The sequence below is a fragment of the Peromyscus leucopus genome, chromosome 13 (genome assembly GCF_004664715.2).
Source record: "Peromyscus leucopus breed LL Stock chromosome 13, UCI_PerLeu_2.1, whole genome shotgun sequence".
NCBI classification, from domain to species: domain Eukaryota; kingdom Metazoa; phylum Chordata; class Mammalia; order Rodentia; family Cricetidae; genus Peromyscus; species Peromyscus leucopus.
In genome coordinates, this window is record NC_051074.1 from 56880111 (window position 1) to 57450028 (window position 569918).

General features: G+C 43.9%; 3 protein-coding genes across 7 annotated transcripts; all 3 read left to right on the forward strand.

Annotated features, from left to right (window-relative positions):
* Positions 1–22691: 22691 nt before the first annotated feature.
* Positions 22692–70070, forward strand: Sf3b1 (splicing factor 3b subunit 1). Of its 3 annotated transcripts, XM_028886352.2 has the most exons (25): positions 22699–22806; positions 35064–35230; positions 36545–36649; positions 37519–37633; positions 39437–39516; positions 41469–41639; positions 48765–49002; positions 50142–50354; positions 50576–50697; positions 53455–53652; positions 53743–53844; positions 55165–55344; positions 56558–56644; positions 56743–57013; positions 57289–57434; positions 57534–57680; positions 57815–57940; positions 59171–59392; positions 59852–60034; positions 60224–60335; positions 62011–62131; positions 62920–63051; positions 65754–66026; positions 68159–68375; positions 69596–70070. In XM_028886352.2, the coding sequence occupies exons 1-25, from the start codon at positions 22779–22781 to the stop codon at positions 69752–69754; spliced, it is 3915 nt and encodes a 1304-aa protein (XP_028742185.1). In that variant the 5' UTR covers positions 22699–22778; the 3' UTR covers positions 69755–70070. The 3 variants fall into 3 exon arrangements, 2 of the variants coding, with proteins under 2 accessions (XP_028742185.1, XP_028742194.1); XM_028886361.2 differs by lacking the exons at positions 22699–22806; positions 35064–35230; positions 36545–36649; positions 37519–37633 and adding an exon at positions 37670–39129; XR_003736320.2 differs by lacking the exons at positions 48765–49002; positions 50142–50354; positions 50576–50697; ... (14 more) ...; positions 68159–68375; positions 69596–70070 and adding an exon at positions 39074–39129 and having other exon boundaries at positions 22692–22806; positions 41469–41491.
* A 60930-nt stretch (positions 70071–131000) lies between these two features.
* Positions 131001–397879, forward strand: Ankrd44 (ankyrin repeat domain 44). Of its 2 annotated transcripts, none has more exons than XM_037210410.1 (28): positions 131001–131320; positions 235891–235974; positions 266390–266468; positions 274297–274367; positions 285366–285566; positions 285926–286013; positions 288718–288860; positions 290391–290603; positions 299138–299216; positions 308635–308749; positions 316247–316329; positions 317494–317557; positions 319491–319559; positions 322216–322356; positions 324544–324624; positions 327467–327578; positions 366693–366764; positions 374876–375077; positions 378822–378909; positions 379992–380109; positions 381761–381977; positions 384343–384430; positions 385823–385906; positions 386904–387049; positions 387714–387796; positions 389457–389539; positions 391429–391520; positions 393642–397879. In XM_037210410.1, the coding sequence occupies exons 1-28, from the start codon at positions 131030–131032 to the stop codon at positions 393890–393892; spliced, it is 3438 nt and encodes a 1145-aa protein (XP_037066305.1). In that variant the 5' UTR covers positions 131001–131029; the 3' UTR covers positions 393893–397879. The 2 variants fall into 2 exon arrangements, with proteins under 2 accessions (XP_037066305.1, XP_037066306.1); XM_037210411.1 differs by having other exon boundaries at positions 394928–397879.
* A 79720-nt stretch (positions 397880–477599) lies between these two features.
* Pgap1 (post-GPI attachment to proteins inositol deacylase 1) lies at positions 477600–550858 on the forward strand. Of its 2 annotated transcripts, none has more exons than XM_028886380.2 (27): positions 477600–477866; positions 486166–486319; positions 489860–490035; positions 494065–494236; positions 499323–499480; positions 502737–502789; positions 504150–504216; positions 505290–505395; positions 506565–506620; positions 508137–508220; positions 512338–512384; positions 513773–513824; positions 517846–517923; positions 521033–521108; positions 522716–522789; positions 522887–522938; positions 523576–523642; positions 524044–524152; positions 525537–525575; positions 529774–529867; positions 533014–533104; positions 534247–534444; positions 535701–535836; positions 537493–537543; positions 538131–538318; positions 545732–545836; positions 547539–550858. In XM_028886380.2, the coding sequence occupies exons 1-27, from the start codon at positions 477720–477722 to the stop codon at positions 547675–547677; spliced, it is 2769 nt and encodes a 922-aa protein (XP_028742213.1). In that variant the 5' UTR covers positions 477600–477719; the 3' UTR covers positions 547678–550858. The 2 variants fall into 2 exon arrangements, with proteins under 2 accessions (XP_028742213.1, XP_028742221.1); XM_028886388.2 differs by having other exon boundaries at positions 535701–535728.
* Positions 550859–569918: the final 19060 nt, after the last annotated feature.

The window sequence follows — 569918 nt, forward strand, 5'->3', positions numbered from 1 at the left end:
ACCCTAAGGAGACTGAGGGAGGAGGACTGCAGGGTTAAGGCCAGCCTGAATGATGTGGGAAGATGCCTATAACAAAACAACCCTTGAGAGTCTGTGGGATTCTCTGAGGAAGCCTGCATGCAAATTCTTGCTGATATGAGACTATAAAAGTCCTTTGCCTCAAGTGTAAACTCTAAAGGGGTCTCCCTCCCTCCCTCCTTCCCTCCCTCCCTCCCTCCCTCCCTCTCTCTCTCTCTCTCTCTCTCTCTCTCTCTCTCTCTCTCTCCTCTCACGTTTTTTGAGAAAGGATTTCTGTGTAGCCCTGGCTGTCCTGGAGCTCACTCTGTAGACCAGGCTGTCCTCAGAGATCTGCCTGCCTCTGCCTCCTTCATGCTGGGGTTAAAGGTGAGTACCACTACCTGGCTGGGATATCTCTTTTTGAAAGTATCTCTTAAAATGGGTTTAAGGGGGATGCTGGAGAATTGGTTCAGCAGTCAAGAGTACTTGTTGGGTCTTGAAGAGGATCTGGTTTTGATTCCTAGCACCTGCATGGTGCACCAGCAGATCTGAAGAATGGGGGGGGATCTGAAGCCCTCTTCTGACTTCCATGGTATTGGTCACACACATGCTGCACATATACACACTTAAAATGATAAGGTAAGTACATCTAAAACAAACTCTTTTTAAATGACAATAAAATTGGACTGAAGTGGGGCTGGAGAGATGATCCTTAAGGACTCCCTGCTCTTGCAGAGGACTGGAATTCAGTTTCTACACTCATATCAATTCCATATCAACTCACATGTACAGACACATGCACACATATACACATAATGCTGAGGTGATTGCAGGCTTATAATCCCAGCACTCAGTAGGCAGAAGCAGGTGTATCTCTGTAGATGTAATTCTAAACGGTCTTATTAAATAAGAAACACAGAGCCAAATAAAGAGTTAAAAGCCCAGAGAATGAGCATTAGCCAAGAGCTGAGACCACCTTATCTTACCACTCGCTGCCATCCTTCCCCTGAGAGAGAGACCTTCTTCCTGTGTCCTGTCTTTTATTGCCTTTCTCTTCTGCCTTCTCATTGGTTCTAAACCCAACCACATGACTTCCTCATCACTGCCTGTCTATACAGACCTCTAGGTCTCTATGGTTGGTACTGGGATTAAAGGTTCAGGTCACTGCTTGGCTGTGTCCTTCCTGCACTTTCTTTTCTACCAAGGCCAATTCTTTCTCAGTTTCAGGCGATAATTCTCTTGGACTATTTAAGTCCTTGTCACCTTCTAAGGTTTTGAACAAATTATTCAGTTCATCATATTTTACCCCAACAATAGTTCGTAGATGAGAAATATCTCCAAATAATCTTTGAAAGTCATTAAGAGTCCATAATCAATCTCTCCTAATTTGCACCTCTTGGGGTCTAATTTTTTGTAGACCTATTTTATGTCCTAAATAATTAATAGACTCTCCTCTTTGTATCTTTTCAGAAGCAATTTGTAATCCCCAGCAAGGCAAAATTTTCTTTACTTCTTCAGATCTCTGTGAGTTTAAGTCGAGCCTGGTCTAGACAGAAAGTTCCAAACTATATGAGGCTGCATAGTGAGACCTCATCTCAAAAAGTGAAATGGTTGAAGGTCATTTGTTTCTGTAGTTCCAGAGATCAGGCTTTGAACTTTACTTAGGCTAGACAAGAGCTCCACCCCTGAGCTACATCCCTAACCATGGTGGAAGTTTGGGTTACAGCTGGGTGACTGTCCAACATCTCTGCCCAATCCTGCTTCCTTGTTCACCAATATAGATAGGAAGGGCATTCCTACAGACATCTTGCATTCCGATCTTGACCTCAGAGACTAGTTCACAGGAAACCCAACATGATTCTAGTTAGTTTCAGGAATGACCCAAAGAAACAGACTCTAAAATTGTTTGGTTGTTTGGTTGGTTCTGTTTTGTCGAGGTGGGTCTCATGTAGTACAAGCTAGCCTCAAACTCATTATCAGTGGTTCTCAACCTGTGGGTCATGACTCCCTTAGGGGTCATATAGCAGATATCCTGCATATCAGATATTTACATTATTATTCATAACAGCGACAAAATTACAGTTATAAAGTAGCAATGAAATAATTTTATGTTTGGGGATCACCACAACATGAGGAACTGTATCAAAGGGTCGCAGCAGTAGGAAGGTTGAGAACTACTGCATTAGGTAGTGAAGCTGTCCATTATCCTGGACTTCCTGCCCCCATCTACCAAGTGCTGGGATTGCAAGGCCTGAACCACCACAGCCACTTACAATGAGATGTTTAGATCTGGCCATTCGCCCTCTAGCTGGCAGCGGTGATGAAGCACGAACAGCCTCTACTGAGCTCCTGGACAAAGAAAGACTCGAAAGGTTGGATGTGACTAATCACTAATTAAAGCGTTAAGTGGAAAAGCTGGAGGGCATCCTTGGCAGCATATGAATAGAGTCCCGTGTCGTGTCCGTCGTCCTCCCCCCCCCCCCCTGCACTGGAGACCAGAAAAGGTTGATGATCAGGTCCAGGCCTTGGGTAGCATGGCTTGGAATGGGGAAATTTCAGCTTCCACCTACCTGTTACACAAAGTTGCCCTGACTGAGCTGGGCGGCAGTGGTGGCGCACGCCTTTGATCCCAGCACTCGGGAGGCAGAGCCAGGCGGATCTCTGTGAGTTCAAGGCCAGCCTGGACTACCAAGTGAGTTCCAGGAAAGGCGCAAAGCTACACAGAGAAACCCTGTCTCGAAAAACAAAAACAAAAACAAAAAAAAAAAAAGTTGACCTGACTGGGAAGGATTGTCATCCTGGAAAAGGACAGGAACAACTAAGGCTCCAGATCCTCTGGACCAATGGAAGTGGGCTAATCTTTGTGGAACATTTTGAGTTTTCCTCCTTTGGGTGAAGATGCAGAAACCTCTGCCTCATAAGACAAGTGTCAGAAACTTCTATTCAGTAGTTAGCCAAGAAAGTCCTATGTGTACTTGTGAAGAGGAAAAGGATAATTCAAAGAAGATAAAAGATCTGGCCAATGCATACTATTATGCTGTAGTAAGCCAGACATGAAGGACTGAGGGGTGGGACAGGAAGGGGTTAAAACGCCACTTCAATCATTTTACATTTAGAGCTAGAAGCTCAGAGGGGAATAACATTGTACAGCGGTGGCTGTCAATAATAAGTGTGTTTTAACAGCTTGCACAGGAGCTGCCTAGTGCCTCGGTAGCGATAAATAAAATAGCCCTTGGCTATGTAGGGAGTTTATGGCCAGTCGGGATACAAGAGAGCCTGTCTCAAAAGCCAAAACAGGACTTGAAAAATGGCTCAGGAGTCATGCTCGCCAGAAGAGGGCGCCAGATCTCCTTACAGGTAGTTGTGAGCCACCTTGTGGGTGCTGGGAATTGAACTCAGGACCTCTGGAAGAGCAGCCAGCGCTCTTAACCACTGAACCATCTCTCTCCAGCACTTGCTTTGTTGTTGTTTTTCCAGACAAGGTTTCTCTGTGTAGCCCTGGCTATCCTGAGACTCACTCTGTAGACTAGCCTGGTCTCAAACTCAGAGATCCACCTACCCCTGCCTCTGCCTCTTGAGTTCTAGGATTAAAAGTATGAGCCAGCTGGGCAGTGGTGGCACACACCCCAACATATAGTTAAAAATTAAATCTTAAGCCAGGCAATGGTGGCACGCTTTTAATCCCAGCATCAGGAGGCAGAGGCAGACAGTTCTCTAAATTCAAGGACAACCTGGTCTACAGAGTGAGTTTCAGGATAGCCAGGGCTACACAGAGAAACTCACGTCTCTGAAAAAAGGCTACCTAGCAGGGGGGACTCTAGGATGACTGTGGCTTTTAAGTTTTGGTTTTGCCCAATCACTGGACATACTTCAGTGAAACATTTCACTATTAGGATAAGACTTTGTACCGTTTCAAGCTGATGAAAGAATATGCTGGCCATAATTTCAGGAGGGGAGGCTAAAATCTTTTTAGATTATGGATTAGCCTATAGAAAAATGTCTGCCCTAAACCAAACAGTGAAGGGGAAGATGAATAGGAATCCCACTTACACAACTTAAGTAAAGCATAGCACTCTGAACAGATGAAGATAGGTTTCTTCTATATTCCAGAATCGAATCAATATTTATATGTATAATTCAGCTATTATTTGGCTTAAAAGGACTTATTGGGAAATGTTATCGTTGTTACTATTTTCTACAGAAAAAATATTTTCCAGTTTCAAATAACTCTGGACTTTGGAACTATAACTTGTTTTTATGCTAAAAAAAATTTTTTTTGGTGGAAAATGCTGAAGGACCACTGAACTCGATGTTGTATTCACATATCTATATCTGTATAAAATAATGATTATAAATGTTCGTTTAAAAAAGGTGAAGTGCAAGGGGCTGGAGAGATGGCTCAGAGGTTAAGAGCACTGGCTGTTCTTCCAGAGGTCATAAGTTCAATTCCCAGCAACCACATGGTGGCTCACAACCATCCATAATGAGATCTGGTGCCCTCTTCTGACCTGCAGGTGTACATGCAGACAGAACACTGTATACATAGTAAATAAATAAATCTTAAAAAAAAAAAAAAAAGGCGAAGTGCAAACATGAATTTAACAAGTTGTAGATTTTCAAAAACTGTACACAAACTCCTTTGTTACAAATAAATATTTATGTTTCATATACATATGTATGTATATATGTGTATACACACACACACACACATACACACACACACACACACACACACATATAAATAAATGGCTTTGGCACCCCAGGGGAGGAAAAAAAGAAGAGCTGGCAGGAAAGAAGCCAAGCTAAGGCCAGGCATCCATAAGAAAGAATAAGCCTCTGTGCATGATTTATTTGGGAGCTGGGGGGGGGGGCAAAGAGCAAAAATGAACAACAAACTTCTGGATATTATTCTGTTTACAACTAAAGTCAATCTTTGTAAAAAAAAAATAAGTAAAGGCTTCTTTTGGGAGTTGAGTAATTTTAGTAAATGACTCAGACCTCTTTCCTGATTCTTCAACCCTGCCCCAAGCTTTCAAAGGTACTGTATGTCATAGAACCAAGGTCGGGTCATCAAATATAGACTGTCTTTGCAAATCGTCATACTGGCCCTCACCAGGAAGCTGACCTTGGGAAATTTTCACACCTCTACCCCTACCTCATTGTTCTATGACCCTAGCTTCCTCTCACATTGTAACTGAGGACCAGCTTCCAATACTGCTGTGGCTAAATATGTCCAGTCTCGTGGAATAATTCTGTTCCTAGTTGCCCATGAATTGAACATCTGCTTCACAAAGGGTGAATGTATACCATATGAAACCACTGCTTTCTTAAATCTCATCCAATCTAACATTTCTACAGGATTCCAATTAACTTCCACATAGCCTATCATCTGGTGGTCATTCTTGTATGGTAACTGGATAAATTAAGGTTGGTTTTCTAATAACCTTAGGCCACTCTTCTTCAGTCTCATAATGCAATGGCGTAGTAGGTTATGCTCTAAATTCCTCTGTCTGTGTCTGAGTATTTTTCTAATTTTCATTAGTAGGTCTTTCTAAGGCCTTATTAATAATAAGTTCTTCAAAGACTTGTGTCTTAACAGTCAAATTTTTTTCTTATTTTTCATTAGTAAGTCTTTCTAAGGTGTTGGGGAATATTATTTTAAAGCGTGTTGCATTTTTTCCTTCTACTTTTGTTAACAATTCAAAGATGTGCTTGATTAAATAAAATTAGCCTGTGAGCAGGAGGCGGAGTCAACAAGTAGCTGACAGGAAGTGGTAGGGAGGAACCACGTGTAGCCAGGGTTTTTTTAAGTGGGGGCTGAGAGAAGGACACTGGGTTTTTTTAGAAGACGCCAGCAAAGGGAGAAGGTTAGCTACTTGCTATTTGGCCTCTCTGAGTGAGCAGAATTCCACCTAAAGCATTGAATTGTGAGTTCTTTAGATTTAGATTAAGTTTCCCTTGGTGTCTTTGAAAGAGTCAGTGCCTGAGGGAACAAAGCCCCCTCAGGCCTCGACCCTGCAGCCCTGGCAGCAACAGAGGTGCAATCTCTGTTTAGGACAGCCATTGATTGCTTTAGGGTCAACCACTGTAGGTAATAATAATAATCATCATAATAATAATAATAAAACAGTTAACAATATTTTGGTGTACCAACCTTGGCCTGAATTTTCATGTAGGGCCTAAAAAAGCTAAAAAGAAAAGGAGGAAAAAAAGAAAAAAGAAAAATGACACAGCTCCCTTAAGGGGCATGGCTGTTGAGCCAGCAGTGCTAAATAAAAACAGCAAGCTGAGGAAGAGTTGCTTGTGGCCATGCGGGTACCAGCTTCCATAGCTAGGAAGGTTTAGTGCAGTTCTAGGTCACAAACCTTCAACCACGTCGTGAGCTTTAGGCTTGGCTTCCCCCAACTCGAGAAGAGGACAGAGCCAGCCATCAGAGCTCCACAGAGGTCCTAGCCTCGCCATTTAGCATTTTTTTGCTCATGCAGACAAAAAAGGGTAAAAGACACACAGTAAAAGAGATCCTGATGGAAAAACCTCTAAACAGGTTCCAGTGTGTTGAACAATATGTGTAGGCTTAAGAAAGAAAATGGGTATAGACAGTCATAAAAAGAAATAGATTAAAAATAATAAGTAAAGTATTTAAAGAGACAGTAAAAGAAAAAGGCCAGGCAGAGAGAGGAAACACACAGGGAGTCTGGATCCTGTATAGTATTGTGTTGATTTTGAATTTTTTGATGGCTGATGGGCAAGAGACAGCTGCTGGGAGATGTGGGATTGTGAGCAGGAATGTAGGACTGAGCCAACCTAGATACATTAGGGCTACCTTAACTTTAAAATGGAAATCAAAATTGTATTTGTCAAATGAAAATAAAAAAAAATGCTTTGGAGTTTTGTTCCCACAGGAAACAAGAAGTTGTAGATTCCTTCAGGAATGAGATGGATCAAGCTTGATCAGGGGAGACCTCCTGAACCTTGACAGGTAATATCTATCAACAAAGATTGTAGCTGGTCTTCCCGACACTTGGTCATCATCTCAAAATTTTCTCAGGGACCCCTCAGGGTGCCTTTGCCCACAGACAGCAGGAAGTGTTGCAGCTCTGAGGGGAAAGGTGTCCTGGAAGTTGGGAGCCAAAGAATACCACAAAGTCACACCACACAACAGACTTCACACTGTAGCGGTAACGCCCGCATTACCGATACCCGTTTACCATGTCTGAGCGAAGGGCTGCGGATTAAAAAATAGAGACAAGAGACAGCGAGTCATTCGCCATGGTTGAAATGCCGAATGCCAAATGCCGTTTATTGAAAGAGGGAAGAAACCTTAAATACAGGCTTACAACACAAATGGAGGAACCCCCCGGAGGGCAGAAGTTCGCTACCAATGGTCTACATTCCGGACCCAATGTTCTACATTCTTGCATCTAAGTTGTTAACACCCAATATGCAGGATACACAAACAAGGAACTTCCCTTAAGCATTCAGAAGGGTGGATACCGGCAGGGAATCTGAATAGGGAGGACATCTGATCAAGGTCAGCAAGCAAGGCCGCAGCCACTCACAGTCGGGGGCCAGGGCCCATGGCGCCCACATCACACAAGAGATTTATTAGGGAAGACACGAGAGGGTGGCTGCCTCTGCTCAGGTGAGAAGCAGCAGGGAACTGCTCAGTAGAGAAGAGGCAGGCTTTATGTAGGTTTCTTGGTGCAGAGTTTTCCAGGGTGGGGATTGGTGGGATTTCAAGTCCTGAGCTTTGGGCCAGCCCAGGAATTGATCGGTGTTCCAGCTCACGGATTGGTGAATTTTCAAAACCTGGAAGTGAGCTCTGACTTTTTTTCCCTACATCCCCTTTTTGTTTATTATTAATCAATAATCAGGGGTCTGCAAAGAGGGCAGTGTCATCATTAAACTGCTTCCTGTTGTATGGGGACAGCAAGAACCATGGGGCAAGCTTGGTCTTCATAGTCAGAAAATAATCGGGAATTGCAGGCCGCTGTCTCTGTAGTTAGGGGCTGGTAATCCCGTAATAGTAACTGATTAAAAGTTTGGTTAATATCTTTTGGATCTATTAAAGAAATTTAGAAAAGAAGATTGTGGTACAATTAGTAGGATTAGGAAAAGAAGAAGAAAGGGTTTAAGAAAAGCAGTATGGGGGCTGGAGAGATGGCTCAGAGGTTAAGAGCACTGACTGCTCTTCCAGAGGTCCTGAGTTCAATTCCCAGCAACAACATGGTGGCTTACAACCATCTGTAATGAGATTTGGCACCCTCTTCTGTATACATAATAAATAAATAAACCTTAAAAAAGAAAAGAAAAAAAAAAGCAGTTTCTAATTCCACATTGTACTGTCAATGCATTGAGCTGTTTCTTACATTTTTGGAGACTAGTCTGAAGTTGTGGGATCTTGTCTTTTACTATACCTGACTAGTAGACATAGAAGCAACTTTCCTCCCTGAGCAAGAGGCCAAGACCACCTCTCTCTCTCTGCTGTTAGTAAATCTAATCCTCTCCAATTTTGAAGCACCATGGCAGCTGGTGAGTCTATTGGCCCTGGAGGGTAAGGAAGGACTGAACTACCATTGTAAGTCCCGGATGAACTGAAAGGAAAACTGATAGTAGATGGCGGTTTCACCCAGGACTGCGAGACGGGGCAGGACCTGAACCATTCATTTGTTATGTTGTACTGTTTTATAAACTCTGTGATGGGAACCAGCAAGGGTTCTTCGCCAGGTACCACCCCTAGTTTTGAGTCTCATGCCAGGGACAGATCCTGGTCCCATTGCTAGGGGCCCCACAAACAGACCAAGCTACACAACTATCACCCGCATGCAGAGGGCATAGGTTGGCCCCATGTATGCTCCCTAGCTGTCAGTCTAGAGTCCATGAGTTCTCATGGGCTTGAGTCAGCTGTCTCTGTGGTTTCCCCATCATGGTCTTAACACCTCCCCCTATCCTACAATCCTTCCTCCATCTCTTCAACAGGACTCCTGGAGCTCAGCCCAGTGCTTGGCTGTGGGTCTTTGCATCTGTTTCCATCATTGACTGGATGAAGGTTCTCTAATGATAATTAGGGTAGTCACCAATATGATTATAGGAGAAGGTCAGTTCAGGTACCCTTGCCACTACTACTAGGAGTCAAGGATGGCTGGGGTCATCCTTGTGGATTCCTGGGATTTTCCCCGGCACCAGGTTTCTCCTTAACCCCATAAAGGTATCTCTTTTGTTGCTCTCCCTCTCCATCTTTCCCCCAGGTTGATCATCCCTATCCCTCGTGTTCCCGTTCCCCATCCCCTCCCCTCTATCTCCTCCCCCTGCCCCCAGTTTACCTAGGAGATCTCATCTATTTCCCCTTCCCAGGGCCATCTGTGAGTCCCTCTTAGGGTCTTCCTTGTTACCTAGTTCAGAGATCATCTTTAGCTGATTTGTGCACACTGCACATTCCACACTTGTGTTAATGCAGATATGTATGTCATCCTTGAAAGTTCATGTGTTTTCAGAAAAAAAAAGGATCAGACCCCACTGAATACAAGTAGCCAGCTGATCCAGCCTCATAGAATGCCTCTGTTTCAGTTCCCTCAAAACTATGCATCCAAAATAACTTCAAAGCTTCCAGCTGAGATGGCACAGCCTCATAGACTACTCCAGCCAGGACTTCAAATAAGCCCTGCATGTTCCCATCACACCAAGATGGCTAGCTCTCTGAGGACTTGACCATTATCTCAATTTTCTCAGGGTCCCCTAAAGATGCTGTCGTCCCCAGACAACAGAAAGTAATTTTAAGAACATGATGCCCACATTCCCAAGAGGTGGGGTGGGTGGTTTTTGGTCCATTAGTGGATTATGGATATTTGTCATTGTTTAGAAGGCTTGGTTGCAAGTTGTTATTGGTCATGATCAGGGAGGAAACTAAGCAAAGGAGGTTAGATTCAGGGATCTGAATCTGATCCTGAAAAAAAAAAAGAAAAGAAAAGGGAGGAATATAGGAATGAAAGGATAAAAGGGCAGATTATTGAATCTACTTTTAAATTAAAAAGCAACTATTAATCTGAAATATTTTACTTTGGTATGGATTTTTGTATATTGATATAAATTTAAGAGTATTTTTGTTAGAATATGCCGTATATATGCTTCTACTCTTATTTGAGGTATTGTACCTATACAGCTCATTTAAAAATGTAAAGTTCTAGTCTTTGACCTATTATTACAAATTGTTTAGTATAATTAAGAAATATAGCTGGGTGGTGGTGGCACACGCCTTTAATCCCAGCACTCGGGAGGCAGAGGCAGGCGGATCTCTGTGAGTTCGAGGCCAGCCTGGGCTACCAAGTGAGTTCCAGGAAAGGTGCAAAGCTACACAGAGAAACCCTGTCTTGAAAAACCAAAAAAAAAAAAAAAAAAAAAAAAAAGGAAAGAAATATAGGTTAGTAGTTAATCATCTATGACAATCAAACTTGTAGTCATGTTAGGCATGTTTTCAAGGTTAAACAGATATATTTTTAGATAGATAGGTGGTCTTCAAACACTTCAGAGATCCACAGAATATGGCATTTATGATGCTTTAATAAGAAGAGGCTTTTCATAACAGTGAGACATGTCTGCTCTTGGCAGCACCAATCTACTTAAAAAAATGATGATGGGCATTGAAGAACCTCCATATGGAGTTTGCTTGCATTGTGGCAAATGTAAACACTTTCTAGCCACTGTGCAAGAAAGTGCCCTTGCCTTTACTCCTGACAGTATGCTGTCCAAATTGGATAAGCAGAACACAAAAGAAGGTGACTGAGCTGGGCGGTGGTGGTGCACACCTTTAATCCCAGCACTTGGGAAGCAGAGGCAGGTGGATCTCTGTGAGTTTGAGGCCAGCCTGGTCTATAAAGAGAGTTCCAGGACAGCTAGGACTGTTATACAGAGAAATTCTGTCTCTAAATAAATAAATAAATAAATAAATAAATAAATAAATAAATGACTGCTGAACTTTGCCAAGACAAGGTAGGACAGTCCTTCAAAATTCTTGCTTCACAGGAAAGTCTGTCAGATATTCTAGGCTTGTAGGTCAAAGATGGATGCCTCAACATTGCAGAGGAACCTTGGGTGACTGTCCAGGCAACCAGCTGTTTCTGTCATTTCTGTAGTTTGGGAAGTTGTACACACTTCCTGTTTACTTACGAAATGTTTCATCCTTCTTGGTTCTCTGGTGGTGCTAAAGACTAGATAGTTTTAACATTTTTCTTTGTTACCAAATTCAAAAAAGAAACTTACAAAAGAGATTTAAAGTTAATAAGTTTGAGAGACATAAAAGCTTAAGTTGTTTATCTAAGAAAATGGTTTAAGGTCTAAAAAGATATTTTTAGGCTGGTAATTCAAATTATGATAGAACGTGGCTTAGATATAAAATTTTGGACTCATCAAAATAGGATAGATAATAATTTCTCTGAATTTGCCAAATGAAAATAGACTGGACATTGTGAATGTAATCCTTACTTGATAATTGTTTTTATTATATATAGTTTTACTGGGTTAGCATTAAAAAATTTCCTTTTTATTCACACAAAAAAGGGGTAATATTTTAGGATATTTGTTTACACTGTGTGAAGATGTGTCACTGTGGTTGGTGGTGATAGGCACCAGATCCTGGGCCTATTTAAATACCTGATGGTCTACTAAAGAGTTAAACAGCCAAAGGTGAGGCAGAAGGAAGGATAGGCGGGGCTAGTAGGGAGAGAGACTGGGAGAAAAAAAGAGAAGTAGCCAGAGGAGGAGGAGAACTCCAGGGGCCAGCCACCCAGCTACACAGCAAGCCACGGAGTAAGAGTAAGATTTACAGAAGTAAGAGAATGGGAAAAGCCCAGAGGCAAAAGGTAGACTGGATAATTTAAGGAAAGCTGGCAAGAAACAAGCCAAGCTAAGGCCGGGCATTTATAAGTAAGAATAAGCTTCTGTATATGATTTATTTGGGAGCTGGGTGGTGGGCCCCCCAAAAGAACAAAAACAAACAGTCATTATTTAGGAGTTGACAGTCCAAAGAAAGTCTGACAAGAATGTCCTACTACAAATGGGTACCAATGACGCCTAGCATAAAATGTAATTTCTTTAGTCATCACAGAAGAGGATGGTGAACAATCCCAGACTCTGGTAGTGACCCTGTGACAGATGTGATATCTAGAGCAGATTAACATGACCTCAAGTGTGTGGTATCAAGCTGACCCGTGAAGACTCCTTTTGTTGTTTTTGTTTGCTTTGAGACAGAGTTTCATAAGATCCAGGATGGTCTCAGACTTAATATGTAAGCAAGGCTGCCTTCTGCCTCCACCTCCCAGGTGCTACCAGGCCTAGCGAAGAGTTCATTCCCATTTTCAATAGTGAGGATTCAAGTTTACTTGTGTACATTCTCTGGGGCCGAATAACAGTATACATTTTATTATTGTAGTTTCTTATTTTTTAAAAATATTTATTTATTTATTTATTTATTTATTTATTTATTTATTTATTTATTTATTTATTATGTATGCAGAAGAGGGTGCCAGATCTCAGTACAGATGGTTGTGAGCCACCATGTGGTTGCTGGGAATTGAACTCAAGACTTCTGGAAGAGCAGTCAGTGCTCTTAACCTCTGAGCCATCTCTCTAGCCCCTTATATTTTTTATTTATTTATTTTTTTGAGATAGACTCTCATGTAGCTTAGGTTGTCTTTTAAGATTTTTAGTTTTTTTCTTTTAATTTTGTTTGTATGAGTGTTTTGTCTTCATGTATACCTTTGTATCATATGCATGCCTGGTGCCTAAGGAAGCCAGAAGAGGGTATTGGGTTCCCGGTACTTGGGTAGCAGACAGTTGTGTGCCACCATGTGGGTGCTGGGAATCAAACGTAGGACCTTTGGGAAAGTAGCCAAATGCTCTTAACTACTGAGCCATCTTTCTAGCCTCCTTTTTTTAAATTTTATGTGAGTAGGTGTTATTCCTGCATGTATGTCTGTGCGCCACATGTATGTGCCTGGTTTCTTCGTAGGCTAGAAGAGTGCATCAGGTTTCCTGGAACTGACTTACAGGTGGTTGTGAGCTGCCATGTGGTTACCAGGAATTGAACCTACATCCTCTAGAAGAGCAGCCAGTGCTTTTAGTCACTGAGCCATTTCTTCAGCCCCTATATTTTAATTTCTAAAAACTGTTACTTGCCTGCCCCCCCCCCAAAAAAAAAAAGCTAGGCAGTATTGTATGAATCCTAATTGGACTTCATAAAAACCCAGAGCCAGATGTCAGGGTAAATGCTGAAAGATCAGAGAAGCAGAGCAGCCAGCTACCAAAGTTTGTACCTCTACCGAATCTTCAGCCTGAAAGAGACTGAGCTCCTGCCTCCTCCTCCCTTACATTCCTCTCTCCGCCCAGCCATATCACTTCCTGTCTCCACCTCCCTGGTACTGGGATTAAAGGCGTGTGCCACTATTGCCTGGATCTGTTTCTCTTTTAGACTGGATCAATCTTGTATAGCCTCGGGTGGCCTTGGACTCACAGAAATCCCTCTGCCTCTGCCTCTGGAATGTTAGGATTAAAGGTGTGTGCCACCACTGCCTGGCCTCTTTGGCTAATTAGTGGCTTAGCTCTGCACTCTGATCTTCAGGCAAGCTTTATTTGTTAGATCACAAATAAAATATCACCACAGGGCCCAGCACTTGGGAGGCAGAGGCAGGCAGATCTCTGTGAGTTCAAGGCCAGCCTGGTCTACAGAGTGATTTCCAGGACAGCCAGAGCAATACACAGAGAAACCCTATCTCGAAAAACAAAAACAAAAAAAGATGTTAACTCTCCCATTAACATACCCTATCATAACATTATTACAGTTACCCTCCTTCTGTCTCTCTTCTTCTTCTTCTTCTTCTTTTTCTTCTTCTTCTTCTTCTTCTTCTTCTTCTTCTTCTTCTTCTTCTTCTTCTTCTTCTTTTTTGGTTTTTGGAGACAGTGTTTCTCTGTGTAGTTTTGGTGCCTGTCCTGGATCTCGCTCTGCAGACCAGGCTGGCCTCAAACTCAGAGATCCTCCTGCCTCTGCCTCCCCAGTGCTGAGATTAAAGGTGTGCACCAACAACACCCAGCTCTTCTCTCTCTCTTTTTTTGTGAGACAGGATCCCTCCACATAGTTCTGGCTGTCCAGGAACTTATTGTGTAGACCAGGCTAGCCTGAACTTGAAGAGATCTGTCTCTGCCTTTGAGAGCTGGTATATTTCTCTCTTAAGAAACAAATCATATCAGCTGACAAATGTCATTGTGTTACTAGTCAATGTTTAATCATGTTAATCAACCCAAGAATAATTAGATACATTTACAACCTTGGAAAAGTCACATGTCCCAGGGAGTGGCAAATACACCTATTGAAAATTAAGGTGCTATTACATTCACGATACTTTTAGAACAGGGGTTCCTTTCCAGTGGCACTTTTGGCTCTGTAGGCCAGATAATTCTTTGTTACAGGAAGCATATGTAGGATGTTGAGCAGTATCCCTGGTGTCTTAGTCTGTGTTCTATTGCTAAGAAGAGACACTATGATCACAGCAACTCTTATAAAAGGGTTTACAGTTTCAGAGGTTCAGTCCATTCTCGTCATGGTGGGACATGGCGGCATGCAGGCCGATGCGAAGCTGAAGAGGTAGCTGGGAGTGCTGCATCTGGATCCACAGGCAGCGGGAAGACAGACACACGGGGGCACCCCAAAGCCCACGCCCAGTGGCACACTTCCTCCAAGATCACACCTCCTAATCTTTTCAAATTGTGCCGCCCCCTGGTGACCGAGCGTTCAAGTCTATGAGCTATGGAGGGCATTCTCGTTCAAACCAGCTCAGCTGACTTCTAAATTCTAGGAGTCCAGTATTAGTTCATTTTCTGTGATTCAGATATAAGCAGTTCGTGAAACAGTTTATTTTGGCTTACCTTTCTAGAGACCTAAGAGTTCATCACAGCCATCTAAATATAAATTGTTACCTGGGAGTGATGACAAAGTCCTTAATCCCAGCACTCGGGAGGCTAGGACAGATTGGAGGCCAGGCTTGTCTGCATAGAGAATTCCAGTCTGGGCAATGCTACATAAACGAGACTTCGTTTCAAGAAACACACAGAGCCCTTAAGGTCCGCTTTCAGTGAACTCACAGTTCAACAAAGAGTTCCAGATAAGCAGGAGGCTCTTACACTCGACCCCTAGCTGGAGGGGCGGCACCTGCTTTTCTCAGGGAGTTACTGGTGGTCTGCCGCGGGACTGAGCCCGGGATGAGAACAGCGAGTGAGTCTCCAGCCTCCTGAACCAGTAGGCTGGGGGGAAGGGAGCCGTGCTAGCGTGACTCTCTAAAGTCCCAGTCTATGGGAAAGCCAGAGCAGCGATTTCTCTCTCCACCAGGGGCTTTAAACCACTGTTTTGCTGGGTGTGGTGGCACACACCTTTAACCCCAGCAATTGGGAGGCAGAGTCAGGCAGATCTCTGATATATGCCCTCCCCTCATTGTGGACCTCTGATAACAAGGCTGGTTGCACTCTGAGGGCTTTTTCTCCATGGGGACTTTCAAAGGCCCCCCCCCCCCCCCCCCCGTGTTTCATTCAATCAAGTCCTTGCTATCATTAAGTGACCCAATCTGGGTTGGGGATTTAGCTCAGTGGTACAGTGTTTGCCTAGCAAGCGCAAGGCCCTGGGTTTGGTCCTCAGCTCTGGAAGAAAAAAAAGTGACCCAATCAGCCGGGCGGTTGGTGGCACATGCCTTTTATCCCAGCACTTGGGAGGCAGAGGCAGGTGGACCTCTGTGAGTTCGAGGCCAGCCTGGTCTTCAGAGTGAGTTCCAGGACAGCCAGAACGGTTACACAGAGTAACCCTGTCCTGAAAAACAAAACAATGACCCAACCAGCTAAATTCATCTTACCAGTCTAATTCAAGAAGGAGAAACAGCCAGACTGGGGTAGCTCATACTTTTCATCCCAGCACTTGGGAGGGAAAGGCAGGCTGATTTCTGAGTTTGAGGCCAACCTGGTCTACAGAGTGAGTTCCAGGACTGTCAGGACTACACAGTGAGACCGTCTTGGAAACAGACAGACAGAGCCAAATTTAGCTGCACACCCTATTAAAATAAATTTAGACTCCGCAGAAGGCAGATGGTGCTCCCTCTGTCCACCTTCCTGTGTTATGCAGGGTTGTAGACAAATTTTTAAACAGTCTTAATAAATAAGAAACACAGAGCCAAATACAGAGGAAATAGATGAAGAGATCAGAGCAAGAGCCAGACTAGCTTTAGTTTACCACCAGCAGTAGCTTCCCCAGAGAGAGCCTCTTCCTGTGTAACCTGTGTTGTTATTGCCTTTCTGTTCTGCCTTCTCATGGGCTCTAAGCCACATCACTCCCTCATCACTGCCTGTCTGTACAGACCTCCAGTGGTTGGTACTGGGATTAAACGCTCCTGTCACCACGCTTGGCTGTGTCCTTGACCACACAGAGACTCTGTCTGCCACGTGATCAGATTAAGGGTGTGGGCTACCACCGCCTGGCCTGACTTCTGTTTATGGCTATTTGACCTCTGATCTCCAGGCAAACTTTATTTATTATTTATTATTTATTTATTATTATTAATTTTTTAATTATTAATTATTTAATATCACATTTTAGTACAAATAAAGTATTACCACATTTCCCTTTTTTATTCTAATAAAAAGAAAAAAGTTATAACTAATATAAGAAAAACTATATATAAGTACAATAACTATATACAATATATACAAGCAATAAATGCCTCAAAAATGTATAGTCCATTTGCATTTGACAAACTCAGATAAAATATTCCATTATCTATCCTATTTTGGTAAGTAATATACCTGAATCACTTTCTATCCTAACTTGTATTACTAACAGAGAACTATCTTATAATGTCTTTCAAATTTATACACTTACACCTCCTTAGTGAGTTTCTTTTCTGAAATTCTTAACAAGGAAAACTATAACTATGTAATCTTCAACTAACTATAACTATCTAATCTTCAACTCCCTCAGAGACCCAAGAAGGAAATAATATTACCTAAAAAAACAGGAAGTGCAAGCAAGCAGCTTCCAAAAAAATGTGAGTTGACAGAAACAGCTGCCTGGACAGTCACCCGAGGTTTCTCTGCAACATTGGGGCATTATCTTCGGCCTATAGGCTTAGCGTATCTGACAGACTCATTTGTTAAGTAGGATGTACACAAGGTCTACAGTTTGACCTCACATTTGGTGAGAGTAGTCCATGTACCAGATAAACCTGAATTCCACCAGTGTCCTGTCATGATTCAGGATTTTAAATTCTGGAAATTGTTGGTGGTTTTTGGAATTTGGCTGTCCATTCTTCTTGGCTTGTGGGTGGCTTCCTCCCTTTTATCAAATGCCAGTCTACCATTGAGAGGTTAGACTCCATCAGCCTAGTTAGTCTTTCAAGAATAACTGTTTCAGCTGCTGTTCCACTGCACACCAGAAGCCATGGGGGCTCATTGCCTGTTCAGCTGCCTTTGAAGAAAGGGGCACTGTACCTTTTCTGGATTGCAGAGGCCACCATACTGTCCTGGCCTCAGAAGACACCTGTTGCTAAAGCCACAACCACACTTGTCTTGGCAAGGATCAGTAGTCCTTTTTTTTGTATCCTGTCTGTCAGCAGTCGATGTTAGGACATTTTGCTGCCTGGTGGCTAACTTTTGTCATAATGAAAGTTAACTCCATATGCAGTTTCTTCAATGCCCATATCTTCTCTGAAGTAGATTGGTGCTGCCAGGAGCAGACATGTCTCATAGTCATAAAAAAGAAAAAAAATTATAAGTTATTAAAACATTTTAAATGCCATATTCTGTAGATCTCTGAAGGGTTTGAAGATGACCTGTCTACCTAAAATATATCTCTGCTTAGCCTTAAAAACATACTTAATATGACTACAAGTTCAATTGTAATGTCTAACTACTAACTTTCATTTCTTTATATCCTAATAGTTGGTAATAACAGCATTCAAGGATTAGCAAATTGCATTACATTGTTAAATGAACTGTATAAGTACAATATCTTGAACAAGATTAGAAATATACGTACAGCATTTTCTAACAATCTCAATATATATAATTTGTATATAATATATAAAAATCTAACCCAATGTAAAGTATTTATAACTAATAATTGTCTTTTAAAAGTAGATTCAATAATCTACCTGTTTTAAAATCTATATTGTATCTATATCCTCTCTTTACTTTTTAGCATAGACTCAATAAACTACCCTCTATTCTATCATTTCTATATATTTTTTTTTTCAAACAAGAACCTTAAATCTAATCTCCTTTGCTTAGCCCTTTTCCTAACCATTAACAACAACAACTTATAACCAACCCTCCTAAACAATAAAAATTATCCCAAACCCAAAACCCATTGAAAGACCAAAAACCACCCGCCCCACACCACCTCTTTGGGAATGTGAGTGTTGTGTACTTAAAATTGCTTCCTGCTGGTTGTGGGCGAAGACATCTTTAGGGGATTCTGAAAAGAAAAATTTTGGGTTAATTGTCAAGTTCTAGGAAAGGCAGCTATATCATTTGTTGTCCCATCTCTGCATGATGCCAAAGTTCAAGGCTTATCTCAAGTCCTTGTTCAAGTAGTCTGTGAAACTGGATCATCTCAGCTAGCCATCTCAAAATTGTTCTGAGCAGTTTGTAGTCCAAAGCTGATCTGTAGATGATGTTTGTCAGCTTAGTAGTATTATTATTGTCCACTTGGAATTATTGTTGTGGGGCCCTATCATCTTTCTGGAGACTTCAAATTCGATGTTAGGCCTGGTTGTGATTTCCTGCAGAAAACTGATAAGATACTCAAACACAAAAACATGTATAGGCAGCTAATTGAAGCCTTTTTTCTAGAATTAGTTATTACTCTATATGACCATTAATATATTAAAAGTTTAAAATATATGTATTAATCTTATAAATTTTGATATAAAATTATATATCTATTTTTTCAGGCAAACTTTATTAACATACAAGTAAAATATCACATTTCAGTACAAATAAAGTATCACCACACAGGCTACTCTGGCTCTGTGTGCTATTCTGCTCATGGACTACCTTTGCTGCAATAAATCTTATATGAGGTGGACTGCAAATGTCTCCATCCTGTAATTCTTTATTTTTTTAATTTGATGTGTATGAGTGTTTTGACTGCATGTATATATGTGTACCATGTGTGTACTCAGTGCCCATGGAAACCAGAGAGGGCATCAGCTCCTTTTGGGCTGGGAATTGAACCTGGGTCTTCTTGAAAAAGCAGTCGGTGTTCTTAACTGTTAACTCATCTCTAAAGCCTCCAGATATATATATGTATATATATATATATATATACATATATATATATATACATATATATATATATGTATATATATTTCTTTCTTTCTTTCTTTTTTTTTTTTTTTGAGACAGTGTTTCTCTGTGTAGACCAGGCTGGCCTCAAACTCAGAGATCCACCTGGCTCTGCCTCCGGACTGCTAGGTTTAAAGGTATGTGTTAACAATCGCCTGGCTGCAATTTTTTTTTCATTTTTCTTTATTAAGAATTTTCTACTCATTCCACATACTATCCACAGACCCCCCCTTCCTCCCTCCTCCCCCCCCAGCCCTCTTTCCCAAGCCACCCCGCATCCCCAAATCCCCCAAATCAAGGTCTCCCATGGGGAGTCAGCAGAGCCCAACACACTGGGCCTAGGCAGGTCCAAGCCCCTTCCCACTGCACCAAGGCTGTGCAAGGTGTCACACCACAGGCGCCAGGTTCCCAGAAGTCTGCCCATTGACCAGGGACAGATCCCATCCCCCTGCCTGGGTGCCCCCCAAACAGTTCGAGCCAAACAACCGTCTTCGGCATCCAGAGGACCCAGTGGGACTGGCTGCAATGTTTTACTTGATAGAGAGGCAGACTCACAGAAGGAGCCGGCGGGACACCAGGACTGCCTCAAAACAACAACAACAACGACAAACTGCTTTAAAAAACAAACCTGTTCTGTTCTCACTGGTCGAATACTAACGAGGGAGTAAGGTATTTGCTGCGGTGGGGAGGCATGTCAGCAGGAACAAGAAGCTGAGAGGTCACAGATTCAACCACAAGCACAACACATGGAGAGCAATCTAGAGGTAGAGTGAGGCTATGAACTCTCAGAGCCTGTCCCCCGCGACAGCCTTCCTCCTCCTGCAAGGCTGCACCACCTCCCCAAACCATGTCACGGACCAGGAACCAAGTGTTCAAACAGCTGGGCCTATGGGGGCCAGTTCTCTTTCATTTCTGTAAATTTTTTTTTTTTTTTTTTGGTTTTTCGAGACAGGGTTTCTCTATGTAGCTTTGCGCAGCCTCGAACTCACAGAGATCCGCCTGCCTCTGCCTCCCAAGTGCTGGGATTAAAGGCGTGTGCCACCACCGCCCAGCTCATTTCTGTAGATGTTTTCCCTTACTTCATTAATTATTTTAGCATTCTTTCAGGGACAAACATACAGACAAGTAGGCTCCAGTGAGGAAATCTTATTTTTACACCAGAGGACTCACAAGATAATTCTGGGTGATCTCTTTAGTGATGCTTATCATTACTCTGGGACTTCAGGAAATATTTAGTTCCTACAGCTACCACAAAATGCAACAAATGTCTGCTTGAATCTGTTTTAGAATAATAAGCCTTCCCAGTGAAAAAGATGTTCGGCATACCTGGAGGAGAATAAAAGAACAGGCTCTTTAATGCTGCACATCTGGCTCTGGCTAATGTCCAAAGAAGAGCCAGCCTTGAACAGACCTTGATACCTCAGACCCACGTCAGGCTATGTACTCTGCATATGAGGTCATCCTTAAATCTCTTTTAGATCTCAGGCCCGGCTTGCACTTAGAACAATTGAAACAGAGTCGGGAGCCTGCAAATCTGTCTACTTAGGCAGATAGGGGATTTAAACAGCAAAGCTATTGCCAGAATTATTTTATGTTTATACACACCAGTGTTGTACTTTTCCAAAGAGTGTTACCTGGGGTCATCATGCCCACCTGGCAGAATTATGCTTTTCTCATGAAAAGAACTGGGGGCTTTATTGCAGACCAGGACTTAAGGTTGCTTGTGTCCCTGTGTTGGGCTGGCCCCTCGAGCTGCCTGTTTGAGACATGTTCTTTGATATGAGTGTGGGCCTAATGGCTGGTCAATCCTGGTGAACAAACACTGATATCATAGCATCATAAACTTTATCTCTAACAGGCCTGGTTAGCATTCTATTTATCTTTGGGGTATTTTGGAGGCAGCATTTTCTTAGCTAAATTCTACTTTGTGTGGTTTAATGTCTCCTAAGCAAATCCATTGGTAAATAAGTAACATCAATTCTATTATTTTGGGTTTCTTCTACATCAAATCCTTTTACTAGTAGGAACATGAAGGAAACATGGCTTAAAAACCTACCCATATATCTACAAGCCTCATTGTGAGGCCACGAAGCAAGTTTTCATAGGCAGTTTTTCTTTATTTATATATATGTATATATATAATTTTTATGCTATGTGTATAAATGTCTTTGCTTGCATTTTTGTATGCTCACCACATTCTTGCAGTGCACACAGAGGCCAGATAAGGGCATCAGATACCCTTGAACTGGAGTTACAGTTGTGAGGGGCCATGCAGATGCTAGGAATTGAATCTGGGTTCTCCGCAAGAGCAACCATCTCTTAACCATTGGGTCATCTCTCTAACCCTTCCTAGACAGTTTCTAATGGTGTCTCTTCTAGTTTCCACTGTTTGCAATCTGGAAGCTCCCCCCGCCCCCCCACTCTCGAGACAGGGTCTTTCTGTGTAGTCCTGTCTGTCCTGGAACTCGCTCTGGCCTCAAACTCTGGAGATCTGCCTGTCTCTGTCTACCAAGTGCTGGAATTTAAAGGTGTGCGCCAGCCACCACACCGGGCTACTGGGTTTGTGTCCATGCCCCAGCCCAAGTTTTAAAACAATCTGACCTCTCAGGACACTCAGCTCAATATTCAACGTTCCAGAGTCAAGTGGAAACCGGCTTTCTTCTCGTTGCTTTTCTTTTTTCTTTTTTTTTTTTTAAGTGAGGTTTTTGGGAGCCCAGGCTGTCTTCGAACTGGTTGCATAGAAGAGGCTGACCTTGAACTCTAGATCTTCCTGTGTTCCACTCCAGTCCCTGCATTTGTTAATTGCCTCAGTAGAATCCATTTTTTTTTTTTTTTCTTCTTTTTGGCTTCTTGCATTTGAGGCAATGTTCTACCACTGAGTTATTACCTCCAAGTCCATGATGGAACTCTTTTTTTTTTTTTTTGGTTTTTCAAGACAGGGTTTCTCTGTGTAGTTTGGTGCCTGTCCTGGATCTCACTCTGTAGACCAGGCTGGCCTCGAACTACCAGAGATCCGCGGGGCTCTGCCTCCCGAGTGCTGGGATTTAAGGCGTGCGCCGCCGCCGCCGCCACCACCACCGCCCGGGACTAAGACTGGGTCTTCCTCGGGGGCGAAGCTGTTCCCCGGGGAACGGAGTCCTGGGGGGGGGGGGGGGGGGGGATTCGCCTGCTTTTTAAAGGAAGCCGCCGGGAGCGGGCCCTGGCCCCGCCCACTCCCATGGTGCACCTCGCGGTTCCATCTAGGTGGCAGTTCGTCGAGTTCCGTGCCAGCGTGCGGCCTGCGTCCCCGAGTGCGCACGCTCAGAGCGCAGCTCCTCTGTGGGCGGGCGGCGGCGGCGGCGGTAGCGGCAGCGGCGGCGAGCGGAAGTCCTCGGGAGCGCCAGTTCCGTCTGTGTGTTCGAGTGGACAAAATGGCGAAGATCGCCAAGACTCACGAAGGTAAAGCGGCTGCCGCCCTCCCACGCGCGTCCCCGGCCGCCAGCCAGCCGGCCGGCCGGCCGCGGTCCGCTCCGCCGGCTCTCGGCGTCTTCGCGCCGCCCCTCGGTCTGGGCCGAGGCCCGCGCGGCGGGGCCTTGCTCGGCCGGCGGCTCGGCGCAGGCCCCGCTGCCCGCGTAATGGCGTCCTCTCGCGCTCGGGCACCGGCGCTTTGTTCCGCGCCGGCTGCCGAGGCTGCCGGGGCTGCCGAGGGCTCTGGTGGCGACCCGAGGGCCTCCCTGGAGCGGCTGGCTCGGGAGTTCTCCCGGGGGCGGGAGCGGGGAGGCGGGCGTGGGAGGGAAGTCTCCCTCGCCCCCTCCGGGCGCTGTCGTTGGCTGTTTTTGCACCGGGAAAGCCCTGTCTGGTCGGCTGCCGCTTTCGGGCAGCTTTGCTCCTAACGGAGTCGGCTTCGACGCCGGCCTGTTACTCCAAACCGCAGCGATGCATGCAGGCGGCGTCTCCAAGCCGCTGGGTGATGGGGTGGTTGGTTCTTGCACGGAATGATTCTGGCATCAAACCGGGTCGCTCACTCCTTGAATCACGGTCGTGTAGTGTTTTTCTTTGAGGACTGATGGTTGGAGGAGCGGACGGGAGAAAGAATTAAAAGGGGGAAAAAAAAAGCAGGCTTTTCTCAGTTGCACAAGCTTTCAGGGTACTTGATCCTTTTATGGTAGACAGAGGAAACACAGCTAGGATCATCCTGGAATTCCATAAGAAAATAACCAGAGAAGACAGGAAGGAATCGAAGTGTCAGAAGTTGAAACCCTGTGTCTTGCTTGGTTCCTGGCTTAGAAACCAAAATTTACGCTGACAACAAAGCTTCTAAGAGTCACTAAACACATCCCTTTTAAGTGTATATGGTCCAGTATTAGAGGTAACAAAAATAAGGATATCGGAAATTTGACAGTTTGATAGGGAAACGTGTGAATCTTAATTTTCTTAGGAAATCAAAGGAACGTGTACAGAGAAGTAAAGCCAGTACTTTCTGAGAAGCTTGGTAACGGAACCGTTAATCTATGCTTTAGTTATTTTTGAGAGGTGGTGACGCGGTGCTGATCTAAAAGGATCAATCAGTTTTAAATTAGGGGAGGACGTCTGAGCCCTTGGGAACATCTTGTAACAAGGCAGTGAGTCGTGAAAGATGCGAATGAACCATTGCTGTGGTAGGAAGAGAGGGTGTAAGGAAGGAATTCGGATCTGAATATAGAGAGTGATTAGGACCAAAAGGTGATAGTTGGAATATTTGAGGAACTGAAAGTACCGACACATTTAAAGCCAGAAATGTTTGGGTGTTACTCTTTTTGCTTTTAGACTATCTCAGACATTGTTGGCAAAAATAATTAGAGAATTTAAAAATGTTTCTGGTTTTGTTCTATCCGAGGTAGGTTGTTTATTTTATTTTTTTCATTCTGGGGAACCAGTGGCTTTATTAGGCTTGCAGAGCATGGAGTGAGGGGGGAGGGGTTTACTGACAGGAGCATTGTTGACGCCAAAGCAGCCAGCCCCACTGCAAAGTTTCACAGCCCGTGATGGCCTTTCCATAGCTGCATAGATGGAGTCCCATCCTCTAATATGTTATTTATTTATGGGTGTCTTGTAGCTTTGATTGTTGGCTTATTGATATCTTCTATGTAGCATACCCCTGTTAAGATGAATATAAAGTTTTTGGTTTTGCCTTTTCATTGTAGAAGCTCCAGCTAAACTTACTTGTTGGTTGATTGTAGTTCATTAGCAAAAATTGGTATTTTTATAAAAATGTACAAATGCTGTTTGCAAGCAGGGTACTGTATGTCACAGCTAGGTACAAGTCAGAAGGTGATAGTCCCTCCTTCCTACCCAGATAGGGTTCCTCTGTAGACCTTGCTGTTTTGAAACTCCCTCTGTAGACCAGGCTGACTTTGAACACACAGAGATCCACCCACCTCTGCCTCCAAAGTGCTGGGATTAAAGGTGTGCCCCACCACTGCCTGGCAGGGTGATAACTTTTTAGTAGAACTCTATACAGTTCTTGTTCCCTTATGACATTTTCCTGGAGAATATAGTTTTTGTTTGTTTTGTTTAGTTTAGTTTTGTTTTGTTTGAGACAGGGTTTCCCTATGAAGCAGGCCTTGAACTCAGAGGTTCACTTGCTGCTGCCTCCCAAGTGCTGGGATTAAAGGCATGTGCCATCACCACCTTCAAGAATATAGGTTTTTACAGTTGTCTTTAAGCCATTTCTATAACATGGAGCAAAATTAGTTGCTTTTCCTGAGGGCTTATGGCCCTCAGTAAAAAAAAAAAAATTTTTTTTTTTTTTTTGGTTTTTCGAGACAGGGTTTCTCTGTGTAGCTTTGTGCCTTTCCTGGAACTCACTCTGTAGACCAGGCTGGCTTTGAACTCAGAGATTCTCCTGGCTCTGCCTCCTGAGTGCTGGGATTAAAGGTGTGTGCCACCAAGGTCTGGCTGTAAAAATATTTTTTTTTATTGTCTTAGAATAGTTGTCTTTGTTCGGGGGGTTGAGATGGTGTTTATCTGTGTAGACTTGGCTGTCCTGGACCTTGCTCTGTAGACCAGGCTGGCCTCAACTCATAAAAGATCCTCATGCCTCTGTCTCCCCAGTGCTGGGGCTAAAGGTGTGCACCACCACTGTCTCCCCCCCCCCTTTTTTTTTTAAGACAAGGTTTCTCTCTAGTCCTGGCTACCCTGGAACTCACTCTGTAGATTGGGCTAGTCTTGAGCTTTGGTTTGGTTTGGTTTGGTTTGTTTTGTTTTGTTTCTGAGACAGAATCACTTCTCTCCACTATGTAGTTCCGTCTATCCAGGAATTCTCTTGATAGACTAGGCTGGTCTTGTAAGACATTGACTTGCCTCTACTTCCCAAGTGCTGGGATCAAAGGTGTATATCATCATGTGCCTGGCTAAAATATTTTTTTTGAAAGTTTTTTATACTTAACATTTGCTTTGCAGAGTTCAGAAGATAACTTAAAAGAGTCTGTTCCTCTTTCCATGATGTAGGTTCTGGGAATCGGAACTTAGATTGTCGGGCTTGGCAGGAAGCACATTCACCATTCACCCTTAATCAGAATAACCTCATTAAAGTTTTTCTTCTAATATTGTACGCAAGAATTATATATGCCTTGATAGCTCTAGTATCTTGTCAATAATAGGTATTCAAGTGTTAAATCAACATTTATTTGATAGATTAACATATGTTGGATTTATTTTATTACTTTTGGGGAAAGGTTTGTTGTAGTTCAGACTGGCCTTGACTCCTGATTTTCTGCCTTTTAAGTACTGGGATTGTAGGCATATGTGAATCCACACCCAGGGTGTTGTTTTTTTTATTTTGTTTTGTTTTTTAAACCACTTAGGCATACCCATGGTTTTATGGGAAAAGCTTCACATAAACAGGGTCATATTTATTTTTTATTTTAATTTTCTCCTTATATTTACTTATTGTGTGTCTATGTATTTTTGCATCTATCCATGTGGAAGTCAGAGACAGTTTGGGATTGAACAGGTCTTCAGGCTTGCTGCGAGTGCCTTTAGCTGCTGAGCCATCTTGCAGGACTTTTGTTTTGAAATGAAATGATTGTGTACCCCTGGCTGGCTAGTAACTTTGTATGTTTGGTTTTTTGTTTTGTTTTTTCCAGACAGGGTTTCTCCATGTAACCCTTGGTTGACCTGGATCTCTGGCCTCGAAGTCAGAGGTTTGCTTATCTCTGCCTCTGGAGTGCTGGCATTAATAAAGGCACCACTGGCCTCACTTTGTATCTTAAACTGGCCTCAAACTTGGAGGAATTCTTTGGCTTCTGAACACTGGGATTTTTGGCATATATCACTGTACCTTTAAGATCTCTCCCTCTCTCCATCTCTTCCTTTCTTCATCTCTTCCCCTCTCCCCTTTCACACCCCCCCCCTTCAGCTGTGGATTAATCCTCAGGATTCTGTAGTTTTTGTTACAGAAGCATTTACCATTGAATTATACCCTTTCTTTGAAAAGTGGCATTTTAAAACTCAGTTTTAGTACATCTATTTGGTCAGACAGGTAGGAAATAGTTTATAGTTTTGAGAACCTTCTGCATTGAGAGGAAAATTTGGTTTAGCATCAGATTTGGAAGGCTTTAGAAACTGCAAGATTTCATTTTGGTTTCTCAGTGAGTATAGAATAAAGTGCCATCTTCCTTCCCCCAAGTAACAAGTTATTATTTATTTTGTGTGTGTGTGTGTGTGTGTGTGTGTGTGTGTGTGTGTGTGTGTGCATATCCATGCAAGCATGCATATGTGTTATATATGTATGTGTGTAGGTACCCCCACTTGTGCACACAATCACAGATGCTCATGGAGTCAAAGGGAGACAGTTGGCCTTATTCCCTTGAGACAGGGTATCTTACTGAACCTGGAGCTTGCTGGTCGCCAGCGCCCTACCATCTCCCTCCTTCTCTGGACTGGAGTTGCAGATACGCATGACTATGCCAGTCTTCTTAACGTGGCTTTTGGGGATTTGAATGAACTTAGGTCCTCTGCAAGCACTCGTACTGGCTGAGCCATCTCCATTCCACAGATGACGGTTGTGTTTTAAGAAAGTCACTGAATAATTTCATTGGAGGCAGTCAGTCATTCTTACGTTTTTGGAGTAATTGAGAATGGGACTTGGATTTGAATTTACTGGAGTAACATTTCTCAATAGTGGTTTCCATGTTCTAAATTGTGTCTTGTTTATTTTTAAAGTAATGGCTACCACTTGAATCTTAGAAGGTAAATAACTATTTTTGTATAGAAAAAGGTTATGGTTGTGTCTTCCTTCTGTGGAAGTGTTCCTGTACTTTTTTTTTTTTTTTTGGCCTTTTTTCTGTTTTGTTTGAAGGGTCTCTGTCATTGCCCTGGTTGACTTCAGACCTGCTATGTAGCTGAGGTTGTCCTTAGATTCCTGATCTCCTGTCTCTACCTCCTAAGTGCTGCCTTTTCAGATGGGTACTTGTGTGCCTCTCTGCATGGTTCTCATCTCAGGCTAGTGATTGATACCCATTAATGAACCAAACTGAAGATTTTTCTTGTTGTCATATTTTTTTCAAACGTATTTCTCTCTCTTTGAGAGAAGGTAAGATATATTGCCAAGGTGACCTTGAATTTTCTTGTGGTTTTCTTTTTGTCACATGTTTTTTTTGATTTGTGGCCTGGAATTTATTATGAAGACCAGGCTGGTCTTGAACTGATAGAGGTCCATCTGCCTGTCTCTTGAGGGTTGGGATTAAAGGCATGTGCCACCATAACAAATGGCTGACCTTGAACTTTTGGTCTTCCCTAATGGTGGGATTATAGGATGAACCACAGTGCCTGATTTATGTAGTGCTGGAGAGGAAATCTAGGATTTCATGCATGCTAGGCAACTGAACAATATCCCCATACTGCTTTTCAAACATTTCTGCTAGAATCATCTCTCACACCCTCTTTAACCACCTGTTTATTAATATTTTAAAAATATTTATTCTTTATGTGCTTGTGTTATGTTTGTGTGTGTGTACACACACATGTGTTTGGGTGACCATAAAGTCAAGAAGGGTGTCTAATCCCCTAAAGTTGACAGGAGTGCTAAGAACTGGACCCTGGTCCTCTGGAAGAGCAGCAAGATCTCTTAACTGCTGAGGCGTCCCTAGTTCCCAAACTGATTATTTCCTTACGTGACCAGTGTGCCTTTGCTTTCCATGATTTGAAAAATAAGAACTAGACTTAGTCATATCAAATATTATCTTTTAGGCATTTTTTGCATTAAATTATGTATAGTTAGAAGTGAGCACAGTCTTACTGTCTAGCAATTTGGAGGTACTGCTGCCTTTGGCAAAACAAGGAAGAGATGTTGGTTTAAACAAAAATTTCATATAGAAATGTGTTTTGCCTCTAATTTTTTTTTACTTTATGCATTTATCTTTATGGATATATGCATGAGTTTATGTATGTGAATGCAGTGCCTTTGGAGGCCAGAAGAGGCATCATAGACCTTGGAACTAGAAGACAGGCATTGTGATTGACCTGCCGTGAACACTGGGAGTATCTGTGTACTGCAGAGTAGTACACACTCTTAACTGCCGAGCCTGTCCACCAGGCTCCTGTGGATGAGTTCTTACATTGGAAAGTTAGAGCTGAAACAAAGCCCCTGAGAAAGATTTCCCGGTTTGTTTTGTTTGAGTGAGTGGCTGAAAAAAGAGAAACTTTGATGTAATGTTTTCCTTTGGTTGCCAGAAAAAAAAGGAATGATTTTGAATTTCTTTTTCTTTTTCTTTTTCTTTTTCTTTTTCTTTTTCCCTTCCTTCCTTCCTTCCTTCCTTCCTTCCTTCCTTCCTTCCTTCCTTCATTCCTTTTTGAATTTCTTTTTATGTAGAATTATTTGAGTATTGATTAAGTTGTCTTTTGGTATTCAGAAAAAATACACTATATTTTAAAAGTTTTTAATTGGCCACTTGTAGTTGGTGTACACCTTTAATCCCATTACTAGGGAGGCAGGCAGGTGAACTGTGAATTTGAGGCCAGCCTGGTCTACATAGTGGGTTCCAGGACAGCCAGTGCTACACACATAGTAAACCTGTCTACTCCTACCCACCCATTTTTTCTCCCGTAGGTGAATGTTTGCCTGCATGTGTGTCTGTGCACAACTTGCATGCCTAGAGCCTGAGGAGGCCAGGAGCTTTCAGATTCCCTGGTACTGGAGTTACAGATGGTTGTGAGCTGCCTTGTGGGTGTTAGAATCATACTTCCATAGGATGGCAGAGCAGCCAGTGCTCTTAACCACTGAGCCATCTCTTCTTTCTTCTTTCTTTTTTTCTTTCCTTCTTTCTTTTTTTTAGACACAATGTATGTCTGGTTGACCTGGAACTCACAGAGATCCTCTTGCCCTGCCTCTGCCTCCCGAATGCTGGGATTAATAAAGGTATGCAGCACTGTGTCAGCCAAAATGTACACTTGATCTATTGGGACCTTGGCTTTAAAAAAAAAAAAAAAAAAAAAAAAAAAAAAAGGCTAAGAGTTTGTTTGCAGAGTAAAGGAACTTTTTCTGGGATTCCTTTTAAAATTTGAGAAATTCTTGCCTTACTAATTGCTTCCGGCTGAGGTCAGTGAACCAGTTATAGTAGCAGACACCTTTAATCTCAGCACTTGGTCAGCCAGAACTACATGGAGAGATCCTACCTCAAAAAAAAAAAAAAAAAAAAAGTCAGTGGAATTACCATCTGAGGGCCCTATCCAAACTAAAAATGAAGAGGAAGCATCAAGGAAGGAACACTGCATGCTGGAGTCTGCAGTATCCCAGGCACAGAAAAACAGCGTAGAAGGGTAGTCTAGTGAAGGAACTTAACAAAGCTGCCTTGTTAGCTCAGGTGTGACAGTCTAGGTTTAACCTAAGAGTTTGTTCTTCCTGTGTCGCTTGAAAGTATGAACAGTGTGGTGGTATTCTAATTGTACTGAAATGTGATTTTGATTGTATGTTAATAAAGTTGTCCGGGGGTCAGAGCTATTAGAGCCATAGCAAGAGTGTGGCGGTGGTGGCGTACACCTTTAATCCCATAGATCTCTGTGTGTTCAGGGATACAGCCAGCATTGGAGACATATGTCTTTAAGACCTGGGGGGCTGGCTGTACATACAGACAGTGACAAGGCAGTCACGTGTTTGGGTTTACAACCAATGAGAAGGCAGAACAAAATACTATAAAAAGACGGACAGACAAAAGGATATATCTCTTTTTTGGGAAGCAGGGACACCGCAGGAGGAAGGTTGAGATTTTAGCTCTGAGCTCTGACCTCTCGGCTTTCTCTTTTACATTGGTTCTGTGTTTCTTATTTAATAAGACTGTTGGTTACATCTACAGAACAGTATGTTAAATGTTTCCCATGATTGATTTTGTGAGTACGGACAGTTGCCTGCTTGTATGCACAACATGTGTATGCAGTGCCCACAGAGTTTGGAAGAGAGCATCAGTTCCCTGGAACTGGTGCTAGGAACTAAACCCGGGTCCTCTGCTACAGCAATAAGTGCTCTTAACTGATGAGTAATCGCTCCAGCACCGATGTTTCCCATCTTTTGTTTTTCTGGTGCTGAGGATTAGACCTAGTGCTTCATGGGTGCTAGACAAACCTGAGGCATGTCCACAAAGTTTATTTTGAATAAATTGTCAAATATGCCAGGTGGTGGTGGCATACATCTTTAATCTCAGCACTCAGGAGGTGGAGGCAGGTGGATCTCTGAGTTCCAGGGCAGCCAGAGCAACACAGAAAAACCCTATTTTAAAACAATGTCAAATATGTCAGCCACCCAGATAATTCACATATTCATTAACATTGTTAATATCCGTCTTCTGTACTTTCTGGGGAAGGATGTTTTTTTCCAATAGGTATGTCAGGTATCAGAATTCATCTCCCTAATAACAACAACAACAACAAAAATCATGTTGGGGTTTCAGTTGTACTTAATTGGAGCAGATGTAGTCTTTAGATATTTAGAAAAATGTCATTCTCACCAAGTAGAAACCAGTCAACTGGGTAAAGTGGTGGTAGTGGGGCAGAAGAGCTGGGAAATAAAAAAAGCCACACATGTTAGCACAAGGGACTTGAACTATAAAAGTAAAGGGGCCAGGTGAAAGTTTTCTGGTCCTTTAGTTAACCGGGTCCTGAGCTCTTCAGGAGGTTCTCTTTTTTTGAGTTCCTGGATGTGTGAGGGTCAGGATGCCCCTCTTGTACAGGTGTATGAGGTCATTTGATGGAGGTGGTTGTCATACTATACTGATGATGTAGAAGAGCGATCACAGGCTCTGTAGCTGGTCTCATTTGCTCATACCCATTTCCTTCCAGAGTCTGATAGAAGTGGTAGTCTGATAGAAGTGGTAGTTGTGATTCCTTCAAAAGCTTACATCAGAGCCACACTCATCTTTGATTCTAGTACTCAGAAGGCAGAGGCATGCTGTGGGATGTTCTGTATGGCAAATGTGTTGCTCTAATTGGTTAGTAAATAAAACACTGATTGGCCAGTAGTCAGGTAGGAGGAAGTATAGGCGGGACAAGGAGGAGAAGAATTCTGGGAAGTGAAAGGCTGAGTGAGAGACACTGCCAACCACCACCATGACAAGCCACATGTGAAGATGCCAGTAAGCCATGAGCCACGTGGCACATGGCAAGGTATAGATTTATGGAAATGGATCAATTTAAGCTATAAGAACAGTTAGCAAGAAGCCTGCCACGGCCATACAGTTTGTAAGCAATATAAGTCTCTGTGTTTACTTGGTTGGGTCTGAGCGGCTGTGGGACTGGCGGGTGAGAGAGATTTGTCCTGACTATGGGCCAGGCAGAAAAACCAATCAACAGCAACAACAAACCCCAAACTTAACTGTGGTGGTTCTGCTTGAAACCCTAGTATTCGTGAGGCCAGGTAAGACGGATTTCACACAAGTTGAGGCCAGCCTGTGTACATTGTAAATTCCAGGTCAGCCAAGGGTTACATGTGAGACCTGTCTCAAAACATGCACACAAAAGCACCAACTACCACCCAAGTAAAGTGTTAGGTGCATAGTATGAGGGAGAAAAGGCTTGAATATTTCAGAAAAGAGCACTGACGTGTTAGCCAGTTCTCCTAACTACCAAGAGGTCTGCTAGTGTTCCTCTTGGACATTCTAGAGGCACTAAAACAGTGCCAGACATAAACAGAGTGGGTAGAGATTTACATTTTTTCCTAAACACATTCTCTATCATTCTGTATGTACTTCAACTATCCTCCCCTTCTTTTCCTTCCTCCCCCTCCCTCCTCTTTCCTTTCCTTTCCTTTCCTTTCCTTTCCTTTCCTTTCCTTTCCTTTCCTTTCCTTTCCTTTCCTTTCCTTTCCTTTCCTTTCCTTTCCTTTCCTTTCCTTTCCTTTCCTTTCCTTTCCTTTCCTTTCCTCTCCATTTCCTATTTCCTCCCCCCCCCATCCTGTCTCTTTGTCTTTCTGTCTTTCTTTTTCTTTTTTCTTTTTTCTTTTGGTTTTTCGAGACAGGGTTTCTCTAGCTTTGTCCCTTTTCTGGATCTCGCTCTGTAGACCAGGCTGGCCTCGAACTCACAGAGATCCACCTGGCTCTGCCTCCCGAGTGCTGGGATTAAAGGCGTGTGCCACCACCGCCCGGCGTCTTTCTGTCTTTCTTAAGACAAGGTCTTGTTACATAGCCCTCCCTAACTGTCCTGGAACTCACTATGTAGACCTGGCTGCTGGCCCCACACTCACAGAGCCCTACCTGCCTCTGCTCTCCCTCCTCCCAAGTGCTGTAATTAAACGCATGTACCAACACATGGTCAATTTTTAAAAATTTTAAAATATAAATATTATTCAAAAAAGATAATAGTGGTCGGCCAGTGGTGGCGCACGCCTTTAATCCTAGCACTCCGGAAGGCAGAGGCAGGCGGATCTCTGTGAGTTTGAGGCCAGCATGGTCTACAGAGCGAGTTCCAGGACAGGCTCCAAAACTACAGAGAAACCTTGTCTCAAAAAACCAGGGGGGGAAAAAGGATAATAGCAAAAAGCAAACCAGGAAAATATAGCTCAAATTAGGTTATTCTGACAGTGCTTCTCTTCTTGTGGGTTTCTGAAGTTACAAATTGGGAGTTGTTATACTTGTTTATGCAGTGCTAGGAAATTTCATTCTAGTACATCCAATTAGAGTGTATTGAAGAGAAAACCAAAGAGTGTGGGCCATGCTGAGTCATACCTGTAATCTTAGCAGTTAGGAGTTTGATCCCAGGAACTCATGTAGAAAGCTAGATGGATGCATCTAGCTGGAGAGATGGCTCAGAGGTTAAGCGCACTGGCTGATCTTCTAGAGGTCCTGAGTTCAATTCCCAGCATCCACATGGTGGTTTACAACCATCTTTAATGAGATCTGGTGCCCTCTTCTGGCGTGCAGGCAGAACACTGTATACATAATAAATAAATAAGCCTTAAAACAAAAGCTAGGGGGCTGGAGAGATGGCTCAGCGGTTAAGACCACTGACTGCTCTTCCAGAGGAACTGGGTTCAATTCCTAGCACCCACATGACAGCTCGTAACTGTCTGTAACTCCATTTCCAGGGGACCCTCAGACAGACATACATCAGGCAAAACACCAATGCACATAAAATAAAAATAAATAAATTAAAGGAAAAAAAGCTAGATGTGTAAAAAGATGCATAAAAGTGGATGCATAATCTCAGTACTCTTACTGCAAGATGGCAAACAAAGACAGGAGAATTGGTTAGAAGGTTTGGGGCTAGCTAACCTGGAGCCTACTGTACAGTGTGAAACAGGCCTTGACCTAGCAAGTAGAAGGAGGTGGCTTACCAGCAAGTTTGTTACCTGCTGGGCCATTTTGCTGGCTCTACTGTGCTCAGTTTAATGCTTTTTTTTTGGTTTTTCAAGACAGGGTTTCTCTGTGTAGCTTTGTGCCTTTCCTGGAACTCACTTGGTAGCCCAGGCTGGCCTCGAACTCACAGAGATCCGCCTGCCTCTGCCTCCCAAGTGCTGGGATTAAAGGCGTGCGCCACCAACGCCCGGCTAATGCTTTTTTATACTTGATCTTAGCCAAAAGGCAGGGAAGTGATTCATACTGTTTGTTTTATATCTCTAATAATGGGTTTTATTTTGTGCTATAATACATGAGGCTGGGTATCAGATTATACAATGCTCAGCAAGTTATGCACCACTGAATTATGTCTCTAGTTCAGTTCTGGTAGTGGTAAGTTTAAATAATTGTGAATATAGCTCTGGTTCCTGGTGAACATCAACAGTTTTAATTTTTTTGGCTGCCAGAGATGGCTCACCAAGTCACTTGCACACAAGCTTAGTAACTTCAGTTTGATTCCTGGAACCATGTAAAGGTAGGAGAGAACCCAGTTTTCAAGTTATCTGGTCTCTACACATTTGTACATGTGCCGCACATGCTAAAAATAAATACATATTTTAGCGTAATTTTTTAATTGCTGTAATTTTTTAGTTAGGGGAAGGTTTAGAATTTCTCGATTAATTTTGATAGCCCATTCTAATGGTTAGGGTAAGTTGTAGTTGATAACATAGTAAATCAGATCTTTGGGTTTCTGTCATCTGTTGAGGTAAGGGATGAAATAGATGTGTAGGTGGACTACTCTTTTAACCTCTTTCATGGTCAAGTCGCTTAAACTTTTCTATGTTTAAGGTTATTTTGATAAGATCTTATTAAGAGCTCTTTGGAATGTGAAATTGTTTGTTTTCTTTCTTACAGATATTGAAGCACAGATTCGAGAAATCCAGGGCAAGAAGGCAGCTCTTGATGAAGCCCAAGGAGTGGGCCTTGATTCCACAGGTTATTATGACCAAGAAATTTATGGTGGAAGTGATAGCAGATTTGCTGGATACGTGACATCAATTGCTGCAACTGAACTTGAAGATGTAAGTTGTAAGAGGCAAGGTTTTTGATTTTGCTTTTGTTTTTGAAAAAGTTAAGAAATAGAGGGGATTTTTCTGTTTGAGTTGCATGGTTAAAAGGAGAGAGGACCCCATCCCCCTGCTGTGTAACCCTAGACGACCTGGAACTGGTTATGGAGACCGACCATGCTTGGCCTCAAACTGTCTTGTCTTCCAAGTGCTGGGACTGAAGGTGGTTACTCCCTGGTTTTTGATACAGTTTTTCAGGATCTGCCTATTTTTTGCCTCCTGAATGCTGGAGCCCTCCCCATGCCCTCAGATACTTCCTGAAGTGGTCAGTTTTCACACACACACACACACACACACACACACACACACACACACACACACACACGCAAGACAGGGTTTCTTTGTGTAGCCCTGGCTGTCCTGAAACTCACTTAATAGACTGGGTTGGCCTTGAACTCACAGATGTTCCATTTTGGCTGAACAAAATAGAACATCAAAGGTTTTTAATGTAAATTCTACGTAGCTTTTCTTTTGACCATCTCAAACATTCAAATTTGGTGAAATAACTATTTAATCTGTTTTTGCATGATTGCAATTAGACAGAATTCATATAGATTATCAAACTTGCTGTTGATGATGTTTTGTTTTGAGACAGGATCTCATTATATAACCTTAGTTGACCTTCAACTCACCATGTAGACCGAGCCTCTCAAGTGCTGGGATTAAATGTGTGCCCCCAGTGGCTCCCCCCCCCCCCCCCCCCCGCGCGCTCAAACTGGTTATTTTTGTAAAATTCAAGTCACATCTTTGTCACTGGCACTTTTCCCCCTTGGTAGAAAGGTGTTTGTGTGATTGTGTGATTGTCCCAAAGATGAAATTCTAGAGGCTGATCGGAGACTAGTGTTTGCAGAGGATGTCCTCACCCTCTGTGTATGTGTGCGTGCGTGTGTGTTGAGACAGTGTCAGTTCATGCTGGCCTTAACCGAGTGCTAGGGCTAGGGATTCACTGTTGGCACTGCCACCCTTGTCCTAGCACGCCGTTCCCCTGCCTGTTGTAGAAGCTAAGAAACAAGGATCTTCATTTTAAACTGAATTTATAGATACGCTTTCTCGAGAGTCAACAAGTGTACCCGTTTTATACTAGAAAAGAGAGAGTATATGTGGCTGTGTCAGCACACTGTTAAGGAAGTCAGTACATTTGATAACAATTACTGCTTACTTATTTCTGTGATTAAAGTGAAGAGTTCGAAGTAAACCTATGATAGTTGCCAAATTATACATTTTTATGTTCTGACATTTGTTTGACTTTTTGGGTGTGTTTCATTGCAGGATGACGATGACTACTCATCATCTACAAGTTTGCTGGGTCAGAAGAAGCCTGGATATCATGCCCCTGTGGCTTTGCTTAATGATATACCACAGTCAACAGAACAGGTGACTTCAAAATTTATTCAGTTTACAAAGAGGGACTGAGTTCTAATGGAAGCACAGAAGTTTTAGCAGTCAATTCTGAGACTATTTTGAGAGAAGAGCTGACTTGGGAGAATCAGAAAGAACTGTTTGGTAAAGGCATCATTACATGAAGTGTTGACTTCTGTAAACTGATCAGCCATACACACTTTTTCTTTCTTTTTTTAAATTTTTTTTTTTATATTTTTTATTTTTTGCAGTTGTAACCTTTTTTAAGTTCATAATTCAGTGGCATGAATTACATTCAGGATATTAATTACACTCATGATATTCATTAATTACATTCATGATATTAATTATATTTGTGGTATTTATTGATTACATTTGCAGTATTCATTCAATAACTATATTTATGATATTAATTACATTAATTATATTGATTTATTACATTCATGATATTATATCCTGATACTACTGTCCATTTGTGGGGCTTTTCCATCACATAAAACAGAGATTCTGTACTTAGGAAATCATTATTCTATATTCCTTTTTTGTCCATCTTGAGATAAACGTCTAGTCTTTCTGTCTATATATGAATTTGTATATTCTATGTATTTCATGTAATACAATTCTATAGTATTTGTCCTTTTTTTAAATGTAAAAACATTTTATGTATAACTGCGAGAGAAATACCACACAGATAGCTTGAACATAAAAACAGGTTATAATTCAAAAGTTCAGAGTTATTTGAAACTGGAAAATATTTTCTCTGTAGAACATAGTAGAAATGATAACATTTTTACATAAATGGTTTGTTTACTTGATATGTGTCTGGTGGGGAAGTGTTGGTCGTGTGATAGAGTGGCCATTAAATGAAACAATCCTTTTTCCAGTATGACCCGTTTGCTGAACATCGTCCTCCAAAGATTGCAGACCGGGAAGATGAGTACAAAAAGCATAGGCGGACCATGATAATTTCCCCAGAGCGTCTTGATCCTTTTGCAGATGGTAATTCTTTCCCACTTTTCTATAAGTATTCAGAAATTTATTTTAATTAAGTTGTCTTTAGCCCTTTGATTTTTTTTGGCATGCTTATGAATTTGCTTTTGTTTTTTTAAAGACCCCCTTATAGATTTGTATAGATTTGGTTGAAGTCACAGATGCCATAGTCTTCATCTTTATAATGCAAGTTTTCTTTCCAGGTAGAAGGACAAGAAAATAATGAGCCAATGCCATAGAAACGCAAAGGGTTAAAGGTTTTTCTTTTACTTTTGTTTTGGGTACTCTTGGTATACTTTGAACAAATGTGGTTTTCTGCTCAAAATACTTCAAATTATTGCAAGTTTTCATTCCAAATTCTAGAGTTTTGAATTGTTACTTTTGAGAAATTGTTTCTCACACTAGAGTCCCCTCATATCCTTAAAGCTTAGTAAATGCACCTACTTTGCTCTATGCAAATTTGTAGTAAAAACGAAAGTTACGTACAAAGACTTTGTCTGTAGTAGTTGGAGTCTGTCTTGCTAATTGTAGTGTGCAAGGGGCATAGCGAGCCTGGTGGAAGCTCTCCTCAGTGCGTGAGTGAGTCCCACCCTCAAAACTAAGTGCCTGATTTAAAATAGATCTGCTGCAGGTTCACAAGGTAGACTTTCAGCCTGCATGAACTAATAGGGATATTCTTTTCTTTACTTGCATTATTGTAATTGATTTAAACATGTATGTCAGAATTCACAGGCCCATACTAACTGTCCTTAATTTCTTTCCTACAGCAGTACTGCTATATGCCAGTCCTGTCTGCATTCTTAAGGGTGCAGTTCAACACATCCTCTCTAGATTATGGTGAAAAAGTATTCCAAAGGAAGTCTTATCAGAGCTAGTGTCAGAAAGAATGACACTACCAATTGGGCATGATCGTCAGCATAGGAGATGTTTTAGAATTTTATTATTTTGTCCTAAATTTTAATGCTATACTACTTGTATAGCTAATTATCACATTTCTAAAGCATAGTGTGCCTTTGTTGATCTTGTTATATAATGTTTGGGCTTCTTTAAGATATTTTGCAGTTTGAAAAGCAAATACTGAAACTTTAATCAAGAGACTAACACATCTCTTTGTACACCACTTTTCTTTTGTGTGCATTGTAATAACTGGTAGAAATAATATATCTTAAGTAATATATTTCCAGTTGTAATTGTACTTTCTAAGAAATAGAATTATATTTTGGGTCAAGAAAGAAATTTTAAAAAGCATGAAGCCCTTTTTAGTAATGTGACATGAGAGTAAGATTGTAGGTATATTAGATTTTCTAAGTTACAACTGTTTAGATCACTGTATGAAGAACTTATGTAGTCAGTTACTGTAGTCAGGATTTTAACAGCTTGCAACAGGTAATGTTTTGAATATAAATATCTTTCCAAAGTGTTACTAATGGTAAAGAGATAATTTTCTAGGCTTCTATTCTGCTGCTTGAAGTCAGAACTGCTGATGGAGACAAAGGCACGAAAGTGTACGTATTCCGGATTAGCAACCCAGGAACCCATCACTTCTGAAGACTCTAAACTGTGCTGTCATTTTGCTTTATCTATGCATTAAAATAATTGTTTTAAACTGCTGTAGATATGTTTGTGTTCAAACAGGTTAAATTGATCAGCAAACTCAATAAAAAGTAAGATGTATAATTATCAAAGTTTTCCACCAAAAAATAAATTAAATGATTATGGAATAACATAATATTAGAGCAGGGCAGAGAAATCAGTTGAACCTAATATCCTTTATTTATTGTACTCTTGTCCTGTTGCTGTTCTTTTCTGCAGGAGGGAAGACCCCTGACCCTAAAATGAATGCCAGAACTTACATGGATGTTATGCGGGAACAACATCTGACTAAGGAAGAGGTAGGAACTCACTTCTCAGCGTAATGGCTGTGAAGTAATTGAAGAGAGTTTAAGAGAAGTTTACAGTAGAGTTTTTGTTGTTCACAGCAATTTTTCTTTCCCTTGAGACAGGGTTTTTCTGTGTAGCCCTGACTGTTCTGGAACTCACTCTAGACTAGGGTGGTCTTGAACTCATAAAGATCCACCTGCCTTTGCCTCCTGAAAGCTAGAGTGCTGGGATTAAAGGTGTATGCCACTGCTGCCCAGCAATTGTTTTTTAAAGATGGTCTTATGTAGCCCTGGCTGGCCTAAAACTCAATTCTGCCTCTCACGTGCTAGAATTAAAGGTGGGAACAAGCATGATTGGACTGTAGTATTTCATTTGTAAAAATTACAAATTAAGTTAAAAAATTATCCCAGAATTAGATCACCTTTGAAACTTGATATTTTAATTTGTGGAGCTCTTTGGTCTTCTGTGTGCATATATGCTTGGGGAGGTGTGTAGGGAGTTTAGTATACCTCAGGGAGCTAGGGGTCACATTAGTTCTTAAAGAATCCCTACTGCTCATTTGGTTTGGATGTAGATGAAGAATTCTGAGTGATCTTCTGGCTTACTAATTCTGTGTTAGTTAGCACAGAAGCAGTGCTGGGAAGCTAAACCTCAGCTGCTTTTTGTCATTTTTGTTTCATCACATATTTATTTGTGTGTATATGCTTATGCCATGGTTTATGCCATGGTGTGCATGGAGGTAAGACAGCTGGCAGGAGGCAGTTCTCTTCTACCCAGTGCGTCCAGGGACTAAATGCCTGCCTAAATGTCAGGCTTGGTGACAATTGCTTCTACCAGCTGAGCCATCTTGCTGTCCCCAGTCTTGTTCTTTTTGATTGTTCTTTGAAGTGTAGGGTCTTCCTCTAGCCCAGGCTAACCTAGAACTCACTCTGTAGTTCCATAGTCACAGGCTGATCTCTAACTCAACGGAATCTTCCTACCTCTGCCTCTTGAGGATTAAAGTGCACACCACCATAACTGGCTGGGGTTGTTTTAATAGCTACTCTATCTTTATTAATAACATAATTAAATGAAGTTTGTTAGGTGAATTAAAAGAGAAGTGGAACCTCATTTTAGAATGAAAGAATAAAGTAAGTGCATTTGTTATGACATTAAGTTGCTTTTTGTTTTAAAGTTTTTTTTAAGATTTATTTATTATATATACAGTATTCTGTCTGCATGCATGCCTACATGCCAGAAGAGGGCACCGGATATTGTTATAAATGGTTGAACCATCATATCTGCTGGGAATTGAATTCAGGACCTCTGAAAGAATAGAATGCTCTTAACCTCTGTGCCATCTCTCTATCCCAACACTAAGTTTTATTTTTGCCTTTTTTGTTCTTTTTTGTTTTTGAGACCAGAGTCTTGCTATGTATCCTGGCTGGTGTGGAACTCTCATTGGTCTTAAATTCAAAGAAACATTTCTGCCTTAGACAATGGATCACAGGCGTGTGTCACTACCCCTGGCTTATTTTTGTGTCAATGAGTTTTAAAAACTTTTAGTTTCATATTTTTCAGTTCTCTGCTGTTAGAGTGGAGATCTTATTTACTGACTAGAGATTTTACTTTACAGTAAGATCTGTTTCACTAGCTTTAAAGTGTAGGCTGTTAAAATTCTGGAGTTGCTTATATACTGTTTAGGAAGAAAGACAGTGCTGTAGAACTGCAAATACATAATAGCAAAGATAAGGAGCAGTACCAGAACTAGGAACAGAAAATAAAATGAGTGGAATACCAAATAACTTATTAAATAGAAATGAGTATACTAGTGGCATAAAGACTTAGCTGACAGAATTCTTCCCCTCCCATTTGCTGATGCAGAAATTGAACAGAATCTCAGGCATGCCCGGTACCTGTGAGTTTTTTCTTCTAATGAAACAATGTGAAAGATAAGTATTCTGCTCTTTCTAATGTTTTTCAGAGAGAAATTAGGCAACAACTAGCCGAAAAAGCTAAAGCTGGAGAACTAAAAGTCGTCAATGGGGCAGCAGCATCCCAGCCTCCCTCAAAACGAAAGCGGCGCTGGGATCAAACCGCTGACCAGACTCCTGGCGCCACTCCCAAAAAGCTGTCAAGTTGGGATCAGGCAGAGGTAATTTTTTTCTTTTGATTGCTTTTTAAATTTTTCTCTATGGAGTGGTTTAAGTGACAGAAGTTTATTTTCTCATTTATGGAGGGTCAGAGTCTGGATCTTACTGCTAGCAGGGTGCTGTCTGGTGAGAGCACTTGGTCACTCTTTTCTGTCAGTCTTGCGAGGATTCGATTTTCTTGTCCCTTTTGATCTCATTTAACCTTGAATATCACCAATCTCTGACTGCAGTCACATCAGAGGTTACAACCTCAGTACCTGAATGGGGGCAGGGCGTTGTTCATTCCATGTGCTGAGGAAAGGACTGTTCTCTTTGAGCTTTAGTGCCCGCCCTCCCTCCCTCCCTCCCTCCCTTCCTTCCTCTCTCTCTCTCTCTCTCTCTTGTCTTTCACTCATTCACTCATTCACTCACTCATTCATTCATTCATTCATTCATTCATTCATTCATTCATTCATTCATTCATTCCCGAGGTTTTGCCTTATAGCTCTGGCTACCCTGGAACTTGCTGTATAGACCAGGGTATCATCACACTCTGAGATTGACCCACCAAGTGCTGGTATTAAAGGCGTGCACCACTACCACCTGGCAGAGTCAATGTTGTTAGCTGCTGAGATATTTCTCCCACCCTCCTTGCCCTCCTTTTTCTTTTCTCTGTTTTTTTAAGATAGGGTTAGATGGGGTCTTGTTGTGTAGCCTTGGCTTGCCTTAAACTTGCTATTTAGACTAGGCTGGCTTTGAACACACAGAGATCTGTCTCCTGTGTCCCTAGTGCTGGGATAAAGGTGTGCAGTCTGTCCACTTCTATTCCTTAGACTTGTATATTTGTCTTAGTTGGACAGGTTTGGATACTTAATAGGTATTTTTGTTTGTTTGTTTGTTTGTCTTTGAGACAGGGTCTCATGTAGCCTGGCTCACCTTTTTTATTGATTGATTGATTGATTGATTTTTTAAATTACATTCATGGTATTCATTAATTACACTCATATTAATTACATTTGTGGTATTCATTGATTACATTTGCAGTATTCATTCAATAATTATATTTATGATATTCATTAATTACATTAATTGTATTGATTTATTACATCATGATATTATGTCCTGATACTATTATCCATTTGTGGGGTTTTTCCATCACACAAAACAGAGATTCTGTACTTAGGAAATCATCGCTCTATATTCCTTTGTTCTCTATCTTGCTAGCTCACCCTTAAGTCATGTTGTAACTGAGAAAGGATGACTCCGAGCTCTTGATTCTCCCACTTCTACCTCCCAGGTGTTGGGATTATAGGTACAATTCACCATACCTTGCTGATGTTTCAAAATTCTTTTTGAAGAGGAAATGATGAGTTAGTTCCCTGTATCATCTTTCTGCCCCTTTGGCTTGCTCCCTTGGTGTTCTTACATCTGCTGGATTCACAACTGTCAGCCTGTTCTCTTTACTCTGCTTCGTCCTTTCCAGAAACACACTTTGAGTAGTGCTACTTGGAAGTACAGATAGTTTGTTTTAATGACTCTATTTCTGTCACAGTGCTCTTAATTGTTGTTAGCTCTAGCTTAGCCCACTGTGTATTATTTACATATCATGAAAAATTCATCTTTAACTAATAGTATTTTCCCATTTTCAGGATTGGTCTACATTAAACCCAATACATAGTTTTCAGTTTAGTTTAATGTGGGAGCCCATTTTCAGGTTTCCTAGTGACTTTACCCAGCTGGTCTGCATAGAGAGGATGATTGGACCACAGGCCTGGGTACAGGTGTCTGAGATGGTCTGCAGTTGGCTGTGCTGGGGGGTGGTCTTTTGCATTTCTATTAATACCCTATGACAGAGACAGTCAGGGCTCGTTGGAATAGGTTCCAGGCCGTCTCGAGGCTATCCTATATTTTCTGTTTATCTCCACACTAAATCCTTCTAGCTAATATTTCCTGCTGCTCCAACACAAGAGCACTCTGGGGAAATGTGGGGGTGGTAGATAGCCCCCCCCCCACAGTTTAAGACAGATCCTGAGGACTCTCCGTTTTCTCATTGAGAGAATGTGATCCTGCTATGCATAATTCATGACTACTTATATTTATTTTTCTATTTTTTTCCCTTTATTTTGTGTGTGTATGTGAACGTGCATGTGTACATGTAGAGGTCAGAGATAAGCCATAGAAGTTGGTTTTCTCCAAGTGAGTTTTAGTGATGGAATTCAAGTTGTAAGGTTTGGTGTCAGATACCTTTACCCACTGAGCCATCTTCTGACCCATCCCTAATTTTAATTCTGTTGGTGTTCAAAGCTAATTTAAAACAAGATTTATAGATTTATTATTTATACTTGTCTGTGTGTCTGTATGTGGGTTTGTGCAAGTGTGAGTACAGTGCCAGTGAAGGCCGGAAGAGGGTGTTGGAGCCTCTGAAGCTGGAGTTAGAGGTGTTGTGAGCTGTCTAAGTTCTGGGAAACTAAACTTGGATACCCCCACCCTTTGTTTGCTTTGTTTTGTTTTGTTTTTTCAAAATAGGGTTTCTCTGTGTATCCCTCCTGGCTGTCCTGAAACTTCTTTTCTCTCTGCTTCCTGAGTGCTGAGATTAAAGTCTTGTGTCACCATGCCTAGCCCAGAGCTATGCATTGCGTTTAATGTAGACCAATCCTGAAAATGGGAAAATACTATTAGTGAAAGATGAGTTTTTCATGATATGTAAATAATACACAGTGGGCTAAGCTAGAGCTAACAGCAATCCACAGTGACAGAAACAGAGTCATTAAAACAAACTAGATCCTAGCTGTACTTCTGAGTTTTTAAAGCCAAGATAAACTTGTTTTACTCAGAATAGCTTAGCTGTGTACTTGTAACTAGACAGAAGAGTTAATTTTTTATTTTTATTTTATTTTATTTTATTTTTTGTTTTGTTTTTTTGAGACAGGATTTCTCTGTGTAGCTTTGTACCTTTCCTGGAACTCATTCAGTAGCCCAGGCTGACCTCGAACTCACAGAGATCCGCCTGCCTCTGCCTCCCGAGTGCTGGGTTTAAAGGCGTGCACACACCCCCCCCCCCCCTCAGAAGAGTTAATTTTTTAAAAAAGATTTATTACTTTTAGTTACAGGTATGTCTGCGAATGCACACCACACATGTACAGATACCCATGGAGGTCAGGAGAAGGTGTCAGAGTTGGAGATCCAGGCTGTGAGGAGCCACCAATGTAGTGGTAGGAACTGAACTCAAGGTCTTTGCTAGAGCAGTTAAACGCTCTTACCTGCTGAGCCGTCTTCAGTTGAGTCTGATGGGTTTGTATAACAACCATCCTGACTCAGACCCATCAGCTTATTTATGGAAAGTAGGAGGCATGACAGGAGGATTCACATTCCCACCTCTTCTTTGGATAGGAAGAGCAAATTAAGATTGTGAATAATTCATTTTTGTTACTTACCTTATCCAGAATTTTTCCATGCTGAATAACAGTCTTTAGCTGAATGTGGTGCTGTATCCTTATAATCCCTCCTCCCTAGGGAGGGTGAGGCAGGATTATGAGTTCCAAGCCGGTTTCTGGGCTGCTTCATCCCCTTCCCTCCCCGTGCCACCACCACGACACTGCATATTTGAGCTGTTCTGCACTCTTGGGTCTCACTTTAATCCCCCTCTAGTCTCTTCTTCCCACTGATCTTGGCAGCATCGCAGTAGTAAAGGTATTTGCTGCCGAGCCTGCCAGCCTGCATTCCACACATTTATAACTTTAGTCTACAACTACATCAAAGACCTCAGAAGGATATAATATTACCTGAGAAACGGGAGAAGGATGCAAGCAACTTTCGGGAGTCTTGCGAGAGTAGACAGAGACAGCTGGCAGCCTGGACAGTCATCCAAAGTTCTCTTGTAAAGTTGGGGCATCTGTCTTCAGCCCACAGGCCTAGAGTCTCTCAGTCACTTTTCTCTGTGTCCTGTAGAATGTCTGGCAGTTTCCTCTGCAAAGCAGGAACCTGAAGGACCATTTTGCCAAGCAAAGTTCAGTGATCACCTTCCTATGGGTCCTGCATGTACAGTTGATCAAGCAGTCCAGGCAAGAACAAACAGTTTATTGCCCAAATGGCTATTTTTGCCAAGAAGATGATAAACTCCATATGGAGTTTCTTTGATGCTCATCTTCATCTCTGAAGTAAATTGGTGCTGCCAGGAACAGACAGACATTTCTTGTTGTCCAGAAAGTCTAAATTTTTAAAACATTTTAAATGCCATATTCTGTAGGTCTTTGAAGTGTTTGAAGATAACCTATCTGAAATATATCTATGTATCCCTAGAAAACTTAACTAACATGGCTACAAGTATGATTATCATAGATGACTAAATATTAATCTATTTCTTAATTTCCATTACAATTTTAAATGAGCTGTATAAACATAATACCTTAAACAAGAGTAGAAATATACACACAGTATAACAAAATTAACTTTAAATTTGTATCAATAAACTAAAATCTATACCAATGTAAAACTTTTCAAACAAGTTGTTGCTCTTTAAAAGTAGATTCAGTAATCTACCCTTTCATCCTATCATATCTATAACATATCCCCTTTTCTTCTTTAGAAAGAGATCACATTAATAATCAACCTGATTTAAATAAAAATATTGTTTTTTTTTCTCTGTCCCACACCAGAGGGCTCTTCTGATTTGGGACAAAAGAATCTTTCAACCTTTTTTTTTAAGCAATATGTTTGGGTTTAGAGAAGGAGTGAGCCAATTCCATCTCTAAAGCCAGCTTGGTATATTCGGGAATTTGGGCGTAGCTTCTCTTACTACTTTCTCCTGGAGGGGGGTGCTGTATCTTATGGGGACACAAAGACAATTTTAGGATTATGGAGTAGTCCGTGAGGGTGTATCATCTGAGCCAGTTGCCTTGAAACTGTTCTGGATGTTGGATCATCTGGGCCATGGTGTCATCGGCAGATCTTTCTGGGAGTCTTGGCTGGTCAAACCTGATGTATCTTACTTGATCTGGAACAAATCCATAGCCTCTGTGGCTTTCTGTGGACACAAAAGCAGAGCCTCCTTTCCAAAGCAACATATCCTTACATCCAAATTTTGAAGTCAAGGTACCTTTAAAATATAGATACTGGCCTAACTCAACTTTTATGATCAAATGTTTTTCTGCAGTTAAAAATCCCAAAGATAGGGGGCTGGAGAGATGGCTCAGTGATTAAGAGCACTGGCTTCTATTCCAGAGGTCCTGAGTTCAATTCCCAGTAACCACATGGTAGCTCACAACCATCTGTAATGAAATCTGACATGAAGGCAGAACACTGTATACATAATAAATAAATAAGTCTTAAAAAAAAATCCCAAAGACAACACAGTCGAGATTTTCTGTGTAATATCCATCTTAAGTGGCTTATTTTTATACTACCTCTACTGTCTCTTTAATGACTTTATTTTTAAACACTATTTCTTTATATAACTGTATATATTACTTTTTCTCTCTCTTCCAAGCCTACGTACATTTTTACACACATGGTAAAACATTTAAAGTCTTGTTTCATCTGAATCTGTCTTATTGTGAATCTGTTGTTTTAAACTAGGGCTAAAATAGCAGCTTTGGCTGATGGCTCTGCCCACTTCAACTTCCCATCATGGCAGTGGTACGTTTACCACCATCTCTGGGAACCTTCAACTCTTAGAAACAGCGGTTCTATGCTTCTATCAAAGCAGCTTGTAGCCCAGAGCTCTGGGTTGCCTGAAACCATGTAAACCAGATTGGCTCTGCACTCTGCAGAGATTTACTTTCTTCTGGCTTATAACATGTTTTAAAAAGTATGTTCCTTCTCCAGAGGTTCTGTGAGATCCAGCTTGGAAAGCATGAGTTTAAATCAGAACTGAAAGTCTTGTATTGGAGATGTAGATAGACAAATGTCCATGGATTTTCTAAAGCCACAGAGTTCTTAGTCGTCTATTTTAAGATATTTTGTATGATTTAGAGATGATTTTAATTGCCTTGTTTTCGGTTTTGAATGAGTTTATTAAGTGTACAGCACATAAGAGTAAAAGAAAACTGCACAGCCTCCATTCTAAATGGATATTCCTGCTGGATACTTAAGGTCTGGTTAATTTGGGGTGTGTGTGTGTGTGTGTGTGTGTGTGTGTGTGTGTGTGTGTGTGTGTGTATTTACAAATTTGTTTATAATAAAAATTTTTTAAAGGAATAAGAGAACAATAACTAATAGATAAGATAGATACAGCAGATAAATAAAACTTTATTGAATGAGGGTTTTATAATATCCAGAAGAGACAGCTGGAGTAGCCTGAATAAGAAAAAAAACAAAAGTAACATCATCAACAAAGGCATTCATTCCAACATCCAGCAGAAACCAGCTGGGGAAACTGAGGCAGTTAGCTTAGTTCCTTAAGCGGCTTTCCCTCCATGAATGCCTTTTCTTCCCTGCTGTAGCGCAGACGTGTTTATCATGTGGTAACAGTAGGTGACATTTGCTGGAAATAGTTTACCTTTTAGCTGTTCTCAAGGATGGTGTTTTTACTCTTGGGCTCTTTTGCTCTTTTTCCTCTTCCTGTTGTAGTAACAGGGAGTCAGCTCCACCCAGGAAGTGTGTCTTGGAAAACAGTTTGAGACAAACATGCTCGGGTCTGAAATGGGGGTTGGGCAACTCCTCCTTCAGCATCAGCTTTTAACAAACTTAGGCAGCACTTGGCAAATTACCAGTACAATATATATTTATAAAAGTTTACAACCCAGAATGTGTGTGTGTGCGCTTTTTTAACGGTTTATTTGTTTGTTCGTTTATTTTTATATGCATTGGTGTTTTATCTGCATGTATGTCTGCGTCAGGGTGTCAGAAGCCCTAGAACTGGAGCTATAGACAGTTGTGAGCTACCATGTGGGTACCGGGAATTGAACCCAGGTCTTTTGGAAGAGCAGCCAGTGCTGAGCCATCTTGCAGTCCTGTGGTTCATGGTTTGATCTAGGGCTTTTTTCATTGTTCCAAATGAAAGCTGTGCATTGGTTCTGTCATCAGCATTGTAAGACAGTAAGCAGAATGATAGTCTATTTTAACTTTGAGTATAGGAGACAACTTACAGATACATGTATTTGGTTTTTGTTTAACACATTTGTAAAACACAATTCTTCTGCTTTGTTAAGACCCCTGGGCACACCCCTTCTTTAAGATGGGACGAGACACCAGGTCGTGCAAAAGGAAGTGAAACGCCCGGAGCAACCCCGGGTTCAAAAATATGGGATCCTACACCTAGTCATACACCTGCGGGAGCCGCTACTCCTGGACGAGGCGATACGCCAGGCCATGCAACCCCAGGCCATGGCGGTGCAACTTCCAGCGCTCGTAAAAACAGATGGGACGAGACCCCCAAGACAGAAAGAGGTAGGTACTTTTAGAGGAGTGGGGACAGACGAGTGTTTGGATGAAGTGTTGACTGGAGTGTTGTGTTTCAGGCTGAGGTCTGTACTTCCTATGTAACTGGCCAGCTCCTGGGGAGGTGGAGCAGGTTGGCTCTGGAGAAGTCTGAACCCACTGAGTGTGTAAACTGTCCTTTCCCTGACTGTGGGTCTCAGCACTCAAGCTTAAATCCGTATTCGAATCTTTTCTTAATAAACTTCCACCTTGGGAGTGACATGCTCAGTGGTCAAGGCGCTTACCACCAGCCATGCCTGGGACAGGGTTTTGGTCCCTGGGACCCACGTGGTAGAAGAGCCCCAGCTCCATGGGTACATCACGGCGGGTACTCTCCAGCATACACAGTGAATAAGTCAGTGGAACACACTTCAACTTGGATTAAATGAAAATTAAAAAAAAGAACATAGCAAATTGAGTGCCCAGTAATTCTTTCCCCCTTTTGAAGAGGCTGAAGATTAATGGGAAGAACCATAGAAGATAAATTTTGTATTTTAAAAAAAGTAAAAGGATGATAATTTTGTGTGTGGTTTTTTTTTTTTTGTTTTTTTTTTACTTTAAAAAATGTTTTGGATATCATCTCACTAGTCTTTACCTGGTGATTCTCTTGCCTCAGCCTCCTGTGTGTATGTTTAAATATACCAATTTTAAGTACACAATTTAGTGGCTTTGAACATACAGTGTTGCACAATTATGACTATAAGTCATTTCTATATCTTTTTTTCAGTGACCCAAACAGAAACTTCATCCTTTAAACAATGCTTTCTTCTGGCTCCTGCTAGCCTATATTTTATGTTCTGTCTCAGAAATTTGCCTAAATCTAGTGTTGGATGTCTAGTGAGAGTAGCTGGAACATGACTCAAGATAAACAGTTGATGGTTCCACAGATTGATCATATGGATGAAAACACAAGTTTTTGTTTCTCATTAGTTGCTGTGTGTGTACCTTTGTAGTCAGTAGAAAGGAAACCCAAAAATACTGAACAAAACTTTTAAGTATATCTTGTTTTTGGATTATCTTCCTTTTGAACTTAATCGTATTGCATGTGGGGGAAGCAGTGTTTGAAAAGTGGTTAATAGTGTGATCTTACTGACTCTTTGTTTTTGTAGATACTCCTGGGCATGGAAGTGGATGGGCTGAGACTCCTCGAACAGATCGAGGTGGAGACTCTATCGGGGAAACACCAACTCCTGGAGCAAGTAAAAGAAAGTCTCGTTGGGATGAAACACCGGCTAGTCAGATGGGGGGAAGCACTCCTGTTCTGACTCCAGGAAAAACGCCAATCGGCACACCAGCCATGAACATGGCTACCCCCACTCCAGGTAGAAATGCTCATTGGAAATCATTCATTCATTCTTTCTCTTTAACGGTTATAATTTTTTTGCTGTTTTTTTTCTGGGTGCTATTAATGCTAGCTTTTCTGTTAATAATAAGAATATAAAAGTGTCTTGATTTGCATTTCTAATATAAAAACAAACAGTAAGGACCTATTTAATGATAAAGTCTTGCACTGTGGATTATTAAAACTTGGCTTTTTTGGTAGGTCACATAATGAGCATGACTCCTGAACAGCTTCAGGCTTGGCGATGGGAGAGAGAAATTGATGAGCGAAACCGCCCACTTTCTGATGAAGAATTAGATGCTATGTTCCCAGAAGGATATAAGGTACTATTGATGAATATATGGTGAATGTGTTGGTATTTAGGATATGAGTTTTAAGCATTTGGTTGAAAAAAAAAAAAATCACCTGGCAAATTTGCATAGGCCTCACCCAGATTTATTAATCAGTTCCTTTTTTTTTTTTCTTTTATATAGGTGCTACTAAGTGCATTTCAGTTGGAAAAGTAATAGAGATGAAATGAGTAACATGGAGCTTTATTATTTTGCCAGTTGTGATGGTGCCTGTCTTTAATCCTGGTGATTGATGGGAGCCAGAGGCAGATTTCTGAGTTTGAGGCCAGTCTGGTCCAGATAACAAGTTCCAGGCCAAAGAGACCCTGTCTCAAACTGTCCCCCTGAAAAACATATTTTCTTTTGGGGGCTGGAGAAATGGCTCAGCTGTTAAGAGCATGTGCTGCTCTTGGAGGAGGGTGGGGTTCAGTTCCCAGCACCCACATCAGAGAGCTCCCCGGCACCTGTGGGTCTCCTCAGGCTCTGTACTCAAGTGTATAAGCTTAAATCCAGGCACACAAAAACATTTAAAAAAATACTATTTTAAGGGCTGGAGAGATGGCTCAGTGGTTAAGAACACTGGCTGCTCTTCCAGAGGACCCCTGTTCAATTCCCAGCAACCACATGGCAGCTCACAACTGTATCTCCAGCTCCAGGAGTTCTGACACCTAACACAGATAGACACAACACGCAAAACATCATTGCACATAAAGTGAAAGTTAATTTAAAAATGTTATTTTATTTTTAATTACGTGTATGAGTATGTGCATGTGAGTTCAGGTGTCTGCAGAAGCCCTTTTAATTCCTCCACTGGAATTACAGGCGCTTGGGAGTTGCCCAACGTGGGTTCTGAACTCTGGTCCTCACGATTTGAGGTGCAAGTGTTGTAAGTTACTGGGGAGCCATTTCTCTAATGCCCGCTAGTAAAGAACTATTCTTCTATTTTGAGATAGTGTCTCACTGTGTAATCATGGCTAGTCTGGAGAACTTCAGATAGAGACCACCCTGACCTTAACCTCACAGATCTGTTTAAAGGGCACGCCACCACTCCTGGCTTTTCTTAGTTTTTAAGTAAGGAATCTTTTTTTTTTTTTTTGAGACAGGGTTTCTCTGTGTAGACCTGGCTGTCCTGGATCTCGCTCTGTACTCCAAGCTGTCCTCGAACTCACAGAGATCCACCTGGCTCTGCCTCCCAAGTGCTGGGTAAAAGGCGTGCGCCACCACTGCCTGGCTAACCTTAATCTTATAGAGGCCGTTAGAGCCTTTTTGCTGTTGACTGTTGTCAGCAGTGTGCAGGTGTATGCACTCCCCCATCCCGTTAGGTTTGGGTTAGTTATTGCTGCCGATAAACGTGCCATATTCCTCAGTCTAGAGCATTTGCCCAGGAGAACAAGAATTAATCAATAAAACATTAAAAACCAAAGTCACCTTGTAGCCTCCATGTAATGCTTTGCCTGTGGACAATCTAATGTTGATTGTTTAAATATCTTTCTCAGTTATAGTCCTTAGTTTCCTTAATACCAATAGGAAGGATACTTGTTCTTTTGTGAGTGTAATAAGTACAATCTTAAAGTACACCTTCAGTGTACAGTGACACCAGTGGATTTGACATACTAAAGAATCAAGGAATAAATTCTACTTTATTCAAAATGCTTAGTCAGAGGTCCATGCTGCACATGCGTTAACAAGCAGCAGAAAAATAATTTAATGAAGTACAGGTGGCATCAGATATGTTTATCAAATCTTCAATCTCCTTGACATTTTTCAGACACGATATTTGACTATTTGGAGAGGACCTGTGTTAGGCTTATTGTCCTACCGAGGAAAGTGTTATTAGCAACAAAAGTCTCACTGCTTTAAAACCGAATCCTATTGTTTTAACTCATATTTTTAGGTATTCAATGGGTTTTATAATAGGTTTGATTTGGCATTTCTTTCAGAGGGTCTTGGCAAATACTTTAGTTTTACTTTTCTGTATTTAAGTCAGTTTTGTAGAGTTCAGTCTTAAAATACATTTTTATAGTATTTAGGGGTTTATGTGAATTTTCAATTTATCTCTAAAATATACATGATTTTTGTAATCTATTATATAAACCATATAAGTTTGTTTCCACTTAAATGAATGATTATAAATATTTGCTCTAACAGTGGTACCTTTTGGGAAATCACTGATTTGTAGTTTTTTTTTCTTTTTTTTTTTAATTTTATTTATTTTATTTTACAATACCATTCAGTTCTACATATCAGCCACAGGTTCCCCTATTCTCCCCCCTCCCACCCCCTCCCCTTACCCCCAGCTCACCCCCATTCCCACCTCCTCCAGGGCAAATCCTCCCCCAAGGACTACGATCAACCTGGTAGACTCAGTCCAGGCAGGTCCAGTCCCTTCCTCCCAGACTGAGCCAAGTGTGTAGTTTTTATAATTTCAAGTTTCATTAATTTCACATGTTGGCTTTACAGCATGCTGATATTTCAAACATGTTAATGTTTGAATGTGGCCAGAATTTTTAGAGTGCTTCATCTGTTTTTTTTCTCATTGAATTTCTAATTTGTTAATTAAAATTTAACGAATTAGAAATTATTTTTCATAAATATCTTAACTTTTAATTTTGAACAGTGGGTTATGTTTTCTCCAGGTAAATAAGCTTGCTAGCTAATAAATTGTAACTTCTGTACGTGTAAATGCTGCTGTGCTGTCCTTCAGTGTGTGAATCAAGGCCGTCCTGCTAACGTGCATTGCGACTCTCTTAGGTCCTTCCCCCGCCAGCTGGTTATGTTCCTATTCGCACTCCAGCCCGGAAGCTGACAGCAACCCCCACACCTTTGGGCGGTATGACTGGTTTCCACATGCAGACTGAAGACAGGACGATGAAAAGTGTCAATGACCAGCCGTCTGGGAACCTGCCGTTTTTGAAGCCTGATGACATTCAGTACTTTGATAAACTATTGGTAAGTGATGCTAGCAGAAGTGAATGAAGTATTGCTCTTGTTTGGGAGTTACAAATCACTGTCTTGATCTGCCTTTCAATTTCATTGTAGGTTGATGTTGATGAATCAACACTTAGTCCAGAAGAGCAAAAAGAGAGAAAAATAATGAAGTTGCTTTTAAAAATTAAGAATGGTACACCTCCAATGAGAAAGGTAAGTTCTGTTTTTATTTTATTTTATTTATTTATTTATTTTTTGGCTTTTAGTCCTGATTGCCGTGGAACTCACTATGTAGACCAGGCTGGCTTGGAACCTCCAGAAATCCACCTGCCTTTGGCTCTCAAATGTTGCAGTTAGTTAAAGGTGTATTCCACCTTTAATGAACAATAAATAATAAAAGTATGTGCCACATCTGGCTCCTCGGTCTAGTTTGTTAAATTATTATATCATTATTTTTGTTTGTTTTGAGACAGGTTCTCAAACTGTACCCCAAGCTGGCCTGAAACTCATAGCCTAGGTTGGGTTTTGTCTGATAGCAATCCTTTTTGCCTAGCCACCTGAGTGATGGAATTAACAGAATAAGACATGGCACTCTGTTCTGGTTCCTTTTTTGGCTTTTTATATGATCTCTGATAAGTTGCTTAGCTTGGCCTTAAGCTTGTTCAGGTAAGCCTTGAGCTTTGGATCCTCTTCTGGAGTAGCTGCTTGGTATTAAAGACTTATGCTCCAGGCTCAGTGAATTTAATTCTTCTAATCAAAGGATTTTTGTTCTGATAAGGATATGAGAAAATTAAATTCCGTTTGTCCTTGACAGCTTTAGAGTGTTTAGAACTAGAAGTGATTAGTGAAAATTATGTGAGTTGTTCTGTTAACACCGAATGTGGCTTGATTCTGGAAGGCTCTTATGGCTCAACTAAGGCATATGGTATATACTTGTATGGTTCTATGGCACAACTAACTTATCCTTTAAACATTTATTTATGGGCACACATACATGATGATAACTTGCAGGAATCAGTTGTTTCTATTTTGTGGGTTCTTAGAATTGAACTCAAATGATTATCAGGCTTGGTGGCTAGTACCCTTTACCCTCTGAGGAATGTTACAAGCCCTATAAATTAATTATCCTTTTTTCTTTTATGCCCATTTATTCATTTATTTAGTATATACATAGTGCGTGGGTGTGTGTACAGGCATGTGGGTAGGTGATACTCCAGAGTAGACAGAGAAGTCAGAGGACAGCTGTGGAAGTTGGTCTCTCCTTCCATTGTCCAGATCCCAGGGGTTGTAGTGGGGTCATTGGGCTTGGTGATAAGCCCCTTTACCTCTTAGCCATCTCACTTGCCACTAAATGACCCTGTTTGAATGAGCTGATACCATTAAACTTGGGTCATGTGAGTTCTTAGATGTAAATTGTCTTACCTAAGTATACATCAAAATAGGATTCAAAAAAATATGATTCCTGATGAAATTTACCCCTTCTGAATGCTTGCTCATAAATGAAAATAATCTTTTCTTTTTGCTTTTCCCCAGGCTGCTTTACGTCAGATTACTGATAAAGCTCGAGAATTTGGGGCTGGACCTTTGTTTAACCAGATTCTTCCTCTGTTGATGTCTCCTACACTTGAGGATCAAGAGCGTCATTTACTTGTGAAAGTTATTGATAGGATACTGTATAAACTGGATGACTTAGTACGGCCATATGTGCACAAGGTTGGTTGGTTCTCTAAGTAGTGTTTAATGGTCTAATTTTTATTGCTTGAATTCTGTTTTCCACTCTCTGGAATCTGGAAGCTCTTTTTCAGTGGTAGGTTTGGGGGAGTGGGGAGGTGGGCATTGTTCAAGACAGGGTCTTTCTGTGTAGCCTTGCATACTAGGCTGGCCTCAGAGATCTACCTGCCTCTGCCTCCTGAGTGCTGGGATTAAAAGCATGTGGCACCACTGCCTGACCGTTTAGTATTTTTTCATTTTCATTATAAAAGTCAAGGGTTTATTTTTCCAGTTTGTCCTCATATTTATACAAACTTAGTTCATGTATATGGTGCTTTGCCTGCATCACTTGCATGATTGTTGCCCTTGGAAGCCAGAAGAGGGCATTGGATCCCCCCACAGCTGGAGTTAATAGATGTTCTAAGTTGCCATGTGAGTGCTGGGAATTGACCCTGGGTCCTCAAGAAGAGTGGCTAGTGCCCTCTAACTGACAGGCCATTTCTCCAGCCCCTTTCCTTGTGTTCTTAAAATTTTAAAGTTCAAAATTTTAGTTGATTGTATACAAGCATAGTCTAGAAAAGTTTAACAATGTATAGCATCCTCAGAGTTAATCAGTGTTGAATTAGTCTGTCCTGATCTTTTGGGGTTTTTGAGAAATGGTCTCACCATGTTATCGAGGCTGGCCTATGTCTTTGTGTGGATGTATGCTAACTCTAGTCCAGGATCTCTTGCCCGGCCAATGGTTTTGCCCACAATTTAGGTGGGGCTTTGCAAGATAATCTTTTATGGGCATTCCCAGAGACCCATTGCCCAGGTGGTTTTAGATCCTGCCAAATTGACAATTAACATTAATTAGCACAACTACCAGATCTTTTTTCTTCTTCCAGAAGCAAGCATCACATATATAAAAATAAAGATATATGTAAATTTTTTTGTCATTTTTACTCTTGAGTTATTAACTCATTTTTTCCAGTTGTTTTTATTGACAGATTAGAATGAGAATAGATATTTTATTTTGTATTAGAATAAAGAATCATCTTTATATGACAGTGCTCATATATTTTTTAATGTTAGTTTACATTTAATTTTCACCTATATCTAGGGCTTGATGGTATGGAATTAAAATTCTTTAACCCCATTCCTTGATAAAGTTTTTTGATAACTGTAGGTTCATGTGGAAATGTAATTCCTCTTGTGTTTTTTTTTTTCTTCTCAGATTCTTGTGGTCATTGAGCCGCTGCTGATTGATGAAGATTACTATGCCAGAGTGGAAGGCCGAGAGATTATTTCTAACTTGGCAAAGGTATTCACATTCAATTCCTAGAAAAGGAAGTCTGCCTTTTGAAGGGTTTGAGGATTGATGGTATTAACTGAAGCTGCTGTTGTGTCTTTTGTCTTTAGGCTGCTGGTCTGGCTACTATGATTTCTACCATGAGACCTGATATAGATAACATGGATGAGTATGTCCGAAACACAACAGCTCGAGCTTTTGCCGTTGTAGCCTCTGCCCTGGGCATTCCTTCTCTATTGCCCTTCTTAAAAGCTGTGTGCAAAAGCAAGAAGTCTTGGCAAGCCAGGCACACTGGTATTAAGATTGTACAACAGATAGCTATTCTTATGGGCTGTGCTATCTTGCCACATCTCAGAAGTTTAGTTGAAATCATTGAACACGGTAAGTGGTGATGTAACTTTTATAGATCATCTGTCCTGAATGTTTGATTACTGATTGGGGGTGGGGAATAACTGAAAGGGCTTTCCCACACAAATGGGTTCTATTTTGAAGTGGGGTTTGTAACAGTTTCTGTTAACAAACTGCTTTTGCGGAAATTGTATTGACTGCAACATGTCTTGCAGTTTGGGGACATGGTTAGAGACCTTGATGATGATTGGGCTGGATTGTGAAAATGAGGTCTTGGGGCTGGCTCACACCTGTGTTGGCTTGTGTAGGTCTTGTGGATGAACAGCAGAAAGTTCGGACCATCAGTGCTTTGGCTATTGCTGCTTTGGCTGAAGCAGCGACTCCTTACGGTATCGAGTCGTTTGACTCCGTGCTCAAGCCTCTATGGAAGGGTATCCGCCAGCACAGAGGAAAGGTAAGTCCGCTCTTAGATTCTGGGTTGTTGCTGTTCAGTAAGGCAACCTCAACTTAATTTCCTGACGTGTGTCTGTTTATATATTTTATTTTTAAATAGGGTTTGGCCGCTTTCTTAAAGGCTATTGGGTATCTTATTCCTCTTATGGATGCAGAATATGCCAACTACTATACCAGAGAAGTGATGTTAATCCTTATTCGAGAATTCCAGTCTCCAGATGAAGAAATGAAGAAAATTGTATTGAAGGTAATTAGTTGTTCAGTTTGTGCATGTTTTGGAAGGTCAAAGAGGTCTTTATAACATTAAAAACAAAACAAAACTATGTTGTGTTGTGTCAATGTCACGTGTTTGATTTAGTGTTTTTTTTTTTAACCTTTTAGGTGGTGAAACAGTGTTGTGGAACAGATGGTGTAGAAGCAAACTACATTAAAACGGAAATTCTTCCACCTTTCTTTAAACACTTCTGGCAACACAGAATGGCTCTGGATAGAAGAAATTACCGACAGGTGACCTTTTATTTATTGTTAAAATTTGAGTCTCAAAAAGCTTTTTGACGAATTGTCTACTTAGAATGCACATTACATACAATAATTTGCTTTGGCTATCTTAAAATTTATATGTACTTTACTGTGACCGAAGATGAACTTTTTAAGCCCTTTTATCTACTTTCTATTTTGAGATAGGGTTTCACTGTGTAGCCTGGAAATTGCAATGTAGACCTCAAACTCACAGGTCCACCTACCTGCCTTTGTCTTCTAAGTGCTGGGATTAAAGGTGTGCTCTGTTACACCTGGCCTCTTTCTTGTCATGTTTTTGGAAAGCATGCATTTAATGTAAAATCCCCATAAAACTAGTGCATTTAAAAATTTTAAATGTTTATTTTTCAAATGTATGTATGGGTGTTTTACCTGTGTGTGTGTATCTGCACCATTTGGTGTGTCTCATGGCTACAGAGACCAGATCATTGATCTCCTGGTATTGGAGTTACAAACAATTGTGAGCCAGATATCTCCTGGTATTGAAGTTACAAATGTTTGTGAACCACATTGTGGGTGTTGGGAAATTGAACTTGGGTTTCCTGGAAGAGTAAACCAGTACTCTTAACTGCTGAGACATTTCTCCAGCCCAGTCCTGTTTCCACCCCCACCCCCCTTGTGTGTACACAAGTGCTTGTGTTTAAATTACACTTAGATTTGGTGTGTGCATGTGCCCCCAGTGCATGCATGTTATGGAGGTAGGAGAGCAACTGGCTGGAGTTCCCTCTTGGAGGTGGATCATGAGACTCAAACTCAGGTTGTCAAGGGTGTTGACAAGTGCCTTTTACCTGTTGAACCCTCCCTACAGCCCTGTTTTGTTTTTTTTTTTCTTTTAGTGACAAAATCACTTTGTAGTCTAGGCTGGTCTCAAATTCTTGGTCCTTCTTCCTTGGCCTCCCAGCTCACCAGTGCTTAACTGTGAGGCGATGTTTTTGTAATTTGAGGCTTTCTCTAGCTTGCTGGAACTTAAGTTATTTTACTTAGAATTGTTTTTGTTTTGAAGATAGGATCTCATATTTCTTGGGCCGGCCTGGACCTTGTGTATATAGCTAGATTGGCATCGAACTTGGAAGAGCTGCCTCAGCTTTTTGAGTGCTAGCATTATAGGCAGGAGCTGCTCTCACTGTGAAGGTTTAGTAGGAAGTTTTATTTCCTTAGAAAAGAAACTCATTTGGAAGGGTTTTGCTTTTGTCTTTTTAGTTAGTCGACACCACTGTGGAGCTGGCAAACAAAGTAGGAGCAGCAGAAATTATATCTAGGATTGTGGATGATCTGAAAGACGAAGCTGAGCAGTACAGGAAGATGGTGATGGAGACAATTGAGAAAATTATGGGCAACCTAGGGGCAGCAGATATTGATCATAAACTTGAAGAACAACTGATTGATGGCATTCTTTATGCTTTCCAAGAACAGACTACAGAGGTAATGGCTACTAGTCATTTATTTCTGGTTTAAATTTTATTTTGTGTGCATGTGTGTGGGAGAAAATTAGAGGCAGCCTTCAGGGATCAGTTCTCTCTTTCCACCATGTGTTTCTTGGGGGCAGGCTTGAGGGCAACTGTCAGCCAGGCCCATCACAGCTAATTATGGTGCCATGTTGCTGGTGACTTTCATCTATGTAGAAAACTGTCCTTTTAAAGCAGGTATCCCTTAAAAGTAATTTAGGTTTGACATTTTAAGTACTAATTTTCCTCGGTTTCAGCAAATGTTCTTTTACCTTAAGTTTTTGGATTTGATTTAAAAACTAACGGGATGTTGGGTGGTTGGAATAGAAGGAATATTATTTAACAATCAACTTTTCAGTTAAAACTAAATTCTGTATTTTTAGTGATTTTGTGTGTTTGTTTTTAAAAAAGTGTAATTAGCTTTTTTCTCTTTTAGGATTCAGTAATGTTGAATGGCTTTGGCACAGTAGTTAATGCTCTTGGCAAACGAGTCAAACCGTACTTGCCTCAGATCTGCGGTACTGTTTTATGGCGTTTAAATAACAAATCAGCAAAAGTTAGGCAACAAGCAGCTGACTTGATTTCCAGAACTGCTGTTGTTATGAAGACTTGTCAAGAGGTAACCTATCTAGTCTACCAGGTTTTTTTTATATATAGATTTTATACATACACACATACATACATACATACATACATACATACATACATACGTATATATATATATATGTATATATATATAATATATATATAAATAAAATCCGGTAGCTTAATGGAGAAAGTAACATTTTAAATGTTTCTTTTATTACAGGAAAAACTGATGGGGCACTTGGGTGTGGTGCTGTATGAATATCTGGGTGAAGAATACCCTGAAGTACTGGGCAGCATTCTTGGAGCACTGAAGGCTATTGTAAATGTAATAGGTATGTGATGGCCTGACCGTGTGAGAATTTGGCTTGCAATTTTCTTTGTAATTTGAAAGCAAAATATAAAGTGGTATTTAGGAGTTTGTTGATTTTTTTTTCTTCTTTTTTCTATTTTTTGAGCACTTCAGGGTTGTCAGAGAAAGTCACAAAGGTCTTCTTTTCCTATTTTATATTTATATTTTACTTAAAAATGTTAAAGGGGAAATTTAGGACTTAGGAAGTATGGAAATGGTTACAGCACAAAATGTGTGAGTTGCTGGGAGAGAGGACCCTGGTAGAAGTAGTACATCCGCTAGAAAATGATCCAGTCTCGCTTGTGAGGGAGGGGGTGGGGCCACCCTGAAGTTGTAATTGAGCTTTAGAAATGGTCTTTGTTTAGTCAGTCTTGTATATGAAAGTGTTTGGATGGGTTGTTAGGATTTTCTGTTTGCAGTGATTTCAAAGACGACGACGACAAGGTAAAGCAGCAATCTAGCCTATCTTTTAGTCATAAGTGAAGAAGATACAGCTATCAGTCTTGGGTGGAGGGAGAACTTTGTCTTTTTCAGGAAGTAATGATAAAGCAAACAAAGGCATTCCTGTCTTTAAAATCTCAGTGTAGCTGGGCAGTAGTGACACACAACTTTAATCCCAGCACTTGGGAGATAGGCAGATGTCTGGAGTTCGAGGTCAGCCTGCTGTATGGCACCAAGATAGCTGGGGAAACCCTGTTTGGGGGGCGGGGACATGTCTCATATTTAAGCATAGTGTTTGGAAGTAACTTCTGTGGGACTGAAGGGGTGGGAAAAGGCCAAGAGTTCCTAATACCTGGAGATGATAACCATTGTTTTCCCTGTTTTAGTAAGGAGTGTTTATGCAGTATAGATCTCTGAATGGTTGCCTTTACATATAATTCACAGTTCAGCCCAGTCTTGTATGCTTTAAAGATACTGACCTGCCAACAGTCAATTAACCATGTGGAGGTCTCTGGTTTGTCAGAGTTGTAAACCGTGTTATTTGGGAAACATGAGAAAAGTGACAGAATCAGCAAGCAGTTTCAGTTAGAGAAAGAGCCCCTGCTGGCTGCCTCTCCCTCCCCCACTTCATAGGTTTAAAGATCATCCAGGCATGCCCTGCACTTCAGGAAGACTGGAGATCTGTTTGGTTTTGCAATTAAGGGGTTTCTGATTTGACTTACATGTCTGCTTTTGCTTATACTGTTGTCTTTGGTCAGAACATAGGCCGTTTCCATATTTAAATGTCAGTGTGCAAATAGCATTTTAAAACTAAATAAAAACTTTTTGTTATTGAGTAACCCTCTTTTTTTTTTTTTTTTTTTTTTTTTTTTTCTGCTTTTTTTGAGACAGGGTTTCTCTTTGGAGCTTTGGAGCTTGTCCTGGATCTCACTTTGTAGACCAGGCTGGACTCAAACTCACAAAGATTCGCCTGCGGGGCGCCCCCCCCCAAGTTCTGGGATTAAAGGCGTGCACCACCACCGCCCAGCTTCTTTCATTTCTACATGTAATTAGAAGCTAAAGTTTTAAAAAATTCTAAATCTAATTAGAATCTGGGGCTTTTATCCATATGTAGCTTGTAAGTTTATATTTATGCATTGCATTGCACAGTAAAAGGAAAAATGAACAGAGGTTGCAGTTCATGTTGTAATAGTTTATTTTTTTTTTCTGTCAAATAGGTATGCATAAGATGACACCACCAATTAAAGATCTCTTGCCTAGACTCACGCCCATCTTAAAGAACAGGCATGAAAAAGTACAAGAAAATTGTATCGACCTTGTTGGACGAATTGCTGACAGGTAAGCAGATTACCCCAACATTTTTAAGAAGTAGTAACAGTCTCATACTTTGTTTAAGTAGACTGCTTAAACGTTCTTATAGGCAGTATTTCTTTTTAGATTTAGCAGATTTGTATTCAGTGAGCAAGTTTTACTTAAAATTGTTTACCTAAGTGCAATATGGTCAGGTTATCCTAGATTAATATTTTCAGTCAAATTTTACTTTGGCTATTAATAAGAATCAGCAGTGTAGTTTTGTTGCTGTTTTTTCGAGACAGGATTTCTCTGTGTGGCTCTGGCTGTCCTGGATCTCACTCTGTAGTCCAGGCTGGCCTTGAACTCACAGAGATCCACCTGCCTCTGCCTCCTGAGTCCTGAGATTAAAGGTGTGTGCCACCACCGCTCGGCTTAGCAGTGTAGTTTTAAAACTGAGCCAGGTTTTCTTTCTTTTTGTTTAATTTTCTTTTGAGGCAAGGTCTGATTGTATCTCTGGCTGGCCTAGAACCAACTATATAGACCAGGTTGGCCTTGAATTTAGATCTGCCTCCTGAGTGCTGGGATTAGAGGTGTGCACCACCACTTTTTTAGTTTTCATTTAATATTTAAGGAGAGTTAGTAGTGGTTTCAGAACTGAATATGCACATTTACTTTTTTTAAACTTTCATTTGAATAAGGGGTGGAACCCTTATTTCCCATGTGTGAGGCCCTGGGCTTCTTCCCAGCACAACAAAAACAAAAAAATCAAAGCACCTTGATATCACAACAATGGTAACTCATTTAATTTTATTTATTTATTTATTTTTAACTAGGGGAGCTGAATATGTGTCTGCAAGAGAGTGGATGAGGATTTGCTTTGAGCTTTTAGAACTCTTAAAAGCTCACAAGAAAGCTATTCGAAGAGCTACTGTCAACACTTTTGGTTACATTGCAAAGGCCATTGGGTGAGTATTTTCACTTTTCTGATAGGTTGTAACAAATCATTGTGTTGGAAAATGCTTTCATGTAGACATCTTTGAGGCATCGAATAGTTAATCATTTGAAGAAAAAGTATTTCATTAACTACTGACCTGCCCTTCCCTATTTTTAAACTATTTCTTTAAATTCTTAATTGAACTAAAATAGATAAAATGCTTTAAAATTTCCCCTACTGTAGTAGAGAGGGAAATAGGTCCATTTTCAGGGTACATTCAAGTTTTTGTTGGTCTTTTTTGGGATATTGTTTAATTTTTTTTCTTCTTTTTTGAGACAGGGTCTTTATGTAGTCTTGGTTGTTCTGGAACTCTTTGTAGACCGGCCGGCCTCAAACTCAGAGGTCTGCCTCCCCAGTTCTGAGATTAAAGGCATATTAAGAGCCTGTGCCCCATGTCCAGCTAGGATATTGCTTAAAATATTGAGGGATGAGTACTCTACCGTCTTAATCTCCATGGTGTCCCATTATGGGCCTCTGTTTTAGTTGCTCTTAATAATAAAAAGAAGCTTCTCTGGGGCTGGAAAGATGGCTCAGCAGTTAAAAGCACTGGCTACTGTTAGAGAGGAGCCAGCTTTGATTCCCAGCACCCACATGCCTTACAATCCACGAATGTAACTCCAGTGTCGGGGATCTGCAGACACACATGTAGGCTACTCATACATACAGAAATAAACAAATATATTTTTAAAAGTTAAAAGCTTTTCTGATAAGGGTTGAGAAGTACACTGATTTATGGGTATAAAGATAAAAACTTAGGGGGCAGTTTATCCTTTAACATAATGACAGTTATATCACACCCCTAATCCTCAAGATGTTAATGATTGTTTTGGAAGAGTGGGATATAAAGATTGTAAATGCCAGAGGTAGTAGACATCTGCAGCAAAAGAACACTTGTTGGACATGACAGCGTAGTTGCAGACAAGAACTTAGATGAGTTGTAACTGCACTTGACCTGCACAAGATCAAGCCAGTCAAAACACTGGCGTGGATCGGAGAGGGGTTCATGAAGTCTCTCCCCTGTCTGAAGAGCTATTGGCAATTGATGACTGCTGGGAAGAGTCAGTGATAAGAGATGGGCCCCTGTGAGGCTGGCTCCACATGCTTCAGCACAGTATCTCTACCCATACACAGAACATTAGCATGATGGGGACTTAGTGGATTTAAACTGTTTCTTTAGATTTATATATTTTATGCCTATATGTATATGCATGTATTTACACATATACGTGCCTGATGCCTGTGGAGGTCTTAAGAGGGTGTTGGATCCCCAAGAACTTAAGGTATGGATGGTTGTGAGCTACCATGTGAGGGCTGAGAATCAAACCTGGGTCCTCTGGAAGAGCAGCCAGTGTTCTTAACCACTGAGCCATCTCTCCAGCCCTGACTCAGTGGATTTATAAAAGGAGCACATAAAGTTGGGAGGGCCAGTGGGGGAAGGGAGAGACGAGAGAGATCTTAGAAAGACAAGGGGGGTTTGACCAAACTCAAGTTAGGCACATATGAAGGTTTTTTTCTTTGTATATTAAACTCACTTTAATGTTTGTTGTTGTCATCTAAACCTTTTATGTATATAAGTGCTTTGCCTGCACATAGGTCTGTAGCCACTTGTATGCCTGCTGCCCTCAGGTACCACAAGATAGTATTGGATTCATTGGAACTTAGAGTTAGAGAAGGTTGTGAGCTACCATGTGGGTGCTGAGAATCATACCCAGGTCCAGCAGCCAGTGCTCTTAACCTGATCTCATCTACCCATCTGGCTCCGGTTTTTATTTGATTTTACCTTTTTATTTTGGAGAATCTCACTGTGTAGTTCTGGCTGGCCTTAACTTAAGATTAGTCTGTCCCTCTCTTCCAAGTGCTAAGACTAAAGGTGTGGGCCAACATGCAGTATTTATATATAATTCATATCTTAATGTTCACTTTGTGATAAACATGGGAGAAGGGTTAATGGGGAAGATGAGGAACAGATTTTATGTGTTTGAGCATGGGAATCCAGGGTTTTGGATATTTTTGTTTTGGATATTCTGCTTAGCTTTGGAGTCCACCATTTAAATATCTTTATATTTCAAAAGTCCCTCCCCCCACCCCCCAATCTCTCTGGGTAGCTTTGCGCCTTTCCTGGAACTCACTTGGTAGTCCAGGCTGGCCTGGAACTCACAGAGATCCTTCTGGCTCTGCCTCCTGAGTGCTGGGATTAAAGGCGTGCGTCACCACCGCCTAGTTTATATTTCAAAAATTTAAAGAGTAAAAATTATATTTGAAAATGAGTCTACCTGAATTAACATTAAGAAAAATCTAGACAGGCAGGTGGATCTCTGTGAGTTCTAGGCCAGCCTGGTATTCAGAGCTAGTTCCAGGACAGCCAGGACTACACAGAGAAACCTTGTCTTGAAAAACCAAAGCAAAGAAAAAGAAAAATCTGACAATTTGGAGCCTTTTTAAACTTTCTTTTTTTTAATATTTTTATTTTATTTTTTGAGGTTATAATTATATCATTTTCTCCTTCCCTGTATGAAGCTCTTAGGTCAAAAGCCACAATTCTAGTGGCAAGAAAAGTACTACATTGTATCAGAACATTACCAATGTCCAGTGATACTCCAGTTTTTCTTTTCTCTGAGAACAAGTTTAATAGTATGATACCTTGCTGATGTATAATTTCTTGTTTCTTTTCAGCCCCCATGATGTACTGGCTACGCTTTTAAACAACCTCAAAGTTCAGGAAAGGCAGAACAGAGTGTGCACTACTGTAGCCATTGCCATTGTTGCAGAGACGTGCTCCCCCTTCACAGTACTCCCTGCTTTAATGAACGAATACAGAGTTCCTGAACTCAATGTTCAGAATGGAGTGTTAAAATCGCTCTCCTTCTTGTTTGAGTATATTGGTGAAATGGGAAAAGACTACATCTATGCTGTAACGCCTTTACTTGAGGATGCGTTAATGGATAGGTGAGTGACTAAAACTAAATGTAGAAAGATAATTAACAATATGCTTCATGTTAGACTTTACTAAGATAACTTTTAAATGACCTATTTGTTGTATTGTTAGGGAAGAAACATTACTGTGATGGATTATTTCCCATAATAAGTATAATTTCTTACTTTAATATTTGCTGTAGTGAGTTAGTCTCATTTCATATGTGTTAAGCTAAATACATTTTGAGGCACTTTTTAAAAACAATTAGGGGGAATAAAAGATGAACACGAGTTAATCTGTATGGCAGTGAAACCTGTAGTTTTGTTTTTGAGACAGTGTCTCAGGTCACCCAGGGTAGCTGAACATGACCTTAAACTTATTTCCTCACTTCCTCTACCTCCAGAGTGTTGGAATTGTAGACATGTACCACCAGGCTTGCTTTTATGGGGCTTCATACATGCTTTGTAAGCCAGCGCTCCACCAGAGCATAGTCTTCCCCTTGCAGGCCCCAGTGTTCAGATGGCAGCTGTTAGTTCAGTACTGCTTGTGAATTACTTGGTAAGAGTCTTGCCATTTTACTGTAGGTTGAGGTACAGAATTAATTGTACCCGACAAGATTTCTAAGGAAAGCGTAGGAAGGTTCAAGTAGTTACTTTTATGTACAGCTTAAATTACTAAACTGGCCACGTTGTGCCTCCAACCTCTACTACAGAGGCTGATGCAGGAGGATTGAAAATTCCATGCCAACCTGCACAATATATTAAGACTGCCCTGTCTCAAAACAAAATTGTGAAAATTGGGTAGGGTTGTAGTGTTCCTTTCATGCATGAGGTCCTGGATTCAGTCCTCAGTGTATCAAAAGTCACTCAGTAACCTTCATAAGGTCAACTTAAACTGACTAGTGTGGTACCAGAAAGTATAGATGTAATTATGAAGACACATTAGTAATTTCAATTTGTTCCAGGACCAAACAAAATAGCGGTAAATGACCTTGTTTCTCTCTCTCATTGCTTCTTCATGAGGCATGCCTGAACATTGAAATGTGTGATTTGAGGTTAAAAGTTGTGTTCTAATTAGAGGAATTTTGTGAAAGTAAACATGACTTGTCTCTTCATATATTGATTACAAATAAAACTGATAGTAAAATTGAAAAGTTTGGCAGAACTTTCTGGTTTGGGGGTTGTTCATAGGAAAAACACTTGAATATTGCACTGCAAATAAATTTGAATTCTATATTCTCAGTTAATATATCAAATTCATTTTAGAACATTGCAGATTTCTGTCAGTTGTACATATTGTAATTTTCATGTATCAATAATTTCTTATGCTTTTACATTCTTTTTTTGTGATCTCAACTCTTAGAAAGTTTTTCTTCTTCTTCTTTTTTCTTGTTTGTTTTTCAAGACAGTTGCCCTGGTTGTCTTGGAACTCACTTTGTAGATCAGGCTGGCTGTGAATTCAGAGATCCACCTGCCTCTGCCTCCTGAGTGTTAGGACTAAAGGTGTGCAGCACCACCGCCCGGCTAAGGTTTTCATGTTTTAGGTGTAGAGTTCACAGTATTTGTTGCTTCTATATTTATTTCAAAAGTATGCTTTGGGGATGGATATGCTCAAAATACATTGTATATAATTCTCAAGGAATTAATAAAAATTAAAAAGAGATTTATTTGTAAGTTGAGGTAGGGGTAACTCAGTTGAAAATGACTAAAAGAATACTCAGTTGGAAAACTTATTGAGAACTTCTGCTTTATTGTGGTAAATAATCAGATAAATAAAAGTAACAGTGTTATAGTTAATATTTAATATATATAGTTACTATTCAAAGGGTGATGTTGTTAATAGCTTGGCAAAATGCATTTTTTCATGTACTCAGAATAGGTACAAAATGAATAGCACATTGATTGTTATGAACACAAATTCAGATGAAAGTTCTTATTTGTACGGATTTGAAAACCTGATTGGTTTTTCTCCTATGTTTAATTTTTGAATGAAAAATTTGAGAGCAACTTTAATTTGATCTATATGCTGGTATTGACTTACTATCATATTTAAGGTTACAGAGTTTAAAGGAAATACTGTTAGTCAAACGTAATTTAGTTCCTAACATGCAAGTGAATATTTCTCATACAATTAAGACTAACTTAAAGACTATCCCCCGTTACAGGGACCTTGTGCACCGACAGACGGCTAGTGCAGTGGTACAACACATGTCTCTTGGTGTGTATGGATTTGGCTGTGAAGACTCTCTGAACCACTTACTGAACTATGTATGGCCTAATGTGTTTGAGACATCTCCCCATGTAATCCAGGCAGTAATGGGAGCTCTGGAGGGCCTGAGAGTGGCTATTGGACCATGCAGAATGTTGCAGTATTGCTTACAGGTAGGCTAAATGTGGGGTTTTGTTTGGTTGGTTTTATACAAGCTCACTCAAAAATCATTTAATTTATTACGAAGTCAGTCACAGCCTAATTGAAGGAGACCCTGCTGAGTGGGTCCCTCCCAGCCCTGGTTAGGCACAGACTGCACGCAAACACCTGTCTCCACAGAGAGCCTCTAGTAAGCAGTTCAAGTGGCTGTTTTCTGACTCAGACGAAAAGAGAGGAGCAAATGACCATGCAGATGCATCCACTCCCCCCTTGGGTTTTTCAAGACAAGATTTCTCTGTGTAGCCCTGGCTGTCCTGGAACTCACTCTGAAGGCCAGGCTGGCCTAGAACTCAGGGATCCACTTTGCCTCTGACTCCATAGTGCTGGGATTAAAGGTGTGGGTCACCACCCGGCAGCAGGTGTAATTTTTTGTTACTTTTAAATTTTATTTTATGTGCATTGGTGTTTTGCCTGCACATATGTCTGTGTGAGATTGTCAGAAGCCCTGGAACTAGAGTTACAGACAGTTGTGAGCTGAAATGTGGGTGTTGGGGATTAAACTCGATCCTCTGGGAGAGCAGCCAGTGCTCTTAACCACCGAGCCGTCTCTCCGGCCCATCGGGTGTAATGTTTAAGAAGAGAAAAAGGGGAGGTTTGTGTTAGAATGGGCTAGGTTGAGGTGGTCTGTTTTGATTGGGCATGTTAATTAGGTGAACCAAAGGGGGGCTTTTGATTGCTGGACTTGAACCCTTTTGTAGCTGGACCTTGATGATCTGCCTAAGGAGGAGGAAGTGACCAGAAAAGTGAAGAACTTTGGGGACCAGTTTTAGGAATGGGATGGGGAAGGGTAAGGCCTGTTAGAGCCGTTCTCAAGTGGGCTAATGTCCTTTACTAATTACCATGGGGTGCAGTTCTACATTGAGGTAGGAATTCATTTGTCTTTACCCATTGCAGTTTTGTGCAGTTTCCGGATTGTTTTTTCCTTCCCTCTTCAGAGGAAATACTTGTTTATTTTTTGAGACAGGGCCTCACTCTGTAGCTCTGGTTGGCCTGGGACTCACTATGGATCAGGCTAGCCTTGGACTCCTAGATAGATCAACTGCCTGCTTCTGCCTACCTCCTGAGTGCTGGGATTAAAGGTGTGTCCCATCACGCCAGCTAGACGAAATGCTCCTGATCCTGTCCTCACAGCTTGTAGTTGTTAAAGTAACATTCTACCTTCTAATTACTCTAGGGCCTCTTTCACCCAGCTCGCAAAGTCAGAGATGTGTATTGGAAAATTTACAACTCCATCTACATTGGCTCCCAGGACGCGCTCATAGCACATTACCCAAGAATCTACAATGATGATAAGAACACCTATATTCGATACGAACTTGACTACATCTTGTAATTTGATTGTGTGTCTAATACACAGCTGTTTCACACCTTAAACTTGCTTCGATCTGATGATATAAACTTGTAAACATTGCAGATCAGTGTAGAGCTGGTCATAGGAGGGGGTAGAAATCCAGTAGCATGATTTTTAAATAACTTTTGTTTTTGATGTTAAACAGTAAACGCCAGTAGTGACCAAGGACACAGTGATTACACACACTATACTGGAGGGATGTCATTTTTTATTCATCTTTATGAAGATTTAGAATTCATTCCTTGTGTTTAAAGGGAATGTTTAATTGAGAAATAAACATTCGTGTACAAAATGCTAATTTGTGTGTGTTTTTTGAATATAACTTGTAAAATGCAGAACTTTGGTAAAGTATTGGTTTGTGTAGAATAAGTGGCCTAATTTCATTTTCTGTTACCTGGTTTATTATGGAACATAGCAGAACACATTATAAAGTGATGGTCTCTCTGTCAAGTCCATTGTTTGTTGATGACGAGAAGAGTACCTTTGGGCTGCTCCCCTCAGTGTAGCATAACCATTCCATCACCATAGGAAAGTAGTACTTTGAACTGTCGGGAATATTATTTTGTACTTACATAGCACCTTTCACCTCTTGATTTCTCAAAATGCTTTATGAATGGGCAGAAAGGGTTTATTTTAAGTCATGTCCAACTCTTAATGGGCCTGTGTTTAGGAAGTGGAAAAGCTGCCTATACTTCAAAAGTGTGTTCTTCCCTTTGGGAGTGATGCTAAGAAATGCTAGTATAGTAACAGTCCTTGAACTTCTGTGGTAGGCCACTAATGAGTTTATTCAGTAAGCAGCTATTAAATACCTGCCACATGCTAGCCACTGTCCTTAGATGCAGGGGCTGCAAAGGTGCATATGACCTGGCTTTTGCCTTTTGAAACCAGTATAATGGAAAAGGGGGCATGCGCTGAGTCCTTATGTACCAGGGTGCTGTGCAATGGTAGAAGCAAAAATGCCTGCATTTGCTTAGTTTGTAGCAGTCAGATAATACATGGGTCTAAATGTGCAGCGTAAGCCAAAATGCCCCTCCAGTTCTAGAACCAAACATTAAGGCTCTGCTTTAATGTTTTGGGGCAATGAATGAATTGGTTTTCTTTTATTATTTTATGCTCTAAATCTCTTGTTTTTAAGCCTTTTCTTCCCATCAGTGTTTTGTCTCCCTGTTTGTACTTGTGTGGATTCTAAAGGAAATAAATCCTGCCGCCGTCAGTGTGACTAGCCTGTGACTCTGCTACCCTCAAACTTTGCGGCGGCACACTAGGTAGTCTGTGCGCCTGTTAACAAAAGAAGCCTCTGGCGGGAGCTTAGAGGAGACACACCTGCTTAGCTTCTATAAAAGTGATACTGAACATTAAATGTTTCCAGGCAGGACATGGTTCCTTGTTCCTTGTATGTGGTCTGACTTGTTGACAATGTATATCATTGTCTAGTAAAATCAACAACCGTCAATTTCCAAACCACTTTCCTGTTCTTAGAATTTTTCTAGCCATCCCCTATGCACTTTTAAATATTGCTGTTTTGTATAGTTGATTTCAAATAACCCTTGGTGATTTTTAATCTTGAGAATTGAATATAGTTCTCAAAGTTAAAATTTGATTTTAAACCATTCTTGGGAAAATTTAATGTATTATCAGTTAAAATAGTTAACATAGCTTAAGTTTGTTTATCTCCTTGCTGTTTATGGAAAATAAGCTTTGCATTAGAAATGCAGATGAGAGGAGACTGCTTGAGTGACATTTTCCTGATGGAGGTCATTCAAGGATGGATAAGGGGGGGGGGATGTTAAAGGCTGGGACCTCAAGATTTTGACCAAATAGACGCTCTGATTTTTGGATTGTTTAATGCTCTTGTTAATAAGAAAAGCATTTTGTGATAAACCCTTGTGAAAGATGTTATGTGAAGTTTTAACTCTTCTCAGAGACCTTTAGCACTTGGTTTTGATGTTTCTTAAGGCAAAATTTAGGCAGGAAGAATTAATGTTCTTATGGGGAAAGAGGGTGGGTTTTTCTCTGGGCTTTCCCCCATGGGCCATTGCCCTCTGATGGAATTGATTTCTTTGGCTGTTTGATTCTTTTTTTTTTTTTTAATATTGTATTTTTAAAATTTGTTGTATGGTGCCCTATGAGCATCACGTACCACCAGATAAATAAAATTTATTATATTTAAAGTCTTAGTATACCAGTTCTTAATCTCAGTTGACTGTATGGTATTGTACTGTGTATGCTCTGTTGTGGTTTACTATTTTAATTAGAGCTCCTTGGGTTGCTGGCCAAACACCTGAAGTTAAATGCCAGGACATGGTTTTCTTCATGAAATTAGGAACTGAGGTGGGCACGGTGACACAGGCCTCTTACCCCGCACTTGAGTGAGGCAGAGGCAGGAGGGTTGCAAGTTTCCATAAGACTGCCAGAAAGCCAACAAAACAAAAACGAAAGCAAGTTGAAGAATAATTGCAGCTCTATCAGATAAGTAGTCTGGCTCAGGTTTCCAGTGGAATTTACATTTTGTAAGGTTAATTGAAGAGATAGGAAGATAAAATACAGCAATCCCAGAATTACTCTTTCTGCACTAACATTTAGGCCACATAAATCCTATGTGTGGGGATGGCCTATAAATGTACCCCCAACTTCTGGCTTAGGTGCCAGGGACATCCCATCTCATATGTGACCACCAAAAATGCTTCTGGGCATCAACTTTCATCCTTTGTGGAAGTAAAATCTTCCAAGGTTGGGGAACACAGCTAGCTTCAGACTTGGGGGATTTTGAAAGGCTGACTTTAAATTCCTGGTGGTCCTTCCTCTACCTTCCTGCGGCTGGGACCACAGGCTCATGCCACCGTGCCTATCTGGACTCAACGTCTGCTAAAGTATAGGATGTGTAGAAAGCATTTTGTTTTAAGCAAAAATGTCTGGAAAGTAACTAGAGGTTACTTTTTTTTTTTTTTTTTTTTTTTTTTTTTTGGGTAAATGACCATGTAAGTTCTGTGGAAAGTCAGCTGTGAGAATTTGTTCAGTTGTCTGTCCTCAGAGCATCTGTATCGTACACTTGGAGTCTGGTGCAAGAGTTCAGTGCCATCAGCACCTAAGGAGGCTTGTTGCTCCATTTGGACTGCTGCTGGTCTCTTAAGACCTGAAGTGATAACATAGGTAAGTTTGGCAGACGTCATAGCAAAGTTAGAACTCTTGAGATCTTAGACTGCATTTACTGTGTACTCGAGCTGCTTAAGTTGCCTTTAAGAGAACAATGTAATTATCTTCTAATGCCTTGGATATCTCATGTAATCAGCTTTTACAACCCAAGTTAATACATAGCCTTTTAATCTTAAGTTTATGTACTCTTAATGCTTCTGACCCAGAATAATGTATGTGTATGTTGCTGAATGCAGCCAACAAGTTGGAAGCAACCTTATACAACATTGCCTGCCATAAATATTGCTTGATAATGTATGTTTGCAGTAGAGAGTGTTTCTGGGTCAGATGGGGTCAGTAAAGTTACTTCTTCCCTGGTAAAACTCTTATTAAAGATTTCTGTAAAGTGTCCCTCATTCCTTACCCATGCGGTGCCTTCTGTGCTGTTCAGGAAATACTGAGGAAAGACCTTTGTTAGCGACAGCAACAAGGACAGACCACACAGGGAAAGGCACAGAGTTTGACCAAATAGACGGAGGAAAGTGACCACAAAGAAGACAGAAGGAAAGAAGGAGAGAGTTCAGATTTGGGCACACTTTTAGTCAAATCCATTCCAGAGGAAGACTTTTTCTTCCTTCCTGCAACATTGACACATTGAATCTCAGGTCATCTGTAGTACATTAACCAATACAGACATTGGCATAGGAAGCTGTGGTGGTGGCCTCTGGGACCTCCTTGACCAACAGAATAACAACTTTACAGTCTGCTCTTCCAAAGTGATCACTGGGCCTTCAGAGAAGGGGATGTGTGGTGGTTTGAATTATAAATGTCTGCCCTCGTTTTGGGCATTTGAATCCTTGGTCCCCAGTTGGTGGTAACCTGGGGAAGTTTAGGAGTGGCCTGTTGGAGGATGTGTGTCACTGAAGGTGGCCTCTGAGGTTAAAGGTCGGTTTCTAGTTTGCTCTTGTGGCTTCTTGCTTGGGAGTTTCCTGCCCCTGGCACCGTTTTTGCCACAGCTCCCTGCCGTGACTGACTCCTTGGTCACAGCAACAGAAAAGGAACTAATCCAGGGCTGTGATGACAGATGTCCCGCTTGGAACCGAGAACTCTGTTGTTTCTTGCTTGGCCTGACCAGCTGTGGGTCTCTATAATTATCTATTGCAAAAAGAGCTTCCCTGGTGAAGGTTGAGAGATACATTAATTTATCAGTATGAAGATAAGAACTTAGAGCAGTGTCTTTCAACCTTCTTCATGCTACTGCCCTTTAATGTAGTTTCTCATGTTGTGGTGAACCTCAACCATTAAGTTGTTTTTGTTGCTACTTAATAACTGTAATTGTGCTACTGTTGTGAATTGTAGTATAAATATCTGATATGCATGATATATGATATACGACTCCTGTGAAAGTTGTTTGACCCCCAAAGGGGTTGTGACTCACAGGTTGAGAAACACTGACTTAGCTGGCCAGTTTATTACTGTTTATTCAGCAGAATAATAGAGTAGATTCTCCTAGTGCCTAAGATTAGCTAGATAATGGAATTTGTTTGTTTGTTTGTTTTCATGACAGGGTTTCTCTGTGTAGTTTTGGTGCCTGTCCTGGAACTCACTCTGTAGACCAGGCTGGCCTCGAATTCACAGAGAGATCCACCTGGCTCTGCCTCCTGAGTGCTGGGATTAAAGGCGTGCACCACCACCGCCTGGCTGATAGTGGAATTTTGATCCAAATTAATGATACCAGGCCCTAGTTCTGTCTTGTGAATCAGGCTTTAAATCTAATGAGACAGTGATTGGTTACTCCTGTAACATTCATGCCACTTTTTTGCCAACATACATGTTATTCCAAGGCAGTCTTCATTGTGCTCACAGTGTGCACAGTTGGGTAGGACTGCTGGTGAGCATAGGACCTTCAGGTGGGAAGACCAGTTCTGGGTAGGAAGAGGAAAACCAGCCCTGATTCCATTGGGAAGGAAATACGGTAGGATGTGAGCACATAGTTTGTCCATGCCGTATTATTGTCTAAATACAAAAATACTCAAGTACCTCAGAAACCAATGGAATAGGTCATTTGGGCAGAACAGACAACAAAGAACAAACCCTGGGTTAGCGCTGCCTTCTGTGGCCTTGAAGTGTGCTCTTCATCCTAGGTGCCCCATAGTTCATTTGCAGAATATGTGTGTATTTGGAAGCAGATTCCTAAGCACTAGCAGGATCTTACCGGGAGAACTGCTCTGGGCTAGTGCCATCATTGTGTGGTCTGCAGATTGGCCTCAGTATCGTGGGATTCTGAGGAACACATGGGTTTTACCTATCCCTACTGAGAATGAGATTCCCGTGTGACTCAGCATGTCCGAAGTTGTTGATCCCTCTCCATTCCCAGGCTGGCAGTGACAGATGATGAAAGAAATTGTCCTAGGGTTTTTATGCCATGTAGAGAAACCATGACCACAACAACTCTTATAAAGAAAACACTTAATTGAGGGTGGTGTGCTCTTACAGTCTCACACAGGTTTGGTCCATTATGATCATGACGGGGAGCATGGTAGTCTGCAGGCAGACATGGTGCTGGAGCTGGAAGTCGACTGACTGTCACGTTGAGGGAAGCTTGAGAAAAAGAGACTTCAAAGCCTGCCTCACAGTGACACACTTCCAATAGAAGGTGTGCGTCATCCAGCCTCCAACAAGACCACCCTTCCTCCAACAAGGCCACACCTCCTAATAGTGCCACTCCCTGAGTTTATGGGAACCACGTACATTCAAACCACCACAGGAATGGAAATACCTGTTTGTGCAAACAGCGAGAGGTAATCAGAGTACCTCCAAGAAGGTTCGTTGCCAGAGGCAGGCGGATCTCTGTGATTTCAAGGCCAGCCTGTTGTACACAGATGAGTTCCAGGACAGCCAGGGCAATGGAAAGATATCCTGTCAAAAAAAAAAAAAATTTTTTTTTTTTAAATAAAACTGTTTCTTCCAACAGAGTTGGCCAGGCCACTGGAGTGAAAGTCCTTGTCGGTGTCCATGGTAGTTTGAATGTAATTGTTCTTCATAAGCTCATAGGAAGTGGTATTGTTAGGAGGTGTGGCCTTGTTGGAGTATGTGTGTCACTATGGGGGTGGGCTTTGAGGTCTCCTTTGATCAGGCCCAGCGTGACACTCAGGCCACTTTCTTTGCCTGCAAGATGTAGGACTCCCAGCTGCTTCTCCAGCACCGCCTGCACACCGCCGTGTCCCACCACGATGATAATGGACTGAACCTCTGAACTGTAAGCCAGCCCCAATTAAATAGAGTTGCCATGGTCATGCTGTCTCTTTTCTCTTTTTTCTTTTTCTCAAGACGGTTTCTCTGTGTAGCTTTGCGCCTTTCCTGGATCTCACCTGGTAGCCCAGGCTGGCCTCGAACTCACAGAGATCTGCCTGCCTCTGCCTCCCGAGTGCTGGGATTAAAGGCGTGCGCTACCGCCGCCTCCCATCACGCTGTCTCTTCACAGCAACATAAACCCTAAGACACTCTCTATCCATGATACTTTTCCTGCTACTTCCTCCTTGACATTGGTTGTTGGGGAACACTGAACCACAAATGTTCACGGCTGTGGTGTTAGCCAGCCTGGAGGAGCCGGACAGCCTGGTGGAGCCCTCTCTGCCTTTGCTGTGAGGGAAGAGAACAGGGCGTCACTACAGCACAGGTGACTGGTTGGTTCTGGCATTAGTCCTCTAGGTGTGCCAATTACTGGCTCTGTGACCTTGGGCAAGTTTTCCAATTCATAAACAGGCATAACAGTAGTTTTTTTTTCCTTCGGTAAGTGGTGGTCTTAGGTCAAGAGGAACTGAGATTATATGTATCTCAGCATCCTGTTGTAATGCTGATAGCAGTATTTCTATTATCACGAAGGAGACTTCGTGGCTTGAGGAGAGATCACTTTGGAAATAACTCCGATAAGCTCATCAAGGGACATTTAGGACTTCTCTGTCATTTCCAGGGGCTGCAGGGTATTTCCAGCTCAGGCCAAGCACCTGGAAAAGAGAAAACACTGAAGTAGCAGTGCCAGGAGAGAGTGTCAGAATGCAGCTGAGTCCAGTTCTCTGTGAGGTCAAAAGGACAGTGTTTCTTCACGTGGTTAAGGAAGGAGTCCGAGAAGGACAGCAGATTTGAGCTTAGCCTTTTAGGAACAGCAAGGTCTGCATTATGTATTTGAAAGGAAGAGTGCATAGCCTTGGTGAGGAAGGGAAGTGAGAAAGCTTGGGCTGGCACTCAACAACACAAAACCACTTGTATGGACGGTTGCTAACGAAGGAATCACTCCTGATTCAGGCGGGAATGGGGTCATCAAGAGTGTCAAATATTTAAGCCACATATGTGGTAGTGCCCATTTGTAATCCTAGCCCTCGTGAGGCAGAGTTGGAGCATGGAATCCACCGCCAGCCTTGGCTGTGTAGAGGTTCCCTCCTCACCAACAAAAGTCAAATTAGGAGATTGGCACGGCGGCTCAGCAGTTAGGAAGGCTGGTGCTCTTAGGAAGGATCTGAGTTCAGTTCTGAGCACTTGCGCAGCTGGAAGTGATCCAGTGTCTCCCCTCTGGACTCTCAGGACACATACACTTATGTGCACACATCCACACATAGGCATAAAGGAAAATAATTATTTTATGGGTATGTTTGCCCTGTACGTGTGCGTGCACACGCGTGAGCAAACACCATAAGTGTGCCTGGTATCTGTGGTCAGAAGGATTGGATCCTCGGGAACTGACATTACAGATGCTTGTGATCCACAGTGTGGGTGCTGGGACTCAAACCCAGGTCCTCTGCAAGAGCAGCCAGTGCTCTTAACCACCAGCCCATCTCTCCAGCACCAACGTAAGTAGTTCAAAGCCAACCTCTGATACATGAGGTCCTTTCTTAAAAAACAAAGCCAAAAAACGTTATCATAGTTACAACTTTTTGTTCAAATAAAAAATTAAAAATCTACACTTAATAAGTAACAGCCCGGTTCATATGTTAATGCTTGTTAATTTTAGAATTTACAAAAAAAATAACTGCTCACTTATTTTTTACAATAGCCTTCCGAAGCAGACATTGATTTCTGTTCTGAGAGGTTGAGAAGTGGCACCTAATCAGCTGGCCCTGGTTTGACCCCAAGCCGATACTTCCATCAATGAACACATTTAGTATTATTCTACACTCCCTTAACTGCTAACGCTGCCTTTTTGGCCCTTGGTATTGTAGAATAAAAAACAAAAACAAACAAACAAAAAAACCTTTTTGTGGTACCAGGAGCTGAAACAGTGGCATTGCACATGCCAGGGACGCTCTCTACCAACAGAAACACATCCTCTGTATTTGATTTTGAGACAAGGTTCACCCAGCAGCCCCAACTGACCTCGAACTGGAGACTTCTGCCAGAGCCCCGTAGTTCTGGGATTTCAGGTGTGCGTCACTATGCCCAGCTCAGTTCCTCTCTGGCTGTTGCCTGAACTGGCTGCCCTGCCTTGGCACATTCAAGTGGTGCTTTTCAGAAAGGACCATGGCTTCCTCTTGACCTGACTGGCCCCTGCCGGTTCTAACACAGGCTCCCTTGATGGTACGTGGTCTGGGGCTCTAAGATGCGGCCGCGCCGGGATCCACACTGCTCATCACTCCACGTTCAGGCTTCTCTTCACTCAAGTGTCTGCTCTGCTGGTCTGTGTATGCCGTGGGAGCGTGGACTGGACCCCCTGCTTATCCTCCCATCCCCGGCACCAGCTTTCTTGAAGGGGACATATGCCCAGGGACTTGGTGTGAAAGCTGTCCCCTGAATTATTTCCTGCTGCCGAAAGTTGTGTAGGAAATTGGAAGCACGGAAGTAAGTAGACATATTTTCAAGCAAATCATTGTTTACAGGGCTCACCCCCAGACTGAGGCGGCTGTATTGTTGAAAAGCTTTGTTCAAAGCATTCTGATTTCTGTAGGACGCTTAATTTCCGACAGGGGGCAGCAACACCCAGGAAAAGAAAGGCTTGGCCCTTCTGAATGGCACGACAGTGAGTCATTTGAGAAGAACACGGCCCCAGAAAAGGCTGCCAAGAACGGTGTATTCTTCTTAATTGAATAATTAATATGTAATATTTTTGATCTATGTTTTAAAAGAACAAAAGACATTTAAATATAATATAGACAATCATCTCTATTTTACTACAAAGTTATTTAAAAATTGAGTGCTTATTTTTTTTTTTTTTTTTGCCAGCATCTGACCATACATAATTTATAAACCTTCAGACTCTGTCGAACGGTAGCGGGTAATATTCTGTGCCTAGCACTGATGCGGATGAAGCCCCCAAGGACCACACAGCATCATACTGCGTCTAGGTGAGGGAGTCCAGATTCACAGGTGAGCTGTTTGGCTCGAGAGCCTGTTTTTAGCACTTCTTCATCTGCTCCTTCCCAGACACAGCCCCTTTTCTGCTGGACACTGATTCAAAAAACAAAGGCATGTATTTGTTTTTATTTTACATGTATGAGTATTTTGATAGCATGTGTGTATATGCATGTGTGCAGTGCCCACAGAGGGCAAGAGGGCGTTAGATCCCCCAGAAATGGAGTTAACAAACAACTGTGAGCCACTACATGGGAGCCTGAACCTGGGTCCTCTGCAAGAGCAACACGTACTTTGTTTTTTGAGACAGCGTTTCTCTGTGTAGCCCAGGCTGTCCTCGAACTCACAGAGATCCGCCTGCCTCTGCCTCCCGAGTGCTGGGATTAAAGGTGTGTGCCACCACTGCCGGGCACAAGCACTTTTAACAGCTGAGCCACCTCTTCAGCCCCTACATTGACCCCCCCCAATTTTGAAGTTAATTTTAGTTAAATAAAATAATGGGTTTCCTTATAACATTCTCATACGTGCATCATTGTACTTTGCTTATATACCGCCCCCACTGTCCTTTCTCTCCTTCCTATCCTATGCCTCACTGATCCCTTTCTGCCCTCAAATTGTCTGCTTTCTGCTTACACACACACACACACACACACACACACACACACCACATTATATGTACATATTTTAAAAATACAGGTTGTTTATGTGAGAGAAAACATGCATTATCTGTCCTTTTGGGTTTGACTTATTTTGCTTAACTTACCTCCAGTTCCATCCCTTTCCCTAAAAAGATGATACTTTCATTTTTTATGGCTGAATAAAATTATACAGTGTACATGTAATAATTTTCTTTATCCCTTCATCTACTGATGGGCATCTAGGTCAATTTCATATCTTGGTTTTTGGAAATAGTACACCAATAAACGTGGATGTGAAAGGTTATCTGTGGCATGTTGACTTCAATTCCTTTGGGCATATTTCCAGGAGTGGTAAAGCTGGGTCATTTTTCAGGTCTATTTTTAGAGTTTCTAAGGACCTTCAGCATTGATTTCCATAGAGGCTAAAGTAGTTTACCTTCCCACCAGCAGTGTGTAAGGATTTATTTTCCCCTGAATCCTCATCAGCATCTGTTGTTTAGTTTTTCTTTCTTTCCTTCTTTTTAAACATTTGCTTCTTTTTTTTTTTTATGTATATGGGTGTTTTGCCTGCCTTATGTATGTGCAGCACATGCATGCAGTGACATCTGCGGCCAGAAGAGGGCGTCAGATGCTCTGGACCTGGAATTACAGTCGTTAGCTACTATGTGGTGCTAGGAACTGAACTCAGATACTCTGCAAGAGCAGCAAGTGCTTTCTCTCTCTCTCTCTCTCTCTCTCTCTCTCTCTCTCTCTCTCTCTCTCTCCCTCTCTCCCTCTCTCCCTCTCTCCCTCTCTCCCTCTCTCCCTCTCTCCCTCTCTCCCTTTCTCTCTCAACTTCCTTTTTATTTATTCTTTGTGTCTTCCATATCATGCCTCCTGATCCCACCCATCTCCCCATCCCCCAGAATAAAACAAAATAAAATGTAAGAGAAAAAAGAAGAAAAAAAAAGGAGAAAGGGAGATTCTCATCGTGGAAGCTGCAGTGTGACACACAAAGTCACGCAGTAAACCCCTTTATCTGTGCATTTTTACAGGCAGGCGTTTATCGCAAAGAATCATTGGTCCACTCCAAGGCCCCTGGCCTCTGCTACACCATCCATGCTGGGCCCTCCCTGGGACTCTCCTTGGACATCCTGTTGCCGCCCTGTGTCGTGGAGATCCTGCAGCTTTGGGTCTGCAGAACCAATCCCAATGCTCCAGCAGATCAGAGATGGGGTGGACGTTGGGGTTCTGGGCCCCGGTAGTTGGTCAGCTCTCCAGCTCTCCAGTTCTCCCCTGTCTTCACCACCAGGGGGAGCTCTCCAGCACTGTCCTGGCTAGTTCACCCCTTATAGCCACGAGCAAGAGGCGGAGCCAGTTCTCTGGCTTTCACATCCCCGGGGGCAGTTCTCCCACACCTACACCATCAGGGACAGCTCTACTGTGTTGTCCAGGCAAGGCACAGGCCACTCTCCTGAGTGCTGCAGCTGATGAGGGGCAGGGACAGCTCTCCATCTGCCTCAGGCGATGGTGGGTGGGTGGGTGGGTGGGGGGAGGGTATCTCTCCCCTGCCCATGCCACCACATGACAGATGAGTAATAGTGCAGCTCTCCCATGCCCACAACTTCGGGGCTGGCTCACCCACACCTCAGCCAACAGGTTTGGCTCTATTGTGCTGCCCGGGTGAGGGGCAGGGCCTGTGCTCCCAAGTGCCGTAAGTGTTCTTAATCACTGAGCCATCTTGTAATTCTGACTGGGGGGAGATAGAATCTCAAAGTAATTTTAATTTGCATTTTCCTGATGGCTAAGGATGTTGAACAGTTTTTATATGTATTTTTTGGTCCATTTTTTTTATTTCTTCTTTTGAGAAAATTTTCTTCACTATATTTGTTCATCTATTTATATTTTTGTGCTTAATTTATAAAATTTCTTATAGGTTCTAGATATTAATCTCCTTTTTTTGGAGGGAGTTGGTTCAAGACAGGGTTTCTCTGTGTAGCCCTGACTGTCCTGGAACTCACTCTGTAGACCAGGGTGGCCTTGAATTCACTGAGATCTCCCTGCCTCTGCCTCCCGAGTGTTGGGATTAGAGGTGTGTGCCACCACTGCCCTGCCAGACTAATCTGTCAGATACATAGTTGGCAAATTTCCTTTACATTCTGTAGGCTGTCTCTTTATCAATTGCTGTGCAGAATTTTTTAAAAGCAACTATTAACAAATGGGACTGCATGAAACTTCTGTATAGCAAAGGGCACCATCATCTAAGCAAACTGGCATCCTACAGAGTAAGGGAAAGTCTTTACTAATTATACATTTGTTTGGTTTTGTTTTTGTTTTTCCAGACAGGGTTTCTCTCTGTAGTTTTAGTGCCTGTCCTGGATCTTACTCTGTAGACCAGGCTGGCCTTGAACTCACCTGGCTCTGCCTCCTGAGTGCTGGAATTAAAGGCGTGTGCCACCACCGCCTGGCCCAATTATACATTTAATAGAGGGTTGTTATCTATTAAATATACAAAGAACTAAAAAATCTTAACATCAAGGAAACAAATAACCCAACTTAAAAATGGGGGTCTAGAACTAAACAGAGTTCTGAACAGTCAAAACACAAAAGCCTGGGAAACACTTAAAATAAATGTCAATGTCTTTAGCCACTAGGGAAATGCAAGTTAAAACTACATTGAAATTTTATCTTACTTCTGTCAGATGGCCAAAATCAATAAAACAAATGATAAGAGTGAGGATGCTGGAAAGAGGACACTTACTCAGTTTGTGGGAGTGCAAACTGATACAGTTACCATGGAAAGCAGTGTAGCTGTGTAGTTGGAAGTTTTCCTGTGTCCTGCCCAGTCCCACAGCCGCTCGGTCCCAAGTAAACACACAGAGGCTTATATTAGTTATAAGCTGTATGGTCTATGGCTTGGGCTTCTTGCTAGCTAGATCTTTCATCTTAACACATTTCTATTAATCTATGTATTGCCATGTGGCTGTGGTATTACTGATCTGTTGGCATGTTGTTCCTTGGGTGGCAGGCTAGTGTCTCCTCTTCCTGCCTTTCTCTTTCCTGTATCTATGCTTGGATTTCCTGCCTGCCTCTAAGCTGCCTTGCCATAGACCAAAGCAGCTTATTTATTAACCAATGGGAGCAACATATATTCACAGCATACAGAAAGACATCCCACAGCATGTATGTTCTCAAAAAGCTGAAAATCAATCTACAGTAAGATCCAGCTGTACCATTCTTGGGCATATCCCCAAAGGACTCTACATCCTACTACAGAAAGACTTGCTCATCCATGTTCATTGCTGCTCTATTCATAAGAGCCAGAAAATGGAAATGGCCTAGGTGTCTTTTGACTGATGAGTGGATAATGAAAATGTGGTACATTTACACAGCGAAATATTATTCATTTGTTAAAAAAATGAAGCTATGAAGTTTACAAGTGAATGAATGTAGCTGTAAACAATCATCCTGAGTGATGTTGTGTGACCCAGACTCAAAAAGACAAATATTGTATTGTGGATGTTAGCTTCTAAGCTTTAGAAATGTGTATTTTGATCAGAATAACTACAGATGTTAGGTAGCTAGTAAGGGATGGGGGGGTGGGGGGGAGGAGGAGATAATCTTCTAAAGAAGGGGAAACAGAACATTGTGTTATAAAGGGGAAGTAAAACATGAGGATTAAAAGGGGAGGGGTAGCAGGGCAGTGTAAAGAAGGTTGAGACACTAACACTAAGGTCTTTTGAAAAGCCATATGGAGGCCGGATGGTGGTGGCGCACGCCTTTAATCCCAGCACTCGGGAGGCAGAGGCAGGCGGATCTCTGTGAGTTCGAGGCCAGCCTGGTCTACAAAGTGAGTTCCAGGAAAGGCACAAAGCTACACAGAGAAACCGTGTCTCAAAAAACCAAAACAAAAAAAAAAAAAAAAAAAAAAGAAAGAAAAGAAAAGCCATATGGAGACTTACCACTGTGGAGGCTCCCTAAAATATATACATATATGAAAGGAATCTAAACGGAGGTCACCAAGTAACAGGAGACATAATATTCCAACTAGTTATCATAAATCATCAACTAAAACCTCCAGTACCAGGAATGGGTTTTATCTTATTGAGTTGTTGGCCAAAAGGGTTCCATAGAAATCCCCAAACATCATTGGCTACTGTCAAGGCTATTGGTTACCTCTACAACCTGATGATAAAGGTCCTCTTGCTGAAGACACCACTTAAACATCACTGGACATGGAGAAATCGAGCTAGTACCCAACTAGAAATTTTACCTCTACTGACTGGTGTTCATGGTTCTGGAAGTACTTTGCATAGTACTGGAGGAGAAAAGCAGTCACCAGCTACAAACCCTGTCACCCTGTCTTAGTCAGGGTTTCTATTGCTGTGAAGAGACGCCATGACCAGGGAAACTCTTACAAAGGAAAACATGTCATTGGGGCTGGCTTACAGTTCAGAGATTTAGTCCATTATCATCATGGCAGGAAGCATGGTGGCATGCAGGTAGACATGGTGCTGGAGAGGAGCTGAGAGTTCTCTATCTGGATCCACAGACAGCAGGGAGGGAAGGAAGGGGAGAGGGAGAGGGAGACAGAGAGAGAGACCTATGCCTGGCTTGAGCATTTGAAACCCCAAAGCCCACACCTAGTGACAAATGCCCTCCCACAAGGCCACACTTACTTCAATAAGGTCACATCTCCTAATAATGCCACTCGCTGGTGACCACGCGTTCAAATCTGTGAACCTATGGGGGCCATTCCTATTCAAGCCACCCCAGTCACCCAGCTACAAACCCTGCCAGCTACAGCAGTGACCTTCCTGCAGGACACACTGGCACACTAGTGGCACAGTGTTACCGGAGTAACCAGCTACTTTCTGATTGGATTTCAGTCACTCCACGAGACGGAACTCATACCTGATGCTGCTCAAGTGGGTAGGAATCTGAGACTAGATGGACCCTAGGAAAAAACTCACTACTATTTTTTAATTAAAAATTTATGGGGTTGGGGATTTAGCTCAGTGGTAGAGCACTTGCCTAGCAAGCGCAAGGCCCTGGGTTCGGTCCTCAGCTGTGAAAAACAAATTATAACATAATTACATCACTCCCACCCTTCCCTGTCAGAAACTTAAATTTCATGCAATTCTTGGGATTATTTCCTGTCCTATTGGAAAGTCCTTGTTTATATCTTGAAATGTGTTCATTTAGTGGATTCAGAGTTCCTGATCTCATATTAAAGTTTTTGATTCATTCTGAATTGACTTTTGTATGGGGTGAGATAGAGCAATCCAATTTCCCTCTTCTACACGCGAGCATCCATTTTCCCCAGCACCATTATTAAAGAGGCTGTCTGTCTGTCTGTCTTTCCTCCAACCTGTGTTTTTGGCCCCTTTGTTAAGAGTCAGGTAGCTGTGGCTGTGCTGGCTTCTTTCTGGCTTTTCTGTTTTATCCCATCCTGATCTTGTAGCAGCACTGTGCTGCTGGTCTTGTTCCTGTGGTTCTGGAGTATAATTTAAGATCAGGTATTATGACACCTCCAGCTTCGCTCTTTCCGTTGAGGGTTGTTTTAGCTGTTTGGAATCATTTGTGCTTCCGTGTGAAATTTAGGCTTGGTTTTTTCTTCTTCCTATCTTTTTGTGAAGAAGGTTATGAGGATTTTGACGAGGATTGTCTTGAATCTGAAGCTCTCTTTTGGTGACATGGCCATTTTCACAATTTGAATTCTGCCGATCCATAAGCCTGAGAGCCATGCTCGACTTCTGTCTTCTTCAATTTCTTTCCTCGGTGTTTTGAAATTTCTACCACAGAACTTCTTTCCACCTCATTGTTAGGTTTAGCCCTCAGCCTTTTATTTTGAAGCTATCGTGAATAGGAGCTTTTAAACTTACGGTTTTTTCCTTTTTTTTTTTTTTTTTTTTTTTTTGGTTTTTCGAGACAGGGTTTCTCTGTAGCTTTGCGCCTTTCCTGGAGCTCACTTGGTAGCCCAGGCTGGCCTCGAACTCACATAGATCCACCTACCTCTGCCTCCCAAGTGCTGGGATTAAAGGCGTGCGCCACCACCGCCCGGCGGTTTTTTCCTTTTTGATAACTTTCATCCACAAGTTCTCTCTTTACATCATTTCCACCCTTTCTCCCTTTTAACTCTTCCCACGTTTCTCCCGACTCCCTCTCAAATTCTGACTGCTTCTACAATTATTTTTACAAGCATCAATATCTATTCCTATATTTATGTCCCATTTAGTGTCACTTTTATGTACACATGCTTAGGGCTGACCCCTGGGCTGGATAACATATCGGGGCTCATCTGTGAGAAGACCAGCTCTCCTCTCCCAGCAGCTGCAGTTTCATCTATAACATGAAAACAAGGAAACCTGCCAGTTTAGAAAGAGAGCCAAGGTGAGAGCATGTCAAAGTGTCCCTAACTGTGACTCGTCAGGGCAAATCTGGGGGCAGATGCTGTTTATTCTTTGGGCCGCTATGCATGCAGAATATTGACTTTCTTTGCCTCATTTGCTATCAAGAAAAATGTGTAGACGCTGGTGTCCTGAGTGCCCTCCTGTGTGCACGGGGGAGGCCAGGAAATGAAAACCATGTGGCTCCGACTCAGGCCTTGACGCTTCACATTTCCTCACAAGGAGGAAGAAAAGACGCCAGTGATGTTTTAGGAGATGATTAGGAGGGATATGACCTAGGCTTGCGCTCCTCGCCTGCTTGGGTTTCTCTTGAGCAATCGTTTCTGTTCTCTAGGCAGCTTCACAGCAAAATCACACTTCATTTGTTGAAATCTGACAAAATCGGACAATAAGAGGCTCCGGATGCTGTAGTAAAAATGACCTATAAAATTTAAATGAGCCTTGCATGACTTGGCCTCGGGCACTGTATTAGCCAGGGTTCTCTGGAGTAACAGGATTTATAGAATGCATCTCTCTCTCCATATAGAAAGGAGATTTATTAGGATGATTTATAGGCTGTGGTTCAGCTAGTCCAACAATGACTGGCTGTGAACAGAAAGTCCAAGAATCCAGTAGTTGCTCAGTCCACTAGCCTGGATTTCTCAGCTGGTCCTCAGTGGATGCTGGAATCCCAAAGAAGTAGCCTCTAATGCCAGTGAAGGAATGGACTTGCTAGCTAGGTGAGGGCAAGCAGGCAAAGAGCAAAACTTCCAGCACAAAGTGTGGCCCAGATTAAAAGTGTGTCTTCCCACCTCAAGTTCCAGATTAAAGAGGATCTACCTATTGCAAATCCCTCACAGGTGTGCCCCCCAAAAGGAGAGAGAGAGAGAGAGAGAGAGAGAGAGAGAGAGAGAGAGAGAGAGAGAGAGAGAGAGAGACTGAGAGAGAGCATGCACATGCATGTGTCTGTCTGTCCGGCTGTCTGTGGCAACAGGCAACTATGTCTGTACCCTGGGACAGGAGACCAAGAGGGTTCCTCCAGAGGCCTGGGACTTAACCAGGGGAGAAGAGGACAGTTGTTCTGAAGCAAAAAGTTAATGCTTCTACCGTTTCTTCATTTTAAAAGTTTGGATTTGACATCTGCTTTGGAGAGAGGAAAATAAATTCCAACTGGCCTCCTTCTTTGTCTTATTGCTCATTTAAGAGTGGGGGTGGAAAGAGCCTGGAAGTTGAAACACAGTAACATGAGCCTTGAAAACACAGTGATTCACAATTAGAAAGTGAATGGCTTACATATGTTACAAGACAGAGGGGGAGGAGAGGGGGAGGGGAGGGGGCAGGGGAAGGGGAGGGGAGGGGAGTGGGCAGGGGAAGGAGAGGGGAGGGGAGGGGGTAGGGGAAGGGGAGGGGAGGGGAGTGGGCAGGGGAAGGAGAGGGAGGGGAGGGGCAGGGGAAGGAGAGGGGAGGGGAGGGGGTAGGGGAAAGGAGAGGGGAGGGGGTAGGGGAAGGAGAGGGGAGGGGAGGGGGTAGGGGAAGGAGAGGGGAGGGGAGGGGAGGGGGCAGGGGAAGGAGAGGGGAGGGGAGGGGACAGGGGAAGGAGAGGGGAGAGCAGGGGAGTGGGCAGGGGAGGGGAGGGGAGTGGGCAGGGGAAGGAGAGGGGAGGGGAGGGGACAGGGGAAGGAGAGGGGAGAGCAGGGGAGTGGGCAGTGGAGGAGAGGGGAGGGGAGTGGGCAGGGGAGGGGAGGGGAGTGGGCAGGGGAGGGGAGGGGAGGAGAGGGGCAGGGAGACCACAGGCAGGTCACTGTCCACCATACAGACCAGGTAGAAGTTGGGGCTCGCAACAAAACTACCTCCTCCCCAATTCTTCTGGACATTTTGTTTCCTTGGCACAAAGAACAGTAGAGAAGAGCGCTTAACGTGTTTTATGTTCAGACTTCTGTGCATTCTCCATCTGAGCGGCTCAAAATGGACATTCTTGGTTCTGGGGTCCTCCTCAGATGAACCCAGACACCCAAGCATGCTTAGTATGCACCCCCTACTGAGTTACACTGCTATCCACCTCCCCCCCCCCTGCAGCCACGGTCTCTTTCCTTGCACACTCACATCACACTAGGAATTGCACCTCCCCTCCCCACCCCACCCCCCCCTGCAGCCACGGTCTCTTTCCTTGCACACTCACATCACACTAGGAATTGCAAGAGGGCTGCAATGTGACCACTTGTTCCCAAGGTATTAAAACTCAAACTCACCAAGCGGCGATGGGAACGGAAGTGCCGTCCTGGATGGACCCATCTCCACACCACGGACCGCTCACTCCCTGCCCGCTCAGCAAGCTCTCTCTGGAAGGCCAGGGTGAAAAGTGACTCCTGGATACCACAGGACAGTCGCGCTCCTGAACTCTCACCAGCAGTGGCTGTTTACACAAGCCTGCACAGGGACAAGCTTGTCAGTGTCACAGCATGGGTGGGGGCGAGGATTCCAGGGAGCCAGGAGCTTTTGACAGCTGATGGCCGCTGGCGGAGGTGGAGTCAGGTTCCTTTAGGGGCGTGGACCTTGGTGGGTCAACCGTGCAACAGTGATGCACACACACCTGTGACTACACGACACCAGTGATGTCCACACACCTGTGAGTACATGAACACCAGTGATGTGCACACATCTGTGACTACACGACACCAGTGATGTCCACACACCTGTGAGTACATGAACACCAGTGATGTGCACACATCTGTGAGTACAGTGATGTCCACACACCCGTGAGTACGTGGGCAGCACACACTGGGCTTTGTAGGTGGCGCACGCCTTTAATCCCAGCACTCAGGAGGCAGAGGCAGGCGCATCTCTGTGAGTTCGAGACCAGCCTGGGCTACCAAGTGAGCTCCAGGAAAAACCAAAAAAAAAAAAAAAAAAAAAAAAAAAAAAAGATGACACAACATTCCGAGGGGGCGAGGGTAGAGCTGAAGTAATTAGAAGATGGGGGTTTGAATATAATTACAATGCACTATATGAATGTGTGAAATGCTCCAATGATTAATAAAATATATTAAAAAAATTCCCCCAGATGTAGTTTCTTTTCAGATAGACACTTTTTTTCCCCTTCTACTTCAGAATTTTGCTATCTAGCCCAGGCTATTCTTGAATTCAACGTCCTGTGCGCTGGGATTGTAAGATCACAACATGTGCTGTAACTCAACAGACTAGCTCGCAATAGACATTTGAAGATTTTTTTTAAAAGGATCCTTCAGCGGCAGCCAAGTGTGGCTCACGCCTGTGATCCTAGCTCTTGGGGATAGGGCATATGGAGGGTTAGGGAGAAGATTTCAAGTTCAAAGTCAGCCTGGGCTATTAGCAAGACCCTAACTCAAATTTAAAGAAACTATAACCCATTAGGGAGTAACCAATTGAATGGAAGTCTGGGAGATCAGGAAAGATGCTCCTTGGTGGCCCTCTGAAAGGGTTTAGTTAGTATGAATGAGATTTCCCCATTGCTTTTAGGCACTGAGAGGTGTATTTTATTCAGCTTAGATTGTAAGCAATAATGATTTGTCTCCCCAGAATTCTGACACTTGGATGAGTTGAAAGGTCTAATTGAGTTGGGCTGGCACAGGCTTGCAACCACAGCGCCTGGGAAGTTGTGATGGGAGGTCTGTCATGAGTTTGAGGCCAGCTTAGGTTATGTAGTGAGTTCAAAGCTAGCCTGGCAGACAGCAAGATTCTGTCTTTTTATTTTGCAACTCCTTTTATTTAATGTGTACGGGTGTTTTGCCTGCATGTAAGCCTGAGCACCACATGTGCGCCTGGGGGTGGGGGTGGGGCAGAAGAGGGTGCTGGATCCTCTGGTCCTGAGTTGCCTTTTGGTAGTGAGCCACCATGTGGGTGCTGGGAATTGAACCTAGATCCTCCGGAAGAGCAGCCAGTGCTCCCAATTGCAGAGTCGTCACACTAGCCTGTTTTTAAAAAAAGAAAAGGAATCTGGGGTTGGTGGCGCACGCCTTTAATCCCAGCACTTGGGAGGCAGAGGCAGGTGGATCTCTGTGACTTTGAAGCCAACCTGGTCTCTATAGGAAGTTCCAGGCCAGCCAGGATCTATGTAGAAAGACTGTGTAACCAGAAGTTTCTCTAGTCCCACCTGGCCCCACAGTCCCACAGCTGTTTATAAAATAATCACTCAGAGGCTTAATATTAACCACAAACTGTATGGCCCATGGCTTCTTGCTTCTTGCTAGCTGGCTCGTATAACTTAACTCAACCCATTACTACTAATCTGTGTATCACCACGTGTTCCGTGGCTTTACCTGCATCCCATTACATGCTGCTCCTTGGACGGTGGTTTGGCGCCTCCCTGTACTCTCCTTTCTCTGTTCCTCTTGGATTTTCCCGCCTGGCTCCGTCCTGCCCTGCCGTAGGCCAATGCAGCTCCTTCCATGCATCACCGTGCCTGGTGTAAGTGGTGCTGGGACCTGAACCGAGGACTCAGTGCATGCTAGGCAAGCACTCTTGCATCTGAGCTCTATGCCCAGCAGTTTAGATCAGTTTTGACGCCCCTGGATTAAACTCTGATCGCATATGCAAGGAGGAACGGGGTGAAGAGTGGTGGGTCTTGAGTCCCTGGAATCCACACCGAATAAATACCCTCACCCCGTGCTCTCCACTGCTAACGGCGGACAGCTCACATTTAAAGTGCAGGCCTTGCCCTGTTTCCTCACATCCGTCCCACAGTCCTTAGAGTTTCCGTCCAGTCTTTGGAAGGCGGCGTCGGCCTCTGCGTTCTTAAAAGAAGCATTGTTGAGACGCACCGCAGCTGTTTGCCTCGAGGGTTCTGAGCGGCCCGCACCCACCCTTAGCTCCCCCGAGCGCGTGTCTTCACGAGCAGCTGGAAGTCGTTTTCAACCTCAGCATTCCACATTTCACGGATGGGTGAACTTGACAATAACTTGGGAGGCAACGGTTCGAAAGCGCGTGCATCTCTGATGGGACGCTTGACTCGGCTCGTCCTGGCCACTGGTGCTGAAATATTTAAAAATCTCTAAAAAGGTCCTTACCAGAGCTGTAAAAGAGATGCCGGGAAGGCACAAAGAAGAAGACATCACATCAATACGCTGACTCTGTTCCCTGTATGACAGCCGAAGTGGTCCCCCCAAAAGAACAGCAGGTTACCTCATGTCCCTCCCGGACCTCAGCCCTCCAGTGGCTTCCAGCCATTCTGGACAAAATCTAAGATTTTTAAAATGGCTTTCCTGGCCCCTGGTGCCCTGGGTCCTGCCTTCCCTCATGGTGTATTCTTCCTCCTCCTGCTCACTCTGAGGTGGCCTTCTTTGCTCTCAAGCCACCCATGATTCCCTCTCTGGGCATCTTCCTGGCTGGCGACATTCCATGCCCAGGTGTCTGTGTGGAACGCACTTTACCTTTATTCCCACGTCTGCTCCCATGCCGCCCTCTGAGGCCGTCTTCCTGTCTGCTGTGTCCTAAGGACCGCCCTGCCCCCCCCCCACTGTCTACCCCCAGTCTACTGTTTCCTACCAGGCCTTTCTTGTGAACCGACACCATATGGTGCTTATTATGCATCTCTGCAACAGTGTGGGACCCCGCTGATTACCTCTGTGTTCTCAGCGCCCAACCCCGTGTGTATCCAGCCACTACTAAAAACATTAGTTGGATGAGAGCGTAAGAGGTTTTGTAGTTTGAGAAAGAGCCTTCCCCTGTAGCCCAGGCTAGCTTATGTGTACCCTCAGCGTGTGTATAGCCCAGACCAACTTCCATGCTCCCAGCCAGCCAGCTCCTGGCTCTGCCTCCCAATTGGATTACAGGTATGCAGCCCTGTTATCCAATTACAAGTGGATTGTTTGTTTTGGGAGGCTTTTTGAAACGGGGTTTCACTATGTAGCTCAGGCTGGCCTCAGACTCACAAAGACACACCTGCCTCTGCCTGCTGAGTGCTGGGATTAGTTGCACCACCACACTGTGCCCTGCTGAGGAGAAGAGTTTTAAGAAATGGGTCCTATAACCACATATGCAGAACACTAATGAATTCACCAGGGCATATTGGGTAATTTCTCTATTTTTTTCTCAAGAGTACACTGGCATTTAATTTGCAAAGCTAAAATAAAATATTCAATTAAATCAGACAGTGTTACATCTTTGAAAAGTGGGTGTGAGTCTCTCTTGGATTGTACATGGAGAGACTATTTCTTGTTTTCACCCTGTCAATATGCCATGCCTTTTTATAACTAATGCCTCACTTCCCGTCCCCACAGAGCTGTCCCACACTCACTTTTATAAAAGGAAGCTGGACAATGCCTTCTAAACAGTCCTCAGATCTCAGCTCTGGGCCGGTGTCATGAACATGATTTGTTGTTGTTTTAAAAGTTTTTTTTTTAAAAATTAAATTATTATTATTGAGACAATCTCACTATGAAGCCCTGGCTGGCCTGGAACTCTCTATGTAGAGCAGGCTGGCCTAGAACTCATGGAGACCCACTTGCCTGGCTCCCAAGGTCTGTTGTCAAAGACATGTGCCCTCATGCTTGGCCATGGTTTCTTTATACATAGATTAATGTCTGGGGACAGTGTGGGGAACTGGTGTGGTACAAGTCTAACCAAAGACTCCAGAGTGGGTGGGGATCATTATAAATGCCGGGGTTAGCTTAATACTTTAAAGCAATGGTTCTCAACCTTCGGATCTCTGTGACCCTTTAATACAGTCCCTCATGTTGTGGTGACCCCCCAACCATAAAATTATTTTTATTACTTCTTCATAACTGTAATTTTGGTACTGCTATGAATGGTAATGTAAATATCTGATCGGCGACCACAGAGGGGTCACGACCCACAGGTTGAGAACTGCCGCCTTGAGGGCCAACCACAGAGGAAGTAATGCTGTAGAAGCACTTAGCATTAGCACTACCCACGACGGTTCCACGGGCTCGGCGGCCTCGGGAATCTTCATAGCAACAACGCGAATCTTGGGTGCCGCAGGTGGAAGTTTTGAGTTTTTCTGAAGATGGTGTGTTCTGTGAGGTGTGTGGTGACATTCTCAGTGACTCTCCTGTGTGGGAAAAAAGCCAATCCAGTTCACAAAGAGATGCCAAAAGGACAGACAGCAGCAAGGTGTAAGACCACGGGTGAGACTACCAGCATCTCCCGCGGGGGACTGACGCCTGTGGATGACGGGTTCCACGCCCGTCTCTGTCACTCCACGTCACCGATGGACTTCACGGCTAGGCTGAAAGAGAAAAACCCACGTGACCTCGAGTGGGGTTGAAGCAAACGTTTGATAAATGTGGTGTGCGTTTGTAAATATTAAGTCTGGGGAGAGCTAAGAGAGCAGGGGCGCTTCGTGTGACGACACTGTGTTCTCACAGGTCAATAAAGCAAGAAGCCCGAGGAGGAACATTTGAAGACACACACAAGCCGTTTCTTTTTAGATGGGAACTCACCGTGAATCCCTGGTTGGCCTGGGACTCGCTATGTAGGGGAGGCTGGCCTCAAACTCACAGAGATGTGTCCCTCCCAAGTACTTGCCTCCCAAGTACTGCGATTAAAGGTGTCCAGCCTTATGTGATACAAGTTTTGATACAAGTATACTGTGAATTATGTTCTAAATCATAGCTAATTAAGTATCTGTATTTTTTTAACCATGTGGGTATCTTACTGTCTTCGTCAGTATTCTCTTGCTGTGAAGAGACACCAGGACCATGGCGACTCTTATAATAAAGAAAGCAATTGGGGCTGGCTTATGGTTTCAGAGGTTTAGTCCATTATCCTCATGGTGGGGATCATGGCGGGATGCAGGCAGACGTGGGAGCTGAGACCTCTACATTTGGATCTGAAGATAGTAGGAAGAAGGAGACATCGGGCCTGGCTTGAGCTTCTGAAACCTCAAAGCCACACCCAGAGACACTCTTCCTCCAACAAGGCCACACCTCCTAATCCCTCTCAAGCCCCTCCCTAACGACCAAGCATTCAAATATATACACGCCTAGGGGGCTGTTCCTAGTCAAAGCTACCACACTTACTTGTAAACTTTCTCTTTTGACTCTTCATTGATTTTCAGAATCATCGAGAGTATCTTTAGGTCACGTTGGAGTACATAGTATGTTCCAGGCTACATAGTGAGACCCTGTCTCAAATACAAAGCAAACAGACACCCCTGCCCCCACCCACACCAAAGTACCTCACAAATGGGTACAACTTTATGTGTTGCAAGTGCTTGCCATATAAGTCCAACTCCTGAGTTCATATTCCAGAAGCAACCTCAGACTTGGTAGTATGTGCCTAAAATCCCAGCACTCCTATGTTAAGACAGGATGTAGAGAGAGGACAGTCCCTGGCAGCTGGTGGGCCAGCCACACCAGAGCAGCCACGCAGTGGCAGACGAGGACATGAAGAAGTGTGAAGTTATTCCTTGAATCCCACTTGTGTGCTGTGACACACACCCCCTCACACATACATGTGAAAAAACACCAAATATTTGGAAAAAGACATTTACCAAGGGTCTGAGGGTCATCGAGACGAGTCAGGGTGGGTAAAGACGCCTGTTGCCATGACTGAGGACCTACCTGAGTTTGGTTCCCAGGACTCACTCTGTCGAGGGAACTGATTCCTACAAGTTGTTCTCAGACCTCTACGTGCAAGCCATGATGTGTGCACATCCATCCATCAGGTGAATACATCAATAAAGAGACACATGGTTAAAGAAAAAACGCAAAATCAAAGGACGCTTCTCTGCTAATGAGTTCCTGAAGGAAAGCAAATCGAAGCAACACGTTGACCTTTCCCCAGGAGGCCGGAAGGACCAAGTGTTGGCGAGGACGAGAGAAACGACTCCTTTGCACACTATGGTTAAAGTTACAAGTTGGTTTTAAAAAGTTTTCTGAAAGGCAATATTTATTTCTCTTTTTTTAAAAGTCAGGTTTGAGCCAGGCAGTGGTGGCCCACGCCTTTAATCCCAGCACTCGGGAGGCAGAGCCAGGCGGATCTCTGTGAGTTCAAGGCCAGCCTTGTCTACAGAGCAAGATCCAGGACGGCCAGGACCTCACAGAGAAACCCTGTCTCAAAGAAAAAAAAAAGTCTGTATGCTACATACATATCCTAGCCATTTTATTTCCAATAATTTCTAAGGACATAATTAGATAAAAGGACAATGATTAACTATAATGATTGCTAGGTAGAATAGTTTATATAATAAGCAATATTATGCAATAAATGCATTAGCAAATGAATATAGGGTTTAGAGGCATCTTTTTGTTTTATTTTATTTTCTGAGACAGGGTTTCTCTGAGTTAGAGGCCAGCCTGGTCTACAGAGAGTGTACCAGGATAGCCAAGGCTACTCAGAGATCCTGCCTTTGCTTCCTGAGTGCTGGGATTAAAGGCTTGTGCCACCATCGCCTAGCTTGGAGGTATCTTTTAAAGACACAGTGCTCAGCTCGCCACTAGCTGTAAACTGTGGGGATATTTTCCGTCAAGGTTTTGCTGCGAGTTAAGTAATCAGGGCCAGAAAGGTCACATATCTCAAGTACTTCACTGAGATGACTGCCTGGAATGTGCTTTTGATGGAGGGAAGGGCTCAGGTAGACAGCTGTTTTAAACTGTGCTGTGGCCAACGGTGTTTGGTTTTGTTTTAAATAAAGGACATTTTCAACCCATTTAGAAACTGTAAACTTAGTACAGAGCTTTGGATTGTTTCGGAGGGGGAAAATCCTGAGCTGATTCAAAGGACACGAGGAGAAGACCCTCAACTGAAACCAGATGTCCTCATTGTGGTTATCTTTTAGTGACCACCAGCTGTCACACCCTAACGCCCGAATCTTAACCCGGTGAGTCATGCCCTGATGGCTGTGCAAACTACCCGACTGCCTTGTTCGTGAGAGCCCCTGAGAATGTGTGCCGGGTCCCGTACGTGAGTAGGAACCCATCTTATCTCACAGAGCAAGAAGAAACTTGCAGAGTGAGTTTTGCTCCCATGATAGAAATGAAAGCATTGAGGATCGGAGACCTTAAATGAGTCACCTAAGGTCATCCTGGAGAGATACAGGCCCACTCAGGCCAGACTGCAAAGCTGTTCCCACACTATCACCCTGCCCTTGTCCTATGGAACACAGAGCTGACAGTCACTTAACTAATCCCCATGGGACCACGACGACTTTCCCAAAATTGGGGTGTTTCCTCACTCATTGGGACCTAAGGCTGCCCTTGGCCTCTCCCCACCCCAGTGCTCCTCTGTTAGCTTCTTCTGAGTGCCTGGAGTGCCCCTGCATCAGCTAGAGAGGCTCTACCTGGCCCCCAGAGGAAGCCTTGTGCTTAGATAGCACATGACAGACGTAGGCAGTCTTTGTAAGTCACCTCTGAGTATCTCTGCACAGAGGCAGAGCAGCTCAACGAGTCCCGTCTCTCAGTTAAAGATTTCCTCAAAGCCGTCAGTTCTAAGATGGTCACATTTCTACTAGGGCTGCAGGCATCAGGTCCGGCTCCTCAGTGTCGCCAGGCCTTCCCTGGAGGCGCCCATCCTCCCCTGTGGCTCATGTCCTGCTAAGCACGCCAGGACAGACAGACCTGGCCATGCCACTTGGAATCTAGGCTAAGACATTATTGACTGCCAGATACATTATTTTTGTCAAGACAGAAAAAAAGTCTAGTAAACTGACACATGATAGTGCCGTGTGTTACTTGAATCAGTCACAGTGCCTCTTTGTTGCTCTGAAATGTCTTTCGTATGTTCTGACGAGTTCGTCAAATTCTCCTGCTTTCAATTGCCGTGACAGGCCACACTTCACAGCCTTTCTCCCTAGCGGCTTAGACCTGTGTTGTTGGACCCCTGAAGCAGTGGTCCAACCTGTGGAGCTGGAGGCTCATTCCCCTTGGGTAGACTTTAAGACAGTTGGTTTTGAGTTTGTGTTTTTACACTTCAGAATGCCGTGTGGAGATATGCGTTTTCCAGTCTTTATTGGCCTGAGACAGATGCAGTTTTTTTGGAGCTTTTATTCTGTTTCCTTTGCCCCCTGATAATGCCCCCAATTGCCCCATTATTTTTTTCTGGGGGAAATAGAGCTTGTGAAAAGACTTGGGCCCCATGAACAACAGGCTGGGGGCTCACAGTCATGGCTTCTGAGCAATCCACAGTTTTATTTTTTTTTTGAGACAGGGTCATGCTGTGGGATGTTCTGTACATCAAATTACTCTGATTGGCCAATAAATAAAACACTGATTGGCCAGTGGCTAGGCAGGAAGTATAGGCGGGACTAACAGAGTGGAGAAAAGAAAGAACAGGAAGGCAGAAGGAGTCACTGCCAGCTGCTGCCATGACAAGCCGCATGTAAAGATGCCGGTAAGCCACGAGCCACGTGGCAAGGTATAGATTTATAGAAAAGGATTAATTTAAGCTATAAGAACAGTTAGCAGGAAGCCTGCCATGGCCATACAGTTTGTAAGCAATATAAGTCTCTGTGTTTACTAGGTTGGGTCTGAGCGGCTGTGGGACTGGCGGTGACAGAGATTTGTCCTGATTGTGGGCAAGGCAGGAAAACTCTAGTTACAGGGTTCTCAGTGTAGCCCTGGCTGTCCTGAACTTGCTCGGTAGACCAGGCTGGCCTCAAACTCAGACAGATCCTCCTGCCTTTGCCTCCCAAATGCTGGGATTAAAGGCGTGTACCACCACTGCCTAGCATTTTTTTGAGGGGGCAGCCAGGGCAATCTACATTCTGGGCCTAGATGGAAGCTGTGAAGTCCAAGAACTTCCTGAATGTCATCACACACGTTATTTCCAAGCCAGTGCTGCAGATGACGAGGACAACATCACCTGCATAAACTGTCTCTATCAGTGATGTCCATGAGAACTAATTGAAGTACCAGGTATAGTTCTTCATAATACATAGTACAGTAGATGTGTAACTAATACAAAAGATCTGCCCACAATCACCTTGTTGAAGCCCAGTGTGACGTGTACCATGCTTTGGAAGGGAACTCTGTTGTGGGCTGGCTTCCCTAAGAGTGCCTGGCGGTTTTCAGTCACATCTCAAGGCAGAAGGTGAACCGTCGCAGGGGATGAGGGGTGTCATCCCTTGGGACTCACACAGCGGGGCTTTGTCCTGTGGTGCAGCATGGGTACGGTTCTGTGACATCTGCGGCTGGAATAGGCTTGAAGTTGGTCAGGTGTGGTCTGCAGAGGTTCAGCACTGGCTGTGGGTGAGGCATAAGAGAAGAGTGAGGAGTGAGCTGATGCCAAGTCAAGTCTTCTGCTGGTTGGATTACGGGCAGTGATAGTCTGCGGAAATCATAACTTAGAGCTGGGGCACGACATCACACCGGCAGTGTTCCTGCCATCTGTCCGAGCAGTCTGACGATACAGTTATCTCTTACTTGTTTAGTTTTATTTGAACCAGCACTCAGGAGGCAGAGCCAGGCGGATCTCTGTGAGTTCGAGGCCAGCCTGGTCTACCAAGTGAGTTCCAGGAAAGGTACAAAGTCACACAGAGAAACCCTGTCTTGAAATATATAATATATATTATTTGAAAACTTTTCTTTATACGGGTATACTACTTATCAAAACTGTCAGACCAAAATGCTCGGTACTACGAATACAACAGTTTAGATCATTGCAGTGTGCACAATTCTTTTTTCAAACTTTCTTTTTATGTATTCTTTGCGTCTTTCACATAATAATGCATCTCGATTCTATTCTTTGCCCCTTCGTATCCACATTCTACCCTTGCACCCTCCCCACCAAAGTAAAACAAAATTTAAGAGAAAAACAGAAACAAAGAAAATCTCGTTCTGGAAGCTGCAGTGTGACTCAGTGAGTCACGCAGTGAACGCTTGTCCATGTGTCTTTACTTGCAAGTGTTCATTGCAGGGTCATTGGTCTGGTTCGAGGCCTCTGGTTTCTGCTACATTCTTGATGCTGGCCCTCACTGGGACTCCTCTTGGACATCCTCTTGCCCTGTGTCCTGGAGATCCTGCAGCTTTGGGTCTGCAGGACCGGCCCCCTTCACGTGCTCCCATAGATCATAGGTGGGGTGGATGTTGGGATGGGTCAACTCAAACCCTGGTTCTGGGCCTGGGTAGTTGCAGGGTTCATCCGCCAGCTGCTCTCCCCTGTCCTCACCACCAGGGGGAGCTCTCTAGCATTGCCCTGACTAGTTTACCTCTCGAAGCGATGAGCTTTCGGGCTCTCGGGGTAGGCTCTCCCACACTTGGACCCTCAGGGGCAGCTCTGCTGTGCTGCCCGGGCAAGGTGCAGGGCCAGTTTCCCGAGTGCCGCAGCTGGTAAGGGGGAGGGAGGGCCAGCTCCCTCATCGCGCACCACTCTTTTCATGTGGCATTTTAAAGACAGGGCCTTACTCCGAAGTGTTTGCTGGCCTCCAGCTTGTGGTGGTTCTCCTGCCTCAGCTCCCAAGTGCCGGAATTATAGGGGTGAGTCAATATGCTTGAATAACAATTCCCAAAATTCTTTTTTTTTTTTTAAATATTTGGAGGTCCCCCCCCCCTCTTTTTTTTAAACTTTATTTTCCTGGGCACTAGTGTTTTGCCTGCATGCATGTCTGTTTGAGGGTGTAAGGTCTGGGACCAGAGTTATAGACAATTGTTAGCTGCCACGTGGGTTCTGGGAATTGAACCCAGGTCCTCTGGAAGAGCAGCCAGTGCTCTTAACTGCTGAGCCATCTCTCCATCTCCTCAACATTCCCTAAAATTAAAAAGAATTTAAAAAAATATGTGTATTTGTGTCCAAGCTTGTATATGTGATCGCAGTGCCCCCAAAGGCTAGAAGCCGGTATAAGGTCCCCCGGAACTGGAACTGTGTGTTGTTCTGAGCTACCTGACAGGGATGTGGGAATGGAACTCTGGTCTTTTACTCTCGATGCTGAGCCATCTCTACAGCTCCATGTTCCAAATTCTTAAGTAGAGATCCATCAGGGTGCTTGCATAAGCAGAAATTTAAAAACCTGCGGGCTAGGAAAACATCAACGTAATGAGGAAACTCTGCCTCAGTCAGTAATCACAGGGAAGCTTTCGCTTTCCACGCCACGCGTCAGTGGAAGCGTGGAGCCCAGTTTCACACCTCGGTCACTGCTGTAGGAATTTCCAAGGGCCTTTCCTGATGTTTGCCCTAGAGTGAAACTGAATTGCTTGTGTGGCATTTGATTTTCTCTGTCCATCAAATAACAGTTCTGGGAGGCCATTGTTTTGGACGGAGCTCTTGACCGACCCCTAACAGATTGGGCTACAGGTAGAAATGGACCTAGCCACGTTAGAGCACCATGTCACCAAACTGAAGCCAAACTTTGTCAGACCTTCCAGAAACCAGGATCAGAGAGATGGCAGCCAACGCTAAGTTCAGTTTTAGTGGGTATTGTGGTGATGTTTTATTTGTGCTGAAATGTGATATTTTATTTGTATGTTAATAAATAAAGTTTGCCTGGAGATCAGAGGTCATAGTCAGCCATAAACAGAAGACAGGCAGTGGGTGGTGGCACACACCCTTAATCTGATCACGTGGCAGCCAGAGTCTCTGTGTGTTCAAGGACACAGCCAAGCGTGGTGACACACACCTTTAATCCCACTACCAACCATAGAGACTTGGAGGTCTATACAGACAGGCAGTGATGAGGAAGTGATGTGGCTGGGTTTAGAGCCAATGAGAAGGCAGAACTGGAAGGCAATAGAGGCACAGGTTAGGCAGGAAGAGGCTCTCTTGGGAAGCTATGGCGAGGTGTTAAGCTATGATTAGTTGGTGACTATTGCTCTGATCTCTATGGCTTGCACCTCTGTATTTGGCTCTGTGTTTCTTATTTAATAAGACTGTTTAGAAATTTGTCTACAGGGTATGACAAAGATGTTCCCTTTACTTTAAACTTTACACAGGAAAGGTTGCCTGAGGTTAACTCAACATTGTCCTGCTGTTCTGTCTCGCTGCCCTACTGGGCAACAAAAGCATGTTTGAAAGGTGAAGGGATCATTAGCCTGCATTTTACTTTGGCTTTCTTGAGCTTTTACTGTCTGTAAACAACATCTACCTCCACACAGCACAGAGGATCCCTTTTTCTAGCTTATGCAATGACGTCTTGCCTGATTCTAGAATTGAAAGTAAATTAGGCTCTTAATCAGTTATCCACTTAATTTCCATCTTAGTCATTTTGGGTGCTCTTAGAGGAGGCCATGGACGTCTAAGGAACAGGATTGGCTTTTTGCTGTTCTGGAGGCATGGATCTAAGCTAACAGTGATGGCAGCCTCTGTGTGCAGTGACGGTTGACTTCCAAGTTCATCGTAGGCTCCTCTGAGGGAAAGTGGGAGAGGGTACCAATCTTATTTGTGAAGTCTCCATCCTCATGACCTAATTACTTCCCCAAATCCCCCTGCTGCTGAAATCCCTTCCCACAAGGAGACTAAGCAACATCTACCCTTCCTCCCTGGGTCCCACCAACAAACTGAAGCATTCTATTTCCAAGGTTAACTGTGGAAAGCCAGTGGTGAATTGGGTTTCCTTACAGAGCCTAGGTGAGAGGTTACTCACTGGGGTGTGGACACTCCTGCCCTGAGTGGCCACACACATGGAGCCTCCACCCTCTTCCTCCTGAGCCAGTACACCAGCCCCTCCCAGAGGCCACTGCAACTGAGGCAGAGCTGTATACAACAGATGTCAGGGAGAGACTGGATGTTCAGGTGAGGGTCTCCTGACCCTCTGCACCCCACCATGTGGGGGTGTAAACAGTCAGCAAGCCCAGCCGGGATAATCCTTTTGCAAAGGGGGACAGTTGAACACCCTAAGACAGTGGTTGCTTAACTCGGAGGACAGTCACTCAATACACCCATAATCCTAAAGCACAGGTGGATCACATGGACTGTGGAAATTCTCATGTTCGCATCAGTTTTAAAAGGCCTCTCACATGCCTCATTTTTAACTCTTTTCCATAGTTAGTACCTAGCAATTAACTTGTACTCCTTTGGTTTCTCCTGGAGCTCAGGGACAGGGGCCAACACACTTGAAATCATGAGTATTGTGTGTGCAGATAGATGAATAAGTGGGAGAGGACAGAGGCCCCAGAGAGAGGCTGGGAGGGAGGGAAGTGGGGAGAGAGTGGGTGTCGTGTTTCTGCAGCATCCACCCAAGACCCGCTCGAAGTGACTTTCCACTCTCTGTGAACACGGAATTTCTCCTTTTTGGCTTGAGCCCCTTGAGTTGAAGAGTCCTGAAATAAAGAAGCATCTTGGTGCTTCCGGCTTTTTCTAAAATTAAATGATCTCAGGATGTAGTCTTTTAAGAGAAAATGATAGGTCCAAAATGATCCTCCACTTACATCATCTCCAGAAGTGTGTAGGGTTGCTTACTTCATGGGACTCTTAGAAATATTGATTGTCACAATTTGTTCAAGCCACTGCTTATGTCTTAAGCTGAAAAAAAGATGTTTAAAACTATTTTTAAATTTTACTCTCATCATGTGTGGCAATTTTTTAAAAAATGCAAATCTAAATTTGAGAGTTAGAGAGACCTGCATACAGAAACATGGTTTTGATTAAAAATGAGTATGATAAGACTATCAATTTGTCACTGTTACAGTTTAAATATCTGTGCTCTCTCCAAAAGTCATGTTCAATGTAATCCAGGTGTAAGAGTGAGGTGAGGCCTTTGGGTAGTTGGGTCATGAGGGCCAGCCAGCGTGACTGCAGCTCTTATAAAAGGAAGAACTCACCTTTCTTCCCTCTGACCTCTGCTGTTCCTCCTCCGGAGAATGAGGCTACATGTGGCGATATAGTGTGTACCCTAATAAACTTGCCCGAGGATCAGAGGACAGAGCCAGCCACTAGATTAGACATAAAGGTCAGGCAATGGTGGCACACACCTTTAATCCTATTACTCGGGAGGCAGAGATCTGTCTAGATCTCTGTGAGTTCAAGGCCACACTGGGCTACATGAGATTGATCCAGCATAGGAGAGAAACAGAGACAGGCATGGTGGCACACACCTCTAATCCAGCACTTGATATCTCACGCCTTTGCTTGGGAAACACACACGCCTTTAATCCCAGGAAGTGATATGGCAGGGCAGAGAAAGGTATATAAGGCGTGAGGAAACAGGAACTCACTCTTTAGACTGAGGATTTTGTAGAAGTAAGAACTAGTGGCTGGCTGTTCTGCTTCTCTGATCTTTCAGCTTTCACCCTGATATCTGACTTTGTTTGTTTGTTTTTTAATTAAAAGACCATCTAAGATTCGAACAACAGCTACAAGCTGCCATCTTGGAGTCAGTGGGCCGCCCTCACCAGACACAGGACCGTGCACACCTTGCTGTTGGACTGCTCAGCCTCCAAAACAATGAAAAACAGAACTCTGTGTCTTACTAACGACCCGGTCAGTGGGATTTTGGTACAGCGGCACAAAAGGGCCAGGCAGCCAGAAACACATTCACAGCCCTAACATACCTCCATTTAAAAAAAAATTTAAGGGATGGTGACAGAATTCAAAAATTTAGGAAAATTGATTAAAAACGTCTAAAACATTCATTGAGTGATTTATTTCACCTTGTTGTTTATGGTGCTAGGGACTGAACCCAGGGCCTGCCGCCCTAAGTGAGCCTCACTGAGCCACCCCCACAGCCCTCTCCTGGAAAGCACTGCCTTGGGACATCTTCCCAGGAATTCCATCCACTGTGCGACTCTCCTCCTGATCAGTTCAAGCGAAATGAACCTCATTTTGTTGTAGTTGCTCAGAGGGAAAAGTACCACCTGTCACTCCATTTCCAGGAAAGCGTTCTGTCCCGCCCACCCTGGACTTAGCATGTCGGTACCCATGGAGATTTGGGTCAGGCTGAGAGCAGGACGTGTGTGTGTGTGTGTGTGTGTGTGTGTGTGTGTGTGTGTGTGTGTGTGTGTGTGAGTCCATACCGTGTTTCTCTTCAGCCGCAGACACCCCGAGGGGGTGCCCACGTGTGCCCACGTGCGGGGTGGCTTGGTTTGTGTCCCTCTCCTGCATTTCTCTGAACTGCCTCCTGGCTTCCTAATAACACCAGGTGTGCTTGCTCTCCGGGAAGTGGAAGTCAAAATGAAAACGGGGAGGGGGGGGCACACTAGGGAGATGTTGGTCCAAGAGTGTGAGTTTGTGAAGAGGAAATTCAGGGGATCCGTATGTACTTGAAAAGTTGTGCGTTCTAACTATGGACAGAAGGTGGAGCGCGCTCCTGCCGGGAGACATAACAAACCTTTCACTGGACCGGAAGCTCTGACATCCCCCCCCCCCTTACTTTGAGCTTCTGATGCCCTTAAGCCAACAGGCTGAGAAAGGAGTAACAGTGTTAGGAGGGGTGGTTGATCTAGATTACCAAGGAGAAATTGGATTGCATGGGACACAATCTGGCCAATGAGTTTTAAATTTAATTTTCTGTATGTATTTATTTTATTTAAAAACGGTTTATTAAAACTAAAAACAGTGAATTGTATATGTCTGCGCACACATATGCCACAGTGCATGTGTGGAGGTCACGGGACGACTTGTGGGAGTTGGTTATTTACACGAGGTGGGTTCTGGAGATCAAACTCAGGTTGTCAGCTTTGACCGAGAGCACCCTCACCCACGGAGCCAGCTCTCCGGCCCCTATTTTTGTTTTTAATTGTCATGCTGATTGTATGTATCTGTGGGACAGAATGTCACGTTTCAACACATGAATATGGTGCATGAGGATCATATTAGGACCACCGGGTACCTGCCACTTCAGGTATTTACCATTTCTTTGTTTCAGGGACATTTGAAATCTTGTCTCCCAGCTATTTTGAAACATGTAATTGGCTATTGTCCGTCATACTTATCCTGCCCTGTATAGAACATGAAGAAGTTATTCTTCCTTGTATCCAACTGCATCCTAACCCATCAGTAACTTTCTCTCATCCCTAACTTCTCATCCTTCCCAGAATCTAGTACATTTTATTTATTTTTTTAAAAACTAATGATCCAGTAGTTGTTTTTTTGTTTGTTTGTTTGTTTTTTAATTTTAAACTTGGGCCTTTTTTTTTTTTTTTGGTTTTTCGAGACAGGGTTTCTCTGTGTAGCTTTGCGCCTTTCCTGGATCTCGCTCCGTAGACCAGGCTGGCCTCGAACTCACAGAGATCTGCCTGCCTCCGCCTCCTGAGTGCTGAGATTAAAGGCGTGCGCCACCACCGCCCGGCAAACTTGGGCCATTTTGAGGGTAATGCTTGTCACATGGACTCACAAACAGAAGTTCTGATCAATGAAACACTGGCTTCAACCACCTTTGGATTTTGATAGTTCATCACCCCATCTCATAAATGTAGGACCCTGGCAGCCTCCTGCCTCCAGTCCCCCCAGCTATTTCTCCAGACTCCTCCCTCATAACCTGATAGACATCTTATATTCCTCAGGTTATCCTTGGTGGTGTCCTACCCATAAGACCCGGAGGCTGCCTGGGCTCCGCCCGAGGTCTTCAGGTGCTCCTCAGTTTAGATCGTAACCGCACATGCTGAGCAGCTCTGTGGATGGCCACATGGAGTGGATTCAGTGACAGTGAATCTCCTCATAGCTGCAAGAACAAGAAGCTCATGCCCTTTATGGGAACTAATTTTAAAATAATAGTGCTGTTTTGTTAGGATTCTGCCGCCACTCCAGCTGCATGGCCGCACATGCACACAGTTCAGGAGCTAAGCTAAGGGTCTTACGTCTTATGTCATCAGTGCGTGCTGGTGATTATGTGCCCGCTCGCCGCCAGCAGGGTGGTGTTTTCACGCAATCAGCGCATGCGTGGCATAGCTCGAAAGCCCACCTGCTCAAGTTCACAGGAATCCTTAAAAAGCCAGACACAGACTCCTCCTTCTCCTCTGCTCTCTCTTCCCCCCATCTCTCTCTCTGCATGTGCTTCTTCCCCAGGCCTGGTTCTTTTGCCCCCCCCCCCAATAAAGCTCTGATACTGGGTTTTGTCGTGGCTCGTGCCTCATGACCTTTCCGCATGGCAATCAGTGTCGCTTATCATTTTTAAAAACAACAGTTTCGTCTTCAGTACAGTGGCTGTTCCTGAAGCAACCGCTGTCCTAACCAGCAGTTCTAACTCTGCAGCCACCACCAGCAGCAGCAGTTGGGCCACACAGGCCGCAGCCAGGTGGGAATTCTGTTCCCTCAGGCTCCAGCTCCATCACAGCCACTGAAAGAAACTTAATCTAGATTTCTGTCCTTCCGTGGAACTCAGGATTCAAAGGTTGCTGTGAAATCCTTCTAGCTCAAAGAGGATAAATAGCAAGTAGCTTACCTCCTCTCCTCATTGTGTCTCCTGAAAAAGGGCTGTCCTTCTGCTCAGCCCCCACTAAAGGACCCTAGCTACATATGGTTCCTCCCTACCACTTCCTGTCAGCGAGTCGCTGACTCAGCCTCCTGACCCCAGCTTCATTTTATTTAATCAAACAAATGTAACACATCTTTGCATTGTTAACAAAAGCAGCAGGAAAAAAAAGTAACACATATTTACACAGTTAAATAAAATAATATTCCACAACATAATAGTTTAAATATATTGACTTTGTGAAAGAATAACTAGGATTTAGAACCAGTGAGGGAGTCATGATAGCTGTGTGGCAAACATTCACAATGATTCATGGAAACTTGCTAAAATGAACATATGTTTAAATATTTTAAAAAACCACAACATAACACAATGCTAAAAGCAAAATTTATTGCTTTACATACCAAGAATATCAAGTGTGTGTTAAGACTTTATTCCATGTCTAGATTTCTGTCTACATTTAGTAAATGATTAAAAATTCCTCTGGGTCTTTGTTTGAGACAGGGTTTCTCTGTGTATTCTGGTCTGTCCTGCAACTCGCTGTCGACCAGGCTTGAACTCAGAGTTCTGCCTGCCTCTGCCTCCTAAGTGCTGGGATCGAGGGTGTGGGCACCCGGCTTCTCTGAGTCTATTGTTGGGTTAAGGATTTTTGCTATGAAAAACTATATACATCAGAGTCAACTGTCAATGTAAATCAGAGGCTATTCTGTCTTTAAAGATATTCTTTTTAAAAATTATTTATGTTATTTTATGTGTGTGGGTGTTTTCTCTGCAGGTATGTATGTATGTATGCATGCATGTATGTGTGCATGCTCACCATGTATGTGCACTATGAAAGTGCCTGATGCCCACAGAGGTCAGAAGGGCATTGGTTCCCCTTGGAACTGGAATTACAGATGATTGTTAGCTGTGTTGTGAGTGCTGAGAATCAAACCTGGTTCTTCAGTTCTGGTAATCACTGAGCCATCTCTCTGGCCCCCTAAAGACATTCTTGATGATTAAATCTTCTTTTTGTGGGGACTCTGTAGTTTTGTGGAAATTATCTCACAAGACATTTTCAAGATAGTTTAATAAAGTTCAAGTTTTTGATTAAATGCTAGACAGTGCTTTGAGAAACCACAGTTTGAATGAAGCTGACTCAGACCTCAGTTAAAAAGTGAGCTTGGCTCACCAACCAACCATCTTGCACTTTAAATGGCTCTCCAAGGGACACTTCGATGACCTGACCCTTTGTCCTGATCATTTCCATTAGACATTAAACTTGTAGTTCAACTTGCAAAGAAAGGAAGGAGAGAGGAAGGGAGGGAGAGAGAGAGATGGGAAAGACATACCATGATTGAGTAAAGACATTGTAAAATAAGTTTAAAATGATTGGAAGGCTTAGCAATGCCTGTTTGATGATGTTAAAAAGTCAATGGGTTTTTGGTTGTTGTTTTAAAGGTGTAATAATGACAATGTGTTTATTTTTAGAAAAGAGTCATTTTCTTTTCAAGATCCACATTGAATGTTTGCTGATGAAATAAGATGTGTCTCATTGCTTCAGTAAAGAGGCAGGAGACATGATGGATAAATCAGGGGGAAACTATAACTCCCCATGAGCTGGTAATTGTTGAAATTAGGCCATGGGTCCATAAGTGGGGGTTTGTGTTGCTGTTTTCCCTATTAGAGAAATTTGCTCTGGATTGCTGTCCTTCTCTCCTCCACGATGGGGCTTGAACTCTGGGCTTCAAGCATGCTAGACCAGCAGCCCTCTACCACTCAGCTGCTCCTCTGGCTAGACTAAGTTTCTTCTTGATGCTTTCAATTCCTTCCTTCCTTCCTTCCTTCCTTCCTTCCTTCCTTCCTTCCTTCCTTCCTTCCTTCCTTCCTTCCTTCCTTCCTTCCTCCCTCCCTCCTTTCCTTCCTTCTCTCTCTCTGCCCTTCCCACTCTTATTTAATTTTTGAGTCAGGAGTTCATGTAGCTGAGTGCTGGGATTAAAGACATGTGCCACCATATCCAGTTCCTTTGAACAGGGTTGAGTAGTAGTGATAGCTGGGTTAGAAAAACATCTAAGTCAGTAAAGGGCTTTCTGGGCAGGCATGAGAACCCAAATTTGATCCCTAAAACCCTCTTTTAAAATCTGAGTGTGGTGACATGTATTTGTTGTTTTTTTAATTAATTTTTTTCATTTATTTTACATACCAACCACAGTTTCCCCTCCCTCCTCTCTTCCTGTTCCTTCCCTCCTCCTCCTCCTCCTCCTGTCTATCCCCCTCATCCACTCCCCCTCCATTAAGAAAGATGCGGGCCTCCCGTGGGAGTCAACAAAACATGTCATATCACATTGAGGCAGGACCAAGTTCCTCCCTCTTCATCAAGGCTGGGTGAGGAATGGGGAATAGGTTCCAAAAAGCCAGTTCATATGCCAGGGACAGGTCCTGATCCCACTGCTAGGGGCCCCACAAACAAACCAAGTTACACACCCACATGTAGAGGGCCTATGTCAGTCCCATGTAGGCTCCCTAGCTGTCAGTCCAGAGTCCCTGAGCTCCCACTAGCTCAGGTCAGCTGTCTGTGGGTTCCCCCATCGTGATCTTGATCCCACTAGCTTGTAGAATCTTTCCTCCCTCCCTTAAACTGGACTCCCCGAGCTCAGCCTAGTGCTTGGCTGTGGATCTCTGCATCTGCTTCCATCAGTTACTGGATGAAGGTTCTATGATGATAATTAGGGTAGTCACTGATCTGATTACAGAAGAAGTCTGGTTCAGGTACCCTCTCCACTACTGCTAGGAGTCTTAGCTAGGGTCATCCTTGTGGATTCCTGGTTTCTCCCTAACCCCAGAATGCCCCCCTCTATCAAGATATCTCTTTCATTACTCTCCCATTCCATTCCACCCCCAACATGACCATCCTGGTCCCCCATATTCCCATCTCCTCCCCTCTCCCCTCCACCCCAAGTTTACCCAGGAGATTTCATCTATTTCTGCTGCCAAGGGAAATCCATGCATTCCTCTTCGTTACCTAGCTTCTGTGGTGCTGTGGATTGTAGCCCGGTTACCCTTTGCTTTACACCTAATATCCCCTTATGTTGCTATCTATTTTTTTATTGTCTCCAGTGGCTGCCCCTTAAGCAACGGCTGTCCTAGTCAGAGACTGCAGTTCCACTGCTACCAGCAGTGGTTTGGCCACAAGGGCCGCAGCCTGAGGGGATTCTGTTTCCTCAGGCACTGACTCTTTCAAAGCTGCTAAGAGTGACTTTATTATCTAAATCTAAAGAACTCAGGATTCAAAGGTTGAGGTGGAATTCTGCTGTTCAGAGAGGCCGAATAGCAAGTAGCTCACCTTCTCCCTTTGCTGGTGTCTTCCAAAAAAACCCAGTGTCCTTCTCTCAGCCCTCACTTAAAAAACCTTGCTACACGTGGTTCCTCCCTACCATTTCCTGTCAGCTACTCGCTGACTCAGCCTCCTGCTTGCAGGTTAATTTTGTTTAATCAAACACATCTTTGAATTGCTAACAAAAACAGTAGGAAAAAATGCAACACATTTTAAAATAATATTCCCCAACACACTTATGAGTGAGTACATACCATGTTTGTCTTTCTGGGTCTGGGTTACCTCACTCAGGATTTTTCTGGTCCCATCTATTTGCCTACAAATTTTGTGATGTTGGTCCTCCCTACCCCCCCACCCCTGCTGAGTAATACTCCATTGTGTAAATGTACCACATTTTCTTTATCCATTCTTCAGTTGAGGGGCATCTAGATTGTTTCCAGGTTCTGGCTATTATAGATAATTCTGCTATGAGCATAGTCGAGCAAGTATTCTTATGGTATGATTGAGCATCCCTTGGGTATATTCCCAGGAGTGGTATTTCTGGGTCTTGAGGTAGATTGATTCCCAATTTTCTGAGAAACCACATACTGATTTCCAAAGTGGCTGTACAAGTTTGCACTCCCACCAGCAGTAGAGGAGTGTTCCCCTTACTCCACATCCTTTCCAATATAGGCTGTCATTAGTGTTTTTGATTTTAGATGTTCTGACAGGTGTAAGATGGTATCTCAGAGTCATTTTGATTTGCATTTCTCTGATAGCTCAGGATATTGAACAATTCTGTGTATCTCAGTCATTTGAGATTCTTCTGTTGGAGAATTCTCTGTTTAAATCTATACCCCATTTTAAAATTGGATTAGTTGCTATTTTGCTGTCTAGTTTCTTGAGTTCTTTATATATTTTGGAGATCAGCCCTCTGTCAGATGTGGTGAAGACATTTTTCCTATTCTGTAGGCTGCTGTTTTGTGTTATTGACAGTGTTCTTTGCCTTACAGAAGCTTTTCAGTTTTAGTTGGTCCCATTTATTAATTGTTGATCTCAGTATCTATGCTACTGGTGTTATATTTAGAAAATTGTTTCCTGTGCCAATGTGTTCAAGGCTACTTTCTACTTTCTCTTCTATTAGGTTCAGTGTAACTGGATTTATGTTGAGGTCTTTGATCCACTTAGACTTGAGTTTTGTGCAGGGTGATAGATATGGGTTTATTTGCATTCTTCTGCATCCATTTGTTGAAGATGCTTTCTTTTTTTCTATTGTATAATTTTGGCTTCTTTGTCAAAAATCAGGTGTTCATAGGTGTTTGGATTTGTATCAGGATCTTTCATTCCATTCCATTAGTCCACCTGTCTGTTTTTATGCCAGTACCATGCTGTGTTTTTGTTTTGTTGTTGTCTTTTTTTAATTAAAAAATTTTTTTATTCATTTTACATACCAACCACAGATCCCCCTCTATGGTGATATTTTAATTGTACTGAAATGTGATTTTGTTTGTATGATAATAAATAAAATTGCCTGGGGGTCAGAGCTAATAGCAAGCCATAGCAGAAGCTGGGCGGTGGTGGTGTACGCCTTTAATCCCAGCTCTTGGGAGGTAGAGCTAGATGGGATATCTGTGTGTTCAAGGATACAGCCAGCATGGAGACACATGTCTTTAGTCTCAATACCAACCATAGAAGACCTGGAGGTCTGTATAGACAGGTAGTGATGAGGAGGTCATGTGGTTGGGTTTACAACCAAAGAGAAGGCAGAATAGAAAGTCTATAAAAAAGACAAACAGACAGGAAATAGGTCTCTTGCTGAAGAGGACAACAGCAGCAGTGAAGGGTAAGGTTTTTAGCTCTGACCTCTTGGACTTTCATTTCTGCATTGGCTCTCTGTTTCTTATTTAACAAGACCATTCATCTACACCCTTCTCATCCCTCCTCCCAGCTGCCCCCCAACATCCCCCCAGCCACCTCCCTCCCCCTCCTCCAAAAGGGTAAGGGCTCCTGAGGGGAGTCAGCAAAACCTGGTACATTCAGTTGAGGCAGGACCAAATCCCTCCTCCCCATCAAGGGTGAACAAGGCCTCAGACCATAGGTAATGGGCTCCAGAAAGCTGGCTCATGCACCAGGGATAGATCTTGATCTATCACTGCCAGGAGCCCCTCAAACAGACCCAGCTACACAACTGCCTCCCATATGCAGAGGGTCTTGTCCAGTCCCATGCAGGTTCCACAGCTGTTGGTCTAAAGTTTGTGAGTTCCTTTGAGCTTGGTTCAGTTGTCCCTGTAGGTTTCCCCATCATGGTCTTGACTCCCTTTGCTCATAGAATCCCTCTTCTCTTTCATCAACTGGACTCCTGAAGCTCAGCCTGGTGCTTGGCTGTGGATCTCTGCATCTGCTTCCATCAGTTACTCGATGAAGGCTCTGCCATGCCGTTTTCATTCCTATAGCTCTGTAGCAGAGCTTGAAGAGTGACATGCATTTGTAATTCCAGTGCTTCGGGGTGGGGGAGTCACAGAAGGATGCCTGGGGCACTCTGGCCAGCCAGCCTAGCCCAATCAATGAGGTCCAGGCTAGGGACACTATATCTCCAAAGAACAAGGCAAATGGTACCTGAGAATTGATAACCCAGCTTGACCTGTGACCTGTACACACACTCACACCTACACATGCAGAAGAATTACTGAGAGCTGCTTTCTTAGGTTTGTTTCTTTTTTTTTTTTTTTTTTTTTTTTTTTGGTTTTTTGAGACAGGGTTTCTCTGTATAGCTTTGCGCCTTTCCTGGGACTCACTTGGTAGTCCAGGCTGGCCTCGAACTCACAGAGATCCGCCTGGCTCTGCCTCCCAAGTGCTGGGATTAAAGGCGTGCGCCACCACCGCCCGGCTTAAAGGTTTTTTTTTGTGTTTTTTTTTTTTGGCTTAGGTTTGTTTCTAACTTTAAATAAAATGCTTCTAACCTTTTGTTTTATATTTTTAGTTGGGAGCCTAGCCTTTAACTGCTGAACCATCCCTCCAGCCCCTATCCCAGTGGTTCCCAACCTTCTTAACACTGCAACCCCTTAATACATTCCTCATGTTTCTGTGACCCCTAACCATGAAATTATTTTCATTGCTACCTCATAACTGTAATTTTGCTGCTGTTATGAATTGTAATGTAGATATTTGATATCTGATAGGCGGCCCCTGTTAAAGGGTCATTCTACCCTCAAAGGGGTCACGACCCACAGGCTGAGAATCACTGCCCTAACTTTCATCGATAACTAATTTGGCTGGTCCTGAGCATGCTGGTTTGTAATCCCTGCTCTTTGAAGTCTGAGGCAGGAGCATTTCAGGCTCAGAGCCAGGCAATTCAGAGTCGAGTTCAGTTCAGAGTTCAGTGTGATTCAGTGAGACTTTGTCTCATGGAAAGGAGGGGTGGGCTGGGCTGGAGACAGCACTCAGCAGTAGAGAATGTGTGCCGTGCATGAGGCCCAGGGATAAAAGGATCTTTCTTTCTCCACTTTTGGTTAACACCATACATCTCATCAAAAAAGATTTTTCAACTCCAAGATTTTTTTTCCTTTTTCTTTTAATCATCAGTGGGCACTAAGTTTATCAAATGGTCTTATGAAATCTACGGCACACGTATTGATTGTGTTCTTTTGATTATTTGAACCACATATGTTACAATATAAAAAATGCTAGATAAGTAAAAATCTATTTGTCTTTCAATTTCTTTTTCTCTCTTTTTGATAATGACACCTTAAATTCAATTCATTGTAAACCATTTCTCTTTATTTAATGTGTGTGTGTGTGTGTGTGTGTGTGTGTGTGTGTGTGTGTGTGCTTGCTTGCCAGGGTGTGTGTGTTGAGGACAGAGGATAACTTGTGGGAGTGGATTTTTCCTTTACCAAGTGGAGCTGAAGACAGAACATCAGGCTTGGTGGCAGGTGCCTTTATCTACTGAGCCAAGTGGCTGGTTGTGTCCTTAATTTTATTCAGCCACACAAAGCCGTCAGATTAAATGAACCTGCCGGCACTTGACGGAGGACGGAGGACGCTTTGGTTGTGTCTGCGCTGACACTACTTGGTGTCACATCATCGACCATAGGAGTCTGCAGGCCTCCCCCCTACCCCACGGGAGAGAGAGAGGAAAGGCAGCACAGTTTTGTTTTTAATTAAAAATATTTTGTTGCCAGGTGGTGGTGGCGGCGGCGGCGGCGGCGGCGCACGCCTTTAATCCCAGCAATTGGGAGGCAGAGCCAGGCGGATCTCTGTGAATTTGAGGCCAGCCTGGTCTATAGAGCGAGATCCAGGACAGGGACCAAAACTACACAGAGAAACCCTGTTTCAAAAAAAAAAAAAAAAAAGCATGTGCATATACATTTTGGGGTTGAGGATTTAGCTCAGTGGTAGAGTGCTTGCCTAGCAAGCGAAAGGCCCTGGGTTCGGTCCTCAGCTCTGAAAAAAAAAATTTTGTTTTAGGGCTGGAGAGATGGCTCAGCAGTTAAGAGCACTGGCTGCTCTTCCAGAGGACCTGGGTTCAATTCCCAGCACCCACATGGTGGCTTACAACTAACTGTCTGAGACTCGAGTTCCAGGGGATCTGATGCCCTCATACAGACACACAGGCAGGCAAAACCCCAATGTACATAAAATACAAATAATGAAAAAATATTGTTTTGATTACAAATTACCAAATAGAGGCTATTTAATTACTTGAATCTCTTCCTTATCACAAAGTTATTTTTTTCACAAAACTCTTTTTACTAGTAAACATCTTTTTGTATATAAAAAATACTTTGTTTTATTTTATGAGTGTTTTGCCTGTATGTGTTTTATTTTATGAGTGTTTTGCCTCTGTGCACCATGAGAATGCCTGGTGCCTGTGGAGACCAGAAGAGGGCACCAGACCCCCCAGAACTGGAGTTACAGGTGGTTGTGAGCTGCCATGTGGGTGCTGGCAACTGAACCCAGGTTCTCCGGAAGAGCAGCCGGTGCTCAGAAGCATGGAGCCACCTCTCCATCCCCACAGTTTATTCTTGACTCCTGTGCACAGCAGATTTCCGGCGTCATGGTGTGGAAACAGCCTGGGAATGGCACATCGTGGCCCTAAGAGCTGACTGTGTCATTTGGCACTTTGAAGGTCACTGATTTGAGAGCGCTAATGACTGTGTCCAAGGCGGGGCATTTTTTTTCCAAGAGCTTCAGCAGGACATTGGCAAAACATGAGCTGGCAGACCAAGTGGACGGTGAGGACGGCGGCAAGGTGTGTGATCTCATCCGGGCCATTTGTGAGATGCTCCTGTGACATCCCAGAGGTCAGAGGGGATTGGAGTAGAGGTCTTGGGAACTTAGCTCGGAATGGATTTGGGCTTAGTCAGTGTAACCGTGGTTACCAGGGTTTGAGGAGGCAGAATCCCATGACCTACCTGGGTGCTCACTTACTGCAGAAGTGATCTGTACATCTGTGAGAACAGCACCTTGGTACCGACCCTACAGACTTGTCCATAGCTTGCGGGATCTGAAACGTCCTGGGAGCCTTTTCCACTCTGGGCCACGCACTGACAATCACATAGCAGAGGAATAGTAAGTTTCAAATCTAAAAGCACATTTTGGATTGTGTTGCTTTGTTCTTGATTTCCTTTTTAATGTTGCAGCCAACCCCTAAAAGTACTAGCCAGTAAATCATCTTGTTTCTATAAAAATTGAGGGGGTGTTCCAATGGGGTGGACCATCATGGTGGATATCCCCTGGATGGGAGATCCTGACTGTATCTTTGTGTTTCTGGACATCTTCAGTTACTTTTCAAGTGCTCACCAAAACCATAGCTGGAATTGGCAGAGTATTTCCCACTGATTTTTGAAAGCATGTATGTCTTAAGACATGTGTCACGTGTGTTCGTATGCAGATAGTACTAAGTGTTCTAAATCTTGCATTACAGGAATTAGACAATTTCCAAACAGCTTTATTGAACTGTTTTGAAAAGGTTCTACCACCGGGAGGTGGTGGCACACACCTTTAATCTAAGCACTCGGGAGGCAGAGGCAGGAGGAGCTATGAGTTCGAGGCCAGCCTGGTCTACAGAGTGAGATCCATTACAGCCAAGGCTACACAGAGAAACCCTGTCTCAAAAAGAAAAGAGAAGGTTCTACCAAAACCAGGAAGACACGATGTGTCCAAAATCAAGTGAACTTGAACTTGACAGGAATTGGATGAATTTCAAAGCTATTGCATTCAGCAATTGAATTTGGCTGCTTCTAAATCAGGATGCTGCTACTTTCTAATACTTCTTCTGGGCTTGTGCATGCAAGGACGAATTTTTGTATACATATAAACATGCACATTCTTTATGTACTACAGGACAGCTACCGGAAAGGAGCTCCCCTTCTATGGATTTAGGGAAGGAAGACAAACAATGCTGTGGCTACAGACTTAGGAATCCAGAGTGCATGGCATTTAATATTCTGTAAGCGCAGGAGGAGTATGTCCTGCTCTTTGTCACTTGTAAAAGTCACTAAAATAGAAGACATGTAGACTGAACAATTCACTTTAAAGATAATTTAGCATATTACCTTTTAAAATGATTATTTTTGGGATTGGGGATTTAGCTCAGTGGTAGAGTGCTTGCCTAGCAAGCACAAGGCCCTGGGTTCGGTCCTCAGCACCAGAAAAAAAAATGATTGTTTTCCTTTTATCAGTGTGTGTGTGTGTGTGTGTGTGTGTGTGTGTGTGTGTGTGTGTGTGTCCACATGTGAACATGTGGAGGCCAGAGGTTGATATTGTGGCTTTTCCTTGATTCCCTCCACCTTAGGTATTGAAGCAGGGTGTCTCACTTGAACCCAGAGCTAGAGATTAGGTAGTTGACCTAGCCAGGTGGCTCTGGAATCTCCTGGACCCTCCCCTTTTGCATTGTGATGACAGGTAGGTTTCCATGTACAGGATGTGACAGCCTCATCTTTCAAAACTAAATTTTAGGGGCTAGGGAGAGGACTCAGTGGGAAAAGAACCTGCTATAAAAGCATGAATATAGAAGTTCAAATCCTCAGGGCTCACTTAAAATCTAGGCATGATATTACCTGTCTGTCACCTCAGTACTTCTGGGTGGGGCAGGCAGGTGGATCCTGGGAGACTGCTGGACAGCTAGCCTGCTCCAAAGTACAAACTCCAGGTTCAGAGAGAGACACTATCTTATAAAAACAAGGTAGAGAAGTGATTGGGGAAGACATCTGGTATTGGCCTCTGATCTCTGTAATTGCCTGCGTGGGTGAGCACTACCCCGCCTACCCCGCCTCCCAAGTGCATAAACACACAATTGAGTTACCGCACAAAGCGATCGTCTTAGATAGGGTTTCCATTGTGCTGATACCATAATCAAAAGTGACCCGGGGAGGAAAGTGCTTACATTTTGGCTTACATTTATAGTCCATCATGAAGGGAAATTAGCACAGGAACTCAAGGACCATGGAGGAAGGAGTCAATGCAGAGGCCTGTGGGGATCGTGGCTTGCCAGCTTGCTTCTCATGGCTTGCTTAGCTTACTTTCTTGTACCACTAAGGACTACAGGCCTGGGAGTGGCACTCTCCCCACCCCGGGGAGGACAATCTCATGGAGGCATTGTCTCAACTAAGACCCCTTCTTCTCAGATGGGTCTAGGTTTGTATCAAGTTGACAAAACCCAGCCAGTATACTAATAGGCTTCCTGATGACACTGAATATATTCACACTTTATGAAGAATGACAAGTGTATATGTTGTTTGTTATAGATAGACCTATACGACATGGATTCATTTTGTGGTTTGGGGGAGGGTTAGTAATAAAAATGGAGAGTTGAAAATGTCCCCCTTTGAAGACAGCAAAAACCTTACAGCTACTATGTGCTGTCCTTATTCACTGGATGTTGAAACTATATACAATGATGCGCTTCATACTTAGGGTCTTCAGTTTGCCCAGTCATAACATCTTCCTCAGAGACACACCCAGGGGTTGTTTCATGGCAATCCTCAAGGTCATTAAATTGACAGTCAAGAGTAACTGTCACAGTGGTGGACATATTAGGAGGACTGAGCCATCTTATGTGACCGTATGTTCTTGGGATTAAAATGACAACTTTGAAACAGGCCACAACCTAAAGGGGCTTGGAGTGGGGGGGGGTGCAGAAAAATAAATTACCACTACTCAAAGCAGGGTGTCTAACTGCAAAAGCCCAGATGCTGAGCCCAGGAGAGCAGAAAGAACTGTGTGGGAGGAACCTTCAGGCCAGGTACTGTGCCCGGAACACAATGGGACAGCGGATGTTGGTTCTCCTCCACCTTCCCTTAGATGTGTGCGGACCATTGTTTTTTATTTTTAAAAATATTTATTTTTGTGTGTATGGGGTGTTTTGCCTGCAGGTAAGTGGTCTGTGCCACCAGGAGAGGGTGTTATGTTCCCTGGAACTGGAGTCACAGATGGCTTTTAGCCACCACGTGTGTGCTAGGTACTCTGGAAGAGCAGCCAGTGCTCTTAGCAGCTGAGCCATCCATGTACAACTGTATATGCAAAAATCATAATGCCATTGTCACACTCGAAAGCAATGGGAATTTAGAGATCTTTCCTGTGGAGTGTTAAGTTAGGATAGATCATTTTGCATTAAAACGTGTTCGACCTTTTTGGGAACCAATGACTGACATTTACACCAACATTTACACAATTGCCTAGCGGCCTAATGGGCAAGCCAGGTATACAGAACAGATCCACAAATCAGCGCTAAACTGTAAACCTAACCCTCTGCTCCTTGTAGATCTAACCAACCGTCTTATTAAAATAAGAAACACAGAACCAATGTAAAAGAGAAAGCCGAGAGGTCAGAGCTCAGAGATAAAATCTTACCTCCTGCAGTGCTCCTAGCTTCCCCGAGAGAGAGCTTCTTCCTGTTTGTCTGTCTTTAAATAGTCTTTCTGTTCTGCCTTCTCATTGGTTGTAAACCCAAACACATGACTGCCTCATCACTGCCTGTAAGTACTGCCCTCCAGGTCTTAAAGGCATATGTCTTCAATGCTGGCTGTATCCCTGAACACACAGAAATCTACCTAGCTCTTCTACCAAGTGCTGGGATTAAAGGCGTGCGCCGCCGCCGCCGCCGCCGCCGCCGCCGCCGCCGCCTCCGCCGCCGCCGCCGCCGCCGCGTTCTTGCTATGGCTCTAATAGCTCTGACCCCAGGGCAACTTTATTTATTAATATACAATTAAAATCACATTTCAGTACAAATAAAATACCACCATAGCTCCTCCCTGGTGGTACTGCAACAGCCACATTTACTGAAGGTTCTTGGGCCCTGTTTCTGTCTTTGTTTCATTTGGCAAGATAAAGTCCTATCACATGTTTTTGATTTTGATTTGTTTGTTTGTTTGTTTTGAGACAGGGTTTCTCTGTGTAACAGTCCTGGCTATCCTGGAACTCGCTCTGTAGACCAGGCTGGCCTCGAACTCAATTCATAGAGATCTGCCTGCCTCTGCCTCCCAAGTGCTGGAATTAAAGGTGTACGCCACCACTGCCAGGCTCCTATGAAGCTTAAATGCATTACTTAATCAGACTTATCCTAGGCCTCTGAAGAGCACAAGGCAGGAGATGTATTTCCAGAACTCGAGATAGTGAAAGCTGCAGGATAGTGGAGTGGAGAGGCTGGGGAAACAAACTGTTTTAGGTTAACGCTTTGTTTAAAAGAAGTATGCAAACCCGAGTCCGTGTCATGCTGTTTCACGGGGTTATGTAAACATGGAAATACTGCTGCACGTTATTTACCACCTTAAATGACCTTAACTTCCTGAATGGAGAGACAGATGCCCTTCAGTGGAGCTGGCTTAACCCTCCGACTCCCCCGGCCACAACCACCGACATGGTCCTCTTTCTTTCTTTTCTTTTTTAAGTTGATAAATGGCAGGTGCAGACATGAGGGGCTTTGGCTTGGATTCAGGCCACTGTCTGGGGTCTGGGAGTTCAGTCACTGCTGCAGGCCGAGAAGCAGGCCACAGAGACGGTGTCTCCGGCCCATAGTGAAAGAACCAGAGGCTGAAGCAGGCCAAGGTTGGGATGGTAAGTACCACCTACAGAGGAAGAAAGAGTTCGTGGCTAAGGAACCCCGGCACTGGGGTCCCAGGTGGAGGACACCCAGGAAGAGATCACCATCCTCCAGACCCGGAACAGGACGAAGTCCTGGATAATCTAAGTCTTTCCTGTGTGTCTCTGTCCGGAAATCCACAAAAACTACCTCATAAATGGATAGAGGGTGGAAGCGACCGTTCTGGGTGTTGGCATTGGAGACGCCCTCATGCCACAGGAGGTGCCCTTCAGGCGCTGAGCTGCTTCTCTATGCCATAGTTCTGTTTGTCCTATGCTTCTACGAAGTACCAGGTATTGTAAAATGAGCTAGAGAAACAAGTGTAAATTAAGCTGTCTCTGTTCTAAAGGAGGAGACGGGGTGGGGGTGGGGAGTGGGGATGGGGGTGGTGGGGGGAACACAGGGATGGGACCAACGGATAAAGGCAGTAATGAGGGTTAAGCGGTGGGAACTAAGTGTAAGCCTTAGGGAAACTCCTAAGCCAGACTTGAAAGGTGGAGTGAATAAAGGGAAGCTTCATGGATTACTAAACTGCATCCTGAAGGACAAGTAGGACCCACTGGGGTGTGTGAGGTTCAATATGCAAAGGTTTAGTGTGAGAAGAAATGTGATCCTCCAGAGGAACCGATAACACAGGGCTGGAGAAGGGGCAAGGCCACTTGTAGGGAGTGGATGAAGTCCTGAGTGGCGTGTATCATTGACATGGGCACAGCCATGCACAGGACCCGATGCCTCCGACCCATGGGAGTGCCAAGGCCCTCCCTTATCCATGCCAGAATGTTGACTGACTTGCTCTTCTTCAGGCCACCACAGCTGCAAGCGAGGCCATGAGTGCAGCTGTCCTGTTTTGTCCCTGTCCTCCCCAGTGTTTGTGCCTCCTCTTCTGAAATGTTCCTTGGGCCTTGGGGAAGGGGGTGTGCTGCAGATGTCCTGTTTATGGCCGAGCTCTCTACAGACATGTGATCTTTGCACGTGGGCTCAGCCATGAGTCTCTGTATGTAACTGCTGTCCACTGCACAGAGCTGAAGACTAAAAGCATCCCTTGTCTCGGGATACAGAAATGCATGTTTAGAAGGCATCTCGGTACCAGGATTATTTATGAAAATAAATAGACCCCCCCCCAGGGACTATGAGATTCTCCAATTAAGGTTCTTGGCCACAGCTACAGTACCAGGCATGAATTTCCTCCCCCGGACTGGGCCTGAAATCCAACCAGAAAGTGTCTGGTTCCCCCATATTCACTGCATTATCGCACCTATGCACATCAGTTTCCAGATCACAGCTCATAGGGTTCTCACTGTGGATTGTTGATGGCTTTGCTCCTCCAGGGCCCTGCAGAGGACTTGCAGGAACGCTAGCCATCAAGAGGAAGCATCCATAGCAGTACCTGCTTGATTTCTCCAAGTACCGTGACCAAAGTGTGTGCACGTGTGTGACGTCTCCAGCAACAGGGCCCTCCATCCAGTCCTGGTGAGCAGCTTAGAGCAGGGGCAACGTCTGTGTTGTTCTGCAGGCTCTGGGGCCTCCCCTCCCCAGCCCAGCACTAGGCTTTGTATTTGGCAACATGCGGCTTCTGAGAGGCACATTATCCCTCTTGTAGGGTGCAGTAGAACATTATTTTAAGGTGAGTGACTTTCGTTTATGTTGCATTTGTTTCACTCTGTGAAGCTGTGTTACTGTGCCTGTCTAAAATACCTGATGGTCTAATAAAGAACTGGCCAATAGCAAGGCAGGAGAAAGGATAGGCGGGGCTGGCAGGCAGAGAGTACAGATAGGAGGAAAAAACTGGGAAGACAGAGCTAAGATCTAGGAGCCAGAGAAGGAGGAGGACTCCAGGGGTCAGCTACCCAGCTATACAACCAGCAAGTCATGGAGTAAGAATAAGATTTACAGAAGTGAGAGAATGGGAGAAGCCCAGAGGCTAAAGGTAGACGGGATAATTTAAGTTAAGGAAAGCTGGCTAGAAACAAGCCAAGCTAAGGCCGAGCATTTATAATTAAGAATAAGCCTCTGTGTGTGATTTATTTGGGAGCTGGGTGGTGGCCCCCCGAAAAGAGAATAAAACCTCCAACAATAGTAGGGTACCTTCAATTTGAACTCTTTTATACATGTATGTGTATTATTAGAAAGCTTGTAATCGATTTCTATATAGTCTTTTCAAACCTCCTTTGTGTGAGTTATTCCTTCTCATCTCCTCATCTTCCATATACTCCCAAACATTCACTATTTTAAAAAAATCACTTGTTTTTATCTTGTGTGTATGGATGTTTTGTCTGCATGTATGTCAGTGTGCCCGTAGTGGCCAGAAGAGGGCGTCAGATCCCTCGGAACTGGAGTTACAGATGGTTATGAGAGGCCATGTGGGTGCTGGGCATGGAACCCAGATCCTTTATTAAATGCAACAGGTGCTCTAACCACTGAGCCATCTCTCCAGCCCCAGTTTCACTATTTTGAATATATGCTCATGCCCTGAAGGTGGGGACTGGGAGCATACCACAGCCTCCTCCATTATAATGATACATATTCATATTCTTGTTCATTTCATATCTATACACAAACATATCAAAAATATGAATATAGACACATTTTAATATTAGCAAAATTTAAAAATGTGGAAGTAAGCAAACAACACAATATATTAAAATGAGATACAGTATACTGAGCAGACATTAAAGTCATAGGCTATAGCTAGTACTAGGGTAGTTGGTCTCAGGATTGCCTCTTAGTGGATACTTTTGAGATTGGAGGAGACAATCTCCTCCATTTTCTTGATGAAGGAGAGGGCCCAGGCACATGGACTTTCAAATGTCCCATTGGTTATTTATGTAGGTTAAAAAAAAATCTGTTTAATGATCTGACCCTGAAAGTTAGTTCATTTTATATATAAACCTAATGTTTTTGTTTTAAAGTTTTAATATATAGTGATTTTTCTTCTAGGATTGTAACTATGTTATATTAGCCAGGATCTAATCAGGAAAAGGGAAAACAGACCTGTGCCAGGCCTTTTCTTTGGGGCCACCAACCAGCTCCCAAATCATGACACAGAGACTTATTATTAGTTTTGAATGCTCGGCCTAGCTTAGGCATGTTTCTGACTAGCTCTTTTAACCCAAGTTAAGTTTCTCTTTGTCTGCCTTTTGCCTCAGGCCTTATCACCTTTCTTACGGCTGTCTGTCCTACTTTCACTGCCTCTCTGTCAGTCTGTCTGGCAGCTGCCTGGCTTCTTCCCCGGGGGACGGGGCCTCTTTGTCTCCACCTTCTTCTCTCATTCTTCCTTCTCCCAAGCCTAGATGTCTCCTCCTATTTATCCCCTCTGCCTGCCAGCCCCTCCTATCCTTTCTCCTGCCTAGTATGGGCCGTTCAGCTCTTTATTAGATCTGTCAGGTGCCTTAGGCAGGCAAGGCGAAACAGCAACACATCTTTACATAGTTAACAAATGCAACACATCTTTACATAGTTAACAAATGCAGCATAAACAAATGTAACACATCTTTACATAGTTAAAGTGATATTCTGCAACACAGACCCATCCTTTTTTTTGTAAATAATAACTTAATGTGGAGAATTACTTGTTAGTATTAGAGAGCTGAAGAAAGCTGTAAGTAGAGACACAGAAGTGTCTGTCAACCACAGGGCTTGGAGGAGAGGCTCCTTTCCTGCCTGTCACCTATTCTTTTCTACCTGAGAAGTCCGAATCCAATTTTAAGTTCTCTCTCTCTCTCTCTCTCTCTCTCTCTCTCTCTCTCTCTCTCTCTCATCACTTCCCCCTTTTCCTCCCTCTAGCCTCTAGCTACCCTACCTCCAACCCCTCCCATGTCTCAAGTTGATAGGCTCTACTTCTTCGACTATCATTGTTACACACATAGGCATACAAAAATATATGAACAACCTGTTGAGTCCATTTTTGTTAATGTGCATATGGTTTCAGGGCTGACCATGATACACTGGACATTTACAGTTATAGTATCCATGAGATAGACACGGAGGCTCATACCAGTAACCCTAACACTCAGGAGGCCAATACAGGGGGATTGCCATGAGCCAGGGGCTAGCCTGGGCTACAGAGTGAGCTCCTTTCTCAAAACCCCAAACAGATAAAGTAATTTTCCACAAGTTTCTACTGCAATGCTAAGAGAAACTCTAGAACAGGCGGTCCTCTCTGTACCCACAATGCTCTGTGTGGAAGCCGACTGATTTCCTGCTGGCAGCTGGAATCGGCTCCCCAGGCAGAGCAGGAATCTCTTCTTGGTCTGCTGCCCCCACAGACTGAGGAGACTGATGTGGCTGAATATTGGTCTTGACCTCCGATTCAAACCACGACTTTGATCCCTGCCAGAAACATCCATTTGTTGGGAATTTAGACCTCTGACCCCACAGAGCTCAACTTTACAGGGACCAGAAACAACAATGGCGTGAGTGGACTCTCTGTGTAATGATGAGAATGAAACCCTAAAACCACTGTTCTACAACCCAATGCTTGATTCTTGGATCTGGGTATTTTGGAATAAATACTGCTATAAATGGTGTGTTGACCCAAAATATATATATAGTACCCTTTACCTTTCCTTTTTTTTTTTTTTTTTTTTTTTTTCTCGAGACAGGGTTTCTCTGTGTAGTTTTGGTGCCTGTTCTGGATCTCACTTTGTAGACCAGGCTGGCCTTGAATTCACAGAGATCCTCCTGCCTCTGCCTCCCAAGTGCTGGGATTAAAGGCATGCAGCACCACTGCCTGGCTTTAGTACCCTTTACTTTTAAGAGGGAATGTAAATTGTGCTTTTTTTTTTTTTTTTTTTTTTTTTTTTTTTTTTTTAAACTGGCACCAGAACTCAGCCTTCAGTAGGCCCTTCCATCATGTTTCCAGGTCAGCTCTATCTTTCTGGTCTGAAGTCAAGGATAAAGACGGGCAAATTCTATTTGTATGAATGGCTCCATTTCTGTATTTGCTTTGCTGTATATGAGCTCCACACAAAGAAGTAATATTATGCAGACTATCATAGGGTCCAAACTATGTTCATGGGCGGTAGTACTGCCAGAAACATTTTGAGATTTCTGATATCTACACTATATGCCTCCTCTATTGAAGGTGGATGACTGTCCCTCTATGACATTAAGGTGGCAAGTCCAGTATAACCAACTGGCACCAGGCAACTAGTTTCTTTTGGAAATAAGAAGTCATTGGTTGATTTCTGATGTCAGATGCTGGCCTCACTGCAGAGAAGCCCATGACACTGAGCATGTGCATGGACTCCCCGGCTCTGTTTATTTTATTTTATTTATTTCATTTTAGTAGAGTCTAGGGTTTTAGAGTCTAAGTTTCTCAGACTATCCTTAAGTTCCTGGTCCTCTTGTCTCAGCATCCCAAGGATCCAGGACCACAGGCACCTGCCACCACTTCTGACTACTATGGTTACTTTAAGCAGGCACATTTGAGTGGGTGGAGAAGAGGCCAATGCCATCCCTTCTGCACAGCGAGCATTCGCACGGGACACAGACACCCTCCTAACCTCCTTTCACCAATCTTTCCATCTTTGCTGGTTTTGTAGGCTGCTGACTGTTTAGCAAAACGACCCACAGTCATCTGCGAGGGCGTACACATCTATGTCTCTGCCCACCCCTCAAGCCAGACAGAGACACGCAGCTTGATGCCAGAAATTGCTTGCACCGAGAAGTTTCATTCAGCCCTATTATCAGGAGTACCCCTCACCGGTGTGGTAAGGGTGGAATTGCCAGCTTGTGCTCACACACTGAGAACTGACTGTAATTTAGACCCTTTCTCATGGCTTTTAAATTCCTCAAGGAGACAAAAATGCCGGGAGTAATTATCAAGTGAGGCTAAGTTACCTGCTAAGGCAATTGGTGCGTTCTGAGCCTGCCAGTCTGTTCCGTGCCAGTTCCGTGCCGGGGGGCAGGGCAGTGCCCTGGTTTGCACTTAGTCTCATGGCCGGGTGGGTCCGACACACCCAGTTCACAAGGAGCAGCTGAGGCTGCAAACTTGATACCTCGTGGCTCGTCAGTCAAACTCAGTTAGCAAGCCAGGCCTCTTTTCTCCAGTGGATTAGTTATCTGCAGGGGGGTGGGGTGGGGTGGGTCGCTTGCTTTGGAGCGAATGTCTTGAGAGCTCTTTTAATCAAGTCCACAAGAGTCTCCGCACAGCATCACTGTTTGCTACAGTCCTTTCCAATATTTGCTTCCTCTGAGTTATAAGGTCCTTCTGTAGAGCTATTTTCTTCCTTTCATTCCTAACTTAAAAAAAAAAAAAGCTTGTTTTATGGGTTACTTGGTAAGTAGGTCAAAGCACACATTCTGATGTGGTATGTATTGCTTCCAAAATCCAGAGGGATCCAGCAAGTATAATGTCTCTTGTTAGTGGAGTGCTTTCATCCATTTTTTTTTTTTTTGTTGTTGTTGTTGCTCATAACATGCCAGCACAGACTTGCTGTGTTACAGAGAAAAGAGGTTTATTTTGGCTCCGGATTCTGGGGGAGCTATGCCTAGTGCCAGCCTTCTTGCTGGCCTCTCCTGAAGAGGGTGAAGGGCGTTACACAGCAAGAATCAGAGAACATGCTGTGTCTAGGTGTCTGTCTGGTCCCCTCCCAGTTCTTACACAGCCACCAAGAATTCAACTATGAGGCCCCAACCCAATGGACTTCTCCCTCCAGTCACCTGCACAGCCCTTACCTTGAGATACCACAGGTCGACTACGTTTCCACCCTCTCAGTGCGGATTAACACGTGAAGCCACAAGGAACAATCAAGCTGACACAGAGCCGTGGTCTAAGGGACAGCAATTTGGCTTTCACTTCTCAGGGGACATCCTGACAGCGGCCAGATCCCTGGACCGCCAGAAACGGCAATAAAGTGGCGAATTCCCTGCACTGTATAGCCCACACTCGGGCACCCATGTGTCTTATTAAGGCATCTCAAACACTTACTTTCTGTTCTCAGGTCCAATCATCCGAGGTGTCTTTAACACAGTGACCAAGGCGAGCTTACATTACACCAGCAAGACTGTAAAGGTGAACTCATGGACTCTGTCCATACACATTAGAATGGCTTAAAAATATTTGCTCCCCCAATAGACATACGCCAGGTGCCCAGCTCCATGTTCATTTGTCAAAGTTATAGCACTAGCTGCAGTTGGCGCTGCTCTTGCTCGATTTAACAACAATTTGTAGCCGGAAGTCCTGCTGCAGGCTGCACGGGACACACAGGTGAGTTAAATGGGGATACTTCATGGTACCCCATCCCCTGCATCCCCCACACGTTTTATGGTGGTGCTGATGTCTACATTCGGTAGGACTCAGGATTACCCCCATTCTTCTAGACTCTGCTAACTATGGAGTGTGCGTCTTCCCACTGTATAGTCAAGAATAGACTACACGATAGGTCTGCTGTGATTTATACCTGAGTAAAAACTCCATGTGTCATCATTGTCATATGCCTGGATTTGATTGGCGGACCCAGGGTGGGGGGGGGGGAGGGAGTACTTGGAATCTCAGGAACCTACCAAGAGTTTAGAAAGTGTCAAGTACTCCCTGAAATGTGTGGACTTCTTTTTCCTAGTGCTAGCTAGGCCACCCTGGACAATGACACCAGGTTCCTCGGAGGTGAATTTGTAGTGTATATTTATGGCAACATTTAGAGTCCTCCTGAAGGGGGCTAACTTCTTCATTCTAGGGGTTCTGTGTCTGTGACCTGGCTTAGTGTGGAGACTGGATGGGACGGAGTACTTCACTGTGATGACACACGCCAGGTGTCAGGTGGCTGGCCCAGGGGTTTGCCGTCTGTAAAAATCAGGGGCCACGTCAAAGTCTTCCCATATATTTAATTTCTAGGTTTGCCCAGGTCACCGTCAGATATCAGACTTGATAAGCACTGCTTGGTCTCTGCTGCCCATGTCATGTGTTCACGGATTTGTGTCAATTAAATGGTGTCATTTGGCTACGGCCACCCCAGCATCTCACTGTAGCAGGAATCAGGGCGTTAACTCACCCCAACCCACCCCGCCACCCCATCTACACCTGTTACGGAGTTTTTCTGTCGCCGCTCTCACTGCTGGATTATACAGCACCTTCGTGTAAAGACACACGTGTAAAGATGTCTTAACATGTAAGTCCAGGCTCCCTGGAAAGGCGCTAGTGTTAATTAGTTTAGCCTAGGTTTTCTTTTTATTAGGTACTCGGCCAGTTCAAATTTCACAACATCTTGCCTATGATAAGACCATTATTGTGTGTGTGTGTGTGTGTGTGTGTGTGTGTGTGTGTGTGTGTGTGTGTGTATACATCTGCATGCCAAGGTACACACGCCGTTTGAAGGACAACTTTGCAGTTGGTCCTTCCCTTCTATCTTGTTTCTGAGGTGGGACCCATTGTTTCTGTGTGGCGTGTCCCGGGCTAGCTGCCCCATTCCCCCAGTCCTCACCTCCCTTGCCGTGGCCCTTCTGGGATTACAGATGCATGCATGCCGCCATCACATCTGGTTTATTCTATGGGTTCAGGGGATCAAGCCTGATGGTTGTCAGGCTTGCAAGGAGAGAGCCATTTCCATGGCTGTTTTTATGTTTGGAGACAGGGTCAGGCTGGCTTTAAACTTGATGTAGCTGAGGATGACCTTGAACTCCCGAACTAGTCTACAGTTCTGAGATGGTGGACATTCTGATTTTGACATTTGAGTTGCTGAAACTGCACATTCAGATTGCTCTGCGTTGGTAGTGCTCTCAGCCACAATGTATCCACAGTGTTACTGTTTTGTCTGCTGGTAGGGTTGAGCGGTATGTATCATTTACCTGTTGAAATATTGCAGCAACTGTATCTTTCCACTTGCTTTTTTCATTCATTACCTAATTAGGGCAGGATATTGAATTTTAAAACAAATCTGTGTAAGTAGATAGTATTATGTTTGAATTTCAATTCAGGACAGTGAAGGCAATGTTAAAAGCACTACTTAACTATTTCTGTAGGAGAAAGTGTCTCCTAGGTTTATGATCCGCTCCCTTCCAACGACAGCCTGCTGTGGCAGCACAGGCTTGGGATGTAAAATAGGGTTGAGAGTTCAAGGCCAGACTGCCAGGAATATAGCAAGACACTGTCTCAGAAAGAGAGGGGGCAAGTGGGTGGCTGGGGACTGAGTCTGACTCAAGAACTCATGTGTGTGCATACCTATGATGACACAAAGCAGAGCTTGAGTGAATCTGTTAAATGACATAATTTGTTATCTCCTTTTTAGAAATAGGGTCATATTTAGTTGGGGAATTCCCTGTCCTATTTACTTACAGCATGGAGGCACCTCATATACACCCAGTCTGTGGACCAGCAGCATGGGAGGGCCTCATACACACCGCAGGCAACCTGAGCTGTGTTTGAGAAGGGTCTTGGAACAATGGCTTTGTGGGGGGGAGTGTGTCCGCTTATCACTGGCGGCCAAGGAAGGGGACCCAGGAGGGTGCTTCCTCGGGTCCCCCTTTCTGCATGAGTTGAACCACAATCTCCGGGGGATGGAGGATAATAGTAGCTCTGGGATTTAGCGGCTCACCAGTCAGAGCGGGTGGATGATAGGCAAGGATGCTAAGCCACGCCTCTCACTCCCTTCCCCCACCAAGTCTTTGGCGAGGCACTGCCAATGGGGAGGAAGAATCTACAGCTGGTTTGTGAGGGACTGCAGAGCAGGCATTTGATCATCACCCAGGCACGCTAGCTAGCTCTGATTTGTTGTTCAACAGTCCTGAAGGCTTGCTTCATGGCCTGCTAGGGGCACCTATGGTTCCCTGGGAGTGCCCCACCTCTCACTTCCCTGCTTAACTTCTTCCTCCAGATCTCAGCTTTCCCCCTCTCTCAGGGATGCCTGCCCTTATCCACCAGTCTGCTCTGGTCTTTTCCTTCATAAGTATCTCTCCTCATGATCCTTTATTTCAGTTTGAAATTATATCAATCAGCAATAACTATCTGGTTTATGTGAGTGCTTTACTTGGGGTTTCTATTGTTGTGATTTAAAAAAAAATGACCAAATACAATTTGGGGAAGGAAGGGTTTATATCTGCTTACACTTCCACATCACTGAAGGAAGCCAGGGCAGGAACCTGGAGGCAGGAACCTGGAGGCAGGAACTGAAGGCCATGAAGGGAAGTGCTACTTACAGACTTGCTTCTCATGGCTTGCACAGTTTGCTTTCTTATACACCCAGGACCACCCACCCAGGGGTGGCATCACTCACAATGAGCCGAGCCTTCTCACATTAATCAAGAAAATGCCCCAGCACCTTGCCCACGGGTCAGTGTGGTGAGAGCATTTTCTTAACCGAGGTTCCCTCTTCTCAAATGACTAGAGTCTGTGTCAAGCTGAGGTAAACACTAGCCAGCCCAGTATCTTAATTGCGCATGCCCCATTTTTTCCCCCATGCCTAGCCACTGCCTGAATTAATAAGTATTTCCCCAGATCTCAGAAGTACTTACTACGGATTGCTACCACTGTATTAGAAATCCAGGCTGCTGGACAGCTGTCTTCTGTCTGGGGGTGGGGTGGAGCATGGCAATTTACGAACTTGTAGGACTTGAATTCAGCCAGGACTGTGCAGCAACTTAGAACTCTTTTTTTTTTTTCCCCTTCGTGTCACTCACCTCCAGCCCCAAGCCCAGGTTATCAATCTAGTTTAGCTAGGAGCTGGCTCCTGTTCCTCCAGCCCCGGTGTGTTAGAGAAATAACTGGAATCATGAGCCCAGGGCCTCCTTTATGTTAAACAAAGAGACCATCCTCCGTGTGGCCGGGTGGCCGAAATTTGGAGCCGCTGGGGGGCAATCAGATGAGGGAAGAGGTTGAGGGAAAGGGGGTGGGTGACTGCAGTCTCCAGGGTGAAAGTTGGTGGCGCCGGGAGCGGCAAGCTTTCTGGGCCCCTGGGGTGTGTCTGCGAGGGCTTGCCCATCAGTCGCGTGCGCGTGGGTGGGATCGCTGGGGAGGGTCGCCGTCAGCCGCCCCCACTCCCCCACCCATCCACCCACCCACCCACCCCCGACCGCGGGCTTCTGGCCGGGCCGGGTGCAGGCAGGTGCGGGAGGGCGCCGGGGGCCCGCGGGGCTGCGAGGAGCCGCTGCGGGCGGCAGGAGGCAGCGTCGGCCCGGGCGGCGCGAGGCAGCGCGCGGTGATGTCAGTGGCGGCCCAGCTGGCAGCGGCCGGCACTTCCTGTATAAAGGCGGGCGGGCCGGGCTGCGACTCCCGCGAGCCGGGGTTGGGCTCTGGGCGGCTGGCGGCGGCGGCGGAGTCGTGGGAGGGCTGTCACCTTGGGGAGCCGGGCTCCTGGCGGCTTCCCCCGGGCCGTGCCTTCCGTTCCCCGTCCCCGGCTCCCGGCGTGACATCGGCGGAGCGGAGAGCTGGATGCGCGCGCGCGCGCGCGTGCGGGAGCGGAAGAATGGCAGTGCTCAAACTCTGCGACCAGGTAGGGGCGCGGGGCGCGGAGCGCGGAGAAGGGGGCGCGGCGGGCGCGGAGCGGAGCCGGAGCGCGCCCGGAGCTGTTTACGCGCAGCCCGGAGCGTGCACGGCCGGCCGCGGGGGCTCAGCTCCCGCGCAGTCTCCGCCCTGGGCCGCCGTCGCAAGTGCGCGTTCTGCTGGCTGGAGAGGGTCGGCGGGGTGCGGGAGTGGCCGCCGCCGCCGCGCGCGGGGGGACGCGGGCCGCCGCTGCACCGGGGGAGGGGGAGCCGAGCTCCGGGCCGCGCTGCGCACTCGGGAGCAGTCAGCCTGGGGCTGCCCCGGGGAAGGCTGTCTGCGGGGTCAGGAGGAGGAAGGTGGACGTCGGGAGAGAGGCTCGCGGCTCCGGACCTCTCCCGCGCCGGGCAAGAGACTGGCCCGATCCCCGATCCCCGCTCCGGTGCGGTCGGTTGTCTTCATCCGTTGCATAGGACACCCCGACTTCCTCTTTAGTTGCCCAGCGGCTGGGTGTGGGGTGCGGGATGGGGCTGCTGAGAGCTGAGAGACGCCGCGCGCTCGGCTTCGATCTCCCAGTAGGAGGTGAAGTCAGGTCTCAGGGTGAGCTTGCAGACCTTGCTGGTGCCCATCAGCTTTGTTGCTTTTCTGGCTGAGACATCACACCGGGCAGCCCTGAAGTTCTGCTCGAAGCAACGGAATGATTTGTTGAATCCTATTGACAGCCCTTGCTACACGTCTGGATACTGACACTCATGGAAGCCCAAGCAAGTTGTGAGACGAAACACACACACACAAAACAAAACACTAACAAAAAACCCAAACCTCTCTCCATGAAAAAAGAGGAAAGACCATACTCCTCCAGGCCCGGCGGGTATATTCATCCACAGTGAAATGAACATTGTTTTGGGGGCCTGATAACGGAGGCTGTCTTGACTTGGACACATGGCGCCTGCCATTCAACACCGCAAACTTTTAAAGAGGTGCCTCGCTAGTTAGCATCCAGCCTGAATGCCCTGCATCTTAAATACAGCCCATTGCAGCAGCGATCTACAGTGATTTGTTTGGCCCGTTAGTCCGAATTTACTTCAGCATTTACAGCCCCCTTTCCCTCCCCTCCCCCGCCCCATTCAGAAGTCACCGAGTTAAAAACTCTAGTTAAATTTAGCAGGGAGAGCAGCTGTGAATTGTGACGAACCTGCCCCTCCTCATTGGCTCCTGAGCATTGAAAGTGCTTGTAAATTGATATTAGGATTTCCTCTAGCCTTTGTTCACAATTTTGGCCAAATGTTGAAGACAGTGGCTTATTTTAAGTCCTACGTTGTGTTGAGTCCGGGTCCTGTCGACGACGTTGATGGTACCCATTCCTGTGCTTTGTTCCTTCCTAAATAATGTGGTTCTAGTAAGCATTGTTATGTTACCTAGTAAAGAATTTCATGCAGAGTTTTGCTTGTAAAGATACAAACCACCCATCCTGAATCCCTTATCTTCTAAGTAGAAATGCTGACCTGGAGAAGCAAGCCAGGCTTCCTCAAGACCCTCAGCCATTGGCTGGTGGTGTCCCCTCCCAGGCTCCTCCAGCCCCAGCAGGCTTGAGGCCTAGAGATACCTCTTCCCTTTTGGCAGATATGTTGAAGTGGGACAGGAGAAGGCTCTCTCTCCTAAAGCACATTAGCCCTGGTGAGGAGTGGGATGCTGGGCTCATCGGCACAAGGATGTCAGGATGTCAGAGCAGGGCTTTCAAAGACGTTGGTCTTTGAAAGTGTTTCTAAATACACCCCCTTTGTTCCCCCCAGTAAACTACAATTGCCACCGGGGGGAAAGAGGTGTAACTTCCATTGGACTCGTCTCCTGACATAGAGGAAGATCCAAGGCGTTCTGTGACTCAAGAACACCTAAACCCACCAGTCTGTTTGGGGACAAAGCCAGAGGAAGACTGGGTGGGGTGGAGGAGGTAGGGCGGGGTGGGTGCCGTGGTGAGAAAAGATGGTTTCTGGGTTTCTTTAGGTCCAGGAAGTATGTTTCGCCGACCTTATATAGACTTGCTCTTGGTCTGAAGCTTACTTCTTAGAAGTTGGTTCTTGTCCTCGTCTACTCGGGCTGACGACCCTTTGTTTAAGCTCCTGCTGCGAAGAGCATTGCCCCGTCACTGTGGATGGAGAGCCAGCACCGGTGTGGAATCCCTGCTTCAGTTTGTAGTGGGGCAGCCTGCTCTCTCCAGAGGGACGCTGTCACCATTGCAGCCACACTCTTCCTGGTCCCTTCCATGCCCGTTTGTGAGGCGAATCTCGACCTTTGGCGACAGCTCTGTGCCTTTTGGTTTGAGGACACATTCTTGCCGCTGATAGCTTGAATCGTCTTGGTTTGCTTTTGGATGTAGTTGAAGTGAGACATGATCACCGATGACATTTTCTGTCCTACAAACACTGAAGGCTGGAACTGGCTGGGTGGCCAATCCTGCAGTGACCTCTGAGTCAAGCAAGAGAAGGGATGTGTCTAACTGTTTTGGGAAAACTAAAAATTAAGGGGGGGGGGGAGAAGCTGCTGTGGTTTTTGGTCTTCTGCTGTGAAAAGGAACTTGGAGCTCTTGCTACAAACAAGCTTGACACTTAGTACTTCTGCATTTGAAAGGCTGCCCTTTGTCATTTTTTTTTCTGACAGTATTTTGGGACCATTTTAGTTTGCCCAGGACTGAGGGGGGTTTCCCAGCATGTGGTGGTAAAGCTGGGACAATTCCTAGCGATTGGAGGAGTTGGTTGGTCACCCTCTGCAACATGGTTATTTAGCTACATAATTAATATAGTAATATAACCATTTCCTCATAGGTGGACATTAAGACATGTGTTTACATCTTGGGAGAACTGGGTTAATCACAAGGTTGAAGAAGGTTTCATCACATGCAAATGCAATGTGTTTAGCTTAAAATAGTCATGCAGCCTTTTGTAGTTGGATTTTACACTCGAACTTTTATATGGAACTTTGTAGAGTGATTTTTTTTTTTTTTATTATGTATACAGGTAAAGGGCTGTAGAGATTTTAGTGTAGGGCAACATCAGCCTGGCTCTTCAGAGTTCCAAAGCCAGGCGGGCGGGCGGGCGGGCGGCGTCCTTGTCCATGAAAGGTCTGCTTTTCTAACGTGAGTTTGCTAAGGACAGCAGAACTGCTCCTTTCGTGAAGAGCCTGGTAGACGAACTGCTTCAGTACTTGGCTCTCATGGGGCTTCCCGCCTGGAGGCCTTCTGGTTTAGCGTCTCCTCGCCAAGTCCAAGCTCACACTCCAGTCACCCACCTCCTTGCCAAAGGCACTGTCTGGCAGCTGTGGCCGGAGACTAGAAATTCTGAAGCTTTGGAAGCAGGATTTCTGGCCACAGTGTGGGGCCTTTGGACATGTTTTTATCAGGGCGTCCTGTGTTTTCAGGCACCTCTCTGCACTGGTCTGCAAGCCAACTCTGTGCATCCCCTACAGGGATGAAGGAGGGAAAGGACAGATTTGACTTCTGGACTGTGTTCTGGTTGTTTGTGACCCAGTGATATGGTTTTGGGAGTGTACCTGACGGCTGGCATTTCATGGCTTGTCCCCAATAGTGGCTTACATCAATTGTGCTCTTCTTGTATGCTGGGCCTTTGCGGTGAATCATCTCTCTTAATCCTCATAGTCACACTCGGTAGATGATGGTGTCACTCCCACTTTATAGATGAGGAAACAGGACCAGGGATGTTGATTGACTTGTTCAGGTCACACACCCAGAGAGTGGTTGAGCACAGTGTCCTCCCCGGGCAGTCTGATTGCAGAGGAGGGGCCCTGATCACAAGGCTGTACTTTTCATAGTTGAAAAGGCAGCAGCAGCAGGCACAGAGCTCATGTCTCGTCTCTCAGTTCTGGGGAAGCTCTGGGGAGGCAGCATTATCCACACTCCTGTGCATGGGGTCAGACCCACCTCTGTCGGTGGGAACCTGCTCTGAGGCCTCTGCACGTGCTGTCTCTACCTGGCATGTCCATTAACCCTGCCACCTCCGCACCCAGCCAGTGATGTGTTGGTAACATGCTGATTCTTTTCTTGATTATTTATTTTTAACACGGGAACCTATAATCATCTGCAACGTTGGGCCACCTTAGGAAATCAGAAAGCTGGATCAGCAAATGAAGAGTTTAACGCCTCTGCACTCAGTGGAAATCACTCCTTTCGGCATCTTGATACACTTCCTTTAAGGTTATGTTTGGCCAGGTATAGACTTTGACTTCCTGTGAGATGATATCAGTATCTTCCATCATGGACATCGCTGATATCTGTTTTCTAGACCAAGGAGTTTTTAAAATAAATACTTTACTGTCTGCGTCAGGATAAATGAAAGTCCCACCCAGAATAGACAGAGCTTCTTTTCTTAAGAACACGTTAGGTTTCACTTCTGTTATTCTAAGTAGAAAGTAAACATAAACTCCACAAGGCACAGTTCTTATCCAAGACATAGAGCTGAAACATCCTGAAAAAGGTTTATGTTTCAGCAACATAAATGTGATGTATTAACATATATTTACAATGTAGTGCTAAATTACTTTAAAAAGTTATAATTAGCATCAATTCTGTAATTTTTTTTACATTTAAAACCTTTTAGGTTTTCTTTTGTTGTGTGTGTGTGTGTGTGTGTGTGTGTGTGTATTGTGTTCCTGTGTAGGTGGAGGTCAGAGAACAACCTGTGGGTGTCTCTTCTTTCCTTCCATCATGTGGCTTTTGAGCATCAAACTTAAGTTATCAGGCTTGGTGCTTTTTGGGTACTGGCCAGCCAGTCAGCCCTGAGTACATTCTTATGAGCCTGGCATCTGATAATGCTGCGCTTTTCAAACTGGTTTAAGATCTGGTACTTACAGGGCCAGTGAGATGGCCCTGTGGGTAAAGCCTCTTGTTGCAGAAGGCTGACAATTTGACTTAGATCCCTGGACCCCATGCCATGCAAAGACAGAAGGAGAAAACCAACTGTACAGAAGTGTCCCTGATTGCCACATGTTCACTGTGGCTCATATGCACACATGCCCCCCCCCCCCCCAGGAAAATGATAAAAATCTGATATAACAATTCTTTCCACACTCCAAAGAAAATTCCATTTTGAAGCTGATATCTAAAAAAATGGGGTTGGAAGGATGGCTCACTCTAGGTAAGGAAGGATGGTTCACTGGGTAAGGCACTTGTTACCAAGCCTGAAACCCTGAGATCAATCCCTAGGACTCATGTCGTGTGGAAGGAGAGACCTGACTCCTGCAAGTTGTCCTCTGACCTCCATTCATAGACCATGGCCTGTGTGCACCTCCCCTCCCTCAAGAAATGAATAACATGTAAGTTAGAATCTTTCACAATAGTGATTGCTGTAGCTGTTTTAAGAGTGATTGGTATTTAACATGATTTGAAAGTCACTTTATACATGAAAACTCCTGGTGAATGGCTCACTCTTTTGCCCTTTCCTTCTGGATCTGCCATGCATTCAAACATTTAAAAATGCTCATAGATGATTGGGAGTACATAGACTTCGGTAACCATGCCATTTCCCTCTAACCCATGGCCCTTTGAGAAAGATAAGGGTGCTATTAAATATTGACTGGAAGGAGACCTTCCCGGTGAGTCTGTATACACAATCACACTCAGACTCGTGTCTTGCCTCTGTTTGCTCACCTGAGGTTTGGCAGTGACAGGTTTGGCTCCCGTGAGTTAGGTTTACACTGGAGTCTGCTGGCCATGTGTAAGCCCAAGGTTGGAACATGGCTTTTACCTCGCACATTGGCTCTGGCAGGTAGTGGTGGGGTGCAAGAGCCATCTGATAGAAGCGTTCTGACTCTTACTGTCAAGGATGGGGAGGGTGTGATGACCGAATCTGTGTTGCCGTGGGTGTAAGGTAAGGGGAGTAGAGTACATTGTGTGCTAGACAACACTCTGTGGTAGAATAGTATTTTAAGGTGTGTTGCTTCTGTTTATGTTGCATTTGTTTAACTCGGTGAAGCCGTGTTACTGTGCCTGTGTAAAACATCTGATGGTCTAATAAAGAACTGAACGGCCAGTAGCAAGGCAGGAGAAAGGATAGGCGGGGCTGGCAGGCAGAGGAGAAATCTTTTATAGACGGAGATGGTTCTATTCACTTTTATAGAAGGAGAAATCTGGAAAGAGAGATCTATGATCTAACAGCCAGAGGAGGAGGAGGACTCCAGGGGTCAGCCACCCAGCCACCCAGCCACCCAGCTACATAGCAAACCACAGAGTAAGAATAAGATTTACAGAAGTAAGGGAACCAGGAAAGCCCAGAGGCAAAAGGTAGACAGGATAAGTTAAGGAAAGCTGGCGAGAAACTAAGCCAAGTGAAGGCCAGGTATTCATAATTAATGAATAAGAATAAGCCTCCGTGAGTGTTTATTAGGGAGCTGGGTGGCGGTCCCCCTCCCTCCGCCGTGCCAAAAAGAGTAAAATACTAACAGCAACAACAACCACACTTGGAGGTGAGACTGTGGGCTGTAGGTTCCTCTTTGTCAAATGAAGACATTGGACTGGATGTCTTGGTAGTGGCGGAGCTCTGCCCTGTTCCTCTTGTGACTCAGTCCCTATAATGGAGTTTGCTGTACAGTGTCTCCTGTGCGTGTGGCTGGGATGTGTGTATTTGCACATGAGCTCTCATTTGCCTATCCAGGCAACAATGGCTTCAGGTTCATGAAGAGCTTTTTTATTCCATGTTAGTGGTTCAGAAGCCGACTCTTGTTCTTCCCCTACTTCAATTTATAGGGAATCTAAGGGTGTCTATTTTATAGGTTATTTCTTTTATTAGTACAATATCTTGTTTGCCTCTGGTGTTTCAGAGGCTGAGAGGAGACAGTTTTTCTGGCCAGTGTTCATGTTTGTGGAGAGTTGGTATCCCGAAAGATTGAAATTAATGATTCACAAATCTACCTTCAAATTGTGATAGTCATGATGTTAAAGGATGTTTTCTGCTGGCCATGGTGCGCATGTCTGTAATCCCAGTATTCAAAAGACAGAGGCAGGAGGATCAGGAGTTCAAGTCCATCATCGGCTGTCCTTGGCTACATAGTGAGTTCAAGGTCAACCTGGGTTACATCAAGACCTATCTCAAAAAAATAAAACAAACAAACAAACAACAACAACAAAAACAAAGCCTTTCACTTGCCTTTCCTTTTGAAAACCGAAAAGTTGGCTGGATCTGTCTCTGTTACCTAGGAAACCTTGACCATCCTGGTGTAACTTCCCAGGTATCTTTAATACTGGAAGACCATTTTGCTCCAAAGAAGCTTCCAGATCTTCTAATAAAAACAATTAGATTTGTAGAGACCCTGGTGTTGCCCTGACATGGAAATCTACTCGAAGTTCTAATTTGTCTCTGAAAGTTCCAATATTAAATTACTTTAGTGTTCTTTTGCTTTTGTTAAAAGATAGCATCAGATTGGGAATGAAGGTTCTTGGAGTCCACTTCTGGATCTCCTGGTAGTTACATGGCTCTGAGCAGTCCCTGGCATTGGGTTTTCTTGCCTATACAAAGAGGCTGACGGGTACGGATTCTTCTAAATTCTTCCAGGCTCTCCCATTGCAGGAAAGCTTCCCCCACACTTTGTGGTGACAAAAGCTTTAATCTTTCCCAGGCCTGGCAAACATACTTCGAGTTTTGCTGAAGGACCATGGATCCTTTCCCCAAGAAGGTCTTCTGGGATCTCCAGGAACCTGGTGTGGAGACACAGATCCCCTGAGGCTGCTCTTAGTGTGGTCCTTCGAGAATACTCTTGACTTGCTTTCACACAGGGAAGCATTTCTCCCAGACCCTGGGTCTCTTACAAGCAGTGTGTATGTGTGTGTGTGTGTGTGTGTGTGTGTGTGTGTGTGTGTGTGTGTGTGTGTGGCAGCATTGCGGTTCTCACAGGCACTGTTTTGATAACTTTCTTGGTTCTCCCAGGTAGAATCCCTTTTCTTAGACTCCACAGTAGCATCAGAGTCTGACTCTGCCTGTCTCTGCCTTTCTACTTTCTTCCAAGTTTAATAATGGATAAGAGCAGGTATGAGGAATTAGTTAGAAACTAGATAGAGAACTGGAAATGAGATGGAACACTATGGGATTTAATCCTGACAACATGGCCATGTGAGAGATGATTGTCATTTCCTATTGCCAGTGAAGAAAATGAGAACTTAGAGATTAAGAAATTTACTTAGGAGCTGTGAGTCTGGGAGTCACAGTGAGGTGGGCTTGACCCCAGACTGTACGTTCTTAGTCCTCATGGTCTCTGAAACAGGGACACTGTCACAAGAGAGCCTTTCTTCATTGGTGCTCAGAGTCGAGTTGTAGGACTAAGGTGGATGCCTTGTGCATGGAAGACCCTCATCAGATGTTGACAGTATATGTGTGACATATCAAACAGCTGTGAAGCCAGCTGCAGGTTTAGGTACATATAGCTACTATATAGGATACTAACTGGGGACTACAGGAATTCAGACGTAGTCACTGGGAAAGGCTTTATGGAGCCAGAGAGGGTCCAGCTGAATCTTACAGAGAGGGAATGCTTTGGGTGCAGTTGGAGGTGAATGACGTGGTATACTTGTCAGGTGAGGGGTTGGAGGAAGAGGAGTTTATTGAGCATAAAGTTCCTGTTCAGTAGGAAGAAAAGAGGTAAGGAGATAAGCACCCGTGCCTAAACTGAATAGGAGGGGCGCTGGTGTATTGATGAAGGTGTCTCATCAGTTCTTCTCAACACTATGTATGTGTCCTCGCCTGGAGACTTGGACAAGTTGGTCTGAGTCTTTGCAAAGCTCACTGCATCCAATGATTTCACAGGCATGATATTTGACAAGTTCATACTTGCCTCATCCCAGGAAGAAAATTGATATGTAAGTTGAATTGAGACCTTCTGGGTTCTTCTGTATCCATGACACCCCCTTCTTTGATGAGGAACAGTACACTTGTCCTGGCAGTATTTTGAGGATAAATGTGCATCTGGGAATAGCAAGGACTTCGTAGAGAGAAGCTGGGTGGTTTTGGTGGCGCAGGACACCAGTGAAAAAATGTTGTAGGTCTGAGATGCTCTTTTTTTTAAAGTAAAAAGTTAAAATATACAGACTATAAGAAAACTATAGGGGAGCCGGGCGGTGGTGGCGCACGCCTTTAATCCCAGCACTCGGGAGGCAGAGGCAGGTGGATCTCTGTGAGTTCGAGGCCAGCCTGGTCTCCAAAGCGAGTTCCAGGAAAGGCGCAAAGCTACACAGAGAAACCCTGTCTCAGAAAACAAAACAAAAAAAAAAAAAAAAAAAAAAAAAAAGAAAGAAAACTATAGGGGGTTGGGAATTTAGCCCAGTGGTAGAACGCTTGCCTAGCAAGTGCAAGGCCCTGGGTTAGGTCCTCAGCTCTGAAAAAAAAAAAAAAAAAAAAGAAAAAAAAAAAAGAAAACTATAGGAAGAAAATGTCCTTGTTTTTCAGACAATACCAGTTGCAAGGGGGTGGGGGAGTGAAGTGTAGTGTGAGCATGTGGATTAGAGAGATGGAGCTCTTACCTGATTGAAAGAAGCAAGAATATATCTCCGTAAGATGATGAAAGCTGAATAGTGACTGGATGTCTGGTGGTTAGTGTGAATGTGAAATTGCAACTATTTCTAAGAAGACAGTCCTCTGGGAAATTAAGAGACCAAGCCACGAAACTTTATCATTTGCCAAGGTGTACCTAACAATAGCCACAGCACTTCTGCAAGCAAACCCCTGCCCTCCACTTCTTCCTGTTCTCTATGTGTGCGTCCAAAGGTGTCGCCTCTCATCTGACAGCTTGTCTTCAAGGTTCTCATTCCCTTTGATTGATTGACAGAAAATCACAGTCTGAGCACAGCGCGGCGGTGCTCACCTTGAACCCTAGCACGTCTGAGTTCAAGGCCATCCTGCTCTCCATAGTGAGCATCAGGTCAGCCGAAATGGACAGTGAGACCCTGTCTCAAAAAACAAAACAAAAGGGACTGGAGAGACAGCTCAGTGGTTAAGAGCACTGACTACTCTTCCAGAGGACCCGGGTTCAACTCCAGCATCCACATGGCAGCTCACAACTGTCTGTAACTCCAAGATCTGACAGCCTCACACAAACATACATGCAAGCAAAACACCAATGCACATAAAATAAAAGTAAATAAATTATTAAAAAAAACAATAGAAAAAGCACAAGCTGCTGCTAGATTTGCTGTCTAGTAAAATGTCGCTCTGAGCTGGTTATGAGGACTGTAGCTACTGACAGCTTGGATCCTGTCGTAACGGTGCGGCATTTGAGCATCTGATTTGGACTCCCCCCCTTCCTTCCTCCCTCCCTCCCTCCTCCCCTCCCTCCCTTCCCATTTCACCCTCTTTCTCTCTCTCTCTCTCTCTCTCTCTCTCTCTCTCTCTCTCTCTCTCTCTCTCTTTTTGAGGGGGGGGACAGGGTCTCTCTGTGTAATCCTGACTGTCCTGGAGTTTGCTGTGTAGCCCAGGCTGGCCTCAAACTCACAGAGATCCTCCTGCCTCTGCTGAGTGCTGGGATAAAAGGCGTGCGCCACCATGCCTGGTTCCCCTTCTCTCTCTCTCTCTCTCTCTCTCTCTCTCTCTCTCTCTCTCTCTCTTTGATAAGGCCTCATATAGTCCAGGCTAGCCTTGACCTTGCCAAATAGTCGAGGATGACCTTTAACTTCTGAGTGTCTTTACCTCCTGCGTGCTGGGTTTACAGGCCCGCACCCCCATGCCGGTTTCTGTGGTGTTCAGGATCAAATCCAAGGCGTTGTGCATGCTCGGCAAGCAGCCTGCCAAGTGGTCTGCCCAGAACCCCATCTTGGCTGTTCTGCCCAGAACCCCATCTTGGCTGTTTTGAAGAGGACTTGGATTCAGCTTATCCCTGCTTGATATTTCAGTTCAGGTATTTGGAACGGAACTTAGGTGTTAGAGCTGCCCCAAATGCCCATGTTTGAAGTGGCCTTAAAAGTGGGCTTCTGTTTAAACTGCAGAGTTTCACAGGGCAGTGAGGGCCTACACGGGCAGTGTGACTAAAGGACATGTCTGTCTTCACAGCGAGCGGAGCTGCTTGTCCTGTTCAGTGGTTTTAGGCACGTCAAAATCCTGTCATTTTTATTTCTCCACATGTGAATTTTTTTCAACACCCCTTTCTTTCTTTCTTTCTTTCTTTCTTTCTTTCTTTCTTTCTTTCTTTCTTTCTTTCTTTCTCTCTCTCTCTCTCTCTCTTTCTTTTTTTAAAACAGAGTCCAGATTTAAGGACACTGAAGGCCATAAAGCTGAGAAGTGGCCACCTGTAATTTGAATAAACAGTACCGTCACCAGTGGTGTAGAGACTGGAAGATTCTAGGTACTTTGGAGCCCCTGGGTATTTATTATCTTGGGGCCACCAGGATGGGCACAGCACTTAGTTCTAATGTTAGGAACAGTTTTCTTCTGAGCCCTGCTTTTCAGCAAAAGGTCTTGTATCAAGTTCCCTGGTACTGAACTTCTGCATACATTAAATATGGCATTTCATCCGAACATTGTTAAGCACTCAATGGGAAAACATTGAAGCTGATGTGTGGAAATCTGGGCAGGTACATACAGCTTTGCTCTTAACTGCTGTCTTAGTCTTTTTGAGCCTCAACTGTCCTTGACTGTAAAATGGGTACAGTAATAGTTGCTCAATGGGGAGCCCGTGACAGTTCAGTGGGAAATGTTTAAGTATGGCCAGTGGAGGTTTGGAGCTGCTTTGTAAATAATCCTTGCATCTTGGCTCCTCATTTGTCAAATTAAGGAGGGTCAGCTTCAGCTCTCTCAGAACAGGTTTTAGTGGTATTTTCTGTTTGTTCGTTTTAATTTATAACCTTTAATCTTGTCTTATTTCTTTCTAACTTAAACAATTGTGGCACATAGATACTTGATTTTCGTATGAAATCTCTTTATTGGGTACCTTACATGTTGGGTCCTACAATGAAAAAAATCTTTTGTTTCGGTTTTATCTTGTCAATCGGGTTAGTTACTTAAGTCACAAAGTTTACATTTAGACAGATTCACTAGGATAGGTGTGTGTGGACAAGATTGGGTTTTGCCAACATTCTTGAGTTAAGCTGTCAAAAAGGACTTTTTGAAAACGACAAGAAAGCTACTTCCTCTTCAATAGTGTCAAACCGCCTTTTTGAGGAAGTGTGAAAACACAGCAGGGTGATAGGATGGACAATCGTCATAAAGAGTCATCATGAAAAGTGTTAGGATAGAATGCTCAGAAACTTGGGTGTGGAATTTCAGGCCTTGGATGACTATTTACCGGGAAAAAGGAAACCATAAATGTAGACAGGGCTGTAGCTCAGTGCTAGAATGCGGGACTAGGTTCCTGAGGTCCTGGGTTCAGTCCATAGTCCTGTTATCGGGGACAAAGGAAACCATTATAAAAAACGAGAAGAAAAAACCCGATCCACACAGGTCTCTGAAGAAAATTGTTTAAAAAATATCAGATGGATAGCAAGGAAACATTGTAAAATGTCATTTTAATTTTGACTCTTTTTTTTTCTCTGTTAGAGTGACAGGATACTGTTTAAGGAGGATGGAGGCCAGACCTCATTGGATACATATGTGTGTTTAAATTTAAAACATATTTGTTCCACCAGTAGAAACGTAGGGCAAAGTATAGCAAGGGAATAGGAAAATGAGAAAACAAAACAACAACAGCAAAAACAGAACAAAGAGAAGAAACGGGGGAGGGGAAGAAAGCCAGGAACGGTGTTTTTTTAACAGAGGAAGGAGTAAGTGCGGCTCTGTACACCGGTGATCGCAGCCCTTGGCCTTCTAAGGCAAGAGGATCAGGAGTCCGCGGCCAGTCTCAGCCACACGAGTGAGCTTAAGGCTAGCTGGGGCTATGTGCGGTGAGGTCTCCAAAAGTTGAAGAAGATAAGGAGCAAAAGAAACAGAGCAAAGGATCAGATAGGGGCCGATGACGGGAGGTGGACCGTGTGGGTGTCTGCAGGGCGTGGTACACGAGTGATGTTCTCAGACTCCGTGCTGAACTGATCAGCGTGGGCCCGCGTGCCCCAGCCGCACCAACACCTCCCAGGGTTCTGGATTCACAGTGGGGGTTGTTAGTTGAGCCACAAGGAAAACATAACCAGAGGCTGCCGCTTAGAGGGGCGCGGCGTTCTGTGGCCCCTTGGGCGCGGCGTTCTGTGGCCCCTTGGAAGGTCTTGAGAACGGGCGTGGTGACTACCGGAAGAGAAATGATTTTGCATAGCGGAAGGAAGTCTTGGGGCTCCTGCACCTAGAAACGGGTGCCTGTGGCATCTCTGCTTTTAAACGTCCCCGTCTGTCCTGGTGAGCCAAGTGCAAGGTCATTTTTTTAAAAAAAAAAATCACAGCTTTACCCCTCCAATCCAGCCTTTCGAGAGGCTGTGAGACCCTGGCTAGTCATTTTATCTCCCTGGGTCTCAGTTTCCCCTTGGGTGACATCAACAGGAAAGTGTCCACCCCCATTTTAATAGTCGACATCATGATCTAAGGAATTGCCAGTCTGGTCCGCATGTCCTGCCCCACCATTCCCAAGTCCTGCAGATGTAGGACTTTGGGATTTATGAGACCAAGCTGACTCTAGCTGGGCTTAGGGGCCCTGTAATAAAAGGGAGAGAGGCCGCTTTGGGCCACCGCTGTCAGCACCAATCAGCAGCCATTATTTCCCCAGCATCTGGAAGGAGTAGCCCCACAAAGGAGCCAAGCCAGCTCCCTGTCTAGAAAACAGAGGCCACTGCTGTCTCGAGGTCTACCTTACAGGAATCCTGGGGTTGCTGCTGCTCCAGCTGTGATCACAAAGCACCATGTGGGGCCAGGGATGCCCTGGGTCTTAGCAAGTGACTCTGCCAAGTCCTGCCGTCCTTTCTCCTACTGGCACTAAGGTACTGTGTGATAAGTACTGTTCTGTAGCTAACCTCCATGGAGCCTGCCTGGGCCTTCCCATGTGCCAGGTAATGTCCACTGATGCTGCTTAATTTTGTTGCCACAGCCTTCTGCTGCAGAGGCTAGGGATAGCATGGAGCGTATAGTAGCTGTGGCTTGGGGCAGATTCCTTTCTAGGCTGCTGTATCTTTCTCTTTCTCTTTTTTTCTTTTCTCTTTCTTTCTTTCTTTCTTTCTTTCTTTCTTTCTTTCTTTCTTTCTTTCTTTCTTTCTTTCTTTCTTCCTTCCTTCCTTCCTTCCTTCCTTCCTTCCTTCCTTCCTTCCTTCCTTCCTTCCTTCCTTTCTTTTTCTCTAGACAGGGTTTCTCTGTGTAGTTTTGGTGCCTGTCCTGGATCTTGCTCTGTAGCCCAGGCTGGCCTCGAACTCACAGAGATCCGCCTGGCTCTGCCTCCCGAGTGCTGGGATTAGAGGTGTGCGCCACCACCGCTCGGGAAGCTGCTGTATCTTTAAGACTCTTTAAGAGCAGCATCCTGCCTCTCTCAGGGTAGAGACCAGGCCAAGTACACCAGTCCCAGGGGAACAGAGGAGGAGGAGGAGGAGGAGGAGGAGGAGGAGGAGGAGGAGGAGGAGGCAGCTCTTGGTCTCCGAAGCTCTAGCTACTGCGGAGACATAGGCAGGGCAGGCCGGATGGAGCAGTGTTTTCCGGCTCCCATCTTTGCTGCAGCGACCAGGGTCCAGATGTGACCAAGGCCATTGGGCCCCTGCGGACCTTGGCTTCAAAGACCTTCCCTGAACCCAAGCTGATAATACCAGCCGCTCTCACACAGAGCAGTCAATGGATTTGGATTTTTTTTTTCCTTGTAAGAGCAAAAGTTTACTTAAAATCCTTCAGTTACCAGTGAAGTGATCAGGCAGAATAAACACTTCTTCAGGAGGGGTTTGGGGAGAAACGCAGTTGTCGGTTTACAGGATCGTACAGGGGCTTGAGCCATCTATAACTCTAAGGGTGGGCAGACTTCTGGTCACTGGCCGAATCCAGCCGACCACCTGCATTCCAGTGCCTATGAGCTAAGAATAACCTTTACGTTATTAGATAGTTGCAAAAGATCCAAAGAATTGTATTTTGCGACACATGAAATTTTAAACAAGACTCCTACTTTGGTGCGCACAATGGGAGTTGTGTAGGAGTGTGTCTCTCCTGGTTTGTTTGCATTGCTGGTGCTACTCTGAGGTGATGGAGGAGAGCCGAGGCGTTGCAACAGAGACTGAGGGCCAGCCAGCAAGGGTGAAGATATTTACCACCCAGCCCTTTGCAGACCAAGCTTTTGGGGCCTGGGTGTCACCCAGGGTAGATTCAGGCCCACACGCTTCAGAAGTCGGGCGCTACACTCATTCCCCGGGCTGCACTTTGATGGAGGTCTAGTTAGATTGTGGCGGGGATTCTTGCTCCAGGAGAAAGCAGAAGCTTAGATACCTTTTCTGGGTACACTTCCCATGTTAAAAAAACAACACCTTTGAACCGGTTTGTTTGCACTCCACCTTTTTCTCCCTCTAGAGCTTGGGAGAGAAGACCATGTGTTTTACTTTTAACCGCTTGCTTTTTAGACTGGATGTTTAGACTCTTGATGTGGACCCAGAAAAGGTTAATATGTACTTTAAATGCATTCACAGAGCCCAGACGGGGAGGTGCTCCTATGTCTGAGAGCAAAACAGAAATCTTATTTTCTGCTGAAAATACTGTTTTTAGTTTGAGTAGAGACTAGATCTGGAAATGACTTTAATTTCACAGAAAGCTTATTTTAAGCAGATCTTTGGACTGTACAGTCCACTAGTTAGAAAAGTCTTTGTGTTCTCAGTTTGTCTATGTTCCTCACTGTTCTAGAGGGTTTTTTGAAGACGCTGAGTTTGGAAGTTTCTGTGTGAGTTATGTATCCGGGTAAGTGTGTGTGTGCCTCAGTGGGTCTTCCTGTCCAGTGTGCATCATAATTCTACGGAGGCTCTACCTCCCATTCTTGCCCTGTCCTTTGAGTCACTGAGCCTCTGGTGACGCTTCCAGGCCTGGAGTTGCGGTTGGTCTTGGAAGAAGGTGGACACTCTGTGTTGATGGGTTGTGAGGTCGGAAGTCATCTGACACTGGCGCATCTCTTTATTCACGAGATAAAGTATTAAGGCCAACGATATTTTCTTTTGAGAAGGATTTCTTCTCAAAAAAAAAAAAACAAAAAAACAAAAAAAAAACTTCTTTTGAGAAGATTTGCAAATGAATTGATGTGGTGTTTAACTTGGAAAAAGTCCTCTGGGGAGCCCCAACCTTCCTGAACAACATCCTGAGTGCTGAGGTGCTGTGGAGATGACCACTGCCATCCCCACTTTTCATACAGAAGACTGAGGCCAGCGTTTGTTACTTAGCTTGCAGATTCTTGGCGGAGGGAGGACTCTCGTTTCTGGCTGGATCTGAGATGCATTTCATTTGCCTGTCCTGTTCTTAAACACCACTCAAGAAATCACGTGTCATTTTTACAGTTATATTTAGGATGTAGCCTGAAACACTAAACGCTGTGAGGAAGAATACTCAAGGCAGACGCCTGGGTAATTACTGTTTGGCTCTAGTCTCATATCATCTGCATTATCCAGATTAGAACTTGTCACTCGCTTCTGGCTGGCCCGGAAGAGGGGAGCCCTGGTGCAGGGCCCGGAGTTCTTGCCTTAAGTTCTGCTCGGAGCGTAGAGCGTCATGGTAGTCAGGGGACTGCGGGACTTCATTCATGCGTTGAAAACACTTGTAGCTAGTAACAGTCCTAGAACACTAGGCCTTCCTGTGCCCTTGCCTCCCGAATGCTTGGACAACGTGCTGGTTGTCTTGTTTAGAGTTGTGGGGGGGAGTCTGGGGTGGGCTCTCCGAGGGAAGGCGTGCTAGAGAAACCGCTAGTTCTTCCTGCTTAACGAGCGCTTGCATTTCCTGCCCTGGTGGAAGGTGGTGCTTCTTGGTTGAATGTCCCGCGCTTCGTCTACTTTTAGCCCCCTGATTAATATTCGGCGTGGACGGTGCTTTGCTAAGCCATCTATCTGCTCTTCATGTCTTGGGGGGAAAGGTTGGCACCCTACTTTTGCTCTGCCGGACGTTAGTGAACCCCACTGGTTAGCGAACTGTAACTGCTGAATGAATGAATGGATGACCGGCTGCTGGTTTCTGCTTCTGGTGTTCACTGTCCTTCCAGTATTGTGAATTTACTTTATTTTTCTCCTGCTACGATCTTGATGAGGAGGGCAGGGAGGTCAGAGAGTGGTTAAATTTTTGTTAGGTCAATAACCTTAGTAAGAGGATTGGTGGTACTGCCATTTTGCAGGCAAGAGTATGGAATTAAAAAAAATTCATTTTATTTATAGTGTGTGTGGGGGATGTGGGGATAAGGGAGGACAGGTGTGTGCCATTTTGTGTGTGTGTGTGTGTGTGTGTGTGTGTGTGTGTGTGTGTGTGTGTGTGTGGTCACAGGATAACTTGTAGGGGGTTGTTTTCTGCTTCTACCATGTGGGCCCCAGGAATTGAATTCAGGTTGCAAGCTTAGTGACATTTTTTTTTTTCAGCTGTTCATCCATCTCATTGGCCCAGGGAGGGAGTTTTTTATTGATAATTCCTTAAATGTGTAGAGTCAAGAACGTGTAGTGTGTCATGATATCAACCGTTCTGGAAAAGCCCCCCCCCCTCACTCAGCGCTCACTAGCAAGGCAGTGGTGTATGAGGAATCTTACCTGTGCACTCGTGGGTGCAAAGTTTAGGCCTGGGAGGGCACATGGAGGCCAGCGGTTGACATCAGGCATCTTTCTCTGGCATTTCCCGCCTTCATTTTTGTGACAGAGTTTCTGTGAACTTGGATCATGCAGCCTGGCTAGATGAACTAGCCAGCGAGCCTGGGGGTCCCCCTGTCCTGCCCCCCCCCCCAGTTCTGGGATCACAGGCTTCCATGTCTGACTTTTCACCTGGGGTCTGAGGAGCCGTACTCAGGTCCTTCCGTTGCTTGGCCAGCAAGCCCTCTACCCACTGTGTTTTATTATTTAATATGTATGGGTCTTTTGCCTGCTTGCGTGTCTGTGCGCTACATGTATGCATGATGCCTGTGGAGGCCATAAACGGCTGTCATACCGCCTGGAACTGGTTGTGGGCTGCCATGTGGATCCTGGAAATCAAAGCTGGAACCTCTGGAAGAGTAGACACAGCACTCCTGTGTCTCAGCCATTTCTCCAGCTCCTGGAAATTTTATTTTCCTTGTCATTTCCTGGGGCCTGGAGATTTTTGTCTCTGTGTGTGTTTGTATGTATTCATGTGTGTGTAGATCTCTGTTTGTATGTATTCATATGTGTGTAGGTGTGTGTGTATGCATAGACAACCAGAGGTTGATATTGGGTCTTTTTCAATTGTCTCTCCACCTTTATTTATTTATTATTATGTGCAGTCTGTGTGCAAGATGCCTGTGTGTTGGCACACATGCCCGAGTGCACCCGTGGAGGGCAAAGGATAACTTTGTGGAATCTGTTCTCTCCTTCCACCTTGAGCTCCAGGGATCCAACTCAGTTGCCAGATATGTGCAGCAAAGGTTCTTCATTATTTTTTATTTTATTTTATTATTTTTTTAATGAAGCCCCAGCTGGTCTGGAACTTACTATGTAGACCAGGTTGGTGTTGAACTGAAATCCTCCTGCCTTTGTCTCCCATGTGCTGGGATTAAAGCCTGTGCCATCATGCCTGGCTTGGGCTTATTTTTGAAGACAGGGAATTCCACTTAACCTAGAAGATCATGGATTGGCTCGACTAGTGATCAGCCATTGATCCTTAGAGATCTTCCTGTCTCCCTGCCTCACTCAGCACCAGGATTACAGATGTGCTCTGCTGGGCTGGACTTTTTAGGTAAGTGCTAGGGATCTGACTTTCGGCCTGTGCTTGCTGAGCAAGCCTGTTTTGGACTGATCACCCTCCCTCCACCCTGTTCTTCTGAGGGTTTCAGACAGGCGTTCACTAAGGCAGCTTTGAAAAGACCTGCACAGGAAGTCATGGTCCCTGCAAGCTCTCAATTTCAAGCTTTTAGCTTGGTTGGTCTCTAAGGAGCCTGTCCTGGGTAGACTGAGGAGCCCAAGCCAAGAACATCTCAGTGGAACATTTTCACCTCCATCTCCAACCTCTACAAGATTTTTTATAAACTGTGTATCCCCTGCATGTTTTTTTTAGTTGGACTGCTAAAGACTTTCTTCATGAAGTTAGAAAGATACAAAGGATGTAATTTCTGGCGCAATGTAAATATTGATTTTTGAAGTGAAAACATTGTATCACTGTTTAAATTGTATTGAGTGGAATTTAAACAAAATTGCGATTTGATGTGCCTGTCAGCAGTCCAAATTTTATAGTGTTTCTTTTTCCCCTTGAATTTTATTCAAATATAGTGCCTTTTTTTTGGGTATGTGTGTGGGGGGGGAGGGACAAGTTTCCAGCCCAGGCTGGCCTGGAACCTGTCGTCTTTCTGTCTTAGTGCTGGGATTGAAAGCATGTACCACAGTGCTGGCTGTGATGTATTTTTGTCAAATAATTTAAACATTTTTTTTTAGATTATAATTGCATCATGTCCCCCTTCCCTTTCTTTCCTCCCAACCCTTCCAGGTGCCTGCCCTTGGCTCTTTCTGTGATGCATTTAAAATGATTAATCTATGATAAATTTTAGGATTGAGTTTGTAATGATTATTAGCAATATGTCAACACATAGCTTAAAAATTGGATTAAATATCAATAAGCCTTGCAAAGTAAGATTCTTATTGAAATACATTTCTTGATCTCAGAGTAGGAAGTTAATTATTTTTAAACACTGTTCACTATGAATTTATCTTCCTGACTTCTATTGAACTAGTAACCCAAATACTGAAAAAAAAAATGTATTTGCCAGTAAGGAATGAGTTGGAGTAAAGAAAAAGCATGGAGGTCAATAATTTATATTACCACATTTTGTTCATGAGCTTATATCCGAAGGTCCTAAGTTGCCAACATCTCTAGTCATTTGATATATTTCCATGAATGATCTTGCTAATCCTAGGATCATGACTTTTTGTGCACAAATCCCAACTTTCTGTATTGAATGGCTCATGAGAGGAACCTTTCATGTGCATTTAAGTCTTGCTTAGCTAATTAAGGCTGACTGGGATTTGCCTAGCTTCCTGGTCTTGACCTGATACATCATTAAAGACGAGCTCATGTGTTTGTGGAGAACTTAACTTGTTGAAAGACTGGCATGGGGCTGCTTCTCAAAGGATATTGATATATTTGTGTCCTCCCAATATATTATGCATCCTAATAAACTTACCTGGGGTCAGAGGACAGAACAGCCACTAGATAGATATAGAGGCCAGGCACACACAACTTTAATCCCTAGCATTCTGGAGGCAGAGATCCATCCGGATCTCTGTGAGTTCAAAGCCACCCTGGAAACAGCCAGGCATAGTGACACACACCTTTAATCCAGGAAGTGATGGCAGGACACAGAAAGGTATAAAAGGTGTGTAAAAACTAGGAACTAGAGTCTGGTTAAGCTTTTAGGCTTTTAGTAGCAGTACAGCTGAGATCCATTTAGATGAGGACACAGAGGCTTCCAGTTTGAGGAAACAAGATCAGCTGAGGAATGGCGAGGTGAAGTTATCTGTGGCTGGTTCTGTTTCTTCGATCTTTTAGTGTTCACCCCAATACCTCGCTCCGGGTTTGTTTTTATTAATAAGACCTTTTAAGATTCTTGCTACAGGATATTCTCCCCGACATTGAGTGAGTTTGAATGGACCATTTTTAGGCACTGTGGTCTTTTGGTGCCTGAGGGCAGTTAGAATCGCAGAGAGTGAGGACTTCTACCTTGGATCCAGGTGGCTAAGGAAGATGCTGAAGAGGGAAGTGAAAGGACAGTGGCATCTGGAAGGTGTCCCCATGTCAGCTGAAGAGATGAAGCATTATTCCCACAAAGTGATCCATTCCTCCAAACTTTCTGCAGAGCTTTCCTGTACCCCAAGGAGACAGAGCCTCGGCACATGAATGGTGGGAGGAGCTTATGTGAACCTGGGGCGGGGGAGGTCTTTATGGTCATCCCCTGGATTCTCATCAGGTTGCCATGTGGGGTCACCGTGCATGAGTGACAGACACATAATTCTCATAGGAAATGTAGTTTTGTGTGCCATACATTATGGGCTGAAACTTTAACCTTTGAAGGTAGGGCAGGGAGCTCTCGACACAGTCCAATCGATGTACTCCTCATGATCTTTCTGTAGGACAGTTCCAGAGAGTGGTGATGAATAGTTGGCTTTGTATGTGTGGGTTTGGGGAAGGATTCTCCTCAACATCTGAACCTTCATTTGAGTCTGGTGGAGACTCACTCCCAGACTTATTGAATGTGGTCATCATGGCTCCTCCTCATGTTCCACTTGGTGTAAGTGACTGACTTAATAGCAGGATACAAGTAATAGTGTCTTAGGATTTTATTGCTACAAAGAGACACCGTGACCACAGCAACTCTTATAAAGGAAAACATTTAACTGGGGTTGGCTTACAGGTTCAGAGGTTTTGTCCGTTATCTTCATGGCTGGAAGCATGGTGTTGGGCAGGCAGACGTGGTGCTGGAGAGGTAGCTGAGAGTTCTACAGCTGGACCTGCCTGCAGGCAGCAGGAAGAGAGAGACACTGGGCCTGGCTTGAGCATCTGAAACCTCAAAGCCCACCCCCAGTGACACTCTTCCTCCAATAAGGCCACACCTACTGCAAGAAGGCCATGTTTCCATATGAGTCTATGGGTGCCATTTTCATTTAAGCTACCACAAAAGGATTATAAACATGATTAAAGACCAATATGTTTGAAAGCTAAATTCATGTATCGATACACCCAGGTATTGCTTTTGTAATGGAACCCTGGTAAGCCACTTGCCTGAGGGGGTACATCTGATGGCTACTTCCGTTGGTTTGTTGGTTTCTGAATTAACCAAAATCTCCTGACGTACTAGATCGAAGATAGATTATGTGGCTGGTTACCTTATAATAAATGGAGTACAGTACCTATTTATGAGATTCAAGATGACGTATATTTGCTTGTGGATGTTGAATGGATATGCCTGGCATTTTATGAAGTGTTCACCTGCATCAAGAATGGATTTTCAACCTGGACAGTGGTGGTGCATGCTTTTAATCCCAACACTTGGGAGGCAGAGGCAGGCAGATCTCCGAGTTCAAGGCCAACTTGGTCTACAGAGTGAGTTTCAGGACAGCCAAGGCTACACAGAAAAACCCTGTCTCAAAAAAAAAAAAAATAAAAATAAAACACAAAACAAAACAAACAAAAACAAAAAACCCCAAAAGCCCAAGAATGGATTTTCAAAAATAACACTGATAATCTGATGACTAATGTTGGCTGGTTTCTCTTGCTCATCTCTAGACCAAACAGAAACACACATTCTCTCTGCCAAGCACTCTGTGATGCCACAGGCAGGCCCCACAGCATGGTGGCTTTTTACACTTCTCCTTTTCTGCTTGCAGGAGAATTAACCTCTTCAGTGAATTAACTCATTTTAAAGTGGGAGGGATATATACTATTATTTTATCTGTAGCATCTGGAGGGTAAAATTCTTTTAAAAAATAGACTTGAGAGCTTAGCAGTGGAGGGATGGGTACAGCTGTTGCAGAGGATCCGAGTTCAGTTCCTAGCACCCACAGCAGGTGGCTTACCACCAGCGCCAGGGGATCTATAGACACAGGCACTGTACTGTGTGTGCATGTGCACAAGCACACAGTAATAAAAAAATCTTTTAAAGTAGACTTTATTGTTGAAAGCAATTATAGGTTTATAGCAAAATTAGCAGAAGCTCCAGGGTGCTTCCATGTGGTCTCTGCCAGGCTCCAGCCTCCCCAGCCCTTAGAATCCTCCAGCTGCTTGTCTGTTGCATCAGTGACAGGATGCCAGTGGACCATTACCACCCAGTATTGCATTGAGTAGTTTCACTGCCCTGAAAAGGTCTATGCTCTTCCCCCAGCCCATGGTGACCTGGGACTTCCCATTGTTTCCACGGATTAACCTTTTCCAGGGTATCATGGAGTTGGCTGATTTTTGTTTATTAGGGTTAAGAAAAACTTTTAGAACTTTAAGGGAAGCTTAGAGATTTTTCAGTTCACCGCTTTTTGAGGCTTACCAAAGTTACATATTTTCCAAGTTTGAATAGAAACAAATGCGTTCAGCTTCATAAGCTAAAAAAGTATCTGGTATTGTTTAAAATAAAATGAAATATTCTAGGGAGTAAAGAGTCACATTTAAAAAAAGATCAAGGTGGCGGAAGAAATTCAGCATTAAGTACTATACTATTATGTCATCTCATTGATCTCTTTAAGCCCTATTCAAGTTCTGTGTCAGCCAGAATAGAATCTCACATTTTCTTTCCTTCTGATTCCTCCCTCCGCAATCTGCTCCACCAAGGTACGTTTTACGGGAAGGTATGACCAGGGCATGCCTGAGAGACACAGAAAAGGCAGGCAGTTTTAGGGCCGTGGCTGGTAATAGCTTAAGAAACTCCTGGGGGTGAAGTAAGTCACTAAGTCACAGAAGGGGTTAGCTTCAGTGAAAATCTGCTTGGTCTGCTCATGGGAAAACAGTGAGACTCATTAACCCTCTAGAGTTAATTCCTGGGCTCCAAGGATCCATCCAGTGCCTCAGTTTCCCAAGTGGCCAGGACTATAGGTGTCCAGGTCTCACGGTTGGCCCGTGGTTTACTAGGGGCCAAAAGCATTATGAAATTTAAATTCCATGACTTTTGACCACTTCCTGTAGAATATGCTCTAGGTTTCTGGTCCATCTCATGCCAAAGAGTTGGACTAGTAACTAGTGCATGGCCCTTGGACTTTACTCAGCGGGCAGAGTTGCTGGGTAGCCTTCAAAGTGTACCATGTTCAGGGTGCTACAGAATTGTCATAACATTATTTCTGTCGCATAAAAAAGGCCTGGCTTAACTCGCAGAAGATGAATTTTATTATAATAATGAAAGTTTTATATCTTAAAGTTTATTACATAAGATTTTGGTTTTTGAGATTTTATGTGTATTTTGAGATTTTTGGGTGTTTGGCTGCATGTATGTCTCTATACCATGTAAGTGCCTTTATTTTATGTGTATGAATGCCATGCTTCATGTATGTATGCGTGCCATGTGTGTACCTGTGCCCAAAGAGGTCAGAAGAGGGCATTGTATCACCTGGAAGTGGAGTTATGGATGGATGCGGTGCTGGGAACTGAACCTGGGTCCTCTCCAAGAGCAACAAGTGCCCTTAACTGCTGATCCTTCTCTTCAGCTCCACCATGTGCTTTTGACGATATGTCCCTTTAAATTCTTATTTGATCATGGGGTAGTTGGTACTGAGATTTGGGGAAATTAAGTGGAAAAATTTAAAAAGGGTATATGTTATATAAATGTTTATTTATTTTCCTCTAAAAATTGGGGAAAGATCTCCGTTTGATTTTCATGATGAGTTAGCTTAGAACTGATTACGGAACATGAGTGTCTTGAGGGATGAGAGCTGGAAACCTCTAGAATTCAGGAAAAACCCAGGGAATTCTGTTGGCGTGCTAGAGGCCAGAATGGCCCTCAGTTACTCACTGTCTGTGCAGTTCTTCAGTGTTCTTTGCAAATGGGTTTCACAGGAAGGAGTTCCACCAGATTATGTGACTAGGTGTGGATGTCAGCCTTCTTGTGAGGAAGGTACTTTAAGAGGAGGGCTTATGCCAAATGCACATGTTCTATGCCTGTTCACATTAAGCCTGATACGTTATCAAGGTAAAAGTGTAGCTACCTTAACAGAGTAAGTTCTAGTAAACAAGTCTTGTCCCTGTATCGGGCTTCGTTTTCCATGCTCCTTAATTCGGCAGAGACAATGCCAGAGTCTTTTGGTGGCCGGTTGCCCAACTTTCTATTTATTTTTTCTAAGTAACATGGGATTCATTTTGTGTAACCAGAACTGGAAACCACTGCCAGCCCTTCTAGAAGGCATCAATCCTTGGAATATTTCTGTTTGAGGCTAAGGATCCTTCTAACCCATGGTAGAGGTGGCATTCCCTCACCAGGACATAGAAGTTGGCAAACAGTGATGACAGCTTAGAGCTTGTCATCTTGCCTGGTGCAGGGCAAAGGGTGCCACACGGTACTGGTTAAGCTTTGCTGTGGAGGCTGTTTAATTGAATTAAAAACTCCCCAGGATGAAGTCTCCTAGGCACAGACAAAATGAGATATGCATGTCATTTTTTTTGACCAATGAATATTTATTGAGTTTTTATAGAACAAGCAAAAAACTATTAGTCACTGGGCAGATCCCAAATACATCTTTTAATACCTGTTTTACTTAATGTTTAATATTAATTTCTGTGTTTCTATTACAGCAACTGAATTAAAAATAATGAAACGATTACTAGCATATGACTCTTTAATTGTGGTATTAATAATTTTACCATGATAAATATTATGGTAAATATTTCATGTTTCCTAACAAAATAAATAATTGCATTAATACAGACGCAAGTGTTGAAAGGGAAACAAAGAAGTGCCTGGGTGACAGTACTTTTCATAAATATATATTTTAATAATTCAAGAAGTTTTTTTTTTTTTTTTTAACAAAAGTGAATGTAATGAGGTCACTGTCATTACCAAGGAAGATTATTTATTTTGACGTAAGATCTTTTGGGTTCAGGATTCTCTTTTGAATCACGACTCTTCTGCCTCCCCCGTGATGGTGATGGGCGTGCACCACCATGCCTGGCACCAAAGTCAGTGTGGAAGGATGCCACTTTCCCTGTGTAACCACGTTCATAACAGGGCAAGGGACAGAGTGAAGTTTGGGGGCTTTGTCAGGCTGACAGCTTTCGGGTCTCTGGTGACAGTGGGGTTTGGATTGCGGCACAGAAGGATTTCTGGTATTTTAGTGTAGGACTTGTTGCTATGACAGACTGTCTGAGAAACCAGCTAAAGGGAGGAAGGTTTGAGTACGGTCTGAGGGAATGTGGTCCACTACGGCAGGGAAAGCCTGGTGGCCGCAGTGTGTAGAGGCTTGAGTTTGTACACGCTGTGTGCTGACGAGAGGCTGACCCGTATGTGTAGCTGATTTATCTGTCAGGGGATCATGACACCCCTTGGTAGCTTTTACTTTACTTTTTTTTTTTTTTCTGGTTTTTTTAAGACAGAGTTTCTTTGTGTAGCTTTGCGCCTTTCCTGGAACTCACTCTGTAGCCCAGGTTGGCCTCGAACTCACAGAGATCCGCCTGCCTCTGCCTCCCGAGTGCTGGGATTAAAGGTGTGGGCTTTTACTTTTGTAGTGACCAAGTTCAGCAGTGCAATCCTACTCTGCCAAAACTGCCGTCATCCGTGACGCTTCACGTGATGGCCAGGAATATTGCTGAAGGCTTCCACACTCTGCCCCTCCATCTCCCATCTCCACATGAGCTGTTCGGACAGATCTTAAACCGAGGAGTCAGCTCCAGCGCTGTGAGCTGTGAGCTGTGGTTGGGGTGCAGGTAACTGAAACCAGATGTGCCGAGCGAGGCTGCGGCTTCTCGTGCTGAGCGGCTGGAGGCTGGGGGTAGGGAGGGAACCCGCTCTTTTACGAACTCTTTGTGCTTTTGTGACTTTGCACGGTTTCCACGCCTCAGCAGTCTCTGCCCTTGTTCTAACTGGTCGTTTTCTGGTGGGGATTGTCGGTAGGCAGAGGACGGAGTATCCATTTCCCTCCACGCTCATCTTTTTTCTTTGCCTGTTTCCCGCCTGTACACCACACTTGGCCCTGTGGGGCCCAAGCTGATTTTTCTGACCTGGCAATTACCTGCTTGGTGGCCAGTTAATGGAGGCCCCTGAAACTCACTAAGGGATTTGGGGTTCGTGTTGTGACCGTGGGAAGCAATGAAGACTTTTGTTCAGGGGTGTGTGTGTGTGTGTGTGTGTGTGTGTGTGTGTGTGTGTGTGTGTACATACACGGAGCTGTGTTCTAGGACTCAGCCTCACTGGATGTAGAGAGTGAACGGCTTCTTAGGCTTTTTTCCCATTAGAGCTGACCATTTTTGTGCACAGGTGGGCTCCCTGGCATTTGGTCGGCTCTGGCATTCAGTCTTGCTCCTTAGAGGGGAATGTATTGTCACTATTTTTCTCCTTACCGTCCCCAGAGGCAATATTTTATCAGTCTCTGAGATGTGGGCAGCATGAGGGATATGCAGTCTGCTCGTCAGTACAGCCTGGCTGAGCTCAGCCCTGCAATCATGTGGTTCTGAACCACGACCCAGCCTGAAACCGTAAGCAAGCCTCCCCTCCATCTGACGTGCTCAGAGAGCTCCACATGAGAAGCTAACATCTGAAGGATGCGGAAGACCCGGGAATGGCGACGGCACAGAATGCACACGAGAACCGCGTGGGGAGGGGGCTCTTCCCCTAGAACCGGCGGTGTTTTCTTCTTGAGTGTTTGCTCCGACTCACACCACCTGTTTCTGCTCCAAATAGTCCCAAGGTCAAAGGTCTCTGTCCTCAGAGGTTTGAGGCACTCGCTTGCTGGTGACCTACATGTCGGCGGAGGGGAGAGAAGGTAGAGAGAGGAGTCTTCAGGGCATTTAAAGCCGAGACCACATGGCCGGTGGCGTGAGTGTGAAGAGCCCCCCTCTCTTTCCCTTTGTAGAGATATTTTTTTTCTGGGTGTACGTTCAGAGTGCAGAATACCGTGTAGACTTGGTGTGTTTCATCTTTGTTACCGTTCACTGTTGATTATTTTTGTGTTTCTGTATTAGATCACAGGATCTTAGCACTTTGCGATTTAACGGCTGGACCAACACCACTTAACCCCTTAGCACTAGCCAACTGCTTTTCTTCCCGCCTGTTCCTGTCCCCACCTTCCCTCCGATCCATTCTCACTGCTGCAGTCACCTGCTGTTAGGCTGCCCCGGGAGACCCTGTCTGGACACTCTCTGATCAAACACAGGCTGCTTTGTCGGTGGGATCACGGAGCACGGAGCTGTGAGCCACTTGCTGCTGTCCCCACTAAAGACACTTTGCTATGATTCATGGCTCATTACCCCGCTGGTGAGACCCGACTATCCTTACTAGAGTCTTCCTAGCCTTATGTAAAAAATCCCTCATAACCCTGGTGATTCCTGGTTGTAATCCCGGAGGATGCTGTTGACAAGGCTAACGGCATCTGCGTGAAGTCTGACACAGTGGTGCTTGCCTGTAATCCCAGTGCCGGGCTTCTCAAAAAATGAAGTGGAGAGTGATGGAGGGAGACACCTAGCGTCAACTTCTGGCCTCCATGCACATGTGTGCATGTGCACACACACATACACACTTACGCACACACAGATCTATAGAGAAACCTAATGCTAATATGAGAAATATGAACATGATTTATAGTAAAATGGCACATCAGTATGTATAGACACATTGAAGACATGAGAGGATCATATTTTTAGTCGTATAATAAGCTAATCGAATCTGAGAAATACTGACCTGAATACCATCAGTAAATTTTATATATAACCTTAGAAATAAGAGGTCAGGGCCGAAGTATGGCTCAGTCGGAAGGGCTCATCTTTCGCACATGTGAAGCCCTGGGTTTGTCTTAAGCACCACAATGGGAGGCCACTAAATACGCCTTCACTGAGACGACGTGGACTTGCAGTGTAGACCAATGCAGGTGTGACACTGAGGTGCCTCTTTAACTGTGAGCAACATTCCTATGAAAGCCAGGATTTTCAGAGCCGGTCCAAAACCTTGGAACTTTGAATAAAACAGAATGCACGTTTCCATGTAGGATCATCAAATTCATATAAAATTCAGAATATTTAGAGTGGAAGCCCCATTATTGAGAGGAACTCTCAGCGATGGCTCAGTGGTTAAGAGTTCATAGTGCCTTGCAGAGGACCTGGGTTTGATTCCTAGCAATCATTTTAGGGGGTTCATGACTGCACATAATTCCAGCTTTATGGGGAATCTGATGTCTCTGGATTCTGGGGGCTCCCATGTATATAAACCACCTCACAGACCCACACACATACATGCAATTAAAAATAACAAACTAAATCTTTAAAAAAAAAAAAATCTAGGTCCCCCCCCCCCCCAAAGGAGGGCCCTTCAGGAGTTGAATAGGATCTTAACTCTGGAGTTTTCTTGCTCCACCCCCCCAAAGAGTAGAGCCTCCATTCTGTGATGATGGCCACTGTCCCCTCTCTCTTCCCCCTCCCCCCTCCTCGCCTCCCTCTGCAGCCCTTCGGTTGGTGTGGGGTGCGCTGCGCTCCATCTGCAGTGGGACAAGGGACGCTGTCCCCTCATCCTGGTTGATGCTTTCGCGGTTGGTGGAGGCGCGTCTAGGATGATTAGCACAGTGAAGTGGAGGTTTCAGGCACTTATCTTTTGATGAGTTAAAGGAATTAATTAAAAAACAAAACAAAACAAAGCACCCTGACAGGTCCGAAAGCCGCTTGCTGTGGGCACAGGTTCCCCTCACAGGTTGTTTCCGACGTGGTCAGGACTTGTGGGTTTTGGCCCCTGTGAATGAGTGCTTCAAGGCCTCCAGAATATCACCTCCCAGAGCCCAGCCAGCTGGTACTTGAGGCTGAGCAGGCTGCTGGCCGCCTCAGGAACCTGACCTACGTGCCAGAACGCGTGGGCCAGGCAGCGCTTGGCTCTGGACCCTCCAGCCTCCTTTACAGGCCGCTTCAGTTTGGGCTCTGAGTGGCCCATTGGAAGGAATTCCTAGCCACGTTTAGTCCCTTAGAGGGGACTACTGCTTTTAAATCCAAGCCAAGGCGTTTCTGTTTCTATTTGTTCCAATAATTTTGGCTTTTTGAACAGATCTAGTGGGAAATGGCTGCTGGGCTGGGCCACGGGCCACCGGCACTTGAGGGCAAGTGTCAGTACCGGGATCTTACCAACTCTGACTGATGAGACCAGTGCAAGGTAGCATAGCTTTCGGTATTTCGGGGCTGGAATTCTCTTACAACAACATTCCACGTGGAGGAGTTAGATTTGCGCCGGGGGATGTGCAAACAGGCTTCTTCAGGGTCAGCAGCTCCACAGAGGCCATTTCCCCAGTCCAAGGAATTGTTGTTCTAAACATTCTGACATGCTAATATGAGAAAAATGGACACATTCCCCAGAGCGCTGATGAGGTTAGACACCCCTTTTATATATATATATATATATATATATATATATATATATATATATATCTCCTTTGGCCTTTTTGCACACTCTTTTCCTTAAATTACTTATTTATGTCTTTGCTTTTTAAGAGCTCTTAGGCTTTTTGTCCCTTGTGACCACTCTGTGGTCACTCTTTGCTGGGTCCCCTCTCTTCTCTGTGTTGGTTTCTTTTCTATTTCCATCACAGGTTCCTTAGATCCGGAGGAAAATGCAGGTCTGCTTAATTCTCAGAAATTCTGCACCTTTGGCCTACCAGGTTTCCAGAGCCCTACCTAAAGTCATAGTAGAAATATGGGTTGTTGTTGTTGTTGTTGTTTAAATTAAAATATAATTACATCACTTCTTCCAGCCCTTACCATGTTTTCCCCACTCCCTGTTCAAGGTGGAGAGGATTTTAATTGGCTCCTTGGATACTCAAGAACGGAATCTGAGTTAATATGTCGAGTCTTTTAGAACTCAGGTGTCGCTTCTGTCGGGTGTGGTGGTCGCCTGCTCCTTTGGGCTGACAAAGAGCAGAGCTCTCCAGTTTGGGGGCTACCTGGCAGCCTCACCTGCATCTCGCCAGGGCTGTCACCCCTCCCTCCCTCCCTGCTGGCGGCAGATGGTTGCACCTGTTCAGTCTCTAGGCTCTCTTAGCCCCACGGCCCCCTCTCTCCGGCTTATTTAGCAGGTTGGGGAATATGCCCCCTCCCCCAACCCCAGGGAATGGTGTGGGCATGCCTAGGACATGAAGGTCTGTTCCTCCACTCTGGCTATCTCTGCCCAGCAGCTGGCCAGCTGTTGATTGCTTCTCAGATGCCCGCATGAATGAATGCCCATCAAGTGCAACAGCCTCCTGTTATGCCTCAGCTCACCGTCGTCCCCTTCCAAACACACTCTTAGGTCACATTCAGGGCTATGCTCGGTGCCAGTCATGTTTACTCATTGGCCCAAACTATTTTCTACCTCCCGAGACCCGGTGAGTTGCCTCGTCACCGCTTTGCGGCCCATTCTCTCTTCTCCAGGGTTAGAATGGAGTTTGAGCCTTCCTGGAGCCCTCGGAGACTTCACTCTGGTCTCTGCTGCACTCTCATCCTCAGCGCTCATCCGTGCCCCTCCCCCAGCCCCTGCCTCAGGCACAGGTCTGTTCTAAGTCCTTGCCACTTCTCCATTAGAGTGGCCGCACCATCCTCACGCTCCCCGGGGGCCTGTGGAGATGGGAGGCATTCCACTTGAGGTCAATGGGCGGAGCCAGAGGTGGCGAATGTCCTGCGTGGGAAAGTCCTCTGCCTATGGAAATGCTCCACCCAGAACTGCAGGTCCTATTGATCAACAGGACCATGCTGTGTCATCGCCTCTGCCCTTTGCCCTTTGCCTGAGATGCCCCACCTTGACCTCTGCACGAGGAACTCTGCCTAGGACCGTCACGTGGTCTTTGAGGCTCTTGTCCTACCTCCCGGTTCTCGCTGCAGGAGTTCTCCCACTTTGTCCTGGCATATGTGTGCTCCCAGTGAGCATGCTTTGAGCACTTTGCACGTACTTCCTGCAGAAGAGCTGGCCCTATTCGGCTTTTCGCTCCCGACACCTCCCATGGGGCTGTAGGCAACTGTAAGCTAAATAGAGTGGAACTGGCTAACTCCTTGAAAGGGCTGGTCTTTCAGCTGTGTGGTTCTGGGATCGCTTGACTCTTGAATTCTGTCTTTCCCTCCCTCCCTCCCTCCCTCCCTCCCTCCCTCCCTCCCTCCCTCCCTCCCTGTCTCCTGTCTCCTTCCTCTTTCCCCACCTCTTCTTTCTCAATTGCAGCCTTTCTAATGCTGGCCGCGCCTCTTCATTACTACACATTGGCTATCTTCCATAGCTACAATCATCTGCAGTTCCTTGAGGCGTCTCAGAACTGAAATAGATCTTGGCCATCTTTGCTGCGAGGTGTGATGGCAGTAGTGACAGTTCCTGTTTCCAAGGCAACAGCTTTCTGGTTAAGAGCAGCATGCTGGTTGTAGCAAAGCTCCATTAAGAGAGAGGAGTTTTATGGCTTCCATCTCCATATTCAAACTTAGTGTGCTTTATTATTTATTAAAGGCCAGTTTACACTGGAACAGGGCAGGGATAAAACATCTCTCTACTTGTAGTTTAAAAGCTTTACTGAGCATGTTAAGCATACAGAAGGTGAGGACATACAGTAAGTACACGTGTTCATGAATGCACCCATGTAAGTAGAACTCCAGATACAGAACCGGTGTGTCACCAGCATCCTAAAGCTTAATGGTTATCAATGGAAAAATACTGGATGTTTCCCAACATGTTATTTCTTTTCTTTTCTTTTCTTTCCTTCCTTCCTTCCTTCCTTCCTTCCTTCCTTCCTTCCTTCCTTCCTTCCTTTCTTTCTTTCTTTCTTTCTTCTCCTCCTCCTCCTCCTTTTGGTTTTTTGAGACAGGGTTTCTCTGTGTTGTTTTGGTACCTGTCCTGGATCTTGCTCTGTAGACCAGGCTGGCCTTGAACTCACAGATCTGCCTGGCTCTGCCTCCCGAGTGCTGGGATTAAAGGCGTGAGCCACCGCCGCCTGGCGTTATTTCTTATTTTATCTAAGAATCATGTTTCTTTAAAAAAAATTGTTTATTTATGTGTGTGTGTGTGTGTGTGTGTGTGTGTGTGTGTGTGTGTGTGTCTGAGTATATGTATGTGTGCCATGTCTGTGTAGGAGCCTGTAGAAGTCAGAGGAGGGCATAGGATCCCCTGTAGAAGTCAGAGGAGGGCATAGGATCCCCTGGAACTTGAGTTACAGACAGTTGGGAGCCACTGTGTGGGTGCTGGGAACTAAATGAACCCAGGTCCCTGCAAGAGCAGTAAGTGCTCTAACTCTGAGCCACCCCCCTCCCCCGGCCCCCACATCTCTTCCTTAAAGCGGCGGCGTAACTAAGGTTTTCTAAGATAATTTCTCATTAACTGCCACTGAGCAAGTGCTACATAGATCTGATAGGTCTATCTGGAAGTTTGGAAGACCACTTCAATCCCCATTTCCCTAAGGTCGAGGACCTAGACCTCCTGTGGACAGACCCGGCCTGCTGGGGTGTCCACTGTTTGAAAGCAGAGCGTGTTGGGAAGGCCTCACTCCAGATGGATTCTCAAGCCCAGGCAGAGCAAATGCACGCCAACAATCAGACCCCCGTCCTCACCCAATTCTGTTTTAAACAGTCCCCATCCCTTCAGCTGGTGCCTGGGTGGGCTCTGGAATCAGCTCCTTTTGAATGGATGCGATCTCTGTCATATGGCTGCGTGACCATATTCAGCTATTTTCACTTCTCTGAGTCTCATTTTCTTTATTAGAAATAGCCTGGCCGGGCGGTGGTGTCGCACGCCTTTAATCCCAGCACTTGGGAGGCAGAGCCAGGCGGATCTCTGTGAGTTCGAGGCCAGCCTGGGCTACCAAGTGAGTTCCAGGAAAAGGCGCAAAGCTACACAGAGAAACCCTGTCTCGAAAAACCAGAAATAGCCAGCTACGGACAAAAGATTTATAGCAGAGAAAAATTGATAAACATCATAAGAGGTGAGAAAAATGAGACATGCATAAAGGAGCTGAGAAATTACCTAAAAGACTCTGAAGTATTTTAAAAGACACTGAAAACATCTTTGAAATATGGGATATTCCAATAGTGACTGTTAGGTATCTGCAAAACGTGACAGAAGCCGCTGCTACCTTGTGCATTAATCTAGACGTATATGCTTTTGGAGCAGAGATTCCCCATGACCTAGGGGAGTGCGTGCGTACGTACGTACGTACGTATGTACGTACGTACATACGTGTGTGCGTGCGTGCGTGCGTGCATGTGGTGTATGTATGTGAGTGGGGTGTGTGTGTGTGTGTGTGTGTGTGTGTGTGTGTGTGTGTGTAAGGGCTTTTTCCTTTATTGTTCCCCATTTTACTTTTCTGTAACTAGGACGTGGAGGAGGTGTGGCTTGGATTTGCAGGTGGGGAGAGAGTAGAATGGAGAGGTATGGTGACTCCCTTTCTTTGTACAGAGGGTTAGTGATATTTGCTTATTTGTGTGTTTATTTGTAGTGCTGGGGAATGAACCTTTGAACCCAGGGTCTTGCCTATGCTACCAAGCTACACATCCAGCCTCAAGTGATACTCCTAAATGTTTCTGCTGGAAGCTTCCTCTACTCCAAGTTCAAAAGTTTGGGGCTGTCATTCAGTTTATGTAGAGGAGAAAAAGCCCAAGGCTTAAAAATAAAATGGTGAAAACCTGCAGCATTTCAAAGTTTGTTTAATCAAACAAGCCTAATCCGTGGCTTCCTTAGTCAGGTAGCAGACTTGAGCTCTGCTCATGTATCAGCAGCTTAACCGGCTCTTCTAAGGACGGCAATTCCAACCGTAATTTTCCATTTCCCGCCTTTCTTCTGGCATCCCTGTAGAAAGCTGTTAGCCGTTCGTTATTTGAGACCTTCTAAAAATTATCAAATTGAAATGGCGTCTGCAGCTTCTCTACTGGTGGTTAAATCAGAAGGGCCTGAGAATGATGGCGTTCTGTAGGAGAATTCTTTTCTTTCTTTCTTTCTTTCTTTCTTTCTTTCTTTCTTTCTTTCTTTCTTTCTTTCTTTCTTTCTTTCTTTCTTTCTCTCTCTCTCTCTCTCTCTCTCTCTCTCTCTCTCTCTTTCTTTCTTTCTTTTAATGTGTACCAGTGTTTCTCTGCTCTTATGTCTGTGTGCATGCATGGTGCCCCTGGAGGCCAGAAGAGGACACTGAGTCAGTCCACTGGGACTGGAATTACAGATGGCTGTGAGCTGCCAGAAAGGTGCTGAGAACTAAATCCAAGTTGTCTGCAGGAACAGCCACAAGCGTTCCTAGCCACTTTACCCTCTCTGTGGCCCCCATTGGAGGATTCTTTAGATAGTCCCCTCTGGTTGGTCTCCTGAAAGACTGGATTGAACCTTCGAAGAGGGTTACCACCTGGCAGGTAGGTCTATGTGCCCGATTTTTATTTAGGGATATGTCATGTACTCTACATTTTAGTAGACCATAAAATACTTTTACTACTGGATCCAGTTTGTGAAAACAGAGGTGATTCCAATTAACCTGATGTTATCTGCTCCTCACCACAGGGTTGATGTGACAGCTTTCTTTTGGCCTGCGTTGTTAATCCGATGAAAGGCAGGCTCTTCCAAGTGTAAAGGGAAGCAGTGGCCATCCCTTTACAGTGTTTTGTGGCAACATTTACTATGCCACATTCATAAAGGGTCTGTATGTCTGTATTATAATATTCTTTACATATGAGAAATCCTGCACTTAGGATTTAAGAATCACTAAAGCAAACAGTCTTTATTAGACAAGACAGAGGCAGCTGAAAAAATAAATGGAAGAGGCAGCCGGAGCTTTCTCTTTTAAAAGGCTTTTACTAAGGAAGTGTGCTCGCATTTCTGTGGGTGAAATAGGAGTAAATTGCCTGGCTTGTGGAGTGGGTTGACGAGGTGTTTGCTCTTCATCGGCCAGGGGACGCTGGATTCCCTGGGTGGCTCACTGGGCCTTCTCGGTGTACCTAAGATGTTTTGGCTGCTGAATCTCACCATTCTTGCCAAGGAGCCAACGGTCCCTTTCATTCTGTAAGTGGTGATGACTGTTATTACAAAACCGAGCAGCTTTGCAGCTTTGGTGTCTTTTAAAGCAAATTGTGATTTTTGTATGTGTTTTGTTTTGTTTTGTTTTTTGAGGCAGGAACTCATGTGTTTCAAGCTGGCCTAGAACTTACTATGTAGATAAGGCTGACCTTAGATTTCTGATCCTCCTGCCTCCATCATGGGCCTGTGCCCCCAAGCCCTGTTTATTCCATGCTAGGGACCCAGGGCCTCCTGTGATCCAAGCGACATCCCATCCCTCGTGAACCCACTGAAGAACCTATAAGATCCAGCTGGATTACTTTGACCTAAGTGTACGGTCCAGGTGTAGGGAGTCCTGGCTCTGGATTCTTCTTGAGCTAGAAGAAAGACATCTCATCACGCTCAGGAGTTGGGGAGAGGTTAAGATGAATCTCCTCTTTGATTCTATTTTATTTTGGTTTGTTTGAGTCTTGTTATGTAGTCCAGGCGGACCTAGAGCTTGTGATTTCCCGGCCTGAGTCCTCTGAGTGCTGGGGTTATGGTATGCACCCCCACACCAAGGGAAGGATCTTACTTTCCATATGATGGGAAAATTCCAGTAAAAGAGTGGGTAAGTGTCGCCATGATGATCGCCCACAGGTGAGGTGAGCACATGATGGGATGGTTTTAATATAGCTCCCATTTTTTAGTGAAGATGGTTGTTCCAGTTTCTGTCATCTCGGGTAAAAGTGGTAGGAAGAGAGCACCCACTTTTCCTTCTAAGAGCATGTTATAGGGATTTTGGGGTCCACATCCCATTGGTCAGAACCAGTCATGTGCTGACTTACCTGCAAGGGTGTCTGGGAAATATCATCTTCACGTAGACAGTGATGTGCCTGGCTCCGAGTCTGTTACTGTGGAGGAAATGGAGAGCGCGTGTTCAGGAGACAAGCGGGGTCCTCTGCCGGGGAAGGATGCTGACATTGGCTTGCTAGTGTCGCTCTGCTGCTGGGGTTTGTAGACACATTCGAAACTGACACATAGCTCTTCAAAGGCACAATGATCATTCAGTGATAGCCCCAGAATATGTCTTACAGTGTTCTTTTTTTTTTTTTTTTCCCTTAATGTGTTGCTCAGACATCTATGTTAGGAAAGTAACTTTGGAGTGTACTGTCATTCTTCAGTTACAAACATTTTGCTTTCTTTGAACATTCTTTTGTGGGAAGGCTGGACTTATTTTAGCAAGTAGAAATTTGCATAGAGAATATCCATGTGCACCACAATGAGAAAAAGCTTGGCAAAGGCTGACCTCCAGGGACGAGGTCAAACTATTTCCTTCTGGATGGGAATTGGCTTCTGGCATTGCGGGCGGTCAGTGACTGGAGCTGACTTTATGACGCTGGTCCCAGTCATGGGGCCAACACGTGAAATCCTCACTTGGAACCCCTTATTCCCGTCACTCGCCGTATTAATACACAGTATACTTTGGCTCTGGGCTCTAAAATAATTCTGTTAAGGTAGAGCACTATTTTTTGTTTTTCCACAAGGAGATGGTGCCAGGACACTGCCTTTATTCTTGCTGGCTACTTCCTGTCTGGATTTTGTTTGTTACTCTCTGCCCAGAGTGTTCTTTCTGTCAGAGGGAGCTGTGACATGACTGGGAAGGTTTGCTTGTATGAAAGTGAATATTTTGTTGTAGTTGAGAGGGGGTGATCTGTCCCAAATATTCCGATTCTTGTTGTAAAGCTCAGCACACACCATATTTGATAGATCTTTAGTTGAGAGTTCTAGTTATGTGTGCATTTTACACTTCTATGTTTTCCCTCCAGTTTTTTTTCCCATATCCCATCACACGTGGAAAAGGTGATTTTGATGTTTGAGTCTTTTTGGGTCCTAGTCTCCTCCTAGGGGAGGCTTAGATGTCTAGTCTTTTCTGGTGGTCTGGGATAATCCAGCAGGCTGCCCAGTCTCTTCTTGGCTTCATATTATTTACTGTGGCTCCAATCATCTTCTTCTTATTTTTTTGCCTGTTTGACAACAAAAAAATTAGATTCTCCGGGGTGCCTGTTGTCTTTCCACAGTAAACAGTAGACTCAGCAGTAACCATAGCTACCACAGAAGACACAGGGCGTCGGCAGTCCTTGGCAAAGAGACCTCAGGTGCCAGTTCTTTTTAGAAGCAGTTGTTCATCTTCTGATATTTTGAGTTGGCAAGAAAGCATTTGGTAAATTTCCCTTCCAACCACTGTTTGGTTCAGGTCTTTGTGAATGATATTATAATTTTGTGTGTGTGTGTGTGTGTGTGTGTGTGTGTGTGTGTGTACACGGCCATTGAAATGCATGATTTTGTTCAGATCACACAGTGGCCTGTTTTCTTTATTAGACCACCCTAGTTTTAATAAGCTACTTTCTGCTCCTAGACAAAGGGTGGTTATCTGCACAGGAGACACTTCAGGAGTTTTAGAGAGAGCCGGAGGAAGGCAGCCTCACCTGGTGGGGGTGGGGGTGGGGGTTGGGAGGGAGTCCGAGCTGCTGAAACTTGGTCCCCCCGGGGCCCACAGTGGTCTGCAGAGTATTTTGCCTGTTGAATCAATGACCACAAATTGGAAGACAGTTTACCATAAAGGAAAAGATTTGGAGGTAAAGTGTACATTTTCTCAAATCACCTCAGGAAGGTTGGATCAGTTTAAACAGGGATGGGGAGTAGACACCGTGCAGGCACTTAGAAAACCATGACAAGGCAGAGCTGAGGGAGGCCTGAGCAATTGAAGAAGGAGGCTCCTTCCGAATTGCATCTTAAACCCCCAACCCCTTCACCGCCTGTAGGTTTACTTTAAGAAGGAGGCTGACTCTGCTGGCCTGTTGTGTTCTCTGCTAGCCCTGGAAGGGGGACAGGAGAGCATGGGTGTGGGGGAGGGATGAGGAAGAGGGTGGATGTGAGGAGTGCTGAGGAAGAGGAGGATGTGGGGAGCAGTGAGGGAGATAAGGAGAAGCTCTCCCCATGCTTACAGTAGAGCCTGTGATACCCCGTTCCTAGAGTCCCAAGACGTCTTCAGCAACAACAGTCGACATTATCGGCATCGTAGGAGGGTTGCGTTTAAGGCTGCTTTGCCTAGTCTTTAAGAGTCTGGAAGGAATCTTTTGGAACTATCTTTTGTCCAGGTTTCAAACAGGAGGTTGGGACCTCAATCATGGAGACTTTGGTTTCATTGTTTTAGTGTGTGGGAAGTTGGTCCTCAGAGAACAACTGGAGTGTCTCAGGGGTATCTGCTTAGAGCAACGGTTACATTCCCACCCTGCAGAGAGGGCTGAGGAAACGTCAATCAGAGCCACAGAATGAAATGCCACTTCATACTCATTAAGATGGCTATCAAACTAACCAACCCAACAGGCAGTCCAACCAAACAGGAGATGATGCTGATGAGAGCATAGAGAAATTGGAACCCTATGACTTGCTGGGAGGAATTTAAAATGGTATGGACGGTAAAATGGGACCATAGTGTGGCTCTTCCTCAAACAAATTGTTTGAACCAGCAACCCATTTCAGGCGTGTATCCAGAAGATGTAAAGGCAGATGCACTGGCAGATGATCATAACAGATTTTTCACAATGTCCCCCAACTGGAAACAATTCCTACTCCAGTGGTCAATTGATGGGTAAACACATGTGCTCTGTACACACAGTGGGTTGTTATTTAGCCTTAAGAAGAATGAGGGTTGACGATGTAGCTTAGCGGGGAAGCCTTGTGCCAGCATTCAGGAGGTCCTAGGGTCAATCTCCTGCGCTGAAAACAACCAACCAACCAACCAACCAACCAACTAACCAACCAACCAACCAACTAACCAACCAACCAACCAACCCCAACCAACCAACCAATCCCAACCAACCAACCAACCAACCAACCCCAACCAACCAACCAACCAATCCCAACCAAACCAGAATAACAAAAACAAAGTTCTGGACATGACAGGGCCGATGTACTCATGGAATCCCAGCAGATGTGGGTACCTGCATAAGACTGCACAAGATGGGTCCTGTCAACATTTCACCATGGATGGGATAGGGACTTTGAAGGTCCCGCCCTTCCCCGAGGAACTATTGGCAATAATGATTACCGAGGGCAGAGTCGTTTTCTTCGGCACTGGTAAATGGCCTATGTTCCTGTAAATAACCCCCCATCCACGCTTGTCTAAGCGACCTTAATTAACCTCAGTGGGTCACAGCAAAACAAACAAAAGAATGGAAGAGACTTGCTGGGGAGAGGGGGTTTACTGAGTGAGGGAAGAGGATGGGAGAGGGAATCGGGAGGGCTGCGAAACGACCCAAGTACCTTATTTACACGGATGAAACCGTCAAAGAACAACAACAACAACAATAATAATAAAGGAATGAGACACCTGGATGAAGCCTGAAGGTATTGTACTGGGAGCCTTATGTTCAATGAAATAAACTGGACATTTAACTATGACTCCATCCCGGTACACGAGGCATCCAGGGCGGTTGATTCCTGGAGATGGAAGGCAGAATAGTGGCAGCCGGGCTCTAGGGGAGAGCCACGGGGTCTGTTGTTTGGAAAGAGTCTCAGATGAACTCTTGCACAGGTTCTGGAGATGGAGGACAGTGGTCATTGCACACCGATGTGAAAGGGTTTCTATGCCTCAGGCTGGCACTTACGGGTAATTAACTCATGGATTTGGGTTATGTATGTCTTCCTATAACATAAAAGAAATGTGCTAAAGTAATAAGTTGTTTTAATGTGTGAAGAAGAAAGAAAATGCTACCCAAAGAAACCATGATTCCTCCCTCCCCAATTCTTTTAGTTTTGCTAAAAAAAAAAAAGCTTATTTTGTACACTTTTAATATTTTTTTAAAGACAACCTCTTGACAACTGCTGGTGTTGGACATGGTGGTGTGTATGCTGGTAACCCAACCACTTGAAGTGGAGGTAGGAAGATTATGAGATCCGTTCTCAAAGTAACACCCCCAAACAAAACCCCCAAAGACCGTTGTCAAATGATATTGAACTCACAAATATCCAGCTCTGCCAGGTAGGTCTTCATGGTGTCTGAGTTTGACCAGGTGATTTCCAGGGTCAAATGACCTAAAGTAGACCTTGTCCCCTGATCTGGGCAAGTTCTGGGCAGTGATAGCCACCACCGTGCAGGTCCCAGGACGGGTGCAAATTGAGGGCCCGAGTTTTAAACCCGAGCCTGTGTAAGCGGAGTGCTCTTGGGATTGGATTGGCATTTCCGCGGAGTACTTGGTTTTCACGGACAGCAGTTTCTCTCACTGCTTTGCGATGTCTGCCAGCCCTCCCTCTCCTGAACTCGGGCAGTCCTGAAGCCTGCAGATAGTGTCTCTCTCTGTAGACCCCGTCTTTAGGCTTTAATCCCGTGAGGTAGCTGAAGCCCTTTACAGGACAGTTTGCTGTTAATTGGTGACACCTAGACATTTTGGACGAGGGTCATGTGATTAGCTCAAAGTTCACAGGAAGGGGTTGGCCTACACCCTGGGTGGCTTGGCTTGTTTGTATGCTGCAGCCTTGGGTCCCTTCTTTTCCTGTGTTACTTTCTGAAACGGAGAGGCCTTGGCTTCAGATCTGTTTCCACGGGGGGTTGTGTTAGCGTGTTTGGCTGTACATGCCTTCTTCAGAAAGGTCTTAGAAGTCTGTGTCCTAAAAATGGTGGCTCCTGAAGATGTTTGATGGTGCATTCTGTTTCCTGTTTATCCTGCTTTGTTTGGTTTCTTTCTGGATACAGTGTCGCAATGTGCCCCGGGTGCGGTGTCCCAGTGCCCCGGGTGCGGTGTCCCGGTACCCCGGGTGCGGTGCCGCAGTGTGCCCCGGGTGCGGTGTCCCAGTGCCCCGGGTGCGGTGTCCCAGTGCCCCGGGTGTGGTGTCCCAGTGCCCCGGGTGCGGTGTCCCAGTGCCCCAGATGCGGTGTCCCAGTGCCCCGGGTGCGGTGTCCCAGTGCCCCGGGTGCGGTGTCGCAGTGCCCCGGGTGTGGTGTCCCAGTGCCCCGGGTGCGGTGTCCCAGTGCCCCGGGTGCGGTGTCCCAGTGCCCCGGGTGCAGTGCCTCAGTGTGCCCCGGGTGCGGTGTCCCAGTGCCCCGGGTGCGGTGTCCCAGTGCCCCGGGTGTGGTGTCCCAGTGCCCCGGGTGCGGTGTCGCAGTGTGCCCCGGGTGCGGTGTGGCAGTGCCCCGGGTGCGGTGTGGCAGTGTGCCCCGGGTGCGGTGTGGCAGTGCCCCGGGTGCGGTGCCGCAGTGTGCCCCGGGTGCGGTGTCGCAGTGTGCCCCGGGTGCGGTGTCGCAGTGTGCCCCGGGTGCGGTGCGGCAGTGTGCCCCGGGTGCGGTGCCGCAGTGTGCCCCGGGTGCGGTGTCGCAGTGTGCCCCGGGTGCGGTGTCGCAGTGTGCCCCGGGTGCGGTGTCGCAGTGCCCCGGGTGCGGTGTCGCAGTGTGCCCCGGGTGCGGTGTCGCAGTGTGCCCCGGGTGCGGTGTCGCAGTGTGCCCCGGGTGCGGTGTCGCAGTGTGCCCCGGGTGCGGTGTCGCAGTGCCCCGGGTGCGGTGTCCCAGTGCCCCGGGTGCGGTGTCCCAGTGCCCCGGGTGCGGTGCCGCAGTGCCCCGGGTGCGGTGTGGCAGTGTGCCTTAGTCTCGCTGTTTTCAGGTAGGGAGGGTGTGTTGGGATATCTGATGTGTGCCTGGGCCATGCTCACATGTGTCTCCTGTGAACCTGTTAGTGAGCAGAGATCACGTTTTGGAACCTTTAGATTAAAAGGTCCTTCAAAGGCACAAATGGACAAGAGGAATCTTTCCCAGGGAGACGCCCCCGAGTGCTGAGGTTTTGGTCTTCCCTGCCTTGGAGTTCAGAATCCGGACTAGACCAGCCTGATCCGTGGTTACGGGTGCTAAACTCCTCCTTCTGACGGCTGTTTTTCCTTTCTTTCCCTGCTGATTTTAGATTACCTGCTTCTCTAGAGAAGTCCGTGAAAGTGCTGTGTATTCCATAGAGTTCTGCTGTAGCTTCGAATATGGCTCATAGTTCATCCATATATTTTTTTCTGAAATCATTAATATTAAAAATAGTCCCCACAAGGAAAGTATAAATTTAGACTATTTCAAGATTCCTTTCCCAATTATTTTTGTAGTTTTAGACCCGACACGTCAAGAGTCCTTCTTCCTGAGCCATGCACACAGGCGGAGGGTTCCACCTTGCTTTCATCTAGTGAAAAGTCCTTAAGCAAGGACAGTGTCCTGCGGTTTGCGTTACGTCATGACGGGGCGCTGTGAACTGGGCCGGCGTTCCAGGCCTGCCCTCCTGACTCGCTTGTTTGGGACAATGCGTGGTTGTTAGTGGGACACCCTGGCTGGGGACCTTGGCCACTTCTTTCTGCACCGTCAGGAGTGTCAGTATTGAAGTGCAACGGTGAAGGAGCAGCCTGGCCCAAAGGAACTTCAGCGTGCTGCCCACGGCAGGCCTGTAGTCTTCTCACACACTCCTAACTTGTGATTTTCAGATTCTCAGTTCTGAATTATGTCAGTTAAAGGCATGCTGGGTCTGTTTTCGTCCTGCTAGGCAAGCAGGATTCCCAGTTCCTATTCAAGCAAGAGCCTGCGCGGTTCTTAAGTTCTCTTCCCCTCCGACCCCTCAGAATTGTTGAGGGAAAACATAATTGAGCACGTGATTCTTCTCGTGTGACTGAGGCCTCAGATGGCCATATTTTGTCCATGATTTTTGTCATTTAGCTCATGTGTCTCAAATGAGCAGATTGTGGTGTGCTGAGGCGAGCCCCTCAGGCAGCTAGGCCTCTACATGGTGGATATTGGTCCCAGATGGATGGTCCATGGCTTGGACATCCACAGGGAGACAGGCTAAAGTCCTGAAGACCACCTTTTTAGACTTCTTAGAGAGTCAGGCTGTGTTTCTGGACCTCAGTAAGTGGAATACCTGCCTATGGGTTCAGCCAAGGCGAGATGAACTGTTATCCTGTCCATCTCTTCCTCACATTCACACATTAGGACCCTCCTTGGCTTCCCTAAAGTGGATGTTACCCTGGCGCAGACAGCTGTGGTCCAGGGCCTTTGGGCAGCACACTGGACAACTGTCTCAGGAATTGCTTTTGGGTGTGTTTCACCGATGGGACCAGGAGCATTTTGAATAAAGTAGATGATGACAGGTATGCACCTCATTGGATTTCTCTAGGAGTATCAATTTTATTTAATTACTCAAAATGCTTTTATTAGCATATACTAATTATCCATAGTAATTGGTTTCATTATGACATTTTCATACATATACATAATGCATTTCAATCATATTCAGCCTCTCTTGCGTCTGTAACTCTTGTTAATCCCCTTCCTCTTCCATGAAAGTTCATGTTTTTTGTTTTTGTTTTTTTAACAGCTCAGTGAGTTTCCTTAGGGTGGTTTGCAGGAGCCTGGGAGGGAGTTTATTTTTAGGAGCATGTGTAGTACCAGTGGCTACACTTCTGAAGATGTCTGTCTGTGCCCATCAGCTCTCATCTGTATAAGAACTCAGGGAGAGGTGAGGCCTTATGAGCCCCTCCGCCTCCCACGGCAGGGTGGTAGGCCCAGTCTCGTAGAGATCTTGTGCAGGTAATTACATCTGCTGTGAGTTCAAAAGTACAGCAAATATGCTATGCCAGGAAATGAGATCTCTGTCACTTCCCCCACCCTCCTGCCCTCACCTTCTTCTGGCTTTTATAGTCTTTCTGTGTTCTTCAGTAATGGAATATCAGCTTTAGACTTTTTTTTCCCCCCAGACAGTTTCTCTGTGTAGCCCTGGGTATTGTGGAACTCACTCTATAGACCAAGCTGGCCTTGAACTCATAGAGATACTGATTGCTTCTGCCTCCCAAGTGCTGGGATTAAAGGCATGAGCCACCACTGCCTGGCTAGACCTAGTTTTTAAAAGAAACATAATCTTGATATTAAAATAAATATACATAACATTTATTTTCTAACCATATTTAGGGAATGCCTGCAACGTTCTAACGATCACCATGAGGGGATGCAGGGAATGTTGTACTTGGACCGTCATGTTCCTCTGCTGTTAGGAGCCTTTAGCAGGACCGGTTGGGAAGTACTGAGGTTCTGGCCAGTCAGGATCCAGCCACAAGTCTGACCTGAGATCCTGCAGTAAGATACCGAATACCTGCGCTTGTTTCAGTTCATGGGGCCCAAAGATTCGCTTCCTGTGTAGTGCAGAATTGGATGAAGAATACTCCACTGGGTAGTTGAGCTAAGAAACATTAATGTAATCTCTCAAGGGTCCTGGGCAGATTCTAAATGTTATTTCTAGAATGAAGAAGACTAATAAGAACTCTCTGGTGCTGGAGGCGACAGTGTGCTTCTGGAAGTTACTTTTTCTTTTGTTGACTACAGGGTCACAGAGTGCTGTGCACCTGCTTCTAACCCTCCTCATACAGCATTTTCTTTATCTGGACTGCTGAGGGAATATAAAGCTACCAGGGCCTTAGCTCCATCCTCTCCTTTCTCTTCCTCTGCCCTCCCCTCCCCTCCCCCTCCCCTCCCTCCCTTGCCCTCTCCTGTTCCCTGTGGAAGGCCCCTGCTGGAATACTTTTTGGGATTAAACACCTATGTGGACAAACCTGGAGAGTTAGTATAGAGCTGACATAATAAAGTATCTACATTAATATCCTTCCAGCTCTCAATTTCTTTCCTTTGTATAAGATAATTCATGTTAACAAAATAGAAAAGTTGGCGTTATTGGAGAGATTATTAAGCTACCATTTTATTGACATATGTGGAATATGAGCAGATAATCTCTGATAATTGCATAATGCATATATCAGCATTATTGAATACTTTGACTATTGTGTTTATCGACAACTTAGAATAAGTTTGTAATAATGTGTAACTGATAGGAAGGATAGTTTCAAGCAACTGACAGATAAATATATATTGGGAATGCCACTAGATTTTACGAATTCTCATTTATTTTCCCCTAAAGCATAAAGATAGCTTCCACAAAACATTTAAGAAAAAATTGAAAAGTAAAAGTTATGAATGGATGTACCACCTCCACCCCAGGAGATTTTGCTCATTTTTGAGTGTTTTTTTTAAAAAACAGCCAACCTTTGGGCATGGCAGCACTCTGAGGCAGAGGCAGGAGGATATCTGTGTCCTTGGTCTACATAGTAAGTTCCAGGACAGCTAGGGCTACAGAGAGATACCTGTTAGAATTCTGCCCTCACTCCAGCTGCGTGACCACACACACGCAGTTCAGGAGTTAAGCAAAGGGTGTCATCAGTGTGCTGGTGACTACGTGTGCTCGGTGTGGTCACGCAATCAGCGCATGCGTGGTGTAGCTCCGTAAGTCCGCCTGTGGGTATTCACGGGGAACCCTTAAAAAGCTGGACGCAGACCCCACCCTCTCTCTGCTCTGCTTTCCCCCACGATTTTCCTCTCTCACTGCACGTGCTCCGTTCCCAGGCCTGGTTCTTCTCCCCCACCCCTCTTCCTCTTAATAAAGTGCTAAAACTAATACTGGGTTTTGTCGTAACCGTGACCTTTCCACGAGGTAACCAGCACCACCACCAGCACCGCTTATCATTCATTTCAATACCTTGTCTCAAAAAGCAGTGGCGGCGCACGCCTTTAATCCCAGCACTCGGGAGGCTGAGCCAGGCAGATGTCTGTGAGTTCGAGGCCAGCCTGGGCTACCAAGTGAGTTCCAGGAAAGGCACAAAGCAACACAGAGAAACCCTGTCTCGAAAAACCAAAAACAAAACAAAAAACAAAAAGCAAAGCAAAGCAAAACAAACAATATGCCCCCAAACTACAGCAACAAAAACACCAACCAATGCTCAAACAAAGCACAACAACAATTTTATAGTAGCACCGAGAATTCCTGGATACTTCCCTTCAGAGAGCACCTGGAGGTGAGTTAGAATTGGGCTGGAGATCCTGATACCATGTGATAAGTCACCAGTCAAGGACAACTTGGAACTTGTAGGTGGTCAGGATCTGTAGAAGCCAACTGTTGTCTCGTCTCTGCTGTTCTGTAGGTGAAGGGCTAGTTCTGAGTAAGTCGTCTTTTAGCAGCCGGTTCTCAAGCATTAGCTTATGGTTCTTCCCAAGGCTTAAAGTGAGAATTAGTGAGAAAAAATATTTGAAGACTTGGGGAATATTTTTAGAAGTGTGAATTTATAGGCTGTAACTGTAAAGATTTTGGTTGGGTCAGTGGGATAGGAATGTATATTTTTAAAACACTCTGGTTTGAGAATCAATATTTAGGTAACAGCAATATAATAAAAATAAGGCAGAACGGTGAAGTCTAAAAAGTGTGGCCTATGGCGTGTGCTTCATTTTTCTCTTTTATTCATTTGGTAAAAGATTGAATAATTTCATTGTGTTTTGAGTTTGTTTTTTAATTTGAGCAAAACAAAGTCTGAAGGTAGAGTTGGTTCCCTCTGATTTTATCCGTACTAGCAATTTCAGGATAAAATCACACGAGGTGTGAGTCTCACAACGGGGGTTATTCCAGACAAGTGTAGTCTCCCTCTGTGGAGTGCACTTGACCGTGAAAACGAGGACCGGTGCGCAGATAGAAATATGCGGCAGTGGAAAATCCTTGTTCGTAATTTTACACTGAGGTGGAAATTCCTGCCTTAGTTGTGGAAATTCAGGACGTTGGAGGAAGCCGCTCAGATTTGGGTCTGTCCCAGCGTATGTTGGCACCAACCATTCATTCAGTCACACAGTTTGCAGAAATGAAATTAAACCAGCCTTGTTTTGAAATCCGTGAATCGCAAAAGGACGAAGAACCAGAAAAGTTAATGGGCAAAGAATCTCCAGACTTTCACAGGAGGGAACACTTGCCAACGTGTGCAGAGAAACACCCCACTGCAAAGAAGGGGAAGATGCAAAGTTATGGTCATTAAACACAAACAGATAGGAATAAGGTGAAGCTGGGGTGGCTTCAGAAAGTGGGTATTCTTACATTTCTGACAGTTGAGTTAATTGGCTTCATTCTGTTGGAAGGCAAATTGGCTTTGTTTGTTTGTTTTTCGGTTCTTTGAGACAGGGTCTTTTGTGTGTAGCCCTGGCTGTCCTGGAACACCCTCTGTAGACCAGGATGGTCTTGAACTCAGAGATCTGCCCGTTTCTCCTCCCGAGTGCTGGGATTAAAGGAGTGTCCCACTACCACCCAAGCAAACTGGCTTTGGATACAAGAAGTCATCCAAATGCCCAAACCGTTTGGCCTGGTAATCCCTCTCTTTGGAACTTTTTCTAAAGAAAAACTTCTAATGAAGAAAACTGTAAGAACAAAGATAAACGTTATACTTTTATTTCTGGTGCTAAACATTTGAAAGAATTTAGCCAGCTTAGCATGTGTGAGACCCTGGCTTTGAGCTCTACATCTACAAAATAAGCAAAGTTAGATTCTTAACAACATCATGTGGATTTAAAAAGTTTTGAAAATCGATGCTGGAGACATGGCTCAGTGGTTAAGAGCACTAGGTACTCTTGCAGAGGACCTGAGTTCAATTCCGAGCATCCACAGGGCAGTTTACAACCATCCGTAACTCCAAATTCCAGGGGATATAATACCATTTTGTGGCCTATGTGGGCATCAGGCACACGTATTGTGTGCAGACATACTTGCAGGCAAAATACCCATACACAAAATAAAAGTGAAAAACAAAAACAAACTTTAAAAAATACGTTGATAATAAGAACTAGGAAATGTTTTTAAAGGCCCACTGTGAAGTGTGCTTGCTGTAGTAACAGTACTCAAGTGTAGCTTTTTGCTGGATCCTTGTCTGTCTGTCCGCGCCGCCCCCCCTCCCCCAGCTGGAAGTAAAGGCGTTCACCACCACTGCCTGACTGGTTCCTTGTCTTTTAAATCCTTTCATACAGCTTACTAGGTGCAGACCTTGGGGAAGCTCTGTGAACTCTCCTCTCCTGCTCTCTCATCTGAGAAATGGAGAGGATGATGGTCCTGAGCTATGAGAATTAAATGTGCTAATGCACACTAGATATGTACTACACCACCTTATACTGCGAGTGTTCAACAGTACAAGCTACTCATCATCCCTGTTTGGGAGGCCCTCTGGATTGCCACACCCCCTTTCTTGTGAACAGAACTCCAGATTCCTTCAAGACAGCTAGTTGTAATGCGTCCAGCCTTAGGGGATGAACGAAGGTTTCTCAGCTAATTGTGACCATCTTATTCTCATTTGCTACAAATTGCTTTGAAATGAGCATGTGATTCTGTTCCGGTCTGTGGAACTTAATGGGAAGTCAACTGAGGTCTTCTGGGGAAAGACATTTCTCCCTTATAACCAAGAGAGGGGCAGAGGGAGATAGGCCACCGTTTTGCACCTCTGTCCCCAGCTTGCCCACATTGGACCTTGTTCCTCCCAGAGCCATCTTTGAGTCATGAGAGGGTGGTTGTCATCAACCACAGCTGTAGAGCAAGAAGGTGGGCAGAGCCTGGGCCTCTGATGACGTCATCGAGCCTGGGTGCGCTTGCCTCTGAAGAGGGAAATAAATGTCCAAGTTGCTTAGGAAAAGTTTGGTCGACTGTTCTGTTTTCCAATGACAGTAGCCTGTCCTTAGGAACTTTAGTGGCGTGGTCTAATGTAGAATCTTAGGAATTTATGTGTATGAATGTTTTGCCTGCATGTATGTTTGTGCACCATGTGTGTGCCTGGTGCCTGAAGATTCCGGAAGAGAGCCCGGGATTCCCTGGAACTGGAGTTATGGATGGTTGAAAGCCACCATGTAGATTCTGGGAATCAAACCCAGGTTCTCTAGAAGTGCAGCCAGGTCTCTTAACTGCTGAGCCATCTCTCCAGCCCTAACGGGATACTTATAACTTTTAAAGTACTGCATTAAAATGAACTAATTAAGCCACCAGAAAAAGTTAATTCATGAATAGATTCATATTTCTGGAATGTCGTTTCATTTAAATGTAAAATTCTCATCACATAATACTTTAATATTTAACCTTAATGAATAATTATCATATATTTTTTATACCTAGAAGTTCTTTGAAACTATGTTATAATAAAAGTGAAATGTGGATGAGCTTGTGTGCTTTAATTATCAGCAGGAAAAATATTCTCAAAATAAATATTGTAACATTGTAAGACCTTTGGTGAGAATGAATATAAACCTGTAACTCCATAATTGATGGTCCAGCTGCAGCTGTGTGCCTTAAATATTTTGACTGTGTGTTTAAAAATAAACTTTAGTGCAGCTGATGGAGAGAGTGTGTGTCTTGATGGCTGTGTTTGCTGAAATTACATGTCTAAAATAAATAGGAAGTTGTATTTTTTTCTTCTCTGTTGTAAAAAAAAAAGCTGGACTCCCAGTGACGTGTTTGAATGGCACCCTGCTCTTGGCCACCACCTTCTGAGCCATGTCGAGTGGATAGAACTAAAAAGGTCCAGTTTTTCCACAGCCAGAATCTTGCCTTATTTCAGGAAGGTCAAGTTTCTTCATAAAAACTCTGTCAGCTGCATATTTTAGTAGGAGTTTCATAACCAGAGTGATCTATATGCCACACTTTTTGTATATATATAGTTAGAACCAAATTACCATATTAATTTAATGAAGTTATTGTTAAGTCAGCATATGTTTAGTAGAGTTACCTCTCCATGCAGAGATAAAAATGCCAGTCCTCCCTAAGCAACCCCAGCACCGCCACCAACTCTCACACACTTCAGTATCTCCTTCTGCATGGGCACCACATGCCACCCAGCTGTGAGTCCCTCCCTCTCATCTGTCCAGAGGGTCTTCTTCCTCCACAATAAGTACATTGGATTAGTCTTTGTCAACTTGATACAAATGAGCGTCACCTAGGAAGAAGGAATGTCAATTGAGGAATTACCTCCACCAGACTGACCTATGGGCATGACTGTGGGGGGGGGGCATTTTCTTGATTAATGATTGATATGGGAGGTCCAGGGCACCGTGGGCAGTGCCATCCCTGGGCGAGTGAGCCACGGGGAGTAAGCCAGCCAGCAGTGTCCCTTAAAGTCACTGCTGGAGTTCCTGCCTGACTTCCTCAGTGATGGATGGTGATGTGGAGGTGTAGATCAGATAAACCCTTTTCTCTCCAAGTGTTTTATCAAAGCAACAGCAAGCACAGTAGGACAGTAAGGGCAGACTTCCATGGTGGTCCTCCATCACAAGACAACCTGCACTGGGCAGACTTTTCCAAAGAAGCAGAGCCAATAGGATCTACGTCTCGCTTGCTCGTGAATATGTCTATTTGTTTGTCTAGAGATTTATTATAAGAACTTAGATTATATCATTTTGGAGGCTAGGAATCCCCAATCCAAACCAGCAGGTTGAAGAGGACCCGTGTGGTGCCATCCCAGTCCCAAGGCAGTCTGCCGGGGAATGTCTTCTTGCTCGGACGCCAGTCCTTGTCTGCTGTTCAGTTCTTTAGCCGACTGATGAGGCCCACGCACACTATGGAGGGCCATCTCTTTTCCTAGAACTCACCTTTGTGGTGGTTTGAAAGAAAAGCCCCCAGAGTCTTGGGCTTCTGTATACTTGGCCCCCAAGTTGGTGATGCTGTTTGGGGAGGCTTGGGTGTGCCTTTGTTGGAGGAAGTATGTCTCTGGAAGCGGGCTTTGAGAGTTTAAAGACAGGCCGCATTCTCTGCTTGCCATTCAAGATGTGAGTTCTCAGCTTCCTGCTTCAGCTGTCATGTCTGCCTATTGCTGTGCCTCCCCACTGTGAGGCGATGGACCCTTATCCCTCCCCACCGTGACGGCGATGGACCCTTATCCCTCTGGCACTTAAGCCCAAGTGAATCCCTCTCCTGTGAGTTATCTTTGTAGGATATTTCATCACAGCAACAGAAAAGTAGCTAATACCACCTATGCAATTTCAAATACATTTAAAATTTATTTAATTCGTGTGTGTGTGTGTGTGTGTGTGTGTGCGCGTGCGTGCGTGCGTGTGTGTGTGTGTGTGTGTGTGTGTGTGTTTGAGACAGGGTCTCTTGTTTATTCAAGGCTGGCCTTGAGCTTGCTCAGTAGAGGAGGCTGTCTTTGAACTCCTGATCCTCCTTCCTCTGCCTCCCAAGTAGTAAGATTGTAGGAATGTGCCATCACATCTGGTCGAATTTACTCAAGTAATCTTACCTAAAATCTCCTTTCAAATCGAGATGAAAAAACAAGTGGTTGCGGATCCCCTTGGTTAGAGGCAATTGTGTTCTTCTGCTTTCTGTGTTGAGGGTGTGGTGGGTCAGGGAGCCGGGAGGGCCACGTGTGGGTGTGTCTGTGATGGTCTCTGCTTTTGACTTGCTTAGGTGTTTTTTCAGGGGGAGGAGGGGGGCAGGAAGGAGAAGGATGAGGGAGAAGGCCTGTGCAGACTCTTAACTTGTGGACAGTTGATGGAGTGTCTTAGGTCCCAAGAAGCCTCAACACAGGACACTCTTTTCAGCTATTTCCCACTTTTTCTTAGCCTCCCATTCTCCTTGTCAGCAGGCCTGGATGCTTGGTCTGAGTTGGGCAGAACTTTATATAGCTGGGAGAAGCTGTGTGTATGGAAAAAGAGTATTAAAAGCAAAACCCTTGCTCTTGCTCCAGCCTTGACAGATGGTTTGGGGTATTAGCACCGTCTGAGTAGCTCAGTTTTCACAGCAGCCAAATGGGGAGAGGAAGGCCCTAGTACATTGCCACGGGGATTATGCAAGAGATTTGTAGAAATGATCTGTGTCCATAAAGCATGGTATGAATAAAGTTTGTGTTTTCACTTTATTTGAGTTGTTGTCACAGACAAAGCCTATTTTAAGCAAATCAGCCAGCTGAGCCCTGGATTCCCAGGACTTGAGCGAGTGGGACTTCTGTGGTAGGCCAGTTGAATTTTGTTTCAAGGAAGAAAAGGAAGATGCCGTGAAGAACAAGCGCTCTCAACTGGGAAGCCATATTTCACAAGGTGTGCCTGGCAGTTCTCCTCCAGTGGGGTCTGTCCCCTGCCTGGATGCAGAGCTGTTGTTGAATTGTAAGTACCCCACCCTCCCCTTCCCCCACCCTGACAGTGAGGAATGAACAATTTACCTAACAAGTTCCTTTGCCTTTCTTTTGTTGCTTGGTGTCATGTCCAGACATTAGACTTCCGGGCAGAAGCGGAAACAATCCCCCTTCGTATGACATGGAAAATAAGGAACACGCTAGAAGGAAATAAAAACTGTTCATTCGCTAGCAGAGACGCTCTTAATCGAGCCATAGTTGCTGTGGCATGAGTGGCCCTGGACCAGGTGTCAAGGAAGCGGGAGAGGAAGGATACGGGACGGCTGCATGGCGGGAAAGCCTGGCTTCTGTTCCGTTAGAACATGGGGTTATGGGTAGTGAACTTGAACCTGGGTCGCCTGGTTCCACTTCTGGCTGTCTATTTCCTAGCTGTGTGGCCATGGGCAAGTTACCAAACTACTGTGCACTTGAGTTTCTGTATCTGGCAATTGGGATCCTGAGCGGCACTGGGCTCTGAACTTAAGCCCCTGTTGGATGGATGCCTCACAGGCTGAGATGGGAGCCACAGGCTCATGCATGGCAGGTTGCAGGTATCCATGGGATTGTAGGTGGATCTCAGTCTTTCATGCCTTCCCTGCCTTCCGTGTCCCTCTTCCAAGGCTGGTCCATGTGACTGTGTTATGCTCATGGCGTCCTCGGCTGGGTAATGTTGTTAGGTGTGGGCTCTGAGGAGAACCCCAGATGCCTTTCCTTTCCTCCCTTCTCTCGCTGCTTCCTAGCCACACTTCAGTTGGGTGAAATCTCATATGTGCACCCTTAGTTTTCATCTGCTTTGTAAACCGAACTTTGCATTTTACATTTTCCTGAAGATCGGCTCCCCACAGTACTGGTGCTTTTGCTGTGCATAGAGTATAGACGATCACCTTGGGTCAGCGAAAGGGATGCTTAGCGTCACTCTGCAGAGGAAGTGTGTCAAACTGAAGCTGGACACTGGGTGAGTTTGGTATGGTAGGATGTTGTAATGCACCCCCTTTCTGTTTTCCTATCCTTCAGCAATGGCTTTGACTGACGGATGAGTTCCAGTGTGTGAGGCATGGATGGGCTTGTGTAGTAATTCCATCCCACCTTGGTGACACTGGATAGAAATGGTTCTTAGCAAATCGTATTGGGAGCCTGATCAACAGGCAGCTCCTCAGGAAAAGGAGGTTGATGACATCACCGCTGCTGCATGTGTCCCCTCCAGTCTCGACGCTGGTGACGCACCCTACTTGCCAAGTTAATAAGAAATAGGAAATATTTTCCTTTAAGTGCCAGTTGTATGTTCCATGATGTACAAACTCATCTCCATTTTCCCATTATACCAATGGGAGTTGTTTAAGAGAGAATTGCTCATGCATTTAAGAAGTTACTATATTTTCCCTCTCGTAGACATGAGCTGCCATGAGACTTGAAAACCATAGTAGCAGCTGCTACTTGTGACATTTATAGCCACCAAGATTCGTTTGCATTTTCTTCCTGCTGCTGAGGTGTGGCTTGCAATTGTGAGAAGTGTTCAGTTACCTTCTCGTGTTTTAGCCTAAGCTGGTGTGCTTGCTGATTTTTCTGTGTGCATGTTTGTGTTCCTGGTTGACACACAATGAACCCCATGTTCGTTACTGAAACTCTTTGATCAGCAGCCCCTTTGTTTGGGGGCCACACGTCTTTCCCATCTCCTTGCTATGATCTGCGTGTGCGCATGCCCCAGATTCCTGTGTTGAAACTTAATTCACAGTGTGGCAGTATGAAGATTGGGGGCCTTCCGGGGAGGGGGTTAGAGAATGGATGGGATTCGTGTCCTGAAGGAAGATGATCGGGGTAGCCCATCTCCTCAGCGATATGGAGATTTCAGCGAGAAGCGTCATCTCTGGAGAATGGGTGAGCCTTGGCTTTTTGTGTTTATAAATCACCCAGTCTGAGGTGTTTTGTTATGTCACCTCAAACACACTGCAGCAATCCTTTCTGTAGGCGTCCTTGGCCTTCACATGGGTTTTACTACGTTAGTTTTAGGAAAGCCCCAAGAACTTGTTAGTACTAAGAAAATGTGGAGTTCAGTCTGGCCTTGTTTTCTGTCAACTCGACACAAGCTGGAGTGATCTGGGAAGGGGAACCTCAGTTGAGAAGAAGCCTCTACCAGGTTGCCTGCATGTAAGGGTTCAGGGTGTTTCCTTGGTTAATGATTGATGTAGAAAGGCCCAGTGGATTGGGGGTAGTGCCCCGCCCTCCCCCAGGCAGGTGAGCAAGCCACGAGGAGGAGCAAGCTAGTAAGCAGCATTCCTCCATGACCTCTGCTTCAGTTTTTGCCTGTGTTCCTGACCCAGCTTCCCTTCATGATGGACTATAAGCTTCAGCTGAAATAAACCCTTTCCTTCTCAAATTGCCTTTGGTTATAGTGTTTTATGGAGTTCAAGTTTGTTTGTTTTTTTAAAATAAGATTCAAGTATTTTTTGTTTATAAAAAACATTGGGCTGTTCTGTTTTTTGGTTTTGATTTATTTTTTTTTGGTTTTTAAAATAAAGCTGTATTTAAATCTGAGATACTGGATTCCCTGTGTCTTCAATTCTCTAAAAGTCCTGCCTCCCTCCACCCCCCAGGGTCTCATTATGCGCCCTTGGCTGACCTGAAACTTAAGTAGATAAGTAGAAGTCAAGCAGACCAGGCTGGCCTCAAACTTCCAGAGACCCGCCTGCCTCTGCCTGCTGAAGTGCTGCTGTTAAAGGTGTGCCCCACCATGCCTGGTTCAGGAGGTCTTTTGAAAAGTCGTCCTCCCTGGTGTTGCCTGGGATGGTGGCTTAAAGTGTATTGATTCTTATCGTGTGTGCATGTGGGGATCGGAAGGAAACTTATGGAGTCATTTCTCTCTTTCTACCTTTACGTGGCATGGTGGTCCCTCTTCCTTGTCAATTTGACGTACCTGGGAAGATGCTGAGGAATGGCCTCCACCAGACTGGCCTTGTGGGCGTTTCGGCGGGGGCATTTTCTTGCTTGTTCGTTAGTGTAGTAGGGCTCAGCCCATTGTGGGTGGGACGTCCCTGGGCAGGTGGTCTGGGCTGTGTAAGAAAAGTAGCTGAACATGAGCCTGGGAGCAACCAGTGAGCAGCATTTCCTCAGTGCTTTCTACTTCAAGTTCCTTCCTTGGCTTCCTTCAAAGATGGACTGCAGTCTATAGGATGAAATAAGCCCATTTCGTCCACAATTTCGGTTATGGTGTTTGTCATGGCAGCAGAAACTAGCCTCAGACATAGAGATTCTGGAGACTGAGCTCAGGCTGCTGGGCTTTTGTGGCAAGCGTCTTTACCCACCTTTATTCATCTCGCTCACCCTGGAATGGCGATGTTTTCTGACAGATTCAGCAATGTGAAGTGGAAGCATGTTATGTATTTGGTGAACATATGTGTCCACGAAACACTGCAATATCGCAGTTTTGTTCGTCTTTGGTTATTTGTGGGAACTTATCTTATACTTGAAGAACTTTCCTAGTGTGGGCTTGGGCTGTGGGGGTGTTCACGAGGATACTTGTTCAAGCTACCCTTTGGAAATTGTCCCGATGTGTTTTTAAGTGGGGCAGGGCAATACACTTTCCCCAAACTGACGTGTTTCCTGCTTACTGAGTCACAAAATGTGAGCCTTCTGTAGTTGGATCAGGAAGGGTTATGGTTTGAATGTGGACTGCCTCTACACATCCATCTTTGAACTCTCGTCCACCTCCTGGCAGTGGTACTTCACGGGGGTGTGGACCCTTTAGCCTCAGGGTCCTAGCTGGTGGCAGTAGATCACCAACAGTGGGTCTTTGAATGCCAGCTCCGGCCCCTCTCGAGTTCCTGGTCCACTGTACTGTGAGGAGCTTCTGCTCCATGTCCCTGTAGCCTTGAATTCTGCCACGTCTTCCCCACCATGACGTCAGGTCAGGGACCAAACAGTGTTTCCCCCTTTACATGGTTTGTCCTGGACTGTGGATGTGAAAACAACGAATACGGAAATAAAGAACCTGTGCCTGTTGGTGGCTCTTACAGACATTTACAGGCATGAGCTACAGTGTGGTGGTACAGCGGATGGACGAGGCTGATGTGTGACCTGCAGCTGATGTCACCACACACAGCCCCTCCCCTAGAGAGCTGTGCAGAGACTGCCCTGGGACTTGTCACACTCAGCCTAGGTGTCAAGGCTCTCATGAACACAGAGTATGTCCTCTGTCCCTCTTCACAGGTGAAGTGAGACCTCTGCTTAGACCGGTGTGTTCTGTTGACCATTGATGTCCCTCTCAGCTGTACAGAGGGGGCCACTCTCAACACCTCTTGAGAAATGTTTGAGGGGGGACACCCTGGGGGTTGGCAGAAGAGGCCTTTAAATGCAAGCCCGGGGAAGCAGTACTGCATTTAGCCGGATGGTTGCCTACTGGAAGAGCTTGTCATGGAGAAGGGTCTGTGGTCTTGAAACTCTCCAATACTAAGGAGCTCATTTCCCAGCAATGGGCGTATGACAGGTTAATGAGAGAGATGAGTAACATAATTTAAGTAAAGATGTATTAAGTTTTGTTTACAATGTAACCCATCAAGTTTTTATATACAAGGCACTAACAAGATAAAGCTGAACTGAGAAGCACATGTAAAAGGACTTGTGGGGGATTTGCCTAGTGTCCACGAGACCCCGGACTCAATCCCCAGCACAAGAGGAAACAAAAGACCTTCTCAGTTATTAGGGAAGAGATGCACAATGGCGGAAACATAGTTTTAGGATTATTATAAAAGTTTTTTTTATTATCATGTTGCAAAATTTAATTTATCACAGTGGGAAAGCAGTCTTTCAAGTGTTTTCTTGTTCAGGCCACTGGTGCTGTTCAGTAAGGCGCAGAGACAGAGTCTTCATTTCAATTACTTAGTATAACGGCTGTGAGCGACAACCTCAAAGAGCAGTAAGCGCCTTTGGGGCTGGGGGCCAGCTCAGGGATGGGGGACTGTCTACTGTGCACAGGACCCTGGGGCTGGGGGCCAGCTCAGGGATGGGGGACTGTCTACTGTGCACAAGACTCTGAGTTGGGTTCTCAGCACCACGTCAATCACCACCACATCATCTCTTTATAAGAAAAAAAAATCTCACTTTCAGATGCTTCTGGTTTTTAAAAGATTACTACAGGCTCAGATACTCTCTTATCTTCAGCTTATGGAAACACACAAGCTCATTAGGGAGGATTTGGAGACAGGGAGAGTTGCTTAGACAAAGCTGCTGTTCAGTTTGACCTATATTTTTTCCCCCTAGTCCAGAATTCTTTTTTCATGTGCATTGTGAAAGGCACTTGACATACAAGGTGCTGTGGTGACCAGCACATGGGAAAGCTAGTGTGTGTGTGTGTGTGTGTGTGTGTGTGTGTGTGTGTGTGTGTGTGTGTATATACGCGCGCGCATGTGAAGGCTAGCCTGTGTGTGCATGTGGAGGCTAGCCTGGAAGGAGATTATTCTTGTTACTCTACAGGTGCATGTACCATGTGTGGAAGTCAGAGGACAACTTGTGGGATTAGTTTTTCTCCTTTGAGGCCTTGGGGATTGAACTCAGGTTGCCCGATTTCCTCTAGGTGCCTTTATCCACTCAGTCATCTCAATGACCCTGAAATCAGGGTCAGGTAGGACTTGGACTTTGATCTGAAAGTGAATGGGCTTTGACTGGTTGGAAGAGTGTGCAGGATGTTCTAGACTGAGGGAGTGATCTGTGAAGACACTCTGAGGATGAAGGGAGCTAGTGGCTGCCTCATGGCAAGCAAAGCATCAGGGACAAACCAATCTTGTTTGCTCTGTGGTCACTCTTGTGAGGAATTAAGTCTTGTCTTTGGTTATGAATTGATTTTAGAGCAGCCAACCATCTACAGCCAAAGTAAGGACAAACATTAAAAAGAACTTGACCTCTCGTTTTGTCGGAGTGAAGTTTTGGCACGTGTAGTTAGTGCCAGGGTTTTGAGTGTGATTCTCTTCTGTGGTGATTGACTCATCATTTAGACATGTGCCTGGATGAGTGGGGCACACATGAATCTGGCCTTGAGGGATCACAAAACCAACACTTCTGTGTGGTATTTTTAATCAGCGTCTGTTCCCAAGTTGTCCTATTTCTTCTTCTTCTTCTCCTTCTTCTTCTTCTTCTTCTTCTTCTTCTTCTTCTTCTTCTTCTTCTTCTTCTTCTTCTTCTTCTTCTCCTCCTCCTCCTCCTCCTCCTCCTCCTCCTCCTCCTCCTCCTCCTCCTCTTCCTCCTCCTCCTTCTCTTCTCCTCCTCCCTCTCCTCTCTCTCTTTTCTCTTTTTCCTTTTCTTCTTCCTCTTCCTCCCCCTCTTCCCCCTCCTTCCCCTCCATTTCCTTCTCCTCCTCCTTCTTTTTCAGCTTCTGTTAATTCCTTGTGGATTTCACATCACGAATTCTGATATCACTTATCTCACTGTACCCTCACTTCTCCTCTCTGCCGTCGCAACCTCCCACCCAAATCAAAACCAAATTTAGAAGGAAAACAACAAACCAAACCAACAAAGTAACTAACAAAGGAAGAGAAGAATCTTGTGGAAGCTGTAGCATGGCTGGTTAATCACACAGTTCACCCTTTAGTCCATTCATCTTTACTTACAAGCTCTCATTGCCACGAGTCACTGGTCTTTCTCCAGGTCCCTGACTTCTACTGTGCCACCCATAGTGGGCTCTCCCTGGGGCTCCTCTTGGATATCTTGTTGTTGTCCTGTGTCATGGAGATCTGTCTATTCTGGATCTGTATGTTCGTCCCCTTCATATGCTCCAACAGTTCATAGATGAGGTGGATGTTGAGGTGGGTCAACTCATAGCCCTGGTTCTGGGCCTGGGTGGTAGCTGGGTTGGTCAGCCTGCCAGCTTTCCCTCATGGTCACCACCCAGGCAGCTCTCCAGCACTGCCAGGCTAGCTCATCAATGCAGCCTGCAGCAAGGAGGAGGTCCAGCTCTCCTGCTCTCAGGTCCTCAGATCCAGCTCACCCACACTCACACCACCAGGGCCAGCTCTACTGTTTTGAGGTGCAGGGCCCTCACTCCCAATTATTGTAGGGGGTGTATGAGGGAGGGGGCAGATGAGAGAGGGAGCGGGGTCAGCTCTCCTGCTCTCATGCCTTCAGGGCTGGCTGACCTGCACATTCAACTAGAACCCTTTCTTATAGAAAGGAATTTCACAGAGTTTCATGCATACAGATGATTTTATTTTGGGGCCCAAGCAATGCTGATGATCCTCCCACTCCCCTTTTCTCTTTCTGAGACAGGGTTTCTCTGTGTAGCTCTAGCTGTCCTGGAACTCACTCTGTAGACTGGGCTGGCCTCGAACTCACAGAGATCCATCTGCTTCTGCCTCCTGAGTGCTGGGATTAAAGACGTGCGCCCCCACGGAAATGTTACCTTTTAAGTTAACGAATATCAAGGAAAATAAAAAGAAGAGAGGCAGGAAAGTAGTTGTTTTCCAAATGTGTTTTACTTACCGATCAGCACAAGTTCATAGAAAAGATGATTTAATAATTGATTCCTTTTTGTTTTGAACAAATATAGTATTTTATGCCCATTTTTCTAAGCACAGTAACTAGCACTGAACTCTTCGAGGATGGAGCCCTGTGTAAGAACAAAGGTCCATTCTCAGGGATAAAATAAGACAGTCGGCTATTGTGCAAGACCCACAGTCGATGGCAAGTGACTTAAAAGAGTCGCGTTTGCTGTGGGACCGGGTCTGCACTGCCTCTGCTCAGCTCCGATCCACAGCCCTGCTGCCGTGGCCAGCCCGCTGGTCCTCAAAGCGGGCTTTGTTCCCATCGTCCTCATCGCTTTCCTTGACTCCAGCGAGACACTGCTGTCTTGCTGTGCCCCGTTTGGCCTCTAGTATTTCTGAATGCAGATGTGTCTCTGCTGCTGTGAGTGAAGAACGGTGGTGGTCCCTCCTTCCTCCTCTCTCTGCCTCCCATCCCTGTAAACTCAGGACTGTTTGTCTTCTTTCCCCAGGGGGTCTGCATTTCTGTAAGTTCCTGGAACATTCCTCTTCCACTCTTCCCTGTTTTCTTTCTCAGACTCTCCCCTCCCCCCAAGCAGTTTGTTGCAGGAAGAGATTAGTAGTTCGGGGATTTAGGTCAAGACTGTTTTTGTGATAAATAGAGAAAGAATGTGAAACTCATTTAGAAGCTCCATAAAAAGGATACAGGCCACACTTCTAGTAGCAGGCTGGTAGACACTCCAGTACTGCACATACAAGAGCAAGTTTCAGTATTATCGGACTGAATCAAAACAAGAAATCAGTGTCTGTCCGTCCGTCCGTCCATCCATCCATCCATCCATCCATCCATCATGCATTATCCTTCTTTTTAATCCATCCATCCATCATGCATTACCTAAGTTTCAGTATTATAGGACTGAATCAAAACAAGAAATCAATGTCTATCTGTCCATCCATCCATCCATCCATCCATCCATCCATCCATCCATCATGCATTATCCTTCTTTTTAATGGCTTTAGAAATATACTGCTCTTGACTCTTTTAAAGCTGCTGGAAGGCAGAAGTTGGATCTTCACACTTAGGATTGAGCCCACGCTCTTGCACACATTAGACAAACCTCTACCGTTAAATTACGTCCTCAGCTCCCAGAGGTTGAATCTTAAACTTTTGGTCCCTTTCAAGACATAATAGTTGATAAGTACTTGAATTTGGAAGGCTCAAGTAAAGTTAATTTTGCTCATGTAGAAGATTCTAGTGATATCAATCAATTTTATCCTTTTATATATAACCCCAAACATTTTAATGGGTAGACAGTTCCTTAGAATTCACATGTATCATTCTTTCTTTAGTCTTGAGGGAAGAAAGGAGGGGTAGTGAGGAGGGAGAGAGAAAGAGGGGTGGGAGAGAGAAAGAGAGAGAGAGAGAGAGAGAGAGAGAGAGAGAGAGAGAGAGAGAGAGAGAGAGGAGAGAGAGAGAGAGAAAGAGGAGAGAGAGAGGAGAGAGAGAACATGAACTGAAGCTAAGGTCTGTAGTTACCCATAGGTGAGCCCATGTGTAAAGGGCTATACTAGGTATTTTCTAGAGATAGTACGTTGGTTGGAGATGTTCAGTATCTGGGAAGGGCAATGGTGAGGTAAGGCGGGTATCACCATGGCTCAACACAGGAAGGTGACGCATGTAACTTGAATCACAAAGCTTGTAAGTGACAGGGTCACACTGGTTGGAGCCGCATTCTCCCGTGCACACCTGTGCACACCTGTGCACCCTGGCAGGGCTGCCTGGGTACTGTGGCTGTGACTGTGAACTGTTCTCAGTCAGATGCCAAAAAAGACCATTGAAAGGCACCTGAGAGAACTTGAGGCTGGGGAACAGCAGAAGAGGATTAGACAGAGTAACAAACATGAAAGAATCTCCCTGAAGAACATTCTTCAAGCGTGAGGGAGTGCTTTGGTTGTCACGGCTGTAACACTGAATTCCACCTTTGCTTAGCATCCTTGAGTTCTCTTTCACAGGAGAAAACTGGCAGGGGAAGAGAGCCAGGCAGGAAACACAGGAAGCAGTGGGGCCTCATAGTCTGACCCCTGCTTGGGCCAGGGGGTCCTGCCTTCGGGGAGGCTTTTTTTCTAGGAGGGAGTGGGCTGAGAGGCATCTGGGAGAGCTGGCGTGCATCTCAGACAGGCCCAGCACACACACAGGTGGTGTGTTAGCAGATTTTAGAGTTGTTGTTAATTACGGTCATGGTCCCGACACATAGTCGTCTTTTTCAGAGACTGTCTGATTTCCCTCAACAGCCTGGGGACTCTTATTTACCTCGTTTCTCTCTTGGCTTTGCTGAGTAGAAACTGAAGTTATAAAATTTCCAACTAGGTGGGTGATTCCTGTCCGGGTTCTTAGAGATTTCTCTTCCGTATGGACAGATCTTGAATGACAAGTGGCTTTGGAATTGCGTCCACCTCCAGGCGCCATGTTTTTGGAGCTAGAAGAGCAGACACTTTTATAGAGTTCAGGTCAGTTGAAGTCCCCATGCGGCTGCCCAGGTACAGCTTCCCAGATCTTGGGTGTGTGTCAAGTTTTGATGTCTGCTAATTCAAGCTTTGTCATGCTGGCTCCCAGCTGAGAACTGCTGGCCCTGAGGAACATGAAACTGCCACCCCATGTTTATAGGGCCCAGGAAGGGCACGTGGGGTAGGACAGTATTAACTGATTGATAACTCAGTCTTAGCAGAATTTCTTCTTAAGCATGGCCTCTGACAGTGACTCAGCTGTCTGTCTAGTTTTGAGAGGTCTGGATTGGTTTCCTCCCCCTTCTTGTGTGGCAGCAGTGACATTATTTCATCAGACCCTCTTCCTTCTGGCCCCATTTTGGTCTCCCCTTCAGTGGGGGTGGGTCCAGGTAACCGAATTCTGGACAGTATGTCCGCCCCCTGCCCAACCATATATAATGGGAGGGTAGGGATGATATGACCACTTTCTGGTCTTGTCCCTTAGAACCTTCCAGGTGTTCTTTTGTTTATTTTTGTTTTTTCAGAACAGGGTTTCTCTGTGTAACAGCTCTAGCTGTCCTGGAACCCACTTCGTAGACCAGGCTGGCCTCACACTCAGAGATCCTCCTGCCTCTGCCTCCGGAGTGCTGGGATTAAAGGCGTGCACCACCATGGCTCTCCCAGGTGTCCTGTACCATGTCTCTCTTAGTTTGGAGAATGTGGTCCAGGATCTAACAGGGGACCCTGAGGTTTTAGGATATGGTGTAACTACGAGAAGGACAGACCTGAGACCATGAGTGACCCAGAGAGGCACAAAAAGAAATGAACTCTACTGTGGTCTACCCCTGAGATTTAGAATATGTCTGGTATAACTCAAATGACTAAATAACTCTGCTAGATGCTGATCGTGTTACAGGGATTTATAGTGCTTCTCTCTTCTGTCACCCTGGTGGCTGCCTCATGGCATGATCCCATCACAGCGGTACGTAGGACCGAGCTGTGTCTTCCAGCTCCACACAGTTTTCCTTTTCAAATCTTCTTTGAAGGAACAATGTTTGGATCTGTCCCCAGCTGGCCTTTGGACTAGTGGGCCATGGTCATGGTGTTAGGGGGTCTGGTTGCAGTCCAGGCTGAAAATGATTCCTGAATGTTGAGTCCATAGTTGCTTGGCTCCCCACACAGTTCAAATGGTGACATCTTAAGACAGGAGCGGGGAGAACAGGCAGTCCTTTATTTAATTCTGGCAAGACTGTCATTTGTGGTGCTCTGGGGGAAAGGCAGCTGCGGATGTATCCACCATTTTCAGAATCCTTGCCAGTGGAATCTTTAGAGCCTAGACACAGACAGCACATCCCCCAGGGAGGCTCGTGCTGGCTACATAGGGTAATGACTTCCCACCTTTCAAGCATGATTCCTCCTTTGCTTATGGGATATACATCCTTTTTGTTTTATTTTTAACAGCGTTTGTTTCTTAGATCATTCAGCAGTCTTGTGGGTTTTTTTTTTTTTTTTTTTGCCCATTAGATACCACTGGTGAATTGTTTCAGCATTCAGTGTTCTGTTTACCTCTCGCTGCTGTGGGACGAATGGGTACAAGGGACTTCCTTTCCAAAGTCTGTGACAGCAGAGTTGGGCCTCTGCTGAGAGGCCACTGTTGCAAGGTGGTTAAGGACTTGAACTGCAGGGCTGAGGATGTAGAGGGTTTGCCCAGCATGTTGATGCCCTGGAAGCATCCCCAGAGATTCGTGAAGCGGAGTGTGCTGATATACTCCTGGGAGGCAGAGACAGGAGAATCAGCAGTGCACGCGTCATCTTGGGTTACATTGTGAAGTTCCAGGACAGCCTGGGCTGCATGAGACCATGCCACAAACAACAACCAAAAAACTCGGTAAGAACTTGGATTCTAGAGGCCTCCTGCCTTGGCGCCAGCCTCAGCTGGTATCTTACCTACTTTGGGGTAAGATATTTTACCTCATTGTACCTGTGATCTGGAACAATAACTGTACCCACTTCCTGGAGGAGCTGTTTGAACCAGAGGGGTTTTAATTAATATCTGGACTTTAGGGAGTGCCTAGTGCAATGTAAGTACTTTATCAATGTTGTCCATGTCAGTATTAGTGGGATAACAAGCACTATGTTTTCATATGTCTTAATGTATGGTACTTCACATAAAAATGAGACTTTTTTTTTCTTTTTGGTATTTTGAGACAGGGTTTCTCTGTGTAGCTTTGCGCCTTTCCTGGAACTCACTCTGTAGCCCAGGCTGGCCTCAAACTCACAGAGATCCACCTGGCTCTGCCTCCCGAGTGCTGGGATTAAAGGCGTGTGCCACCACCGCCCGGGCGACTTTTTTTTTTTTTTTTAAAGAATTTTATTTTATGTGTAAGAGTGTTTTGCATGCTCATGATATGCCATGTACACGCAACACTTTTGGAAGCCAGAAGAGGGCACCAGGTCCCTTGGAACTGGAGTTACAGATGGTTGTGAGCCACCATGTGGGTGCTGGGAATAGAATCCAGGTCCTCTGCAGGAGCAGCCAGTACTCTTTTTTTTTTTTTTTTAAAAATTAATTAATTTTTTTCCATTTATTTTACATCCTGACTGCAGTTTCCCCTCCCTACTCTCCTCCTGTTCCCTTCCCCCTACCTGTCCTCTGCCCCACCCCCCCACCCCCCCACCCCCGGCCAGACCACCCCCGGTCCCAAGAGCATCAACAACCATGACACATCTAGTTGAGGCAGGACCATGCTCCTTCCCCTGCATCAAGGCTGGGCGAGGCATCCCAGCATGGGGAATAGGTTCTAAAAAGCCAGTTCAAGCACCAGAGACAGGTCCTGATCCCACTGCTAGGAGGCCCACAAACAGACCAAGTCACACAACTGCCATCCACATGCAGAGAGCCTAGGTTGGTCCCATACAGGCTCCTTGGTTGTCGGGCCAGAGTCCTTAAGCTCCCATGAGCCCAGGTTAGCTGTCTCTGTGGGTTCTCGGGCATGAACTCGAACCTTGGCTCTTCCAATCCCTCCTCCCTTTCTTCAGGAGGACTCCCAGAGCTCGGCCCAGTGCTTGGCTGTGGATCTCTGCATCTGCTCCCGTCAGTTACTGGATGAAGGCTCTCTGATGACAACTGAGGAGGTCACCAACCTGATTACGGGAGACGGCCAGTTCAGACAGCCTCTCCACGATGGCTAGAAGTGGTAGCTGAGGTCATCCTTGTGGATCCCTGGGAGTTTCCCTGGCACCGGGTTTCTCCCTAACTCTGAAATGCTCCCCCTCATCAAGACATTACTCTCCCCCTCAGTCTCGCCCCCAACCTACCCAGCCCGATCCCTCATGCCCCCCACACCCAGTTTACCTAGGAGATCTCTTCTATTTCTTCTTCCCAAGGAAATCCATGCATTCCTCTTTGCAGCTGGTACTCTTAACTGCTGAGCCGTCTCTTCAGCCCACTTTTGTGCTCTTTAAGGATGCGATCAGTGAGAAATATAATTTATTTGGATACACAGACAGGAAAATGAACTACATATACACCTGAAGACCAGTGGCCTTCTTCTCTGAAGCATGGGTTATAGATGATCTTGATTCATTTTAATTTTTCTCGTTGCATATTCTAAGTCCCTATAAACAAGGCTGTATTATTTATAGAGTTTTGATAAGAAACTCAACTAATATTTTTGTATTTCTGAGGAGAATAATTATTTGTATTCTATGTCCTTGTGATTTGCACGAAAAGGCATGTTAAGAAAATGTTTTGTGCTTTTTAATTTTAACCTTTGTTTTGTTTATTTTTATGTGGTGTAGACCATGGGCACATGCGTGCTGTGGAGCCATGTGGAGGTCGGAGGCTCTCTCCTACTTTTTTTTTGGTTTTTCGAGACAGGGTTTCTCTGTGTAGCTTTGCGCCTTTCCTGGAACTCACTTGGTAGCCCAGGCTGGCCTCAAACTCACAGAGATCCAACTGGCTCTGCCTCCCAAGTGCTGGGATTAAAGGCGTGCGCCACCACCGCCCGGCCCATGCTCTCTCCTACTTTACATGAGTTCTGAGGATTGGACTTGGGTTGTCAGGAGTGTGTGGCAAATGCCTTCATTTGCCGAGCCACCTTGCCATCACCGGCTTTAATTTTGTCTGTGTTTTTTTCTCACCTTACATTTTCACATTTGAAGTGAATGAAGGTCAGTGCCACGCGTTGCCACATGCAGAGACTTCCAGAACACAGCCGCCTAGTTCACACCACTTCAAGTACCATTTTGTTCCTTTGTTTCCTTTGCTTCTCACAGCTGAAAATTTTGGTAATTATAATTAACCAGATCCTACCAGCTACCCTGCTTTGGCTATCAGATCCAATAGCCATCAGGGTACACACCTTTATACTGAAGATCCCTGCTTTTACCTTGAGAAATGTGTTTAGTATTTACCAAGAGATGAAAGGCAAGCCTCTGACTGAGATGGGAGGTGGTTTACCTGAGCTATGGCAGTCTCTCTGATATTTACTCCACTCTTGTAGTAGATTAGATCAGTCTTCAAAAAGGCCTTTGGGTGAAAAAGGAGAAGAATTGAGAAACAGAGTCTTTCAATATTTCTGTTTCTGTCAGAAGGGAGGAATGATGTCTGCACACTGAGGGCTTTCTAGGTGTCAACAGACATACCTGATTCCTGGTGTTCACCACTGCCCTGTGACGTAAGGGATGGGATGGTCATCACAGTGACTGCTAATCAGTAATGACCCACAGCTAGCATTTGTTAAGCACTTAGCAATGCCGGCACTGAGCTAAACAATGAATATTCTATTCTATTCTATTCTATTCTATTCTATTCTATTCTATTCTATTCTATTCTATTCTATTCTATTCTATTCTATTCTATCCTATCCTATCCTATCCTATCCTATCCTATCCTATCCTATCCTATCCTATCCTATTCCATGAGTGTTATATTCCAGCCTTGTCAAACCTACAGGAGATAACAGAGCACCACAGTCTTCATGGCAGAGTGAGAATGCCTAGGTTGAGAGAGGTCTGTGGCTGAAACAGGACTCCAGATCTGGCTGGTTCTATGGTTTCCCTTGTTCCTTACAGTCTTACACTGTTGGTTTTGGTACTGTGTGTTTTGACGTCTGGTCATGTTTCTTTCAATTTTTCTTTTATTTTTATTTTTTAAACTTTCATTTTTTTTTGGGTAATTTTCATATCTTGTATCTCCATCCCATTCATCTTCCTGTCCCTTTGTATCTGCCCTCTGCCCTTGCAACCTCCCCCCTCAAATAAAATAAAATAATTTAAGGGAAAAGGAAAAGAAAAAAATCTCGTTATGGAAGCTGTAGTGTGACACAGTGGGTCACACAGTATATCTTCTGGTCCATGTGTCTTTACTTGTGAGTGTTCATTGTAATGAGCCTTTAGTCTGCTTCGAAGCCTCTAGCCTCTGCTACACCATCTATGCTGGGCCCTCACTGGGACTCCTCTTGGACATCCTGCTGTTGCCCTGTGTCGTGGAGATCCTGTAGCTTTGGGTCTGCAGGACCGGCCCCTTCACATGCTCCAGCAGATCATAGATGGGGTGAATATTGGGGTGGGCCAACTCATAGCCCTGGTTCTGGGCCTGGGTGGTTGCAGGGTTGGTCAGCCTGCCAGATCTTCTCCCATCCTCACCACCAGGGTGAGCTCTCCATCACTGCCTTGGCTAGTTCACCTTATGCAGCAGGGAGCAAGGGGCGGGCCAGTTCTCCTGCTCTTATGCCCTCAGGGTGGGCTCACCCGCACTCAGACCACCAGGGCCAGCTCTACTGTGTTGCTTAGGTAAGGCACAGGGGCCACTCTCCTGAGTGCTGTAGCTGGTGGGGGGCAGAGACGGCTTTTCCACCTGCCACAGATAGCAAGGGGCAATGTGGGGGGTGGGGGGGAGGGAGGAGGGCATCTCTCCCTCACCCACATTATAGTATGGCAGATGAGGAGAGGGGTCAGAACTCCCTCCACTGACACTCTTGGGGCTGGCTTGCCCTCACCCATGTCAAGAGAGTCAGCTCTCCTGAGTGCTGCAGTTGGTGAGGGGCGGGACCAACTCTGTACATCCCTATCCTCTCAGCCTTGGGTGGTAACAGGAGCCATGGACATCAAAACAGACCTTGGCTGCTGCAGGGCCATAGACCCAGACATGGCCCTTGGCAGCAGTCCAGGCCCAGACATCACCATGGCCCCGGGTGAGCAAGCAGGCCACCCATCCCAGTCTACTCCTAACTGCCTTCACCTCTTCAGATCTGCCTCTGTCCACAGGACATGAAACCCCCTCTCTCCCTCTCCCTCCCTCCCTCCCTCCTCCCCTCCCTCCCTCCCTCCCTCCCTCCCATACCCCACCATATATTTGCTCACTATAATAGTACTTGACCCAAAGGGCCTGTGTTTTCTCCTCACAGCCCAGGGTAGACTGCCCTAGGCAGGCATGTGGCTCTCCTTCACCTGCTCTCAATCTTCTGTTCTTTATGTACAGATTTAGAAGTATGCTTTTATATAAATTACCTTTAATTTGGTCTTTATAACCCACACATGGGGTCTGGGGAGAGATACTATTCCAGCTTTGTCCACGAGGAAGTGGAAGCTTCTAGAAGTGCACTGTAAATGCAGGAGCAGGGCTGGATTTGATGTCTTCAGATTCCTGGTCCGGGTTTCCTTCAGTCCTGTCGTGTTCTGACGCCTCTTTCTCACAGTCCCACCTCATGTTTTCTTTCTGCTGTCCATGTGTAGCTGGAAGTTTTCCTGTGTTCCGCCGGGCCCTGCAGCTGCTTATATCAATTACGAATTGCATGGCTATGGCCTAAAGCTCAATTTTCTTGCCAGCTAGCTCTTATATCTTAAATCAACCTATTTCTATTAATCTATGTGTCACCACGTGTTCCATGGCTTTACCTGTGTGCCATTACATCCCTGGAGGGTGGGATGGCGTCTCCCCTGCCTCTCCTTTATCCTTTCACTGTCTCTCTTGGATTTTTCCCACCCAGCTATAACCTGCCCTGCCATAGGCCAATGCAGCTTTATTTATCAACCAATCAGAGCAACACATATTCCCAGCCTACAGAAAGACATGCCACAGCATCCATGTATTGGATTTTAGTAAAGCATCTGATCCTGTATAATAAACCGGTAGGACCTGGACACACGGAATCAGAGAGAACACCCAGGGGAAATGACCTCTAGGGTGTCACTCCTGAGGCTGTTCATCAAGCAGTGTTCACTACCTCTGTGAAGCTAACTGTGCTGAAGATCCCGGAAAAGGGCCAGCCATGCAGCAGGACCCCAATACTCTGGAGCTTGGCCCATCACCAGGCCCCCACACTGTTTCTAGGGCCCTCCGCTCAGCTCTTTCTGAACACAAACCTTTAGACCACTCACTGTTAGCAAATTATCTGCTTCTCAAGAAGTTGCCCTGAGGCTATTTCTTTCTATGAAGGCTTTTAGTTCATTCTTGCACCAGGAATTCAATTTACCATCGAATGAAGTTTTTTTTTTTTCCTTAGAAGAGGTTGTTATTATTTCTTTGAAAGAGAACTATCAGAGGAGCACCAGTTGGTGGAAGCAATAAAGCAAGCCATTAATATAGATTGAAAATCAGGCTGCTGTTTTGGGGTGGGCATGGCAAGGGTGGTGTGGCCCATCTCCCAGCAAACTGCTGGGCAAAAAGGCAGCAGTGGACTGATGGGTAAGGCGATGATCTCTGGTACCTCTCGGGGTGTCAGGTCCAAAGTGGGGTCCATTTTTTGATCCCGAACTTTGAGATCTGTCAGGAGAAATAGTTAGGAAAGAGGGTGATGTAATAGATAATAAAGAACCTGACGATTTGGGTTATAATCCCAGTTGTGTGACTTTAGGTGTGTGGCGCAGAACAAGGTAGTTGGACCAGGTCAGTAGTATCTGGGAAAATCACTTGGGAAATTTTGACAGGGCCCCATCTGACTTAATTGATGATTAATCGGTGCTGATTTAATTGTTGTGGGATTTTCCCAGGCATCAGTGTTGCTAAAGCTATTCTGGGATTCAAATGTGTAGTCCATGTTAGATCAACTCTAAAATCCCCTCTAGTTTTAACATAGTTTAAAAATACATACTGCTGGCCTTTTACCAGGGACTTTATGAATGATGTACCACCTTGTGCATGGCTTTGCTGTAATAAAGGACACTGATAATTTTTGTTTTAAAAATGGTATTAGACATTTTGTCATTGATTTGTAAGGATAATTTTCCAGAGAAAGCCTTGAAGCATTTCTTTTCCCCAGTATTAAGAATGGAAGAGAGCTGTGCAGAGACTTTAATTTATCCAGACAGGGCTTATGTGGAGATCTTTGTGTTTTCACTCAAATGTGTTCAAAGACTAGAAGAGTAAGCATGTTAGCTTCTAACCCACGTTACCCTCCGAGTTCTTTTTAAAGAGAGAATACTAGATTCTGTGGACTACAAGACCATTAGCTCTGTTTCTGGGTTAAATTCCCATTCCTTGCAACATAAGTTATTCTTCCTTGGGAATCACATCCCTCCAGACTAGATTTATTTTGAAATATAATGTAGGAGAAAAGCCTAAACTTAATTTAATGTTCTTTTTACTTAGTTAAAACTATTAATTGTATATGAATTAAGCTAAATTATTTTAGAGTTTATACTTGAATACCAAAAGAAAATTAATACACATGGCACAAAAACCTGATACTCAAGGTTTCCACACAAATGCTCTCTGCTCCGGTCTTCAGTCTCTCAAATCCACGAAGGCATCACGTGACACAGAAGCGGATCAGCCAATCCCAAGCCAAGGTCACCTCAGCTCTCCCGCTCCCCACGGCACACTGAAAGCTTTGGCCACATAATCCTCTCCGGTGCCAGAAGAAGTTAAATGAGGTTCTGAACTGTTGTAATCGACTCCTGTGCACAGGATCAACTTGGAATTTGCTTTGCATTTTCCAGCCTCTCATCAATAGTAGTTTTGATTCAGAAAGGTTAAGTTAAGGGACTCATATGCTTTAGGCAAGAGGTCCTTACGAATTGTGTCAAACAATCAGGTTTACAATTCACTCTTAGCTCTAATTCTTTTTCCCCTGGGGACTGGGGGTGGGGCGGGAAGAAAATTGAAGCTGTATTTAAAACTACTATGAGACTTTAAGAAAAATTGTTGTTAGTTTTTTTTTTTAATATATATACAGAAAAAAGACATTGAAAACAAGTGAAAAGGTTGTCTACGCAGCCATGTGCGTGTTAGAAATTCACATGTCCAAAGAGGGTGCTCCCAGGTGTCTGCTTCTAACAGAAAATTTATTTTTTTAATGAAGCTAGAATAGATGCAGTATTTTTATTACTTCTTATAGGCTAGCTCTTTTAATTCTCTAGCAATAGTATAAGGTACATACTATTTTAAAAATTTGAAAATGTAGATATTATTGTCATTACTACTCAGCAGATGAGAAGAGATGCCATGGCATTTGCCCAAGGTCCTGGGTTTGACTCACACAGCCTGGCTTCTAGGCCCTGTTCTGAAGCTACACTTTGTTGTAGTTTATCATAAAACACATGGAGCTTCAACTTCGGGAAGTTTCTACTATTCTTGTTAAGTAACTAGGCGGCTATGCAAATGTGAGACTTCCATCTGAGGTTTGGTAGAACTGGTCTTAGGACTGCCTCCTTCTACCTGACCCATGGGTAACAGCTCAGAAATGCGATGTTTAGTCCTAGCAATTCTTAATAGGCTGCATTGGATCAAGATTATGTATTCAAGGAGGAACTACCAGTTATGGCTAACTAAATTCTCCCCCCCCCCCACACCACAATGTATCTTCAGGTAGGTAAGGATTTGGGCCACAAAGAGCTGCTCTCATGAGGTGGTGGTGGCATTGGCATCGGTGGTGTTGATGGCAATGGTGGAGTCAGTGTTGGTAGTGGTGGTGATGGTGGTGTCATTGGCGGTGATGGTGGTGGTGCTGGCATTGTTACTGTTGGTGGTGATGGTGATGGTGGTGGTAGTGGTGATGGTGGTGATGGTGGTGGTGGTGTTGGCACTGGCAGTGTTGGTGGCAATGATGGTGTCATTGGTGGTGGTGATGGTGGTGGGTGGCCATGTTTCTGATATCTGTCTGATGAAGCTTTGGACTTGGTTTGCTTTCCAGAACATGTTTATAAGAGGCTTTCTATAGTTGTAACCAATATTTAGAAGCCACTGATTCATAAACACAGATAGAAATGCCTTTGTCTCAATGCATTCTGTTACACACATGAAGATGCACCCACCACTTTTGGGGGATTGCTTATGTATCTGTGGAAATGTGTATTTATTTTATTTGTACATGTTTATTTTTATTTAAGATTTTTTGGCATTAAAGTCTATTTGTTGTATTTTAGTCATCTCTCTGTCACTATAACAGAATAGTCAAGCTAATACCTTAGAAAGAGGGAGGCTTGACCCGCAGTTCTGTAAGTTCTAATCCACATTGCTTGGCCCTGCTGCTCTGGGGCTACAGAGAAGACACACCATAGTGGGAGCACATGAGGAGGAGGAGTGGACTGGAGTCCCACAATTCCATTTGAGGGGACCTCCACAAAGACCTAGGGCCCCTTAAAGGGTTAAAGAAATGGGGTTTATTTATTTGAATATAAACACACGGCAGGGAAACGACAAAAGCCTCGCGGGAATTGGGGTCTGCCACCAGAGTGGATGGCACTTGACCATTGGCTTTGCTCCTCCTACGCGTCCAAAGAGTGTGTTCCTTCCTTCTTACCTAAGTTTATAAATTGACTCTCGAGTAGTTTCTGTTGCCCAGACTTCTCTGCTGACGTGAAGAAATGATCTGAGAACATTCCTCAGTTGAAGTCTGAGGGTTTGTTGTTCCCTGGAAGGTTCTCGCAGAGAGCTGCTTTCCAAAGCTTGTTAAAGGAACCTCTTGGGTTCAGTGCCATCCCTCAGCGTTGGTTTCCTTCCTTCCGTGTGCTCTGGGACTGTCCCTGCCTCACAAGAGGGGTCTGCTACAGCATTCCTTCCTTCCTTCCTTCCTTCCTTCCTTCCTTCCTTCCTTCCTTCCTTCCTTCCTTCCTTCCTTCCTTCCTTCCTTCCTTCCTTCCCTCCCTCCCTCCCTCCCTCCCTCCCTCCCTCCCTCCCTCCCTCCCTCTCTCTCTCTCTCTCTCTCTCTCTCTCTCTTTCTTTCATCGATCTATCAACCTGTTTATCTATCTCCTGCCCTCTCTCCCTCCCTCCCTCCCTCCCTATCTATTTTTGTTTTTCAAGACAGAATTTCTCTACATAGCCCTGACTGCCCTGTAGACCAGGCTGGTCTCGAACTCACAGAGATCCTCCTGCCTCTGCCTTCTGAGTGCTGGGATTAAAACGTGTGCCACTATCACCTGTAAGTTCTGTGGAGTTGTGAGAGCCAAATGTATCTATATTTTGTTTATTTATTTAATTTTTGCTGCAGCATTTCTAATTTCCTCTGAAGAATGTGTTCCTGTGGGAAATGAGATGGACCTTTCTTTGTGCCCAGGTTCTTTCTCCTCCTACAGACATAAAAGTAAAGAGTTCTCATTGATTCACACGTGGAGTTCATTTCCCTAATGACCCTTTCCTGCTCTTCCCGGATGAGGGCATCCTTCAGGGCCTCAATTCAGGTCACACCTGCTTTCAGTGTCTGAGTGTTTTCTTTGTTTATTGTTTTTGAAACAGAACTTGTATCCTTTTTGAGTACTTCATATGTAGAACCTTATATTACACACTTATTTTTTGAGTCAGAATTCATTTTTTTGGATGCAAATGACAGCAATCTCACATCCCTGGAGATGGACAGACTGCGCTATTGTACGACACTGTTAGTGTACTTGGGCTGCGAATGGCCCACTGATTATTTTTATGTGCGTGCTGGCACACGCGCCTGTGTGTAGGTGCACGTGCGTGTCGAGCTCAGGTGTTGTCCCCAGGTGCTGTCTGCTTTGTTTTATGAGACAGGATCTCTCAGCCTAGAATCTTCTGACTCAGCTAGGCTGGCCAGCCAGAGGACCCCCTCCCTCACAGGGACGCCCAGTGCCTCTCTAGCGCTGCCGGGAGTGTAAGTGTTCCACCACACCTGGCTTTTTTTATGTGAGTGCTGGGGATCAAACTTAGGACCTCATGCTTGCATAGGGAACACATTATCGACCGAGTTATCCCCTCAGACCTTGCCATGTTTTGAAAACATGGTTTTAACTCCCATTTCCTCACCCCCAAACTAAGGAGGCTTCAGTCTTGCCCTGTTCTACTCTATTCCTGTTTGTCTCAGTCTTGAAGTTCTCAGGGTTCCATTCCTGACCTCCAGAACTGGCAATCTTCCCTCAGCCCATGACAGAGACGTGGGAGGTGGGAAGTGGACTGTGAGATGCCCGTGGGCCTGGAAAATTGGCCCTTTAACAGTGGCGTTGGTGTGGGAGCAATCACAGAACCGTTCGCAAAGTCAAGCCAAAGCTAGCCCAGGTGTGGTGGTGGCGGAACCCAGACAGTAACACAAGTCCCTTATACCAATGGTACCACATGCAGATATGCCCTACCCACACCCTATATGCTTCCAAGAATCTTTGGGTTATGTGTAATACTCAACACAATGTAATGCCACATACATAGTTTTTATACCAAGTCACTTAGGGAATAAAAGCAGGAAAAATCTATTATGTTCACTACAGATTTAATAATAGTGTTTCAGTTGCTTGAATCCAAAGATGTGGAACTGTTCATACACAGAGGGCCACTGCATGGAAGAGCTGGAAAAGGGGCCTGGGGATGGCAGCAAGGTCCCCTGGTATCAGACTTGTCAGAGGACATGTGGATCCCCGTAGTTGCTTGTCATGCTCTGAAAACCGTGGAATGTTGAAGGATCGTCTCGTAAACAGTTTCCAGTCTCCCTGTCTGAATGTCATTGTTGTCCTTTGGGTTAGCAGGGTCGTCTTCTGCTCTCTGCAATTTTTAACCAGACCCCTTCTGTTGATGTGACGGTTCATTCAGTGTGGATGTCTGCTCTGTCGTTCTAACGTTTTTGACCGGACAGCCTCTTGTTTATAAGGCAAGTCCTCAGATCCCTGCTCATCTTATTCCACCAGCAGTAGGAAGCAGAGGGAATGGATATGCTCAGCCAGGAGCAGGGGTTTGTGTTGCTAAAACTCACTTCCCTGGGGACCAATTACTCAAATGTTTTTTTGGAAACTTTGTGGGAGTTGTGTCTTCTGAGCTGAGCTGTGGACTTCTTGGATCTGGAAAGAACAACCACAGACTGTGCTGACCAACCCGTTCATTTAACAGTTGAGAAGGCTGGGTCTCAGGGTGGCTAAAAACCGGCATATTTTTATGACCTCATGGGACAAAAGTGTCAAGGATGCACCTTGAAGAGGAGAGACAAGTGATTCAGAACCGTGTAGCTCTCCACAGACGTGGAAAACAGCCTCTTGTGGACTGGGTACCCAGCCATTTTCCTGTTGCCTAATTTCTTAGCCATTTTACCCAGGGATTTCAAGTGACTTTCAGATCTGGGACCCAGGGGCCAGGAGAGTCTGTTGGTCACAGTGAATACTAGTCTACCTCTTGTTCAAACACTGCAGCTGTGGTGCCTCATGATGACACCAGCACTTTAAAAACAGCGAGGCTCTTTCTACCTTAGTGAAATCCGAGTGACTGGGTGGCCTTTGAGCTTTGGGGGCAACTCTAGTCTTCATGACACCCTGCAGGCATCTGTGTTATGTTGGATACCCTGGATCTTTCCTTGTTTGTTCTAGGGATTTAACTGACCAAAACTCAAGAGCCAGTCAGCACATGGGAGGCATTTGTGATTTTTCTGGATGGTCAAATCATGTTAGATCATGAAAAGAAGTGGAAAGTAAATTAAGTGATAGTGTTTTTCAGCAAAACCCAGGCCGCTTAGGCAGACAGTGATGAGAAAATGACCCAAGCTCCTCTTACTTCTATAGGAATTTTTTATATTTTTATGATGTGAAATACTGGTGATTCTGCTGGGGCCGTTCGCACATGAGAAGCTCACTCCTTACTTTTGGCAGTAACCAGGTCTCCGCCCACTTCCTCTGTGGCTGGAGGAGTGACGTGGGCTGGTTGCTTTTCCTTCTGGGTGCTTGCTTACAAAGCCAGCTGTGGGCTGCTTTGCATTGCATGCCATTTCAAGACAGTGGGGTTGTGCTTTCTAGAAACCGATGATTGGGAGAATGAAAACGGTTTTCTCCAGGGAAAAAGCCCAGAGAAAGCAGTTATATGTGTGATGATGTTAGTGCAAGGTAGAAAGTCTGCTACCTTCCAGACCTGGGAAGAGGGGGACGGTGACCCAGGTACCTTTGTCTACACAGTAGCCGGACTCCCCTAATATCCAGTCAGTGCCTATAAAAGGACCCAGTCTGGTCACTCTGGGTTCTGTGCCAACCTCAGCGGCAGACACAGTCAAGGACCAGGTCCTCTTGAACAGGTTTGTCGGAATCATAGGTAATTAAGAGGGAGCATGCCTGAAGTGGAGGGGGATGGATGACAGACTCGCAGATTTTCCCTGCGGAGACAGCGGGTTGGTGCGTGATTGGCTCATGGCGAGATCCAGGGACAGGTGCTGGATTTCTGGGTAGAGTGGAACGTGGAGGGAGCAGTACTTCTCTCCCCAGTAGAGATCTTTAAGGTGGGACGGCAACTCATCTCCTCTGTTGATGGCAACTGCAGGTCTCTTGAGTAGTTCAGATCAGGGCAACCGTTTTGGACGCTGTAGCAGACACTCGGTGCCTCAATGTGGATGTTAGAGCCTGCGTTCTCAGCCAGGTGGCTCCCTTACTGCGATGGCTCACCAGAGGGCTTGGTTGGTGTTTCCTTCTCTCAGTCTAACCAAGACAGGCGCCAACAAGGAGCAGAGTCCCTCCTGGAACCTGATTCTGTTCAATTTTAACCTTTGTTGCTTGGCGGCGGCTGCAGATGCGGCTGTTAATCAGAGTTGTGACGTGGAATACAAATTGGAGACGTCGAGGAGGAAACGGCATCATAAATTCTGCCACCAGAGTTGAAGGCTTTAACGAGCATCCGTGTGCCTCCTCCCGGGCCCCTGTTGCCGCATAATTAGCCCCAAAGTCTTAATTGCAGGTTGATTTCTAAAACTATCTCCCTTGGGCCTCCGGAATTTATGCTGAGACATTAGTTTTAATTAAATGGCTACTTAGTGACAGTACTGAGATGTTTATCTTTTGAAGTACCAGATATTTCTTTCAGATACTGGGCCAACCTGGAACCCATTGCTTTCTCATTGGCAACATATGGCATTCAGCCAGAAATCTTTCTCTCAGCTAATTGAAGCCATTCACGACTCTCCACAGTTCCTCGGGGAGGTTTTCTCTAATCTGTGGTTTCAGGAGTGGAGAGATGGGGCACACCGAACTCGATCCTTTGCACGCTTTCGTTTCCACTGTTCAGCTGAGGGACGGTGCGCATCTGACCCCCGCACCTAGAGGACTTCATGCTTCTGAAACCTTCAGCTGCAGAAGTTCAGCCAGTGGTGTGCAAAATAATCTTTTTCTTGGTCCATCGTAAAAGGCAAATATTAAACCAAACCAAACCAAAAATCTGGTGAAAAATTGGGGCTGACTGTTCATTCAATGTTGTCCCCCTGAGTGAAATAAAAGCGGTGATTCTTTTCTCCTTAGGGTTAATGTGTCATCAGAACTTAGGGAGTCACACTGAGGCCGGATCTGTGAAGCACATACGTGCTTTTCCAGGGTGGCTGTGAGTGCTCCCAGCCCCGGAATTCCAGTTTGACCCAGCACGAGGGAGTGCCCGTGACCTTCTGCGGGAGGCCTTGCTTCTTCTGTAGCTGGTGGGGTCTTCAGGCGCTCAGGCCTCTGGGTTCTCACTCTTCTTTGGAAATCCTGGTTAAGACGTAATTTAACTCCGATGGCTGCTTTTGCATATTATTTTTATGTTTCTTTTACCTCTCAGCTGTATCAGAGGTAGATATATAAACTGTAAAGTGTGGAATAGACAGATTAAGAAAAAAAATCCAGAAAATAATGCACTCTAATCCAGTTCACTAAGAGATGAATATTACTGATCTGATACTTTTCCTCTTAAATATCTTTTTTTCTAAATAATCATTTATATATAAGCATTTACTTAATATATAGATTTCTCCTCTCATTTAAATATTAGTAAATATATATTTTAGTTAATCTAAAAAGATCCACATTTATTAGACACTGCTAGACCTTGGATATGGGTTTCGGGATTTTTTTGTCATTTAATATTATATAACAGATATTTCTCCAAGTCTTTAAAAATTTGTTGAAATGACATTAAAAAAACAACAACAACCTTGTTTTGAGATAAAAGTCTTAAAGCCAAGGTTGGCCTTGAACTCACGTTGATTTTCCTGCCTCAGCCTCCTGAGTGCTGGGGCTACAGGCATGTCCCTCCACATCCAGTGAAAAGTGACATTTTATTTAATTTTTCTTTTTTTAAAAATTTATTTATTTTACATATCAGCAACAGTTTCCCCTCCCTCCCCTCCTCCTGTCTCCTTCTCCACTTCCTTTCCACCCCCTCATCCACTTCTCAGAAAGGGGCCAGCCCCCCATGGGAGTCAACAAAGGCTGGCATATCAAGTTGAGGCAGGACCAAGCCCCCCCCCCCCCCCCCCCCCCCCCCCCCCCCCCCCCCCCCCCCCCCCGCATCCAGGCTGAGTGAGGCATCCCACTGTAGGGAATAGGTCCCAAGAAGCCAGCTCATGTGCCAGGGACAGGTCCTGCTCCCACTGCTAGGGGCCCCACAAACAGACCAAGCTACATAACTGTAAAGTGACATTTTAAATTAATGCATAAAATTCTATTATTTGAATGAGCTGTATTTTATTTCGTGATCTCCATGAGATTGGATGGCTAAGAAGCTTCTAGTTTTTTTTTTTTTTCTAAAATAACTGCCATCCCAGTAACCTCTTAGTCAGAAAGCTTTGAGCTCCCAGCAAATTGTTCTCTTGCGGTAACTGCCCTTAAGAGGTATGAGAAGAATGTGGAAACGAGCATAGCTCATTGGAGGGCACAGCCAGCACCCCTCTGCCTTATTCTTCTTTGACGCTTGTCTCTGAAGTGACTTTATTGCTTAATGTGATCCTAAAATTTGCAGAGCATCAAAGAAGCCTAGCATAAAATATTCCGTATTCTTAATGCTATTAATACACACACCTCTTGGAGTTGATGTAGTTGAGATATATGACATTCTAAAAAAGGAAAGAACAGGAGAAGGCTCTGATGTTGTTCACCCAAAATGTCTAATAAGCCAGGTCATTTAGAGGCATTAGAGTCGCCTTGTTGATAAAAACATGCAGTTGGCTTAAATTGGCCAGACCATGAGAGGCGGTCTCTCAGAGCTCAGCAGAGGACAGATTCAGTTGTGTTACTTGCTCAGGAACATTTTTAGGCTCATGTTTAGCACATAAGGCTGACGATGTGGTATGATAAGACTGCACGGAGCTCAAGTGTACTGTAAGCAGTGCTTAGAAGGAGCAGAGAAAATATTTACCCATGCTCTGCTAATGAGCTGTTCTTTCTATCATCTAATTAGGTGGATTTATTTTCGCTAAGGTTAAACGTGCTTAATATATTTAATAGAGATCTTGAAATAAAGTGTTGTAACTAATTAGGAAAAAAAAAGCCCCCCAAAATTCCGAGTGGGCTTTCTGGAACAATCACCTCACGGATATTGTTTTGATTCCTCTTAGAAAAACTAGAAAAGCGATTGGAAGACGATGCCCCGAAACCTGACTCTGTGCCAGAAGCAATACTATCTGCATCAGGTTGCTCTCAGACTGTCGGTGTGAGCAGATGAATAATGCCTTCCTTTGGAAAGTTCTCTTTATCCACTGGGACCTCGTTTTGTGCAATGCACCAGGCTGGGCTTGCCAGAGGGCTTGCAGCTTACTGAATGACAGCGTTTCTAAGTCCCTTATAAGATGTAGAAAGCTGATAGATTCATTTGCCTTAAACACCCCTTAAAAACCCCATGGTTCACCTTAGCAGCCAACCCACTCTGTCTTCTTGAGGCCAACACAGCCGGTTTGGCCTCCAGAGTTAAAGCACATTGTGATTTATTTGAGTATCAGATAAATAGCTGGTTTGCATTTAGGGGTTAACTTGTATGAAGAGTAGGTATATTTGAACATTAGGAATCCACTTAGCTCTACATGCCATGTTCCTACTGTACTGAGATTGAGACTGACAGACCTGTGGAGTTGAGTATCCTTTTGTCTTTTACCTCGAGACATGTGGTCATTGAGTGATGGTTGGAGGTGTGTGTGTGTGTGTTCCTCTTCCTCTCTTATAGATGCTCCTGAATTCTTTGGAGCAGCTCATGTATGATACAAAACACTGCCATCACTGGAATTTAGAATATTTACCTTTGTGGATGTTTTTCTGTGAGACCCTACCATGATCTTAGTGATTGATTGATCATGTGTTTCAGAACTAGTGTGGAAGAGGCAGAGTGATGGAATGTGTTATTTTGAGTGAACCCGAACGAGTTGGAATGAATCGTGAGTAGAGAGTTATTGAGCACCTACTCTGTGTTGGAGTTAGGGGTGTAGTGGTAAATACTGTTGGGGGGACTTACTGTTTTGGTAGAGTCTTGAGACTATGCCTTTGTCTAAGCAGCAATGGACTGAACAGGCAGTCATTCAGTCTATAGGAAAGGAGTTGTGGTGCAATTGCCCCTTCTTTGGGCTTTTTAAATTGGGACTGTATGATATAAAACGGTTTCTTTGAGGCTTGCCTCTGGAGATGGGTATGGGGACAGCAGAGGCAGGTCTGACGGCAGCGTACTCTTCAGTGGACCACTGCGTGGTTTTGAACTCTTGGCTGTGGTCCTGCCAATCTCTAATCACTGTTGTCTTCTGGATCTAATGGACACCCCATTTTCTAACCCCCCTTTTCCAGGAGCTGCATTTCTGACAGACCCCTTTCCTACTCCTAAAGGGGTGGTAATAGAGGTATGCAAAGGGAGAGGGGAGAGAGAGGGGGAGAGAGAGGGGGGAGAGGGAGAGGGAGGGAGAGAGAGGGGGAGGGAAGAAAGGGGGAGGGGAAGAGAGGGGGAGAGGCCCAGGAGGGAGGGAGAGAGAGAGGGAGGGGGAGAGAAGAAGAGGGAAGGGGAGAGGGAGGGGGAGAGAGGGAGAGAGAGAGGGAGAGAGACCCAGGAGGGAGGGAGAGAGAGGCCCAGGAGGGAGGGAGAGAGAGGCCCAGGAGGGAGGGAGAGAGAGGCCCAGGAGAACACATCTCCATGTTGGAGAGTTTACTTGGATTACCATTTTCCATCGCTGGGGAGCTGGTCTCAGACCTGGAGAGAGGACTGAAGTCACTGGGTCCCTCGTATGCTCTCGGGCTCTTGTGGTCCGGGGCCTGTCGTCATTCTACACCATAGCTCAGGTGAAGGGAGTGTGAGAAGAGGGCAAGGGAGAGACGGCCCGTGTCTGGAAGAACCACGAGATGCCTGACCTTCGAGTCAGGAGCACCTAGAGAACGGCTGGCCCTTGCTGCAGCCGGATTTTCTGTGGGCTGCCGACCAGCTCCCCAATAAAGACACGGATGAATGCCTGGCGTTAGCCGAGGCTTATCCCTTTAACTTAGCTCTTTTGACTTAATTGAACCTGTTTCTAGTCATCCATGTTTTGCCTTGGGTCTTTTTACCTTTCTTTCATTCTGTATGTCTTACTTTCCTGCTTCCTCCGTGTCTGTCTGTCTGTCCCCTGGTGTCTCCCTGGTGTCTCCCGGCATCTCTTTTTCTTTTTCCCTCTTGAACCTAAATTCCTGCCCGGAAGTTCCGCCTATACCTCCTCCCTTGCTATGGGCCGTCCAGCTTTTTATCAGACCAATCAGGTGCCTTAAGCAGGCAAGGTGAAACAGCAACACATCTTGACATCATTACAACAGATGCAACACATCTTTGCATTAGTTACACCAACATTCTGCCACACCTAGCCCCACGGGAGGGATGAGATGCAAGGAATACACTCAGAGAGAGGGCGTGGGGTGCACACAGCCCTTTGTCTCTCAGCACACAGGGCACCTTAGAGGTCCCAAGTGGTGGAAGGAGGCCTGTGTATCCCCCAGATGGGCAGGCAGGGTGGGATCAGCTCACAGGCCCATGGGCTCAGCAACACTGCTCTCAGCGGATGCCTCCCTGGATATTTACTGCTCCCTCGGTGGTGACAGGGACATAGTGGCTCCACAGTCTCTCACTCCATGCTCAGCTTCAGCTTCTGACCTGGTTTGAGGCAGGCAGACCAACTGCATATTTGTCATACCTCTCTCCAGCTCGCTAGGCACTGTCATGGCTCTGTTCATCTGCTCTCCCCCTTGAGAGCAGCCGGGCAATCCAGGAGGTATTTTCAAGCCAGCTCCGGTGAGTGATTTAGCTGAAGTATGTTCCCTACTAAAACGTGTTTGCTTTGGTAGCCTGTGAGTTTCAGATTTTTCCTGTTCTTTGGGTATATTTGTATAAGTAATTAAGAGTTTTTGTCGAGCTGGGTGTGGTGGTGCACGCCTTTAATCCTAGCACCCAGGAGGCAGAGGCAGGTGGATCTCTGAATTGGAGGCCAGTCTGGTCTGCAAAGCAAGTTCCAGGACAGCCAGGGCTACCCAGAGAAACCCTGTCTTGAAACAAAAAAAAAAAAAAAAAAGAGTTTTTGTATAGTCAGAGTTGGGGTCTTAAGGCCCATAAAAATTTGACCCATTTGAAAAATTGCCCAGAACATCTTGCTTTTTCATGTCTGAAAAGCCATGAGCATGTGAGCCCCAGGCAAGAAAATGAATTGCACTCACGACTCCCTTGAGCAGCCCAGAGGGTTGCCTCTGAGAAAATTGTCTGTTAAGTCTACTTTGCCTTTATTCTAAATATCTATTTTCCACAGAGCCAAATGGATGACTCATACTGTGCTCTGAGGGAGTCAGGCAAGCAGCTCAGACAGAAAGGGTCTCTTACACGGGGTTCAGGGTTGTTATTCTCCACGGTTACCATTATCACCGTGGAAAGCATTGGGTGAGAACTGTTATCGGAAGGTCAGGTGCCTGGCGTGAGGCCTGGCTTAGCTTTGCCCGCTCATCCCCCCCCCCCAACTGATCCCCATATTTGGACATTAAAACTTAACTTATCCCCACTCACGGGTGGGAGAAGAAGGAGGTGGTGGTGGTGGATAGATAGCTTAGTCTTCCCAGAACCAGGGAGAAGCCAGTCAGCCATTGCTTAGGTCTCCCCTGATACCAGGCATTCACCTGGAGGGCACCTGTGGACAGGCTGAGGTCCCACTGTGGCTTTGAGGGTTTTGTTTTCTTCCGTGAAGTTAGTGAGAAGATACCTAAAATACTGAACAAATCTTGTATGTATGTCTTTGAGCATTGGGAGCAGGGATACCTTGAATTAAGCAATGACTGTATACCAATGCGGGGGTGTTCTCTGGGATTTTGGAGCAACAGCAGTGATTTGAGCTGGTGTGGTAAGAGCAGTCAGTGCTCCAGGAGAGAAACGGACATGGATGGAGGCAGTTTCACCGACTGCATGTTTCCTCTGCCTGGCCGCTTTGATTCTGGAATGATGAAAGGTCAGAGGAGTCATCTGAGAGGTCACAGAAATAGCAGTCGCTTCTAAGGGAGGGAGCGGCAGCTCCACATGCCGAGGCAGGCTCAGCAGCTTCATGGCTGGGGCAGGCGGGCAGGCTGGCGGCTCTGGGCTCTGACAGTTCTGGGCTCTGACGCTGGGGTGGGGTGAAGGGATGAGAAGGCTTGGCTGCCCTGGGACAACAGGGACTGTGAGGGCATCCCGGATCCCCTGTCAATCATGATGGACACCGGGTGGAATCGTCGGAGATGGGGCCGGCTTTCAGACACCCCGGCCTGCCTCAGAACCCCGGTTTTCTGGTTGCTTGTTCTAGACCAGTTCCTGGGTAAACTTGTCCTCTTAACTCCTAGTTATTGTCCCTGGTACAACCAGAAAAATTTCCATCTGATTCAGTGCAAGGCCACATTTAAGAAGCTTTTGGTAATTTTTGAATTTATTGGTTTAATTTCCACGCCACTTAAAAGCAGTTATTTCTACCTGAGGAATGGTGAGTTTAGGATGCAGGCAGGTTCTTCTTACTTTCTGTGGGTGAAACAGGACAAGAGCACATAACCCTCTTAGATGATGGATGTTAGGAACATAATTCTGAAAAGTACGGACTACCGGGTTATGTGGTCCTGATGATTGAGGATCCTTTGAGAACCGTTGGTGGAGAAGCCAGATCCTCACTTCGTTATTAATCGCACAATCAACCAGTGAACTTCTTGTGTATCATTTAATACTTTTGAAATGACTTTTCCGGACATCTGTTATGTTAGCACCTCTCAGATGACTCCTGGGACCTTTCATCATTCCAGAATCAAAGCGGACCAATAGAACGGTTTCCATGGGGCTTGCTTTTGGCTGGCCTGTATGTCTAGCCTGAGCAGAGGACCTGTTGATGAAAAGGACTGTAAGACTATAGTATTCGGATGAACAAATGAATGAATGTACGTCATTGCTGCCGACGAGCATGTCAAGCCTGAGCAGAGGACCTGTTGATGAAAAGGACTGTAAGACTATAGTATTCCTTAGCAGATGAACAAATGAATGAATGTATGTCATTACTGCCGACGAGCATGTCAAGCCTGAGCAGAGGACCTGTTGATAAAAAGGACTGTAAGACTATAGTATTCGGATGAACAAATGAATGAATGTATGTCATCGCTGCCGATGAGCATGTGCCCTGCTGCCGCCTCTGAGTGGAGTGTCACCACCTCGCTGACTACCGCCACGGCAGTCCCCGTGTGGCTTTCCCGCCTCTAGTACGGCTTGGCTAGCTGGTATGTTCTACCATAATCTGGATATGTCGTTCTCTTGGGATGAGCCTTGCAGGCACGCTTCCCGTTTGTTTGAGGAAAGTGATAAAGACTCAGCGTAGCACACGAGGTGCCCCAGCTCTGCCCTGTCTTTCTGGCTGTCTCTCACCTTATCAACTTCTCTCGTGAAACCCTGTGCCCTGGCACTCGGGTCTGCTTGTGGTTCCCTAATGTGTTAGGATCCCTCTGTTTCCCCCCCAGCCTGGAGTCCTTCATCTCTTGTCCGCTGCGGCCTCAGTTTAACACAGGCACACCCAGAAGCCCTCCCCTGTGACGCAGCTGGGTGGGAGCCCCTCTTCTAGGAGCTCCCCCTCCCCCCAAATGAGATGCCATTGCTTCTACGCTTCCTCCTCAGATACAGAGGCTGGGGACTGTCCTGGTAATCCACCTGGCACACTGGCACATTAAGGCACTGGTGACAAGTTGTTTGAGTGGGTAGGAAGAAGAACATAGTTCTGGCGAACCTGTATGAGCTATGAGGCCCAAAAGACCTTTGTAAAAGATCATGGTGGCAGAGACCCTGGGCCATCCTTAAACTCCTCGTCTTACTTATCCCTCCAGGAACCAGGGTAGAGACTTTACCTCTAGTCTTGCTGATCTCGTTATCGGGTGCATTTAATCTGTGCAGTGCACGTGGCTGCGTGCGGCCAAGCATAGCTGTTACTGTGGTCTAACAAAGTTAGAGCTCAGTTAAAACATATGCTTTTGAGACTGTTTGGAAAAAACACGATCACGTGGTTCTCAAGCATAAACTTTGTAGATGACGTCACTGTGTCCCAGCGTACCAAGGCCGGAGACGTCTGTGAGCTGTGAAGGTGACCACAGTGAGATAACGTAGGAAACCCTTAGCTCAGCACCCATAGTGAACTCCAGGAATTCCTCCTTCCCTTCCTCAGTTCTTTCTGCCTCCTTCACCTGCCACAGCAGGGCAGTGAAACCGCCAGGCAGGATCCCGGAGCTCTCCTGTGTCAGAGCCTGAGTGCTAGCAGGCCGCCGAGGTGCTGTCGGGCCATTTTGGTTCCGGGAGGGAGACCAGACATCTAGTTTTTAAAATTTCCAAATTTCTGATGCGTAAACACAGCCGAGAGCACTTGGTGTAATCCAGCTTTTGACTCAGAGCGGGAATCCTGGTGGTTAGACTTCGCTGGACCACCTCAAGGGCGGCAGCCATTGCATCCTCTGTCCTCTGTTGGACACCTGCTCTCTAGTTAGAAAACACACCCCATAGCCTGTGTCTGGGTGTGCCCTCCTGGAGGGAAACAGCCCCTTCCCCAACCGCCTACTTGGCCATTTTTTTTCCTTTCTGATATTTGAAGTGACTACTATAGTCTTTCAAAGTCGCTCCCTGCCCCCCAACCCCAGGGTAAATACTCTTGTTCTGTAAACCAGAACTTAACAACTGGCGCCTGTGGGCTACATCTGCTCTAAAGATGTATTTTGTTTGGCCCGTGGCATTTGAAACATATTGAATGAATTGCCAACTCTGTAAAAATCGGGGCGTTTTGCTGAAGAATCTGAAGCACCAGGGCCCCAGCCCCAGCTTTGGGCAGGATGGGTCCCCCCGCCCCCCAGCTACTGTGGCCTCAGCCTCTGGCACTGGCAGGGTGTGCTGCTGGAGTCCTCTTGCCTTGTGGTTTTAGATTCCTTGTTATTTATTCTCTTTATCTTTCCAGGCTAAGCTCCAGAGTGTCAAGAGGTACGTCTTCTAAAAACGTTTCAGTTTATATTCTCAAGTATTTGATAATGGTTTTACAATAAAAATCGTTTTATTATGGGCCCGGGAGATGGCTCACTGGGTTGTTCAAAAGCAATACAACAGGAGGTTGATCCCCATCTACACGAAGCCAGCTGGGCAGTGTCCAGCTCTAACCTCAGCCCAGGGATACGTAAGGGATCAACTTAAACATTCTGCACAATGCATGGAAACTTCTGTGTTGTATGGCAAAGCACACCTTGTGAGCCGCTTGGACAATTTCAGAGGCACACTGCACGGTGTTGGTCAGCACATTCGGCTGTTATCATTATCTGCTTCCCAAGCATTTCGTCACTACAGAAGGGAACCCTGTGTTCATTCCACAGCCGCTTCCCCTTCCCTCTTATTTCCAGCCCCGAGTATAACCACGAGTCTGTTTTTTCTTGCTGTGGATTTGCCTAGTTTCAGTACTTCACACAGATGGAATCAGGCAACGGTGTAGCCTTTTGTGTCTGGCTTCTTTTACTTAGTATAAAATAGTCCAAGTTCATTCATGTTGCCACCTCCAACATCATGTACTGTATTCTCTCTTATGGATGAGTAACAGTCCATCGCCTGGCTAGGCTGCATTTTGTTTATTTACTCGTTGGTTGATGTTAATCAATGGACTGTTATTTCTACTGCTTAGCCACAGTGCCTAGTGTTGTTGTGAACATATGTGTACGCGTTTCTGTTCAAACACTCGTTTTCAATTCTTTGGGTTGTGTTGGAGGGAAATTTCCAGGTCCCATGATAATTCTGTGTTTTATGTGCCGAGGGACTACCCACCTATCTTCCACAGCAGCTACGTGTTCTTAGCCCCAGTCAACATTGCCCCGTCTCCTCACATTCTCCTGGTGCTTGCAGTTTGTCCGTTTGCTATTTCCTTGTTTTATTTTAGCCCTTAGTGTTTAGTGGTATCTCACCAGGGCTTGGATTTGCCTTCTCTGACACCCAGTGACTGATGGACCTTTTCACGTGCTGTTTGTGTGTTCTGGTTATTTAGTAACTTTCTCAGCTCTAACATTTGAGCTATCACTGATAGTGTTATCATGAACAATCTGAAACAAAAATAGTCTGGCCATCTCTTTGAAGTGGAACTTGGGGTCGAAGGTATAACTTTTCCGAGGTGTTTAGAGAGGATCAGACTGTACATCACGTGGATACAGATTGGATATAGATCTGCCACCGAGCGTTCTTAAAGTGCCTATGCAAGAGTTCACTTCATGGGACTCTCTGGGGTGGACCCTGTTTCCTAGGGGATTTTGGTAGGCAATCTCACTTAGCTGTTGGCTAGGTATTTTCTGTATTTATGTCTCGAAAAAAGAGACATTTTAGGACCGTGCACAATTGGCCCACTACTTTGTTGTGACCAGCTCTGAGTACAAGGGTCCTGCTGCTTTCCAGGTTATGGGTGACAGGCCAGTGACCCTGCTGTCCTGCCAGTGTGAGCTTCTCCCACCGAGCTTCTTTCTCCTCATGGGTTCTTTCCTCATAAAATCAGACCTTTTCTCATTCTCACTGTTAGGGAGTTAGTCATTTTGAACCCACATTTTCTAGTGAGGAATCAAGCCATGTGACTTGTCCTCAGCAACCTAATGCCCTAGTGCATGAGGTCAAACAAAAGCTAGGTCTCTAGGTTCTCAGATAATTTTTTTTTTCATTTCCCTCCTGGCCTTGCATCCACAATCTTGATTTGTCATGATTCAAGAAGCAGACCGTTGTCACGCAGTGCCAAATGTACTCTGAGCTAGCTCCAAGTGGGAACAGGCCCCCACATGTCCGGGCAGGCCATTTCCATCACATACTTGGTTTTATTGCCTTTGGCCAAGCCTAGTTCTGTCCCTGGTGCTCGGAAAGCAGCCAAATCCCCCGAGTCAGAACAAGGGGACCGTGATCTTAAAATAACCGTAATGATATCGCACATTTTAAGGTGCTAGAATATTGTACACTGACTGGATAATAATATATGAATTTTGATGTTAAGTAAGTTTAGTATAGCTTCCCAAATCTAGTAAGGACACTGGCAGAGTCTTCTTCCCACCTCTATTAGGGGTAATGTGATGTTGGTGAGGAGAGAGTGTGAAGTCACCAGAGAAGGAGTGACCTCAGTTACGGCCCGTAGGACCATGGGAGGCCTAAGGACCATACCACCCTGATACGAGGTCTTGGATCTCCATCTTTGTGATTGACCCCATGCTGCAGAGGTCAAGGGTAGTCGTGTTTGTTTTGTTTTGTTTTGTTTTAATTCTATCACTAAATAGAAGCAACATCAATTGAACTCAACTTAAACTCATTGTCCTTGTTTTCTGCAGTTGGACTTTCAAACTTGGTGTTCAGCTTAGCATCCTGGAAGTGAGTTTGGTTTCCTAGTGTTTAAAATATGCTCAGAGCCAACTTTGGAATGGTCAGGTAAAAAAAAGAGAGACTCCTAGAAGTCTCTGTGGACCTCTGTCTTTGAGACAACGCGCACAGTACTTCACATACGTTTGTTCAGTTTGTGGAGCTCCTCACAGAGACACCCCCGTTAGTGTCGGCATAATGTGCTCTCAGCATCTACACTGAGCTCTCCAAGTGTACCTGCCAACAATGTGATCGAGTTTAAAGCACGTTATTGAATACGAAGCTAGATGAATTCGGATATGTTATAAACATAATTGTGGCATCGAGGGGAGGCTCAACACTGGGCTAACTGTCCACACCAGCATTTTCATGGAGTTTTTGCTATCAGAAGGACTCAGCTGTGTGTGCTGGCACAGGCCTGTAATCCCAGCACTGGGGAGGTAGAGGCAGAAGGATCAGAAGTTCAAAGCCAGCCTCAGTTACATAACAAGTTTGAGGCCAGCCTGGGCTGTCTACATGAGACTCTGTCTCAAAAACAAACCAGAAAGAAAAAGGAAAGCAGAGGATCCAGTGTTTTGGTTAAATTGTATCCATTTAAGCTTCAGCACTGCCTTCCCCAGGATGTTCATGGTATTTTCTCAATGGACAGGGACCGCGTGAGTGATTGCTCACAGGAGCCTGTGTGAGTATGCACGTGTGTTCACACTACATGCTGTTCGGCAGTGACGAGGGTGAGCCACAGGAAAGATGGGGGTGAAAGACCCGGAGGGTATTCCCCAGCTTGTGCTGCCGAAATCGCGTGTTACATCCTTGTCAGCGCGATGCTGTGGGTGGCTAAGCTTGGCTTCCTTTCTGTCTTTAAGGTGGTGTGTGGAGATGAGGGTCATGTAGGAGGACAGTGCTTGGAAACCCAGGGACTTGGAGAAGGGACACACATGTCGCACACCAGCCCTGTACCATGGCTCCTTCGTCATCCCCAAACACATTCCCCTCGTTAGTGTGCTCTGGCCCATTCTAGGTCTTGTTCCCGTTGCCTCCTCCACAGGCTGACTTCTGTGCTGTCCTGGTCGCCTTCTCCCGCCCCCCCCCCCAACCAGAGAGCGGTCCTGGGATGCTTGCCCAGAGGGGACCTCTCTGAGCGCTCTGCAGTCTGTCTTTGTGCAGAAGGAAGGCTGGCAGCGCTTGCCTCAGGTCTGGAGAACTCTGGAGCACTGTCTTGCACATTTGCGTTGTCTGCATGGGGTAGGCTTATTTCCCCGGGTATGTTTGGCACTCTCTGAAGAGTGGACCATGCCATACATTTCTGTAGTGTATTTTATAAAAATAGCGTGCTGTAGGTACTGAGAAAATGCCTTCAGCTCTGTAACGGTTCTTACCTGGCAGTGCATGGCCAGGCTCTGTTATGATATATCTACATGCAGTGCATGGCCAGGCTATGATGTTATGATCGATCTACACTGCAGAACACTAGGTAGCTATAAAGAAATTAGCTTATCCTGTGGCTAAACTGGAGATAGCCTCAGTATGTTGTTATTCTTACAGATTTCAAGAGAGGGACGCAGTAAAAATCCCATTTTAGTGATAATTTCATATCATATGTATTGGTATTTTTGTGTAAAACAGAAGCATCCAGAAAATTGTCAGAGTACATATATTAGCCTATTATCATCTGTGGTGGGAAAGGTGAAGTTTTTTTCCTTATCTGTTTTTGTATTATTGCAACAAGAAAATTACTTAAGATGTAACTTAGCAAACATGAGAAAAAGAGATGATGCTTGATAGTTTTGTTGCCCCCTTTCTTGGCGTTTTTTCTTCTGGTTTTGAAACTATATGATGCAGGAAGGGGAGGAGACCGAATTTTATCCTCTGATTAAGTTTTGAGTTGGGGACTAAATATAGAGAAAGGTAATACTTTAATTTTTGGTCCTTTAGCTTGCAGCATGAAGATACCCTTCTTTGATATTCAAACCTGGACTGAGCAGGGGATACTCAAACCGACAGCCACCAGGCTGTGTCTTTGTGGTGGTGCTGGAGATGACTAACAGGTTGTGCAGATGTGGGATGTGCTACCATCAGACCCGCAGCAGCTTCCGGTCTCAGAGCTGAGCGTAGTAGATGCAGCTAGCCACTGGCTTTTCCTCCAGCAGAGCAGCTCGAAGCACTCTGCAGCACTCCAGCCACTGAGGGTCTGGCTACCGCGGAGAGCCCTGCACCCTGCAGACAGTGAGTCCTTAGGGCCCCAGCCTGGCTGCCCAAGCTACTCTGAAGGTGTGGGGCGCACATCTACCTGTTAGACCTGCAGACTGGCCGCAGGAAGACCCTGTTTCCTCGCATAGTTGAGGAGGACCCCATCCCCGTGGACCCTGATTCCTTGCATAGTTGAGGAGGACCCTATCCCCATGAACCCTGTTTCCTCGAATAGTTGAGGAGGACCCCATCCTTGTGAACCCCATTTCCTCGAATAGTTGAGGAGGATCCCATCCCCGTGAACTCACACCCAAACTGGTACTGTTGTCTCCTGGCTTGTGACATGTTCCTTCTAATTTATCACACGATCTACTACCAGGGTGATTATTTGGAAACACAACTCTTTTTGTTTTAAGTCAGGGTCTCATGTAGCCCAGGCTGGCCTCAAACTCATCTATGTAGCCAAGGATAACTCTGAACTCCCCATCCTTGGCCTTCACTTTCCAAGTGCTGAGGTTGTAGGTGTGTACTACCATGTCTGGCTCTGACATACAATGCCTTTTTATTTTTTATTAAAACACTTTATTTTTATGTATGTATACGTACTTGTGCCTGCTTGCGTGTATATACGTGATGTTTAGACAGTGTCCGTGGAGGTCAGAAGAGGGTGTCAGACCCCCTGGAACTGGAGGGATAGGCAGCTGTGAGCTGTCTGATGTGGGGGCTGGCATCAAATGTGGGTCCTCCATGAGAGCAGCAATTGCTCCGCCTAAAGCACAGTTCTTAAGTCACCCCACTGCAAAAACAGATGGAGCTCCCCAATTCTTCAGAAGAGAGTCCGGACTTCTCAGCCAGGACCAGAGACCCACTGTGCTCCCCAGTGACTTCTTACCCTCCTTCCTCTCCCTCATGGTCTGTGGAGCGAAACCGTTCGCTCTCTTCCTTCAGCCTGCTCGCCCTCTTCAGAACTCGAAAGGCCGTTCCTTACCCTCTGCCCACCCCCATCTCTGGCCCTCGCCAACCTTCAGGCTTTACATCAAAGGCTGCATCTCGGAGCGGGCCAGACAGTTCCTCAATCCGCTTCATGTACCATTCATTCGAGCTGTGTATACGGCGGGCTTCCTGCTCCATGTTGGGGGTTCTCTCAAGGAAGGGCTGACGATGGTATCTCAGGGTCTGCATTTCCTATGCGTGATACATTTCTCATGCTCAATAAATCATTGTGGGCTAGAACTGAAATGGTTGTCTGAAATGTGCTTGGCTACCATTTAGAAAACATTCCTTATCTGTAGTTGGGTGGATGGTATTTAGGGAAATAAAGTAAATATGAACTGGGCCAGTGTCTTTGAAAGGAAATAAGATATGCCTGTGTGCTTCTGTAAGATTTCCCATTTCCCATAGCAACTGTTTCTCAGCCCCGTAGGCTCCTCTCTCTTCCTGTTGTCTTATCACTTCCTGTGGACATTCATCAATGAATGCCCTTGCCATGATTTTGGCTGGAGGAGCCAAAGGTGGTTCCCAGAAGGCCACCTGGAGGGTTCTTGATCTGAGTTCTTAGAGACGTTCCTGGCTTTGTGGGTAGCAGTGATTGCAGGCAGAGACTGACCCAGGCTGTTGATTTGAAAGTGGTCAGGACACCAAGGTAAGTGATACTAGTTTGCACATGTCCCCAGCCCTCCATCTGTGGAAGACACAGTGAGAGCTGAATGGCGATCTCCCTTCCACAAAACGCTCGTGGAATCCAAAGAGAATCTGCCGACGACGAGGAGGAAGACAGGGCTTAAGAGAAACTAGTTGCAGCTTTCGATGCAAGCTTTGGGAAGGGTTGATGGTGGAAAGACTGGCTGGTTGGTGCTTTCAAAGAATTTAGTTTATAACAGATTTCAGACAAGCTCTGTTTGGAGTTCCCCAGAATCATGATTAACTTAATTTGGCCAAGTCCACATTCTTCAGAGGTGGTGCTTGTAGCCACCCCCTCCCCAGTCAGCAACAGATTGATTCCATCCTGATGAATGCCTTTTTTTTCCCCCTACACGGTGATCTTATTGTTTTTAATGCCACTCAAATTGCCACCAAAATTATAACTGCACATGTGACCATCATGAGGAAAGTCTACCATGATAATAGGTCATTTTATGGCATACAATTTTATAAAGGAACACTGTAAAGCTTATTGTCCTTCTGTGATAAGGGAGATGTGTTAGATATTAACAAGTCATGTTTTAGACCCTCCGATTGAAAACTGCTTTATGTCTCTGAGCAAAGAGATTTTGCTGAGAGTGCTGTAACCCTAACTGTCATCTCTGGACCATGGTTGCATCCCCTCCTCCACCGCCGCAAAGGTCTCTGAAATGGCTTGCCTTGTTACCATGCGAACCGAGGATGCTCTAAAGTACAGTTGTAGAAAGAATGTAACAAAAACAGTTAGGAAATAAAACCTCTAAACAAATTTGTGAAACAGGAAACCCAATCACATGTCATTGTTCTGTTTGCCTCTAAGAATACGCTGATTTAAATGTTCTGTACATACTATTCTCTCGGGTCTGTGTGTTCTTGCTTAAAAGGCTTTAAAGATTGCATGTGTTTATGTGTGTGTGTGTGTGTGTGTGTGTGTGTGTGTGTGTGCGCGCGCGCGTGCACGCGCACACGCGCACGCGCGCCTGTATGTACAAGTGTGCCGTGGTGCATGTGTGAAGGTCAGAGGACAACTCACAGGGGTCAGTTCTCCCCTTCCATCAAGTGGGCTCCAGGGAGGAACAAAGAGCATCAGGCTTCTTGGCGAGCGCCTTTATCCGCGGAGCCATCTCCCCGGCCCCAGCTCTCTTTAAAAGTTCTCTCCCCAACAGCTATTTAATTAACTTAGCTAAGGTTTAGATTTGATCTCCAGCCATTTGAAACTAGACAGAGTGAAGAAGAAAAAAAAAATTCGAGTAGTTGGCAGCAGATCCCGATGAAAATATGGTCCTTGGCAAAGCGTGTCTGCCTTGTTTTGTTTTTCTTTCCTCTTTATGGATGTGGCCTATTTTTGAAATGTTATGATTTCAGTTCGGTGCTCAAGTGACAAGACTGACGGAATAGCTCACACAAGCAGAGGTTCAGAGTCTGGGCATCCATCCCGTGGCGCGGGAGTGCTCTGGAGCTAAAGGAAGTCAACTTGATTTCACCTGGAAACGTTCGTGTCTTGGGGCAGGAGCTCTGGGCTATATATAAAGAGAGAAGGAAAGTAGCCAAGATGCTGAGCCCAGCTTGTCGCCAGGAATAGAGCAAGCATCAGAGAGTTGAAGACCATGGCAGGGGGTTCCACTGAATCCCTGTAGGTCGCACTCGGGAGCCTGTCCCAAAGGAGACCAGAAAGTCCTTCCCTGCGGTGGCTTGAATTGACAGCTGCCGTCCCACTGGGTCTCCGACTCCAGAGTGTCCTCCAGTGAGCAGCACATACCGTGGCCAGAGCACATGCTTGCGAAAGCTCCATGCCTTTCTCTTGCTCAAGACCTGGGTTCCTGTTTGTCCACAGATAGGTGAAAACTCCTTTTGCTGGCACAGTGTTCCCCCAGCCAGTCACTTACTCTTCCGAGAGCTTTCTTCCTAGTCCATCCTTCACGGACTACCTTAAGGCCCCCTTCGTCTTTCTGATGACACGTATCAACACCCGTCTCCCTTCCTCTATCTTGTTTTTCTGACTTTGAGTAAATGTGTTGTAGTGTTTGCTTTTTAAAAAGTAGTTATATTGGAAATAAAACCTTTGAATCTGTATAGAGCTGCTGTGTGGTGTGACTGTCCACACATCGTAGAGACTGTAAAACCTCTGCATCTGTATAGAGCTACTGTGTAGTGTGACTATCCACACATCATAGACACTGTATTCTTCTTTTGTTGTTTCTTATCCTTAGCAGGCCCTTAGGTATTTAATATTTGACTGGGCACAGTGGCTCACACCTATAATCCTAGCATGCAGGAGGACAACTGAGAATTGTAGGCCAGTTTGAGTTACAGAGTAAGTTCCAGGCCACCCTGAGCTATATAGCAAGACCCTGCCTCAAACAAACAAACAAACAAACAAACAAACAAACAAATGAATACCCCCAAGCAGAAACAAAAGTAAAAACAAGATTGGGGGGTATGTGGAAATTGAGGCTGAATGCCTGATCTTAGGCTGTCTGATATGACGTGATAGATATGTCCTATATCATCACCATATGGCATATGAGATGAGGCTCTGAACAGGCAGAATTAGGAAAATATGTTTTCCCTCAGTTTCTCACTAGCATGCAAATTGTTCCCTCACAGATCAAAACAGGGTGGTCATTTCCTTTGTGATCACGTGATCAACTAAAAATATTCTAACTACACATGTGTTTGCTAACGTTCAGTGTTAAGATTAGTTTCCAGTCTTATCAAACAGGCATGAATATATGGCACAGTTTAAAAATTAGCACGGGTTAAATCTACAAAAGAAGGGACTTATTAGTTCATTTTCACACGTGTCCACAATGCTCTTTGCTCGTTGTCATCTGTGCCCGTGACACAGTTTTATCAAGGAGATGATGCACTGTTTTAATAAGTTGCTATTATTTAGTTTTTGTAAGTTAAATTTCATACAGAAGAGCTCTGTGACGTTCTTGAGGCTGCCTGGTGCAACTAAGGTGAATTCAGGTGATTGGATTTCTGCTGTCTCCCAGTCGGAAGAGCCCTTCTGCTTCAGAGATGGTATTGCATGGGTTAGGACCCCAATCTGATGGTTTGCTCTGCAGTTGTTACTACTACTACTACTACTACTACTACTACTACTACTACTACTACTACTACTATTATCTGTACCTGTGCATGGATCAGAGGACAGATTTTGGGAGTCTTTAAGTCATGGATTTCAGAGATCGGACTCAAATTCAGGTCTTCTGGCTTGCCTGGCAAGTTCTTCTTTTTTTTCTTTTTTTTTTTTTTTTTTAACCTGCTCCATCATCTCACTGGCTCTTACTCTATAACTTAAAAGGAAATCTTCTGCGATCCTTTGTCCATCCAGTCTGTAGGATGGACACAATAGGAATCCCTGGTTTCATGGCAGGAACACTAGACATCTGCTTCCTTTGGAGGTGTTGAGTGTATATGCAATTCCTTGAGTGTATCTTGTAAAATGGCTACCGTAAGTTCACCCTACAGATGAGGACACTCTGTTTAGTCCCAGGTCAACCAGCTTTACAGCAGCCATCTTCCTACTGTGGTAATAGAGCGATTAGAGGTCAGGAACATCAGGATTGCCTCAGGGTTCGGTTGAACTGATCTGTGATTTCATCATTTCTTTTTGCCTAACCTCTCCTTTCATGTTTTTCTGAGACTAGTAGCAAAGTTGACATATCTGGACTTCATTTTATCTCGGGTTATCTGTCCTCTGGGGAACATGAGTGGCCTCAGAGAGCAGAGCAGAGGCCGTGGTGGAGCTCGGAAGGCAGAGGATGTGGACATTCCCCAGCTTGCCAATTCATCCTTAAGACCCACTGCCAGGCCACTGCCTCTCTGTTGTTTCATTCTGGAGAGGTTAGGAAATAAATTAACTCCATCCAATTTCTGATTGAGTGTATTTCACTTTTCATTCTGTTTAAGTAGAGGGATTCCTACTATCACTTGGAATTTTTATGCTTTTTCTGCTTCTTTTTGGTAAATAATTAGAAATATTATAAACATTGACTTTGTTACGTGTCCTTGTAGAAACTTTCTCTCTCCCTCCCTTTCTTCCTTCCTGTGTGGTGTGTGTGTGTGTGTGTGTGTGTGTGTGTGTGTATGTGTGTTCACATTTATGTGCATTTGTGTGTGTATGTGTGTGTTCACATTTATGTGCATTTGTGTGTGTGTGTTCACATTTATGTGCATTTGTGTGTGTATGTGCGTGTTCACATTTATGTGCGTTTGTGTGTGTATGTTCACATTTATGTGCGTTTGTGTGTGTATGTATGTGTGTGTGCTCACATTTATGTGCGTTTGTGTGTGTATGTGTGTGTTCACATTTATGTGCGTTTGTGTGTGTGTGTTCACATTTATGTGCGTTTGTGTGTGTATGTGTGTGTGTTCACACTTATGTGCGTTTGTGTGTGTGTGTTCACACTTATGTGTGTTTGTGTGTGTGTGGGCATAGACTGGAGGATGGCATTGCTATCACCCCTCAAACATAGTTCACCCCTTTATTTCTCTGGAGACAAGATCTTAGAACTGGCTAAGTAGGTGAGGCTGGCTCACCCCTGAACCCCAGCACGGCTATAAAAATGGTCTCTCATCAGGCCGTGCTTTTTTTTTTAAAGTGGAGTCTGATGATTGAAATAGTCACTTTACTGCGTCCCCAGCCTTCATTAGTTAATGAATCAATTTAAGAGACAGATACTTGCTGTATCCCATGCTGTCCTGGAACTCATATTCTTCTCCCACTACCTCCCAAGATGACCCAAGTGCCTGGATTGCAGGTGTGAGCCACCGCACCCAGCCAAGAGGCATTTTCCAACACTCTGCCTCACTCCCTAATTAAAAATAATGTTTATGAGGACTAAGTGTATTCTGTCTGGTTCTTACGGCGCTTAAAGAAAACAGCTTTGATTTTTATGATCATCATTACCTTTCTGTGATGGGGTGAACTTCTGACTAAAGATGATCCACAGTCAGGAAGCACTCAGCAGCATCCTTGCTGGACATCACACAGCAGGACCAGCATGAAGAAAACAGCAAGCTTTCTTCATTAAATCAGGTGACTCGAACATATTTTTGTTATCCTTTTGCAAAAAATGCAATTTCTGCCTCATAAGAAAACCAGTTGTTGCTTAGTTAAGTGTTTCTTTTCGGCTTACTCATAGGAGCTTGTTTCTTCGTATGGCCAGATTGTTGCTGTGTTAGCTATTAGGTAATAATAACTTGTTCCCATCCTGTGTTAATGACGCACAGTGCCCAGAATGCTCAAGTATAGACAGATGTTTAGGAACATCACTGCTTCCTCTCGGTTATCTATTGATTCCAGGATCCATTCCTGATTGGAATGCAAGATGCTTGCATGCAAGATGCAGGATGCTTACATTTGGGGTTTAGTTACCCGATCTAGTCAGAGAGAGAGAATCGATGAGTCAGGGATGTGGAGCACAAAGCTAGGACGTCTTCTACATGTGTTTGGATCTGTTAGCCCTGGCTCCAGTGCCTGGTCTCAGCGACACTCTGGCCCTTTACTTCTCATTCAAGGTCTGCTTAGTAACGAGCTTGCAGCCGACCAGGGGGAGGCAAAGTGGGTTTAGCAGAAGTCTCGTTAGTGGTTTCTGTAGCGCACGTGATTTGTTGTTGTTCTGAGGATTGGACCCTCATGCATGTCTGGTAAGTAGTCTACCAGCGGGCTACGGCCCCAGTCCCAAGCTTACCAGTTTTTTTTTTTTTTCTTTTTTTCTGTTAGTTGCTCTGATTGAACCCAAGATGAAATACATTCTCGCAGCCGTCTGGGACTTCATTCTTAAATGGATAGCATGGCTGATGTCATGACTAACATAATTTTAATGGAACTGAGAGAAGAATTGAATCGTGTTTTTCATTTCTGTCCGTGTTGACATGTAGTGTATGTATGTGTTCATGTGTGTACATGTGTGTTTCCAGTGCCCCTAGAGGCCAGAGTTTGACATCCAGTGGCTTCTTTATCACTTTTCACTTTACATTTTTGTTTTATTTTATTTTGAGGCAGGATTTCTCTGTTATGAAGCCCTGGCTGTCTTGGAACTCACTATATAGACCAGGAGGGCCTTGAACTCACAGAGATCCACCTCCTCTGTTTCCTGAGTGCTGGGGTTAAAGGCTTTGCCCTGTCCTCCACCTTGTTTTTTGAGACAGGGTCTCTCCCTGAACCTGGAGCTCATTAATTAAGCGAGGCTGGCTGGCCAGTGACTGTGGATCTGCCTGTCTCTACTGCCCCGCCTCCTGCACTGGGGTTACCGATAGGCCACTGTGCCTAGTTTAACATGAGTCGTTTGGATCTGAACTCAAGTCCTCATGCTCATGTGGCAACTACTTTATCAGCTGAGCCATGTCCTCAGTCCTGTGAATTGTGTTTTCAAATAATGAAAATGACATTTTTTGATCATAGAATTTGTCCCGTTAGCTCTGTCTTTATTTCCTAAAACAGCAGGCTCGTGGCTCAGTAGGAAAGCTGGGTTTAAAAAAAAAAAAATTGTGGGCTGGTGAGATGGCTCAGTGGTTAAGAGCACTGGCTGTTCTTCCAGAGGACCTGAGTTCAATTCCCAGCAACCACATGGTGGCTCACAACCATCTGCAATGAGATCTGGTGCCCTCTTCTGGCATGCAGGCAGAACACTATATACATAATAAATAAGTAAATATTAAAAAAAACAAAAAAAACAAAAAACACTGAAAGTCCCTCAGCCGACACAGACCACCTTGTCCTCAGAACGGCATGTCTATTTCATATACATTTAAAAAAAAAATATTGTTGGATCCTTTTCTTTCTTCATCACCCTTTTTTTGGATGTGTACATTTTGTGTGTGTGTATGTGTGTGTGTGTGTGTGTGTGTGTGTGTGTGTGTGTGTGTGTGTGTGTGTGCGTTTATACTTTTCCTTCTTACTAAGAACTTTCTTAGAAGCTGAAGTGGACCTGTAACTACTCCCCCTTAATTATAGGACCTGCACATTGATAGGAAAACAAATTACTATCTTGCGCCCCCTGGTGGACCTGTAATCCTACTTCAGAGTTGGAGACTACTGTCTTGAAGGTTTTACCTTTAGAAATGAAGGGTTTTTCTGCTTTGTTTTCCAAGGCTTCGAATGAAAAGGAAAGGAAAGGAAAGGAAAGGAAAGGAAAACACTGCACTAGGGTGAAAGAGTTGTGACTAGGGAAAGTGGCTTTCTGCTGGGTCTCTACTTTTCTATGTTTGCTATGGAACTCACAATGGCTGTGAGATACGAGGAGCCCGTGCATCTGCTCTGCTGCCCATATAGGCCAAGTGTGGTCAGCCTGGCAGTCAGTGACCTCTGAATGAGGCAGGCCTCCCTTCTGGGAAAGATGGGATGGATGGAAGTTGAGGACGAGTCCCATCCACTTGGGAAGTGTCCGGCTGCCTTCTGAGTCCACTCCGGGGGCTGCGCAGTATTCACAGTCCATGGCAAGCATTGGTGGTCCACAGCTGCTAAGGTGCAAGGGAAATTCTAGTAATAGTAGTTGAAATGACTGCACTGTCTCTTAAAATTCCCCCTCCCCCCTGTTACCGTTTTTAACAATTTGACCCTTGTTGTGAGTGTGTTTGCTGAATTCTGCACGGCCCAGCCTTAAAGTGCCATGCTTGTACTGAGATGTGCTGGGTTTTAAAAAGAATACAGTAGTTTCTCCTTGTCTGCAGGGTATGTATTCCACGAATCCCAGTGAGTGCCTAAAACAGCGGACGGTACCACACTCAGTGTGTATTATGCTTTTTAATCATGTGCATACACACCTTATGATAACCTTTGATCTATAGGTTAACAGTAACAATCAATAATCAAATAAAGCAGTTACACTGTAATAAAATTGCTGTCACCACTATTGTGCTTTGGGGCCATTGATAAGGGACACTTGAGCACAGCGACAATTGATCTGATAGCTGAGGTGATGCCTGAGTGACTGATGGGCACTTTTGCAGAGAGTGGGAGGCGTCTGTAAGTGAATTAACACGTGTCTCTACGCATGTGTGTCCAAGCACAGATATGGTGCATGTATGCGCGGTTGTGCGTGTGTGGATGTGTGTATTCCACAGCAGCAGAGGAGGACAAAAGGCTCAGCCCTTCCTGTGGAATCCAGGAGACCTGTGTCTGACCTGTGCAGCTCTGAGCAGAGCCGGGCCCAGGGCCGCTGGGAAGCTCGACACACCTCCGTGTGCTTAGAGACAGCTCTGGCGTCCTTCCCTGGCAGCTGCGGCAGGCAGGGAGCCTCTCTTTGGGAACATTCCACTCATGGCTTGGGAGGCTTGCCTCCCTTGAGGAGCCTGAGCACTTAATGAATCCTACAGAGTCTCTGCCTCATGAGTGAGAGGCCCCGCCCGGCCGCCCGCTCGCCTGCTCACCACGTTCCTGTGCGGTGACTGACCACTGGTGCCGGCATGCCTGGGCTGGGCCTGCACCTTAGAATCTGAGCTTGTCAGCTGTTGTTGTGAGACCTCTGTTGATTTATCACGACAATCTTGCCAGACTCTGCCTCTCCATGTTGCCTTATGGCTGTTGTCTGTCGAGTGGCTGTTGTTAGGCAGAAACTCAACCCAACAGTGTGATGGAGCCCGGAAGACAGAGCAGTGTGAAAAGATGAGTGTGATCCCGCCAGAGACTTGGTTAGCAGAGGTAGCAGGAAGGCTTCTGCAGAGCCACCGGCTAAGACTGGACCAGTAGAAAGCTTGTCTTTTTTTTCTAAACCATCTATTTTTGATGTTTAGTGGTTGACAATGTGAAAAACTCTCCCTGTACCTTGGCAGATAGCAGGATTGAGAGATGAGTGGGTAGGAAAGAGGCATGCTTGTCCATTTGCTGACATGACCGGGGAGGGGTTATTCACGGACAGATTCATGGCAGGTGGAAACATTCACCTGCAATTTGATATGTGTTATATGGTGTGTTATCTCAAGGACTCTTGGCATATCTTACTGGTAATGTTTATATTGGTCGACCAAACTAACACTAACCGACATTGAAACCAGCAGGAGAGCTGGGGCGATCCTCAGTGGGTAAAGCATGCCATACGGTGTGAGGACCCGAGTTTGAATCCCCTTGTAAAACCTGGGCATGGTAGCATGCATCTGTAACCCCGGAGGACTGGTGAGGTGGGAGGCAGGGACGAGGGCATCCCCAGGAGCGTGTGGGCTGGCTAGTCTGCCGGGAGCAGCACTGGGCACCAAAGAGACTGTCTCAGTCGAGGTGGGAACGGAGGGCCAACACTCAGGGTTGTCTTCTGACCACCATGTATGCCTACACTCATGTGCATGCACACATCTACACATACACAGATTAAAAAAAAATCCCGAATCTGTAAGAAAGTCTGGGCTACAGAACACTCTGTCTCAAAAAAGCAAATCAAACAAACAAACAAAAAAATCCTATGGCAAAGATGGGGGGGGCGGGGAGGAGAGAAGCGAGAGGAAGGTTCTTAGGGGAGAAATGAGGACTAAGACTTCCACATGAAAGGAGAGATGGAGGTGAGTGAAGCCAGGGGCATCCCTTGAGGTTAGCGTTCACTGCCAGCTTCGAAGAGTTAGATGGTGACTTGTTAAGAATCCAGATTCACGGCCCCCTTCTCTAGATAAACTCAGCCAGAACCCTGAGGAAAGGGGCTCAGGGATCTTATTTAATAAGCATCCCAGGTGATTCTTATACTGAGTCAAACTTGGGACGCCGCTGTCACCCAGTTAGGACTACGACATTCCCAAAAGCCGTAAGTAAATGCCTGTCTGTAGTTTGCCAAGATTTGAAGGTTAGGGGGGAAAGAGGCTGACTATTCCATATGGACACCAAGAAACATTTTCTCCTTTGAAAACATTATTTATGTAGACTCGAATGACCTCAGAGAGCTTCCTCCTCTGAGGGGAGTGGCCAGTGGTGACTCTGCTCACGCCCAGATTCCGCGTGGGAAACGGTCTCCGCCGCGTGCAGCTGGGAAATGGTGGAGCTGGCTGGGAAGCTCTGTCACCTTGTGGGGCAAGCCCAGCCTCAGCCCCTGAGGCACCATTAGCTCTCCTTTATCCCACACTCCACTGGCTTACCAGTTAGCGATGGTTTCTGGCTGGCAGGTTCGATGCATATCTGCCCCTTCACACACCTTCTCTTTAGGATGGAGTGCCCTTCCTCCTCCATCTGTAAACACACACCCAGTTGTTATGGGGTGCCTTCCTCCAAGCTCTTTGGCTACCCCGTCCTTACCCTCCTCATACTCACGGAGCTCACTGCCCCTGCAGCTGGGTCTTTATCACATTTTACAGCTCCTTCTGTTGTGTAAGAGGTTCTCCTTGGTGCCCACCCCTTGTTCTCTAACTAGGCTTTGTTATATCTTGTTTGTGGATGTAACCGTCGTAAAACAGTCAGTGCCTGCCAGCTAAAGCTATGAAAGCACCTGGGAACGACTGCACGGTGTTTTCAAAGGTTGGCCAAGTATTTAGGTCGTAATCTTCCTCCATAAAGGCCCTGTCTTGGAGGTGAGGGCAATCTGGCTGCAGGATCTGTCTGCCATGCCGTTGATAGCTAGGGTTGATTCGGCTGATCTGGCTTGCGAGGTGTGTGTTTCCTTCCTTCCTGTTCTATATGCATCCCTCGCAAAGCTGTGCATTTGGTTGGATGAGGACGTAGGACCAGTCTTCTGTTGAGGGTCCAGGAGTAGCCGTGATCCCCTGCTAGAGCCTCCCAACAAGGTCTCAGGGGCCCTGTGTCCAGTGACTTTCAGAGTTACACTTCAACATTCGCATTGGGAGTGACAAGGTCTAGTCCATAACAGGGGCTGACTATAGAAATCCTGCGTGTGGTCGTATCCTCGTCAGGGACTTTAAGGGTCTATCACAGACGCTTTGAATTGTGGGAGATTTTCTTATTCTACTTTATAGCCCCAAACAGTGACTATGTGATATGGCTTTCAGGTTGTATTGAAGTTATTTCTTTATGATGTAAATCTCTCCTCCAGTAGACTCCTCTGTGAATGTAGCCCGGGTCTTACTTATTTTTGCCTGCTCATTGATAATTCTTCAATAAACTTAGAGGGAACAGATCTCCTTCTTGCTGTCTGCATGTGAATGCAAACCTATATATTAATAACAGTCCTAATTCTCGGTCTCTTATTTTTGCAGCCACCGCTGGTCCAGGCCATCTTCAGTGGTGATCCAGAAGAGATTCGCATGCTCATCCACAAGACCGAAGATGTGAACGCACTGGTAAGAGATGCCATGGCTGAGCGGGTCCTCTTCTGGGGCAAGCAAGGCTCGTTGGCATTTTCTGTGCTGTGGACCTCTGTAGTACAGAGAAGCCTGGGCTGCTTTTTAGACTACTGTTTTAAAAACCCAACACAGTGAAACTCTAGGGTTAGACTAAATCAAGCACATTGAAATAGAGTTGTAGAAATTTAAAGGACCAAGGACTGAAGAAGTTGTCACTCTGTGGGACAGTACTTGCCTAGGACACACAAGGCCTGCGTTGGACCCTCAGCACTATGCAAAAAAGAAAAAAAAAAAACAAATCAAATGTAGGATGCAGTAATATGTATGCTTAAAATGACTTTATTCTAATCGACTCATAAATTAAAGCATCACACAGTAGTTTAAGGAACCATGTAAACACTTCCCCAGATGCAAACCCTATACTTCTCCATGAACTTTTCTGCAGTTAGAAGGACCATTCTGAAGCCTAGGGTATTATATTTCCCCCGTTGGTCACACTCATTCACTTTTCCACCACAGAAAAAGCAAAAACTGTGACTGAGTTGAGTCCAGAAGGAAAAACCCTACTTTATAGCCTATCCGTATACTTCTTAAGACACAGCAACAGATCTGACAGTGGACTCGATATACAGAGTGGCCCGCATCGCATTCCGAGTGACCTGCACCCCTCTCGTGTGTTAGGAACATGCCTGTGATTTCTCCTGGTGACAGTGTCGGCCTGACCACGGCCACTCCTGGGGTGTGCTGCGTATATCCTCAAGGAAGGGGTTCCGGCCCCCATTAAGAAGGCAGTGAGAGAGAAGAAGAACATGACGTCAGTGTTCTTTTCTGACGTGACGCACCTTGGCTCTCTAGTGGAGTGTGGTGACCTGTGCCTGTGGGCCCGCAGATACGAAAGCTTTTGACTTTTTTCAACGATTGAAAAGAGATGAGGAGAGTAACATTTTTTGACATGAGTGATCAGTAAGAAGTTGAAACTTGAGTGTCCACAGACAGTTTTGTTGGAGCGTGGCCATCCATCTTACACACACTGTCTGTTCTGCTTTCACACTCACTGCACTGGCTGAGCCGAGACACTGGGGAGAGCCAGACCCACTCATGCCCTGGCCTTTAGAGGAAGAGTCTGCTGGTTCTTGTTCCAGGGAGCCCGTGACCCTGGGATGAACCACTGAACTCCTCAGCTCTCCACCCCCCTCTGAAGTTGTCTACATCACGGGTGTGCTTGAACATCTTGCGTATTTTTCTGAGGAAAGGGTCAAGGTATTTCACCGAATTCCTAAAACGGCCTGTGGCACATCCATCAAAAGATTAACACCCATACTTTGTCTGCAAAGTTTCCGTAAAATCAGTCACCTGCCCTAGACAAAGGGGAAAAGCATTCCTGGGCGCTTTGGGTAGTTTCTTAGAGTTAGGCCCAACAAGCAATTAGGTGTAGGACACGGCGCTAATTCGCTTAACATAATCTGATTATCAAAGTACTCAGATCCCTTAGGGGAAGAGTCCTCTTTCAAGTTTAGTGTTCAGCAGAAAAGACTGAACAGAAAGGAGAGTCAAGTCTGTCTTCAGGGTAAGCAGAGCTTTGCCCCGGGGCGATAATCGCCTCTGAGGTGGTATCTCTATCAGGTCTGCTGGCGGCTCCCTTCCCAGGCAGGCCTTTTGGAGCAGCCTTTGTTCTGAGGCAGCAGGGATTGGTGTGGTGTGGCTCTCTGGAAGGCCTTTTGGCAGCTTCTCCCCAGCTGGCAGGGAAACAAGAGGACGGTGTTTTTGAGATGCATTTTTGCGAGGTAAACCGGGATGAAGCCAGAGACCGAGGGCTGGCAGAGGCAGCTGGGCGTTGGTCCAGGGCCCGTGGGGTGTGACCAGGAGGCTAGGAAGCAAGTTCACTGTCAGGAGCTTTGACATCACAGGAATTTGCCCGGACTATTTGGTGGCTGTGGGCCAAGCCTCGGCAAGCCTAAGGGGAGGTTACTACCTTTTCCTAATGCTCACAAGCAAACAGAACTTTTATTTAGCTGCACCTCAGGAAACCGTACTGACCTCCGAATGGCCTTTGTTTCTTTTGGAAAAGTAGCAAGTGCTGCCGAGCGGTACAAATTGCTTGAATTGTGCCCATCCGCATCACTGAGTTAGCTAGGCTTAGCTCTGGCCTGGCTTCGCTGTCCTTCCTTCTCATGTGTTCGGTTATCCTGAAGTCCTTGCAACACATTGAGAGAACCAGTCGGCCCCCATCGCTGATGTTGAGCTACTTTGTCGTGGCCTATGTTTTAGTTTTCCAAAGAGGACAGATTGCTGAGCCAGAGAAAGCAACTGGCTGGTTGAGTGTTCTCCAGGGCTCAGCTGGGAGGTGGATGTTCTGTTAGGAAAGCTGAGCGAATGTAGATTGATTTGAGGAAGATGTCAGGACAATCACCCTGGATCCTTCTGTTGCCTCTGTCGTGAGTGGTGCCTCAGAGCCTAGACATGTGGGATAACTGTTGTATAGTCTAAGATACATATGTCAATTGGTCCAGATGTGACTGATCACTAGGAACGTTTAGCAACTTCCACTGGAATGACCACATTGAGCTTAAGGTAGAGAGAGAATAGCATCTTAATTTGTATCACAAAATCCCAGACTTCAGAGACCCTGAAATCAGACTTGGAACTTAGTAAGGACATACTTTAGGGTCATGTCACAGCGCCCTGACACCGTGAGGATGGTCTTACTGTGCCATACAGCGACCAGGACAGAGACAAATAGGGGCCTGTCCATGGCGAGTGGTGAGGATGGGGAAGGGAGGGAGGGAAATGTCGATGCTTTAGGACAGGAGCCCGCTGTACACAGTTCAAGTGACCACTGTCGCATTAAACTGGAGCAGACTTGTCATTATGGCAGGTGGTTGTAAGCTATAGAAAGTAAGATTTCAGCCCCAAAGACAATAGTAGACAGACTGTCTTCACAGTGAGCTGTCTTCACAGATGAGGTTCCCGAAGGGCCGTTAGGCAGAGCTCCCACAGGCGATGACTGCTAGAGGCCTCCCGAGTGCTGGGATTAAAGGCGTGCCCCACCACCGCCCGGCTCCCACCCGCTGTTTTGTGCCCCTGGCTAACAGTAATAATTCATGGCACTGTCTCCCTCCCACCCCCCATTTTAGTGTTAGAGATCCTGTTACACTGTACATACATGTGCATTATAGCTCCTTCCCAGCCTGAAGTAGGTGTAGAGAGTCTTGTCTTCCAGTTGTGAAAGCCTGCGTTTCCAAGATTTGTGACTCCTGAGTGATACCAAATGTGAGGTATTTATTTTTCGTTAAAAAGATCCACTGACAGAAACACGTGCATGCACACACAGATGCATATGTATGCGCACATGCTCATTATTATATCAAATAAAATTAGCAAAGACTCTTCAATATCATCTAATACTCAGTACATACTAATTAGTAGTCTCAAATAGTTGAGTTGTCCCCAACTTGTTTACTTTGATTTATCTCTTTTATACAAAAATAAATTTGTTATCCACATAATAGTTATTATTTGCAATAAAGTTTGACCCAAGTATACCGCTGCACTTTGCTTTACCTTCTCTGCTCCGTGATAGGAGGGGCTCATATATGACTGTAACTGGGATACATCTTAAGTTAAAAGCAAAGACCTCACAATAGGCAAAAGGGAATAAACCATTAGGGCTATAGTTTTTGACTCCAGGAAATAATTTAGGTGGTGGAGGATTGTTGATCTCCAGATGCAAATGAGAGAAAAAGAAACTGCCGTTTTACAAGCAGGGGCTTTCTAAAGAATAAGACAAGTGGGCAGTGTGAGTTTGTGATTGATCTGGGCATGTCTGTGTGAATAAGTACAGATGGCATTTCAGTGCATAGCACTCGAGGCCCATAGTGACTTGCAGAGTGGCATTCTCCTTTGTCACACAAGGCCTCTTCTCACGTGCATGCCTATTGTCTGTGGAGGGCATAAGAGGGCATTGGATCTGTAGTTCCAGATGGTTATGGGCCACCATGTAGGTTCTGGGAACTGCACCCGGGTCCTCTGTGAGAGCAGTTTGCCACTCTTTTTCTCAGAGTCATCTCTCCAGCCCAGGTTAATGTCATGTGAAAGATGTCTGTATTAGCCAGGGTTCTCTAGAGGAACAGAATTGGGAGAGTGACTATATATGGAATTTGTTAGAATGGCTTACAGGCTGTGGTCCAGCTAGTCCAACAATGGCTGCCTACCAATGGAAAATCCAAGAATCCAGCAGTTGTTCAGTCCATGAGGCTGGATGTCAGAATCCCAAAGAAGAAGACTTTAATGCCCGTGAAGGAATGACCTTGTCAATGAGAGTGAGGGCTAGCAGGTGAAGAGCAAGCTTCCTTTTTCCATGTCTTTTTTGTAGGCTGCGGCCAGAGGGTGTGGCCCAGAATAGAGGTGGATCTTCCACCTTGAAAGATCTGCATCTATGGTGGATCTTTCCACTTCAGATGATCTAATCAAGAAAATTCCCTCACAGGTGTACCCAGCCAAATGGGTTTTAGTTAATTTCAGTTGCCGTCAAGTTGACAACCAAGAACAACCATCACAGTGTCAAACATTATTCAGAGAGTAACTATGAACCCATCCCAAACATTAAACATTAACATTTTGTCAAATTTACTTTAAAAATAGTAAATTTTTATAGGTTTCAAAGGTTTCCCCCATATCAGCATACACTCATGCTCTGTATTGTTCCTGAAAAGAATACTTACTAGAGGATGGATTTCACGTAGGAAGCGCTTTGGATATTTGTAGATATAAATATAGGTATAATAGGTGCTGAGGGAGATTTTGTCACCATTGTTTGGAATAATAACTCAGAAGGCCTTAGTTAAATGTGATACTGTCTAAAAAGACCACATCAGTGACTCTGTTTTGAATTTTGTAGAATTCCATTTGGGGCCTATGGTATGAACCTCTTGTTTCTAAAGGTTGTCAGACTTCAGTCTTATACCAACTTAAAAATTGGTCTTTTTCATGTAAATTATTATGTTTGATAAGGAGTGTTATCTCCTTATTAAACTTAAGTATTTAAAACCAGATGAATTTTCTACTCAGCCATGGCTAATTCACTCCATTTAATCTGTAGATGATGAGGGAGCATCGGCCATGTTCTTTCCATGTCAGGGACCACTACAGGACATGGCCCCTGCCCTCCTGGATTACAGTATGCAGAGCATCAGTAGAGCAGTGCCTGTGTTCTGTGGGGGAACCTTCCCTTTGTGGCCAGCACCCTTACAGCAATGGTCACTGCTGTTGGGACAACGTCTGATGAGGGTGTAGGGACGATGGAGAGCCTGTAAGGCTTCCCACCGCCTTCATCAGCCACCTTCTTTAAGCCACTAGGAGTGGTAATATTAGGGACAGAATGCTAGTAAGATTAATTTATGATCTGGCCAATTGTCTTATACTAAACATGGCTAAAGTATCATTAAAATTTCATCTTATTGAATATTTTAGAAATAGACTTGATATTTTAGTGTGGTTCTAGGTTCACAGGAAAACTAGGTAGAAAGTAGTGACAGCATCCGTACAGCCCTGGTCACCCACACGCACAGCCCCTGACTGCCAGCGCTTCCCCCAATGATGCATCTGTTACAGTCAGTGAGCCGCTGCCTGTCATGTGACCGTCACCTGAAGACCATAATCAACCTTGGAGTTCTCTTAGTGTGCAGTCTGTGGCTTTCCATACAAATGTATCATGACACACATTAGCAATGGCAGTATTCTATAGACTAGTTCAGTGGTGGCGGAAAGGCTCAGTGTGTAGAGGCGCTTGTCACCAAGCTCAGTGGCTTGTTTTCAATCCCTGGGACCTGATGGTAGAAGGAGAGAACTGACTCCCCGGCTTGTCCTGTTACCTCACGCATGTGCCATACTACTTGTGCACCTCGTACGTGCACTCATTAAAAATAAAAGGAGGTAAAAGTAAAAAACAGTTTAGGATGGTTTATTAAAAATCCTGAAAAAAAAAAAAATCCTGTGTTCCAGGGTCCGGTGACGTGGCTCAGTGGGTGGAGACAATTATTGGGCAGCAGGTCTGGTACTTGGAGTTCAATCCTCAGAATCCACAGCAGGAGGAGAGACTTGACTCCTGAAAGTTGATTTCTGACTTACACACAGATACACAGAGTGAAAAAAAAGTAAAAACTATTCTGTTCCACCTATTCATCTTTCTTCTCTTGCCTTAAGGAATTTTTTTGTTTTATTTGTTGAATTTTGTTAAACATATCACTGGAGGAAGAACAGACTGCCTTAAAATGCAAAGTGGTTGCAGTTAGCTCCACCCCAAAGCCTTCCTAAATAGATACTCTGGACTCACCATAAACTTAGTGTTGGCTCCACCCCAAAGCCTTCCTAGCTACTCTGGACTCACCGTAGACTTAGTGTTAGCTTCCTTGGTCACCTTTGCCTCTATGAAATGCCATGCTTGGCACAACTGCCCAAAATTTATCAGTGTCTGTGGCATTAAGTCCTGCACCTTCCAAGCTTGTTGGTCCCAGATCGCCCCCTCCTCTGGCTATCATCCGAAGCCGTGCACAGATCTGCCTCTGCACTCACTCCTGCAGGCTGGGGGACCTCTGGGCTCCAGATGTCTGGTTACAGTGCAAACAGTCCTATTTGCTTTTAGGGAAGCAAATGTTTTCTGTGTTCAACTGAGCCTGTAAAATTTCATTAAGAAGCCAATCATTAGCCCTGATTAAGTAAACACGGGATGTTTGGTCTGAATATTTTAACTTCCTCTTCCCAAGCTGGCTCAGCTTTCTCAAGGTTACTGATTGTCAGCTGGGACCAGTAGTTTATCAGTCACCTGCACAGTTTGCAACTCCATCATCAGGAATCTCCACCCACTCCATTACACCGGGGCCTGGATGGGAACCAGTTCTCTGCAGCTCCATTAGGATGGCCTGAGCTGGGGATTTCCCTGCTGCTCACTCCATACAGGAGACTTGAAACTGTGCTAGAAATTGCCATTCAGCTCGTAATTGACCCAGTCTCTGTTCTTCCCTGTCTGTCTTTATAACATTTCAGGCTCCATAAAGGCCAGAGTTCTTCCCCCTCCCCGCCCCCGCCCCGTGTGTGTATGTGTGGATATGCTTAATAGTAAGCATTTATTTTCAAATCTAAGATCACAAGAGATGAAGATGCATAGAGCTGGAAGTGGCAGCTTCGATGGTTCGTACATTATTGGCTCGACCATGTTAGCATGCACTGGGCACACTGGCCTGGAATGGTGCTGAGGCAGATGTAACCAACTGTCTTATTAAATAAGAAACACAGGGCCAATGCAAAGAAGAAAGCCAAGAGGTCAGAGCTAAGAGCCTTACCCTGCAGCTAGCCTCTTCAGCCAAGAGAGCTCTCCAAAAGAGACCTACTTCCTGTCTGTTTGTCTTTATATAGACATTCTGTTCTGCCTTCTCATTGCTTGTAAACACAACCACATGACTGTCTCATCACTGCCTGTCTGTATAGACCTCCAGGTCTTCTATGGTTGTTATTGAGATTAAAGGTGTGTGTCTCCAATGCTGGCTGTATCCTTGAACACACAGAGATCTACCTAGCTCTGCCTACCAAGTGCTGGGATTAAAGGCGAGCGCCACCACCACCATGCTCTTGCTATGGCTCTAATAGCTCTGACTCCCGGGCAACTTTATTTATTAACATACAATCAAAATCACATTTCAGTACAAATAGAATACCACCATAGAGGAGTGTGTGTGCCATGGCAGCATTTTCCAAGTGTGTTTCCCAGAGTCCAGAACGAGACTTCCTCCTAAGGAGGGAGAAGAGGTAGTAATTCAGTGGCCAAATAAGTTGGAAAGCTCTTGGACCGCATATTTCCTCATATATTAGTGATTTATAACATGTTACTATCTGAGAGACAGAAGATTCCCATCCACCAGGCATTAGTTTAACATGATGCCTCTCAAGGCATCTGACTTCTCACTCTTCTCTACAAATTTTCTTAGTCACCTTTAATGTAAGACCATCTTCCACACTGATGGACAACCCCACAAAACCTCCAGAATAGTCTCTGGCATCGTTTCTTGAACTTCAGTGTGCAACAGAATCTTAGCATGCACATTAATACAGGCTGATGGCCATCACCCCAGGGTTTCTGATCTGGCATGTCCCAGGAGGGGCCCAAGGGTCTGCACTTCTAGTGAGTTTCCAGGAGTTGGTAGCACTGCTGTTTGGGGACCACACTTTGAGGACTGGCTCTCGGTCAGACTGGAACAGATGTTCTGATGCGTGAATAGGGAATGCCATCAGCCCACTGATCTATGATGCACAAGTTGGAATACTCACTCAGTATCGACAGGCACGGTTTCCAAGCACTGTGCTGGGTACAGGGGATGCACTGGTGTTGAATATAGGCTCAGTCACTGTCTTCATAAGCCTGCAGGGTAGTGGAGAGGTAAACAGTGGTCTGGTAGAGAAGGTGAGTCAATTGGTCCTTATAAACCAAGAAGCCTACTGAGAAGGAAGCCAGTAGTGAACTATGACTCCCCACTGAAGAGACAGGCAAGGCCTCTGCAGTGATAGTGACATTTTAGCTGAGACTGGCCATGTGATGCTGGACATCATGAGAAGACTGGAAACTTCTTCAGGTTGCATGAAGAGATAAGCAAGAACTCTGATGTGGGATGGTAGCAGTGAACGTGCTACTGTGTATGTGTGGATTTCTTGTGTATGTGGTGGGAGGGCAGGAGATACAGACTGGTGATAGGGAGACAGGCCACTTGAGGATGGATGATAGGTTAGATGGGAGGGGCAAGGTAGCTGCCAGGTAGGTAGGGCACCTGGCCTGAGGAGCAGAGAGGAGTAATGGTGACTGAGTGACGTCCGGAGTCATCTTGTTTCTGAGAGAAGACAGAACCGAAGACTTGCTTTTCAGGGGGCAGTGAAGCAACCATTATTCTGCAAATATAGTAGCTGGCTGTTTGTTGGGAAAGGGGGTAGGGTTTAATAAATGTTGACAGGGTTCCTTATATAGTGGATATCAGTGACTGCCTAGTTGCCTTGAGTTAGAAAATAGATCCGGCCGTTGAACAGTAAACAGAATGTGTCTTTCTGTAGTGACAGAGAACTTCAGATCTCAGAGACTGACAGCTGCTGGCAAACCAGCAGGCAACAGCTACTCTGTTATGCTCACAGCTTGTCTGGCTTAGGAATCCTGGCAGGGCACAGTGGGGCAGCCTTGGCCATTTCAGGACATCTGGGATTAGTTGGGAGGTCCTATTAGCTGAGCGACTTGACAGGAAAGGCTAAAATTATTTTGGGGTTCTCCATTCACAAATCTGTTAGTCTGAGCATGGCTTCTTTATGTGGTGGGGCTTTCTCTGGCAAGAGATGACTTTTTGGGAAGAAGACCCAAATGAAGGGGAAGAGTTGGACAGTTTGCCTTAAATCAGGTGTTAAAGGCTATCTTTGGCTTGGAGCCTGTCATGTGATTAATAACATTTCCAGGCTCTTCTACTTGCCCAGACCTCAGAAGTGAAGCAACCAATCCTAGTTTGTGCTATTAGATAAATTAGAGGATGTTCCTAAGGCAGGGCATGAAAGAACAGGCTTGACCTGGTGGTCACAGGTTGCCCACGAGGCTTGCTCTGGTACATTCCAGTGTATCCTCCTCAAAGTATCACTGCACAGTGTGAGACATTATTCTTGATGTGGGTCATCTGAAATGGCTGGAAGACACTGGTCCGCATTAGTTGATCCAGTCCTGAGATAAGATCCTTGATCTAAGGTAGTAGATTCCCAAAAGGGGAACATAGCATCCTAGGAAGTGTGTAAAATCCCACTGGAGAAATGGAAGGTGTACCTCAGTATTTTAAAATGTTTAAAAATGTGCACTTTATGTTCATGTTATTGAACAATAATGTGATATATTAGTATTTTTTTAATTTACAAATGCCTAAACAACTTTGCATATGCTCAATTTTTTTGGTAATGGACTAGATACTACTTTTTAATTATTTTTTGATAATTTAATACATACATAAAATATATTGTGATGATCACATAACCCCATCGATTACTCTTTCTTATTTCCTTCTACTTCTAATGATCCCCTTCTTTCTAAATAGCTCTCCCTCCCTCCCTCCCTCCCTCCCTCCCTCCTTCTCTCCTTCCCTCTTTCCCTCCTTTCCTTCCCTCCTCCTCTCTTCCTCCCCCTCTTCTCCTTCTCTATGCTGGTCTTGTGTAGATGGTCATAGCTAATTTGTGTTCGTGATAGACATGGCTGTGCCATACCCAGACAACAGCATTATTATAGCATGATTCCCTATCCTTTGGCTCTTAAAATAGGTCTACTTCTTCCATGGCCACATCTTTTCAGACCGTGACCATTCATAAGCCTCCATATGAACCATCACACATTGCAAAAAGAGATGTTTCTATGCCTGAGCTGTGAAGAGGAACTAGTCTAAGCTATAAATATAAGCATTTTTTATTGTTGTTATTAAACCCACCCCTGGTTTTATATTTTCAGGTTTAAAAATCATCTTTCTCCTGCACTTATAGACTTATCTGAAATGATATGTTAAAAGTATACAATGATTATTAAGGTGTCCAATTTTTATTTTAAAATGTAATTTATTGAAATGTAAGCATTTAGAAGGCCGTTTGGCTTCGTGTTCCATTAGCACAATGTTGTAGTACATTACCTCCAGGACCCGTGACTCCACATGCATAGTTCTAGATAAGTATTCCTTCTTGTGCAGCCGGCCTCAAGACAAGAACAACTAGAAAGGAGTTGGTTATCTCCAAAACGATCATGCCCCCTTGGCACTAATGGGCACGTCTTGCCTGGCAGATCATATAGTACTCAGGGTCCACAGCTGGGTAAGACTGCTGACCCCCGCCCCCCTCCCTCCATCCCCCCATCCTATTCCCTCGTAACATCTTACATAGTCCCTTCTGGCACTGAAATACCAGCCAGTGGGGAGGAAGCTTCCAGCTCAGTTCTGACTTGATTTGTCTGTAGCCTGTATCTATAGCGTGTGATATCTCCAGCAAGAGGGTCTTACCATCTTGGTTTGACTAAGAGCGATGACATTAACTGTTGTTGCTTTGGGATCATCATGTGTGTGTGTGTGTGTGTGTGTGTGTGTGTGTGTGTGTGTGTGTGTGTGTGGCAGGGGGACACAACTAATCCCACACTGGGATTTTCATTTAAACATTTATGGCTTCTGGGAACTGCATTCTCCATCCATGCAGGATGCCTCTGCTCAAATTCTTTCTTTAAAAAAATTATTTTTTAGTTAGCATATAAAATAATAGGTTCTCTATATGGCTTTAAAAAATATATATATCCTTAGTTTTGGTTGACCCTCCCTCTGGTCCCCACTTGTCCTCTATCCCGCACCCTGTTTGTTTTTCCCTATTATTCTCATCTTTACTTTCATAGCGCATGTTACCCCCCCCCCAGACCTTTCCCTTACGCGCCCCACCCCCACCTCTATGGCTCCTGTCTCACTTCCTGATGTCTACAGACACTCACTTCAACATGAACACAGAAAACTAAAAATGTGAAGCTAGGACCCATATGAGAGCGAGCATATGGTGTTTGTCTTTCTGGGCCTGGATTACCTCGGAGAGGACACAGATATTCCACAGTACCCAATCACCTTGTAGCTAACTCTGTTCAAACATCAATGTGCATCTACATCACTGAGAACCTTTATTTTTCTCGGTACAATTAGAGAACCAAATTCATATTACTTAAGCTCACGGGGCATCAATTTATAAACCCAATCCCCACATTTGTTACTTTACCCTAGCTGAAAAACCATACCTGTTATTTAAATATGGTAGACCTCTCTCTCTCTCTCTCTCTCTCTCTCTCTCTCTCAGAAGATATTACTTTCACTCAGCTTTTACAAAACAATATTGCACCAGAGTTGACTTAATGAGCCTTGAACTAACTAGTATGAGAAAATTTGGGGTTCCTAAAGGATATTTGCATGAAGACTGTATGACCTGGTAGTGGGTTTATTCACGAGATGCATCAGAGTAGATAGTGGTTGTGAACATAAGCTGTGGTGAGCGGACTACCTGGGAGGTGGCTCTGTTGTCTATGAGCTGCATGTGACCCTGGGAAAAGCGCCTCCTTGTGTTTCTGTTTCTCCTGGGTGATGAGGATGTTACAGTTCCTACCTACCCACTGTGAGTGGTACTCATGGGAAGTGTCCAGTACCCAGAAGACCACAGCCAGTATCAGTGACTCTCTAGGGATGGCTCTTTCTAGATCACAAACCTTAGTTCTCTGAACATCTTCTCTGGCATGCATCCCTTGGTTTGATCTAGCACCTTTACCCTTTCTATTTCTGCCATGATGTGGATATGGCTTAGCCTCCGAAGGTTCACGTGCTGGAGGCTTGGCTCCCAGCATGGTGGTGGTGGGAGGTGGGACTTCTAACCATCAGCTGGAGGTCAAGGGGGATTCGCCCTGAGGGATGGATGGGTGCTGTCTCAGCTGACGCGGGGCAGGGTTGTTATAAAGTCATGACATCTACATGCTTGGCCTCTTCCACAGAGCCCAATCCCCTTTCTGCTTCCCCATGTTGGGACACAGCCAGATGGCAGCATCATGCTCTTTGGACTTTCCAAATAACCCCCCTTTTTATTCCTTACCCAGCCTTGGGTATTCTTGTTTTAGCAATATGCACGCACAGCGTCTTACGCCCTTTTAGAGCAAGATCTTTCACTTTTCCACATGGAATTAAAATGCCCGGTGTCAGAAGTTGCCCGTATCAGTTGGTGACGTTACACATGCCTCAGAGTCTGTCTTCAGACGGCAGCTTATTGGTTCCCAGTTACATTGCTTTTGGGAAGGCACAGTCCTGCTTTGGAAAGTACAGATTCACTTGACAACTCAGACGCCTGTGGAGTTGGGACACAAAGAGGCGCCTGAGAATAGTGGCAGCCACTGTGGCCCCCATAAAGATGTTTCAGGGAGCGATGGCCCATGCCTGTAACCCCAGCAGTCAGGAGGTGGGAGGATCCAAAGTTCAAAGGCAGCCTTGACAGATCGAGTTTGAGGTCAGCCTGGGCTTGGGGCTACATGAGGGACTGACTGCCTTCATCAAAGCCCACATCCCACCAACCCAAAAGCAAAGCAAAGCAAAACAAAACGAAGTAAAAAGCCAACCAAAACCAAGATATTCTAATTTATATTTTTAAAAAAAAATGTGCGTTCACCAAACAGATCTGTGTGTAAATTTGGGGTTTGGTTTTTGGAACCTGATGAACTCACAGATACATGCTTGTTGCCTTTGCTAAAATAGGGATTTAAGAGTTGAGCACAGCATCCTTTCATCCCTCCTCTCCAGGTTTACCACAAATTTTAGAAAATCCTTCTTTCATTTTGTAACTATCTTTTGTCCCTTTCTCATTTTTAAGTCACTATATAAAAAGTCCAAATTGTGAGTAGCAGTCTAGTCATCTTTATTTTACATCTAGTATCCTCCTATGAGTGAGTACATACCATGTTTGTCTTTCTGAGTCTGGGTTACCTCACTCAGGATGATTTTTTCTAGATCCTTCCATTTGCCTGCAAACCTCATGATGTCATTGTTTTTCTCTGCTGAGTAGTATTTCATTGTGTATATGTACCACATTTTATTTATCCATTCTTCAGTTGAAGGGCATCTAGGTTGTTTCCAGGTTTTGGCTATTACAAACAATGCTGATATGAACATAGCTGAGCAAGTGCCCTTGTGGTATGATTGAGCACTCCTTGGGTACATGCCCAAGAGTGGTATAGCTGGGTCTTGGGGGAGATTGATTCCCAATTTTCTAAGAAAGTGCCATATTGATTTCCAAAGTGGTTGTACAAGCTTGCATTCTGGATGCAGAGATCCATGGCCAGGCCCCAAGTGGAGCTCCAGGAGTCCAATTGGCGAGAAAGAGGAGGGTTTGTATGAGCAAGAATTGTTGAGACCAAGGTTGGATAAAGCACAGGGACAAGCCGGGCGTTGGTGGCGGACACCTTTAATCCCAGCACTCGGGAGGCAGAGGCAGGCGGATCTCTGTGAGTTCGAGGCCAGCCTGGGCTACCAAGTGAGCTCCAGGAAAGGCACAAAGCTACGCAGAGAAACCCTGTCTCGAAAAACCAAAAAAAAAAAAAAAAAAAAAAAAAAAAAAACGAATGGAAACACATGAACTATGAACCAATAGCTGAGGAGCCCCCAACTGGATCAGGCCCTCTGGATAAGTGAGACAGCTGATCAGCTTGAACTGTCTGGGAGGCAGTGGTACCAGGTCCTGGGCTCATTGCATGAGTTAGCTGTTTGAAACCTGGGACTTATGCAGGGACGCTTTGCTCAGCCCGGGAGGAGGGGACTGGACCTGCCTGGACTGAGTCTACCAGGTCGATCTCAGTCCTCGGGGGAGTCTTTGCCCTGGAGGAGATGGGAATGGGGGGCGGGCTGGGGGGAAGGCGGGGTGTGGGTGGGTGGGTGGGAGGGGGGAGAACAAGGGAATCTGTGGCTGATATGTAGAATTAAATTAAATTATAAAATAAAATTTTAAAAAAAGTCCAAATTGAAAAGCCGCCTCCGATCACTGAGTTTCCCGTACAGGTGTGGGTGTGGGATTTCACTGTTGTCTTCCACACCAGCAGCGTATCTCACTAGATGCTGGCGGCACAGGTTTTACTTCTGGGTGTTTGGCAGCTGGACATTTCGCTCATGATCTTCTCTGTATAGTGTTTTCCAAGTGTCCCTCGTGTTTAGAACCCTTGTGGACTTTCTCCCTGACTGCCAGTCCCCGTCCCAAGCTCCCAGACACTCCCTAGCAGGAAGCCAGAGACACCCCTGGTGGCCAGTGTACTGGGGCTGGCCTCGACTACGCTTTGTTACCCAGTAGCTAACTTCAAATGGTTGTGGCCACGGTAAGCTCCCTGTCCCACCAGCTCCCAGGCACTCTTCCCTCAGCGGTCGGCCTGTTTCCGTTTGGACCTCTGGTCCTGTGAGTCTCTAGACCCAGAACTGGCTGCGGGAGGCGTTTGTCTGGCCCCTGGACAAGTTTGCTTTCACAGGTTTGGCTGATGCCGCTGTGATTACTCTGGAATTTAGGCCAGACTTGTCAAGTGCCCGCTTCATCTCCTCCCAGACCCACCTCCACCCCACCCTGTCTTTACTTCTTTTTCTTGTCAGCCAGAAGGGCATGTTGGGGAAAGAGTAAAAAGATGGGTTAGTCGTAATGGGCAGCAGTTGGTGAGAGCTAACCACCCAGCAGGGGCCATGCCAGGTGCTTTCAAAGCAGCCTTTCCCCTCACGGTTCAGGAGGAAGGTACTATTAGGCTAATTTGGCAGAAATGATGGTTCCTGGTTCTGAGCGGGGGTGGGGTTGGGGGTGGGGGTGGGCGGGGTGGGGGGGGAATGGGGTAGGGGGGCAGTAACTTGCCCAAGGTCATTTGGCCCTCAGGGTCATTGTTTGAGTCGGAACCTTTGACCTCTGGAGTCCACTAGGATGCACTGCCATCCACGGAGGCGGCTAAAACCCGAAGAGGATGAAGGGTACCAGCCAAGTCCCGGCGCACGATGGCCAGAGGAAGCTGGCCGGCCTGACACTAAGACAACCCAGGGTGGAGAGAGGTGGAGGAAGGCGGGCTTGATTAAAGGGGGGCACAGCGGGAGAGAAGTGGAGGTCCTGGGAGGGGGCGGGGCTGTGGCCAGGGCCGGGAGCCGCAGCAGGCGGGGTGGGCAGCGGAAAAGCGACTCCCTGTGGTTTCTCAGAGTGCATGGCGCCTTCTAACCTTTCCTGCGCCCTCCTCGGAGTGTGGCAAACCTTCCTGCTGCCCTGGAAAGGGCTCTCTGAGCGCCGCTCGCTCTTCCCCCGCTGGAGTGTGTGACCTGCAGACCCCACCGTGTGCTGCCTCCAGGGAACGGCCGTGGACCTCAGAGGAAAAGGGAAAATGCTTCAAGCATGGAGCGGTCAGCGCTGCCTGGGAATTCTGGTACCCCGTGGTAACAGGCGCTCTCCTGCCTCTTCCGCCGGCCTGCCCTGGACCGTGTGTCGCTCTTCTAGATGCCCAGCGGCCCACACGCAGTGGGCAGTGCCTGAGACCAGGCTTCTAGTGACCCGAGAAAGGTAGAAAGTCCCCACCCAGCCCTGTTGGAAATGCGGTGACTTCTTCTCTCCCTCTGAACCGACTTTCCCTCGAACCCAGGTTCTTGTCCCGGGACATGGCCGGGGAGTGACTCTCCAGGCCTACCTCAGTCTCTTCGAGAATTCGTACTTGGAAAGTCTTGGCACTGTGATCTAGCTTCCTCTTCCCGTTCCTTGTGAAGCCCGTGAATGGAGCTGTACCCCCCCCCCACTCCACTTTCAACCCTCTCATTTTTAGGAGCAGGGCTAGCATACCCCCCCCCCTCTCCCCTTCCAGGCTTCCTGCTTGCTCCGGCCTGTTCACGAGCATCACCAGCTGTGTTTTCTGATTCCAGGGGCAGGTCCAGCTCTCCCATTTCCCATGCCTGGAATGTTTTGTACCAGGAGTTTTATTTTAATGGAGTCTCAAATCATTCCATGCATATGTTTGAGGCTAGCCAGAGACAAATATAGACTTTAAAAAACCCTCAGAGTTGATGTCCCTGTTTAACAAATCACTGAGCTCCCAAGAGTGCTCATTTGGGGGACATTTTCTGGGTCACATTAATGCCACCTTTTGGGTCTTATTGTAGGTGAGGTGTCACAGAAAACAAAATTCCACAGCAGGTAGCCTTGGTAGAGGGGGTGCAGGTGGAACACCAGCTGAATTTCACTTCCTGTTTCCATCTTCTCATAGACCTACTTTTCTCACTCACTGGATTTAACAGCAAATATGGTCCTAATTGAGAGCAACAGAATGGACAGGAAGGCTCTGAAGCAAGGCCAAGTCTCCCCCATGAAGGGACGAAGGCTGATCTGTCAGTCAAGTTAGAGGTGTACAAGAGAGATAAGAAAACATGGCCCCTACCTGTCTAAACCTTAGAAGATGTTCTGTCTGTCTTGCCACAGAAACCTGCAGGCCACCCTCAGAGAGGCAGATCTTTTCCCTTTGGGGTCATAGGCTTCAGCAGAAAGTCTAAAATAAATCAAATCATTATGCCCCTGTGATCTTCTGAGGCACGTGTTGAATAGGCACCATGTGCTGGATGTAGTGTCCTGTCAAATGGGAGATGCCTAAGTAGACTCTGCCCGCCCTCTGTCCACCGTCCAGGTCAGGGGGAGGGGCAGAGAGGCAGATTCGACACCATGCCAGAAGCTTATGGTGTGGCCAAGTGCAGTGTGGTGGAGCATCCAAAGCGGGTTCGGAGGACAGGGCACTAAGCTGAGTGTGGAAAGACGTCTTCCAAACGACTGCAAACTTCAACTCAAGGACTCAATGTTGTGTGGCTGGTGAGTCACCTTGTTCTTGTGCTGGATGTTCCTGCTGCTTCTCCAGTCATCTCTTTTGCGTCTCAGAGCATCACGTTTCTGCATTTCCATCTGACTGAAGTTTGCTTTTTAAACAATCTTGAATTTGGCAGGGAAGACAATAGAGGGGTATAGAGTTAAAAAATGGTGCATAAGAAGTAGGCCAAAGGTTACGACACATGTTTTGTCCGTTGGCATTCAGGGAGTAAAAGTCAACCATCGTGTCACCCGTAAGGTAGTAAGAGAAGCCATGTTGGAACAGTTGTGCTTAAAGTGGAAGCGTATAATTCGGGGAGGAAGCTGAGGCATGATCCAGGATTAGCACTAAGGAATACAGAGGCTGGGGCTGGCGGTGTAGGTCAACCATCCCAGCCACGTGGGAGGCTGAGGCAGGAAGATGAAAAGTTCAAGGCCCACCTGGACTACAGAGTGTATTCAAGGTCAGTCTGGGCAACTTAGTGAGCATGTGTTTCAAAATAAAAAGTAAAAAGAGGGCTGGGGGGGGGGTAGTCGTGATAGTGTATGCCCCTATCCTAGGATTCTCGAGGCAGAGGGAGGAAGAGCAGGAGTTGAAGGCCAGCCTTGGTTACATAGTGAGTTCGAAGCCAGCGTGGCTTGCGTGAGATCCTATTTCACCCCCACCCACAAAAGGGAGCGGGGCTGGAGATGGAGTTGAGTGGTTGAACTGAGCAAGTATGAAGCCGTAGGTCCAATCCCCGGTACCGAGCAACAATAAGGACAGATTATGGGGTTAGAGAAAATGCCGTGAGCTAAGACACTTTGACTTGCTAACGGTGGAGTCTTTGGGTGATTTCAAGACTGAGTGTGAAGCATGTTGGTGACCAGGACTAGTGAGTAGGAAGCAAGTCAGGGCGATGTGTCTTTGGTAAGCTGTGGGACTTTGGAAGGGTGTGAGCCAGCAAGTTTCCCTATGAAAGGAGGTGGAGCACTGATGTGCTAGAGAGATGGTCAGTCAGACGGCCAGACGGCATAGAGACCTTAAATCTGGAGCAACCAAGAGGCGATACACAAGGCGCTCATCTGATCAAGTTTACATTATGTGTTACTGCTTTCTATGTTTGTAGTTTATAATTCACTGGAAAAAAATCAGTTTTATATAACTTAATATGTAGACAGCCTTCAGAAGTGCACGTGTATGCAAAGCAAGCTACGTTTATGTGAGAAATCATGAATGTGTAAGTTCAGTAGAGAAGGCATGATTCCAACAGCAGACCAGCCACTCAAATAAATGATCAGTGCTTACACCGTCAACGGAACGCCACATCTTTGTGTCTTCTCTGGTGTTGAGAACAAAGGTGTTTGGGGGTGTTTGTCACGAAGGACCCTGTTCTTGCCTTTCTTTGCTCTCAGAAGCCAGAAGATCATGTGAGGGTCCAAAGGGCTGTTAGTCCACCTGAGAAAATAATAGCTTTAACTGCCAAGCTGCGTAAAGTTGGGTTCGGGAAACATTTTTTCCCTCAAGTCCAGTTCTATGAAGGGCGCATGCACGCCCATGACCCAGCCACTGGTGCTTATTCTCAAGGAGTCCATGTCTGTCGGAGAACACCCTGCAGGTGGGAGGGTGCCTCTCTCATACCTGGTATCTCTGAGGGGTTCCATTCTGTGACTGTCTTCCAGGTCTGTTACCACTCACAACAATCTGTAAGTCAGGTCTTGGGAGGCTACTGTTTCTCCGTCAGCCTCCCTAAGCCGAAGATGATGAATCGGATTCATTACAGTGCATTTGCTTTCTGTGCCATTGGCTCAGGCTAGAAAGGCCATGTGTGAATGCTTCCTTGTTTGGTGATGTGGAAAGTGGCCCCCAGGTTCCCTGGTGTGAGGACTTTTGTGTCCATCGTGAGTTTATTTAGACGGACTAAGGAGGAACTGCTAATGTCTTTGATAACAGAAGTGTCCCAATCTGAGGAGTCTGTCCAGTGTCAGAAAGCTTTGGCAGGGATGTTAATGCTTGAGGATGCCCAATTCTCACGACTCAGGAAACCATATTAAATCTCTCAGGACAGGGCCGAACCTGAGTTTGGATCTCCAAGACTCACAAAAGCACAAGGATCTGTAATCCCAGTGTGCCCGTGGCTGTGTGGGAGGCAGCACAGGAGATTCCCCGGAAGTTCAAAGGCCAGCGTGGCCGCCTCACTTAGCAGCAGAGAGACCCTTGTGTCAAACGAGGGGGAAGATGAGGGCTGGCTTCTGAAGGTCGTCCTCTGACCCCCACATTTGTACATTTACACACACATGTGCGCACAGGCACACACACTCAAATAAAAATAAAATTAAAGATCCCCCCAGGGCATTTCCATGTGTCTAGGCTTTATCAAGACCTGGCTCTGCTGATGTTGAATGAGAAAGAAGCCCTGTTGCAGAAGGAACACTTTCTGAACAGTCATGCACCCTGAAGTGTAGGTGTTGAGGTAGTTCTGAGAGGAAGAACCTGATCTGCATCCTAAGAATGAAGAATTTAGGGCCTAGGTCTAGAGAAGTGATTCTCAACCCCTTTGGGGGGGGTCACATATCAGATGTTTACATTATGATTCATAACAGAAGCAAAATTACAGTTATGAAGTAACAGTGAAATAATTTTATGCTTGGGGGTCGCCACAACATGCGGAACTGTGTTAAAGGGTCGCAGCATTAGGAAGGTTGAGAACCACTGGCCTAGAGTCTGAGAGAGGCTTCAGTTTTCTGGTAGTTAAGGAGCGGCAATTTATAATAGCCAGGATATAGAATATACTGGTTGACTACTTCATGGGGAAGGTGCTCAGGGCAGGTGCTGCTATTGGGCATTTTTGATGACTTCATGGGGAGGGTGCTCAGGGCAGGTGCTGCTATTGGGCATTTTTGATGACTTCATGGGGAGGGTGCTCAGGGCAGGTGCCATTATTGGCCATCTTTGATGACTTCATGGAGAGTGGGTGAGCTGGGCAGGTGCTGCTGTTATTGGCTGACTTTGATGACATATAACCAGCAAAATTATTTCTGCAGAAGGTATTCTTCATCTCCTTGTTCTCTTCTAGAGTCACTGAGGGACCTGGAAAAAAAAAATCAAAGACACAGTAATACTAGCACAGCTAATTTTTTATCGGGCATCCAAATTGTGTCTGCAAGAGAAACAATCCTATTTTTGTTTTGTAGAGAAGGAAAATGAACCCTAGAGGGGTTGGCTTTGGTAGAGGAGTGACTCAGAGTCCGAGTCAAGGGCAGGCTGACTTCTGGACTCCTCTTAATCCTAAGTGTGTGTGCGCATGTGCCTGAGAACCCCCAGGGCCCTGTTGGGAAGATTCTGAGTAACCCAAAGCCCTCCAAAGTGCTGCAGAGGGAGCGAAAGCACACTGTCCTTGGAGAAGGTTCTTACTGTGGTTGACACTTCCATGGTGTTCTCAGAGAATCCAAAGAGTGCAGGGCCAGAAAATCCAGGACCACCAAATACTGTTTGTGACTGTGGGTAGATGAGTAACTCCAAGTCAACCTTCTTTCATGACCTGGTAACTGAGGATGATAGTCCATCCTAGGTTGCTTCCCTTGGTAACTAAGGATGATAGTCCATCCTGGGTTGCTTCCCTTGGTAACTAAGGATGATAGTCCATCCTGGGTTGCTTCCCTTGGTAACTAAGGATGATAGTCCATCCTAGGTTGCTTCCCTTGGTAACTAAGGATGATAGTCCATCCTGGGTTGCTTCCCTTGGTAACTAAGGATGATAGTCCATCCTGGGTTGCTTCCCTTGGTAACTAAGGATGATAGTCCATCCTGGGTTGCTTCCCTTGGTAACTAAGGATGATAGTCCATCCTGGGTTGCTTCCCTTGGTAACTAAGGATGATAGTCCATCCTGGGTTGCTTCCTCTGGTAACTGAGGATGATAGTCCATCCTGGATTGCTTCCCCAGGGTTCACGAAGAGTCAACTTGTAGCACGGCATAGAACAGTGCTCTGGTAACTTTCTGGAACATTGGGTAAATTATAGTTTTATCACTGCTGATCACAGATGTGTAATGCTTTGTTTATTTGCAAAGAAATAATGTTCACAAGTCAAATATTTAAAACCTACTGTGAGATAATGAAGGCTTTGGACAGGAAATAATGTGTGATTGCTTAAAACCAGCTTACTCAAGCAGTCCTGTCTTTGTTTATTGATGGCAAAGTCTTTTATTACTTACAAAAGGGATCTTATCTGCCTATTTCCAAACTGCAACTGCTGAAATACAGTCAGAAAAAAGCAGGCAGAGAACATCCATAAAAATCGTTCACCCAGAAGTAATCAAGCTGGCATCCTGGTGTGCCACACGGATTTGATGCCTTCAGTCCAGACAACTGCATCATGAATTTTATTATTAGTATTACATATAAACTCTGTCTTTAAAATATTCACCTGGAGGGTGAAAAAAAGTCTTGTAAAGTACTAATCGGTGTAGTTCAAATAGTTTTCTGTGAGCCACAACAACCACAAAGGATTTAGTTTTTCATTTATTTGGAGAAAGGGAAAGAGGAGAGGGAGGGGGAGAAAGGCCCCCAGCAGCTAAGACTGCCTGTTGTGTCCAGAGTAGATGGATCTGAGCATTGTTTCTTCCTTTTATGACACGTGTGTCTCGGCATTTTCTAACGCTGTGCTGGTGGCTCTCTTTGCTGACGGCAGAGTTTAATTGGGTCTTAAAGTAGGAAGTCCACTGCCTGGAACGAGAGAGCAAGTTTTCTTCAGTCTCCTCGATGCCAGGCATTCTGTCTTGCTATATCCTCAGGATTAGGCACCATGCTTGGCATGCGGCAGGCCTTCCGTGAATGTATGGATTGAGTGAGAGGCTGCGCCATAATATGGCAGCACCACAGTGTGTCCGTCTGTTGTTGGTGGATATTTGGATTACTTCCAGTTCTGATTGTCATAGGAAGGCTGTTGAACATGCCTTGCAGGTCTTTCTATGGACACAGATTTTTATTTCTTTTGGGGAAATCCCAAGAAGTGAGTACCTAGATTGTATGGTACATGTGTATTTAACTCTTTCAGAAAGTGTCAAGCTGTTTTCCAAGTGGTTACAGCAGTGTCTGTTCCTCTACATCATGTGATAGCAACACATGATTATCATCAGTCCTTTTAATATAAGCAATCTTAATAAATATTTAATATAATTTTTATCTTTCTAATAATGAATGATGTTGAACATTGTTTCACATGCTTATTTTCTCTCTATATCTTTTTTGATGACATCTGATCCGGTCTTCTGGCTAATTTTAATCAGCATTAAGTTCTTCTTTAAAGGTCTGGTAGAATTCTGTTTGAATTTATCTGGTCCCAGGCTTTGCTTTGGATTTAAGGCCCACTTCATGAGATGAAACACATACCTAAAACTGCTAAAGTGGACAAGGGCCTGAGACTTAGATACGACATGGGCCCTAAGGACCCGTTACTATTGTGCTGCTAAGGAACATAGCAATAGAATGACTCCTAATGACACATAGCTATACCCAGAGACCAGTGCACTGCTCATCCCTGCAGTAGATGGTAGCTAACATGGAAACCCACAACCAGACGATGTGCAGCGAGTGAGAGACTTCGAAGCTCCCAGACCTCAATGGAATGTCTCCATCGGAGACTCTATGACTGTGTCAGTCTGACGGGTTCTTACAGATCTGCTCAAGTTTATATTCTCTGGATTTAATTTGGACAGGTCATATGTGTCTAGGAATTTATCCATTTCTTCCAGATTTTACAGATTTTTTGAATACAGGTTTCTGTGCTATTCCCCCATGATCCTCTGGATTGGCATCCGTTGTCATGTTCATTCTTTCTAAATGCAGTATTTCTGGTCCACGTATCTTCATTATATACCATATCAGGATTCATAAGGCTGACGCCCGCCCTTTCATCTCTAAGTTTAATAGCTTGAATCTCCTCATTATCTTTTGATTATTTTTGCTAAGGATTTGTTGACTCTGTATCTTTTCAAAGAACTGATTCTTTATTTAACTGAGTCTTTATATTGTTCTTTGAGTCTCTAGTTCATTAATTTCTGCCCTGATTGTGGATTTGACTGAGTTTTCTCTCCTCTCTAAGGCTTTCAAGTGAATCACTAAGACATTTATTTACATCTCTGTGACGTAAGCACTTACAGCCATAAATGTTACCCTAAGTTGCTGTAGCTGTGTGAACATTTCCTTTGGTTGTACAAAGTTTTAATCTCCGTCTTCTTCAATGCACTGGCTATTCTACAGTGACCTCTCAACATTCTCATGTTGATTTCTATTTTTATCCCACTGTGATCTGATAAGCTACAAAAATGATTTGATTTATTTTGTATTTGTTAAGACTTGCTTTGTCTCTTAGAATGTAGTCTATTCTGGAGATGGCTCCGTGGGATGTGTATCCTGAGGCTGTTTAGTGGGGTCTTGTGTTTGTGAGATCGGTTTGGTCTGTGGGGCTGGCAAAATTACATTCGGAATATATTTGGGAATACCTAACAAGATGGAATGTGCACACACCTCTGTATCCAGCACTTCCTTTCCTTGAGATCTACCCTAGTGGAGGCCTCACAAGCACGCACGGAGACATGTGTGAATGTGCGCACCACCACACCGTTTGTGAGGTGAAGAACTGAGACCCCCCCCTTCCCCCTTCCCCCCATCCCCACCCCCGGTGTTTTCTGGGAATCTTGCTTCGCTGAGCTGCGGCTCTTTACCTCTAGAGGCATTTTTCCCCCCAAGAAGACTTCTGAAGCACACATAGACAAATGTTACCATGTTTGATTTTGCTGGTGGGCATATGTGTGTCTGTTACATAAATATCCCTCGGTATTTATGAGGCGTTCAAGTGAAAAGTGAACACAGACATTTTGAAAAGAAACTTGACATTTGTCTCCTTTCTTTTTTCCTCTTCTTTTTCTGCCAGCCTTCCTGTTCCTTCCCGTTTCCTTCCCCTTCCCGTTCCTTACCTCGAGGCCCAGCTTCCTTCACATTTGTGCCTTTTTTTTTCTTAAATATAAATCCAAGTCTTTTTTCTTCACACAGTTTGAAATATCTCCCAGGTGCCTGTTGTGTATTCCGGCTTTCTTCAGACACTTGCTTGTCTCAGGCAATCTCTCGGCAGCAGGGAGTTAAGCCGCTTGGACCCGGGGTGTCAGTCACTCTCCAGCATCCTTGCTTTCGGGGGAGTTAGGAGGACGGAAAAGGCAGCTCCATTCCTGTATTCACCGGCTTTTTCCTGCTATTGCTCCGTTGTCTACACTGGCATGCAAACTCGTCACATCTAGGGAGGAGTGTTTGTTGTACGACAGATATTTAGAGAGCAGAGAAGCTGGTGCACGTTTAGCCAAGGATTCCCAAGGCCCCACGCTAGCTGTGCAGGTCTTCATCTTCAAGACAGGGGCTTGGGTAGCCCCTCCTCCTGCCTGGTTACACGGTGTTTTCGTCTGCCAGAATGGCCTTGCCGGATCAAGCTCACTTTGCGTGCTCAGACTTCAGCTTCCCCCTTTTCTTTCATCCGCTGCTTCTGTGGTAAACAGACATCTCAGGAACTTCCTCTGCTGGCTGTCTGCACGCTTAGCTCAGACCCAGCCGGCTCGGTGTGGCTCTGGCTATTCATAGACTGGAGGGTTCATCTGCTTCCCTCCTGGAGGAACTGGGTCTTTTCTCGTCCCATGTGTTGGAACCCACGTGCAAAGGGCAGCCTGGCGTTGGTGCTAATGGGTAGTGGAGAAGGAGCTTCCTCTTTGCGATACAATGTTCAGGAGCCGATTCCAGATTCTTTCCGTGTGTCCGTGGGTGTTGTGAGGATCTGAGGGATGAACATTCACTTTGTCATGCTGAGGCCACTTTGACAAAAGATGAGATGGAAATGGTGAGAGTGTTTGTCTCAGCCACCGTGTCCAGCTGTTACTCTGTACCTGGCCTGGTGCTGTGTTCTACCTTTCCAGAATCTCCCCCCGCCTCAGCCATCCTATGAGGTATGCACTGGCCTTTATGGTTGATCAAGGTTCCCAGATAGGAGACTACAAAGGCCCTGGACAAGATGCATTATTTATTTATTTATTTATTTATTTATTTATTTATTTATTTATTTATTGTTTTCAAGAGATTCTTTTTCATGTCTTTTGAGAGCGACTGTCCCGATTTGTTCCTAATAGTTAGGGAGGAATTCCCTGTGACATCTGATAGTCTCCCCCAGCACTTGGCATCATGGTTGTCATGGTTACGCTGGCTGTTATCACTTATGCTCCAATGTCCTACATCAGGAAAGTGGTAACTGGACGGCAAGGTTCTTTATTGTGAGAGGACTGGGTTGGTTTAATTTTGTAGTCCTAACATCGTCTACAGCAGCGATTCCCAGCCCTCCTAACGCTGCGACCCCTTGATATGGTTCCTCATGTTGTGGTGACCCCCAGCCCTAAAACTATTTTCATTGCTACTTGGTAACTGTAACTTTGCTCAGATGTTTGTAATGTAAACATCTGATATGCCACCCCTGTGACAGGATCGTTTGCCCTCCCCTCCCAAAGGGGTTGTGACCCACAGGTTGAGAACCACCGGTCTGCAGCATCTGGCATCTGATAGCTTCTAAGCAGATGTTTATTTTCAGGAAATATGGCCGACTGTTGTAAAACACACCACAGAGTCACCGTATGTATTTCCCTTACTTCTAATATTCTTTTTTCCCCTACTAGTTTCAGTATTCTTAGACAAAAATGTTAGATAATTTGCAGCATAATGGCACTACCTCCTATGTCTCATTCATTATGTATATTTATCCTTCTTCCTTAATCATACAGCCTTGCTCTGTTGCCAAGGCTGGTCTTGAAGTCCTGTGCTGAAATGATCTTCCGCCTCCCGCATGTTGGTACCTCAGCTGTGCACTGCCACATCTGGCTTCCACATTTTGCTTTGTAAAACACAATGGCCTTCCTTTAGCATAGGCTCTGTCTTTTGTGTCTCAAGTTCAGACATTATCCTAATTCCTGTGTGGACTGCGTGTTGTCTTCCGTTCTTGCTGGCTTTGTCTGCCATCTCCTGCTTGTGGTGAACTGTTTCCATGAGGGTTTTCTGTCTTAGACTCAGCAGTTCATCTTCAGTGGAGATTTCCTCTGTGGTCCCAGAGTCCCCTGGACAGAGAAAATATCTCTCGAGCAAAAGTTTAGGCTTTCTTTTTAGCAACATAGGGATACCATTGATCGAGAACTACGTTTTATATCTATTTTTTTTTTAATTTGAAAGTTCCTGTATTGCATAGATAGTATGAATTCAAAATTCTAAACCACAGAGGGGAAATCCTGGGGATACAGATCCGTAATGGAGAGTCTCACCCCCTCACCAGGAGCCCGGAACAAGGTGCCCCCTGCCACCTGCCTGCGTGCCACCTTTCACTTGAAAGGCTGGGGCTTCTGTGAAGGTCTCGGTTCCCGTTCTGCACTGCATCGCCCACAGCCAGGCCTGGGTTTGAAGGACCCGCTGCATCAACATCTCCTGCTGTGTCAGCACCTTCTGCTTCCTGCATTGCTTCCCAAGTCACTCTCCACATCTGGCCTCTTCCCATTCAGTCTATTGTAAACTCCGTTCTGAGGATGTCTGCTTCACCTTTGATATGCTCCTCAAAACTCCCCCTTGGGATCTGTGGGAGGACTCTAGAGGAAATCTATCCTGGTTAGTTTTTATGATCAACTCACCACAGCCTACTTCATCAGATTGACCTGTGGCCATGCTATGAGAGAGTGTTTTGATTGATGGGGGGGGGGGCAAGCCCACTATGGGCAGTGTCATTCTTAGGCAGGTAGATCTGGGTTGTCTAAGAAAGTTAGTTGAGCATGAGACAGTAGCAGCATTTCTTCATGCTTTCTGTTTGAGTTCCTGCTCTGACTTTCCTCGATGATGGATTGTGACCTGGAAGTATAAGCCCAATAAACCCCTTTCTCCTCCACGTTGCTGTTGGTGGCGGTGTTTATCAGAGCAACAGAAAGTGAACTAGAACAAAAGGATTTTAGACTGCCAAGGGACATTCTGAGATGATGTCCTTGCTTTCATTTTTTATTAAGAAAAATATTTCAGATTGGGATCATGACACATAATTCTTCAACATCAATTTGCTGTGTTGGGCCAATCCTATAACCTGTGCAGTCCTCAGATTCCTTTTCTTTTGAATTAAGTTAATAAAAATTGAGAACACGATTGCGTGTCTCCCTTGGTAGGGATGTTTTGTAATCAAGCAGTTTAGAAAAATTAAAATGAAAGCATGGTATAATTACTAAATGGGCTTGCCCCTTCTGACACTTTAGGGTAGCATTATCCCAGAACTCCGTTCTAGTGGTGTCATGACTGGTGTCCCCTTTCCTCCATCTGTCCTCGCTTCCTATCATTGTGTCTCTGACACCATTGGTTTAGCTTATGACAAAGTGATGTACTGCAACCCTTGAGTTTTGGCTTCCTGAGCACAGTGATATTGTGACTCTGACCCTCAGCCTTGGCTCATGGTCCTTGAACATTGCTTGTTCCCTTCTGGAGAGCATGTGTTAGCAGCTTTGGTCAGCAATGAAGTCGAACTGTTTTGGGCTAAGGTCTTTCTAGCATTTACTGTCTTCTTTTGCTTTGGTGACCAGGTCTCCATTGCAGTTACATGTTACTCAAGCTACAGGAAACCTTTGAATGTATATTAACAGCAGCACTTGGATTCCGATTAAGAATTTTTACAGTCTGACCTCAGACTACCCACCTTCTTACTGTTATTGGAACTTTAGTTTGAACAAGCTGTGTCATATAAGAGACTCAGCAAATCCAGCCATGTAATGATAGACCAACCAACTCTGCAAGGCGGGGAGAGAGTCTGGAATTTATTCTCTTTTTATTTGCATCCAAGTTCTCCACCAGAGCATTAACTTTGCTTCAGGTCAGATGAAGTCATCATTTGAGCTAGGGTTATCATTGGTTCAATCACTTGGGCAAGGTTGAGTGTGTTCAACCAAGCCCTGAATCTAATTCAGTTCACAAAAGAGCATGCAAGTATATAATTTTTGTCCTAATACCCAAGAGAAAAATTTGAGCAGGCAGAGTGAGGATTCAGAGAAAGTAGGAAGTTAAGATAACAAATATTTGCAGGGGGAATCAGTGGAAGAAAGAAACTATTTGTGTCTTTGATGGTTTTATAGTTTATTACCTAGAAGAATATACATGATTCTTAAATTAGCATGTAGATTTTCAGATGACTTTCCTTTATTTTCAAAGCTAGGGTCATGCAGGGCTCACCGTGGTCTCTGACTGAATTCTCCAACCTACACCATGGTTTGGAGTTGCAGACTTCTCTGTTCTTGGTTCTCGGTAGCATTGCCTGCACACACATGTGTAAGTTTTCATCTAATTCACGCTCCTCCCTTTGTTCACTTAACGTCAGTCCATAAAACCAATTGCTAGGTCTTCCGACAGCTAAAGTGGTTTGAAGATCAGGCCCTGTCACGTCCCCTGCCTGCCGTCTGTCTCAGACGTGAACTGCACAAAGCAATAGTCTAAAAGAGAAAGGGAGGGCCTGGACTGTGAGAAAATATCTGTGAGAATAATACCCTTGGGCTAAGAAAGGGTTGTTAGGTTGATTATATAGTCAAGTGGGAACAGGATTGAGAGAATCAACGCTGAGTCCCAAGAATCCCGAGTAATCATGGGAGGTTGTGGAAGAGGCCATGCTTATGGCCAAATTAGTATACCCGATTCTCATGTTATCATACACATTTTTAATCAGTGCAACTTTATTTTCAAAGCTGGGGTGCTGCAGCTCCAATAGTCACCATAGTCATGTACCTGGCCGAGCTTTCTGCCCTCTGCCGTTATTTGTAGTCACAGACTGCCAGCTTCACATACCTGTGTCTGCACACTGGTATTAGTGTCCTCATGTGGAGTTCTTCCTGTGCATGGCCTCCTGCTTGTTTGGGGCTTTATTTGCATTGTCTGGACTCCTCTTAGACCTGTAAGTAGATATTATCTCCAGTTTATAGACTTACAAATGGGGAGGCTGTATTTTTTACCATGCTGCTTCTTTACGTGTATTCAATCCCTTGTCAAGGTCATCAGCTAGAGACCGCCAGCTGATGGTCCAGCCTCGGCTCTGTTATGTATCCATAGGCTCTTGGGCACATTCCCCATCTGTTTGAGCCAGTTTTCTCCTGTGATGTTCCCGAGCTACAGATGCAGTATCTGTGTTGCAGTTGAACCCATTGGGGCTGCGCTCCTCACAGTCCATTGATGGTCTTTGCATCGGCGTTCAGCTGTGGTGTCCTGTAATGGTCTCAGTTTGCTGTCAAGAGAAGCCTCTTTGATTAGAGGTGATAGCTACACTTACCTGTGGGCATACAGATAAGATTTAGAATGTAGCTACAAAATTGTGCTCGTCTAGCAAAGTGGTGGAAGTAGATTGTCTTCTGAGATCCAGGAACTCAACAGCCCTGGGGAGGTTGGCTAGGTTTCCAGGACCAGGCATAGTTCTTCTCTTATTGATTGGCCTGAAGTCTGTTTAAACAGCTGTTGGTTTGCACCAATAGGTGAGTGCCACTGTTGTACCTTGAGGGATAGCTTGTCATTCTGGCCATTGTTAGGGTTTCTAGGTGTCACAGCTGAGTAGCTCATTTTGCCTTTCTTCTTTGGAAGCTTACATAGTACCTTTTGGTAGTATGGAAGCTAGTCTGCAGGAAGGAGACTTTCGGGTTAGCTCTGGCTCAAATAGTCTGTGTCTTGTGTCCTAAGCGTGCCCTAAGTGCATAATGTCTTCAGCAATAGGGTCATTCCTTAATCCTTTGAGAGGACGCAAGGGCAGCAGCCATAGCCTATATGTTTTGGAGAGTCATTTGTACAACCTACCAACAACTTGAAAAGAGGTTTCTCATGACTGGTACTGGGGTTTTTGTCAAACTCACACGCGTAGGTTGGCCCTCAAGCCTTACTCTATAAAGTGCGGACCTCGGTGTGAGTGAAGCATCCTGACATCCAGCTGCCACTGACTGATGTATACCTTGATATTGTTTATTTTAGGATTCTGAGAAACGAACCCCGCTCCATGTGGCTGCATTCCTGGGAGATGCAGAGATCATCGAACTCCTGATTTTGTCAGGTAAGTAACTCCTGTATTCAAAAGCCAACTCTCGTGGAGGCTTAAAAGACCGATTTACTAGATGGCAACTGCAATGAGCAGAACAGGATCACTTTGCTTTGCTCATCAAAGTTTATTTGATCAGCAATTTATCTGTACATGAAATACAATAAAAGAAATTGTTGTTGGCAACGATTCTTGAATAAGTGAATATTACCTTGAATGTCTGATTCCTATCTGTCCTGTCGGACTTGGCATTATAGACAAATTTAGTATATTTGCATATCTTGATATTTTTTAATTGTAAGAAAAGAAAACCAGTTAAAGTCTACATGAACACACACACACACACACACATATTGTATGAGTTTATACACAATGTATAGCACAAAGTATGCATATAAGGGGACATACATGCATATATTTAAATTGTACTACAAAATAATACTTGTTTCCTTATCTGCAATGATGACTTTAATAACAGTGTGAAAACAGATGGAAGGGGCCATGCCAGGTTCTAAATAGAGGTTTTCTCTGAGTAGGCAGGGGGAGTGTTGAAATATCTTCATGGAAAGGCATAAAATGGACTACTACAACTCTATAAGGTATTTTATATTTTCAAAAATTGGGTGCAAATATGAGAATCCTGTCAGATCTAAGCTCTCTATCTACTGGTCTGTGAGATTCTTTTTTATTCACTGTGCTTTTAATGTTCCATCAGATTGAAAGATGTGAATGCTTTCATTTCTAGACTCCTGTGTGTTCAGTACATCTCACAAACAGGTTTCCAAAACCATTACATGGTTTTTCCTCTGAATGCTTGCTAGACAAACCCCTTGCACATGCCTTGCTGTAGATTGTATGCAGGCCTTGCTCTAGATTGCACATAGGCCTCGCTGTAGATTGTATGTAGGCCATCCTGTAGATTGTATATAAGCCATGCTATAGACTGTATGCAGGCCTCACTATAGATTGTAAGCAGGCTGACTGCTTTTCCTTGTCCTGTATTGTTTGGAGAGATTAAATCTGGAGGAAATGCTGTCTCCAACCAACTAGGCAAAAGGCCTGTCCTAAGTGTTTGCCTTTGTCTGTGGTAGCAAAGGGAAATGCTAACATTCCAGAGTATGCAACGCAAAGACGAGAGAGGTGCATGTACTCAACAGATGTGAAAGGCACTGTGGTGAAGACAGCTGTGCTGTGTGCGCAGGAAGGCTCGTGTGGTTCTCGGGTTCATGGTGTTCCATTCTTCGGGCGAGCTTCTCCAGGAAACAAGTATAATGTATGTGAGAACAAGTGTGCCTTAGCAGGGTTAGATTTGTGGGCATTTCTTAGTCGCAAGAGCAGATCTTTCTTTTGACAACCTGAGGGTGTTATTGGCTGTGTTTGAAACAAGCATGTTTTGTGTGGTATGAGCATAGACCATAGCTAAGAGCCAGTGCATACCTGGGCAGTTACCCTAACAGTTGAAATTTGGTCCATGGAAAATTGTAGACAGAATCAATGTGTAAAATAAGAATCATGTGATAATGATACCTAATGATCCGAAGCAACAGCATCATTACCAAGACAAGCATTCCCTTATCTGAAAGTCTAAAGTCCAGATGTTCCAGTGCTATCATGATGCCACAGGTAGGGAATTCCACATCTGATTTGGTGGGAAATTCCACACCTGACTTAATGGGATGAACTGCCATCAAAATGCAGATACGGTAAAATATGTCTAAGGTGTGTACAAAGCAGAGGAGAACTTCATGTGTAGTCTTGGGTCAAATAGAACAAAACCCTTCCTTCCAAATTCAAAATCTGCAGCACTTCTGGGCGCAGGCAGTTTGAATAGGGATGTTCAACCTGTGATAAAAGATGTCTCGGAGGCTGCGGAGATGGGCCAGTAGTTCAGAGCACCTGATGCAGTTCCAGAGGACCCGAGTTCAATTGCCAGCACCACATCAGGCAGCTCACAACTGCCCGTAATTCCAGCTCCAGGGGATCTGAGGTACACACACACACACACACACACACACACACACACTTTAGAAGGTGTATCATAGGGAGAGGACAAAAGGCAGGAGAATGGGAGAGGGGAGTGACTGAGAACAAGAAAAGCTGACCCCCCGAGTTGATGCTCCTCCAGCCCCAACTTTGAAAGGGAAGCTCTTAATCCTGCATCACGAGGGTCACCCATGTGGGACCAGTGTCACTCGATATCACCTTATGTCACCATCACGTAGCATCGTCTTCTCGGTGTCTCTGGACCCGTGGCTGATCCCGGAGAGCCAGGAGAGCTAGCTGTTGGAGTGTCTTGATCTGCGCACCTGTTTGGTCTTAGAACTGCTGATCTGTTCATCTCTTTAGTGCAACGCTGGTTCAGTTTGCTGCAGTTTCCCTTTCCCTCCCCTGCTTCTGCCCACCACACTGAGAAAGTTCTTCAGCCATTTTATTCAACAGAGGCCAACGTTTGCAGTTCACGTAGCTTTCATTTTCCCCAAAAGGACTTTTATTCCATTTGTATTTTATATCCCTAAAGAAATGTCATATGACTGCAGTGATTTCAGTTCTGAGATCTCATCTGGCAGCTGACCCTTTGGGGAATCCAACCGCTCTGTTTCCTCATTTCATAATAAATGAGGTGCTAATGATTCCCATGTTGGACAAGTAATTTAGCCTTGCCAGAATAGCTGGTTACAGCTGAGCTCCCTGTGGCTGGGTAAACTCCCAGAGCATGCTGGAACCAAAATTCACTAAGTTACTACCGACTATGTTTCCTGTTAACCGGGCGAACGGAACCAACCACGAGTGTCTCTGAACAGACGCTGTGAGGGGGAGGGGCAGTGCCTTGCAGGTTCCTTCCACTTTCTCATCACTGCCTGTCGCTTGGGCTTGATTCCCTCATCTGGCTGGGCTTCTGTTTGGGAACTGGCCAGGTCAGGATCGAGTCGGTTGTGGGACGCCAGGAGGAGCGCTGAGGTCAGGGGCGAAGTAAGGAAAGCAGAGCTGACCGGAAAATGGCCACAGAGAAATATCTTACAGAAAAATTCAGCAAGAACAAGGGTGATGGACTGAATCTTGGGTTGGAGAAAGAAATGGGAGAATTTGTGCTCTAAAGTGGGTGCTTGTCAGGTCTAACTACTAAATACAAAATACACTCACTGCAGGGTCTGGGGAGATAGCTCAGTCAGTAGAATGCGTGCTGGCCTTCCGCAGCTACGTAAATAACTGGGCGTGGTGGTGTGTCCGTGTCACCCCAGAGTGGAAGAAGTGTAGACATCAGGATCCCGGTTTGCTGGCCAGCCAGGACAGCCTCGGTGGTGAGTCCCAGGTCCCAGGGAGAGAACTTGTCTCAAAAACCAAGGTAGACAGAAGGTAGACCTCAGAGGTTGACCTGTGGTCTCCACACATACGTGCTGGTACACACACACACACACACACACACACACACACACACACGTACACGCACACAGAGGCGCATGCACACACAAACATCTACGTGCCTGCACAGACACAAAATAAATAAATAAATACATTTACTAGAATCTATGCCACCAAACAGGTGATACTTGTGCAAAATGATTTCTTGTGGGTTGTTTTTTTTTTTTAATTGTGGTAGTGTGTGGTTCTTTGATTCCTTCATGCCTAACAGATATTCATTCTTTGTAGATGGACTTGATTTTTTTTTTTTTAAATATCTGGTAAAATTTGTGATTTAACAAAGCAGAGCTGGTCAGAGACACACATCTGGTACAGTATTAAACAATAGGCTCCTTCCGTTGAGTGTATAAGCAGCTTTAGTGGCAACTTAAGAGTCTGAAAAATGTTGCGAGCAATTGCCACGTGCATGCCGTTGTCACCTATGTTTCCAAGGTGACAGGACTCCTGAGCTGCAGGAAGATCCAGTCCGTTTGACAGAAAGAAAAATCAAACAGCAATGCATGTGCTCTATATTATAATCATATTTCATATACTCTTTCTTGAATGTTTACCTGCTTCAATAAGCTGACTGCCCAGGCTTTGGTCAGTCTTCCTAGATGACAAGGCTGAAAGAACAGAAATGCCACCCCTGGAAAAGATGCCAGAGTCTCCTTTACTCCCCATCCCTTGGGACTAGAAAGGAGAGGTAACAGGGACGAAATGAAGACCGTGCTTAATTGGCAGTTAGAATTGCGCTTGATAATTTTCTAAAGAGTAACATTTAATACCCATTTTCATGATTAAGGATGTAGTGTCCTTGGGTGAAAGAGCATTTGCCTTTGGATCATGAGTGGTGCAGACTGTGTCCTTCAGTGCACAATGGTGCTGACAGGGTTTCCTTTGGAAAAATAAGTTATGACTATTCAATAAAGCCCAGACCATCTCCTACCCCCCCTCCCCGAGAGGTAGACAAGACTCTCCAAGGTGTTCAGAGGAAGAGGATGGGGAACCGAGGGGAGATGGCAAGCTCGCAGATAACATTGCTGTTTTCATGGCTCCTGGTGGGGAGAAGGGACTGTTCCTGGCGGCTTCCCAGCTGGCCTCCTGGCAGAGCCTGGGTGTTGGAACGACTAAGAAGCAGTTTCTTCCATTCCACTCATGAGTTCTCCACTTCTCAAGCCCCATCGAGGCTGCACCTGATGGAGCACATGCTGGTAGACACCATGGCATCACCTAGTAAACCATTTGCATCCACACTATGAGCGATTCCATCCCCTCATATACCCTAGAGAAACACACATTCACACACACACACACACACACATCACTCACACACACATACACACTCACACAACTTTCACATGCTAACACACACATCACTCACATACATATACATATACACACACATCTCTCACACATACACACTCTCACACACATCACTCACACACATATACTCACACACATACACACTCTCTCACACACTCATACACACACACCAAGTACATACACCACACACAGCAATAACCATTTCATCAATTTGGCAGGCCTTATGAAGTAGTACGTTAACTTTGCCTTCATTTCTTTATCCCAATGAATTTTTAGTATCTCTCATATGTCTATCATTTGGGTATTCTTCATGCATCAGCCTTTTGTGTTTTAAAAAAAATGCAAAATGTATTCTCTCCAACTGTGAATAGGATGGGGGGGGGGAGGCCTGCATGATATTTGCTACCTCAATACCAAAGAAAAGCTTTAAAAATAATAACCATGCACCTGGTTCACTAGAGAGATATGATTTAAGCACTTGTACATATCAATGTATAAGAAAAGGTGGATGATTTTAAAAGAGTTGACCAGCTCCCAGAATGTTCTACTAGAAGCTATAGGGATTAAATATCATTCCTGTCTAAACCAGAAAGCTGTGTAGCAACCACTAGACGTTCATACTCTGCTGGTGCCAATACTTAGGGAATAAGATCTCAGATTTATTTTTTAGTAATGGGAATTTTACTTGAGAATTCACCAATTTTCCTGTTTTAATCACATCTTGGTTTCCTTAGCCTGAGGATTCAATAATTCAATAACTTGAGTCTCTCTTACTTTTAAAAATATGCTTGATGAGGCTGGAGGGAAACCCCAGCAGGTAGGAGTCCTTCCTGCTCACCCAGAGGACCTGAGTTCAATTCCCAGCACCCACATGAGGTGATTCACAGCTGCCTATAATTCCAGCTCCAAGGGATCTGACACTCTTTTGTCCTCTGTGGGCTCCCACACACATGTGGACAAGTTTTCCTCGCCCCCCCCCCCAACTACTTTTAAGAAAGAAAAAGAAAGTGTTGCTTGTGGGGCAGCCCAGATCACTTAGTAGATAAAGGTGTTCACTAGCAAGTACCAAGTCTGACAATTGAAGTTTTGTCTCCAGATTCCAGGAACTTACATAGTGGAAGGCAGGAACTCTGACCTCCACATGTGTATACATGCAAATAAATGTAAAGAAAATGAAAATTAAGAAGTGTGCATTTGGAGCCTGGAGAGATGAATCGATCAGCAGCTCCATGCCTTAGAGCACTTGTTGGCTCTTGTAGGAAGCCCAGGTTTGGTTCCCGGTACCCACACAGTGCAGACAGCCATCTGTGTCTCCAGTTTCGGGGGGGTCTGGAACGCCCTCTTTTGACTTCTGTGAATAACAGGTGAGCACATGGTGTACATGTTTACATGCAAGCAAACGCTTGAACACATAAAATAAAATGAATTTAAAAATTTTAAATGAAAATTTAAGAGACCGTGCTGGTTTGTACATTTCATAGTTGACAGTTGACTGTGTTCCACCCTAATTTTCACTGCCTTTGGAAACCTTAGCCATAGACTTAGGGAGCAGATGAGCTATTGAGGTGATTTTTCAAGAAGATAGCTAATAATTTTCTAGTGCTTTGTGATTTATGAATTATCCTCATGTCTAGCTGATATTCCCAAGCACCCAATAAAACCAACAAACCTGGCAGTATTGGTGTGTGGTTAGACTTATCCTACAAACTAGAAAGTTTTGGTGTGTGGTTAGCCTTATTCTACAGACTAGAAAGTTTTGGTGTGTGGTTAGCCTTATTCTACAGACTAGAAAGTTTTGGTGTGTGGTTAGTCTTATTCTACAGACTAGAAGCTTTGAGTCCTTAGATACTGGCAGCTGAAAACAAATGCAAATCCCAGGCTTTGTCCACAAATCCCATGTCTTTCCAACCCATTTCACTTCAGTACATTTAGCTCAGGGCTTCTTATTTTATTGTGGTCTTCATACAGGTAAAGGACTTTAAACCCCTTTAGACAAGATGGAGTTAGGAAAATCGACTTTCAAGGTATTTTAACTTGGTTTAAAACTAAGTTCGCTCTCAACCTGAACATTATGTTACAATAACCTTGGGCTCTAAATAAATAAATAAATAAATAAATAAATAAATAAATAAATAAATAATAAATACTTGTGCCTGTGATAACTCAGACCAAAGGAATGAGATGAGGTGCGTATCCCCTTTGAGGAGTTAGACTGTTTTTTCTGATGAATGCTGTTGATGGTATTTATCCTCAGTTAAAGAAAAATACTATCAGTTCTATGATTCATTATTTCTTTTAGTCCATGGCTTAAATAGTAGCTTAAATTTACCCACAGAAGTCTCCTGCTCCCTTTCTAGAAGTTTCTGTGTTTAATCTCTGCGTCCACTTGGCTCATGTTCTGAGCTTTTGTCCCAAGGCACCTACTCTTTTCTTCTGTTTCCTGCCCCTTTAGTTTCCTTTATTCATGCCTCCAATCTCCACCCTCATGAGTTTTTTCACTATCTTAAAACCAAAATGGGCGCCTCTCACCGCACCTATAGAGACCCTCCTCCCCTTTTCCCTTCACAGCCCTTTTATAAAATAGTCTCTCACTGACAGGAGGACTTACCAAAACCCTGAACCAAAAACTTGCATAGGGTGTTTCCATTGTTCAGATGGAAAGGCTTGGTGGGCTAGCTCCCATGGAAAGTCATGGGAAGGTCAAGGGAGCAAGGTGTGTTCTGTTTTCCTGGAGTCCATTTGTGGACTCAGTGCCATGACCTGGCTTCAGTGAACCGAGTATAGAGCGTGTCTCTCAGTGTGAGCTAGTTTCAGCTTGGGCTTGAACCTGTCTGTGTCTGCTCCATGGCACAAAGAAGTTGGGAGCAATCTGCACAGGCCTCCTGTCCGGAAACTTCATGGAATAAGGATTCTGGGATTAAAATACCTGGCTAGTACTAGAGGGATAGTTGGGATCTGAGGGAAGGTAGATTTCTGTTGGGCCCTTTATCCCATATGAAATCTTGTTAAATTGCAGCTGACGCAGAGAAAAGGAGACCTGCTGGTTACACCAGACAGACAGGAGCGACGCACGGCCCTTGACTCCACTCTGCCCCTAACCTGTGCTGTTTGGTTGCAGGAGCCCGAGTCAATGCCAAGGACAACATGTGGCTGACCCCACTGCACCGTGCGGTTGCTTCCAGAAGTGAAGTAAGTGATCTCCTCAGTCAGTCTGACCACTCCTACTGTCCGTAGAAAAAGAGTTCTTTCCACCAAGTCCAGGATCGTCGTGGGTAGAGAAAGCCTGTTTCTTCTAGTGCAAGCGGGTTCCCCAAAGGGCAGCTCTTTGTGTGTCTTGCTCAGGTCCGACATGGTGCAGTAGGAGAGTCTTAGTTAAATTTCTATCACTGCGATGAAACACTGACCAAAAAGCAAGTTGGGGAGGAAAGGGTTTTTTCTTAGGGTTTCTGTTGCTGTGAAGAGACACCATGACCACGGCAACTCTTACAAAGAAAACATTGAATTGGAGTGGCTTGCTTACAGTTTCAGAGGTTCAGTCCATTATCATCATGCCAAGGATGGTATAGAGATGTGGTGCTGGAGCTGAGAGTGCTACATCTTGGAGTCAACAGGAAGTCGACTGACTGTCACACTGAGGGCAAAAGAGACCTCAAAGCCCACCACCACAGTGACACACTTCCTCCAGCAAGGCCACATCTCCTAATAGTGCCACTCCCTTTGGGGGCCATTTTCTTTCAAACCACCACAGGTTTACTTGGCTTACACGTCCACATTGTTGTTCATGACTGAAGGAAGTCAGGACAGGAACTCAAGCAGGGCAGGAACCTGGAGGCAGGAGCTGATGCAGAGGCCATGGAAGGGAGCTGCTTACTGGCTTGCTCATTATGGCTTGCTCAGCCTGCTTTCTTACAGAACCCAGGACCACCAATCCAGGTTTGGCCCCACCCACCATGGGCTGGGCTCTCCCCCATTGATGACTAAATGAAAAAATGCCTTACAGCTGCATCTCATGGAGGCATTTCCTCAACTGAGGCTCCTTCCTGTCTGATGACTCTAGCTTGTGTCAAGTTGACACACAAAACCAGCCAGCACAAGGAGGCATCATGGCCATCCAGGTCGGACAGCTTTGACTTTAGAGCATTTTCAGCCTGGAATGGAAGGAACATAGCAAGCAGATCTGTGCAGTGCCAGAGTGGGATGGGAGGAGAAAGCAGGCAAGCAGGCGTGCTGGACCACGGCATATCTCCCCAACGGGAGGTCAGCCGATCCAGTCCTTACAGGACAAGCATGGCCCAGCAGGCCAGGAGGAGGAGGGAGGGCCGATGCAGAGGAGAAGCAGCAGGCCACGAACCCGCATCAGGAGGAGCTTCCTGGAGCAGAGAGAGTGGTGCCGTGTCAGTCAGCTCACTGGGCTGCCAGAGAAACTACCATCCTGTGAGCATCTGGCAGTGGTCTCAGCAGACGATGCTTCAGAAAGACCACCATGGAGAAGGCTGAGGGGAGGCAGGGGAGGACCCAGTCTTTTCAGACATAGAGGCAAACCTGACAGGATGTTGGCACCTTAGGAGAATGAGGTGGGAAAAAAGCTGGCAGGTGAATAGAGAGGCCCTTGGCTGAGCAGGTGCAGGTGGGGTGGGGTGGGGAGTGGGTGAGGGGAGCTGGAGTCCGGGAAGCTGGCTCGTTCTTTTCAGGATACAGCCTGGGAAATATGTCCCTGGAATGTAAGCTCCCTGGGGTCAGGAAGTTTGATTTATTATTTATTTTATTCTGTGATGGACCTCAAATCTAGACTGTTCTAGAAATAGAGAGTGGTACCCCAAACCTAGTTTGTTGCTGAATGCCGGAAATATGTGATGATAGCAAATGCACTCTCATTATTTATACAAGTCTGGACCTTGGGGATGAGGAGGGTGATCATGGAAACCATGACACCGTGCATCGGCCGGTTCAATGGGAGGGAGGCTCGCGGATAGAAAGGGAAGGCCATGTGGGAGCGGGGCTGGGAGGGACCCAGCGAATCTCAGCCTGGCCAGAGAGAAAGGCGCTGGGCGTGGCGTGTGTGGGTAAATCTGTCCCGGGGAGTTGCCCCTCTGGTGCTGGAGGAGGTGGTGTTCTCCAGGGACACTGAGGAGCGAGGCAGCGGGTGTCACAGCTCGTGTGAAGGCTCCTGCCATGGCCTCTGGCGCTTGCTGTTTCTCTTTGGCAGCTGTGTGGGAATTTCAGAATACACTTAGTATGTGGCAGTTCAGGATCGTTATCTCCCCCGTTGTTCCGGGTGTTTGGAATTGTTTCAAAGGGGGGTTGGCTGTATTCTCTTCCCAAAGAGCCCACGTGGGAGGAGGGAGGTAAAGCATCCCGAAGTGCCTCGCTCAGGCCCCGGAGAACTCACCTGATGACTCCATGTTGTAGTTCTGTTGTGCCCGGGGAGACAGGCCCAGTGGCTGCTGAAGGAGGACACTAGCCTCAGGGCTAGCTTCTCCACAGGGGAGGTGACTTGGTCCTTAGTAAATTTATTGTCTTTTTCAGTCTATGTATACATACATAGAGAGGGTCTTTTCTTCCTTAACTAGAGTGAGGTCTCTTTAGTTGAACGAATTTAGACACTTTCTATATATCATGTACTATATATGCTGATGGAGCTGTGAAGGAGATAATATCTGTGGTCCCCAGCTTTAGGGGAGAGAGGGACACACAACACATGGTTTCAGTACCCCGTGACCTTGTTAAGTAGTCACCCCTACAAAAGCTTCCAGCCTCAAAACATGCATTTGCCACCAACCAGCAGGGCACTGTCATTATATGTCTTGGTGTGTCTGACCCAGTCTGACCAATGACGGGCTGTTCAGTTCTTAAACTGCTGTGTCTATGAAAGGCACCTGGTTCTTCCTCAACCAACCAGCAAAGATTTATGGGTAAAAAAGAAAAAAAGTGATTGCAGATGGCTCTTGCTGGGGAAGAACTAAATGTGAACTCACGAAAGACAATGCCTTTGTAGTGTCTGTCACAGTTGAATAGTTTCTAGAGTAAACTGGACTCTCTGGGTCTGTCATGAGAGTTGACTATTTACTGAACAGCTGAACTTGGGCTCATCTTGATGCCGTGGAAGTCCTCAATTCAGACTCGTTTTTTCTTTTGAATTTGGTCCTCCTGCTACTTACTCTCCTGTGCCTCCCCTTACTGTCTGTGGGGTGGAGGGGGGTAGGGCCTAAGGGGAAAGGCCAGGGGGAGTTTGTTTGGTTTTTGTATTTGGCCCTTAGCACTTGCAAAAGAGGACGCTGAGTTTCAGTCTGAGCTGGCCCAGGCGTCCTTTCCTCAGACAGAAACTGTTAATGAGCGTGTAGTAAAAACAGTTTCTTCGGCCGGGCGGTGGTGGCGCACGCCTTTAATCCCAGCACTCGGGAGGCAGAGGCAGGCGGATCTCTGTGAGTTCGAGGCCAGCCTGGGCTACCAAGTGAGCTCCAGGAAAGGCGCAAAGCTACACAGAGAAACCCTGTCTCGAAAAACCAAAAAAAAAAAAAAAAACAAAAAAAAACAGTTTCTTCATTGAAAGGCTTCTAAACTCGGCAGCACCCCAGTATCATCGCCTGGCACATTTGGGTGTCCCAGGATCAAAACAATTTGGAACCAAACAGCATTGTCTCCCTGCCTGCTACCTAATGCCCACCGGTCCCACCTTTTTTTTCTAGCTTTTCCCGAGGTGGTGGAGAAATGGAGAGACTTTTTCTTAAGTACTGGAGCAATGTGCTTTGTCACAGTAGCCAAGAGAGAGAAGCGAGACTTGAGACGTCTGGAGAGAATATTCTGAAAGCCGTGAATGATTGAATCTGGTGTCTCCTGCCCAGTGGGTTCCTCTTGCTTCTTCACTTTGTTTTCTGGAATAGCGCGCCTGTGAAGAACAGAGTTAAAGGCACCCATGCCCGGAGTTGAACATGGGGAAGTTTAACATTTGTTTGTTGAGGCCCACTGGGTGGAAGGCATTGCCGGCCATGTTGGGGGGTCCTTCATGGAGCACACAGCATGGCCTCCGAGGTTGTGATGGTTGGGGCCTGTGGCGGCCTGAGTGTGAATGTGCTGGCACCTCACGTCTCCCCCTTCTGCTATGAGGAGCGGAGTGGCACTGAAGGGGAATTGCTGAACTTCTCACTTCCCTGTTCCCGAGACTGTGTTTGGGTTAGAAAAGTTAAAATTGTTTGCATCCTATCTTTGGGGTGTTGGATTGAGGACATTGTGTTTTTCTAAATATTGCCGTTCTGAGAATTTGAGCCTTCACTGTGTGTGTGCTAACGGCCTTCTGAGCATTAATTTCCTTTAACCTCTGAGCCTCTGACATTGTATTATTGGTCATACTAACTTAGGAAGTATGGCCCCAGAGAAGTTAAACATGGAATAAAAGGTGTTACAGCCAGTAAGTGGTGTAGCTAAAGTTTTTCTGGTTCTGTTCAGCTCCTGTGGCCCTGCAGCCGGCTGCTTCGACCTAAGTAAACACACAGAGACTATATTACTTATAAACTGTATGGCTGTGGCAGGCTTCTTGCTATTTTTCTCTTTCTTTCTTTCTTTCTTTCTTTCTTTCTTTCTCTCTCTCTTTCTTTCTTTCTTTCTTTCTTTCTTCCTTCCTTCCTTCCTTCCTTCCTTCCTTCCTTCCTTCCTTCCTTCCTTCCTTCCTTTCTTTCTTTCTTTCTTTTTTTGATTTTTTTGAGACAGGCTTTCTCTGGGTAGCTTTGGGCCTTTCCTGGATCTCGCTCTGTAGACCAGGCTGGTCTTGGACTCACAAAGATCCGCCTGCCTCTGCCTCCCAAGTGCTGGGATTAAAGGCGTGTGCCACCACTGCCTGGTGCTATCTGTTCTTATATTTTAAATTAACCCATTTCTATTAATCTATACCTTGCCACGTGTCTTGTGACTTACCAGTACTTTTATATCTCACTTCCTCTGTGTCTGGCTGATGACTCCTCACTCAGCTTTCCACTTCTCAGCAAAAAGAGTATCCTCTCTCTTTGTCCTGCCTATACTTCCTGCCTGGCTACTGGCCAATCAGCACTTTATTTATTAACCAATCAGAGCAACACATTCAGAGCATACAGAACATCCCACCGCAAAGTGGAGAAGAGTATGGTTGAGGACACTCCTTGCTCACATACCATGCACCACTGCCTCCCTCAGATCACATAAGGACCCTTGGATACTGTTTCGACCAGCAACCATCTGGTTTTGCCTTCTGTGTAGAAAACTTCTGACATTGGGTGTAAAGATCTTTCTAGGGTTGAATGCTTTATCCTGACTTCCTGGAATGTAGGTGGGTTATACTCAATTTACTGTGTATTGTTAAGTCTTCAGGGTGCTTGTTAAAAGATATTGTTCTAGATTCTCCCCAATGGCCCTACTTGAGCTGATGGTTGGGCCTGGAAATCTTCATCTTATACAGAAAATTCTGATGCACGCCTCACTATGAGACCTGAGATTGGATACTAGGATTATTTTTAAAGAAGTTTATATATTGTTTTAAGTTAGTTACTTGATAAATTTATACTCTTCCCCCACCTTTAAAAAAACTTCCTCTTGCCTTTATGAACCCTGGCTTCTACCTACCTGTTCATTTCTTGTATTCATTACTTTTGGTCTTCCTTTGTGACCCATTTAGTTTGACAAGGGTCATCTGTGTAATCATTGGCTTGGAACTTTCCATTAGAACTTGGTAGAGCACTAGTGGGCACACAATTGGAGGCAATGATCCTCTTTCCCTGAATCTATCAGCTGAAAATAGTTCAGCAGTGAACTGTCCACGTCTGGGTCACGTCTGGGTCATGTCTGGGCCCATTCTGCTGCAGATCCAGTGCTGTCATCCACAGCTGATAAGGGTTTATGATTGCAATGACTAGGTATTGCCCAGAAGATGGCAGTGTGCAGTCTGTCTTCTGGTCCTTTTATTCTTTCCACCCCATCTTCCATGCTGTCTTGTAACACGAATCATAAATGGTCCTATTAATAAAAAAAAAAAAAAACCCAGAGCCAGATATTGGGGTGAAAGCTGAAAGATCAGAGGGATAAAACAAGCCAGCCACAAGTTCTTACCACTAGCAAAACCCTCAGCCCAAAAGAGAGCTACTTCCTGTATACCCACACCTATATGCCTTTCTGTCCCTGCCATCTCACTTCCTCTCTCTTCCCAGCTACATCACTTCCTCTTTCTGCCCAGCTCTATCAGTTCCTGTATGTACAGACCTCCAGACTTCTATGATTAACTAGTGCTAGGATTAAAGGCACGTGCCACCACTGCCTGGCTTTGTTCCCAGTGTGGCCTTGAACTCACAGAGATCCTGAATGCTAGGATTGAAGGCTTGTGCTACCACTGCCTGACCTCTGTGTTTAATATAGTAGCTGGCTCTTTCCTCTGATCCCCAGATAAGTTTTATTGGGGTGCACAAATAAAATACCACCACACTGTCTCTTGAGCTTTGGAGGGGATGGTAGAAGTGTCTTGTTTAGGGCTGATCACTCGGCCATCATTATTTTCACTCCTTCTTGTAGCCACAAGTATCCATGCACTACAGTTCACCAAAAAGAGACTTTTCTGGTTAATGCTGAGAGTGGTAATTGTCAGTGGATGTAAATATATGTTTTGAAGGTAGTTCTACACTTTGTTAATTTAGTTAAACAATAGAATTGAATTCCCTCTAGGGCCTATGATCTACCCACTACCATAGGCTTTTGAGTGGGGTTTATAGTATCAAGTATGGAGATGAAGAGTGGACCTCAAATCCTATCAGAGGGATGTTGATTACCTCCATAATGGCCATGCCACTATTGTGCATGTGGGTATATCTTGCAAGGCCTGTTGGTAACATAGTTCCTAGGATTCCCAGCTGGGTAAGACTGCTGATGCCTTTCTCCCCCAGCCACACGCATAGCACCTTCCAGCATTGTAGGGAGATTTCCAGCTCCCTGCAAATACTTTGTGTGTCGTTCCTGACTTTCAAAGATGCAGTTTTATGAATAGCCTCCCACCTAGAATGCTCTCCTATCCCAAGTCTCCAGTGAACACCTTTGTACTGCTAGTTTAGAGAATAACTGTACCCTAGTAATATTTACAATAATAGGGACTATTTTAGTTTGGTAATGGATTTCTAGAAGAATCATCCCATGAACTGAGCAAATTGGTTGAGCACCAATTTATACAGTCCTTACAGAACATGAAATTGCTATAATCAATATGGGGTAAAAGCCCTGAAGGATTACAGTCATACAATATAAACCTTCAGGATTCATGTGTGGCCTCAGGTTCATGAGCCTACTGCACAGCAACGGCCCTGTTAATATGTGCCAGTTATTGTTGACAGACCTGGCTAGTGATCACATCCCTTTGTTTATGCTTCCAATGTTCCTGAATGTGTAGTAGGTCCAAGGTACTGTAAGTGGATGTTTCCATCCCTCCAGCAACTCCCAAATACCTTGCATCCCCCTCCCCCAAATTACCACACAGAGGCTTATATTAATTATAAATGCTTGGCTGGTAGCTCAAGCTTGTTACTAGCTAACTCTTACATTTTAAGTTAACCCATATTCCTTATTCATGCTCTGCCATGTGGCGGTACCTTTATTAGCATGGCAAGTTCATCTCCTGCCTCCTCTGCATCTGGCTGGTGCTTCCTGACTCCACCCTTCTCCTTTCCATCACCCTTAATTTGGTCGCCCTGTCTATACTTCCTGCCTGGCTACTGGCCAATCAGTGTTTTATTAAACCAATTTGAGTGACAAATCTTTACAGTGTACAAGGGGATTATTCCACAGCAATGTACCAGCCACACTGTGGAGAGTACAGAAAATTGTCTAAGCAACTTTGACCTAAAGCAACTTACAATTCATCAAATTTGACATTGCTTACACCTGCAAAAAAATGATTTCTAGTTTTAAACCTTACTTCTCCATAGTGACTTGTGGAGAGTTTAAGTCTATGTCTGAGAGTAATGTGAGATTTCAGAAACTACCTATGAGCTTTCAGAAACTTGGAGAGAAATTGAATAACTTCATACTCAGGTGGCGTGGCTTGTACCCATAATTGTAACATTTGAGAATCTGAGGGCAGAGGCTGTCTTGAATTCAAGGAGAGCCTGTGCTGCACAGGGAGCCATATCTCAATAAACAGAACAAGACAAACAAGCAAAAAGAAAAGGAAACAACAACAAACTCACAAAAGAAAAGTTGAATACCTGTTAGATTTAATAATAAGTGAATAATTTTGTCTTTTATAATTTTTATTCTAGTTGCTTTTTATTATATTTTGCAAAAGTTCTGGGTTGTGATGCACTGGAAATAATAATAAAAATTTCCAATGAGATCGGATGCCGTGCTGGTCTTGAATTTGTGATGGTTCTTCTCCTGCTTCTGAGAGCTGGATTATGGCATTGTGGTGGTTTGAATAGGTAGGGCCACCATAGACTCATGTGTTTGAATGCTTGGCCTATAGAGAATGGCATTATTAGGAGGTGTGGTCTTTTTGGAGTACGTGTGGCCTTATTGGAGGAAGTGTGTCACTGTGAGCACAGGTCTCCTATGCTCAAGCTATACCCATTGTGGGGCACAGGTCACTTCCTGTTGCCTGAGGGTCAAGATGTAGAACTTTCGGCTATCCCCCCAGCACCATGCCTGCCTGCACGCTGCCATGCTTTCACTGTACTTCCTGCCATGACAATAATGGACTAAACCTCTGAAACTGTGAGCCAACCCCAATTAAGTGTTCTCCTTTATAAGAGTTGCCATGGTCATGGTGTCCCTTCACAGCAATAGAAATCCTAACTAAAATAAGACAGATACCCTAACTAAAACAGGCATGTACCACCACCATACTTAGCTGAAAACATAATTGTTAAAAACTAGACCTCCACCACAGATGGTTGAGAAGCCACTTTTTAAGTATCTTTTCTTAATTTAGAAAGTATTGGTTTCCCCTCCAGTGTTACTTTCTTCTTCACCTTGTAAATTTATGCCAGAGGAAACTATTAAGTATTAAATTTTAGCCAGGGTGCAAATGCAGGGAAAGAAAACCATCTTTGATAAAAAAAAAATCATCCTCACAAAACCAAGGCAAAGCACTCCCAAGGTCAAAATGCGTGAAATAAGAATGCAGTTTGAAAATCAAAATCCTTTTTAAAGCAAAGATTTGGTGAGGTCTAAATATTATATTAGATTCCTATTAGATATATTAAGCCAGTTTGACGGGATAAAGCTACAGTTTAAGATTACAAATAACTAAGGAGAATTAGCATCTGGATACATTTATGCCAGGATACTTTTTGGCTGATCTCATGAGAGTCTAGTAGAAAACATGTGTACCCCTGAGTCAGCCAGGCTGATAGGTCATGACCCTGAACTTCAGCCATCCTGCCTGTGAAATGAGACTGCTTGTGAATGGAAAGGTCATCCCAGGGGACCACTAAGCCTTCTCCATTTTGAATGCTTAGGAATTGAATGCCATAATCTTTGTTGTTGTTTTGTACCGGGCGTTCATTCTAAGTCCCTGTGCATGATGGACAAGTGCTCTATCGTTAAGTTATATCCCCAGTCCACAAATTATCTTACACTACTATATTTTTATGGTTTAAAAATATTATTTATTGCCGAGCAGTGGTGGCACACACCTTTAATCCCAGCACTTGGGAGACAGAGGCAGGCGGATCTCTGGGAGTTTGAGGCCAGCCTGGTCTACAGAGCAAGATCCATGACAGGCACCAAAACTACACAGAGAAACTCTGTCTCGAAAAACATATATATATATACATATGTGTGTGTGTGTGTGTTTGTGTGTGTGTGTGTTATTTATTTTATATTTTGAGAGCACAATATAATTTATCATTTCCCTTTTCACGTTCTTCCCTCTGGGCACTCCCATATACCATTTCTTGGTTCTTTTTTCAAATTCATAGCCTCTTGTTTTTCATTAGTTGTTGTTATAAATATATATTGACACACACAGCTAATACTTGCTCTGTCTGTGTGATGTTACTTGTGGGTATGTCTTCAGGGCTGACCATTTGGTACTGGATAACCAATGGGTGTGCTCTTCCCTGGGTAGACCTTTTCTCCCACTCTCAGCATCCTCAGCTGCCTGTAGTTCTTTGTGTAGGTCACGGGATTTCCCCCGTTTGCAGTAGTGTGTCTATTGTTGCTCAGCTCACATTCGGGCAGTCATGTTGGCGAGACTTTCTGGGTGTAGTTTCCCACATTCCTAGGAGACAGAGTCTCACAGTAAGCTTCCTGCCCTGGCTTTCGTCTCTCTGGCCCTCTTCTGTAATGTTTTTTGAGCCTGGAGTGCAGTTGTGTTGTGGATATTTTCATGTTGTAAAATGAATTTTTGGAAATTAAGAACTCCTCCTCTGTATGCCACGTATTTCCTGACAGAGTCCTCTCACGTTACCAACGTGGAAAGGATGGGAGTCATGAAGTAGACAGTATGGAAATGGAGAATGGCAGAGATAAAGCATGTAACAAAAGCAGAGAGGAAAATAAAGGTCATGGCTTTCAAGGTGCCCTTGATCTGTAGGAGCTGCATGTGAAAGGCCAATGTGGGAACATTCACAATCACCTGGGGAAAGTTGGCAGAGAGGAGATGCCTGCCCTGGACATTCTCTTGAACTCTTGAAGCGTAACCCAAATGTCGGTCGTGATCGCCTTGCCTTCGAAGCTGATACAGTCATGGAAGGATCCCATGGGAGGAGAGGAAGGAGGGGAAACATCGGTCAGGTTGTAAAACAAAGCAAAACAAAGCCAAGCCAGAAAGCGGTCCAAGAATGTGATGGGCTAAGGGGGTTGGTTGGCTAATAGTCAGACTCCTTTCACGTTAGAGGACATTTTTGTGGAAGTTTGTCTTAGAGGTCTTGTAATTGATGTGCACATCTGCACATGTATACTTTTAGGCGATGTAAGGAGGTCTCAAAAGGAAACTGTATTTAGAAGACATATTTGATTTTAGATGGCGTCCACGCTCTTGACTTGACAAAGCGAGACAGAGTGAATGTCTCATTCTGTGTTCCTCTTCAGATCTCTACTTCATAGGACTTGACTTGTCCACAGCCTGCCTGAGAGGGAGCGCTCTTTCCTTTATCACTACAGTCCCCGTGTCCCGAGAAGACCTTATACGCAGGAAGTATTGATTGGCATTTGTCAGTGACCCTGCAAACCGCTTTGTTATAGGAGGCAGTGCAAGTATTGATTAAACACTCGGCCGATGTCAATGCGAGAGACAAGAATTGGCAGACCCCCCTCCACGTGGCGGCAGCCAATAAGGCTGTCAAGTGTGCAGAAGTGATCATCCCACTCCTGAGCAGTGTCAACGTCTCCGACCGAGGAGGGCGCACAGCCTTGCACCATGCAGCTCTGAATGGACACATGGAGGTGAGTGTTCACCTCAGTGGGAACTGGGACACGCTACTCAGACCCTGTGAGCCACAGATGGAGCCATTGCGATTGTTGAGACTTTATGTGAACGTCAGTATAATAGAGGTCTGTCACTTGGGCAATTATATCCATTCTCAAATTCAGACCATAATGAACTGAGAAAGTAGACTGTCATAGCCGTCTTCTCTTGGCGCGTGTGGCAGGGCCTGCTGTGATATCATCTTTCTTGTCTAAATCTCTGACTTGCTGTTAGGGTTGAGCTGATGTGGTGTAGAGCACATGCAGGCGGTGAAGAGCCCTCATCATTACAGAGGGAACACTTGATTTCATTGTTTTTTTTTTTTTTAATCTTCCAGATGGTCAATCTACTCTTGGCCAAAGGGGCAAACATCAATGCATTTGACAAGAAGGACCGGCGTGCTTTGCACTGGGCAGCGTACATGGGTGAGGATTCTGTGTGTGGAAAGCAAAGTGCGGGTGTCGTTACTAGCTCAATGGGAGGGCAAGTGCCTAGTGTGCATAAGACCCTGGTTTTGATCCCCAACATCAAACAACAACTAAAAGCCACAAGCAGATGACCTTAACTGCAGAAGCCACAGGCCCTTGTTGACTGTGTAGGCTTTCTTGGGCAAGTCTGACTTAAGCATTGGATTCCACTTGAATGAAGATTTGGCCCATTTTCCTGGCATCTGTAAGTGCTCCAGTTGGCTAGTTGCCTTGTCAGAGGCTTATTTATCCCAACAGAGGGGGAGGGTGACTCATGGCTTGGATCTCTCTGAGCATTCTTCACTCTGGATTGGAAAGTGACACACTTTGCGTGTATGTTAGCTTGTTATGGCATCAAATAAAGTGTTTAGAAAAGAAAGTAGACTGTTTAGCAATGCAAGGACGCCATGCTCGTTGTCTCTGCACTTCTAAATATTTCTGAAATAAACCAAGGGAAGGAAGAGAGGAAAGTTTCCTGGCTCCTTTGTAGGTAGAAGTGGTGGCGTTCCTGTCCATCGGGCTTCTGCTAGGCTGGGTTCAAGGTGGAGGCCCACAGGCTTCCCTTCTGTCCACCTCACTCTGCTGGAGTTGAAGAAATAGGGTGCCTCTTTGTTTTGTCCTTTCCTTTTGATTGGTGCAAAGATTTTGGACAAATAATAGTCTTCCCAGTTTATTTCAATGGAGACATGAGACATGAAGAACTAAGATCCTTCTGTGTGTTTCTGGTTGGAAAAGAACCAGCAATTAGAAGACAGGGTTCTATCAGACAAGTTGCACACAAGCTGATACCCACCCAGGGGATATTGTTCTGGTAAATTCCAGAGCATCCATACAATGTGACCCAGTAGGGAGTACAGCAATGGTGTCCGTGTGTATTTATAAACATCCAGGGCTTGTGATGGACTAAGGGGGGATGCCTCATAGAGAAACACAGATATGTATCATATTCTGTATGCATGTATAGAATATGGTAATATGTGTAATATTTTCCATTGCTGTGGAAACTTCTAAACAGTGAAGGGAAATTGGAAAATCAATAGTGAAATATTGGATGGTATCTCCAGGGATTGGTGATTGGCTTCTTTTTTTGAGCATTTTTGCCTGTTTGAGTCAGTTTGATAAGCATATATGTCTTTTATCATCATTTCAAATTTCTTCATGTCTCATGTCTGCATTTCAAATGTCAAAAATTAACATTATGTAGGTGGGGGGTGGATTGGGGTAAGAATAAAACAAATCATTCCACAACAGATTTCTGAATGAATTTTTAGACTTACAGATCCCAAGAATCTTAAAAATTTGTAAGAATTAACTCTTTGTGTAGCAAAAGACCTTGAACTGCTCCTCCTACCACCCCACCCCACCCAGTGCTGGAATTACAGACCTGTGTCGCTCTGTCTGCCCCTTCTTTCATTTTTGAGTACCACAGACCTTTGAGTTGGCTAAAAGCAATCGGATGTTTAGACAAAATGTATACTGAGCTACTCAAAGAATCCGGGGGCTTCCAGCTTCTGCTCTGCTGATGTATGGTTAAAATATCTTGGTGACCCGAAGAAGTCACATCATTAGTACCATGTCATCAGGATACAAATGGAAAAGGATGCATGTGGGTGACAGTTCTTAGGAACTAGTGGGGTAAAAGTGGGGACAAACAGCTTGAGATAGCGCCACTAGTAATTGAAAATATTTTGTTCTATATACACGTTTATTGTAGATAAGGAATCAAATTTTGATGAAGCAAGCTCACACACCCCCATCCCTACCGACACCTGCCACGTCCTTCACAAACTTTAGGTCCTGCAGTCAGTATTTGTCTCCTGCCCTTCAGTTGGCTGCGATGTCTGTAACAGTGAACTTAAGCTTGGAGTGATCTTCAGTTATAAAATAAAGGCCAAACATGTTTATCATTGTGAATCAGGGAGCAGAGTTCAAATGCCCACAACAGTTGAGATTAGGAGGGTTTTCTATTTAGTGAATAATTTATGGGAGCTATTTTACAGGGTAACATAAGAAATTGTCTTTTTAAATTTAAATGGATTAAAACCCATCAAAGCAATGGCAGTTTCAGATTTAACCGTAATCTGGGAGTATTGTGATTTTTTTCTTTAGTTAGTTTTCTAAACTAAATTGTTACTGTTGGGCTTTTTTGGTGAGGAATAGTAATGGTTTTCATTTTAACACAACCCTTGTTACTGTTTCTGTTTTGAGGCAGGATCTTGCTAAGCCATCTAGGCTGGTCTGGAATTCACTCCGTAGCCCTCGCAGTCTTTGAACTTGTAATTTGCTGCCATCCGTCTCCCAGTTGCTGGGATTGCACACCACTCAACTTCAGTACAACTTTCAAAAGGCTGTGGCCCTATGTGTTGTCACTCCCTGGTTCTTCTTTGTCACAGTGAACAGCCACCATCCTACCACAGCTACATCTCATTCAAGTCTTATTGAATCATCCTTCTTCCCGTGGGACAGATATAATGTCCCGCACAGAGTTGGTACTCAATAAATGCTCATTGACTATTTTCCATGAGGCAGCTTGGATCAGAAAAACACTGGTGGTTTAAAAAAACAAAACAAAAAAGAGCTAATAATGATCTTTTCGGGTGCAAAATGTTGTCAAGTTGCCTATTTAAGGTTAATGATGTTTTTGCTGCTTTGTTTTGTCAAGGTCACCTGGACGTTGTGGCCCTGCTTATTAACCACGGCGCTGAAGTTACCTGCAAGGATAAGAAGGGTTACACCCCGCTGCATGCTGCAGCCTCCAACGGGCAGATCAACGTTGTCAAGCATCTCCTGAACCTGGGGGTAGAGGTAAGCCCCAGGGGCTGTGCCACAGCTCGGTTCATGTCTTTCTGGGTTTTCTTCTGCTCTGAAATACAATCCTGTTTGCATTTTTATTCAAGTGGGGAAAAACTTATTTCCTTGGGTCCTGTATTTCTTTTTTATGTGAGCTGATAAATTGTGATAGAGGCATTGATTTAAATAGCAGGAAACCAGAAACAGACTATATACATGGAGAAATATATAAATCTCTCTCTCTCCCTCTCTTTCTACGTAGTTTCTTTGTGTGGCCCTGACTATTCTAGATCTTTCTCTGTAGACCATGCTAGCCTCAAACTCAGAGATCCGCCTGCCCCTGATTCTGCCACCTAGTGCTGGGATTAAAGGCATGTGTCACCACCTCCTGGCTAACATTTATATCCTGTCTAGTATGTAACAATCAGTCATGTAAAAAGGACCCCCAGAAGCTGACCTGGGAAATCATGGGCCACAGTCCAAGAGGGAGAATGGAGGGCAGGGATTGAACAAAGGGACTTTGATGTTGAGCTACAGTCGACTGTGGGAGGCCAGCTCCCACCTTTTAAAGGGTTCCTCTGAGGAGGAGAGAGGGATAAGAAGCTTTTAGATAGAAAGATAGCGAAGAGGCGAAAGACAGAAACACAGGATAGCTTCGGGAAGACCTGGATCAAAACCCAATGGCCCCTTCTGTCTCTTCAAAAGGGCTTTTTATAACAATGCCAAGGGGTGGGGCAAAAGACCTCCCCCTTACTAGATTAAAATATACCGCACAGCCAAGTGCAGACCCTTCCAAACACCTGGTAACCACGCCCACGCCTGCTGGGTAAAGCAAGTTCAGGTTCTCAGACCGTAAGTTCTCACTAGGAAACCTCTGTGGGTCTCTACAGTCGGCCAGTCCCATTCTCCTTCAGTCAGGCACAGTAATGCTCAGGGCATCTTACCCCTGGAGGAAAGGAGAACCGGGTGCTGTCTGAGACCAAGGTGGTGACGCCTGACCCTTGAGCAGGTCTGGGAAAGCAGTAGGGAGCTGTGGACGACATACCTCAGTTCCGCAGGTGGGTCAGCCTGTGAGGTGTCAGGCTCCAGAGTGAAAACAGAATTGATTCCGAGCCAGACTCGAGGGCACTGGGTGCACAAGTCACCTCTCTTGCTGGCCCTGTCCCCTCTTCTCATGGTCACTGTTCCCGAGCCCGTGACTTTGGGGTTTGTTCTTTGCTTTCCTGACATGTTGAAGGTGTCTTTGCCTTTTGTCTTGTTTGTCTCCCTCCAGCTGGGAAACGCCCGCCACAGGCTGAAACCTCTGATACCTCACGGGTCATTTTTTGTCGTATTCAATTTTGCCTGTCTTCCCTGGGGGTGGGAGGTGGGGGAGGGAGAGAGAGGCACTCTTGGGATACCTGCTGGGGAGCAAGTGAGCTCTGAATAATCATGCTGACTTGTGTGGATGTTTCCCCGCTCTCGCCAGAGCCATTAGGCCTTTTGTGGGAAATGGACTAAATTGGCCCCAGTGATTTTAATTGCCTTGTGTTGGACGCTTTGCAGATTGATGAAATCAATGTCTATGGAAACACAGCGCTGCACATTGCCTGCTACAACGGCCAGGACGCTGTCGTGAACGAGCTCATCGACTACGGTGCTAACGTGAACCAGCCCAACAACAGTGGCTTCACTCCGCTGCACTTTGCAGCGGCGTCCACTCATGGTGCTCTGTGTCTGGAACTGTTAGTAAACAACGGGGCCGACGTGAACATTCAGGTATGACCCTCAGTCTCTCTGCCTTACACACCTTGGCACCGAGCCCTTGAACTTAAGTCACCGATGTCAGTGATGCCGCGTGTTCGTGAATTGGAAGCACTTTGATCCACACAGCTTTATCCTGGATTGAGGGGCTGTGGAAATTGCTGGGTTGCCTCTCCGGGTATGATGGTACCAGCATGCAGGCAGCAGGGCTCCAATCCTATCTCCTCTGTGGGTTAATGAATGCTCCGGTGAACGTCGGGTCTTAAAGGGGCCACCTCAGCCCATATTTTAACACAGATACCCGTGGTTAGCTCTTCGGGCAGAGCTGCTGAGAACACGGAGGAACGACTGGCTAATGGTTGTTCCCAACCCCAGCATGGCTTTCAAATGCTTTCCCCCAGCAGGCTGTAAACAGTGGTTCCAATGATGGAACAGTGACCCAAGTGCCATGAGCATTTCTTCAGCCATGGAATTGCCTAAGGACTGCCCTGCTCTTGATTTGATAGTGTGTGTGTGTGTGTGGGGGGGGGAACTTGAAGATGAGATGTGATCTCTGGTCATACAGATTCACAATAGAGGAGATAAAACACACCCGGATGGCTAGGAGGCGCGAGAGAGCGTGATGAGTGCCAAGAGAAGAAGAGTAGTGAAACGTTGAAAAGTAGATGACGCACATGTTAGCTTATTTCTTGTCTGGGGATAAAAAAACAAAACAAAACAAAACACTGAGCTTGTTTTTGAGCTGAGAAGATTATAAATTGAGAGGAGCCACAGAAACAATTCGAGAGAGGACATTCCCAACAGAGAATGGTGTGAGCAAGGGAGTGTGGAGCCGTGAACTCGTAACTTACCGGCTCACCCTGGTGGCTGGTGGAGGCAGCCTGTGTGTCTGTGCCCTCAATGTTCCCCGTTTGGGTTGTACTGAAACGCCCTTCCCTGTGGTAGAATATCCCAAGCAGTGCCCTCCACCATCCCTTACCACTCAGCACCATGTGTAGAATGTGGGGCTCTGGAACACCAGGAAGCACCCTGACCACTAAAGGTAAGCACACAAGTGGTTAAACAGTCACTGTGTCATCTGTGGGTCTTTCAAGGGAAGGAAGATGAGGGACTTCAGTTAAAGGCTCCATCCTTGCAACCCTCCTCCACTGAACTCACAGTTTGCAAACCCTCTGATTGTGATCAATGGGCATGTTATTTTTAAATACAAAAGAAAGCTTTTTCATCCTGAGAAAAAAATAAACGTAGCTATAGCAGACCTACAAATGGGTGACTACACAGTAATTGAACGTTTGTAAAACTGGTCTAGGTTGTGAGTCCTGAAGATGAGGAGTGGGAGGGGCCTCTGGAGGGAGAAACTTTGCAGAGAGAGTCAACAAAGCTTGGCAAGGCAGGAGAGGGGAGCTGGAGATGAATGGAATCCAGGGAAAGGGAGGTGGTACTATAGAGTGGTCACGTGCTTTGATCCGGGGCTAGACTGCCTTAGCTTCAGATAGCTCAGTCAATCCTAGCATTGACTTCAGATAACTAACCAAAAGCAACTCGTCTGAGCCTGAGTTTTTTTTTACGTGTAAAGTTAGGGAAATAATAGCATTGTCTTCATGGTCACGTTATGAAGATTAAACGTAGTTGTCATACCTAAATTATACAGATCAAAATCTGTCATACTGTAAGCATTTGATGTTGTTCACATTCATTGAGAGGATGTCAGGACATGAGTAGGCATAGGAGGTAAACGGATGCACTCAGTTTATTTTTCTTTGTGTGTGTGTGTGTGTGTGTGTGTGTGTGTGTGTGTGTGTGTGTGTACACCATAGCACACGTGCATGAGGAGGTCAGAGGACAACTTGTAGGAGTTAGTTCTCTTCTATTACCATGTTGGCAATGGGACTTGAACTTGGATACTCTGGCTTGACAGCAAGCACCCTTACCCATGGAGCCACCTCATAACTCTGTGTTTAATTTTTGAGAAACTGATGTTGAGCCAGCATGAGGACGTGGTAGTGGGAAATGTGATGTTCTAGCATGGAAGAGTGGTAAAGAATATGAAAAACTAGTACTCAGGCTGCCTCAGTCACCAAAAGGTGACGGGAGAGGGTGGAGTCGTCTGAGGAGAGAGTACCTAACCGCACGGAGCAGGCGAGGGAGGACCCCAGGACTTGACTCTTAGGGTGCAGAGAAGGAAGAGCTGAGCAGAGGACAAGAGAGAGGCAGGAAAGGGACGAAAGGCCTGACAGGAGTTTGGTGACCTCACGAAGGTCAGACTCGTGCAGAAGGGAGAAATGTGTCTGAAGGAGAGTGTTCCCGAGCCCCACACCCTACACATGGACACGCAGGGCCCAGAAGAGGTGAGAAGAAGGCCTTTGGAAACACGGAGGAGACCAAGGAGACACACACCAAGGTGACAGAGTTTTGTGGGGGGCAGAAGTCACAGAGTGTGGTAGTCACGGGGAGCAAGAAGCACACAAGTGACCAATCAACATCTCAGGGACTGTGGGCATCGGAGGGTCTTTCAGAGGAAGAGGATGGGCATTAGATAAAGGGGCCATCTTGGCAGCTTACAGGTTGTCTGAGGCTCCCGTCCTCTGAAAAGTGCATCCCAGTGCTCTGAGTGTGTCTGATGCCCAGGGCTGGAAAGACACTTTCTACCATCCGGCCTGCTTCTTCCAATTGGCCGCCCAGTGGTCAGTTCAGATTCGATAATGGACTTAACCTGTAGAGGTCACATGGGTTTATGACTTAACCTGTAGAGGTCACATGGGTTTATGACTTAACCTGTAGGGGTCACATGGGTTTATGACTTAACCTGTAGAGGTCACATGGGTTTATGACTTAACCTGTAGAGGTCACATGGGTTTATGACTTAACCTGTAGGGGTCACATGGGTTTATGACTTAACCTGTAGAGGTCACATGGGTTTATGACTTAACCTGTAGGGGTCACATGGGTTTATGACAGCCTTATCTCTTTTCCCATAAAGTGGACCCGAGCTCAGCAGTTGATAGCACTTGCTGCTTTTGCAGAGGACTTGGGTTTGGTTCCGGGGTTTAAAACCACCTATGACTCCAGTTTCAGAGGATCCAGCGCCATCTTCTGGTACCTGCAGGCACCTGCTCGTGCATACATAGTGCACATTTGTACACTAGGGCACATACATACTTACACATACAGTAAGTAAGTCTTTTGTAAATGTACCAGAATTTACAAGGTGTATTTACTTAGCCTTGATGCTTGCTTTTCCTTAGAGACTGTTAGTCATAAACAGAATGCAAGAAATGGCATCTTAAAATCATAGACGACTTTCTGTGTGTCTGCTCTGTAAAGGGAGTTTTGAATTCATGTCTGGGCTTCCTTGGCCTTCCTTTTGTCTTTGCTGAGTGTGTAGTTACCTGCAGATTCTTCTTCAAGGTTCAACACACATTCTAAATGCACCTACCTTTTCCTGGACCATCCTGGCTGACTCAGAAGCAGATCTCTAGTTAGAGTTGTTATCTCTCTGTCCCACATTGCTCTCAGATTTTGAAAATCTGCGGACATTAGACGGTTTGTATTCTTTTAGATTTTTCAAGTTTGAGATAATGCAACCAGTGTACACTCTGGTTTCCTCCTCACTTATAAAACACGAAGAGTGATGTCTTCATGAACAGTAACAAGATTGATGGGGAATGGAGAGGATGTGTGGTCTGTGTGCATTTTATAGTCTCTTGTTTTATTAGATCCATCTCATTTTACTTAGCTTTGACTTTTCACTACTTAACTTTGATAAAATGATAAAGACATGTTATTTTATATAAAAATCTATCGAAGAGTGACTTGTAATTTGCAAACAAGAAATATGTAATTTGCAAATAAGAAGAATATGTAATTTTTCTTCTCTACTACAGACCATATTGCAAGTTCTGGAGCAGCTCAAGGTTTTGTTGTTGTTGTTGTTGTTGTTTTTCATAAGCACTCAAAATAAGACTTCAAGAAGGTACGAATCCAAAGCCACAGTGGAAAAGACAAAAAACCAAACCAAACCAAACCAACAACAATAAAACACTCTCAGAATTTGCTGCAGTCACCTTATTTAATTCCTGACCACCAACATTTAGTCTGGCCATGGTCTCCATTCTGTCCGTGGACCTTTGGAGCATTTGTATCCAGGAGACTGGAGCTGAGGCCTGCCACATATTGGCCGAAGTGGGCCAGTTCCCTTGTCTGTGTGTTTTAGGGCTAACTTACCAACAGGCAGGAGGAAGGAGGAAACAGCAGAAGGAATGGAACCTTGGAATTTTAGAGAAGAAGTGAAGGAGGAGGGGGGGAATGAATGTATGAGTTAAATGGTATTTTATATCATTTTAACCATTAAAAACAAAACAAACTGAATTACACATGGCTTTTCCCAACCAGCTTTGAGATACTTGCATTAACTTAGGAATCCTTCTTGAGCACCTGAGTTTACATGCTGACACCCCTATCCCAGCTTAGTGTGATCCCGTAGCAACCTTACTGCCTTGTGATAGATAGCCCACCGATTCCTGTGACTCTGGGATGGATCATGCCACAGAGCATGCCCTGTCTCTAAGGAGTAGCAATGCCATTTAGGGAGGAGGCTTTGTGGTGTGTGTGTGTGTGTGTGTGTGTGTGTGTGTGTGTGTGTGTGTGTTGGAAGATGAGCAAACAAGACATTATGAATAGAAGAAAAGATGAACTCCTGAGGAGCATGATGGTCATGACAATTGAAATATTCTGTTTAGTTCAAGGTCAGTGTTGGATTCTACTTTGCAAAAAGGATTAGTGTTTGTCACAAAGCAATAGTTAGTTCACGCTAGCTTTCCTTTATGACTCAGGCCTTGACCATACTTAAAAGAGCTTTCTTGTTTAATTAAGTGAATTCTCAAAATAAAGCTTTCAAAGCCTTAAATCTGATAGGAAAACATACCCAGGAAATTGGGGGAGACTAGGAATTAAGAAAATTATTTTCCCCCATAAAAGCAAAGCCTTAAACAAATAGAAGAATTGAACACAGTCTCCTGAGCACATAGGCAGTGTTACCCTTGTCCAAAGTTCCAGCGACAGTAGCAACATCCAGGTGCCAGTGTGAAGAATTTTTCAGGCAGAAAATGAAGTGTAGCAGAGTTCTAGTTTTAGCTTGATTGAGTTCTAAATTTTGAAGACCAACAAAGGAGCATTGCCCTTTGAATGGCACTGGTTTTCAGTGTTTTTGTTTTGAAACAGTGAGCACCCTTCACATCCACAGCATGTAAGCAAAGCAGCCCCAAATGGTCGCCATGAAACTTAGCACAAATGACTGCTACTGCCCAGCCTTATTAGTCGGTGACCAAAGGCAAGAGTCAGCACGGGCAGATCTGAAGCGGGCCTCATCGGCACCAAACAGCCCATCTTTGCATTTTTCCATCCGTGGTCATCTCTGCTCGCTGTGCCTTCACCAGAGACCCACACAGCCGAGGGAGCAGAGCGTGGCTGCCGTCCTCCCGCAGGACTGGCTTTGCGATTTCTGCACTAGCCGCTGCTTGCTTCTGCTTGGCTCACAGCCGCAGTTCAGACAGCCGCCAAGTCAGTAATCCTTGGTAAAGTCCTCGCGCTCATTTCCAGGCATGGGAAGGCACTGGCTTCAATATTTACCAAGATATTTCCTAAACACTGGAGTGTTTATAGCTTTATATACATTTAATTAAATCATAATTGCTTATGTGTTTATATTAAATTGAAGAGCAAATCCTGGAGCAAAATTTTAAGAAATAGCACCATCTATGGACAAGTTAGTGGCAACTCTGAAATTCCCACCTTCGCTTTCCGTGAGTCTTGGATTGCCATCCCTCTTGCTTGAAGGGCTTGTGGTTTTTGGTTTTTGATTTTTTTCTTTCTTCCTTCTCTTTTTTTTGGTTGTTGTTTTTTAAATTCTTTATTCCAAAGCATTCCCAGGTATTTGAGTTATTGGGACTGTCTGCACCCCAGACCAAACACTGGAGTTAGATGGTGTTTTAGAAATGTCCATGAATGTTTCAAGGTCAGTGATGAAGACAAACTCTTCCTCTCAATGGCTGTTCCTTTTCCTTTAAAAGGTGCCAGGCATCTGTCTTTTCTCCATATTTTCTGATTCCATCTATAATCATATTACATAGATCCTGTTAGCTTTCCTCCCATCTACTGAAGAAAATTTTAACTCTAGTATTTTTTTTTTTCTTCAACTAGGGTGTAGTTACCACTGTGGTTAACTCTTCCATTGGCATAGAGTTTGGGTAACTACTTTACTCTTTTCAAAGGAATACCTAGGATATAATAAAGCTCCTTCTGCCAAAACAAAACAAAAACAAAACAACCCATAGTCTAAAGCATGGCTCTTGCCTTTGAGTCTACCATGCAAGCATGAGACGATACCCTGGGTCCGTTCAGAATCAGTAGATTGAGCTGGTTCATAGAATTCCTATCACCAATTAGCACCCTGGGTAGGGGTGGATCTGGGTCCTCTAAGAGATACTTATTTAGTGATTATTCAGTTAGGGATTTTAAAAACAAAGCCATTTTAAAGCATAGATGCTTAGGTTTTTATCTAAGATTGAATATTCATGTGTGACGCTTCATTTTTTAACCTCGGACTTGAAGAAACATTTCTACTGGTATTTAGGAAAATGATAGTGGCATGAGCTTTAAAAATACCCAAGGGCCAGCGAGCTGGCTCAGCAAGTAAAGGCTCCGGCCACCAAGCCTGTGGACTCGGGTTAGAACGGTGGGTACCACACGATAGAAGGTGAGGACGACAGGCTCCCTCAAGTCATCCTCTGACCTCCATATGTGCATCCACACGCGTATGCATTAAATAAATTAATTAAAATGTAATAACAGTGAAGATCAACACACGGATGAAGACATGGTCACCCCTCACTGTAAGTCCAAACGTATCGTCAACTTACAATTACTTATCAAACTCCTCCCCGTACTGAGCGTCGCAGCTCGGCAGCAGTCCATGCAGCATCTCTGCTGCTTACCTGCGTGCTGCTCAGCAGCAGTCCATGCAGCGTCTCTGCTGCTTACCTGCATGCTGCTGCCACCACAGCGCACCTCCGGGGTTTCATACTGCAGGTCGTAGCCCGGAAAAGGAGCTGCATTCGAGCTCCGAGGCACAGTTCCCACTGAATGGGAACAGGTCCACGTAATCACAGGGTTCAGAGTGCTGTGTGGAGGGAGTGTTGCGAGTCGGGCGAAGTCTGCACACCTGCTCCTCTGGAGACGCTTTTGTCCCAGAGTTGTGACAGTTTCTTTCAGACGGATTTTCATTAGTCTTAATGAGCTGTGTGGGAGTCTGATCTTTGGTATGGTAACACTCAGTTGATAAGTTCTGTACATCTTCTGTGTTTTGTCTTTGTCATGAGTAAGACATAAGTAAATGGAGCACACATTTAGTGTCTGCTGAAGTAAAATGAAGGGATGGTGCAGGGCTTCCCCTTAAGAGTTGCATCCATTTAGTCAGCTACAGGTCAGACAGGTCCACACAAGTTCACAGATCACTTATCTTTCTAGAAGCCGAGAAGTACACCAAGATGTCCCTTGTCTGCTGATGGCAAGGGAGGAGAAAGCATTTTGGATGATCACTTCCCCAAGGGTTTTTAAGATGTGTTGTTAGTTTTTTTTAATTGAAAGACAAGGAGGCTGGTGAGATGGCTTATCAGGTAAAGGCACTTGATGTGCACGCCTGTGACCTGAGTTCGATCCCCGGAACCCACACATAGCTGGAAGGAGAGGATGTACTCCATGAAGCTATCCTCTGGCTTCCATATGTATACTATCCCTGTCCCCTATTCCCACAATTGAACACACACACACACACACACACACACACACACACACACACACACACACAATCATAGAAATAATACAACTTAAAAATTGTAAAGATGGGATATTGCACAGTGCCTGGAGAGGTCTTCTATACTGCAGCTTTTTTATATATAATACTTACGTTCTTTGTGAATTTCATACATGTATACAATGTATTTTGATCAAGCTTAATTGCCCTTCCCTAGATCAGATTTCCCCACCATAGCTACATGGGTGTGAGGCCACTCACTGAAGCGAGGCCAGCTTACCAGGGACTCTCCTTCCGTTAGCAGCCCACAGTGGTCAGTAGCTCACAGCTGGCGGTGAGGGCTCATGGGCCCGGCCCCCATCCCTGCTGGAACCCCTCCCTGCTGGACCCCCTCCCTGCTGGAACCCCTCCCTGTTGGACCCCCTCCCTGCTGGAATGTGGACTGGGTTGACCATGTGGAGGGGAGGGTTCCTCCACAAGAGGAACTACTGTGAGTTCCTGAGTCTGTCAGTCCCATCTCGTCCAGAAGACAGTTTGTCCCAGTCCTTCCCAGCCCCTGCCTCTTGGGATCGTTATCTTTTTATTTCAAAATTATCTCTTCTTTGTAGTCGTTGACCACACTTTTAAAACAAAAAATTGAAATTGCTATTCCCAGGGCATCGAGAGTGGCTTTCACAGTCCCTTCCAGGTCAAAGATGCTGGCTCATGACTCCTTTGTTTCTCCTTTCTTGTTTTGTAGAGTAAGGACGGCAAAAGTCCCCTGCACATGACGGCTGTCCATGGAAGGTTCACGCGGTCACAGACCCTCATCCAGAACGGTAAGGGCTTTGGTGGGGCTTACAGTTCTCAGATTATATTGGCTTTAACAGCTACATGAACATTGTGATGCTGTGTGTGTTCCTCCAGGAGTGGGGAGAATGTAAAACCATGTTGTAGTCAATTCCCAGACAGGTGAAAAACAGGTGTGCCTGGCTGTTGGGAGAGATGACCAGGTTTAAAATACTGTAGCTTTTCACTTTTAATGAAGCCACGCCTCCATAGCTTGCATTTTCTAACCACTGGTCTAAGTTATTTTTAGATTACTGAACCCAATAACGTTCCCCAAGTTTGAGCTCATTAAACCACATGGACAAGGGTAGGAAGAAGTCAGGTGACTCAGGGTTAAGCAGGTAAGAGTGTGTGTTGAAAGCAGAGGCCTGATGGAGAGCTGGGAGAGCCAGGGAACACAGTCGTTTTCCAGACGCTCAACAACAGTGGACTTGAACATCACTGGACTGTCTCTGAGGCCAAAGTCCCTGAAGACTCACTGCATGTCACAGCTCATGGTAGCCCTGGGGTCAGGGTTGGCACCTGTGAGCGGGTTAACTTTGACAGCACAACTTAGATGATCTTAGCAAGCCTTAGAGACAATCAGAAAGCAAGAATAACAAAAAAACAAGAAAGCAAGAATAACAAAAAAACAAGTTTGGACCAGGCATTCAGCTCACACTCCTGGTCAATTTGTAACGCCTAAACTACGTTTAGTAGACTCAAACCTTCCAATTCTCAAAATTCTAATGTGAGTGACTTTTCTTGGATCTCTTTATTTTGTAGCTGTAAGAATTTTGGGTTAGTGGCATTGAGTTATAACTTAGGTACTCAAGTCATAAAAACCAAATATATATTTCTATGTATATTATATATATTTTTGTATATTCTCTCTCTCTTTCTCTTTCATATATATATATATATGAAACTAGCCACTCATGATGCTTAGGAAGCAGAAACAGCAGCGCAGGTCATAAACTGACATTTATATAACCATGCCAGTGGAGCTGTGTGAGAAGACACCTGAGCAAGCTTCCTTGCGTCAAGAAAGGCAATGTGGAAATTCACTGCAGAACACCCATTATTCCTAACCTGCAGCATGAGCCGTAGATATCCATAAATAAAGGCCTCTCCCTTTGAGGTCTTTTCTTAGCCTATTGTATTTCTCACAGGCTTTTCAGAAAGTATCTATCCCCCTCAAGACAAATAAGGCTTAAATTAAGAATATATTATAGCATACTCTTTTGGTGTGTGTATTGTGTGTTGTATGTTATGTGTGTGGTGTACATATGAGAACAATATGTGTGAGTGTCTGAGCAAGCTCATGCAGAGACCAGAGCAGGATGCTTGGTGTCTTCCCCCTGGCTCGATCTTATTGCTTTGAGACTGGGTCTCTCACTGAGCAGCTTGGGGTTGTAGCTAAGCTGGTCAGCAAGTTCTCAGGTCTGCCCATCTCTCCTTCCTAGTGCCGGGGTTGTGTGCACAAACGGCCATGCCCAGTTCTTTATGTGGGTGCTGGAGATTTGAACTCATGTCTTGTGCTTACAGAGCAAGGGCTCCTACTCACTGAGCCATCTCCTCAGCCCCTTGAATATTTTTATGTGAGTTTAATCAGTGGATTTTAGCAATATGGAACAAAAAGTTTTGTCTCTTATTCAAGTAATCTCCAGTGGTGGAGACAAGGCCGGAGAGTTAGAAATCATTGTGTGTATGAATGTTTTACCTGTGTGTGCACATGTGTATCATGCATGTGCCTGTTGCCTGCAAAGACCAGAGGGTGTCAGATTCCCTGGAACTGGAGTGACAGGTGGTTGTGAGCAGACATGTGGATGCTGGGAATTGAACTTGGTCCTCTGCAAGAGCAGTAAGTGTTCTTCACTGCCCTTATGAGCTGCTTTTTTTCTTTACCAGTCTATCCCTCTGCCGGACCACACTCTGCATCTCCGCTAACTCAATTGTGGCTCAGCTCCCTCTCCCATAGTAGTGTGCTTATAGCACTCCTAGGAGCTGTTGGCTGCCTTGACTTCTCCGTCAGTCAAACTTTGAGTTTGCTGCACTTCGAAGTGAGGAGAAGAGCTGCGACTCTTAGTTTCTAGGACCCTTTGTTTTAGCCTATCCCATCACTGACTGGCTGGTACCTAGTTTACGGGTGGGCCAGGATCCTCAGGCCTGAGCTGATGAGATACAGTGGCTGTAACACACAGGTTAGTACATGGAATGATCAAGCTAACTTTGGCCGAATGTTCATGCTGTGCCAGGCTCTTGGCTAGACACCTCCTTATAATTCCTTCTCACCATCCCAGGAGGAACTTGATCAAGTTCACTTCAAAGATGAAGAGAGTGAGGCAGAGCCATGGTCACGTGCTGGGCTTTCTGAGCAGTATGTGGAGGAACAGGGTTTGGAGCACAGTCTAGCATTAGTGAGTAGCCTCCCGACCACCATCTGTCTGTACATACATCTCCCTAGAAGAACAGTGGTGTTCACAAGTTTTCAACTTGAGTTCAGTTGGGTCTCAGAGGTCCCTACATTGGGACAGAGCTGTCCCCATGGATGGACAACTTGATGCTTGCTTTCTGCTTTCATTCCATGCATGAGAACTGTCAGTTCTTCCCTTTGACCTTTGTTCTTAGGGAGCAGAGGACCTTCTTTTCTTTCTTCCTGTTTATTTTCTTGCATTCGGAAAAACTCCTGCTCTGGCCCAGCCCCTGCTTCCCCGTGGCCTGATGTCAGTCTCCAGAGCTTTCACAGCTCACACAAGCTGCTCTGTGTCCTGGAGCTGGAAGGCACTATCCCAAGGGGACACAGTTGACCATGCACCGGGGACGTCTTTTGTATTTTTGTTTGTTCTGTTAGAACACTTAGATGTTTGGCCTCTGTAGAGCATTTCTCTGATTCTCTTCTCCAGCCAGGCTTACTTCATCTACACAAAAACCTGGTTCCCTCCAGCATCATTTGGGAAGGCAATCACTAAAACAAGCAATTCAGAAAACCCACAACCTTTTCTTTTTCAGTTAAAAAACCAATGAACTTGGACTCAAATCGCACTGTTTGTTGTTGCAAAGTGACATCAAGGGAGGGATGGGGCCTAGAAGACGACACTGTGTGGCATCAGAGGCATCCGATCCAGCGATGGGCATGAGGCAGCTGCCTCAGATTCTGTCCAGCAAATTACAGAGTTAAAAAATGATATTGCCTTAGACTCTCCTGGTACAAGCTCTCTTTATTTTTAAAGCTTCTAAAGGCACTGGCTTACGATGGCTCAGTGTGATTTTTGACCTTTTGGCTCACAGTCCTTCTGAAGCAACTGAGGATGACCATTCTTGTTTGTGCAGTGAAAAGCTAGTTTCAGATGAAGGCTGATCATCCCTCTGAACGTGCCACGCACGCCTTTAATGTGGCGAATGCTTATTTTACTCACTGACCATTAATGATCAGTTGGCCGCATCTAACCTGCAACCTTCGGATGAATGGTAAAGATCTTTAATGTATGCTCTGAGCAAGGCTTAAATATTTTCAGGTGGAAATGGAAATGTCTGTAGAGTGCTGATAAAATAAAAACTCCCTCATCCAGAGGATTTACTCTAATAGAAACATATTTTCAGATACAAATGCAAAGTCTCTCTTATTTTCTATTGTTATGACGTTCCCCTAAAATGTATTTTAAATGACAGCAAAAGCATATACATATGGTAATTATTCTTATGTGGCTTTAAACAGACATAAAATGACAGCATCCATGGGAAACCTTTTAGACGCAGAATAAGGTGGTTTTCTAGCCTTGTTGATAGTTTCACCCTCTTCTTTCTCTCCTCAATTTTTGGCATATTTGAGGATGGTAATTCTAGGCCCTGGCATGTCTTCAGAAACCTTTGGTGGCTCTCAGCTGGGAAGGATGTGTGGCTATGTGTGGTGTCCAGAACAAAGGCTTCTCTGAAGTCTATGGGTCTCCTTCCTCATTTCCCTATCTCAGTTCCGTGGTTGACCTTTCAGGTAGACCATAGCTCAGGTCCTTAGACAGATATATATGCCCTGGACTATGCTGGGGTAGCCATGGAGGCCAAGTGGCTGCCAAAAATACAATTAGGTCATAAAAATGAATTGATCTAAATAGAAACTCCTAAAATCAGGTCCTAGTGAGATATCTCTCTACTCCCTAGATGATCACAATAATTAACTTTATCATCTTTATTATTATGAAATAACTATACACTCACTGCAAACTGAAGTGAAATCATTGAAGGACCTACCTAATCAGAACTTCCGCTGGCAATTTGGTAAACATTTTGGAATTTTCTACTTATTTATATGAAGAGAGATACCCAATTATTACTTTGACAAGAATGATCATAGTGCATTTGTTTGAATAACTCATTCTGAAAATGAGCGCCATCCCAGAGCGGCACAGGTTTGGGTAAAGATCAGGGTTTGGATTCAGGCCGCCATCGATATTTCTCCTCCGTGGTCAAAGGCAACAGGGTTGTCAGCTGCACATGCGCAGACTTGCTGGCAGCGGATTGACTCTTAGTGACGATCTAGACACAAAAGCCTGTTAGAGGGAAGCACCTCAGATCTGTCTGTGATGAGCGCAGTTTGTGACGCTTTTGCCTCTTTCACAAGGGCCACATACTTTTGATAATTATTTTATTTTATCGTTATCAACTGACATATTTTAACAGTATACTTGTCAAGTAAAAAATACTACTTCCCCCGATCCCCCCCAACAAACAAACAAACAAAAAACCAAAACCAAAAAACCCTGTGGTGATACACAGATTAGGATGAGCAAAAGTAGGATTCATTGGCTCATTGAAGGGATGTGCAGATACTGGGGGATTTGATAATAGTTTTTTCACAAGACAAAACACAGGATCCTCCTGGCCTGAAGTTCAAGCTCTTCCTAGATCCAGGAAGACCCTGAGGTAGTGCTTGAGAACCAGGATGTAAACTGGCACAGAGTTTCTTAAAAGTTGCTTTCCTGCTGCTTGTTCAGAGCCTTAAAAAGATGTAGCCTTTTAGTCCAGGAGTTCTGCTTCTAACCGTGCTGCTGGAGGGAAGTGGTCTGCAGTGTGAAGAATCTTCATAAAGGTGTTTATTCTTCTGTTTTTCTTAGTAGCCAACATCTGGGAAGAGCCTCTAATGTCTATTAACTGGGGGCTTGTTAGGTAAATGCTCCAAATTACAGACATTATATAACAATTTACAGTTATATTAGTGAAAAAATAACACATGGAAGTATTTGTAGTGTAGCATCAAGGGAGAAAGCAAGATACACATATTTCTAGATTATATGAGCTCAGCCATGGAAAATTCTACATATAATCCACACATGTACACATATGCAAATACACAGATGCATACACATGTGTATACACAAATACAAATGCACACAGATACGCTCAGATACACATGAGTATGCACACACGAATGCACACATGCACACACAAAAATGGAAGGAAATGCTCCACAATACTAATACTGCCTTGGATAGTCAGTCCATTATGAATGATGTCTCTGTTTTTGTATTTTATTTGATCATCTTCATCAGCAATACTATGTTTAGAACAAGTACATCTCCATAGATTGGTTAAAGCCATCCATTCATATATTCACATTTCTGATTTGGTAAATACAGGCATCCATGTAGTTTAGGTGTGTGTACTAGATATTATAATATTAGTATAGCTTGTCACAATATGAATATATTAACAAATCAAAATAATTCATAAGAAAACAAGGCCAAAGGTGACAGGACTTTGTGGACTGATGGGCTTTGGCTTTGGTTTTACAGTACTGGGGAGTAAGGGTGACTATTTGGTAAAGCATAATCATTTATTGAGGTCCACTCTACCTGTTATCTACCAGCATGGGCCGATAGCTCAGTAATGGACAGATTTCCACAATGACGCAGAGATTATTTCTGAATAGAATAACCAAAAGCTACAACCTCAGAATGACTTCATTTTGCTCTAATACACTGGGTATTTAAATGTTTTAGTGTTGTTAAAGAGCTTATTTATGTAAACACAGCATCACTGTGATTTGTTTTCATTGTTGTTAAAGAGCACATTTGTTTATGTAAACACAGCATCCATTGTGATTTGTCCTTCCATGCTGCTGACTTTATTCTTTAATTTTTCTATGCCTTTCTTCCGGCCTTCAGTTTTTCTTTTTCTTTTCCTTTTTTGAAATGAGGTCTTGCTATGTAGCTCAGGCTAGCCTCAGACTCACTGTGTAGCCCAGGATAGCCTTGAATGTACCATCCTTCTGCCGCAGCCTCCTGAGTCCTGGGATTACAGCATAAGCCACCAAGTCCATTAGGCTTTACTGTTTAAAGTGAGATCTGAGTCATATGCAGTTCAGTGGGTATGAGTGTTTTCTCAAGGTCACACAACTGTCACTGCCGTGTGACTGTAGAACGTCCTTCTCATCCCTAAATGAACCTCGTTCTCATCAGCATCCACTCTCGTTTCCCCTCCCCAGACCCTGGCAACCATTAACCTACTTCGTCCTTATGAATCATTTGATCCTTTTCCTCAGGCTCACTCTTTTCTGGCCTTTGGGGGAACATTTATTTAGTCAGACAACTTGCATCACAGCCACTAAGATAAACTCCATATGGGCCAACCTAACCTAACCTAACCCATTTTTCCAGTGTAGTAAACAATGGGTTAATTTCTTTGTTACCAGAATGTGCAGAAAGCTTTTCTACTTGCAACCCAGCTACAATAAAGGAAAAGGTTTGTTCATTATGTTTTTAACTGAATGAAAACACCATAAATAAAGACAAAGGAAGACTAGAAGGAAAATATTTGTAGCATATATTATTGATAAAGACGCAACCCCCCCCCCAAAGTCTGAAGAGCTTTTGAAAATCAGGGAATAAAAGACCACACGCACACACCCAAATTTAGAACAATAGGCAAAAGTCCTGAAGAATGCTTCCTTAGGATTAGATAAGCAACGTCCCTTGATAGAGGAGATGGTGCTCAGCTTCCTTCACAATAGGATAAATGCAAATGAAAACCCACTGGGATGCTGGTTCTCAGCCATCAGATGACAGATTCTCCAAAGCTGGGTGAGACTGTGGAGAAGAGGCGCATGTTCACAGCACTGGTCAGCATGAGTTACACAGCACCATGAAAACACACCCTCACTTGCTTTTAAACTAGAAAGAGTCCTTCTGGGAATTACTCTGAACCTGCAAATAGCAAATAGAAAAAGTGTGCATGCGCACATGAGAGTCTTCACTGCAGTGTTTCTGGAGATAGCAAAATGTTATTTACAGCCTAATCCATAGGATATGAGTCCGCTAAGCCAGCCCATCCACCTCAGGAGGAACAACACAGCTGTGTACTATTAAAGCTGGCCTCAACTTTCCTCAAGAACCTAAAACCTCACAACCGTATTCTGGCTCTAACTGGACAATACAATCAACGTCCATAAAATACAACTTTTTAGAGTTACAGTCAGCGAAGATTCTGTCAGAGAAGCGCAGGAAGCATGTGCTTAAAGCTAACGAAAATGGTTTCTGGTAGGAAGTCTGTAAGGATGAAATAGGGGGAATGGAAAGAGGTGTGTGTGTGTGTGTGTGTGTGTGTGTGTGTGTGCGTGCGCACTCCACACGCGCACCTGTACATGTGGAGGCAATAGGTCACCCTCAGGTGAGTCATTCCTCAGGAGCCATCCACCTTGTTCTTTTGGGGCAGGGTCTCTCACTGGGACCCAGGGCTTGCTAACTGGGCTCCGTGACTGACCAGTGAGTCCCAGGGCTCTTCCTGTCTCTGTCTCACGGCTGCTGCGATTGCAAGTGTGTGCCACTGTGTCCAGCTTTTAACTCAGGTTCCGGGAACCAATTTAGATCTTCATGCTTGCATGGCAACCACTGTGCCAACGGAGATATCTCCTAAGCATGTGGCTTTTAAGAATATAACATTGATTTGTGAAGTATTAATATTTTACATGTGAATAAAACACATTCAATTGAACCTAGTTAAAAATTTAAAACAATCAAATGTATAGCAAAGCAAGTGTACGAGTGCCCAGCAGTTAGGCAGCTTTTGCTAAAGCGTTCCCTGTATGAGGGGAATCCTTGTTGAAAAGTTTTGTTGGAAATGGCATATTAAATTGAGGATTTGCTCAGCCTTAAAGGGTCACGACACAAAAATGCTTGCCAACTATAAAGGGTAAAGCTTCCTTTGCCGTAGGATGTGTTGGCAGGTGCCATCTTGATCACGCAAATGTCTTTGTTATGGCCGCAAAATACGTAGGACAGAGAAGCCCCAGTGTAGCTATTTCTAAAGAACCGATAATTCAGCACCGTTAAGTGCTCACATCATTCTGCGGCCACCGTCAACAGCAGCATCTTTCCGTGCCGGAGCCCTGCGCCTGCTGCACACGATGCAGCAGCAGACCAATGCAGCCTGCATGTGTGCTGGGTCAGTGCCATGGGAAGTCCCCACCTGCTCAGGACTGTCCTTGCCAACATGTTTAGTGTGACTCTCAAGAGCAAACCGTCCGGCAGGCCTCGATGCTGGACATCCTGTACCACCTGGGATGGTTTCCAAAGATATTAATGGCATGTGGGGGTTTAAATAAATAAAATCCAGAAGGAGTCATGAAGGAGATGCTGTCAGAGTCTTTGGGTTCCAGACTTAAACAGGTAAACAGCTGTAAACACGTCTGGAAGGCAGCTGAAGATAGTATATTACACAAAATTATACCAGTGTTCATTTTCTTCAGTAAGACAAGGGGATGCACTTGTGGGTGGGAATATTTTGATCTTAAGGGAAACATACAGACGTGAAATGCTCCACTATCTATTTTTAAATGATTCTTCATCTAACTAAATAAACCCATTATGTTTATACATACACTCATAGAAAGGGAAACATGAAATAAAAAGTTGGGGGAAAAACAATGCAAAATCCACGAGACAAAATGAAAATATTCTGTGAAAGGCTGACAGATAACTAATGTGATATTTTTAGTAAATACAGGCACTTTCAGCTTTTGATCCATACTTTTTCTCATTTTACTCGTCCATATTTTAAGCTAGGTCAACATACTACACAAATCTTTCCCCTGAATGCTCTGTCCCATTTTGGTTTGTCATTTCCATAAATCTCCAGAATTGTATTTTATGGAAGTTGATTGTATTGTCCAGTTAGAGCCAGAATGTGGCTGCAAGGTTTTAGGTTCTTGAGAAGATACAGATTTTTTTTTTTCCAAAAGCATTTCTGATAGACTTCCATTTCAGCAGACATGGCACTGCTGTGGCTTCAGACAGCCATTTTCACACTGTAGAGCGGAGATGCCCGCTGAGGTAGAAAGGAAATCGGGTATTTGGTGTTCTCAGGTGGCTGGCAGGATTCGGTACCCAAATCAACCTGCAGCTTTGCATGATCACGCTGTGTCACCCTCTCTTTCAGGAGGCGAAATCGACTGTGTGGATAAGGACGGGAACACTCCCCTCCACGTGGCCGCAAGATACGGTCACGAGCTTCTGATTAACACCTTGATAACCAGCGGAGCCGACGCAGCCAAGTAGGTTACCGGGAAAGGGCAGTGGACTAGCGGCCACGTGTGGGGATGCTGCCGAGGGAGGCTGCGTGCGTGCGTGCGTGCGTGCGTGGTGCGTGTGTGTGTGTGTGTGTGTGTGTGTGTGTGTGTGTGTGTGTGTGGTGGAGGCCTCCAGTTTATCAGGGTAAGGTGGATGGGGCCATTAGCTAAGCGCAGATGACATCTGAAATCAAGTAAGGGACTTTAAAGGCAGAGCCCAGGAGGAACCAGTTTGTTCCAGTCGCATCACGACTAGGCCTGCTCTGTCGGTTTCAGCTGAGAAAACCTTGACTTCGTTTTCAGCTCCGCTTTCTAGGGCCCCGTGGCTTGTTTCAGCATCCTCTGTTAAACAGGAAACGTGACTAGGCAGCTTCAAATTTATTCAGAGTTTTTGCTCGGTTTTAAGACTAGAGTTACGGGCTACAATGGAGTTTGTCTGCCACATGGGCAAGTATGAGGGTCTGACTTCATTTTGCACTTAATTCCACAAAAATAGGGGAAGCATTTCTCTGGGTACGGGGGTGGGGACGGGACTGAGTTCTCAGAGGGCTTCATGAGCAGTTAGTTACTTGCCTGGCATCTTCAAGGAGATAATTTTGTTGATCTCAAGTTCCACTTAGGATAAAGAGCCATTAACGACAGTAAATCAGAGTTCTAAAGGGGAACAGGACTTCAGTGGCAAAATGCCTGGTGTCTGTGTTGTCAAAGTTGATAGGGAAGAGAAAACTCCAAGGTGGGGGTGGAGGGTCTTGAAAAGGCTTCAAGCTGAAGATGAGCCTTGAGCAGACCTGGGGGTGGGAGTCGGGGTGAGGGTGGGGGAGGGGGAGGGTCTCTGGGCAGAGCAGAAGATGACAGCGGCCCGCAGCAGGAGGAGAACAGCAGAGAGGCATGCTCCTGCGGTTTTCGGGGCTCTCCTTCTTTCTGCCTGCTTCATTTGGGGACTGTGTGATTCTGAGCCTGTTGCTTAATCCCTCTGTGCTTTGAAAACTAGAAACAATACTCGTACCTATCTGTAAGTTCGTTAGGAAGATTAAATGACTTAATTACTAGGAAAGCTCTCTGGTAAGGTCTGAATGAGTGCAAGCTATTTAAATACACCAGAAAGGCTTATTAAATGATAATCTTTATGAAAAGCTCTCTGAACAGTGCCCAGCACATAGAAGCTATCAATAAATGTTAACTATTATTTTATTGCCTAATAGTATGTAATAGAGACAAATTAGAGTGCCTTAAACACTTAAATGGAGAGGTTAGCCTTGATCATAGAGGCTGTGGGTGCCATAACTGAATTTTTAGGAGGGAAAGTATATTCATCAAATGTGTGTAATATAATTGAAAATCTTGCTGGAGTAGAAACCAAAATTAAGATGGTTCAGGGTATCCATGGTGGGTCCATGTTCTCTATCAAAGTCAACACAGGCCAGGTGTTTTGAAGTACATTTTAAGCAACACATAGCTTTTTTTTTTGGGGGGGGGGGTTCGAGACAGGGTTTCTCTGTGTAGCTTTGGTGCCTGTCCTGGAACTCACTTGGTAGTCCATGCTGGCCTCGAACTCACAGAGCTCTGCCTCCCGAGTGCTGGAATTAAAGGCGTGCGCCACCACTGCCCAGCCGCAACACATAGCTTTGAGGCTACAGTGGTTTACCTTCTTTACTTGTTGGGTTGAACTAGACTCCGCTGACCTCCTGGGGTGCTGGCCTGAGGGTGGAGGTCACGCGGGAGTGAATGGCTGCAGTCTCGTGTGTTAGTGTGGACTTTCACAGCCGACTTCAGAAGACCTGGCGTTCCAGTAGAAGAACAAATGGATAAACGTTTGGATGGAGTTGGAACTGAAAGAAAGACAGAAGCATGAAGAAGGGGTCCCCAATACAAGGACACAAACACGGACATTTTAAAAGGAAGCCTTGGGGCTGGGTGGCCTGACGTGAGGAGGAGGAGTAGGGAGAAACGAGGTGGAAAGGAGGAAGAAGGGATCTAGAGAGATCTCTTATGTCCTGCCAAGGAATTGGATTCTATTTAGAGGCATTCGGAAGCTGTTAAGCAATTATAAATGGGTGTGGGATGTGTCTAGCAGTCCCATTTGTGTGTAAGAGAGATCCTCTGATAGCCACCCAGACAGACTGGAGGCCATCCAGACGGCAAACCCTTGGCAGCCTCTTCCAAGTATCCTGGGAAGAAAAGATGATGTCGTAGGCTGAGGCTGAGGCTGAGGACCTACACAGGAGGGGGATGCTGGCAAACGGTGTTAGCTGATCATGCTCTCCGTTCAGCCTCCGTCACAGCAGAATTACAGTTACCATGGTTACACAGATACCTGACTGTGATCCTCTATTGTTGCCTATGGTTGAGTGCCTGTTTGCTGTCAACCACTGTGCCAGGTTCTGGGGTTATACAGGTCCCCGCTCTCAAGACATACATGATCTATGTGGGGCCAGATTAAATAAACAATGACCATCCTAATGCCAAGTATGTCACCAGAGCCAGTGACACTGCCATTGGGATGTAAGAACACACATCAGGGATGTGGAATCCTGTCTTACAAGGCCAGGCCTGGCTTGGAGAAGAAGCTGGAGTCAACCGAGCCTGAGATGAGCATCTGTTAATCAGGTCATGGTGGAGAGAGAGCTTCAGATCCTCCGTGCAGACTTACTTTCATTATATTACTTGAATAATACGCATTAGCCAAACTGCAAACTTCTTGGGCTTTTGAAATTACCCTATCAGCAAATGTTTTAAAAACTGTGAAACATAGTAACTGTAAAAACACATAGACAATAACATTCATGGACACCGCACAATTTAGCACCAGCGTGGTAGCAATCCCCCATAAGTACTTAACTAGGCACGGCACCATTCTAAAGGGTTACATGTAACCATCACAGCATTCCCGTAGGGTAAGTGTTCCGTGGTCAGCCCCATGGAGACAGGTCACAGAGCTAGTGAAGAGTAGGAACCGAGACCCTGTCCTTGGTCACTTGGATCCGAAGCTCCAGTGTACCAACGTGGCCCATTGCCCGTCTGATAACACATGTTGTAGTGGCTCGGGTTGTACAACGCCAGATCACCGTCTCTAGGTGGTTGTGGTGGATGAGGTGCTGACTCTTGAGGGTTCCATGTCTGTTGCAGGAAGGCAGGCCCTGCAGGGGTCTAAGCAATGTGGCGGGGCAATGGGCTTGGCCCCCAGCACAGTGGCCCTTATTCTAACCAACTGTGCCATCTTTTGGTCACACAATGATTTCAGTGTCCTTGCATTATTATCACCCCTCCCTAGGCTGAGATACAGCTTATGTCTAGTAGAGTCAACTGGATGTTTTCCCCATTGGCCTGTGACAACCTCTATCCAGAGTATGATACATGAAGCCAAGGTGATCTGATGTTCAAAAGCAGGTACTCAGGTTTGGCATATTCATTCAGATGAACCCCAAATCTTTTATATTTTAGATGATTATTGAAAAGAATATATTCTCTCAGAGGACTTTTTGGAGCTCAAAGATGTTTGCAGTGACCCTCAAGAGTGGGTTAATGAGTTTAAGAAACATTATAAAGCAGTGGGAAAGATGGGGTGTCAAACCCAGGGGACAGGCCAGAGCTGGGCTCTCAGGAGTGCAGAGGTCTTCACTGAGAATCTAGAATCCCCATAGGACGGGCAGTGGCCACTCACGAGAAACCTTGGTGGCCCTGTTGTAGTGTTCGGACTGCTCAACCCACTGGAAGTGTTTGTAGGCTGCAGACGGCAGGAAGCAGTCTCTGCGTTATCAGCCGCACCCAAAACGCCTGCAGCAGTAGCTAGGGTGACATAGATAAAACTCCTTAAAAGTTTTGATTTAAAAAAAAAATGAGAACAATTCGGGTAAAACGATCGTGGAGGAATCCATTCTAAGTTAGGAAACGCGTCTTGCCCACTGAATGGGCAAGTCAGTCCAATCCCACACGCTCGGAGAGTTGTGAAGTAGGACTTAGAAAGGAGGAGGTTGAGAAGGATAGCGGGTACGGTTCAGCCTCAGGACAGCTTCGCAACCGCCAGCTCCTGGGGCGGCTAACCAGTCCCGGGGTAACCGTGTGCCAGCTGCCTTGTGTGCCTTCGCCTGGTGAGTCCTCCTAACCACTGTGACGTAGACACCGTAGTTACCTCGACCTTCCTGATGATGGAGCCTTTATGTACTTGCCAAGCACCAAGTAGTCGGCAAGTAGCAAAACCAGGACTCAGTTTCTGGCTCCATTGCCTTAAACACTTCTTTAACACAGAGAGTGTAGGGAAGGTTCTAGAATACATTGGGTATAGCAGCCTTGTCCTCTAATACCAAAAGGAAACCGGAAGAGACCCCAATATTCTTCCGGTACAGAAGCCCTTTCACCTCTGAGAGCATGCCACAAGAACATCTTCCAGACCTCATTTATTTTGGAATAGCTAAGTAGAGAATGCCAGCTCACTGCTAAATTAGCAATGCCCGAATACAAATGGCTTCCATTAATTTTATGGCTTTCCAGATAAATGCAGCAATTTAAGTGGAATTGGTCTCCTCTTTCCTGTAGCTTACGTATTGAACTTTAGGGTCATCTGGCGTTTTTATCCTCAGTGCTCCTTGATGCATGCCTGAAGTGAGAGCGAGGCTTCTCTCTAGCTATGACAGCCAAGCCCGGATTTTCCTACTAAAGATTTCAAAATGCTTCCTCGGTGAGCTGGCTTGTCACAGCAAAGGGTAGTTTTATTTCAGATGTTTAAATCCTTTCTTCGTGATTCAGAGATTCTGAATTCTGCTCCCCTTTCCTTTTGTTTACTTGATATAAAACAGTGTCATATTCAAGTTCAAATGCCAGTGATAGTGGCACCTATGCTGATACCTTCAAACCGTGCACTAAAATGATGACCCTCGCCGGGCGGTGGTGGCACACGCCTTTAATCCCAGCACTCGGGAGGCAGAGCCAGGCGGATCTCTGTGAGTTCGAGGCCAGCCTGGGCTACCAAGTGAGTCCCAGGAAAGGCGCAAAGCTACACAGAGAAACCCTGTCTTGAAAAAACCAAAAAAAAAAAAAAAAAAAAAAGATGACCCTCTATTAAATGCAGAACAGAATAATATAACAAGCAGAAGTTTTGCTAGTCTAAATTAGTTTTCTCTCTCTAAGTAGCAGTGAAAAAGAAAGTAATTAGTGTATATTGTGATGAATTGTGGAAAGTGATAAAAGTGGAGATTGATAATCTTGGTAATGAGGTTTACAGACTATATTATGTAACTGTTACACTATTGCTTTCTGTCTTATCGAGTTTTTATAGATATTGATGTTATTTCTCTAATTCATTCTAATTCAAACTTGCTCTGTTCTATAGAAAAATGTTTTGTCATTATAAAATATATTTTTTATATACACATATGTGTATATATATGTGCACATATGTAATTATAAACCATATGCCATGTATAAACATGTATGTGTTTATATATTCTCTTTACAAAATATATTAGTTATACATTTACATATATATACATATTTGTCTTTATAAAATACATCTTGTATCTATACATATATGTATTTATATGTGAATGTATATATTTAAAAATGAGGTTCATTCAAAAAATGCAGTCTTGATTCAGAATGTTCCTTTAGAAACTAAAAAAGTCATAGAATATATTCTATACATTTTATATATTCTTTATATTCGATGCATTCTTTATATTCTTTTCCAAAAGTCTAGAAATATCTAATTATGTACTTTTGCCTTAACCCCTCCAAATAAATCAAATTATTGCATGCTAATCCCATTAGCTGTAAGTCCCACTTAGATTTATAATCTATAATACCTCTTTAAAAATAGTATGTTTCTATTAAACCAAGTGGGGACGTCATAAATAGTACATTAACAGGAAACCCTTTTCCCCCCTCCTGACTCCTCCTTCGCATGAGCAATGAGATCATCATTCTAATGAGCAATTCCTCATTGAATTGCTCTTGTAATGGGGGGTGGACAGTTACAAGTGTTCTCTTCCAGTGGTGTTGCCTGGAAGACTGGGAAATGGCATGTCCTGATGGATGCCAGCTACTGTATACACTGGGCTGGAAATCCCCAAAAACGGGAAGGAAAACTAACAGAAAATGGAACAAAATACCAGCAAACAGGAACCGGCATGAAAGAGAAAGTGCGGCTCACGGCTGACACTTGCATTTCACAAAACACCCAAGACCGAAGTATCTGTGGCTGTGTATCTACTTTCACACATTCACGCACAGGATAAATCCTAACTCTTGAGGGGGAAATAAAGTGTTTAAAACCAAAGCTTAACAAAGTCAAATCATACGTGTTTCCTTACAAAGTGTGGAATCTGAAAATGGGCCACTTTGTGTCTGAGAGTGAACTTGGGTAGTTAACCATACAGGACTGGCGTAGAGGACTTTAAAAATCTAAAATGTACTATTTGGTTAAAATGAGATGGTACAAGACATGTTTACGAACACACAGCAAACCGCAGGAGATGCTGTTTGCTATCAAGTGACCTCAGCTTGTGGCTTTGTGTCCTTGTGCAAAGAGAGATGGAAAAGCGTTAACTGTAAAGGGAAGTGCCAGACGTCTGCCTGTCTCCAGGATCGTCCTGAGGAGGGGCTCTCGGGTACGGCAGAGCATGTATAACATACATGTATGACATATGCTCGGAGATGTTTTTGCTTCGGTGTTTTGTGACTGATACAGTGATATGGATTAGTTACGTCAGCAAAGTCCATAGCGAAGATGAACTTTTGCCTACAAAAGGTAAACAGTTCTGCCTATAAAAATTTTTATTTTTAATCATACGGCCACTGTTAGGTCTTAACACAACGCAGGCACCCATTAGATCAAAAGAAGTATTTGTCGAATCCAGGAATAAAACAGGTTGTTTCCCACGTGAGGGTTATCTTGCTTAGCGCTGTTAGATCTGGCACTTGGTGTGGTATCTTAGGCTCACAAAGTGTTGAGCACATAAGTAAGAGATGAGTGAGTGAATGAATGAATGAATGAATAAATGAATGAATGAGATTTTCGACCACTAGGCTGAAAGAAACAATAGGGCAACACATGTTTAACTTTTCAGATTTTTATCAAATATATATGCATATATATATACATGTACATGCATATATATGCATATACATACATACAGACACACATAAGTACATATACACATATGTACACACATACATAGGTACATATAGACACATGTACATACATACATATGTACATGCACACATATGTACATACATTGCATAAGTATACACACACGTATAAGTACATACAGATATATGCACACATCCGTATGGTTATGGGCTTTTGATTGGTTTACAGAGATCATCTTAAGGAAGAAAATAGTTGTGTAATTATTTGTTGAATGGAAAAAAAATTACAAAATCACGTCAGGGATCCTTGTGAGAGTTTTCAGTGGAGGACTGGCAGAGGGTAGATGTTCTGCACGCGTCTTGGGATCTTTTACTGTGAGTGGCTGTTTTTCTCTTTAGGTGTGGAATCCATAGCATGTTCCCCTTACATTTAGCCGCCCTAAATGCTCACTCTGACTGCTGCAGGAAGTTATTATCATCTGGTAAGTGCATCCATGCCAGCGATCAGGCCTGGTGTGTCCTGTCCCTGAGCCAAATGGCTTCAGGTGTCTGGCCTCTGGCAGGCTGTATGTGGCCACTGCCTTTCCTTGGCAGGGCGAGGTTGTTCTGTAGCCTGCCTGCATGAGACAGCCCCTGCCGGTCCCTGAAGCCAAAGCTTTTTGGATGCCAGTACCGCTGCCTAGCATCAGAGTCTTGTCTGATTTTTCAGTGGTCCAGAACTGCGTGGGGGGAATGGCCAGAGCTGAACTATGGGAACCTTAAGTCATAGAAGAAAAAAAAAAATTGAGGCTTAAATTGGTGACTTAACATTTAATACTTTTCAACAAAAGAAAATGGCCCAATCCTCAATATTTCAATGGTAGAAAATGTCATGTTATCATCCAGTTCCATGGGCACTGAAACATCATCAAGACAGATCCCCCTCCAAGAAGGTTTAATTTTTATATTTTTATAATAATGCGGGGCTGACTGGAAACAGAGATGCTCTCTGCTTTGAGCTTTGCTGATCTTTCTTATCTCTGCTCCTGCCAATCCCCATCTATTAAGAAGTTCCTGGGCTTTCCAAAGTGGTAGAAGCCTGCAGGGTGGAGATTGTTTATGAATTAATTCCTTAGCTACCCCAGAGGCGTATTTCCGCCTCTAAGTACTTTACCTATGGTGGATTCTGTTTTCACTACTTTTGGCATGCTTAAAAATAATCCCTGCATGAAAGCATGTTTCTCACATCTTAGACTCACACAAAGGTTGGGACACACGTAAGAAAATTTCTCTCCCTGCATGCTAGGATTACTCCTCCGCCTTCCATGTTTCTCATGTGTTCTGTTTGCCTGTCCACTGCCCCACTCATCTCAAATTGGTTTCCTAAATTTCTATCCTGGCATTGATACTGGGGCTGTGACTCACCCAGGGCTGAATGCAAAAATAAATCCCTCTCGACGTCTCGACTTCACGGTGCTTCCTATAAAATTGCCAGGCTAACGTAGTGACCATTCGTTTCTGTGACTGCTTCTTTCTGACTACGACCGCTTGCATCCTGATCTTCCTACTAACTGATTTTTCTGTCTCTGCAATGTTTCTTGTGGTTTAACTAGGACAAAAGTATAGCATAGTATCCTTGTTTAGTAATGAGCGCGTGCTGTCTGCAGGCTTTGAAATAGACACCCCAGATACGTTTGGAAGAACGTGCCTTCACGCCGCTGCCGCAGGAGGGTGAGTACTCCTGCACGGTCATGACTCCATGAACTTGATGGCTTCATACATCTTAATCGACATAAGCTGCCCGTGAACCAAAGGCAATTTCCTTAGTAAATGGGGTCCCAATCACTTCTGCCAAATGTCAGGTGTCACTGACTCCGTTCACACATCACTCAGATTTTCTCCTTCCAAAGAAAAACAAATAGTTCATCCTGTGTAGTGCATAGAGCTTGTATTCTTATCTTTCAACCCCCCTAAGAGATCCCCATGGCTGAAAGATGTCAGACTACACAGCATGGATTTCTGCTTGGCATCTTTTCTACCGAAAGAAATTAATTAGAACTTTGTTCTTAAGTTTCTCCTCTTTGTTGCCAGCGGATGGGAGGTGATTAAGAGGATAAATGCTTGAATCAGTTTACGTGCATTTAGACATTTTGTAATAAAAATGAGTTTTGAAATTTTTAGGATGATTAAATGGAAACAAAGGTCAAGGAAATCCCAAAGATGGGCGAGAGTGATTTATTCCCTGCCTTTCCCCCTGTAGCAAGGAGCCTTTTTTCATCAGCTTTTTCCTTTAGCAAATCAATGATTAGATTAAAGCGCTGATCAATATATTGTTGATATATGGCCACATATTGACCAACCGTAGTGTCTTTTGGATGACCTTGTATTGGGAAGGTGTTGGTTTTTAATCAGTTTCCTAGTGCTTAAGGAATCCTCCATTTATCATGTGTGTTAGCAAAGACATTACCTATTTATCAGAGGTGAATGAACCATGAAACTATGAAGCCCCTTATTTACATGGGTCCCTTCTGGAGTCATACACTAACGCCTACACAGAGTTATTGTATTTTTAAAACAGACCCCTTCTCTCAACCCCATCCCCAAACCAGATGAGATTTATGAACCCACACAGGTCTAATCTACCCGTGCCTTTGATCCTTTTCCATCTATCATTAGGTGGAAATAGGTGCTGTGTATTAGCTGACATGCTGTACCAATTCAAATGTTCCTTTAAAAATTCGTGTACTTTGTGACTTACATCTAGCTGTCTGAGAAAAGGGGCTATGAAGGGTAGGTGTGGGATGGGGAAGAGCTCTGCGAAGGCTTATCGTTAATGAGATCACTTTTCTTATTTAAGTTACAATAAAACAATACATTCTGAGCCACTTCTTAATGTTTCAAGTTTAGAATGATGATGGATGGCTATGCCTACATTTTAAAGAATATCAGACCTGCCCAGAAAGTGACAACACACCATGCTGGGTTTATGTTTGAAATGCCTATTAGAATGAATATTAGCTCCATGCCCTTCGACAGGAAATTTCCCTTCGGTAGGTCCTGTCTCTGTGCTGTGTGATTTATGGCTCTTGTGACTGGGAGAGCTGCTTGGAACGATCACTGTGCTCCATTACATCACTTCCAGTGTTGGTTCAGCACATTCATTTACCTGGGCTACAAAGACAGGGACATGCAGCTGTTCCCATTAAGGAGTATTGAGCTAAAAGTGGTTATTGTGGGGATTTATTATGCTGTGATAAATGGTAGTGCTCAGCCATGTGGCTTCATTGTTTAAAGGTGACACGGAGTTATTAGGCTGCTGTGGTTTCATAAACTCCTCCTGGTTCTGAAAAAAGAATTTTAGGGTAAATGATGAGGCTGTCATCGGAGGGCTTAATCATATAATAATCATTAAATTCCTTAGTCATTGGGTTGAAAATGTTCCATGAAACCCTTTCATTTATTGATTTATTAGTTCTGAAAAGGAATTTTAGATCCTTACGGTGCAGTGTTCCTGCAATATGTTCAGGTTATTTCTTGTTAGTGGAATTTTAGACCCCAGGCTATCGTTCCATCCCAGCTCGTACTCTGCAGAAAATGCCTCTTCCTGGAGGTACCTTAGTAATTAACCCTGACTGTACTAATTATATTTTCCCTGTCTTTCTAGCAATGTAGAATGTATAAAACTCTTGCAGAGCAGTGGAGCAGATTTTCACAAAAAGGACAAATGTGGGAGGTATGTATTCAGGCTGACTTGCCTCTGGGGCATACACAAGAGTGGGGAATGGTCCATGGAGCAGGCCTGTTGTTGAGATGATCGCCATGGGATGACTGGGCCATCCCATCCTCAGGAGGCGACGCCCATAAAGCTGAGAAGAGCCGTGAGATAAGGGCTCTCTCAGCTTCTGCTTTTTTAAAAATTGCCTACCTGGATGTGTTTTAGAAAAATAGCAGAATAGACCACTTTAGTGCACCAGACTCAAAATATGGGCTTGAGAGACAGTTAAGTTAAGACAGGAGTTAAGAGCACCTGCTGCCCTTGCAGAGGATTGGAGTTCAGTTCCCAGCACCCATGTCTGCTGGCTCAGAACTGCCTCTAGCTCCAGCTCCAGGGGATCTAATACTGCCCTTCTGGAACTCCCCGACTCCCCCGCCAGAGATGTACACACAGACACAGACACAAATAAAAATAAAAATGTTAAATATGGTCAAAAGATCTATAGCATTTGTTTTCTGTATCGGACGTTTCATCTTGAGATAATTTTTTAGACATTTGAAATATTAAATGAGCACAAAGCACCAGAGGGTCGTAGAACTTTCCTCACCTTCGTAACCCCTTGGATAGTGAAGCTGTATCATGATGCTGGCTGGTTCATGGACACACACACACACACACACACACACACACACACACACACACAGAGGCATGTAACCCCATTTTATTCAGCACTTGACCACATACACCATAGCGGTCCCATGTATCTTAAACAGTTTTGATTCATGCAATGACAAAACCACCTGATACCACAGTTCATACAACACAACCTGCTTGTGACCCATGACTACTGCATGTATGTGTGCATGCACGTGTGACACATGACTGCATGTAGGTATGTGTGTACACATGCTCTTTCCCTCCAGCAGGTCCTCGCTACCTGCCCCCCCCCCGCCCCCAGTTCTTCGGGGTTGTCAGATTTCTTTCCCTACCACCCACCTGTGAGGACTCTACGTATCCTTCCAGATTCGGGTCAAATGAAACCTCCTTGTCACTCTTACGGAAATGTCCCTCCTCTGTGGTCCCCAAGCACCCTGAGTACCCTGTGACTGCACCATACTAGTGGTGTCTTCCCCCTCTGACTGCAAGTTTCCTGAAAACAAGGGCTGTCATTTCCTCCCTCCCTTCCTCTCTCCTCCCCTCCCCTCCCCTCCTCCCCTCCCCTCCTCCCACCTCTTCTACCTCTTATCTACTCCTCTCTCTGTCTCTCCATCTCTCTCTGTCTCTGTCTCTCTGTCTCTCTCTCTCTGCTGTGTGTGTATGTGCGTGTTGCTATGAATCAAAGCCACAGTTTTGCTCATACATGGCAAACCCTCTCCTGCTGAGTTCCATCCATAGACCTTGCGTTTAGTTTTGAGACAGGATCTTGCTGTGTAATCCAAACTGGCCTTGAACTCACAACCCTTCTGCTCCAGCCTCCCCAGTGTTGGGATTGTAGGCATGTGTCCCTGAATCTAGCTTTCTCTTCATCTGTAAACCCCGTTGGGGCTGTTGATGCCTAGTCATTTTCAGTTCAATTAAAACAGAATCAGTCCAATATATAAAATATTGTAATTTCATAATTATAATTCTTCCTTTTGGACTGAAGAGAAAAATCAACTAGTAATGAGCCCTAAGTTGTTGTCTACAAAATGAAAAAAAAAATGCTTAAAAACTAGTAAATAATTTCTGAGCTAAAGTTACTTTATTTTTAGTATTCTATTTAGTTATTATTCCTGAGATATTGGTTAGTCACACCAGAAAAAAATGTCAAATAATTGGAAACTAAAAATAAGTACTATAAATTACTTCATGTTTCTCAGACAAAGAAACTAACCTCTGGAATAGAAAGGAAGCTGTGGTACAATGTTAGGAAAGGATGCTCCTAAGGGGAAGTGGACATGAGCGAAGGGGAAGTGTGGCCGTGATCTAGGGACCCTCTTCGTCCAGTTTGCATTCATTAGTGGGTTCATGGTGTGCATCAGGGAGAGAGGTTCTGCAGAAGAAACTGAGACAGCTGGAAAGCCTTCGATTCCATGCTGAGAAACTAAGCCTCATCAATGGGGAAGACTGTTGGTTTTAGGATGGGATTGTCAGAGGTGGGGATTGGTCCTCTGAAAACCCAACTGGAAACTATATAGAAGCTTGATTAGAGTTAAGGATGGTTTGTTAAAAAAAAAAAATCCACGAGCATACATTGATTAATGCAGAACGGTGGATTTCATTGTGACATTTTCTTACATGCAGATAGTGCATACTTTGTATTTATGTACTCCCTTGCCCTCTCTTATCCCTCCCCATCCTCCCCTCTTCCCTATCAGTCTCTAAGGATGGTCTTCATGAAGATGATCTGGATGATCCTTCATGGGACAGTCTTGTCACGGGCAGGCAGTGACATAGATCTAACCAGAGCAGGCACTAGGAATAGGAAGGAAAGAGTGTCACGTGGCTGGCCTTGCTGGAGGCCACCTGTCTTTGCAGACTTGGTTTTACGTTCCTCGCCTTTCATACATTGAGAGCTGAATGAATCAAGAGTAGGGCAGCCAGCGCTTCTGTCAGTGATGGGTTTGTTTGCTGGATTAAAGTAAAATAGTAACAACAACAACAACAATAATAATAACCACTGTTTGCTTTTCAGGACCCCTTTGCACTACGCAGCTGCAAACTGTCATTTCCACTGTATTAAAGCGTTAGTGACCACGGGAGCCAACGTTAACGAAGCAGACGACTGGGGCCGGACCGCGCTGCACTACGCCGCTGCGTCGGACATGGACAGAAAGTAAAAAGAACCTGTTTGTGCTTCTTCGTCTGGGGCAGAGCCAGGGACGGGAGGACTTGGGTTTTCCTCACACTGCCTCCTAAGAGCGGCACATGAAGAGTGTCTCATTCAGAGCGGAGGGTCAGCCGTTCCCCAGGCTCCCCATTCTCTCTTTTTAGGTTTGATTATTATGTGCCGTCACACACTTGCCTCTCTTCTCTGCTTTTGGGTTAAATGCCAAGGAGAGCTGGCAAGCCCAGGCTTTTCAGTCCAGGCTTTGGAAACCTGTTGGAATTTATTTGGCATACACAATAGTTTCCATCATTACCACTTTAATGCTTCACCTGCTAATATATATGTCCTGTGTGAAAAAAAATAAAAAATAAAAACAAAAAACAAACAAACAAACAAGCAAACAAACAAACAAAAAAAAACAACCCACCATTGATAATCCCAGCTGTCTTCAACTTCAGCCTTGCTGTGACGGGATTAGACACTGTTCTTCCCAACCTGGGCATGAACACTCATTCGGCAGCTGCAGAAGAGGAATTTCTTATTCCAAAAGCATTTGGACTATAGGTGACTAGGCATGGAAAGCAGACATCACTGAACCACTGCAAAGGGGGGGAGGGGGCGGGGCCTCACGGTTCCTGTCGTTCTTGATGAGTTTGCATGACAACGGTTGAATTATTTGCTGCCCCCTGTGGTGCGTCTGATTCTGGGCTAGAGCTAATAGCTTCTTTTTTAGAACAACCACATCTGAACATGTAATTTTAGTGGATAAGCAAGCTAAGCGTGTGCTCTTCCGTTGGTCTATACCGCCAGGCCTTTCAAACATTCAAGATGATGATCCAAGTAAGAAATACATCTCATGTCATGATACAGCGCACATGTTCACATATATGTTCATACATGAGAAATAAAATCCTCACAACCATATTTATGTTTATTGTATGCGATACATTATATTTGCGACCTCATTTTGGTGGCTTCAACCTAATTAATTTCACCTAGTAACAGATTGTGATTCATTGTTTAAAAAATATGGACGAAAAGCCAGGTGTGGTGGCACCCATTTGTAGTTTTGGCATTTGGCAGGTGGAGGCAGAAGGATCAGGAATTCAAGTTTGTCCTCTGATACATAGAGAGTTTGAGGATAGCCTAGGCTACAAGAGATCCCGTCTCCAAAAGCAAACAATTATGTGTGTGTGTGTGTATGTGTGTGTGTGTGTATACACACACGCACATGGCTGTGTAAAGTGTTTCCCATGCAAACACGAGGTCTGAATTTGATAGCCAGAACCTACATACAATTGTCCAGGTATTTGGGCTGGAGAAATGGTTTATCGGTTAAGAATGCCTGCTGCTCTTTCAGAGGACCCAAGTTCAGTTGGCTCACAATCACATGTAACTCCAGCTCTAAGGGATCTCACCCACATGAACACTTGCACACATGAGGCTTTCACTCAGACACACAGATACACATAAGTAAAAACAATAAGAAATAATCTTAACACAACCCAGGCATGGTGAAAGCCTGCTGACCAGCCAGTCAGGCCTCCTAGGTGACCTGCAGAGCAGTGAGCCACACGGTCTCAAAACCCAAGCCGGGGAGGGCTCTTAGGAAAGGATGCCCGAAGTTGACCTCTGGCCTCCACATGTTTGTGCACACACAAGCATGCACCCAGATGAGCGTGCACAGCTCCACATCATTTGTGTTTGCCTATGTTTCTAATAAGATGTCACACTTGGGATCTCGTGGCACACGGGCTATTCACTGAGCAGTGCCGTGCACTGGGGAAGGCTAGAGAGCAAGTACACTTCGTGTTTTAAGGACCGGAAGGGAACACCTAGGAGAGGAAGTGAGATGCTGGCCTGGCCAGAAAGCACGCGGTTACAGTAGCGGGTGGAGGAGCCTGAGATGAGTTGTTTCTTTTTACTTGGAAAGTTCTAGGATGCCTGTAGAGGGGTAGGCAGCTTGATTCTGCCCTTAATCACACAGAGCCAGGGAGACGGTTTAGGAGAGTGATGTTCTCAGTTGGATTCCTTGGGAGGAAATAGATTTCCTAGATGCCTTGGAGAGAACCAATAATGTCCCTTTTGGGTTGGGATCAAATCACGGAGATATAATTGTGCAAAAACTATCATCAATTTTTAATGAAAAAATTAATTGTGATTTTTTTTTCCCCTATGTCTTCCGCTGAGAAGTAAGATGATCTTAGGAAACGCCCATGACAATTCTGAAGAACTGGACAGAACCAGGGAAATGAAGGAAAAAGATGCTGCACTGTGAGTCTCTTCTGGGCGTCAGATGGGATGCCACACTCTCTCGTCCATCTGGGTTGCCGCATGCCTGTCTTCCTACTGGGGGTTTCATTTGGGATCCCGAGAAAGGGAGGGACATAGACTCACTATCCATCTGTTCTTATGTGTGGAACTCTCTATAAAATGATAAGCTTGCTTTGACTACCATTGTGATGGGCCAGCAGCCTTAGGTCTTCAATATATCTGACTCTGTCATGTGTCATATACCATGGGGGGCCTGAGGTTCTACTTTGGTGACCCAGGGATAACTGTTTAGCAGATTCTATGAATAAGGGTCTTCAGACCTGGCTGAAGCAGCTACCTCTGATAAACCTCACCTCACCTCCCCTGCCCCATATTGGCTTCAGACAGGGACTTCACTGTTGCTATGAAAGGGTCTGGAGTGTCTGCCATCATCACCCAGGGGCACTGCCACATGAGCCCTCCTCCTTAGTCTAGCCACAAACAGATCAGCGCAAAGATCGGTGGTCCTGGTGAGCCCGGCACTTAGCGCAGTGGCCATTGAATCCGTGAACAAGCAGGTGAACCGATTTGCCCACTTTGTGCCCCATTCCCCAGGAGACGCAGGGCTCTGAGAGTCTGCAGGCCTGTGATCCACAGTGTGTTTATTCTCTTCTCAAGTTGCCAAAGGAATGAGTGCCTGAATGCTTGTGCTCACTCCAAGGCCTCCACGCTGCCCACTCTGCTCCCCTCCCTGTGTCCAAAATGTTAGACTCTGAGGATAGCCCTGGTGCAGGTTATTTATAGGACATCACTGGGCATTTCTGGGATAGAGACGGACACTGCTGTGAGTGAAACAGAATGACCACGTTTCACCTGAACACATCTAAATTTAAAACGATTCTAATAGAGAATTTTTAAAAGTGACTCAGCAAGCCTCCCTGTCTCCACTGAGTTCAATGCTTGCCCTATGCCATTCCAGGCTCATTGGTGAGGAAAGGAGCAGAGGAAAGGCCAGGAATGACCACACCCCCCTGTCCACCAGGGACCTAATGCTCTGTTGATCTCGCATCTCAAGTGGCCGAGCTGCTAGTCTGCCCTGGGAGTAGGAAGGATAGGCCTCGGCAGTTGAACATTGTTTTTCCCCAGGAACTATGTGGAGAGTACCCAGATTCCACATTGCTTCTGTTGCTGTATCTGTACAGATGTCATGTAATTTAGCTATGTTCTGGACTAAGTAATTCTCTGGGAGGAATTCTTAATGTTTTCCAAATTATATTTTGAGCTTACCAAATGATTTTTTTGCAACCCATTCAGAGACTGGGGGTTGCATGTCCATAGAATGTTCTTCCTGGTGATGATTTATGTAAAGGACTACATTCAGTTTACAGTGAGTCATGCACAGGATCCTGTCCACAGACGTTTAATTACCCAAATAAAAAAAAAATACTTCCTTTTAAGGTATGAAGGACCAAAGACAGCATGATAGCAGGACTTTAATAAAAGTTTGATTTATTTTGGAGCATTTTATAGATAAATACGACAAGTAGGTTGGGTTTACAAAATTTATCTTTCATCAGTTTTCTAGAAATTAAAGAAGCAGATTGCCTTTTTATCCCTTTGGCTTTAAACCAAAAGGTAGGAAATGCAACTTCAAAGTTTGTGAATCAGCTATAGAAAGCTCCCACGGGAAAATCTTATTTAATGGGGAGGCTTAGATTTGGAATCTTAAGCCCCTGAGAGCCATGCGTGGGTGGTGGCTCGTGCCGCCATGCCAGAACGTGAGGCAGAAGGAGGAGGGTTAGAAGTGCAAGGCCATCCTCAGCTACGTAGTGAGGCCAGCCTGGGCTACACGAGACCCTGTTTCAAAAAAGCTCCAATTAGCAAGTCTTGATGTAGAGTGAGAGATTGAATCAGCGTGCACTTGTTGGGGACCCATTTGTCCAGCTGCTTATTCCCTCTAAGAACAGAATACCCAGTGCATCCCAGAGTTCTGGGGTTCTAGAACTTGGGGTTCCCCAGCAAAGTTGGAGGCAAACTCCTCCCTCTGCCCAGTGTGTCCAGGAGGCCTTCTGACATCGCACACACAATTCTGTCATTGCAGAAAACCCTCTAAATGTTTTCAGTCAGTGTCCTTCTGTATTGGGCCACATTCATGGCTGTCCTCGGCAGCATGGAACTGCAAGTGAGACATGCTTTCAGCTTGTTTCGTCAGGTTTTCAGAAAAATGACCACCATGCCAAAAAAGGCGATTGAAATTCATAATTTTGTCTAATCTACATTCCTGATGGTGTGACTTATGTTTCTTCCTTCACGTGAAGTCACTGGATGAATTCGTGACACCTTTTACATGTGTGGCCACTCTTTGGGTCTTTTCTATTATTCAGTCTCCTTTCGGGTTCTTCCCTTCCTACTCTGTTTTAAACTTACAGTTCTGAGCATCTTGATCTTCATCTCCAATAGTGATGCAGAAATAGTTCCTTCTCTCTTGTGGTTTCCCAGCTGCAATGGCCTGGCCAGTCCTTTATTACATTTGAGACTTGTGAACACAGAGATCTTAATCTTATTATTTGGTAATCTTGATGATGGATATGTCCTCTACCTTAAGATGAGAAGGGAAAAAGACAATTGCCTAGTTGTTCCTAACGCTTGCCTTGACTTCTAGGAGCGTTATTTTAAGATGAAAGAAAGACAGACAGAGAGACCATGGGCTCTCCTTCCACCCCAGTACATAATTGCATATTGTAATCCGCTCCCTGACATTCCCAGTCTCAAGGTGCATTGTGGGATGTTCCTAACAGAGGGGTTTGTGCTGATTGTCCCTTCTGGCACAGACATTTCTAAGGCTGCGACTTTATGCTTACAGCTGCCTTGAGTTTCTGCTTCAAAACGATGCAAACCCATCCATCCGGGACAAGGAAGGCTACAATAGCGTCCATTATGCTGCCGCCTACGGCCACAGACAATGTCTGGAACTGGTGAGTTGTCCGTTCATGTTTTTCTAACACGATGACTGGCCCTGAACTCCCAACAGCCCCCCACTGCCCAGCGTGGTCCCCACTAGGAATGACGGGGGAGACCGTTTCTGCTAAGTGAAAACACTGTGAGATGTCACAGTACGGAGAGTTCTTTGCTCCTCTCTGTCCCCATCTGACTGACAGTGGACTCATCCACGTTCACCGCAGTAGGAATGCCGGAGCTGCGTGGAGACGCAGCCTTTATTTTAAAGATAATTAGGATATGTCGCACAAGCTGAGTAGATCTTTCCAGAGGAAAACTTCGCGCCGCAATGCTCACGAATAGATCGATAACTCAGGATTTGACTTATGCAGTCAGTAGACTCATGGGTTCCTTGGGCCAGTTCCATGTCTGGAGCAGAAAGAAAGAAACTGGCAAGGGCCAAGAACGGAATGTGAACTTCAAAAAAAAAAAAATCAAATAATTGAGAGATACGTGTGTGTGTGTGTGTGTGTGTGTGAGAGAGAGAGAGAGAGAGAGAGACAGACAGACAGACAGACAGACAGAGAGAAACAGAGAGAGAGAGAGAGAGAGAGAGAGAGAGAGAGAGAGAGAGAGAGAGAGAGAGTTAAAATGTGAACTCTTCTCTTGGTGATGGTCATGAGACCCAAAACTCAAATGCCCACAGTGACTTGAGATGTCGAGGGTGATGTGATCTCAGGCATAAAACAGTCGGGAGTGATGGGGACCTGTGCCCAGTAAAGAGTCATGCAGTAAACACAGCTGGTTGGAAGACCAGGAAGGAAAGGGTTGCTGGAAATTGTGTGTGTGTGTGTGTGTGTGCATGTGTGTGTGTCACAGCACACACACGAAGGGCAGAGGACAGCTTCACGGGTTCAGACTGAACTCAGAGCACCAGCCTGATCAGCAAGTGCTTCTACCCACTGAGCCGTCTAGCCAGACCTAAAGTCTGACTTTTTAATGGGAGGTTTCCTGTTTTGAAATCCTCCTGGGGAGGCTGAGGGGAAAGTTTGTTCATGGCCACATCCAGCCTGCAGGTCACTATTTGCTACTTTGTTGACACTGCTTTTGGTTCAACTTCATCAGGATACTTGAGTGTCCCAGCTGGCTGTCTGTGTGGGCTGAAGACAGGTGCCACTTTGATTTACTGCCCTCGAATGTGTTTATAGCCCTGTGGGGTGGTTTGAATGAAGATGGCCCCCATAGGCCTATAGAAAGTGGCGTTGTTAGGAGGAGTGGCTTTGTTGGAGGAAGTATGTTACAGGGTCAACGGTGGGCTGGGGTGGGGCTTTGAGGTCTCAGATGCTCAAGGAGGGCCAGTGTCTCGCTCTCTTCCTGCTGCCTGCCGATCTGGATGTAGAACTCTCAGCTCCTTCTCCAGCACCATGTCTGCCTGTGTTCTGTCAGGCCTCCTGCTGTGACCATAATGGACTAAACCTCTGGATTGTAAGCCAATTGCCGATTAAATGTTTCCTTATAAGATTCTCCGTGGTCATGATGTCTCTTCACAGCAGTAGAAACCCTGACAAAGACAGTCTGCAAAACCAACATTTGGGAGGTTGAAGCAAGGGGATCTCAAGTTCGAGGCCAGCCTGGGCTCGTACCCTTACCCTGTTTCAGAAGTAAAGACATTGTGTCGAGTATGATGGCACACACTTTTAATGATGCACTCAGGAGGCAGAGGCAGGTGGGTTCTGTGCGTCAGAGGCCAGACTAGTCTATGTAGCAAATTCCAGTCCAGCCAGGGCTACGTAGTGAGATCCAATCTCCATCCGTCTGTCTTTCCATCCGTCTGTCCATCCATCCATCCGTCTGTCCATCCATCCTACTTCCGTTTCTTTTCCCCCTACTACTTCCCCATGTTTCTCTGAGCTGTGTTTGAAGAAACACACAGTATCTACTGGACGTGGTTTACTAAAGAGACAGGAAGTAGGAAGCCAGCAAGCTGAAGTATTGAACCTACACAGAAGTAACTGGAGTATGCCCTTTTTCCTGTAGTTGGTTCCATTTAGGGTCAGTCCTGTTACATTTCCTTTACTCTGGAACGCAGGAAAATCCATATAAAGTTACCAAGTTTGGAAACAAAACTAGGATTATTCTTGTATTGTTTTTTTCATGGCACAGGTTGGTATGTTGTATTTACCTTCACCGTTCTTGAAGAATTCAACAGCATCTTTTCTCGGGTTCTTGTGAATACAGAAGAGTTCTTGTTTGACCTTGGGGATAGGTAGCAGTTTTCAGGTGTTTTTTTTTTAATTGTTTGTTTTCCTCCCCTAGTCCTCTTCGGTTACCTTGGCTGCCCACACACAAATCACCCCGATGTTAGTGGCTGAAAGAGCAGTAGCGATGCACTCTGCCTCTGTGCTTGTGAGCCGGGACTTCTGGAACGGCTAAGCTGAGTGCTTCTAGGCAAAGGATTCGGAAGAGGTCACATGCTGGCCTAGGTCTCAAGTGCTGCTCTCTCTGTAGTGTCACCTAGGCTAGAAGGTACAAACAGATAGTCTTCCTGAGGCATGTGCTACCCTGTGTGTTCTTGGCGTTTCTTTTCCTCCATTATCCTCTCCTGTCTTCCCGTGGACCTCTCCCGGATATCTCTCTCCTCTTCACAAATGGTCCCCCTTTATAATTTTGTTGTCTAGCCAGGTTGCCTCAGACTCTCAGTCTTCCTACTTCTCTCTCCTGAGTGCTGTGATAATAGCTGTGCCCCACCATTCTCTGGGTTTTTCTAGGTTGTTCTTGTGTAGTTGGATATCTTACATGGTGGCTCAAGAGCCAGGCATCCACCAAGGGGCATGGGCGAGAAGAGGAAGGAGGAAGGCTGTGATCTGTCTTTGAAAACTGCTTGAAGTTTTTCTTGCATATCCATTTCTTGAGAGGCAAGGGAAAAGCATGAAGTGTTAGCTCCATGGGAGAGATGGAGGGAGCCAGTGATTTCCGGATTCCTGAGCACTGATGTGATCGAGAACCCCAGTGGTCAAGGAGCAGCCACAAGTCATGCAGGTGAACAAACCAGTCGTGGAGATGTTAACTAGTTTGTCCAAAGTTAGGGCGCTGCTGGCCTTTGGATGACTGAGGACTAGTAATGGGGCATCTTATGAGTTCTGATTTTTTGTGTGCGAACTTTTCTTTTTAACTGAAAATAGGTTATTCTCTCATGCAATACATCCCAAGCACGGTTTCCTCTTCCCCAACTCCCCTCTCCTCCAGATCCACTCCCCCTCCATTTCCTCTTCAGAAAAGAGCAGGCCTCTAAGAGACAACAGCCAAACAGGATCAAACAAGATACAACAAAGCAACAGCCCTCCTATTGAGACTGGACAAGGCAACCAGTAGGAGGAAGTCTCAAGAGCAGGCAAAAGAGTCAGAGACACACCAAGTTCTAATCTGAAAGGAAGTGGTTACTCACCCAACTGTGCCCTGCCTTCCATCACAGATGAAAGCCGAGTCTCCCCAGGCCTTTCAGACCCAGTGCTGATGCTTAGTGGGAGCTGAGGATGAGGCAATGTCATCTCTGCCTCTTAACTCCAGCTTTGCGGTTGTATGTGCTCTACGACTTTGTGTTTAGACCTCATATACAAAAGGCTCCTCAAAGCATGTGCACATGTGTGAATGTGTATTGTCATACTGGGAGGGTGAGGGCTTATGTTGTAGCCCACTATGAGACTGTCTTCTGAAATCTACATAAGACATGGCTGTCTTGAATTGCGTTTACTCTCAGAAAACCATATGCCATAATTGGATATACGAACTTTTATTACAAAGTTTGTTATATCCTCTTAATAATGTGTGCTGCTCTAGGGAGCGTTAATGAGTTGTCTTCAGTCCTGTAGCATACAGTGCATAATTATCTGGAAACACTTTCTTTCTGTCCAAGTGATGTGTTGCATGTACTGTTTTCCCTTTTCAGGAATGCCATTTTAGGGCCATTATTTCTTTTATCAGACAAGATTTTTCTGTCCACAAGACAAAAAACGACTTGGCTCTTTGATTGGATCAACTCTTGCCTTTGTATTTACAGAGGTGATTGTTCATGGAAATTAGGAATAGTCTATTGTAGGCAGAGAAAGTATTAATTGATCCTCGTTTATGCTGTCGATTGAATCAGACCAGATTATCAACATAAATGATAGCAACCTCACCCTTGTTTGCTCTTAAGAAAGAACCTTCATGAGTCATTTATCACACAGACAGGATTCTCCTGAACGGTTGTCGTTGGGTGGAAAGCTTTCTGTATTCCCATTTTGGAGTGCATCCTACAGTTCCTCTGGGGTGCAGTTTGTACTGAGCAAGCTGTGGACGTCCTTACAATCCCTCCCCTCCACGACACCAAATCAAAACCAAACAGAACCAGGGAGTAGCCCTGCCTCCTCTCCCCACACCAGATGGGGAGAAGCACTAGGCCAGACTTTTGTAGGGGTCTTATTCTCCTCCTAGCTCACCCAACAAGAACCAGTTTGGGGAGGAGAGGGGACAGGATGAGGGTTCCACAAGGAAGGGAAGACAGAATAGGGTCATCTCTGGGCCAAGTGTCAAATGAAGAAGTAAGGTTTTTGTTTTTTTTTAATGGAGCATTTCTAATTTTCCATTCACCCTTGGGAACCTAATGCCATCATAGTCTCTAAAATCCCGATTTCCTTAGGAACCTGGTGTGCACAAGCGGTAGATTTCTGTGAGTCACCGTCGTTCCAAATACCCCTTATCTCATGGAACGAACACCCCATCTTTTTAACAAGTTGGCCCCGACTCTGTGCCAGGTTTTCCCGCGAGAAGCCCTGCTTTACGGCACCCTAGTCACCTATTGGAGTCTCTGAGGAAACGTTCTTCCAAGAGACCATTCTTTAGTTCACGTTCCCAGCCTGTGCCCTGGCTGCAGAGGGAACAGAGAGCGTACAAAATGAGTATTTTCTACCAGACCAGGCTTTGTCTTTTGGGAGCTAGAGTGACATGAAAGAGGGCTGGTGGCCATTGGGACTAGATGACTTTTGTACAGTGGATGACATTTGTTCCTAGCCCCTTCTTTTGGCTGGTTGATCTACTGCTGTGTTTATGCACATCTCTAAATAGGTATCGTTGAATTTTTATGCATAAATGACTGGCATTTAACTTAGTCCATATTTGCTGGGCATTTATGGTTTTTGGCTTTTGTCTGTGATTAAAAGCTTAGAATTTATAAACCGTATTTTGTTTTCAATTTATTTTGCTGCAAAGTGGAACGAAAATGACGTTAGCTGTTTTAACTCTATTTTCTGCATTTAAACTGATTTTTGAGCTAGTTCCACAAACAAAAAGCTCGTAGACAGTGATGCATTCCTGTCTTGACGGTCTAACCAGGTTCTGAATTCCGTCCCATCCACCTTCTCAAGGCAGTGCTCTCGCTGCTTTTGATCAAGGATACAAGTCCTGAGCTTGCTCCAGAAATCTGCCCACCAATGTGTACAAGGGACTGCGGTTAGTCAAATTCAACTGGGCTCAAACTATCAAAGCAGAGCAGAGGGTTCATGTCTAATAAAGCACCTTGTGTATGAATCAAATGTTTGCTCAAGTGGAGGAGAGGAGCTGGCAAAGGCCTCAGGCCTCTGCAGTGCATTCAGACTGACTGGAAAGAGAGACATTCAGGAAGCATGCCCCTAGGTTTTTTTTTTTTTTTTTTCATTTACAATATTGAACCTTTCTCTGTGAACATGAAGACTCTTAGGGCTTTGTTATTTTCAGAGTGGAAAAAGGCATCTTCCAGTGTAATTACATAAATTGCCTACACAGACTTAGAAAGATTTGAAAACTATAATTCGGATTAAATTCGGTCCAGGATTTTGCCAAGCTTCATCACTTGGAACTTGGCTGCTTTCCCTGGGTCTCCTGTGAACTTGAACTTTGACAATGAGAATATGTGGGAATAGCAAACAATCCCTGCGTGTATATTCTAGGAGTTCTGGGATTCTCTGAAGACAGCTATGTTTTGGGTAACTGAAAACAAAATGGTGTTACAGTCATATAGACTTCTAGGTGTTTCTTATGTTTACCACAGACTTGAGCATTGTTAGAAACTGGCTCTGAATGAATGCATGTGTCTGTGTAGAATGCATCTCAGTGTCTAATTAAGCTTCTTGATACTGAGAAAGTGGGGTTTGAAGGAGGTTTTTTTTTTTTTTTAAGAAATAAGTGACTTTTATGTTAGGAAGCAGTTTCCCCGAAAGGAATGGTCTTCTGAAGATAACCAGTGAACTTGAACCCGAGTTCACAACAAACCTCGGATAACTTTTTTCTGTCCCCAGAGGTGCTATGAGCCAGTTTGCTCTTAGAGAACGTGACTTTGAGCTGGCAGGCTATGCGTGAGCAGGTTCTGCGGACCCCTCAGCAGTGATGGTGGGACTATCTACTGTTGATCTCAGTGGGGGAGAAGCACAGCTCTTAGGAGGAGCTCTCTCAGGGAGGGGTGGGGTGGACACAGACATTCTGATGCCGCTAGCAGCCTCTCCCTGTCATGAATGAGTTCCCAGAAGTTGGGTCAGACGTGGGATGTGAATCTGTACTCAGAGCGGTTGAATAGACAGTTCAGCAAAGGGTCGGTCTGAGGATCACAAGGAGGCAGAAGACCTTCCGGTTTCACTATGAATCAGTCTGGCAGTGGATGAAAGACCAGTTAACAAAATGTATTGAAATGGACAGCCTCAGCTTTACCTCCACAGGAGGGTCCAGGGCAGTCGGGCTGTTGCCCCCACACCGATTCAGCCCACAGCCTGCTTACTCAGGTCTAACATCTGAGCTGGGAAAGGCAGGAAGCTTAAGATCCTGGAGAGATTTTTTTTTTTTTTTTTAATTTAGCTGTGTTATTGATCACACCATCCCCATAGTCGGGGAGAAAGACTGCCTTCTTCTGACCAAAGACCAAACAAAGACGCTCCAGTGAGACGGCATGGATGCCTAAAGTTCTGTGCACCTTAGTGCACACAGTGGTCTGGCTATGGTAAGTCTAGAATGTCTTTAACCAGAACCTGCTTGCCAGGAGGTCATACGAAAGTCATCCATTGAAGGACAACTCCTCCTTCATCAGTTCCCAATGCCCAGATGTGCATCAGAGGCCACAGCAGGCCTAAGACTCTCCGGAATCCTGCTAACGAGGGTTGCCTGTGATGGTGGGAAGACTCGGGGTTCCTCTGAGGACAGGAACTCTCCTAGGAGAGTTCGTTACCAGGAGACAGGGGCCTCACTAGGCAGAGGGAGCTGCAGATAAGAGGAGAGCCTACTGCCGCACCTGAAAGAGAAATCTGACCCCGGTGGGGCGCCATTACCAAGGGTGTGGGCCAGCTGGCAAGACCATTGTCTCTGCTTCTGTGGAACCTCTTTTTTCCTATCCCCTTCAGCCCTAGGGGAGGCAGACATTGAGAGGATGTGAGGTGGAGGGTTCAAGGCTCCGTCCCACCGTGTCCGCTTCCCCACTGCACCCCTTGGTAGACAGTGGGGAGAAGAACCAGTGTCAGGCAGCCTTCACGGCTTATGGTTCTTGTGCTGGCACAGACGGCAAGTCATAATTGCTGACTTGAGGCTGTGCCTGTAACTGAGATGCTTTGAGGGTTTGTTTTATTATTTGTTACAGATTTTTATCTCAGGTGGCAGGAAAAGGGATCCTTGTAATGGAGCCTGGACCTGGTGTAGGGTAAAGGAGAACAAAGCTGAAGTGGGATTACTGATGACTCACTGCTTAGTCAGACAGGGCAGCCACTGTTAGGAAAGACGAGCATTCAGCTCTGAAGGAAAAAAAAAAAAGATTCTTGACTTGAATAAACATGACTTTAAATTTTAACTTTATAAGATAGAATGTCCTAATAGTTATTCAAACGCTTATTAGGTGCCAAAACACGTTGAACAATAGTGATTCGTTGGCAAATGATTGAGCGTGATTTAGTGATAAAACTTAAAGGCTAGTTTTTAAGTGTTTTGGTGAGTCTCTTGCTTGACAGATGTTTCATAAAAGATGACGGGTTGCGGAGGAAAGGAAAATTTATATTTTGATGAACTGATCTCTTTAGAGGTGACTACTTACAAGCATGAAAGCATTTTATTATAATCTGATCTTCATGATTTTTATTCTTCAAGGTCTACAAACCTGTGCTAATATGTAAAACTGATGCAAAGACATTAGGCAAATTAAAAGTTACACACACACACACACACACACACACACACATACACCCTGTAATTTTTTCTAGGTATATAGTGGGGATTCAAATAGGCATTACTTCTTCTAATGGGGAAGTTTCTAAAGACCCTGAGAAAAATCAAGATTTCTTAAGAATGGTGTAGTTTAAACGTGAATTGAAAAACAGAGTTAATCTGGCTTGTCCTCCCTCTTTCCTACCCTGTCTTTATAATTTCTATTGCTGTGACAAAACCCCATGACCAAGGCAACTTAGAGAAGAAAGACTTTATTGGGGCTTATAGTTTCAGAGGGTGAACCCATGAGCATCGTGGTAGGGAGCATGGCAGCAGACAGGTAGGCATGCTCTGCAACCATAGCCGAGAGCTCCTATCACCTACAAGCAGGAGGCAGAAAAGGCTAACTGGGAATACCGTGGGCTTTTGAAACCTCAAAGCCCAGCTCCAGTGAAATGCCTCCTCCAACAAGGCCACGCCTCCTCCAACAAGGCCACGCCTCTTCCAACAAGGCCACACCTCCTAATCTTTCCCAAGCAGTTCTACCAACTGGGACCCCAACATTCAAATATCTAAGCCTGTGGAAGCCATTCTCATTCAAACCACTATAACCCCTCAGTCAAAAACCCACTAGGCAGCATCCTGTGACACAAGACAGCAGCCCACTTGGGGCTAGCCCAGGAGGATGTCAGGAAGACATCCCAGGAAGGATCAGAACCCTTTCAAGGACAGCGACCTATGTGAATGTATTTGTTACTTTTCTCACGGCTGTATCAAAATACACGACAAAGGCAATTTAATAAGGAGGGATTCATTTAGGTTCATGATTTAAGAAGAGATCCCGTTCATCATGTTAAGAAAGGCATGGACTCAGGAGAGGGAACAGTTAGTCATTGTGTCAATGTCAGAGAATGGACTGGGAGTACCACTGGCTTATAAAACCTTAAGATGTGCTTCCAGTGACCCACTCCCTACAGGGAGGCTTCATCTCTCAGGATATCCAGCCAAAAGCCTATAGGCAGTATGTGGCCCAGGATCACTGTGAATGCATCCCAACATAAAATCATAATCTTAAAACATTATGTGAATTTTGGAAGGGGGTAAATTGAATGCACAGTTCTCAACCATGAACTTTGAAGATGACAACGTCATGTTGCAGTATCATTCAAACTAAGTATTCTCTCACAATCCACAGACCATGGATTGAATATAGTTATACGACTGTCTTAGTTAGAGTAGTTTATTGTTATGAAAAGATACCATGACCACAGCCACGCTTATAAAGGAATGCATTTAATTGGGGCTAGCATACGGTTCAGAGGTTCAGTCCATTATTGTCATGGCGGGTGGCATGGCGGTGTGCAGGCAGACATGGTGCTGGAGAAGGAGCTAAGAGTCCTACATCTTGATCTGCAGGCAGCAGAAGCAACTGTGTGCCACACTGAGCGTAGGAAACCTCGAAGCCCACCCCCAAAGTGACACACTTCCTCCAACAAAGTCACACTTCTTAACAATGCCACTCCCTTTGGGAGCCATTTTCTTTCAAAGCACAACAACCTTCCAGAAGCAATGCTTTCAGTTGGGACAGAGTGTTCAAACACGTGAGCCTGTGAGGACATTTCACATTCTGACAAACAATATATTTCAGGCTAAATGTATTATTCAAGTTCCTCAGTTTTGAAGTTTTGTGCAATGTTCTCTTGGTCCCAAATTCTTCACATTGATATGGGACAAACAGTGAGAGGCAACTCAAAGAAATCATGCCATACAAGCACACCGAGTATCACACTCTGAAGTGAAGGAACGGTGTCATTATAATGATGTTTGGCCAGGAGTTCCTGTGTGCTGGAGGCTGGACTTGGTACCAGCAGTTAGTGAAGGTGGAGATTCGGGTGTACCTTTCAGCTTTTCTATGTTTTAAAACTGTGCTAGTCCTCATTATCAATCATAAAAGTCTTTTAAGAGCATCCTTCATGGACTTGCAGTGAGAAGTCTGGGGGATTCATGATAGTCTACTATGGCAGGTAGATCCAGTTAGACAAATGATTAAGAAGTTTCCTTCCTGAGTATGGAATGAGAGTCGAATGGGCTCATCTTGTGGTGACTTGGGTTGATCTGTCTTACTCAAGGCTCTCTCCTGTGCCAGTCAGAATACACAAGGCTCTTGTCAGCAGGCTTGTCCTCTAGATGGGACAGAGAAACCCTTACTACTGCCTTGTTTCCTACGGTTGATGGAAACTAACCCCTAGAAGAGGCAGGCAGTGGTCTGCCTAATATTAGCCACCTACAGTAGCTGCTTCTGGAAACATGGAGTGGATGTAGAGGAATGTATTAAGAACTATGGTTGACACAGGAACATGTTCCACGTGGGCATGACTTTCACAGAAATCAGAAACTAGTTGGAAGATATAACGATACCCCATAAATATTGGTTCAAAATATTATCCACTTCTCCAGGTTCTTCACAGGGTAATAATAGAATTATAATAGCTACCCCTATTTACCCCTATTAAAGAGGTGGGCTCTTTATCTGGTCCCACCTCTTGCTGTTCTGCTTGGCTCTGCTTGTCCCCGTGTGCTGTATACATTCTCCCCCCCCCAGCACAGCATGGATACTATTTCCTTCCTCTCTTTCCATGCTGTCTGTGATGGTGTGTCCAATTACTGTTTGCATTTCAGAAGCTCTTTGGTCATAGATGTTCAGAAAACACCCTGCTCCCGTCACTGCTAACTCATGGCAGGGAAGAGGTTGCCAATGTTTGTGCTAGTGTGTAGAATTTTCACTAAATTATCTCCTGCAGCTAGCTGGTCCCTAATACCGCCCCCCTCCTCCTCCCCCCTCATTCCTCCCCCCCCCTGCATTCCACACACCTGACAATTAAGACTGAGCCTGTGGGAGCTGGGCAAAGTGGTGATGGTGGTGGCAGAAGATGGTGAGGTTGAAAGTTCAAGGACTTCCACGTATGCTGGCCTGAAGTGAAATATCAGCTCTGCCATTATCCAACTACGAGGTCTGTGAGCATGTTACATTCTGTCCATGAGACTCCATAGCTTGCCTAAGCTGTTAAATGGAGCTTAGGTTATTCTGAACATTAAATAAGAGAAAATACGTTATCCTCAAAAATTAAAAATAGAACTCCCATGTAGTATCAGCCCTGCTCCAGGGTGTATATCCAAAGAAAATGAAATCAATATCTCCAAGAGATTTGATGACTAAATAAAGTTATTTATCACATACATTATATATATATATATGCTGTATAAAATATGATGTTATCTAGCTTTTTAAGAAAAAGAAATTCTGCCATTTCATAACAGTATAGGTGAATCTGGAATACATTATGCTGGATGAAATAAACCAGACACAGAAAGACACAGCACTATACAAACTCACTTATAGATGGAATCTAAAAAGACTGAACTCATAAAAACAAAGTTTCCAAGAGCTGGGAGTCAGGGGAAATGGGAGATGTCAGTCAGCTTGCACAGTTAGAGTGATTCAGGAGTCTGAAGATCTGTGGAACAGCGTGATGACTATAGTTAGTAACGCTGTGTAATGGAGTAGATAGTGATTGTTCTGCACACGCATGCACATGCACACACACACACACACATACATAAACACACACACACACACATGAACACACACAGAGGCACCTGTGAGGTGGTGGAAGTTTGGTAGTCTGTGATTATCAGTTCACTGTGTACACATGCTTTAAAATATTACATTGTATGCCTTTAGTGCATTTACTTTTGTTAATTTACTTCAGTTAAGCTGAGCAAACAAAGATTATAAGAAAATAGTCTGCGCAGTGCCTGGTACATGAGAGAGAAGCAGTAGCTATTGTTACGTATTCATTGTCTGTAACTTAGAGTCCGCCATCCCCTGGACACTGTGCCGTATCTATGAATATCTAAACCATCAAAAAAAAAATGCTATATCTGCAATCTTCCTATCTAGCAATGGGAACCAGCATGTAAATAGATAACTGTGATAAAGTGAGTTGTTGCTTTATTGGGATGATGTATTTCTGTTATTTTTTTTAATCATTATCTAGGATTAAACAGGAGTCCCAGAAAAGGTACAGGCGAGACATGGTGGGAGTTTTGTAGTTAATGAGCTGCTTGCCGACTCCTGTCAGCTAAGCACATCTCTCTGTGCTCCGCCTTGTCTCGTCACCATTTGTGTGACCGTGGAACAGCAGCGTGGAACTGGAAATGAGTTGAATGAGGGTGACTGTGGGGGGGTGTCTGAGCTTGGTTAGTAAGCTCAATAAGGACTTGATTTATGAGATACCAGAGAACCTGTTTCATAATGGCGTCTTTGATTTTGATGATCGCTGCGTTGCCCACTAAATGAAACACTTGTAAGGGAAGTAATGCATTACAACCAGAAGAATAAAGATGCTGTATCTAAACTCGGGCTGCTGATCCCACCACCATCTGGGACCCAGCCATTCACAGAAGAGTCGATGGGAGACGGGCACATCTCTGAATATGGGTGTCAAGTCTCTCCCATCTGATTTGATTTTTGCTTAAGATAATAACAGCTTTCTTACCCACTCACTTGAATCTGTGCTGATTCTTTTAATATTCATTAAGCAGACAGAGTCTTTGTGGTCTTTAGCTGGTGTTTCTGAGTCCCAACAAGATTAGCATTAATTGGATCAGTAGACGTTTTCCTTAAAGCAGTGCATTTTATTGCCAGGGCCAGAATCAATAGAACATTTATTGATGTTTACAGCAGAAATTTATACTGTAATCTAACACTAAGAAATGGTGTCTGAAGGACAGTTGTGTTGCTGGACATAGATTGTGTGGGGACTGTGAGCTGGCAGGCAAGAAGTCTTTCCGCAGCAGGATGTTTTTTCCATCGCCCATTTGTTAAATTTTATTTTAAAGTTAACAATTTTATATTTAAGTCAATCGTCTCATTTATTTTTGGGCTGCACTTTCAATTTTATTGCCATGCCTCTCAGCTTTGGTATCCCTCTTCTACCGCTCAGCTAAAACCTCACTGGCCCAGAGCGAATGAATTGCACCCTGACCTGAGGCAGAAAGTAAATTAACACAGTGCTAATATTATTCAGGGTACCATGGGAATATCATCTAGAGGAAAATCACTGTTGATTAAAAGGTAACTTTTAAGCTTGAGTACTGCTCTCTCAGAAATCACCATGGAAACACGAGGCAGCGGTATTGTTTCCCAGCAAAACACAAAGAACCGAACACGCCCAGCCAGTGGAATCAATCAAACGTAATCCATGACCCTGAATATTTCAGAGTTGACCACTAGTCACCCTCTCAAGGTGACTGTCACTTATTGCAATCAACTGTTTTGCAATGCACAGCTTCATCTAATCTAGCTCTCCATGGAGTGCTTGTGTTGATAGACGTGGGGAAACGGGAAGGGGGTGAAGGCCCCGCTGCCTTCCATCCCCTGTGCGGGCTTCAAAGGAAGCCTTGCATTTCTGTGAAGACTCTAGGGAGCCCAGGCCTTGTAGACAACATTCACATTTTATTATTGAATTAACAGTGCTCTGGAGGTGAATGGTTAAGACAAATGGCCCAGTATCTCCACTTTCTTTCATTGAAATTACCTATCTTCTTCTTATTATTAATTAATTTTTTTGTTTGGTTTTCTGAGACAGGGTTTCTCTGTGTAGCTTTGGAGCCTGTCCTGGATCTCACTCTGTAGCCCAGGTTGGCCTCGAACTCACAGCCTGCCTCTGCCTCCTGAGTGCTGGGATTAAAAGCATGCACCACCACCGCCAGGCCTTATCTTACTTTTTATGGCATGTATGATTTTTCCACTTCAGAAGGCTTTAATTTACAGCGTGCAGCGCAACCATGAGGAGCTGCAATGTTTCTTGGTCTCCGGCAGGGGACCAACACTCAGCCTCCCAGTTCAGCTCTGGTGAGTTTTCTCTGATGACTCTGAGCTAGATTCATGTAAATTTGTAAACATGTGAGGACTGCATTGACATCACGTGTGGAACAGAGAATATGGTTATTAGTATGTACAGTGACTGCAATCCAAGGATATTGCCAGGTGGTACTTGAAAAGGAAGGTTTCTGTTTTGTTTGTTTTACTTTTGAATAAAAGTTCTGTTACCTAGAGTGCTCTGATGGCTTATGGTTAGGATCACTGTGTGTCTGTCAGGGACATGCAGTGTACAGAAGTCACTCATCTGAAGTAGGCCATCTTGATGGATTTAGTGCATATTGTGAATTGCCAGCAAGGCAGGAGTTGAGTGAGCAGATTCCTCTACTGGCTGTAGTGACTTCTGTAACATTCTCTCATTCTACCCTCAGAACTGTTCCTAGTTTACTAGGATGCAATAGCACAAAAATTAGATAAAAGAACTACAATGTGCTTGCATCAGTGTGGACAATAGGTAATACAGGTTTTTAAAAAAATTATATTTTAATTGTGTGTATGTATGCATGCATGCATGAGTATGTATGTGTATGTGTGTGTAAATATGTGTACATGAGTGCAGGTGCCCGTGGAGGCCAGAGGAGGGTGACAGATCCCCAGCGCTGGAACTGCATGTAGTTCTGATCGGACATGGGTACTACGATTAAACTCAAGTCATCTGGAAGAACAGTACATTGTCTTCACAACTGGGTCATTTTTTTAGTTCACAAAAGCTTATCTTTAAAAACGAATATTCCCATACAAAATAGAGGCAGGAAATAAGATTTTAGATGAAAACTTCCACCAAAAACATTGACAATCCTACACAAAATGTCAGCAAATTAAGTGCGACAATATATATTGGAAAGATAATACATCACACAGCCAAGTACGGGCGCTCTAGGAAGGCAAGTGGAGTGTGGTGTTAAAAAATTAAGCAAGGTAACTTTTCATATTAAGAGAAAAGGTGGGAAAAACATCAGCTAAGTAGCTTAGTACAATAAAAAGCATTAGACAGAGCTCGATGTCTACATATGATGTAAAAGCTTAGCAGACCGTGAATACAAAGAAACTTCGTGAATCTGATAAAGATTGTCAGTAACACATCTTTGGTTAAAAATACAAAACTTAATAGTGAAACCTTGAAAGCCTTTCCCCCCTCTACTGGTGGGAACAAGATAAATATTTGTAGCGCGTCCCATTTTTCCAGTGTTGGAATGGAAGTCCTGGCCGGAGCAGTAGAGAGGAAAAAGAAATGGACGTGTCAGGGCTCGGGAGACGACTGGCTGGGGAGAGAGTCTGACTTCCAGCCCAAGAACAGGAGACCAGATCTCTAGAACCCAGGTCAAAGCCAAGCTGATAGGGGCTCTGCCTGTAATCCCAGCACTCAGGAGGCAGAGCTAGGGAATCCCATGGAAAGCTGGCTAACTGGACCTGCAGAACTGGCAAGGTCGTGTTCAGTGAAGATCCTGTCTCAGTAAAGTAGAAATCAGTCAGTGAAGAACATTGGATGTCAGCTTCTGACTTCTGTGTGCACACACACCTGCATGAGCATCCTCTCCTACACATGTGGACACACATGCACACACACACACACACACACACACACACACACACACACACACAGAGTCTGTGGATCAGTGGTAGGGCACTTGCCTTGCACACATGAAGCAATCCCCAGTAGTAGGAGAAAGAAGGAAACAGAAGGAAGGGGAAGTCTGGAAGCTGGAAAAGCTTCCCAAAGGTGACAAAAGAAACTCATCTGTAATTAAATTAGACACAACAGTAGTAGCTGACTGATTGAATATGCATAGCGTGGGTCATCCTGTTTTCTATCCTGCACAGAACTGGACTCAAGAAAGACTGACGGGGATAAAGCCAATATGAACCAAGCCAATGCCTCTTTATGCCTCCTTATACCTCTTTAAACAAAGAAAGCAAGTAGGGTAACAATGTAAAGGATGCTGTTTACAAATACATTTACATTAGCATCTGAAATACATGGAATGTTCCTTTTATGAAAAACGATACAAATTATTGAAGAAACATAAATACCTTTACACATACAAGGCTAATAATTTAAAATTCAATTTTTTCTTTACCCTAGAAATTATCAAGTGGGAAATAAAATTTTAAAAAGAAGCCAGTCATAAAATTGCTATGATGAAACTATAGCACATTATGGAAGAAACTGATTCAATAAATGCAAAAAGATTTCATATCTGTAGGCTAAAATCACAGTATTACAGAGATAGTAAACCACTTCAACCTGAATTATAGATTCATCAAAATCTCAGTAGAGTTCTTCACTATGAATTGAAAACTGGGTTTTAATTTCATATGGAAATGCAAAAGGCAAAGAGTATGTAAGACAACCTTGAAAAAGAAAAACCTGGAGACTTTGCTTCCAGATATCAAAGACCTGTTACAGAATTACAAAGATGAAAATAATTGGAGAGCAGATAAACCGAAGGATGAGAATTGAAGACTAAGTTTGCACATGTCATTAATGATATATATGGTATAAAAGTTCAGTAGGAGAGCAAAGTACCTTTTTATTACATTTTGCTGGGGAGAAATGAATATGCTTTTGCTATACGCTAAATTCAATTCAAGTAGGATTACTGATCCATGTTGGAAAGTTGTAACAAGAAAGGTGTTAGAATAACACACAAGGAACATCCTCATGTCTCAGAGGGACAGATTTCCTAAATAAGGTGCAAAATGTTGAACTATATTAATGTTAAAAGTTTTGCTGATTAAAAGACACCATTCAGAGACTCCAAAAGGCTCTGTAAAAGCTGAAAAGCTGTGTGCCAAGAACTCTTGCAGAATATATAAAGAAAATCTAAAAACTACCATGGAAAAAATGGACAACCCGTTGAAAAGTGGACAAGAGGCACTACACAAAAGGATGTCCATGGATTTAGTCATGTGGGAAAAGGTGATCATCCTTCACTGTTATCCAGAAAGGACAAACTGGAAGTGCCGTGGATGTGTCCGAATTCCACGGCTTCCATCCTAAATGACCACACATTCCATGGATCACAACACAATCTTATTGTCTCATCAGTCTGTAGGTTAGAAACCCAATACAAGTTTCAACACACAGAGAAAAGGACCTGGAAGAGTACGACGTGACTCTTGGTCTTTGAGGGTTACTTGAGCAGCGCAAGGCCTGTGTAAGACCAGAACCGATGGAAATCTGTTGATCCAAATGACTCTTTTCCTCAAGCTACTGTGACTTCGAACCATCTCTCTCCTGTGTTCTCTAAGCACTGGCCTCATAACATCTGTACGGAAGCTCTTCTAGAAGTATTGGTTTAATCAGACAGTTGCTAGATTACCATTTTTGAAGAAACTGGCTGTTCACTGGTGTCTGAAGCTGAGATGCTAGGTTTTTTTTTTCCCCCCACCAGTGGAGTTTTCAAATCCTCTTTGATATACATTAAGTTCAGTCGTTGGGGTTTTGTTAGTATTGTAGCAAGACCCTTCCATTTTTCCATAACCATGAGATTTTGGCATGATGTGTGCATGTTATTTCATATTTTAAAGAAATTATTTGTACTTCACATAAACCAACTTCTGCTACAACTGAATGTATATGCTGTATGTAAGTTAGACGTTGAACTTAAACACAGCTCTATTTCAGGTCCTTTTCCTGGTTTGAGCCTGTGTTTCCAGTACATCCTGTAACTGTCCTACGCGTGACCTGGCATCTCTTCTCTTCCTTTGTCCTTCCCTGTAACTGCACTCATGATGACATGTACTCTTCTGTGGCTAGAGAAGCTCTTTGAGCACGTGTTTCTTGAGTAGTGTGTTAGCCTCTGATGTGGGACTCTGTCATTTAGCCAAGCACATAACATTGGGTAAGATTTAAAGTTTATTCATATCTGTGATTATTTGTCTGTTTTCAGCATACACAGCCATCCTAATATTTAGAAGATAGTTGTAGAGGCAGAACTGGATCGTAAGTGGAGAATGGACTAGAACATACGAAATATAAATAATTGCCCTGCGGCAGACTATTTTCTCACTATAGGAATATCATGTGCCTAGCTAAGGAATTTGGGGAGACTTCATAGAAAAAAATATATATGATATTGAAAGCTGTGATTTTCCCACCTAGAGGTAACCAGCTTCCATATTTGGGGCTATGTTTTTCTCTCTGTGTATATATCATGTGTGGGTGGTATGTTAGAGTATATGTTAATTATCTCATAGCAAAACAAGAACTCATTTTTTAAAAGGACTGAGTTTAGATGATTAAGAGTGAGGCAGTCAGGCATCGATTTAATTTAAACTTCAGCAGAAGAAATATTTTGTTCAGGGCCATCTGGTTTTAATCCCCTGCGTTACCAACCGATCCAAGCAACTCACCTTCTCCTTAGTCTCCCATTCTCATCCTGTTTGGCAGGCCCAGATCCACCCTGGCATGGTTACCAAAACAAATTAATGCTTCTTAAGTCTGCTTGTAATTAATAACTCCCAACAGAGCAGGATTCTCCTGTACCCTTGGAATCTTGCCTAATTTTCTCCAAGATAAGTAATTAGATGCACAGTCCTGATAAAGCTTTTCCTCTGAGCATCTGCCAGACAGTCCGCATCTATAATAAGGAGCAGGATGATTAAAATCTGAAATGGCTGCAGGTTTTCTCAGGTGTCACAACATCGATGATGTTTATTACTTCCCTCCACCCCTAGGCCAAATGTATCCCCCAAGAAGAGAAGACTTAAAGTGAGTCCAAAAGGCTAACCCTGAAGTCATTTGTATGGTTTGGTGAACATCTGTTGTCTATTTTACTCTTCATTCCACACAAATGCTCTAGCAGATAAGTTAAATGTGAAGGATGAATTTCTCATAGCATGTTGGTGATGCTCTTCTGTGGAAACTATTCTGTCTGCCCGTGAGCCCAGACTTACTGAATTCCTTCATGAGAGTACACTGGGACACTTCCATCATGGGGCTTCCCATGGGCAACTTGTCTGAGATGCGACCCTGACTCAGATCTGTTCTGTGGGTGGTAATCCTTTCTAAAGTGGCAGACAGAACACCCCAGAAGGTCTACTTTTATTTCACTTCCCTAATGGAGGGCTTCCCTGGCTTTGCACTACTGATAACATGCAAAGGAAAACTTCCGAGGCTAGCGTGTGGTGGTGGGCGCTGCCTTGTACATCCCAGGATGCTTATTAATTCCCTTGGCCTCTGCTTGCTGGGCATAAATAGCAACCTTCTCCTTCAACTTCTTACAGTCAAAAATATCACCAGACATTTGCCAAAGGTTCGCTGGGGGGTGGGGGTGGTGGAGTAGGGGTAGATTGCACCTCCCTGTTTGAGAATCTTTGTTCTGGAGAATAATATCCACAAAGCAGTGGTAACAGTAAAACAAACAGATCTCTATTGACAATATATAGTTGGACCCAATTAGAACTATTCATTTATCTCGTCAACAAATAATTCAGAAGGCTCATGTGGAGAACAGTTGTTTGAATACATCCTGATTTAACCAAGCTTGTACCCCCTATTGGCTGAATGCGAGAGACGCTTATGGCTCTGAAATGGGCAAGTCCAGCTGTTGAGGAAGCAGAGGGCCGTTTCCCCACGTAGAGGTGTTCCTCCTGGTGGTTCAGCTCTGTGTCTGACAGTGTGCTCTCACCAGGCCAAGCTCAGTCAAGGATAAACACAGTTCCCTTCTGCTCTCCGTAGGTAAGATCTTTTTGAAAAAAACAACTCAGCATCTAACCAGCAGAAAGGAGCTGCAGTTTAATTTAATTAAAGTAATTATTGTGGGAGGACATTTTATTGCAGCAAAAGATACAGAGAATTTAGGATGTGGGAGAAGTAGGAAGCTTTAGTATTGGAGTAAAAAAAAATATCCTGATGAGGAAGCCACAGTTAGGTAGGAAGGAAAGGTGGGCAATCTCTTACTGTGCATGGGAAATTGCCCCAGGACCTATTCTGGAAAGCAAAATCCTGAGATGTGCAAGTCTTATATATAAAATAGCCTTATATTTGCATATGATCTACATGCCCTCTGTAGATTAGTTTTAATGCCTAATATGATAGAAGAGATTCATAAACAGCTCTGTTATATTCCTTAGGGATACTAACAAAGATATGTGTGCAGTGTGGCTCCTTTTGTCCTTTAGTCCACTGTTTGTTGTGTGTCTGCTGTGTTAAAAGAGAAAAGACAATACAGGATTATTTTCATTTATTTCACTAAAAAATCACATCTGGGCTCAAGTTCTTCTTCAGGTTGAGATGTAGAAAAGTATGTTTGCTCAGAAACGCAGCTTTTTGTCTTGTCCAGTTTCATAGGGAGGGAAAATAAAGAATCAAAACAAAACAATTGGATGTATGAAAACAGATCTACTCAGAAAAACAATGTAAAAATAAAATATTTTTTATATTTTCAAGAAATCCATATAGATATTTGTGGTGATATTGTGTTCCCCAAAATATTGTGCACCCTAAACTTATCTGGGGTCAGAGAACAGAACAGCCACTAGATACAGAGGCCAGAAAATGGTGGTACACACGCCTTTAATCCTAGCATTCTGAAGGCAGAGATCTGTCTGGATCTCTGTGAGTTCAAAGCCACACTGGAAACAGCCAGGCATGGTGACTCATGCGTTTAATCCTAGGAAGTGATGGCAGAAAGCAGAAAGATATATAAGGCATGAGAACCAGGAACTAGAGCCTGGTTAAGCTTTTAGGCTTTTAGCAGCAGTTCAGCTGAGATCCATTTGGATATGAGGACTCAGAGGCTTCCAGTCTGAGGAAACAGGATCAGCTGAGGAACTGGCAAGGTGAGGTAGCTGTGGCCTGTTTTATTTCTCTGACCTTTCAGTCAGAGAAATATCTGGCTCCCAGGTTTGTTTTTATTAATAAGACCTTCTAACAATTCATGCTACAAATATTTGTTCATATAGCAGAAGTAAAGGTTATAATTGAAGTTCTTGAAAGTCTAGCGGAAAATGAGCTGGTTCAGTGGGTGAAGGCACTTGCTGCCAAGGCTGACGACCTGAGTTTGATCCCTGGGTCCCATCAGACAATCCCAAGTGGGCCCCCACACATGGGAGCAGCACCACAATAGGCATGCATGTTTGCACACACACGCACACGCACACACACTATAATCTTTAAAGACTAGCAAAAAATATTTCAACAAAGTATCTGTAGGTGTGTAGGATTATTTATTATTATTATTATTATTATTATTATTATTATTATTATTATTATTATTATTTTGCACCGTTGCTGCTTCTCTTAAAACACTTTTACCAGAGGATATTTGCTATAGCCAAGTCACCAGGTCCTTAAAACCCTCCTGCCCCAATCAGGGGCCCTTTAGAAAAGGCAGCCGGTCCTCCCCAGTTCCAAGAAAGCGGCAGTGTTCAGTAGCTCTGTTGTTAAAACCATCGCAGTACTCCTGCAGAGGAGAAATTCTGTCTCTGTTAATTTATAATGTCGTTCTTAGTAAAAATGAACAAACTGTTTAATTCCAGAACAGCTACTTCTTGTCCCAATCTGCCTATATCCCGAGAGCTGTGAAGGCTCAAGTCTCCAGTCCTGGTGGATAGGTGCTGTGGTATCTTGTGTCCAGTAATATCTATGAAACATTGCCTTTGGTGGTAATTTTAAAATAGCAATTCTAATAACTTTACTTACCAAGCAGAAATAAACTTTCAAGAAGTTTTAATAGCCTCATAGAGTCAGTTATTTATTGATAGCTATAAAAAAAATTTAAAGGCTAGCTAACCTTGGTGTGTGTGCATGTGTGTGTGTATGGTACATATGCTGTATGCATTATTGTGTACACGTAGAGGTCAGAGGTCAGCCTTGGTTGTCTTTCCTCAGTGCTGTCCACCTTTTTGGAGGCAGTCTCCCTGTAGTTCACGGGAGAATCTAGAATAACTGGCCACTGAGCCCCAGGGGAGCTCCTGTCCCTCTCCACGACCTGACCCGTCACCAGTGCTGAGACGGATAACAAGCCCACAGCACCAGCCTAGAGTAGTCCCCTCCCCCAGACAAGGTTTCTCTGTGTAACAGCCTGGCTATCCTGGCATCTGCCTTGTAGACCAGGCTGGCCTTGAACTCAGAGATCCGCCTGCCTTTGCCTCCCGAGTGCTGAGGTTAAAGGTGTGTGCCACCACTGCCTGGCCAGCCTAGAGTTTTTTTATGGGGTTCTGGAGGTTGAACACAGGTTCATGCTCGCAAAGCAAACACTTTATTGATGGAGCTCTCTCTCCAGTCTCAAGGCTGTTTTATTTTCTTCCTTCTTACAAGTTGAAATTTACTTTTGTTAAATTAGCGGGAAAGACAAAGCTTTATTTATAGCTCAAATGTGACTCAACTCATAGTTTAAGAATGAGCACTATTAAAATTTGAAAAGTTATATGAAAGTAGGATTAATCTTCTAAAACGTGTTTGCTACTAGAAAGAGAATGAGGAGACACGTACAGTATTCCATCCCAGCATGGAAGAACGGCTGGGAATAGCCTCAGAGCAGTCTCCAATGAGGAGTTTCCTTTCTCTTTGAGGTTCAGTCACAGCTTCCTTGGAGAGCGGCTGCTTTGATGCAACTCTGAAACATAAACTTGGACCCAGCAAGCATGTCTGCAGGCACCCCACCCTCAGCCATGCTAAACTTCCAACCTAACTAGAAAGGTTCTTTTTGCCAATTATGAATCAAAAGCCTTGATGTCCTACTTCTTACAGTGTATCGTCAGGAGAGCACATGAATATTCATATAGATCCAGCCGCATACACTTGTCTGTTCTTAATTGCGACAGTAACAGCCCCCCCTCACCCTCCCAGAGGACTCAGCAGCAGCCAGAAAGGTCATATTGACACAATGTTGCACTGACTTACTGAGATTGTCTGTAGTCACTAAAAGAACACTGAGAAAGAGTATCTAATACATGCAAAGTATTTACTACATACAAAACAGAGTAAAATTATTTTAAAGTAACTATTGTTTGCCCATGTTTATGATATCTACATTAGTAGATAGCCATTAAAATACTAGTTGATTTCTCAGGCTGTTCCTACTGTGATTTATGGATCATTTTTTCTTTTTATACATTATATTGTAAAGACGTATTTATAATCCTTTAAATTTTTTTCTTTTAAATTCATGCACTAACACAAATAACCATTCTTTCTGGAACAAGTACTAACTAGTTCAGGCACCATGTTAAATACTATCCATTATTATGTATATTGTATTTTAAAAGTTACGCACACAAGGCCAGTGAAAGACCTGGGGACGCAGCTCTGTGAAAGACTGCTTGCCTAGGGTAGAGAAGGCTCTGGATTTTGTGCTGAGCACCACACCACCCCCACTGAAATGAATAAAATGTGTTTTTAAAAAAGGTTAAAAGCCCAGTGACAAAGAAAATGTTTGTAAAGTTGCAAAAATGTATTTTTGAGGAAAATTGAGCCCGTCAAAGTGACTGGGAGTGTTGAGGCAAACAAGCTCGCAAGCTTGAGTTTAAACAGGAACCCCAGTCCGAACGCGAGACTCCTTCGCACCCCTTCCTGTGCCGAGGGTGCATGGAGGCAGACATGAACGAGGGTGAAGAGAAGCAAGACACTCTGGGCTGGACTGTGTCTGACTTAGAGAGGGAGTCAAGTCTCCATGGTCAGCGGCTGCTCCTGTTAGAAACGCAGGGACTCGGAGCGGGTTAGAGCCTCCTGTGGAAAGCCTGTGTGTGAATAGCAGCCCATCTCCCTACTGCCCCGGAGGAGGGATGGCGGAGACTGAACTATCCAAGAAATGCATCCTAAGGCGGTGTGTACAGCTTTCTCCCACTCTGTGGCCTCCCTGGAAAGGAAGTGGGAAAGAAGAAAAAGTGAAGAAGAAGAAGGAGGAGGAGGAGGAGGAGGGGGCAGGAGCGGGAGGGGAGATAAGTTAGGGTCCAGCTGTGCAGCTGTGGAATCGCCGGAACCTCTCATGATTCTTTTGGTATTTTAATAAGATCCACCATTAATGTTTAATGTTAATAGTTTCGAGTTAATCTTTCCAACCCAGTACCCTCTGTAAACACAAACATAGGAACTCTTTCTCGGAGCTCTTTATGGTGAGTAAATGCTGAAATTAAGCCACACTTGAAGTTTTCTTGCTTAGGCACAGGATTTCCTCTTTATGGCTTCTATGCCCTAGTGCAGAATCTGTATCTCTTTCTAGGCTGATGCGAGGCTCCGCTACCCGAGCCAGGTCGGAGCTCAGCCTGCGCTTTGCTGTGCTGTTCAAGGCCCCCTCCTGAGGATGGCGCTCTTTCTTGACCAAGCTTTGAGACTGGAATGTGCAGTGGGCAGCTGTGGAGTTGGTGTGTGACTCAATGCTAAGCACTCAGGAAACCTCACAGGAATTTGATATGACGAGAGAAATTCTGAGAAACAAAATCTCTCCTTATAATAACAAAGAAGTTTCCCATGATTTTAAAGATTTACTTTTGTTTTTAAATTTTGTATGTTATTTATTCGTTTATTAAGTGTGGGTATTTTGCCTGAATGCAGTGCCTGCTTGTGGAGGCCTAAAGAGGATGCTGGTTCTGCTGGAACTGGAATTACAGACATTTGTTACCGGCTATATAGGTACTGGGAATTGAACCTCAGACCCTCTGGAAGAGCAGCCAGAGCTCCTAACCTCCGAGTCATCTCTACAACTCTCTGCCCCTGATTTTCTTTGAGACGGGCTTTCAGTATATAGCTCTGGTTGGCCTATAACTCTCTACATAGACCAGACTGGCCTTGAACTCAGAGATCTGCCTGCCCCTGCCTCCCAAGTACTAGGATTAAATGGTGTCCAGCATTTGATGCATTTATATCCATTGTCATTTTATTACTTGACAACTAAAATTCCAAGATAAGAAGAAAATATATTACAAATTATGAGTTTTTTCCCTTTATGATATACCTTATGTTTATACTTCTGGTTCAAATCAAGTATGTATTAACATAGCTCTAACCTTGGCACTAGGTTTTGTACATAGGTCTTTCATCTGTCCACTGTCTGCTTTATGAAATTGGTGATTAGAAATAAAAGCGAGGCATGATGGTTAATCTATAGTCTCAACACTGGGAAGGCCAAGGCAGGAAGATCATAGTGAGTTCCAGACCTGTCTGGGCTATTAGAAGAGACCCTGTCTTAAAACAGACAAACAAACAGTAAATGAAAAGTTCCTTTTAGGTGATTCTTTTTGTCTTACATCTGTCCCTTACCGTCCATGCATGGACTTAGAGTCTGTGATAAGGTGGGGGTCCTCAGAGGGGAAACCGGGGTCCCGTTGTGACAACTGTGCTCTTCCTACGTAGCAGGGAAAGCGGCCCAGTCTCCGCCACACCACACTAGCAGTGTTGAAGCCTGTTTTCCCAGTGGAATTAGAATGTTTTTCATCTGCATACTGATAAATTCCACACTTTTGAAAATTAAAAACCAAACTGTTTAAATTCCCCTTTTCTGTAACTTCTAGGATAGATGTGAAGTTTTTTTTTTTTTTAAAGATGATCTTTTGAAAACAGCCCAAACTTCAGTGAAGTCACTCTAATTGTTGAGAAGAAGAAAAATGTCACAAGTGTGTAGAGCCGTTATTCAGAATTGGCTCTTCGGAATGACGCAGTCACACTGCGGAGTAGTTTTGGTTTTGTTTATGAATAGGGATGAGGTAGTAAGATAAGACCATGCAGGACAGAAAAGGTTTACTTCAACCAGCTCCTGACCTCTCTCAAACCATTCATTGAAGCTATTGGCCAACATGGTCAATAGAGATTGTTTAGTGTGAAAACTGTGAGAATGTTTGTGATTTGCTTTGCTGAAGTAAATATGCCTCCCTTTCACACCTTCCTTAAAAAGGGCTAATTAACAGTCAGAAACATAAGAAAACCAACAGAGGAGAAGGAGGCAGGGACTACCTGAGTTGGTGTATGACCCCTGAACCCTGTGAGTGCAATGGCTCCCTGTCTCCACTCTAGTGTTATACGTCAGGGACACTACTTAAGACACTTCATTCGGCCATCAGCTGAGCACAACTGTGGTGGTTTGAATAGGAATGCCCTCCCCCAAAGGCTTATTTTTTTTAAAAAAATGTTTAACCACCGTGGAGTGGCACTGTTTGAAAATGATTAGAAGGATTAGGAGGTGTGGCTTAGTTGGAGTAGGCGTGGCCTTGTTGGAGAAAGCGTGTCATTAAGGGTTGGCTTTGAGGTATCAAAAACCCGTGCCAGGCCCAAGCTGTCTCCTGCAGGCCAGGATGTAGCTCTCAGCTACTTTTCCAGCGTCAGGCCTGTCTGCCAGCTGCCGTGTTCTCTGCCATGATGATAATGGACTAAGCCCAGCCAGCCTGCCCAGTTAAATGCTTTCTGATGAGTTTCCTTGATCATGGTGTCTTTTCACAGCAATAGAGCAGTGACCGAGACACCAACTTCCAAAATTCCGATGCCTGAAAAGTACCTGGCAGAGACAGGATTCTACAGCTCATTACGGTTCGCGCATCATCCAGGAGCTTTCTGCAAGTGTGGCCTCCACACAGTTCCATAACTGGATGGAAGTTGGTCATCAGAAGCAGGGCTTGTGTCTTCCCACCGGCGACTACAAGTGTTTACATACGAGGGCGGATTTTAGTTTTGTTTTTTTGGTTATAAAGGGGGGATGTGAGGAGGAAGGATTGAGAGTCTTATAAACAGTGCTCTGCCTTCCTTCCCAGGAACATGGGCACTCTGGAATAAGGGGGAGAGGGGGATTGGTTCCCATTTAGCAATACAAAGGATGTGAAGGAAGCCGGAGCTAATGGAGTGGACTGGCTAACACCTCTGAGGAAACAACTCCAGGAGGGTTAGAGATGCCAAGAGCTTGCTCCCAAAACTCCCTTCAACTAAGGAAAGACCTAATGGTGGGGGCCAGAGTGTATGGCTAAAGTGAGGCCCACAGTGGAGGAGCCCACAAAATCACTTTTTAAATTGACACGCCAACAAAATTAGTTTTTGGAATATCATGGTTTCATTATATTACAAGTAGATGAAACTGGTATGATATTTTTTTGGGTACAGATTCCATCTTTTAAAAATCTAAAAATATTTTCCTCATCACCGTGCCCATGAAATAGCAGCCATCTTACATAAATGAAAACCTGACTCAATGTGACGAGCTTTGAGAGGAACGATGCCTTGAACTAGCTAAGGTTCAGGTAGTGTGCTCTTGTTTGGGTGGTCGGAAAGCTGCTGCCTTGTTTAATGGCGTTCTGTTCTCTACTGCGCTGAGGTTTAGTTTTGAAAGAAATGGAGGAGGAAAGAGGAGTCAGTTTGTTGGGCTCTTCCAGTGTCCTGAAGGCTTCTGGCGTAAAGTCCCTTGTTCCCGCTAACGATCTGAGGTGTGAAGGAGGCCAGCGAAAGAGACAGAGTGACACTGAGTTCCCATTAAAGTGCGCTGAGCAAAATTAGCACCAGAAGGCAAACTGGAGCAGATGGCCATCTACAGGGAGAGAAGTGAGCAAGTGCCGATCCCGAGGTCTCCTGTGGGCTTGACGACCACTGTCAGGTATGTCCAGCCTGCAGGACACATGGATCCCCAGCACATCTCCAGATGACACCATTACATGGCAATGTCAAAAGGTGGGCATCCCTGTAGATACCTGAGCCAAGGCCAGAGGGTAAGCCCAGAAGCAGACCTCTGTCAAAGGAAGCAGCCTGCAGAGGGGAAGCCAGGGAGATCAAGGGAGGTAGAGGGGAGCTTGAGAAATGGTCCTAGTCATTACAGAGGGCAGGAGAGCTGTGCATTCTGTCTCAGAGCTAAACATGAGCGGGCTGGGAATCTGGTGGGGTTGTTATCTGATATTGTGACTGCACAGCTCTGTTGACGCTGTCCCTTGTCTAGCAAGCTTCTCTCCAAAGCAGAGAGACTCACCTACTGAAGTTCTTTGAAAGTTCCTGAGAAAAGAATTAATTTTGGGACGGTGAGGAGAGACTGGTATGGGCATCTCCCAAGAATGTAAGATTTAATGGGTGCTGGAGGGCTGGCTCAGTGGTTAAGAGCACTTGTTGCTCTTTTTTTTTTCTTTTTTCTTTTCCTTTTCCTTTATCTTATTTTATTTTATTTATTTTTCTATTATCAGCATGATACAGCATAAATTCTTATCCTAATAGTGAAATGTTTCATTGAGGCTTGCCCAGTGATTGAGTAAAACCAAAACTTATTCTAAGCCACAGTCATCTTAGGGTCCCCCCTGCTATGTAGCCTCCCTGGTTCTGTGGTTTGCAGTCTGATTGTTCATTGCGTTATATCTAGAATCCACTTAAGTGTGAGTACATACCCTGTTTGTCCTACTTGTTGCTCTTGTAGAGGCCCTGGGTTTGGTTCTATGCACCCCCTTGATGGTTCACAACCACCCTGGCTCTGCTCAGGGGATCTGCTGCCCTCTTCTGGCCACCTCAGACACTGCACACATGTTGCACAGATACACATGCCTATACAATGTATTTATGTCCATATACATAAAAAATAAATCTTTTTAAAAAATATAGGAGTTTTGAGATGTGTTAGGATTAGGCTGATGAGTGGAGCCTAAGTATACTTTTTAAAAGAATGCAGAGCACAGCTCACATACAAAGAGAGAAGAAACATCTATTAAGGACTTAAAAAAAAAAATCTCATCCAGTAGTGAAAGAATGGGTAAGCTGTAAAGCTCACCCAAGGACCATTTGAGAAGCAGAGCAGTTAGTACAGCAATGGAATAGGACGATTAGGCTACACATCACACTGGTTAATGTCCCCCAGGACAGCAAGAGGTAACCCCTGGGTTTTCTTTCCTACCAGTCAGAGATAATTTGTATCTCTGCTGGAAATGAACCTACAAGTTAATATATAACTTTGCAGAGAATTAGCCTTTAATTAGCATTAGACTATCAAATGAATGTTTGGGTGGGCCTGTTAATGCTTTTGAAAAGATCTGGAATTTTTCTGATCATCTTAAGTACAAGTTTAGACATCTGGGGCATATGCCAGTGGTAAGTTTCTGCCTAACATATGGGGAACCCTGGGATAGTGTTCATCTGAACAGTGGGGCATCCATCAGTTGCCTCTTGATGTCTACCAGGACTCCTGTTGTTTTAAATCCGAAACTCTTGTTATCATTGGTTAATTAGCACCAACTTCTGTTTTTCCTCTTTTGCCCCTACATGTATACGCACGCGCACAATCACACACACAATCACCACCACCACTATACATGTAACACAAGAATACAAAGAAAAAAGAATTAAATATCGTCAAACGCCTTTCCCAAGGGGTAGAATACAATATATTGAACTTATTACTGACAGAAAAAGGCAACTTTATCTTTGAAATGCTCTTAAAATTTAAGAGGTGACTAGACATGGTTTGCATTAGTTCCCTTCCTGGAAATACCGAGGAGATAGATAGCTGAGATTTCCTTCTGCACTGACGTTTCCTTGTAGCAGACATTGCCATATCAGAATGGACTTGCACACCTTCATGAGCATGTCCTAGGTGACATGAAGGGTTCCCTAAGAATGTTTTCGCTTATGGCAGTGACCACTTTGTAACCGCTTATGGCACTCCCTCCCTTTGTATCAGACTGGTGTTTCTAGGATTTCCTGGTGGCTGTGGTCCACGGTATGGCTAGCTGGCCCCCTTGTGATCCGAAATACAGAATGTACTCTCTGGTAGTTAGTATTCATCGTCAACTTCACAGGAAACAGAATTATGTAGGGGGCAAACTTTCCGGATATGTGTGTGAAGAAGTGTCCAGGGAGGTGTAGCTGACTTGAGAAGCCCCTCTCGGAATGTGAGTGGTACCATTTCACGGGCTGGGTCCCACACTTCACAAAAAGGAGAAGACAACAGAATGCCAGCGTTTATCTCTCTGCTTTCTGACTGTCTGATTCTTCCTGTTCCTGCCACCATGGCTGCCCACCGTGATGGGCTGTGTCCCTTCTTAAACTCAGCCGAAGCAAGCACCTCCTGTTAGAAGTTTGACCAACAATAATGCTGTCCAGGCTGGTATTGCTAGTATATCAATGTACGAGTCAATCGAACATTAAGTCTGTACATTCTCACTGGATAGAAATTAGTAGAATATAGTTAAAGAAACTTCAGAAGTCACCCAGTTGATCCCTCTAAGTTTTAAAGAAAGATGTCTGGTATTTTTTTTTTTTTTATGAGCGCACTATTTATTCCTTGTAGGAGTTTAGAATGTATGAGACAATGGGAACAGGAAGTAAACATGCCTGAAGCTGAGTCCCTGTCCTCCTCATTGTTAGCCTTCCGGTAGACTCCCTTCACATTTTCTCCACAGTTTTAAACATATATACAGTGTCCTACATGGACTAGACAGTGTTTACACTGACTTTTCTCCATAAAATACTATGACAGTCTTTTTTCAATGATACTAAAAACTTTTGGTCAGCGTGTAAAAATGAATGAATCATATTCGGTTATTAGAGGGCCATGCTTTAGCCATGGTTCTGTAGTTTAGTTTATAGTATGACTACTGGATAGCTTTGAGCATCCATCTTTCTTAGAATGTAGGCTCTGAAGTGGTTTTACTGGGTCAAAGTGGCTGAATGTTTTCAGAGCAAGATCGTTTGGAACGCCAAAACACACTGGCTTTTATCTTCACTGTGGGTTTCATTAGCTTTTCTTCCCACATACTACAGGCTCTTACGCCTTTTAATTGGTAAGGAAATCAACAGGAACTGACTACACACTGGAGGGAGGAGATAAGCAGAGTCCTCCAAATGAGCTCCCAAGAAGAAATGGAAACTTAATCTAGCTAAGCCGCCAGGAGCACCCTCCTTAATTTGTGTTATCGCCTCTTGACGTGGCCTAGCATTCGACTGACACACGTGAAGAGAGTTAATGGTTCTTTATTTACGGGATTGGGGGTAGGGGGAGTGAGGGGAGAGAGAAGTCAAAGTACATTAGATTCATACCTTTCTGTAATCACTGGGTTTCTGCGATTCATTGTTAGTAACAATTTCAAGCAACACAGCTTTTTCTAACGGCTGTGAAGGCGTGTGAGCAGAATCCGGATAGTCAGTGCCGGTCTGCACGTGGGCAATACGAGGAAGCGTTTGTTTGGGGCTGGGATGGGCATCTGTGGTTGTGCAGAGCGGCCAGGCGCCCACAGATGTCATCATGGCCTGGCTTGTCATATCAGTTCTGACATTGAAAGGTCTCTGGGATCTCCTAAAAGCTAACTGTGTCCCTGGGATCATTTGCTGGAAAGGTGGTATTGATACAGTGGGGTGGTCTGAGACTTCACCTGACTCAATCTCCTTCATGACTGGATCTGATGTGTACACACACACACACACACACACACACACACACACACACACACACACCTACACCTACCTAGCTGAGGAGGTAAGGTATGTTCCTGGGGTTGTCCAAGTAGCATTCATTCCTAGGCATAAACAAGTGGGATGTGAAATAGAATTTCTGACGGAGGTGCCAGCTTTCCGGGAGCCTTGTCTTGCTTCTAACCCTTCATAGACTTGACAGGTCCTTACTGCCAAAGGATCAAGAAATCCGTCTACAGACCTCTCCTTGTCTTGGCCCTCGAGGACATGTCTACGGTTTTCTAGCCCTTCCTGTCCCCCTATGTGGACACTAGCTATGATGTCAAAGTGTAACCAGAAACAAGCCGAGTGGGAGTTACCTCACAGACCCACGAGCTAGCCTTTCCTGTTTTTACAGTCTGAGCCACACTTACTTTCTGTTTTCTTAAATAGAACATTTTAAAACTAGCTTAGCTAATCCTGAGGCCCTGGGGACCCTTAAAGTTTCCACTGCCATGTTTTCAAATAGACAGATAATTTACACCATTTATAAAGCTTGGGTTTCCAGCTCAAGTTGCAATATTTATGTGTGCCTCCCAAAATTCAATGAGATTGTTGTTTGGCTAACCTACCAGCCCGTCAGCTTACCACTGAGGTCATATTTGGTCTTTGTTACCACAGATGTACTTTATTCCATTGACTGCCTTTACATCTAAGACGTTAAGATAGTCTTTGAGTGAGCCTTCTGGTCCTGAGGAAGTGCCTCCATGTAAGACGTTCAACTTCTGCTTTTTCCCATTGCTGCCTTTACATCTAAGACATTAAGATAGTCTTTGAATGTGCCTTCTAGTCCCGAGAGAGTGCCTCCAGGTTCAGAGAAAATGTCCTAGAAACAGCGGTCTTCTCAGGCTGAACGAAATGCTAAGAGCTGGGCGTGGGCTCATTCTGCAGTCCCCGCATCCAGGGCTGAGGCCAGATGATCATCACAGGAGCTCAGGACCAGCCTGGGAAGCAGAGGGAGCCCTCCCTCCTCAGAAACAATAGCAACAAAACCCACCAGGCATTCTCGCCACCACCTGTTCCTGTGCACCAAATCTGCAGTCGAGATGGTTGGAAAGCCTGTTGCTTACGCTGTCTCCTTTCTCTCCACTCATACCTTATCTTTGCATGTCAGTGGGAGCTGGAAGGGGCTGTAACGCCCAACCATCCTGTTTCTGTATCCAAAAAGAGTCTTGGCAAACTGATGCTGGTTGCAAGAAGCAAAAGAAGAATAAGTAGGCTCAAGCCATGTTATTTTTTTTATGTAGAAACTTTGCAGTTGATTGGTCAGTTGAGAAAAGAACAAACTTCAGGATTTTAGAGGTGATAAGGGATAAGATGTCCATAAGAAGGTGTTACTAAGGCAAACAATCCTCAGAATGAGTACAAGTTTCACTGTGTCCATAGAAATCTTTGATGACTTATTGGGTATGTACATATTACATTTATGACATTAGATTTGGGTATAGTTCACTATGGGTGCATGGACTTTGTACATTTTGATAAGCATATTAAGTGGAAGTATAGTTAAGGGAAAGTTAAACTGATATGCTTTATACCAGATATTTAAAGTGATAGCCCTGATTTGACTACAGGATCTCTACACTCACTGCTTTTCTGCAATACTGCTGCTTTGCATGTGTTCTTACCAGGTTTCAGAAGAGCCCATTGCATTTCTAGTTTTGATGAGGTAGCCTGAGGTTGATCTCTGTAGGGCAATTGTATTTTCCAGATGTATTATAAGCCACAAGCCATATCATGAACTATTGTAGCAGGAATCTTAGAAGATCTTATTAATAAAATCAAACCTGAGCCAGTTATTGGGGTGAACTGGAAGGTCAGAGAAGCAGAACAAGCTACAGCTAACCTCACCTGGCCAACTTCTCAGCTGGTCCTGTTTCCTCAGACTGGAAGCTTCTATGTCCTCATCCCAATGGCTCTCAGCTGAACTGTGCTGCTCAAAAGCCTGAAGCTTAACCAGCTAAATGCCTTTAGTTTCTGGTCCTCACACCTTATATATCTTTCTGCTTTCTCACTCCCTGGGATTAAAGGCTTGCTTTCTGGGATTAAATGTGTGAGTCACCATGATTCGCTGTGTCCTTGAACACATGGATTTCTGCCTCTGGAATACTAGGATTAAAGGCGTGTGCTACCACTGCCTATCCTCTATGTTTAATATTGTGGCTGTTCTGTCTCTGACCCCAGATAAGTTTATTAGTGTGCACAATATTTTGGGGAACACAATGCCACCTCAAACTTTGGTATATGTGCTCTGACCCTCCCTGACCCCATATGCCTCCAGGGAGGAGTTTATGTGATATGGGGTCTTTGGGCTGCATTGAAATCTCTGCCTCATCCCCTAGAGTGGATATTCAGCACCAGATCTTAAATTGGGAAGGAAAGTTCATTCAAATCATAAATGCCAGTTTTGAATGACTTGCCAATTGTTTTTCTTCCTACCAGTTCCACACTGTCCTCTTAGTGAAGAAGAACCTTTAATATAAAGGAAGGGGAAGCTTAGAAGAGCCAGGTCCCAATTAGTGTCCCCATGGAACTAAGATGACTACTTACTACTCTTTAAGAAACAGAGTCACACATTAAAAGACATTGTGATATTAGAGACATAAAAAGGCTCTCATACTTAAAATAGACTTCTCCTTGTTTCCTGCCCCCATCCTAGATTTCTGTGAAATACCAAGAAATTTCAGCTTTGTCTTAATCAGAAGATACTGTGGTACAGGGTAAAGAAGTCAATGTGTTAGACCTGGGTTCTGTCCTCTCACCTGCCACTTAACTGTGCCCACATGAGGATGTTACCTTAGTTGTTACTCTGGGCTTGATTGAGATGACCCAAGTGAGGTTCTTGATTTAGAGTAACTGCTTAATAACTTGGCGGTCATCAGTGAGAATCTTCTCAGCATCATTGGTCACCATCAGTACCTTCAACATCATGATCATCATCATTTCACTGTGCTGGTTTCCTCTTACATCTGTCTGCTCCTAACTCACGCTGTGGCCACTCTTCCACTTACAAATCCCCATGTAGCAGAACTCTTAGGGTTATAGTCCCAATCCTTCTGCCCTCTCTCATTGCGTTCTTCCTGAATAATCTCTCACACGAGGAAGCTGTAAGCAAGATCTCTATTCTGAGCCTCATGCCTTATACTCAGCCATCCATTAAACAAAATATATCCCATTGACTCACCCAGCTGTTCTTCAGACCATCATTCACTGCATAGTTCTCTCCCATGATCTCTCCTTTCTCATCTTAAAGAGAAGTTTACCAGGTCTTCTGTTACCAAAGCTGGAGAATGGATGTCATCCTTAACTGTAATCTACTCCCTTTCTCGAATGTTCGACCAATGAAGCATGTGTATTCTACCTTCTAGACTATAAGTTCTGTGGGGGCAGAGTTTATGCTAAGAGATATTATCTCTACCTACCTACCACAGTGCTCAGCAAACAGTTACTGAATGGATTCACAAAGGAACAAATGAAACTTCTGCTTCCTTTATTTCCGTTGCTTTTTCCTCAGTGTGAGAATATTGGTTCTCTCCAACTTAAATCATGATTTAGAAATCTCACGGTGGAAATACCTTAATTGTACCCCTGTCTCTAGGGTTGAATTCCTCACTTCCGGCATAACTGTAGTTATTGTTCTCAGTGTAGCCAGAATGGCTTTTAATCATAAAAGCCAAGAATGTTATCATAATCATGGCTCTTCCTTGCCCAGTTCACTTTATTGACTGACTAGCTATCCATATTTGAAGTCTGGGCTTAAAACTACTGTCCTAAAATACTTTAAAAAGTATCCTAGGAGCTGGGGAGATGGCTCCCAAGCATGCAGGCCTGAATTTGAAGCCCCAGAACCCGTATAAAAGTCAGACCCAGTGGCACATATCTGTGATCCCAGGAGCGTAATGGGGGTTGGAGACAGGAGAACCCCTACCAGCTCACAAGCCAGCCAGGCACATGCAACAGCAAGCAACAGATGGACTCTGTCTGAGACAAGGTGAAGGCGTGGCCTGACACCCAAGATCGTCCTCTGGTCTCCACGTGCATGGCCTGTTCCCTGGACTCCTGCAGCCTTGAACAGACTTTCTTTCTTTCTTCCTCTGCCCAGATAGCTCCTACCGTTAAGGCCTTGGGGTAGATGTTATTTTCTCTGACTGCAGTTGTACATCAGGTCCTTCTTTGGACTCTCATGGAGTCTTTGTGTCATCCCATCCCAACTCCGGCCTCAAATGATTCAATTACCCGTAACCGCCCTGGGTTCCCAGATAGCCTCTGCGTTCTATCAGGTCAGCAACCGCATCTGCTCACTGCACAAATTGAGTTCTGGTGCTTCCTCCAGCAAATATTTGCTGAGTAAGTGAAATAAGGCATCACACGCTGGTAGAATGATCAAACTATGTGTGTGGAAAAATCTTATTCCAAAATAAGCATCATGAGAACAGAACTAATCTGTGTCTATTCTCGGCGTATTGTCTTCTTGCCCCTGTTCCTTGGGTTTGTAAATATGGGGGAAATGGTTCTGTGTTCCTTCGGTTACAGGTTCATTCTAGGACAGGATTTGGAGCTGGTGTTCACTGTCAATTCCAGGAAGTCTTGAAGGTGATAATGTTGCAAAACAAAGAGCAGATGTTTACTGGCCCCATTGGGCAGTGAAGACTCCTTTGATTTCAGCCGTGTACGAGAGATGGTTTTTTAATCGGTACTTTGAAGTTAAAATTAAATTTGTGTTTATTATTTTAGTGCATCCTCAGTTGTTTAAGTTCCAGGTTCTATTCTCATATTAATGAGGAACGAAAATGAAGTATCTCACACTTCTAATGTAGTTATTTATAATGTGTTACCTATGAACTGAAAATTGTGTGCTTTGAGCTATTAATTTCTACACTTGTTATTTAATCTACCAAAGCCTCTTAATCACAACATTTTGTCCCATATAATATTGACTCTGGAAAGGCATTCTGTGCCACCTGAGGATCCGAGGGCATCGTGCCTAGGGGTGCTACCCCTCACAGTGGGTGGGCCTGCCTGGGTCAATCAGCAACTCTTCAAAAAGTGCCCCACAGACATGTCCCCAAGTCGAGCTGATGGAGGCGATTTCTCAGTGGAGGTTCCCTCTTCCCATGTGTGTGTCTGTTTGTGTCAAACTGACAGACACTCACTGAGACTCGGTAACAGTATACATTCACTCCGGGGGAACAAGGGTTAGGAAGCAGGAGGAGGAACTTAAACGTTCTGCAGTTCTCCTTGTGGGTTGAGCATCTTAGCCAGTGCATTTCTAGGGTTTTCTGAGTACATCGAGTCCGTTTGGTCTTCGTTTTCAAGTGAAAATAGTGTCCGTTGCACGGGCAGCCTTGGACTGCGTGTTTCACCTGACACGTTAAGGAGTTTGAAGGACAGACGTGAGTGGTACTCTTTTTAGGAACTTTCGCCTTTCAGGGTTTGGCTACTGTAATTCTGTCACTGTCGTTATTAGAACCTTCGTTGCCAGGTATGGTGGTACAGTCTGTAACTGCAGCACTTAGAGGCAGAAGCCAGTAGATCTCTGTGAGTTCCAGGCCAGCCAGGACTACATGGTGAGACACTGGCCCCCCCCCCACCCCCTCAAAAGAAAAGTTAAAAATAGAAAACGCTGTAAACATCTGTGCATGCTTCATTTGCAGGCCATGAAAACATGCTGCCTAGCTGAAGACTGAAAGATATAATTTTATTTATTGGGTGTTGCAAGAATACGGGAACGTTTAGGAAAGTGGAGCCTAGGCTGGACGTCCAGGAATAAGCTTGAACAGAGGCATTATGCTAGGGAGTGGCCTCTTCCCCATAATCCTGGAGAGAGTGAATCCCAGGGCAGCCACTACAGTGGAGGATTCAAAGACACACCATCCTTGCTGATATGCGGGAACATTTCTACCTCTAGAGCCATCCAGAGTTTTGGCTGGATCCACCTGTCCCCAAAGCAGATGCCTGGCATGGCCACCTCTTACTTCTGTACCTGCACTGTCCCGTGGTCTGTACATGAGAAGCTGAAAGACAAGCAAACACAACTCCACAACCATGATCCCCACCAGAATGGCATGATCCTCACCAGAATGGCATGATCCTCACCAGAATGGCATGATCCCCACCAGAATGGCATGATCCCCACCGGAATGGCAGGGGTTTATTCTGTCCATTTCTGTCTTCAAAACTTCCATTAGTGCCTTTCATCGCCAGAATTTAAATCCTGTCTGGAGCTCTTGCTCAAGAGCATCTAGAAAATGTCCCTTTGGGTTGTCTAACCCTGCCTTATAGGGCAGTCATGCCCACCTACCAGGGGTCTAGGGTGGACATTGATGACAACTGTGTTCATACATCCATCCCGGCTCTGGAATCATTTAGATCACGCCATTTCTCTGCTCAAAGCACATTAGTGAGTTTCTGCCACATCTTGGATCAAAGGCAGAATCTTGACCACAACCCACAAGGATCTTTTCAGCGTTCTCTCCCCACCCGATTCCTCCTCTGCCTTCTCATCTCCTCACGACATTGCTCTGGCCTCCCACAACATTGCTCTGGCCTCCTTGGTGATCTTGGTTACACCTGTCTCTGAGGAACTTGCTGGTTGCTGACCATTCTCCTTGGAATGCCCAGATGGCCACAAGGCTGTCTCCTCTGCTCCAGGTCAGGCTTGGCCATCTACTCGGTGACGCCGGCCCCGTCTCTACGTGAAGTTGCAGAGGATTTGCCCTCCAGACCCCTCCTCTCCTTCATTTTTCACACCTTGTAGTATATAATGAACTCTAACTTCTCATTGTATAACTCCCTCCTTGAGAAAGTTGACTTTTATTTTACTGTTGAATCTTCAGTCATTGTACAATATTATCATTGTGCACGATAATCATTCACTAAATGTTTGTTGCGTGAGTGCATCTCTCCATGCTTGCCTCATCTAACTGTTTATCAGGGGATAAATTCCTATGATGAATAGACAAAAAGATTTAACAGTAGTCCATGAGCATGCCATCATCCAATCATGCTCCCCAGCACCTTAAGATTTTAATTCAGCATGTTGCCACTTCGTGTATTTCATTAACCCTTCTCCCAGTAGTCTCTTGTTACAATGTTTCCTCTCTTAAGTCTCATCATTTAAGACTCTGTCTCCCTGGAGAGGCCTTCCCTTGCCATGGGTCCAGGTTAACCCTCAGCCTCATGCTCCTCCACCACCTACCACGTTTTATGTTCATGGCGGCACACGGCACTTCAAATGCTTCCGGGTTTGTTAATTTATTTGTGTTTGATGTCTTTTTCTAAACTGTAAGCTTCGCGACAATAAGGAGACTAGCCTGTCTTTTCCAACGGTATTTTCAGTCAGCATGTGTTTGATAATGGAATAAACACTATCATTTTTCATTATTATGGATTATTCTCTCAGTGAAATGGATGATTTTTTTCTGAATTGACAAAGAAGCAGCGTTTCATGCACAAACATCTCATTTGAGTAGCTATCAAATGCCAAGTTGATCTGGAAACTTGAACACTTGGTTTGCAGGTCAGATGGTGGTACTTGATCTCTGGACTTCATTTGCTGGTACACTGTAAAATGTCTTAACTTCTGAAGCTCCCTTCTCGCTTATCCATGCTAGGAACCAGAAACCACAATTCCTTGGTGACTCTCGCATTTATTTATTTATCTGTTTTTCTCGACAGCTTTTGGAAAGAACCAACACTGGTTTTGAAGAATCAGATTGCGTCGCTCCCAAGAGTCCACTCCATTTAGCGGTAAGTGAACTGCTGTGGGCAGCTTCCCCTGTTTGTCTCACAAAGAACAAGTTCCAGAAACTTCGCCTGCTCTTGAGATGTAGCCCAGAAAGGCTGTGATCAGTGCTAATGAAAACAGCAGAGGGTTAAAGCATGTGCTGCCGAGAGGGACTGTGTCACCAGCTTCACCTTAGATACAGTCACCTACCTTGTCCTCAGTGTCCTCATCTGTAGAATGGGGACAAATAAAAAAGATGACGCCTACATAAAGTCACTACCATGGAAGGAGTAATAAATGATCACCATAAGCTTTAATAATTTCTTTATATAAAGGAAACATTTCAGCTGAAGAGATCTGATTATGGAGAGTAACATGCAAACGTTAAATCTATGAATAATCAAATGTCACATTTTCAAATGTCACAATTAAAACCTGTGTGGATTTTAAACAAAACTGCGTGAGAAAAGGAGCAGGTTTAGAAGAGCAACTGTATCATTCTTCCTGGTTTGCACTATCCTCAGAGGAGGTTCCCGGGCTTGTTTTCATGCTGGAGAGGTCTGGGTGGCCGGACAGAGTTCTCACTAGCAAAGCTTCCCCCCCCACACACCTCCAGGTAATCAAAGGGGGCAGTGTTGACTCCCAAACTCTTCCTGGAGGCTCCTCCACTCCTGTATCTCTGCTCCGGATGGTGTCTGGTTCATCCTCAGTGATTAGCCCCTGTTTGAAAGAGCCCTGCTGCCTGGCAGTCACACCCAGCCACAGCCAGCTTGCCTGCCCACAGTGTTGCTGAAGGCTGAACACTCAGGCATGGTCTGGTCACAGAGGTCGAGGTGGTACTTAGACATGCCTTTGTTGAGTAAATACAGTGGGACAGGATTCAAGGAGAATGATGAGCACAGATACCTTTAGCGAGGCCGTGTGGGTTTTCAGAGCAGGGTCCTTGTGCCCTTTGAACATGGAGCTGATTGCATTGCTGCTGAGAAGAGACCGAGGTCCAGGCTTCCAAAAATTCTATCCTCATTTTTTTCCCCATAAAATGACTTGCTTTGTGTTTACTGTGCACGGGGCGCACTTCTGAGCTCTCTGGGTCTCCATGGCATAGGAGAGGGTGGCATGGTGGTAACACCGTGCAAAGACTGGGCTTTGGCGGTGCTGCAGCTGGCAGGGGGCACAGAAGATGAGCAGAGGCGGTCCTAGATGCCACGCCTCTCATCAGTGATGCATCCGAACATGTTGTCTCCCACTGTGAAGGAAAAAGGACAAAGCAGTTAAGGCTCTGAAGACCCTTTTGAGTTTGTTTGTCAGTTGTGTGAGGTTAGCCAGGTACCTAATGTCTTGTGTCTGGCTCCCCATCCATCAGAAGAAAGGAATATCGGTGCCTCCTCAAGGGCCCCTGTGGGAAGGGCATGAGCTAATCCGGGTAAAGCAATTAGAAGAGCACCTGGTGGCATCTGTGTGTCAACAGCCAACTTCGTCCTCACGGTTATCACCACGAGTCTCTCTCCTCCGTGAGACACACACTGGCTGGGAATAGCGCCCGTCACTTTCCTAGGAGGAGATAGCTGTCCCAAGGAAGGAGCGAAGCCTTGCAGAGCTTCCCGTACTGGAGAGACATCAGGCAGCCATAGCACGCCAGATGGTAATAAAATGAACTGGAATCCCTGTGCTGGAGGATGGAGGTGGCAGACAGGGGGCTGTTTAACAGGGCGGAGAATGCCACGTTCGCACAGGGGGCCTGAGCTAGTCACATTGCTCTCCAGCAGAAGACTCTGGGCACAAGTGTAGAGTCCTGGCGTCGGAGAATGCTTGGCATGTCACGGAACAACAGTGTGACCACCAAGGAGGTGACAGTGGTGAGGGAGAGAGTCGGGGGACACCCGCCACGACATCTCACGGGACCTCCCGGTCCGTGCTAACAACTCTGACCTACTCTGAGCGAAACAGAAACCACTTGTTCCGATTTGAGGAGATAAGGAAGATGGTGTGACGTCTGTCTCAGAGGTCACAAACTTACAAGAGAGCAGAAGCCGAAGCCTAAAATGATGGGGGTGACTTTGACCAGAACGATCCCGATGGACCTGTTCTAGAACCATTTCATTCTCCCCTCAACAAGCTAGCACTTAGAAATTATTCACTGCAGGACACCTATGAATACACTCGTCACCCTCTCCAGGCTTTACTGGAGCTGCTACCTTGATAAAACCCAAGGCCTAGTGTTCTTAGGTAAAAGAATTCTAGCAGGCAAATTGAAAGAGATGCCCTAAACCTTGACCCATAGAGAGACCTGACCTGCTTTGAGGTACTATTTCCTGCCTGAATGATTCAGATCTCCAGGGTTATCAGCTCAGAGAATCTCATATTCATTTCTTCCACTTGAAAAATTTTAAATCAAGAGATGAGGTTATGCAAACGGGAGACTCCAGCTGTGGAGATTTCCAGATGGACTTGTGGCGTCCCTGAAATGTGCTGGGCTCCCAAATGCCCTCTCCTTGTCTGCCCATAGTTTCCATCTTTAAAGGCTTAAGTAAATGAATCACGATTGAGGCATTTAAGTTGCCTAATGAGATATTTCTTGATCTAGTTTAAATTAATAATTTAAATCATTTTAAAGTCTGCTACTCCCTGTGACATCTTAGCATAGTAAAATTCATCCCTCATAAGAAACTGTTTGCAACAGTTACCTGGTGGCAAAGGGAAAATTCGTTCTCTCCGACGGAGTCTCACTGGGTGTATCAACCACACTCCTGAACAGGCCAGGCCCCTGCCCAGGAGAAGGCGGCCAGCGCAGAGTGAACACCAGGTGGTTAGGTGGTAGTGGTGGTGGTTGTTGTGGACTTTTCGTTTTGGCATTTATGTTTTACTGGTTTGTTTTTATTTGCACTTTATTTTTGGTTTTGAGAGAGAACAAGAAAATGAGGTTGTGTGGGAGGCTCGGGAGGAGTTTAGGGGAATGGAAAAACATGCTCGAAATATAGTGTATGAGAAAAAAATTAAGGGGAAAAAAAAAGAAGCTGCAAACAATGGAGGAAACGGGGAATCCGTCCTGTAGGTAAATCTGGCTTTTGATCCATTGCGAGCATTTTCACGTGCCTATGCCACAAAATCATCCAGGCTGGAAAGCTGTAATTAGTAGCACTAATTGTGTTGTGTTTTATCCTAAGCTGCTTTAACCTGAAAACAACACATGGATTTTTGTGTTTTTTTTTTTTTTAATTGTGGGGATTAAATGAGAAAGTGCAGAGGCTAAGTACCTCCTTACAGCTATTGTTCTAGAAACGCTCCCTGCCTCCTGCCTGTGTTTCTCCTTCCCCCGTGGGTCTTCTCTTTATTAAACCTAAGTGTGCCGGCCTCTGTCACTTGTGTATCTACACGCATCGTAAGTTCTCCTCGGCTAAGTTCAGTGAACAGAAATGAAAGTGTTTACTGTTGGTTTTGTGCGGCGCTCTTACCCTGCGAGGAAAAGTCATGAATCACAACATAAACCCACTATCAAGAGTTTTATTAGGAAGAGGAAAGGACAGGGTGTGATCAGGCCTGCTGAAAGACACATGAGAAGAAGGAGGGGGTGTACATGGGATCCGCCTTTTAAGGACTACCCCTGTGCATGTGCACCTGGGCCCACATGGCTACTCCATGCACGCACACAGATCATGTGGTCACACTGCGCACAATTTACGTGACCACACAGCTTACGGATTATTATGTAGGATGTATGACCCGGAAATGACTAAGTGTCTGGCCCGGGCATGCGCAATCATGGTGGCGTGGCTGGAATTCCTATCATTTACTATTCCTGTCACCATGGAGAAGGGGCCAGATTTGGAAATATATGTAGAACCCTCTGCTGTCTACTGGGCCCAGGTCCCTTCAGCGTGGAGTCATGATTTCTCAGTAAGCCGAACTGATAACTACCACTTACCATAAAGTGGGAGGCCATGGTTTGAAAAGTCATGAAGAGAATAAAGTCTGAAAATCTGATTTACAGTCCTACCTGGATGTTCCTGTCACTAGAAATAGGCTCTTAGTTTAAGGTTAGATGGTCCTGAGTTGGCTTAAAAATCACCTATGGCCTGAGTTGATAATGGCTGAAGCTGATACAGGATATATGGAAGACATTTTACCACTTTCTCTTCTTTGTGGATATTTGAAGCTCCCCATAAGAGGCCAAGGAACATGAGTCTAAACTGCCATATTGAATTTCCCTTTCTCTCTCCAAGGGGCTCCTGGGTCAGCCTGTCTTACTGAAACCTGGTTCTTCCACCCAAGGCTGCATTACCCTTAGCATAACTGCCCCTCTGGGCGCTCCCTGGTAAGATGAGGATCACAGGAGCTTCTAAACCCCGGACTGGTGAGGTGGTGCATTCCACTGAGGGCTGCCAAGCTCACACCAAGCAGCCGGCTAGTGGTTACTTCAGAATTTAGGTTACGATGCAGACTTCCTGTCCTGAGCAGCTACAGCTCTTGACACAGGGAGTTTGGTTTTCCTGTCTCTAGAGAGGCAGTAGTGGAGAGTAAAGGCACAGTAGTCTAGAACTTTGTCCCCAGAGCATGCCTTCTTGCTCCATAGCTATCTATGTTCAAGACATTTTCCATTTACATGGAGCTTTCTATAGAAGGAATTTAGGTTTTCATTTAGCATTTGTTATTCCACCCTATTCCATTACAGGCAAACACAAAAATATTTAGCCTTCACATCAATCAAATGGAATTTCCGAGGGAAAAGTTTTGTGATTATTTGACCTTTGAAAACAGGTGTTTACAATAAGTATGGTGACATATGCCTACATATGTGTTGGTGACCATCCCAGCACACGAGATGCTAGAGCAGGAGGCCTAAGGGTTGAAGTCAGCCTAGGCTATATAACAAGGTCCTGTCTCAAAAAAAAAAAAAAAAAAAAAAAAAAAAAAAAAAAAAAAAAAAGGACATTTGGGGCTGGAGAGATGGCTCAGAGGTTAAGAGCATTGACTGCTCTTCCAGAGGTCCTGAGTTCAATTCCCAGCATCCACATGGTGGCTCACAACCATTTATAATAAGATCTGGTGCCCTCTTCTGGAAGGCAGGGATATATGCCAGCAGAATACTATATATAATAAATAAATAAATCTTTTTTAAAAAAGGACATTTACAGACCATAACGAGATGTGGAGTGCTTGGCATGGCACCAACGCATAGAAAGTCCTCAGTAGACCGTTGCTATTACCAAAGCAAATCAACATATGCACGATTAGTATTTGGTAGCAATGAGTACTTTGAAGACAAAGAAGTAAGCAGGCTGAACTTTGACACGTGCTGGGGGCTTACTTCCCTGGTAAGGTGCATTAGCGTAGATGTACCAGGACGGTCAGGGGGCTGTCTGGATAAACATTTCCAGACAAGGAACAGAAAGTGCAGGCGTAATGGCCAGAGGAGGAGATTCGTGCGCTTAACCTTAGAGGGCAGTGTGGGCACCCCAGAGCCGGGACATGCTAAGGATGCTGGGGAGGGCCAGAGCCCAGGCCTGGCTGGTCAGGGCAGGTTTTGGATTTCGCTGCCATCAAGAGAAGAAGCTCGAGGCTGAGTTTGCAGGAGTGGCGTGGCATCCGGCTTGACCGTAGAAAGGTTTCATCCGGTGCTGGTGCGCACCGTAGATCAGAAGGGCCAGGGAGGAGGGGACACTTTCGCTGGAATTCTGGTCAAACGGTATGATGGGAGTCTGCAGTGCGGCAGTGCCTCAGATGAGACGAGGCGACAGTGTCCCACGGGCTGCCGCCGCTTACACAGCCCCTCTGTGGATGTGAACGGAGGTTTGAGGTTCTTGGGGCATTCCTGAGAACACAGAGATGCCTCTGAGTTAGCTAGGAAGCACCTTCCCTGGGCTGACGTGACCCACCCGGAACAGGGCAAGGAATGGAGGGCACTCTTTGTCATGGTCCACGGCACCACTGACCCAGATGCTTGTTCAGGGCCGCAATCCCGGGCTTAAGAGTTAGAGAAATACAGATAACTGCCTAAGGGTGCGCCTGAGAGTCACACTGCCGTTTGCTGAGAAGGCAAGGCTGCAGTCAGAGCAGGTTCTGGGAAGGGAATCCGGGATTCAGTGTGCTGCGCTTAGACATTCAAGAGCAGATACCAAGGAGAGGTCGGACCCGTGTGCTTAGAAATCGAGGGAGAAGTTGGGAAAGGGATATTAATAGGAACTCGTTACCAGATGATTTATATCACGTTACATCAAGGATACACTTCTAATATGTGCAAATTATCGAAATCATTAACAAAAATAATGAAACGAGAAATTTTTATTTTAACTTATCAGTACTCTTAATTCTTATGGATTCTTTTCAACTTAGTTTTTTGTTATTGTTGTTAATCTATACTCAGGGCAAAAATCATTTAAGTTATTTTTAGGAAGATGTTAAATTAAGCACATACACTTAATACCTGTTAGTTCTGGAAATAACCACCATTATTGGCTTCTTTGGTATCCTGAATTTTTCTTGTGACTATAGAAGTACATATAAATATAAATATGCACACATACATCTTCTTTTTATATAAACGAGGCCATGCTAAATATATTGCCTGCAACTTAGTTTCTAAAAACCTCTTTTGGGTACTGTCATATCACCCTCCACAAAAGTCATAGCAGCCTACACACCCACCAGGGTGTCTAAAATCGCTCCCCCTCCTCCCCAATCTTAATGATATTGGGTATGGCAGACCCTTCATTCATCGTCCAGGTTATCATTAAATACCACTATAGTATTTTATGTAGATTTTCATATGTCTATGGGCATTTTACATTTTTTTCCACTGTGAGTGGCTTTTTCAGGTCCTTTGAACACTTTCCTGGTTTCCAAAAGTTCTTTGTATATTAAGGAAATTAATCCTTTGTGCGGAGTCTTTTGCAAATACATGGTACCTTGAGGGATATAGTTCAGTGAAAAAAATTCCAGTGACAGAAGAGAGGGTCTTTGATGTCAAAGACCCCAGGACAGACCTCTCCTGTTCCCTCCTTGGCCCTCTGGCCCTCTGCACCCCAGGTAGCCCACCCCTTCTTCTCTTTTATTTTCAGGCTCCTTTGCTTCTCTATTGTGAGGATTGTGAGGGGGAGTAATATTTTTCCCTTTACAGACTGAATTCAAAGCCTCCGACTTTCTGGCCTGTTTTTAATAGTATACAGCCTAGGACCTCATAATAGATCTGAACTTGGCCCTGACCCATGTCCTGTATTTCCCTCATTGTTTCTGTGGCTTCATTATATTATCATTATCACGCTCAGCGGAAGAGAGGACGAGGAAGGCAGGCACGCGCTGCGCATCAGATCTCAGGCGAAGCTGGTGCAGTCTCTCTTCATCTCTGCGGCAGTCCCAGGAGGCAGCTTTTATTGCTCTCAGTTTATAGATGAGGAAACAAAACTCTAAGTACAGTTAAGAAACTCGCCTACACACTCGTGGTTAGCAATCAGTCGCGTGGTGGGCTGTGAGGGAAGGTTTGCGTGCCTGGGTTGGATTACAGAGTCTTTAATGTTTCCAATAATTTCCCCCGCCAGCTTTATTAACAGAAAAGATCCTGAAAATGGTCTCCTTGCCCACTGATACGTGTAGGGACTCTACTGGTAGATGAACAGATAATTCACACAGCCATTTGTCTTTATTAGATTTTTACACTGTTAGATCTAATAAGCAGGCACTGGTGGATGGGATGCCTTTGAGCAAACGTTGACAGTTGAGGATAAGGGCATTTCTAGGAAACCAGAGGTTCGTGAATTAGTGCTTCAGTCCAACTTCTGTTTACTGGCTTTAGAGTCCATCCCAAGTGATGCTCCAATGGGCTATTTTCCTTCTTTGTCTATTCATTCATTCATTCATTCATTCATTCATTCATCCCTTCATTCATTCTCTCATATATTACATCCTGACCACATTTCTCCCTCCTTCCTCTCCTCTCAGTTCCACCCCATCTCCTCTTCCCCACCTCCCCTCCCCTCCCCCCATTTCCCTTCAGAAAAGGGCAGGCCTCCCAGGGACATCAACCGAACATGGCATATCAATTGCAATAGGACTAGGCATCTCCGTGCAGGAGTCAGCGACCCTGGAAGCTCAGCCCCTCGGGTGGCTGCCACGGGATTATTTGTGGCTTTCCTCTTCGCAGGCTTACAATGGGCACCACCAAGCCTTGGAGGTCCTTCTCCAGTCACTAGTGGACCTGGACATGAGGGACGAGAAAGGCCGGACCGCGTTGTACCTAGCGGCTTTCAAGGGCCACACGGAATGCGTGGAAGCTCTAGTTAACCAGGGCGCGTCCATCTTTGTGAAAGACAATGTCACCAAAAGAACTCCACTTCATGCCTCAGGTAGGTCTCCTCAAAGGTCCAGTTTATTCCCGAGTTTCGCAGTGTACGCGTAGGTATAAATGAAAGGGTAAAATGGGTAAGGTGGCTCAGCAGATAGCGGTGCTTGCCACCATGCCTGAGTGACCTGAGTTCAGTCCTTGGGACCCATGTCGCCCGAGGGGGAAGAATGGACTTCTGCAAGCTGTCCTCTGTTATCCAAATGCACAGAGCACATGCCATCCCAACAAATAAATTAATACGAATTTTAAAAGATTTTAAAAGGATCCTAGCTGGGCCTGTAGCTCAGAGGGAAAGCATGTGCCCAGCATGCACCAGGCCCTGGGCTCACCCCCCACCCCCCACTCCCGCAAAGGATAGCAGTGTCTTCCATCCTGATTTTTACCATCAGTTTTATTTCTACACCATGTATACCTGAATGCTTCCAAAATGCTTTTGATCTGCTTTCTCCTGAAACATAATTGGCGCTTTCTGGCCTTTTCTTTCCCAAAGAAAGAGCATAAGAGCCCTTGACCAAAGGCCACCCCAAAACTTCTGAGCGAGAGGCAAGTTACACTGTGATCTTTAGAGTCAGTCAGACGGAACAAGCCACATCAGAATCCTAAAGCCATTGAAAGCTTTAATGATGTTATAGGACTGTTTCATCAGGGGGATCGCAGACTGTGAGCTAATAAAACACATCACTCTATCAGCCTACATGCTTCTTCACTTAGCTTTCGCTCCACCTTCTCATGCATCTGATATCAAAGCAGAAACAAGTCCCTGTCAGTCAGCAAGTGATGTGACTTTCCCAGAATGTCTTGGGACACTTCCAGATGTGCACAGATGTGAAGGCAATGCTGTGGTGGCCCAGCTAACGCCTAAGTACCTTCTAGTTGAGGCGATGCCATGGTGTCAGCCTTTGAAGGGCAGTGTGCAACATCTTTTAAAGAAAAAAAAGTGAGTATGGTCTTATTGAGGAAGTGAAGGAATCAAGACACATTTTCAAAAGATGTGTATGGTTCTCATTACTTGAAAGTTTTCTAGGAATGCTAGACAGGTAGGTATATATTTTTCAGAGCTAGTGAGAGTGCTCAGTAGTATTGTTCTTACTGCCAAGCCCAATGGCCTGAATTCGATCACTGGAGTCCACATGTCAGAAAAGAGAACCAATTCCTGCAAGTTGTCCTTGGATCTCCACATGCATACCTTGACAGACACACAACAAAATAAATACAAATGTAATTTTTTTAAAAAAGTATATGTCTATCAATATCCCTTAACACCCAAGCCACTGAACAGACACAATCCAGAGACAGAGAAAGCCTACCTGTCGCCTGATTATCTGGAAACAGTTACTGCTGGGAAAAGGCCAGTGATGGCTGGCATAGCCAGTTATAATTTTTGTATCTCACTAGTATTTTTGTCTCTTAGGCATTCCTTGGTAATACTGTCAAAATCAAATTTGCTTTTTTAAAAGACGTGTTGCCTAGCGTAGCCAGGCATCTGGCTTGTTACCATGTAATTCCTAGCAGTCGGCAACGGCCACCTTTGATTGTGGAAGACTACCCTTAAAACAGGTGAATAATGACGACCAGCCTCACCCATGTGCCACTGTGATGTAGGTGTGGTCCAAGGGTTCCCCCTAGTGGTCAAGAAGACTCACTCCGGCTGTCCCTTGAGTCATTTATTTACAGGCTGCACAAAATGTCTGCTGTGCCGAAGCTTCAGCCCGAGATTCGGGGATCCACTTAGCCAAAAAAATTTTTTTTCAGTTCACGTGAGAGTCCGGTTCCTTTGTTCCTGTGAAGAGGGCCAGCCAGAATGAACGTCGGAGGGTTTAGCACAGATAAACGCAGTGACAGTTGTGATCTTGGAGCCGCGTGAATAATGGCTGTCATTCATAGCTGGGAGAGGCTGAGGCGGTGTAACAGGCCGGAGATGGCAGGCCACAGCTAGGATGCTGATGTCTTTGCTAGAAGACAGTTTGGGGAGAATAGAGTGTGTGTGAACCGGGGAGAACGGAGGCTTGTTACTCTAAGGGGGACTGAAATTTTCCTGAGGGCTGTGAGTTAAGCTCAGACAGCTACATTGAGGATGCAGAAGCCCCACTGTAGATGATTCTGCCATGTGACACACTAGGTGAGCATTATGAACGGAGAGATTCTTATCTTTAGTCAAAAACAAAATAGCCTTGGAGTGATTCTGAGCATTGAAGAATATCAAATTGATACAGAAAGAAAAGCCGAGATCTGTTGTTCCCACCCCCTGCACGCATTGCCGAGGGGATTTAGCGGTCTGTCCTATGCCAATCTTTTCTTTTAGACATGCATTAAACGCCCTGCAAATTTCAACAAGGTAACAGGCTTTTGTGTAATTTTAAGAACAACAACAGCAGCATAAAATGTTACCTGGAACTCTAATCCATACTATTTTCTCCATATATCTATTATATATACATATATATTATACACACACACACACACACACACACACACACACACACACACACGGATGCTGAGAACAAACTGAAGGCTCTGGCTTACAGCACATGGGCATTGTTCCCGTCGTTTGTTTGAATGCTGTTGATGAAAGTGAGCTAATTCTAATATGTGTTGCTCCAGAACTGTGTGGAAATCAAGTTATCATTCTCTCTTGACTGGAAAGCAGTAAAAATGCCTGTAAAACAGCCCCAGGAGGGGCCTTTATCAACCCAGCATAACTACATTTATTCCCTTCTCTCGCCACATCCGGAGAAGGGAAGTTCAATGTCCTTTGTGGTGTTCTTATTGTTCAGAGTAAGCCATGTCTGCAATGCTAAGGATATTCATCTTCATCTTATTCCCCGAGTGGAATTTCCATGATAGATGTAAGGCTTTTCAAAGGCTGCATTCAGTACACCAGAGAAATGCCTTATTCTAGAGGAGGGGTTTATCATCCCATGAGGTTTGCTTCCCAGCATCCCTCACACTCAGGTAGGCACCTCCTTCTCCTAAAGGAGCATCTTTAGTTATGCACATGGGCACATCCTTCCCCAACTGTGCATGGCATTGGGGTTATGCTCCATGTTCTGTCCACTGCGGAGTAGCTGGGCCAGGTAAGGGCCAGCAGCCCTAACTAGGGGCCTCTGACTCCTCCTCACTCAGCATCAGCAGGGCAAGGAGCGGAGAGGGAAGGGAGATGGTAGCTGCCGTCACCTGCTGCAGCATTCCTAAGACGTCGGCATCGGTGAGGAGGGGACACAGGGCTGGGCTTCCTATCCTGGCTTGGCGGTTTACATTCAGCCACCACTCATCAGTGAGAACTGCTGCTCGGATATCGAACTTGGAGTTCACTGATCCAGAAGAGCAGGGTCCATTCTGTTCTCCGCCCCCCTCCCCTCTTTCTCTCCCATCTCGATCCTTCCTATCCCTCCTCTCTGCTCTTTAAAAAGGGCTGGTGATGGGCTTGACACAGGATGGTCGTATGACCGTGGAGTGCCCCTCAGTGGGACTGGCGTGTGGGATACTTATCAGTCCTATGCAAAGAGATAGGAAAAGCTCCCTGACTCTGGAAACAGAAAAGGAAGGTGAAGATCAAGGTGTCCAACAAGAAACGGGGAAGACAGGCTCACTGGGCCGTGCCACCCGGCCGGTCTTGAACCAGAAACCGGGACAGCTTGCTAGCAGCAGTGGGAAATCGCCGATTTGAAGTCCATATCGGTTTCGCCTGGGAGAGACACCCACAATGTTGGTTTGTTAAAAGAGCGTCCACTGTTTTCTTTTTCAGTTGTTAACGGTCACACGCTGTGTTTGCGACTACTACTCGAAATAGCGGACAACCCGGAAGTGGTTGATGTGAAAGATGGCAAGGGACAGTAAGTGTCTTCGCGTTGGCCCCTCTGCCGCGGTGATGGGCTGGTTTGCTGAGCAGTGAGGAAGGCTGACGGCTGGGTCTAGGATAGGAGCTCCTCTCTGTGGAACTCGTAGGCGAGGAGCCTAGAACAGTGAGGCGTCGCCACCAGAGCGTGTGTGTAAGTGAGGTCCTCCGTGTGTGTGCATGTGTGTGTGCGTGTGTGTGTGCGTGTGTGTGTGCTTGCATGTGTGTGTGCGTGCGCATGCATGTGTGTGTGTGCGTGCGCGTGCATGTGTGCGTGTGCGTGCATGTGTGCGTGTGCGTGTGCGTGTGCGTGTGCGTGTGTGTGTGTGTGTGTGTGTGTGTGTGTGTGTGTGCGCGCACATCTTAACGACAGCAAGCACCTTTCTATCCCAGCTGTAGACACGCTTCCTGGCTTTTAATAGTTCCCATTTCTTCCCATCTTTGATTTATAAAGTGACTCCTTTCCCACTTTTTAATTAATAATGGCAAAAAGGCAGACCTCAAGGGTCTGTCTCTGTTGTGAGAAAAAAAAAATTCCTTCAGCTTGTGTCCTCTCCTCGTCTGTTTTTCTGTCTGTTGGCCTGTTCTTCACCCAGGCTCTTCTTACAAATAGGAAGTGCAGACGGAAAGGCTCTAGCCGCTATCTCCAGGGGAGCGAACTTGAGTAACAGTCAGAGCAGGGCCCCGTCTTTCTTCTACACTGGCCGGACTTATTTCCAAAGCAAGGCCGCTCTGCCCATGGAGGTAAATCCTGAGCAGACTTCACCATTGGTTGCTGTGACGGGAGCAAGAGGCTCTTCTGTATGCGCACACGCCCCGGCCAGTTGGCACCTAGGGATTGCCACACAGTTTTGAAAATGGTAGAATTAATGTGACTGCTTGAGATGAGACCGTCCCCTGCCCTGCCCTGGGCCTATGTGTTAGGCCACCATTCCGTGAGGCCCTTAGAACAGAAATAGACCTCTTGTTCTACATGGCATAGAGTAGCAAATTCGATACACAGGAACTACTGGGCAATTATTAAGAACAGAGAGCTGTCCTCACTGGACGTAGTTTTGAATCTCCTTTCTCTCTCCCTAGGACCCCACTGATGCTTGCCGTAGCGTACGGACACATCGATGCTGTCTCGCTGTTACTAGAGAAGGATGCAAATGTGGACGCTGTTGACGTTGTGGGGTGCACAGCCTTACATAGAGGGGTGTGTATATCATCCTCGGCTTCAGTCAAGTGCATTTTCAATGAGCCTCCTTGGGTCTTCTCTATGTGAGCTTTAGGGGAAAAGATTTGTTTCATGATATAGCCAATTAGCGTCACAGTCAAAATGAAATTAGAGAATTTTATACAGTGATGCCATAATGAAAGCTATAGTCAGGTCCTGCTTTAAGACTTGTGAGGTTGTGATAACAGACAAATGAATACCTGCTGTTGGAGGGATTGGCTCCCCTTTCTGGTTACAAAATGCATATCACAGAAAACTTACAAAATATTTTTTTTTAAGTGTAGAAAAAGAAAATCACAATTATCAGTAATCATACCTCCAGGGAATAACCACATTTGATACATGCACACACACACACATATACACACATATACATATTCACACATACACACAAGTGTGCATATACACACATATATACACATATACACATGGATACACGCATATACACCTACCACCTATACACATATATACATATACGCACATATACTGGTATACATATGTATATTTACATATATTCATACATATACGCATACATACATATATATGCACACACACTCACATAACATGGTCTTTTTTCTCTTAGTATGTATAAAAGACCATTTTCCATGCCATTAAATATTTTTCTGTCTGGTCATTTCTAATGCTTCATTGTGTAACAAGATGAATTCAGTGATTACCTGGTTTTGAGCAGGCATGCTCTTTCTGTTGCCCTTTGTGACAAATGATGGCCGTGTATGTATCCTGTGGCCAGTTGTTTGTACACATCTGCAGGATTGTGGGTTTTTTTTTTTTTGCAGGATAAAAATAAGCTAAGTGGACAGAGGTGAAAGTCATGAAACTGCTGTGTGGAGGTGGTATAAACACCTTAATGAGTGACAAAAATCATTTCCATCGTTATTGACATAATTACAGTTCTTATTTCTTGACACTTCTTCTGGGCCGCACAGCAGGCCTGGAAACTTTACATACATGTGCCTATCAGCGGCAGACTGTGCATCCAGCAGGGATCTCATACAGTTACAAAGGCACTGAAGAGGTTCCTTTCATGTAGAGCTTTCCTTGTGCCTTTGCTGATTCGGCACACAAATACTTGCCACAGTGTTGCGACCCCCCCCAGAATCCAGCAGGGAAGCATGCTGTGCATGTTAGTTTAGGATTGACAGGCTGCTAGCCCAAGAGGGTAATAGGCTACGCTTTCTAGCTTTGTGTACAGACACTCTGGTATTTCCAGAATACATCCCCATCCGCACTGTGTCGTGTGATTGTGTTGTCTCCTTAGTACTGAGCAACCTGTGAGGTCACGGGTGAATAAAGTGAGTCAGAGAGAGAGAGGGGCCAAGTGACGTATGTCTGACAGAGGTGGACGGCCAGGGTTGAACATGCTCCTGGGTTCTGAAGCTGCTATTTCCTACGGTAGCATGATACCTTCCCTGTTTTGTTTGGAGAGATCGTTCGTGTTTCTCAGGGGCTTTTCTGGTAGGGATTTGCTAGGGTTGTTCTGCCTCCTACCTCCTCAGCAAAGCCATCTGCCTCTCTTAGGCCAGGCAGGGGGCGCCCGTCTGTCCATTCTCAATGGTGTCATTCCCAGCCAACTGAGGTGTGTTTTGTGTTTTTATTGCGACGGGGCCAGATCATGACAGGACATGAGGAGTGTGTGCAAATGCTGCTGGAACAAGAAGCGTCGATCCTCTGTAGAGACTCCAGAGGGAGGACGCCCCTGCACTATGCGGCTGCTCGGGGCCACGCCACGTGGCTGAGCGAGCTGCTCCAGATCGCCCTTTCTGAAGAGGACTGCTGTTTCAAGGACAACCAGGGCTACACGCCGCTGCACTGGGCTTGTTACAATGGTGAGTTGCATGCCAGCTGAGTGATTCAACTAGACGTTCTGACCTCACCCCTCTGCAACCCCAGTGGAGGCGAGAAGGTCGCTGCATGCTGTGGTTTCCGGCGTCTGTGTACCCCAGACGTGGCTTTTGTCCGTCTTCGGTGGTTTCAAACAGATCCCTCATCCCCACCCCATGGCTGCCATGATGCCTTGACTGAGGAAAACTTTGCTTTCCTCTTTCTGTGATACATAACTCCTCATCACAATCACCAATGGACTTGAGCAGTTGCAATCGGAGTTTCTGATCTATGTCAGATAGCCAGGAATCACGTCAAGTATTAAAACAGTGAAGGTAAAATCAGAACACCATAGGCAGTGTAGTTCCTGCCCCAAGTGACCACCAGTGGATGAGTCAGTTTAGCTTTGGGTCTTTCTTCTTTACTACTCAGAGTCCACATTTGTTGTTGCGCTTACAACTTGGGATGTTGAAATTCCTCCTTTCACTTACTTGGGGAAAAAGGAGAAACGACTGCTGATTGTACCGATTCATGACCATTGAAGTGGTCTGAGGCTCTTTGTGAAGTGCTTGTCTAGCATGCAAAGCCTTCCGCTCAGTCCCCGGCACTGTATAAAACAATTAGGTCCTGCACCGTGGCACTGCTGGAATCCCAGCACCCAGCTGGCTCCGCCTTTCTGCCCTTGAGCCCGCCCAGGTGGAAGCCCAGGAGAGGAGACTTCTCCCACGCAAGCAATGCACAATTCCAGAATTCTAGAGCCGCCTCCCTCCAGGTCTGAGGTCCAAGCTCCCAGAACCCCCTTCGTCGGCGGTGTGAAATATTGGAAGTAGTATGTCACTCTCCACTTTGAACTGCACAGACCCAGCCTCCCACTGAGGAATGGAATAAGCAGGTCTTGTCCTAAGTTGGTCCTTTGGGGGATTCAGACTATATAGAGGCTAAGATGTCTAGGACCACCAAGTGATGGTTGGATGCAAATGGAAACCTGGACAATATCACTTACTTGCTAGGGGTTTCATACATTTCTCAGTTCTTCTAAAAGCAGTATCAACTTGTCTCTTTAGTTACAAGGAAGGTTTTGTTTGTACTTTACTGTTTCAAACCACCCACGTAGGACTTTGACTAAAATTAAAATTAAATTAGCCCTGAGGTTAGTCAAGAAGAGATTCCAGGACACTGATCTGTGATAAAGCCAACTAGCAATGCCTTCCTGCACTAGAACTGAACAGCACGTTCCAAAGCATACTTAGGTTCTTTATAAAGTCGCTATCATCTTGTGACATGGGCAAGATGAGTGTTCCTAGGCCAACTTGAATATGTAAAGGAAACTGAGGCACAAAGCATCACACATAAATTGTCTCAGGTCATGGAACAAATAAAATGGGTGGCACCAGCTAGTTTTATGTCAACTTGACACAAGCTAGAGTCATTTGGGAGAGAAAACGTCAACTGAGAAAATGCCCCCACTCAAATGGCCTGTGGGCAAGCCTATGGTAGATTTTCCTGATTCATAGTTGCCGTGGGAGGGCCCAACTCACTATGGGCAGTGGCATCCCTGGGCTGGTGGTCCCAGATACTGTAAGAAAGCAGGCTGAGCAATCCGTGAAGAATAAGCTAGTAAGCAGCATTCTCCATGGCCCCTGACTGACATACCGTTTCCGCCCTGACTTCCCTGGATGACGGACTTTGACAAGCTGAAAATCGAAATAAACCCTTTCCTTCCCAAGTTGCTTTTGATCATGGTGCTTTATCACAGCACCAGAAACCCTAGCTAAGGCAATGGCAGAGAAGGGTTTAAAAGTCTCATGCCATTGTTGTTCACCACAATGCTTCACATTTACTCATGTACTTAAAAACAAATACTCATTGGGTGCCTACTGTGGCCAGATGCCACTAAAAACACTGCCATGGTGTTTTATGTCCAGAGTCTTGTTGTTGTGTTTTCTACAAGGCATTACCCCCTTCACTTGGGTATGGAACTATAAGTTAGCCTGTTTGTGTGGGTGAAAGGAGAATGTCCCTATTCTCAACATGGGAAAATTGAGGTATGCTGATGGTGGGCATCTGTCAAGAGCTGGGGGTGACCCAGAATCTATTCTGCCTGCAAATGAGGTGACTTCTTTATCTCTCTCCACCAGGCCATATGGCCTTCATTGTTTGATTTGTTCATCATATCTCAGAACACCTGTGAGCGTAGTTAATAGCATTATAGTGTTTTGTTAATTTTATTCCACGGAGAGCGAGCATTCAGCCAATTCAGGGAAATTCATATGCTAGAACCTAACACTTAATGGGGAATTAAAAAACACCAGACCATGTTGAACTGAGTTTCTGTCTGGGGAGCTCTCTGAATCTGTTTTTTCTTTGCAGGCAATGAAAACTGCATAGAGGTACTTCTGGAGCAAAAATGTTTCCGGAAATTTATCGGCAATCCCTTCACGCCACTGCACTGTGCAATGTAAGTAGAAAGGTTGGAAATGTCATGGTGCTTCTTCTGTTCCTTTAGCTGCACATAGAAAACGTGCCTCTTGTGAATGGAAGAAAGCACTTAGATTGCAGATAAGACTCAAATAGTCTCTTCTGCTGCTAAAGACAAATAGGTCTGCTGGCAATGCATGGGCTGTCGTGTTAATGATTTTCCAGAAGCTACAGTTCCAAGGTGACTCATGTATCCCATGGTGGTGGCCTGAGAGGCACGGTCCATAGATGGGAAGAAATCTTCAGTGGTTCTCCCCATTGCCTGGCAAACTCTGAAAAATAAGTCAACGTTAATACCAATATACCTGTAGTTAGTAAGAAATTTTCTGCCAGGAAGACTTTTCATATAATTCCTCATCTTCATCCTTTCTTCTCCTCCCTCCTCCTCCTCCTTCTCTTTCTTCTCCTCATTCTCCTTCTTTTTACATGTAATCGTTATTGCAGGTTTATAGAGAGAAATGTTATTCATAGAATGCACTGACCTTAAGTCGAGTTCCATGAATCAGCCTGGGGTACAAGACTTGAAAGAGCTTTGTGTTTACACTGTCTCTGGGCTTCCCTTGATGCTGGGCCATTTGACAGGAGAGATACTAGAGGCATGAAATCAAATCAGTAAAGAAAGGGTAGCTGAGAGAGAATCAAGGTGGTTTGGGGCGCTGGAGAGATGGCTAAGTAATTAAGAGTACTTGCTTGCAGAGGACCCAGACTTGGTTCCCAGCACCCACATGGTGGCTAACAGCCATCCATACCAGTTTCAGGGGATCCAGTGCCCTCTTTGAGCATCCCTGGGCGTGAGGTACACATGCAGTGAACATACATCCTTACATGCAGGAAAAAAGCTGATACACATAAAGTAAAAATGGACAGATCTTTTTTAAAATTTATTTTTTTATTTTATGTGCATGGTGTTTTGCCTGTGTGTATGTCTGTGTGAGGGTGTCACGTCCCCTGGAATTAGAGTTACAGACAGTTGCGAGCCACCATGTGGATGCTGGGAATTGGTCCTCTGGTAGAGCAGGCAGTGCTCTTAACTGCTGAGCCATCTCTCCAGCCCCAAATGGACAAATCTTAAAAATACTAATCAGGGCGAATTCACGTGTGAAGGATCTGTCTTTCCCACTTGGGTGTCTCGACATCACCTACGTGGAAGCTTGTTTGAATGGTGCTCCAGACGATCTCACAAACACAGAGGGCCTTAATGGGAGCAGCAGGAAGTTTCAATGTACACTACTGTAGCATGCCATAAATATTAGCATCTGATTTCTAAAAATATATCAAATTGTTAAATACACAGTGCATATAATGATACGGTGTGAAGGAATATATATTTTAAGTTTTGTCTGTTTTTACACTAAAATCCATTTCGTTTTAGAATAAATGGTCATGAGAACTGTGCATCATTGCTGCTGGGGGCCATAGATTCCAGCATCGTCAGTTGTAGGGATGACAAAGGCCGGTGAGTGATACAGAGGTGTCATGCTTTTGGTCTCAAGTCTTGGTCTTTGTTTTGGGTTGTAGCATAGTAAGCCATTTGCTTTTATTTTTATATACGCCTATTTTTGGCAGTGCTTAGAACTGAATCCAGGACCTTAGACAAGCTTAGACCAAGCTCCAGCTCCAACCCATAGAGTCTTGCTGTGTAGCTCAGGCTGGCCTTGAACTAGCTATGAAGCCCAGGCTAGCCTCAAACTCATACTCTTCCTGACTCTGCCCTGCTGAGTGCTAGAATCACAGACATGGATGATGCTTGGCCAAAGCGGGGAAAAATTTTAATTGAGAAAGTAATACGTAGTATGTTTTTATGTCCTAGAGATCTTATTTTTTTAAAGCTGCATGTTATTTCATTAAATGAATACATAGCATGTTGCTTAGCCTGACTTCTTTTGAAGAGTATTCATGTTGCTTTCAATATTCCATTTCTAAGAAGTAGCACAGTGAATACTTGGGTGTGAATCTGTTTACGTGGCTGAGTATATACAGGAAATGGAGTCCTTGAGTGGAGTTACTTCATTAAGGCTAATGCCTTTTCCGTTTTGATGAGTAGTAATGGCAAGCTCACCTCCCCAGTCACCCCACCATAATCTGCATTAGATTATGTAGGCTTATACGGTTTTTAGCAAACCAACCAATTACCTACAAACTATCCCTTAATGTTAAAAGTGTCTGTCTCCCAGACAAGTGAGATCTCACTAGAACTCAAGATTAGAAGGTCGGAATGGTGCTGATTTCCTTATCGGAGTCATTGCATGCATGACCTCCCCTCCCCACCCCACCCCAATCTAAGGGGCACCGTTCATATAGGTGACACTTCAGGGCCACCTCACATGGGTCTAAGACAGGATTTGGCCATCATTTCCATCAACCCAGAAGCTTTGCGTCTTTAGAAAGCGTGTCTTTTGATAGTTGCTGCCAAATTTAAAGGCGATCAATGCGTGCATGTTTGAAACCTTCAGGACGACGCTCCACGCAGCAGCCTTCGGTGACCACGCGGAGTGCTTGCAGCTGCTTCTGAGACACGATGCCCAAGTGAACGCCGCGGACAATTCAGGGAAGACAGCACTGATGATGGCTGCCGAAAACGGGCAGGCAGGCGCGGTGGGTACGTACTAAGGCTGTGGACCGGAAATACTGTCAGAGAGAGACGCCAGTGCCATGCTAGCATGGACACCTCGAAGGGGCCACCCAGGTTTACTGGCGTCGCCTCCGTGCTCAGTCATCTTCAGCTCTTTGCGACTGTGTCATTGGAAGACACAAAGTAAACTAACCCTCGAGTGAAATGTCTCAACATTTAGAAATAAAACGTGCCGGGCGGTGGTGGCGCACGCCTTTAATCCCAGCACTCGGGAGGCAAAGCCAGGTGGATCTCCGTGAGTTCGAGGCCAGCCTGGGCTACCAAGTGAGTTCCAGGAAAGGCGCAAAGCTACACAAGAGAAACCCTGTCTCGAAAAAAACCAAAAAAAAAAAAAAAAAAAAAAAAAAAAAAATAGAAATAAAACGTGCTAGCAGAGTCGTCTTGACTGGAAATACTGACACTGTACTTGGATTTAGCCCAAAAGCTGAGGAGCAGAGGAATGGTGAAACTCTGGGGAACTGTGCCCAACCAGCTCCCGTTGGAATGAAACAAATATGGCGTCAAACTGTTCCTTCTTTGCAACCATTAAATATAAGTGTGGGCTGTACTAATGCTAGTGTTGTTTTGTGGCCACACTGAAACACGTGTCTGGCACCCGGTCTAAGTTACTCTCTCTTGGTTTTGTCTATAGATATTTTGGTGAACAGCGCCCAGGCTGACCTGACTGTGAAGGATAAGGACTTGAATACTCCCTTGCATCTGGCTATCAGTAAAGTATGTAACGGGTTTAAAACATTGCTGCTTACTGTTGCGATCGCAGTAATAATACCACAGGATCTCGGTCCTCCTGGGTCCTAAGTAGCATGGTTTTTCATTTAATGACCATTTCCCAGGACACTGTCAACTGTACATGGAAATGGAGTGGGAGAAGGAAGGGGCAGAATTCTGGGTGGGTGGATATGCCTGTCACTCATCAGAGTGAAGGACGAGGACGGGTCCGATGCATTTGCTACTTGCAATCCCACCGCAGTCCACCTATCTCAATTCTGTCACTGGATCTGTTTCCCTGGCTATGGTACCACATTTTGGCACTACACAACAGGGTAAGACATTAGTTACAAGGCTTAGAAACTCTAAGCAGTTTCCGTTGAGTTCTGTTTGAAGACACTGTGAGAACATAGCCCCAGATCATACCACTGTGAAGCAATATCCGTGTACCTTGTCACTGTTTTCTCACGCGCACGTCAATGCAGAGTATATGGTAGATTTTTGTCTTTCATAAAAGACACATACAAATGTCTGTATGTGTGATTGTTACAAGCTGCATTGTGTTATAGTGCCAGGTGACTCCAGCGGTGTCCCAAGTCTCAACTATTCCTCTCACTGGTTATATTTTTATACCCGTGCTCTGGGAAGAACATGGAAAGTGCTCAGGATCTGGAAGTTTATGTCAAAGCACAGTGTGTTAGAGATGGGAACTACTGTGCTTTTCAGACATCCTCATGTGAAGGAATCACTTGAGAATGTCATTAAAACATAGATTCTGGCCAGGCATGGCAGTACATGCCTCTGACCCCAGCACTCTAGAGACTGAGGTGGGAAAATCAAGGGTTCAAAGCCAGCCTGGACTCCATAGCCAGACCCTGTCTCAGAAAACAAAAAATGCATGTTTTTTATTAGGTCTAAGTTGGCCTCACATTTTCTTTTTCTTTTTTGTTTTAGACGGGATTTTTTACTGTCTCTGTGTGCCAGGGAGAGTCAACATTTCTAACTCTCAGATGATACTAATGATGCTGGTCTATGCCCTTAATTAGCAAAGATGTAGTCATCCATGACCCTAGACCTAATAATGGATATTTTAATTATCAAGCATCTATTGTCATAAAATCCAGAGATATCTGTATTTTAGGTTGAGGGGGGAAAAAAGAAACCACACTCAGAACCAGGGCTTCCTTGGAGCATCAAATGAAATGAAGATAAGTGACACAGATCTGGGCTGTCATGGGAACTCTGGAGATGGATCACTGCAGTGGTAATTGAAGGTTTGAAGAAGCAGGAACCTGATGTATGCTTCAAAAGCAGTACTGCAGAATTTAAAGGGTATTGCTGATGCTGCACTCCGACACTCGCTGACCTGCTACGCTAGCGTCGGCTTCCACTCTCTGGACATTAATTTTAAAAATGACCTTGGAAATATTAATATTAAATATGAATATTTTAAGTCAGTAACATGTTAAACAAGTCCTAACAGGCCCCATGTAGAAGCTTAAGAGTGTCTTGGGCCCATTTGCTTTTTAGAAAAGGAACGGCTCAGAAAATAGTCTTGAATGTTTTCAAGCAGAGGAAGCCGGGACTCAGCGGAAAGTACGATCAAGTAAACATTCGGGAACTTTGCTGTATCTCTGCCTCATATGTCTTGCTTTTTCCTTATTAGGGCCATGAGAAATGTGCCTTGTTAATACTTGACAAGATACAAGAAGAGAGCCTCATTAACGCGAAAAACAGCGCAATGCAGACGTGAGTAGACAGCTGTAGCTTGACTTGAGCCCAGAGCCACGGGCCTTATTTTTATTTATTCTTTGGGAGCTTCTTACATGTATACAATGAAATGTGGTCATCTCTACCACCCTTTTCCTCCTCCAACCGACCCAGATCCCTTCAGCATGTTACCTTCCCAACTGCATGCCTCTCCCTCCCCAGTTAACCCATTAGGTCCAGTTTGTGTGTGTCAATGTGGACTATACAGTGGAGCATAGGAAACCTGCCGGTGGCTACATTTGCCAAAGAGAATGACTGACTCTCCCCCTGCATCCCTAGCTACCCACTGCAAATAGCTCCTCAGTAAGGGGCGGGGCCTAGAGAGCATCATCTATCCCATGTAGGTTGGGATTTTGCCTGGGTTGATCTTGTACAAATCTTATGCAGAAAAGCACAGTTACTGTGAGTTTGCGAGTGCAATGGTTGTGCTGTGTCCAAAAGACAGCATGTCCCAGCTCCGCTCCCCATCTCCCGGCTTCTCCATTTCCACCATCTTCTCTGAGCTGTTCCCTGAGCCTTGGCCTGTCGGGGAGGGCTGATAAAGGCAAGGCCAGAGTCATAGTGTTTATTGATCACACATTCAGAGCCTGCTCTGCACTAGTTTAGCTCTGAGAAGCAGCGCTGTGAGCGGTGCTGACTGTTCGTGAAGTTTATGTATGCACATCTGCAATGTTGACTAGGCATACCTGCTCTTAGGTAGAGCCCTTATTTTGATACAGCTCTTAGGATTTGTAAGTTCTTTGTTCTCCTTACAGACGTTTCTGTGCTTCATTATAAATTTAGTGAGCTTTTAGAGAAATCTTCTGGGCCTATGAGCTGACATATTTGGGGAAACTGTTTGTATTATGTATTAGCATTATGTAGTCTGGCTGGAAAACATCAGGTTTATAAATCAGGTTCCCAGAATACATTTGAACAGTGTCTAAGCTATTTGTCGTGATTATACTTTAATATAATTCAGTGTAACCCTCAGTGTGAAGGATCTGAAAAACTGCTTTGTTTTCCATTTTGGGAAATTACTTATGCATTTGTGTTAAAGGCAAAGAATATTAGGGTTTTTTTTTTTTAATTTAAGATTGTTAAAGGACACAGCACAATATGCTGATGGTGACACTCTTTTATAAGGTACTGTAACCCAGTGAGACAGCTATGAACACGCACTAATGAAAGGATGTGAGAGTGTAGATTAATACCACTCATCTCAATGAACTGTATGAAGCAGGGACTCAGATTAGCCAGCTTTCTACAAAGCACAGCAGAGCTTCAACTCTTTCGGGCTGCTCTGTCCTGTCACCAAGACTGTTTAAGATGTAGACTGTTTATAACACTTGCAGAGAGATCTGGGCCAAACACATGAGAATAGCCGGATCCATAATACCTGGAAAAGATACAGTCAACATTGCTTTTTTTCAAAAGCAAAAATAACCCTGTGCTGCTTGGAGATTCTTAAGTACCTCTTCCTTTTAGTGACATAAGTTAATCAAACGCCACATTTTTTTTTTTTTGCTGTTAATTAGTTTTCCTTTATATCGAATACCTGAAAGAATCATAAAGACAGAGGGCTTGTTTGGCTCACAGTCTTGCATGTTTCAGCCTATGATTGGTTGGCCCCTTTACTTTGCACACGGCAGCATTATCTTGTCAGGGAACACATAGCTATTCACTCGTAGGACAAAGAGAAAGTGAGAAGGGCCGGCATGCCTTCAAAGACGTGCTCCAATGCCCTGAAAATTCTCAGTGGGCCCCCCTCTTACAGGACCCACCCTCTCCCACCTCCACTAACCTTTAGCACACAGCCTTTGGAAGATCCCAGCTATACCCACTCACACAAACACGCACCTCGACTGATGCTCGCTGTCGTCTTTCAGGCCCCTCCATATCGCTGCCCGGAATGGCCTGAAGTTGGTAGTTGAGGAGTTGCTGGCCAAAGGAGCCTCTGTACTTGCTGTCGATGAGAATGGTAAGTATGAAAAATTAACAGTTGCCCCAGGTTGTGCTGGTTGAAGCCAGAGCACAGTGAGAAAGTTAGGAGCTGCGTCAGGGCCAGGAAGCAGTTTCTTCCCCGTGGAAGTGTCTTAGGTGTAAGAAATCAAACCTAGGTAATTTGTCCTTTCTGTACAACAGTTGTCTACCTGTGACCCAGCACCACTGTCCGTGTGGCGTGTGACATTACCAGCTGAACACATTTTATTCAAATAATTTCAGGCATGCCAAAGGCCTTTTAGCTTGGCCTTGGGGATTCCAACTGCATGCACCAAGGAATGAGAGAGACACATGTCATTAGTGGTAATGCTCCAGGGATCAGTGGAAACAGATATTTGCATTTTTGGTTCATTCCTAGATCAAATGTTTTTGTAAAGTACAAATCAGGACTCACATCTCTCGTGTAGAAAGTAGAGAAACGTGAATGGAATGCTTACTGAGGTCTAGGCCGGAAGTTTCTCCTGTCCTGTATGACTTCCTTTCCCTAAATGAGCTCATGCTTGTCCAAAGCCTTCCCTCTGCTTGCTGCATTACAAAAACTAATGGAGACCAGAATCCTAATAAACGGCCATTGTATGCACAATCCCTCTTAACCTTGGGAAGCAGAAGAGGAACTTCTGGATATCTATGAATTTAGTAATTTTTTTGCAATGTGACATCCCAATAAAGTATTCGGATGTATTAATGCTACTCAGTGAGCTGCTTAGTCCAGGTATTGGACTTAGCAGCTCATGCCTAGTTCTCAGAAGTCAGCAGCCATGCTGACATCTTGGCTGACGCTTCAGTTCTGTTTCCGCAGCCCCATGTCTCATAGCGTGTGCCCTGCTCTCTCCCCAACCCGGCTCGTCTAGGAAGTACAGAGAGTTCTTTTCATCCATAGCCTGAGCTTTCCCAGCTTACTTCCCTCATCTTTAGCAGCACTACATACCTTAAGCTTAGCACGAAGAAGCCCACTGTTCTCCAAAATGCGGTACTAGAATAAACGGGTGTTGGCATGCCCTTAGGCGTATTCAGTCTGGATCTATGGATCCAGAAGCGCTGTGTGAGTCAGCCTGCCTTCCTCAGAGTCTGGCTGTGCCCAGTGGCTGGGAACATTTGGAGACCACTTTATACCACACTGCACTAATAATTCCTTCACTCATCACTGCTGTTCCAGGAATGGAATGTTAGGACACCTGGCCCTGTTCATCGTTTTCACTCTGTAAAGATGAATAAGATGAGGGCCCCAGGTCTAGTGACTTTTGCCGGGACATTTCCTCTGATGGACGGAGCAAGCTCACTGCTCACTGTGGGAGGGGATCTTGGGCCAACAGAATAAAAGTGTGATAATGATAGCAAGTATATCCAAAGAGCAATGCACTCCTTCAAGGTGTGTGGAGGTCCAGTTTTCTAATGAGTTTCTGGAGCCCCGAGTCTGAATGATGGCGTCACCCCACTTAATTATGGCAAACCGTGATTTGTCCCACATTCCTGATAGTTCAGATTTGTGACGTTAGCTGGTGAGGCACTTTTTTTTTTACAGGTCTGTTAAAATTCTCTTAAGTGGTTACGAGAGTATTAATTACTGACCTCTTCAAATGGTTTTATAATAGTAAGCTGGTGTGTGCTTTCTGTGAAGTTTATATAAAGGGACACCAGCCCTTGGTTTTTCCCTTCCCGTGTGACACACACTTGTCATGGAAAGGGACTCCTCTCCTCTGCCAGGTCTGCGGCTCATGGTGTGCGTCTGATGCCCGTGGGCACTCCCCCGGGATGTCCTATTGCTAGTGGTTGTGGCTTGTGTCCCCAAGCTCCTTTCCTCGCCACACACTCCTGTTCTCTAGATGAAGGCTGGAATCTGCTAACTCGGGATAATACTGTGCTTTCTGTAGACACGTGACCCCACACCAAAACCAGAACCTCCATGAAATGTCGCCCCCCCCCCGCCCCGCTCCAATCTCACAGCGGCATGACTTGCGAGCCGTAACTCCCCTTGCCCGGCATGAATGCTAACTCAGCATGCATCTCCTCTCGCGAGGTTGCGGGAGATGCACTGTGGGATGCCGTGCAGCTCCGGACCCCCGGGACTAACCACCGCCTTGTCTGCATTTATGCCCAGGTCATACCCCGGCCCTGGCTTGTGCTCCTAACAAAGACGTGGCTGACTGCCTGGCCCTCATTCTGGCTACCATGATGCCTTTTTCTCCTCCCAGCACAATGACGGCTGTCAACCTGGTTTGTTTTAGAAAAGACAATTTGAGCAGGACGACCCTCTCCTCCAGTCTGGGTCGCAGAGTCAGTCTGTGCAGTAACAACTTGGGCTCTGAGGACGGGTACAACGAAAACGATTCTGATTCGGAAACGTTCTGACTTGGGACTGTAAAAGGCGTTTCCTCCATGACCTGTGTTGCAGAAAGGGGCGGAAGCTTGAATTCCAGAGTTATGCTGTATTCGAGTACTTGAGGCCAAGCTTCCAGAAACCTGTAGAAAGGGAATCGTCTAACCAAAAGAGGGCAGCTAGGCTGTAGGCTGGAGCACACGCAGAGAGGCCTGCCTGGGTTGGGTCTTGTTCCGTATTTTCTTTAGGTGTAAGGTACTTCTGTGAAAGCCTACCTCTGATTTTAAGTAAGGAAAATTTCTAAGTGTTTAATTCTTTGTCTTTGGGGATAATGCAACAGAGAGACAAATGTTCAGTCTAAAGATTTCCTTTTTCACGTTCTCACCAGTGAGTTCTGTGAGGTCTATCAAGTGACATTCGTGTCCCCTGGGAGGGGAGGGAAGAGCAGATAGGAAATGCCTGTACCCTCTTCTCACGCTGGTGTTTACTTCCTCACCAGAAGCCAAAGGTCAAAGTTCACCTTCAGCTGTAATGCCTATAATCACCCTCTTAAGGGAGTCCATCTGACCCCGCCTCCTCATAGGAAGCATGTAACTGCCCACAACTTCCTCCCAAGATCTTGGCTTAAGTTGCCAGATGAATGTGAACCTTGACCATGCTTTCTTGTTAAACACAAAGTAGCACCCAGGACTCTCCTTAAGAAATCTGTGAGTGATTTTTCAATGGAGTAATGGATCCCAAATGTATGCAATAGCATTTCAGGTGAAATTAAATTGTGCCAAAACTTGAAACAATATGCAAGTCAAGTAGGAAACTGCCGTTTAGTGGGTTTGCTCTTCAATGAAAACACTGACTTCTGTAAGGGTGTCAGGGCTAGCACTGCCCTTCAACGGTAGATTAGGAAATAACTGCTCGGTCAAGGTCCTGGCAGAGGAGGGACAGTACTCCTGTAGAAGGGAACGGAGGAAGTGAACGCAGAAACGGTTGATGTGGAAGCGCAAGCCAATTGCCCGTTGTGGGTCATGAAATCAGCGTGGTGAATACTGTGTCTGCTCCCTTTGCCAAAGCCTCTAGGTCAAACGGACCCCGCGCTTCGCCTGGAACAGCTGTACAAAAGGAAGAATGAGACTTTAAGAAACACGCATATATACACGCACACGTGTGTATATTTATGTATGCACTCCATCCACCAGCTACCCATGAGGACCAAAACGCTTCTGCCTAAAATGGGAGATTTTGAACTTTTTTCTTTCTAAATGCAAGTGAGGACCGCAGTAGCTTTTCTATGGGGTTAAAAGTGTAATTTTTTTTTTTTGCATACCAGTCTTTATTGTAGTTTATATTTCTAATGGCACAGATTTCTAGTTGCTGGCTTGACATTTGTAATTGATGATGTGTTGACCACAGGTTTTGGTTTTTGTGTTGTTTTCAAACTAGAGAAGATGTCTGTATACTTTGATGTAAATGTGTTTATATTTATTTGAAATGAAACAAATGCTGAGGAAATATCCACTGTTTAGGCTCTCTCTCTCTCTTCTCTCTCTCTCTTCTCTCTCTCTCTCTCTCTCTCTCTCTCTCTTCTCTCTCTCTCTCTCTCTCTCTCTCTCTCTCTCTCTCTCTCTCTCATTGCTATGTACCTTACTTAGAATAATAAACTAAGTGGGAAATACCCCCGACCGACTCCAGGCTGGCCAGTAGCTCTGGGGTAGGCCCAGCGTTTCCCACTGACCACCACCAGCTCTCCCTCAGGTTTGCTCACTGCTTGCCCCATGCCGTAGCCTCAGAGAACCCTCCTGCGAGATGAAAACTGATGTCGCGGGTTATATACACGAAGGTAGCCCAAAGAAAGACCCAGAGGCTACAGAAACAACACCAAAAATGTCACATGGTCCTGGCACTTAATGGGAACTCTGCCGAGTGTGGACACCGTGTCAAGACAGGGAACCGAAACCAGACACACAGGCCGAGGCCCACGTGCTGTGCTCCACGTGCAGAGGAGTCAGAAAAGCGATCTGGAGCACTAGGGCCCAGCTTTCCAGTGTTTTACAGTAGGTTCTGTCTTCTCCCTCGATTTTTCTATTTTATAGTATTTTAAGAGTTTTAAAAACAGTGCTGTAGCACATCTGGACAGTGTATGCTATTGTTTTTGTCAAGCTTGGAGACTTTACCCTTACTCTTTTACTATCCTGGATTCAGTTAAAAGTCACGTTGTTTCTTCACATATGACAACTTGTTTGGAGGTTTTTATAGAACTGGTATTGATTTTATCAAACAAATCTTACACCAGCAACATTTTTTTTTTTTTTTTTTACATTCTTGGAGTGAAGGTGTGATGTATCCCTCCATCTGTTCCTTTTGTTTAGAGCCGGTGTGTTTTTAACAAGTAGACAGACTGCTAATGAGCAGCAGTGACCTTATCTTTAGGGAACCCTGCAGATTAAGGGAGCTTTCACGTTGAAGAAGTGTGATGTACTGTGCTGTCCTGTTCTAGAAGTGAGTGGAAGTCTTGCTGGGTTGGCGTTTAAAGCAGGAAACGAAATGCCTGCTCTGGTAGTGTCGCAGCCGAGAGCAAGGGGATCACTTCAGCAAAGCACTGTCCTAGCCGGAGCCATGGAGCTGTGCTGGCCTTCCCTGGCTCTTTCTGAGAGAGGGACGACAGAGGAACACAATGAAATCAAGCTTACAAAGAGCCATTCTTCTGAGTTGGTCGGTCTGTCTGTCTTTCTCTCCTCCTCTAGCTCTGTTCCCAGCCCCCCACAACCCAGTAAGACCAATCTTTTTTAAAGAAATAACTTTTAAAAACTATAACTTCTATGTTTTTCAGTTGTCTCATAAATGTTTGCAACATTGCTTTCCGAAAAAATGTGTTTTTTTTAAATAGAGTCTGAGTTGCTCAACGCTTTTACCTAAGTGCATGGTTTTTAGAGTGTATGTTAACCACAGCCACAAGGACCATGTTTGATTGCACTTACCTATTCACTGGTGTCTGCTCAGCTCTGGTAAATTCATTACTATCTCCAAATTGCCTAAAGTCCTAGTAAATAATAGCTCAGGGGATTTCTATTCATCACTACTAAAAGGGCACCAGAGTATGTTTTGGTACTTTGGGCAGTCAGCGGCCACGTGACTGTACGTCTCTCTAGAACAAGCACACCGATAGATTTGCCGCACTAGTTACGCTCGTGCGTGTGAGCGAGCGAGCGGCTTGGTTGGCGCATCCATAGCGCTGGTTGAGGAACTCATCCCTTTGTGGTCTTGTGACATGACGTTAGAGTGCCTTTCATATTTGTATATCCTGGAAATGGTCCGTGAAACGTTTTGTATTTTTTCATTTGAGTGTTATTGGAGCAATACAATCCTAGTGAGTTTTCCTTTCTTTGAATGTACCAAGTGTCTCCTTTCCGGTTTGCCCCCTTCTCTGCTTTGACATGAAAATGCTTAAGTTTTCTATAGGAATTATGTTTGGCTCTGCAGTGCTAAAAATGCTTTCTTCTTACAGAACTGTAAACCATAGGTCAGTATTATAGAGGAACAGCGTTTTAAGATAGTGACAATCTGAGCGTGTGTGTAAAATGTAATTCTGTGTGTTTCCTATGCAGTGATCTGGGGATTCAATGCAAGTATCTCTTGTTTGGTAGTTTTGTCTACGGACTACGCTTCAGCATGTGCAATATACCCTTGCAAAGCACGATGACACACATCTTGTGCCAGTGTTATATTTTGTATGACATATTTGTAACAACAAAAACTATTATGTGATGATTTTAGTGGGATTTTTGTCTGTATGTTTAACATGTAAATTGGAGTTGAATGACTTTGGTAAATGTCATGAGTGTAAAAGTGAGGAAAATGGCTTTCAGTTCAGTGAAGGACTTTGAACCAGTCTGACTCTCTCCAAGCACAGTTTAGTACTTTGCAACTACTGAATGCTTTAATAATGGAATGAAGTACTTACCCGTAATATACTATGGACATGCATTCAGATGGTTATTTTTACAAATAAAAACGGTACAAATAATTGTTGCAATTTGTGTTTTCTTTCATTATTCAGATGTGTGTTTTTTCAAATCATGCTAATTTAAATCTTTGCTCCCAACTCCAAACCATATTCTGAAAATAAGAAAGCAGCCTCCAGATTTGTTATTTAGGCTTATATTATCATGCCCAAAAATGAGATTCAAACCTATATGTTATGTTCATTATATTTACTTATACCTCCAACATTTTTCATAAAGAAGTTCAGGTGAATTATAACAAAAGTCATGTGATAAGCCAGAAGCAGAAAATCCACACAGTTATGGGGATCATCAAGCTTGACACAGTAGCTGTGACAGAAGTTGAAGTTCCTGGAAACTTCCGTGCGGAGAGAGGGAAGTGGGATAATTCGCATGTATCAAACAGGAGGAAATCACGTAGGTCCTCACACTCACAAAACCTATTGCCTGCATCGTCGGCACCCTTACAATGTGTGCCCTGATGGAAGCCAACGACTCTGCCCGTGCGCTCTCCTTAAAAGTAGACCGCAGTCGGCTTCTCCATGTCTTCTAAATCCCCATCCCCCGTCCCCCACCCCCACCCCTGGTTATTAACTTTGAGGACAGTCCCTGGAAAAGCTGAGGAACACACCTGATGATAATGGCTCCAGCTACTGGGAAAGATTTGAGGTGTGTGGCTTGCCCATGTTCCCCGAATCACAGTGTCACAGAATATGGCATCTCAGTTCTTAAAGACCAGTCCTGTCACCGGCTTTTTCGTGAAGAAAGTGAATTTCAGAGACGGTTTCCATCCTGCTCAGGTTTGCAGAGCTAATGATATGACCACACAGTCCATGTCTCTAGATCTCTCTCTCTCTCTCTCTTCTGTGCCATTCTACCAGAGAGGGTTTGTTTTTTCTAACAAAGGTGTTCTGGAAAGTTTTGTGTTCAATCTTGCCTTTATTCTTTATCAAAATATACAAATCTGGATTTTCCCTAAGGACTGTAAATCATGAACCATAACATAAGTGAATGTTTGCTGTCCATTGAGAACAAACAGTATATTAGTTACATGTAGCTGTGTAACAAATGCCCCCAAACTCAGCGGCTTAACAATAAATGTTTACTATTCTCATAGTTTCCATGGATCTATCATGGTTACTTTAGGTCTTCTGCTATAGTTTCTAATATAATAATATATATTATATTATATATATAATAAAATACAGAGTTTCTAATATAACCCAAGGTTGATACATTTCTAAGCCACACATATGGTTATTGGCAAGATTCTTCATAGCTTGTCGGATGAGGGCCTTGCTTTCTTCATGACTCATGGCAGCTTCTGCTGAGTGGACCTTTCCAAAGTGAAGCTCATGACACGTCTTCCCTCAGGAGATCAGGCAAACTGAGAAAACCTGGAGAAAGAAAGAACAAAACATAGCTCTGACTTTTGTAACCAAGTCTTAGAAGTGATGTTGCACCATCTCCTTCATACTGACTAGAACTAGGTTACTAGATCCTGTCTGTAGCCAAGGGCACAGGATTGCTGAAGGAATGAGGAGCAGGTGGCAGAATTCTCGGGAGCTCCTTGTTACACTGTTGTCACGGTGCCCTCAGAAGGTGTGGCACTATCCTAGAATGCCTTTTCCAGGGATGGCTGTCGCAGGAATTGTTTCCTTGCCTCCATAAACCCCTTTCAAGAATAATACAGAGTTCCTAATTTTATTTTTGCCCTATAAGCAAGCAGCAGTGGCCTCTCCTGCAGTATAATTATGTCGATATACTTCCTTGTCTTCAAATTGCTTATCAAAGGATCCTTCTCTGGTTCCATTCAGTGGGACTAGAGCCTCACATCTCCATCCTGCACTTAATGTGCCCCAGAGTTAGCTTTGAGAACTCAGGAGCTTTCAGCTTAGAAGGCTATTAATGCAGTGTAAAGCCTTGTGGTTAAAAGCACTCTATGGATTGTCTTTTTAGCATATTTCACTCTGAAGGCACATTGGCTGTGAGGTAAAGAACAGTAAATGGCCATGTTGTCCATTCATTCCCAACCTCCCAGGAAGTAGTTGGAAGTGCATGGGCATTTGTGGTTGGCTCAGTGGAGACAGAGTTGGAGAGGCTACTAACAGCATCTACTCTTTGGAGGCTCTGGGATACCAGATGTACCACCCAGTTCAGTAACCAGCTGTTCCACATCCCACCCACAATGCCAATGGTCCCTTCCTCTTCTGCTCATCAAATTACTCTCTTCTTGTTTCTCAATCAATCCTTCATCAACTTATTGCCTGTGAAACTAGTCATATTTCTTTATTTCTGCAAGGAATCCTATCAACAGGCTCTGATACGTGTCCCATCTTAAGGAGAGTTTTCATTAGAAGGTCATCTAAGCCCACGTATCCTGTTTTTTCACCGGAAGGGATCACATACAGGTGAGTGACAGGGCAGCATCATGACTTCAAGGTGAGTATTTAATTCCTGTATTAGTAAGCACACACACACATGTGCACACATGCATAGTCCTTGTCTTAAGCAAGAGTGAGCATGTCTGCTTTCAGGTGAGGAAACTTCTGCTTACAAAGATAAGAAGAGACACGCTCCAGTGTCATAAAGTATGGAAAGACAACACCATGGGTTCTAGACACTGGTGGACACAGTCTCTGTCTTTAAGTGACAATTGGAGTATACTTGAATTCAGGAAGTTATACTTTTCAAAAGTAAAATCATACAAGTATTTGAAGGACAAAAAGGTACCTGTGTGCACATTCACTTGTTGGAGTGTTACCAGTGGCCTTTATCTAGAGGGTATTTCCAGATCTTGGTATCTTGTTCAAAGAACTGAAGAAGTACACACAAATTTCAAAGTGGCAAGAGATTTTATTCAGAAAAAAAATGCAAGTACAGAATAGATGCATCTCAAGCAAACAAGAGGCTGTGAGTGAGATTTACTCAAGAGCACTGGGTTACTGTCTGAGGCTGCCTTGAATGGGCCCACCAGGGAGAGGGGTTGGCTACTAAGGTGTGAGATATGGGTGATTTCATTGACAGGCTTCCATAAGCCTTTGATTACTGTGCATCTTTCCCATGATGCATCTGATTTTACTATTACGTACACCCATAGGCATAATATAGTAAAGAAGAAAATTTCCCCTAAAAGTTCATTCAAAGGAAGCAGTTTGCCTTTCTCTACGTGCACCTAAAACCAGTTTAGGCCAGTTTGGCCTATTCTCCTTACAGGATATGTTTAGGATGAGTTTGCAGAAAAACTGCATTGTTTGGATCAGGGTCTCTGCGCAGCTTGGTGCAGGTTGGGGGTCTCGGGTTGCTGAATGCATTGTTAGGAGGGGGGTATGTGTACAGTTCAAGTCAAGTGGGGTTCTGTATTGCTGAGTTTTCTCTGTGCTGGCCATGGGTGGTGGAGGGTGATTAAAGGGAACACATTGGAGGGGAGAGCCAAGTCCTGGAGGACTCAATGCAGCTGACAAGGTGTTTGGGTGGTGCTTGCTATACAAGTCTGATGGCCTGAGTTTGGATCCCCAGCACCCGCACAGAAGACAAGTGTGTAGTATAGGTCTATAGCCCTAGAGCTGGGTGGATGGAGGCAGGAGGATTTCCCCAGAGATCTCTGGCTAGCCAGTCTAGTCAGTTGGTAAGCTCTGGCCCCTGGGCTCAAAAAATAATGTAGAGACCTGTAAAAGAAGATACCTTATGTTGCCCTCTGACCTCTAAATGCACACAAACACATGTGCACCTGTACATAGATTTCACACACACACACACACACACACACACACACACACACACACACACACGTACTGTACACATGTAGACACAAAAATTTTAAGTATTAAAAGTTATTTTTAAAATCCCAAAGAGTGGCAATATGACAAATGGCTGAAGAGCACATGATCTGAGCAGAATTGAGGAGAAAATCAGGCTACACTAAAATCCAGTACTATTCAGGTATTTCACTACTAGTAGAAACACACTCAGATCTGATTTATTGTCAGACTCAAGACTGGTTTTAGGATTAAGCTGAAGCTTTTAAAGGGAAAAAGAATAGCCCTTGACTGTGATACAATGACAGGTTTTAAGAGCATACAGTTTAACCTAAATATATTTTCCAGGCTCCTCAGAAACCATGACAGATGGCTCAGGGCTGTACAGTGAACAAAAGGAGTGTGTAGACCTGGCAAACATCTTAGAGATAATAATGAAAGATTGAGTCCTTCCCGGTAGGTCTTCCACGGAGAACAAAAGACTAAAATTAGTAGAACTCAGTGTTGCTCTTTAAGTGAAAACTAAACATGCTTTAAAACACCACATTTTCCTTTAAAAATGAACTTGCAACTAAAAAAAATTAGTTAATGTGGGTTCTGATTCCTTTGGAAATTTTTTCTCAGAAATTGCTTTACTTCTAATGCCGTGTTTTTATTTTATATTCATCTTAGGTCTGCAATTTATTCCTGGCTATTATATTATGATTTAAAATCTGTAAAGATGCTGTTACAGGACCATTACCTATTAACTCATTGATTTTCTGCTGAACTTCATTCACAAGAGGCTATACCTTAGCATGTAAATTTTGATCAGGCTGCTGGGCACATTTTGTTTTTGGCATCAGCATTGAAGCTGCTGATAAAGAGCCCAGTTGGTGCCATCTGGGAGCTTGCTTTGTGATGTCACAGCTGACAATAGAAATTAGATTGAGAAAACCAATTAATTTCTCACAGTGCGTTTCAGATATTGAAAAAGAAAAGCCTTTTGAAGGGTGCTAACAATAGCTCCTAGGGAGAAGAGCATCTTTCCTGGTGTGTATTAATGATCCACCCACATCATCCATGCCACCAGCCTGACGGTGGATGTGCATGCAGTGCAGGGGAACAGCTCGCTAAAATGTCACTTGTGATTAGAACTTTCATGCCACACATGAAAAGCCACCTTATTCAACTGCTCAGGCTGCTTTGCAGTTGGAGTGAATAATAAAGAGTCAGCACGCCCTGGGTTCCGATGATGTGCTGAATGCTTTAGATACATACAGGAGCTATAGGAGAGGGAGACACCATCACTGTCCCCAGGAAGACACAGCTGACTGATGACAGATTTGGCTTCAAACATAGTGAAGTGGATTCCAAAAAATCGATAATCTTGGCTCTGCTATATATGAAGGAAGACAAACTGCTTAATCCTCTCCCTCCCTTGGTAGCCTTTTTGTTTTAAAGTTAACACCATTGCATGGCTTTTCCTCTGTGTCCGTACAACGATGCTATAGTTTGGATCAGGGATGTCTCCCAAAAGCTGATGTATTAAAGGCTTGACTGCATCCTGTGGCAATAGACAGAGGTAGTAGAACCCTTAGGAGGTGAGGCATAGTGGGTCTTCATTGAGGGAGTGCCTAATGGGGACCATGGGGGCCTAAGCCTTTCCCATTTCTCTTTTTCATCTTGAAAAAGAGGAGTGAGCAGCTTCGCTCTGCCACACGTGCCCATCATGATGTGGTACCCACCTAAAGCAGAGGGACCAACCCATCTTGCACTGAAATCTCTAGAATGCTGAGCCCAAAGAAACCTTTCTCCTTTATCAGTTGACCGTCTCAATTGTTACAATAACGGAAAGCTGAGACACACAAATGGTCCACAATAGGGAGTTTGGAAACTATGACCCATGTGCCCAAACCAGCAGCGACTTTAAAAAGAATAGCAGTGTGAGGGCCAGCAAGATGACTCCATGCATAAAGGCCCTTGGCCACCAAGCCTGATGACCTGACTCCAATCCCTGGAAGTCACACAGTAGAAGGAGAAAACCAATTCCCAGAAGTTGTCCTCTGACCTCCACACAGGTGCCAAGGCGCATGTGGGCATACACACATAAATAAACCTAAAAAATTAAAAGAGTGTCGGCTTTTTTGAGATGTGGTTGACATGCCCTAAAACTGACCCCTTGAGAGTATGCAATTCATTGCTCTTTAGTAATTTTTAAAAGTTACATAATTACCTCTTGTAACATGAATCTTGAATGGTCTCATTTTGCATAAAGGTTCCTGTCTACCCAAAACCATGCTGTGTTCCCTGAGCACCCCTGGGCTACCCCTCAGGGATGTTTACGGTAGTGGCACAGGCTAGCCTAAATAGGATAAATCTTGGTAGCAGGGAGAACCCATGGAGGCTCTGTAAGTGGGTTCGAGACCTTGGAGTTAAGAACTCTAGCATCTTGGATGTCAACGTTGTTCAAAGGGAGGGGCATTGGGGCTGAGAACCTCCTCTTTGGCCCATCGTCTTCTTGCCATAAGGGAAGGGTTGTAACTAAAGGTCCAAGGTAGCTGTCTTCTGCAGTGGGGCCTAGGTCTGTAATTACTGCTTTCCAATACATTCTTCTGACATATACAGCTTCAGTAGTAATCCTTCAGAAAAGGAGACATGCATGCCAAAATGTTTGCAGCCTTTTTTTTTCCCCAATGGCAAAAAAATAGAGAAAATTTTAATGTTAATCTAGTATACTCCTACAATGAAAAACATACAACTGTTAAGTATAATAAATGTGGCTTAGAAGTATTAAGGATGGCTTTAGAAAGCAAGTTTCAGTAAAATAGTTGTGGTTACAAACTTGAAAATATATTTTTAAAAAATCTACCAATGGGGAAGGGGGGATAATTTTCTTCAGTGGCATAACCACTGTTAGGTTGCTCACGTTCTGGTAAATATCTCCTTCATGCCCACACACACCGTAATTAAACCCCGTGGACCACAAAACAGGTAAGTGGGAAGAACATGAAGGAAGGAAGAGGCTTAGTAGGAAGAAGACACGGGTCGATGAGTGTGGGAGGGGCCGAGAGAGTAAAGGGTGACAATGAGCAAAACATGTTACATATATGCCTGAATTGTTGGCTAAAAATAAAAAAAAAAGTTTAAAAGAATAATAAATTAAAATCCACATGTATTTATAGATATTTGTCAGATGATCCTAGACAGATGTGGTGGAATTCATAGTATTTAAGGGGGAAGGTGTAAGGGGTGGTGAAGTTGTAGTTAATTGGGAAATAAGATGTAATGCTAAGTGAGAATAGGAAATGTAGCATATGAATTTGTTTTCTATCACAAAATAAGTAAAAAAAAATTGAATATGCTTATGGACAAGGACTAGAATATACCAGAGTAACTAAAATATTGGTTTAATCAAGTAACAGAACTGTGGGCAACATTTGTTATGGAATTTTGGTGTTGATTATTTTTCCAATAAAGTTTTTGAAAAGAAAGTAGATTGGAATGCATGACTGGAAATTGAGAGGTGAATCGGTCATTCTTCCTGCTGGGAAACTGATCCATGCTCTGTAGTCAAAGACAAATGAAGAACACTTGGAAACACTCCAGTAAAAGCCACAGGGATACTAAGCATTGAAGAGCATATCCTTTTATGATAAATAGGATGAACTGAACTTAAAAAGCTTAAGGTCTTCTTCAAATTTAAAAGACAGATTGAGCCATAGCTTCTCATGCCCTGCTATTTTTGGCACTTTGTAATGCTTAGACTAGATCTTTTAGTCACCAGAATAATTATCAACAATCCACAGCCCTAATGCCACAGAGTAGACACGTGGAGATGCCCAAGAATCATCCTGTTACAGGCTAACAGCATCTGCAGCCTTCCACCACAGAATTTCCAAAGGAGATGTGCCCTTCCTCCTCAACAAGCAAATAGAATTTACTCTGAAATTATAGGAGGGGGGAAGTGGTCTGAAGACTATGTAGTAAATATAGATGGACTATAAAGTCCCCCCCTAAATGGAAGCTTTAGAATGACGTGGGCACATCACTCTGGGATTGGGTTAGCCACTGTGCCTCATGGCTTGGAGCCCTTTTGGGTGCTGTGGTCATCTTCATCACTCTGCCGTTCTACAAAGTGCATTTCCTGTGTTTCACGAGTAACCTGTTGTCTCTACCATATTTGTTATCACCAAATTGACCCTGTGTCCCCAAGCTGAAACTGGGTCACCTGTACTTCACAGTTTCCTTCATTAACTGTATCCAGTCAGCTTTTACGACCAGTTTCTTAGATGCCTTTGATTGCATTCCCTAATTTCCTGATGGACACTCTTTCCATCCTTGGCATTGGTTTTCTGTATCACTTAGCACATCCTTTTGCCTGTGAGCTTGCTTGTTTCCATCCTTTTACAAAGTTGCTGCCCCAAACTATGTTTTTCAAGCTCTTCAATCTGAGAAGGCGTCCACCATCCCCCATCTTCATCTTCCATCACTTGTATCACTCACCCTCCTAACCTATGACATCGCGGAAGGACTGAAGACTTCCTGGTGCGGGTATTCCCACCTCTCTAAGTGTCTGTCCTGTGTGCAGGATACTGCCCCAGCCACTTCATGAGGGCGGAGCTGTTTTTCAGATGGAGCTCAAAAGTCACCTCTTCTTGAACTTTTACTCAAAAGTAAGTGTATCTTCACTTAGTGTTCAGAGTACCTTGCATCTCACACTACTGGTTTTGATCATATCTTTTGTGGTTCCATGACTCTCTGAGTGACAGAATGTCATATTCGAAGTTCTCCCTTTGCAGACCCCCGAACACACGGAACGGCAGTTTCAATTGGTCTAATTCTGAATGTCTCCCAGGACAGAAGACTAAGGAGTGCTGTAAACCAGAACAGAAAGGCTGAGGAAGAAACAGGGACACAGTGGAAGCAGCTAAGCAGTCAACAGAGTGGGAATGTGGCCACAGGCCAGGATAGTTCTGAGAGGATTAGCACGGGAAAGGCCCGTGGGAAATCCAAGTCTCTAAATACCGTGAACTTAACTGAGATCCTTCTAATGGTCTTTGAAAAACACAAATACTTGGATATAATTTGAATTACCATTTGGAAATTATACTGTTTGCCACATGGGACGGAGTTGCACAAAGCCTTAAGTTTATCTTAGAATGCAAGTGTTTTTTGACTCCTTTTCCACTCTGCACATTTTACCAGTATGACGATAGTTTGAATATGGATGGCAGATTCAAAGGTCTGCAGGGTAAAAGCTTTCTCCCCAGGGTAGCACTGTTGAGAGGTTCTGTGACCATGGCTTATGGGAGGACCTTGGGTCATTAAGTGTAGGACCTCATTGATTGTGGGACTCTAGCAGTTTATCTTTCTGTCTCCTGGTCATAATATTATCAGTTTACTCAGCCACTTCCTTCTGCCATAATGTGCCACCCTCACCAGAAACCTAAGGGAATGGCATTAATTAATCTTGGACTGTAACTCCGGAAGCATGAACCAAATTAAAATAAGTTAATTCCCTAGAGGGTATTTCATTACAGTGATACAGAGCTGATTAGTACAGACATTCAGGACAGTGCATGATGACTTAACAGGTTAGCGGGTGAGTGGCATATGTGTAAGCATGTTGTATCTGGTCCCTTCCAGAAACATGACCCGGCTTTTAAAATCAACATCCACATTTCTAGATGATGATATTTTGCGGAATGCCAAAGCACCGGTGGTCCTTGAGGCCGTGCTGGCAGATGAGAAGACTTTCCCCAGTTGTAGGGAACTCGAACAGGAACCACAGAGACAAGTTTCACCAAGAGACTACGAGAGGTGAAAGAGAGACTCTCAGGCATTGAAGACACATAGAAGAAATGGGTATTTCTCAGTCAAAGAAAATGGTAAATCTAAAGAACTCCAGGCACAACACATCCAGGAAATGTAGCACACTGTGAAAAGACTGAGGATAATAGGAATTTAAAAGGTGAAGAAAACTGTTTTCTGTCTCAAAGACACAGAAAATATTTTCAACAAAATCATAGGAGAAAATTTTCCTAGCATAAAAGTGCAACTTATGATAGTTTCACAACTATCAAAGTGCAAGAAGCAGGCAGAACACCAAATAGACTGGAACAGAAAAGAAAGTCCCCTTGGCACAAAGTAAACAAAACACTAAATAAACACATGGAACAAAGAAATAATATTAAAAGCTGCCAGGGAAAAAGACAAAGTAACATAGAAAGGCAGACCTATTACACCTGATTTCTCAGTGGAGACTCTAAAAGCTGGAAGGTCCTGGACAGATATGCTGCAGACTCTAAGAGACCATGGATTCCAGCCCAGACTGCTATACCCAGCAAAACTTTCAGTCACCATAAATAGAGAAATAAGATATTCCAGCCGGGCGGTGGTGGCACACGCCTTTAATCCCAGTACTCGGGAGGCAGAGGCAGGCGGATCTCTGTGAGTTCAAGGCCAGCCTGGTCTCCAAAGCGAGTTCCAGGAAAGGCGCAAAGCTACACAGAGAAACCCTGTCTCGAGAAAAAAAAAAAAAAAAAAAAAAAAAAAAAAAAAAAAAAAAAAAAAAAACAATATCTATCTACAAATCCAGCAGAAGATACTAGAAGGAAAACTCCAACAGGAAGAAAACACAGGGAATAAATAGTCCCAGACCAGCAAAGTCAGAACAAGGGAAGCATGCGTGCGTGCACACATGCACACACCCACACATGCACGAGATCTTTCCATCTTACATCCTCAATTTCTTTCTTTAAAGACTTACAGTTTTTATCATACACGTCTTTCAGTTGCTTGCTTAGAGTTACCCCAAGATATTTTATATTATCCATGGCTCTTGTGAAGGGTGTTGTGTCCTTGATTTCTTTCTATATACATTTGTCATTTGTATATAGGAGGATGACTGATTTTTGAAGTTAATTTTTTAATCTAGCTGAAAGTGTTTATCAGCTGTAGGAGTTCACCTGTGGAATTTTTAAAGGTCACTTTTGTATACACACACTTAAAGAAATATTCAACATCCTTAGCCATCAGGGAAATGCAAATCAAAACTACTTTGAGATTCCATTTTACATCTGTCAGAATGGCTATGATAAAAAAACACAGTGACAACTCATGCTGGAGAGGATGTGGAACAAGGGGAACACTTCTCCATTGCTGGTGGGAGTGCAAACTTGTACAGCCACTAGGAAAACCAGTATGGTGGTCTCTCAGAGGGATGGGAATCAATCTACCTCACAATCTAGTCATACCACTCTTGGGCATATACCCAAAGGATGCTTCATCCTATCAAAGGGACATTTGATCAACCCCATTCATTGCTGCTCTATTCATAATACCCAGAAATTGGGAGCAACCTACATGTCCCTCAACAGAAGAAGGTGAAGCTTTAAATCACCACCACCACCACCACCACCACCACTACACCCCCCCACTACTAGTGTAAGTCTTTGGATGTTGTAAGCCATGAAGTAACTAGAAAACTTTGTCATAGAATGAGGGAGGAACCAAGGTCTGCAGAACTGGCTGCTGGCATGATGGGTTTTATCCTCCATTCTTTATCACACATGATAGCATCCTTCCTATTCAACAAACATGAAAAAGAGGAAGGTGGACCAGTCCAAATGGGAGCCCCAGTGTGGAGAGAAGCAACCAGATGTGGTGTGGAAAGCAAGACTTATGCCTGATAAAATGATGTCCATTTACTTGGGAAGGAAAAGTAAAACCTACCCTGGCTTATAACCTGAGAGGAAGTCAGGGCTTGGAAACACAAGAATGAATGTGTAAAGGAACTCGATGGTATTTTGAAATTGGCTCTTAGCTATACAAAATTAAAGTTCCATATTTTTCAAAGGAATCTTACCAAAGGTAAGCATTCTTTTTGTTTTTGTTCTGAGACAGAGTTCCACTGTGTACCCCGAGCTCACTTAGAACTCACTGTGTAGTCTAGGATGGTTTTGAACTTATGACCCACCCGATTCACCTTCCTGAGTGCTAGGATGACTGCTGTGTAGCACCATATTTGGCTGTCACCTTTCTTCATATTTCAGCTTCTTTTATTGGTAATAGCACTCAAGGGACTGGAGAGACAGCCCAGTGGTTAAGAGCACTGGCTGCTCTTGCAGAGGACCTAGGCTCGTTTCCCAACACCCACACGGCAGCTCACAACCGCCTGTAACTCTAGTTCAGGGAATCCAACTGCCTCTTCTGTTTCCCTTTGTCAACAGGCATGTGTGTGGTGCACAGCCATGCATGTAGGCACTCATAAATACACATAAAAATACATCTTTACCCGGGCGGTGGTGGCACACGCCTTTAATCCCAGCACTCGGGAGGCAGAGGCAGATGAATCTCTGTGAGTTCGAGGCCAGCCTGGGCTACCAATTGAGTTCCAGGAAAGGCGCAAAGCTACACAGAGAAACCCTGTCTCGAAAAACCAAAAAAATAAATAAATAAATAAAAATAAAAATACATCTTTAAAAAAGAAATGGACTTCGGAATGTCATTTTAGATCATTTAAACAATTAAATTTCTCTTAAGTGAATAATAACAGTCACATTTCAGGGGATCTTATTTGGACCTCCACTGTGCTTGCTGTAGGGATATAGACTTATTTTTCATTCACAGTATGCGCTCAGCAAACAGTATGAACTTTGACCAGTGTTAACCGGTCTCTGTTGAAGACCAAATTCTCCTCCCAGTTTTTTCCTGTTCATGTTGTTCCTTGTCATTCTCTGCAGGAGTTGTTTGCAAAGTGTGGTTCTTTGCTTTTGTATAGTTCAGAGTCCGCTTCAAAATATGAGGAAGTCAAATTCAAAATATGCTTTTTCCGCCTCTCAGCGTGTTCCTGCCAACCTCCACACTTTATGTACACTAGCTCTCTGTGGTGTTGAACCACAGACCTCCGAGATCCCAGAGACCCTTAGTATGAGCTCACAAAGCTGGCAAGTATTCTTATAGTAATTCTAAGACTGGCACCTCTCTCACGGAAGGGGCCGAGGCCGGTTTTATAGCGCATAAACAGCCAGGGCTCTAACACAAGTCAGGGCATCTGTGGGAACTGTGCTGGCTGCCGCTATAATCTACACTGTTAGACTTGCAGCTGAAAAAAAAAATGTAGTAAAAATCACCGATTTTGTGGAACATCAGTCCCTGAAGACATGAAAACGCAGGGAGAGCTCTGAGGCTACAGCCGGGGCGCAGTGTGCCTGGGCTTGATTCTTGGAGCTGCTGACTGACTAGCAACACCGTTTCCACAGGGAAACGTAACTGAGGAGATGAATGGTGCCTCTGCTGACAGGGGTGTCTGCCGGGCCTTTTCTTGGAAAGGCGTGAAGACTCTCGCTAGCTGGAAGACACTAACACTGTTTTTATCTTTTTTAAACTACCTCTGTCCTGCTTATTGTTAGCTTTTTATCAACTGGACCCAAGCTAGAGCTTTATGAGAAGAGAGAACCACAATTGAGAAAATGCCTCCAGAAGAGTGATCGTAGGCAACAATGGGGGTCATTTTTTTTTTTTTAAATTAGTGATTGCATACTCTGGTTTCTCTTCAGATCGTATAAATCTTTCACCTTTTACTAAAATTAGTGATTGCTATGCACGGCCCAGCCCATTGTGGGTGGGGCCACCCCAAGGCAGGTAGCCCTAAGGTCCATAAGAAAGCAGGGTGAGCAAGTCATGGGTTGAAAGCCAGGAAGCAGCTCCCCTCTCCTTGGTGGTCTCTGCTTCAGTTCCTGCCTCCAGGTGTTTGCCTTGAGTCCCTGCCCTGACTTTTATAAGGATCTGTGATGGGGACATGTAGATTGAAGTGAACCCTTCCCTCCCCAGGTTGCTTTTGATCAGTCTTTATCACAGCAATAGAAACCCAGTGAAGGCAGTGTGTGTATGTACTCGTGTGTGCATGACACTCGTGTGCAGAGGTCAGAGGACAGTCTCGGTGCCTGCCCTCCCCTGGGAACACCGGGCTAGTTGGCCCCCAAGCTTCCAGGGCAGCGTGTGTCTACCTCCGGTCTCACCGTAGGTGTGCTGAGATCACGAGTGTGCACCCCTGCGTTGGGCTTTACGCAGGTCCTGGGCCTCGGCAATCTTGTTCTCACACTTGATTGGCAAATGCTTTATCCATCAAACCATCGCCTGACAATATGTTTAAATGAATGGAGAAGTATTATTTTAAAATCTCTCAAATAACATAATAAATATCAACAGGCGTAACTCATGAACAAATACTCTTCAGGGTCCATGATGGTTTTTTTTTGTTGTTGTTGTTTGTTTTTTTTTTACATAAATGTCAACCTATCCTGAGATCAAAAAGGTTGAGAATGAGTGATTTATATAAATGTTCCCTACAGTGTGTTCTTTCAGTGGTTGGCCCTTGGTTATAGAACACGTTCGTCATCACAGGAAGTCTGATACTGTCAGGGGGCGCTGCACGCATCTCCCCATTCCGGTTCCTGCACCGTGTTCCTTTAGAAGCCAAAGATTCTTCCAGAGTCTTCAAGGAAGAAGTACCGTTTTACTTTGTTCAGGCATTTCGTGAGCTTTATTTGAACATAGTACTTCATTTTTCACCGAAAACCAGATCTTATTCTAGGAAATGTACTTTGGAAAACGTCATTCTGCCTTTCCCAGTGTTGTTATCTTGGCCGTTCAGAGTGAGGCAGTGTTACAGCCACATTTAGTAATATCTCTCTTGGCTCTCACGGGATACAAATGACATTAGGTTCTGGAAGCCCGTCTTCTTGATCCGAACTCTCCAATGTTGCCAGCTCCCGGCTACAATTTCCTTGTAGTGCTATGTGTTCTAATTCAAATTGCTTTTCTAGTTATTTCTGCCTTTTCTGTCTATATGTTTACCATAAGGTTAGATATTTGAATTTCCTACATAGCATCTTGAGAGACTGTCTGTGATGGGGAAACTCAGGACTTTGAATAAATTCGTCAGACCGTAAGATGTAATGAGTGTGACTTTTAAAGGCTATTTTCAATTTCAGGGTAGTTTTAGATCCAGGAAGAAATCACCAGAGTTGCAGGGAGTTCCTTACAAACCACATCCATTTCTCCTGCTAGAGATCAATGCTGTGATCGGTCTGTAAGCCCTACTCTTATGACTTCTAGAATAAAATAACTATGTTCCTTTATTACTTTCTCAATTAAGATAACAATATTGATCATGCTTTGTGAGATCAGATATACTTCTACAGACCACCAGGAGAATCATTATTCCAGGCTTTTCTCAGTAATAAGCTAAGGCTTCACATCCTTAGCCATAAGTCAATACACATCTACACACACCTCTCCCAGAGGGTGAGCCGCTGGGCTGGCGTATCTCTCCCAGAGGGTAGGCTGCTGGGCTGGCACACCTGGACCATGAGGAGGCAGCGTGGATTGAAGCTATTCAAGAAAGTGAGTTTCATGGTCCTTGCTCCCAGTCAGGGCCACCGTGACCATTAATATTTATTGCCAACGTAACAGAATCTACAATTACCAAGCAGCCAAACCTCTGGCATGTCTGTGAGTTAACTGAGGTAAGCAGGCCCACCCTAAATCTTAGCGGCGCCATCCCACGGGGTTCTGAATGGAATAAAGAGGAGGAAGTGCTGAGTACCAGCCTTCATCCCTCACTCCGTGACTGTATCCAGGCTGCGGCATCGGGACTCTGTGCCCACAAACTGTGAGCCCAAAGCAGCCATTCCTTCCTTGACTCTCTTTTGTCGGGTGTCTGGACACAGCAGGGACAGAAGTGACGCACGCAGATGGGGGCTCCGAGTCATAAAAACACGGAGTGGAGCTTCAGAGTGAACAGGCAGTGAGGAAAGGTGGGTCGAACAGACAGAGGCTGGAAAAACCAGACAGAAAGGAAAGAAGAGCGTGGGTGAGTTAGGAGGTCACTGTTAGGGACGCTGAGCTGTTACAGGTGGATTATGTATTCTTTATGAGAAACTGCTTTATTAAAATCATATGTATATCAGTTATATGCTGCCTTTTCTCTCATAAGAGAATTTTATGAGTATTTATGAATGCATACCTAATAATCCTGAAAGAATACAGCAAAGTTTTCTCAGTGGTTACTTCTGGGGTAGGAACAGGAGCTAGGAGTAGAAAGAGGTGAAGTGAAGGAGGGGTTTCCTTCACTCTGCACTTCTACAGAGCTTCAAGTATTACACCCCACATTAATTGTTATTTTAAAAGCAAAAAAGGACAGACGCAAAACAAAATTGAGAAATACTGGAAAGCAAATTTGAAAAATATTTATAATCTTGTTACCACCCCACCAGAAGAGTGGCGTTCTTCTTTCCCACCCCTCTCTCTCTGCCATTAAAGGTTTATTTTTATTTTTGTATATACGAGTGTTTTGCCTGCCTGTATGTCTGTACACCATCTGCACAGGCCAGAAAAAAAGTGTCACCGCCCCTGAGACTGGAGTTAGAGACGGTTGTGAACCACCATCTGGGTTTTAGGAATCAAACCTGGGTCCCCTGGAAGGGCAGCCACTGCTCTTAACCACTGAGCCATCTCTCCAGCTCTCGCTGTCTCTCACAAACAGGTTTAGATATGTAAATGAGGTGGGCAGTAATGGTGCTCACTTGGCTGGCCTCCCACATCCTCTGACCCTGTGTTTAGAGACATCTCAGAGGCCCACGTGTTCTTCTATCTGCTTCTACAATCATGGAAGCTTGCCTTGAGATGAGTCTGTGTCATCCGTGTAGGTCCTGGAGTAGCCATGAGACAGGCACTAACTTGCTGGCTGGAGATAAACAGGCAATGTGAAAATGAAACTCTGTGGTTGCAAGCAGCAGATGATTTCAGGCAGAGCATAATTCAGTGTCTTGACTGACAGAGCAGAAGAATAGAGATTTGTGAGCCTGTGTATGTAAATGTAACTGTATGTGTATGTACATGTATGTGGACAGAGAAATGTATACAGATACATAAAATTCACATTACTATGTATGTGAGTTCATTTGGTATCATCATTTTGAGGCTTGCTACTTTAATTTTAAGTTTTCTATCTTGCAAGGCATAGGGGTGCGTACCTTTAATCCCAGCACTTGGGAGGCAGAGGCAGGGTGGTTCTCTGTGAGTTCGAGGCCAGCCTGGTCTCAAAAAAAAAAAAAAAAAAAAAAAGTTGCCTGTCTTGAGGTAGGGAGATATCTTAGCCAGGAAATTCTTGCTAGTCAAGCGTGAGGAACTGGGTATAGTGGCATGTGCTTGTCATCTCAGTGCTGAGGAGAGAGAGACAGGCAGGTCCTATACTCAGTGGCCAGGCAGCTTTGCCTACTTGGAAAGTGCCAAGCCAATGAGAGAACCTGTCCCAGAAAATAAGGTGGTAAGATGCCTCAGCAGGTAAAGGTGCTCATTACACGAGCCTGATAGTACGGGTTCAATCCCTGGTTCTACACAAAGGTGGAGAGAGATAGCACATTTACTCATCGTGTGCACACACACACACACACACACACACACACACGCACGCACGCACGCACAAACGCACACACGCATGCACACACACATGCACTCACAAAGTCAAGGTAGGTGGCTCCTGGGAAATAATATCTGAGGTTAACCTCTGGCCTCCATTTGGGACAGAGTCTTTCTACTGAACTCATGATCTCCGATCAGTCTTACCAGGGCTTGGAATACAGTCATGTGCTCATTGATTTGAAATTAATATTTTAATGATTTTGTATCATTCTGTGTCATAGTCTTATCATTATATACTTATCTGCTATGGACAGACATTTAGGTTGTTTCCACACTTGACTTATGAATTATCAGTAAAGTATTCATCCATCTCTCTCTGCCCTGGGATAAATTTCATCTTTAGGATAAATACCAAGACGGGAGGGCTAAATTGCTATGGTTCTGCATTTCCATGTTCTCTAGAATCAACAAGTTAGAACAGTTCCGCTGACAACCCCCGGGCACAGAGGCATTAAACTTCCTGTCACTTTCAGTAGATGGGATAAAAATCTCATTTCGTCCATTGCCCTTTGCTTCAGCAAATACAGGTTTGAGACGTATTTTTCTACTACTTATGAATTTTCATTAAAAACCCAAGAATAACACACAACAATATTGACAAACTGCAACTTTCTGCTCCTACTCAAAGATTCTGTGTTAGGCTACCCAATCCTGAGCTCCTTGGTCCCTTTCTTCCTGGTTGATTAGACGTGGTTTTTGTCAGGGTCCTATTCCTCGCCTTCTCTGCAGAGCTCCCCCTCAGGTGCATGCTCCATAGCTCCCACTTCTGCACACTATGGTAGATATTGATCCCGTCCCTGCTGCTCCATACACACATGCTGGGCCACACTGACTGTGATCATCGGGCAGAGCTGCTTGCCATCTCCACAGCCAGAATGCTTAGCACCCCAGGACCTCATTGACTTGAATATTGCATGGCTGCATGAATGAAAGCATTAATGTGGATTCATACATATGCTAATGAAGGAGTCAACAAATAATAGCAAGGAGACCAGAATGTTTTGTATTTCCCATCTCTGAGATCTGAAAGGGAGCACCTTCCTGCCTCCAGGTAATTAAACTTTGCATCTAAATAAGTAGTTTATCTGCAAAGTATGAGGTGCCTATACAATAGGTATTGATAACTTGGAGTAAGTGGCTGTGGTTTGGGAATGGTCTGTCCTGTAAGGGAGTCTCTGCTGAAAGGTAATTTCCATCCTGAGGTGTTAAGACGGTGGGGATATAATTCACTGTGGATTTTAGAGAGAGGGCCATTGCAAAGTGATACAATTAGATAATGCTATCAAGGTGAAGGCTTCCTGATTGAATATCAGTGGCCTTAAAAATGGAGGGGAGGGGGAGAACCAACTCAAAGCCAACCAAGGTACATAGTGAGTTCAAGACCAGTGTCTTGATTACTTTTCTATTGCTGTGAGAAAATTCCATGACCAAGGCAACTTGTAAAAGAAAGCATTTAATTTGAAGCTCATGGTTCCAGAGGGTTAGAGCCCATGACCATCATGGTGGGAAGCATGCCATGGCAGCAGGCAGGCATGGTACTGGATCAGTAGCTGAGAACTCACATCTGAAGATATAACTGTGAGGCAGAGAGAGTAACTGAAATGTCATGGGCTTTTGAACCTCAAAGCCCATTCCCAGTGACACACCTCCTCCAGCGAAGCCACGCCTCCTAGTCCTTCCCAAACAGTTCCTCCAACTGGGAACCAAGTATTCAAATAGATGAGCCCATGGGGCCATTCTCATTCAAACCACCATAACAAGCTTAAGGTATAGAGTAAGACCCCCGTGTTATGATTTGAATCTAAAATGTCTCACCTCGGGCTCACATTTTTGAACGTTTGGGTCCGAGCTCGTGGTACTATTTTGAAGGTTGCATAACCCTTAGGACCCGGGCATGGCTAGGTCACTACGTAAAAGTATTAGCATTCAGGCATTTCCACTGGCCCGCCCTCAGGGACGGAGTGACAGCAGGACACGTCATCGTCAGCCACCAAGATGCAGCACTGTGGTTACGGCCACCACTCTCCCTATGTGCATGCGCTATAATACACCCTTATACAAACAAACGCCTTCACTCTCTGCTCTCTTATCCTTCTGTTCTGGCCCAGAGGCCACCTTCGCACCTCCGTCCCCAATAAACCTCTCATGTGGGGCCTGTTGCATGGGTGACTTTGTGGAGCCCCTCCACACCGACCCATCGGGATACCTTCCACTGTTAACTCAATGAGCCTTGGAAGGGTTCTGCCTTCGCTCTTCTTCATGCCCACCGCAGTGTGAACATGACTCTGCCTCATGTTTCCATCACCATCCTTACCTTCCCCTCCATGAGGGGCTGAGGATCCCTCCTAAGGGTGAGATAAAGTCTTTCTCCCTGTTGATTTCTGTCACGTGGTCGGTCACAGTAATAAGACAATGAAACCCTAGGGATAGAGAGAGACACAGCTTGGCTAGAATGTTCAAAGTCCTGGCCCAATCCCCAGGCTCTTTAAAGGGAGAGAAACCAGCGGATCCGCACACACATCCCTTGTCTCTTGCCCGGTGACATTCAGCACTGGTTTGGGACCCTGCCAGTAAGAAGGGCGTGACCAGTGCAGCTCTGTGACCTTGGATCTCCAAAATCATGAGCTGAAGTAAACGTCTTTTAAAACAATAAAGTAGTTTCCAATAAGCATTTAGTTATAGTAACAAAAATACATATAGCTATACCTTCTAGGAATATCAGAATAGCATTCTTTTGCCTTCCTTATAATTAGGTGACAATCATGAAGAGTAAAGTGAAAACAGGAGAGAAAAGTTAAGGTGAGTCATCATTACCACGCCCCTTTGAAACATGTTCCCCAGCGTCTTGGTCCCAGTCTGGAACTCCTGTTCACGGGTGCAAACATTTTAGAAGTGATTTTCGGGATGTGTATTACATTTACCAATATAGCACCTGGCAGGGCAATTCAGTTTCTAAGGATTTATCTCTCACAATGCGTACGTAATGCATCGATATGAATGTAAATAGATGTTAGTTGCAGTATGACCTCTAATAATCAAAACTTGGAAATAACCCAAATGTCCATCAGTGGGGAATTGCATGAATAAATAATGTTAGATCCATATAATGGGATTATGATGTAGATAAGATTTTTAAAAAAAAAAAAAACATATAACCCTTTGTTTACTGACATGCAAAGGCATATAATTTAAATTATTTAGTGATGAAAGCCAAGTTGCAGGACAGTTTATATATTATTAATCTATATTCTAGGAAGAAGAGGGATAGGCATAATGGAAAGGCAAGAATATACTGCAGATTTAACAGTGGCTAAGTCTGGATCACTGGGGATTGGAGTAAAAATGGAAGTATTTTCAAGCAAAAGCAGTAGTCAGTGGCTGCTCTATGGAGTCATAGGCTGAGGATTTGGCTGTTCTTTCAGTTTAGAAACTCATCCTAAGGGTAAACTGTAGTGGGTAGCCATTCCAGCTTGGATCTGGAAGCTCCAACCCCCATTGAGACTCTGGCAACTGTCACGCCTACCAGGCGGGGCGAGGGGAGGTGCTGGAAACCTGAGAGCTGGATGGGCAAGCGCTCGCTCTGGGCGCGCTCTCTGCGCCTGGACCCTGGATAGTGGAGATTGATTGTGCAGAGCTCCAGAGAACACCGCTGGATTGCGATACACTTTCCCCAGACCCCCGCGACCTATCCATTCCTTCATTTGTAAGTCATCCACTAAATAAATCTTCCTTTTAACTACGTGGAGTGGCCTTTATAATTTTCCCCAAAAGTAATTCAGCCAATGGGCTCCCTACAGACTGGGATCCCCTTGCCCTCTATGCTACCAAAAGAATGGCCTATAATAGTTATTGACTTAAAAGACTGTTTCTTTACCATACCCTTACAGGAAAATGATAGAGAAAAATTTGCCTTCACAGTACCTAATTATAATAATTCTCAGCCAGTCAAGAGATATCAATGGAAGGTCCTCCCACAGGGAATGTTAAACAGCCCTACTTTGTGTCAATACTTTGTGCAGAAACCATTAGAGATAATTCGTGTAAAGTTTCCACAATCCATAATTTATCACTATATGGATGATATCCTATTAGCTGATCCAAAGTTAGATACATTAGAAAGCATGTTTGAAGAAGTAAAAAAAGTTTTGCCTCGCTGGGGACTGCAAATTGCTCCTGAAAAAATACAAAGAGGATATTCTATTAATTACTTAGGATATAAGATAGAGCTACAAAAAATTAGACCCCAAAAGGTACAACTAAGAAGAGATAGATTAAAGACTCTTAATGATTTTCAAAAGTTATTAGGAAGCATTTCCAACTTACTGGGTATCATGGGAATACCCAAAGATGGACTAAAAAATTTGGCTAATACTCTAGAAGGGGACAAAGAATTAAATAGTCCAAGAGAATTATCAGCCGAAGCTGAGAAGGAATTGGCTCTAGTAGAAAAGACAATTCGAGAAGCACATGTGGATCGTGTGGATCCAGAACTTAAATGCATTCTTGTCATATTCCCTTCCAGACATTCCCCAACAGGTATTTTGATGCAGAGGGAAGATATTATATTGGAATGGATATTCCTACCACGTAAACCAAATAAGAAATTAAAGACTTATATAGAAAAGATCTCTGATTTGATTCAAAAGGGTAAATTAAGACTTCGCCAGTTGACAGGAATGGACCCAGCAGAAATTGTAGTACCATTAACTAATGAGGAAATTTCATCACTATGGAAAGATAATGAATACTGGCAGAGAGCCTGCAGTAACTTTTTGGGAGAGATTAACAACCACTATCCCAAAAGCAAGAGAATAGAATTCATAAAGAAGACTGAATGGGTCCTTCCTCACATTGTACGACAAAAGCCAATTTCTGGAGTCCTCACATTCTACACTGATGCAAATAAATCAGGAAAAGCAGGATATAAATCAGGAGACTTAAGTAAAGTGGTACAAAGTCCATATAGCTCTGTACAAAAGGCAGAACTGTATGCCATTCTTATGGTACTGATGGACTTCACAGAACCCCTCAATATAGTCACTGACTCTCAATATGCAGAGAGAGTTGTTTTACATATTGAAACTGCTGAATTTATTCCTGATAATACAGAATTAACTTCATTATTCATACAATTGCAGGAAATCATCAGAAAAAGGGAACATCCTATATATATAACACATATCAGATCCCATACAGGTCTACCAGGACCTTTAGCACAAGGTAATGATGAGATTGATCAGTTACTAATAGGTAATGTGCTAGAAGCTTCAGAATGTCATAAGAAACACCATGTAAATAGCAAAGGTTTGAAGAAGGATTTCTCCATCACTTGGCAACAGGCTAAGGATATTGTAAAAAAATGTCCTACTTGTTCCATCTATAACCAAACTCCATTACCTGCAGGGAGTAATCCAAAAGGTATACAAAGAAATGAAATTTGGCAGATGGATGTGTTTCATTTTGCAGAATTTGGAAGATTAAAGTATGTACATCATACCATTGACACCTATTCAGGATTTCAATGGGCAACTCCTATGAGTTCTGAAAAGGCTGATTCTGTGATTACACACCTATTAGAAGTTATGGCCATCATGGAATACCTGTACAAATTAAGACAGACAATGCCCCAGCATATGTCTCCAATAAAATGAGACAGTTCTTTGCTTATTACAATATAAAGCATGTTACAGGTATACCACATAATCCCACAGGCCAAGCAGTCATAGAGAGATCCAATCGAACTTTAAAGGATATGCTAAATAAACAGCAACAGGTAACAATGACTCCTAGAAATAGACTGCATAGTGCTTTATTAACCTTGAATTTTCTCAATGCTAATGAAAAAGGAACAACAGCTGCGGAGAGACATTGGACGACAGACAAAACTCCTGAGCTAAACCAACCAGTTTATTTCAAGGATGTGCTGACCTCAGAATGGAAACCTGGATATGTTCTACGTTGGGGAAGGGGTTTTGCCTTTGTTTCTGCAGGAGAAGAAAAGCTATGGATACCAACAAAATTAATAAAAATTCGATTCGAACAGGAAAAACCCCTTGATGAAGAGAAGTAAAAGATCATTCACCAATGTGACATCTCTACAAGTTGTAAGAAAATTTAACAATCAAAGGGTGGGGTAGGGTTCTGTTTTTGTCTTTCCAGGATAATGGAAATACCCATCTTCCAAAACTCATAAGGCCTTGGATATCCGGATATTTACAACAGAAAGGAAGAATCTATTGGTACCAATCTACACATGGTAAAATCTCACTGTCTAACATCTTTCTCTCTATCAATCTAAAAAAGTTGTGGTTCCAATTCAATTATAGCCAAGCTGGCTTTGGAGATGGAATTGGCTCACTCCTTCTCTAAACCCAAGCATATTGCTAAAAGAAAAGTTTGAGAGATTCTTCAGTCCCGTATCAGAAGAGCCCTCTGGTGTGAGACAGAAGGAAACCAATAAAAAGGGACCATTGTCTTCTAAATTCTAATTCTCTCCATGCTTACTCTTGATTTCTCAGAATCCTTTCTTACATGCTATGTCCTCTTTAAATCCAAAACTCCCATTTTTGATAACAAATAAGTTTTTCCAATAGCAATCTCAGAAGTCTCCAGAAGGAAGATGGGGCCCCAACAACAACAACTCTACCCAATCCAGAATGATGCCATGGTAATCATCATCATACTACACTTCTTGCCAGAATTTCAGACAATCTTACCCATTACTCTAAAACTTGCTGCAGAACCTACAGTTAGTCTAACTAAGATTTAACTATCTGAGCTTTCTCACAGTACCCAACAGAGATAACATCACCCCCTAAACGGCAGGAAGCAATTCTAAGAAAACGACGCCCCTTTTCCCTTAGGTTTCATAATTCTCAGGGTTATGGATGACGGTTGTAGGGTTGGGGTGGAAGAAAATATTAACTCAGTATTGTAAAAAAAAAAGGGGGGGGGCGGAAGAAATGGAACGGATAGGTATAAGATATGATGGTAAATCATTGTATATACTAGTAAACAAACTTGGTAAAATAGCAACCTTAGACAATTTGCACTGTAATTTGTACTGTTATAGATTCTTATATGTTGATACAAATGTAAACTATTTTTATACTCCTGTTTAAGATAATTTGTATATTGATACAAATACAGAACTATATTTGTTATAATGTACATATATTTCTACTCTTATTTGAAACATTTTTATATTGATACAAATGTAAATTTATATCTGTCATACTTTATATATGTTCTACTTCTGTTAGGAGATTTGGTATATTGATATATATTTAAGATTATTGTCATATTGCATATCGCACTATATATTCCTACCTCTGTTATAAATATCTTGTGTATTGTCACAATTTTGAAGTCATCGTTCTTCACCATACATTTGCTTATAGACTGTTTACCTTATTTACGTGAAGCCTTAGTCCTTAGGTTATTTCGGTAGATAAGATTTATAGATTTATAGTCGCCTATGCCTGTCATCTCTATAGTTACGTTAGTTAGGTTATCCAGATTTACAGATACATAGGTCAGATGGACAGGTAATCTTCAAACACTTCATAGACCTAGAGAATATGGCATTTAAATAACTTAGAATTCTGTTGACGTGAGGCACAATTGCTCCTGGCTGCACCAATTGATCCCGAGAGAATGTTGGGCTTCTAAGACATTTCCATTTGGAAGTTTGTCTTTTTGGCACAAAATGGCCTACTGGGCAAAGAACTGCCCTTGCCTTGATGGCTGACAGTACAAATGCAATGCTGTCCTTTCTGGGCAAGCGGGACACAAGGAAAGCGACCACTGTACTCTGCCAAGACAAGGTAAGATGGTCTTTCAGAAATCCTGCTTCTGAAAATGGTCTGTCAGATACTCTAGGCCTGTAGCCAATTTGAATGCACCAACAATGCTGAGAAACATTAGGTGACTGTCCAGGCTGCCAGCTGTCTTAGTCTACTCTTGCAAGATTCCCGAAGTTGCTTGCATCCGTCTACCATTTCTCAGGTACCATTATGTTCCTTCTCAGGTCTTTGATGGGATTGAAGACTAGCAGTTATAGTTACAACTTAGTATATATAATATCTTAGATAGAACATATTAAGTATTAGATTCAGGTTCTTTAGGATAGGACACCTTTGAATGATCTTTATAACATGCCATTTACCTATGCTCTATACTTCTCTGGATTTTAGAATGTGTTTCTTGCTTGATATTGTTTGCGTTGGTTGTAGTTACATCTTATCTAGGTCATTATCCCTCATTATTTCTGGACAATATTTGATAACCATTCCTTTGTATATAGTCTTGTATTAGTTTAGAACCTTCTTATTTAGACAAAAAGGGGGAGATGTAGTGGGTAGCCATTCCAGCTTGGATCTGGAAGCTCCAACCCCCATTGAGACTCTGGCAACTGTCACGCCTACCAGGCGGGGCGAGGGGAGGTGCTGGAAACCTGAGAGCTGGATGGGCAAGCGCTCGCTCTGGGCGCGCTCTCTGCGCCTGGACCCTGGATAGTGGAGATTGATTGTGCAGAGCTCCAGAGAACACCGCTGGATTGCGATACACTTTCCCCAGACCCCCGCGACCTATCCATTCCTTCATTTGTAAGTCATCCACTAAATAAATCTTCCTTTTAACTACGTGGAGTGGCCTTTATAATTTTCCCCAATAGTAAACACATCCTTTGAAGGAATCCAAATGATGTAAGAAACAAGGTGAACAAAGTACCAGGAGTTTCCAAATTTAAGTCACCTGCTGTCCATTCCAGTCGTAAATCCCTGGCACCGTAGGGTAGATTACAGACATCGTAGGCCTGTGTTGGATTCTTTTGCAACAGAGAAGGAACTGGGCAACGACAGCCATTGTTCTGACAGTCTACAGGCCGCCGTGGATCCTCAGCTGCACAGCTGACTTAGGGCTGGCCAGACCTATTGGAATCTGTCCGTAGCTTCCCTGGAGCAACCCCTTGGTAAAGGTTATTTGGGCTGGCGATCCCTTTAGCTGGTTAGTTTTATTTTTTATTTGTTTGTTTGTTTATTTATTTATTTATTTTTGCTCCTGGAAGCCACTGCATGTTTTCCCTGGCAATGCAAACTCTGACTCATGCAAAGCTGTGCGCAGGGGTGAATCCCTTTCCTGCCCACGTTTTACGCTTTGCCTAGAATGCTCTGGAGGTAACCCACACGGAACCTCTTTCAACGTTACTAAGAATTAATGGCCACTTATGACTCAGCCCCACGTCCCACTTTACACAACTTCAAGGCCTCTACTGTTTGTTTTATCTTCAAATAGTTAAGTCAGTCTATACCAGTATTTGACCGCATTAGCCTGTGGAACAGAGGCCAGGTTCACTGGGTTATTGCTGTGTGTTTTGTTGCCATAGTTCTGTGCAGAATCATTAAGTGGCTTTCTTTTGTTTTTTCAAGACTTCATTTTATTACTTTAATGATGTGTGTGTGTGTGTGTGTGTGTGTGTGTGTGTGTGTGTGTGTGCAGTATATGCATGTGAGTGCAGGCACCCTCGGAGTCCAGAGGCGTTGGATCACCCTGGAGTAGTTAGGGGCAGTTGTGAACTACCTGACTTGCATGCTAAGAACTCACTCCGGTCCTCTTAACTGTTGACTCATCTCTTCACCCAAGCAGCTTCATTCTGTAGCCAGGTCATGGGCTAAGCCTTTGAAATTTGCTGCATAATCCCACAGACCTTTCTCCTGGAGGGCTGACACTCTTGCATGTGTGGTTATAAAGACACGACCTCTGACACCCAGGGAAGGCTTTTATTGACGTGCCTGGGTGCTTTGTTGAAATAACTGGAGAAAGGGGGAAGGGCCTTAAGCCCCTAGAGTTACAGGCCATTTTCATATATTTATGAAGAAGCATTGATTTAGGCAGAGTGTCAAAGAATAGCACAGAATTGTGTGTGTGTGTGTGTGTGTGTGTGTGTGTGTGTGTGTGTGTGTGTGTGTGTGATTCTCCTCACCCCCATATGGAGTCCTGCAGTGTCCGTAATAATGCTGGGAGACAATATTCTTAGCACATTCTTAAGGAAGTGTTTCACTGTGGATTTCTTCAACAGAGGTCGCAGTAAAATTTTCTTCCAGTCACTGCTTGTTAGCAGTGAATATTGACAAATGAGAACAGCGTAAACAAAAGGAAATATTATGGCTGTCCCAAGAAGGCAAGACCATGGTTTCTGCAGAGCTCTGCTGTATTCCTTCACGTCATAGGTGACAGGTACTCAGTACATGGCAGGTCCATGAACGGGTGCATGACTCCATGTAACGACAGATATGAGAGGTAGCGTTGTTGATCTGGGCAGAGCACATGTTCAGGAATTTCCATAAACAACTAGGATCTTTTAGAGCAAGAAGGGTACCCTTATTTGAGACCATTCAATTTGGGTCTATTATAACGTATGCACGGGTATAACGTATGATTACATTTGTCTTGGCAAGTAAGACAGTTGGGTTAGGAGGCTTTGTTGTCCACAGCTGGTCAAATAATTTATTGACGAGGTGGTCCTAGGCCTGTTAGTTTATTTGTCATTGATTTTGTATGAATGGCTCTGCATCTGTGGGCTCTTCATTAGATTTCTCTACAGCAGTAGGGTCTATGACTCAAACTGACATGAGCATGATTTAATGTGCGAATATGCTGCAGGGACAAGTGGTCAGTGGACACAGAAGAGTGCACGGGACACTCTTTCTCTTCCTGAATTAGTTCAAACGGAGGCCAAACAGGGGCTGTTAATGACTACGTCGCTTACACAGACAGAATTTGTGTGGTTGCCAAAGTCATCAACTGTAGCAGCTCCCATGTAATTTCCAGACCCCGTTTCTCACACAGCTTGCTGTTAGCATTAAATGTTTATTTCTAGATGAGGTCTTGACTAAGGAGGAGATGGTGGGAAAGAGGGCGCCATTCTGTTTGGCTTTTAAGGTCAGACAGTCAATTTGGCAGCTGGGCTTATACAACCTTTAACTTCTAATTAGAAAATTGCAAAGTACCTGCCTCTCCCTAGGATGCCAATTTTCTGGAGAAATCTACTTTTGGCTTCCATGTGAGAAGTCAATTTGAAGGCTTAGTCAACAAAAAATAACAGAAGCTTCTATCTCTAAAGCAAGCTAGCCTCCATTGATGACCCATTTGGGGGTTAATGTCCTGGCCCGACTTAAACCCAAACTCATGTACCTTGATTAATATACACCTTATACAGTTACTCCCGTTCCCTTTCAAATAAGTCCAACCCTGATCAACCCCAGGTCAGAAGGTAGTCATATAGGAGACGGTGGTTTCTCTTTCACTGGTATCATCCAGTGGATTTGCTGCCTTTTCATTGCTGTGGAAAATGCCTGCCATGAGCCATTTAAAAAAGAAAGACGTATTTTGGCTCCTGGTTTTGGAGGTTTCTGGCCCATGAGTAGCTGGTTCTGTTGCCATTCTGTTTGTGACAGAGCAGAAATGTCACGATGGAAGAACATGGCCAAGGGAAGTTGCTCAGCTCAGCCAGGGAGCAGAGAGAAGTAAAAGGGAGCCAGAGCTAAGACACGCTCTTCAGCAGCAGCTCCGAGGCCCACTTCCTCCATTCAGGTCCCGCCTGCCGCACTCCCAATAGTCTGTTCAAACTTGAAATCCATCAGCGGCTTAAAGCAACGTTCCTGTCAGAGGCCTCTCACGAACAATAGAGGTGTGCTTTACAAATCTCCTGGCTGTCTCTGAATTCCGATAAGTTGGCAAGATAACTCAGCATATGGTAGTTCATTAATACCTGTTTTCAGATATATGTTTTTAAAACGACTTAACTTTGTAATTATTTTAACATCTGATAAGGGCACGATAAAATTAAATTCCATTGAATTGGGGTCATGATCAATGAGTTGAACATCTTCATCTCTAAATGGCCCTATTTGGCTGTGGAATTTATATTCCATTGATAGAACATTTACAAAACTACCTTAGAAATACAGATTTCTATCAACCATTGTTTCTTCTATCTGATTTTTGTTCATATGGAGCTATCCCATTTCATTACTAAATTCTCTTATTTTTTATTAGTGTGTCCAGTTTTTGTTTTCCAAGTATATAATCGTGTTATCTGAAGAGATAGATTTATTTTTCCTTCTTCCAGCTCTTGTAAAGTTAAATGCTTTTAAGATACAGTTGTGCTAGCACCTACTCTGGTTTCCAGTGGTACATAGTGATTGATTGACATGTGGTCATCTTCGTCTCTTTACTGTCAGTAATGTTTTCCCAGTAAGTGAGAAGCTGCCATTTGAGCTGAAGTCTTCCTTTGTTCGTTCCTTCCTTCCTCCCTTCCTTCTCCCCTTCCTCCTTCCCTCATCCTTCCCTTCTCTCTCTCTCTCTTTCTTTCTCCTTTTACATGAAAGGGTGCTGAGTTTTGTCAAATGCCTGTTCAGCATTTATGGAAGCAATTTCCTGATTTTTTTCTTTAGTTTTATTAATATAGCCATTCTCATTAACCGATACCCAACTGTGGAAGCATTCATATTCTTGGGTTATACTTTGTAATACTGTGCTGTTTTCCAATGTGGGGTTGGTTCTCTTTGGTAATATTTATAATTTATTGGTCTTTGGTCTTTTTATTACAATTATTTGTGAGTATGTGTGCAAGTTCCTTGTTTGTGTCTCTGAGAATATTCTTCATTTGCATGGCAGATTTTCCCCCAGAAGACAGTCTGACCCTTCTCCAAGAATATAACTTGTCATAACATATTAGCTCAATTAAATAATTGAGAGAGAAGAAAACATTTGGCTTAATTATATGATGGTTGCTATTTCTGGGTTAAGTTGATTATAAATATTATTTCTTTAGTTTACATTGCCAAAATATTTGTTACAGGTCATGATGGTTAGTTGATTTTGAAGCATTGTATGAAAGAAATATGCTTCTTTTAAGGAAAGATTAGGATAAGTAAAGGAAAAATTAATCATGAAAAAACACTTTCTTGTCTGTTGTATTAATTAAAACTAAGAGGTAGGAAAACTATCATTGTACATCATTAAACAGATTATGGATCCTTTTCAATTGTCTATAAGTTAAAGACGCTTATTAAAGAATGCTTAGCGGTTGTTAGCATCCCTGATATCAAAATCCAAGTCCTATTGTGTAGCCAGAGGTTTCTCTGGACCTGCCTGGCCCTACCAGTCAGGAAGAATCTCTCCTACCTTTGTCCGGCAGCTGCGTGGTCCCAAGTAAACACTCAGAGGCTTATATTACTTACAAAGTGTATGGCCTATGACTCAGGCTTCTTGCTAGCTAGCTCTTATAACTTAACTCAACCCATTTCTATTTATTTATATGTTGCCACGTGGCCGTGGCATTACCGGTCTATTGGCATGTGGCTCCTTCAGCGGCAGGTTGATGTCTCTCCTGACTCCACCCTTCTTCATCTTGTCTTCAGTTCAAATGTATCGCCTAACCTTATCCTGCCCTGCCATGGGCCAATGCAGCTTTATTTATCAACCAATCAGAGCAGCACATATTCACAGCATACAGAAAGACATCCCACAGCATTATTGAGTGATCTGTCTCCAGTCCCTAGTGGTCTTAAAGTGACACTGTGGCCCCAGAGTTCATTCCCAATTGTTGGGTGGCTTGGATGGTACACATGGCTACTCTCCCAAAACTATCACCAAACCATCAACCAACAAAAGTGCAACAGTTTATCTCTCTTTTCTAGGAATTAGCTTGTGAATTCTAGTAGGAAGATAAGGCAAATGGGAAGATGGGCTCTGTTGGGATTTTGGAATAGAGGAAAGTGGGAGAAAATTAGGTTCCACTAGAATTTGAAACACAGGTTATCGTAGAAGCAGTGTGATTAGTTGTATTGGGTTTCATATCACTACATGTGCCGCATCTGACGCATAATGAAAAGCTAACGAGTTACCTCAAACTAGAAACAGATTCGCCATGCAGTCTTGCTTGCAGGCCGATTGTGCTCCAAATGTTCATTTGTAAGTCAAGAACTTCATACTCATCAAATCAGGAGGAAAGGGCACATGAAATAAAATACAGTCTGATTATATGTAATTACAAAAATAGCTCTTGGAAGTAATTGCCAGGGTAGGAGAGACACTTTCACTGCGCGAGCCTGTGCCTTTCAGATTCTGTGCCAAGTGCGTGTGATATTTATTCTCCCTGAAAGGTTTGTTTTATTTTAAAATGTTAACAGTAACAGCTAAGTATATATTTGGAACATTTCTCTAGTGTGAAACTGCATACATATTGTTTCTTTAAATTCTGGCCTCTTTCCCTCTTCTGCTGTTGAACTTAAATCTGTCTGGTTATGGTGACAATAAACTTCAAATGGTATCCATCACTGAACAACTTGTCTACATTAGTCCTCTCCTGGTGAAAACAAGGGTGCCATCATGAAGTGGCCTGCTCTGCCTTAGCTGCAGAATGGATTCCGTTCTCGGGAGCATTTATTCTTTACCGTCTGGTGGGCTCTATTTTTCCAGGTGGACGTATATCGGTTAGTATAACTCTCTTGACTTTTCTATCCAGCTGCTAAGCAGACCTGGTGCTGCCAGGCTTCCAGGATCAGACAAGATGGGGCACATTCAGGGTGGCTTGGCCATAGACATCCTTGGCTTCTCTGGAGAGACTTACCTGACTGTGAATGTGGCATCAGGAACTGGCCAATGAGAGCCCTGCCTGCTCCTTTCCTTCTCATGGGGACTGACTTCAAGAAGCATTAATCTCTCCAGTCCTGGATACCCATGTAGGCAGTCAGCCTGATTGGGAATGTCAGTCTAATTTTGGAGTTCAATATTGCTCACATATGTAAACCATATTTCCAGCTAAAAGTATGTCCACCTCAGTTTCTCCAGATTATCTCAAGACTCAACAGAAATAAAAAAAAAAACAGTATGCATTTATCAGTATATATCACCCTTTATCCGTTTCTTAAGTAATACCTTACAAAAATTATGGAAGAGGGCCTGGAGAGATGACTCAGTCGTTAAAGAGCTCACCACACAAATCTGAGGACCTGGGTTCAGATCCCCAGTACCCACATAAAATGCCAGGCATGGCAGCATGTGCCTCTAATTCCAGCACCTGGGAGGAAGAGGCAAGAGGCCTCCTGGAGCTTTCTGGCCAACCAACAGAGCTGAGTCAGTGAGCAGATTCGGTGAGTGGCCCTGTCTCCAAAACAGAGTGGAAAGTGATCGAGGAAGGCAGCCAACAACATCAGCCTCTGGCCTCTTCTCATGTGCACACACGGCCCCTACATAGGTGCGAATATGAGTATGTGTACATGCGCGTGCGCGTGTGCGCGCGCGCGCACACAAATTAAGAAAGGAAGAGATTTACTACGCAGTTAATGCATGTTGGTAATCTGGAAAAATGTTAAAATTAGTTAAATCTAATATTAGACTAACTTCCTATGGTTTATTCATCCACGCTTCTCTGTTTTTGTGTCTTTTACTGTTGCCTGACTTCAGCTACAGCCTCATTTCCATATTTACTTGGTACCTCCCTACTCCATTCAAATGTTTAATTTCCATGTGCCAAAATAAGGATGTAGCACTCCAAGATGACTAACGGAGTATGGTGGGCGTGGCAGTACCACACATTGCTAATGTGTGTTGTATGGCTAAGTACAGTTCCAGAGAAGCAGGCGGGAGATTTTGGAGGCATCTGTGCTGGATAGTTTTATGTCAACTTGACACAAGCTAAAGTCATCTGAGAGGAGGGGACCGCAGTTAAGAAAACGCCTCCATAAGATCAGGCTGTAGGCAGTTTGTAAGGTATTTCTTTCATTGGTGATGGGGGCAATGAGGGGCGGCCCATTATGGGTGGGACTACCCCTAGGCCAGTGGTCTTGGGTTCTTTAAGAAAGCAGCTGAGCAGCTGGGCGTTGGTGGTGCACGCCTTTAATCCCAGCACTCGGGAGGCAGAGCCAGGCGGATCTCTGTGAGTTCGAGGCCAGCCTGGGCTACCAAGTGAGCTCCAGGAAAGGCGCAAAGCTACACAGAGAAACCCTGTCTTGAAAAACCAAAAAAAAAAAAAAAAAAAAAGAAAGCAGCTGAGCAAGCCATGAAAAGCAAGCCAATAAGCAGCACTTGTCATTCCTCCATGGTCTCTGCCTCAACTCTTGCCTTCAGCTTCCTGCCCTGACTTCCTCTGTGATGGGGAAGAGTAGGCTTTTGGTCATGGTGTTTCATCACATCAACAGTAACCCTAAGACAGAATCCAAGTGTAACATCTAATCTGGACAGGGCAAGTCACAGAAGGCTCCTTTAGATGTAAGCCTGAGAAACATCTTTAAAGAAAAAAGAATGGAAAGTAAATAAATAAATGAGTCTGTGAGATAATTGTAACACTTTCTCATTGCTGCGTCCATCTGTTGTCAGATTTACTTCTCATGCCTCTGTAAGCACAGAACTATTTCTGCCCGTGAGCTTCTCTGGAAGCCTTGTGTCTAGCCCAACTGTGGCCCGAAGTGGTAAGTGAATTAACACACCAATGACTAACTCAGTCAATGGGAGCAAAGTCAGTAAGTGCACAGTGTCTTGCTCGTCTGCGGAATCTGGTAGACGTTTCTGGGTGCTTCTTGGAGGTGCTAGAGTTGTTGAGCCCCTACTGCCCAAAGCAAAGCTATCTAGAACAACAGCTAATAGTATCAGTCTACGTCAGTCTCTTCTTCTCTGTCTCACAATGCTGCTTCCTGTGGTCAGCTAGAAAATATTCTATCTGCTCCCAAATCTCCTCCCTGTGCTCTATGTTCAAGAGAGCCCAAACAGATACACCAGCCATTCAGAAATAAAGAGGAATGGGGTGTGAATTCTATTACAAATGTGTGCCTTTACATCAATCATACCGGCTGGAAGTGTCTCAATAATTTACAATCTCCGTTGGCTTTTTGCTTTGAAAAGATCTTGGTTGTGAAATGTTTCCTCTCTACAGAGGAGTGCCTTTAATACTAATGTATGTTTTAAAGAATAAAATGAGCACCCTTATGCCCCTCACCCAGGCTTAGGAACTGAGCAAAACCATTGCTTTAAAAACTCCTTATATGTCCACCCCCTCCCGTTCACCCAGATGCGTTTTGTGTGGTTTTATTATAACAAACACTATATAATATTAACGAAAGCATGTCTCTAAATGTTATGTGGTTTTGTCTTCTTCTCTTTCAGCTTTTCTTCATGCCATGGGTAGTTTCAGTTGCCGACTTGACACATGAGAAGAGGCATGGGACACGTGGGACACGTGGGAAGAGTGAGGAGCTGCCTCCATAGGTTTGGCCTGTGTCCATGTCTGTAGGGCATTTTCTTGGTTGCTAACTGATGTAGGAGAACCCAGTCCAGCTTGGGCGGTGTCACCCGCTGGCAGGTGGCCCTCACCTGAATATGGACGGTAGCAAAGCGTAAGCCTGGAAACAAGCTAGTAAGCAGTGTTCCCACCATGGTTTCTGCTTCAAGCTCCTGCCTTGAATTCCTGCCTCAATTCCTTGAAGGCTTCCCTTGATAAAATGTAGGTCTGCAAGTTGAAAGAAAGCCTTTCTTCTCCAGGTTGGTTATGATCAGTGTTTATCACAGCAGCAACAAGCAAGCTTGAACACTGAACAGTGGTTTTCTGATTTCTCTGTGGTAGTTTATTTCCACTGTAGCCTGGTGCAGAAACGCAAGACTCTAGCCATCGTATTCTTGATGGACATACAGACTGTTACGAAAAATGCTATGAGCATCTTTGCTCATTTTCTAGAGAGCGTGCATATGTGCAAAAGCTGCACTCCACGGGAGCAGAAATCCTGGGTTACCTGTGTGCACGATCAGCTTTGACATGCGATACAAAGCCATTGCACCAGTTACCATCCCCACTGAGACCATGTGACCGCTCTTGCATTGACACATCGTCTTAGACATCTGGTGTCTGATCCTTTGGTTTTGCTAGTATGGGAGAGGTTTAATTGTGTTCCATTGCCATTTCATTTCCTTTTTCCCTGATCCCTGAACAAATTTACTTAAAATTTTACTCAATTCGTGTTTTCACTTTTGTGACCTTGAAGGGTTTTGTTATCCAGGAACGTCATTTCTCTTTTATTTAGATATTTGTTAAGTTCTTTCGACAAAATTGTTTTTCCCACACAGAGCTTCTGTATCTGTTGCCAGTATTGTTTGCTAGGTTCTTTGTCTCCTTGGTATGGTAAACAAATGCCTTAAAAATATTTTTTCTACTTGCTTTTATTGCTTGGAAATGTGATTCAATGTTTATACATTAGTTTTTGGAGCCAGCAATTTTTTTAAATTCTGTGCCCAAAAGTTTGTCTGGAGATCTAAATTCTCCACACAGAAAATTGTCTGCTTATTCCTTTTGTTTCTGCTTATCTTCCTTTGAAAAATCTTCTCACACTGCTCACATCTCTGGCTCGCCTCGTGAGCATCTCTGTCATGAAACAGAGAGCGCAGTAAATGCCATGCAGTGTTTTATCTTGTTTCTGATCTTCAAGAGACTTACCATTATCTATGTGGTCTGCTAGAGATTTTCTGTAGAAGCAGACGGCAGAGCAAGCCGGTCCCACGTAACCATACTTTTCAAAGAATTTCCGGAATAAGAAATTGGATTTTAAGATTGTTCTCCATCTATCTATGCTCCCCTCAACTGTTAGGGTAGCATATATAGTTGTAAGGTAGCATATATATTTGAATGTTAAAACAATTATTATATAGATTCCCCCTGAACTGTTAGGGTAAGACATATATTTGTAATGTTAAATTGATCTTGTGTTTCAGAGGAAAAAGACTATTTAGGTAAAATATATCTTTTTTTTTTTCTTTTACATTGGTAGACTTCTTCGTTGTTTAAAATTTTTGCTTTTATGTTTATGGATGAGGTTAATTTTTCCTTTTTGTACTTGATTTTTTTATCTGGGTAATTTAATCTCACAATGGGAATTTGAGTGGTCTTATCCTCTGGAAATGTCTCAGTATTGAACTCACGGTCTTTAAGTTATCTGATTACGCTTTGCCTGCTTAGCCTGTCATTTATTGAAATAATTGTAACTCTTTCAATGAGCATTGACTTTTTCTCTCATTGACACTAGTGTGTTTCACATTATTAGTGAATATTGAACCTGCGTATTTATTCCAGTCAATTATATTATTTTTTTTTTATTTATTGCACTTGAATATGTCTGAAAGGTTTTCTAGAAGCAATATTCTTCTTTTTAGGGGATAGCTTTTCAATTTTGCTTGACTTTTATGGCTGAGCTTTCTTCTTTCTTCTTCTTCTTCTTTTTTTTTTTTTGAGACAGGGTTTCTCTGTGTAGTTTTGGTGCCTGTCCTGGATCTTGCTCTGTAGACCAGGCTGGCCTCAAACTCACAGAGATCCACCAGGCTCTGCCTCCCAAGTGCTGGGATTAAAGGCGTGCACCACCACTGCCTGGCTTCCTCTTTCCTCTTGAGATATTTCGTAGGTTAAAATTTTCTGGGACTCCTTCTATTTCATATATTTTTCAAGTTTAAGTTGTAGAATCATTCACCAGATATTTGAGAGCATGTTAAGCATTGTACGTTTGCCTTCTGAATCAACTCTACCCTTTTAAAGATTTTTTTTTTAACTTTAACTACTTTAAAATTATGAACCTGCATTTATTCATCCAGTTATGTATTTGGGGCGGGGCAGCAGGCATAGTTCACTGATGAAAGACAGGAGATGATTTGTGGAGCATTCATTCTCTCCATGACATGTGTCCCAGGGGTTGAGTTCAGACACCAAGCTTGGTGGCAAGCGCCTTTACTTACTGAGCCAGCCTGCTGGTCCCATGCGTGTATTTTTAACAGCTTTATGGTTATATTTTGACAGACGACAAACTGCAAGGTTTTAAAGTATATAACTTGGTAAACTTTGACATATGTATATAACCATAAAACCATCACCACAAGTAAGGTAGCAAATATAACCATCACTTGTATTCAGGTTTCTCCCGTCTCACCTGGCTCCAAAGTCCCACGGCCTCTTATAAAATAATCATTTAGAGGCTTAATATTAATTACCAATTGCATGGCCTATGGCAGGCTTCTTGCTAGCTAGCTCTTATAACTTAACCCATTTCTATTAATCTGTAAGTTGCCATGTGGCTTCATGGCTCATTGGTACTCTCACATCTTGCTTCTCCTGGCGGTGCTGGCGTCTCTCTCCCTTCTGCCTTTCTTCTTCCTGTCTTTCCAGTTGGAATGCACCGCCTAACCTTATTCTGCCTCACCATTGGCCAAATAGCTTTATTTACCAACCAATCAGAGCAGCACATATTCACAGCATACAGAACGACATTCCACAGCAATCACTTCCCAAGTTTTTCTCACGTTCCCTTACCAGCCACTTGCGAGTACTCTGGTGAATTATGGGTTTCTGTACTGGCAGGTGGGGTCATTATTCTGCTGCTTTGTAAACTTGGGGGCATTGCTGACTCCCTGATGATGCCCCCTTTCTACCGTTATTCTAAGTGCAGCTCTGTGCAGCTCTCTGGGTTCTGTGCTCTGCCCCGCAAACTCCAGCTGGCCTGTGTCCTTGGATCCTCAGCTCAGTCTCCTCAGGGAGAAACAGTTTCTCAGCAAGATTAAAGGCTCACTGGACTCTGCCTTGCTCCTCGTCCCTCAACCATGAGCTGGAAACACTCAAGATGATAGAAGCTTGGGGCACTCATGGGTTTTTCTCATTAGTTTCCCACTTCTTAGGAATCACTGTCCTTTATTCTGATGTCCAATGTCTTGTAAATTATTGTTTAATCTATGTTTGTCTTGAAGTGAATGTATTAGCTGCTCTGGGTTTGTCTCATTAATCATTTCAAGGAACCAATATTTGATGACCTTTCTTAGTATATATATTTTTGGTTCTATTAATTTGTTCTCTTTACTTTTGCATTATTCATTATTAATTCCATTTTCCAGTAATATAACATCATATCTCCATTTTTCCTGTGTAAGCATTTAAGAAAATAAGAATAAGTTTATCTCTTGGTAACCCTTGAACTACAGTCAATTAGGTTGTTTTCCACTGTTGATGTTTAAGGAGTTTCAAAATTATATCCTGACTTTTTTCTTTGATCCATGAATTTCTAGAAATATTTTTAATATCCAAATACATTTCCTAGCTTTTATTATTAATTTCTAACTTATTCTCAGAGAAAGGCATCCTTAAGATAGTGTTGTCAGTTAATAAGCACACACACACACACACACACACACACACACACACACACACACACACTGGAAGCATACAGTTTCTAATTTGCAGCATATGTAATACTCATGGGACCATCGCCACAATCAGGATAACAAAGGGACTCATCACCCTCAGGTTTCTCAAGCCTTTTATCCTCTTTGCCCAATATTTCCTCCACTCAGAGGATTGGCTCATGTAGATGACTGTTAAGATAATGTTATCCGACAGTAACGGAAAACTCAGACTTGAAATCTATCAGATAAGAGAGCAATTTTGTCACTCACTTAACAAAGCATCCTGAGGGAAATGACTTGAGAGCCACTGAATTCAATCCCTCCAAGACACTACTGAGGTCTTAGTGCTGCTATACATGCCCTTTCTGTCTTCTGGGTTTGCTGCTCTTCTAATTGTAGGGTGGCTACACTTCATCCCAGTTTACATGCAGATATGAAGATACCCAACAGCAAGGGCTACCACTGACCCCTGTGTGCTCTCAAGAGCAAGGAAAGATTTTATGTATGTCCCCAGTAGATGAGCGGACATCCTAGTAAGTCAGCTAGACTTGTGTCTTGCCCTTTCACCATGCCATTTAGGACTAAGAAGTATCAGTTCCATCACTAATTTCACAGGCTGGGGCTGGGGCTGGGGCTGACCCTACCCAGAGAGAAATCACTTTATGAAAGGGAAGGCTCAGCTCACAGATCAAAAAAAGGAAAGGAGAAGATATTTGTTGTATGAAAGCCATTCAAAAAAACACTACTAAAAGAAGAACCATTAAAAAAGTACCTCCAGCCCTAAGATCACATAGCTCATTGTAGCAGGAATCTTAAAGTGTTCTTATTAATAAAATCAAACCTGAGGCCAGTTATTGGGGTGAATACTGGAAGATAAGAGAGCCAAAACAAGCCACAGATACCTCACCTCGCCGGATCCTCAGCTGGTCTTGCTTCCTCAGACTAGAGGCCTCTGAGTCCTCATCCAGAATAGGTCTCAGCTGAATTGCTGCTCAAAAGCCTGAATGCTTAACCAGCCAAATGCTTCTAGTTTCTGGTCCTCGCGCCTTATATACCTTTCTGCTTTCTACCACCACTTCCTGGGATTAAAGGCTTGCTTTCTGGGATTAAAGGCGTGATGAGTCACCATGCCTGGCTGTATCCTTGAACACATGGATTTCTGCCTCTGGGATGCTAGGATTAAAGGCGTGTGCTACCACTGCCTATCCTTTATGTTTAATATTGTGGCTGCTCTGTCTCTGACCCCAGATAAGTTTATTAGCATCCACAATATTTGGGAGAATACAATACCACAGCTCATTGTATGTTTTGGGGTCTTTGAGGGGGGTCACTTATATAATGGAACCACATAAGAGCTTGTCTTCTTAAGTGATGGGCTCCAGAGTTACCGAGGGCAGAAGTTTGTATCTCCCTAAAGATGTGAAATCATATAAACTTATCTTCAACACGTGGCCCACAGGTTCCCTCACGATATATTCAAGGGAAATTACTAACCAAGTCATTTCTCAACTGAAGTACATCCTCCAACAGAAGAGAACTGGAAATGGTCATTTATTTCAGCTTTATTGAAATATTAGCCTCCTCCCAAATTAATTATCTTTATTGAGTTTTTAGATAGTAAAAAACTGCATTCCATTCTATCAGCAAGCTCCAGCTTTTCATCAAGTTAAAGGGCAGAGGCCTTACTTCGCTGGAAACACTTTTTGCACAGTGCTATAAATGTAAGAGACTGCATAATGTTGCGATTGCAAAGTAATTAATTCACCCTGGGAACCTCTGGAACTATCTTTCTCCCTCTCTAGTATCCACTGGAGGGAATACGCTGGGATTAAACATTTTCGTAAAGGCAATGTATTTTTGCCTATAAATCATCTGCCATGGGGTGAAGTGGTTTCCATGATAAGTAGAAAGGCTGAAAATGGCAGGAATTGTCTTGGCTTTATTCCTAAGATTCAGATTTCAGAAGACAATAGACAAAAGTGGATGGATAAGTGGGGTTCTCCCCAAAGGAGCAGAGACAGATGCTGGACCGCCAGAAGAAATGCCTGCTCTCCTTCCAACATGCTTTTTGCTGCACTAAATCCCCTCCAAGTGTCTCTCTTCCAACAACCCCTGTGGGCTGATACAGTACTACCCCAGTTTCCCAGATGAAGAAAACAGGGTCTAGAGAGGTAAGGGAACTTGGCCAGAAGCATGCTATACTATTAGAAGGTGATGCTGCCAGATTTGGTCTGAAGCTTACACCACTACCGTAAGGCAAGCATGATAGGCCATATCTACCTGAATTTAAACAAGTTGTTCAAGTCCCTTCTATAGTTCTTGACTTGGTACTTCGTTTTTATGTACTTGAAAAGACCAGAAGTTACAGAACCCATCATTAGCATCTTCTGCTTCCGTCATTCTAGAGCCGTGGCTCTCACAGTGTTGTCTTCAAACGAGTAGTGACAGCTTCACCCGGAAACGAGTTAGAAATCCAGAGGTCTTGTTTTCACCCAAGACCTACTGCAGAAGAACCTCTGTAAGTGACAGGATCTCCATCATAAAGCGTTCCGGGCGGTTCTGGTAAAAGGATATACGTGCAGGCGTGTCCCACCACCTTGACCTTGCCACTACAACATTGTCACCCGCAGCGTTCAAGCTGGAGACCTGCACTGTCAGGTCACACACACACACACAGAATGCCACCCTAAAGTCTCAGAATGTTTTAAGTAAGTTTGTGGCTTTGTGTTGGGCCACAGACTTCTTTGTCCTTGGCCACGTGCGTCCCATGAGCTGTGGACTGGACATGCTCACTGGAGAGCATCTGGCTGTAGGGCGGGTCTCCTCCGGCTATTGCAGCCCCCAGGTCAGGGATAGCCTGGCCTATGCCCCAGTCACCTCTTTGCCTTGTTCTGCTTCTGTTGAGGGAGTGTCAGAGGCCTTGTTGCTGTGTCTGACTGAAGAGTCAGGGACTTCCGCTGCTGACAGTTATGGCGACCTTCTTCTTTTGCCTCTGGTTTCACACGGCTTCTGCTTCTCATCCCTTGTCCTATTTTTTCCTTTTTCTTTTCCTGGATTTTTCCTGAGCACACTGCGCTCTGCACGGCATATTGTCCTAATGTCTTTTCCTTTCCTGCTCACTCTCCTAGTGGAACGGGCTATTAATCACTCCTCAGGAAAATGTCATTTTGGCAAGGGAAAAAAAAGTACTCGCTTCTTATCAAAAGGAAGATTCTTCCATTAAAAGCAATTCATAAAAATTACCAAAAATTATCTTTTTTACATGTTTTCTTTCCCAAAGTCAGGAAGCATTGGATTTCTCAATGAAAATGCCTGGAGGATGAGATCAAATATAATGAATGTATAACCAATATAAAAAAATGATGCTCTGCAAGGCCATCACCCATTTTTAAAAACTTGCGATAAAATATCTATGCCGGAAATTTCATCACATTTATCATCTTTGGTGTACAGATGAGTGGCATTTAATCCATTCACCTAGTGGTGCAGCCGTTACCATCCTCCATCTGTGCATCTCTCCTCCACATGTAGAACCAAAACTTCGACCTCGTTAAACAACGGCTCTATGTCCTCCTCTCCCGTCCCCTTGGATCATGATCTATGATATAGGAATGGAGTTGAATCCCCAGGGGCTCCTACCTGCTGAAGTTTTCTAGATTCCAAGAATCGTACCAAGAACATAGTAACAGAAATGGGGATGATTTATAGAGCAAGACACCGTCTAGAATGGGTGAGCGGAAGAGTGTAGTGAGGAGGAAGAAAGGCAGCCACAGAGGAGGCTCAGGAAACTTCATAGGTCATTTATGTGGTACCTGCCTCTCCCAGGTCTGTATGGCTTTGGGATTTCTCACTGACTACTGGGGAAGACCTCTAGTCTTCCTTAGCCAACTGGCTTCTTTCAGATGTTAATCTTGCTGCCCTCTCCTGTTCCTACTTGGACACAACCCTTTCTTGTCTCATAAACATGCTCTGTGTGCCTCACCACGAAAGTTTGTCCTTTCTAGTTTTTTATTTTTTCCACTTTGTATATCATCAGGGTTCAAGCATGCAGACTGTGCTGGAACTTCCTTTCTGTGTGTGCACATTTGTGTGCCCAAGTGCCTGCTTTCCTTAGGCATTCTCCACACTCAGAATGAATTCACATGCAAAAACAAACCCTGGCCACTTGGGTCACTTCTACCTTGTGTCTGTTGTAGTTGGGCTGATTGTGTGTGTTGTGTAGTTGTGAAGCTGGTCGCGAGATATTTTGATGAGGGCCGTCATTTAGTTTTATGCATCATTTAGCACTGTCAACTAGGCAACACTCAGATTCGGGGGAGAGAGAGATAGATGAGGAAGAGTAATGCGACGGCGCAAGGAACGCGTGGGATGTGTGACAGTCCACTACCCTACCAGCACATGGCCGGCCCCTCTGATCCTGTGGCTCTGCGATTATTTTCACGTCGTTCCTTAGGCTCGGTTTCTCTTTCTCCACTCAGACCTGGTGTCTCTGGTTGGTGAATTCTGCTTCTCTCTCTGCTTCCTTGACTCCTCTTTGACAACTTGTTACCTCTTCAAAACATGGCACCTGTTGGGCCCTTACGTTTGTAATCTCTTCACTAACTGAAGAGATTCATCTCAGCACTAATTACACGAAGAAAAAAAAAAGAGAAGAGAAGGATCCATCGCCCTTCTTCTAGCTAGTCATTGAATACGCCAGGAGTACAGAAGCTGGAAATCTTGGAATAGAGCTAGCAGACCTGAACACCTACCTGCACATACCTATTTGCCTAAGCCTCTGTCACGTGATCCACCCACAAGATGCAGGAAAAGAAAGAACAGATTGAAAATCAGGCTAAGTCCTCCCAGCCAGATTTCTTGCTGGCTCCTCTCTCCTCGGGGACAAATGGTTATTAGTCATGCAGACTCTCCAGAGGGGAGTTCTTGGAGCCTTTATGTATGACTCATTGAATTCAGGTTCTAAAGAGCAGATCCAGAGACCGGCGTGTCTGCCTTCTGTGGGCATTGCCCTTTGCAACGCTCACTATATGAATCTCCATGAATTTCAGGTCTCAGAGGCTTTGAAGCAGAACCTTGGCAGCAGGCAAGGACAGCCACAGAGCTGTTAGATGTGTAACAGCAGCTGTGGGTTCTGAAGCAGGCCTCTCAGTAGCAGAAAGAAAAACCAGTCACACAGCCGTACAAGCTGCCACCAAACTGAAATGCTCAGGACTGCTGCATTTGGCCTCTGGTGTGTTGAGTTCAAAGCTCATAGAAACTGTGGGCTTCACTAAAATATCCTTCCCTTATTCACTAGCCCTGAGAAATAACTTCACTAGCTGTCTGGTACCCGTGATGAAGGTAAAGGATGCTCCTGTCTCCTCTTAGATGTCCCACCTTCTTTCATTAAATCAAAATTTATGAATACCATTTTCTTGAAATAACCAGGCTTTGTGTCCATGAACTTCTTGGCTTGTCCTTTCTCTTCTGGTACCAGGAAAATGGCTTTTGCATTATAGAGACAAGCACTGGTCTTCCTAAACAGGCAAATGCTACGAGGCCCATAGCAACAATGCTTATCTCTATTTTCCTGTAGCGTATATGCATGTTGGGGTTATATGTTCATGTGGGTGCAGATGTGCATCTGGGTGCACATGTGTGGAGGTCAGAGCTCAATCTCGTGTCATTCTTCAGGAGCACCCGCCTTGCTTTGTGAGACAGAGGTTTTCATTGGCTCATTAGGATAGCCTGGCTGGTCAGGAAGGACCAGGAACCTCCTCTGCCTGCCTGCCCAGTACTAGAATCACAAAAGCACGACTTGCCAAGTTTTTTTTTTTTTTTAATGTGGGTTCTCATAGTAACAAGAGCTACCTACCTTCTTTGAGCCTATACTATATCTAATATTTTACACAGATCTCTGTAATTTTTTTAACTACCCAAAGAGATCATTTTTTCTTTCCATTTTGTGGATTAGGAAACTGAGGTTGGGAGAAATTAAGGGACTTTCCGAATTGTAAAAATAGTACATCAGACATAACGACAGAGCCAGGCTTCTTCCATCACAGTTAGAGGTAAACAGTCATTTGGAAGTCTGAATTTCTTGGAAAGCCTTTCTGTTTCTAACAGGACACAAGTAACCAGCATTGGAAAGCTGACTGATCAGGAAGTTGTCTCCTCCCTCTTTCTCTTCTATCAGGTTCAGTGTATCTGGCTTTATGTTGAGGTCTTTGATCCACTTGGACTTGAGTTTTATGCAGGGTGATAGATATGGATCTATTTTCATTCTTCCACATGCTGACATCCAGTTAGGCCAGCACCATTTGTTGAAGATGCTTTTTTTTTCCCCATTGTACAATTTTGGCTTCCTTGTCAAAACTCAGGTGTCCATAGGTGTGCAGATTTATGTCTGGATCTTTGACTTGATTCATTGACTCACCTGTCTGTTTTTATGCCAATACCATGTGGTTTTTTACTGTAGCTCTGTAGCAGAGCTTGGGATCAGGGATCAGGGGTGGTGAGGCCTCTAGCAGTTCTTTTATTGTACAGGATTGTTTCAGCTATTCCGGTTTTTTGTTGTTGTTGTTTTCCATATGAAGTTTAGTATTGTTCTTTCAAGGTCTGTGAATAATTGTGTTAGAATTTTGATGAGGATTACATTGAATCTATAGATTTCTTTTGGTAAGTTGGCTATTTTTATTATGTTAACCCTACTGATTCATGAGCATGGGAGATCTTTCCATTTTCTGATATCTTCTTCGATTTCTTTCTTCAAAGACTTAAGTTCTTGTCATATAGGTCTTTCACTTGTTTGGTTAGAGTTACCCCAAGACATTTTATATTATTTGGGGCTACTGTAAAGGGTGTTGTTTCTCTGACTTCTTTTTAAGCCCTTTTATCATTTGTATATGAGGACTACTGTTTTTTTTTTTTTAATTAATTTTGTATCCAGCTGTAGCTAGAGTGTTCCTGCCTTGCCCACAGTCAGGACAAATCTTTGTCACCCGCCAGTCCCACAGCTGCTCAGACCCAACCAAGAAAACACAGAGACTTATATTGCATGCAAACTGTATGGCCGTGGCAGGCTTCTTGCTAACTGTTCTTATAGCTTAAATTAATCCATTTCCATAAATCTATACCTTGCCACGTGGCTTGTGGCTTACTGGCATCTTCACATGCTGCTGGTCATGGCGGTGGCTGGCAGTGTCTCTCTGCCTCAGCCTTCCGCTTCCCAGAATTCTCCTCTCTCCTTGTCCCACCTACTTCCTGCCTGGCCACTGGCCAATCAGTGTTTTATTTATTGACCAATCAGAGCAATTTGACATACAGACCATCCCACAGCATCCAGCTACTACGCTAAAGGTGTTTATCAGCTGTAGGAGTTCCCTGGAAGAATTTTTGGGGTGGCTTATGCATACTTTTATGTCATCTGCAAATAGCTTTCATTCAGTAACTGATAGAAACAGATGCAGATACCCACAGCCAAACATTAGGCCGAACTCAGGGAATCCTGCTGAAGAGAGGGAGGAAGAATTGTAGGAGTCAGAGGGGTCAAGGACATCACAAGAAAACCCACAGAAACAACTAACCTGGCTCATAGGAACTCACAGAGTCTGAACCAACAACCAGGGAACTTGCATGGGACTGACCTAGGCCCTCTACATATATGTGACAGTTGTGCAGCTTGGCCTTGCAGTGGGACTCCTAACAATGGGAACAGGGGCTGTCCCTGACACTTTGGCTGGCTCTTGCGAACCTACTCCTCATACTTGATTGCTTTGCCAGCCTTAATAAGGGGGAGGTGCTTAGTCTTACTGCAACTGGATATGCCATGCTTTGTTGATAGCCACGGGAGCCCTGCTTCCTTCTGAACAGAAACAGAGGAGGGGTGGATGGGGGTGGGGTGTAGGGGAGGGATGGTAATGGGAGAAGAGGAGGGACAAATGTGGTTGGGATGTAAAATGAATAAATCAATTAAATTTAAAAAAAAGAAGCCGACTAATCAATGAAACAGTCATCTTTCTTACAAGTGTCAATTTGTTTCCACCGTCTTACGGTTGTGTTTCAAGCAGACATTTATCTTTCAAGTATAATAGAAGACTCTTTAATAACACTGTGCTTTTAAAGTGTGTTCCCCCCACTCAGCACCTATTGCCAGCACTTAGGGGATGACGTACTTGAGATTTGTAGGTGAGACACTTGAGTGGTAAGAATTTCAGTTCTGTGTACGATTAGCTTTCTGAGGATATTGTGTAACTGCCCTAATGTTTGAATGACCGATACTGTGGTCCTGGCCCTCTAAGAGGTAGCAAGATTGAAAACAAATGTAATGCATTTATATTGCCTGGCATTTCCATAGAGGGAGTTTCTATATCCACAAGTGTTTGACTATGCTTCATAAGCATATTAGGTAATTATTAATAGTGGCTCTATTAATAATACGACATCAAACAGTGTCACAGTATCTCATATATTCATGGTGATATATAGGACTTACTTGGGTTGCATTCACCACATTGAGTGAAACTTTGAATTATAAGCCTAAAATTTCTTTGCAAATCTCCCTGCTGGCTAGGTTTCTGAATATAAATTCACATTGGCTAACATTAACATTTATGGGAAAACATTGACTATGGAATGCTGAGTTAGTTATCTCCCAGTCCAGGGGTTAATAATCATGGCCAGCAGACCCAATCTGGCCCCTGCATATTTCTGTAAACAGAGTTATATTGGATCAGCGCTATCTCATTTCCTTGATCACATGTATAGTTCTTTTTAGGCTATAATGGCAAACCAGCTTATCTGTTAATAAAAACTTTATGGCCCACATGGCCAAAAATATTAATTACCTGCCCCTGTACAGAAATAGTGCTGTTCCCTGGTTTAGTTCAACTTGGTTAGAATAGAGATACGTTCACATGTCTGGATCCTTCACCATTACTTCCACAAACCTCAAGTTCTATGGTTTGCTGAAAAACATGGACATATGCTTTAACCCAAACCCGTCATCTTGAGTGTGTTCCCAGTCCCGAGGTAGGCACATGCTTGCTCACACATGGGTGGTCCCCCCTTGCAACACAACCATACATTAGTGGGACTCTTTTTAACACAAAACCTTTGATGTTAGCTAAGCTAATTTTCTCAACTCATATTCTGTGCCCAAATCTTTCTCAAAAGCTTCAAGTATTGAGAGTTGTTTATAATATATCATTTACCTTGGCTGTTAAGTTATTTTTAAATATTACAAATTTTACATTTCATAGCAAGAGGCTCCAAAATCTAGGGAAAGCCTTTAATTGAACTACGGAGTTACTTAAGTAAATTAAGAGATTAATTCAATATACTTATGGAGCACTTCCAATTACTTCCTTTACTGGAGCTTAGGTATAAAAAATTACTAGGATTCTCATATAGCACGGGCCTTTGCAAAGCTTGAATTATTTGGAGAGAACAGATACATAAGCAGAATGTAAATACACAGAAGGCAACAAATAATGATTGTGTTCTTCATTCTATCCCACTAGGGATAGTATCTGAATTTCATTATTTTTATCTGATATTAAAACCTCTTAAATGATATTTCCATTAGAGCACATTTCTATTGTGCATGTCATTGCCCAAAAAATCCTCTGGTATAACTAAAAAAAATTTTTTTAAATAGAGGAATACTGCCTTATAAAATACATAGCAACCCTGGATAACAAAACAATGCTAAACCAAGCTTTTGACAGTCACAGAAGCAAATATCTATAGCTACTATTTTTGGCATCATAATTTTTATCCACGGCAGGTATGAGTCTGTGGAATGAGGGGTGATGTTAGAATAGCATTTTGCCCATTTGGATGGAAATCTAATTATGTTCTGTTCAGTGCTTCTTCTTTTTCCCATCCTGTATGCTGTCTCTTCTTCTTAATCATTTCATGTCAGGAGTTCTTAATCCTTTTATTATAAATCCCCATGGCTTTCCTGTATTATTCCCAAGAAATATGAATTTTGAGGCTGAACAGTGTGTGCATTGGGCAGAGGTTAAGGTACTGTACGTTACGTCATGCTTTATGCTTATAGGGTACTCTCCACGCTCATGGAGTCTGCCTCTCTCTACAAGCAGACCAACCTACAGCCCCAACGATCCTATTTCTCTGCCTCTTTTCAGCTTCGAGGGAGAACACAAACCAGACGAAATGTTGGTTCCCAGGGCTAGGGATGTGCCACCTTTCACTGTGCGGCACTGGAGGCTGCACCGGTGGAGAGGGGTAATCAGCTTGAAAAGCCTTATTTTGTTTTTGATGATCTCCTCTCTGTTTCCATGGAAACCAAGCTGGCAGCCACACAGTTGCCCGCATCACATTTTCTTGTTTTCTTTTTAAGCTTCAAAGTATCAAAGAAAAGGTGACTGTAACTGTACAATAGGACTTATTTTCAAATAAATTTTAAACCAATATTTGTTGATTGTCTACTGCATAGAAGGCACTGGGGGCTATGAGTGGTGGGTAGGAGGAGGATGCTTTAAACCAATTGAGTAAACTAATGTTAGTTTCTAAGATCTAGTCTATTGTATAGTGGATTCCTTTTTTTTTTTTTTTTTAAACTGAGAAATAAGGCTTATTTTTAAAACCTGTAATAAAGCGTTAAAGCTAGCATAATTTAGTAAGATGAATTTGGGAAACAATTTGATTTCCACACCAGGCAGGATTCTCTTTCTCTTCTTGAAGATAAAGTGTGAGTGCCATAGGTATTGCCTTGTGTTGTTGAGGAGACAGTCTTTGCCTCCAGCAAATAAGCAAAAAATAAAGGGAGCTTCCAAAGCCTAAGAGATTTTCTAAGAACTTGACATACCAAAAAAAATTTAATAAGTATTTTATTTGAGGGTCGTTAAATGATTACAATATGATCTCCTTTCTTATGGAAATTCACATTAATGGAAGCTTAAAGGCGTTAGCAGCGGCTGAGGTTGATGACCAGTCAGACCTCATCTAGTCAGCACGAAGCTCTGGGTTCTAGCTGCTGCACCTCTTAAAATTGAGTATGGTGGCTTATTCCTGTGACCCCAGAACTCAGGAGGTGAGAGGCTCATGAGTTCAATGTCATCATCGGAGCTCAAGGTTAGCCTGAAACACATGAGACCATGTCTCAAACTGAAAGCAACAAAATAAGAGAAAATAGCCCAATTTGAATATATTTAAAACATGTCCAGTAGGCTTTTAGAAATAATTGATTGGACAGATTTTTACCCAGCGGAAGGGGGAGAGCACAGGCACCAGAACGGAAAGTTCTAGAACTCCGGTCTCTGGTCCAGTGCCCCTTATGTGTCCGCTAAGCTAGCAGGTGAAGATACTAGTCGGTCGTTGTATCCCAGACTGCGCTCTGACAGAAACCGACACTGGGGGCCATCCGTGCTAGGGAAGGGGCTCTGATTTCCACACCCAAGGAGATGGGAAAGGGACCACACATCTCACTTTCAGAAAATTGTCAGAACTGAGCATCTTCGGAAAACCATTCACAAAGCCTCTTGGTACTTCGAATTGTGGGAATCTCACTTATCTTTTTCCCACCACGGCCATCTCTCTGTCCATGAACTCATTCCCTCAGTGATTCAGTGAGCACGTCTTTAGCCTGACAGCGGTGTGTACAGCTGTATTCTTCTCTGGGATCCACTTTCCTCTGGTCAGATAAACACCTCTTTTGTGCTCCAATGTTCCACGTTCATATCTATAATACTTGACTGTGGCAGTGTGGTTATGGTGTGTGTGTGTGTGTGTGTGTGTGTGTGTGTGTGTGTGTGTGTGTGCGCGCGTGCATGTCGGTATGGAGGTCAGGAGCAGACTTAAGGTGTCCTTTTTAGTTGCTCTCCACCTTACCCTTGAGAGGAGTTTTTCATTGAACCTGGAGCCCCATAACCAGCTAGACTGGCCACCAAGCCCCAGGGTTCCTCCCGTCTCTGCCTCCCCAGTGCAGGGATTATGGGTACGCACTGCCATACCTCACACCCCACCCCACCCCAATCACATGGGTGCTGGGGATGCAAATTTGGGTATTCATGCTTGTGTAGCAATATTTCAGCACCAAGCCACATGGGGGTTTCTGTTTCCTAATAATGACTCTGTCTAATGTTTTCTTATCGCCGTCTCCATTACAAAGTTTGGCACTAATGTTCAAATAAGTGTTTTGTGACCCATACACTCTGTTTTTGTTTTTGTCCTGACGAAAGGCATACTGCACAACAAGACATCCGTATGAGCTGAGGGAGGCCAGCAATATTGCGGGGGAAGAGAGCAGAACACTGCTGATGAGGTCTTCACTATTGATCGGGTCTTTATTCATTACAGTTCATTTCTGAAAAGAGTCACTCGCAAGCACCCACATTCTGAGTACTGAGTCTCAGCGTCAGCCCTTATTCCCACCTTTGGAGTCTCCCCTCAGACGCTAAGACCAGCCAGCCAGAGCGTCCTCACTTCAATCTTTCCCAGTGCAGGTATTATTTTCTACCCTGTTGTGTAGTCCAGGGAAAGCTGTTCTCCTCCTTATCCTCGGCATATGACAGCATGCCCTGCTAGCTCCATACCTATCCATTCACACGTACTTTGTTGTCCTTTCATACAGATGGCTGATAAGCAGATAAATAGGTGAGAAGTGGGGAGGAATGTCAGTAGTTTGTTTATTTATTTATTTATTTTTATTTTTTCACTTATTTGACATACCAACCAGGTTTCCCTCCCTCCTTTCCTCCTGTTCCCTCCTCTCTCCTCCCATCTATCCCCCCAACCCACTCCTCCTCCATTCAGAAAGGGGCAGGCCTCCCATGGGAGTCAACAAAGCATATCATATCTTGTTGAGGCAGGACAAACTCCTCCCCCTACATCAAGGCTGGGCGAGGCATCCCAGCATGGGGAATAGGCTCCAAAAAGCCAGCTCATGCGCCAGGGACAGGCCCTGGTCCCACTGCTAGGGTCTTCACAAATAGACCAAATCACACAACTGACATCCACATGCAGAGAGGCCCTAGGTCAGTCCCATGCAGGCTCCCTGGCTGTCAAGAGTCCATGAGCTCTCACAAGCTCAGGTCAGCTGTTTCTGTGGGTTTCCCAGTCATGATCTTGACACACACACACACACACACACACACACTCATACAATCCCTCTTCCCCTTCATCAACTGGACTCCCAGAGCTTGGCTCAGTGCTTGGCTGTGGCTCTCTGCATCTGCTTCCATCAGTTACTGGATGAAGGCTCTCTGATGACTATTAAGGTATTCACCAATCTGATTACAGGAGGCCAGTTTAGACATCCTCTCCACTATTGCTAGGAATCTTAGCTGGGGTCATCCTTGGGGATTCCTGGGAGTTTCCCTGGTACCAGGTTTCTCCCTAGACACCAAATGGCTCACTCTATCAAGATCTCTCTTTCATTACTCTCCTCCTCCATGCAGCTCCCAACTCAACCAACCTGATTCCTCATGTTCCCCTCCCCCTCGCCTCTCCTCCCCACCTCCCTACCTGCACCCAGTTTACCCAGGAGATCTCATCTACTTCCCCCTCCTAGGGAAATCCATGCATCCCTCTTAGGGTCCTCTTTGTTACCTAGCTTCTCTGGGGTTGTGGATTGTAGTCTGGTTATCCTTTGCTTTGCATCTAATATCCACTTATGAGTGAGTACATACTGTGTCTTTGTTGGTCTGGGTTACCTCACTCAGGATGATTTTTTTCTAGTTCCATCCATTTGTGTTCAAATTTCATGATATCATTCTGTTTTACCACTGAGTAATACTCCATTGTGTAAAGGTAACACATTTTCTTTATCCATTCATCAGTTGAGGGGAATCTAGGTTGTTTCCAGGTTCTGGCTATAACAAATAGTACTAATTTTAAAGCCTCAACATTTCATTCCATTCCTTTTTTTTTTTTTTTTTTTTTTTTTTTTTTTTTTTGAGACAGGGTTTCTCTGTGTAGCCTTGGTTGTCCTGGAACTAACTCTGTAGGCCAGGCTGTACTCAAACTCAGAGATTGGCCTGCCTCTGCCTCCTGAGTGCTGGGATTAAAGGCATATGCCACCACCACCCGGGGAACATTGTGTTTATTAAAACACTTTAACCAGCCTTCTCTCCCTTCCTTACTATTTCATTTAAAGTAGTTATCTTGAAAGGATTTCTCTTTTAGGATTAAAAAGTGATATGTGGAGTGATAGTTAATATTTCCAAACAACTAGCTTAAATGAAACCTGTTCCTCTACCTCAGTTTTACACTCTTATTCCAGTCACATAAAATTTGGAATTAATTTTTTCTTTTATATACTACATTATCTCTATAAAAATAGGGTATGTTTAAGTGCAACTGAAATTTTAAGTGTTGAATCTCAGTAGTACACAATGACTATGCACAGACTCAAACATAAAAATCATTATCCTAATGAAAGACCCCTGCTCCATTATAAGGACATGGGGCGTTGGGCCGATGAAATGCCCCCCCCCCCCCGGTCCCAATAACTTAGCCTAAGAAACGCCATTCTGAAGGAATCAGAAAAACAGGAGTTCACAGCCGTAGCCAGCCACCCGGCCTTGAGAGAGATAACTATGGCCAGCCATCCAGCCTTGGGAGAGAGATCACTGTGGTCGGCGGCCTTGGGAGAAAAACAGTTGAGTCAAATCAGGATATTTTATGACTGGCCCCCTGGCCTTGAGGAATAAGCAGCTGGGCTGGAAAAACACCCACTATACCCTGGGCAAGGCCAAATCAGCCACACACATACGACCCCAAGTTCACCCTGGCCTTCTTTGAAACAACCAATAGGGACCCTGTAACTATGCTTCTTGCTTCTGTAACTGCGCCTTTGCCCCTGGGATCCCATAAAAAGTCCCCCTTGCCCTAGGAAGGGGCGAAAGTCCTCCGAGAGACTTCGCCCCGGGTACCCGTGTATCTAATAAACCCTCTTGCTTTTGCATCTGATCAGTGGTTTCGGTGTGTTCCTTGGGTTTGGGGTCTCTCCTGAAGGAAGATCTCCCCTGGGGGTCTTTCACTAAAGAACAAAGTATGTAGGAGCAATCCCCAAATTTTTATATTAGAAAACTCCAAGGCCTTCAGGATGACTCAGCAGGAAAAGGTGCTTGCTGGCCAAGCTTGCCTACCTGAGTGTGATCTCTACAGCCCACGTGTGGAAGGAGTGACGTCTACACAATGTCACAGCATTCTCCCCTCAGATAAATAAAAGTAAAAGTATCTTTCTAATTTATAAAACCTGGAGCCAATAAATTACCATAATTGGGTCCAGCCACACTTGCAGCTTCACCAGGAAAGTATAGGATCCTGCAGTCTATAATTCTTGCTAAAGAGGAGCTTGTAAAAATTATAGAGCATTTAAGGAAATCTGATATTATGTAAGAGAGCCATTATATTCAATATCTGGAAGAAATGAATAGTAATGGGTAATACAGAAATGAAATAGCCTTTGGAAAAATATGTCTTCTTGTTGTTTCTGTTTTGTTGGCTTTGAGACAGGGCTATGGCTCAGGCTGGTCTGGGAATTCACTTTGCAGCCAAGAATGATCTCCTTTGTCCTTCCAAATGCTAGGGTTACAAAGGTGTCCCACCACTCAGGGGCTGTGCAGTGCTGACTTTATTCACACCATGCAAGCTCTCTAACCCCTGAGCTACATCCAAGCTCTGGAAACATGTCTAAACTACTTGAAGAAATTTTAAAAAATGGGACTTAAGTACATAAAGTAAGTCATTCCAAGAAAATGGCAGATGAAGTCAGGCAGGGTGACTCATTCATGTAACCTCAACGTTAGCATTCAGACCCACCCCAGCCCACCCAGCACCCTGACAATGTCATCTTATGTAAAGTCCTCTGTGGTAGAATATTATTTTAAGGTGTGTTGCTTTTGTTTATGTTGCTTTTGTTTAACTCGATGGAGCTGGGTTACTGTGCCTGTGTAAAACACCTGATGGTCTAATAAAGAACTGGCCAATAGAAAGGCAGGAGAAAGGATAGGCTGGTCTGGCAGGCAGAGGGAATATATAGAGGGAGAAATTTGGGAGAATGAAGGAAAAAAAGAAATGGAGGATTGACAAGGAGGAGCCAGAGGAGGAGGAGGAGAACACCAGGGGCCAGCTACCCAGCTACCCAGCAAGCCACAGAGTAAGAGTAAGATTTACAGAAGTAAGAGAATGGGAAAAACCCAGAGGCTAAAGGTAGATGGGATAAGTTAAAGTTAAGGAAGGCTGGCTAGAAACTAAGCCAAGCTGTGGCCAGGCACTCATGAGTAATAATAAGCCTCCGCGTGTGTTTACTTGGGAGCTGGGTGGCGGGCCTCCCAAGAGTCAAAAAACAAGGGTCCTCTTTAAGAGAAAACCCCTCCCCCTTCTCTCTCTTCCTTCCTCTCTTGCCATGAGGTAGCACATGCCTCCTCCCTCCTTTTCTTTCCTTTTCTCCTTCTCTTCGCCTCTCCTCAGACCCTGCCTGTTTTCTCTTTCTCCCTCTCTCCCCTCTCCCTTAATAAAACTGCACATGGGAGCTGCCTGCACGGTGTGAGTGACTTTCCGCTGTGCCCCTCGGCCCCACCCTCCATGGCCACCATTGTGCCATTTTTAAAATACAGCACTCAGTGTTTGAGAGACTGAACCATGAAGATCACAGGTTCTAGGCTATCCTGGACTACAGTTGAGAAATAGGTCTATTTCTAGCTCTTTGAAGAACCTCCATATTTATTTCCATAGGGCTACACCAGTTTGTACTTCCATCCTCAGTGAACAAGTGTCCCCATCCCCAGCATCCGTACCAGCCTCAATCCTCATTTGTCTGTTTGATCTTAGCCATTCTGACTGGGGTAAGATGAAATCTCAATGTAGTTTTAATTTGCATTTCCCAGTTGGCTAATGAAAAAGAACATTTACATATGTAATATATGACAATATATTATATAAATGTATAATAATCACATGGTAATTATAGTACATAATGTAATATAATTTATATATTTCTCAGCCATTTGTAGTTCACCTTTAGTTTAGTTATAGGCCTCATTTTTTAAAAAATTGGGTTTGTTCCCTTGGTATTTAGTTTTCCTAGTTCTGTGTATATTCTAGACACTAGTCTTCTGTCAGCCAAAGCCAGTAAAGACTCATTCCCATTCTGTAGCCCTACCACAGAGATACTTGCTCAGCCTTGTCTGTTGCTGCTCTATTCAAAACAGCCAGGAAAGGGAAACAGCCTAGATGTCATCCACTGATGAGTGGATAATGAAATTGTTACCTTTACGGGATGGAATATCATTCAGCTGTTGAGAGAAAGGAAATGCATAGGTCGATGACGGAGCTGGAAATAGTCACTCGTGATGAGGTAATGCACACCCAGACAAATGACTCATATTCGCTCCCGTTGGCAGATGTCAACTTGGGACTTGCAAAGAGATATGTTTCACTTGGAACACAAAAACCTTAAAATCAGTACGAGGTCCTGGTTGTGCCTTTAAGAGCTGAGGAATATAAAATACAGTGGCATAAAGGGGTCAGGGAGAACAATGGAGCAGGAAAGGCTAAGCAGGGCATGGGATGGGAGGGCAGGGTAGACGAGGGGACACTGGGTGTGGTAGCTAACACTAACAACACTTTGAAAAGGTTACATGGAAACCCAATACGACCATGTTTCCTAAGATATATAATACACACATGTAAAAACAACTTGATTGGCGTTACCCATTAGTGGGACAACAATGCCTGTACTAGAGAACAGGGGCCAACAAAAAGTCCAGTCCTAGGAATGGGTCATACTTTTGGAGTTCCCACAGTGAGGTCCCATAGGTTCCCTAACCATTGTGCACTATTGAAAATGCTCTTAGTCACCCTCTCCAACTTGACAATAGACTTGTTGTTGAAGACACCAGATGTGTGTGTGTGTGTGTGTGTGTGTGTATGTGTATGTATGTATGTATGTGTGTGTATGCGTATGCGTATATGTATATATGTCACAGAACACAGAGAAATCACCCTGATGCTCACCTGGAAGCTTCATCTTTACTGTCGGCTTTGAGAGTGCTAAACAGTGCTATACATAGAAAAGTGATTGTTAACATTCCCTGTGGTGATATTGTGTTCCCCAATAATGTGAACACTAATAAACTTATCTGGGGTCAGAGAACAGAACAGCCACTTGATATAGAGGCCAGAAAATGGTGGCACACACACCTTTAATCCTAGCATTCTGAAGGCAGAAATCCGTCTGAATCTCTGAGTTCAAAGCCACACTGGAAACAGCCAGGCAAGGTGACTCACACCTTTAATCCAGGAAGTGATGGCAGGAAGCAGAAAGATATATAAGGCATGAGGACCAGGAACTAGGCAGGTTAAGCTTTTAGGCTTTTGAGCAGCAGTTCAGCTGAGATTCATTCAGATGAGGACTCAGAGGCTTCCAGTCTGAGGAAACAGGATCAGCTGAGGAATTGGCGAGGTGAGGTGGCTGTGGCCTGTTCTGTTTCTCTGACTTTTCAGTGTTCACCACAATATTTGGCTCCCCATTTTTTTTTTTTATTAATAAGACCTTTCAAGATTCATGCTATAATTCCCAGCTGTCAATCCTGCGAGCTACAATAATGACTAATCTGGCAAGACACACCCATTGGTCCAGCAGTGGCACGAAATTCATAGAAGTGACTAAACATTTTCAGACTGGATCTACAGCCCACTCCACAGAATGAAACCCATACCTCGCACCGTCACCGGGACCAGAACCTGTGGCTAGATAGGCCATGGGTTCTAGGAGAGAACCCACGACTGTTATTCTGCTAAACTGTCACAATGTTAAATGGACTCCTTGTGGTTATTGTTATACCCATATATTAGTGTATCTCGCAACCCTCAGCAGAGAAACTCCTGTAGGTAGATTTTTCTTCAGGCTGCCAGCTCACACACACAAAATTATATGGAGACTTCTTATTAACTATGAACACTTTCTCTACAGCTTAGGCTTGTCCCACTAGCTCTTATAACTTAAATTGACCCATTTATTCATACATATGTTGCTATGTGGCTCATGGCTTTCCCCTCTCCTCCTGAATGTCTTGTTCCCTCTGCGTCTGCCTGTCGACCCTGCCTTTCTTCTTCCCAGAGCTCTCTATGTCCAGAAGTCCCTGTTATACCTCCTGCTATTGGCCATTTAGCTTTTTATTAAACCAATCACAGTAGCACATCATCACACAGTGTAAAGGAACATTCCGCAACAAACTTCTCTACGCAGTAGATGCGTAACACAGAGCCCTACAATAGGTCAAGATGCTAAGAGTAACAGACTGTGGAATGCTCATCCCTGAGTGGGACATCTATGCCACACTCCTCCTCCCAAGGCTCAGGGGTCATTGCAGAAGAGGGGGTGGAAAGATTTTAAGAGCCATAGGTGATGGCTGACTGCAAGGAAACTGTCTTATGGACAGAGTAGGGCAGTTGCACATATGAATCCATAGCAGTTGTGATAGCATGCACAAGGCCTGCACAAACACAAGCCAGACAAACCCCAGCAGGAATAGAGGATATGTTCACAGTGTCCCACCATAGTGAGCATCTATTGCTAACTGATATTGACAAGGAAAGCCAGTTTTCTTTAGGGGTACAGCGTCTAGTAGGTGGACTATACTCCAGTAGATGGCCACACACCCAAGAATACATGGGTAGTGTGTATTGGACTCATGGGTTAAAATAAATGAAGACAACAAAGTTGAGTGGGTAGGAAAGGATGGGAACCATCTGGGAGGAGTTGGAGGAGGAGGAGGGATGAATGTGATAAAAATACATTGTATGAAATACCAGAATTAACAGTATAAAACAATATGTAGGTTTTAATAGCATAGACATCCTAAACATAAAAATAGAGTCATTGAAAATAAAAAAAGCTTTCACTGGATGGAATAAGTAGTAAGCACCACTTGAGAGCACAAATTGGAAGACAGATTTAAGCATCTCATTGAAAGCATGGTACAGAGAAATAAGGAGACCTAAGAGGCTTACCAGTCTGGAGGAAAGGAGGAGATGCTCCATCATAGATCTAACAGCATCAAAGAAGCATGGGAATATTTAAATAAGAGAGTATTTGAAGAATGGTCACTAAGTTTCCAGAACTGGGAAAAAAGAAAGGTGAATCTGAACATTTGAAAAGCATTCTAAATCCCAAAGAGAACAAATAAACTGTAAGCCAGGCCATAAAATTCCAGAATGTCAAGAAAAGAGAAAAATCTTCTAAATGGCAAGAGATAAAGGGTGGCCTTTCTGCAAAGAAATGGCAAGCTGAGAATGTGCTTCTCAGCAGCAGCAGCAGCCAGAAAACAATAGAGAGCTAGCCTCAAAGTTTTGGGGAAAACGAACCATTTATATAGAATTCTATTGTCAACTACAGTATCATCGACAGGCAAAATAAAGGCATCTGTGTGTATGTGTGCACATGTGCATGTAAGTGCTCATGGACGCAAAGGGCTGATGTTGAATGTATTTCTCAATTACTCTTCATTTTATTTTTTTGAGACAAGGTCTCTTACTGACCCCAGAGCTCACCAATTTAGCTAGGCTGGTAGGCCAATGTATCAGGGATCCACCTAGCTCTGCCTCCCTAGAGCTGAGGTTATAAATGCTCTTCTGTGTCCGACTTTTTATATGGGTGTTAGGGATCAAACTCAGGTCTTCATGTTTGCATGGAAAGCCCCTTATCAACTGAGCCATCTCTTTAGCCCAGTTGTCAGACACACATATTCTAGTATGGTTTACACATAGTACCTTTTGAAAGAACAATGGCATTCAATTCCGAGTGAATGAAAATGAACTCTGCATGGAGAGATATTGAGAGCCGCTGGTAGCAAAAGTCCATGGGGTGGACAGCAGTGACAACTAGAGTTCAGAAGGTCAACCTATCAGAATTGAGGGTTCTGTTAGAGGAAACGATCACACAAGGCATTATGGAGTTACTGCCTTTTGAATGAACTGGCTGTCTCTTGTAAACTTCTTGTGCAATAACAGCAGTGATTCTCCCCATTTACCATGCATTTCCATGTAATGTGTACATGTAATCTCACGATTGCATCTCAATCTTAAGGGCACACATAATTGTGGATACTCTAAAAGATGGTTTCTTAATTAACTGTACAATTTTTAAGAATAGAAACAGTAAAATATGTTTTATACTAGGTCTATTGTTCCATGGGGACTGTAGACACTTAGAGGTCTTGTTCTCCATCCTCAGCCCCTGATAAGGTAAATATTGGCCAAAGTGTCCTCATAGAACATTCACAGACCGGAATTGCAGGTGCCTGGCCTTGTTGGATCAAAACTCTTCAGAAGAATTATAGTGAACCAGAGGTGATAGTGCCGGTGTCTGGCCTTGGTATAGCTTAGTCCTTCAAGAGATCAACAGCACCTGTAGTGCCCGAAGTGTCCTCCACCAGCACCTCCCCACTCTGATTCAAATAACACTTAACACTTTGTATTTATTTCTACACCAATTTTTAGTGCAAGATTTTAGGCTCAATAGACTAATTATATACAGGTCCTGAGATTCAGGTGACTAACCAAAAAAAAAAAAAAAGGCTGTTAACTGACTAACCATATCTGGATATTATTAATCACATACACTAGTACATAGTTCTTTGCCTTTTCCTTAAATCTCTCATTGGTTTAATTTCTTTCCTTGTAACCCTAGCAGCTATCCCTTTAAGAAAAAGATAGGGCTTTTTACAACCTACAGCTGTGGTCAATCACCAATGAAGCTGACCAAGTCTTTGCCAGGTGTGACTCTTATCAGAACGCTTGTCCCTGAGAGTTTACTTTGTAGTTTTTACGAACAAGTTGTTAATGAATGGATAGATATATGCTCGGGGAGAACAAAGATGAGAAGAAGATGGAAAGGATGGACATGAGAGGACAGCAATAAGAGAACTGATTGAGAAGAACTAAGATGAGGACGGAGATGGAAAGAACTAGGTAGAGATGAGAGAACAGCCGGAGGGACTGAGAGCAGGAGGGACTGAGAAGAGCGAGGATGAGATCAGAAAGGAGACTGTGTAGATAGAACTGACTGAGAAGAATGAAGTGAATGGACTAAAGAACTCAGTGTGCTTAGATTCATTTGATATCCCTCAGATTAGGATCTCCAGCTGGTGGTTAGACTCTTCCACGGACCCTGAGAGAAAACAAGAAAGACTGGACCTATTATTGTCTTCGGGGGACAGAGTGCAAGGTGCAAGAGCTACTATGACACACATACTGCATCGAGTGCACTTGTGGCTTCCTCCTTGTCACAGGTGTGAGAATGAGGCCTCTGATACTTACTTTTAGCTGTCAACTTGACACATCCTAGAATCTCCTGAGAAGAATCTCAGTGAGGAACTGTCCAGATAAGGCTGCCTGGTATTTCATGCCTGTGAGTGACTTTCTTCATTGGGTTAACTAACGTGGGATTACTAACCCTGAAAGAGGGTGGTGCCATTCCCTGGGGTTTATTTCTGAACTATCTAAGAGTTGAAAAGCAAAGCTGAGCATAGTCACGCATGTGTTAATCCATCTCTCTGCTCTTTAAAAACGGTTTTGCTCTCTTTTGTATTTTATGGATATAACTGTCTTGCCTGCATGTATGTCTGTACCCATGTGTATAGTGCCCGAGGATGCCAAAGACATCAGGCCCCCTAAGACTAGTGTTACAGGTGGCTGTGACCCACCTGTGGGTGTTGGGAATTATACTCAGGTCCTTAGGAGGAGCAGCCAGTGCTCTAAACTGCTGAGTCAGCCTTTCAATGCCATTCTTTCTGCTCTTAACTGGGGGTGACTGGCTGTTCCAAGTGCTTGCCACCTGACTTTGCCACAGTCATGGACTGACCTAGAATTGTGAACTAAAATAAATTCTCTCTCCTCTAAGCTGTTTTTTTTTTTTTTTGGGGGGGGGGTGGGTTGGGGTGGGGAGCTCAGAGATGTTTATCACAGCAACAAATGATGATGCCAGTCTCCTTATAACCCAGGAAGCTCACCCCTCAAATGTCAATCAGATTAAGTTTCATGAGATACCAGCACATTTAAAGAGATTTTAGTGCATCACACAATACATATGTTTACAAACTTCTAATATGATACAGCACATTACAGAGAACATATCAACAGGTGCATATGAAGCAATTTTAATGCATTTGATAATGTAAACTGGTTATGTTGATAATAGTGGTCAAACATTTTTATTTTGTTTTTCAATGTTGAGAATCAAACTCAGAGATTTAAATATGCTAGGCAAGTGCTCTATAACCAAGCCACATCCACAATCCTAAAATGGCTTTTATTTTTAAAAGATTAGTATTTTTGGAAAGTAGGGAAACATAAAAAGAAACCTGAAACAAATATTCATCTGACACTTCTGCTACTACCAAGAAGTGAAGTGTTATCCTTTTCTTATTCCTTGAAGACATTTTATGCACTTTTGCAGTTGGAAGCATACTATAATTTTGTTATCTTTTTTTCTTAGCATTGTCCATTATCAAATTCTTTAAAACATCCTTCTAACAGCTACAGAGTATTTCCATAGTATAAATGTAGTATGTTAACTATCATTAACATATGTAGGTATGCTACTTCGAATATTTTCTACAGCATAAAACTGATAAGTCTTTTGGATTATTCCCCGAGGAGAGAGTCCCAGACCAGTGGCTTTTGGGCCACCAAATCTGTGTGGTGTGTCTCAGTTCCTCATTCTTTGTAATCTCTGATACTGAGGGTTAGCTGTGGTTTCTGTTTTCTGAAACAGTGATCTTCTGCTCCTGCTGACTCTCTGTCAGCTTTCTATCGTGTTCCTGGAGTGAAGACTTAGTCTCTGTCTACACTCCACTGATATTAGCTGAAGTCTCAATTGTTACCCAAAAGCTCTTCGGACGCTTTGCCATAGGTTCTGAGGACTTGAACTGTGTTCCCGTGAGACTCATGCCTCCTAGAAATGTCCAATTCAAATTATTCACAAAACAGGATGTTCCCACTAAACAGCCTTCCTTTCCTATTTCTGTATATAACACTGCACTGTTTCTAGGGCTTATCCACGGAGACATCTCGAATTTTCCCCACCTGGTGTAACAGTGATATACTGAATCAATAGCTCTCCAGACTTCTGCTTTGTCCCACTTTAAAAAAAATGGTTTCAATATCATCTCTGCATGGGTTATTGTTATCTTTTTTGAAAGTAAAACAAATTAAGGTATTTTTAAATTATTATAAAAATATCAATTTTGGAATAAAAGTGGCAAATGTATAAAAACTGACACTTTAAAAAACAGCTTAATATTTTCTTTTGTGCTGTTCTTAGGTTGGTGGTCCATCCTCTACCTATCAGATGTGGGCTACATCACCTTTTTTATTATTTTGCATTTTTAATTGTTTCTTTATTCTCTTGTACTGAAAAATATTAATTCTCAATAGCAGTTTATTATACTTGTTTTATCCTATCATATAAAGAGAATAATTCCCAAATAACAAAGCATATTACCTTGTACAATAAACCTGGAAGTTAAAATTTGTTTTTTCTTTTGTCTTTAGACTGTATTGAACTAATGTAATGATATATTCAGTCCTGTGTCTAAAATCATTTGAGATAAATATATTTTGGGTATATGTTTGGGAAGAGGTATACTTCAGCTATAAATTTTATGGAGTTGTGTTAGTTATCTCAATTAGCTTTTAAATTATATGATTGCTGTTAAATTATTTTATTTTCATGGCTGGTGATGCCTCCAGAGGTGGCTTTATTATGCAGGAATGTTTTAGCTATCCTGGGTTATTTGTTTTTCCATATGAAGTTGAGTATTGTTCTTTTGAGGTCTGTGAAGAATTGTGTTGGGATTTTGATGGGGATTGCATTGAATCTGTAGATTGCTTTTGGTAAGATTGCCATTTTTTATTATGTTGATTCTACCTATCCATGAGCATGGGAGATCTATCCATTTTCTGATATCTTCTTCAATTTCTTTTTTCAAAGACTGAAAGTTCTTGTTATACGGATCTTTCACTTGCTTAGAGTTACCCCAAGGTATTTTATATTATTTGTGGCTATTGTAAAGAGTGATGTTTTTCTAATTTCTTTCTCAGTCCATTTATCATTTGTATATAGCAGGGCTACTGTTTTTTTTTTTTTTTTAGTTACTCTTATATCCTGCCACTTTACTGAAGGAGTTTATCAGCTGTAGGAGTTCCCTGGTAGAATTTTTGGCATCACTCGTGTATACTATCATATCATCTGCAAATAGGGAAAGTTTGACTTCTTCTTTTCCAATTTGTATCCCCTTGATCTCCTTTTGTTGTCTTATTGCTCTAGCTAGAACTTTGAGTACTATATTGAATAGATATGGGAAGAGTGGACAGCCTTGTTTTGTTCCTGATTTTAGTGGAATGGCTTTGATTTTTCTCTCCATTTAATTTGATGTTGGCTGTCAGCTTGCTGTAAATTGCCTTTATTATGTTTAGGTATGTTCCTTGTATTCCTGATCTCTCCAAGACATTTATCATGAAGGGGTGTTGGATTCTGTTGAAGGCTTTTTCAGCATCTAATGAGATAATCATATTTTTTTTCATTCAGTCTGTTTATATGGTGAATTACATTGACAGATTTTCATATGTTGAGCCATCCATGCATCTCTGGGATGAAGATTACTTGATCATGGTGGATGATTTTTTTGATGTGTTCTTGGATTTGGTTTGTCAGTATTTTATTGAGTATTTTTGCATCAGTGTTCATGAGGGAGATTGGTCTGTAATTCTCTTTCTTTGTTGCATCTTTGTCTGGTTTGGGTATCAGGGTAACTGTAGCCTCATAGAAAGAGTTTGGTAGTGTTCCTTTTGCTTCTATTGTTTGGAACAGTTTGAAGAGTATTGGTGTTAGCTCTTCTTTGAAATTCTGGTAGAATTCTGCACTGAAACCATCTGGTCCTGGACTTTTTTTTTTTTTGGTTGGGAAACTTTTTTTTTTTAAAATTTTTATTTATTTTATTTTACAATACCATTCAGTTCTACATGTCAGCCATGGGTTCCCTATTCTCCCCCCTCCCACCCCCTCCACTTACTCCCAGCCCACCCCCATTCCCGCCTCCTCCAGGGCAAATCCTCCCCCGAGGACTGCAATCAACCTGGTAGACTCAGTCCAGGCAGGTCCAGTCCCTTCCTCCCAGACTGAGCCAAGTGTCCCTGCATAAGATCCAGGTTTCAAACAGCCAACTCATGCAATGAGCACAGGACTTGGTCCCACTGCCTAGTTGCCTCCCAAACTGATCAAGCCAATCAACTGTCACACCTATTCAGAGGGCCTGATCCAGCTGGGGGCCCCTCAGCCTTTGGTTCATAGTTCATGTGTTTCCATTCATTTGGCTATTTTTTTTCAATAATTGAGTAAAACCGAAATTTATTATAAGCCACAGTCATCCTAGGGACCTCCATGCTATATATATAGCCTCCATGGTTCTATGGGTTGTGGTCTGATTGTTCTTTATTTTATATCTAGAATCCACTTATGAGTGAGTACATACCATGACTGTCTTTCTGGGTTTGGGTTACCTCACTCAGGATGATTTTTTCTAGTTCCATCCATTTGCCTGCAAATTTCATGCTTTCATTGTTTTTCTCTGATGGGTAGTACTCCATTGTATATATGTACCACATTTTTTTCATCCATTCTGTTGACGGGCATCTAGGTTGTTTCCAGGTTCTGGCTATTACAAATAGTGCTGCTATGAACATAGCTGAGCATGTATCTTTATGGTATGAATCATCATTCCTTGGGTATATGCCCAAGAGTGGGATGGCTGGGTCTTGAGGTAGTTTGATTCCTAATTTTCTGAGAAACCGCCATACTGATTTCCACAGTGGTTTTACAAGTTTACATTCCCACCAACAGTGGAGGAGTGTTCCCTTTGCTCCACATCCTCTCCAACATTGACTGTCATTGGTGTTTTTGATCGTAGCCATTCTGACAGGTGTAAGGTGGTATCTCAGAGTCGTTTTGATTTGCGTTTCTCTGATGATTAAGGATGCTGAGCATTTCTTTAAATGTCTTTCAGCCATTTGTGTTTCTTGTTTTGTGAATTCTCTGTTTAGCTCTTTAGCCCATTTTTTAATTGGACTGTTCAGTATTTTGATGTCTAGTTTCTTGAGTTCTTTATATACTGTGGAGATCAATCCTCTGTCAGATGTGGGGTTGGTGAAGATCTTTTCCCATTCTGTTGGCTGTCTTTTTATCTTATTGACTGTGTCTTTTGCCCTGCAAAAGTTTCGAGAGGTCCCATTTATTAATTGTTGTGCTCAGGGTCTGTGCTGTTGGTGTTTTATTTAGGAAATGGTCTCCGGTGCCAATGCGTTCAAGAGTGCTTCCTACTTTCTTTTCTATTAAGTTTAGTGTAACTGGATTTATGTTCAGGTCTTTGATCCACTTGGACTTGAGTTTTGTGCATGGTGACAGATATGGATCTATTTGTAATCTTTTACATATTGAGATCCAATTATGCCAGCACCATTTGTTGAAGATACTTTCTTTTTTTCATTGTATAGTTTTGGCTCCTTTGTCAAAAACCAGGTGTTCATATGTGCATGGATTAATGTCAGGGTCTTCAATTCAATTCCATTGGTCCGTATGTCGGTTTTTATACCAGTACCAAGCTGTTTTTATTACTATAGCTCAATAGTAGAGTTTGAGGTCAGGGATGGTGATGCCTCCAAAGGTTGCTTTATCATATAGGATTTTTTTAGCTATCCTGGTCTTTTGTTTTTCCATAGGAAGTTGAGTATTTTTCTTTCCAAGTCTGTGAAGAATTGTGTTGGGATTTTGATGGGGATTGCATTGAATCTGTAGATTGCTTTCGGTAAGATTGCCATTTTTACTATGTTAATCCTACCTATCCATGAGCATGGGAGATCCTTCCATTTTCTGATATCTTCTTCAATTTCTTTCTTCAGAGATTTAAAGTTCTTGTCACAAAGGTCCTTTACTTGTTTAGTTAGTGTTATCCCAAGGTATTTTATATTATTTGTGGCTATTGTAAAGGGTGATGTTTTTCTGACTTCTTTCTCAGCCCTTTTATTATTTGTATATAGGAGGGCTACTGATTTTTTTTTGAGTTGATCTTGTATCCTGCCACTTTACTGAAGGAGTTTATCAGCTGTAGGAGTTCCCTGGTAGAGTTTTTGGCATCACTCATGTATACTATCATATCATCTGCAAATAGGGAAAGTTTGACTTCTTCTTTTCCAATTTGTATCCCCTTGATCTCCTTTTGTTGTCTTATTGCTCTAGCTAGAACTTCTAGTACTATATTGAATAAATATGGGGAGAGTGGACAGCCTTGTTTTGTTCCTGAATTTCGTGGTATCACTTTGAGTATCTCTCCGTTTAATTTGATGTTGGCTGTCAGCTTGCTGTAAATTGCCTTTATTATGTTTAGGTATGTTCCTTGTATTCCTGATCTCTCCAAGACATTTATCATGAAGGGGTGTTGGATTCTGTTGAAGGCTTTTTCAGCATCTAATGAGATAATCATATTTTTTTTTTCATTCAGTCTGTTTATATGGTGAATTACATTGACAGATTTTCATATGTTGAGCCATCCATGCATCTCTGGGATGAAGATTACTTGATCATGGTGGATGATTTTTTGATGTGTTCTTGGATTTGGTTTGTCAGTATTTTATTGAGTATTTTTGCATCAGTGTTCATGAGGGAGATTGGTCTGTAATTCTCTTTCTTTGTTGCATCTTTGTCTGGTTTGGGTATCAGGGTAACTGTAGCCTCATAGAAAGAGTTTGGTAGTGTTCCTTATGCTTCTATTGTTTGGAACAGTTTCAAGAGTATTGGTGTTAGCTCTTCTTTGAAATTCTGGTAGAATTCTGCACTGAAACCATCTGTTCCTGCACTTTTTTTTTTGGTTGGGAAACTTTAATGAGTATTTCTATTCCCTTGGGGGTTATAGGTCTATTTAAATTGTTTATCTTGTCTTGATTTAATTTTGGTATGTGGTACCTATCCAGAAAATCATCCATTTCCTTTAAATTTTCTAATTTTGTGGAGTACTGGTTTTTGAAGTATGATTCTCTGTATTTCCCTGTTGTCTGTGGTTATGTCCCCCTTTTCATTTCTGGTTTTGTTAATTTGGATGCTCTCTTTCTCCACCTTTTTGTTAGTTTGGATAAGGGCTTGTCTATCTTGTCAATTTTCTCAAAGAACCAACTCTTTGTTTCATTTATTCTTTGTATTTTTCTCTTTGTTTCTATTTTATTGATTTCAGCCCTCAATTTGATTATTTATTGGCATCTATTCCTCCTGGGTGAATTTGCTTCTTTTTGTTCTAGAGCTTTCAGGAATGCTGTTAAGTCACTAGTGTGAGGTTTTTTCAATTTTTTTATGTGGACATTTAGTGCTATGAATTTTCCTCTTAGCACTAGTTTATGGTGTTCCATAACTTTGGGTATGTTGTACATTCATTTTCATTGAATTCTAGAAAGTCTTTAATTTCTTTATTTCTTCCTTGACCCATTGGTGATTCAGTTGAGCATTATTCAGTTTCCACGAGTTTGTAGGCTTTCTGTGATTTATGTTGTTCTTGAATTCTAACTTTAAGTCATGGTGGCCCGATAAAATACAGGAGGTTATTCCAATTTTTTTTTTTTTGTATCTGTTGTGATTTGCTTTGTGACTGAATATGTGGTCAGTTTTAGAGAAGGTTCCCTGGAGTGCTGAGAATGTATATTTCTTTTGTGTTAGTGGAATATTCTGTAGTTATCTATTAAGTCCATTTGAGTCACAACATCTGTGAGATCTCTTATTTCTCGGTTAGGTTTCTGTCTGGCAGACCTGTCCATTGGTGAGAGTGGGGTGTTGGAGTCTCTCACTATTGGTGTGTGAGGTTTTATGTGTGATTTACACTTAGGTAATGTTTCTTTTACAAATGTGGGTGCCCTTGTATTTGGGGCATAAATGTTCAGAATTGAGACTTCATCTTGATGGATTTTTCCTGAGATGAGTATGTAATGTCCTTCCCAATCTCTTTTAATTGATTTTAGTTTGAAGTCTATTTTGTTAGTGATTAGGCTAGCTACACTAGCCTGCTTCTTAAATCCATTTGAATGGAAAGTCTTTTCCCAACCTTTTACTCTGAGGTAGTGTCTTTGAAGTTGAGGTGTATTTCTTGTATGCAGCAGAAGGATGGATCCTGTTTTCCTATCCATTCTGTTAGCCTGTGTATTTTTATAGGTGAATTGAGTCCATTGATATCAAGGGATATTAATGACCAGTGACTGTTAATTCCTGTTATCTTTTGGTGGTGATGTGTGGTGTATTTCCCTTCTTTGGGATTTGCTGCTATAGGGTTATCTATTGCCTGAGTTTTCGTGGGTTCATCTAAATTCCTTAGGTTGGAGTTTTCCTTCTAGTGCTTTCTGTAGGGCTGAATTTATGGGTAGGTATTATTTAAATCTTTGTCTTTGAAATGTCTTGTTTACTCTGTCTACAATGATTGAAAGTTTTACTGGGTATAGTAGTTTGGGCTGGCATCCATGGTTTCTTAGTGTCTGTATAACATCTGTCTAGGATCTTATGGCTTTCAGAGTCTCCATTGAGAAGTCAGGTGTTATTCTAATGGGTCTGCCTTTATAAGTCACTTGGTCTTTTTCCTTTGCTGGTCTTAATAGTCTTTATTTATTCTGTATGTTTACTGCTTTGATTATTATGTGACAGGGGAACTGTTTTTGGGGTCTAGTCTATTTGGTGTTTTGTAAGATTCTTATAGCATCATAGACATTTCCTTGTTTAGGTCAGGAAAGTTTTTTTTTCTGTGATTTTGTTCAATATATTTTCTGTGCCTTTGAGTTGGTATTCTTCTCCTTCTTCTATCCCTATTATTCTTACATTTGGCCTTTTCATGGTGTCCCAGATTTCTAGGATATTTTGTGTTATGACTTCTTTGGCTTTAGTGTTTTCTTTGACTGACAAATCTATTTCTTCTATTGTATCCTTGATGCCAGAGATTCTCTCTTCCATCTCTTGTATTCTGTTGGTTATGCTTGCATCTGTAGTTCCTGTTCATTTATTCAGATTTTCCATTTACATCATTCCCTTGGTTTGTGTCTTCTTCATCGCTGTGGGATGTTCTGTATGACAAATGTGTTGCTCTGATTGGTCAATAAATAAAACACTGATTGGCCAGTGGCTAGGCAGGAAGTATAGGCGGGACTAACAAAGAGGAGAAAAGAAAGAACAGGAAGGCAGAAGGAGTCACTGCCAGCCACCACCAGGACAAGCGCATGTGAAGATGACAGTAAGCCACGAGCCATGTGGCAGGGTATAGATTTGTGGAAATGGATTAATTTAAGCTATAAGAACAGTTAGCAAGAAGCCTGCCATGGCCATACAGTTTGTAAGCAATATAAGTCTCTGTGTTTACTTGGTTGGGTCTGAGTGGCTGTGAGACTGGTGGGTGACAAAGATTTGTCCTGACTGTGGGCAAGGCAGAAAAACTCTAGCTACACTTCATTGCTTCTCTTTCATTTCTTAGGTCTTGAACTGTATCCTTCACCTGTTTGTTTTTTCTTGGTTTTCTTGGCTTTCTTTAAGGGATTTAGTGATTTCTTCCAATTTTTTGTTCGTCTTTTTCTCAATTTCTTGAAGGGAATTTTTCATTTCCTCTTTAAAGGTCTGTATCATCTTCACAGTTATTTTAAAGGTCACTTTCTTCTTTACATTGTGAAGTTCAGGTCTTGCTGTTGAAGAACTACTAGGTTCTTGTGGTGCCATATTGCTATTTATGTTGTATTTTTACACTGGCATCTACCCATCTCTTCAATTGGTGCAAGTGGGCAGGTCTGTGTCTGAGGGAGTTTCTCTTGGTCCAATCTGTGCTGCCTCTGTCTGTGTCTCAGGGGGGCACTGTAGGTCCAATCTGCACTATTGGTCCAATCAGAGTTGGTGGGTTCTATGTCTCAGGGAGCCGCTGAGTTCACAAGGGGATGGGTGGGCTTGGAGTAGGGAGTGGTCTTGTAGATTGCTGGGTCTGATGGGGGTTGTTGGTGGGGATGCCTGCCTGCAGTCTTCCCTATTGGCCTACATCTGGGGCAGTGATGGATGGGGGTAGGGGGGTATGGGTTGTGCCTTGGGGGACTATAGCCTAGAAACAGGGCTTTCAGGCTGTTAGTTACAGTTTTCAAAGGTGAACTTTATAGATGACAGTGCAATATCACAGTGTTAAAAGGTTGGATACACTTGGGTCCACTTCTCAAAGCACAAATCTGAAGTGGACTGACAAGAGAGGAGTTGTGATTTGTAATGAGTGGTGACTGGTTAGAAGATTGGTTAGACTGAAGGTGAGGGTGGCTGTGAGGATGCTGTGCGCATCCTTTTCACAAGGCTTCTTAGCCTTGTTTTTCATTCCAAACCTCCTTAAGCCCAAGGAAATGTCACACCACCCCAGTATATATATATAGGCAAATATGAATAGGTATGCAAATCAAATGTTTGCTGACAGTAAGGCATATATTTATCTTAAAAATTCTTTTATATACATATAATTTTAGTATTTATAATGACAAAAATGAATTCACATACACGAGATAGATATGCTTATTTTTACATAAAAATTAAATCCTGGATATTTTAAACTGCAGGACATAAAAGCTTCAGTGTTTCCTCAGAGTTGATAGATACTTTGATTTTATAATCATCAATGTTGAGAAGGCCATTTCATATAAATATGTCTTACAGAAGAGTAGAAGTATGCTTAGGGCCATTTCAGAAATTGCTGGAAATTCTTCTAATCCCAAACTAAGATACATTTAATGAGTTCTCATCAAACTCATGTCAGAAAATTAAACAGCGATTTTTAAAATGAAAGACTCTAATACAACACAACCAAAGATATATACATTTGCTACTTACATGCTGAGGAATGAGGGTAGGAAAGTATTAGAAGTGTTTGTTTTCTATAATTGAACCATATGCTTCTGTAAGGGCAGAAAACCTTGTATGAAGAGTGAAGACACCTGCAATTCATAATGTACAGTAGTCTTGTATCTAAGCCACGGTGCTTCAGGCATCACTGTGTGGTGTGAAAGCATGCACTCATCATTGTGTGGTTTGAAGGCATGCACCCATCACTGTGTGGTGTGAAGGCATGCACTCATCACTGTGTGGTGTGAAGGCACCCATCACTGTGTGGTGTGAAGGCACACATCACTGTGTGGTGTGAAGGCATGCACTCATCACTGTGTGGTGTGAAGGCATGCACTCATCACTGTGTGGTGTGAAGGCACCCATCACTGTGTGGTGTGAAGGCACCCATCACTGTGTGGTGTGAAGGCATGCACTCATCACTGTGTGGTGTGAAGGCACTCATCACTGTGTGGTGTAAAGGCATGCACTCATCACTGTGTGGTGTGAAGGCATGCACTCATCACTGTGTGGTGTGAAGGCATGCACTCATCACTGTGTGGTGTGAAAGCACTCATCACTGTGTAGTGTGAAGGCATGCATGGCAGGAAGTGAACACATCATGTTCAGAATCAAGGCTACAATAAAACTGTGGGATGCCACATGAGTCAGCACTAAAAGAAACACCTTGGATCTGGTGTGCATTGTGTGTTGCATGTTCAGAACCTTTAATTTTTGTAAATATTTTACTGTTCCCATATTTAGTAAAAGAAAAAAACACTTCTCTGTAGTTATTATATATAGTTCCCACCTTCTCAACCTAGTCCTAAAGCTGTGGTGTACACCCTCTCTCCTCCACCTTACCTTTCAGTCACACTTTAGCAAACAGTAAAATTTGCCCCTAACCTCAGTAGCATGTTTCTTGTGAAGATAACCATTGACCTAATTAGCAAACTGAACACTTCCCAGACCTGCCTGGTCCCCCTCTTTCCCTAAAGCCATTTTCCATGGTATTTTCTCCTGCTAATCTGGGCTTTCCCTCCATACCATGTAATATTTTTTCTCTCATACCCTAAATGTTACAACTTCCATGATTTTAACTCTCAGCCATCATTCAATCCTTCAGAGGCCTCTAAGCTGAGGCAGCAAAATGGAGAATCAGCCCAGCCTGTAAACATAGTGCCTCAAAAGACTAAAAATTAAAAAGTAAATCATTTGTAGGGGCTAGAGAGTTGAATCAGAGGTAAGAGCACTTGCAGAGGACCTGGGTTCTGTTCTCAGCACCCACATGGTTGCTGACAACCATCTATAACTTCAGTTCCAAGAGACCCTACACCTGCTTCTGACCTCCGTGACACCAACCACACACATACATGTAAGCAAAAGCATATTGTACACATTAAATAAATTAAACATTTTAAGGGTTTTTTTTTTTAAATTAAATAAATTTAAAAATTTAATGTTTTTTTTTTTTAAATTAGTCAGTAGTTCCTTAGGACTTGGACTATGGTCAGGGTTCCCTTGGTTGTAAGAGAAACTCGGTGACTCAAACATAAAGGTGATTTGTAGATAGACCTCAGCATTCCAAAGTAAAGTAACAAGTCAGGACATATAGCACATCTTCTTAAACCGGGGGTAGTTTTCCCTCTTGGGGTCCTGTGACTAAATATGGGTACAGCAAAATTTTTACAACAATGAAAGGTTCTGAACATGTAACACAGAAAACTCAATTCAAAATTAAATGCACACCAGATCCAAGGTGTTTCTTTTAGTGCTGACTCATGTGGCATCCCACAGCTTTACTGCAGCCTTGATTCTGAACATGCGTTCACTTCCTGCCATGCATGCCTTCACACCACACAGTGATGAGTGCCTTCACACCACACAGTGATGCCTGTCTTCACACCACACAGTGATGAGTGCCTTCACACCACACAGTGATGCCTGTCTTCACACCACACAGTGATGAGTGCCTTCACACTACACAGTGATACCTGTCTTCACACCACACAGTGATGAGTGCCTTCACACTACACAGTGATGCCTGTCTTCACACCACACAGTGATGAGTGCCTTCACACCACAGTGATGAGTGCATGCCTTCATACTACACAGTGATGGGTGCCTTCACACTACACAGTGATGCCTGCCTTCACACCACACAGTGATGCATGCCTTCATACCACACAGTGATGTGTGCATGCCTTCACACCACACAGCCATGCCTGCCTTCACACCACACAGTGAATGATCAAGGAGGCTGCCACAATTTATGAAAGCCCCTAGACAAGTAAGCTCCAGCATCTTTAGATTCAGTTGTTCTCTGTGTAACTGTCCTCAGGGAGCATATATCGTTGCTACTGAAAGTGCACTCTACTGACCTGTTGTAGAATATTATTTTAAGGAGTGTTACTTTTGTTTATGTTGCATTTGTTTAACTCTGTGAAGCTGTGTTACTGTGCCTGTGTAAAACACCTGATGGTCTAATAAAGAACTGAATGGCCAATGGCAAGGCAGAAGAAAGGATGGGCAGGGCTGGCAAGCAGAGAGAATAAATAGAAGGAGAAATCTGGGAGAAAAAAGGAAAAAGAAGACAGAACAAGAGAACAAGGAGAGGAGGATGCTAGGGGACAGCCACCCACCCAGCCACAGATTAAGAGTGAAACTAAGGTATATAGAAGAGAAAGGTAAAAGCCCAGAGGCAAAAGGTAGCTGGGGTACTTAAAGCTAAGAAAAGTTGTCTAGAAACGAGCCAAGCTAAGGCCGGACATTTATAATTAAGAAAAGGCTCTGTGTATTTATGTGGGAGCTGGGTGGCAGACCCCCCAACAGCAGAAAAAAACATTTTGGTGTTGCAACATGGGGCAGTAGAAACCTGAACAACACTGACCAGCATTGTTGACACCACCTAGGTGTTTGCGAGACAGCCGAGTCTTGGGTCCCATCCCAGAACTACTGATCAGGACTCACTTTTAAGCAAACATTCAAATGCTTCACACATCCATTAGGTTTCAGAAACACTGGCTGGAGGACCTGCAGATGGTTCAGAAGTGAAGAGCACCTTAACTCTACAGAGGACCTAGGTTGGCTCCCAGAACCCACATGGCTGCTTATAACCATCTGAAACTCTAGTTCCAGGGGATCCAGTCCCCTTCTGGCCTCGATGGGTACAAGGTATGTACATATATAATGTACATGTAGGCACTTATAAACCTAAAAATAAAAATAATCTTTGTTTTTTAAAAAAAGAAATACTTAATAGATTGATAAGGGGGTATGTGATCACCCATGGTTTATTTATCATAATATTGCCTATAATATGCTAGGAGAAATAAAAATCAGATGTTCAGTCTGTGATAGTCCTAAGCATGTAGACTCAGTGCATTTCTCCTATTTTAGTCTAGAGTTTAAATTCTTTCCCACATGATTCATAATCCTCTACACTAAGTGGTAATTTCATGCTACACCCCAAGTGTTCTCATTTTGTGGGCTCAAAATCTATAGTATATCCTCATTAGCATATTTAGTGCTAAACATTGTCCTTACGTAAAGCAGGTTGTTTCCATAATCTGGTCCAATTGGTGTAATTCTAAAAATTTAGCAATCCTATTCTTATCAACACAATTTAAAAGAGTTTCCTCAGTTGATGGTTAATCTTGTTAACTTGTTGAGATTTAGAATTACCTTGGAGTCAAATCTCTGGGCATTTCTGTGAAGGATTTTCTAAACTCAGTTAACTGTAGTAGGGAGCTCATCATAACATCCAGCTCAAATAAAAAGGAGAAAGGGGGTGATCATTGGCTTTTGTCTCTTGTTGCTTCCTGACTATGGATGCAACAAGACTAACTGCTTCAAGCCATAATAGACTGTGCCCTGGAACCGTGAGGCAAAATAAACTCTGCCCTTTAAAAAGTGGCCAAAATAAACTCTGCCCTTTAAAAAGTGGCCTTTGTTAGAGTATTTCTGCCATAATGGCAAGACAACTAATACAGAAAATTGGGACCAGGAGTGGGGTTGTGGCTGTCACAGCCTGGGTATGTGGTTCTTAGGCGTTTGGAATGGATTTGTGGGAGAAATGTGTGAGAGTTTGGGACTCTGGGTTAGAAAGACTCTTTGATGAGGTGAAAAGAGATCAATGGGCCATTCTGGAAGGAGTTCAGAAAGACGTGGATAGTGGAGGTCTGGCTTCTGAGGTACCAGAGGAGGATGGGAGCTCTGGGAAACAGGGCAGAAGGCGTTCACGTTATGTTCAGGCAGAGAATCTAGCTGCATTCTGCACATGTCCCAAGGAAGCTAAGCGAAGTGGAATATAAAAATAATTGATTAGTCAGGCATGGTGAAGTACACCTTTAATCTTATCACTCAGGAAGCAAAGGCAGGTGCATCTCTAGGAGTTTAAGGCCTTCCTGGTCTACACAGAGTTCTAGTTCAGTCAGGGCAGCAGAGTGAGACCCTGTCTCAAAACAATGACAACTCCTTCCCCACCCCCAAACCACCAGCACCACCACCAAAGTAAAGCAAACAAAGCAAACAAACAAACAAAAAATTGACTAATGTGTTTGGCAGAGGAAATTTCAAGGTAGGCTAGCATCAGCCTGTGCATGGTTTTCGTTCATCACATTTATCCTGGTCTACAGTAACAAAGAGCAAAATGTGGGCAGAATTTGTATTGAATGTATAGTTTGTAAAAACAACAAAAAAAGAAGACTGGGCGAATTTGAGTTGCAGTCGAGGCATACACTAAAAACAAGGCTTAGTTGTTCAAGAGAAATCATCTGCTCTTCACTGGGACAATAGAATAATGAACGAGGGCAAGACTCCACATGTCAAAGGCTCCAGCTTTTTTGGGAAAGCAAAAATTGATTTGAAAGTGGAGAGCCCAAGATGAGATTGCCACCGGAGGAGGTCCTTGCTTCTGGAAAGCGCCTGCCTAAGGAAGCCCCGTGGTTAGCAAGCATGGGCTGCTCTAGCTGTGGTCCAAGGACGGAAGTCTCCATCCTGAGCTGACAGGAGAACTTTGAAGTGCCATCTAATCTGGCACTAGTTGGGTAGGCATGTAAGATACAAGACTGAAGAGAGACCATGGAGTCTTATACTGTAGTTTCAGAGAGCAACTGTGTGGTGATAATTGTGTTTCCCAAAATATTGTGCACCCTAATAAACTTATCTGGGGTCAGAGAACAGAACAGCCACTAGATATGGAGGCCAGAAAATGGTAGCACACACTTTTAATCCATTCCAAAGGCAGAGATCTGTCTGGATCTCTGTAAATTCAAGGCCACACTGGAAACAGCCAGGCGTGGTAAAAAGAGTCTTTAATCCCAGGAAGTGATGGCAGGAGGCAGAAAGGTATAAAAGGCGTGAAAACCAGGAACTAGCCGGTTAAGCTTTTAGGTTTTTGAGCAACACAGTGTAGCTGAGAGGCATCCAGTCTGAGGAAACAGGATCAGCTGAGGAATTGGCAAGGATTCAGGCTACACAACTGAGCCTAGGCAATATTGCAGGGTTGGAGTCCCTGAGATGCTGTTGTATGAAGCTATGGAAGCCAAGTCCAAGTTGCAGCAGAGACCCCCAGGATGCTGGAGATGCCAGAACCATGGGATGTCTGCCAAAGAGGCATGCATGGAGTGGAGCTGACCTGAGAGTGGCTGGGAGGCTGGAGAGGAGGCTAAGTGGTTAACAGCTCTTGCTTCTCTTACAGAGGACCTGGGTTCGGTTCCCAGCACCTCTGTGACAATTCACAGCTGTCTGTAACTCCAGTGGAACTCCATTTCCAGAGGATCCAATGTCTTCTGGTCTTTGTGGGCACTACATGCATATATGGGGTACACTTCCACATATACAGGCAAAACATTCATACACAAAATTAAGAAATAAAACTTCCTTTTAAAGAGGTTCTTTGTGTTCTGCAGGCATCAGAGCAGGAGGGACAGGACTACCTAACAGGACTACCTAGGCCTTTTAGAGCCCAGATGATTTCATCACGAGCTCTGGAGTTGCGAAATGTGATGTTTGCTCTGCTGGGGTTTGGTCTGCTTGGGTCTGATCTTCCCTTATTTCTCCCTTTTGGAATGAGAAGGTTCACTCTGTGCCATCATAGGTTGGACCTACGTAATGAAGTTCTTGTTTTACAGGGGCTCACAGTTAAAAGATTGCCTTATTCTCAGAAAAGACACTTTGGAATAGTATTGGGACTGTCAAAGATTACGGGGGCTTTCAAAGTTGAACTAAATGCATCTACGTTATGGGATGGCTGTGATCCTATGGAAACGCAAGGCAGAAGGTAATTATTTTAAAGCAAAACTGTTTGAGTGTCAAGGTGACAAAGGGGAAGAGTTGTGAAGATTAATTTTGTCAACCGGATGGAATTCAGAATCACCTTGGAGACAAATCTTTGGACATACCTGGGAGTGATGTTCTAGATTAAGTTAACTAATGTGGAAAAACCAACACTAACTTCCCCACCAGATAAAAATGGAAAAGAGAGCTCAGCTCTAGCCTTCAACTCTCCTTGCTTCCTGTCTGCGGATGCAATCTGCCTGCCTGCCTGCCTCAGGTTCTGCTGCCTTAAATCCCCTGCCTCGGGTTCTGCTGCCTTAAATCCCCTGCCTCAGGTTCTGCTGCCTTAAATCCCCTGCCTCAGGTTCTGCTGCCTTAAATCCCCTGCCTCGGGTTCTGCTGACATGACGGGCTATGAAACTGTGAGCTAAAATGAACCCTCCCTTAAGTTGCTCATGCAAGGATACTGTCACCGCCTAGGACAAGAATCTAATACACCAAGAGAGCACACCACAAAGTCAGAAACATACATGGCACGCCTTAAGTTTATATTTGCTAACCATCACCCCACTAGTCAATACTATCCAGAGTTCCCTCACACGCTACTCGTGGCCCTCCCAAATCTACCTCCACTCCATTCATTCTTCACAAATATTCCATATTCTGTAGCTGGCTGTATTTGCTTGGACCCATAAGTGTTTCTGTGTAGGGTAAAATAATATCTATCCTACCATTTTACCTTTGGATTATACCTTAATGTTAATGGCAGGGTTTTGCTTAAGATAAACAATAAGCTTCTTTCCAGTTTTAAAATTCTTTGATGTCATGTATCATAGCCAAATTTTCCCAGAATATATGCTAGAAAATTAGTTTAAGTAAAACGAAATTGAGTCAGTGCCAAAAGCAATTCTAAGTAAAATTCTGAAATTAGCAACACATACATTTCTCTCTCTCTCTCTCTCTCTCTCTCTCTCTCTCTCTCTCTCTCTCTCTCTCTCTCTCTCTCTCTCTCTCTCTCTCACACACACACACACACACACACACACAGCCCTTGCCTGCTCTCTGGTCAGCTTCAAGGACTGGCACCTCATAACATTCCAGAGTTTTGAAGCTGTTACGTGTATTACAAACGGGTTTGTCTTGCTTTTATTTAAACCCCCTTCTTCGTCTAAAGACAAACTGAAATCCTTCAAAATGAATTAAGTCACGAGAGAGAAAGAGTGAAAGCTTGAGCAAAATTGCCTTCTAACGTTAATATGGAACCAATCCCCGGAGAGAGATTGGGGACCCGAGAGCACCATGTCAGTGTCAACCCAATCCTGCACGTACCAAGCAGGGACATCCATGCTGGTGGGCATTTTCGTAATGTCCCTTTGGAGACTACCCCTCTTGTGGTTTAGACTTCCACCACGACCTGGATTTCCTCTGACTGTTGTGGGTTTTGTTTTAATGAGCCGATGCTTTCAAGTATTACTGCCCACAAGGCTCAACCAAGTCAGTGCCCTAGGAGGCCTGGGTGAAAGCCATTTATTTGTCTCCTCCGGAATCGAGCTAAACCGGTCCAAGAAGGCTTGAGGCGAAACCGCGGAGGAGGCCCGAGGCAGTTGGAAATGGAACAGGAAGGGATTTCAAACTGTTGCTGGGAAAGGTGTCTGCGCTGTGACAGCTCCTGGACAAGCCTTTGATGTGCCGTCGGGAGGCCTCCCACGGCCGGGCAGCACTGGATCATGAACACTCTCTGCCCTCGGGGGCGTTATCCTTGCCCCTGGCCACTTCCCCTGGGTACCCACCCGGCCCTTCCCCCTCCCGCCCCTGGGATCCTTCCCTCCCATCCCCTTCCCTCCCATCCCCTTCTCTCCCTCCCTTCCTCCCTCCCTCCCTTTCCCCAACTCCATCCCCCTTTCCCTTTTCCTCGCCCCCTCCCTTTTCTCTTTAGGCCCTCCCTCCATCCCTCCCAGCCCAGCCCACCCCGAGTGCGTTCTCACTCCATCTTCCCAGGCGCACGTTCGCACTCCCGCTGCAAACGCCTCCAGCTCCCTCCTCCGTGGGCGGTGCCGCGGGCCGGCTGCGCGCAGGCGCGCTGAGCGGGCGGGAGGGAGGGCGGGAGGGCGGGCGCCGGGGAAGGAGGGGGCGGGACGGGGGGGGGGGGGGAGCGCTGGCGGGCTCTGCGCAGGCGCGCGCTGCTCCGCTGGGCACGGCTTGGCACGGGCGTCTTTCCCTCGCTCTGTCTGCCTGGGCTCCCGGGCTCCTTGCAGCCGTAGAAGGGAGGGAGCTCGGCTGCACCATGTTTCTCCACTCCGTCAACCTCTGGAACCTGGCGTTCTACGTCTTCATGGTGCTCCTGGCCACCCTGGGGCTGTGGGATGTCTTCTTCGGCTTCGAGGAGAACAAGTGCAGCATGAGCTACATGTTCGAGTACCCCGAGTACCAGGTACGGCCCGCCCTCCCTCCCTCACCTGCGCCGGGCTCCTCCCGGGCTCAGCCCCGAACGATCCCTCCCGGGTCGCGCAGCCCTCCGGGCACTTGAAGCCAGTCTCCTGCCTCGTGCTGGGTAGGGCGTCCTGTCGCCGCCCCCGCCGCCGCGGCCCCTTCGCCCCCCATTCCTGGGCTCCCAGATCCCGGACCCCGACTTCTGACCCGCTGGGCACTGCGTGTCTCATCCCGCCGAGAGCTCCAGCCCCGGTTCCTGTCCCCAAACCCGGTTCTCCTGCGACCCTCCTTTGCTTGCAAGGAGATGGATTCTCTTCGCGCCCAGTGATAGACATGTCAGATTTCGCTTTTTTCTGGAAAGAAACCCAGCGTGTGCAGAGTTGCCAAGGCTGATTTAAAAAGAGGCTCTGGGTTTTTTTTACCTCTGGGTGAAGTGAAAGGCTGGCCCGATGAATAATTAAACCGAAAACTATTCAGTTCCTTCCTGTGGAGATTTTTTTTTTCTTTGCGGATCCACCTGTTCTGTAGGTTCAGAGTCCGTGGGTGTGTGTGTGTACCTGTGTGGGTGTGTGTACCTGGGTTTTCGCATGCCTCCGAACAGCCAGTGACCTGCACAGTCTATTAAGATATCTAATGCAATCAGTGGCGTGCGCAATCTGTTTCGTGGTTATTTTGTTTTCTCACTGGGTTTCACAGGATCTGCCCCCCTCTCACCGCCCCCACCGCCTCCGTGTCAGTTTGAACGCTTTCAATTAATTGCTTCATTTGTTCTGCGTAGTAGAATCTAGAATTTCATTCATGACCAGCTGTAGAGAGAGAGAGAGAGAGATGATGACAAATGACACAGCTGTCCGCAGAAATTTCCCTCCGGCAGGAATTTTCTTAGGATTTCTAAATGAATCTCTTAATTCTGGAATATCTATTATAATAACGCCTATGCACTGTACATAATAGGTTTTGATCACGTGCATTCTTAGTAGACTTGTAAGATCACAGCAGATTTTTTTCTGTAGGATGAAGGATGGAAGTCAGGATTGCTTCTGTGTACAGGTCCTTATAGAAGGGGCCTGTGTGATGCTGCTCTTACTTACATTCAGAAGCTGAGGTTTAAATTGCTGGAGTATCCTTTCCCAGGGGTATTTTAGTAAGAGAATTCTTACCTTGATTTTTGTGTCCATGGTGATGAGGGAATGGGAACACTGGATTTCAGATGCTGCTGGAGATTTTAACAAGTTACTGTTAATTCCTAAGCTAATAAACTGATGTGATGTTGGTTTATGTACATTAGAATCTTAATGATTAAATATATGAACTTTAGTCTTCTTAAACTGGAAATAGAATTCATTGTAATTTCCTTTTATGACCTACCATTTAATAATTTGGAAACTCTCAATAGATGGAAGTAGGCCACTTAGCACTATATTAAATGAACACTTTGGTTAAAGTAAATCATTTTGGAGCAATAGCTTCCATTTATTTTTAGATTTCCCATAATCATTGAATCTATTTTAATATTTGCAGTAGTAGAAATTGCCATCCTTCATGTCAGGAACAAAGCATATGGACCTCACAGGTGGGTCTCCTGCCTCATGAAACTGACGAGACAGAGAAAATTAGTGTCCCTAGCACGAAAGAGCTACTGGGCTTCTTCTTGTTGTTGTTGAGCAGTGGGTATTTAGTTATTTTGGTTCAAGTTGCCTTTTTGGAATCTGACACTTGTTAATTTGTGAGTACAGTAATAATCCCAGTGGTAGAGGTTTTGGCACACATTTGTAGCAGGCTTTATTATTAGTCCTTTTACTTTGAATGAGTTGTGTTATTTTACAAACAGAATTAAACACTACCAATAGAAATGAGGCCTTTTGAATAAATAGTGAGATTTTAAGATAATTGAGCTCGTTGAGATAAGCGGCAAATGGTTTTCCTATGAGTAAAACTGTTACAAAGATAGTTTATATGTGGCCTTTTAAAGTAGCATTTTCTGCACCTTTCTAATTGTTCACAGGTTGATGCCCAGGAGGTGGCATGTCCCACTCACTGCGTTTCCATCTTTCTTGAGGCCTTTTCTTTTTCTTTCTTTCTTTTTTTTTTAAATGCTCATTTGTGTCTTTCTTAGCTAGTCAGCAGAAAATGATAAATGACATTTTTTTCTTTTTTTTTTTTAAAGTGAGAGAGGGATTTGGAAGTCTGCAGAAATGAACTTTTATCTCTACTCATCCTTTGCCTATAATTCCATGGATGCTCTGATTTTGAGTTAACTGGTAGTCTCACAGTCAGATCTTAAGTCTATGCCAACACCTAAAGCTTCTTACTTTATTATGCCAGTTAGGGTGAAAGTGTTATCGGGCTGCACATCATTTGAGGCTAATTGTAGAATCTGACACTGAGAAATACATAGGTTGTTTCCTCTTACATGCTCAGGTGACTCTTCATGTATGTGATCTAATGATTGCTCTCTGAAAGGAAGTGTTGATGCTGAAAACATAAATCGCATTTTAAAATAAAGCATGTTGATGTTAATTTAGACAGTCATTTATTGAATGGCTAGGTGTATTTGGCAGGAGGGAATTAGTGATAAAGCCCCTATGCCTTTAATGTATATATTTTAACAAGAAGAGAGACAAGAATATAAAAACCAATTATAGTATACTGTAGCAAGAGACTCGTACAAGGCTCTTCAGAGAAGAGAGAGAATAGACATGTTTGTATTAGGCTTTCAAAGGGTTTTGAAAAGGTGTGAATTGAGGGGCTGAAGAGATGGCTCAGTGGTTAAGAGCTCTTGCTCTTACAGAGAGCCTGGATTTAGTTCCCAGCACCCACATGGTGACTAACAACCATACTTATCTCCAGTTCCAGGGGACTCAGACACCCTCTTCTGGCTCCATAGCACCATGCAAGCAAAACATAAAAACTAAAAACTGAATGAATTGGGGGCAGGGTGTGAATTTGGACATACAGGTCATTTGGTTAGCATATATAGAAAGAGAAGAAGGCATCAGGACATATTATCTGATCAGCATTTATAATATTTTACTATTGTATAAAAGGGAGAAAATAATCTATAAACATATTTACCTGTATATATCCAAAATATTTGACAGCACACATAAGTTGACTAACATTAGCTGTCATCTGGGATGGGGGAACTGGATAGCGAAGGATCGTGGGTCAGAGGCATTCAATGCCTAACATTTGGAAGTTGAAAATATTTAAGTATATTAAACACAAAATTTAAAACGTCATGTGTAAGTTATAAGAATGAGGTAGATATTGGGATCAAATTTTAAAAGCTCCCCTCTCTAAAGTCTTTATTATTCATGTGTACGGTATGGAAACACATGAGGTATGTGTTTTATCAAGACATTTTGGAAGCAGCTTGGACTAGATTGTAGCAGAGAGATTAGGACAAGAAGAAAGGCCTGTCTGACAGGTTATATTATGTGTAAGTGGTTTTCCCCCCAGTTTTCATCAAGCAGGAGTCCCTAGAACTCCCTTTAGGAGTAGCCCCCATCATGGTTATCAAACTTTTATAGTTCTCCTTTACAAGTGAAACACACACACACACACACACACACACACACACACACACGTAGATGTAACCAACTGTCTTAATAAATAAGAAACATAGAACCAATGTAAAAGAGAAAGCCAAGAGGTCAGAGCTCAGAGCTAAAATCTTACTCTTCCTCCTGCCAGCTCCTAGCTTCCTGAAAGAGACCTATTTCCTGTGTGTAAGTCTTTTCATAGTCTTTTGTTCTGCCTTCTCATTGGTTGTAAACCCAAACATGTGACTGCCTCGTCACTGTCTGTATGTACAGCCCCCCAGGTCTTAAAGGCGTATGTCTCCAATGCTGGCTGTATCCCTGAACACACAGAGATCTACCTAGCTCTTCTACCAAGTGCTGGGATTAAAGGCGTGCGCCACCACCGCCACACTTGCTATGGCTCTAATAGCTCTGACCCCCGGGCAACTTTATTTATTAACATACAATCAAAATCACATTTCAGTACAATTAGAATACCACCACACACACACCCCTTTGCTTTCTTCTTCTTCTTCTTTTTTTTTTTTCTTTTTTCGTTTTTCAAGACAGGGTTTCTCTGTGTAGTTTTGAACCTTTCCTGGATCTCGCTCTGTAGACCAGGCTGGCCTTGAACTCACAGAGATCCGCCTGCCTCTGCCTCCCAAGTGCTGGGATTAAAGGCGTGCACCACCACCGCCCGGCGAACCTTTAAGTCAGCATTCTGTAGCAGTTGAGGGGTTGTCAGAATGCTTGTCTTTTGGAAGGGGTGTAAGTTGGTGATGAGGACAGCCTGTACTGAGGTGCAGTCGAGACAGCACAGCCAACAGGGTCAGCATCACGGAGGCAATATTTAGTGTAAAGGTCACTGATCTTCATTAAAGGTCTACCGTGTGTGAGAGTCTGCTTATTTTAAATTATCCATATACATAATTTATATCGGAGCCATTTTGCTGTGCCTCTTCATGCTCTTTTTTCTCCTCAGCATCCCTTCTGTGTGTTCACACATCTTCAGTCTCTTCAGTGGCCTTTCCTTTTGTCTTCCTGACACTATGACTTGTACTCTGCCTGAAGATGTAGTTTTCCCTTTGCCTGCATTTCTCACCATTCTTGTCTTCCTTCCTTTCTTTCCCCTCCCCACCCTCAACTCTCCATCTCCCCTCCCTTTCCCCACCTGCATGTTTTTAAGTATGTATATAGTGTTAATTTTTTCATGCAATTAATATTTTATAACAAAACTGGCCATACAATAGTATGTCATAAAATATGCCAAATATATTGTTTTGCCTTTTTTATCTCAGAGAATTATTTCTTTTTAGATATATTTGATAGTTTCTTGTTTTCTGAATTAATATTCAACTTAGCTCAAACTTTGTCTACTAATCTAAAAAGTAATGATCTAGTATGTGTGTACCATTGCATCAAATCGTGTTTTTATTTGGGAGCAGTTAAGGAATCATTTCTTTATTCTGTTATGTTTTCTTTTTGCTTGATTTGTGTCGCAATAAATAAAAATATTGCTGTCATTTCATTTTTGCTTGCATTCTGCATAATCATTATTGGAACTAGTTTGACTTGAAGGGCCAGTGTGCTTATAGAGCACATGGTATCGTTGGCATTTCTGTATTTGGTGTATTGAGAAGATAATAAAAGTGCTAGTCTGTTAAATAATAAGCACACGGTAGTTCTGTAGGTTCCTCTGTGGTGTAGTTGGCCCAGATTATGGTAATATACTCAAGGAAATATTCTGGAGTCAACACCAATGATTAGAATTCTTTTTTTTTTCAGCAGTATTAACAACATTTTCAGTTTCTGAAATACAGATGGTAAATTTTTTTCATCAAGTGTATGTATGTTTACCATTGCTAGATTATTAATGTATTGATATCTGTTTAAACCTATGATTCAGTATAATGGTTTGTTTTTAATGAATTCTATTACTAAAAAGAGAGAGAAAGGAAATACCAGGTATGGTGATGTACTCTGTAATTCCCAATACTTGGGAGACAGGGGTAGGAAGGTGAGGAGTCAAGACCAGCTGAGCCTATGTAGTTCACACCTGCCTCAGAGGGGGTGGGAGCGGAAGAGTTCACACCTGCCTCAGGGGGAGGTGGGGGCAGAAGAGTTCACACCTGCCTCAGAGTGGGGTGGGAGCAGAAGAGTTCACACCTGCCTCAGGGGGAGGTGGGGGCAGAAGAGTTCACACTTGCCTCAGGGGGAGGTGGGAGCGGAAGAGTTCACACCTGCCTCAGAGGGAGGTGGGGGCAGAAGAGTTCACACCTGCCTCAGAGGGAGGTGGGGGCAGAAGAGTTCACACCTGCCTCAGGGGGAGGTGGGAGTGGAAGAGTTCACACCTGCCTCAGGGGGAGGTGGGAGCGGAAGAGTTCACACCTGCCTCGGGGAGGTAGGAGCGGAAGAGTTCACACCTGCCTCGGGGAGATGGGAGCGGAAGAGTTCACACCTGCCTCAGGGGGAGGTGGGAGCAGAAGAGTTCACACCTGCCTCAGAGTGGGGTGGGAGCAGAAGAGTTCACACCTGCCTCAGAGTGGGGTGGGAGCAGAAGAGTTCACACCTGCCTCAGAGGGAGGTGGGGGCAGAAGAGTTCACACCTGCCTCAGAGGGAGGTGGGGGCAGAAGAGTTCACACCTGCCTCAGAGGGAGGTGGGGGCAGAAGAGTTCACACCTGCCTCAGGGGAGGTGGGAGCGGAAGGGTTCACACCTGCCTCAGGGGTAGGTGGGAGCGGAAGAGTTCACACCTGCCTCAGGGGGAGGTGGGAGCAGAAGAGTTCACACCTGCCTCAGGGGGAGGTGGGGGCAGAAGAATTCACACCTGCCTCAGAGGGAGGTGGGAGCGGAAGAGTTCACACCTGCCTCAGGGGGAGGTGGGAGCAGAGGAGTTCACACCTGCCTCAGAGCAGGATGGGAGCGGAAGAGTTCACACCTGCCTCAGGGGGAGGTGGGAGCAGAAGAGTTCACACCTGCCTCAGGGGGAGGTGGGAGCGGAAGAGTTCACACCTGCCTCAGGGGGAGGTGGGAGCGGAAGGGTTCACACCTGCCTCAGGGGGAGGTGGGAGCGGAGGAGTTCACACCTGCCTCAGGGGGAGGTGGGAGCGGAGGAGTTCACACCTGCCTCAGAGGAGGTGGGGGCGGAAGAGTTCACACCTGCCTCAGGGGGAGGTGGGAGTGGAAGAGTTCACACCTGCCTTGGGAAGGTGGGAGCAGAAGAGTTCATACCTGCCTCAGAGTGGGGTGGGAGCAGAAGAGTTCACACCTGCCTCAGGGGGAGGTGGGGGCAGAAGAGTTCACACTTGCCTCAGAGGGAGGTGGGAGCAGAAGAGTTCACACCTGCCTCAGAGGGAGGTGGGGGCAGAAGAGTTCACACCTGCCTCAGAGGGAGGTGGGGGCAGAAGAGTTCACACCTGCCTCAGGGGGAGGTGGGAGCGGAAGAGTTCACACCTGCCTCAGGGGGAGGTGGGAGCGGAGGAGTTCACACTTGCCTCAGAGCAGGGTGGGCGCAGAAGTTACATCTTTGGTAGACGCCTACCCTTTGAGGAGGACATTAAGGCCTGGTTACGTTGTGTTGAAAAGAATTCTGTATCCAACACATTAGGATTTGCAGAGTAGCTTAATAAGGCTTGCTAACAACTCATGTACCTGGTCCATGATTTGAAACAGATGCTATTAATGCAATGGAGTGTTTATGGTGAGAACGTGCGTATCTAGATCAAGCCTTTGCTGTAAGGGTCAGATTATTTTGTTACACTGTCATAGTTAAAACACCGAGGGGTCAGACAGTTTCATGGTCAAACAGACTTCCTGGGGCTGTGGAAGTGGCTTGGTAGATGAAGGACTTGTCGTGCAGTCGTGAGGCAGGCTGGAGTTGGTCCCAGCACACAGGTACGTAGCTGGGCATGGCAGTCTGTGCTTGTAATCCCAGGGCTGGGGAGGCAGAGTAGGCCAGGCAGTCTAGCTGAGTCTGTGATCTCCAGGTTCAGGAAGAGATCTTGTCTCAAAATAAACAGACAATGTGGAGAATGGTTGAGAAAGATACCCCGTGTTGACCTCTGGCTTCCACACCCACACATGTGCGCACACACATCATATACACACATGTGAATGAACGTGTGTACACACACAACAGCTAGAGTATTTAGGGGACCTACTTTAGAAAGTAGTTTAAAGTGGCAAAAAGAATCGATTTGATCATGGAAAGCTTTTATCATCATTTTAAGTATAATTGATAACTGATTCTAAATTAAATGCATTTCCAACTATATTTATGTGAAACTTCCTGACGTATACCAGTGACATATAGCCATTGTCAGGCATTATTTTGACCAATTGGCATTTGTTAGAATTTCTACTATATGTGTTTTATGCTTTTATGAAGGTTACACCATTCAAGAGCCACATAATTTAAGAATAATCCCATTTGGGGGCTGGAGAGATGGCTCAGCCAACTGGCTGTTCTTCCTGAGGTCCTGAGTTCAATTCCCAGCAACCACATGGTGACTCACAACCACCTGTAATGAGATCTGGTGCCCTCTTCTGGCCTGCGGGTGTACACGCAGGCAGAACATTGTATACATAATAATAATAAAAAAGAATAATCCAGTTTGGAAAATGATAGAAGAACTTGTTTTGTGCATCGAGTGCGGTTTATATCATTGGTAATAGTTTTATATTGCACCATTTCAGAGTTCTTTAGTTTACCTTTACATTGAATATGAGTTGCATTAATGAGTGATTAAAATGGATTTATTTATTTTCTTTCTATAGAAAATAGAACTTCCAAAGAAATTGACAAAACGCTATCCAGCCTATGAGCTATATCTTTATGGAGAAGGGTCATACGCTGAAGAACACAAAATTCTCCCTTTGACAGGAATTCCTGTTCTCTTCCTTCCTGGTAATGCTGGAAGTTACAAGCAAGGTAGGTACTAGAAGGAAAAAGTTAAAGCTGTGAAATTCAGTTCCAGACTTGGGATTATGTGCGTCCTGCGTGAGTCGCATGGGGTAAAATAAAAAGCTTACCCTGCTAAGTACTGTGTCCCACCTCCTGGGAGAGTCATGGTATGCCGCTTCCTTCGAGAGACAGCACATGTCACACATACACGGGAAAGAAGAGTTGGAGAGGACTTTGCAAAGAATGAGAAGAGTCGGAGCCCACAGGATGGGTGACTAGATCATGCAGGTGTTGGGGGACAGCGGGAGAAGGGTTTATATTGGAAACGGAGTTACACAGAGAGGAACCTGAAGATAAAAATATCTTCCATTACGCTGAATGAGAGACCAGTCTCCTTCCTTGTGTGGAGACGTGTAGCAGTATGGAGGGGTTACAGAACAGTGGGAAAAACAGAAGCGATATGTCCAGGTTCCAAATTCAGTGTTGGCCTGGAGCAGGTCAGGAGTCTCTGGCACAACGGCCAGGCACCCCAGTCGGTAAGTCATTTTGTTTACAAACAACATCTGCTTTGGTTCTTGTAAACATTCCAGGAATTGTTAAATAATGAACCCACAGTTGTTTCAACGTGTTTGGCGATTACTTATGTGGTTTATTTTCATCTACAAAATACTTGTGGAGTATTTGTCACGAGCCAGGGAGTACTCTAGGTATTAATGATCCAGAGTAGAACAAGACAGCAAGTCCCTCACTCATCAAGCACATATTCTTCTTGGGAAGACAGCCATCAGTGGATGTTTCAGTGACATTAAAAGCTACAAGAAATAAATACGTAAGCCACTGAGGAGGCAGACGGTAAGTAGTAGGAAAGAGACCTGTTTAGATGAGGTGGTCAGGAAACACCATGGCGAGGAGATGGTATTGGAGGAGAGCTTGAACATTGGTGTCTGGGGAAGTCCCTGATGCAAGAATATGTTCCGTGCTCTGAGGACCGCTCTGGCTAGAGAATAATGAAGTCAGAATGGAAAGCTGTGGCCTGTGCTTAAGATCTGGGAAAGCCTGAATATTTTTATTTTTTTTTTGAGAAGGATGTGAAACATGGATGCTTTGGGTAAGAAATTATATAATCTGTTAATTTTTTGCTAACTATCATGTTTGAAATGATATACACATACATTTACAGTTATTACAAAGTAAACTTATAGAGAACTAAAACTTCATTGAAGAAGCAGAAAATTGCCAGCATCCTGGAAATTCTACATGTCCCTTCATGATTAAAGCTTTCTCCCCTCACATTCACATATATTTTTACAATTCTAACTCCAAGGTAGTAATTTTCATAAATTTTCTTTATAGTCTTAATGCCTAGGTGTGGATCCCTAGTATATCCTATTGATCTGTGGGCATTTTTAACTTTATAATGTATAATCATCCAGTATATATTCTTTTGTGCCTGATTTTTTTCCACTCTGTTTTGTCTGTAAAGTCTCTGAAGTTACTGTATGAACTGTAAACTGTCCATTTATTTAACACTATAGTGTTCTTTTTGCATACTTTTTATAAAAGGTAATTTGTATAAATTTTGTATAAAAAGTAAATTGAATGTTTACCTTTATTGGCAGTTATAAACAATCAGTATCCTTCTACACACCTCTTAGAACACATAAGTTTCTGTACTTGTAGATGTATCCCAGGAGTATTAATTTCCCATCACAGCTTGTACATATCCTCTTATCTTATTCCACTGATTTATATTCTTATAATTAGCATATGATACTTCCCTTTGTGCTACCTCTTTGACAACATTGAAATTGTGCAATTAAAATTTTAGCAGATCTAATAAACATGGATTACTTTTTGAAAAAGTCCACCCACTTTGGCTCTGCTTTGAAGAGAATATGCTCTTACAGGGCAAGAGTGGAAGCAGAAAAGATGCTGAACATCATTGGTCATTAGAGAAAGGCAAACCAACACGAGATGCCATTCCCTACAGTGATGCCTGCATAGCTATGATAAAAAAAAAAAAAAAAAAAAAAAGACAGACAGCAGCAAGTGCTAGCAACGATGTGGAGAAACTGGAATCCTCACACACTGCTGATGGGGAGGTGGGGAGATGCTGCAACATGGCTGATCTCTCAAACGTCCTAAGAAGTGAAAGAGGCACTCACACAAATCCACATCACGGGATTATATCGTGTACATGAAATAGATATACATGATAGGCAAATTCATAGAGACAGAAAGTAAGCCAGTGCTTGTTAGGGAGTAGGAAGAGAAGGAGAATTGGAGGGTGACCACCCATAGACAGAGGATTCCGGTTTTGAGGTGTTTGAAATATTAGATTTCAGAGATGGAATGGCAAACTACTGTTTGCTTTTTCTCTTTTGCTGAAACATACGCTACAGTTTTACATCACTTAATGTAACCACTTCATACTAAACTTTGTTAGGGGATTTATAAAATGGGCAGTAAGATGAAAGGAGGTCAGGCCGAAGGAAGATAAAATGGGAAGCCGGGAGCTCAGGCAAGCAGTGGTGCCTAGATCAGGAAGGTAGTGAGGGCATGCTAGGGATGTGTTTGGAAGATAGACCATGGCTGAGTAAACTCGTGGGTTAGATGTCATGCCTAAGAGGAAGAAAAAGCATGTGTGAGTGGTGAACACACATGTCTTACAGGAATCTTCTTACTTAAAAGCCTCCATAAGTGTGACAAAATTTCTACTTCACGTTCCTTCCCCTGCTGGCTCTTAGTGTTCCCAGACAGAGGGACGCAAGTCAAGACTGAGTGACCTGTTCACTTTTTTGTTTATTTACCTTAAAACATGCCTAGGAAAAACAAGGCGTATGGCTGCTAGATTAGTCTGTTCTTTTAATTGGGGTGTGTGTGAGAGAGAGAGAGACAGAGACAGAGACAGACAGAGATTAGGGATGGTGTGTATGGACGTGTGTACGGATGTGTGAATGGACATGTTTATGGATGTGTGTATGGATGTGTGTAGGTGGAGGCCAAAGGTCACCACTGGCTACGTTCTTTTATTGCTCTCCAGCTTCGCCTTCTTTTTCTTTCTGTTCTCACTGAACCTAAAGCTCCCAGATTTACCTAGACATTTGGCCAGCAAGTCCCGAGGATCCTTCTGCCTCGGCCTCCCCTGTGCTTGACAGTGTGTGCCCCTATGTGATTGGATTCCACATGGATACCGAGATCTGAGATCAGGGTCTTCATATTTGAAATGCAAACACTTGACCAACTGAACTGCTAAACTGATGCTGTGAATGTGTATCACACTGAAATACGTTGTTTATGTTCATGATAGGATTATTTATTAAAAACTTCTAAGCAGCTTGGCGATGGTGGCACATGCCTTTGATCCCAGCACTTTGGAGGCAGATACTGGATCTCTGAGTTCGAGACCAGTTCCAGGACAGCTAGGGCTACCCAGGGAAACCCAGTCTCAAAAAAAAAAAAAAAATCAAAGCAAATCAAAGCAAAACCCTTTGAAACAAAAGTTGGACGAACTTAAAAGCCTTCTGTGCTGTTCTGTGAGCGAGCTCTCTCCTCTCTCCTCTGCAGTTCGTTCTATTGGCTCGATCGCACTTAGGAAAGCAGAAGACATTGACTTCAAGTACCACTTTGACTTCTTCAGCGTGAACTTCAATGAGGAGCTGGTGGCGTTGTACGGTGGGAGTCTTCAGAAGCAGACCAAGTTTGTTCATGAATGCATTAAAGCAATTCTCAAACTCTACAAGGTAGGAGATGAATGTGCAAGTCAGTAGTATAACCCATCAGCAGTGTTGTTTTTTTAGAGATGAATTTGATTTTAAATAATATATTTGTTTATACTGAAGTTGAAAATACAAAAATGGGCACTTTTTTTTTTTTGAATGTGGTATCTTCAATGCTAGTTTAAAGATCTAAGTTGAATTTGCAGTTTCCTGGTTCATTGAGAGATCCTGTCTCAGAAGATAAGGTGGAGGGCTAGTGGTTAAGGCACCTGCTGCCCAGCGTGACGACCTCCGTCCAGTCCCTGGAGCCCATGTGTTTGAAGGACAGAAACGGCCCCTCTCCCCATGGGGTTCCTCATACTCACGTGTGCACACGTGCCAAACAACAACAAATCAAAAACTAGAATGATGAAATGGCTATGTTTCCAACAGATTTTAGAGGAAGGCATTTTATCAGGGATGAAGGTGGATGTTTTAAAGACTTTGAGTTTCATCCTCAGCTCTTGCCTCTAAAAGAAAGACATTTCACTGTGATAAAAGGGTCAATTCATCAAGAACACAAAACAATCATTTGTATGCATCTAATTCTTCCAAATTCACAAAGCAAAATCCAGTAGAGGCAAGGGAAGAAATAAGCATTACTAGCACAATTAATTCTAGTGATTTCGGTACTCTCCTCCAAATTATTAGTAAAGAAGTCAGTAAAACTATGGATTTGAGCACTATTCACCAGCTTTTGTTATATGATGTTTATTAGTAATAAAAGAATACTATGCTCAACAACTATAGAAACATACTCTCTCCCAGTTCACAATGACCGTTTATTAAGCTGTGTTCTGTGCCAGGCCATATGCTGGGTTGTAGGTATCAATAATCTTCAAAGTATTAACACCATGCAATATATTTTCTGAAAATAGCAAAATTAAAAGTAAAAAAAATTAAAAAATCTTCTATTACTTATAGATTACCCAAAGTTTTAAAAAGTGAAATTAAAGATACTTTGAGCTGAATTAAAATGAAAACACATATCAGAATTTATAACATTTTATACATGCACAAAATTGTTAAATAATAAAGAGTTTATAAGATTAGGTAATGATTAAAAGAAATACTGTTTTTAATTGCTTATATTAGAAAAGAATAAGATTTCAAGTCAGTGACTTAGGCTTACAGCCTTTATAAGCCGGAGAGAAAAGGAAGTTAACAAAGCATGGAGAATGAGGAATCATGGTGAAAGCAGAAATTAAAGAAATACAAAACAACAGAAAAACTAACTTCTGCCAATGGTTGAGTCTTCAAAAAGATCAATGACTTGGTAAATTATGGCTAGGCTGATTTGCAGAATGAGAAAACAAAGTAACAATATCAGGAACTAATGATGGTATTTTTCTACAGAGCCTACAGTCCACATGTGTGAAGAGTATGATGAAGGAATGTTATGCATACTTTCATACCTGTAAATTTAATAACTGAAACATATAAATTCCTTGAAACATAATTATAAAACTGACATAAGAAGAAACAAAATCTGGATATCTGTCAGATTTTTTTTTTGAGTTTGTAATTGAAAATCTTACCATAAAGAAAAATTCTAGTCCTCATTTAAGAAATAACAAATACTTATTTTTACAACAACAAAAACAGCTTTCAAAAGAATAGAGAAGGAAGCAGACTCAGTTTTTAGTTCAGCATAGCTCTGATAATAAACTAGACAAGGACTTAAAAAAAAGATTATATAATTCCATTTTAGAGAATACAGCAGACATTGAAAAGGAACTAGAGATATTCCTTATGATCATAAATACATAATTTTCAACCAAAATCCAGACTACCAAATTCAGCAATCTATGAAAAGTGTGATATATCATGACCAAATGTAATTTATTGCAGAAAATACTAAACTAGTTTAGTATCTAAATATGAATCGGTATAATTCATCCTGGGATCGTCTTTGCAGCTATAGGAAGCCGTTTGACCACACTAGCACCTGTCCATGGCTTAATGTATAGGAAAAGGAACATAAACTCAGTGTAGGAGGAATAGAAATTAACTTTTTTTTGAGATGGAGTTTCTCTGTGTAACAGTACTGACTGTCCCAGAACTCAACTTTTGTAGCCCAGGCTGGCTTTGAACTCACAGAGATACGCCTGTCTTTGCTTCCCAAATGCTGGGATTAAAGGCGTGTGCCACCAATGTTAGAAATTAGTTTTCTTATCCTGAGGAATCATGAGTGTTATGAGAGAGAAAATGATCCTCTTTAGGTACAGGTAATAACTGATAAGATTATTTATCAGATAAATAAATGCCAACCATAGGAAACAAACTTTAATGTTACATGGTAGACAGTTTATTATTCCTATTTTTGTTTTGGATTTTTCTAATGAACACGTTAAGCTTATAATAACACAACTAATACGTATTTTTAAGATGAGATACCGACAGATTTCTGTTATAAGCAAGGACAGTAGGAGCTGAAGGACAGTTGAGTCTCATTGAGTGGATAAGATACAGTTATGGGAAAGAACGTTCTGGTTAGAGAAAACCTCATTCATCGTAAGAGTGTGGGTAAATACAGCAATGTAGAAAATCAAAAAGCGGCTAGGATGGGTCAGGTAGATTGTAGAGACATATGGGCAATTTTAATTTTTTCCCCCTTTTAGGTAGGGTGGTATGGAAAACCATCGGGCCTCGTTCTGGTTATTTTAGGATATAAGGTGGGGGGGCATAAGGGTGGGGGCAGGGAGACTAGGTAGGAGCCTGCTGCAGTCTCTCAGACAAGAGCTAACAGTGCTCTCAGTCAGGTTGGTAGCAACTGAAGTGCTGAGGATGGACAGATTGGCGCCAGTAGTAGAGGCTCAGGCAGCAAGCTTTGCTGGCAGGTGGCGGGTTCAAGTTCGGCATGAGGAAACGGAGGGTTCAGAGCGACTCCAAGAGTTTTGCTTGGATAACTGAAGGGACTGAATTGCCTTTGGTAGGACTAGGAAGAAAAGGCTTGGAGGCGGTCAAGTCTACTTTAAGACAGGTTGAGTGTGAGATCCACGAGATACTCCCAGTATAGCAATCACGCAACAGGCGTTCAAGGCCAGGGCTCTAGGAAGAGATCCAGTTGAGACTAGTTGGTGGTTAACTGTCAGTAGATGTATTTACAGCCAGGGGAGTAGATGAGATTACCGGTGTGGCCAGTATCTGTGTGTGTGTGTGTGGTGTGTGTGTGTGTGTGTGAGAGAGAGAGAGAGAGAGAGACAGACAGACAGACAGACAGAGAGACAGAGACAGAGAGACAGAGACGGAGAGGGAGAGGGAGGGGGAGGGAGAGGGAGAGAGAGAGGGAGAGAGAGGGAGAGAGGGAGGGAGGAAGGGGGAGGGAGGGAGGGAGGAAGGGGGAGGGAGGGAGAGAGGGAGGGAGGGGCACAGCAACCAAAGACACAAAGCAAGCACCTGTGGCTAAGAGACCAGGAGGTTGGCTGCAGAGGCTGGCCCTTACCACGATTAGCGCTGTCTGGGATCCCAGGACCACCCCCAGGCTGGCTGGCTTGTTAGTGGGATTCATAGGACTCATCTTACACTTCCGACTGTCGTCACACGGTGAAAGGACACAGAGCAAGCTGAGTAGAGAGGAAAGCGTCCAGCAGCTCTCACGGGGCGGGGAAACACATTCGTACTTCATTTCCTATCAACAGGGTGTGGTGTGAGAAGCGTTGCCTAAAGGGGTGGCTCATGAGAGACTCAGTGTCCCAGGTTTTTATTGGGAGCTAATACTGAATCTGTCTGCTTAACATAATCCAGAATTCCAGGCTGGAGGAGAGCAGGTGTGCCACATGAACTGTATTGTTGGCATTGTGGGCACTGTGAACTATCTGAAGAGTGGCAAGACTCTTCCCAGACTAGAAGGTCCCAGGCTGCGCCCTACAGCAGCCTTTCCTAAGGACAGCAGACACAGGCCTTCCGGGTCTGCTCCATTATGCACAGTAGGCAGCCAGCACAATCGTTTTTTGTTTGTTTTTGAGGTGGTCTCACTTTTCTTTCTTTCTTTCTTTCTTTTTTTTTAAATAGGGTCAAGAATTTGCTCCCACAAGTGTGGCAATAATTGGTCATTCTATGGGTGGCCTCGTTGCCAGAGCATTGCTTACACTGAAAAACTTTAAACAAGATCTGATAAATCTTCTTGTCACACAAGCCACCCCTCACGTGGCCCCTGTGATGCCGTTAGATCGTTTCATTACCGGTGAGTACTGGTGTGGTCAAACTGACCTCCTCTTGACGTGAGCTGGTCTCTAGCTATTTCCGTTAGAGTTTTATCTATGCGTTAGACACTCCAGGTGCAGATCCGCACTCCCATTCTCCCTGTCCCCAATCACTTTCAATCCCGGCTTATCACTGAAAATACCGTCGGTTTTCTTTTCCCAGCCAGGTGATGTGTGTTTGATGAAATCCGTAGGTATTAGAACTTCAACTATGTTATTCTTGGGAATGATTCTTCATCTTTTAAGAGTTAAGGATTTGAGCCGGGCGGTGGTGGCGCACGCCTTTAATCCCAGCACTCGAGAGCCAGAGGCAGGCGGATCTCTGTGAGTTCGAGGCCAGCCTGGTCTACAGAGTGAGTTCCAGGACAGGCTCCAAAGCTACACAGAGAAACCATGTCTCAACCCCCCCCCCCAAAAAAAAAGAGTTACAGATTTGAAATTTGCCAGACCAGAATCTCACAGTAATAAAATGAAGAGACTTTGTGATTGAAATTGTTTACATCTTTTGTGCTGCTTCTAATCGTCTTCGGTGAGTAGATGTTCAGGGAGAGAATCAAGAACTGGAGATCATGTCTGCTGCTACCCTTTCTCCTGCGTTTTGCACAGTACACGTAGATGAGCCATGTAGTTGAGTTAAAACGATTCCAGATGCACTGAAAAATCATCTTTCAAGACTGAGCCTCTTTTTAAAGATTCTTTTCGTTGTTTTGTTTTGTCTTCTGAGACAGGGTTTCTCTGTGTAACAATCCTGGTTGTCTGCAACTCACTCTGTAGCTGGCTTTGAATTTAGAGACCTTCCTGCCTCTGTCTCCCGAGTGCTGGGATTAAAGGTGTGCACCACCACCACCACCACCACCACCACCACCACCCGGCTATTCTTCTGTTTTTAATTAATTAATTATTTATTTTCTTTTAGTTCTTTGAGAGTTTCATACAACATGTTTTGATCACACTCACCCTTCTCCTCCAACTCTTCTCTGATTATTCCCCCGCTCCCTACCCAACATTTTGTCTTTCTTATTTTTTGAATCCAGAGCAATTTGTGCTGACAAATATTCTTGGTTATGTGTGGTCTTGCACAGGACAGTGGTCAGTTTACCAGAGGTTACACTTTTATAGAAAATATTTTCTTCTTCTCCCAGCAGCTAATAATTACCAGTAGCTCCATGGCGTGGGGTGGGGCTGTGTGCCCAACTCCTCTCCTTGCTGGGATCCACTCTGGCTTGGACTTGTATTGCTTTTATAATCTGCTGTTGAAACTCACTCTAAGTTCATAAACACAGCTGCCCGCCGTGTCCAGAAGAAAAGGTTTCCTGGTGGCTACTCTCTGCCTCTGGCTATTACACTCATTCCCCTCCTCTGCCATGGTTCCTGAGCCTTGGGAAGAAGCAAGGTGCAGTTTGTATCTTCCGCTTCGGGCTGAACATTCTGTAGTTTGTTATTCTCTTTACCTTGGCCAGTTATGGGTCACTGGATTAACTGCCATCTACTGCAGATAGAAGCTTCTCGAGGTGAGGGATGAGAGGTGCATGGATCTATGGGTATAATAAGAAGTCACCAGGAGTCAGTTTGATACTGTGTCCATTTAGCAGCATAATAACAGGCTCTCCCTTAGGGACCAGGACCTATCTAGCTATAGGGGTCTAGCTTAATAATGGTGTATGGTATGGGTTTCACCTTGTGGAGCAGGACTTAAATTTGGTCAGAAAGTTATTGGTTACTCCCATGATGTTCCTGCCACTGTTAGACCAGTGGGGGTGTCTTTCCAGGCCAGTCATTATTACAGCTTTCAGGGTTCATGACTGGGTATGGCTGATAATTACTTTTCTCCTCCGGTAGTTTGCGTAGCATCTTTTAGCACTATTAAAGATAGGCAGTAGGGACACAGCGTCCAGGTCTCTATCAGCTTTGATTTTACCGTGTTCTGTGACTCTATCATGTGGACTCTTCGGCAGTAGGATCTTTTTTATTTATTTATTTTTAGTTCTTCTCTCACATTTTACATCCCCACTGCAGTTTCCCCTCCCTCCTCTCTCCCCAGTTTCTCCATCCCACCTCCCCTCTCCCCCAGATCCACACCCCCTCCATCTTCCCTCAGAAAAGAGCAGGCCTCCCAGGGACATCAACCAAATACGGCTGCAATAAGACCAGTCACATACCATCCCATCAAGGCTGGATGAGGCAACCCAGTATGAGGAAAAGTGTCCCACAAGTAGGCAAAAGAGCCAGAGACTGCCCAGCTCCCACTGTTAGGAGCCTCGCAGAACACCAAGCTACACAACCATAATGTGTATGCAGAGGACCTAGGTCAGACCCCTACAGGCTCCTTAATCTCTGGAAGCCCCCATGAGTCCCTGTCGGTAGATTCTGTGGACCGTGTTCTTGTGATGTCCCTGACCTCTCTGGTTCCTCTGGTCCTTCATCCTCTGCAGGGCTCCCCCAGCTCTGCCTAATGTTTGGCTGTGGAACTCTGCATCTGCTCCCTTCAGTTGCTGGATGAAGTCTCTCTGGTCTCTTTGATGAGGATTCTGCTAGGGTCTGGTCCCAGAACACTCTGCAGGCAGGACAAACTAGGTCAAAGGTTTTGTGGCTGGGCTGGGGTCCCAGTCCCTCCACTGGAGGCCTTGCCTGGTTACAGAAGATGGCAGGTTCAGGCACTGTGGACCCCATCACGAGGAATCACTCTCGTAGATTCCATGGAGTTTCCCTTGCACTAGGTTTCCACCTCGCCCCTGAAGTGCCCCCCCAATTCCAGTGGTTCCTCCTGGGTTTTTCTCCCTCCCAGCAGGAGGATCTTGATGTCAAAATAGAGCCTTGTACTTGCTTACTAAAGCACACCCTTGAGCTACATTCTCATCTCCCGAAGAATGAATTTTCAGCACCGTCAGGTTTAATTGTTCTAAGGGGCACGGTGGTCACCTCTGAAACTGCCACTCCGAAGTGATTCCTAAGTGTAGGACGCTTTGCCTGAGCTGCAGAGAGCTCAGTCTCTTTCTGCTTTCTGAATTCTTGTTTCATTAAATCAGAATTAGAATGAAAAAAAAAAAAGTACTTAAGTAGTCATGGATTTCAAGTTTTTGAGAGATACGCATGACTTTCAGAAGCAGATATCCTGTTTATACTTGGTGGAAATCTTACCTTTAAGTAAGGAAAGTGGTCCTGCACTGGGCCGGCCCTTAGAGGGTCATGGCTGACCATACCCTTCCTCGCAGGTAAGAGGCACACATGCACTAAGCAGCCTTTCTCCTTGTGGCTCATGCTCTTATTCTCAGCTCATGATTCAGAAAACTAAACCTCCAGATTGCCCGTTTGTTTTCTTTTTGGAGAGTGTTCATGTAGCACACTTCCTATCCTGATCCTCCTGCCTCCTGTTGCTGAGGTTACAGGTTTGCAACACAATGTCCAGCTCATGTGCCCCAAGAAGCTCTTTCCAGGGCTGGTGTGGGCCTCTTCTGTGTCTTTATTGTAGGAGCAGGTACACTGTTGCTAAAAGTTTTCCTGTGTCCCAGCCAGCTGGCTATTGGGACAGATCTCTCCCACTCGTGCCCCCCAAGTAAACACACAGAGGCTTATATTAATTAAAACTGCTTGGCCATTAGCTCAGGCTTATTACTGACTAGCTCTTATACTTAAACTCAGCCCACTTCTGTTCATCTATATTTCACCATGTTTCTTTACCTATGTGCCATTATATGCTGTTCCTTGGATGGCAGGCTGGCGTCTCCTCACTCAGCCTTCCTCTTCCCAGAATTCTCCCTGTCTGCTTATCCCGCCTATACTTCCTGCCTGGCTACTGGCCAATCAGCATTTTATTAAACCAGTGTACAAAAGTGTTATTCCAGAGCAGTGCACGAACACTCTCATTGAAACGTGACAAAGGTGTGGTTCTGCAGTGGAGCTTGGACATTCACAAAAGGTTCTTGAGATGTCGGATAGAATTAGATTGGGAAGAGAAAGAAGGAGACCCAGCGATCTGCTCTTCTGTGTCTCATAATCTAGTGCTAACTTTGAAGACCCTGAGAATCCTTAATTTTGACTCTACAAAGTCATCTCAATGGTTAGTCAAGGAAAGGATAGAAAATATTTAATTTAGTAGTTTCATAACTGTTTTAGATTTTAACATTTAGTTTTGTTGATATTTGTCCCGGGTCCTCCAGATGTCAGATCTTGGTAGACTTGGTGATGTCTCAGGTACATACTGTTGAGATCTTTAATGAGGAGAACTTTGCATAGTGAATGTTTGAAGGCATGACCGGGATCTGATGGAGTGTGGCAATGCATTCAGTTTTGATGCCGAGAAAAATGAGATCTCCTTCGTCCTGTCTCAGTTTCGTAATCAACATTACAATTGTATTAGTTTTAATAGATGAAGTGAAAACTTGCCTGGGAAGTCATCACTTTAAATTTGCTGCCAGATTTAATGGGTAGAATCCTAAGCCTGAGATTTTCTTCAGAAGTGTAATCCTAAAATTAGTATGGCCCTGTTCTGATAGATTGTACTGTAGGAACTTATGTAGTGATGTGTGGTAATGGTTGTCCAAGGCAGGGTTCCTAAGCCTTCAAAAACTGGGACACTTCTGTGACAGGGAGAAGTATATGTATTTTTTTTTTGAAGACTAGTTTATTGGGGTAATGCACATACAAAAATGGACATATTTAATGGACACATTGTGATGGGATTGAACAGGGCATATCATGGCACTAGCGTCATGGATGTCGACAACTCCTTTGCCAAGTTTGTAAGTTTCTTTGTTATGGTGTATGGAGGACCATTCTTGTTAGGTGCAGAGCTGTGAACGTGATCAAAGCTGGTACAATTTGGCCTCTTCCTTTACTGACACCTTTAGAATTTGTACTCAGTATTTGTACTCTGACTTATTGCAAATGTGGATTTTTGTACTCTGACTTATATGCAAAGCTAAATGACTTTTCTCAAAATAGGGAAATGTGAATAACATTATTTATAGACCAAATAGCTTAGGCAAAAATTCAGATAAATATTAGTATTGTAAGTATGGTTGCATGAAGTGGCTTATTTTTCATTGTTTCTTTTTTATTTCCTTCCAGAGTTTTATATGACTGTAAACAACTATTGGATTTTAAATGCTCGGCATATAAATTTGACTACACTTTCTGTAGCTGGAGGATTCCGGGATTACCAAGTTCGTTCAGGACTGACTTTTCTACCAAAATTAAGCCATCATACCAGTGCCTTATCTGTTGTGGTAATTATTTTAAAGATTCTATATAGTAATGTAGTAGACAAAATGGACCAAAAGGGAAATAGTATATACTATTCCTTGCAAATGAGTGCTGAGCTGGTGGAACAGGGCTGTGTGTGTGTGTGTGTGTGTGTGTGTGTGTGTGTGTGTGTGTGCGTGCGCGCGCGCGCTCATGCACACACATGGGCATATGTGTGAGAAAATTTGAATGAAGATGAATGTGTTTAGAAGGCACAATCATGGATGCTTATGCCAGAGAAAATAAAAAGGATGTTATAAACCTTGAAAATAATAGTCTCCAAAATAAGAACCTATCCATTAATTAGAGGTGTAACTGTAAGAAAGTATGGACTAAGGGGCTGGGGATTTAGCTCAGTGGTAGAGCTCTTGCCTAGCAAGCGCAAGGCCCTGAGTTCAGTCCTCAGCTCTGAAAAAATAAAATAAATAAAAAATAAATAAAAAAGGTATGGACTAAACACAAGGGGATCTAGTCACATCTGAGTGTGAGAGTGTATATAATACTAATAGAATATCAGACACATCCCATCCTCCTGAACGCTAACTTTGAGTAAAGATTTACCAATTGCTAAGTAAAATATGCTCTTTGATAGTTGAAGTGCAAATAAACCCTGATGAACTTGCTGATTACTAATTACCCTTCCCTGCTAGAACACTGAGTATTTGATCTTTAATTAGGATCCATAGCCTTTGTAAAGTGAGCTCAAGTTTCCTTTAGAACTTCTTGTAGACTCAACCGTGACGTCAACTGTTAAGATCTTTACTTCAGAGGCACACACAGACTGTGCAGAGTGTGGTCCACCTGTCCCCTGTGCTTTGGTGAGATAGTGGTAGACAGTCACTGCTTCTCAGTTGTTCTTCTGTGTAACTGCTGTTGCCTTACCATTTATCCATTAATTAGCTCCTTACCGAATCCTTCGTTGCCTTATGCAGAGGAGAAATTATTATGTAGGTCTATCGTTACCATTTTCTTCTAACTAGAAAAATGGGGATACAGCCAGAATAGCTGTGATATTAATTTAATAATTCTCTCAGACATCAGTATTGGTGGCGTGAATCTTGTTTTCGGAGTTGAGTATCTTAGGCAGATATTTGCTGGAAGTCCTCAGAATACCCAGTGTCACTCTCCAGTAAACGCGAACGATGAAGTCCTGTGAGATCAGGCATAGTTTATGCACCGTCCTTGACCTGCAGCATGATGTTGCGTCCTGCACGTTGGTGCTGGTTTTCCAAGGCGCATTGCTCATTTGGTCCCACTTGCATACGCGATCACATGATTCTGTTTCCTTGTCCTCTCTAACCCATTTGACAGTGGGTTGCTGTCACTAGTTATATATCTCCGACGAAAAGATTTTATAACAGAATTTTCCCAAGGTTGTCTGTCGTATAACTTGGCTTTTGTTTTTTAACTCTCAAATAGTTTATATTTTCCCACGTGGTTATATGTATGCTATTAAAATCAATTAAGAAGTAACAGTTTTTCAGTGTTTACCACAGGAGTGGTTAAATTACATTTATGTTCACTGGGACTAGAAAACATGGTGGGAAGTTAAGACCATAATTGTGTTTGTAGCTTAGGTGAAATTGCTGTCATATATTCCCTTGTGGGTAATAGTATCATAAATACAAATGAACTTTTACTCTGTGGGTCGGCGGGTAGTTTCTGATTCAGGGACCTAGGCTGATACCAGACACCCTGTCTGGAATACTGTACTTCCCAGATCACTTTAGTCATTACTAGTCCAACTGGTGAGAAAGAGGAATCAGCCTGGGGAGGAGCACAGTGTCTGAAAAGGCACCCGTTACTTCTGCTCATACACCGTTAGAGGAAATATTGTTACTTCTTAAAGCAAGAGAAGCCAAGGGATTTAGCCATGCTATTTGTTGTAGAGAAGAATGAATGCATTTTAACATACACGCAATGGTTCCATGAGCAACCACCCTTATAAAGTGTATTGATTTTTGTTAAATTTGTTCCTTAACCGTTTCATGAGCGAATATAATGTGTTCTGATTCCTCTCCCACCTTCTTATTGCTCTCCCACCCCTACCAACCCCCTTCCCTCCAAATCTTTACTCCATATTCATGTCTGTCTGTTTGGGTTTGTGACCCACGGAGTTTAACCAGGGTTGTCTGTGTGACCATGAGTTTGGATCTGTCCATTGGTCTTACTTTAGGCACACAATTGAATGCCTTGTCCAGAATCTGTCAGTAGCCAGTGATTAAGTAGTAGGGGAGGGGCCTCATGAGCCTCTCCTCCATCCATAACTGAGTGTTGCAGGGCTAGTCTTGTACAGGCCCGGTGTCAGTAACCACAGCCAATGTCAGTCCCGGCCTGCAGTGGTTGTGTCCTGCCTGGAAGATGGCTGTTCACAGCTGTGCTCCTTGTCGCGGGGCTCTCTGCTCTCTGCCCTTCTTCTACAGTGTTCTCTGAGCCTTGGGGGGGGTGCTTTATCAACTCAAAGAAAAGAAAGCACTTTTGTTTTCTTCATTATGATAAATGCTGCCTACTAGTAGTTGAACTATTATTATTATTATTATTATTATTATTATTATTATTATGCTCAGAGGCTAATAAAATCTTAGAACCATAGAGAACTCTCGTCAGATTTTTTAGTAATTAAAGTGCTATACATTTATCAGTAAAAGGGGTGCAGAGGAATAAGAGTTATAGAGCATTAAAATGATCAATATTATTATGTGAATCTATGGAAATGTCATAATCAAATGCCTTACTTTGTGTAGTTAATACATGCTAATAAATATTTCTCAGGCACGCTCCTGCTTATAAAGTCACATCTTAGAACTCACCAAGTAGTAGTTCAGTCAAAGCTAAAATCCTGAAATATCTATTGGAACTTCTACATTTATATAAAAGTAAAAGTAAAAATCTTTAGGTAAGAAAGAGCCCTTATTTAATAAGATTTCTTATTAAAGGAATGTTAAGCTCAAATTTTTAATTGTGTTTTTAAAATGTTAGATGTTAAAACCTCAGCATAGGCTCTTTGGATATGTTAATTTTTAAAGGATAATATAAGCTTGAGAACCAGAAATGACATTTATGGAGTTATATTATTATACAGGGAATAATATATTAGGATCATCTTTTATAAAAATGAATCATTTTAATTAAATAATTATACAATATAGTAAAATTAACATGTGTTTCTAAGTATTAGTTTATGAGACATCCAACAAATGGTAAATGTACTTGATTTACTTCTTTTTTTTCCCCTTTTAGAGCTCGGCAGTGCCTAAGACCTGGGTCTCAACAGACCATCTCTCCATCGTATGGTAAGTTAGAACTTCCACTGGTGATTTGTCATAGCCCTTCTCTCTCATTAGTGCAGAAATTGGTTTTCTAGCTTTCATAGAATTTGGCCCATAATGACGTCCAAAAGTGAAAGATTAATAGGGGTTTGAGCTCAACACTTGGCTCTTGCTTGTTGGACCATGGTTTCCTTGACAATCTGGAACATTGCCTTCTGAAACACAAGTTAAGTCGCTCTGAATGACGCCAGCATCAAATACTAAATTTTAGGGTTTGTCGTAGCTGGGCAGAGTCAGATGTGCCCCAGAGAATACTTTCCGAGCTCCCAGCCGACCCCTGCACTCAGGTATAGTTAATTCAGTGATGGCTGCTGTGGGGGTCCAGTGGAAACAAACTAGGAGTTATTAGATGTGTACCTAATGTAAGCAGAACATAGAGATTACACATGGACCAAGAAAAGCAAAGACTTCAGGGTCCAGTGGAAACCAACTAGAGGTTAGTAGATGTGTACCTAATGTAAGCAGAACATAGAGATTACACATGGACCAAGAATTGCAAAGACTCCAGGGTCCAGTGGAAACCAACTAGAGGTTAGTAGATGTGTACCTAATGTAAGCAGAACATAGAGATTACACATGGACCAAGAAAAGCAAAGACTCCAGGGTCCAGCTCCTTCTGCTCTGACTTTCGGATTCTCTTTGTCCTTCCTCTGTCTGTACAAGCCGGTTTTCAAGGTCCACGCAGGGCAGGCATGTAGGGTGGCTGCATGTAGGGCAGGCATTATGTGTGCCTGTAGCTGGATGTTACCTGGGCAGCAGATCTGTTCTGCTGTCAGATATCCAGAGAGATTTCCTTTGCTTTGCTTTTATAGGTTCTAACCTTGATGTATATGCTTAGTCAGAATGATTTGTTGAATACATTTTTAGTGCACAGCATTAAAGGAATATAATATACTCCATTAACTTATAGGATTGTGTATATTTGAATCAAAGCTGGCCGTTGATGGCTTCTGGGGGAGGGAGAGTCACTTTTCTTTGAGATATGGTGGCTGGTAGAGTCCCCATTCCCTATGGATTACCCCACACTCATGCAAGTATGCATGGGACTAATTGGATGTAGTGAGTTAAAAAAATGAATTTAAGAGGAGGACATGAAGTTGGGATGGAGATATGATGTGGGGGTTGTGGGGATAACTGAGGAGGAAACATGGTGTAGATATGGTCAAGGTATGAAATTTTCAAAAAAATTAAAAAATGATAATTTCTAACATATATTTTATTTTTTGTTATGTTGCCACCTTAGTACCAATTTCAAATTGTAAAAAAAAAAAATAATAAATATTTTTAAGAAAATTTTATCCGTAATACTTCCTTTATTTTTTAGGTGTAAACAACTGCAGTTGACTACAATTCGAGCCTTCTTTGATCTTATTGACGCCGATACCAAACAAGTATGCACTTTTAAACTAAAAGCTTATTTTAGCAAAGTGAGAGCTTTGGTTAGCACTAGTAGATTTCATTCATTTTTAACATGGATACCAAGAGAAACCTGTACCTTGTGTCAAGTCAAATTAGTTCTGAAACGGAAATATCGTTAGTTCTTCTGATGCCATCCACAGACCATTAACTCAGGAAGCAGTGAAAGAAAAGAGCACAGGTTCTCTAGATCTTCCCTCGGGTCTTTCTCTGCACGGGTCAGAAGTTTGATACCTATCTCTCCAGCCCTTATTTCTAATTTACGAGAAATATTTATAACAGACCAATAATTGTTCTTGGTAACGTATGAGAGCATCGTAATTATCTTCTGAGGTACTCTTGAACCTGTTTTAAAGTGATCTGGAGCGTATGGATAAGATCCAAATGTACGCCATCCTCCGGTAACTCACACTCACCGGAGAGTCAGCCGGCCACCGCCGCAGGTTGAGCCGTTTCTGTAAGGAGATCTCAACTCAGCCGTGGTTTCTGAGTAGTTCAGTTAGAGCGCAGGAGTCGCCCACCATAGCCCGTCCAGAACATCGTGCTTCTCTCTCATCGCTTTCTTGACGACTGCTAATGAACTGTGCTGAGGATGATTTCAGCAGGATCAAGAGCCTTGTGCTCATCAGCTTCAGTTTCTTCTGTGAGTCGAGAACAGGCTGGGGTTACTCATCTTCAACTGCCTTCCCCTGGTCATCTTGCAGTGTACCTCTGCTTCCTCCTCCTCCTGGAGAAAACATTAGTGTTTGAGGTCTTTTTCATTATGACAGAGCAGTATAGCCCCAAATCTTAATAGTTGTGTGACTTTAGATAAGTGTTTATTTCTCTGTGCCATAGTTTTTTTTTTTTTTTTTTTTTTTTTTTTTATGAAAATGTAGATAAATACTATCAGAGTTTTGTTTTTTTTTTTTGAGGATTAGAGTTAATATATTGTTTGAGAACAGTGCCTGGCTCAGAGAGAGTAAATGTTGACTCTTTATACCTGAAATAATGCTTTATCAAATTATCATGATGTAAATGATCTAGACTGTACTAATGTTCTTTCTAGATAACTCAAAAACCTAAGAAGAAATTGTCTGTGTTGACTCACCATTTTATAAGACACCCAGCTAAACAGTTTGAAGAAAACCCATCAATACTTTCCGACCTAACAGGTTCGTGATGGTGACCTTTAAAGCTGAGCTTTGCGTTATTGTGTTGGATGAGTGTGTTGTTAGTACACAGCTGTTAGTATTTGGTACAAGTGGGAAACTGGGATACTTCAAGTATTATGGTCCTGTTATCTACCGATTTCCCTATCATGGTGCTAATGAGTTCTTGGTTTGAAAGGGAAAAGTAGAAAAGCAAATTGTAAGATACTGATCAAAGTTTGTGCTGGAAATAACTTGATAAATAGAAAGGTTTTAGAGTTGCATGTCCTTGTTTTTCCTGGTAGTCACCAAAAGTAAGAGCTGTATTATAACACGAATCTTTAAAAGTCTTATTAATAAAAACCCAGAGCCAGATATTGGGGTTAAAGCTGAAAGATCAGAGGAATAGAACAAGCCAGCCACAAGTTCTTACTGCTAGGAAATCCTCAGCCCGAGAGAGCTACTTCCTGTATACTCACGCCTATATACCTTTCTGTGCCCTGCCATCTTACTTCCTCTCTCCGCCCAGCTCTTTTACTTCCTGTCTGTCTGTACAGACCTCCAAACCTCTATGGTTAACTAGTGCTGAGATTAAAGGCGTGTGCCACCACACTTGGCTTTGTTCTTGGTGTGGCCTTGAACTCACAGAGATCCAGATGAATCTCTGCCTCCCGAAATGCTAAGATTAAAGGTGTGTGCTACCACTGCCTGATCTCTATGTTTTAATATAGTGGCTGGTTTTATCCTCTGATCCTCAAGCAAGATTTATTTGTTAGAGTGCAGATAAAATATCACCACACTGTATTATTTATAACATCTTGGTTTCTCAGTGTTGTTTATTCTTCAGCCTTCTTTTGAGTTACTAGCATATCATTTGCTTGATAAATTTGCTTGTAAGCATATCCTGTTGGACTCATTTAAATGTTTTGCTTGGGGGAAAGTAATACTCATTTCCCTCTCTTGAGAATTCCATTAAGCTAAAGACTCTGAGTGGATGTATAATTCTTCACCTGATAGGAACACTGTTGATGTTAAGCACAAAGAGCGTGTTTCTGGGTTTGATCTTTTAAAGTAGCTGATGTTCAGGCAACCACTTGTTTGTGATTGTTAATAAGTATTTATCAGAGTTCAGAAAAGAAAGAAAAAATTTTATATGGAAACAAGACAAATAAATTAATTTCCTTCACATTAAGGGACATCTATGTGGGTTCCAGTAAAAGTGTCCAGATGGTCCTATGTGGCTTATAATGTAAGTATTCTATCAGTGTATTTTTATCCAAATTTATTCTCATATTTAGCTTTACAAGTTAAGAAGTTTTAAAAACAAATCATAGTTTTCCCATGATTTAATAATAAATATTGAATCTGTTCAACTTCCCTATTTTATCATAAACTTGGGCCCTTTTTCTTTGTTTCTCAATGTGTCCAGTTAAGGATCCAAATGAGGCCATACATCACTATTGTTTGATATGTCTGATATTCCTCTTCAATATATTTTTCTTTCTTTTATTTTCTTTGAAATTTTTTGACAAAGTATCAGTCAGTTTTTATGATGGAATCTCATACTGGTTTGATTTTGCTGATTGCATTTCTGTGGCTGTTCAGTAGATTCCTTTGCTAGCTCCTCCCAAGATTTAGTAGTTGGATCTAAATGCCTCATAGATTCAATTTTTTATTAGGGTTTTTTGTTTGTTTTGCTTTTCCTAGGCTCTCTTCCCGAGATATGAACAGTTGGCAGGGAAGGTCTGAATTAATTAATGTAGGAGGATACAAAAATGAAGATATTCTATTTCTGTTTCATTTATTGATTAGGATACTGCACAGAAAAATTTCCCCTTATCTACTAAATTTGCAAAAGTAAGACAAATCCCAAAGGAAAGAATAACAAATGCTTGACTTTTGGATTTTTCCTCGTATGTACTGGCCGTTAGAATAGAGTTGGCTTGGTAGCGTTCCTCCTGGGTGACTGCTGTTGACTCATGTGTATAAATGTTAGTATTCCTCCTGGGTGACTGCTGTTTACTCATGTGTATAAATATGTTTGCATCCCTTCAGGTCATTGATCTTAAAGTTGTTCTTTGCCTGACAAGTTGAAGCCCTTTCAAGTCTGGCTCTTTCTCTTTGCAATCCAGCTGCTTAATTCTAGTTTCTCTTCTGTCCTCACTGGACAGTGTGACAAAATGTTTCAGCTCAGTTTTTGCCTCTCCTGCTCGGTTGCTTGAATTTGTGATTTACTTAAGGAATTGTTTTATTTAGGAAACGTTACCTGCAAACCATAAACCTGGCGTATGGTTATTAGGTTGTCATTTTTGGACCTTTTCAGTAGCCAGAGTGGTTGAAAGTTCAAATATCACAGCCATGCATGGTGGTGCAGACCACATCTTTTAGTCTCAGCACTTGGGAGGCAGAGGCAGGAGGATTGCCGACAGTCTAAAGCCAGCATGATCCACGGGGCAAATCCTGGACCTGCCACTGCTATGAAATGAAACCCTGTCTCAAATAACAAAACAAAACCACAAAAACAGTAAACAAAGGAAAATCCTCACACATGTGAATGCGGTAACCCTGGTGCTTCCCGGACAGCTCTGCCACTACTGAGTTTTTAATCTTTTCCCTCCTTATCCTCCTTTACCTTCCATTCCTAGCCCATCGGTTCTTAGTAACAGCAATAACATAGAATTTATTCTTGTTACCGTGATTTTTTTTTGAATGATGAAATTATTCACTCATTATAGTTAAATTGCTTTTGTTTTTCTCTTTCTTAGGAATCTGATAAGATTTATTTTACATTTCCTCTTGCAAATCATAGGAAAACCTTCACTCACATCTACTGCCAGAGCACGATGCTGGTAAGATGGTTGGCACGTCTCATTTAAATGTGAAAAGCTGTTGTTCATCCTTTTAGTTTCAACTACTGGTCTAATAAGACTAGCCATAATGATCGTTAAGTTTAGTCAGGTGAAAACAGTTGTTTGGAACGGTGTTTTGATTGAGAATTATTAGGCATAGTTATTTATAAATATAGTTATTTATCTATAACTGATATTGTGTTCTTAATGTCTACCTTTGAGTCTTCCATCCTCTTCTACCTTAGAGTCGCTCTATTCGGGATGAGGAGTTGCACTGTTGTTGGTTTTTAAAGAGTAAGTGTGGCTGACGAAGCTGTCTGAGTGGAGTTTTAGGAAATGAACCTTGTTTTACTATTTGATCACATCCTAAAACACAGATGCTTTTTATACCAGATGTTCCTTAGGACAGCAGAGTGACCATGATACAGGTTCACACTGTCAAAGCAATGGCTTTTTCTTTCTAATACATACCTGCCTCCATCAGTCCCTGGATTCGGAGACTCATGGCCAAACATTGGACTGAGCTCAGTTGTCCTGCTGAGGAGAGGGAGAAGAGACTGTAGGCGTCAGGGGGGTCAGGGACATCAGAGGAAAACCTGGCTCATGGGAACTCATAGAGCCTGAGTGACAACAACCAGGGAGCCTGTGTGGGACTGAGAGTCCCTCGGCATGTATGTGACAGCTGTGTAGCGTGGTCTATCTGTGGGACTCCTGTATCGGGGGCCGTGCTGTCCCTGGTGCTTCGGCTGGCTCGTGGGAACCTATTCCTCATGCTGGATCGCCTTGTCCAGCCTGAATACAGGGGAGGTGCCGGGTCTTATGGCAGCTTGATGTGCCATGCTTTGCTGAAGCCCATGGGAGGCCGGCCCCTTTCTGAGCGAATATGGTGGAGGGGTGGGTTGAGGGGAGGGAGGAGAAATTGGGAGGACAGGAAGGAGGGGAGGCCATGGTCAGGGTGTAAAATAAATAAAAATAAACAAACAAACAAACAAATAAATAAATACCTGCTAAATACACATACACTAATTTGGTCCTATATAGACCAGACTAGTATACAAATTTGTGAAATTTCCTTTTTAAAAAAACTGTTGAGGTCTTTTTCCTCTGTTCTAAAATTTTGGTTTTGTTATATATCAGGATTCTTTTTGTTTTTAAGAATCATCATGTATTCCTGGCTGATCTGGAACTCTCTGTGAGGACCAGGCTAGCCTTGAACTTAGAGGTCCATCTGTTTCTGTCTCTCAGGTGCTAGGATTAAATGGTGTGCCCCACCATGCCGGGCTCAGGATTCTTTACAATATATTTTCATCTTTCATAATTTAATTCTTTATCAGCTAAGCTTTTAATATTTGTTATTCATATTATTTGTTTGAGGCTGAGTCTTGCTGTGTAGTCCAGGTTAGCCTTTCAATGTCCTACCCAGGCTCTTGAGTAGCTGAGATTACATGTGTGCGGAACTCAGATCCAGTGTATTACTTTACCAGTAGAGGCATCATATACAGGACGTTTCTAAAGGAAAGGTTGTAGGCAGCCACTGTGGGCATGTTTCGGAAGAATACTACATTTTGGTGGAATTGCCAGCTTTTTCTCTCTCTCAGATATCAGCGTCTCTTAGCCTGAAATCAGGATAGGCAGTTGATCCTGAGGGAATCTTCCTCAGAGGGATAGCTTAACATACCCATTATTAATGCCGTGTAATTATTAATTGCAGTTATGTAATGATCAACGGAATGTTAGTTACCTTCGTTGTCACTGTGGTAGAGTTCCTGAGAGAAGCAACCTAAGGAAGAGTTCGTTTTAAGGAGCACCACCCATCATGGCAGGGAAGGGTGAGGCGGGTCATGGCAGCAGAAAGTGCAGCTGATGAGACCCCGCCCACCTCAGCAAATCAGGCGGCAGACCTGGGGGCAGAATTTCAACTGGACTGTAGCTCCCAGGGCCTGCCACACAGCAGCCTACTTCTCCCAACCAGGCCTCACCTCCTGAAGATTCCACAGTGTCCAAAAATCCTGTGGGGAATGGTTCACACTCAAACCATAGCAGGAGGTCAAAATTATATTACCAAAAATGCCTGTTAAAATGCAGCTCGTGCATTTGAGTGAGTAGGGGGCTGTTTTCTGTATTTAATGTGTTCAATGTGTTGGTGTGAATGAGAATGGCCCCCATGGGCTCATAGATTTGAATACTTAGACCTGAGTTGGTAGAACTGTTTGGGGAGGATTAGGAGGTGTGGCCTTGTTGGAGGAGGTATGTCATGGGGTACACTTTGAGTTTTTAAAAGCCCGTGCCATTCCCGGTTGGCGCTCCCTGCCTGGGCTTGTGGATGGAGATGTGAGCTCTTAGCTACTACTCCAGCACCACGCCTGCCCGCCTGTTGCCGTGGTCCCCTCCGGGATGGCCGTGAACTCCAACCCTCTGGAACTGTTGAGCCCCAAATTAAGTGCTGTCTTCCATAAGTTGTTCTGGTCATGGTGCTATGTCACAGCAGGAGAAAAGGAACTCAGTTGAGTATTAATTACCATAAGGTGATAACCTGATTTAATTTTTTTCAATTTTATTGTAGAACTTGTAAGCCTATATAAAAGAAAGGAAAAAAAATATGATAATGAATTATTTTATAACCAGCACACAGTTTTAAACAATCACCAGCATTCTGCCTTTCTGACTTCATTTATTCCTGACTTCTAAGTTCTGGAGTTGTGAGTGTCCATGAATAACCACACTAACCTGCAGCTCTGGCCTGTCCTCCTGCCTCAGAGTATCTCATTATTGTCTTGAGGAACTGGAATTATATAAGCATTTTGCCTACAGAGAGAGGAGAGAAATACTTGTCATTTTCCCTTATCCTTAAAAAAAAGTATTTATTTATTTATTTGTTTGTTTATGAGATCAGAGACTGCCTGACTCATCATTTTCTCTGAGACCGTAACTTTTTGGCCTCAGAATGGACTTTATAAACATCAGTTTGATGAAAGGATTGATCTCATCATTGCTTTATCTGCGTGTCTAAGGCAGCTTAAGGAGTTACCTACAGTGCCTACATCATCCTGCACTCTGGTGGGATTTCAGTAGCATCAGATCCTGGGGATCGCTTTGGCTTCCATGACAGCCGGAGTAAAAATCTCAGGTGGTGACACTTTTAAACAACCAAAGCTAAATGTAGGACGCTTTGCTTAAGAGAAAGAGAGAGAGAGGAGAGAGAGGTGAGAGAGCGGGGGAGGGGGAGAGAGGAGGAAGGGAGAGGATAGAGGGGGGAGAGAGGGAGGGAGATGGGGGAGACGGGGGAGAGGGAGAGGGGAGGGAGAGGGGGAAGAGAGAAAGGGGGAAGAGAGAGGAGGGAGAGGAAGAGGGAGAGGGGGAAAGAGAGAGGGGAAGAGAGGAGGGGGTAAGAGAGAGAGGGGAGGAGAGAGGGGGGGCAAGAAGGGGGGAGAGAGATGGGAGAGGAGAGAGAGGGGGAGAGGGGGAGAGGGGGAGAAAGAGAGAGAAAAAAGAAGAAAGCAAGGCAGTCCATTTTATAGCATCTAATTCTGTGCTGATGAGGTAGTAGCTACCTTCAGGGTCCAGCCTTTGCAGTTGGGTTTCAGACTAAACACATGCCTGGTGGTACAGAAGTTATGTCCTGGTAGTCAGACGAGAATGTAGATAATAACGTGAAAAGCTGTGTGTGGGCTAACTTTTAAATTTGAAGGTATTTGTTTTTAACTTCCTGACTGGGTGTGTGTTTCTAGAAAAGTCTCTCTAGTTCATACTTACTGTGGTTAGAAGGTAGGTCATCATATGTAACTCACACGGACATTGTGAGGCTGGAAGTTTGGGGGGAACAGTTAGAAATACTTAGGTCATGGGCTGTGCAAATGCCCTGAGGTCACGCTCATGCCGCTCTGTGGGTCAACGGCTCATCCAGTTAGTAGTTAGTAGTTAGTAGTTTACTCATGGCCTGCCCTTGACCTGTGTGTGTTTTAAGAACATATTGAACGTTTCTTAGTCACAAACTAATCACTTTGTTTTCCTTGATCCTAGCTATCAATGTTTCCATATATCATATCTATCGATGACATAAAAGGGAAGTATTGGAGATGTTTGTTTTATATCATTGTTTTCTGTTATTAACCAACAGGATACAAATAGTTGGATTTTTGGCTGCATAAACAGCACATCTATGTGGTAAGTTGTTTGAACCACTTGCTCATTTTTCTTACCGTGAACAATTCTTAGAAGTTAAAAATTCAGAATACGTATATGCATTTATGCGCACACACACACACACACACACACACACACACACACACACACACACACTAGGTTTTTTTTTTTTTTTTCTCTTTGGTTTTTGAGTAAGGTCCCATTCTGTAGCCCAGGCTGTCCTGGAACTTACTGTGTAGCTCTGGATGGCCTGAAACTCACTGTTATTCTCCTGCATCAGCTTCCCTAGTGCTGAGATTATAGATGTGAACCACAACACATGGCCAGAAGAGCTTTGTATGCTCATCATGTTTGTTTTACTGATGTATCGAATTGTAATTTTTATATTTTAAATTTTGATTACTCTGTGTGTGTGTTACACATGCCCATGTATGCACATGCATGTGTGCATGTTTGTGCTCTATATGTATATGTGCTGTTTGTGTGCACATGTGCATGTGTGTGTGCACGCATCCGCGTGTGTGTGTGTGCGTGTGTGCTTGTGCACCCATGCCATGGCGTAGATATAAAGTTCAGAGGACAGCTTGGGGAGCTGGGTCTCCTCTTTCATTCTGGGTTCAGGCTGTCAAGCCTACACTGCAAGAGCTTTTTCCCACTGACTCACCTCACCGGTCCTGACGTTGTTTTAAATGAAGATCAAAGGAGATTTATAACTCGAAACTTTTTTTTGACATTTAACTAATCGATTGTTAGGAAAAACTAATAGTTCTCCCCCCCCGGGGAATTTTATGGGCTTGTATACGTTACAACTGTACAGTCTCTCCCCTCCAGGGCTGCAGATAATTTTTCTATAGATTACAAACGTCACAACTATACAATCTCTCCAGTTTTTCTATAGCCTACATACACCACAGGTATACAGTCTCTCCCCTCCAAGGCTGCAGATAGTTTTTTGTATAGATTACATACGTCACAGGTATACAGTCTCTCCCCTCCAAGGCTGCAGATAGTTTTTTGTATAGATTACATACGTCACAGGTATACAGTCTCTACCCTCCGGGGCTGCAGATAGTTTTTTTGTCTAGACTACATACGTCACAGGTATACAGTCTCTACCCTCCGGGGCTGCAGATAGTTTTTTTGTCTAGACTACATACGTCACAGGTATACAGTCTCTACCCTCCGGGGCTGCAGATAGTTTTTTTGTCTAGACTACATACGTCACAGGTATACAGTCTCTACCCTCCGGGGCTGCAGATAGTTTTTTTATATAGATTACATACGTCACAACTATACAGTCTCTCTCCTCCGGGGCTGCAGATGGTTTTTCTCTTTACTCCTAAGTTTCTTTGTAAATTATAATGCTTGAACATCTGTCCTCTAATTATACCTTCATATTTATTTCAAAGCCGGCAAGGGGTTGATTTATCATGGAAAGCTGAACTGCTGCCAACAATTAAGGTAAATGATAGCTTTAGAACTGTATATTTAGGTAAAATAATTCAGCTGGTAGACATTTTAGAATGTGCCCTTTTTAAAAGTCTCAGGAGTCTTTTCTTTGGAAATATATTTGATGAGGAGTAGCAAAGAGTTAGCTGTGTTTTGTTTATTTTCAGACCAAAAACTGTAAGTTGACAACTTGCTGAATCTGTTGCAGCCAGGGAGAATTTTTAAATTCCTTTTTTTTTTTTTTTTTTTTTTTTTTTTTTTGGTGGGAGGACGGGGTGGAATATGTTTAAATGGTTCGTTCTTAAACTATAAACTGGTTAATGTATTCTGCTGAGAATTCAGTTTGGGAGGAAGGACCTTGCAGTGGGCAGTAAGTATTTCAAAGAGATGCTGGGTGATTTTCTAGATTACATATCACATTGTAGTTAAGCAGTTGGGAAACTCTTGTTTCTAGTACTCCAGGGTGGTAAATCACATTACTTAATAATTGTCAGTGATTTCTTTAAGTGAATCTGGTAAGTTCGCAAGTCTTTTTAAAAAACAAAACAAAACAAAATGACTAATTTGTATAGTCTCAAAATCTATTATGGAAAACACAAAATAAGTCTGTAATGTGATGAAAATATCTGTTCTGATTTCCAAATCGTGTTTATTATAATTTACAGCCTCATCTGGGTTTGGTGGTTTCCGTTTCCAAGTAAATCCATCCCTTAAAATAAAACATGCTTTTCTAATGAACTCAGTTGTGAAACGGAAGACGTCTAGCCGTTCCCAGGCCTCTCCCATTGATACCCATTGAGTTATTTTTTCTCACGGACACTGATTTCTTTATTGAGGGCGCAGTACTGGTGCCTGCCCTCCAGTCACGTCCTCTCCATCACTGGGTCACGTCCTCAGCCTCTGGCTTTTTATTTCTGAGGTGGGGGAGGGGCCGCACTAAGTGTGTGCTTCTGCCCTTGAATTCTTCATAGCCCAAGTGGGCTTGGAACCCACGCACCTCCTGCTTCAGTCGCCTGAGTGGCCGGAATGTTAATGTGCGTAAACAGTTAACTCAGTGTTCATTGTACTGTCAGAGAGCAGCTTTAAAAGAAGCATCATGTCAGGGGGATAGTCACATAACAACTCTGGTTGGTTTTTGTTCTGTTTTGTTTGTTTATTTTTTGCTTTGGTCACTTTTTGGAATACGAATATGATTTGTGTTTGTAAAACAAATGTACAAAGAAGCAATTTTACTCAATAGCATCTTAAAAAAAAAAAAGAAAAATCAAGTCTTTCCTAATCTCCCAGGCAAAAGCCAAACAAACAGAGGTCTCAGGACTGATCTGATTGTAGAACTGTATCTCAGTCTCTTGAGATGCAATGAGTATTCCCTTCAGTTTCCAACCTGGGGATTCTATCCATTTTATAATTTCCGGGAGGAATGAGTGACTAAAGACCTTCTAAAACATCCTCCGCCCTGCTCTTCAAATGCATTTCTTAGCCGGGTGTGGTGCACGCCTGTAACCCAGTGCTTAAGAAGCGGAGGCAAGGAAGACAGCCAGGCATTCACACAGACGGCAGCATAGTGAGGACTTGTCTTTGTATCGTGAGAACGTTTCTCAAAACATGTAAATTTCACAAGTAAATACTGTTTTTTTGTTATAAATCTACAAAGACTGAAAAATGTGTTTACCAAACGGTAAGCCCATATTTGTTCTTAATTTAGGAATCAGATGTCTGGATAGCCAGAAAACAAACTGTTCCAGCTGTCTTCTCTGTGTATCTGGCTATCCTAGAACTCACTCTGTAGACCAGGCTGGTCTCGAACTCAGAGATCCAGCTGCCTCTAGCTGTCTGCTTTTTAATAGTGATTTCTGGAAGAGAAGATTACAGTGTTCTTCAGTCTAGGTCTTTTAAGTTTAAGATAGTATTAAACACAAACAGGCTTTCCCATTATACTAACAAATTTTATATAATGTACTAGTGATTTTTAGGTAGTACAGTACAGTTTCCTTTCTTTCTTTTTTTTTTTGGTTTTTTGTTTTTTGGTTTTTCGAGACAGGGTTTCTCTGTGTAGCTTTGCGCCTTTCTTGGATCTCGCTCTGTAGACCAGGCTGGCCTTGAACTCACAGAGACCTGCCTGCCTCTGCCTCCTGAGTACTGGGATTTAAAGGCGTGTGCCACCACCGCCCGGCCACAGTTTTCTTTTAAACAATAAAAATGAGGGAAGAAAGCAAAGTATGGTGGCTCATGCCACATGTTCTACATGGTAAGCTCAAGGCCAGCCTAGTGTGTTTCCAAAAGTTAATAAGTAAATAAGCTAGCATAGGCCATCGTGAAGGCAAGGGTACTTGTTTAAAGGAAAAAACAATGCTTGTTGAGACTTAACAAAGATCTTAAAGATTCCTCTAAGTTTTTCCCTGAATAAAAATGTCCTGAAGGAGCCGGGCGTGGTGGCGCACGCCTTTAATCCCAGCACTTGGGAGGCAGAGGCAGGCGGATCTTTGTGAGTTCGAGGCCAGCCTGGGCTACCAAGTGAGCTCCAGGAAAAAGGCGCAAAGCTACACAGAGAAACCCTGTCTCGAAAAAAAAAAAAAAAATGTCCTGAAGGTCTCAGACTGACACTGTTTGCTTAATTTTCCTCCATGTGACCAGTGCTGTAGTCCCAGGGTTCACTGTCATATGTAGCTTCCATTTCCTTAATTAGGACAGCACAACGTATTCAAACCAGGCCGTAATTTCTAAGTTGCCCTTTCTCCACATCAGAGGTGTACAAATAAAGAAATGTGATGAAATGACTAAGTGAAGATACTTCATAGGCTTTATGCATATTAATGTCATCTGAACAGAGGTAATGTCGTTAAAATCATCACTCTGAGGCACCTCTGCCGACTGGACTTTAATAAATGGGTGGAGTCCCCCAGTAAAATGTTATGGATTCTAACCTGCCGTGACTGAGAATCTGTGTTCAGTAGCTGTTAGAGCAGATTGCTCCACAGAACAGGTCCGTTCTTCCTGACTGGTTTATCTTTCAGGCTCTCTTCCCACATCTTATAGTTTGTGTGGCCCCTTTGTGTGTCTTTAGTTTCCGTTAAGACGCAGGAGTTTGTGGCTTAGCCGGGCTTCTGGTCGTGCTGGTCACTTCCTCAGGTTTTTAGTTCCGGCCTGTGTCCTACTTCTCCACACTGGTGTTTCTGGAAGAGAGCGAAGAAAACAAATGTCTGTGGGAACTTAATGTTTCCCACGTATTATATTCATTCCAGTTCTACATCTACTTCCAGACATAAAACCGGGCTGAAACCGTGTTTGGAATCTTGACAAATTATTAAAAAGGCTAGTCTCCAACCAGTCCATTCCCCAAATATAGATATACAATCTGGTTTTAATTTTTATGTAGTAGAACAAATTATAGTTGTTCATTTGGTGGAAGGTATCATTAGCTAGTGTTTTGTCATATACTAAATAAATGTTATTGGATGGTGTTTGTGTATTAGCCAGTGACTCTTTGCTACTTTCACTAAGTCAGAATCCCTGCAGATTAAGTTGTAACTTTTCCATCACATTTAGCAACTTTGGAATGTTCTTTGTCATTGACTGCCATAAATGTAGAAATACTACCATAATGCTCTCTGTAATAGATAGCCAAAGTACAAAAGAAACACACCGCATTTGGAAATAATTATAAAATTAACTATTATAAAATTAAAAATCATTAACTTTAATGTTAAATATCATTTTTTCAATCTGAAGAGATATTTCAAGGAATATTTAAGGTGGTTTATGTTTAATAGTAGTTATTATAAATTTGTCTTTTTGTAGGATTATTGACCTGGGAGTGTAAATGTGGATATAAATTTGATTTGTGTGTGTTTGTGTGGGGCTGTGAGGATATGTCGAAAGCTAAATTCAGGGTCTCGTGCCTATTAAGTGAGTGATTTAAGAGATGATTTTTAAAATTACTCACTGAGAAATAAGTTTCTGTGATTTTTCTTTGCCGTGCATTCGTCTTCGCCTTGGAAATAAAGTGACTCTGTATCTTCACCTTTACTTTCAGTCTCTGACGTTACGACTCCAGGACTATCCGTCCCTGTCGCATGTTGTTGTCTACGTGCCGTCTGTCCACGGAAGTAAGGTAACAGGCTCAGGTCTTTCTAGAGTGCACGGAGGATGCCCACGGGAAACCGCTTTCTGATGATTTCCGCATAGGTTCAGGGTCATCTAAAACGAGGGCCCGTGTGGTGATCCCCCTGACGTCACGTCATTAGGATATCCACGCCCCTTGAACTACACAGAATAAATACAGGTCCTCTTGTGCCAAACTGGCTCCAGTGTGTCAGTCTTTCCAGATTTGCTGGGTACCATTGTATGTACAAGGTATCGGGAATTAATAGGAAATACAGAAAGGATCTCCTTGATTTGTCATCCTGTTCTGTAAGGAAGAAAAAGAGCAATGTCGGATAATGAGAAAACACAGATTTTTTAAATGCATAGAATACAAGTCAGAGTATAACAAGCTCATGGAGAGTACAAACCACAATAATATACTGAGGAATTCAGAATGGCTTTATAGGAGGTGATGATGAATGGCTGTAAGGAGAATATCCTAGATCGTTTCTGTCAAGCCCCAAGTTACTGCCATGTCTGGCTGTTTAAATTTAAATTAATTTAAATAAAAATCCAAATTTCAGTCTCTTTGTACTGTACACATTCCAGAAACTCAGTAGCAGCATGGCTATAAATCTGTCACCAACAGTTGTCTAATACAGAAGTCCAAACAAAACACAGTGAGTGAGAAAGCATGGTGTGGAAATGAGTGAGTAAGCAAATAATTCGGAAAGGCCAGCCACCAGATAGCGTAACGGTGGACAGAAACGCAGGAACGCTGTTCTCGGCAGTGCTGTGGAATCCCCGATTGAAGCCGTGGGCAGAGACAATAGGGAGCCCCTAGATCTTTCACTGACTACAGTACTGGCCTCACCTGTTTGTGGTGGAGGGCGCTGCAGCAGGAGGATTGACCACCATTGCAGGGGTTTTGAGGGGTTGTAGTAGCGGGGTGGAGGTGGGAATAAAAGGTGGGGGGCTTTGAGAGTGTCGCAGGGAAGAAAGTGTAAGGGGAGAAGCCCCATTCCCCATTCCCCATTCTCCTTGTAGACCAGCAGACGGGCCCTTCGAGGTCCAGCCCAAGCGAGGCTCCTTTCCCGCTTTCCCACACTGCCCCAGCCATCCACACGATACTTTTGGATGATGCTCTGGGGAATACTCATATTCCACTACGTTCTAAATTATTTGCTAACATCTTTATTGTCAGCAGCATACTGGGAACTCTGAGGTTAACAGTCTGACACATTGTTCCCCACACTTTGCACCTCTGATCTGCAGTGACTGCCACATTGAACACATAAACAAAAACGCAGAGTTCTTTGAATGAGAAGGTGGATGAGATTTGTGATGAAAATAATTAGGAAAATTTAGAAGAAAGTAGGGCAAGAATAAGGGGCGTAGCTGCGAGTCGTCTTGAAGACTGAGTCTCACAGTACCTGTGAGCTGGGTTCCTTGTTTTGTTTTGCTTAGCTCAAGTGAGAGGTAATCAGCATCTTCAGTACTAAATGCTCTCTTGAAGGGTTTTCCTGCCAGGTCCGTTGGTTTTGAATGAACCTAACATCTTTCCCAAATTTGAAAAGGCCTTTTCTGGTTATACCAGGAGATCAATAAGCCCTTCTGTAAATAGTTCGTTGTAGCAGACTAATAAATACGTAATCCGTCTTAGTACTCTCTGGAAAGTAACACTGCTCTCTCTGCTGTTTCCCGCTCACTCACTGGAAAGAGAATTCAGATCCTTCTGCGTACAAAAAGGGGAGTCAATGGATAGCTTTAAGATTTGGGAACTGTAGTGTGGAACGAGCTGCGTTTTCCCCCGGATCAAAAACAAACAAGCCCAGATGCTGGCTGACTTGGGGTATTTTAGAGAGAGACCTTTGGGTTCCGCCTCTCTTGGCTAGGGATTTGTTTCATCTTGCAAAGCTAAGAGCACAGCCAAATTTTAAAATGATAAAAAAAAAAAAAATTCTAGCTTTTTAAATACCTTTAGATAGAATGACTGAGATTGCTTTTAAAAACTGCTTCCCTATCTCGTGATTCCCCCAAAAGCGCTTTGTAAAAATATGAATAATCCTGTTCAATAAACGATTTCTAGTCTTTGAGTAGCTCTTCCTGAAGTGGAAGGAATTCTTGTTGGCTTGAGGGAAGGATTGAAAGGAGAGCACTTAGCACAGTGTTTTTCTTTCTGTGCGCCGCCCATGCGGACAGGTCTGATGGAGTCTCCCGCACCTGGTGTCCAATGTCACAAACAACTGACAGGTCCATCTGTGGGCAAAGGAATAGCGTGGCTGAGATACCTAAGGTGGAGTTGTCACAAAAGCCCAGGGTGGACTCTGGTGGCTTCCGTTCTCTCGAGACAGCAAACTGTCTCTAACTGTTGTGAGGATTGCATTCATTTTCCATCACCTCCTACTGGTGAGACGATGGAATAATTCTGTGCTGATATGGTTATTTATATCTCTGTGCCTTTCCAGAAACTGCTCCTTTTGCAGATAGCTGAAACAGAGTTTCCTACACATGTCTAGAAATGTTATTTAAAAAAGAAATGTTGTCAAAATAAAACTTGTAGTGGCATGCCACAGTCTAGGTTTCCTTTTGTGAAAAGCCCACTTTCTCATGAGTGAGAATTCATTTTTTCCTCTTTTTGGCAATAGCTGGCTGATCTGTAATATTCATATAAACAGCATTAGCTATAGATGAGTGCCTACGAATGCCTTTTGAAGCCTGATTAAACTATAGATACTTAAAAATTACAGGATTTAATAAAAAAAATCGTAAGTAACAAAGTTACTTTTCCCTTCTGACTAGGAAAGTACTCAGAGACATATTATCTAAATCCTTAATTAATCCTCAATTATCTTTGCATCTCAGTGCTTTGATCTACCCTTTAATACTCTTCCTCTGAAAGGTATTTTATTATGTTATAATAAAACTTTGCAATGAATTTGTTATATACATGACCTTCAGATAATTTAGTGTATTTGATAAGAAATTACTTACCTGGTCCTCTCAGCATAGCACCTGCTTCAGGAATTCTTGTCAGAGCTACTTCCTTCAGAGCTGAAGTTTGCTCTCCACACAAATGTCAAGATTTTTACTAAGTTGAATTCTGAATTTTCTAATAAATCAATGTCATATCTCAGTTCGTCGTAGATTGTGAGTTCTTTAAAAAAGAAACAAGATCCATACAGCTTCCTGTGACTCATCTTTTTTCCTTTGGTAAGTATTTTGTTTTTGACGCTTAAGCATCGCTTTTAGCAGTGCCAATTTATCTTGCCAGTCATGAATATTAAATACTAGTATGTTTCAAGTATAGTTCTTAGGAAACTATGTGGCCAGGCTCAGTGGTTTGATACTCACCAAATACTGGGCCAGAACTCTAGTGGGATGTTGCTTAGTTACTTTTCTGTCGCTGTGGTAAGACATCATGACCCAGGCAACTTATAAAACAAAGTGTATAACCAGAGAACGTAACGGCCAAGCTAAGGCAAGGAGGCTGAACTGTAGCCGTAAGTTTTCCGCTTTCGAGTTCCTCCAGTGTTTCCTGAAGTTCATCTCAGTCTTCCCGTGGCCTCCATCACGTGGAAACCTTTCAAGAGTACTCACTTACTTGTAGAGCGTCCCTTTTTTTTTGGATTTGTTTAATACTGTGGCATTTTCAAGTTAAGCTTACGTATTTTTGCCAAGAACACCACAGAGCTCATGTGCCTTCCTCATGTGTCAGAGTGCGTGATGTTAATGAACCTCATTACTGTGGTGTTAATTTTGACCTTTGGTTAATTAAGGTGGTACCTGGTAGACATCTCTACTATGCAGTTACTATTTTCCTTTACCATTAATATGTATCTTGGAGGAAATAATTTGAAAAAATGTGCAACTCATTAACTTTAGCATACAGTGGGCCACTTACTCTTTAGCAAGTAAGGACTCCTGCAGCCTCCATGTATTGAAATCCTGTCTGAGATGGAGTTGCCTCGTCTGTCTTACTTATTCGTTTATTTTTAAAGATGGTATGGATTAGTGAATGTGTATTTGGGGTGCAGACCTAGCTCCGTGGCAGAGTGTGCTTGCTTAGTGTGGATATTTTATTCATGGGGTTTTAACGTAATACTAGTGTTAGACATGCCTTGTTTGCCTTGTTCCAACCTTGGCTTTTAGGGGCTCTTGTAGCTTGGTCGCTGTCCCTGATAGTATGCTACGTCCCTCATACGTGTACACACACACACACACACACACACACACACACACACACACACAAGCACGCACGCACGCACGCACACACGCGCATGTATCCCTTTCCTGAAAAGAAGATGTGTTGTTTGTGGTAGGAAACTTCCTCTAAGGTTTTTGTTTTCCTTCCCCCTCCTGGCTCCCTGTTTTTGGGGTACAAAATGCTCAGGAAAATCCAAAAGTAACGACTCTGAATTACCTGTATCATTTAAAAAAGCATGCTCTAGACAGCAAATCTTCCTAAAGTTAGAGATAAGTATTTGACTTTAAAAAAAAAATCTCTTCAGTATCAGAAAGTTATAAGTACTGTTTCATTCAGCATTTTCTGCATGAGAATTTGATTTTTAGCAGTTGCTTCCTACATATCAACAGTGAAAACCTGATTTAGATGGTCTTCCTGGTAGTCCAGAGGCTTCAAATTCAGCACACAGCCTCGCCTGGCCTTAAGCTCATCACCCCTGCTCACATGCTACCACGTCAACAGATTTTCTCCTAACTTCAAAATTCTGTTATTAATTTTAAATGTTATTTAAGCAATCAGCCCGTTTTTGAAAATTCTCTGGTTTCTGGATAATACAGTCCTTTTAATTCAACAGGATTGTCTTCAAGGAAGGTGATACTAAATATGAGTGGCCTGTACTACAATATAGAGCTTCTGAACTTTGGGCAGGTAAGTCTCATGAGTAGAACAGGAAGAATTGCATCTTCCTTTGCTATTTCATTAAACAAGTCAACTTTGGGTTTTTGTCTTTGTCAAACTTTATCAGATATACCAAGCGTTTAAAGTCAACGTGGTAAGCAAGTGCTCTGGAGGCAAAGGTGAGTGAGTGTACAGTGTGACATCTGAAGAGCCAGCAAGTTCTTTGATGCTTCTAGAATGTTTCTTATTGCATCTCTTTTCTTTCATATATTTTATATGGAGTAAAATTAAATATGTGATCAATATTTCTGTTTTCAAGGGATTTAGCATAGACTTTTTCTTAATAGTAAACCATATTTCTGTGTTTAAAAGTACTGTATATTTTGGGATGGGTAAGCTGGCTCAGCAGATGAAGACTGGATCTCAATTCCCAGCACCCACAAATATGGAAGAAGTGAATGACTCCAGTAAGCCTCTCTGATCTCCATGCACCCACGTGTACTCACATGCAAGCATTATACACAGCATAATAGTAATCATAAATTTAAAAAAGGTTGAAGTACTGTAGATCTTTGTCTTCTTACAGTAGCAATTCGAGTTTAGCTATTTAATTTTGTATTAGATTTCTTAGTACTACTAATATACCGTAATGTCTTTTATGAACCTAATAATATTCAGTACTCCTTTTTTATGTGCTATGACCCACACTGATCTTTTTCTAAAATGGGTAGTTTATATGTTAGTTAGTAGTCTTCTAGCTTGTGTGCAAGTTAAGATAACACGCAGAGTAATGCTCTCCCCTTTGTTTCTTAACAGAAGAGATAACTAGTATCTACAAACTTCACATCCCCTGGTCTTACGAAGACTCCCTCACCATTGCACAGTGAGTATGTGAGAGAACTGACTTTAAACTTTGGGGTTCTCAAGCAGAATCCATGCTTAGTTCATTTAAGCCATGTGCATTACTGGAGTTCCTCTTAGCACAGTGTGCGCACCCTTTGATGTCACGCCCACCACTTGAGATAGATGTACAGTATTCTACTTAAAGAACAGAGCACTCAGGTCTTGCCCTCACACGAACATCTTACCCTTACCTCCGCCATTCCCCACCTGCTAGAGGGAGCAGCCAAATAGCTGCCGTGAATGAAAGTGTCCACTCGTGATGACAATGTGTCCTTTACCGTCCTCTACATCATTTCATTAGATTGTGCTGAGAATTGACTCAGCCATGGCTGTTTTCCAGCATTTCATATCTGAGGATTGATATTTCAATAATCTCTTTAGGGTTCCATCTTCCACAGAAATTTCTCTGAAACTTCATGTTGCTCAGCCGGAAAACGACAGCCACGTGGCATTGTTAAAAATGTACACGTCATCAGACTGTCAGTATGAGGTAAGACATACATTTGCATCATTAAGTATGCTTCGGTTATAGACAAGTAGAGGTCTTTTTTTTCTGTTAGTTGCAGATACATCATGATGTAGAAGCCCATAAATATAAGAAATTAAACTGTTAAATATTTTCCACTCTGCTTCTTTATAATATCTTAGTATTTCTGTGAATAGACTGTTTGAGCATGTGAGCATCATATACAAGAAGAGGAAACTTATTATTCTAAATAATTAGAATATTATTATTTTAAATTTTAAATATATTAAAAGGTTATCCTAAATTTTAAAGCCCAGAATCAAGAATCTTTCATAAACTGAAGAACTTCATCTAATTAGCTGCTTTACTATAGTAATAGATGTGGTGCATACTGGTTTGTACCAGTACTGGGTTAGTTTAAGGATCTCGCCTTTTGCTACTTTTTAAAGATCCCTATGCTTTTCAGTGGTGGTGTTACGACACTCTGGCTTATTGAAATATCTTATTCTTCGTTGGCATCCATAAGAGTTTGGATTCTGTAATAGAAGTAACTTCTCTAGGGTAAAATAGGGGATGGCAGAGTGGTGGAATCTGTTCTTGTGACCAAGTTTCAGGTGCACCTATATAATGAATTAATTTGTATCTCATGGAACTCATGGATGATATTTTGTACTCTGCCTCCAACAGTGATGGGTATTGCAGGTCTACTTTGTTTTTCATTTTGCAACTTTGTATTTCCAATATTAAAATGATAAGGAATGCGTTGTCTTGGGAGACAGAGGCAGGTGGATTTATGTGAGGTTGAGGCCAGTGTGGTCTACATAATGAGTTCCAGGCCAACCACAGTGAGAGCCTGTCTCAAAAAAAAAAAAAAAAAACACTGTCAATTTGCCTTCAATGCTGCATGCTTGCTAAATGTCCATGTTTTTGAAAATCAATATTGCTATTTTCAGGAAGTCTATATTTTAGCAAGGCAGCATATTACAGCCATGTTGTAGATAACTGTCATAACTTCTTTAAGAAACATCTCCTTTCCCCAGATTTCTTAGTATCTAATGTATATTAACGATGAGTTTTGTTTTATAAATATCATTTTGATTTAAATTATTTTAACAACATGATCTCTTTATAACATATTGTGGTTAATTAAATATTCTAGTTAGTAAAGGATTGCCACCCACATACTGTAGCATTCATCCGATTGTTGAGGAGGAAGTATACTGGGAAATATACAGAATAGTAAACTGTACTTCAGACAGTTAATATGATGGTTTAGAACATTCTTGAAGATCTGTTTAATTGTTCAAAAATCACCGTACTTAAAAGATATGCAGAAGTACTCAATTTCATAAAACATGAAATGAGTTTAGGAAAAATAAACTTTTTTTAAACAATTATCTTATCCTAGGTGACAATTAAGACTTCCTTTCCACAAATACTTGGACAGGTAAGAGAAACTTAATGCAAGTTGATTGATTATTTATTGCCTTGTGATTTGGTAGAGATTTCAGTCTTCTTCTTTAAACCAGTAATTTTTAAAGTGGAACCACAAATATTAGTCTGTATTATTAGAACTTGTAGAATTGTACAATATTGATTAAGACAGAGAAATTAATAGAAATTAATGCAACAGAAATTTTATTGCTGCTTTGATTTTTGAAACTTTGCATTTTATGTCTCAGACACACTACTTTCTTGACTCATAAGATAATATTGATAATTTTGTACTTGGTCATGATTGTAATTCAATTCTTAAAATTGAGTTAGAAACGTTTTTGTATGCATTATCTCATTTGAGCCTTCTTACAACAACCTTTTGGGAATTAGATTTCAATTATTGTAAAGTTTGTGAACATAATAAGATTCAGTTAATGTATAAATATTTTTTATATATCATGAAGAAACAAGTAAATTTTAGTTTGAGTTGTAAAATAGCATCATAAATACTTAAAAATTTGTAGAGTTAAGGAACCAATTAAAAATTATTTTCTGTAATACAAAGTAATTCCTGCTCTTATATTTTCAAAGTATACAAAAGACTTGTCACTTATAAAGCTTAGAGTGAAGGTGGACATTGCTTTTTATCTGTATCCCCTGGTCCATAGTTCAGATTAGTGATGAGCAAATTCAAGTTACCTTAGTATGCAATAATCAAAGACGATCATACTAAAAGAGGACAAAGTAACATTTATGTTTAGATATAGAAACAAAGTAACATTTGTGTTTAGATGTGGAAATCTTTCTAAATGTAAGATTGAGTTAGTGTCACAAAATCAAAGGTCTCTTCTTTTTAAAATCAAATAAAGAACGTGTGTTGATTAAGTCCAAAGTGGAAAAGCACGTGTTCTTCATTCATCCTTAATTACTTGGCTTGTAGACCTAGGAGAATGAACCCCTGTGCAGTGTATCTAACTCACTTGATAGATGTGTATTTTTAGATTTACTCCTTAAATTAGTGCACAGAGCATTATTATATGTCATTATGACATTTTCCAACTGTTTTAGTAAATTCTTCCCCTCACTCAACTCCCCCGTCCTTCCTACCTTAACTCTCCCCCATCTCCTTTCCATTGTTGGGGGGACGGGTCTCTGCAAACACCATGGCCAGCAGAGTGAGGCAAGAAGGAAGTCTGGTTCATCATGACTCAGTAAACAGTTTGTGTTTGAACTCCTGGAGTCTGACACTGGATAGTTTCTTTTAGGCCTATTTAAGCACAACACAATTTGGGAAAAAATTTCCTGGTGATCATGAACTCAATCCTGTGTGTACAACAAAAGCTTAAGACATGACTACATCAAAATCCTTGTAAAGTACAAGTAACGTCTTCCATAAAGATAGGCTCTCTGAGCTTCCGAGATCAGACGAGATCGGGTGCGTTGGGAAGGGGAGGGGGCAGGAAGGGAAAGAACAAGGGAATCTGTGGCTATTATGTAGAACTGAATAGTATTGTAAAATAAAATGTAAATAATAATAATAATAATAATAATAATAATAATAATAATAAAAAGATAGGCTCTCTGGATTAATGAGGAAGCAGGATCATGGTAAACAATGCTCCTGATAAGGGTCTGGAGGAGGAGAGAGCTCTAGATTGACCGAGCCAAACATACGGGTTCTGGGGGTGGCAGTGTGGCCTGCCGTACAGATAGTGCAGAGGCCCCCAGGCCATTAACCGCCTTTCCCAGCCTGCTGGGTGGAAAACCCTGCATGTCTAACACTCCTGGTTTCCCTACTGCTCGTCTGTGAGCCCAGGGACCTCCGTGTCTGCTACACATCTTCACGGCACGTGTGCCCTTCTGCCCCCCTCCCCTCCTCCTCAGCACCGGTTTTGCCCTCTTGGCTTCCTTTGTAGTTTTGTTTGGTTTACACCCGTTTATATGCATTCATGGACACATCACAAGCTGGGATCTGCGTAGGAGAAGGCACGCGTTTTAAAAATCTTTGAGTTTGTGTCACCTTGCTCTATTTCCAAATCCATACATTTTTTTTTTCCGGCAGATTTTGTAATTTCATCTGTTTACAGTCAAATAAAATTCCATTCCATATATGCAGTGTGTGTATGTAACATGCCTCTTTCATTACCGCTTTATCTGTTGATGGGCTTGCTCTCTCCCTTGTTTTGTGGGTGGGGCCGCAGTAAGCATGACTGCAAATTTGATGCCATTCTTTTTCTATTTTTTTTTTATTAATTAATTTGTTCTTGGGCAGTTTCCGATTACTCCCATCCCCCACCATGACTTACTAACCACCCACGTCTTCCCTACACATCTCTTCCTCACAGTTCTGTTTGTTTTAGTCTGTGACCCACGTCGTTGAACTAGGGCCGCCTCTATGACCGTGGGTTTGGAGCTATCCATGAGAACCTGCTGGGGTTACCCCGGGTTCACAACTCAAGACAATACCTCCTCCTCTCCCCGAATCTATAAGTAGCCAATAGTTGGACAGGAAGAGGTAGGAACCCATGGTCCCTTGCACACCCATGACTGACAGGGCCAGTCTTGGACGGGCCAAGCACAGTAGTCACTGCTGCTATGACATGAACGCATTGTGTCGTGTCTAGAATGTGGCATGTCACACACACACACACACACACACACACACACACAGTTCTCCCTGCCTTCAGCTCTTACATTCCTCCTCCTCCTCCAGTGTCCCCTGATTCTTATAAGGAGTGACATAAATGATTGAAGGCTGGGCCCTCCGTTATCACTGGCTCTCGGTGTCTCGGGCCGCTGTGAGACTCTGCATTCACCACTGTTCACTGTACTTTCGGACAGAAGCCGGGAGTGGCTTCTGCCCTTGGTATGAGCATAGAGATTTCGAAGGCAGGGTTGCCATGTCAGTTTCCTCAAACAGCCCTAGTCAGTTCTCCCTTGGGGCCTCTGCCCTTCCCAGGCATGGGTTATCCACTGTTTTTACAGCACCAGGCATAGATGAATCCCCTTCCGTAGAGAGGGCCCCAGATCCAGTCGGAGGGCAGCCCGCTGACCCGTAACAACCCTGCCACTCTTGCTGAGATGGGCACATCTCGTTAGGATTAGTAGACTTGACAGCTAGAAGAGACTATTTTGTGTGCTAAAGGGATGAGACTCCATCAGAGGACTCGGGGGCGGGGGTGGGGGGGGGGGGGGATGGGTATGCATGTGAAGTGCCTCTTCCGTCCCCGAAACACTAAACACTCGGTAAGCTTGCTTTGAAGGATACTGGAAAGACCAGGAAGACACTGGGCTCTTTAAAGTCTTACACTGTGTCAGGCTTCAACTTCCATAGGCTGTATCAGGTCACCAGACAGTTTGTGATTTAAAAGGACTCCGTGGAATGGAGAAAACTTTAAGGTAAACTAATTTTAAACATTAAGAGACCATTAATGTGCATATATAAAAATACCACAATTGAGTCTATCATCTTGCTTAATTACTGTATGCCAGTGGAACAATGAACTTAACATCACTTTTAATACAGTCTGCTTTACACAGGTTATGTTATCTTGAAGCACCAGAACATAATGGCTATGAGCTTAGGCTGAACTTAAGTACAAGTTTCACGGGATTTCCAGATTTAGTGAAGGTTAACAATTACAGCTAGGGATTTCAGACGGCTTATCAAGTGAGACTTAGCATTCCACCTGCTTTAAACAGTGACTACGCTTTGTCTTTATAACACCTATTTGCACTGGCATTGTCCCCATTTTATTAATAAGCACACAAAGATGAAGTAAGTTAGCCATTAAAACATTTGTAATCGTGCAAGGTATGGACTCTCCATACCTCAATTCTTCTGCACTTAAAGTAGGCATGAAAACTACTTCTAAGGGTTGTTTTTTGAGAAGGGGGCATGAGGTAATGCATATAAGATGTCAGATATCATGACTGAACACTGGGTCTCAGTAAGGATGCTTTGAAAGTACCTTGTAGCATGGGAACTCATTTATGCCTCTGATGAAAAACTCAGCTGTTTCTATGATACTATACATTATTAATATTTATTTACTTAGAATTTTGATGCTCCTGACTAGAAATAAGTGTGTGGCCATGTCAGAAAAAAAATGCAAAGTAAAGAGTCAACTTTCTATTTTGTGTGAAAGTATGCTTATTTCATCCGCACAGATATTGCACAGTTGACGTTTGGTTTGTCTGTTTTCTAGGTAGTTAGATTTCATGGTGGAGCTCTTCCTGCCTACGTTGTATCTAGCATCCTTCTTGCTTATGGAGGACAGTTATATTCTCTCTTCTCAACAGGTAAACATGCTTACATCTTAAACGTTAATTTTATTTTAAATTTTAAAGTAGAGCCACTGTTAGGTCCAGGTCGTGTTTGCTTGTTGATGTTGTTTGTTTTTGCTTCTCCAGTACTGGAGATCAGAACTAGAGCCTGGTACATTCTAAGAACTTCCACTGGGCTTTATTCCCGTGGTCATATGTGTTTAGGTTATGCTGAAGTGGAAGGCATAATAGGAAAGTCCTTAGAATTAGCCACCGCCACTGTCCCTGGGGACGCCAGAATAGCGTGTGATTTTGTGACCAGTCTTCTTGGTGTCTTTTCAGTTTTTTCAGTACTTTTATCTTATAAAAGGAACAAAGTTCCCATATACAGAAAAAATGACTCGTGAAAATACGGAAGAGTAGAAAGCAGGTGAGGTAGGAAGAGGGGGATGAGGAAAGAAGTAGGAGGTTTCCGAACCGGAAGGAATAGAGGCAGCAGGACAGAGAGGGGGTTGGGAGTGGGCCACCGAGTGCTTTTAACGTCGTTCACGCTCTTAGGTAAGATCCACACACTGAGACATGTCCTTAGGTTTAATCATTAAATTTCATAGCTACAGTTTCCCCCAAGCCCACCACCCCCCCTTGCAATGTATTGAAAACATTGTGGTTTTCTGTGTCTTTCATAATTGAGATTTTGGTGATCCCAGCCCCATGATGGAGTTGAGCGTGCTTGTCTGTCCCATCTATTTTCTAGAACGTGTTAGAATTGGAGCCGTGGCCTTCAGGTTCTCTTCTTGTCCACACCCTCCCCTCTTGTTGCTGCTGCAGCAGCCAAGATACTTGGGTTGGATGAACTTGTAGTTGTGTGCGAGCACGCTCAGATCTTACACGCCCTCCTGGTTTACCCCGTGCCTTCCTCCCAGGCCTCTCCTTTCTCCTCTTCCTCTGTCCCTTCCCTTCCCCCCTCACCTTCCGCCTCTCTCCCCCTTCATGCCTTAGCCCTTTTCCTCTCCTAATGTTTGAGGCAATGCTTCCTTGCTACTTTTTAAAACTCCGACACGTGGCCGAGGAAGGCAGGAGATACAGTCACTGCCCTGGCCTTGCAGGGGGAGGTGGGGAGAGCTTAGCCTTACTCCTTCCTGCTGCCCTACTGACTGCTATTGCCCAAAGAAGCTGGTGCACAGAAGTCAGCCTCCCAGAGGCAGCAAAGTGAAGGGCAGAACGGCTCTGAAGAGTGTAGAGTACGCTTCCCAAGAGGCTAGACCTTGGTTATGCTTGGACAGTCTCAAAGGAGGTAGGAGATGATGAAGAGTGAAGCCAAGCTATCGAAAGCCAGGAATCCTCCTCACCATTTTTGTGTACTCACCCTTTTTCTAACTACTCCGTTCTTTTTTAATTGACCTTCACAAAACTTTAATGTCCTTTAATAACTTTTGTCAATTTATTGTTCATATTTAATCTGTTAAACTGTATTCCATGGAGAGGAAAGAAATGTGACCTGCCCCAGAACTGTCCTTTTTTTTTTTTTTAGTTGGTGTTTTGCCTGCATGCATATCTGTGTGAGGGTGCCAGATCCCCTGAAACTGGAGTTACAGACAGTTGTGAGGTGCCTTGTGGGTGCTGGGAATTGAACCCAGGTCCTCTGGAAGAGCAGCAGTGTTCTTAACCACTGAGCCATCTTTCTATCCTCAGAGCTGGCCTTTTAAAAAATACCATACAAAGCATTAAATATCATAGTGGTTTTTTCAAAAAGTGTATTATAATTGACTTCACCCTTCACCCACCCTTGGGGACCCCTTTCATGACACATGTCCCAGGGTAGTCTCCCCACCTCCTCAGCACATTTCTCTCGGTCTCTTTTGTATTTTAGGCTTCACTCTTGCTTACACCCATTTATATGCATGTGTACCTCCATGCAGACTAGATTCTTCATGTGGAGAGAACATGCAGCTCTTCTCTTCGGAGTCTCAGACCTAGCCTTTTAGTTGTGGGGCAGTTCGGGAAGCGTGACTGCAGCCAGACCTCAGGATGCTTGTTGTACTTTGAAAAGAGGCGCTCCATACTGCCTTGTTCCAAGGCTGACAATTGATTCTGAGTCACAGAGAATTTGCTGGATTGTCTGTGGGGACACTAGAGGTATTTGAAACTAGCTGTTCTAGAGGATTTAAATGTGTGAGTGTGTCCCAAGCCAATTAAGAGGCAGCCATGCACCAGGAATGCAAACCATCAGTCACTGTGGGTTGTACCCGCTAGAACGAGCATGATAAATGATAATGTGCAAATAAGGAAATGGAGAAATCGGAACCTTCATACACAGCTGTAGAAAGCAGTCTGACACTTCCTTCAATGGATTAAGAGTTACCACAGAACCGAGCACCTCCATTCTCAGGAACACACAAGGAGAATTGAAAGCTTCCATCCACATAAAAATATGTGCACAAATATCCACAGTAGTACTATTCATAATAAGCAAAGCAGTTGCTAAAAAATATGCTCACCAATAAAAAGAAATAAAGGGCTGAGGGTATCGTTCTGCAGTAGGGCCCTTGCCTGGCATGTGTGAAGTCCTCACTGGGTTTGATTCCTAATACCTCAGAAAACCAAATCCCTTTATATCTTAAAATATGGTTGAATCTTGACAAGCGTTGAATGGAAGAAGCTAATCACAAAGGATCATATGTTATGACTCCATTTATATCACATGACCAGAACAGGAATAGCTATGGCAAAAGATAGATTAGCGGTTACCAAACAGGATCATTTCAAAGCAGACTGTTTCTTTGAGGTGACGAAAATGTTCTGAGACTGATTGTATCAGTGGTTGCATAACCAAATATACTAAAATCCACTGAATTTATGGACTTTAAGTGGATGGGTTATGTGGCTTAAGAGTTATCGTTCAATAAACCTGTTCTTGAAGCCACTTTTCGGGGTTTATAAAAATGCACATCGTGAAGCCCTGGCTGGCCCTGACACCCTCCATTTCCTTGATGAGTGACTGAGTGTGTGGTTACAGTGAACCTTCCAAGAGTACTCTCTGTGGTAGGAGGACAGATCCTGCAGCTTCCGGTGTGCAGTGTTGTGATTTTGTTAAGTGTTACATTGATGTTCAGAGATGAAGTATATTTGTTTAATTACTGTGAGTTCTTCGTTGCCCAGAAATGATTTTCTTTCATCACCAGGTTATTGCTTAGAATATTCAGCCATTCTGGATAAAGAAGCCAAGCCATACAAAGTCGACCCGTTTGTAATTATGGTTAAGTTTTTGTTGGGGTAAGTTTCATTATCTGTGATAACAATTTTAATTTTGTTTGTAAAATAATTTCATTTTGATTTCATAATATACTATGAATTTTCATAGATATTTTGCAGCTGATATGTTTTATTAAACTGCAACTTTTAGGGAAAGGCCCGATATGTCTGTCAACATTTATTTTTCAGTAATGTGATCATTTCAAAAATAATTACAGACTTTTATATATAAGTAGTTATGCATTATATGTGTCTAAAAATCTAAAAGCTTACACTTTAACCAGGTTGCTAATTTGCTTTGTTATTAATTTGGTGGTTTTTTTTTAATTAAGAGTCATTTCTTAGACCTCTTTCATTCTGTCATTCCAAATAGCTGCTGACTTCCTGATTTTAAACAAGTTAGCACTGAATCAGTTCATTCAGCGATCAATAGGAGTAAAGTAGTTCTGGGGCTGTGGACTCGGATACTTAGTGGTCAACAGACTCATTGACTTGTTCAAAAGAATCAAGAGCCAAGGGCTGGGAAGTTCACTTGGTGGGTCAAAATACTTACTGTGAAACATGAGTTGGAACCCCCAGCCCCCACAGAAAAAGCAGTTGTGGCTGTGTTTGCTTGTAAAACCCCAACACTGAGTGGGCAAGGACAGCCGGGTCCCAAGAGCTTGCTGGCTGAAATGGCAAACCACCAGTTCAGTCGCAGACCCTGTCCTAAGGGAATAAGGCACACACAGAGCTGTAGAGGAAGGTGCTCAGTATCCTCCTCTGGCCTCCATGCACACAACACGCACATGCACATGCACATGCACACACACTCACATGCACGCATGTGCGCTCGCGCACACACACACCACACACACACACACACACACACACACACACACACACACACACGCAAGGGAATGCAGTAAAAGCCGTGCATGCTTGCACACACTTGTAGTCCCTGCACTCAGGAGGTAGAGGCAGGGAGATCTGTACTTCAAAGCCAGGCTGAGCTACACAAGCGCTTGCTTATCTGAAAAAAACCAAACCAATGAGAATTAAGATTTGTTTTCAGTATATTTTACAAACCGTCTTAGGCCTTTAAGATGGTGAGACACCTCAAATAATAGACGGTTAAGCATCAGTTATTGGGATTTTGGTTTGTTTTGCTTCTGTCTTTACAGGTACAAATGGTTCAAGGAATTATGGGATGCAGTATTGCTGCCGGAGTTAGACGCCATCGTGCTGACTAGCCAGAGTATGTGTTTCCCTCTGGTGTCCTTGATTCTCTTTCTGTTCGGGACCTGCACTGCCTACTGGAGTGGTCTGCTCTCTTCTACATCGGTGCAGCTTCTCTCCTCTCTGTGGCTAGCCCTGAAAAGGTGAGCCTCTGCTAGAGCTTCTCACCCTTAGTGAAGAAAATGTGAGGGCTGGGGTATGGGCCTCGTGTGTGCCAGGACCCGAGCTTGATCCTCGGCACTGCTGAGGGGAGAGAGGAAGGGAGAGTGTGAGATCATATGTGTGTACATGCGTATCCCGGTCGGAAATCTTACAGGTTTTCGTCGTCCCTTATTTTGTAAATAGTGACTCTGACTCCTGTTACCAAACTTCACGGCAGGAGATGTCGATCCTGGTCTTTACTGTCTGATTGGATAGACGATAAAGGCCCTGAAAGCAGCCTGGAGTTACGGTGCAGGCCCAAAGGCAGTTTGGGTTTAAAGTTACTAGTGGCTTTTCTGACAAAAACCCCGGTCTAGTTTTCTCTTGACTCCTCCATGCCGGATGGCTGTGATGTGGTTTCCTGTCACGGGAGGTGACAGGTGCTGCCGCCTCCCTCGCTGTTCGGTGGCGGGTCTCGGGTTTCTGTCAGGGAGACCTCGGGGCTCTCAGATGGAGCTGTATTCTTCTGTCAGGATTGGGCGTGCATGACACAGGATCTGTAAATAGTTGTCCTCTTTCTTCGTTAGTACAAGTTCCAGGCACAGTACGACTGATAAAAATAATCACCATGGTGTGTTAGAGACTTGCATGTCACCTCTCACCTATGCTGAGACACACGTTATAGTTTACTTTGTGTTTATTTTTTTGTTTGTTGTTTGTTTTTGGGGGGGTTGTTTTTGTTTTTTTGAGACAGGGTTTCTCTGTGTAGTTGTGGTGCCTGTCCTGGATCTCGCTCTGTAGCCCAGGCTGGTCTCACTAACAGAGATCCGTCGCCTGGCTTGTGATTATTTTTTATGCAGTTTGTTTGTGTTTATAGTTTGTGTTCCTCACATATTAATAAGCGGCTGAGGAGCTGGTAGAGCTCTCCCTCTGAAATGCTCAGGCCACTAGACTTTCTTAGATTTTGAAATATTTGCATATGTATTATGAAGAATTTTGAGGACGGGACCAAGCTCCAAGTACAAAATGCATTTGTTTTGTGTTACTTTATATACGTAACCTGAAGCTTACTTTACAGTTTCCTTAATGCATCTGTGTTTTGGCTGTGGCCTGACACACGAGATCATGGATTGGAATGCTCTTGCGACATGAGTGGTCCTCAGCCTTACACTGTTTTCTTCTTTCGTGGACTATGTAAATATACACTATTGTATTTTAAAAAAAACACACACACACAACTTTGTTCCTTTCATTCTAGACCTGCTGAGCTTCCTAAGGATATCAAGGTGATGTCACCAGACTTGCCTGTCCTGACGGTTGTCTTTCTCATAGTGAGCTGGACAACTTGTGGCGCACTTGCCATACTTCTGTCTTATCTGTACTATGTGTGTAAGGTATGTTGAGTCCGCCAAGCCAGAAAGCCTGGGCTCCGTGTTAGGCACCTATAGAGTGCCCCGTAGGCATTATTAACAGCAATTGTGATTATTCCTGAATGCAAACCTCTGTTATGTCAGAACGTTTTAATTTTTATTTTTTTGTATCTTGGTTATTTAATTTTTTTTTTTTTTTTTTTCCGAGACAGGGTTTTTCTGTGTAGCTTTGCGCCTTTCCTGGAACTCACTTGGTAGCCTAGGCTGGCCTCAGACTCACAGAGATCTGCCTGGCTCTGCCTCCCAAGTGCTGGGATTGGTTATTTAACTTATATTTAGTTAAGTATAGAATTGACATTATTAGTCTGAGTTGGGGTTTTGGTTAAAAAAAAAAAGGGAGAATTCATAATCTGTTTTAGGTCACTTTCTGTTCCTGGGGTCATTAACTTTTTAAACATTTTTATTAGAATAGATTTACTCACTCACATCTTTCAGACATGAGTAGGAAAAGGAAAAGTTGTTAGTTTTCATCAAGTTATCAGTCACGTCAGTGGATACTGACATATGTCGCTGAAGAATCAAAGGCAGTGGTAACAATTAAGTGATGATTTTACTGAAGCAGAAAACACTGAATAAACTAATGGCGTGGAAGGGGATCCAGGAGGCGACAAGCTGCGTGTGTGTGGTGTATTGATCGTGTGGGTGGACTGTGGACATCACTGTTGACCCCACACTGGATAATTGATCTTACTTTTCATCAAGGCTCTATCTGCCTCTCTAACTAAGACTTTCACACTGTAGATTATTTTCAGTTTTCTAAAGGGACTTTTTGTAAATCTGAAAAGCTGTCTAGAGCTACTTAAGTTTATAAATGATAAGGTTAGGTTCTGTTTTTTTAATTAGATAATTTTTTTCTTTTATATATTTTTCTTTTTTTTTCTTAAGAAAATTTTTCATTCATTTTACACACCAATCAAAGATCCCCCTAATTAGATAATTTTTAAAAACTGACTCAATAGACAAAACTTCCTTAGATATATAATTTAAGGGAAACAATAAATTTATACATTTTTTCTTGAAGTCTCATAAGTATTTTACCACCACATAAAATTGAACATTTTATATAATATTGAATATAATCAAACATTTGACCTATAAGACATGTAAAATTGCTGTAGCAAGGCATCATTCAAACATAAGTTCACAAGATATAAAAGGTATCTGCTTATTTAGTTTTTATTGTTACCATTATGTGTTTTTCTTTTTAAATCCATAAGAGTTATCATTTGTTATGATTTATGTTTCATGGAATGCTGTTTTCAAATGTTTAAATGAAGCCTGGTTGCTTTTTTTTTTTCTTAATGTTTTCATTATAACTTATTTTATGTGTGTGTGTTTTATCTATGCTGTGAGTGTGCAGTGCTCATCGAGGCCAGAAGAGGGCATCAGAACCCCTAGACCGAGTGACAGAGGCTCATGAGCCCTGTGGGGCCTTGGAACTAAACCCAGGTCCTGTGCAAGAGCAGTTAGTGCTCTTGATCCCTGAGCCATTTCCCAGCTCCATATTTATATTTTTTAAAGTTTCAGATTATAATGCTTTTCAGTTTTAATGTTTTAATCTGTTGTCTATTGTTTTTGTTCCATATACAAGTAATGTTAAAATCATCTTCTCTTCCTAAGGTTGTCCATCTGCAAGCCAGCCTAACGACCTTTAGAAACAGCCAGCCAGTGGTGAGCTTTGTTTTCTAAATGCTACACACTAATATGAAAGCACATGAGAAAATGTACGTTTGGTTTTTCCATTGTTGTGTTTTGAAGCCATAGGAGTAGATGTGAGGATTTTGTAATGTTTAAAAGGAACTGTGAATCTTAAGTAACTTGAAGTAAAGTTAAGGAATATTGAAATAGACTTGAATTGTGCTGTTTAACTTGATCCTGGGTTACCTTCCTCACGTTGTTGTTAAAATATATATATATATTTTGAGTTATTACTAGCAATAAAAGTAAGAAGTCAAAAAATGTAGCTGGACGTGGTCACACATGCTGGTGTGACCCAGCAAGCACCCAGGAAACTGAAGCAGAGGGTGGCTGGAACCTGAGAGTTCGAGACCAGCCAGGGTCACAAAGTAAGATCCCATCTCAAATAAAGCAGAAAAGAAAAACAAGTCTTGTGATGATAACAACTTTAAAGTACTTTCAGCAAAGTAACTTCATTATTTTATTTATAGTTGGTAATAAGAGTTGAGTACTAATAAGCAATATCTTGAACTTATTTTTGTTTATTCACATCTTGACGTTCTTGTTCGTTTGCTTTCCAGAATCCCAAACACTCTAGAAGAAGTGAAAAGAAGTCCAACCACCATAAAGACCCCTCAGTGCAGGGTCTTCGCCTGTCTGCGAACGATGCGGAGGACAGTCTGCGCATGCACGGCACCGTGATTAACCTGCTCACGTGGGTGGTGCTGCTCAGCATGCCGTCTCTCATCTACTGGTTAAAGAACCTTAGGTGTGTTTCTTTATGGAATTGTTGTTTGTGTGCTTCAGACAGTAAATCTCTCTTAATAATAGAGCCTGGCTGAATTCCTGATGGCCCATGAAAATTGCTTGAGAATAGGAAGCTTATATATTGCCTGGAATTGGTTTTCAGTACATTTCTATTCCCTCATTTGCCCTGGTGCTATGAGTTCTGAAATTATAATGTTCTCTAAAAACCAGCCAAATGAAGTGATTTTATTTTTTTTTACCAAAAAAAGTAATTTATAAACAATTTTTATTATGTGTGGTATACAAAATAATGAGTTTCATGGTGACATTTTCATACATGCCTTTTACTATGTTGAGGTCACCTTCTTTGTCCTAGCTTATCTTTTCCATTAGTCCCCTCCTCTTTCCAACTAAACCATGGACAAACAGCCTAAAAAAACCTAAAATACCTAGGAGTAAACCTAACTAAGGAAGCTGAATGAAGCAGTGGTGAAATTTATTTGGAAGGACAGTGGATTAGCCAAAGCAATCCCGAGCAAAGGGAGTGCTCTGTGCCTGCAGATGATCAATGCAGCAGTGTCAACAGTTGCTAAGTTATGAATGAGCTTAGATGCTAATGAACATGAATGAATAAAGAAAGTGTAGCATGTATAGACAATGGAGTGTTTCTCAGCCATAAAGAAGTGTAGGTTATCATAGTAAATGAAATAAAGTAGACTCTGAAAAATGAATATGTTTTCTCTACTGTGTGAAATTTTTAAAAAAAGATTTGAAAGCACAAGAAGGCTATGTGGCATCCATTGGAGTTTTCACAGGGTCAACTTGAACCCGTAGGTAGCTTTGTATAATATAACCATTTTTACAATATTCTTTCTGCTGATCCATAAACATAGAAGATCTTTCAATCCTCTAGGATTTTCCTCCATTTCTTTCTTTGGTGGTTTATAAGTTTCTTTGTAGAGACGACCTTTAGCCTCCTAGGTTAAGTTTATTCCTGGGTATTTTACTGACTTTTTAAAACTGTGCATGGTTTTGTTTTTCTGATGTAACTCTGTGTGTTCACTGCTGACATACAGAAACAGAAGTTGACTTGTGTCTTGTGTCTGTTTCTTTGCTGAAAATGTTCATCTTGTTTAAGAGTTTCCTACTGGAATTTTCAGGAACTTTTAAGTATAGGATCATATTTTCTACTAATAGGGATAATTTGACATTTTCCTTTCTATTTTTATCTTTTTTTTTTTTTTCATTTTCTTGCCTCATTGGTCTGACTAAAACTTCGAGCATTATATTGAATAACAATCCTGTAGACATCCTGTCGTCATCCTGGTTTTAGAAGAAATACTTGCGTTTTTCTCCCAGACAGTGTAGTTAGCTATAGGTTGGTCATATCCATTTTTTACTTTGCTGAGCTGTTATCTGATCTTGGATTCTTTGGGGCTTTTTTCATGAATGGATAATGAATTTTTCAAAGGCTTTTTCCCCTAATAAGATAATCACATGGTTTTTGTCATCGATTTTATCCATGCACTAAAGTATGTTGTTTTATTTGTGTGTCTCTGCATCCTGGCACCCCTGGAATGAAACCAACTTGATTATATCTTTTGACTGTGCTGCTGAACTCAGTTTACAAGTATTTTATCCAGGATGTTTGTGCTGCTGCTTCAGAGAGATGAGTCTATAGCTTCCTGTTCGCTGTGTCCTCGGGATCAGATCAAACTCTTTTATAGACTGTTTGACAGTGTTCTTTCTGTTTTATGGAATAGATTGGAGAAAACTGGTGTGTGCGTTTTAAAGGGCTGATAGACCCTGTCTTCTGGGCTTTTCTTTGCTGGGAGACATTGCTGATGTATCCTCATTTCTTGTTATGCAGACCTGTGTATGTTGTTTATAATGCTCATGGATCAATTTTATGTAGGTCCTATCTGTCTAGAAATTTATCCATTTCTTCTAGTGTTCCAGTTTATTGAGATACAAGTTTTCAAAATGATCTTCTAGATTTTGTTCCTATCTGTTCTTTTTGGTTTTAATTTTACTAATTTGTGTTTCCTTTCCTTTTGGTTAGTTTGGCTAAGGGTTTGTCAATGTTGCTTACCAGTTCAGAGAACCTACTGTTGACTTCCTTGCTCCCTGTTGCTGTTCCTTGAGTCTCTCTCTCATTAGTCCAGACTTCTTTCTGTCTACTAATTTAGAGTTTAGCTTGCTCCTTTTCTCAAAGACCTTTGGGCGCCTTATTGGTTATTTGAGGTCTGTTTTTTAAATGTAGGGCCTTATAGCTATAGCTTTGCTGTGAAAACTTCCTTTGCATGATTCCAAAACTTCTAACAAGTGATGTTTTCATTTTCACTTGATTCTATGATTTTTTTTTTTAATTTCACTTGATGAAAGAAATCAACCCCACGGATCATACAGAATTGCATTGTTTAAGCTCCCCGTGCTTGTATCATTTCTGTAGTTCCTTTTGTTGTTGATTTCTAGTTTTATTCTGTTATGATTTGGTAAGAAACAAAAAAATTATTTTAGTGTTTTAAAATTATGACTTGTTTTAAGTTTTAAAATGTGATTTATTTTGGAGAAACTTCTGTGGGCTGCTAAGGATGTACATTCCACAGCTGGTGGATAGAATATGCTGTTGGTGTCTGTTAAGTATAGTTGATGTTTGAAGTAGTTCAATCTGACATTTGAGGGAAGGATGTGTGGATGATCACACTTTTGATGTAGGGAGTGTGGACGTCATCCACTGTTACTGTAGCTGGATTGGTCTCTTCTTTTGTGTTCAGTAGCATTTGTTTTATGTAATTTATTGATTTCAACAGTCAGCACATACATTTTTGATTGTTATATCTTCTTCTAGAGGGGAGTATTTATTTTATTTTTAATTTTGTGTTTGAGTGTGTATCTGTGTATATGTCCACATGAGTGGCAAATGCCCTTTGAAGGACAGATGCATTGGATCCTCTGGAGCTGGAGTTTCAGGTGGTTGTGACCCATTGACATCTGTACTGGAAACCAACTTTGGTTCTCTGCAAGAGTAAACCACACTCTTAAATGCTGAGCCATCCCTGTGGCCCCTGTTACATATTCCTTTTTTTTTTTTTTTTTTTTTTTTTTTTGAGACAGGGTTTCTCTGTGTAGCCTGGCTGTCTGTCCCCCGAGTGCTGCGGTTAAAGGCATGTGCCACCACCGCCCAGCTGTTACATATTCTTGATGGATTGTTTCTTTCATTCATGTGTAGTTAACCTTCTTTATCTCTTCTGACGAAGTCTAAGTTCGCTTTGTCGGCTGTAAATGTCTGTTACTTATCTGGGGCTGGATTGATCGATCACCTTCCATCCCTGCACTTCAGGTCCAGGTGAGCCTTTGTCAGGGAGGTGTGTTTCTTTCAGAGGACACACAGTTCAGTCAATAGGTATCTTACCTGGGGGGTTAAGAGTGTTTATGTTTAGTGTGATTATTGAAAAGTGTGCACCAGTTTCTCCTTCACCTTAGAGATTTGCTCACACACTGAGTTATTTCTGTTTGATTTGTTCCTAAGTCTCGTGTAGTTACTAATTTTCGAGCGAGATTCTCTACCAAGTTCTCATGCTTGGACGTCTCTTTCCTCCTCTTGCATGTGGTGTTTCTTTAAGTATCCTCATCCTCTGTATTGCTCCTTTCGTATCCCTGAACTACTTTTGCTAATTCTTACCATGTAGGATGATAAGGATTACTTCTGCTTAAAATGAGAAGGATAACTTTGCTGGATGTTCTAGGTTGACTTCTGTTTTGGTAAAATGCTAACTAGCACCAACCTGGGGAAGAAAGGGTTTATTTGGCTTCCAGATTATAGTCTGTCATATATGGACAGACCTTGGAGTCAGGAACTGGGGCAGAACCCTTGGAGGAACACTGATTTCTGGCTTGCTTTCCGTGGCTTGCTCAGCTGGCCTTCTTACCAAACTCAGGACCACCCACACTGGCCGCAGTGGATTGGGCCCCACCTATATCAATCATTAATTTAAAGAAAAAAAGCACCCCCTAGATATGTCCAATCTGGGGGAGGCAGTCCACAGCCGAGGTTCACTCTTTCTGTGACTCTAGCTTGAGTCCATTTAAGAAAAACTAACCAGCACACTGGATAGAGTCGTCATAGTTAGCAATTATTTTGCTTCGGGGCTTACATCAGTTCAAGCCGTATTGAGTGGCACACACATACCTGTAATCCCAGCACTAGAGAATCTAAAGTGGTGGGTTCAAAGTTCAAGGTCAGCCTGAGGCTCCATCTGGGCTACATAGAAAAATTCTGAGTTTAAAACCAAACAAACAAAAAGGAACCCCATCATCTCCCACTATTTGACCTTCCCTGTCTCTGCTGAGAGACAGTCTGTCATTCTGATGTTTTCCTTCAGATGTAATCTGACACCTTTCTTTCATCTGTCCGGATTCTTGGTTCTGAACTTGGCCTGCTAAACTGTAATGATGTGGGGAGATTCTTCTCTCATCATATCCATATCCAGTTATGAATGCCTCATAACTATAGGTCTATTTCTCTTCCTAGCTGTAGGGGATTTTCTGTATAAATGTCATTGGGTGTATTTCCTGTGATTTTAGTTTGTCTTAATTTCCTCAGACACATTACAGAATTTGGTTCCTCCATCTCCCACGAGTCTTGGGTATTGTGGTCATAAGTTTCTGTTTTCTCTCCCCGCCCCCACCTCTCTTTCCTTCTTTTTCATCCAAATAAGATCATTTTATAGCCATGTCTTCAGTTCCCTGCCGTACTTTCTTCCACCTGGTGTGGTCTAATGTTGACTTTCCATTGAATTGAATTTTTAAATTAAATCCTGAGCTGCTCATGCCTAAGTTTTCCATTTGCCTTTTCCAGAAACCACATGCTTTTGCTGAGTGTCTTATCTAAGGCATTGGATTCCTCATCCAAGTCTTGCATTGAATTCTTTAATTCATTTGCCTGCTTGTTTGAACCCTCTTTGAAGTCATTGTTTTTTTCAACAAGGCTTTTGAATTCTTGGCCATTTCAGGCATCTCAACATCTTAGCTTCAGCTACTACAGTTGTGAACTTCTGCAAGATTTGTGTTGCCCGTTTCATGTTTCTGTGTTGTGATTTGCTTGTCGGTTGGGGTTGGGGTTGCATTGTTTTACGTGGGGAGTCTTTGTAGCCAGAAGTCTTCTCTTGAGTACTCAACCCTAGTACCGCTCAGAGAGAAGAAGATCTACTATCAAAACTGCAGTACTACCACAGCAAAACACATAAAAACAACCGTGGGAATCAATTCGAAACAGTTCATGTATACCACTAACAACCACAGAAAAGAAAGCGGTAAAAAAACATGTGCTAAACTATAAAGCTAAAGATCAGATTAGTAAATAAAAATAAAAACAGAGATGACGGCCAGTTCTTTTTTTTTAAACTTAAAAAAACATTCAGTAAAGGTAAAATTCACAATGAAGGAACGGCACAGTGGAGGTGGGGAGAGAGAAGTGGAGGGGGAGGAAAGAGAAGAAATGAAGTGAGATGAAGAGAGGAAGGGGAAGAAGGTCAGGAAAAGAAAAACATAAGTATCTGATTACAAAATAGAAAATACTAAATATAATTAGATAAAGATAAAAGGTAAAAAAATTATATTTAAGAAATAAAGTTAGGCCAGGTGGTGGTGGTGGTGGCGCACACGCTTTATCCCATTACTCAGACAGAGGCAGGAGGATCTCTGAGTTCTAGGCCAGCCTGATCTACATAGAGAGTTGTAGGACAGCCAGGGCTACACAGAGAAACCCTGTCTCTGAAAAAATAAAAAAAGGAAAGAAAGTTAAAATGACATAAAAATACAATAGAAAACTAAAAGTATCACAAAATAAAGTTAAAAATCTCAAAGAACTGAAGAAGTCTTTCCTGTACACTGGCATCAGCCAGATGTGAAGTAAGATTGGAGTGGTCGCTAGAGCCGATTGTGGCTTCTCACTTTTTCCACCATGTGTTGGAGCTGCGTGCCGCTGAGGACCAGGTGGGCCAAGGGTCTGTGGTCTGTCGAGGCTGCGTGAGCTTTAGAAATGGATCGTGGCCTTCTGAGAACTGTGGCTTACCCGGCAAGGTTCCCACTCACTGCCAAGGCCTTTTCCTAGTTAAGGAAAACAGGGCCCTGCGTTCTAAACTGGATAAGCACACTAAAGGCGTAGAGAATGTCGGTGGAATTATAGTGGAAAATCCAGGGAACCTGGAACTCTGCCTATTGAGCTCAGTGCCTTCAGATCCCACCCAGCAGTAAACCCTGTAGGAGGGAAGAAACGGGAAGTCAAAGAATCCTCTGGTCCTGAGCTCAGAGCTGTCAGGGTTGCCCACTAGCCAACCGCAGGCGGCAGAGACAGCTCCAGAGGTCTGGCAGGCTCCAGATTCAGAATACAGAAATCCACAGGCACTGGGACTTGATCCTCACGGCAGCCAGTGGGCACACTCACTCCTGCGTCCATCACAGCCTGGCCTCATTGATGTTTAGTTATCCAGCCCTTCCCACTCTTTCCATAGCTCCGCCTTGGGATGACCCCAACAAACCTGTGGCAGGTGTCCCCACCATTCCGGACTTGGAACTGTTCCGTGTTTTTGGGTCCTCAGAGTGCCCTCTGAGATGCAGGAAACAAAGCAGTGTCCTTCTGCAGTGGTCATGGTATTTTTAGGAGCTGCTGTTACCAGGAATGCCTCACTGTAGTCAAAGCTCGAGAGAACTGGTGTTCTCCTGTGGTTACAATGACCCTTCTGTTGTCCTAGGATGCCTGGCTCACCTGTGGTTGGAACGTCTGGTCCCTCTCACACCTGCTTAGAAATAGGCAGAATCGAAATCTGCTCAGGAAACGAAATCAGAGGTTTATCAGATGGTGATATCCCTCTTTTGTGTGTATTTTAGTCAAGATCCAGAATTTAGTTCAAAGTTAGCCAGAATCGAGAAACAAGCCAGATTCTCAAAAGGCTGCGGAATTCTTACTGTCAATAATCACAAGTGATGGAATTACAAGTTTTAAAAACTATTGAGAAGTTCCTTTATTTTAGCCTCCACTTGACCTGTTTTGATAGAGGGCCATCTTCATGAATGTTGAGAAGTTTGAAGAGCTGTGTGAGCCTTTCCACACTGCGTATCTGTTTCCGGAGTGGCTTCCGAGCGTGAAGCCCACTGTCAGATCCTGAGTGGGAGGACAGTCTAGAGTCGGAGGTGTACTGGCAGTTCCACGAGTGCTCCTGACCGTGTCGTTACTGGAACCTTCTGAAAATTCACTGATTTGACTCTGAGCATGTAAAGCCATGGGTAGTTTTTCTTGTATTAGTTATAAGCTTGCTTTAATTTTAGACAAAAAGAGAGGAAATGTGGTGGTATTGTGTTCCCCAAAATATTGTGTACCTTAATAAACATAAGAAAACTTATGCTTTGCTGATAGGTTTTCTTTTTATTCCAGGTATTATTTTCAACTTAACCCCGACCCGTGTAAACCCCTGGCATTTCTCCTTATCCCAGCTATCACGATTCTCGGAAATACTCACACAGTTTCAGTAAAGTCAAGGTACAGTGGTTTTGAGTTATCTATTCGTCTATTGCTGTCCTCTACGATTTTCTTTCTTGAAGCATCCTCTTTTTTTTTTTTTTTTTTGGTTTTTCGAGACAGGGTTTCTCTGTGTAGCTTTGCGCCTTTCCTGGATCTCGCTCTGTAGACCAGGCTGGCCTCACAGAGATCCACCTGCCTCTGCTTCCCGAGTATTGGGATTAAAGGCGAACCATAGGTGACTGTGGTTTATATGCAAATATAGTTCATATGCACATAGATTATGCTTATTTTCTTAATGGTAGGAGTTTCATTAGGAAATGAGTGAGCTATTTTCTTTTAAGACTTAACTCCTAAATGATATGATATCTAAGATTTGACTTCCCAAGAGTATAGGCATAATATAAGTAGGTGGGCCGGCGGCTGAAGTAATGACCGTTTGAATCCGCTGAGTAGTAGGTATGAGGGCTTCGTGTGTGGCTGGCCTTTTCTGTGTCTGTGTTTGAGGTGCTCATAACCACACCGGGTCTTTCTGGAGCCTTTGCTCAGGGTTCAGACTCGGTAAGGATTTAAACCTTGGCGTCTGAGCAGGAGTGTTGGCTGTGTGCCTGGGGTCTGAGCATGTGGGAGGGGAACGCAGGAGAATCTGCAGCCAAGGCAGTCCTCAGCTATGTGGAGTTGGTGGCCAGCCTGGGCTACATCGGCCCCTGTCTCAAATAAATTGTGTACATAAGGGAGAGTAAATCTTGACTTGGCCGTCCAATGGCTGTGTCCACAGACATTCCACCTTAGCCCCAGCATCTCGGTTTCCCGTGTACAATCCAAGGGGTTTTCCCTAAAACTAGTTTTCTTCTTTAGTGTTTAATGTTTTGGTTTTTACATTTCCTTTCTGGGGACAAGGATGCTTCCTCTGTTTGTTTCGTTTCTTTCTTTCCTTTTGTTTTTACTTATTTAATTTTGATGTTGTAAGTAGGATTAAATTAAGCATTTTTGTAGCTGTCTCTTCAAGAACATTATTTTGTTAGGATATCTTTTTAGAGGTAGCATTGCAGAATGAAATACCAACCGGTATTTTTCTCTTTAAGAGTAAAGATAATAGCTGTTCTCTGAATAGAAATGTATTTCCATTTTCTGTTTAAAATATGGTTTTTATTGAGCTTTGTAAAATTATGGAAAGGTTTTTTTTTTTTTCAGTTCATTAAAAAAAATCACATCATTTAAAATCGGTTAGGAGCCAGATGTTCTGGCTCTCTCCTGTCATTCCAGCGTTCAGAAGACCAGGAAGATGATGAGTTCAAAGCCCACTTGGATTATATCATCTATCACAAAACCTTATTTCAGAAAACCAAAACTAAGATGGCACAGTGGCCCGCCCACAACTTAAATCCCAGCATTCAGGAGGCAGGGACAGACAGATCTCTGTGAGTCTGAGGCCAGCCTGGTCTACAGAGCGAGTTCCAGGCCAGCTAAGTCTATGTAGTGAGATCCTGCCTCAAACAAAACCAAACAAAACACTAAAAAGAGGATAATCAGGAAAGCAAATAAATAAACAAAATTTAAATAGATGCACAAAATGTAAATAAACACACAGAATTTAAATAATAAATACAAGCATGAAATCACAATGTTAAGTTTCCAAAGGTATAGAAACGATTTAACGTGTTTCCTTATGGCTCACAGTGTTGTTTGACTGATGCATACATATTTCCCCGTCTCTTCACAGCAAATTGCTGAAGACCGCCTCGCAGTTCCCGCTTCCTCTGGCTGTCGGCGTGATTGCGTTTGGCTCCTCCCACTTATACAGGGTCCCCTGCTTTGTCGTCATCCCTCTCTTATTCCACGCGTTATGCAACTTTATGTGAGCCTGGACTTCGAGGATGACAAAAGCGACGTATGCCTTTAGGACCAGGGATGCGGTGAACGCAGCTCCACCCACTGGCACAGTGCGGTCCTTCGGAGAAGACGAGTCTATTTTTACAGTATTGGACATAGGAGATTAGTTTTGTAATGCTTGAGGAAGGTAGTGGAAGCATGGTTTCATTTCGTGATGTAGCATCCGTATACTTGTCATACCTGAGAAATTAGTGAAGGGGACTCCCGTCACACCGACCGGCTTTCCTCAGCCATGCCAGGAATCTTCTGGAGACTCTGTAGACGGAGCATTGTTTATAATCGTGGGAAACTGCTGCCAGTTCCATCAGACTTCCTTTTGAGAAGTGGGTTTTGTGTTTGCTGTAATTTACACATTCAGAGTAAGTCTTCAAAGGTTGTTAAAAGTCACGACTGTTTCCCAGAAGTAAAAAGAGTCGTGACGCAGTCTTGGGTCAGTTTTTGGCAGCCACGGTGAACACAGTTTGATCTGTCTTCTTCCATCTGTGAAAAAGAGCCTCAAATTAAAGGGAGGCTTTTTGGTTAACTACTGCACTTCAGATTCAAAACAAAGGTATTTTCTTGAGTCAAATAAGACTCTTACTGTGTGTTCTTGGTGAATATTAAGAGCATGAAAGAAATCTACCGAAAGATCTATTATCAAAAGGCTATTCCTGTGGATCTGCATTGGCACAATCAGTTTCTACACCAGATTAAACCAGGGACCCCGTGGTTGCCAAAAGTGCCTCCGGTAATGATAGGTTGATAAAAATAACTCAATTCCAGAGGTTGGAACGACTCTAGGCTTGCATCATTTTCTTGTCTCTTGGGAAGGAGGGGGTGTCAACACAAATACCGGATTACACTGGTGTACCAAACGGTACTGCTGGTAATGGAGCAGTGGGCAGCCATTGTGCCTCGGCCGCGACAGTGTGAGCACTGCCTGAGGAGACTGCAGACTTCCATTGCCCAGTTAACAGTGGAATCTTGACTTGCAGAGTTCACCCCGAGGACTCCTCTTTGGCCAGCAAGGGTAATGCTACTCTGTTTCATCTCCAGTTCTAGTTCATTCTTAGCTACAGCAAAGTAGAAAGGTCGGGAGCCTGAAGACAACAGTTGCTCTTTGCCTTCGGTTAGAATAAACTCAAGCTGAGGAGATCCTGGTTCATGGAGCCCTTCCCTTAGATGTGTGTTCTGTAAATGCCTGAAGCCTCCCCAGTGAAGTCCTTACCTGCCCGTGAATTCACTGTTGCTTTTGTGAGCTCGTGTACGTCTTAGTGCCGGGAATGGTCCCTAGGGAACCGGTTTTACTTCATCTGCCGCTGCATCTGGAACCACAGCCTTTCAGCTACTACTGCCCAGCCAGAGGGCTCCTCCCACTCCAGCCACCCTCAGAGCCTGCCTCCTGCCCCCTGGGAGTCCTGCCCTCCATCTTTAGGCTTTAGTCAGAAGGTCTTGCTATTACCACAGAGGTTAGTTCATTTGTACGATTCTGTCGCTGTCTTCTTGACGGGCATCGTGCTTGTTAAGTATTCGTATTTTTCACTTACTGAGACTTTTAGAGGAAAGCCTTTATACTAGACGTGGCGAACGTTTTAGTCTCTTGCTTCCGAAACGTTTCAAAGGGAATAAACTACAGCGTAGTGTTTGTTCAGTATCTGAGAGTGAGTTCATCGGGCAACACAGTTTCCCCATGGCATACCACTTCCATGAGACATAGCTGCTTCAATGTTGCCAGGCACACGCAGCCTCTATACACATGCTACCTTCCATTCTGTGGGCGATACGACAGGCGTATCTCAACCGAATGGTAACTGAATACTTTGACTTTCTGAGTTTGAACATACATCTACAAAGAACTTGACAGAAACTCGGTGTGAGACCTTTTTACAGCCGTGATTATTTATGAGATCTAAAGTCTCCCTGCTTAGTGAGGACTACTCATAAGTAAGACGTAGCAAATTTGATTTCTTACTCGAGTAGTATGTTTGTTGTTAAAGCACATTAATTCTTACTAAAATGGTTTTTGTCTGAAAGTGCTTATTCCCAAGCCCTGAAGTCTTGTTTATGCCAACAAAATATTTTAGATAATAGTGGTCTGGGTCTTGGGCCACTTGCCACCCACACTCACAGATACACACTCACACATAAACACACGTGGGCACACTTTGACAGAATCTTCTTCAAGTGTTTAGACATAAAAAGCTAGGTAGACCACCTGATCATGAAAATTGCTATCCCTTAAGAAAAGGGAATTCCTTTATCTCAACGTCACTTGCTTTTATCTATCATGTTTACATGCATATTATTACCATAGTCCCATTACCAATGTTACTCGAATTGGCAGTTGAGTTAGATCAGTATGTCACATTTTTGAGTTCCACTGTTGTGATTTTTTTTAAGAAACCAAGTTTTTGAGTAAGTGTTGTGCTCATTAAACAGCTGGATTCTTGCGAGGAAATAGATTGGGTATACATTAGACAGTTGAGAACACTGAGTGGCTCGGTATTTCTGAAATGCCCTTATGGAGTTATTGCTATTACAGCTTAGACCTGAAAATTCTTTTAAGATTCAGTGTGTGTGTGTGTGTGTGTGTGTGTGTGTGTGTGTGTGTGTGTGTGTGTGTGCAGGTGCTCACTGTGACCAGAAGAGGGCAGTGGATCCCCTAGAGCTGTAGTTAATTGTGAGTTGCTGGACACATACTAGGAACCAAACTCAAATTCTCCAGAACAGCAGCACTCTTAACTCAGCCATCCCTCCAGGTCCTGGACCTGATAACTTGATGGAAATTGCTATTGCAGTTCTGTGTGTATAGACATGAGCACACCAGGGATTGAATCCAGAGCCTGTGTTTCCTAATTATGTTCTCTACCTCTGAGTTATACACAGCTAGTCTGGATTAATTCCATGCCAAAATTAAATAAATTCTACTCTTTTCTTGGTTGCCACCATATTGAAAACTTTTAGAACTGATTCTAAAGAAACTGTTTATGCTTAACACTGATTTTTGAGGTTGCCTAATATGTATTAATCATGTGTTGAGTAGTCTTCTAATCCTTTTTATACTTTAGTTATGTAAATTCTACTGTCTATAAAGGGATAGTTTTTTTTTGGGGGGGGGTCGTTTAAGACAAGGTTTCTTTGGTAGCCTTGGCTGTCCTAGAACTCGCTCTGTAGACCAGCCAGCCTTGAATTCACAGGGATCTACCTGCCTCTGCCTCCCAAGTACTGAGATTAAAGGTGAGCACCACCACCGCCCAGCAAAGGGCTACCTTTTATTGAGTGAACTATAATAGTGTCTATGTAATTATACAGTGAAGAAAAAGAAGTCACTCCAGGAGGTAGTCCTGCTGAACGTTTGCTATTTATTGCGTTGTCATGCTTGTCGACATGGCTCGTTTTCACAATGCTCACAAATTTGTACCAGATTTTCTTATTTATTTTATTATCAAGTTCTATACTTAAAAAACCAAAACAAACAATAACCTCTTTAGAGTTTTCACTCATGGTATGGTGTGTTCATTTAACCAGGCACTTTCTTAATGCCTCTTATGGAAGATGATGATGTGGGATAAAGTAAGGAAGAATTCAGTTTTCAGTAGTTCTTGAAAGGTGAGGGAGGCATATGGGAAACAGGCCCGGAGAGATTGTTCAGATGGAAAGTCCCGCCGTGCGTGAGGACCCAAGTGCAGACTCCCAGAATCCACGGGAGAAACTGGCTGAGCGGTGTGTGCCTGGAATCCCAGCTCAGAGTGGTGGAGACAGGTAGATGTGTGGGGCTTGCTGGCCAGCCAGCCTAACCGAATTTGCAAGTTTTAGGTTCAGTGAAAGACCCTGTCTCAAAAAATAAGGTGGAGAGTAACTGAGGAAGTCTCCCAGCATTGACCCTTGTCCCCAACACCCCCGACCTCTTGTGTGTGCACCCACATACAGGTGCACGTACACAAACATGTACACACATGAAAATACAAAACGCATTTAAGAGGCAGGGACCCACAAATACCATGAACTAAACCAGGGCTGCTGGTTCCAGAGTCATGGATAAATCAGGCGGCCTGTATTTCTCTCCTCAACATCAGGTCTGAATGCACTGCCTTGTGTGTTTTGGTTTGATGCAAAATTTTAGAATGTTGCATTTGAACATTTAGGAAGTGGTTTTTTTTGGTTTTTTTGTTTTTTGTTTTTTCAAATCATTTAGGAGAAATCCAAAAGTATGTCAAAGCTTTGGATAGCTAGGTTTTTGTTGATTTTTTTTTTTTCCACCTGTGTGGACGATCTGATCTGTGAATTTGTATATCATAGGAAACAGGAGACTTTGTGAAGTTTATTGAGGTCACAATCCATTTGGGGAGTATGACAGTTGTCAGGGGAGCAATGAATGTTTCTGTGTTGGCAATTGTTCCTGATGGGACAGCTTCCGTACCAGATAAAGTTAGTACAGGACTCACTCTACCAACTGTAAGACTGATAGCTGGAATTTTATTGCAGTCTTTTTGAACAAGAAACATTTATAATTCTGTGATTATCTACTTTTTCAACATGAGGCTTACAGATGCATGAAGAAGTAAGAAAGCCCCAGGGGCCTTCACATTCCCAACTTTCCAGAGGATCATGGGAAATGGGAGTCAGCTCAGCAGTTCAAATATGTACTATACATGCATAAACTTCAGTTTTAAAACATTGTGGATAAGTAAAAACAGAATTTTACATGGTAGTCACTTCATTTTGAGAACAGAATAAAACTTGGAAATGGTGGAAAGAGGCATACCGTTACTCTGTTAACACTATAAATGTAACAGGGCAGCTGGGTGGTGATGTGCTTCAGAACTGGCAATATCTAAGGTGCAGCTTGATTAAACTGTCTACGAATAATAACGGTAATCAAGAACAGTTTTCTTTAAGTGTTTGGCATGTTATGCTGCCAAAAAACATCTGAAATACTAAGAAACCAGTTAAATTCTGATGACTTTATGTAAAACTGGTACCTTGAGTCAGAATCAGCCTGTAATCATTCTGGGCATTGTCAGTTTGAATGTCAGTGAGAAACTGTATCTGTTGCTGTTTAATTATCAGTGGAAGTTTGCGTATCTGAATTCTCATCTTAGTCAAGGAAACCTACAGGGAGCCATTTTGTAAAGTTCATGTGCTCTTCCAAATGTTCTTTTGATTTGTAGTATTTGTAAGGTAGTGATATTACTATCACAAGAGTTTATAGAGACTGCGTAGCACTATTAACTACTACAGAGCCTAATGCCTGGTGGGTTTTGTCTCTCATGTGCATTTGTTCTGTTTCCTGTTGGACTTTTTACATCCCTTTTTTTAGGAAAATGAAGATACATTTGAATTCTTTTCAGCATAATCTGCATTGGAAACTGGAAGTATTCCTGTGGTTAGCAAAACGTGCTTTGCCACCAAAGCAAAATGAAACTGTAAAATACCTCCGGATATTTGTGCCAAGGAACTTTCTGTAGTATATTGGGGTTAAAGCAAAAGTAATCTCTTCAGTATTTTTCATCTAGACTTAACAATAAATGTGTATATCGTGAAAACATATTCCATACTCTATTTTTCTTTGAAAATGTTCAAAGCTTTTGAAGAGTGTGTTCTCTTCTGTCTGGCTTCCTGACATTGTTGGGTAAGAATTTAGTCCCCTCAGTAATAGTCTTCCAGCAGCTAGCTGAAGTCATCTGGCTTTGGTCTTATTTTGTGATGTAAAAAATGAACTTTGTACAGTCCATTTCTGGTATAGGTGACTTCTTTATATACCTGAAAGCGTGCCCTGTGGGGTTCCTTGTTTGTGTTTCCGTTCCGTCCCGAGTGTTTATCCGCTAGAACCTGACATAGTACAATGAAGCAAACCTTTTAACGTGCACACCTTGTACCAACAGTTGTTCATGAGAAGCATGAGCATTGATACGGCCTTGGACAAAACTAGAAACAGAGCAGACACGGAAGCCGCCGTCGGTTTGCGTGAACTCTCTTCCTCCTCAGAGGAATGTCATGGAGATAGATCTGCTTGGTTTGTTTTAGTTTTTCTTACTGTTTTTTACTGCTGCTTGGCCCCGTACAGTAATTTTGGTACATTTTCCTAAGTTGGCCCCCTCGTAAATGAAGAAATGGTACAGAAAGCCAAATAGTGGAGTGATTTGGTCTTCATCGAGTAATGGTTATCTAACTAACCCGTGGGGACTGTGCCCTGATGAGTAGGAAGGTGGCTTCAGGGATGCAGTGTCCTCTGGACGGAGTTTGTCCTCTGTGTGCAATGGTCTAAGTAGGAGATGCCTGCCCTTAACATAAAGCAGGCTCTGTGCTTGGAGAAAGAGGCCTTGGTCGGAGTACTCACGCAAATACCCACCTCCCCTCCCTGATGCGTGGCTGGGAGAGAAACCTTCATTTTTATTGTGTATAAATTAGGAAGTTGTCTTACATACTTGTATTTTTTTAAAAATAGGAACTGATGTGTATCATTTTGAAGTGATACTGTGGTTTCTTAAACTTAGGACTAACTGTAAATGTAGCAATGTGCCCAAGATAAAACAGACCAAAACTGAATTTATATCATCACTGTGACCTTGAACTTATTTGGGATAAAGCAGACTGTGCCTTAAAATGACCAAGCAATGCCCTGCAGTTTTTTTAACTGTGTATTTTACTCTGGGTGGCCTTCTCAAATTCACCTGAAATTCTTTTCTTTCAAGTTGTTGAAAGAAAAGTTTGAAGTACAAATTGACCCACACTTCCTATGGCGCTCACACAGCTGCTGTTCTTGAGGCCTCCCTGAAGTTCCCGAGCTTTCTGTTGTTTGATTTATTTTTAAATTGATTTAGTCTTAATATATCTGGGAAATTAGGTTTCGCTAAAGTTTCTGAGGGAAAATATTTTAAGGGATAGTCACGGCACTTCTGTTTCTAAACTTACTGAATATATAAAAATTAATCATCAAAATGTATTTTTGTCTTGTTGGTAATAATCTCATCAAAGATGTGAGTTCCTTCTAAGACTTGTGCTCAGTGTTGTGGCAGATTGAGGCTTGTATTTATATTCTCAAATAAGGGTTATTAATCCAGTAGTGACTTTCCAGTGGCTAAACTCAGATCGATCTAGTTTTTTTTAAACCATTACTATTTTCCTCTCCTTTTTCTTTTTTCTGCCTAATAATTTTTATAGTATCAAGGGAAAAGTAGCTCCTCTTTTTAATTTAATGTAAAGTCTTGCATTGTTACTGTGCTTATTTCAAATAATGAGTATGATTTTCATTGAAGTCCAAATTACTCAACTTACAATATAATCATGTTCATAAAGATGCTCACATTCTTGTGTACTCCATTTGTTGTTTATTTTTACATGTTATTTTTGGGCATAAACCCAATGTATTTCTTTTGTCCTACTTCTCCCCTACTCCTGTTAAAATGTTTCATTTAAATAAGAGTCTCTTAAAAACATGTAGAAGTGACAATAGGTCTTTCCTTAAAGCCTGGTAAGATTGACAGGGAAGTTGTTTAGACAAGGGTGTATAATCAGGTCCCTCCCCGCTGACGTCAGCTTCTACCATACAGTTAGACATTTAGAGCACAAACTATTCGTGGCCGCTGTGGGAGACTCAGTAAAGTTATCATTTATTTGCACACCAGTTTTGTACTCAGCCATAAAGCCTAGTGTATAGTAACAATTCTTAGTGCAAGGAGCCTGCCCTCAAGTGTGTACTGAAAACAGTGATCATAGCGCAGATCTTCCCATCTGAACATGCATGCTGTCCTCCAGTGCATTGTGTGGTGTGTAGTGCACTAATACATGTGCGTGTAATTTTCTGTGTATTTTTGGTATGGTATAACTAACGCTGTGACGTTGAACCAGCTGTGATTTGGGGAAAGTGCCGCGTATCGTACCTTGTAGAGTGTTGTAAATGTTTTTACCTGTGTTTCCACATTAGGATGTAGTTTTATTAGGTGAGTATTTGCTTTTCGTCTCCGCTCAGGTATTAATGTGTAGCAGTTTTGGGTGCTTTGTTTTAGTTTGTCATAATCTGGTGTTCTGAATGTCCAAAAATAAATTTGGTGAATAAGCTCATTTGGTACAAAGAGTTCTTACTGATGTGCAGAGTCTGTAATGTTGGTCATCAAAGAAAGCTTTCAGCGTGGCTTCTTCACATGTCCGGCCCCTTGGTAATTAGAGTTACCTGTAAAGCACATGGTGTGGATGACACAGCTAAGTCCTGGACACAGGAAAAGATGACGGTTTGCGACTTGGTATCGTAGTTTTTCCACGTGCATTTCTCGGGATACTCTGTGGTTCCCAGTCTGTTTTCAGGAATTGTCCGTGTTTCTCACAGAGACTACTTTCCCTCTTTCCACCAAACTAGATGTAATTCTAGGGGCTGAGTTTCTCAGTGCAATAAGAACTGACACACTGTACGCACATTTATACATCACTCTACCGCTGTTCAGTTGGCCTTTGAGAGTAGAGGCCTGGGGTCCTAGTTGACCAGTGCCCAGAGGTAATTCTTAAGTTTAGCCACTAAAATTAACCTCCGAAGGCGGCTAGAAGCAACGAGAGACTTAGAATTCCAAGTTGCCAAATGACACTAAATAATTTGAGAATTTAACATGAACTCTACACTGTTCCAGTACTGGATGGGAGGAGTCAGAGGAGATGGGACATTTCTTGGGGACGGGCGACGGCATGTGTCTTGTATTTTTAATCAGCATCCCCAAACGTAAGTAAATATTCATTATCTGTCTATACAAATAGTGTGTATATTTTTACACAGACCAAAAAAAGGGCCTGGTTTTCAGAATGAGAGCCAGAGGGTGAAGAGATGATTCAGTTGTTGAAGTGTCTGCCTTGCAAATGTGAAGACCTGAGTTTAGACACAGACACAGACACACAGACACACACACACACACACACACACACACACATACACACACACCCTACCCAAGAAGCTAGACATTGCAGTGCATGCCTGCAGCCCAGTGCTGGGAGGCAGGAGGAGAGAGAGGGGGCGATCCCTGGAGCTTAATGTCCGGCCAGCCTAGCCGAATCAGTGAGATCCAAGTTCAGTGAGAGACCCAGTCTCAAAAAAATAAGGTAGAGCGCCAGTGGAATGGCTCTGTGGATAAAGGGTCTAACCACCAGGCCTGACAACCTGAGTTCAGTTCCCCAGAACCCGCATGGCAGAAGGAGAAAATCAGCTCCTGCCAGTTATCCACATATATCCACAGTGACAAGATCCTTACATACAAACATAATAAACCGTGTGTGTGTGTGTGTGTGTGTGTGTGTGTGTGTGTGTGTGTTGGAACTCACTCTGTAGACCAGGCTGGCCTAGAAGTCACAGAGATTTGCCTGCCTCTGCCTTGTTAATGCTGTGGTTAAAGGCGTGAACCACCATGTCTAGCACAGTAAACTTTTTTTAAAAATTGCACAATAGCCGGGCGGTGGTGGCGCACGCCTTTAATCCCAGCACTCGGGAGGCAGAGCCAGGCGGATCTCTGTGAGTTCGAGGCCAGCCTGGGCTACCAAGTGAGCTCTAGGAAAGGCGCAAAGCTACACAGAGAAACCCTGTCTCGAAAAACCAAAAAAAAAAAAAAAAAAAAAAAAATTGCACAATAAAATAAAAATAATGTGGAGAACAGTTGAAGAAGATACTGGTCATTAACTTTTAGTCTGCTCCCTACAGGTGTAGGTGTGCCTGCATGCGCTCAAAATATTAGGACAGTAGTAATAACAATTCACTTTTCAAATCTTAATTCTTTGCAGTGGTGAGAGATGATACAATCTCTTGCTACTTTCATTCTAGTCCAATCGACAAAGGAGTAGATGTGGATTTTCTGTTGTTTGTGTAGATATCACTATCGTTTTCAATGTGTAGCTTCTTGGAGTATTTTGAAGGTGCCTCAATCTACAATTGTTATGTTATTTCACACAAAGTATAGTGGATATTTGGTAATGTAGTCCACAAGGGCCTTAACCATCCCATATAAAACTACAATGTCACTTCCATCACATGCTTCCATTTTTAAAGTGGATAGGCACAGAACAAGCTGGTGGGGTCTCCTGCCAACCTCTTTACACAGTAGACCTTTCATTCCTCTCCCAGAGGCTACCCCAGGCTCTGTTCAGCCACCTGTGATACCAATGAATGTGCAAGAGCAGAAATGGCCATCTATGCATAAAATATCAGTAACTCACCAGGCGTGGAGGCACATGCAGGTTGATGTCTGTAAGTCCAAGGCCGGCTTGGTCTATGTTGCCGGTTCCACGACCTTCAGGGCAACAGAGACTGTCTCAAAATGACAAAAAATTAGTCACTCAATGTTTTAGATTAAAAACATGAAAATTAATGATTTTTATCCTGTATCCCAATATGTTGTCTAGTGCACAACACTTAGATTGTATCTACCCCGGTTTGGAGAAACTTAACCCTTTGAGGTGGTCTCTCCCTTGTCTTATTACTGTTCTGTTGCTGTGAAGAAACACCAAGACCACAGCAACTCTGATAAACGAAGCATTTAACTGGGGGCATGCCTACACCTTTAGAGAGTTATTCCATGATGACTGTGGTGGGAAGTGGACAGGCAAGGTGCTAGAGCAGTAACTGAGAGCTTTACATCCTGATCTGCAGGCTGCAGGCAACAGGCGGAGGGGGAGGGGGTTGGGGGGAGGGCTCTGGGCCTAGCATGGGCTTTTGAAACTTCAAAGCCAACTCCCAGTAACGTATCTCCTCCAATAAGCCCACATCTAATACTTTCCAAGCAGTTTCATTAACTGGGGAACCAAACACTCAAACACGTGAGCTTAGGCATTCTCATTCAAATCTCCACATTCTATTCTTTGGCCACCATCGGGCTTGTGGCCCTATCACAATACAAAATGCATTCAGTCCAACTTCAAAAGTCCCCATAAGTCTTTAGTCCAAAGTCTCTCCTTAGACTTACTCTCTTAAATGTAAGCTCCCAGGAAATCAAAATAAAAAAGCAGATCACATACTTCCATCACACAGTGGCACAGAATATACATTACCATCCCAAAAGGGAGAAAAGAGAGCAGAGTGAGGAAATACTGGACCAAAGCAAGACTGAAAGCCAGCAGGGCAAACTACAAATCCTTTAAGTTCATGTCTGATTTTAAAGTGTTTCTTAGATGGCTCTTCCTTCCCAGCTTTGTTGGCTATAACACACTTCTCTCTCGGGCTGGTTCCACTCTCTGCCTGCAGCTGCCCCTGGCAGGTATCCCACAGCTCTGGCATCTCCAGAATCTTGGGGTCTGTGGTGGTATTGTGTTCCCCAAAATATTGTGCACACTAATAAACTTATCTGGAGTCACAGAACAGAACAGCCACAATATTAAACATAGAGGATAGGCAGTGGTAGCACATGCCTTTAATCCTAGCATTCCAGAGGCAGAGATCTACCTGGATCTCTGTGTGTTCAAGGATACAGCCAAGCATGGTGACTCGAGCCTTTAATCCCAGGAAGTGAGCCTTTAATCCCAGGAAGTAATGACAGAAAGCAGAACGGTATATAAGGCGTGAGGACCAGGAACTAGAGCCTGTTAAGCTTTTAGGCTTTTGGGCAGCAGTTCAGCTGAGATCCATTTGGATGAGGACTGAGAGGCTTCCAGTCTGAGGAAACAGGATCAGCTGAGGAATTGGCGAGGTGAGGAAGCTGTGGCTTGTTCTACTTCTCTGATCTTCCAGCATTCACCCCAATATCTGGCTTCAGGTTTGATTTCATTAACAAGACCTGTTAAGATTCCTGCTACAGGGGTCTCCAACATAATCCAGGCTTCAGTTTTACAGCTTCATGCCATGGCCTCTCCGGGCCTCCAGGCAGAGACTCCTCTGTCAGACACCTGGCCTCTGTGGCTTTCCTTAGCCATGGAGGAAGATTCCATAACCCCTTTCCTGTATCCTTGACTCTAAACCCAGGACCACTTGGTTGCCAAGTTCTGCTGCTTGCTGGGGCTGGAACCTGGCCTCCTCCTTGAATTACATTTGCATAAACTTTCTGTTATTGTTTAGGCCTAGGAAATCTCACAGACCTTTTCCTTTCATAGGCTGCAGGGTTTAGCTGGGTGGGACCTTGCCCTGAGGTTACCACCCTCTTTCATTCCATTTAGCACCAGGCTTTTCCTGACATTTCCTCTGCTAATGATATTAGTCCCAAACTCTTCAGGTTAACCAATGGCAGATTTCTCATATTAGTGCAAAAAGCAGCCACATTTTTTTTTTTGCCATAAGATCACAAGAAAGGCCTCTAATATTCTCCTCTGAAACCTCTTGAGCTGGGCATCCTCCGTAGTTTACAATATTCTCAGCACCGTTGTCGTCCATGCTCCTACTAGGGTAGCCCATTAGCCCCAGTTAAAGCATTCAACCACTTTCTAGTCCAAAGTTCCAATCTCCTGTATTTCTCCAGCAAACAGCATGGTCACACCTGTCACAGCAATACCTTGCTCCTGGTACCAAGCTGCCTCACTGTTCTATTGCTGTGAAGAGGCATCATGACCAAGACAACTCTTATAAAAGAAAGCATGTACATGTGCGCTGAGTATTAAAGATGGCAGATACGTTAATTGGCACATGTACATGGTGTGTGTGTGTGTGTGTGTGTGTGTGTGTGTGTGTGTGTGTGTGTGTAGAATACTACATTCCCACTGACGGTAAGAGCTCTTTTTTAGTATCTTCCTCAGCGTTTGTTGTATGTTTTCCTTCTTGATAACCACTTGGGATAAGATAGACTCACAAAGTAGCCTTGAATTGCCTTTTCCTGATGGCCGAGGATGTTGAACACTCTTAAAAGTATTTATTAGCCATCTGTATTTCTTCTTTTGAGAACTCTGTTCAGTTCATTGGCCCATTTATTGATAAGCAGTTTTGAACTTGTGGTGTTTAGTTTTTCCACTTTTTTGTGTATTCTAGATATTAGCCCCCTGTTCAGGGTACAGCTGCCAGTGATCCTCTCCCATTCTGCAGGCTGTCTGTTCACGCTGATGATCGTTTCTCTGCCGGACAGAAACTTCATAATCTCATGTAACCCCACTTGCCAGTTCTTGGGGGCTGTGTCCCTGTGGTATTGGAATTCTGATCAGAAAGGTTTTACCAATCACGATCTTGAGACGATTTCCTTGTGTGAAATTACTTTTCTCTAGCAATTTTGGTGTTTCAGGTCTTACATTAAAGTCTCTGATCCATTTTGAATTTTGTGTGGGATGAAAGATATGAGAGATAAGTCATCTTAAAAACAAAAATTAGATTTCTAGATAAGAAACTATAATACTTAAAAGCAACAATGATGTTGGTTTCCTTGGCTTTCGTCTTCTCCCTTGAGGGAGAAGCCACAACAGACCCTGAATATGCAGAGAGAAATTGCTGTTTGTGTTACACCAGGAAAGGAAATGGCAGTCATGGATCTGGCAGTTTGTATAGACAGTGCTCCTGCCTCCACGTCCCGAGGAAGCGGTCTTCCCATGTTACAGTCCTTCAGAACGTAAGCAGATGGCACTGGGATCCATTTTCAAATGTCAACACTGTTCTGGAGAAGACCATTAAAAGAGCTGTGTGACGCTGAGTTATAGGCAGTGGTTTCCTCTGCTCCAGAAGCCAAGCCACATGGAAACTTGATCACCTTCCTTTCTTTTGACAAGCCTCGAGAGATGCTCCCTCTCCGCAGCCTGCATTACTGTTAGTGACGTCTGAGGACCAGGTGAGCTGGCATCTTCTTGAGTTGGCCGGCACTGTCATGACCTCAGTTGTGAACTGCTGTGTAAGGGAGGCAGAAATGAAACAGGTGGGCGCTGCCTTTGGGAAGTTCTTGTGATGCTGAAGTTGGGGAAGCCTCCATGAAAGCCGGTCTGTGTTAGGGTTGACCTGGACCCTGGCCCACTTTCTGTGATGTTGGAGAGATCACAAACACAGCTCAGATCTCTTCAGTGCTGCCAGCAAATGGCCGACCTTATGTCCTAGATCCTCGAGGTCTTACGTACAAGAAAGGGTTAGAGTTTCTTTACCTTGGTGCTGAACTTTACAGCTTTATGTTAAATTTTAAAAGAGAAGTGAATGCCGTGGGGGCAGGGTGGCCCTGAAATTCCCAGAAGCTGAAAGGAACATCAAGAGTTTAAGGCCACCAGGCTACCCAGGAAGACTCTATTGCAGAGAGAGAGAGGGGGGGGGGGGGGGGGGGGGGGGGGGGGGGGGGAGAGAGAGAGAGAGAGAGAGAGAGAGAGAGAGAGAGAGAGAGAGGGAGGGAGGGAGGGAGGGAGGGAGGGAGGGAGGGAGAGAGAGAGAGAGAGAGAGAGAGAGAGAGAGAGAGAGAGAGAGAGAGAGAATTAATTCTCCTGAGACTCTGTAATGGAGTAAGCTCTTTGGTACCTAATGCCACTAGCTGACATCCCATCATCAGGGCTTCAGTTTTGAGGAAAAGGAATCATAAGAAAAACTAAAAAGTATGAACTATTTTAACAAACCTTCTAGACGACCATGACATCTATTCAAATTTCTTTTTCCTGTGCTTTTCCCTTGAATAATCATTTGAGTTCCTTTTGTCCCAGAATTCATACCAGATACATTCAGCTTCTTGTTTGATCTTTTTAAAAAGGAAGAAAGCTAAAAGCAGGGTGAGGGGGTTGTTAAAAGAAAGGAAGTGGGCACAGAGAAATTAAGCAATTTGCTTGTAGAAGAGTCCAAACTAGATAATCTTTGATTATCCAAGGAAAACGTCCTCGGCTTCAGACTGGCAGGATGTAATAATATTAGTTGATTTCACATTCTCTCATGAAATCCTTTCTGACCATACTCATTATTTCTTTTGCATCGGAAAAAGTGTTTCCAATGTTCTACCCCAAGACTTCCTTTTGCTCTTCTATAATTTTTTTCCAGATCATATCAAGTCTGTGGCTTTAGTATTATGTTCCTGGTAGATGATTCACCAGGCCGGACAGACTTGTTCCCTCAATAAAGAGCTGAGTCAATGCAGTTCATTCAGCCTCCGGGTCCGTCCTCATCCAAAGATGACAACTAGAAATAGCTGCTCAAATCCCGGTGTGAGGGTTGAACTAATCTTGCTGCATGGATCTGACACATAGATGCTCCAAGTATGGCCCTTTTCTCTTCCAGCTGTCTATTCTCTCTGCTCTTCTGCTCCACGACAGCTCCAGAGACAGTGCCACATGACAGCCCAGTTTTAAATCTGGACAACTGTTGTTCTGGACCCTTCTACCTTCACAATCTATTCACAGAAGCTGTGAATAGATTGCCCCCAGCAATCTATAACTAATTTATCTTTTATCCTAACCAATGAAGATTGTAACTATCTAGTTTTCAACTCCATCGAAGACCCTAGAAGCATATAATATTACCTGAGTAAACAGCAAGTGCATTGCAAGCAACTTCCATAACTTGCCAAATACAAATAGACTAGATATTATAACTCATTCTTGCTTGATAACTGTTCTGTTCTATGTAATTTTCCTATGTTAAAGTTAAAATCTTCCTTTTTGAGTAGACAGAAAAGGGGAAGTGCAGTGGGATGTTTTTCTGTATGCTGTGAATATGTGTTGCTCGGATTGGTTGATAAATAAAGCTGCAGTGGCCTATGGCAGAGCAGGATAGGGTTAGGTGGTACATTCCAACTGAAGATGAGATGAAGAAGAATGGAGTCAAGGAGTTGCCAGCAACAAGATGCCGGCAGACCGGTAAGGCCACGGCCATGTGGCAGCATAGAGATTAATAAAAATGGACTGAGTTAAGTTATGAGAGCCAGCTAGCAAGAAGCCTGACTCACAGGCCACATAATTTGCAATTGAAAAAAATAGGAATTTAAAACTATTAAACTGCCCCTGATGCCTACATTACTATAAATTTGATAAATTAGTCTTCATTAAAAATGAAAACTTTCTCAGAAGAATGTGTTGGGAGCTGGGAAATGGTTCGGTTGGCAAGGTTCTGCTGCATGGGTGCAGGCATGCACCATGCTTCAGCATGCAGTCACAGCTGACACAGAAACCACAGCATCAATTACTGGCAGATGTCTCTTGTTAATACAAGTGTGTTTATATTAACCATAAACTAGCAAATGAAGTCCAGCACCATATTGAGAGGATACTATATCATGATCAAGTGAGATTTATTTCACAAATGCAACATAGGTTTATAATTTCAAAATAAATCAGTATAACATACTCAAGGCCATCCTTGGCTACATATTAAGATTGAGGCCAACATCGAATATATTTTTGTATACCCACATATATCAATAATTTGTGATATGTTGGTAGACAAAGTGCTTATATTGCAGATACAGTACCATTCAGAGGTGAATATGCTCCATTTAAATTGAAGGTCTCTGCATATCAAAAGAACAGGCTAATGACGGAAATATTTGCAGGAAATATTTTTGGAAAGGGCTTCTTTTCAGAACCTGTAAAAGTCTGCAACTTATGCCAGGCAGTGATGGTACATGCCTTTAATCCCATCACTCGGCGTGGGATGGGGGGGGTATGCAGAGCAGGCAGATCTCTGTGAGTTCGAGGCCAGCCTGGGCTACAGAGTGAGTTCCAGGAAAGACACCAAAGCTACACAGAGAAACTTTGTCTCGGAAAAAAAAAAGTTTGCAACTTATAATAGAACATAAAATATCCCCCCTTTAAAAAAGTAGGACTTCTACTTATTCAAACTAAAAAGCTGCACTATACAAAGAAAAAAACAAAATTGAAATAGAGTTTCCAGAATAGAAGGGAATATCTGCCAGCCATTCACCCAGTAAGGGATCCATATGTCCCTTGGAATTTATAAAGAATTCAATGACAAAAATGCCAAAACAAAAAATAGCAACAAATACTTCAGTTAAATGATTAAATGATCTGAATAGACATGTCTCAAAAGAAGATAAACGATCAAGTATATGAAAAAAATGTTCACTCTCACATCATCAGGAATATAAATCCAAAGGAGACAGCACCGTGCTCCAGTTCCAGTGGTTTTGTTAGTCTTTCACTGTTGTGGTAAAATGTTTGAGATACTCAAAAGAGAAAGAGTTTCTTCTGGCTCCGTTTCAGAGATCTCGTGCGTAGACTCCGGTCTGTGGCTCCTCAGGTCTGAGCTGAGGTAGAATGTCATGGCAGCAGAAGCATGTGGTAGACACTGATCATGTCACCATGGCCAGCAAGCAGAAAGGAGACCAGGATAAGGTATGGTCTCCGAGGCATGCTCTGGAGAAACACTCCCCCGGCCCCAGGTTCCCACCAGCTGCCGGTGATCCAGTGACTGGATTAAACGGTGCTCCACCCCCTGGCCACCTATCTTACCTCCATCTGCTTCCCCCAAAGCTCCACCTCCAGATGTTGCTGTATCAGGAGCCAAGCCCACCACACGTGAGGCTTCAGGGGACATCTCAGCTCTACACTGTAACAGGCTTTTGTAAAAATGTTCAAAACTAAATGCTAGCAAGGATGTGGAGAAAGGAGCCCTGGCGTGTGTCGTTTTCAAACTAGAGATAGAACAATCCCAAGGTGTCCATCAATGAATGGGAAAAGCAAGTTTATATACATATATATGTACATATACATATATATGTGGGGGGCGTTTACCCACCACCCCCACAGTTCCCCAGAGTTTTCTTGAGTGCAATCAGCAGGAAATATTAGATAGAAGGATTTATAGCAGAGAATCTTGCGGAGATAAACAGGTAGAAAATAAAGGATAGCCTCGAGAGGGCCTGGAACCTTTTCCAACGGGCCCCGACTATCTCTGGCCCAGGGTTTTTTATAGAGACACCAAGGGGTGGAGCAAAAGACCTCCTCCTCCAGCACAGCCAAGTGCAGAGCATCTCAGACACCTGCACTCAGGCCCGTGGTCCTGATCATCCTCTATGCGGACCTGCTGGGTAAAGCCACGAGGAACCCGAGAACGGGCTCCCACATATATGTACCCATACACACACACACATATATATATGCACACACATATGTATATGTACCCCCCACATATGTATACCCTCACATATATGTACACGTATACATACACATACATATATATGTACATCCCATATAATATATGTACACACATATATGTACACATACACAATAAAATACTAGTCACAAGAAAGAAAGTCTGTCCTTGCTGCATCCTGCATGGAACTGAGGGTGTCCTGTTGTTGAAGCAAAACAAACCACAGAGAGCAGCGCTTTCCTGGCTCCTTTACACGCAGGGCTGGCTGCACAGAGCAGGGAGAACAGTGCTTTCAAAGTTGGGAAGGAAGGAGAGAAAGACGGGGCGGAAAGGAAGTGGTCCGTGGGAACAAAGCTGACGGGAACAGCCCATAATGTTCTGTGTAGCCTGGACACGATGGCTGATGACAACTGATTGTATAATTCAAAGGAGAATTTGAATGTTTCCAACACAAATGACCCGATGGTGTCGTGGGACCTGCCTGTGCCTGCTGCCGGGTTGGATGTGGTTTCACCTGCTGCAGCCTCTTACCATGCCGACTCCTCGGGCTGGAGGAGCAATAGGTGAAGCCAGTGTGGACTCCAGGGAAGTCCTGGCCAGTGGCCGCGGGGAGGCTGTCGCTTAGAAGGGGAACCAGCTGCCGCTGGGGTAGGTTTCCCGGGGGCAGCATACGAGGGACAGGAGTCACCTCAGTCCTCAGCTTACCCAGCACTGCACAGATGCCTTCAGTTCTTGAAGTCACACCGCCCCAGCCTTCCTTCCCCTCACTGCCTCGGCCTGCCTGGAGGAAACACAGGGAAGACAGAGGTTCCACTGCGCAGGGCCCCATTTGTGACCTCGTCCCTTCCCTCCCTCCCTCCTGCTTCCCCTCCATGGGCCATGGCTGCAGCCTGACGGGCAGGTGGACTTGGGGGCTCCAGGGAGTGGCAGCTCCCCTGGGCTGGGGACCTAGAGGAGGGAAGAAAGGAAGGAGGGCAGGAGGAATCGGTCAGGGAGGTGAGGCAGTTGCCGAGCCCCCTGACCTGATCGCTGTACGCTGTGGACACTGTGGCATCCCAGAGTGCTCCTACAAAGATATGGACGGTTACCGTGTCAATTAAAGTATCTTAAATATGGGCCGGGCGGGGGTGGCGCACGCCTTTAATCCCAGCACTCGGGAGGCAGAGCCCCGTGGATCTCTGTGAATTCGAGGCCAGCCTGGTCTTCAGTGCGAGTTCCAGGACAGGCTCCAAAGTTACACAGAGAGGGGCTGGAGAGATGGCTCAGAGGTTAAGAGCACTGACTGTTCTTCCAGAGGTCCTGAGTTTAATTCCCAGCAACCACATGGTGGCTCACAACCATCTGTAATGAGATCTGGTGCCCTCTTCTGGCCTACAGTCATACACGCTGTATACATAATAAATAAATCTAAAAAAAAAAAAAAATCACAAAGTTACACAGAGAAACCCTGTCTCACCCCCCCACCAAATATTTTTATATATACATATACATATATATTTAAGATATATATTTTTAAAATATTTCAAAAATCTTAATAACAAATCAGAAGTTTCTTCTTGATTAAACAGATATGGAATAGCAGGCACTATTTGCAGAAACACAGAATGTCCCTGAGGACCTCTAGCTACATATTAATGTAACTGGGATGACATCATCTTTGTGAGAGAGATTTCTTCTGACCTTTCTCAGAGGCAGGCTGAGTACAAAGGTTGGCCGCTTGTTCTCTTTGGTTTAAACACTCAGGATGCTGTGGATTGAATCATCACCACTGGGGAAGGGCTGCTTTGGGTTTCGGTTGACTATTTCCCTCCGTTCCCTCAGGACAAAGGCTGACTGGGTCTGTCTCAGCACTCACAATTGGTGAGCACTCCAAAGAGACCCATTTGCCCAATTATTCCCCACAATACCCAAAGAAATACCTGTCCGAACTTGTCCTCCTTTTCTCCTCCTCTGAAATGACTCTTTCCATCTTCTTATAAAATATGTACTTGGAAATCTGGGGTTCTATTTTAAAATTGCATCCCCCCCCCAATACTTGAATAACTCTACTGATGGGTTAAAATACATGGCCCATTACAAAATTCTGACTCACAAATGAGGTCTCTGCAATTTAGTAGCCTGACATGGACCCATCTCTCATCTGCTTTGTATTTTTAAAAAACTGTTTGAAAAGTACAGATTTGCCCATTCCACAGCTCAGGCTCTAGACAGACTTTTCAGCCAAAGCCCTCATCAACCACATGTTGAATAATAGAAAGAGCTCAGCTCCATGGTGAGGCTCCCTCCCCAGGATTCCTGCCATCTCCCCATCCCCCGTCTTCTTTACCTGTGGTTGCTGTAAAACATTAACAAAATCCAAGAGACTTAAAGCAACAGAAAATATCCTCCCTCCTTTCTAGAGGGAGAAGTCAGCAGTCTGTATCATGGAGCCCAAATGGAGATGTGGGCAGGGCCACAGCCCTGTTGGAAACTCGGGGAAATGATTTGCTCTTACAGCTCCTCTGCTCTTACAGCTTCTCTTGGCTGCCTGCATTCAGTGGCTTGTGGTTGCATCACTCAAGTCTACAAGGCCAGGATCGTCAAATCGTTTGAATGTCTGTGGTCCTAGTTCCTTTCCTCGGCATGACTGGATCTTCCTGTCCCTGTCTTTTGTAAGGACAAATGATCATATTGATGGTCCACCTATGTAACTCAGTATGATCTTATGTCTTAACTCAGGTCTACAGAGACCCTTTTCACAAAGAAGGTGGCATTTGAGGTTTGAGGGCTTGATGTCTTTGGCATTTTTAGCCTATCACACCTCCCAGTACCTCAGAACCTAGGAAGGTTTAAAAATACACCACAGGCCCAGTCTCTCTATCTCTGCCTGCAACTCTCTCTCTCTCTCTCTCTCTCTCTCTCTCTCTCTCTCTCTCTCTCTCTCTCTCCCTCCCTCCCTCCCTCCCTCTCCCCCTCTCCTTCTCCCTTCCCTGTAGTGGTATTGTGTTCCCCAAAATATTGTGTACTCTAATAAATTTATCTGGGGTCAGAGAACAGACAGCCACTAGATACAAAGGCTAGAAAATGGTGGCACTCACACCTTTAATCCTAGCATTCCAGAGATAGAAATCCCTCTGGATCTCTGTGAGTTCAAGGCCACATTGGAAATAGCCAAGCATGGTGACACACGCCTTTAATCCCAGAAAGCCAGGCTTTAATCCCAGGGAGTGGTGGTAGAAAACAGAAAGATATATAAGGCGTGAGGACCAGAAACTAGAAGATTTTGGCTGGTTAAGCATTTGGCTGGTTAAGCATTCAGGCTTTTGAGCAGTAATTCAGCTGAGACCCATTCCGGATGAAGACTCAGAGGCCTCCAGTCTGAGGAGACAAGACCAGCTGAGGATCCGGCGAGGTGAGATAGTTGTGGCTTGTTCTGTCTCTCTGATCTACCAGCATGGACCCCAATAACTCACCTCAGGTTTGATTTTATTAATAAGAACTTTTAAGATTCCTGCTACACTTCCCCCTCTCTAGATCTGCAGGTTGTGGATGAGATGTGAACTCTCAGCTACTTCTCCAGCACCATGCCTGCCTGCATGCTGCCTTGCTCCCCACCATGATGATAATGGACGAACCCTCTGAAACTGTAAGCGAGCCCCTAGTTAAATGCTTTCTTTTATAAGTTGTTTTCGTAAGGGTGTTCCTTCATAGCAATAGAACAGTAACTAAGGCAAATGCTTAACCATACTGTTAACTATTCTCTCTCTCTCTCTCTCTCTCTCTCTCTCTCTCTCTCTCTCTCTCTCTGCCTTCCACTGTTGTGATTACAGCTACATGAGACCATAACCAACTCAACTTTTTAAGTGGGTTCTGGGGACCTGAACTCGGATCTTTATGCTTGTACAGAAGGTGCTTTGCCCACTGAACCATCTTCTAGCTTTGCTCTGGGTTTTCTTAGCCATCTTTGACTCTCTACTTCCACACCAGTGAGACGATCCAACTTCAGAGGTTGGTTTGCGGGTCACCCCTCAGCTCCCGTGGGTGGTGTGAATGAGAATTCCCCCATAAGCTCATACGTTAGAATACTTGCTCCCCCAGTTGGTAGAACTGTTTGGGGAGGATTAGGTGTAGCCTTGTTGGAGGAGGTGTGTCACTGGGAGTGGACTTGGAGATTTAAAAAGCCCATGGCATTTCCAGTATCTCTCTGCTTCATGCTTATGTCTCAAGATCTGGGCTTCGCTCCAGGGCCTGGCTGCTGCCATACTCCACTATGGTGGTCATGGACTCATCCTCTAAAACCGTAAACCC

What these genes read in the sequence shown, in the direction of transcription:
- Sf3b1 (XM_028886352.2), top strand. Translation starts at nt 22,779, where the DNA reads ATGGCGAAGATCGCCAAGACTCACGAAG. An exon ending in TGTTCCCAGAAGGATATAAG is followed by an intron (nt 50,698 to 53,454) that starts GTACTATTGATG and finishes CGACTCTCTTAG; the next exon opens with GTCCTTCCCCCGCCAGCTGG. An exon ending in AGTTGAAATCATTGAACACG is followed by an intron (nt 57,014 to 57,288) that starts GTAAGTGGTGAT and finishes TGGCTTGTGTAG; the next exon opens with GTCTTGTGGATGAACAGCAG.
- Ankrd44 (XM_037210410.1), top strand. Translation starts at nt 131,030, where the DNA reads ATGTCAGTGGCGGCCCAGCTGGCAGCGGCCGGCACTTCCTGTATAAAG. An exon ending in AGCGGAGCCGACGCAGCCAA is followed by an intron (nt 308,750 to 316,246) that starts GTAGGTTACCGG and finishes TTTTCTCTTTAG; the next exon opens with GTGTGGAATCCATAGCATGT. An exon ending in AGAGTCCACTCCATTTAGCG is followed by an intron (nt 366,765 to 374,875) that starts GTAAGTGAACTG and finishes TCCTCTTCGCAG; the next exon opens with GCTTACAATGGGCACCACCA.
- Pgap1 (XM_028886380.2), top strand. Translation starts at nt 477,720, where the DNA reads ATGTTTCTCCACTCCGTCAACCTCTGGAACCTGGCGTTCTACGTCTTC. An exon ending in GTTAGATCGTTTCATTACCG is followed by an intron (nt 494,237 to 499,322) that starts GTGAGTACTGGT and finishes ATTTCCTTCCAG; the next exon opens with AGTTTTATATGACTGTAAAC. An exon ending in ATATTCTCTCTTCTCAACAG is followed by an intron (nt 529,868 to 533,013) that starts GTAAACATGCTT and finishes TTTCATCACCAG; the next exon opens with GTTATTGCTTAGAATATTCA.